At 43.2% G+C, this 576,716-nt stretch overlaps 5 protein-coding genes across 6 annotated transcripts; 3 read left to right on the forward strand and 2 right to left on the reverse strand.

Moving 5' to 3' along the window:
• The first annotated feature begins 13,377 nt into the window (after positions 1-13,377).
• On the forward strand, positions 13,378-19,886 carry RPL8 (ribosomal protein L8). Its single transcript, XM_065399892.1, has 6 exons — positions 13,378-13,455; positions 13,783-13,926; positions 15,790-15,931; positions 16,965-17,183; positions 19,242-19,357; positions 19,680-19,886. The coding sequence occupies exons 2-6, from the start codon at positions 13,789-13,791 to the stop codon at positions 19,836-19,838; spliced, it is 774 nt and encodes a 257-aa protein (XP_065255964.1). The 5' UTR covers positions 13,378-13,455; positions 13,783-13,788; the 3' UTR covers positions 19,839-19,886.
• A 16,561-nt stretch (positions 19,887-36,447) lies between these two features.
• USP9X (ubiquitin specific peptidase 9 X-linked) lies at positions 36,448-255,886 on the reverse strand. The gene is made up of 45 exons (XM_065423841.1): positions 255,773-255,886; positions 212,304-212,557; positions 205,906-206,051; positions 205,524-205,603; positions 200,005-200,117; positions 198,995-199,213; positions 189,942-190,057; positions 189,413-189,664; positions 189,197-189,335; positions 187,158-187,310; positions 183,156-183,260; positions 181,558-181,764; positions 176,384-176,520; positions 173,854-173,987; positions 154,036-154,123; positions 144,430-144,772; positions 142,669-142,764; positions 141,097-141,308; positions 133,793-134,033; positions 132,950-133,099; positions 132,715-132,835; positions 132,102-132,232; positions 131,520-131,798; positions 122,824-122,949; positions 117,037-117,162; positions 109,502-109,668; positions 90,798-90,906; positions 89,941-90,087; positions 89,671-89,817; positions 88,392-88,614; positions 82,248-82,468; positions 81,402-81,592; positions 80,831-81,004; positions 77,636-77,777; positions 76,191-76,941; positions 75,267-75,390; positions 73,501-73,726; positions 59,284-59,413; positions 56,966-57,151; positions 48,968-49,188; positions 46,453-46,541; positions 40,380-40,536; positions 39,022-39,234; positions 38,391-38,486; positions 36,448-36,809 (listed from the first exon to the last, which is right to left on the reverse strand). The coding sequence occupies exons 2-45, from the start codon at positions 212,397-212,399 to the stop codon at positions 36,675-36,677; spliced, it is 7,659 nt and encodes a 2,552-aa protein (XP_065279913.1). The 5' UTR covers positions 212,400-212,557; positions 255,773-255,886; the 3' UTR covers positions 36,448-36,674.
• Positions 255,887-335,753: 79,867 nt separating this feature from the next.
• Positions 335,754-392,076, forward strand: MED14 (mediator complex subunit 14). Its single transcript, XM_065405717.1, has 30 exons — positions 335,754-335,774; positions 340,383-340,488; positions 341,889-342,062; positions 343,014-343,143; positions 344,870-344,998; positions 345,369-345,476; positions 346,376-346,508; positions 347,138-347,288; positions 349,502-349,613; positions 350,380-350,505; positions 351,183-351,261; positions 353,342-353,501; positions 354,144-354,338; positions 359,084-359,218; positions 360,401-360,477; positions 367,655-367,815; positions 367,903-368,049; positions 368,152-368,243; positions 369,223-369,375; positions 373,670-373,939; positions 376,955-377,098; positions 377,734-377,845; positions 378,625-378,756; positions 380,761-380,943; positions 382,383-382,618; positions 384,056-384,235; positions 384,478-384,585; positions 385,080-385,205; positions 386,227-386,416; positions 391,313-392,076. Exons 1-30 carry the CDS (start codon positions 335,767-335,769, stop codon positions 391,384-391,386), a joined length of 4,131 nt encoding a protein of 1,376 aa, XP_065261789.1. The 5' UTR covers positions 335,754-335,766; the 3' UTR covers positions 391,387-392,076.
• An 8,143-nt stretch (positions 392,077-400,219) lies between these two features.
• Positions 400,220-424,726, forward strand: C1HXorf38 (chromosome 1 CXorf38 homolog). Its single transcript, XM_065404902.1, has 7 exons — positions 400,220-400,397; positions 405,403-405,537; positions 408,253-408,375; positions 408,507-408,656; positions 417,698-417,880; positions 422,374-422,545; positions 423,050-424,726. The coding sequence occupies exons 1-7, from the start codon at positions 400,365-400,367 to the stop codon at positions 423,097-423,099; spliced, it is 846 nt and encodes a 281-aa protein (XP_065260974.1). The 5' UTR covers positions 400,220-400,364; the 3' UTR covers positions 423,100-424,726.
• Positions 424,727-444,868: 20,142 nt separating this feature from the next.
• ATP6AP2 (ATPase H+ transporting accessory protein 2) lies at positions 444,869-458,917 on the reverse strand. 2 transcript variants are annotated; one of them, XM_065400302.1, is made up of 10 exons: positions 458,786-458,917; positions 456,762-456,892; positions 454,669-454,797; positions 452,214-452,309; positions 451,879-452,016; positions 451,533-451,586; positions 447,879-448,028; positions 446,694-446,810; positions 445,738-445,960; positions 444,869-445,635 (listed from the first exon to the last, which is right to left on the reverse strand). In XM_065400302.1, exons 1-9 carry the CDS (start codon positions 458,898-458,900, stop codon positions 445,775-445,777), a joined length of 1,116 nt encoding a protein of 371 aa, XP_065256374.1. In that variant the 5' UTR covers positions 458,901-458,917; the 3' UTR covers positions 444,869-445,635; positions 445,738-445,774. The 2 variants fall into 2 exon arrangements, with proteins under 2 accessions (XP_065256374.1, XP_065256366.1); XM_065400294.1 differs by having other exon boundaries at positions 444,869-445,960.
• Between the last annotated feature and the right edge of the window lie 117,799 nt (positions 458,918-576,716).

Below are 576,716 nucleotides of genomic sequence, written 5' to 3' on the forward strand. Positions count from 1 at the left end.
AGATGGGAGTTGCCTTACCAAGTGGGGGGTCAGTGCTAACGAGACAATTCACACAGTTTATACTGACAGTCGTGCTTTTGCTGATATAGCTTATAGTGGTTCCATGAATGAAATAAGCTGTACAGGCAAAAACAGCTTTTTGCCAGTGTATCTGCATATACATAAGCTCCTTCGTTTTCAGTTTAAACCGATTTTTACCGAAAAAATCCCAGGTTTTACAAAAAGTATTATTTGTTTTTTTCCGATTTTCACCCTCCTTTTATATCATTCAAATATATAAAAAATAACTTGTTTTATTAGGAAAATACAATATATGAGATATATGTATTACGATAATACACAAGTCTGTCTGTCTATGCAAACCTGCCTGTTGAAGTAAGGCTATGTATTAGTCTAGAAGATATACACAGTAAACAAACAGGCACGCACATACGCATGCTCTGAAGTGCATGCACATCTGAACATACTGATGAATCTCACTCCCACTACATACACACTTCAAACTGTCAGTAGATAATGGTTTAAAGATTTGACACACTAAAATGGCAAGAAAACAAAAATCTGTATCAGAATACGTTTCAGAACACAGGGAAGTATTCAAAAGTTTAAAAAAAACAAAAGCAGGAGAAAAGGATGAAGTTGAGTGTATGCATTGCAAATGGTGTGGCCCAATTATTAAATGTAAATATTTATAGGCGAATAGTTCTAAGTCTACAACCGTAAACTGTTTATTCAAATGAAAAGTTTTATTTGGGGTTTTGAGATGTATTGTTTTCTTAAACTCAGAGGTGGCATTGTGTTTTGGGTTCTGTTTTAGTTCTGCAGCATCCATTCATCAAAGCATTAATCTACTGAATACTTTTTTCCCATCCTTCCATCCCTCAAAATAAACCCTGATATTTACCCAGAAAAATTAATAGTTTTTTTGCACTGATTTTCACCTGTTTTTGTTGTTGTTGTTGTAATAAACACCGATAAATTCCTGGAAAAATTAAATAAAATAAAAATGAAAATGATGGGCCCTACATATACACTAAGGTTTGGTCTACACTTAAAAATTAGATGGATCTAGCTGTGTCGCAAGTCCTGGCTGTGAAACATTTTGTGCCTTGAGCACAGCAATGAGGTCAATCAACCCCCCCAGGGTAGATCCAGCTAGGTTGATGGAAGAATTCTTCCGTTGACCTAGCTACTGCCTTTTGGAAAGGTGGATTAACTACATCGATGGAAAAACCCCTTCCATTGATGTAGGAAGCGTCTATGCTATGGCACTGCAGTGCCATAACTGTGCCACTTCAGTGGCTGTCGTATAGACATGCTGTAGGACCACAGTGTAGACACCTCCTACATTGACGGAAAGAGTTTTTACATCAGTGTAGTTAATCCACCCCTCTGAGAGATGGTACCTAGGTCGATGGAAGAATTCTTCCGTCAACCTAGCTGCCTCTATGCCAGAGATTAGGTCGACCTAACTATGATGCTCAGGGTGCCAAGTTTTTCACAGCCCTGAGCAATGTAGCTGGGTTGATCTAATGTAAGTGTAGACCAGGTCTCAGTGGGACAATGCATACAGGGCCATCCCTAGGGGATGGTGAATCGGGGCAACCGCTCTGGGCCCTGCGCTTTGGGGGGCCCCACGGCTGGCGCTGCATTGGCAGCGGGTGAACCGCTGGCTGGGCGAGGCTACCCCTAGCCCCACCTCTTCCACCCGAGGGAGAGCGTGCTGCTCACCCAAGGGAGAGCGTGTGGCCTCCCCAGCCCCGGGAAGGCGGACGGCGTGGCCCCAGCCCCCGGAGCCCAGCGGCGCAGCCGAAGTGGGACCCGGGGAGGGGGGGGAGCGGAGTGTGGGAAGGGTCACGCCTGGCTGTTTGGGGAGGCACCACCCACCCCAGCTTCCCCTATCCAACCCCTGTGCGGTCGGTCCTGGAAGTGACGTCACTTCTGCCCTGAGCCCCACACTCCCCTAGGGATGGTCCTGAATGCATGAGGTGGATTTCTGAAATATGTGAAAATCAACAGAGTTTGTCATGTTAAGGTTGTGGCAGTGGCATGTGGAATAAGAAGAAGATCATTATTAATTTATTATAATTATATTATATTATTATGGCATGTGGAAGGGGATGGGTTGATACAAACTACTTTTCACTAGTAACTGTGCTGTTAGGACTGGAGTAAACATTGGTTTGAAACTAAAATACCCCAAAGCTCCAAGGATCATACGATTCCCATTGTTCCAGGGCAATAAAAGGCCATATATCTATATATATAGAGAGAGAGAGTTTGTTTGATCTTTATAAATAAGTTTTGTGTTCGGCCTCTAGAGGTCCCCATAGCCTTATGAATGAGAAAGTACTAGGCAGATAGGAACGAACAGCACGCAGCTCAGTTTTGTTTGTATTTCCATCTCTCTGTTGGAACTTTGAAGCTCTCGTCTTCCAATTTATCCAGGTTTTATTCAGTTGTGAGATACATAAAATGCCTATGACACTATAATTCCTGGGAAGGCTTAAAAATATAGCAAATTTGAGTCCCTTTTGTTTAAAGTGTTGCTCTGAAAAGTAACTAAAAATGGCACCTTCTTACTGACAAAACAGGCTGCTCCATATGCCCATTCAGAATCACTTTCACTGACTTCAGTGACAAAAATGTTTTTACTGCTTTCTATCCCTACACCGCTCAGTCTGCTCCCACTCATGTATCAACAGCATTCTTCACTAAGCTCCAACCACACCTTTGCCTCTGAAGGCAAGAGGGTTACGTAAGTGTTAGTAAGGGAATAATTTGGCATGCAACGTTGTTTTGCTAGTCATGATGCATGAAAGGAAAGAATCCAGGTTGGCGCTGAGTTTGCTGGGCTGGAAATTAGTAAAAAACCATTCTTTTACTTGTAAACTAACTGCCACATTTATAGTCGCTGTTCAACATACAGCTGCACTGTAAATACATTCAAGAGTGATAACCATGGATTAAATTGTGCCCACAAGCAGGGCCGGCTTTAGGAAGTGTGGGGCCCAATTTGAACATTTTCGGCGGGGCCCCGGCAGGAATGACTAAAAACAATAAAAAAAAGCCTTTCATTTCTTAGCAACCGGTTCCCTATAAAAAGTTCTGATTTAAGGGATGTGCCACAGTATGTATTTTTTGTACCAATAAGGGTTACCATACGTCCGTATTTTCCCATTTTTAATTTTTAAAAATTCTTCCCGGACGGCAATTTAAGAACCAAAAAGCCTGACATGTCCGGGAAAATATGGACGTATGTTAACCCGACCTAAAGTTCTTTTTTAAAAAGATGGGCCTGAACTAGAAATGAGCTCCGTTTCACATGTGTGGGTCCCCACCACTCCCTGGGGGGGGGGTGCACATGTGTGGGTCCCAGCTGCTCCCTGCCCCCCTCATTGAAGCAGGTGTGCAGGGTTACTGCTCTGGGAACTGCAGGGCACCACTGGACATGGGGCTGACTGGAGGTAGGGTCTGGCTGCAGGCAGGGCAAGGGGGGCGGGGCTGGCTGGAGGGGTGTGTGGGGTGGGCTGACTGGCTTCAGGCAGGACCACAGGGGGGTGCGGCATGGGTTGGCAGGGCTGGAGACAGAGGAGTGCGGGACTGGCTGGCTTCAGGCAGGGGGGTGTGGCAGGGGCTGGCTACAGGCAGGGCAGGGGGTGTGGGGCTGGCTGAAGACAGGGGCTGGTGCGGGCAGGGGGTGCGGGGCTGGAGACAGGGCAGGGGGTGCGGGGCTGGCAGGCAGGGCAGGGGGTGCGGGGCTGGTGCGGGCAGGGGGCGCGGGTACAGCCCACCCTGTACGGTAAGTGCTCCCTCCTTCACCGGGGTAGCAGCAGCAGCCCTGGGCTCGGGGTCTATTTAAAGGGCCCGGGGCTCCCCTGCTTCCATCGCCCCGGCCCTTTAAATAGCCGCGGGAGCCCTGGGGAAATGGCGGGGTTCCAGCAGCTATTTAAAGGCCCGGGGCAGTAGAAGCAATGGGAGCCCCGGACTTTTTAAATAGCCCCCAGAGCCCCGCAGCCCTAACCCAGGGCTCCAGCAGTGGGGCTCTGGTGGCAATTTAAAGGGCCTGGGGCTCCAGCCCTTTAAATTGCCCCCTGGGGAAGCCGGGCCACCCCGGTACGGTGCACCGGCTCTTGTCGGTATGCCCTGCGCTTTGGGGGGCATACCGACAACTCCCTGGGGGTTGGGCGCAGGGCCCTCTTAGGGGCGGGGCCCGATTCAGGGGAATTGGTTGAATTGGCCTAAAGCCGGCCCTGCCCACAAGATCTGCCCAAGACCTTCTCTGCCCCATGTAGAAGCAAAAGAGGCTCCCCCAGGCCTCATGGAGGGCTCTTCATGGTTTGGGGAGTAAGCAGGCTGGGTGAGGAGTGAGTAGGGCATAGCTACAGCAGAGATGTGCATCATCACTGCCTGCACAAAGGATTAAACAAGATATTCTCTCTTCATAATGAGGAAACTCCTTTAAGGGAAATCCCAGGTAGTGGCTGCCTGTGAGCAAAGATGTGTGTGTTGGGGTCCATGGCTGGAGGAAGCAATGGCCTTCTGTGAATTCTTGGAGATCCATGGAATCTGAATGCAGAACCACAGCCTATTGCAGGAGGGTCAAACCCTACCCCAGTAGAAGAACAGGAGAAACTCTGTGAGAGAATCCTGAGCAATTTCCTTCCCTGTAGTGCCCTTGTGTGGAAGGGGACAATCTGCCCACCCCCCCCCCCCCCCCGATATTTTCTCAGCTTTGGCAATGGCTTGAGGGTTCTTTTGGACACTCTACAGTAAGTGAACAGATGTCACTTCTACAGTCTGTTCAGCAATTTAATTTTTCCTTTTACATGAAACATTGTAATTCATGTGCCTTTTTGCTTTTCTCCCCCTTCCTCTGGTGATAGGAGGTTGCGTCCATCTTTTGTATCTTGCCTATGTGAACTGCAACTCGTATTAATGTGTTTGCCCCATGTATTTGTAAATCTCTCATTTGACATTTTTATAGGAGATTAGTGTGAATGGTTTTTGTTTTTAAACATACTCAGGCTTTGATCCTGCAATCTGATCCTTGTGGCTGGACCCTTAATCCCATTCAAAGCCCTACTGAAACCAATGGGGCTCAGCACAACAGTAAGAGTGCACCCACTGGGATTGGTTTGTGGGACTGGGTCTTAATCTTCGCCATGCATGAGATACAGAAACCATCACTCCCAGAGGTAATTCATTCTCACAAAATGGTTTGTGGGATAAACATATTCAGGTAACAAAAGAGAAGGGCTCAAATTCAATGCAAGCTCTGTTACCTTTTACCTGGACATATGGGAGCAATTTAATTGCACCAGTCCTTAGTGTATTTGAGGCTAAGGTATACGCTCAAATTTTATATGATGCAGAAATGTGGGGATGGAATGATCCCAAGCGACTGGAAATGATTCAAAACAAATTTCTTAGGAACATTCTTGGTCTCCCAAAAAATACCTGTCTTGGCTCTAAGAGCTGCTGAAGTATCAATTCTCTTCTGTTCAAAGTGCAACAGCATAATATTAATTTTTGGATTCATATTCATAGTATTCACCCACAGCATTTGCCAAGGTTATGCTTAGAGGAACAACTCAGCAGGCCTTTCTCACAGAAATTCCACTGGTTAGAGCATATTCAAAATTCTTTGCATTCTCTAGGCTTCTCAGAATTAGAAATGAGTAGATTTAAGTTTAAAAATGTGAAATCCTAAATCAAGTCAAGAATAGAGAATATTAATAAGCAACTGGATATGGCAGTTATTTCTATTTCAAATATGTCACCTTGGTTCCCCCCTTGTTAAAAAGTCTCATGGGTATGCTAGATATTTAGACAGTTTGTGTAATAACACACTACGAATGGCCTTTACAGCACTCCATCTTCAGTCCATACAGCTAGCTTACTTAGAAGGCCGATATACTGGCATAGAGAAATATAACCAACTGTCCATGTCGCGTAGAACAGGTGGAAGAGCTACCCAGTTATTTATTACATTGTAATTTGTATTGCCACTTGCGCCCAAAATGACTGTCCGTATTTTTGCTATGGAAATACAAATAAATAATAATAAAGTGTGACAGATTATACTACAACATTATACAACTATATTTATCCTTACCTAATTGCTAATTTGCTGTAGAGGACACAGAATAGGAGTGACCAGTATAATGTGCTGTTTATACAGCTAACATCTGGAGATTCATACAATGCCTTAAGTTAGTGTCAGGATGGTTTGCCCGTAATGAGGGAAGGTTTTTAACCCCCTTTTGTCCTAGGGAAACCATGAAGCAGAAAGTTTAGCACAAAGGAAATTCTGGACGTTTACATTTAGCTCAGTTCAATGAGAGGAAAACTCTCACCTACAAACTGTACATGTGAGCCTACACCTGCTGTGTTCATTCTAATTTCCCAGTGACCCAAACTGAAAATAACAATAGACTCACTGTGCCGAAAGAAGGTAAGTTGTGATAGTACTGGTGATCCCATAAGGAGGGAGCGGGACCTCTTCCATGCTGAAAGCACAGGCTGTAACAGCAGTTTAGACACTCTTCACTTCCCCTTTTCATAGAGGGGCAGCAGCTGATTACAGCCACTGAGGGGATCATCTCCAGTTTTCAATAATTGCAGTTTAGCTCCTAATTAATATAGATTAAAATCTGACAAAGGCACCTAAAAATGGCTGATGAAGAGTCTTCATCAAGATCCAGATTCACTTCTCAGCCCAAACAAAGTCTATTGAACCTAAAGTCCTAAACTAAATGATGTAGACGTCTTTTTTTAAAAGTCAGCCTAGGCAGCCACTTCCTACAAACAGCATTGTCTATCAGGCCAGTAACTGGGGTTGCCAAGTGGCAGCCTACCTTTGGAATGAGTCTGCTAGCTCAGGGAAAGTGGTTTTATACAGGGCCTCCAAGGTTAGAAATTTCATTAACCCCTAGATATTTAAAAAGGTAGTTGGCTCAAAAAATGAGATATAGAGGTACAGATCATTATTTCTTTGATCAACATGTACAAAGTTTTTAAAAGACAAACAAACCTAAACCTTTAGAATAGTGTTCTGAAACAGTGCTATATACAGAGAGGGGGAACCTTAGCAAGGCTCGGGTAACAGTTCTAAGAAAACACTCCCTGTCCACACTGGACAGGCAAACCATGTCAGATCCCTGCTAGCAACACCCATCTTTAAACAAGGAAACTGTAGCAGCACAGCTGAGAGTCAGCAGTGTTTAGGTCACAAAATATTTTTAGAGTGTGGGGTTTTCTACACACAAATTTGAACTAGACCTTGTGCAGACACTCTCATTTCAGTTGACAAGTGGTTTATTTTGGTTTGTTTCTGTTCCTAACTGACCTATGAAATAACACTGGCTTACCCCACCATAAGAGCCTCCACACAGACTTTTGCAGTGGCACCTACAGCCCTACACACATACATAGCATACCATTGGCCACTTCACTGTCCATTCTGGTTTGCCCCCCAGCCAGGCCCTCTCAGAGATCCAGAGCGGCCCGGGCCACTTCCAGCTTTTGAGGCCCCTAGCCATAATAAAAATAACGACACATGAAAACAAAATAAGGCACCAAAAAAAGAGTGAGACATAATTTGAATATCTTTTTATTTAACAAATACTTTTCTAGTCTTTTTCTGTGCAAATGCACTAATTGTTGAGGAAAAATCTAGCTTTCGTGAAATGTCACAGTTGATATTAAGCATGGCGAGCCTATTCAAATGCTTTTGTCCCATAGTTGAACGGTGATAGTTCTTCACCTGCTTCAACACATTGAAGGTGCATTCACCTCAAGCCATTGATGCAGGCAAACTGACAAAAATACGCAATGCAATTGTGATATTAGGAAACACCCCAGAGAGTCCAAGTTCGAGTATTTCTTGAAGCAATTCCTTTGGCTTGCAATCCAATTTAAAGTTTGTGGAATATATTCATTTGAGGAAGATGACCTCGTCACTGAGATCTTTTAAGATTTGTTGTACTGTTGCTGAAATTGTTAAGCTGCAGAAAGTAGATCTTCATTACTCAGTCTGTAGAACTGCCAAAGAAACCCAAAAAGGGTACAAATTAGTCGCAGTGACTCAAATCAACATGTAAGATCTGATTGAATAGAGTCAATGATGACAAGGAAGACATTGACCCTATAATGCTGCTCGGCATTGGATTCAGTAGGTAAGTTGGGATTGGTGGAGAACTCAGATGAAATGCCAATATTCTGTGCTACTAATTTGGACTGAGTCAGGATCGCATCCCATTGTTCACGAATCTGTTGAATGTCATTGATAAGACTTTCAATGTTATCCCTCTCAATATCAAATGTAGCACTGTGTGCTTCAATTACCAGATTAATTTGGTGGATCATTGTAAGTAGCATCATCCACAAAGATGACATCAGAATGCATTCAAATTTGGACATGTGCTTCTGAATAGACTGAAGTTCAGTTCGAGCTCGTGCAGTGAGATTGAGAGATTCAAGCTCATTTAAAGCCTTTCTCACTGAATTCAAATGCTGTGCAACTGGTTGAACACCATCAATCCGTGCAGACCATCTAGTTTTGGACATCCCATGCAGTGAAACAGGAAGATATTGCTTCAGAATTTCCCACCTTTGTGGACTGCTACTGAAGAGATTGTACATTTGCTGAACAGATCCAAAGTACCGTATATACTCAATCATAAGACGGTTTGTTTATAAGCCGACCCCCCCAAGATGGATAAGTAAAAATGGAAAATTTTTATGACTCATTCATAAGCTGACCCTATAATTCAGGGGTCAGCAAACTTTGGCTCCTGGGCCATGAGGATAAGCCGCTGGTGGGCGAAATGATTTGTTTACCTTGAGCGTCCGCAGGCACAGAGGTAAACCTAAGTAAACAAAGTGTCCCGGCATGCCAGCTGCTTACCCTGACGGGCCTGGACAGCAACTGGTGGGGACATTTTTTGGGGGGAAGAAGCTAGGGGTCAGGGGAGTAACCCCTGTGACCACCCCCCAAATGACCCCACCCCTAGCCCGGGACCCCCACACTCTCCCCATCCCATCCCTTCCCACCTTATCTGGGGAGGGCCAGGGGAGGATGTCTCTGGCCTGGCTGGAGCTGCTCCGGCAGGCTGGGCAGCGCGGCCACAGCCTGCTCCGGCAGGCCAGACCGGGCGGCGTGGCCACAGCTTGTTCCAGCGGGCTGGGCCGGGCGGCACGGCCGCAGCATGATCTGGCGGGCCAGGCAGCGTGGCTTCAGCCTGCTCTGGGGGGCAGGGCCGAGCGGCACGGCTGCAGCCTGCCAGCCCCAGAGCTGCAGCTGCTTCAGAGGCTGGGGGGAGAGCAGCGTGGCCAGAAGCGGAGAGACTCTGGCCCCGCCTCTTCCCTTCTGGCTGTGCTGCCTCTCCTTGCTCCCTTTGTTGGGGGGAGGGGCTGTGTCCCACCTCTCCATCTCTATACCTGTTCATAAGCCGACCCCCTTCTCTGGCGCTTCCCTTTTTTACTAAAAAAATTCGGCTTATGAACGAGTATGTACGGTAAGTAATTGCCTTCTTGCATGATTCAGCACAATCAACACCTGCAAGGTTTAGTTTGTGGTTTCCACAGCTGGAGAAAATACAGTTTGAATTATGCTCAAACAGAACTGCTTGTACATCTTTGTACTTCCCAGCCACATTAGATCCATTGTCATAGGCTTGACCAATGCAGACTTGAAAATGTAACTTAAAACCTTCTAGAATTGCTAGTACTTGAGCAGCAATTTCTTTTCCAGTTTTTCTTGTGAAATTATCAAACAAAATAAACCTTTCTTCAATTGAAAATTTTGAGCCGTCTACAATCTTAACATATCAAATAATCATAGTATTCTGTTCCTTGTGAGAACAATCTGGAGTGGCATCAACAATGATTGAAAAATACTTGGCATTTAGAATCTCATCAAGAATTGTTGTTTGTACGAATGACCCACATAGCTCAATAAACTCATTTTGTATGCGTGTGGAGCAATAATCGACTTGCATGCACTTTTGACACTCTTGCGATTCTTGAACACGTTTAACATGCTCTGATAAAAGTGGGTCATATTTGCTGAGGAGCTCAACTATGCCTAGAAAGTTTCCATTTGCACAATCACCAATACGTTGACTGGAACCAAAGAGAGCCAATCCCCACTCAGAAAGAAAAAGGATGACATTCAGGATGCGCTCAAGAAGTTTTTTCCAGTTATTAGTTTCTGTAGAGATTTCAGTTGAGAGTAAATTCTCAACTGAACTTTCAGCTGATGCTGCCCTACTGGCTGATTTCCATGCAAACATAGTTTTCTTTGTGTGACGTTGAACTCTCATGTGATGGTATTCGGTCTTTCAACTTCCTCCAACCTCTGTTGATGCTCCATCCTGATTGAGCAGAGAGAACTGATGCATTTGCAGCACTTTTGTTCAAAATGAAGCAGGGTGCACAGTACAGAGATTGTTTTTCCGTACTCCAGCACAGGACCCTCTGTTGCTTTTTACAGTCTCTTATGTAGGTCTCACCATTTGAAAGCGTTTTTGTCAGCATCTCGTGGAATGTTACTTGGAATTTCAAAACAACTAGTACTCATGAATTGCTCTTGCTGCGTAAGATCTACATCTTCCTGTTGCTGTTGAGTTTCTTGATCGTACACAGGATCTTCTGCTGCATCTGTTACTGTTGGCACATCTCCTTCTTGACTACAAGAATCTGGGCCTATAGACTACAAAAGCCTATGATGATGGCCAAGCTACCAAGCTAGGGCTCAACCAACCAGTCACCTCTTTTAGCTATTATATGAAGATAATAATGAGGAATCCTCACACATAAATAATTCCTTAGTCAACTAGACGTAAAACTATAAAGACACTAAAATGTAAGAATTCTCTACCTTCCAACACGCACTTGATCCAGCACCAGCCACTAGTAGTGGTTTGTTTATATAATCAGCTGATCTGAGAGGACATGTTCATCACGGTCTAATCTTGTGCCATCAGAACCGATATATTTTTATTAATATTTATGGACATTTTAAACGCTTTAATATGACAAAATCTATATTAGTGAACCAAAAAAAAAAAAAAGTATTTTACCAAATAACCGCTCCTATTTGCTTAAAGTTGCAGCTCTAAGCTGAGAGAGTGTGTCACATTCTGGTCTGATAGGGATGCGCATAAAAACAAGTTGCGAAACTTATCAAATGCCAAAAAATTAACAAGTGTCTAAATTTGAAGCCCCCTTTGAGCTTGAGGCCCAGGCCAAATGGCCCTCCTGGGCCCCCCTCTGATTGGCCCAGCCCCCAGCTGCTTCAAAACTTGAGCAGTGCTGCGAATTCTGTGAACCACCTCACAAGGCCACTCACCCTATTTTGACCCAACTACCCCCGGCACGATGAAGGGGTCACAGGGCCAAACCTGAGCTGCATTGTGACACCCATGCAGCGGGTCTCAAGGCCACTCACTCTATTTTGACCTCCCCCATCAGGACAGAGGGACCAGGGGTCCATACTTGAGTGCACAGTGGGGTGGCCACCATGGGGCCCCCTACAGCAGCCGACAGGACTCGCTTAGCGACAGCCTCAAGCCCCGCTACAAGCGTGGGGAGCTGCAGGGAGCGCAGCCCCAGGGAGCCAAACAACAGGGGTATTTGCTGCGAGTTAACCAGTGAAGAGCGGGTCTGATGGGGGGGAGGGATAGCTCAGTGGTTTGAGCATTGGCCTGCTAAACCCAGGGTTGTGAGTTCAATCCTTGAGGGGGCCATTTAGGGAACTGGGGTAAAAATCTGTCTGGGGATTGGTCCTGCTTTGAGCAGGGGGTTGGACTAGATTAGGGTTACCATTTGTCCGGATTCCCCCAGACATGTCTGGATTTTTGAGCTAAAAATAGCGTCCGGGGGGAATATGTACATGTCCAGACTTCCCCCCCACCCATGCAGAGCGCGCGCGGCTAACAGGGCAGCCGGCCGGATGGTGCCACTTACATGGGGCTCTGACAGCCAGAGAGAGTCCCCCCTGCAGCTGAGATCACTCCCTCCCTCCCTGCATTCGCAGATCGCCTCTGGCAGTCTGGAGTTCCTCCCCTGCCAGCCAGCCTGCCGGGACGAACGGCTCAGGCCGTTCCCGAGCAAGTTCACAGAGACGTTAGGCGAAGGCCAACAACAAGGGGGCCAGGGGGTTGGAGAAGGGGCAGGGAGATTTTGGAGGGGGCAGTCAAGAGACGGGGGGGGTCGGGAGTTCGGAGGGGGCTTTCTGGGGGAGGGTGTGGATAAGGTTTTGGGCAGTCAGGGTACAGGTAGGGGGTAGGGTTCTGGGGGGCAGTTGGGGGGGTCTTAAGAGGGGGCAGTTAGGGGATAAGGAACAGGGAGGCTTAGGTAGGGGGTGGGGTTCTGGAGGGCAGTTAGGAGCAGGGGTCCCAGGAGGGGTGGTCAGGGGACAAGGAGCGGGGGGGGGGGGGTTGGGAGTTCTGAGGGGGGCTGTCAGGTGGCAGGGGTGGGGAGAGGGATCGGAGCAGTCAGGGGACAGGGAGCAGAGGGGTTTAGATGGGTCAGGAGTTCTGGGGGGGGGGCTGTCAGGGGGTGGGGAGTGGTTGGATGGGGCGTGGGAGTCCCAGGGGTCTGTCTGGGGGTGGGGGTGTGGATAAGGGTTGGAGCAGTGAGGGTACAGGTAGGGGGTAGGGTCCTAGGGGGCCAGTTAGGTTGGGGGGAGGGTCCCAGGAGGGGGCAGTCAGGGGACAAGGAGCTGGGGGGACGGTTGGGGGTTCTGAGGGGGGCGGGAAGTAGGAGGGGCAGGGGCGGGGCTAGGGCAGGACAGGGGCGGGGCTCCTCCCGTCCTCTTTTTTGCTTGCTGAAATATGGTAACCCTAGACTAGATGACCTCCTGAGGTCCCTTCCAACCCTGGTATTCTATGGTTCTATGAAGTGGGCCCCACGTGAAACATTCCGGGGTACTCCTCTGGCCTTCTGCGGCCATTCAACTAACAGGTTTCAAAATGAAGTTAAACCGGCGCAACCCCGCGTGTAGACAAGCCCTGGGGCTCTGGAGGGGGCCGAGACTGGAGTCGAGCCTAGGAATGTGGGCGGGATGGTTACACTCTAGAGCGTCACTGCGGCGGTTGCTGATTGGCGCAGTCGCGCCACGCTGCAGGGCCCCGCTCCCGGGAGCGAATGGGACACACGGCGACGGGGAGGGCTGCACTCACAGACACGCCCCTTCCCTCAGCATCACTGGGCCCAAGCACGAGCCCGGCCTACTCTCGCCCGCCCTTGAGAGGCGCGTGCGCCCCGCCCCTCACCCCCGGGCTTGGAGTTCTACTAGAAGCGAAGGCAATGGGACTACGTTACCCGGGAAGCCAAGCGGCATGACGTCACCGCGCACAGCCCGTTCCTTGCCCCGGAAGGGTTTAGTGCCGCCGTGACCCCCCGACCGTCCTTCCTTCTTCCTTTCTGAAGTAGGCACCGGCGGAGGTAGGAGCGAGGTGACGCCGCGGGAGCCGGGTCCATCCGCCCCCATCGGGGGAACCCCGGCCCCGAGCCTTAACTCGGCCCTTCCCTGCGCCCTCGGGGGTGGGGGTGGGGGTGGGGTGGGGTTTGAACGGGTCGCGAGGTCTCGGGCGGTGGGGCTGGGCGGGGGCCATAGACCCGAATCGCAGCCGGCTCCTGGGGCCTCCTCGCCTCGCGCCCGGTTATCGGCCCGGCCCCCATGGCGGGAAGGGCCAGCGGCTGGGGGCGGGCGGGTGGCGCGCGCGGGGGGAGTCTCCAGTATGTCGCGAGCCGGCTCCGTTCTCCCCTCAGCGCACCATGGGCCGCGTGATCCGGGGGCAGCGGAAGGGCGCCGGGTCTGTGTTCCGAGCCCACGTGAAGCACCGGAAGGGCCCCGCTAAGCTGAGGGCGATCGACTTCGCCGAGAGACACGGCTACATCAAGGGCATCGTAAAGGTGGGTCGGGGGCCTGGGCCCCGCTGCGGGCAGCGCCTTCCTCCGTGTCAGCCCCGCGGCCCCGGAGTCCGAGCAGGGCCGTGACTTGCTCGAGGTGGATTGATTTAAACTCGGTTTTAATCGCGATTCAAGTCAGCAAGTTGCAGCCTAGTGCCGTTATTGTAATGCCGTTTTATTTGTTCTGTTTGTAAAGCCCTTCCTTCGCAGCGGCTGCGAGACCCGTTAAAACATGATTTGCAACTAAACATAAACATAACCTTCAATACGATTTCCATGGCAGCTAAGGCCAAACCTTCCTGGGAGCTCTTCTCATATCATTGGAGAGGTAGTCACTTTTTTCCAGGCTTTGAAACGCTAGCTTCATAAACTCTAAATTTTAAGAACAGAAGTGTCATTCACTCCTGTTTTTGGATAAATTAGAGGAGGGAAATAAAGCGCTTATACTTTTTCAATTCCCAGTCTCAACTTTGAACTAGTGGCAAATAGAGAATATTTTCTTCATCTGCTAACTGAACAAACCAAAAGCAATTAAGGGAAAAACTTTAATGCACAACAAAGTACTTGCAGGTGGACGTATGTAAATACCAGCATTCACTTCCTTGTAAAGAATGAAAATATAGATATTTAATATGGTACCTGATGTTGACCTACTTATAAAACCTAAGTTGATATCAAAGTTAAAGATGAATTTGTCCCTGATTCTGTATAATTAAAGCTGTACCCCTTTAGGGTTCAAATTTGAGGGTTCATCAATGTAACATTTACACATTTTTTTAATCTACGCTGGCCCAGTGTCTCCAAGTAGGCTGGTGCCAGAGCTGGAAGTAGAACCCACATCTGACTCCCAAGGGAACGTCTACACTGACACTGGTGGTGTGGTTCAGGGTAGACACTACAGTGATAGGTGGATGAAAGAATATTTCCATTGACCTAGTGCAGCCTACACAAGGAGTTAGGTTGCTTTAATGACATTGCTCATGGGGTATAGATTTTTTCACACCCCTGAGTGATGTAGCTGGGTCAATCTAATTTTCTAGTGTATACCAGCATAGTCATGCTGCCTCCCACACACTAGCTGATTTTTTTTTTTTTCCAATGAATTTCTCTAAGCTTCTTAAAAAAAAATACCACTTTTAGTTTGACACTTCAGATGGTTGTCAGGCGAGAAGGGAGTTAGTCTGAAATCAATTTGAAAGCCTTTTAGAGGAATAGAACTTGTGAGGTGACACTGATGATTGCTGCTCAGAGGATGTGTCTAAACATCAAACAATCTAATTTCAGAATGGGTGCAACAAATTAGTGTGATACTGTTGGAGGAAAGGAGGGGCAGTCTAACAGTAGCAAACATACATCTACAAAAGCTAAATAAATTTGGCAGTTCTGAAACCCTAATAGAAGTGGGTTGTGAGGAGTTACTTGGAGAGCAGTTGGAGAAGTTTCTCTTTTTAAATGGTTCTCAAAATAGCTTTTTGGTAGGTCGTAATTAAAATATGCATAAGCATCTTATTAGTGTTAGTGAAAGCCAAATGTCTAATTTTGGAAGGTCTGCAGGCATTAAATAAGGGCACTAAGTGCGATTAGTATGAAGTAGTATATTTAACTGAGAACTGTTACAGCTAGGTTTTTGATTTGGCCATGTACTTGATCTTAACTTAGAGTGACGGTTAAGTGAAAGACTGGGAGTGCATTTAAGTAAAGATTGGTACCATACTAACTTTTTGGAGGAGTTAGAATAATGTTTAAACTACTTGTCTTAAGATCTTGTTAGGTTTATAAACCTAGTTGCTACAAGCTTATGCATTTATCACTAATCTGAATAAATGATGACATGGCTGTTTCTAAATATGCTTTTTATCACATCAGGATATCATTCATGATCCTGGCCGAGGTGCTCCCCTTGCCAAGGTTGCATTTCGTGATCCATACAGGTTTAAGAAAAGAACAGAGTTGTTCATTGCAGCTGAAGGTATTCATACTGGCCAATTTGTTTACTGTGGCAAGAAAGGTGAGTTAAGATTGCAGCTGGTCATGTTTAAGTGGCCTCCAGAGGCTTGTAGTTTAGACCAGTGGTTTTCCAAGGAGTACATCTCTACTCATTTAGATATTTGCCTAGTTTTACAACAGGCTACATAAAAAGCACCAGCGAAGTCAGTACTAACTAACATTTCATATAGACAATGATTTTTTTATACTGCTCTATGTACTATACACTGAAATGTAAGTACAATATTTATATTCCAATTGGTGTTTTATAATTATATAGTAAAAATGAGAATAAGCAGTTTTTCAGTGACAGTTATATTTTTATGCCTGATTGTGTAAGCGAGTAGTTTAAGTGAGGGGTAACTTGGGGGTATACAAGACAAATCCGACTCCTGAATAGGATACAATAGTCTGGAAAGGTTTAGAACCACAGGATTAGACTCATGATGCAATCTGACCTGCATGTCTGTCTTCCTGAGAACTTTACTCCATGTCCTTATGGACCCTAAATTTTCTAAAAGTAATGTTTAATGCACTGGCCTTCACTAGCTGTTTACAAACTACTGTTTTTATATGGAGCTGGAAACATTTCACCATCCAACAAATTTTGGATTGTGTAACTAACTACAAACTTATAATAAGCCAATACAAGATGCATTTTTTTTGTCCAGGCCTTTGACAAACTGTTCCTTAGAATCCCTTACATTTGACTGACTAGTTGCTCTAAAGTCACTCTGTTGTTGAAGGGGAGGGGGAGAGGGGAAGTGTACCCAGATAGCACCATGTTAGTTGCCATATAAATGCTTCTAGTGATGTGTAATAGTTTAAGATCTTCTATATTTCTGGTTTGAGTCTGTTTATTAATTGTACATGAAGATAGCTAGACATATTTCTGGATTTTTGAAGATTAGTTATGGTTCAAAAATTCCCTCTGGGGCACCTGGCATTGGCCACTGTCAGAAGACAGGATACTGGGCTTGATGGATCTTTGGTCTGACCTAGTATGGCCGTTATGATGTGCATCTACAGATAACTAAATTGATCTATTTTTTCAGCTCAGCTTAACATTGGAAATGTCCTACCTGTTGGCACTATGCCAGAAGGAACCATTGTCTGTTGCCTTGAAGAGAAGCCTGGTGACCGTGGTAAATTGGCCCGTGCTTCTGGAAACTATGCCACAGTTATCTCCCACAATCCTGAAACCAAGAAAACCAGAGTGAAGCTGCCTTCTGGTTCCAAGAAGGTGATCTCTTCTGCGAACAGAGCTGTTGTTGGTAAGTCACAAGTGACAGTGGTCAATTTGTGTATTGTATCTTAATGGTGTCCAAACTGTAGTGAAAGGTGTGGTAGCAAATAGGCTCATTTTTTAATACCTCAAACACTGGTGATCTAGGTTGTGGTGTGCTTTGTGGACTTACAACTTGAGCTTTGCGTCTTTGAAAGCTAACTACACACTTGGACCCAAAATTGCCTAATGTGATATAGGTGTATGGGTGACTAAATTCAGTGTGTACATGAGTTTAACATACTTTAATGTGGGTCTTACTGTACAAGTTACTCGTATTATCATAAAGCCTAGAATCCCCACTATGCTAGGCATTATACAAAAGACATTCTCAGCCCCCAAAGAACTTACTGCTTAAGTATATGGGATAACATGTTGAGTTAGTGGGAACTGATGGTGTTGGATTTAAGATGTGTGTAGGCTTGGAAATAGAGTTCAAAAGTAGATGGTGATGAACTCCAGTTCCAGGGAGGTATCATAACATGTGTGCAGAGAGCTGATCAGTTTATGAAAGGATGCAATTCTGCTACCCTTGCTTGGGAGACTTACAAGGAAAACTTCAGTTCTGTAGGAAACAGTATTGGTGTTCAAGAGGTGGCATGCATGCTTCCTTTTGAGTCAGTCTAAAGCCAGAGCCCCATCAGGGGGGTGGAGGCACTGCTGTTGCAGGTGCTCTGTATTAGATGACATACACAGCAGATCCTGACCATATGATTACTAAATCTTGTGGTACTACTTGCAGAAGTTGAGATGGCTGCTGGGGTGTCCAGTCTAAAAGCTGAATTGAGTTAAAGCACTGTTTCTTAACCTGGGGGTCATGGGATGGGTTTAGGGAGTGGCAAGCAGGACAATTGCCTGGGGCCTTGCAAAGCTAAGTTACATGCTTTAGCCCTGGGTGGCAGAGCTCTGGCTTCAGCTTAAAGTCCAAAGGCAGTTGCCAGTAGAAGAAAGTTGAGAGAGTACTAACTGCTTTCTTGAAGTTGCATGAGGATACAGTATTATTTGTCCTAAACTATGAGAGGGCTACTCAACTTCAGTGGCTGGTGCTGTGTGAAAATAGCAGAAAATTGTTTTTAAAACTTTGATGGTTTAGAATGAAAGATGCCATCTTACCAATAACCAGTTTCTGGACTTCAGTAGCAAACTAGTTACTTCCCTGTACATTTCCTCTCTGCCGCAGTTGGGTAGGGTTGCTAATTTTGATTGGACATAGTCCTGGAGTGTTAGTAACCCTACATCTGGGGCACAGGGAGCTTTGACAACTACTGCATTTGTTAACACACACTGGTGGTACAGAATAAGGTCAGAAGCAATATTTAAAGATAGAATATGCAAATTATACAGGTTACTATAATTTTCATATGTAATAAATTAACTCTTAAGAAGCTGTTGCCAGAGTGCCAAGTCCAACTTATGATGAGTGTTGAAGGTAAAACCCAGTAGACCTTAACTATTTCTCCTGATGTTTCGATGTGATGATTTGTGTTCTAACTGAAAGGTTGTCACATCTCATTGCTCCACTCAGCTGTGGCAGCATTGTACAAGCAATTCTGGGAAGTATAACCAATGATCTAGTATTCAGGACCATCTTATGTGATCTAGTCTCACTATTAAAAGGAGAAACGTTAGCAATTAAATAGAGATTAAAATTAAGAACTCTTTCTTTGCGGCCCACCTTCAATGTATACAGATACTAGAATACCTGTTTGCAAGAACGTAGTTTCACAATACCTAACCTTCATGAAGCAATTCATACTCAATTTTGTCCTGGCTGCGAAATGCTTGTGTGGACACTTGTATATTTGACACTCACTTTCATAGATTAACGAGCTAGACAAGATTTCTAAACAGTTTAAAATCTGAAAATAGCAGTTCATTTTTTCCTTTCCTCCTTACTTCCCCTTAAATATCCCATCACTAACACAGCCATTTGCTAATCATTTTAGCCACAGACTTCACTGCATGAGTCAAAGCTTACAAAATATATGTGATGACTATAAAAGCTTAACACCCAACAAATTATTTTGTATTTTTAATTGAATTTCAGGTATTGTTGCTGGTGGAGGTCGTATTGACAAGCCTATCCTAAAGGCAGGTCGTGCCTATCACAAATACAAGGCAAAGCGAAACTGCTGGCCACGTGTCCGTGGTGTGGCTATGAATGTAAGTGTCTCAGCTTTCAATTGTCTGTCCTTCCATAGTTCACGTAAGGGCTTAACAGTTGTCATTCAGGATTCAATGATACTTTTGGCAAGAGCTGTTGCGTTGAGGCTATATAAACTGCCTAGAAAATGCACATATTGCTCTGCAGTTGTGAATATCTGCTTTAGTGCATGTGTGGTAAAATTATTCCTTTATATAAAGTAATGAGAGAATGTACAAGTTTTATTGCACACTTACCTTGATTTGTGTTTTAAGTTTAATTTATTTAACTTGGAATGTCCTTTTCTGTCTACATTTTTGACCTTGGTGACTTTCTTTATAGCCTGTAGAACATCCCTTTGGTGGTGGTAACCATCAGCATATTGGTAAGCCTTCAACCATCAGGAGAGATGCTCCAGCTGGTCGCAAGGTCGGTCTCATTGCTGCCCGTCGTACTGGTAGACTGCGTGGAACCAAGACCGTGCAGGAGAAGGAGAACTAATGTCTTTCAATACAGTTTACACAATAAAAGGCTTAAAAACCCCCCCCATACCTGTCTTGTGTAAACTTTATGAAGGAGTGATACCAGCTTCTTCAGACTCTATTAGCGAGGAAACTTGTAGTGCAAGGGTGGATCATAGAACTCTTGCCTTCATTGAAGGCATAAATGGGCCTTTAGTCGCAATCCAATAGTCTGAGACTAGGAATAGGTTTTAGAAACTGTTCAGATCAGATTCACTAAGGGATGAAGATGAGATTGAAGTTATCACCTAGTGTTAAGTGGGAGGTGGTAATGTAGTATGGTGGATGACCAAGTGAAGCCCTGGGAGAGGAAGGGGTGGCCTCTAGAGGAAGACATGAGTAAAGTGTGGATTAAGAGGTGATGGTTCTCTTTCACACAAGCACTCAGAAGTTCTCTGTAGAGGAGAGTCTTCTTCAGGCACTATGTTCTAACTGAGAAATATATTCAAGTAGTTTAAGGAGGGCTTATGCACTAGACAATTTGAAGTAAACTTTGCAAAAGGGGAAGGTCAGGAAAGTCTATTTTGAAATCTTACCCCTGGCTTATAAAAACAGCATCTGTCCTATCTATCTACAAAACAATGTCCTAGCTACAATTATATTTAGTGCTAGTACGTAGTAAGCAAGCTGTGATAATAAAGCCTTTTGTTGGGGAAGTTTAGTGACCAACCAGTACTACCCCATAATTGTCTGTCAATATATTAACTCCACATAGGTGAGTACCTGCTTGTCAAACTACACCAGAGCCTCCCTCATACACTCAGCATTGTGCATTAACATTACAATTTTTTGGAAAGGCAGCGAGCATGATGTTCTTCTTGATAATAACTTACACTTCCCTCCCTGTAAAGAAAAAGGCGGCAGTTGCTGCCGCTAGGAGCCATGCTTGATCTTTGGGTGGGTAGGACAAAGGCAATAGGATGATTGCTCTCTCTGTGAACGTATAAGCTGTTGCATAAGTCATGCACATACTATTTAGCTGGAAAAAAATTTCAGATGCTTGTGAACAAGTCCTATACCTTCTAACATTAGCCAAGGAGCTGCTGGAAAAAAAGTACTCTGCAGGCAGGACCTCTGCTAGGCATTACCTAAATCCCCATCTCTTCCATCAAGCAAGCATGGGGTGTGAAGCACTGAAAGAGCGCTCTCAATCAACTGATGTACAATTTACCCTCCACATTGCATTGGCAGGGCATAAGGCCTTTAATCTATAGCCAGCTGCAAGGTTAAATGCCTCTTATCAGAATTGGATACATTATATACAAAGTTAACTGTCTTCAGGAGGAGAGTGTCCTTGAAATCACATCAGCAGGTACAAGTCAAGGAAAGTCCTTGGTCAGCTGAACACAATTGACAAATCAGCCCATTTTTCTGTATTTGCTGGGGCATAGGCTTGCCAGTCGTATTCAAGTCCATTGCTGGCACAGAATTCAAAGAGGAGTTCTGACCTCACTCTCTCACCCCATGAGTTATACAACATGCACATGGTTGTGTATGCTGGTTTATTTTTTTAAAAGGTAACAATACAGCTATGTTGGGGCTAGAGACCCAAAGAAAATAAGCAGTATGGTTTGTAAGAACTAAACTCATTTCAAACAATCACGTGATGCTACGTGTAGCATTTTTGGTGATGTAACAAGAAGTGCTGTTATCAAACCTCACATGAATTCAAATACACATTCAATTATTTAGCACTATACACTTTGGAATATAACTCTTCAAGAGGAATAGCAGGTTAAGGAGAGCAGCAACCACTGTTCTTTAAGGCCCATCTACATTTATTATGGTTTAATCCACTTTATACCAGCGTTCAATGTGCTGAACCACCAGTGGAGTGTTAATAAAAATCAGAGTAATTTCCACAATACGTCACTTTAAAAATGTCTAAACCCCACAGCTTCAAACATGGGAAAGGCACTTTCTTCTGAACACTAACGCAAAGTTTAAAATATCAAAAAAAGCAAAACACAATAAAAACCTAATTGCCCCTCCTCCAGCTACCACTGAGCAAGCAGGTACAAGTTTCAGACCATAATCTCAATTATAAGAGCTAGCCTTCCCCCGGTCCCCCATGGTGGGTACCTCTAATTTGGTGTAAATTGAATACAAAGAAAACGTTAGCTTCCATTAAGGAATTAATGGGGAGGAGGTAAATTTCTAGCCCACTCCCTTAGAAATGTAAACTGATCAATACAAAAGTATCGCAGTGATCTGACCTAGACTTTTTTTTTTAAGCACCCGCAGTACAGGGAGACAGTCTGTGCCTTACAGAATCTGAATCCTTCCCACGGTCAAACCATCACTAAGAGCACAAACAAGGCTCTACCACTCCTGTCTATCCTGGGCCACTCTGCATGTCCTTTAGATTAAATTCCCATTTAAAAATCATCTCCCCCAACTGCTAAAGGCAGTTTACTGCACAGTGGTGCAATCACACTAGAACAGTAGTTCTCAAACTTTTGTGCTGGTGACCCCTTTCACAGCAAGCCTCGGAGTGCGACCCCCTTATAAATTAAAAACACTTGTTTATATATTAAACATCATTATAAATGCTGGAAGCAAAGTGGGGTTTAGGGTGGAAGCTAACAACTTGTGACCCCCCCCATGTAATAACCTCGTGACCCCCTGAGGGGTCCCGACCCCCAGTTTGAAAACCCCTGACCTAGACAGAAGTCTGTTACATTTGCAGGGATGAGGAAGGAAGAAAGGAAAGAAATACTGTTTCATAGGTTTATCTAGAAGTTAAGGCCAGCTCTGGTTGTAAGTGCCTGAAAGATGCATTTATAATGGAAGTGCTATTTGATAACAGCCTCGGGTTTGACCTATCTAAAACAACTTTGGCTTAAGTTGTATTGTAGAGCAAATTTTGGGGGAAAATTATATACAAAGCAATTTAATTGGCCAGTCTTGTTGTGTATTGTCCATTATTATTGCAGCTAGGTGGTGTGACAGTTTGTCCTCTCACATGCCAGCCACTCCTGCCATGAAATCAGAATCCATTACATTCTCTTGCTCTGGATATAAATCCAGCATTATGGCATCAAACCTAGAACAGGAAGAGGAGAAATGATTCAAATGTTTGAGCTTAAATTCCTAACAAAGAGAAGAACCAAGGTAAGTACAATTACACGTTCAGTCTAATCCATTTGAAACTTTTCTCGTGCATGAAAGTTGCTCTTTAAGGCTAGTTGATGCAAAAGAACGTCAAAACCAATTTGCATTAACTGTATTGTAAGGATCCACTAACCTACAGGCTTAGCACAACAGCAGCAAAAAACAGTACCACACTATATTGCTGAAGGCAGCTGCAAACCTATTTCATGTAAACATACAGGTTGCAATGCTACATTTCATTCTAAATTCACACATTCAGAAGAGGATTTTTGAAGACTTAAGTCCGTTCACTCTGCACCAAACTTATCAAGAACAAACACCCTTTTAATGCATAACTAAACTAAAGACTGTATTGTAGTAACTGATGCAGCTTCCAGTCTGTAAGTAAACATACCTTCCTTTAGTTTATGTAGAGCATCCCTGAATATAAAGAGTAAGTTTTAAACACTCATTTGGAAAGACCTTATTTATATGTATAAAAATCCTTTAAGTCAGGTTGGACACAGATTTCAAAAGTAAGTCCCTATCTGGTAGTAAAGGACCAGCCACTTATTAAGATGAACTAGAAGAGGGACAGGTTGAGATTTCAGAAAGATAATGATGTGATAAAATTTAATAAAAATAGACCTAGGGACAAAAATAAGAACTAGACATGCCTACGTACCGACACAAAAATAGGGAAATGGTTCCTGACATAACAGGCATTCTTGCAACATGGTGGAAGGACAAAATCAGTGGGACACTGATACCTGGAGACAATTGCACAGGAAATACAGACTAAATCATAGACATGGAGGAGCAGTGCTATGGTTAGAAAATTCCATAGACTCCAACAAGGTAATGATGGGGAAGACCATACTGTAGAATGTGTATGGATGCAAATTCCAGGTCACAGGAATACAAATATACCAGTAGGGTCATACCAGCAGTCTCCAGGTCATGAAAAGGACATTGAGATTCTGATCCAAAGCCGAATGAAGTCAATGGTACTTCATTCCCATTGACTTCATTCAGCTTTGGATCACGACAAGAGTATACAATATAGAGGGAGATCAAAAGGGCAAGTAAGTCTAGTAAAACAGTAATATGGGTGATTTCAACTACTGCACATAAACTGATCAAATGGCACAACAGGACAACTTACACAATCCCTTCTTGGAAAAACTAATTCTAAAGCACACAAGAGGAAGGGCTCTTTTCAATATAGTCTTAAGTAACACACTATTTAGATCAAGAATAACTCAGCTACTACGTGACCAACGCATAGTTAAGTTCAACATTCTCATGGAGGAATCATACCAAAAACTAGCATAACTGTAAACGTAGAATGAGGGGTTTAAATTAAAAACGAGGAAGCTAAATCAAAAGGCCCTAAAGAAAGAACATTACAATCTTTGATTGAGCACAGTCTGACACCACTAAATAAATATAGAAGCAGGAAGGTGGGTGGCTGGGTGGGGGAGTCAAGTTATATGGCCTGGGTTAAGGGTTCCTTTTAAACCGATCAGTTATCATTCAAAAATGGAAATTCAGCCCAAGTGATGACAGACAGAAAAGAGCATCAAATTATGGCAGTTAAAATGTAATGGAAATTAGGAAGGCTAAGAATGAATTTGAGATGCAAATAGCCAAAGATGTACAAATAAATTCTTTAAGTATTTCAGAAGCAAGACGCCTACACGAGAATCCGTGAGTTCACTAGTCTACCAGGGAGTAAAGGGAGAAGTTAAATAGGATAAGGACTTCACAGAAAAACAATACACCATTTTTCCCCACACTGGATGCTGGGCTGATACTCAACTCAGACCTACCCCTTTCAGGTAAAAAAGATGAAGCACTGTCAGACTGCCGTGTCAAAACAGATGGTGCTAGAGCAAATAGATGCATTAGAGAGCAACTGGTCACCAGGATCTGATGTTATTCACCCAAGAATTCTGAAGGAAATTAAAAATTAATTGGCTGAGCTGCTGAGAAAAATATGCAAACTTCCATTAATCACTTGATATGCCATAGGATGGAACGGTAGCAAATTTACTACCTATCTTTAAAAAAAGGTGGTAGGGATGATCCTGAGAATTACAGACCTCTGAGATTCACTGCAATGCCAAATGGATTGAAATAATTAAAAATAGAATATTCCGTCTGTAGAAACGTATGGTAAGTAGAGCTGGACATGATACAACAGGGATGACCTAGAGCAATTTCTGTAAAGGAGAACTGTTCCTTTTCAATCTACTAGAATATTTTGAGCAGGGCAACAAAACAACAGATAAAAAGCACGAGCCTCCTGCTTTTTTCCACCATAGGAACCAACCACTAATTGAGGGGGTTAAGAAAGACGGTTTCTCATTTTCTATAGCCCACGATGTGATTTCTTGCAACTTCCTCTGAAGCATCTGCCAGTGGCAACTGTCACAGACAAGATTAGATTAGATGGACCACTGGTCTGAGGCAGTATGTCAATTCCTATGTTCCTAAATTGATGATACTTCACACAAAATACCCACATTCACTCTGTTGCCTTTTTGTTTGGTATTGTTGCAGTCCATGAATGTCTATTTGATTTTGGTGTTGAACGGGTTGCTGTATTTTCAAAGCTGAAATCAGATTTATATAATGAAAGTTAAACTATTCAAATCTCCCTTTGTTTATCAGTCACCTGCTGGCACCCAGGGTGCCTCCCATTTCCATTTTGAAATGCTCCAATGTTGCTAAGAGGATGGAATCATGCAGTTCTCAGAGCACTGGGGGGGTGCGGTGGGGTGGAAATGCAAGCCCAGTGGTAAGACAGTTAATTTTCTTTCTTCTGTAACTTTCCTTCAGCAGCTTTATAAAAAAAACATGTAAACAGTGTAAGAGAGCAAAATAAATATGAATAATGTAGAATAAATGTGTGTGTCATCAAGGGTGCCTTGCAATAAAAACATCTTATTACATGCTAGTCTGTGGTTCTCCCACCCCTACCACTCAAGAGCATTAATGTGTAACAATGCATATTATACCCACTGACCTGTTCAAACCAGCTGTTGCTGGTTATTGAGAAGGAGACACAGATTATACAATTTATTTGCTCACATAATTTACAAACAAAGGAAAGATCAAAATTTGTATCACATGGTTAATATAGTGTCAAAATTAGTTCAAAGCAAGTCCAGTGTTAATGCAACACAATAGACGAGATTATAAGAACTACAGCATTGGTCATTAAAAATGACAAGAGAATTGTGAAATATTATCTTCAGTTAAGATCTCCAAAGATCTAGGCATACTGAAGACTCTGACGGAAAGTAGATCGTGTTTCAGAAGCAAGGTACTAAAATGTGAACGTTCCTACAGGAATTTCCACTGCTCAGTTCTAGTACAAAGCTTTGCTTGCTACGAGGGATACATGCAAGTTGAATACCAAGAGGCTTCCATTTAAAATTGGAAGCTTTAACAGTGGAGCTCTAAAGAGATAAACTGCATTTTCTTTACACCTTCTTAAGGGCATGTTGTGAATCACCAAATTTTAAGCAGGGACACTGCCATAAAGTATGGCATTCTTTGAAAGTATACCTACTAGTATGAAAAGGAACTGCCCTATTACAATTTTTTTCTGCACTATTTTATTAATTAGTCTTAAGATGGTCACAAACACTGTGGGTGATGCTAATTTGTACCCCCCCCCCCAACAGATACAAGATCTTACTAACAGATATGTGAAGTATACTACTTCATTCGTATTGTCTCCTCAGTCCAATGTAATTGAACAGACCAGACCGTCTGTAGTGATTCAGAAGTGTCCACGCACTTCTGAGCATTCCCCATCTCATCCAGGACTAGTGGTGAAACAACGGCTCGAGTGAAACGTAGGAAATATGTGTTCGAGGGAGAGAAATCAGAGCTAAATGATCCAGGGCAGTGGTTCTCAACCAGGTGTACGCGTACTCCTGGGGGTACACAGAGGTCTTCCAGCGGTACACCAACTCATCAGATATTTGCCTAGTTTTACAACAGGCTACATAAAAAGCACTAGTGACATCAGTACAAAAAAATTTTCATACATTGACTTGTTTATACTGCTCTATATATACTTACACTGAAATGTAAGTACAATATTTATATTCCAACTGATGTATTTTATAATTATATGGTAAAAATGATAAAGGAAGCAATTTTTCAATAATAGTGTGCTGTGACACTTGTATTTTTAGGTCTGATTTTGTAAGCAAGTAGTTTTTAAGTGAGGTGAAACTTGAGGTATACAAGACAAATCAGACTCCTGAAAGGGGAACAGTAGTCTGGAAAGGTTGAGAACTACTGATCTAGAGAGCCCTGAGAAAGTAAAAAGCCTTATCTTCAAAAGTATACACTGTAGAGATTATAACGGTATCTATACTTATTACACAAGTGAATATGAAAAAAACTGAGTATGAAAAGTGATTTGGGCCATATGTTCAACTGGTGTAAAATGGCAGGATGTGAATACTTGACAGGTTTTAAGCAGTTCACGGATAAATCACTACACATTTATCTTTTTCACAAGTAAAAGGAAGTTCACAGTTTAAAAATGTGATCCCCCTTAGCACTAGAGATTACTCCTAGGGAAACTGACTACTGGCAAATGGGAAATATTTGTGGGATTTTTAAAGTTTTGAGTTGCCTTGATCAAAAACTTTCCCTTTTCTGTTTAGCACTTAAAACTTAGTGGTAACTGTAAATGTATATACATTGGGGCATCTGAAAGAGTTTAATTCTCATCATTGTGCCTTTTTTCCCATCGAAATACTAATGACTGGTGCTGCAATGTGCACTCAGACACCATGGTGGTGGGTGACTTTATAAAAATATAAATAACTAGAGCACATTCTTATTCTTGCTAGAGTTCATGCACTTCTAAAGGTGGCTTGTTTCATAGTGTGTGGGGTTTTTTTTTGGTACAACACCACCATAAACCAATGCAATCATTTACTGGGCCCCACTTCTGTGCAAAGTGAATGTAAAGTGCTACTAAACCAGAATTCTTCAGTCATAGGACACAGCACTTTTCACTCACTTTGTACAGTCCATTCCAGATTCTGGCCTTAGCTCTGATGGTGCAAAGCAGTCAGATAGCTGGCTTGTAAGAAGAATCCACAGGAGTTATGTAGCCATCAGTGACTCTTCAGCACTCCCCCTCAGGTCCTGGCATAGGGGGCAGTCCTGAAGGAAAGTGGGCATGGCTGGAGTATCTGCATTCTCTCTGATCGCAGCGGCTGAAACAGCCTCTTGCGGCTGTGGGCAGCCAAATATAAATTAGACCAGCCTTTGGGCTGTTCTAAGGGAGACTGGGGTTCAGTCTGACCCCCAGCTGGCCTCAGGATCCAGGGACCACAGAAACTTGAAGCTACCTTTCCCATCCCTATTCTGCACTGAGCACAGTGCAACTGAACAGAGAATCTGACCCCAAATCATTACAGTGGATGCAAGGCAGAGGACAATCAGGTTATTTTGCTTCTCACACAAAGGCCACGTCTACACTACCTGCCGGATCGGCGGGTAGTAATCGATCTATTGGGGATCGATTTATCACGTCTTGTCTAGACGCAATAAATCGACCCCCGAATTGACGCCCATACTCCACCTCGGCAGGAGGAGTAAGCAGAGTAGACGGGGGAGTCGCGGTGGTCGACTTGCTGCCGTGAGGATGGCCAGGTAAGTCGAACTAAGATACATCGACTTCAGCTACACGAATAGCGTAGCTGAAGTTGCGTATCTTAGATCGACACCCCCTCCCCCCCAGTGTAGACCAGCACAAAGCAACTCAGCTTTACTGCTGTCTCCAAGATGCTTAAAGCTGATGTGATTATATTTCCTTTGCAGTTCAATACATCCACAACAGAACCTCTCAACTAGCCTGTTCTTCAGCGGAGTCCACATTTTTCTTTATGCTTTGCTGGTACTACTTTGGCCTGTAGGGTCAAATTCCCTACACATCATTTGAAACCTATCTAAAGAACATTACCAAACTACTCTGAAGACAGTAAACAGCACCATGATACAAATCTGTTCTATGTTATTCTATAGAAATTACAACCAACACTGACAGTAATCCTTTGGTTCAAACTGCAGAAATGTTCAGCAAACCACTGCTAGACTTTGCTTGAAATATAGTGATTATAGTTACATTGCATGCATAATCAATGTAGCAATTTAAAAATGCTCAAACTGTGATTTGTGGAACACAGGTTTTTCCACATGGTACTAACCCTCCTTTCCTTATTTCCAGCTATTCAATTGCTTGGACAACTAAAAATACACACTTCATGTTTATTCATGTAAACAACAACTGTGGTTGCCACAGGGATGTTATGTGATCTTCACAATCTTGCATGCTTCCTTGAGATCAAATGGCAGAGGCAGGAGCATGCAAGATTGTAAATGGGAGGAAGAGTCCATGAGACAGTCTATTAAGTGGAGGTCCCAGCTATGAATGTTTGACAACCCCCACCCTGTGACCCACAGGCATATTATACCTGGAATCAGAGTTCAAATGATCCAAGACCGTTGCTCCAGGGGCTAATGAGAGGCAGATACAACAACAGTGGCCCATAGGTGGGTGGAAAAAAGTCTTTGCCTAGAAAATTCTGCAGCTGCATGGGTGTTGAAAGAGGGAACAAGCTCAGCTGGCTGTCAGGCCACTGCCATGTTTCAAGTAGTAGTGAGTCTCAGTAGGAGTTTCAGGATGTAAGTGGTAGAAAGTGTCAAATGCCCATGGTTAAAGCCTCTCACCCACCCATGGCCGAGTACTAAAACCCTGTTTCCATAACAGGTTCAACTGTGGGGTGCAAACCACAGGAGGAAGCCATATCAAGCAGCTGTGTGGTGGCTTGAGGATACCTTTATGAAGACCTAGGGAGAAGAGAATGACTTACACACCATTCAGTGGAACTTTGTCCTATCAATTTAGGAGAGGCTAATGGGATACATAGGAATTCCTGCTTAGATGGGAAGATGGTGGCTGAGAGCTTTGAGGACACAGGGCTAACATGAGAGGAGGTGTCAGACACTGAGGTTCAGTGAGGTGAGGAGAATGGTCTCTTGGGAACTGGTAACATAAGCATGTGTGGAATAGTACCACCACTTTTCCCTGCCCCTTTACACATGCCCAACTTCTGTCCCTCCCTCCCTCCCCAGTTAATTGGCTGAAAGTTAGATTTTTTATGATCAGTTAATGAAATAGGTTCTGCTCCTGCCTTTGCAGTTAGCCTGGATAATCCTAGGCTTTGGGGTTTGCTTTCAAAAAGGTAAGGACTCTGAAGCTTCCCTCAGATTTTTTTTTTTAAATACAGCCAAACACAGCAAGAGGTTCCTAAGTTAGAGAGAAGTTTTATGATTCAAAAGTGGAGAACTAGAGAAGCCATCATGGATCTACTTTCCAAGAGACAGGAATTGCTTGAGAATGAAAAAAGGAAGCTTGGATCCATGAACTACTTAAATTTAAAATAGCGTCTAGTAGCACTAAGATATTAGATTCCAAAAAAGCAATTTTTGAGATATTAAGAAATATAGTGCAATCCAATAGGAAGAGATTGTTATAATCACCAGTGTAAGAAGCAGCTAGTTCATTGTAAATAAGACAAACCCTAAGAGTTAGAAAAACTACCATTTTCCAGATCACCTAAAATAGCTACTGATAAACAGCAGATAAATAATTAGAAATTTATAACTATACAAATCAGTCAGTCCAGACATGTATTCTAGGATATGAAAATACCTAAATAAATGTACTATATGCCTGAAAAATACTATTGGAAAATCATGGGAAACTAGGAAACCAGATGATTTGACAAGAGCAAATGTATCAATCTTCAAAATAAGAAGAGAATAATCCTATCAATTCAAGGGGAGAAACCTAGAAAGCAGTAATGCTAAAGAGATTTAGAAGAGATGGACAAAAATTGAACATTTCAGTGGAATAAAGCAGCAAAAAAGACAGACAATTTTGTGCTGCATACAGAGAGGCATCACAGAAAAAGAAGACAACCCTCTACACGGCTCAAGTGTAACCATACCTGGACGTATGAATTCAGTTCTAGTCTCTTCATTACCAGAAAACCATCATAGAGAGTCCAGAGAAGAGCAACAAAAATGGTTATGGAGGCTCGAGGAACTGATTTACATGGAAAGATTAAATGCATTAAATACATATAACTTAATTGGTGACTAAAGGTGTACAAATAAGTGTACAAATGTTCTAAAGGTGCAAATATGAGGACAGATTTATCACAGTACAAAGGATGTTACTAATAGTAATATAATTACATTAAGAAAGGGAAAAATTACCATAATCAGAAAGATTTCTGTCTTCCAAGGGAAGTGATGGAAGCCCCATTGCTTGGGACTTTTAAAACTAGATTGGACAAAATCATTAATAGATCTGTAATAAGGAACAATCCTACATCAACAGGGAGATGGACTGGATGACCTAATTTTCTTTCACCAAATTTTATTGTTCTAGGACATGGAGATTTTAGGTAAGGTTTAAGACTTATTTAGTTCTATTTCCATTTTCATGACTCATCATTCATTCAGAGACTATAAGCTGGATTAAGTTAGTACAGTATTTTGAGAGATTTTGTTCAATCGTGACAGTGATTTTCTATGCTAAAGCTCTACTTACTACAAGTTAGTCTAGAAGTTCATTTAGTTTCTATCAAAAAGTGGCTTATAGTTATTAAGCGGTTTGAATTCTAAAGTTGAAAATATAATTTGGATACTTAAAATTTGGCAGAAAATTAGCCCTTATTCAAGAAAGTTTTTCTTCCCAAGAGTTAAGTCTGTTCTTAATTCTTTTGATACCATTTCCCCACCCACATTTAAATACAGGTGCTCTGGATGTGGCTTTTGGTTTAGGCCCCAAATCCAGCAATCTAATTCATGTGGGCAGATCCCTGAAGAGCCCAACTGATTTAAACAGGGCTCCTCACAGAGGAATTTATGCAAGTCCAGTTAAAGTCCATAGGGCTCCAATGGGCACAGGGGTCCACTCCAGGTCCTTCACAGCACACCACACATATTTTAAGCACTAGCGTTTATGTCAGCACAATTCTAAGCATCGCCTATAAACTGCTGCTGCAGAGCCAGTCCTGAACCATGTCTCTTATGGGAAAGAAAAAGACTGGCTGCTTGATGTTTTAAGTGCGAGAGTCAGGAAGACAGTTTAATAGTTAGAAACAAAGACACCTGACATTTTGGGTACTAACTTTAAAAATAGTTAAGACTGTGTAAAAACGGACAGTGCCAATTACAGTGGATTAAAGCCCTTATTGCACAGTAGATAATTTTGCTAGTCCTTATTAAAGTGGAGGCTCAGTGCAGATTAGTGAAATTTAGTCACAGCAATCCCCACCAGCCATGGGGAGAGGACCAGGAATGCCCTGAAGCAGGGCTAGAGCATTTATTGTGCTCCTCCTTGCCACTAGTAAAGCTGCTGCTGCAGCTATGTAGTGGTCCCACTTTGTCTGCACAAAGAGAACATAAGTGATCCATCCTGTTGCCCATTCCCAACTTCTGGCAAACAGAGGCTAGGGACATTATCCCTGCCCATCCTGGCTAACAGCTATCGATGGACCTATCCTCCATGAATTTACCTAGTTCTTTTGTGAACCCCGTTATAATCTTGGCCTTTGCAACATCCTCTGCCAAGGAGTTCCACAGGTTGACTGCGCGTTGTGTGAAAAAATACTTCCTTTTGTTTGTTTTAAACCTGCTGCCTATTAATTTCATTTGGTGACCCCTAGTTCTTGTGTTATGAGAAGGAGTAAATAACACTTCCTTATTTACTTTCTCTACACCAGTCATGATTTTATAGACCTCTATTATATCCCCCCCTTAGTAGTCTCTTTTCCAAGCTGAAAAGTCCCCGTCTTATTAATCTCTCCTCATACGGCAGCCGTTCCATACCCCATACTCTGATCCTTTCCTAATATCACACTTCTCCCTTTATTTATACAATTAAAAAACTTTAAATCATAACATTTTTCTAATTTGTTTCCAACAATGCAATGCCAGCATTGCAAACTTTACAGCAACACTTAGGTGTTAAAAATTATTTTAATAGGAATTGTATAAAAAAGAAAAAAACCCATATATTTTGGATCATTTTACCAGCATGCTTATTGCTGGCCAAGGATTTTGAGAGCTAGGAAAACCAATTAACAAGCATATAAAAAACAAAGCAAAACCTTAATAAATTTAGTTGCTACAGTGGGCTAATTTCAGCCAATTTAGCTTTGGCAGAGTAGCAAATCTGATTTGCTATGAGTGCAAAGTGTTATTAGGAGGGTTTTGGAAGAGTAACTGCTCTTCCTCAGCATATATGCTGAAACATGTACACTAGGCACAAGAGAACGATTGAGAAAGCATATAGTAGAAACCTCAACTCACTTTCCTTAATTGGTTCGTCTCTTAAATGTTCAGTTTCACTCTAAGTGACCCCGCAAAAATGGCATTGCGGGACTGCCTGTTTGTGTCTCAGTTTCCACATCAAAACATACTAGCTTACGAACAAAAGTATTTATTTCCCCTCCTAACTGCCAGTCCTGCAAACTATTCAGGAATCTCAAAGTCAAGCTGGGTGGCTTTCCTTCTTGTGCATCACCATCAGAAATACAAACCCTGCAGGTCAAATTATGCCCTCACTGACCTCTGTGAAACCCCGTTTTCTTCAATGGGTTTACACAGGGGTACTTAAGCTCTGTAATTAGAATTTAATAGTCTTATTGATGCATAAGGAGGAATGGAGTTCCATTCACACACATCTGTGTTGACCCTGCAGTAACAACAGTAAAAATGTAATTTAGTCACTAATGGTAGCAGGAATTAATCTAAATACACAGAGGGAGAACTTCTGTTGGGTAAAATGCATCTTTTTATACATACACTTTAACCATATATTACCACCACATAACATTACCTATAAATGTTCAATTTGTATGCATTTAAATGTCAAATTGTCAGGAAAATGAGAAATTGTTTTATTATTTATTGGCTCTTATTTTATGGAAGACCAGAGATTCCCCACTAACTGTTCTAAACAGAAAATAGTGAAGGGGAAATTAAACCTTTAGGCACTTTGAGGATGTGTGCCATATCAATATTGAGGTATTGGATATAGCCTGAAAATGACCACTGCCATATTGCTGCAACAGTAACATGCATATTAAACTTTTTGCTAGTACAACATTTGTTACTTAAATTAATACAATTTAAAACTATTTTGCCCAGAGTGAAGAAAATATTTTCTTCCCATCACACTTTTTGCTGTAGCTATCTATTTTGAAAAGCAACCAACGACATAGGCTAGCTTTCTTCAAAGTGGCAGATGCAGGATAACCTCAACTTGCCATCTGAAAATTAATTGCTACCAGTCATGATTCCCCAATTCAGGGGAGAGGGGAAAAATCACAACCTTCAAAAATCTCACAAGTTTGTACACGTCTCTACAATCATTGCACTGTTAAAATTAATCACATTTGGCAAGGCTGAACTAGCACATGACATGTTTTTACCTAAATAGAAAAAAAATACACAATCATCTCTGAGATAGCGTGTTTAACAATAATTACTGGTCCAAATCAATATGAACTATTTCAGCTCTAATATGAAGGCTAATATTTTGAGTTACAACTTCCAGTAAGTATCCCCAAACATATGTGGGAAAACTTCTCCCAAATTGAACAAGTTCAGGTAAAACGGTATTATTAAAAAACCATGAAAAACTGAATTAAGTTGTTGAGCACTAAAGAACACATGGAAGCACAAAAGTGATCCTTGCTACATAGAATATTAAAAAAAAAAAAAATCAAACAAATGAATTCATCTCTATAGCCCTCCCTTATATTACACTAAATGCATAAGAATGCACTTGTGATTATTTTTTCTTTGTTCATTTCAACACTACAGACCTTCTGTTTGATTAAGCAGCTTTGTTTCTATTAACTTAATTGTAAAAAACACCATCAAGCTTGTGCTCATTAAATATATACATGTATATATAAAAACATACAAAAAGTACAAGATAAAATCACATTAAGAAACTTTTACAGGGTAATTGTCCTAATTTTTTATTCTTAGTCAAGGGCCAAATTTTTCTGTGCACAAAAATCTCAATGTGACTGTAGTTCCAGAATTCAGCATAGTGCCACTGCACAGAATTAAACTTTCTGTGCAGTCAATTAAAAAAACAAAAACAAAAAAACAAAAAACACACACCACAGGACAAAATATTCTTCTTAAATCAAATTCTATTTGTGAATTCAGCAAAATAATTTCTATAAAATAAAACAGCAAAATATTTAAATAGTATAGGGTGGGCTGTATCCGTTTTGCAGGGGTATTTGGTTTTTAGACAGGTTGCAAAAAATTACACACATTCAAGTTACCAATTTTCATTTAAATACAGTATTTACTGATGCGTTTCTTGAAGTCTTTAAACAAATGTTTATTCCAGACTAGAGATACCTTAGAATTGTATGTGACTAACCAGTAGTTTCTTTTATAATTAAACCCTGCGTCTAAAGTTAAGATTTCTTGTATAATGGTTAAAGAGCTAAGACAATTCTTGCTTTCAAGTAGAACTGTGAATGAGCGGAAAACCAGCAAGTTAACTTGGTGCAGTGGCACTCACAAGTACTGTGTGATTTTGTTGACTTCCACTTCACTGGGATGCAGTAGAAGGAAAGTGTTGTTAGTTTATCTAATAAGCTCTACCAAAGAAACAAAACAAGCACACCAAATACAGTCTATTATGCTCCAGGCATCCTGGCATAGCAAAATTTTTGCATATTTGTTTTAAATCTTTTAAATTCCTATTACTGAAAACTAAGTGTTTTTATCCCACCCAGAGACAGAACTGTCCAACATTAGATGTGAGGAACATATGTGCAACTGAAAACCACTTGTTTGTCACATTTCCCTCCCTCCCCCATTTTGTAGTCTAGGTGTAAGAAAAAGCTCTGAGCAATACAGTTGTCACTTTGGGACAACTACTGTCATGGTTGGTTTTTTTCCCCCCTGATTGGCTACACTAACCTGGTGTGAAGCCATGCTAAATGTTACAGCATAACTATAGCTTCAAAGTGATTAACCTAATACCAGAATGAAAAAGGCAATGAAAAAAGATCTAGAAACAATGTTACATCACCAATTTTCCACATCAACCAAATAATTAAAAGGTTACCAGCCATTACGTTGCTCATAGTAAAATCGACTCCAGTGGCAAAGAATTAACATGAAACTATTTTTGTGGTTGACATGGATAGGCTTTTTCATAAAGGAGTTGATCCAACTGCCATTAGGCAGGCAACACTGGTTGCAGAGCGCAGCGGTTATATCAAGAAGTTACTTTTTGTTTTCGTAGATCTGCGAGTCTCATCAAGACAAAAAAAATGTTTCTTGCTTAAGAATTAACAGTCAAACATTAATATACTATATACACCTTTGCCATTTACACATTAGCATCAGGCCATTTATTACAAAACACTATACACTTTCCACTGCAGGCAGGTTATATATTGACAGCAATTTTCTGCAGATAAGACAGTGAATAGACTCTCCACTCCATGTTGATTAGGAATAGTTTTTCTAGTTTTAAATATTAGCCAGACACAGAGAAAGGTTGGACTGTAAGGCCTGGGTGCACAGTCTTGATGGAGCAAGTTAATTGATTATGTGCATTTAACTAATCTTTCGTCTGAGGCGGGGAAACTTCTTCACTGCCTTCATAATTTTCTTGTGCTCGTTGGCCAGTTCGTTGAGGGTTGTTCATATGATGTGCTGCTGGGCCTGTATATGGCTGTCCATGCACATGGTTATTCTGCAAAATAGAATAAAACATTTTAAGGAGACATTATGCTTGTGAAATTTTTTCTAAGCAATTATAGTGATTCCCCCCCTCCTTTGAACATACACCACTGAAAAAAATACCCCAAAGCATAGTTAACTGGTTAATTAGTAATACATATTTCAGGATGTTTATTCATTACTGTGAAGTCTCCTGCCCTTACCTTTTAAATGAATTTATGCTGAAGATAAAAAATTCTGAATTGAAATTGCAAAGATTAAGCTATAGTGAAAAATTAGTAAATACAGATTTTAAGTTGCAGACAATTACATGCAAAACAAAGCAAAAAAAAAAAAAGAGGATGAATGGAATGCTGCCTATGTGATGTATACAGTTTAGATTAAAATGTATATATAGTTCTACCAAAAGATAAAACAGTATGGGAGAAAAATTTAAAAAATAAACACCCAATAAAAGAAATTAGCTATAATTGTGCAAACATACATTAGGTTTTGCCTGCTAAAAAATAATTGTAACAGAAGTAAATAAAATCTGAACAGTTATTTTCTCCAGATGCTAACAAGTACAATTTTTCAAAACTAACAAGTAAAATTTTTTATTAAAAATACACCTATACAACAACTGTCAATTGTAAAATGTTGTCTGTCCATGATACTTCAAGGAACTGCAATATTTGACCTAATAATAAACCTATTATTGCAATACTAAGAAAAAAGGGTTGTGTGTGTTACAGGGTGAGAAATGCCAGCTGTTATGAGAAAGTGAACACATCACACAAGTAAAGGATTAATCAGTGAGTTTGTGATAAGCTGTGGCTTAACTCCAAGGGGATGGAGAAGTCTACATCACTTGCCAACTGCTCTGCTGAGAACATCAGTAAGGAAAGCAAGATGAAGGGGAAATGGGTTTGGGCAGGGCAGGAAATTAAATTAGCAAATTCAGAATATATAAGTGATTTGGAGAAAAGTAGGAAAATAAAAACTGCAGTTAACTCTGGGACCTACTAATTTAGTTATTACCAGCTCAATAAATCTAGGTATGATTTCTTTCAAATCTAGCTTTCCATTTAAATAGATGCTAACAAAATAGGCACTTAACCCTGAAACAGATTTAAATTTTATATGCACTTTAAACTTGGATATCAGTGTTCACAGAACAAATTATATATGGGACAAAGTCATTTTTAAGTACCAGTAATTACTAAAGTCTAAAACAATTTACTAATGTAGGGCTGGATTCTATCATTTAAGTCAATGGTGCAATTCATAGAGTAAGGTGATAAACATGGAAGAAGCACAGCTGAATCAAACCAGTATGCATTCGCTAGGGGATGGTAGTCAGCATATGTGCTTTTAGTATGAATGATAAATCTCTGTTATGGTAAAATGTTGGGTTTTATGTGAAATTCTGATGGAGAAATTGCTTCTAGTAAATGGTGCTGAATGTTCATCTTTATGATCACTCTAGAAGTATGAGATTTGAACTATGTGTTTCTAGTTAAACATTTATTACAGTGTGAGTTAGCATGAAAGCTAAAACAAAAAGTTAAGACTTTAGATCCTTCAACGGAAAGTGAAACTCTGCACTGTTTACCTGTTGATACTGGGAACCGGGTGAATGAGGATACAATGGGGCATCTTCTGGTGGGGAGGATTCATGTTCATCTGGGGCATCTGGGTCATCTGGTTCCTAAAATTAACATACAGTAAAAGATTACTTTTCAAGTCAAATCCAATCCCATCCTTAAACTGTAATCTCACTGTTCTTGGGAGACCAAGACGCTCCTCCTCTCCCTCCCCCCAACATTTTAAAAAAGCAACATTAAATGGCAGCTTGCTCAATATCATGGAGAAAAGTCTTACTTTTGAAATACGTTATCAGATATCACCTTCCCTCTTCTTAGAATTGAATTTCACCATTTTAGTTCAATTAGGGGTATTCCAACTTTGGAATCAGTTAATGCCAATACAAACAGTAAGTAACAGAAGAGAAGATTACTACAAACCATTAGCACTATACAACTGGCAGTCAGTGGAAATGATTGTTAATTTTAGGCAGTTTCATACTAGCAAATGAAGTTACAGAACTTCTTACTTCTAAAAACAGCAGAAACCAGGAACAATCTGCTGCCCAACTCACTGTTGCTACTACTGGATAAGGTACAAAGGATTTTGAGCATTTAAAGCAGTAATTTTATTTAACTTTCCGAAGTCTAATTCTTTACCTCTTCTGGGCAGAGTTCACAAGCTTTTGCAAGGGTCATTCTAGCACTGTGAGATCTTTCCAAGAAGTAACCATTTGATGTTTCATTACTCTGCACTGGGGGAGACCAATTATTATATGTGTATTGTGGATTTCCAGTATATGGCCTACGCTCAAGTTCATCTCCAAGCCATTCTACTGCCCAGGTCCATTTTCTCTTCAAATCTCCATTGCTCTGCAGAGATAGAAAATTGACAGTTCAGAATCCCTTTTTTATTCTTCAAACACAATACTTCTCTATTGCCACAACATCCATCGATAGGAAAACACATTACCATCTTCACACTAGCCCACTGTTTAAACCAGAGGTGGGCAAACTATGGCCCGCGGGCCACATCCTGCCCGGCCGGCTAGCCCCCGGACCCTCCCCTGCTGGTTCCCCCTCCCCCGCAGCCTCAGCTCACTGCGCCGCTGGCGCAATGCTCTGGGCGGCAGGGCTGCGGGCTCCTGCCGGGCAGGGCAGCTGCAGAGCTGCGGCCTGACTCGGTGCTCTGTGCTGCGCGGTGGCGTGGCTGCCTCCAGCCAGGCGGTGCGGCTGCCTGTCCTGGTGTTCTGGGCAGCGTGGCTGTACTGCCACCAGACACAGGTGCTCCAGGCAATGTGGTAAGGGGGCAGGAAGGTTTGGATAGAGGGTAGGGGAGTTCAGGGTGGTGGTCAGGGGGCAGGGGTGTGGATAGGGGTCGGGGCAGTCAGAGGGCAGGGAACAGGGGGGTTGATTGGGGCAGGGGTCCTGGGGGGGCAGTCAGGAAGGAGGGGGGGCTGGATGGGGTGGCGGGGGCAGTCAGGGGTAGGGGTTCCGGGGCCAGTCAGGGAGAAGGGGTGGTTGGATGGGGCGGGGCGGTCAGAGGACAGAGGTCCTGGGGGGGCCGTCGGGGGCAAGAAGCAAGGGGGGGGTCAGATAGGGGGCAGGAGCCAGGCCATGCCTGGCTGTTTGGGGAGGCACAGCCTCCCCAAACCAGCCCTCCATACATTTTCCAGAAACCCGATGTAGCCCTCAGGCCAAAAAGTTTGCCCGCCCCTGGTTTAAACAAAAAAGTTCTTTTTACTGAGTACATACATTTTTTTCCAGAACGGTAACGTGACAGGAAGCATTGGTGGGTTTGGAGCAGCTGCCACACAAGCATTAATACAATCTATATATTACTGTCAAGTTTAGCTGAATCCCTCCCCTCCCACTTCCTTCTTCTGATCTTTTGACAAAGAAATATCCAAATGAGTTTTACTTAGAGGAAGAGGGCAATTTACTCTGTTGTAATTTGCTTGACTTACTTTCTATCTAGAATTCTAAAACAACTATGAAGTCAGAATGGAAGGTATCACCTGTAAGATTTGGTAGGCTACAGGACAGTTGCTGAAAAGAGCTACCATGCACTTTATACACTGGTAAGCTCTTTTCTGATAATGGTTCTTAGAACGCTGAATGGTGTCAAATAGCCCATCCCTGTCATCTGGGATTCCTTTAAGTGCATTGTGAATCCTGCAAAAAAAAAAAAAAAAAAAAAAATCCAAGGGTCAAAATTTTAGTCCTCAAATTTGTTCATTGTTACACATTATAAAACAGTGACTGGAATTATAATTACAGTGTAATTGAAGTGTAAAAGTTAATATTCTGATTACAGGATTTTGTAGTAGGTGTGCATCAAAAAGTATAAGAGTAATTACAATGTAATGTATTAATTATGACTCTAAAAGGGTTTAGTAACAATTCAGTTATATGCTTGACCTCCTGGATATATGAAATTGGAGTAATCACAGATATCAAAAAAGCATAACGACAATTATAGCTAAACCAATAAAGTGTAACCCATTAATCATTAGTTCTCAATCAACAGAATTAAAACAAATTCTTTCCATAAATATTACCACCCATTGTAATGCTAGAATACAGTTACATCTCAGAAAGGTTGCTTACCTTACAGTAAATGTTGCTTGAAATGTCATCAGTGTGGATCCCGCTATAGCTGCATGTGCGCCTCATGCATGTGAGATAGGAGTCTTTTGCTGGGGCTGTGCATGCACCTCGTGCTTCTTCACATTCCTGTACGACAGCATAAAGGGCGGAGCGTCCGCAACTGTCCCTCAGTTCCCTCATCAATTCAGAATCCCATATGATGAGGGCTCCGAAAAAGTCGGTATGGAGGAGGGGTTGTGGGATCCACACTGACAACATCTTGAAGAAGGTTTAGTTCTGTCCACACAGTGGATGAATGAACTTGAAATGTCCAGAGTATGCAGTTTTGCTCCTGGTGTAGAATGGGTTTTTGGAAAACAAATTAACTTGATTTGAGTGGAATTCTGAGACCACCTTAAGGATGAACATAGGATGAGGTCTCAGTACAACCATGTCTCTGTGAAATGTCATGTAGAGAGATTCAGCCACAAAGACCTGGAGCTCACAGATTCCCCTAGTCAAGGTGATGGGAACCAGAAAGACCATCTTTAAAGTAAGATAGGACAGGGTGCATCCCGAGAATAGCTCAAAAGGGAAGCACAGTAAGATTTAGGAAGAGGATATTACGGTCTCACACAAGAGTTAGTTCTTTAGCTGGGGCTAAATGTATAAGAGGTCTTTGTGGATCTTCAATACAGTTGGTTGTGAGAAGATCAAAGACAAGTGTACAGGTGCCAGGTGGACCATGATAGAGCTAAATGAAAGGCCAGAATGTTTTAAATGCAGTATGTGGTAAGATTTTTGGTACCTAAGTTTCTACTGAGACTGGGTTGTGCTGGGCCATCCATATGGAGAACCTCTTCTATTTTGTTGAATTGGTCTTTCTTGTATGTTGCTTACGACTATGTATACGGATTTCCTGCATCTGAAAGGAGCAATCTCTGTCAATGGTTCTCAACCAGCCAACATCCAGGCTGTCAGATGTGGTCACTTTGGGGCTAAATGCAGAATATGATTATTGTTCTGAGATATGTCTGGCAGAGAGATGGGAGGCTGAATGGACATCTGTAGCAGGTTTCTCACCCAAAACTGCCTTAGCCAGGAAGATGCCACAAGGATAACTGTGGCCTTGACCCGTCTGATCTTACATATTACTCTGGGAAAATTGGGGAAAAGGCATAAGTGAGGCTTCAGTTCCACAGATCCCCCAAGAGCAAAAGTTGGACATTTGGTGTTTTCCCTCGTGGTGAACAGGTCTTTTGTGGGACTCTCCCACTTCGAGATATCTGCTGGATGATGGAGCTCTGCAGTGACCACTCATAATTGGTGAGTGATTGTCTGCTTAAGAAGTCCTCTAGGCTGTTTCTGGCTCCTGGGAGGTGAAGAGCCATTGGGGTTATCCTGTGTTGCTGACAACATTCATAACATGATCGCTCCCTGGGACGGGGGTAATAAGCACACACTGGTGTGTTTATGTAGACCACTGCAGATGTGTTGTCTTTTATGCAGAATTTCATGTCACTTTAGGACCAGGTGCCTTGCATCTCAGATGGTCCAGGTGACCACCCCAACCTGTCTCTGACATGTTTGAGATTAGTGTCACTGTTGGAGGGAAAGCAGAAAAGGGTATTGCACACGTTTTTGGGGTCTAGCTACCAATTCCACTCTGAGATGACTCGAGGTGGAACATCTGGTGTCTTACTGGGGAATAGACTGACTTCAGAGTTTTAAGAGTCACAGGTGAAGCCTAGCAAGTGGTGTCAGATAATTGCCAGGCTGACATTTGGCTTAATAGTCAGACAGGTCTGCACTGTCGTCATGGCCAGATTTGATTTTATTCCATTCAGTAGTCATTGCAAAGAGGAACTTGTCCTTGGAGTGACGTGAGGAGGCTACCACAGTTCCTATGATTGCTCACTTGTGATGGAGTAAGGAACAATTTTAGTTCACCAGGAGGTCTACCTGGATGAAAAGGGAGAAGGCATTTTTCAGGCCCGATGCTGTTCTGCTGGAATCCACCTTTGGTCAGCCAATCGTTCCAGGTAAGGGTAGATCTGAATGTCCCTTCTCCTCATATATGCTGTTGTGGCATCCGACACTTTGTGAATATTGTGCGTGCTATGGAGAGTCCAAACAGTAATACTTTGTACTGGTAATGAATGGACTCCACTGTGATGCTTAGCCATCCACCTATCCCACAGAAAGTACCTATGTGGAAGTACACATCCTGTAAGCTGAAAACCATGAATCAGTCTTGAGTCAGAAGGGATGGAATGATGGAGGCAATAGTTACCATTCTGAATCTGAGCGCGCGCGTGTGTGTGTATAAATACTTCAGAATTCTCAGGTCTAAGATAGGATGAAGACACCGTCTTTTCTGGAATGAGGATATATCAGGACTAGACGCCTCTTCCCCTGTATTCTTGAGAGACCTCTTCTGTGGCTTTTAGACGAAGCAACAAGGCTAATTCTGTTAGCAGAAGGCTCTTGTGAGAAGGGTCCCTGAAGAGGGATGGGGAAGTGGGTAGGCAAGGGGAAAGGACTGGAAATGGATGGGACAGCGGGCAATGTCGTCTAGCATCCATCTGTCTTCTGTAATTGCAGACCAGGCCTATTGGAAGGAGGCAAAGTTGGCTTGCTGAGGTAATGATTGGCTCTAGACAGTCTTTGGAGTGGCTCTCAACACTTCTGTCAAACCTGCTACCTCAGAGCAGGTGCAGTGTGCATTACAGAGAAGGATAGTGTAAATGCCCCTGGAGTACTGGGGCATTTTTCTGAGTGTTTTTTCAGGTTGCCTACTTTAGGAGCAGGAGGGTGTTCTCTGTCTCAGTTGTGATCGGGCTTGTGTATATCCCTAAAGACTGCAGTGTGGCCCAAGAGTCCTTTAGTGAGTGGAACACCTCATCTGTTTGACTACCAAAGAGCTCTATTCCCTTGACAGACAGCTCCTCTATTGTGCATTCCTCCTTAGGAATGCCTAATGCTTGCAACCAGGATAGACAGATCTCCTCTGAACACTGAAAAAAAAAAATGAGGTGAAGGTGATGAGGAGCACATCTCTTCAAGTGGCAGTGCCGAAACATGGGGTGATCTTGGTAGCAGAGGTGCCAGTGCCAATCTCCACACAGAGGACATCTCGGGTGGAGATGTAGACTCTTGCCAGTATATACTTCAGGGTTCTACCAACAGTGCCCACGACAGCACCTGCAAGACTGAGAATGTTCTGGCTGGTAACATGCGACCATGTCCTTCCTGAGCCATGCTAGTGGTTGAGCTTTTATTCCTAACCCTCACAGTAGCAGAGCACTGGTATGGTATGTGGCTTTCCTCAAGGCAAAACTGGTAGTGACTGTGCCCAGTGGTGAGTGGAATCAGACCATCACAGGATAGGCAGGACTCAAAGCTGGGGGATTTTTAGTTTGCCTTGAGGTGTGGCAGTTAATGCAAAGTGCCTAAACCCTCTGTACAGGAAGGCGGTCTTGTTTTTTTGAAGCGGTTCAATTGAAAGCAGTCCACTTATTAGTGGAAAGAAAGAAAAACAAATTCTTCAGGTAGATCAGTGAAATTGAATGGCAGCAAACACTAATAAGTAGTGGGGTGCACATGGGTAATAGGAAGGAACTGGGAGATGGCTGTGATCACTCCACCCTATATACCCTCATAAGGGAGCATGAGGTGGCACAGACCCAGTGGACACTGCTACTCAAAACACTCTGATATAACATGCTTGAGGTGCATGAACATGTACAGTGAGATCCACAGTGTGCATACTTGAAAAATCCTAGTTAAACTCGTATTTCAAATGCTGAAAATCCAGCAGTTGGACATATGAAAAGCAGTAACACTATTCAGAATCCCAAACCTACACAGCACTTTTGCACAGGTCTAATGTTGTGTCTTATTAAATTGTTTCCATCCCCAAGAGTGTTTCTTAAGCTAAAGACTATGTGAACTTTATACATCTAGCTGAGTTGGATATGCAAGTGTTGACACACCATATAGGGGTTCAGAATCTAGGGAACGTTTACACTGAAGTCTGGGTAGACAGATTCATAATAGCCTGGCTCAAGTTAGCACGCTAAAAATAGCAACATGGATGATGTGACTTGGGTGACAGCTCAGGCTCTCAAGCCCATGCTACACTCTGGGTCCAAGCTCAGGTGGCTAGCCCAGGTCTGCATTGGTGCCACAATGTTCACACTTATGTTTAGTGCACTAGCTCGAACTGAGCTAGCAAAACTCTGTCTACCTGGGCTGGGAGCCAGGCTCCCCTCTGTACTGTAGACATATCCTGGAAGGTTTGTTGGGAACAACTTCCTCTCAGCATGTAACTCAAGACTTATAAATAAATTAATTAATTAAAAAAAGATCAGCCCCCAGTCTTTGGAGCACAGCAAGCTACACCACTGTCTTCTCAGAGAAGGTCTTCAGGGATATGTCCAGATAGCAGCTGAACTAAAAAGTCCAATCCAACTCTAAAGGGAATGACTTAAGGGTCCCCTCACATATTTTCATCACTGCAATCAGTTTTCATTGTAACACTGTTTCAAATGATTTACTAAAATCTGACTACTAACATATTTCCACACACAAGCTATAAAGCAGTGGCTGTATTTCAAAACATGGCCAACTACCACCTAGACCACATTTACTGCAAGTTGTACCCCTCTTCCATGACACTGTGTATGTATGTTTTGTTTCAGACTGAAAGCTCTCCGAGGCACGGACAGTCCCTTCTTTTGTGTTTGTACAGTGCTTTTGATTGAGGCTACCAGGAAAAAAAAAAAAGTCAATATTTATAAAATTGCAAAGAAAAAAAATTGAGCATTTTAATGGTCATTTAAAAAAGTCCTTATTCTCTCAATCGGTGAGAATTGTGTTTCAAACTGGTTTGAATACTTGACACTCTTAAAAGAGACAACAGTCTATTAAAATGTGAACTAATGTAGAATGTTTACTGTCTTTGAAAACCGCAACTCTCCCAACTTCATGTGTGTCAAAGGTAATAGTCCTATCCACATAGGAATGTGTCATGACCAATAACACCACTATTACCACAGTATACTCCTCTTAAATGGAACAGCCACTTTACTGAAATGTTTCCAAGGAAGCAGTCTAGCCTAATGACACTGAGTACCAATGACTGCTGCTTAACTGGAATATTAGTAAAGGTTCCACTTTTAGAGGGATGTATTCAATTGGTGTTAAGTGGCTAAATAGCTTTCTGCCAGTTATGAAAAAAGTGAAATTCTAAGCTCAAGTTTTAAATACACAAGTTGCCTAATTTTAAAAGTAGGGATAAAAATGAAGTAAGCTGAATATAAAAGTTTTGTCCTTGTGTTTTGATTAGTAGAGTTTAAGTCTTTTCAGATTTTTTAAGTCCATTTCTCTTAATCAGCAGAACCATTTAGTTGGGAAGAAAAACTGTCCAATAGGGGAGTCCCAAATTATGAAAAGATGGAATTCTACTGTAAAATGAAAAAAAAAAAAAAGAATACTAACCTGTGGGTCTGCCAAGAGTCCTCAATCAACAGGATTTGCAAAAGCAGATCCAAGTAAGGTCGAAGTTCATAGGTGTATGAATATGCAACCTTAAAAGAAGTGAAAATTATGTCTCAGAAAAAAATGTTTCTTAAAACATGATGTTGTAATAAAGATAACTGGGGCATGAGTTTGAAATGGTTGCAATATTCATGTTCTGAATACTCAATTCTGCTTCTCTGGCGATCTCTCTCAGACACTATTGTCAATCTGGGGCCTTCGCTTCCCCAGGATGTGTTTGGCAAAACTCCCTCAGCTCTTGGGAATTTTGATTCCTTGGGGTGGTGGTAGCAAGCACTGCACAGGACATGAACCAGGCCCCTTACTATATGTTGCACATAACCTCCCCTCTATTACAAGATATAAATATTGACATTTCAGCATTCCAGTCAGTTATCTCAGTTGTATAGCATGTGAATCTCCTGAGGAGACAAGACCAGCAGAGAGATTTAAAAAGGAAAGAAACTGACTAAAAATGAAACTAAGAAAAAAAAAAAACCCTCAAAAAATGTGACACCCAAACTCTGAGGGGAGGAAGGTGGGTGAATGAAAATCCTGTGTGAAAAATATAGCTTCAGAGAAGCAGAACAACAAGAAAATATTTTCTATTACAATTCTTGCTTCTGGAGATTAAGCAGCATAAAGGTTATCCCAAAAGAAAAAGTAAACTGCAAATAGCTGCAAAAAGCAGTAATATTAATGTCAATGTTGTTTAAGATACCACTGGACACTCCAACCTATATGATGAATATAAATGTCACAGGGAATAAAACTAGTCCAACTTAAAATAAGTGACATCCAAAAGTAAAACAAAACTTCTACTGGGGTGGGAAAATGAGACCTTCCTTACCTAGGAAAGAGTTTCTAGAGTAGAGCTTGGAATCCAAAACCAGATTCCCTCCTAAGACTGAATCCAAATAAATATGCTTTGTATATGTGTGAGAGGACTATATAGCTGCTTTGCATACCTTTGCAAGAGAGACACGTCAGATAGGCAATGGTCATAGCTTTGACTCTAACCAAGGGAGCCTTGATATGGCTGGCATGAAGATGGAAAGCTAAGTCATTATGAAGGTGCCTGGCAGCAGCTTCATGGTTAGCTTTGCATTGTAAAATAGACTTAAAATAGGGAATAATTTCCTGTTTCTCTTTAAAAGTAGGTGGCCCAAATGGTGTGAAATTTCACAATAAGTTAGTTTGTACTCCCTTCAATTTTCTGTGTAGATTTTGTTTGGTTTCTCTTCATACATTTTTAAAAGGAAGTCTCAAGTTGGGTTCTGGCTGAAAATTTCCCTTGGCAGGCCTAAATTTTCATTGTTGATGACAGACAATGCTTTTTAAGAGCTATCTACAAAGAACCTGCCAGAGAAGTGGGTTTGAGAAAGCCAGTGCAAAGGAGAGGGTTTGTTAAGTGTTGGATTTAAGGTAATTTGTAGCCATTATTCACATTAAAACTGGAAGTTTACATACTGTGCATGCAAGCCTGGTTGATGGGAAGGACCCAACTCTCACAAGCCCAGATGGTTGATGGGAGGGGCCTGGCATGTGAAAGTATGACTGGTTGAAGGGGGTACACATACCCTTTAATCATCCTTTATTAAACTACTACTACACCCAATATCCATAATCAATAGAGTTGGGGGGAAAATCTGGTAAAGGGGTGAATGCCGAAAGATGAAAATGGTGCATGGTCTGTGGTGCACAGTAGTTGTGGTAAAGGTTAGGTGGGTGCTTGTGAGTGGAGTGTAGGTACCATTAGGCAGCTTAACTTTGGTTTCTTTGCTTGTGTGTGTTTGGATCAGGCATACTGAGTGTGTAGGAACCCTAAGTGCTTTACAATGGACTTCATGTATTAATAACAAAAAAGATGCATGATACCTAGTTAGACACAGTCCTTTTAGTAACAACACTGCCCAGTGAATTGCTGCCAAAGGAAACTAAGTAGGGTGGACTTTCTAAGGGTTTTAGTTCACTTCAAATAATCCCCCCTAAGATCTTTTGGCATCAAGCATATGAAGAATGTTCTCACTGGAATGGGCATGCCAGCTAAAAAACAGTACTGAACAGATGACCTAGCAGGTACACTGAAGTTTTGCAACATACTGACTGGAAACAAAAAAGGATACTTGAAGACATGAATCAATGAAACTGCAGCTCCTTTGCTGACTGTGGCTAGAAGGGAACTAGACAGTTTGTTGGTGGTGACACACAAAGGCCAGTTTGATCTGGTTGTGCTATATCCTGTTATCATTGCCGTTGGGGCTCCTAATTTTTAGGATCTGGGGGAAATTCTACAGTACTTCAATATGAAGCCCCAAGAGAAAATCCTAGCAGAAGGCATCCAAAGAGAAGTTTATTTATCACATATCAATACAATTTCTCACATGGATATCACCTCTCCCTATATAGCATATTTTTACACTTACATATGCCCAAGCTTATCCCATCTGCTTCCCTGATTTTTATTTTATTTTACCTGCCAGAGAAGTTCACTTAGGACAGTGGAAGAGAACTGAGGATTTTCCCAACAACAGAAACGAAGCAATTTGATGGTCTCTTCTGAGTTGCTGCAGTCTTCAATAATTTTCTTCACATAGCTAGTTCGTACAAACAAAATGTCTGCCACGTTCTGCTGAAGTGCCATTATAGGTTGCGATAAATTAGGATCACCATAAGGGTTTGAAAGTGGGGGATTACCTGGAACAAACAATTAATACTGATGAAACAGTATTTTTTAATATAAACAAATACATATTTAAACTCTGGGACTAACAAATGAAAGACACATGGTATAGTCAATGGAAAGACTTAAAATAAGATACTGAACTTACAATAAACTATCCCCTCTGTGAAAAGTTCTCTGGTATAAAGAGCTAGATTCTATGACACTGAGGCAGGGGAGTTGTGTGAACTACCTCTTGTTTTGTGGGGCATTACCACAGTCGAGGTCACTGAAAGCATTGGAGCTCCTCTGGTATATAAGGGAATGACTTGTTGGCAGGGTGTCCTCAGTGAGGGCCCTTCAACTTTGGAATACACTCATTGTCCCACTTGTCTAAAATAAGCCCAAATCTGTTTAATTTTAGAGCATGCTGCAAAATCCAACTGACAATTGGGAGAAGGGTGTGTGTGATGGTTCGGATGCATATGGTTTTTTTGGAGGGGAGGTGGTCATTGGTGAGGAAGATAAGAGGCGGTGCAGGAACTGAGGTTGGGGGGATTTAGTTCTGTGGACTTGTTTTGTACAGAGAAAAGTTGTTTCTTTGCTCCTGGTGTTTTGGTTTTAGTTGGATTATACTTAGGGTGACCATATTTCCCTATGCTGAGTAAGGGACACCTGGTAAAATCACTCATATTCAAGCGAGTTCAATGGCAATCAGAGATATGCAGTACCAACATTCAAATTAACATCAAGTTGACTGAGCTCCTGTTAAAAAGAAATACTGCATAATACTTTCTTATCTTTAAGGTTTTAGGATTCATATGGGGAGAGGTGACAGAGTGAGTGAGTGAGTGTGTGTGTGTGTGTGTGTGTCTGTCCCCGTCCGACCCTCCCTGCCCAGCACTCTCTGCCCTCCATGCCTGGCTGGGCCCCCGGGACGGACCCGCCTCTCTTGGTACGTGGCGCTGCATCTTCCCGAGGAAACACGGGGGAGGGGGGAGAAGGTGAGCATGCAGGGTCACATGCCCCCTCCCTGATTTCTGCCAGGATTTACACCAGAATGTGGCCAGCAGCAGCCTTTCGGCACGGTGCGAGAGGGAAGGGACGGGACAGGAGCTGCTTCCAGCTGCAGGGGACGGGTGTGTGACCTGACCAGTGTCTTTGCAGAGCTCATCCCTTACCCTCTCCCCCCCACCCCCATGGCTGAAAGCAGCTTGTCCCTTCCTGCCTGCAGAGTGTCGAAAGGCAGCTAACAGCTGCCTCCTGTCCCCAGGCTACAGCGCGGACAGGAAAGGACAGTTACCTGTTTCGTAACTGCCGTTCTTCGAGAGGTGTTGCTCCTGTCTATTCCACAGTAGGTGTGTGCTCACCACGTGCACCGGTGCCGGAACTTTTTCCTTAGCACTACCCATAGGAGGGGAGCACCGCTGCGACCCCTGGAGTGGCGCCTCTATATCGCGCTATAAGGGGAGCTGCGTACTCCCTCCACCCTCGGTTCCTTCTTGCCAGACAACTCCGACAGAGGGGAAGGAGGACGGGATGTGGAATAGACAGGAGCAACACATCTCGAAGAACACCAGTTACGGAACAGGTAACTGTCCTTTCTTCTTCAAGTGATTGCTCCTGTGTATTCCACAGTAGGTGACTCCAAGCTATACCTGACGGAGGTGGGTAGGAGTTTAAAGGTTAGCGGGACGGAGTACCGTCCTACCAAACCCGGCGTCATCCCGTGCTTGGGAGATGATCGTGTAGCGCGAGGAAAAAGTGTGGACAGAGGACCACGTGGCCGCCCTACATATGTCCTGGATAGGGATGTGGGCCATATAGGCAGCCGCGAGGCTTGAACTCTCATAGAATGCGCCTTCACTATAGGCGGCGGGGGAACCCCAGCCAAGTTGTAACACATACATATGCACGAGGTGATCCAGCGGGAAATGCGCTGGGTGGAAACTGATTGCCCCCTCATCCATTCGGCCGACGCAACGAATAGTTGCGAGGACTTCCTGAACGGCCTGGTTCGGTCCAGGTAGAAGGCCAGCGCTCTATGTACGTCTAGCGTGTGTAGGCGGCGTTCCTCGTTAGAGAAATGGGGCTTAGGACAGAGTACTGGCAGGAAAATGTCCTGATCCATATGGAAGGTGGAGACCACCTTCGGGAGAAAGGCAGGGTGTGGACGAAGCTGGACCTTATCCCTGTGAAAAACCGTATACGGGGGTTTCGAGATCAAGGCCCTGAGTTCCGAGACCCGAGGGGCTGAGGTGATAGCCACCAAAAATGCCACTTTGCATGATAGGTGGGACCAGGAACACGTGGCCAAGGGTTCAAAGGGAGGACCCATGAGGCGGGATAACACTAGGTTCAGATCCCATTGCGGGACCGGGGCCCTGGCGTACGGAAATGCGCGATCTAGGACTTTTAGAAAGCGGGAGATCTTTTGATGGGAGAACACTGATTGACCTTGCACCGGAAGGTGGAAGGCCGAAATGGCCGCTAAATGAACCCTGAGGGAGGCAGGAGCTAGTTCTTGAGTCCTAAGGGACAGGAGGTAATCTAGAATAAGCTGGAGGGATGCGGACGACGGGGAGGCACCTCGCTCTCCCGCCCACCTAGAGAACCTAGACCATTTGGCAAGGTACATGTGCCGTGTGGACGGCTTTCTGCTCTCCAACAGAATTCGTTTTACATCCTCCGAGCACCTTCCCTCCTCCTCGTTTAACCATGGAGCAACCACTCATAGACTCATAGACTTTAAGGTCAGAAGGGACCAATATGGTCATCTAGTCTGACCTCCCGCATGATGCAGGCCACAAAAGCTGACTCACCCACAACAGAATCTTCCAGCCTGCGACCCCTGCCCTATGCTGCGGAGGAAGGCGAAAAACCTCCAGGGCCTCTGCCAATCTACCCTGGAGGAAAATTCCTTCCCGACCCCAAATATGGCGATCAGCAGAACCCCGAGCATACAGGCAAGATTCTACAGCCGGACCCTCATTTTACCCGCGATGGCCCGTTAATGCCTAATTGACTAAAATCACATTATCCCATCAAACCATTTCCTCCATAAACTTATCAAGCCTAATCTTGAAGCCAGAGAGGTCCTTCGCTGTCAGGTGGAGCGCTGCCAGGTTGGGGTGGAGAAGGCATTCCTTCTCCTGGGAGAGGAGGTCTGGGCGAAGCAGCAGCCTCTGCGGGGGGGCCGCTAAAAGTTGCAGAAGGGTCCCGTACCAATGTTGACGGGGCCCAATCCGGGGCTATGAGGATAACCCTCGACCGTCTGCCTTTACTTTTTGCAGAACCTTGCCTATCAGTGGGAAGGGAGGAAAGGCATAGAACAGTTGGTCTGACCACCGGAGGAGGAATGCATCCAAGATCGCCCCCCCTTCCGCCCCTGCCCTGGAGCAGAACTGGGGGCAGCGTTTGTTCTGGGCTGGGAATACTGGGGGGCCAACCAAAGTCAGAGGGGCCTCATTCTGACTCTGGCATGTTGCACAACGGATGTGCATGCTGCCACGTGACCTAGGATTTGAAGGCATACCCTTGCCATTGTCACGGGGAAGGCCATGACTGAGGCTACGAGACCTTTGAGTGTCTCAAATCTGTCCCGGGGAAGAGAGGCTGTGGCCTCTAGGGAGTCTAGCAGAGCCCCTATGAAGCGTATGCGCTGAACAGGTACCAATGTGGACTTGGCCTCGTTCACCACTAGGCCCAGACCCGCGCATGTGGACAGGAGAAGTTGCATCTGGGCCTGCACCTGGGACCGGGAGCTGCCCTTGAGGAGCCAATCGTCCAGGTAAGGGAAAATTTGCAGCCCGTTCCTCCGGAGATGGGCTGCCACCACTGCCATGCATTTGGTAAAAACCCTGGGGGCCGCTGAAAGGCCGAAGGGGAGGACCGCAAACTGGTAATGGTCCCACCCTACCAGGAAGCGGAGGAAGAGCCTGTGACTCTTGAAAATATGAATGTGGAAATACGCATCCTGGAGGTCCAGGGACGCAAACCAATCTTCCGGGTCTAAGGAGGGGATGATGGAGGTCAGGGATACCATGCGGAACTTGTAGCGGACCATAAACCTGTTGAGGTTCCACAGGTCGAGGATGGGCTGGAGCCCGCCTTTTACCTTTGGGATCAGGAAGTACCGGGAGTAAGATCCCTTGCCCTGAAATTCCACCGGTACCCTCTCCACCGCACCTAGGTTGAGAAGGCACACCACCTCTTGGTTTAGGAGGGCGGCATGTTCCCGGTCCCCGAGGTCCTCCCGGGGCAGGGGGTAGTGTGGGGGGAGGGAGGTGAACTGCAACATGTAGCCCCTGGAAATCGTGCCGAGGACCCACTGGTCCGACCACTGCACTCTGAACGCAGATAAATGGTTGCAGAACTTTATTAACTGGGGGGCGTCCGTGGCAACAGGCCCGGTGACCCCCCCGCAAAAGAGCCAAAACTGCCTCTTCCCCTGCCTCTTGCCCTTCGAAGGGCCTGGTAGCGGGGCTGAGCGGGACTGACGCTGAGACCTGCGTCTCTGCTCACTCGGTTGCTTAGGAGGGGGTTCATATCTGCCCCCAGCGGGGGGAGCAGAGGTCTGCGGCCTAGGTTTTTCCTTCGCTGGCGGGACATATAGGCCCAGAGTTTGCAGGGTGGTACGGGAGTCTTTCATCCCATGCAGGCGAACATCGGTTTGGTCCGCAAACAGTGCTTTCCTGTCGAAGGGAAGGTCCTGCATCAGAGACTAAGACTCTGCAAACAGACCAGACAGGAGAAGCCACGACGCCCTTCGCATGGATATGGCCGACGCCATAGAACGGGATGTCGTGTCCACCGCGTCCGAGGCGGCCTGGAGGGCTACTTTTGCCGCTGCTGCCCCTTCCTCAACCAGAGCCTTGAACTCTTTCTTGTCTCGCTCTGGGAGAAGAGGCTCGAACTTCGGTAGAGACCCCCACAAGTTAAAATCATAGCGGCTCAACAGGGTTTGGTGATTGGCCACCCGAAGCTGAAAGCTCGCAGAAGAATAAATTTTCCTGCCAAAATAATCAAGTCTCTTGGCGTCTTTGTCTTTGGGGGTGGGTGCAGGCTGGCTGTGGCGTTCCCAATGGTTGACTGACTCCACCACCAGGGAGTTAGGTGCCGGGTGGGAGTACAGGTACTCATGTCCCTTAGCCGGAACAAAGTACTTTATGTTGGCCACACCTTGGTGAAGGAGTAGGGCCACACGGCCTGGTGCCGAGGAGGACAGCACATTGAAAAGGGTGTCCGATGGCTCCTCCATCTCCTCAGCCTGGAGCTGGAGATTCGAGGCTACCCTTTTGAGGAGCTCCTGGTGAGCTTTAAAGTCCTTCTGTATGACGGACGGAGGTGCCGCTATGGTCTCCTCCAGAGCCGGCGAGGGGGCCGGTCCGGCTACCAAGTCGTCGGGAGGTGCCGCTGGTTCGACTCCCAAGACCGAGTCCGGGCCCGGTGCCCGTCGACTTCTGACTCTGTTGAGGGGGGGGACACCGAATAGGTCTGGGACGCCCCGGCGACCGAGCGGTCTCGCCTGGGCAGGCAATTGCAGCCATGGTGCCCATTGACACTATTGGCCCTGCCACGGTGCCCCTTGCCACTGACCGGCTTGGGCGCTGAGCGGTGCAGGCTGTTCTTGGGGCCCGGTGCGGCTCGGGGACAGGCGGCTGGGTGCCGAGGCCGAGGTCGCCGTTGACCGCACGGTGCCGTAGGAACGACGGGAGGGTCTACGGTCGTGCCGGTCTCGAGATCTGGACCTCGACGACGATGAGGAGCGGTACTCAACCGAAGTGCTGCTCTCATAGTCGTCCCGGCAATTGTAGCTACGATGCTTCGATGCCGGTAACGGCCGAGGAGAGCTCCGGCTATGGTGTCTGGCGGAGCGGGCACTCGAGCCCGAGTGTCCATAACGATGGCGTCGGGATCTGCTCCTGTAGCTCCTATCCGAAGAGGAGCGTCAACGCCGCTTGTCTCGATGCCTGTGCTCCCGATGCGGAGTGGAGGACCTTCGAAACTCCTGCGTGGGCGAGTCAACCAGTCTGATTGGAGTGGAGGGCTGACGCGAGCTGTGTGAGGACCTCGTCCAACAGGGCGCACAGTCCTCAGAGCGCAGGCTGTGTCTTGCAGGGGAGGGCTGGTGTGCTCCCAACGGCGGCTTCCCTTGGGACCGGGGGCCCGTCTCGGGCAGCGCACCTGGCACTGGGAGGGAGAGGCTGTCATGTGCGGCCTGTGCAGCCTGCGACATCCTCACCACGGGAGAGGCATGCGCGGACAGGACTGGGCTACTCCGCTCAGCGGGAGTCGGAGGTCTGGGTCCCGAGGGGGATTGTGGGCTGCCCAACTCGGGTCCGGCCTCACCCCTGTCCTTTTGTCGGCGCCGCTGAGTCTTCCCTTGCTTCTTAGCAGGTGAGCGGTGCCGACTGGTGGAGGGCGCCTCGCTCCGCACCGAGGATGCAGTACTCGGTGCAGAGTCCGATTGGCGCGCCGGTGCCAGGGCCAACGCAGATTCCATTAGCAGGGCCCGCAGCTGGATCTCTCTCTCACGTTTCGTTCGAGGCTTGAACGACCTACAGATCTTACAGCGATCGGTTACGTGAGCCTCACCCAAGCAGCGAAGACACTGAGTGTGCGGGTCGCTTCTTGGCACAGAACTGCGACAGGAGTCGCATGACTTGAAGCCTAGGGCATGGGGCATGCCCCGCACCAGGCAACTAACTAAAGAAGTTATCCAGCTGTGGAGAAGATGAGTACTACTAAGGCTACTAGAAGGGCTACAGCAAGACTGGAGCACAAAGTTCTGACTACCTTCACTGGTGGCAAGAAGGAACTGAGGGTGGGGGGAGTGCGCAGCTCCCCTTATAGCGCGATATAGAGGCACCACTCCAGGGGTCGCAGCGGTGCTCCCCTCCTACTGGTACTGCTAAAGGAAAAACTTCCGGCACCGGTGCACGTGGCGAGCACGCACACCTCCTGTGGAATACACAGGAGCAATCACTCAAAGAAGGGATTAAGCCTCAAGAATGAATTGTGCACCAGGGCCCAGGGGAATCTGACTGCAGGGGCTTCATGGAACCTGGCCAGGGAGGTGACTCAGCAGGGGAGGGGGCCTAGGGGACGGAGCAGCCCCACACTCCCTGGGGGCAGGACCCAGGACATGGGGAGGAAGGGAATGAAGAGGGTGCTAAGCCCCTGTCAAGGAGGCTGCGGTGGAGTGGGCAGGTTTGGGGTGGGAACAGGATGGAAATTGCTTCCCTCCCGCCACTCCAGAGCTTATCTGAGGGGTGCAGAGGCTTCCCTGTGCCAGCGCTGTGCGAGGCTTTGGCATATGCAGGGCTCGGCTCCTTCTGGCCAGTGCCCCAGGCAGCAGGATCTTGGGCTTTTCCTGGGGCGCTGGCTCAGCAGAGTTAAGTTTTAGTTACATTTTCATCAGGTATGTCAGTTCAACTCCATTAATTTGAATGAGAAGAATTTAGCCCAGTCTTTATAAACTAAAACATCTAATTGCAATAGGTTTGATATTAATAGTTCCTCTACACCCTCCTAATTGTGTTCTTTTAAAAGGCCTAAATAGACTTAATGGAGAATGATTTGTAGTTTTAGTGGGATATGTATATCAAGATAGGATTTGGCCACTGCAGAATCAGGAAAATCTTTATTGCAAAATGTAAGAAACTGCTAAAATATAATATATAACAACCCCCCTAAGACTATTGCTCCAATAAGTACATTTAATAAAAAGTGAAACACCACATGTACTAATAATTTACTAACTTATAACCAATGTTTTCAATGAAAGAAAACTTGTAAAATTCACTATACCATTGATAGAAGACTGCATACGTGATGACACATTGCAACAACGGATTAGCTGTGACACTACAGTGTACAATTTTCCCAGTTCAGCATACTGATATTTGATTGGAGGGCCTGGGCCTTCATCCAGAGCCACAAGCATGAACGTTGCAGGTACACTTAGTTTCAGAAGTTGTGTCTTTTCTGCTACACCTTCAGAGGGGACAAAAAAATTACACCTCATGGATAGTACTGACAATATGTTTTTATAAGCTTAATTGTTACTGTTCTTATATAGTTGGATTTTTTGGTAAAAAATTCTGAAAATTTTGAAAAAAAGTCATATTTTTCCATTGCTGGTTCTTATTCATGCTCTCAGTTATACATTCCTTCTGGGAGGGAGATGGGGGCAGGGGGAAGAAATTGGACTAGATTCTTATTACGGTTTAGCTGAAAACTGCATATATCATCAGAATTGTGAACAAAAACATTTCCACAATAGTGCTCATTAGTGCTCACATAACTAGAGATCAGTCGCTAAGAACATAAGAACGGCCATACAGCGTCAGACCAATGGTCCATCCAGCACAGTATCCTGTCTTCCAATAAAGGCCAATGCCACAAGCTTCAAAGGGAATGAATAAAATAGGGTGATTATCAAGTGATCCATTCCCATTGTCCAGTCCCAGCATCTAGCAGTCAGAGGCTCAGGGACACCCAGAGCATGGGATTACATCCCTATCTTGGCTAATAGCCATTAATGGACATATCCTACATGAACTTTTTTTTTTTTTTTTTTTTTTTTAAATACTTTTGGCCTTCACAACATCCCCTGGCAATGAGTTCCACAGGTTGACTGTGCGTCATGAGTCTCAACTGTCTCCAATACTTTGCAGAAAGAAAGGTAAAGCCCACTTGTATCAGACTGGGAGAGAATCAGAATCCAAAGTGATCTAAGTTGTAGATCATTACTGGAGTGAAAACATGCCTTACAGTAACTTTATGCTTCATGATAACATATATAACGATCAGTCATTCAGATTGCTGACCACAAAAAACTGACATTTTAAATGGAAAAGATTTATCCAGTTGTGGACAAGCTTAATTAATCAAATCACAGTAAACAACTAAAAATGTCACCAATGAATAAACTGTGCTGACTGACTGAAGCACAAAATAGGTAAGCACTCAAGCCAATCAGAAAGCAGCAGGTCAAGAATGATAGTGAATAGCACCATACTGCATCAACATCAGTCATTAGAAAATTATTAACTTACATTATTTAATGAGTAAACAGCCACCACATATTCAGTACAGTAAAAATAAAGAGCCACTGTAGGCAAACAGTGCCCCAAAAATCAATATCTAGATTTGAAAATAATCTTCTGTTTCCCAAGACTGCAAGGCTTGTTTAAGTCCAATTCTTAAGCTTGGCTCTCTGAATTGGTTGCATGATGTAGTTAGAGTAGGGTGACCAGATGAGGGAAAGAAAAAAATCGGGACACATGGGGGGGGGGGGGGGGGGGGAGAGATAAACAGAGTCAGTCCCTGCCGGCGGTCGAAACGTGGGACACACTCCATCTGGTCACCCTAAGTTAGAGAACCCCTCAAAGTAACTGATTTGCTAAGCTGATTTTTGTCTGAGCATAACTGCTTATCTCATTATAATAAGACCACAGCAACATGATTAGAGTAACAAATTGTGAGACTCATCACAATGCTTAGTCTTTATACAAAGACTTTACACTGTCTAAACACTGTACAAACTTTAATTAACCTCTCTCTCCCCCACCCCTTGAAGGTATGTACTAAAGTTTTTAATGTAATTTAAAATTGTGATATGATGTTCAGCACCTGGAGCAATTTGGCAGGGGGCTATTTGTAAAAACAATATTACTATCACCATTTTAGGATAGAGGAATCAGAGGTTAACTGACTTACTCAAGGTTAGCAAGTCTTCTGCTGACCTGGTATTATAAGTTTATAGTCCCAATCTTTGACTACTAGACCACACTGATCATGCACAGTCTAGTGAGACTTTGGGCAAACCATTTAGCCTCTCTATGCCTCACTTTACTCAACTGTAAAATGGGACATTATTTCACAAAAGCGTTGTGAAGTTTCATACACCCATTGTCAGAAATGTTTTGAAATACTCAGTTGGAAGTGCTACATAAGTACCTAATATTCTTAAAAGTATTAACACCCCCACAATTACAATATGGCCTGCAATTTTTTATTGATCCTGGTAATCTCATTACTTGAGTCAGCATGGTTAGTTTCCCATATGTAAAAACAGAGTGCCTTACAGCAACACCATTAAGCATATTTCATAAACTACTTACCTAGGTTGGCATACATCACAAACAGATTGAAATACTGTTGCAAATGGCGCCCATGCTCAGATACTTCCCTTCTAAGAAGGTTTAGTACTGCTCTCAGCAAGTGATCACTCAAACTTAAGTTATCATAGGCCTGCAAAACAAAAAAGTTCTAACATTAATGGCAGTTCCTGAACAGTTTCCATTCAGTAAATCCATACATGGGAGCTCAATACCTGATTATACTGTCAGCCTATTTAGGTGTCATTTTTCATGCAGCGAACTAGTATAAGGTGAAGCCCTTTTAAAGTGGAATAGTTAAAAAAACAGGTTTATGAAATTCTATGACAGCTTCAATTACTGGGTCCCAAGTGAGAAAAATAAGAATGCTCCACAGTACTTGACAAAAGAAAAATATTCACTGCTTTCCTATTAAGATGCAGTACATACATTGGGAAAGACAAACAAGTACCCAAATTATAGTAGTAGGTTTTTTTTATCAAAAATTTATAATTATAAGAAAAACCCATTCATAACTAGTGAGAAAGGAGGATGGGCAAGCGATATTCTACTAGAAACATAGACTTAAGGGAAAAACAACTGCTTGCATGTATTTTGATCTTCTCCAGAAGTTAAGAACTTAAGATAGACCTGAACTATCGGAGAATAAATCCAGTTATGTATTTAAAATAAATGACCTGTATATTTAGAATGTGACTAATCATCATAGATAATGCAATAAAAATAATCGATGTTCCTTAGCAAGAGTAAACAGCCTCCAATAAAGTAAAGAATTAAAGGACATCACTGTTAATTCCCTGGAGAAAAAATTAAGAGTTAACAATTTTAATATTAAGTAAAAGTTCATATACCAACATACTGAAAAACCTCTCCAGATTTAGCACTGGTACTCATCACTATACTACCTGAGCACATCACAGGATCATAGCTGGTATAAGTGAGGTACCCTTGTGAACTTCATTAAGTCTTTGGCTCTTCTCCCTTTCTCTGGTTATGGGAAGCACTATCTGAATGTGGGTGTCCTCCCCCCCCGCCCCTAATTTTACTGAGGATTTTTTGCAGGGAGGAGGGGGATAGGGTGAACAGGGTTTGATTGTGGCAGAAAAGGTTTATCAAAGGATTTGCAGCATTCCCTACACGTAGTCACACTATTGATTAGACCCATCTTCTGTGTAAGTTTGTTCACTGGCTGGGTCACCTCAACCACTAATGGCTTAACTCCAGCTCTGATATGCTTCCTTCTAGGCTTTGTGATTTGCAATGTCCAAGGGTGTATCTGTCTTGGCAGGTCAGATATGGGAGATATGGTCTCTAATGTAGCTGGGATATGATCCCTTAGTGGCATTCCCAATCAGGACCAAGGCGCTGAACTGGCATGAGAAGGAGCAGGAGCCAGTGAAGGGAGTAAAGTACAGGAGTGCTGTACTTATGGCAACCTATCTCATGGAGGAGAGGACAACTGCATTCTGTGCAAATTGGAGCCTTTGAATTGTTTACATAGTCAGCTTCTGACACAGTGAATAATTCAACCTGGAGATGACAAATCTCTGCATTACTGTGGCCACATCCTTATCTGGAAGGAAGAGGTGAATTTTCCTAGAAAGCTGGAGGTGGAACATGGTGTTTGTCAGTGATGCAACCTGATCATGCAGGCTCAATGATGAGCTAAAAAGGACCCCAAAGCTTCTCACCCCTTTAATGAATTGTGTGTGTGTGTACGTACACAAAATTAGATTTTTTCATTGTTGTATGCAGTGTTGTAACCGTGTTGGTCCCAGGATATTAGAGACAAGGTGGGCAAGGTAATAGCTTTCATTAGACCAACTTCTGCTGGTGAGAGACAAGATTTAGAGCTACACTGAGCTCTTCCTCAGGTACGTGAGAGAGACAAGCTTTCAAATCTACCTGAGAAAGAGCTCTGTGTAGCTCAAAAGCTTGCCTCTCTCACCAACAGAAGTTGGTCAGTAAAAGATATTATCTCACCCACCTTGCCTAATACACAAAATTAAACAGATGGTGGAAACAGTTGGTCATTCAATCCAGAAGATAGGCCTTTGTTGTATAGTACTGAAAGGCTAAACCTTGCTTCATTGCAAAGAACTGCCAATAGTAAGTCCTCAGAGTTTATGGTTCTTTCTGTATCATGACAAAACAGCAAGCCTCAAGATCATTCAGGGCAGTCCTGGAATGTTCTAGGGCACTAGTCTTCATCTAGAGATTGGTTCAAACAGTTCCCATCCACCACCTTCTTGATTCATTTTCCTATAAAGGCGAGTTGAAAGACTGGGTGATAGTTGGATGAATGTTTAGCCTTTATATATCATGTTATACATCTTCAAGTCACTTCACAAACACTATCAATCCTCAGTGTCTCTCAAGAATTATAGGTAAATGGTACCCATATTTTGAAGAGAGGGAACCGAAGCAAGAGAAAAGTGACTTGTCCAAAATCCGAGTGAGCGGCAAAGCCTCAAGTTCCAAAAAAACAAACCAAAAAAACCAAGTTTCAGACTCCCAATTCTGAGCTCAAACTGCTGGAAAACACGGTCTTCTGCTTCCTTCTATGACTTCAGTGTCAAGCAAAGGCTTCCCTAAGCAGCAGTTGTACCTCAGCATATTTCATAAAGTCAGCTCTGTACCCTACACTAAGGAATTAATAAATCAATCCAACCTGTTACTAACTCAATGTTGACTTTCACTAGCCATTATCAGCTAGGATTTCCACCCACAGGCAGTGGACTTAAATCCATAATGGATTCTCCAGACATTGTGAGGTAAGACTCTACTAAATAAATGCAGTGGATGTATTCATGCCTTCTCACTGGACAATTGTCTGTCTACACTGAGACAAACTGAACAATGAGACTTCTTGAGACACCAATTAACTAGACTCTTCACCCGAAGAACAGCTCCAAATCAGTAATGGCAAACCATTTATATTTGCACTGATTACAGCTTTATGAAATGTTTCCTAGACTCTACTGAGTGCTCCTCTGATCATAACTTCATCGTTCACTCTGCTTGTGACTCATGGTCAGAACAAGTAAGAGAAAAGCCCCAAAGCTGAAGCAGCACTCTCAGCACTTCTAAAAAGTGCTATCCTGTGGCAGGCCATGACCAAAAAAATAATAATAAAAAAAGAAGTTGACTCATCACAATCCAGATGTGGCTCTGACCACCTTAAACTTGGTCAGCATCTAGGATTAAAGACTGGAGGTTCTGTCAAAGCAGAGACCCAGCATGTTAGAAATAAACCCTGATCTGTGGAGCCAAGAGTGACTGTGGTAGCTACTAATCTAATTTTGCAATTGAATTTGAGGCATAAAAAGAATGCACAAGAGTGTCCAGAATGTGTCTTAGTTATTGATACATTACCAGTCACTGTAATATCTAGTTGGTGACTTGCAGCAACTTGAAACATATACAACATTGATGAGACTAATACTGATATACTGCATAGATTCATAGACTCTAGGACTGGAAGGAACCTCGAGAGGTCATCGAGTCCAGTCCCCTGCCCTCATGGCAGGACCAAATACTGTCTAGACCATCCCTGATAGACATTTATCTAACCTACTCTTAAATATCTCCAGAGATGGAGATTCCACAACCTCCCTAGGCAATTTATTCCAGTGTTTAACCACCCTGACAGTTAGGAACTTTTTCCTAATGTCCAACCTAAACCTCCCTTGCTGCAGTTTAAGCCCATTACTTCTTGTTCTATCCTTAGAGGCTAAGATGAACAAGTTCTCCCACCTCCTTATGACACCCTTTTAGATACCTGAAGACTGCTATCATGTCCCCTCTCAGTCTTCTCTTTTCCAAACTAAACAAACCCAATTCTTTCAGCCTTCCTTCATAGGTCATGTTCTCTAGACCTTTAATCATTCTTGTTGCTCTTCTCTGGACCCTCTCCAATTTCTCCACAACTTTCTTGAAACGCGGTGCCCAGAACTGGACACAATACTCCAGTTGAGGCCTAACCAGCGCAGAGTAGAGCGGAAGAATGACTTCTCGTGTCTTGCTCACAACACACCTGTTAATGCATCCCAGAATCATGTTTGCTTTTTTTGCAACAGCATCACACTGTTGACTCATATTTAGCTTGTGGTCCACTATAACCCCTAGATCCCTTTCTGCCATACTCCTTCCTAGACAGTCTCTTCCCATTCTGTATGTATGAAACTGATTGTTCCTTCCTAAGTGAAGTACTTTGCATTTGTCTTTATTAAACTTCATCCTGTTTACCTCAGACCAGTTCTCCAATTTGTCCAGATCATTTTGAATTTTGACCCTATCCTCCAAAGCAGTTGCAATCCCTCCCAGTTTGGTATCATCTGCATCCAGTTCTGGTGTCCACATTTTAAAAAGGATGTTGAAAATTGGAGAAAATGCCTTAAGCTAAACAACTTGAGCCCTTTGTTTTTCAGTGTATCTAAAAAAGAACGAGGGTTGACTTGATTACAGTGTATAAATTCCTTCACAGGGAGAAAATACTGAGTACTGAACAGGCTCTTAAATCTAGTGGAGAAAGGTATAACAAAACAATGTCTGGAAGCTGAAGCCAGATAAAAATTAGTGCCTAATTTCTAAATTTAATTGACCAGTGAGGGTAGATAGTCATCAGCCACTGCAATAAACTACCAAGGGAAGTGCTGACATCTCTTGGTAACTTCAAATCAAGACTGAATGCCTTTTTGGAAGGTATGTTTTAGCCCAACACAAATTATGCTTTAGTCAAACAAGTTATTGGGCTCAATACAAGGGTATCTGGGTGAAATTTAACAGCCTGTGATATACAGGAAGTCAGATTAGATCATCTAATGGTCCCTTCTGGCCTTAAACTTCAAGAATCTTGCTCCACAATCACATCATCAAACCCAAGAGCTAGGTTTCAAAATCTCTTGGACTGAGAAGATGACATCCATTGTTCTAGTCAGACAAAAGAATAACTCTTGAAGCATTCTGGCATTATGTGGAGCAGAGTCAAAGAGATCTAAGTGAGTCTTTCCAGTTCTCCTTTAAATAGATTCTGAACACGAGTAAGACAAATCCCTGAGAGAAAGCTACAGAAAAGTGTAGGTGACATTAGATGTCTGCTTTACTGAAGACCTTAAGATGACCAAAAGCCTGCAGACAACAGGTAAAATAAATGGCAAAAGACAGAATGAAGTACCTTAAGTGCCAAGTGAAATAGGTGAGTGGCTATTGCTAGCCTGGAAAAAAGACTTCTTTAAAATTTGTCCATGCTTTTGGTTAAGGAAATTAGTCAAGTAAACGTAAATAAAGGTTCTGAAACCCCAGACTGTCTTGGAATAGAACAGGGGTGGCCAACCTGCACCTGAGAAGGAGCCAGGGCATGGCAGGTTCAGGGAAGGGGGCAGGAAGGAGCGAGGGCCTCGGGGGAAGGGGTGAAGTAGGAGCAGGGCCTGTGGCAGAGTCAGGGGTTAAGCAATGAGCACCCCCCTTCCCCCAGCACATTGGAAAGTTGGTGCCTATAGCTCCAGCCCTGGAGTTAGTGCCTATGCAAGGAGCCACATATTAACTTATGAAGAGCCGCATGCGGCTCTGGAGCCACAGGTTAGCCACCCCTGGAATAGAACATACATACTGCGAGACAGATTGACACTTAGGTTCCAATCCTGGAAACACTTGTGAATAGTCCCAATGAGTTTAAGGGAATGACTCATGTGCTTAAAATTACATACATGGGTAAGTGCTGCAGGATTGAGGTCTTAAATAAGCACTACAGCAATCATAATGGTTCAGGTGCTTTGGCACCTCACATGATATAAATGAGGAGACAGAATGAGATGCCCCTACGAGCTAATCTCTGGTAGACATCTAGATTAGAGGACATCTTTCCTCAATAGAGTCTGAATCGCTGGATATTAAACTGATGGAAATCTGCCCCCCAAAAACTTCAGGGTATTTAGCAGATTCGCAAACTTCCAGCTAAAAAGACAATAATAACTGATACACTAAGACTAATTTAGTTATCTGGAGAACTGTAGCATGTATGGGCCATAATCGTGTATCAGGACCCGATTGTACTAGGCACTGTACAAACAGAACAAAAAGATAGATCGCAAACTCTTCAAGGCAAGGACTAAGCAAATCTCAGTAGACTACAGTGCATGGTCATATAGGAATATGGAGATATGCATTTACCAGGTCCACAGAAGTCCCCTTGAGACAGATGTTACCATTGAATCTATAGTCTCCATCTGGAATTTCGTTTTCTTCATCTGCTTGAGATCTAGAATGGCTGACCCTGTTCGCTTCTGGGCAATGAAGAAAATGGAGCACAGTCCTAAGAATTTTTTTCTAAGGGAACAGTTTCTATTGATCCTATGTCCAGGAGATGAAGAAGTTACTCACCTGATGCAGTAATGATAGTTCTTTGAAATGTGTCCCCCTATGGGTGCTCCACTGTAGGTGTGTCTGTGTCCCTGAGCAGCTGATCAGAGAACTTTGGTAGCAGTGTCAGTTCAGCCAGCACATGCGCTGCTTCCCACCTGCCATGGGGCTAGTTAGCATGCATAAGCGAACCCTCCCCTCAGTTCCTTCTCTACCACAGAGTCTAGTCAACTACTAGAACTCCGAAGTAGAGGGGAGGATGATGGGTCGTGGAGTACCCAGAGACACGCATCTCGTAGAACCATCATTACTGCACAAGGTGAGTAACTTTGTATTCGAGTAGTATCCCTATGGGAACTCCACTGTAAGTGACTCCTGAGCAGTGCCCACCACTAGAAGCTGGGACTTCGGAGTGGAATTTGATATGGATGATAGAGCTGTGGGGCACCAAATTTGGTGTCTGGAGCTGAATCCTCCAGGATGGCATAATGTTCTTTCAAGGTGTGTGCAGATGCCCACGTAGCTACTCTGCAGTTTTCTGATATAGGGATAAAGCAATGGACGAGGAGACCTACCTCGTAGAGTACCTGCGTACTGAAGATGTGTTGTTACATTACACAACTGTAACAGAGTTTAATACAGCTTGAGACCCACTTAGAGAGTCCTTGAGCTGAAATCGCTGTACCTTTTGGCTCATCTGTAATGGAGAGGAAGAGTCAGATTTTCTGAAAACTCTTGTCTGTCCAAATAGAAAGCCAAGGCTCTCCTCATGTCAAGCGTATGGAAGATGGCTTCCCTGTTATCCTGATGAGGTTTGGAATAAAAGGCTGGAAGCTGAATAAGCTGATTCATGCGGAAGTCACCTTGGGAGTGAACTCTGGATATGGTCTGAGCGTGACTGTCAGGGAAGAACACAGTGAAAGGGGCATGCGCCATCAGAGCCATTATCTCTCCTATTCTTCTTGCAGAGTTGATGGCGATCAGAAACACCGTCTTCATGGAAAGGTGAGTCAATGAACAAATGGCCATAGGTTCCAATGGCAATCTAGTCAGTCCTTCTAGCACTAGGTTGAGATCCCATTGAGGATTGGGAAGTCTGGGTTGTGGGAAGAGGTTTGCCTTTGAGAAACCTCTTTGTAGTCAGATGGGAGAAGATTGAGTATCCTTCTACCTGCTGGTGGAAAGTTGCAACTGCTACTAGATGAACCTTTTGCAAACTAATAGAGAGAGTCCAGATTTCTTGAGAGTCAACAGGTAGTCCAGGATTACTGGTAAGGTGCCTGTATTTGGAGTCACACCTTTGGACTGGCATCAGATCAGAAATCTCTTCTATTTTTGTAGATGGGTATAATGAGCAGCTCCTTTCCTCCTGTGCCTCCTCTGAGCAAGATGTCTATGTGCTGGAACCATGAAGGATTCATGCTTTGAGCCGCAGAATCCACAGGATGGAAGGTCTGTCTCATGTTCTGCGATAGGAGGTAAGGTATGATTGAAATGTGGCAGTAAGCATCTTGGAGGTCGAGGGCCAAGAACCAATCTCCTTTTTGTAACGTTGGAATGATCTTTGATAACGTAACCATCCTGAACTTCTGAGCCTTGATAAATTTGTTGAGGGCTCAGAATTCCAGTATGGGTCTCCAACCCCCTTTTTTCTTCAGTATCAGGAAGTAACGAGAATAGAAACCTCCACCCCTTAGATGTATGGGCACTGGCTCACTGAAGAGGGACAGTGAAGGGTATTTGAAAGGGGGGAGGGAGAAGAAATGGATGGAGTATACATCCCAGATGATCTCCAGCACCAATTGGTCGGAGGTTATCCATTCCCAGGTGCTGCAGAATGGAGGGAGATGTTCCCCGAAGGGATGGGTGGAATTTTCCAGAGTGATGCAGCGGTGAGAAGAGTGTTCTATAAACAACTCAACCAACCTGTCAAAACTGTCTTTTCAAGGTGGAGGGTTGAGGGGAAGTTTGCTGAGATCCTGATGTCTTCCGTCTAGGGAACCTGGGGCTTCTTCCTTTCGGGTTCATATGATCTCTGTGAATATTGAGATGAATATTGTGATGAGCAGAGCTTGAATGGAGGCTGATGACTACATTTTCTTTTGTATCCAGGAGTATAGATCCTGAGGGATCGAAGGGTGGCCCTGGAATCTTTTAATGTGTGAAGGGAGGCATGGGTCATCTCTGCAAATAGCTTCGTCCCTTCAAAAGGATGGTCCTCCACAGTGAATTGGACCTCCTTTGGGAAGCCAGACAGATGAAGCCATGAAGACTGTCTCACCACAATAGCAGTAGAGATCAAACTAAGCTTGGCATAGTTTTGATAGTCATATTTAGCCAACAAAGCATGACAGTTCGCTACTAGAAACTGGAGGGTGGCCGAGGAATTCCTGCAAAAAAGGTCCAGGCGCTTCCAGTTACCGTCATAAGGGGTGGACTTAAACTGGTGTTGGTGTCCCTTAGAAATAACCGCATCCACAATGATCGAATTAGGAGGTGGGTGTGAAAACAAATTCCTGTGTCTTTCGCTGGCACATAATATTTCTTGCCCGCCCACTTGCAAGTTGGTGGGACAGATGCGGGAGTCTGCCATATTATCTGGGCAGGGTCCAATAGAGGCTCGTTAATAGGGAGGGCCACTCTGGAAGAGGTAGAAAAATGTAAAATGTCCACCAGCTTCTGGTGCGACTCAGTCACCCCTTGCAGAGGTATTTGTAGTGCTCCTGTCACCCTCTGTGCCAAGTCTTGGAGTAGTTTAAAGTTATCAGCCCTGGATGGCAGAGGGGGCATCACCATCTCACATCAGATGACGACAACAAGAAGTGGGCTTGAGAAGTGATTTCCTCCTCAACTTGGGCTTCCAGTTCCTCCCTTGCCTGCTCAGGGGGTTCAGAGGCCCTTGAAGCAGCAGCTGAAGGAGGGTACTTCCTTGGCTACTGGTATGCCACAGTAGAGATGGAGGTCTGTTACCTTTGGACCTGCTAAGGATCCCAGTACAGCCACATTGATGGGAAGGGGCCCAGTGGTTAGTACCACAGCTGCCCAAAACCAGGGAGACTGTGGGTCTGAGGGGCAGTATGCCTGATGGCAGGTAAGAAGAGTGGAGGGAAGCCAGGTCCTCTTGCTCACTTTCTGACTCCTACAACGAAAAGGGTGGTGTGCGGCAGGAAGTCATTGATGATACAAGGGCTCTGGGTGAACTCGGTACCGGGGCCCCGGTACTGAGCAGAGGAGAGTCTGGTGCTTCAGAAACTGAAAGATCCGTTGTGCATTGGAAATCTGTGCGGAGGGTGTCAGTGCTGAGAGACTTGTACCGACTGAGAGGAAGACGTGGACCTGACAGCAGTGTCCATCTGTGCCTGGCGTATCACCAGCAGTACCAATCTTGATGTCTGTACCAATGGAGCCTTCTGTAAGGTGGAACTATGTTTCTCATGCCTCCGTGGTACCAGTGCTTCTTTGCCTGCTCCCATTGGGTCTTTCTTTAGGCAGCCTGACTTGCTCTGTCCATTTGGTACTGCCCGTGCCCTGAGTACCAGATTTAGACAGCTTCAGTGCTGTTGGTACTGCTGATAATGACTGAGCCGGAGATCACTTATGGCTTGGTCGGGACTCGCTATGGGGACTCACAGACCTTTTCTTAAAAGCCTTACGTGAGTGGCTCACGGGCGTCTGCCTGGGCTCACCTCCCTTCAAAGTAGACGGTTGCAGACGCTGGGACTCTGGACACTGAAGGGCTGACTCCATGAGTAGGAGTTAGAGCCTCAATTCTCTCTCTTTCCTGGATCTGGGCTTCAGTTGTTGACACAAGCCACACTTCTGTGGAATGTTTCTCTCTCGCAGGCAGAGAACGCACAGCGATTGTCCATTGGTCACTGGTATAGATTCCTTACAACTAAAGGACTTTTTGAAGCCTGGAGAGCCAGGCATACCCTTGTCGCAAGGTGGTTCCCTTCCCCCCCACAGGGGCTGGCGGAAGGCAAAGTCCTTTTCTCCTCCTCCTCCTTTTTTTTTTTTTTTTTTTTTTTAAAGGCAACAGCCAAAATAAAATGTAAACGAAGTAAAGAAAAAAGGCTTCAAGAGAAGCTACAGATTAGCAATTTTAAGAGAGTTAATGATCTGCGGATAGACAACTATAGTTCCATCTCTAGCCAGGGCAGTTGAGAAGGAACTGAGGAGGGTTCGCCCGCGCGGGCTAAAGGGACACTACTACCAAAGTTCTCGAATCAGCAGCATCGGGACTCAGACACACCTACAGTGGAGCACCCATACAGACACTACTCAAAGAAGAAGCAAGATTTTGTTTAACACTGGCTTACGTTTGAGGGGGTTGCTCAAGTCGGGGGATTGGATTAAGAAGGGATGATGTGGGGCCCTTAGTTCCAGGAAAAAGCAACAGAGGGTCCTGTGGCACCTTTGAGACTAACAGAAGTATTGGGAGCATAAGCTTTCGTGGGTAAGAACCTCACTTCTTCAGATGACTTGCATCTGAAGAAGTGAGGTTCTTACCCACGAAAGCTTATGCTCCCAATACTTCTGTTAGTCTCAAAGGTGCCACAGGACCCTCTGTTGCTTTTTACAGATTCAGACTAACACGGCTACCCCTCTGATACTAGTTCCAGGAAGTATCTGCTACCTCTCTCACCCACTTGTCTGTGGTCGATCAAGGCCATTCTCTGAGAAGTGGAAAATTCTGACACCTAGATTCAGGTCTGGGTGGAGGCACATTTGTTTGTTCTCATAGTGGACTCAGAAGGGGTAGATCCACTTCTGGATTTTCCACCCCCATGCAGGGTTTCTGCCCTGATATACTCGTTGTCTTTTGTTTGATTCCTTTGTGAGGAGGATGGACAAAAGCAGCATTTTTGTCTGTTGCTGGGTTTTGTCGTCCCTCAGACTACTGGGTGGGGAGGGGCGAAAGTGTTTTGGTTTGGCTGTGCCTTTTGCCACTAGTTTTTCCCAAAAAGGAGAGAGCCTGGGAATTTAGATGAGCACATAATTTGTTTAGAGTGAGCATCAATCTTCCAGGGACAAAGCCAGATGTGACAGCTGGCTGCTGAGGTGGATACCATGGCCCTGACTGAAAATCTCATTGTATCCATTGAGGCATTTGCCACAAAGGCTGTTGCTAGTGAAAATTTGCTTATGTGTAGACCAAAAGTCAGGATTGGTCTGTCTTTCATGGCCTTAAAGTCAATCAGCTAAAACGCTGTGACTCTTGGAAAACATGTAGCCGCTAGGGATGCTCTAAGGGTGGCTGATGAAGCCCCTTCTGCAGGTGGCTTTCATCTTTCTATTAGCTGGATTTTTGGTGAAGAAATCTCCTTCAGATGAGATTACCATATCTTTGCTAGAGATGCCACCTCAGCATCAATCTTTGGTATGTCTGTAATATTTTTTTGGCTATTGCAACTTGTAATACCTAAGTACATGCCTGCTTATGCATTTACCCTTATCAGGGGTTTTCTACTCCTCTCTGATCACATCCTCAAAAAATGGATGTTTCAGGTAAGGATTTAGAAGGCAGGTTATTTACTTTTAGGCTTGTCCCTCTGCCTGCTCAGGTTGGATCTCAATTGTGGATGCAACCTTTTGTACATGGTTTCAAACACTGGGGAGGAGGGGGGGAGAAAGACCCTTTGTTGCATTTTTTCTCTATCCTGCTCAGAGCATGAATCTGAGAGGTCCCCTTCCTCAGTAGTGGAGCAGCTGTCTGAGTTAAAGAATGAATCTCTCTTAGGGTTGTTTTTTTTTAAAAACCTTTTCTTTTCCTTTTTTCTCTTTTTGGATTTTGTAACGTTTCTGGCCCGCTTTGTAAGCGCTGCCACCTTTCTGTAGCAAGCTTTATATGCAGTGCCTTGAGCTCTCTAGATACGTCTCCCTCAGTGTCCTCCCCTGTGGAGTCCCACTCCCTCTGCCAAGAGGATGGGATTTCATTGCTGGAGTTCTCCAATTCAAACTGAGAAGAGGAGGAACAGAGAACTTATACCTCATTTTAGGTCCAGGGGGAGTGGAAATCTGTAGATCCTTAAGGGTTTTTCCTTCCGGTCCTGTTCTGCCCCAGGATTTACCCCCTGGGCTGGCCAGATAAAGTTCTCCTCAACCTTGGAATCGCTCCCTCTCTCTGTTGCCAGATCAGGCTTTTCTATGCTGGAATTGCAGCTTCTTGGGGCAGAAGGACCTAACGTGCCTGTCCAATTCAGAGTCCCATGCCCTAGCAGTGCAAAGGTTGGTTGGTTGAGAAAAAGCAGGGCATAACTGACCCTCCAAAGAGCCTGTAAAAGCTGTCTCACAAATAGCACATTGCTTGGATTTAGCTTGGTAGCTCTGCCATGCAGGGGCACTGGGCACCGGGGGCCACTAGAGTGCTGTCTCTGGGTGGTTGACACCATCTCACTGCTAAATAGCTGATCTAGGAAAGGGAGAAAATAGAAACCCTGTTCCTAATACACAAAAAAAACAGATACAATAATAAACTGACAAAGAAAAGTCAGGAGCAAAGTGAACCACCACATGACTGCTGAAGTGGAGGCAGACATTCTGGCAGCACACAGAAGGCCAGAAAAGCAGGCATGGCTAGCCCGGGCTGTGCTACAGCTTTGAAATGCCTCCAGAAACTGGAATATCCCGTATCTATCTGAATTGTGGGAGACACTGGGCTACAGAAAAGAGCCTACTATTTGTGACTCCTTATTTCACAGAACAGACGCCTGTGCTTTTGATTCTGAAAGTCCTGGCTTCAGACTCTGGCTGACATCCCATAGTGGGGTGCCATATATAGCAGTTCTCAAAACTAAGAGCAGGAGACCACTAAGTGAAGAACTGTAAGTGGTTCTGGAGAACTGCACTCAGTACCCGGTAGCGGAATTCGGAATCAGAGGACATTCCCACATTAATGACAGGGACACACAAAATGTGTCTGCACTGATTTCCAGAAAGACCTACAACCACTACCTCCACCTTCCCCACCCCTTTAAAAAAAAATAATAATCAAATCTGCTTTCTGCAAAGGAAGACAACAGAATGGTTAAAACAGCTGGGTTGCTAAGGAAGAGGGGAGGTAGTAGGCTCAAAAATCCCAGCAGCAGATCCGTCTACTTACATTACAAAGGAACTTGGAGCTGCCCCATTTTGCAGAATAGATTACACTTGAACAGAAAAAATGACTGTGGGAGACAGGGGATAGTGCATCATTATTTATTACAACAGTGCAATAAATAATGCAGATGCAGAAGTTTTCATTTAGCTTTTAATATAAAAACAGCTGCTGGGTCTAAGTGCATAGCTGATACATCAAATCCACCTGTGGAGACTATAAAAGGAGACCAAACAAGGATTATATAGCAAGATTTGAACTGCCACATGAAGTAAAACTATCAGTGATTAAAACATGCCCAGCTTCATCATCACAGAGGCTCTATTGCTAAATTTTACACCATTTATCACTTTCTGAAGAATACAAGTTGAAAATTAATAAAGCCTACTTCTGTCACTGCTTTGATACTTACACTCTGTAGTTATTAATCTGATGGAGTGAAGGTTTGTTTTTGGAATTGTAACAACTACAACATTAATTTTACGCATCCAGACTGACCAGATAAAAAAGTAGTAAACTTTTTTCTTTTGAACTACATTGAAATCATGATTTTTGCTGCCTCTAGTGTTGCAGGAGTTTGAATGAAAAACCTGAGGCTCACCTCCATTAAAACCAGAAGAGTTATAAGAAATTATAAACAAATATTTGTTTATAAACAATCATGCAGAGTTTGCAGCTTTGATGCTGACACTTGTTCCAAATGAGCATTTAAACAAGTTGCCAAACAAATAAGTAGGTGTTTAGACTGAAAACTGTGTAAATACCTGACTAGACGGTCCAGGAGAGGCAAAAGGTGAAGGACATGGTCCATCTTGCAATGAAAAATGTGCAATAAATACTATAAGCTTTGCAAATGCACCCCTCACTTCAGCACTAGGGCATTCCAAAAGATACTCAGAGAAGCGGTTTGAAACATTGAAAAGGACGTTGTGTGCAAACCAAAAGCGTACATTCTTGCTGTGACGAAGGAGGATGCATAATGCATCATACCTGAAACAGAGAAGATAATATCACAGTTGTAATGTAACATCGGCCTTAAAATAATAACTTTAACAGATATTGACAAGATGCAACCCTCATTTTCTATAGCATGTCTTCCATTTGCTGTCCTGCACCACCCATTCCTTTAGAAATTGTACAGAAATCTGCTTTTTCCTCAAACATAGGTCTATTTGATCATCTGTTCACTTCTCCACAGAGAATGTGATTACTTATCCTGACTAGAGCTGTCTTAACTGTTTTGTTCACTAAACAGTAAAAAGGAACACACTGTGGTTTTCTTTCATACAAATTATTTCAAATGAAAGTACCGCAATTAGAGTTAAATATTAAGCCAGAAAGCTTCCATTTCCATCTCCAACACATGCCAAAAAGCAATACGTACCCCAACTTCATCAAATTTGCACTCTAATGTAGGCTCCCAAGCTGAGAGTCATCGCAGACTCAATTCCTCTGTGGATCAGGCACAGAGGGGGGAAGCATAACTGATCAATGGATTACACAAGCACCAGGTGGGTCAAGACAAAATATGAAATGTGTATTTTGGTGATTCACACCATAATTTACAGTTTATCATAGTTTCGAAGTACAAAACCTGCTTTAAAAAGGTCTTCTGATTGTGTGAATCACATGCAGTTGTACTACCCCCACCCACAGATCAGCAGCAGGTTATGAGAACTTTTTGATCATCAGATTCCTAGCTTAGACCCTTACTACTTGAGCTACACGAGTAAATGCTAGCTCCTTTCTAGACCAGTCACTGGAGGAGGGTTTAACACCTTCCCAGTGTGTTACACAACTATTTACTAGTCAGAAATCGAGTATTGGTGATTCTATTCCCAGCTCTGGAAGAAGAGTGGGGTTTATGGTGGTTACCGATTGACTAAACCAGTATGGGTTAGCCTTTCTGAAAGACAGTACAGTACAGAGCCTCAGATGGGTTTCTCATGTTTCAGACCTGGGCTCTTGGTTTTGGCAGTGAAGTTGCATAAACTCTCAGCTAATGTATTTTTTAAAATGGGAGGTGATGCGTTTGTGTCCCAGAGTATTAGATTTCTTGCAAAAGGGATAACAAAGAAAACAGACAATCCAGCGAAAAACTGCCAGAAGTGGTGATTGTAAACTCTTGCAAATCTCTGCACCAGGTCATTTTTCATCAAACCACCATGAGAAATTCAAACAGTGCTCAGAGATTATATTCTGTGTTTTGGTTTTTGCCATTGCAATGGAGATTTTTTACAGAAAATATTGTTAAATCTGAATTCTGTAACACAACCTTTACTATGGTATAGCTTATTCCTGCACAATCATCATATACATCAAAAGGAGACTAGCTCTCACTTCAATTTAGGGCTCAATATCTCCCCTGTACTTTCCCATCCAGATTTAGCTCTCATCTCCACACACACATTTGAAATAGACATGGAATGAATACTTCAAACAGTTTTAATACTATTTTTACACAACTTGAATTTCCTTAAAGGAAACCAAACTCTCAAAACGGTAGAGTCATCGTTAAAGACAAATATACCAATCACTAGCAGGGCCACGAACTATTTTCTTTGTGTGAAATCCTGTGGTGAAGAGAAATCTAGCAGCTAGCTGAATACTAATCATAGTTATTTCTTCTGCTTCAGGCAACAGGTGATCTTGTCCTAAAGAAAAATGAAAAAACTCAAGTGTAGACAAAATAAAACACAAATAATTTTACCTACAATTGGCAAAATGACCAACTAATGTTCTTGTTTGGTAGCATAAACCTGGTCAAAACAGAATCTAACAATGCCCAGAGCCTCTCATTACTGATTAAGGCCTTATCTTTCAAAAGCGAACAATAATTATGGGTTAACTTGAGATACCTTAAAGAGGCAGTGCTCAGGTTCCACTCTCTGAAAAAAATAGGCTGCTTTCAGGTAATTCTATGTGCCCAACTTGAGATATTAGTCACTTCTGAAAAATTAGACCTAACCTTGAAAATTTGGTTAGGTAACAGCTGAGTGATGGAGTTAATCAACCAAAGCAGCTGCTGCTTATTACTTTTGCCTTTACTAACGAACACTTAAACAAAAGGTAAGTAACTTCAACAAACAAGTAAGACTTCAAGAAACGGATGGCAGGAAAAAAATGGCAACAGTATTATAGAAATGTAATAAATCTGGTATCCATAAGAATTATTTGAGTTTAGTGATTTTTGAAAAACAATTTAACATAATAGATAAAAAATAACTTAATAAATCCTTTTTAAAATGAAAATCAGAAAAATTATTCTAATGGTGCAGGTAACCTTAAAGAAAAGCAGTACCCATTAGAAACAAAAGATGTTCAAAACAAAATGCAATAAATTAACTTTTGCTACGACTCAAGAATTCTAGACAATGATCATAAAATCTTTCCTGGCAACAGAGACTAATTTTCTATAAGAACAATATATTATAAGAAGCTTTCAAATACTAACCTGGAGGAGGATTTAAGTAGACACTATTACAAGTAAGCAATTTCTTTATAAACTGGAAATATTCTAGACTGTACTGCATACGGTTATGCATGAATTGCACATTCTGTTTCCGTACACTTCGCTCAATGGCTGATGGCATTTTAATCTGGTGGGGTTTAGTGGTCATAGCTAGTTCTGAAATATATTTTATTAGTTCATTGTCTTTATCCATTGTGTCCATACGTTCATAAAAAAGAATGTAAGCATTCCACCACCTCTTCTGGCGTCTGTAGGACATGCGCTTCATCATATGATCAAACACCTCCCCCATGTACTCTCCACCAAAACATTGATTTTTCATTTCTTCATCATCATCCATTTTACACTCTGTTACATCTCCATCATCAAATTTATACCATCGATTTTTCTCACCATCTCCACCATTTCTCTGGATAATGTAAGAGTAATAATGTCCACCACTGGCCTGACCACTGTGTACTAGTACACCAACTAGCCTGTATTTAGTGCTCCCAGAGTGCTCGTTTTCTGGCTGTTCATTTTGTATCAACTGATTTTCAGGATTTACATCATCTCCTTCCAATTTAGCTACACCTGCCACTGTATAAGGCTCCATGTCCAGCTCCCGTGGAAATTCAAAATAATCATTGAACTTAATTGCACATTCCCTTTCCCAGTCATAGTCAAATCGTTTTAACTGGATAGCAAGAACCGGAGGCAACTTCTTAATCAATAAGCGTTTCACTGTATCAACCTAAAAAAACATAACCAAACAGTATATTAACAGATACTGATTCTTAAATTTTCATTATCACTCAACACAAAATCTAAGGTCTAATGATGAAAAACCCATTTAATAAATACTGTCAATGTTTATCAATAATATACTGAGAAACTTCAGCATCAATATAATCTTGGCTGCAAAGCAAACAACATAGTGTAAACAGCATTTCAAATTTACTAAAATGAGCATGCAATGGACTTGGAAGTAAAATATCATCCTTAACATCTCACTGAATTATTGCTAACTATTAAAACTGTAGCAGTTCTCTACAGCCTACATCACCATGAGATCATCTGATCTGTTATACATTTCAAACAAATTTCCAAGTTACTTCTGAAAGGTTTGCTTACCAATCCACTTTTCCTTAAGCTGATAAAAAAATTCACCACTAAAAAACAGGGCTGCAGTAACTTTAGGTATAGGAGAGAAGCAGGTTGGTCATTTGAGATCTGGATTCCTGACAAATTCTAAAGTCTTTTATTTAAATAAATGATTGTTTCTCAGAAATATTCACAGTGAAACTGCCCCACCCAACCACGGACTGATAAATTATCTATGTGCTAAAAAATCATCAAATTTAAATATATTATGCTAAAAACAAGCTAAAATTCTGTTAAACCAGTAACAAACTTGCACAAAAATAAATCACAAAAAGGATCATTACCTTTTTGTTGCATTTTTCACAATGATATGCATTTGCACCTTCCAATAAGTCTCCTTTGACATATTGTTCCAAAGAGTCAAGCAGGTTTTGGTGATTTCTAATATCTACATTCAGAGTTGTAAAGGATTCCTCGCACTCGTACCTACAGATATGATGGGAGGGGGAGAGAGATACAAATGTGTTTGGCAATTTTACATGGTTTGCAAAACACTAGCATAAAAAGTTTTGTTAGACATTTGATTACAACAGTTTGACACTCTAAAATAAGAAGTCATTCTTTATTGTATAAACTTATGTATTTAAAGTCACTGCTTCAACTATCAAAGATGACAGTTGAAATTACTTCCTCTGAAGTGCTAATTCAAAATGGTAGATTGTTATTTTTAAAACCGTCTGGTGTGTTCAAAGTACAATAGGTTTGTATTAAGCTTCAACATGAGCTCCTTCCCAAACCACAGCCCTCCACCAGGTGATTGATACTCCCAAAAAAAGGATAAACGGTTTACAAAAATAAGTATTTACCACAGAAAACAACTCCATCCCCTGAAGCTAACAACAGCCACTTGGAGTGAATCAGTAAAGATGGCACCACAGTAAGCAGACATGAAGAATGACTAAAAGAATATGCTACTGTTTGTGTCACACTGCAGATTTGAATTGTGGCACTTATCTGAGAGCACTCCAGCTGTGTTCAATGTGTTAGGTGTAGTTGTATTGAACGGTGGTGGGATTAGTTGGAGCAGATTAGCAGATGTGTTACTATGAACCTCTTGCTCAAATTTCAACCACTAGTCCTACCCCGGACACTCATGAGGCATTGCAAATTTCAAAACAATTCAAGTAAGCACATAGATTTTAGAGCACTTAGAAAAATGATCTGTTAAAACAATTGGTCTCAATCTTAATAGCTGCTCAGTTATAGCAATAGGTACATTTCTTTTTATAAGTAACACATCAGATTATAATTTTTTCTGTATAGTGTGTTTGACAACACAATGTATAGTCAGTTCCACTGGTTTCTTTGTACAGTCACTCAGTTTCTCCTGCTGAGCAGGACTTTGGCACAACAACAGAACAGAAGAATATTTTAGAGAGAGGAAAATGAAACTGTAAAACCACAAAATTGGTAGGGGCATTCAGAGGCAGGTATAGTACCTGAAACTACTTTTAGCTCATGTGTTTGAAAGTGCATACACAGGCTAAGAAGAATTGGATTTTTATTGGTAAATGTCGGTAAACGTCTATTTCACTGTGCACACACAAACAGATGAAAAATAATTCCACCAATAAGCAGCAAACTGGACAGATAGGCAAAGTAAGAAAAATGCTGCTTGAGAACTTAAGGTATGATTTAAAGACATTTACTTCGTATATTTTGATGTGATGTGAACAATTTGTGTTTTAACTGGTATAAAATTTTAACTTTTTGAATCACATCTACTGTTACTAAATTATTGCCGGACCCTCCACCATAATTTCACAACTGTGAAAATTTTAATAGATAAAAATAAAAATATTAAGAATAAACATTGATATCTGTCAAAACTATAAAAAATTAAATAGAAATTCTGTCAAGCCTATGCATACATTTAAAGTTGATATCCCTTTAATTATAGGTAAGAAACAATGTAAGAAAAATTACATATAACTGTCTCTTGCTAAGTTAAGGGTAAAAAAAATTTTAAATCCCCATTTTTAGTAAGAATAGAACTGTGATCATTTAATTAGTGAGCTGCAAAGCTTTAAATCACTTGTACAATCCTACAGGCTCAGTACTGTAAACACACTATTAGGTGAGATGTTTACTACTTTGAATAGTCTCATTTATTTTAACCGTTCTATTTACAGCAGTGAATACCCTGGCTAGCAGCAGTTTTGCTTGATTGAGTCCTAAAAGCAGCAAAAATATGTCTCTCTTTAAACATGTCAGACCTGTGTTTTAACAAAATCTGAGACAATTATGAGACCCTGAGGAAAGCGAGCAGCAGACTCCTGTTTCCTCTTCCAGAGGGGGAGTGTGATGTTATACCTACCACAAATACAGGGTGAAAGCTGTTCTATTCACACACAATCTTTTTGGAATGAAATTCTTAATGCTTAGTCTCAAATCAAAGCTTCAAGAAAATGTCAAAAAAAGGGATCTATTTTTGAGTTATATAAGCATGAAAAACGATGCATTCCAATGATCCAAATATTAATGTATATAAGCAGCAAATGAGAATGAAGAGCCTACATACTGCATGGCCGCTCAGTTGAACAGCAAAACAAAAAATTATTGAATCTTATTCATATGAGAGAGATGGCAGGGAAGTAAAAGTTCCAAATTCATGAGTGTTGTACAGCTGACGTCACTGAATGTTTTGAAGGAATGGATTCAAAATAATAGTAATTTTATCACAGAGGAGAGTATACAACTGCTTACAAATTAAAGAAAAAGATTCTTTACATTTATGTGGAACAGGCAGAACCCTTTTGATCTATTCACAGTTTCCTTTCATTTGATAAATACCAATAAGGTCAGCTACTGTCCAAGATATGTCCTAATTGGTTGTCTCCATACATTGCTGCTTCATTCCTATGATTGTAATTTGAAGGTCACATCGGAACACATTAAGTCAAAGCCATGTCAGAAAGTGTACCTTTCATAAATATGTTTAAGTTACAATTATTTTTTATTTAAAATAATGTATTACTACTATAATATTTGATTTAATTTGCAACTTTTTTATTTAATGGAAAAAGCTTGGTGCTTGAACTGAACAGAAATAAACTTGCAATTTGGTCAGCTGGGTCTTCACCATGTTGTTCCAGGGCGAACACAGCAGTGGGACATGTTTTAGGACTTTGTGAAGTGCATTTGGCCCTCAAGGCAGCCCTGTTCTAGTGCAAATGGTTTGTGTTTATACACACACACACTGGTATTTAGGAATTTCTGAACACAGTTGATAGTGGGAGCAATAAGATCAACAGAAACACTAATGCACTGTACATAATGTTAAGACTTTGCCCAGACAAGATAGCAAATTCCGTTAAAGGCAAAATATATCCTCAATATTAATGGGTTTTTTTCAATTTATCCTTCTTCTAACAGGAAGACTTTTATAACAGTTTATTTGCTTTACAACACTTTGGTAACCATCTTCTCACATAAATGTAGACTGTTTTAGTGTGAAAAAGGTGAAACGAAACACTTACCTATGTGGGCATCCTTGACAAATCTTCTGATCAGCGAAGGACCCTCCCAAAACCTTACTTAACATGGCTGGATGCCCCAAAGCTTTTAAAGCTTCATCTAGACTATCCACCAAGGAATTAAAAAATTCTAAAGCATCATGTTGTTCACGGAGATTAACAGGTTCACCCCAAAGTCTAAAAATAAAAAAATAATAAATGTTTTGGGGGTATTTTTGGAGGAGAGAAAAATACACTGAAATAATAACTCTATTCACTTTTACTGAGCATAGTTAACTGATTGCTTATGGTGTTGTGAATCAACCGGTACAAAAACTAAACATTCCCTTTCACATATAAACGAATATCTGGCTGCGAAGTCTCAAAAATTGCTAGAGTTCAAAGATGTCGCTGTTGCTTCTGCTCAATTCTGCTTACTTTTCAACCATTCTAACTAGCACATATAAAGCCACATAAATCTTAAAATTTATACAAACTGCTTATGTCTATTACTTTTTTCATATAACTGACTTCTATTATATTTTAATAGTCTCAGTGAACGGAAATCAATATTAAAAACCATTTTTCTATTTACCTGAATTGTTTCCAAAACCCTCTTGGTACATAGTACTGTAGTCTGGAAGCTGCTAAATGACCAAAGATGACTTGGAGATGTCTCAGAACTCCAATATTGTATTCTTTTCTATCTTCTGTTTTACTTAATGCTGGTTTATCTTCATACTGATGTGGATAACCAAACACATCATCCCGAGGATCAACATTGCTCTATCAATCAAAAACACAGTCATGTAATCTTCATTAACATAATGAATATAAGCAGAATATAGGAGAACTAAAACTAGCAACAAGGTAACCATCTACAGTATGGTGCTGTCTAAGTTTACAGAACGATTATTGGAGGAAACTAGTAACTTGTGTATTGTTACCTCTACTTTAATTTATACACCTCTACCCCGATATAACCCAACCCGATATAAAACGAATTCGGATATAACACGGTAAAGCAGTGCTCTGGGGGGGCGGGGCTGCGCACTCCGGTGGATGAAAGCAAGTTCAATATAACGTGGTTTCACCTATAACGCGGTAAGATTTTTTGGCTCCCGAGAACAGCGTTATATCGAGGTAGAGGTGTACATGCTACATGTAGACTGTTAAATCTACATTGTAGATGACATTTTCAATCACATATTCCAGACGAGGGGGAAAAAAAAAATGAAGGGGAAAAAGCAAGCCTGACCTTTAATCTTTTGGACCTTCTACTCTAGTCGCTAACATTTTCAAATAAGAAATATTATATTATAGTTTTGTTGCTAGAAATGTAAGGAAACCCCATTAAAATAAAATTCTATCTGATGAAAAAAAAGTTATGACAACTTGAAAGTATTAAAACAGATGACCAGCAGGTCATCTGTATAATTACCTCATTGTCCTGCTTCTCATCCCCAGACATATCATCGTCTACATCACTGCCTGTGCCTTCAATTGCAAGAATACCATTTCGGATAGCTGGAATCATGTATAGCTGCTGAATGACAGAATTCATGTAACAAGTAGCACCAGCATTTTTTAATCCTACAAATCCCTTTGATGGCCGAGGCCCAACAGGTGGCAAATATTCCCATTCTGTAAGCGCTTCACAAGCTACGAGAGAATAACCAAAATTGATTAAAAAATTATTTTATTACAAAACAATATCTATTATGATAATCAAGGCAATTCCATAAAACTGAAATTACTATTTGTTCACGTCATATTAAACAAAGTTTAACTTACCAAACCTTCAAACAGAAAATAGTTAAAAACCTCTAAAATTAATGCCCTCATTTGTTGCCAATGACAGTTTAAGTGCAACCTTTAAGTAAAAGTATCTTATATAACCAATTAAAAAATAAATATAGCTAGTGCCAAATTAGCAGCAGCAGTACTTCTTCCCTTGAGACCAATGATTCGCCTTTTAAAGACACTTAGGTTGAAGAATTCAAAATCCATTAGCAGTGACAAGGAATCAGGGTTCAGAATACTGCACCAGTTTGGCTCTGTAACTTGTTTCATTATCAAAGTAAAGAAATGTGTAGAAGAATACTTCTCTAGTCAGACTATAGCCCTCTTAAATATCTTATTCTACATCATGTTTGTTTATGCCACACATTTTACTTCACAGTTGAATGCAATTTCACATACGGATATCAATAAGGCTTACAGTTGGGTTTTTCTCTGAAAATGGATGTTGCTTATTTATAAACTGGAGGTTCTTCGAAATGTGGGTTCACTCTGTGCCTGAGACTGGAGATTTCTAGAAAGTAGAGTGCATTGGTCTGCCCCTGAACAGTTGCTCCCCTCATGCTCTGCACCAAAGGTATAAGGGATGGTGCGGACCAATGCCTCTAGTTCTCTCTCTTACCATGAATCAGATAGGATTCAAAGCTGAGGGGAAGGAGAGTGGGCAGTGGAATATAGATAAGGACCACACATCTCTAAGCAGATCTGGTTACAAGTAAGTAACCTCCATTTCTTCTTTGAGTGCTGGTTTCTATGTGTATTTTCATATGTGGTGTAATTGGTAAGCAGTACTCAAACAGGAGCAGGAAGCAAGGATGCAATTGGTACAGATGTCTGTAATACTGCTGTCCCAACAGGTGGATATGCAGAAGAGGCCTGGACTAAGGCATAAGGTTAAGGTATGGATGGAACTCCAAGTTGCAGCCTCACAAACGTTCAAAGAGATGCTACAGAGGTTGCCTGTGCTCTAGTGGAACGGGCCCTCACCCTTTCCGAGGAAAGAATTACACACAGATGATAAAGAATGATACAGACGGACATCTACTTAGAGAGTCTCTGACCCAATAATGCTTGTCCCCATGATTGCTCTGCTATCGTGACAAACAAACAGTCTACATGTTTTCCTAATTTCTTTCTTTGCAGATATATTGCTCTACAGCCCTTCACTGTAGAAGACAGTCCACCTCCTGACAGAGGCTTTCCTTGTGAGCGTGGTCCCTGAAGAGGGGTCAGCAAGGGCATGGTCCCTGAAGAGGGGGAAGAGACTCGATAGTGTAGTTGGACGGAATGATCTCTAGTACCCACCTATCAGTTGTTATTCCCCTCCAGTTGTGGGTGAAAAGGGCGAGGCGACCAAAGGTTTGGAGGGCAGTAGGGAGTGGTATCAATAAGGGTACATGGTTCTCAAGCATCCCATCAAAAGTAACCTGATTGGTGGATGGGGGTTGAATGGATATAGCTGTGGTAGAGGAAACTGCATATCTAGGCCTTTATGCCCTCTGACATTTGCGCAGCAGTTTGTAAGGAGCTGGTGGTAGAATAGCTGAGGAAAGGTCTTGGCTTGTACGCTTGGTTTATGGTTTTTTCTCTTTGGGGCCAGGGTATAAATCCCCAATGAGTCGAGAGTTGTCCTGGAGTCCTCAGCAAGCATAAATATTAGTCAGTCTTTTCATTGACTAGATTAGGGTCCTCAAAGGGCAAGTCCTCAATGGTATTCTGGACTTCCCTATGGAACCCCAAGAAGTGGAGCCAAGATTCACGCCTCATCACCACAGCAGTAGCTATAACTCTAGATGCAGTATCAGTCATGCTCACTGCAGCTTGAAGAGAGGTCTTAAGCTACCAGTTTACCTTCATCGATGAGGACTTGAAATTAGGCTCTGTCCTCCTGATGGAGTTTGTCTTTGAACTTCAAGTGTTTGTGAGAACATTTTTTTGCTAATAAAGACTCATAGTTAGCAATTTTGAACAGAAAGCTGGGGGTGGATAAAAATACCTCCTCTCTCTACAAAGTCAAGGCTTTTAAGTGCCCTTGTCTGCAAGAATTGCCTTGCAGTGCTATAAGCCTGGATGTCTTAGTGGCTGCTTGTACTACTAGGGAATTGTGGGCAGCGAGAGTAAACAGAAACTCTGCCCCTTTAACTGGTACAAAATATTGCCTCTCAGCCATTTTCAGGGTGGGAACGTAGGAAGCAGGAGAATGCTAAACTACCCTGGCTGGTTTCACAATGGTCTTGTTTGCTGGGTGGGTCATCTGACCGGGATTCAGAGGGCTGCAAACTGTCAAGTGGAATCTGGATCTCACTCCCCACCCTCTGCAGGAGTTTTTGATGTTGCCTGTGGTAGTCAGGTGGGGATGGCAAGCATGGGGCAATTGCCTCATCAGGTGAGGAAGATGACACCATCAGAACAATTGGTACCAGTGAATCTGGTTCGATTTCTTCCCCCTTGCATGCCGACAGAGCCAGCTGGCATTGGCTAGAGGAGGAAGGCCAGCGGTATCCATGTACAGATCCGAGGTGCCTAATGTAGGGATCTTATGGGCACCAATATGGCCAGTTTGAAGGGTCAACCCACTTGGGGGACCCCAAGACAACGGGTACCACTGGTCCCATGGGTAATCATATCTGAGTGGAGAATGGATCCAAGACCTCCTAGAGTCTCTGTCCAGACTAGTCTCCTTCTGTGGAAGCAATGGCTTGTCTAGAACATCTGAGATGGCCAACCAGAAGCTAAGTTCTAGTTCCAACAGCAATGCTGTTGGTACCAGTGGGTGAACGCTCCGACTTGTGGACAGGATATGGAGTATCCTTTCCTCCTTGAGGTGGTTTCCTCCCCCGGTGTGGAGATGTCACTCAGGAGAACCAGACCCAAAGGGAGAGGCAATTGAGGATAAGGAAGGGCGAAAATATCCTCTGGAAAGGTATAGGTTTCAGTCCATCCTGGAGAGTGAAGTGTCCCGGTGGTTAGATCCAGCACATCCATGGTCATGGTGGTCAGTGGGTCCTTCTGGGGACAAGATGATACCATATAAGAGAAGTCCTAACTGGAGTTCCTAGTTGGTGTCAGCAGGTATTGATCCTTTGGCTTAAGAGCTGGAGTTGGTACCAATGGATCCTTTCTCCTTTGCACATTATCCTCATAATTTGGAGGTTTAGATGGTCATAGATCTTTATGACCCATGCATGAGGACTTGGACAAAGTAGGGGAGGGATCCTTTCTTTTAGGAGAAGACCTGGAAGGGGATCTGTCCTTGAGTATATGAGTGAGCCCTTTAGTCTTGTCAAAAGTCCAGATCTAGCGATTCCCTGGGCTTAGCAGCTCTGGCCTCTGCTTCTGAGCTTGTGCTTGAAGGGGTGGTGCTCGCAAATTGAGACTGCTGTAAAACAAGAGGGTCTCCCTGGCCTGGATCCACATGGGGTCCCATGGCTTTCTCCTTGAGGTACTTCCTCCGTCAGAGCTCTTGTCCCTCACAGGTTTGGGGAGGGAAAGAGTGGCAGCTGCTGAACTTAGCAGAGATAATAGCCTCCCCAAGACTGTAAAGGAAACACTGGTGTTCATCGCTGACTGAGAAGGAGACCGTTCTTAAATCCCAGGACTTTAAGCATAGTCCTTCTCCACAGGATCCCCGAGACGGGGAGAAACTAAACTAAACTAAACTAGACTATAAAAACACTATAATGCTAAAACACTATGAATACTAAAACTATATACAATTATAGTTACAGGTTTTGAAAGACATACAAAGATAGCTTTGGACACAGGATTCTGACTCAGGCCATGAGACAATAAGAAGGAACTTGAGAGGTGTTGGTCTGCACCACCCCTTATGCTCTCAGTAAAGAGCACGAGGGGAGCAACTGTGCAGAGGCCCAGACCAACAGACAGTACTTGCTAGAAGTCTTCGGTCTCAGGTGCATGAAGTGCATGCATGGCCACGTGTGGAATACACATAGGAACCAGCACTTGAACTATTCCTTTAATCCACCCCCACAGACTCTCAACTAGTATTTTACTGTCACCATGTAAGTTAAAATCAGTGACCAACAGGCCAACCTAGTGATGTCCCAGCAACACTGTAACACAAGCAACTCTGATTTGAAAGTGACCTATAATATTTTTCCCCATAAGCTAGTGATCCATTGTGTATATAACATACTTAGACTCCCGTGCCTTTGCCATCCCTATGAAAATCCATTTAAATTGGGAGAAAAGTTATAAGCCTTTGAAAAATCGTAGTTTGCATATGCTCAGTAAACTTTAGACAGTAGCAACTAAATTCCCTGAAGTTTCTATCTGCTCTGGGCATGCTCCAGCCCAAGGCTCTTCAGGACTTTCCCTGCAACTGCTTTGCTGGACTGCTCCAGACTCTGCTGGGTCTGGGCACCAGAACTGAGAGAAGGGAGATGGTCTCCTGTGCTCTCAGGATATGTCTACACTGTAACATAAGCCCTTGCTTGAGCCCAGGCTCAAGGCTAGCCCCCCTTCCATCTATACTGCAACTGTGCTAACCCAGGGCTCGAATGCACGGTCCCAGGATCCTGCAGGACTGGATTGTCCAAGTTTGAGTCAAGCTGGGACCCAGGTTTCAAGCCTCACTGCTTTGCAGTGTAGATGCAGCCCCACTTGACTTAGGTCCCAGGAGTCATCCGGAAGTATCCCACAATTCCATGGGACAACTTCCTTAGTCCTCTCTATCCCAACAATCTGGAACCCACTCTATTGAAAATGGGACACCACACTCCCTCTGCAAACTTCAGAAATTCAGGTGAGTGTTAACCCATTCTGGTCTGATCACCTATCTGCAAGCACACTATCAGAGAGCCTCCTGGGTTTGCAATGCAGAGAAAACAGATCAAGCCTTTTGCAAAGCGAGCTGCTTCCTGGTAATGTTCAGGGTGGGCAGTAAAGTTTTCCCACAGTGCACTACAGTCCTAGGGCTAGAGCAGCTACATGGAGGAGGTGTGGGCGCGCCATGGGCAGCCTAGGGACTCTGGGATATGGCTACTTTGACTCAGCTTTGCACACTGCATTATGGATGCCAGAGCCCTTGGTTTGAGCATGGGTCAAAAAATTCTTAACCTAGGTTAAAATACAATGTATTTTATATTGGGCTTACATTGCAGTGTACACCCTCAGTGACCCTCCTGTGGGCCCAGGCAGCATAGAGGAGGAAGCTGCCAGATTCATATGCAAAAGAAACAAGAAGTGGATCTGTGGGAGTGTGTGGTTGGAGGTAAACTGAGACAAGGAGGCTGTGGCAGAGACTAAAACTGGAGGCTAGAGGTTGGGATGTGTCCTGACTGCAACTGCCTAATCAAGAAGATGGACTAAGGAGTAGAAAAAGGTGATGGGAGACAAATCTGATGAGGAGCTGGAGTGCAATGGAAGAACTGGGGCTGACTGGGACAAGTGGACAGGGGATGAGGGAGACAGGGAGTATGTGGGTGGAAAAGAAACTGGGACAGTCTGGGCAAAGAGACTGGGACATGATCAAGTTATTAAAGACTATCATAATGCATACACACCATGGAGCGAAAGTAAGATTGCAGAAGCAACATTAACTCTGGCATTCCCTAACTTTGGAGTGATTGACTTTACAAACTTAAAGTTAAAGATTCTTTCAATTGGTGCGTGTGTGTGTGTGTGGGGGGGGGGGGGGGAGTGTAATTAGCATCAGAATCAGTTGATAGCACAAGTTATTAGTATAAGTGGGAGGAAACACATATACATTACAATACATAGATTAAATAATTAAAAATAGATGGTTAAAAATGCTACATACTAGTGATTGCTGTACCTATGTAATACATTTCAGTCAAGGTGTCTACTATTTGTTTGAGGTTTCGGACACACCCCACTGCTAGTGCTACTAGCAACTCAAAACCAGCATTAATGGTAGCTGGTGAACTACAGACTGGTATGGCTTGCTCAGCAGGCAGTTCTCCATTTCTCATGTATTGTAAATATACATTGGAAGCTGGAAAGATGAAGTCATCTATCAATTCCTGAAAAACAGAAAAGTTGTTACCCGTTACTATTAAAAAACTGAAGCATTTTTCAACAGACTGGAAAGCGTTACAACATTTGTTAGAAGCGACAAAAAGTCCTGTGGCACCTTATAGACTAACAGAAGTATTGGAGCATAAGCTTTCGTGGGTGAATACCCACTTCGTCAGATGCAGGTATTCACAACATGCGTCTGACGAAGTGGGTATTCACCCATGAAAACTTATGCTCTAATACTTGTTAGCCTATAAGGTGCCACAGGACTCTGTTGCTTTTTACAGATCCAGACTAACACGGCTACCCCTCTGATTCTTAACATTTGTTAGAGAGATGATTGAAAAGAATATAGATAAACTAAAATGTATTTCATTCTATAATAAAGAGGAGCCTAAAAAAAGAAATTAAAGTGGTAGTCTTATTTTTTTGGAAATATTCTATCTTCAAGTTAATTCTCTTTTTAGAATTTAATTGTAAATCTCTAATCAATCTGGATCAGTGACAAATCTTGCTAAATTAGCGTATCGACTTTGGAAATTATTTGCGGTAATAAAGTCTGTTATTACTTTTCTGCGATTTTCCGCTGTTGGCCACCCAGGGCTGAGAGCGGGAACATGGGGCTGAGAGCGAGGGCTTCTGCTGTCGGCTGCCCAGAGCTGACAGTGAGGGCTCCCACTGTCAGCCTCATGCATGGTGGGACTCCCGCTATCAAAATTGTGGTGGAAGCCTAATATTGCAGAATCCGCAATTTCTGCAATATTACAAGTTAAGTGGGGCTTTAGGTATAAAGTTGTAACAAATCAACGAACAGTGGTCTGAAGATGTAAAAGGCAATGTAAACGCTAAGTATTCTTAACAGACCAACATGTCCATTATACTTTGAAAAGTTTAATAAATTCCAAGTAGAACCATTTGTTTTACAAACAAAAAATGTTTCATGGAATGAGCCACTTTTGTGGTTCCATTCTGTAAAATAAAAAGTTTCTCCACATTTTTTTTTTAACTGATTTCAAAGTAATGATATTCAAAATTAACATATAATACAAACTGTAACTTACTTTAATGAGATTAGCACCTCCCTTTTCACAACCAATATGATATTTCTTTTCAGGGGTTTGGAATGCCAATAACTCTTTTGTTACTCCAAGGTGGCCTTCTAAGATTGTCTCTTCAACACCTGTTTCTCCTGTTCTTTTCACTTCATCCTAACATTTTAAAAAAAATGTTAGAAGGCTTGAAATTATGTATCTTTTGGAAAATTTACACCAGATTTTAATATGAATTTTTGGAAGACCAATCTCTATAATTCACCTGATATTACAACTTACCCTAATCCTTTTAAGCCAGTCTATTTCATTATTAAGAAGAACTTCAGCATTGGGCACATTAATATTACTGTTGTAAGCGTAGTTAAGAAGGTGTCTTAATAGGGTGAAGTAGTCTCCTGAATGCTTGGCTCTTTCTCTTGCAGTACTCTAGAACACAATCAATCAATCAATAAATCAATCAATAAATAAATAAATAATGTATAATTGATAAATGCCTTTTTTATTTAGAGCCACTAAAACCAGACAATTTTTTCCTAAACTGAATAGAATTTTAATGGAAAAATAAAATGAAAATGTTTAAGATTTGAAGAGATTAACAGGTGTGTGTAAACTTAAAAATGACAATTTATTTTTGACCTAAATATTTGAAAAGCAGCTTCTTTCACTAACTTGCAAAGATCAACTGAGGAGATGAAACACTTAATACAGAGCCAGAAGTACACTGAATTTGAAAGTCCTGACAGGCACAGGAAATGAAGGATGAACTGCTTCACAAATATGTAGCTTAAAAACACATTTATTCATAATTTATGCATATTTATCTAATCTGCTAAGGAATAAATCTTTTAAAAATTTTTTGCCATTCACTTTTAAGATAGTTACATTTTAAAAATATATTTTTAGTATTTGCATAAGAGACCATTTTTACCCCTATCAAATTGGAATTATCCTATAACATAATGCAATATAAGAGCCATAGCAGCATAATCAAAGAAAAAATGTTCAAAAAGTAAATTCAAGTGCATTATACATGGTAATAATGTACTCTATTGAAATAATTTTTATCCTATCATTCATTTCTTATGGAACATCAAACTGTACTAGAATAATGAAAGTGTTAATTTCAAATGCCTTACCCCTAACACAGTAAACAGCAGTGTAATGAAGAAAAGCAGAGGTCTCTGTCCCATACAACACCTGGTAGCCATTAAAAAGAATTGCTCCTGTGCCATCTGACGAACAGTTCTGAAAATAGTGAAAAAACATTTAATTTTTCCCATAAAGGATAAATACAATTATAATGTGGGATAAAAAAAATACCTCTTGAAATCAGTGAAAAACACTGTTACCTACCTTTCGTAACTGTTGTTCACGTCCATTCCACATTAGGTGTAGGCGCGCCGCGTGCATGAGCGTCGGAAACTTTTCCCTTAGTGGTACCCGTTGGGCTAGCGGGGCCCCCGCCTGAGCGGCGCCACTGCGCCATGCATATATACCCCCGCTGGCCCAACCCCCTCCAGTTCCTTCTTGCTGGCGACTCCGACAGAGGGGTAGGAGGGCGGGAGGTGGAATGGACGTGAACACCACATCTCGAAGAACAACAGTTACAAAAGGTAGGTAACCGTTTTTTCTTCTTCGAGTGCTTGTTCACATCCATTCCACATTAGGTGAATCACAAGCTTACCTTCGGAGGAGGGTAGGAGTCACGGAACAATTGATCAGAGGACCGCCCCGCCAACCGCCGCGTCCTCTTGGGCCTGCTGGTTGACCGCATAGCGGGTCGTAAAGGTATGCACCGATGACCAGGTGGCTGCTCTGCAGATCTCCTGGACCGGGACCTGTGCCAGGAAAGCCGCTGAAGCTGCTTGCGCCATGGTCGAGTGGGCCGTGACCGCCGGGGCCGGAACAACTGCGAGGTCATAACACGCCCGAATGCAGTCTAATCCAGGAGAAGATCCGCTGCACCGACACCGGGAGGCCTCTCATTCTTTCCGCCACGGCCACGAACAGCTGCGTGGATTTACGAAAGGGCTTAGTGTGCTCCAAGTAGAACGCCAATGCTCAACGGACATCCAGGGTGTGTAGGCTGCAGTGACTCAGGTCCACATGGGGTTTGGGAAAAAACACCGGCAGACAAATGTCCTGGCCCAGATGGAATTGTGAGACCACCTTTGGGAGGAACTTGCGCTGTGGGCGGAGCTGCACCTTGTCTTTATGAAATACTGTATATGGCGGCTCCGAGGTGAGTGCCCTCAGCTCAGATACTCTTCTGGCCGAGGTAATGGCCACCAGGAATGCCACCTTCCAGGAAAGGTGGAGGAGGGAGCAGGTGGCAAGTGGCTCGAACGGGGGCCCCATGAGCTTAGAAAGGATTAAGTTGAGATTCCATGGAGGGACTGGGGGGCGTAAGGGAACACCCTCTCCAGTCCTTTAAGGAACCGCCCCACCATTGGGTGGGAGAACACCAAGCCCCCTGAAACCCCCGGGTGGAAGGTGGAGATGGCCGCCAGATGCACCCTGATGGAGGATGGGGCCAGCTCCTGCTGCTTGAGGTGCAGTAGGTACTCTAGAATGGTAGGCACCAGAGCCTGGCATGGCTGAACCTGTTGGGGCCCACATCAGCATGAGAACCTCTTCCACTTGGCCAAGTAAGTCGCCCTGGTAGAGGGCTTCCTACTACCAAGTAGAACCTGCTGCACAGGGAGGGAGCACTGGCTCTCCAAAGCGTTCAGCCACAGAGCTTCCACGCCGTCAGATACAGTAATTGCAGGTCGGGTTGGATGAGCCACCCTCCGTCCTGCGTGATGAGGTCCCGGTGTAGGGGCAGGGTTACCAGGTCTTCCACCGACAGCTCCAGGAGCGTGGTGAACCAGTGCTGGCTGGGCCAGGCCGGGGCGATGAGGATAACCACTGCCCGGTCCCTGTGCACCTTGAGTAGGACCTTGTGCACCAGAGGAAGCGGGGGGAAGGGGTATTTCAATTCCCCTCCCCACAGGATCGCAAACGTGTCTGCTATTGAGCCCAGGCTGTGGCCCTGGAACAAGCAGAACTGCGGGCATTGGGCATTGTCCCTGGCGGCAAACAGGACTACCCGGGGAAACCCCCACTTGCGGAAGAGCGAATACACAACGTCCGCTCTGAGTGTCCAGTCGTGCATGCGGTATGACCTGCTGAGGTGGTCCGCCACGTCATTCTGCACCCCTGGGAGATGTGACGCCTCTTGGTGAATGGCGTGGGCTATGCAAAAGTTCCAGAGGAGGAGAGCCTCGTGGCAGAGCGGCGAGGAGCGAGCTCCGCCCTGCTTGTTTATGTAAAACATGGCGGTCGTGTTGTCTGTCAGAACTGTCATGCTGTGATCACTCAAAGTGGCGTGAAAGGTCTGGCAGGCTAAACGAACCGCCCTGAGCTCCTTCGCATTGATATGGAGCAACCACTCCACTCCTGACCACAAGCCCTGAATCCTGAGGTCTCCTAGGTGAGCACCCCATCCGAGGTCTGACGCGTCTGCCGCAGCTAGGCCAAAGGGGAGAACCATGAACTGATAATGTTCTTGGTTCACAGTGAAGCGCAGGAATCTGTGATGCACCGAGTGGATGGCGATATTAAAGTATGCGTCCCTCATGTCGAGGGCAGCGTATCAGTCCTCCGGATCCAGGGAAGGGATGATGGTGCCCAAAGAGACCATGCGGAACTGGGCCTTGACCAGGAACTTGTTGAGCCCCCGCAGGTCCAGAATGGGTCGAAGGCCTCCTTTGACCTTGGGAATGAGGAAGTAGCAGGAGTAGAACCCTTTCCCTCTTAGGTCCTTCGGTACCAACTCTACTGCCCCTGCCTCTAGGAGCGTGCAAACCTCCTTTTCCAGGAGGTGTTCGTGAGAAGGGTCCCTGAAGAGGAATGGGGAAGGGGGGTGAGGGGTAGGCAGGGAGGAGAACTGCAGCCTGTAACCACTTCGCACCGTGCGTAACACCCAGCAGTCTGACGTAATACTGGACCACGCACGGGAGAAGTGGGACAGGGGGTTCAGGAAACAAGGGGATGGATCCGGCGATTGGTCCGGTATGCTGTCCTCGAGCGCACCTTCAAAAGCCTGGTTTAGGGCCGGGCTGAGACTTATGCTGGCCTTGGCTCTATCCTGGCCTATTGGAGCTATTATTATTATGCCGCCTCCTGTTATCCCCATTTCGCCTGCAGTAAGGCTCATGCCTAGGACGAGGTTGGTAGTGACACTGAGGAGGTGGCTGCGGCTTGAAGGGCTTTCTTTGGGTCGCCGGGGTGTGCATACCCAGCCACTTGAGTGTGGCCCTCGAGTCCTTGAGGCTATGCAGCTTTGCGTCCGTGTGGTCCAAAAAGAGCCCGGACCCTTCGAAGGGGAGGTCCTGGAGCGAGTTCTGGACCTCAGGCGGCAGACCTGACTCCTGCACCCACACCGAGCGTCGCATGACCACGCCAGATGCGATTGTCCTGGCCGCCGTGTCTGCCGAATCCAAAGACGCCTGAAGAGAGGTCTTCACTACGGCCTTGCCTTCGTCCACCAGCGCCATAAACTCCTGTTGGGAACCCTGCGGGAGGCTATCCTTAAACTTCCCCACTGCCGCCCAGAAGTTGAAATTATGCCTGTTGAGGATGGCCTGTTGGTTAGCAATCCTCAACTGGAGGTCCCTTGAGGAATACACCTTCCTGCCAAACAGGTCCAGGCGCTTCGCTTCCTTGGCCTTAGGTGCTGGGGCCTGCTGCCCATGGCGCTCTCTCTCGTTTACCGCAGAGACTACCAGGGAACATGGGCTTGGGTGGCAAAACAAGAACTCATACCCGACGGGGCGAAGTACTTGCGTTCCACACCTTTGGTTGCTGGAGCGCTGAAGGCTGGGGTCTGCCATATAGTCTTATAGTTCAACTGTATGGTCTTAATGAGCGGGAGCGCTATTCTGGATGGACCTTTTCGGCTCAGAATGTCCACCATGGGGTCCTCTTGCTCAACCGTCTCCTCGGCCTGTAACCCCAAGTTATGGGCAACATTACGCAGCAGCTCTTGGTGGGCTCTGTGGTCTATTGGTGGAGGTCCTGATACCACTGTGCCTGCCACCGCTTCATCTGGGGATGACGAGGAGGTCAGCAGCTGCTCCACTTCCTCCTGCTGGTCCCCTTGGTCCCCCTCCCCCGAAGGAGGGGCATCCAGCTTGGGCCCAGACAGCTGACCCTGGGGAGGCACCGGCCTCGGTGCCGGTTTCTCCGGCCTCTCGCTCGGTGACTGTGCAGGCGGTCTGGACGCCGTGGCTTCCCACATGGAGGAACGTCGGTGCGGGGACCGGGACCAGTGCACAGAGTAGCTGGCCCTGGAGGGAGCCCCTTGTCGCTGGTGGTAGGCCCCGGGGGTCCAGAAGGGCCAGTGTCCGGCGGACCCCACTGGGGTTTCCACCTAGCCTGGTGATCTCTGCCTTCCGGTGCCCACTGCGAGTAACTGTATCGGCCCGAGTCGGCGCCAGACTCTGGTGACACCGAGCGCGAAGGCCACAACGGTGCCGTCGACCTATGCTGGCGGGAGATCGACGAGCGTCTTCTCGCCGATTGGGACCGGGGTCAGTGCTCCCGAGACCTGGACCAGGACCAGTGACTTCTGGAAGCCTTCGGCGATGGCCGGCTCGCCTTCTCTTGGTCCCAGTCTCTGGAGGGTGCCGGAGAGCATCGGGTCACTTGCACTAACTCCGTGCACTGACTCGTCTCCGGTACCGAGGCTTCCCTCTGCGTCAGGAGTAACAGAGTCCGCAGACTCGACGCTTGACCGGGACCAATGCCGGGAGCGATGCGGGGACAGTGACCTCGAACGGCGCACCATTGCCAGCTTTCCCCTCAACGGCACCGCGGGCTTCTCCCTGATCGGGAGGGAGCTCACCGCCGACAACCCTATGAGGTCCTTCGCCGCCTCAAAGGTGTCAGGCGTGGAGGGCTGATCCATTACTCCCTCAAGCCCGTCGTCCTCACTGAGTTCACTTAGGACTGGACTCAGAGGGACTTGTGGCGCCAATGCCACTGGTGCCAGCGCCGGTACAATGTCCATCCCGCTCTTTCCGGTGCCTGGGCCCTTAGATGGCGCTGGTCTCCTTTGTGGGGAACGTCCGCACCCTTCTTTTGGCTTGGCCTTGGGCCGCACCGGGGAGGATGAGCGGTGCCGGGGCCTACTTTTCTCCGGGGCCGACGGCTTGCAGTGCTTGTTCGGCACCGGGACTCTTGCCGACTCTGGGACACTCTGCACCGAGGAAGCTGGAGCCGGCGTTGGGCGCTTTGGACCCGATGGCTGCAGCGCTGCCTCCATCAACAACTGCTTCAAGCGAAAGTCTCTCTTTCTTTGTTCTAGGCTTAAACACCTTGCAAATCTTACACCTATCTGTTTGGTGTGCTTCCCCCAGGCAACGCAGACCGGAGTCGTGGAGGTCACTAACCAGCATAGGCTTGCGGCACGTGGCGCAAGCCTTAAACCCGTGGGCCTGCGGCATGCCCCGGGGCAGGTGCTGGAAGCCTCCAAGCACCTAATCTATTAAGTGTTCACACAATAGAATGCTAACGAACTGATAGCTGCTAAGTACTCTAAAGCTAAGGGATTGCTGCTCGTAGGAGAGCAAGAGGTTGTTCCAACGCCGCCACGGATGGTAAGAAGGAACTGGAGGGGGTCGAGCCAGCGGGGGTGTATATGCACGGCGCAGTGGCACCACTCAGGCGGGGGCCCCGCCGGGTACCGCGAAGGGAAAAGTTTCTGACGCTCATGCACGCGGCGTGTGTACACCTAATGTGGAATGGACGTGAACAAGCACTCAAAGAAAAAATTGTGTTAGAAAAAGAGAAAAAAATTTAAATTATATATCAAACTGCACAATATAATTATTTTTGGCAAAATGTAAGAAACAGCAATACCTTCACAGTTTAGTTATTGTCCCTCATTTGTTTTTTCTTTCAAGAGAATTACTCATGTATAAACCAAAAACTATAAAAAGAATCATTAATACAACAAACTTTTAAATAGCTCACCTTGCTCTTTAAAACAAGATGAGCAAAAAAATCTGTGTTGTCATCTTTCAATATAAGTGAAGGTGATCTGCAAACAGATTTAATAAACACCCAGCAATTCTGTACGACTGCCAGCCGTTGCTCCATGGCCCAATACTATCATGGTGACATTAACCCCACACTGGAATCCCCTAGAGAGTGGGGTGGTCCATTAAGTACTTAAAAAAAAACAAAAGGCCCCAACACGTTTGAAGACTGCAGTTTCTTTTTAAATATCTTGTACTTCATAGGGTGCAAACTACATTAAAAGAATCTTTGCAAAACTATGCAATACAGTATAAGAACAGTTTTATTTCCTAGACTGTCTCCTTATTCCATGGGAGATGTAACTTCACCTGCATACTATGTATGCATTGACCATCAAATGAAGTCAAAACTGATGACCTGGACTTTAGCGAGACATGAAAATGCAAAGTTTAAAACAAATTATATCCTGAATGCCCTTTACCTTTGCTATTTGTGACATTCAGGATATAATTCTCAAGATACTGGACTTCTGGCATCGTAATTGCAGATCGTATTTAAAAAAAATCAGAGCTGAAACAATTTATGAGCACGATCTACCCAACCAGGGCTGGCTCTAGGTTTTTTGCTGCCCCAAGCAAAAAAATTTTTGGCTGCCCCCCACCCCAGCTCTGGGCTCTCCCCCTCCCCAACTGCACCCTCCTGCTGCCCCAGCCCTGGGTCACTGGTAACTCGCTCCCAGGGTGGGTCATTCAGCAGGAATTTTGGATGTGCACAGAACACAGACAGGATTGGTTCCCATATGGTTACCGAACTGCAGTAAAGTGGAACAATTTTCAGCTTGTGTGACTGGAGGCTATCTGGATGCATATTATAAGACTGTTGAGGTGCCTTTATTATTCTTTTGTTCCACTCTTTCTTTCTATGGGGAATGCACTATCACGGTCTTCCTTTTAAACAAATAAAACTAAAACTTTATATATCCAAAAAAAAAAAAAAAAAAGCAATGGCTGTTGAAAATAGCAATTCCAGTCCTAATAACTACTGGGAAGCATTTCTTGCTCAATTTATTCTACTTTTTCTACAGCAAGTTACAGTGGATCAGTATATTTGATTTGGGGGAAATGAAGTAACAGCTGCCCAAACTGAGCTTGAGCACTCCTGAATTTTGAGGGTGTTCAAATCTGGAAGGCAGGTGCTAGATTCCCTTTCTGAACATTAGCTATATCTGGAGAGGAAAAGTCAATTTCTGCTTCCATGGCTCAGAAGTGGAAATCCTCCTAAGTGCCTGGTACTGTATCTAAAGCTGCCCAGGTCCAGAGCCTCCCCTCCCTTACTTTTCATTTTAAATTCTAGTGGGATCCACATACCTCCCTTGCTAGGCTTCAGATAGAGAGGTGCACCGTCCATTTAGTCCCCCCAATTCCTTCTTTGGGGGAGAGCCCAGGGCTGGGGCAGCAGGGGAGTGCAGGTGGGGGCCAGAGCTGGGGCGGCAGGGGGTGCGGGGGGGGAGGGGGGGGCAGAGCCCAGGGCTGGGGCAGCAGGGGAGTGCAGGTGGGGGCCAGAGCTGGGGCGGCAGGGGGTGCGGGGGGGGAGAGCCCAGGGCTGGGGCAGCAGGGGAGTGCAGGTGGGGGGGGTGGGGGGGGGAGAGAAGAGCCCAGGGCTGGGGCAGCAGGGGAGTGCAGGTGGGGGCCAGAGCTGGGGCAGCAGGGGGAGAGGCAAAAAACCTAGATCTGGCTCTGTTCCTACCATTCACAGCAAGCTGCAGATTTCAGTTCCATACTCCCTTCCCACACCCTTTCCTGTTGCTAATGGCCAAGGGAATGCTGGGAAATGTAGTTCTTTCCCTGCTCCAGGGCTGGCTCTATAGGCAGGGAGCTAACCAAGGAACTACAGCTCCCTGCCTATAGAGCCCAGGGCTGGGGCAGCAGGGGAGTGCAGGTGGGGGCCAGAGCTGGGGCAGCAGGGGGAGAGGCAAAAAAACCTAGATCTGGCTCTGTTCCTACCATTCACAGCAAGCTGCAGATTTCAGTTCCATACTCCCTTCCCACACCCTTTCCTGTTGCTAATGGCCAAGGGAATGCTGGGAAATGTAGTTCTTTCCCTGCTCCAGGGCTGGCTCTATAGGCAGGGAGCTAACCAAGGAACTACAGCTCCCAGGGACCCCTGTTGGTTCTGAGCTCCCATGCTGGATTCTTGTGCCACTTGCAAATCTGCCGCCCCCCAAGCAACTGCTTGCTTTGCTGGTGCCTAGAGCCGGCCCTGTACCCAACTATACATTTTACATCTTGTTAAGAAGGTTCTTCCAGTCAAGTATGTAGTATGACTTACTGAGAATCCCCTTAAGTGATCAAAGTTTAAAATTAAATGCATATACCGCAAAGTAGGGGAGGAAGACAAAGATGTAATCAGAACACAGATAAGAAAAGAGAAGCTCTGAATATTCAAGTGGCTGGAAAGGATAGAGAATGGAAACAATCATGGTTTCTTTCATTAAAAATTGAGAGTAACATGCAACGTAACATGCAGCAATGTATACATGTAAAAAAGAAAACAATACTGTATGTTCACAAATGGTTGGAATTTGATGAGACTTAATATCTTCACCATTTAAAATAAAATAGTAGAAACTGGAACATGCAAAAAAGTGCTATGCTTAAAAATATCTTTTAAATAAGATATTTATTTGGCAAACACATAATAGGACAAACATACAACAGGCCGAGTTCTCCAAACCAACACACACACACACACACACACACACACACACACACACGTGTATGTCACTGTGAACTGTCATTACACTAACAACTATCAGATAAAATGAAGTAATTTTATACAACAGAATTCCTTTCTGGACATGGGTAGTGCCTCTCTTCTTGAAAATACTGGTGGCAGTTCAGACTCATCCAAAAAGTTCCAGAGAGTTAGCTATTCCCCTCCCACTTTCATGCTCGATGAGTACTTTCACAGATGTATGGAATCATTAAAAAGTTTTATTATTAATATGTTATAATCTTCTAATACCTTCTTTAATTGTGCTAAATATATGTACACATGAACCTTGAATAGGCCATCATACATATATCCAGAAAAAAAATTAACTCCGGGGGGGGGGGGGGGGAGGAGGAGGTGGAACTGGAGAGAAATCAGTTACAGAAAAGAAATCTGGTACATTTTTTCCATTCTTGAACTGTTCCAAATATCTTGTACTGGGGGAGAAAGAGCAATAAGAAAAAAAATAGTATGAAGGGAGAACGAAAATAGAAGAGAAACATTTCCCCTTCTCTACAGTAAGAGAGATTAGTTTCAGAGTAGCAGCCGTGTTAGTCTGTATCCGCAAAAATAACAGGAGTACTTGTGGCACCTTAGAGACTAACAAATTTATTAGAGCATAAGCTTTCGTGGGCTACAATCCGAAGAAGTGGGTTGTAGCCCACGAAAGCTTATGCTCTAATAAATTTGTTAGTCTCTAAGGTGCCACAAGTACTCCTGTTATTTTTAAGAGAGATTAGTAATTTTGGGATCGCCTCTTGGATCTTCCTGATAAAAAGACACTTCTGCTTGGGAATGAAAAATAAAGCTTACAGTGTTTTATGAAAAAATCTTGATGGTTGACAAGGTGGCAATTTTACAGATATCCCCTGTTGTGGCTGACATATCTTCTGCCCAGGAGGCCACTGTGGAATACAATGAATTGGATCTGATCCCTTTTGGAATAGTCTTTATCTGTGGCTGAATAGGCTTCAATGATACAGCACTTGGTTCACTAGATACACAAAATATGAATGCATTGCAGATCTAGGCATTTAAAGGGATGATGTTTTCCTGAACTGATCAATTCTATTAAAGTATATTTTAATTGCTTCTCTCACAGTAGAATGTGCCATGCTTTTTCCTTCCGATGTGGAGTATTTGAGCAAAATGAGGGGGAAATATTTCTTGCAACGTATGAAAAGTTAACTTTGGTTACAAAAGATTTTTTTCCTCTTGAAAAATGCAGTAAGTCTTGTATCTTTTAACAGCAGAGATTTGGTGACCACTATGCCTTTATGGAACAGAAATACAAAGTAATTGTATACAGTAGATTTTGAATAGATGGGTTAAGAGAGATCCCAGACATGAAAGATAAGAGATCACTGCTGGTTTGGTTAGAGATGCTGCTCTAACAAACTTGGAGGCTGATCTACATCAGACTTGGATAAGCCTGAGTCTGAGACTGGTTTATACTAAGACATGGGATGCAATGGTGGTTGGTACATGATCAGGTTTAGTTCCATCCTGTAGGATACATGGAAGAGCTGAAACACTTCATATTTCCTAGGACTGATCTATTGTGAACATCAGTGGGATGGATGGAAGGCTTGCAGCACCTGTTACTATGAAGGAATATTGCCATGTTTACGAGTTGCTGTTCAACAGTCCTGGGATAAGTGCTCCTGTCTGTTAGTAGGTTGATAGAGTGGAGTCATAAGATCTCTACTTGGTCTGAGTATCAAAACCTTCAATACCTTTTTCGGGGGATGAGAACAACAGATGTCTTACTCATCTTTTGACATACTCGGCCTAGTAGTGGAAGAGTGGAGGAAAGGTAGAAAAACCAATCTGCAAATTTATGAGCCTGTTTCCTGATGAAGGAGAGCCTAGCCTTTGTGTTACATCTAGATAGCTCTATGGCATCTCTAGTGGTGTAGCTTTGAAATATGAGCAGAAACACTTTTGTTGCAGGGACAATTTAAGGACCATTCTGAGGTGTTTATCTGTTAATTGCTTAGCCAGTCTCCTCTTGTTTTCAGGGTACTCCCTTACACTTGACTGCCATAACAGAAGGTAGGTGACATTTTGCCCACAAAAGAATCTGAACTGCTCTGACATTTAGATTTGAGATTCTCGTACCCTGCTGCTCATTTATGTATGCCAGGAGCACTGTGTTGCTTGAGTGAAACAGCACATGGCCTTGCTCTCAGGTGATCTGGGAAGTCCTTAAGAGCCAATCCAACTACTTTCCTCTAGGAAGTGATAATTCTGAAGATATTACACTATGAAGATCTGAGCTTGACCATGTTCCCTGTGTATTATGGTTCTTCTAGAATCGTAGAATATCAGGGTTGGAAGGGACCTCAGGAGATCATCTAGTCCAACCCCCTGCTCAAAGCAGGGCAAATCCCCAGACAGTTGTTTTTTAAACCCCAGTTCCCTAAATGGCCCCCTCAAGGACTGAACTCAAAACCCTGGGTTTAGCAAGCCAATGCTCAAACCACTAAGATATCCCCAATTCTAAAGCCTGGCAAACGTGGCTAAGATTAGGGGGAAGTGGGGAGAGGAGATTACCATCATATTCCAGGCCCCTAAAAATAAACCTGGAAGCTCTGTCTTATGTGATCTTGCCTGTTGATAAAACTCTTTGCATGAGATCAGAAGATCTATGTCCTGGATAAAGATGGAAGGATGACACTTCAGAAGTCAGTCCCTGGATCTTACTAACCCCTCTCTGCTTTGGGAAAACTGACATCTATTTATCTTGACTCTGAAAAGAGATATTCTTTAAATGTATCATAAATGCATATTGCCAAAGAATGGAGAGGGCCCTCTGGGTTGCTTCTGGTGGTTCCAGGGGAAGGCTGTTCTGATGTGCAGGTCCTCTAAGAATGGGTATAGAGAAGTTCCTAGAGTTCTTAGCTGGGTTATCACCACTACTAATAGTTTTACAAACACTTGAGGAGGTAGACAATACAATAAGTTACCCTTTGGTCAGTTGACTAGACTGACATCCTTCATTATGACAGGTTTCACAGTAGCAGCCGTGTTAGTCTGTATCCGCAAAAAGAACAGGAGTACTTGTGGCACCTTAGAGACTAACAAATTTATTAGAGCATAAGCTTTCGTGGGCTACAGCCCACTTCTTCGGATGCATATAGAGTGAAACATATATTGAGGATATATATATACACACATACAGAGAGCATGAACAGATGGGAGTTGTCTTACCAACTCTGAGAGGCCAATTAAGTAAGAGAAAAAAACTTTTGAAGTGATAATCAAGATAGCTCAGTACAGACAGTTTGATAAGAAGTGTGAGAATACTTACAAGGGAGATAGATTTAATGTTTGTAATGGCTCAGCCATTCCCAGTCCTTATTCAATCACACCACATGATCCATTGTCTACAGCCAAGCTCTAAGATATAACCGCATTTGCTCCAATCCCTCAGATAGAGACAAGCACCTACAAGATCTCTATCAAGCATTCTTAAAACTACAATACCCACCTGCTGAAGTGAAAAAACAGATTGACAGAGCCAGACGAGTACCCAGAAGTCACCTCCTACAAGACAGGCCCAACAAAGAAAATAACAGAACACCACTAGCTGTCACCTTCAGCCCCCAACTAAAACCTCTCCAGCGCATCATCAGAGATCTACAACCTATCCTGAAAGATGATCCTTTACTCTCACAGATCTTGGGAGACAGACCTGTCCTCGCTTACAGACAACCCCCCAACCTAAAGCAAATACTCACCAGCAACCACAAATCACTGAACAAAAACACTGACCCAGGAACCTATCCTTGTAACAAAGCCCGATGCCAACTCTGTCCACATATCTATTCAAGTGACATCATCATAGGGCCTAATCACATCAGCCATACCATCAGGGGCTCGTTCACCTGCACATCTACCAATGTGATATATGCTATCATGTGCCAGCAATGCCCCTCTGCCATGTACATTGGCCAAACCGGACAGTCTCTACGCAAAAGAATTAATGGACACAAATCTGACATCAGGAATCATAATACTCAAAAACCAGTGGGAGAACACTTTAACCTGTCTGGCCATTCAATGACAGACCTGCGGGTGGCTATCTTACAACAGAAAAACTTCAAAAACAGACTCCAACGAGAGACTGCTGAGCTGGAATTGATATGCAAACTAGATACGATCAACTCAGGATTGAATAAGGACTGGGAATGGCTGAGCCATTACAAACATTGAATCTATCTCCCCTTGTAAGTATTCTCACACTTCTTATCAAACTGTCTGTACTGAGCTATCTTGATTATCACTTCCAAAGTTTTTTTCTCTTACTTAATTGGCCTCTCAGAGTTGGTAAGACAACTCCCACCTGTTCATGCGCTCTGTATGTGTGTATATATATATCCTCAATATATGTTTCACTCTATATGCATCCGAAGAAATGGGCTGTAGCCCACGAAAGCTCATGCTCTAATAAATTTGTTAGTCTCTAAGGTGCCACAAGTACTCCTGTTCTTTTTGCGGATAACACGGCTGCTACTCTGAAATCTGTTTAGCAAGTTGGACACAGAATTAAGACATGAGGAAAAAAAGAGGTTTGGGTCAAGCCCCAGAATGCAGATAGGTTTGAACTGCCTCTAGTGTTTGCAGGAAGAAAGAAACAGTACAATTGTCTCACACTGGGAAAGAGGTCAGGATATAGAAACAGAACAAAATTTCTCAAAACTAAAGCACCACTTCAAATTTGGTCCCAGTTAGCAGCAATCAAAAGTAAACACTGTCTCTTAGCTGTTCACTAGTAGTCTCTAACCTAGCAATCAAAGGCATAATCTAATGGCTGGAAGCTTAAGTCAGCAAAGTTCTAACTGGTAATAAGAGAGTTTTAACAGCAAGGTAATTAACCACTAGAATAGATTACCAAAAGGATCTTATAAATTCTCCATGCTTTGGAGTCTTCAAATTAAGACTAGATGTCTTTCTAAAATGCTCTAGTTAGGCCACAAATTGTGCCAAGATGCAAGATTCAGAGTGAAATTCTACGTCCTGTGTTAAGCAGCAGCTCAGTTTAGATCAAAATGGTCCCTTTCTGGCCTTCAAATTTATGCATACTCAATTTAAATTCTGTAGTCCAGTTACTGATGCATAAATGCCCAGAACAGAAAACTCATTACAAATGGCACCTTTGCTGACCAGTTTTAGTAGGGCTAGTCTACACTGCTGCGCTAGTTCGGCAGCTGGGGATCGAAGTTCTGAGTTCGATTTATCGCGTCTGGTGTGGACGCGATAAATCGAACCAGGAAGCGCTCGCCGTCGACTGCGGTACTCCAGCTCGGCGAGAGGAGTACCGCGGAGTCGACGGGGAGCCTGCCTGCCGCGTGTGGACCGCGTCTGAACTGCGGTAAGTTCGAAGTAAGGTATGTCGAATTCAGCTACGTTATTCACGTAGCTGAATTTGCGTACCTTAATTCGACTTGGGGGGCAAGTGTAGACCAAGCCGTAGTCTCCTATGACTGAAGGGGTCTGGATACTTAGCTTGGAGGTGGGGTTGTTATGCTACTACTGTGTGTGTTCTGTAAACAGGTTACCTCACTTTCTAGTGCAGTCAATCCAATACCTTTCAATAGTAAATTTACTTTAATATTTAAAATTCATGCTAAATGTAACTTGTAAGATGTTTAAACCAACTGTAAGTTAATTCTGTGACTTATCAGCACTGAGAAATATACAGCATGTTATATTCGCACCAGATGTTTATGCGAATGCCAAATGTAGTTAAATGTTAAGACTCATGAGTCAGTTCTTGCAGCAATACAAGGAGTTGCTAATTATCATTAAGACATGATTTGTCATTACAAATAACAGATGTCATTCACAGTAATAGGAGACTATCCTAAATATTAGTTCTTTTGGCTGCTCCTTTCAATGTCAAAATACTAGCCACACTAGTATGACCAAACAGATTAAATCGGGGTGGCCAAAGCATGGCTCGCGAGCCGCATGTGGCTCTTTTACAGTTAAAGTGCAGCTCACTTTAAAGTGCAGCCGGGGGAAAGGGGGGGGGAGGGGAGAGAGAGCTTGGAACCTCTGCCTTACAGTGGGATGGTGGGGTAGGGGCTTCTGTCCAGCAGTGAGAGGGGTTTGGGGCTTCAGCCCTGTGGAGCGCGCCTGCTGGGGCTTGGGGTTTCAGCAGGAGCAGGGCTGAAACTCCGAGCCCCAGCAGGCGCCTCCTGAGGGGCTGAAGCTCCGACCCTTGGCCAGTGTGCCCTGACTCTTGAACTTCTGAAAATCGTTGTATAAGGCTCAGTAAGATTGGCCACTCCTGGATTAAATCATACAGCGAAAGGAAACCTAATGCAAAGTGGTCTGTTGAATGCTCACGTAGAAAAAAATTCAATAGTAGAGGGATGACCAAGTGTGATCCATGACAGACTGCCAGTTCTCACATAAAAAAAGATCCAAAAAGTATATAACTGCAGCTCACAAATTCCTTGCCTTGTCAAAAAAACCAGTTGAAAAAGGATGCAGAAATCTATTTGCTTGAGATACCACTTATAGCTGCTATGACAAAAAGAGTATACTGCTGGAAAAGTCACAATAAATCAAACACTATAGTTATGTTGTTGGAAAAAATAGAAGATCTAGACTGACATTCCATGCAGAAGATTTTATAGTACAATGGTCTTTATTTTAAAATAAACTACTTCAAATTTAAAAGTTATGAGAGTTAACCAAGTATCAAACCATTTAGTAATGGAGAACATATGAAGCAGTGTGTAACACACACTGCAGATGCATATCCCTAAAAGGAACTCTCTCTCAACAGTGCTGGTTTACTGCACAAACACTGCATGGCACATATTAGATATAACTGGACATGAATGACCTCACCTACATCAATCAATGATGTAGGTGAGGTACCCATGAATAGTGGGTACCTCACCTACATCAATCAAAAATTGCAGGGGAATGGATATTTTGCCTCATCTACATTTGATTGTCTTTCCGCCTCTGAAGGAAAACTGAAATTTCTGCACACACAAAGTCTGATGAGATAAAATCTTGATGGATCTATGCAGTGTTTCATTTCCCAATAAATGCAACATACTTCTAGATCATTTACACATGGAGTGTGAGATCCACTTCCTGGAATTCAGATCATATGAGGGATTTATCTCTGTAAAGGAAAATGCTACTATTAAATCAAATGCAGATGCCAGATTCTTGAATAACCCTACACTAAACTGTCCCAGAGATGTCAGGCATTATTCAAGCTTGCACAATCAGGACTGCACAGCTTTTTACGAAAAAAGTCTTCCACCACTGCATCTGAAGTTCAAGAAGAGGTGAACAATGAACACCTTTACATATATCTCTGCTGCAACCACCCTCCAAGTTTGATGTGTAATGTACATATACTTGGAACCAAAAAACCCCTTGATTTTATATTATAGAAAGGCAGCTTTAAAAATACAAGAGATTGGTGAAATAGAAGTCTATTTAATATCCGGTAGGGTAATTAAAAATAAAGTTAAGCAAATTTTGTTTGTTTGCATTTCTTTTTACTACAAGCTATGAAAACTAATATGTAAATTAATTAGGTGTGGATTTCAAACTTTTGTGAAGCTGCTAAGGCAACATTAAATATGACAAAGTAATAGCAGCCTTGTTAACTGCAGCCTATGATAATGCAGGGATACTTAATCGTATGGCTAAACAACACTACTGTAAACCGCAACAGTACTGTGGAATGATATTTACCATTTTGTTGTGATTGATTCTCAAAATATTCCTGAACAAAATACTATGGGGAATGAGCCTATTACTGTTCTTCATGTCACATTTTACTGTTATGTTTAGGATTCATAGAATTCATTTGCGATAACGGATTTCAAAAGTTGAAAAAACAGCATCTTGAAACACATTGGGTGTCAGCTGCTTTCACACCCAGAGTCTGGCCTTTTGAAAGCTTTCAAACAAACCAACAGATAGAATGTGTCCTTGCTTCAGGTTGACATCAAGTAATTATGCTTATTCTCCAGTATTAAGCCTCCCCACTCCCCTAAAAAAACTTGACACCTGAAGTTCATGTTTCTTGTGGCTATCCTCAGCTCATATACATCTCTACCCCGATATAAAACGCTGTCCTCGGGAGCCAAAAAAATCTTACCGCGTTATAGGTGAAACCGCGTTATATCGAACTTGCTTTGATCCGCTGGAGTGCTCAGCCCCGCCCCCCGGAGCACTGCTTTACCGTGTTATATCCGAATTCGTGTTATATCGGTTGCGTTATATCGGGGTAGAGGTGTATAACTAAGTTCAGTTATCCTGGTACCAGTGATTCAGTCTTTAAAACACCTGTCCTAGATAATATAGCAATCCACGTCAGCCAGAGTGAATATTAAGAGGCAACCACTTCACAAATCTTTCTCAACAGATAAAGAATTTGTTAGGAGATGCACACAGAAAAAATGTTTTTTCAACACTAGTGTATTAGATGTGTTATATGTTAAAGAAAATGTCTGGGAAATTAATCACAAAACTTCATGCAGAGTAGTGTAGATATCTTTACAGTTTGTCACATCTAGAAGGAAAAGAAATCAAACACTATGGATGAAATCCTGACTCCATACAAGTCAATTTCAAAACTTGTATTGACTTCAATGGGGCTAGGATTTAACCCAGATAACTAACATTCAACAGATTGGACAATCATGACTTAACTCACTTTTATCTATTGTTGATCTTTTATAAATTGAATTAAAATGTCTGCTGTCACAGTCATGGAAAGAACTGACAAAACCAGAACTAAGAAGTCTTTAATAAAAATAATAGTTCTGTGGATAATGTTGTTTTAGTAACCCTCAACATTTAATGACAATCAAAGTGCTGCCACCTGGAAGTCTTCCAAAACCAGCAAAAACCACACATTTACATTTGACATTACCAGTCACATTTGCTGCTTGTGAAAATATTTTGAACAATTAAAGTTTACCTGAGAAGCATGTTACTTACTTTTCTATCTGCATTCAGAATTTTATACTTAGTAAAGACCCCCTCCCCCCCAGATTCACTAGCTAGACAAACTTGTAAAAATTTTCAGATGAAGCAATGATTATGCAGGTAAACTGGTGTAACATTATTTATGTATATTAACAATCCAAGTACCAAAGAGAGACATTTTATAATCTGATTAATATTTAAAAGGGTGGCATGAACATTGAATAAAATGATTTTTCATGGGAGTGAGGATTTAGTGTAAGAGGACCTTACGATTCAATGCTAGCTTAAAACCTTTCTATAAATGATGCTTTGCCTCTGCATTCATGTAACAGGAGAAAATTAACCTGTGACAAAGTTCTATCCCGCTGACATTACTTAAGTATTTTATAGCTATCATATTTAACTTTTTTAAACAGCATTAAATATAACATCTACTAGTCTTTTTGGAAGCTTAATAAGCACTCTGCCAAGTCAGTTGGACATTTATAATACATTAAGTGTTCTCACTCTTACCAGTAAAAGAAAAGGATTAGAGTTTTTGAACAAATGAGTACAAGTGAAAAAGTAACAACATTAGTATTACTAATACATGCATCACATTATGAACAAAAGTCAGAATGGCCAAATACCCTCTTCAGGATGTCTCAAACACTAATGAGATTTTTCTGGTTTAACTGACTTTTCAAACAAACAGCACAATTCTGAGTGGTGCTGAACACCTGCAACTCTCTGATTTCAATGAGAGTTGGTGAGACACAGAACCTAGTTACAAAGTTATATTGCTAAGCAGAATACGAATACATATTTGTACATGACTAACCAGTCAATCAGAACAAAAAAAAAACAAAAAAAACAAACTTATTTTGAACTTACCATAGGTTGTCAAAAAATTAATACAAAGCAAACCAACATTGAAAGTCTTTAGTATTTCTGTACAAAAAACCCCTTGTAGTTAAAAAGCAGATAAATAGCTGGAACATCTACCTTGTGTTTTAGATTAGTTTGTACAGTGTTTTGAAGAGGTAAGATGCTATACAAGTGTTATTTATTTTAAATCACTTACTTGCTGTGACAGTGCAATAGCAAGTCAATGATAAATGTCTGCCATGCCTTTTCTTTACTAAGTGCATCCAGTGCTGTTGGAATCAAAGCAAAACACAAGGTCATCACCTCCAAAGCTTCACAGCAAACTTGTTCATCTTCCATGTCTGGCTCATTGCCTGCATTTGTCTGTAAAGTGAATCAAATGAGCAGCATGAATGGATATGGAAAAGTGCAACAAATCTGTCTGGCATCTAGCTGTACACTTAAAACACAAGGGGATACCAAGAGTGTGTCCCCCAATGCCCAGCTAAATCTACAATGCAAGTTATCACATACATTGATTCAGTCCTCTCTCCCCTATACTCTTTTCACTCACCTGCTGCATCTTGTCTTAAATGATAGGTTCTCTGGGGTAGGAACTGTCTTCTATATATCTGCACAATACCTAGCAAAGTGAGGTGCTGACCTGTTTGGGTCCTGCAGGTACTAGTGTAATACAACTAATGCATAGTAATATATGCAGACGAGACTGCACCTTTTTATACTTGAGTAACAAGCACTTGGATCTTAGTTATACTTGTTTAGTTACTTTTCTTTCTACCTTTAACATTGGTAGCTTCTTAAATACAATATTTACCAATTTCTCCCCCCCCCCCCATTTCACATTAGTATGCCTTAATATTATTTAACCCTCCCATCCTCCAATTAAAGTTTCTCAATACTACTTGTCAAACTAACAGATGAGGACATGGACAGTATAAACCACCACATAATAAGATGTGTACAGTAACTCCTCACTTAAAGTCGTCCCAGTTAATTTTGTTTCATTGTTACATTCTGATCAATTAGAGAAGATGCTCGTTTAAAGTTGTGCAATGCTCCCTTATAACGTTGTTTGGCAGCCGCCTGCTTTGTCCACCGCTTGCAGAAAGAGTAGCCCATTGCAGCTGACTGGTGGGGGCTTGGAACCAGGGTGGACCGGCAGCCCCCCTATCAGCTCTCCCCTCCCCTAAGTTCCCTGTGCGGCAGCTGCCCAGCAGGCTATCAATTGCCAGCAATTCAGCTGTCCCGCCCCCCACTGCCATGTGCTGCTCCTGCCTTGGAGCTGCTCCCGGGACCCTCCTGCTTGCTGTGCAGAAGGGGGACTGACAAGGGGGGCTAATGTCAGGGTGTCCCCTGCTCCTGCCCCTGGCTTACCCCATCTCCATAGAGCAGGGGGGGGACACGACAGGGCTCAGGACAGAGGGAGCTTGCTAGCAGCAGATGCTGTCTCAACTTGTTGATCTACTTAGACTGGGGTCAGCGTACTTAAAGGGGCAGTGCGCATCTCTCTCTCTGAGACACACACCGTGTGTGTGTCTGTGTCTCTGTCTCCCCTCCCTCCATTTGTGCTGCCTTGTAGAGTGTGAGGCTACATTAACAACGTGTTAAACCTTGAGGGCTCAGCCGATTGCTAGTTTATCATTTAGCAGTAAGGCATTCCCTGGGAAATATTCCACCCTCTGACTCCACCACCTCAATCAAGCTTCACAATCATCATTGCTGTGTACAGTATTAAATTGTTTGTTTAAAACTTATACTGTGTATATACACAAGTCTTGTCTGGTGAAAGTTTTTTTCCCTGGAACCTAACCCCCCCCCAATTTACATGATTACTTATGGGGAAATTAGATTCGCTTAACATTGTTTCGCTTAAAGTCACATTTTTCAAGAACATAACTACAGTGTTAAGCAAGGAGTTACTGTAGTTATACTAGATTAGAAAGACAAAGCTCAGAAAAAAGATGTGAAACAGGATGCCTATACTTCTGGTACACAACTGAAATCCTCCCCAGCCAAAGACAGTTCACCCAGTCCAACACAACAATACTCATTCCCTCTAAGGAGATAAGAAAGCAACACAGCTGAGAAAAAATATTTCTATTGGGGGGGGGGGGGGGGGGACTAAAAACTGCTTAAGGCTCTAGACACTCTAAAACACAACTACAATACAATTCAAATCTCAGAAGCATTAAAATGATCAATTCAGAGAAGCTCAGCCAGCCACTTACAAAAACTAAAAAGCATATTCTCAGTCTTCTTCAAAAATCTTATGAATAAGCAGACCCCCATTTAGAGTGAGCATATGCACACATACTGTATATGTACATGTATTAAAAATATTACTAATTTAATGTTAAGACTGAGAAATTAAGCACTCAAGGACCCAGAAAAGTTACTAAAGGCACAAAAACCTCTAGCAGCTGTACCTGTTAGACACCTCGGACATGAGCTTCACTAATTCCCCTCAGGTAAGGGACCAGATCCTCAGTAAGCAATAGAGACAAATTCAGCTGTGGTAACACAGGCTGCATGGCCATCCGATTGCATCCCAAACAGGGGCGGCTCTATGGTTTTTGCCGCCCCAAGCACAGCAGTCAGGCGGCTTTCGGTGGCACGCCTGTGGGCGGTCCGCTGGCCACGTGGATTCAGCGGCATGCCTGCAGTACGTCCGCCAGTGCTGCGCCTTCAGCGTCTCCGCCGCCGAATTACCGCTGAAGCCGCAGACCTCCCGCAGGCATGCCGCTGAAGGCAGCCTGACGGCCGCCCTCACAGCAGCCAGCAGGCCGCCCCCCGCGGCTTGCCGCCCCAGGCACGCACTTGCTGTGCTGGTGCCTGGACCTGCCCCTGATCCCAAAGCCAGACAACTGCAGAGTCATCCCAGGCACAAGATAATATGAACCCAGGCCCATGGGACAGGATACTCAGCAGCACATTTCAGGGTGTGCATGGAGGGCCAAGATCCCTGGAAGGTCTTATGCACCCTGGGGCAACACCACCACGTTTTTATATGCCCCAGGAGAGCCATTACTTTGCAAACTGTGCAGAAGGAGGAGGGATGAATATTGGGTGGGAGTCTGGGGGAAGACCAAGGAAGCATGAATAGCAGTTTTGTGGAAGAACTGAGGTGCAAAAATGGAGGAGCTAGTGGATAGAAGTTACTATCACTGTATGTTACTGCTAGTTGCTCACATTTTTTTTTCCCCAATAAAAAGGAAAGTTTCTAATGCAGTGCGAATGTGGAGCTTAAAATTTTGCAAGCAGAGCTGTACTTCGAACACAGCAGAGTTGTCATCCTGCGTTGCTTCAGAAAGCCCTAAGGAGTTGTTCTATGGTTCTAAGGTGCTCAGGACCTATTTGACTAACTGAGAAGTTCTTAGCACTCCTTTCCTAAAATCAGAAAAGAATAGAATTTTCTTCAGATCAAATAAGCCAAATTTGAATTGTTATATTTGGGCCATTTTTGAGATAACACGTAATTTTTCTGACTGGAATATAGGCACTCCCCACCCCTTTTAGCATGACTAAAAAACGGCTGAACTGATTTTGCCAAAGCTTCTGCAAGGTGATTTAAAAAAAAAAAATGCAGGCACACAATATAAAAACCAACATTAAGTTGTTTGAAAAAGCTTTGAGCCAATAGAACATATGCCAAATTTCAACCTTACCCATCACCAACAGTGATTATTATATGACAGTATTATAGAGGGGTATATACACACAGAATATGCATTTTAGATGACAGATAGATCACAGGCTTAAGTATGTGGGAAGAAGAGAAGGGTGTGAAAGGGAGATAATGAGGGAAAGTGGTAGAAGGAGAGGACAAAGCAAAGAAAGTGTGCCTTAGAGCTCATCTACACGGAGCAGTAACATGGACTACAGGGTGTGATTTCTAAAGCACTCTAATGCATTACACATTAATTAGTCGATGTAGATCCTGCATTCATGCTCTCTAACAAACTTTTAGTGTACACCAGCAGGGTCTACACAAACTAATGTGCAACACATCCGTGTACTGGTAACTGAGGCTATGCTAATTTTTCTTCTTTGGGTGGCAATCAAGAAACAAAAGATTTACGATCACTGCATTAGATAATCTGACATCTTTGGCATGTTAAGTGATTTGAGGGTGCAGACAGAATCCCAACAACTCAAGAAGAGCAACTATCCTGCACAATCCACCCCTTCTACAAAGATGGGTTTTATTTTAAATATTTTTTGGGGGGAGGGGCTGGGGGGGGAAGAGGGAAGGAAGGAGTCCCGTGATCTAGAAGCAGGGTAACATACAGTCCTGTAGTGGTCCAAGCTTATCTCTTTGTTTAGCGCAAGAACTGGCTGGGCTGTGAAAGTATCATTCAGATACTCTGGGTAGGGAGCACTTCAAAAAAGTCTCTCAGTGCCATGGCTTAAGATGGTGCTGATCTGGTTTGGTGGAAAACCAAATGCAGTCCTCTCTGACCAAAAGGACTGCTGTAACATAAGGCTTATTGGGGCGGTAAGGAAGAATTCCAGAAGAACCTGGACCCACCTTCTAAAATAAGTTTTAATTTTTAATAGAAAAGAAAAATAAATTCACCAGATGATTTAATAAGTGAGTTTTGAACTTTAATTTATAGACTCTAATTTTGGGGATTCTGACAACTCTGATGAGAGCTGTCTCTCCAAGTTCCACTGAAAAATCAAAATTGTCAAAAATGAAGCAGAGTCCATTGAACTATTAGCATCAGAAGAAGCCTTTGTGAAATGTCTCCATCCTCCAGCAGTTAGAATCTAATTATTAGTATGCCAGCTTTAAAAAAATCATCTAGTTTTTTTCCACAAGTGTAATGCTTTGGAGAAAAGCAGATTAACGATTTCACAGCAGGGAGCTAGTTGACTAAACACCCGAAACAGTCACAGGTATGTTTTTGTAATACTTCAGGACAGGTCTATAAAAACTTACATTGGTATAACTACATTGCTCAGGGGTGTGAAAAATCCACACCCATTAGCAACATAGTTATATTTACCTAACCCCCTTTGTAGACAGCGCTACAACAATGGGAGGGCTTCTCCCATTGACAGCTACCCTCTCTAGCAGAGGTGGATTTTAACTACACGCTGATGGGAGAACCTCTCCCATCGGCATAGTAGTATCTTCACTGAAGTGCTGCAGCTGCACCACTGCAGTGCCCTGAGTATTACAAACTAACTATTCTACAGTAATTTCTTGTAGTCTGTGTTCCTACGCTGTTGTCTCTGTCACTTAAAACTTGGATTTTGTGCAGTTTTCTCTTCCATCATACCCCCCATTTCTGCCATTTCTCCCCTTCTTCCATTTTACTTTGTTTCCTCCTGTCCCACTTTTGCTTTTATCCCTCCTTCACTCTGCTTCTGCAATTTCTCCTTTCTTTTTATAGTTTGTTCCCAAGAGTTTTTCCTTCATTTCCAGTGTCACCTCATATCACATTTCATGCTTACGTAGCTCTGGGCTTCTCTGCGTGAACATACTGATCTACTCCGCACTAACCTGCCATGCACTAAGTGGCCATGTGGACTCTGCTGACACTCACCAAAAGTTTCCTATTGTGCTTTAATCTACTCCTTTTTCATAGATGGGGTAGAACAAAGCACACTAAGGAACTTTTTGTGCACAGTAGCAGGGTCCATGTGGACAGTCACTGCACAGCAAGCTAGCACGGGGCAGATTTACACCTCCACTTGCAACGAACTGTTTGTGTAGACAAGCCCTCTGGTTTAATACATGCATCAGTATCAGTGGCACAAACACCAAAGAGAATGGTTGACATTGATGTTTGTGTACAAAGAGGGTGAAATTCTCCCTGTGCAAAGAACTAGCACAAGGCCTGTGCACAATTTAAGTTTCACCTGAGTCTTATTTTCAGGGTTTAAATTGGTTTTAAAGTGTTGCACAGGTCTTGTGTTAGACTTCTCAATGGGGTGATTTCACCCCGAGGGAAAACTGGGTGAGAATCTAAAACAAATGTGAAAAATTCCTAAAACAAAGTGAAATGGCATTTAAAATTAATGTGTAGGAAAGATTCTCCTCAACTTGTGTATAATTCTCAACATCATTCATCCAATTATAGTTTCTCCTCGTTATTTCTGTGGCCATATACATTCCTATTTAAGGTACATACTCACTGCCTAATGTTTTCAATTCAATCTTTAAATATATAGTTTACAAATACAAATTGTAAAGCCTGAAACAGACAGAGAGAGTCAAGGTTCAATTGTGGCTTTGCCACAAAGCCACAGTAAACAGCAGCACATTGTTGCACTGCTATACTCCCACCTGGTTTCCTTGTTATTTTAAGAAGGGGGTAAACTGTGCCAGGTCTATAGCACGGCACAGCGGAGGCTCTCCAGGATGCCAAGGCAGCTGTATTGGCTAGAGTGCTGGTAGAAAAGGGGACAAGGAACCAACAGGCCCCGTGCACAACAAGACTTCAAGTAGTTCTGCCCTAGCCTGCCCCTTCCACAAACCTGCATGTGGATCCTGCTTCCCCCCCACACTCCTTTTTTATGATATGGGTAGCAAATGCAGAAACATATGCGAGCATCTTCTGCTTTTCTACTACCACAACAGCTTAGCCAGAATTTAGCCCCGTTAGTAAACTTCAAATAAAGGGAGAATTATTCTTCTTAGTGAGGAACTCATTTTGTGAGAAACTGAACAGGATACCTAGGAAATCAGAAGTGCTAGGGCTACTAAGCTAGCTAAATGAGAAGCTGCTTTTTCTGGAAGTAAACCTACTTTTCTGTAAATCAAAAATTTAAGCAAAAGGTCTAGAATACAAAGAATAAAAGCATCCCACCAAATTCCTTCTTCCTTTACTTAGCTAAATGCTGAGCAGTGCCAGATTAACTTGATTAACTTTGAAAATTCAGAGGAGTTAGTGAAGAGACATGTGAGACAAATAGAACCTGCTCTTTCCAGAATTCAGCAACTTCCTTAACTACATCATCCCACGATACACATGTATTTGCAATACAATTCTAGGAGTTGGTTATAGCATTACTTTTAAAATTTTATAAGCCACTGTTGGTAAGTCGAAGGTTACTTTTATAAGAACAAGGTTCTGAGCAGTGTACGCCAAGGGAAAAAAAGATCCAAAAGCTTGAGAGAGTATAAACATTTTGTATGATACCCAGAAATATCTCCAACTCTGATTGATCTAACCCACCCCTTAAATCCTGTGTATGCAAAGATCTGATATTTTAACTCCAAGTATGTGCATAAGCAATTAAGGAAAATAAACTGCTATACATGCTATCACTCAGTTTTACCAATACTTCAGTGTCAATTTCAAAATCAAATTTCTTCCAAAAAAGGGAGGCCAACAACATTTTTCATTACATATATGCCTAGTCTGAGCTTTAAAAACTAAAGCATTTGAATTATCCAAATTACAAAAGTACACCTGAAAAATTTAGCATGTAACAAATGCTTATTTCACATTTTGGATACAATAGAAAAAAATTCAACTTCAAGTTTAAGAAATTTCAGCCCAAAAATAATTGAAAATAGGCACATAGCATGGAAGTACCATCTCAATCTTAACTACAGTATCACAACTGTGACCCTACATTAGAATCCAAAGTATATTACCAACAAGAATATAACTATTTGAAGATAGGTCACATTTTGAGCCTAAATTACTTGACACTGTCCTTTTTATAGCTGACCAAATAATTAAATAGAAAAAGAAGTTGCTTAAGAATTCTTACCTTTTCATAAATTTTACTAATTTCCTCATTTGAGCTGAACACCAGCTGTACTGACCCACACCCTGATGCCCAGACAATTTTTTGTACTGCTCTAATAACACAGATATCAGGGATGTATTTTGAAGCCTGGAGACAAAGAAATAAACAAACCACAGCAACATTAAAATACAGTTGCTAGTAATATTAAAATGGACTCTACACCATTACGGCAACTAACCTCGTAAAAATAGAATCTTTACACTACTTTAAGACATTTTATATTGAAACAAAAAAGATGATGCTATAACTTAGAAATGCTTGTGCCTTCATTTAGCATTTTACACTTCACTTTCATCTTAGCAATGCTCATGAAAGCCAAATGTGTATATTAGATAGTGTCTCAGGATCTTCCTTCACGCCACTATTGTTACTGAGATATAGTATTATAAATTGATATTAGGTAAGTGATAAAAATATTTGATCCTGGCCAAAATTTAGAAAAAAAGATTAAAATTAGTTTTTAAAAAAACAATATTGAAAATAATCTGCTCAGCCATTTTTCATTAGAGAAGTATACATAAAATATACATTTACTGGATTTCTCTGCTTAGATCTCAACACCAAAACAGCTGTGATTTGGAAAGCAATTAGCCTATAAAATGGCATAACTAAATTTGATATTAAGAAAAATAACCAAGATATTGCATGTTAGCTACTATCCAAGCACAGAAGAGTTCATCCAAACCGCTAATTAATTTTCAAAAGGAATTTTGCTACACATAGGCCATACAAAGTTTATCACAGATCCGAACACCTGCAAAGGTAATCTGAGTCTGTTTTATGAATGAATTACTAGAATGCAACAGTTTTGGGGCATAGTTCCTAGTTTATATACAGTAACCCCTCACTTAAAGTCATCCCAGTTAACGTTGTTTCATTGCTGATCAATTAGGGAACATGCTCGTTTAAAGTTGCGCAATGCTCCCTTATAACGTCATTTGGCAGCTGCCTGCTTTATCCACTGCTTGCAGGATTCTCTGGAAGAGCAGCCCCTCCTTGTGGGGATTAGAACCAGGGGGGCCAGCAGCCCCCGCTCCCATCAGCTCCCCTAAATTCCCTGTAAGGTATGTGGCTCAGCAGCTGCCCAGCAGCAGTTCAGAGGTCTCTCCCCCCACTGCCGTGCTGCTCCTGCCCTGCCCTCAGCCTTGGAGCTGCTCCCTGGAGCTTCCTGCTTGCTGGGGGAGAGGGGTGCTAGTATCAGGATGTCCACCTGCTCCTGCTCCCTCCCCCGCTCTGTACCTCCTCTCCACAAAGCAGAGGAGGGGGACAGGGCTCAGGGACAGAAAGGAGGGAGCTTGCTGGAAGCTGTTGCTTCCTGTCTGATCTGCTTAAAAGGGCAACGTACTTGAACTGGGGTCAGCGTACTTAAAGGGGGCAATGCACGTCTCTCTCTCACTCATGCATGCACCACCCAGCACTTTGGAAAGTCAGCACCTGTGCAGTCATGCATGTGCTGTCAGGAGGAGGGAGTGGTGCGCTCCAGCTGGATAGCGTGGGCTCATCATCATGTTCAGTTTTTGCAGCTACTGCCCTCCTTCTATTGTGTTTCCTCCCTCTTGCCTCAGTTCATGCTGCCTTGTAGAGTGTGAGGCTACATTAACAACTGCATATTAACCCTTAAGGGCTCAGCCAAGTGCTAGTTCATCATTTAGCAGCAAGGCATTCCCTGGGAAATATTCCACCTTTTTACTCCAGGACCTCAACCAAGCTTCACAATCATTCAGTGCTGTGTACAATATTAAAAACTGTTTGTTTAAAACTGTTTAAAACTTGTACTGTATATGTATATAATGTCTCTTGTCTGGTGAAAAAAATTTCCCTGGAAACCCCCCCTTTCTCCCAATTAACATTAATTCTTATGGGAAAATTGGATTCGCTTAACATCATTTCGCATAAAGTCGCATTTTTCAGGAACATAACTACAACGTTAAGTGAGGATTACTGTACTAAATTTTTGAAACTATAGCATCATGTTTGTATCAGTGACTAATTGCTGCAAAAGAGTTGTTCGTTTTCCAACATGCTTTATAAAGGTGTGATTCATTTAAAATATGCAATCAGAGTGAAATTACATCTTTCCTGCCTCCCCTCCCCCCCAAACCTCATCCTCATACACAAACACACGTCCTTAAAATTCTCCTTCAGGAAGGAAAATTAGCAAAAGGTACAAGTTAAGGACCAAGTTTTAGTTTTGAGGAGTACTGCATCTCCTTCCTCCTCCCCTTGACCACATTTATGTCATGAATGTAAACTTGGTTTTATATGCCATAATCTCCTTATAAGAACACCTAATATATTTTTTTTAATCTGGAGGATATGGTATTTGAGAATATTCATAGCAAATTATATAGGCCAACCTTAAAAAAAAAAAAAAAAAAACTTAACAAAACCCTACGCCTCAAGATAGGCTTGCAGGTCCAGACGCTGGCATCTAAGTAAGCGGCCTGGCTTTCCAAGGTGTTGAGAGCGCAGAAGTTCCAAAGCTGCCTAACTTGAGAGACATTTTTTAAAATCCTGGTCTCTGACTCCTCTTTTTAGATACGAAAAAAAGTATTCCATTTAACATTAACTGTAATCACTTTATATAATGAAGAGGAAGAAAGCAAATTATTATACTCTCAAACATGAAAGTCAGAATTCTTGCAATTTTGTATTTTAAGTAACTGAAAAAAGTCAGTCTTAAAGTGACAATGTCAAGGTTTGTAGGTCCAAAATCTGACTCTCCCCACCCAATTTATATATTTTACAATAATAAGCAGATAAGGATAAAATCCAACTACAGTTCTAAGGAAAAGTCATGCATTTCAGCTATGGTGTAATAAGCCGTTTCTCTCTACTGTGATGTAAGCATGAAATATGACAGTCAAGTTTCTAATTTTTATAGCACTTTAAACAACAAAACAGTAATTCTCATACTAAAGCCAACTCTATGATTAGTTGAGTTACACAGTACCTTTGGGAGCCCTTATATTATATTTTGTTGATGGGAGCTATAAAAACAAAATAATTCCAATAGGGCTGTTTGGAACAGTAAAATCCAAGGCTAGAGGGGAAAACTGTTAATACATAAAACCATCTGCAAGATCCCAAGTAGTTAACAGAATGTGTATTTCAAATTAATTCCTATAAATACATATTTCGTAAAGATAAGCTACAAGTTTTCTGTGGCTTTACTTTTAGTAACTGTTTTAAATAAAGAACTACACCTCTACCTCGATATAACGCTGTCCTCGGGAGCCAAAAAATCTTACCGCATTATAGGTGAAACCGCATTATATCGAACTTGCTTTGATCCACCGGAGTGCACAGCCCCGCCCCCCGGAGCGCTGCTTTACCGTGTTATATCGGGTTGCGTTATATCGGGGTAGAGGTGTATATGGATTCATATATATCAAATATTTGGTAGTACAAACACCTAAAACATTACAAAAAATTTAAATACCACAATCGTAACTTCTCCCAGTTTGCAACAAGCTTTCATCAAAATTTCAGGAGTTCATATTCAAGGTAACATTGTTCAGGAAGCATACGTCCCTCTGACAGGGGAAAACTTCCAAAATCCTTTGAGGAGGCAGATATCTAGTCACCTTTTTTTCTGTTAACGTAAATCTTCCAATACTCAGATTTATTAAACACTGAGAACATAAAAAGCTTCATAAATAAATTGGTTCCATCATGAGCTTTTAATCCTAGATGAACCTACACTACAGCTATGGAAATGGGAATAGCTAGAACAGAAAGTAGGCTCTTCACCAGTCTCTCCACCAACAGATTCACCTTGCATCAGAAGCATTGCAATGAGAACTTTCACACATTAAGAAAACAAAAATAGGCTTGTTAATTTAGTCTGGAGAAAAGTTACTTTAAAAACTTGAAGTATGATGATTAAAAAATATGTAGATTTTTCAATGCCCTTCAACTCTTACTCTATTCTTCCCTCACAGGCTGCATCAAATTTCTCAAAATTAAATAAAAACAACAACAAAACAAAACAAAAAAATCTGCTGAGGAAAAACTAATCATTGGCCATCAAAATATACAAGAAAAATCTTGCAGGATAAACCAAATTATACTTCAGATTTAGCTCTTCAGCAGTTTTCTTCATTTTTGCAAATATATAGACGATATTTTAGCACTGATGCTGTGTAATCTGAGTCTCGTTCCTTTGATCTGTCTTGCTAGTGTTCTTTTAATATTTTTTTTTAAAACTTCATTCACACAGAGCATGTAAAAATCACAATTCACATCCTGCCCTCCCTCCCTCCATGACCTATTTCTTCTGTGGAAAAAGCTATGACTAAAGCAGTGTCTCTACACTGGCAACTTCATATACAAAATTCACGACTGATGCAGCTCCATGAATGGTAGCAATGATGAAAACTAGGGAACCTGTTTTGGTGTCCAGTTCCATCAACCTTTTTTCTCAAGCCGGTGTCTTTTTTTGCTTGTGGCAGACGCTGTACATTTCATATGGTTAAAATGGTCATGGAGGGTCTCTACACTTTTGGATATCTCAGCAATGTTCTGAGGTGGTATGAGGAGATTATTTCCTATACAGGTCCTGAAGTCCAAGTCAGCATTGCTTTGACTTTGGAAGCTGATGCAGCACCAATCATCTTGAAAGGAAGTTGTAATTTTTCCTTTGGCCACCCTTGACAGGCCACAATGTATTAAACAGATTACTAAAAATTCCAAATCTAATAACTTTGACAAGATGGGTGAGATACCATCTTTTACTAGACCATCTTCTGTTGGTGACAGAGACAAGCTTTCCAGCTTACACAGTGCTCTTGTTAAGGTATTATCTCACCCTTATTAATTTCATGCAATGTTGGGTAAGTCACACCATTTAGATGGATGATCCATTTGTGAGCAAAGCTGTTCATTTTTCCTCCACCCAGGCGATCCAATTGTCAATTATGTGTAGTTAAAACACACACACCTCTACCCTGATATAACGCTGTGCTCGGGAGCCAAAAAAACTTACCGCCTTATAGGTGAAACCGTGTTATATCAAACTTACTTTGATCCGCCGGAGTGCGCAGCCCCGCCCCCACCCAAAGCACTGCTTCACCGCGTTATATCCAAATTCATGTTATATCAGGTCGTGTTATATTGGGGTAGAGGTGTATATATTTATTTCTGTTAATAATTTGAGACCTCAACACTTGAATTTTTTGTATTAAAAGGCATTTCAGGTCACCTATAATAAAATATTTAACCTCTCTCTCTCCATTTTTCCTATTACTCTCTAAAAAAGCATATTACCAAAGACAAACATAAGAGTAAAAAAGACTACAATATTAGTAACAATATTTTCTTGTTAAAAATCTCTCGTTATTCTTCAAATATATCGATTACCTCAAGAAAAATGATGCTAAGTTTACTTCTAAAATCTGCAATAACACCATACCAACTGAGTTCTGGTCTCACAGTATCAGAACCCATTAATATAGACGTGCAGAACCTTACATAATTCACTTAGCTAATACTCTCTGAACTCCATTATACATATTGGTTTTCCCAAGTAAACACATGAAAAACATGTAAATAATTTTGTAAAAGCATTAAATGAATTATTACTTTAAGTGTTAAAAAAATAAAAAGTATGCAAAATATCCTAAAATGTATTTTGAATTTAAGGAAACCTATCATTTTCCTATATGAAAGGAAATCTAAGAAATATGATGAAATAAAAGGAAAATCTAGTACAGAAAACTTCGGTTTTACAGGAAAGAATATACTAACCTCATCAGATATTTGCTGGGCAAGACGTATTGCTACATTTCGTAGCATGCACTCTGAAGTTGGATTGGGAATGTTCTGTAGGGCAGCTTGCAGCACCACTGCCTGGTCATGGGTAGCCTGGTTTATCTGGAATAAGTTATTTTCATTATTTACATGAAAAAAAAAAAAAAAGTACAGAAAACCCTAAAGTATGAAACTAGAAATTATCTGGTAGGTGTGGGGAGAGGAGACAAGTGGAAGAAGAAGATACATTTCTATTTAAATAACATATACATGCAAAAAAACCCACTCATTTTTGTTATTTCAAATACTAACCAACATTTCAGTATACACACATTCATGTATTTGATATTTTGCTGTTAAAACTGGTATTCCACACACAAGTTTTGGATAAAGTCTAAATAGCTTCTTAAAACATTACAAAAATGGGAAAATATAACTGTAAAACTATAAACATACTGGTAGGGAGAATCATAAGTAGGTATAGAATACCTGAAACTACTTTTAATTCTTTTTTTTTGACATTTGAATAAAATTTTAAATGGACAGTTAGGGGGACATCCAACCCCCATCTTTTGAGACAGGAAAGGAACAGGTTTATGGGATGTCAATGGACTGTAAATAGCTGGTGCCCTTAATGGTGTCATTCTTCAAGCTAGATGTTGCTCCCCAGAAAGTGCCCAGAAAAGTACACCTTAATTAATTTTCTTTTAAAAATATAAATTCACTGTTTGGACATTATTAAAACTGATGTAAAACTGGAGTCAGAAGTACAAGAGAATTGTCTTTAGTAGTTCTCTGAATTCTCTTTACTGTTTTCCAATTCCTGGGTCCATGCTTTTAACATGTGACTTAGGAAAAACTTCCTCAGAAGTTTTTGATCCTCTTAGGTTTTAGTAGACGTTCTTCACAAACACATTCCAGTTGACAGGATGTAGTGTACACTCTCCAATGCCCCAAAGTAAGTTTGTTTCTGCATAAGAATTTAACAGTCAAAAAACAGAAATAAACATTCCACAGAATGGTAAAAAAAACAAACAGATGTAGCTTCTCAACTTTTGAGGGGTGGTTGGTGCAAAAGTGAGAATCTAGTCAGACAATCAAGGAACAAGCATTACAAGCACATAATTTTCTCTTCTAGATTTCTGCTAAGGTTGGAAAACTTGAGTGGTATTTCTAAAAGAAAAATGTTATAAAAACAGCAGCACCTAGAAGCAATGTCTATAGTGAACAATAACATACGTAAACATGAATAAGAAAATTTGGGGGGAGGGGAGAGGAGAGGAAGTTTTATCTAGACAGAGAACTCTCCAGAAGAAACCCAATTACATCAATAGTGAAAATTAAGGCAAAAGTATTCAAAAGGTGGGCATCCCAAACACAAAATTATAAAAGGTAAGTCTGGGCACCCCTCACATGGAGGTAGGAAAAGTAACACAGAAAACCTGGATTCTTCTCTTGATACTAAATCTAACAATGATTTGTAAAATACATGGAGAAAACACATTGTGACTGTTTTGCAAACCTCCTGTAGAAAGAGACAGAGAAAACTGCACTGGAGACTACCTTATGACCACTAAGTTCTGGTATGGTACAAGGAAAACTGCTGTGGTCATGAGACTCCCTCTATTTTATGGTCCCTGCTGGCTCTGGCAAACCCTTTCCACTACATTTACAGCATCCTGGATCGTGTGCTGGAACATGAAGATATTGACTACTACACACTATAAGTGGCATGGACTGATCCTTGGATCCCTTCCAATGTGGTGTTTCTGATCAGCCAAGAGTCTGGCGTTGAGGAGACTAGCAGGTCTGCATGTCTCAGGAATAGTTGCGGAGCCGTCAGCTTCGGTACAGAGGTCAGCATCGCTGGCAGCATGGGAGTAAGAGTTGTAGCCACCAGTGCTGAGGGTTTTGAGCTGTGCGGCATAGGTACTGCAGGTGGCACCATTGCACCGCTTGGTGCAGCGGTTCTTTTCAGCTCAATGGGTACCGAGGTGAAGGGTTTCACTTTGCTTTGTAAGCCTCCATTCGAGCGAGCCTGCATATGGTCTTTCACTTTCTGGGAACTCTCGGTACCAGAAGATCCTGGTGCCTCATGGTCGGACATGCTCGGTGCTGTCGGTACTGAGGTACATTTTGTGGTCGAGGATCACTTTTTCTTGGGCGATTCACGGTGCGGAAAAGTCTGGCACCGCTTTTCGGTAGCCGTCTTCAGTAAGGGCTCTTTCATAGGCTCTGCAGGGGCAGGACCTCTGTCAGAGGCTGCGGATGGCGACCATTGGCCTGGAGGCATCCTGGACTCAGGGTCTCAAGTCGGTCTGAGGGATTTCTCCATCATAAGGAGTTTAAGTTGGAGATCCCTAGTTTTTCTTGCTCTGGCTGTGAGGTTCTAGCAATGTGGACACTTTTGAGCAATGTGAGTTTTGCCGAGACAGTGGACACACTGTGCATGTCCGTCAGAGACCGGAATTGACAGTTCGCAAGTTAGATAGCATTTGAAGCCCAATGATCTGGGCATGCAGGAGAAAGTTTGCCACAAAACAAAAAACAAAACAAAAGGAGGAAAATAAACCTACAGGAGTCTAACTTCTCCGCCTACTGAGGAGAATAAGGGTAGATAAAGGGAAAAATTTGTCTGAAGTAAAATAAAATAACTATAAAGGGGAAATATCGAACTACTGCTTATACTACCAACTATAAACTATAGATAAGATTAGCCTTTACAAAGCTAAGAGAGGGCGATGCTGATCATTCCAATTGAAGCCAAAGGCGGCAGAGAAGGAACTGAGGGACGATTGGTCACGCAGTGCTGTGTAACTGCGTGGAGCGGTGAGAGACGGTGACAGCGCGTGCACTACCCAACCAGGCACTGCTACCACAAATCTCCTATTACAGCGCAGGGAACCAAGACACCTAAAATGGAGCACCCACAGGGACACTCCTCGAAGAACACAGTGTTCTGAAGGGTATGATGACTCTTTGTTAAGTGAAGTATCATCGAACCAAGATGACACAATGATACGCCCTCAGAAGGATCAAGAGGAAGCAGCTTCAGAGTAAGTAAGGAAGTGGTGCTGTTACAGCTATCCATCTCCAGACCTGTACCTAAGCAAACAGTACCACACAAACTCAGCGCCCGATGTGGGGACGCTGATGTTTTATACTTTGAGGTTGAAAGATTTGAAATACTTACAGCCTCTAATGGAGGCCAGAAAAGAGTTCAGATACTTCTTTCTTAATCTGAATGACATCTTAGCACAGAGAGCCTCTCTTCTCCCAGACACAGATTATGGTTATCTGTCAGACATAGTATGATCATACTTCATACATTTAAAAACTAATGAGTTGTTTGTCCCAGACAAGTATAGGGAAGACTCCCCTCAAACTCCCACAAAGAATAGCTGGCAGAGTCAAGCAAAGAGAAACATTAAAAAATTCCTCCAAAGAACTGTTCCATATCAAGAGACAGAGCCTTGAAACACTATTGATACTGTGTGTTGGCAAGCTGAAGCTTCAAAATGTGTAGGGTGCTCTGCACTAAAGCAGTACAGATGTGCCAGAGACCCAAAGACAAATGGCACAGTGCCAAAGGACTGAAGTCCCCTCACGCCCCAAACAGTGTTAAACGCCAAAAGTAAAGAGCCTGATAAAGATATTGCCCAAGCCCAAAAAAACAAAAAAACAAAAACCCATGTTTCCAATACGTTACTTAAAGTATCCCCAGTGAATGCATGAAAAACACATGATTTACTTTAAAAAGAACTTCAAAGACTAAGGGGAAAGAAAGACCAAAGCAGATTGTGAAGAACTTCAAAAAGATCTCACAAAACTAAGTGATTGGGCAGCAAAATGGCAAATGAAATTTAATGTGGATAAATGTAAAGTAATGCACATTAGAAAAAATAACCCCAACTATATATACAACATGATGGGGGCTAATTTAGCTACAACGAGTCAGGAAAAAGATCTTGGCGTCATCGTGGATAGTTCTCTAAAGATGTCCACGAAGTGTGCAGAGGCGGTCAAAAAAGCAAACAGGATGTTAGGAATCATTAAAAAGGGGATAGAGAATAAGACTGAGAATATATTATTGCCCTTATATAAATCCATGGTACGCCCACATCTCGAATACTGTGTACAGATGTGGTCTCCTCACCTCAAAAAAGATATTCTAGCACTAGAAAAGGTTCAGAAAAGAGCAACTAAAATGATTAAGGGTTTAGAGAGGGTCCCATATGAGGAAAGATTAAAGAGGCTAGGACTCTTCAGTTTGGAAAAGAGAAGACTAAGGGGGGACATGATAGAGGTATATAAAATCATGAGTGATGTTGAGAAAGTGGATAAGGAAAAGTTATTTACTTATTCCCATAATACAAGAACTAGGGGTCACCAAATGAAATTAATAGGCAGCAGGTTTAAAACAAATAAAAGGAAGTTCTTCTTCACGCAGCGCACAGTCAACTTGTGGAACTCCTTACCTGAGGAGGTTGTGAAGGCTAGGACTATAACAATGTTTAAAAGGGGACTGGATAAATTCATGGTGGCTAAGTCCATAAATGGCTATTAGCCAGGATGGGTAAGAATGGTGTCCCTAGCCTCTGTTCGTCAGAGGATGGAGATGGATGGCAGGAGAGAGATCACTTGATCATTGCCTGTTAGGTTCACTCCCTCTGGGGCACCTGGCATTGGCCACTGTCGGTAGACAGATACTGGGCTAGATAGATCTTTGGTCTGACCCAGTATGGCCTTTCTTATGTTCTTATGATTACTTACCTTACAATAATTGTGGTTCTTTGAAACCACATGGATTTCACTTTTGGTGTGCATGCGCCCCAGGAATGGGAGATCAGATTTTTCTCGCCAGCAGCATCTGTTGGGGCAGTACCTACACCTAACATCATAAAGGGAAGAGTGGGCCAACCACCTCTGTTCCTTTACCAACACTAAATCCCAGAGGAGTAAGACTACATAGAAGCAGGGAAGGAGGATGGGTCATAGAATCCATGTGGACAACGCATTTTGAAGAAGTTACTGTAAACATTCTTTCTTAAAGTAATTGTCCATTTGGATTACACTGTTGGTGCATGTAAGTGTCGGTAAAGTAACAGCATCAGCATCCGCCTCTCATGAGCGCTCGTCTCTGGCTGATATGTGCCTGCAATCACTCAGGTTTTTTCCTTGGGGCAGCACCCACCTCTCAAAGGCACTCCCTTACTGGTCAGATGTGAGCCTGCTTTTCTTTCAGTTCTTACAACAGGTGGCACCCGCCTCTTGCAAGCGTCCCCCGGCTGATGGCTATTCGACAAGTCTTCAGCAACTCAGCCCTCCGGTCGAGTCTCACACACTGTCCCCCCCTCTTCTGAGGAATACAGTCTCTAGTTCTTTCTCACGGTCCTGGTATGGGGCCGTAGCACCAAGGATTCCTCCCCAGAGGCACTGCCTTCTTTAACAAACCAACAGGGACCCATCTTAGTACCTTCAGTTGGTGTCCTTTTGGCAGCCCTTGCCTGGGCTCATCTTCAACCAAATTAGGAGGGCCCACCACAGTACCCTTGCCTGGTCTAACTAAGTTCTGGGCTCAGTCCCCTGGGATCAGCCTGCCTGCACTGACCTGTCATCCAAGGTCCTGCTGCTCTTCCAGCCAGCCAGGAACCCAGTCCTCCCTCTTCGAGATCCGGGCAGCAACTGACTATTCTGCCTCTGCTGCTCCCTTTTATAGGGCCCTTCTGGTCCCTCATTGTCTGCTCCAGCAGCCCTCCTGGTTGCTTCTCTGCAACCACTATAGGCCACCTAGAGAACTTCTCCTCTGCTCTTTTCTGGGGCAGGGGCAGGCACAGCCGCGTGGCTTCCAGCAGGGGACCTCTGGACCTAATCTACCCCGTTGCAGTGCACAACAAGCAGATATAAATTTGCTTGGAGATTGGAAATAAGAGTCCTACTTAAACAATGACGTCAAGACAATCACACCAAAGCAGGCATCCTATCAGGAAGCCACGGTCAAAGAACGTGTCTTGTAAAGGTGTTGATCAAGCTCCACATAGCTGCCCTACAGATTTCAGAAATAGGAAAATTCTTCAAACAAGCAGCAAAGGCTGCCTGAGCTCTACTACAACTAGATAGATCTAACCTAAAAACATGTCCTTATACAGTTGAAGACTAAGATAAGTTCAGAGAGGATACTGCCTGACACACATCTCTCTGCAAAGGCCATAAAGTTTAGGTATGTTCCTGAAGGGTTTTGTCCTGTAAATGTAAGAAAACAGGGCCCTAACTACATCAACTGTGTGACCTTTAGCTTCCCCTGTGGGGGAGTGAGGCTTGGAGAAAAACTGGGATATGAATAAACTGGTTCACACAAAATTCTTAAAAATAAGAATTTGGAAGGAGTCCTGAGAGTAACTCGGTCTTAAAACATTATGCTCCTGCATTCATAGATTATAAGGTCAAAAGGAACCATTGTATTCATCTAGCCTGAACTCCTGTATAACACAGGACATAGAACTGCCCCAAAATACTTCCTGTTTGAACTACAGCATATATTTATTTTAGAAAAACATCTAATCTTGATTCAAAAATTGTCAGTGGTAGAGAATCCACCACAACCCTTAGTAAGTTGGTCCAATGGTAAATAACTGTCACTGTTAAAAATTGGCACCTTATTTCCAGTCTAAATTTGTTTAGTTTCAACTTCCAGCCAGTGGATCCTGTTATACCTTTGTCTGCTAGACTGAAAAACGCATCATCAAATACACCTCTACCCCAATATAACGCTGTCCTCGGGAGCCAAAAAAAAAATCTTACAGCGTTATAGGTGAAACCGTGTTATACCGAACTTGCTTTGATCCGCCCCCCGGGAGCGCTGCTTTACTGCGTTATATCTGAATTTGTGTTATATCGGGTCGCGTTATATAGGGGTAGAGGTGTATTTGTTCTCCATTCTCATTGATCTTTTCTGAACACTCTCCAAATTAACATCCTTCTTGAACTGTGGACACCAGAACCAGATACAGCATTCCAGCAGTGGTGACACCAGTGACAAATTCAGATGTAATGATGCTGGCTCCGAATAAGATATGACCTCTGTTTGCAAAACCATATCAGGTAGAACAGGTAGCGTGATTGAAGGATGAGTTGATAGGTTCACCAGATCCAAGTACCAGAATTGTCTGGGCTAAGCTGTGGCTACCATGCTCAGAGGATGAACCTAGGTCTCAAAGCCCAAGCTTCAGTCCAAACTGTAACTTCAAAGCACTGTTTATACAGCTAATTTTAGAGCACCAGTGTCACCCCCACTGACTCAAGTCTGTTGACTTGGGCTGGGAGACTCTCTCCTGCTCAGTCCAAAATGCTGTGTAGACATACCCTTACAGTCCACTCGTGTCTGAGAATTATCTGCTGTCTAAATTTGCCAGGGCATTTTGCAAGCCTGGAAGATGCAGAACCACTGGAAGATGGTATGATTTGATGACAAATGCTCCACCCCAGACACAGATCGCTTTTTTGCAGAACAGAGATGATTATGCTCCTCCCGATCTTGACATAGTGCATGGCTGTGGTGTTGTCCATTATCACTTGGATAACAAGAGTAGAAATGCTGTGCATGAAGATGTATGGCTCTGAGCTTCAAGACAAAATGTGAAGTTGAGCTTCCTGGGGTGACCCAATGCCCTTGGGTTTGAAAGTGGCAAAGATGAGCGCCCCATCATGCAGCGCATCACCAATGTCTTAGTAGGCAGCGATGCAGCAAAAGGTACTTCACACGTGAAGTGGGTTCCTCCACCAACCTAACGGGAGGACTGGAAGGGACCTCCAGGATCACTGAGCCTTATCTCCTGCTACTGCAGGCAACCCAATCATATAATCCCAGCCATAGAGGCAAGGATCCTTGTTCCAGACATATCCCCATATATATATATATATATATATAACTACTATTAACCAGCTTAACAAGACATCAAAATGTGCAGCATAAGCAGAGACTGGGGTTCAATCCTGATGTCAGGGTGGTAAGAAGGAACTGAGGGGTGGTAAGCCCACCGTGCCCTTTATGCCCTCAGGTAGAGTGCATGTAGGGTGACCAGATGTCCCATTTTTAAAGAGACAGTCCTATTTTTGGGGACTTTTTCTTATGTAGGCGTCTATTACCCCCCCACCCCGGTCCTGTTTTTTCACAGTTCCTATCTGGTTACCCTAGGTGCATGAAGGACATCAGGGTGCAGGCACAGCCCCATCGGGCACATCTTGCCAGAAGAATCTGATCTTGCATGCAAAGGATGCATATGCACTAAGAGTGGAATTCATGCGGAGAGTCATTTGAACTCAAATACACATAAATGAAGGATCACAGCAGCAAATACCTACTGAGACAAGCTGGAACAGTATTGGAAGTGCTGTTCTTGCAGGAATTCTGTTACTTTCCAGAGTCAGAAAGGAACTGAACTTGCAACAATGGAGGTGCTAGGAATTGGTGAGGCAGAACCTTTTACTATCTCAGACATTTAAAAATGAGTATTATGAGTTCTTTATGAATCATACAGTTGAAATATCATCCAAGACAGAAAGATAAGTAAAAGTGGTATTATTATAGGAAGGCAGCTTTGTAGATCTGAATGTAAATTACTGCATATTAGTATTTCTATAAGACTTTGGGCGCGGGGGGGGGGGGGGTTTAAAAAAAAGTCAAAGTACATTACCGGTGAGATTGGACTTGTGCCCTCTACAACTGGCTGACAAGCTTCTGCCACAGCTCGAACATGGCCAAAGCCAATTGCTGTTAGCAACAATTTGGCTATTTTTAGAGCATTAAGGTAGGCTCCCCTTCGAGTTTCCATATCTGCATTTGGCAGGAAATTATTTCTAGTCAACATGCTCAATACAAGAGGCAAACCTCCACTTTTTAAGAAGTTATATTGGAAGTCACTGGCATCTTCTCCCAGAGGTGCACTGGCAGGCATTAACAAGGCATAGACTACCTGCAAGAAGGAAATAAAACACGTTAGCAAACACACACACGGTACACTTTTTCTAAACACGCACACACTAAAAAATGTAAGTACACAGAAGTACATTTTATACATGATATTTTCCCCCATGCACGCCTCCCACACTTTGCTGCTTTGACAGACATTTTGAATCTTTTTAGTTTTACACCAGAATTTGATCCTGTTCTTCAACTCCACCATAGAAAATGTAACCTTAATGCCAAAAAGAGTTTTAAACTATAAAAGTTTGGGTTTTTATTTTTAATTTATTTTTAAAAGAAAAACATTACAAACCTCTGTTAGATATAGCACTTGTGAGGCAGAAGGGCCAAAGAAAAGAGAGTCAAGGGATGGACTAAGGCTGCTTTCACCAAGTTTTGCATGGTCTAAGCAAATAGCTCTTAGTTTCTCTACTGTAGTGTTATCTGCAATAAAAACACAACCTCTAAACATTACTGCCATAGTTACCTAAAAACAAGTCACTGAAATCTACAATTAATAATTAATACCCATCAACTTGAGAAACTTCAAAGGACAGCAGATAAGAAAAGATGCAGGAATTGTAACTGACATACAAATTCAGAGTCTTCAGAGGTACAGTGTTATATTTATTACCGACAGCACTTAGAAACTCCTCCTATACAGTAGTAAGTGTTGCAAAATAGTTTCAATTTTAACATTTTTCCCCATTTTCAAAGAAACAGGCATTGACATCTAAAAAACGCTTTTTAAAATATTTAACTTTATATTATGGACAAGATATAGCAATACAGGAAATAAATGAATATAATCTCACGACTACCATACTCTAAATTAGTAGGAGGAAGGATTTCAGGAAGGATTCCATTTCCAGAAAACGGGTGAGACATAACCTCAAGATATAAAGAGATTAAAATTATATTCTGACCTGGTGGCATAAGTTTCATAAGGACACGTGCTCCATCTCTAAGAGGTGGCATATTTAGGCTGCTGCCTAAGTCTGCAACTTGCCAAAGAAACGAGATGTATCTAGGATGCAGTGACATGATCTAAAACAAAAATAAAAACTTGTCATGCTATTTCAGCAACTGAAACAATTTGTGCTAATATTTACGTGTCATTTTTTAACTTCATAAGATTTTTGGACCAATACATATACTTACCACTCCAGGCAAACAGCTTTCAACTTCTGGGTTTGGACCATCACTGTAGTGATTGCCATGGTTGCCCGGAGAACCAGTTGAAGAGTCGGAAGAACTATCAGGGCTTGAAGGCATATTGGAACTTATTTGCGTAAGCTTGGCTGTAATTAGCTAAAAAATAAATTTGTAGAAGATTAATATATTTTACTAAGTATTAGATATGAAAACTATAAACTTTAGAACTTCTTACACTAAATGAGCTACTAATACAATATTTCATTAAGTTAGAATGGATCATTTCAAATAAAGTATGCAGTATTGCAGTAATAGTGTTTGTCCCAGGATATTAGAGAGACAATATCTTCTGTGTCTTCTGTTGGTGAGAGAGACAAGCTTTCAAGCTTACACAGAGCTATTTTTCAGGTCTTGGAAATGTACTCAAGACTCTCACAGCTAAAAATACAACGTGGAACACATTGTTTAGCATAAGTAGCAACACATTTCAAGGAACCACTCAAGGTGAAGTGGCCCATTAATACCTCTCCAGTCATTGGTGTGCGAGAAGCTGGGGGGCTTTGGGGGAACAGTGGGTTATAGATTGTTGTAATAATCCATAATTACATTATGGCTTACAAGAATAATTATAATTGTAATAAGTCTTAATTCTTGAGTACTTTTCCTAGATCTGAAGAAGAGCTCTGTGGAAGCTCGAAAACTTGTCTCTCTTAACAACAGAAGTTGGTCCAATTAAAGATATTACTTGACTCTACATTTCTAATAATGATATTCCTGCTCTCATTTCCCCCCCCAATAATTATAGAAGTGGAGTAATATTAACTAATTGACTAAAGTAATAGCACTCACCGTTTTATCTTTAAGATTTAATTGTCCAATTAACTTCCTATCATCTGCAGGATCTACCAGCTCACCACCAATAAACAGTTCTACTTTTGTATGTGCACTGTTGGCTTTAATACGATTCAGAATACAACGCCGTACAGAACCAATTGTGTCATTTGTGTGAGACCAAATATCCAAGTCTTCTACCTGCCGACCTTGGTTTGGAAAACGAACCACCAGTGTGATATGCTTACCACGAAAAGCTCTGCAAAACAAATGGAGAGCACATGCTAACTAAAGTCATTGTTGCGGGCATAAATCAAGTACAACAAAACTGGTTATTTTTCATGCAGTCATTTGTACTGCAACTATTACAGAATGATTTTCTGTAAGTCTGTTGGAATGTGCAAGCATACGACTATTTTGCGCATGCATTGTTGCATGTAAATTGAATATTTGTACAGCTACAAGTCAGAGTGAAAAGTGCACACCCACAAACTTACTGGACAATCAGTTCTACACTTGTGTTCTGAACACAGAATTTCAAGTAAACCTAAAGTAATTACATAGTTCAAATTTTGGTTCTCTCTTCACTATTTGCAATTCTCTGTTCACATCTTGGAAATAAAATTTCAGTCCTACTAGCTTATTCTATCAAGTTTAGCACTTATATTTTATTGTTTCTGCAGCATAAAAGTCAACATGAATTTGCCTTGTTTAATTCCTTGTTGTAATTACTAAATGCTATTAGTATATTAATTAACTTTTGCTCCCACTACTGTAGTAGCAGTTCAAACATATGGCAAGGTCATGAGGTTTTAAAATTTCTTGGCAGCAATGGTGAATAGAAAAAAAAAGATTTAGTAAACTCAGAACATTCCCACTAGATAATTAAGAGGGATTTTCATAGTGAGTAATCTTTAGGAACCTCAATTTATCCTTTACTTCTTTCTCAGAATTTCTTGCCTAATTTGTTAATTATTTAAGAAAATCTGGAATGGTTAGTAGTTAGTCGTCCATCCTACTTTGCTCTCCTTGGGATAATTATTTCAACAGCAACAGATTGAATTCACCAACACAAGGCTACTAAATATATGATAGAACTAGAAAAACTAGGATTTGAGAAAACCATTTACCCAAGCACAAATGTCTAAAATAATATCAAAGTGGACATGGAAAATGGCTGATCATAGAAGTGGAAGGGACCTCGAGAGGTCTTCTAGTCCAGTCCCCTGCACTCAAGGCAGGACTAAATATTATCTAGACCAGTGGTCCTCAAACTTTTTCCATCACTCCCCAAGCCTTACCCACAAGGGAACCTGTCCGCACCCCCACCAGAAATCGTGGTCGGAAGCCATGGCTGGCGCTGCAGTCAAGAGCCGGGGCTGGCGCTGCAGTCAGGGCAGGGAGCGGGACTGCAGTTGGAAGCTGGGGAGTGTGATGCCCAGGGCCCAAGCGGAGCTGGGGCTTGGGCCAGAGCTGGGGGCAGAGTGGGAACGCTCCCGCGGCAGCGCTTTGAAGTGCAAGTGTGGTTGCGAGAGAGCTCTCCCAGCGCTCCTGGTCATCCACCTCCACGAGGGGATTAGCTCCTGTTTACACTAGAGCTTTAAAGCGCTCAGACTTGCTGCGCTCAGGGGGGCGATTTTTCACGCCCTTGAGCCAGCAGGTTAAAGTGCTATAAAAATGTAAGTGTAGACAAGCCCTTAGACTAGCGCATAATGTCTAGTAAATGAGTCTATGGAGCTCTAGATGGCTGCTCTGCATGTCGTGCATTGGGACCTCCTGCAAGGATGCTACCGTGCCAGCCTGCACTCTTGTGGAATGGGCCGTTACAGTGACAGAAGGTGGAATGCGAGCTAATCTGTAGCATTTGATAATTCAGCCATAAACACACTTAGCAATTCTTTAAGAGGACCCTGACCACAGGATCTCTCTGTTATCTCAACAAACCGTCTTGGAGACTTTCTGATGGACTTGTTTCTTTACAGGTAAAAAGTGCACTCCTGATGTTGAGGGAGTGAAGTCTCTTCTCTTCAGGAGAAGTGTGGCATTTCACAAAAAGGACAGGTACGTGAATACACTGGAAACGACCTTGGGGCGAAATTTAGGGTGAAGGCAAAGGGACACTTTGTCCCGGTGAAATATCATAATGGGAGGGGAAAGGGGGTGTGTGCGTGTGTGTGTGTGTGTGCTCCCAGTTTGCTGACCTTCCTGGCCGAAGTCATGACCACTAGAAATGCCACTTCCATAGACAGACAGGACATGGAACATGTCACTAAGGGTTCAAATGGAGGTCTAATAGGCTTTGACAGCACGAGGTTCAGACCCTTTAGCGATGTGGGTTTAGTGACTGTCGGAGAGGCATTAATGAAGCCCTTCATGAACCATGTCGTAGCTGGTTGAGTAAAGACAGGCTGTCTATTGGGGGGAAGAAGCTACTAATGGCTGCTAGGTGGATCTGTAATGAGCTGATTGAGAGACCAGACTTTTATTTAAAAAAAGAGACAAGAACTATCAGGACGAAGCTTAAAGGGACTGGGAGAGACTGATTGTGCTGCACCCAGGTTGACAAGTGTTTCCATTTAGCCAGCTAACAGGATCTGCTCTATTCTTTCCTAACTCTGGGTAAGTATAGCCTGGACTGCAGCCAAATAAGAGTGATCTGCCTCTGACACCCACCCAAACACGAGGCTGTGAGGTGGAGACAACCCTAGCTGGGGTATCTGACCCTTCCCTTGTCCTGCATCAGGAATTCTGTGAAGGGGTGCATCCTGATTGTAGACACTGACAAGCTCTGGGAACCAAAACTGTTTGGGCCAGTAGAGCAGTAGGAGAATGATGTTGGCCCTGTCATAACGTATCTTTCTCAGCACTTGTGGAAACAGGGGAATGGGAGGAAAGGCATATCCGAAACCACTCGTCCACGACAGTAGAAGCACGTCACCTTGGGAATCATGACCTATGGCTCCTCTGGAATAATATAGGGGTAGTTTCTTGTTTGTTTGTTTGTTACGCAGAAAGGTCCCATAGAGATGTGCCCCAAAGCATGAAGATGTCCGTCAAAACAGAGTCACAGACTTCCCACTTGTGGCCTGCTGGGAAATGCCTGGGGTAAAGTTGCCTGCTAAGGAGTTGTGGATACCAGTGAAATATGCTGCCTGGATGGTGGTGATGTGCCTGATGCACAAGCTCCAAAGCCTGACTACCTCCAGACAAAGTGAGAGAGATCTCACTTCTCCTTGTCTGTTTATGTAGACCATGGTGGTGATATTGTCCAACACTACTTGGATGTGGAGGGAGTGAATGAGCGGAAGGAAGGCCTTGCACACAAGGTGAACTGCCCGCTGCTCCAGGATGTTGATATGTAGTCTGGCCTCCTGCCTGGTCCACATGACTTGTGCAGTGTGGCCAGAAGGCTCCAAACCAGAAGGGACTACATCTGTTATAATAGTGGCACTAGGAGCGAGTGGGAACAGTCATCCTGGAGTTGATGCAGTCTTTCTTGGGAAAGTAGACTGAACTGAGCTAGGCCTGCAGGCAACATAGATGAAGCCTGGCAAAGGATGATACATAAGTACACGTTGCAATATGACCTAGCAGCAATAGGCACATCCACACCGTAGTCCTTGTTCTGCAGGAAATCAAAGAAATTAGGTCGTGCATCATCTGAAACCTTTCTGCAGGGGGGAAGGCTCTTATGTAAACAGAGCCCAACACTGCCCAGATAAATTTGTCCTCGGGGGCGGGGGGATAAAATACACTTCTCTCTGTTCATGCAAACCCTCAGGGCTGTGAGGCTTTGAATGAGGTATTGAATAGCCAGCCTGACCTCCTGTCAAGAGCGAACTACAAGGAACTAGCTGTTGAGAAATGGAAAAACTGTGCGGCCCTGACTTCTCATCTGGGCCACCACCACAGAGAACTCTTCTGTAAACTCTCTGGGTGCTGTTGCTACTCCAAAGATGAGGACCTGGAACTGGAAGTACACTTGGCCTGTGATAAACCATAGGACCCTCCTATGGGTGTGTGTGTGTGTGTGTGTATGAACGTCTATATGAAAATATGCATCCTTCACATAGAGAGCCACAAACCACATTCCTTCTTGAAGAGAGGGGATTATTGAAGCCAACATGACCATCCTGAATTTCATCTTCTGAATGAAGATGGGGAGTTGCTAAAGATCCCGAATGGGTCTCCATCCTCAGTCTTTTTTGGGGACAAGAAAATAAAACCCTCTTCCTTGATACGAAGGATCTATTCCCCCTCGGTGTAACAGGGACACCGCTTCCTGTTGAAGAATTGCCTCATGAGAGTGGTCCATGAAGGGTAATGGGGAAGGGAAGGAGATGAACTCTATGGACTATCCCTGATGGATAATCTCCAAGACCCAACCATCAATCACAATTAACTCTCAGTTGTGGGCAAACAGAATGAGATGGCCTCAAAAGGTGACAGGAGAGGCAGGTGGCATCAGAGGTGGTGAGCGGGTCTTGACTAAAATGTCAAAAATAGGTCCTAAACACAGACTGGAAATGGGGTGGTCATGGTAATTGGCAATGCGAAATTGCAAGCCCACAGAGAAGACCTCTCTCTCCAGGAAGTCCAATCTCTTGGAACCATTTTCTAATGGGGTGGTCCTTCAGTATTCAGACATGTTATAGGCTGCTATGGAATGTACTACCAGGAAGTTGGGAGCAAGGTGGGAGAACAGGAATTCAGCTCCCTTTGCCGGAACAAAACAACACTTCTGAGCCCTCTTTGGTCTGGCACACCCCAGTGTTCTATGCACCCACACCTATCTTGCCAATTCCATTAAGACCTTGTTAACTGGATGCAGAATGTCCAGCAGTTGGTGATGTGGGTCTTGGATTTCCTCCAGAGATATCTGGACAACACTAGCCATTCTTCAAAGTAAGTGCTGGTATTGCCTATGGTAGTTAGGTGGGGATGAGGAAAAAGAAGAGAGACTGCCTCATCTGGGGAAGAGGAGGAGATTCGTGTCATCATCTGTGCTTCTGGTTCAAAATCTTCTTCCTCCTTATGCACCAACGGAACCGGTTGTTGGCGCAAAGGAAAGGAGTGGAAAGACTCCTGTGTGGGTCCCAGACATCCATACAGAGATCCCATGGTCCCCAACAGGGCCAGAAAGAGGAGCCAACAGTTTGAAGGGGGGCCCATAGCATGTGGAACCATCGGTCCCTAGGGAGGTCATGTTCATACAGGTAGCGACCATAAGTTCTGCATCGCCTGTCTGGGTTTGGTTCTCACTGTGAAGGCGGGACTGGTTCATTAGATTTGTTCGAATCCAAAAACTGCTCCTGCTGTAATGACAGAGCCATCAGCACCAGGGCAAGCCTGCCTGATGGTTGTAAGTGGGATGGTTCCTGGGATGCCAAAGTAATATCGTCTTCTGGTGTGGTAACGTCCCTCAGGAGCACTGGTCCAGAGGAGACTGCAGGTAGTAGAGAAATATATCCTCCAGTGCTGTATACGTCTCTGTGCACCCTGGCGTATGGGGAGTTCTGATGGTTGACACCGATAGTATGGTGCATCCCTATTTCTAGTCCCCATTGGGTGGGCATGTCGGTATCACAGAGTCTGGAGCTGCACTTGTAGACAGGATCGGTGGATAACGGCCATTGTGCCTCAGTGCTAGAATCACTGACAGAAAAAGCGGTTACTCACCTTCTCGTAACTGTTGTTCTTCGAGATGTGTTGTTCATGTCAATTCCAATCAGGTGTGTGCGCGCCACGTGCACGCCAGCTGGAAGATTTCCCCCTTAGCAACGTCCGTAGGGCCGGCCTGGGTGCCCCCTGGAGTTGCCCCTTCATGGCACCCAATATAGGGCCCTGCCAAACCCCCACCCCCACAGTTCCTTCTTACCACCGGTGACGGCTAGCTGGAACAAACTGTTGCTCTTGCTTTGCAAGCGTGTTTGGGCAGTGTCCACTCTTCGTGTTTATAGCTTCTAGTTTTAGCTAGTTAATAGTCCCCAGGGTTCAAGCTCTGTGAGGACTGTGAAATGTTTATGCCTAAGAGCGACCCGCACGATTCCTGTCAGCGGTGCCTCGGGGAGAGCCACCAGAAGGAGAAGTGCAGAATTTGCAACGGGTTCCGCCCTAGGACCTTCCAGGACCGAGGTCAAAGATCCTTCTTCCTACACACTTCAATGGGCTCGGGGAAGGAGTCTCTCTCTTATGGACAGTCTTTGACCCCCATGAAAATGCCCCTTATTCTCATGGGAAGCCCTCGTGGAAGACTCTTTGGGCGGAGACACCCACGGCTCTGCTCTTGCTCAGAAGGGCGGGCACTGCTTGTTTGGTGAGGCCAATGTATAGGGTGCGTGTCTTCCTGGCCCAGATAGGAGAGAGGCTTCATAGCCTTCTCCATTAAGTGTTTTCTCAGGCAAAGCTCACAACCTTTGCAAGTTCTTGGTGGAAATGAGCAACAAATACTGCCGAAATAAGGGTCTCACCCAGACAGCAGAGGTAGCATTGGTGTTCATCGCTGAGGGAGAAGGGTCTAGGGCAGGAGATGCAGTGTTTGAAGCCCAGGAGTCTGGGCATAGTCCCCAGCCCGGGGAAACAAACTATACTAACTACACTAAGACTAACTGAACTAAGCTAAAGAACTATTTACAATCTTATTTACACGTTTTCTGAAAGGCTGAAACAAGGGGACACTGGATTCTGACTCAGACCATGTGACTGTAAGAAGCAAGTGAGAGGGCATCAACTCACACTGCTTCTCATACCCTCGTTCGGGAGCATGAGGAGATCTACTGTGCATATGCAGGCCAATGCACACTGCTTATTAAAATCTCTGGACTCAAGCATATGGTGAGCATGCTTATCATGTGTGGAATACACAAAGGGGCCAGCACTTATAACAAGAATACCTTTTTCTTCAATACAAAAATTGAATATTTTTGAAAAAAAAGAAAATACAGTAAAAATATATACTTTAAGGACACTGTGTCAACTATAGGACCAAGTGCCAGAAATTCAAATTTAATTCTAGTTCTGTTAACCAATTAGCTCCTACCTGTATGTGTACGCCTATCTACCTCACAAAGGAACTGTGAAAGTTAGTTATTTAGAATGCCTAATAAGTGCATTACATTAATTTAAAGGTGTTTTTGAAGGAAATTAAATGTTATTTGTTAAATAGCAGTTTGTAATATTCACTTAGGATAACTGCTACAGGATTTATTTATTTTTAATACACTGGTAAAGGAAGTTAAATTAATTTTGAAACTAAAACATTTTCTACTGCTAAGATCACTTTAATGAAGATGAATCATAGTAGTTCTGAGTTCTTCACAAACCTTGACATAGGTAGAATTGTTCTCTCTTCATGGTAATCACTGTCACATTCATTTATATACTCCCTTAAAACAGTCAATACTCGCACCATTCGTATTGCTTCTTGCCTTGCACAATTAATACTGTCTTTATCTCCATCCAAAACACACAGTGTATCATAGGAGGCCTTCAAACGATCAAAGCAGGATTGAATGAAGTCTTCATGGATCACTACCTAATGTAACATACAAGAGAAATTGGGACAATTACAAAATATTACATAGCCACCTTTCAGCTGCAGAATCAAACAAATGTACTATAAAATCTTAAGTGAAAACCAAATCTTTACTCAAGACTATTCACAACTTTGGTTTTCTCCACACTGACATTACAGTTGATAACTGAATCTAATATAGTATACTTTTTTGGGGGTTTTTTTGGAAATATCAGTGCTAACTCTACAACCTGTGTGTGTGTAGTACAAACCTTGCCCCTCATCGCTGCAATGCAAGCAAAATGCAGCTCTGTGTAGGATACTAAGTTGGACTACTCTCTCATTTAGTTGCTGCTCACCACAGACTATAATATGGAATATTTATATATCCATCTGTCAGGTAGTACCTATATCTTTAGACTGTATTTTGCAGACTGCTGGTTTTGAGGACTAAAAAAATGTGTCCTTAATGGAATAACTAAGGAAAGTGGAGTGTAGCAAGGGGTTGTGGGTTAAGAAGTACAACTAACATTAGATACAAGAAACTTGTTGGAGGTGATCTGAAGGGCACAAAAGTCCTCAAAGTTTTGGGATTATGTTTTCAAATGCTTATACTTAAAACTACTGAATTCAAGAAAGGTACAGAAGCTTTCCACTACTGCACTGCCCTCCCTGGCTCCATGGTTGCAATATGCATGAGCAAGCTGGTAATAACACTGCCCATTAGTACTATCTTGATAACAACAAAGGAAACCCCAATAGTTTTTCCTTTTCCTGATCTTTCTAGAAACTTGCAAGTCTCTCTCACTTTCTAATGAAACATACTAATAGGCAAGTTGGAATCTTGAGAGAAAGGATTTGATTCTCCAGAGTTTGGTTCAGATTGCTCGTTTCTGAGAGCTTTGCAATGCTTTCTTATGTGAGAAATGAAATGAATTCAAGGGTTGTATTAGCCACCGTTGGCATGACCTAGCCCCAGCCAGCGAACACACTGGACAAAATATCACATACCTCAAATCCCAGCAGAATGCAAAACTAAGTATTTGGCATGAGCCACTGTTTTGCTAATGGAAATACAACAGACATAACTAACAAGTGCATTAAACTTTGGTGATTTCTCAAAAGCCAGCAATTTTAATCTTTAAACACTCTTAGTAGATCCCTAAATCTCTGCAAAAGGCTAAAAGGAACTAAAGGGTAGGTTCACCAACATGCTGTACATATTAAAATCTGTACATGGGCAAGAGCGCGTTCTCCAAGAGGGTGTTCCATGGATGGAAACTGCCATATTTTCAAAACTTTAAGCTATCAAAATATCACAGTTGTTAAATTTTACAATAATCTTTATTCAATATTACATTACATACAAAAATTTTTTTACCTGATTAACTTGTAATCTTGGACCAAGATTAGTATAGATCTCTTTAAGCAGATCTATTGCTCTGCTGGCAATGTCATCATTTCCCTGAATCACAACCTAAAGCAATCAAAAAGTATTAATGCATTTTAACTCTTTAGTATCCAGTTTAAAAAACAGAAGGACTACATATAAACATGGATAAAATATTTATTTTCATTCATCAGAACAAAAAACTAACTACAGCATATAATTAAAGTACAATCACTGTAAATGATCTGTCTAATGTGAACCCAATCAAGATTAAGATTCAATCAAATTAACTGCTTTAAAAGAATTCACCAGTGTCTCCAAAACACTCATTATGCTTTGTAAACTGACAGAATGACACACAAAATTTTCTTTAAATATCTCCATGCTATGTTTCTAGTGCTACTAGTTCTAAAGACTATGCATGCTTGTTGCACCATTACCAATGAAGTTTGAGGCCCACAAAAACTTTTATTTAGCTGCAATTAAATCTTAACCTTCCAATGGTCTAAATGTACCAGTACTTACAAGTTTTGTGTTTATGTTAGTTAGGAGTTCTGGGCAATTAAGAGAAGAAGTTAACAATTTTTTAATTAAACAATTTAATAACCATTAAAGACCTCTCTCAACTCAAGATAATCTTTGCCACCGTTTAAGACGAGGTTTAAAATTGACTTCGGAACCTAGAAAAAGGAGTGTTGAAGCTAATTTGAATATTTGAAAACTTATTGCTAGCCACTGGCCTGAATTGAAGCTGAAAAGCGGTCATCAATTGGTCCCACTAAGTAGAAAGATAGTAGCTCCAGGCAGAAGGGCAGATCCAAGGAAGTTACTGCCCACAACTGACAGCTCTGAAGAGCACTCCTGTCGCTTTTTCACTGGTCATATCCCAAATGTTTGGATTACACTCTAGGTACTTCAAGTGCTTTACAAAATGAAACATTAATGCTAATGCTGTAGTGCAGCCATTATATACTAGACATCAAGGGTATTTGAGAAATGGAATGCTGAAAGTTGGAGTGGATAACGCCAGTGTCCTCTATTTAATAACTATCAGGGATCATCAACTGGCACCTAGAAACCACCAACTTTGGACAAAAAGGGATGTCTAATCTTTCATCCAAAAGACTGCATCTATCTGCAGTAGTGAGTATAAGCCCCATATTTAGTAAAAGGACTAAAACAATGATCACCTTGTTCAGAGATGAGAGCGCAATACCTGTTTGTTACTTACACAATACTGCAACTAATTATATGAGCCAGTTTCTCAGATGCTCAAAATAAAATTCGGTTCCATTTCTTGTTAACTGGAAACATAAATCTTCTCCCCTAACCCCCAGATGCTACTGGCCATTAGGAGAAATGGTGATTTCATAAGTAAAATCACTGGTGAGTGAGAGCATAAGGTAAATGAACAATGCAAGTCAAAGATATTTTAAAAATTAAACAAATGGGTTTGGTTTTATGGTACAAGCAAAACCTTAATCTCACATGCACAGACATTACAAATACACAATTTTTTAATTCCTTTCTTTCTTTCTCTGTCGTATTCTGAGTTCAAGGTTCAGCCCTGAGAAATAATTAACTTAAGAGTATTAAAAGTACAGAAGAGCCAATTTTCATGTAGTTAGTTTGAAAAACACTTACGTTTTTGTAATTTAAGTCTACACATATTCAGTTACAGTCTTAAATCATTTTTGTTTTTAACAAAAACGTAGCAGTAAGCTATTTGCATGTTTCCCCTTCCGTACTTACCCTCCAAAGGTAGTCCAATCCTATTAATTCCAAGTCATCCATCATATAGGCTCGTCTTTTCGCTACTAGCTTCCCTTCTCGACAGTTCACAGCTTTGAAGAAACGTTCAAAACATTTCATTCCATTTTCTGTTAACAGGGAAGGATCCAACTGAAGTACATTATTTTCAAAGAAGTCCTTATTAATGTCAGGGTCTAAATCTGGTTCATCGCCCATTAGTTTGGAATACCACTTAAAACAGGCTTCACGATCACAAAGATAGACTGCATTTTCGGCTAAACACTTCCATATTTGCTTCGCTTGAGGGGCGCAGAGCCACAGCTGACCATCCTTCAATAAAAATCTTGAGCAAAACAAAGACAATTAGTAACACTGACATCTTAAAATTTTAGAGACAAATTACAGTAAACAAAATATGTATTTTTTTATTTTCATATTATAAGGTATGTATAACGTATGTTATAGGCCTGATTCTGAAAACTTTTACTCACATGACCAGTCCTCACTCACATGAGTAGTCCCACTGTCTTCATTAGAGTAAAAGTTTGCAGGAGCAGGCCCCAGAATTCTAACTATGTAAGGAAACTAGATTAGACAAAAATATGCATTACCTATAAAGTACTGAACATGCTTTTATCTCTCTAAATACATTTAACTAAGGTCATTACTATGAAAATGATGCATGACATAAAAATTCAAGTTTTCTTTCCATATTAAGCAAAACTACATTTAAGCGACCATATTACTGGAATATTTAACATTCTTAGCCCTCTTAATTCTGAGGATGCAACACAGTGAAATGAAAAATTACAATGGATTGAGTAATCAATATGAGATTGGAGGTAGGAAGTGAAAGAGTGGGAAATGGCTTTTTGAAGTTTTAAATTTACTTTAATATTACAATAAATTGATAAACCTCTCTGAAATCTGTAGTGAAATCTAGAGTACTTCATTCACAGTTCAGAAAATAAGACAGAATTACTCTTCATGCATCCTTTAATTCCAAGAAAGGTCTTGGAGAAGTTTGTAACTTTACAGTACATCTGTGGGAAAGATAACCCTAATAATTCTTGTAAAAACATTTCAAGAAAATACACAGTAGATTTTACTCTTCAAGAATCAGTTATATACTCTGTAATCTACTCTGATTGTATGTGAAAGAAATAAAGGACTAAAGTGTAACAAAATCATTAATGCAAATCATAAACCTTGTGTTTATAGTATATTATGACATGCAATTATAAAATTTTGCAATATTATTCCATTATATACATAAAATCATTGCCAAATTTCAAGAAAAATATAATGTAACTATTAGAATATGACAATGATAATTGTTTAAAGATTGGTGGCCAGGAGTTAGCCCCCACTATTTGATAAAATAACCATTTAATAAAAGATTACTTACCTGTAACTGGAGGTTTTCTGGGATGCGTGGTTCCTCTCTGTATTCCAATGAGGGTGGGTATATGGAGCCAGAGAATTTGAAAATAGTCATGTCTGTTAGTCTGCACACACCCCTTGCTTTGCCTCATGGTTTCGTCTGAGGCAATAAAGGGTAATGTGGACCAACAGTGTCTCCAGTTCCTTCTGCACAACAAATCAAATAGATCCGCAGAGCGGGGAAGGAGAGTGAGAAGTGGAATACAAATAGGGACCACACATCTCAAAGAACCTCCAGTTACAGGTAAGTAACCGCCTCTTCATCGAGTGATGGTCCTGGTTATATTCCACTGAGTGTGATTAACCAGCAGTACTTAATTCAGAGGAGAGTGGATGGAATGGTTGAACAGAGAACAGCCACGCCGAATGAGACATCCATTGCAGAGTAGTTCTGCACCAAGGTGTAGTGTGCTGTGAAGGTATGTACCAAACGCCACATGGCTGCCCTATATATGTCTGGAAGCAACACATTGTGGAGGATGGCCATAGTCAACGCCTTGGCTCTTCTGGAATGGGCTCTCGCCCCAAGGGGTGGAGGCAGTCCCGACAACTGATAGAACGTAATGCACCCTGAAATCCCACCCACATGGAAATCCTGTGTGCGGAGGTTGTCGGCCCCTTAATCCTCTCAGCTATAGCTATAGAGCAGGGGTCGGCAACCTTTCAGAAGTGGTGTGCCGAGTCTTCATTTATTCACTTTAATTTAAGGTTTCGCGTACCAGTAATACATTTTAATGTTTTTTAGAAGGTCTCTCTCTATAAGTCTATATATTATATAACTAAACTATTGTCGAATGTAAAGTAAACAAGGTTTTCCAAAATGTTTAAGAAGCTTCATTTAAAATTAAATTAAAATGCTGATCTTACGCTGCCGGCCCGGGGTTCCATTCACGTAGGCCGGCAGCGGGGGGCCTGCGGCCAGGACACCAGCTGGCAAAGGGCTGGCAGTCAGAACCCCAGACCGGCAGCGGGCTGAGCAGGACCGGCGGCGGTCTGAACAGCTCAGCCCGCTGCTGGTCTGGGGTTCCGTCCGCCAGCTCCTGCCAGCCAGGGTCCCGGCTGCTGGCCCTGCTCAGCCCGCTGCCGGTCTGGGGTCCCAGCCCTGCCCACATAGAGTGGGTAGCTACCTTCTCCCTGGTTTTAGCCCATTCTCTTCCTCTCTCTCTGCAATGAGCTGAGGGTGGGAGTGCACTGAGCACAGGGCTGGGGGTGAAGGAGCAGGCTGGGGGTTGGGGTGTAGGGCCTGGCCAGCAGCTAGAATGAGGGAGGGGGCTCAGGGTTGGGGCAGGAGGTTTGGATGTGGAGCGCTTACCACGGCAGCTCCCATTTGGTGTGAGGAGTGCAGGTGCGAATGTGGGGGGTGGGTGCAGAAGCTTCCGTTTGGTGCTCAGGGTGGAGGTGGGGAGTGCAAGAGTCAGGGCGTGGGGTGTGGGAGAGCTGGGTATGTGTGGGGGGTGCAGGGCTCAGGACAGAGGGTGTGTGGGGGGTTCAGGAGTCAGGGTAGGGGGCTGGGGGTGTGGGCTGGAGTCGTGGGGATGCTCCCAGCCCCCTGCCCTGAGCAGCTCACGGCAGGGGGCTGGAGGGGATATGCCCTGATTCCACCCTCCTTCCCCAAGGCCCCGCCCCCACCTCCGCTTCTTCTCCGGAGCAGCAAGCACAGCTGCGGCTCCAACCCCGCTTCTCCCCCTCCCTCTCCAGGGCCATCAGCTGTTCGGCAGCAGGGAGGGAGAGGACAAGGTGCAGGAACCCATCACGCTGGGGGAAGAGACAGGGGAGGAGGGAGCTTGGCTGCCAGTGGAGGCTGCCCTGCAGCAGCAGCCGGCAGGACCAAGCTTCTGCCCCCTGCCCCCGCAGGAGAGAGCGGTGGGTGGAGAAGAGCAGGCTGGGCCGGGCAGGATTTTTAATGGAATGCTGCTGCCTGCCGGGGTCCCAGCCGCCAGCCCCACCCAGCCCGGGGACCGGCGGCCAGGACCCCGGCAGGCAGCAGCGTGCCATTTAAAATCGGCACGTGTGCCATAGGTTGCTGACCCCTGCTATAGAGTCTCTAGGGAACTTCCTGATTGATCTTGTCCTCTGCAGTTAGACTGTCATGGCCCTGCGGACACACTTTCACTGAAGTGTAAGGCTCTTTCACTGAAGTGTAAGGCTTTGGAAAGAGAGCAGGTAAGTGCATGGGTTGATTGAGATGAAACCAGGATACGACCTTTGGTAGAAACTTGAGGTGCAGGCACAGGGAGACTTTGTCCTTATGAAACGTGGTGAAAGGGGGGGTGTCTGCCATCATAGCTCCAAGTTCACCTACCCTTCTCGCCAAACTAATAGCCAATAGGAAGGTCGCTTTCATGGAAAGGAGGGACAGAGCATGATGCTAATGGCTCAAAGAGCAGTTTCATTAATGCAGCTAGAACAAGGTTAAGGTCCAACTGGGAGGCGACAGGTTGTATGGGTGGTAAAGTCCTCAGGAGACCTTTCCAAAACCTGAGAGTCAACAGATGTGTAAATATGGAGTGTCTTTCCACGGGAGGGTGAAAGGCGCTGAAACCTGCATGAGAGAATTGAGGCCGAGTCCCGACATCTTCCAGGAGAGCAGGTAGTCCAAAAGAAGGGGAATGTCCACTTCCTCCAGGGAAAGCCCATTCTGCTGGGCACAGGAGGTGAAGCGTTTCCTCTTGACCCGATAAAACCATCTCGTGGACTCTTTCCTATTGCTCGAAAGGATGACGAACTCCCAATGAACACTCCTGTTCTAGAGAAGTTGCCTATCCAAATACCAAGTTCTGAGGTGATGCATCTGTGTATCAGGATGTCTGATCCTATTGTGTTGCGTAAGCAGTTCTGAGAAAGCAAAGGACGGGCCAACGTGCGGAGATTGGGAAACCAAAGTCGCCATGGCCAGAACGGGGTGATCAGAATGACAGTGGCCCTCTCCTGCCTGATCCTGTGGAGGACTTGTGGGAGGAGTGGAAGGTGTAGTTGATCTGGTCCGACCAGCAGAGGATGAGACCATCACCTTGACAGTGGATAACGACACCCCCCTTTGAGCAGTATGTGCTGCATTTGTTGTTGACGTGGGAGGCAAAAGGGTCTGGTCGGAGTCCCCCATTGGCTGAAGAGGTCATTTACTATGGAGTTGTGAAGCTCCCACTTGTGATCAGCAATGACTCTTCAGCTGAGTCTGCAATTACATTCTGAGTCCCTGGAAGATAGGTTGCCGACAACAGGATCTTGTGGGCAATGCACCAATCCCATAGATTGACCACTTCCCTGCACAGAGCAGTCAACCTTGTGTCCCCTTGTTTGTTGATGTAATAAACAATGGTGTTGCTGTTAAGTACATGATGGGAGTGAATGGAAAATAGAAATGCTTGACAGACTTGTCGTACCACCCAGAGTTCCAGAATGTTGATGTGCATCCTGGTATCCCAAGGTCTCCACGTCCCTTGTGTCATGTGTTCTTCAATGTGTGCTCCCCATCCTGTGAGGGATGTGTGTCTGATGATTGTTCTGTCCAGGGAGGATGGGAGAAAGGGGATCCCTGTAGAGACCTGCTGTGGGTCTGTCCACCACCGGAAGGAAGAGAGACTGTGAGCATACGGTCCATAACATGTCGTGTAGGTAAATAGACTCTCTGAGGCCACATCTGTAGACTGCGAAGGTAGTGATGTACATGCAGACTGCCATGTGGCCAAGAAGGGATAAGCAAGTTCTGACTGGGACAGACGAACTGTTGACTACCCAGAGAACGAGTTCCTGCAGAGTCTGGAATGTGTCCCTTGGTAGGTAAGATCAGGGTGTGACCAAGTTGATGGAGGCCCTTATGAAGTCTAAGGACTGTGTGGGAATCAGAGTTGATTTTTCCATGTTGATGCTGACTTCCAGGGACAAAAGGAGTCAGAGCAACATGGAAGTTGAGATTCTCTGTATCATGCTGCTAGCAGCCAATCATCAAGATAGTGGAAAATAAGGACTCCTGAGCATCGGAGGTGGGCTGCTATGACAGAAAACTTTGATGAAGACTCAGGGAGCAGTGGTGAGTCCAAAAGGAAGGACCCTGTACTGAAAATGCTAAAGGCCCACCATGAACCTCAGAAATCTTCTGTGGGCTGGATGGATGTCTATGTGAAAATAGGCGTCCTGCATACTGAGAGCCATAAACCACCTGCCTTTTCCTAGAGATGGTATGATGGCTGCTAAGGCGAAACTTGGGCTTGTGGATAAAGCAGTTGAAGTTATGGAGATCCAGGATAGGCCTCCACCTCCCCTTCTTCCTATGTACCAAAAAGTAAGGTCTGGTCTTCACTATAGGGAGATCGACGCTGCTGCAATCAATGCAGCAGGGTCACAATTTAGTGGGTCTACTGAAGACCTGCTAAATCGATGGCAAAGTGCTCTCTGGTCAACCCTGGTACTCCTCCTCTCCGAGAAGAGTAAGGGAAGTCAACGGGAGAGTGTCTCCTGTTGATGCAGCACAATGAAGACACCGGGGTAAGTCGACATAAGCTATGTCGACTCCATCTACGTTATTCACATAGTTGGAGTAGAGTAACTTAGGTAAACTTACCCTGGTAGTGAAGACAAGCCCCACATCTAATAGAACCCTGTGCCCTGATAGTTCGGAGGAACGGGCTCTATCCCTCCTTTTTGCAGTAAGGGGTCTACTTCCAGTGCCAGGATCCTGTCGTGAGAGTGGTCCCTGGAAAGGGATCGGGGTGTGGGATGTGGATGAGGTAGCATGGTGAACTTGACTGTATAGCCATAGTGGATGACATCCAGGACCAACTTGTCAGCTGTTATTGAGCTCCAGGCTAGTAGTAAGAGTGCTAGATGACGCCCAAAAAGGGTGGGTTGGTTGCATGGCAGTAGGCATGGTGGTTGACAGCTCTCCAGTGGCACGCAAAAATATTGTTTCTGAGCAGTTTGAACACTGCGAAGGTAGGCCTGGAGGGCGGGGTCGTAGGGTCTTCTGGCAATTACGAGGAGGTTCATCTGGCCTCTGGTGGAAGAAATGGGGGTTCCTGAATCACTGTGTAGGCGGCAGAATTTCCACTTGGGGCAGGTGGAGAGATACCCAGCGATCAAAGTGCGACTCTGGCACCCCTGAGGGAGTGGAGGGAATCATAGGTCTTCTGATTAAACAAGTGTGATTCATCAAAAGGAAGGCCTTCAGTGGTATTCTGCACCTCTCTGGGGAAACCAGATGACTGCAGCCATGATTCTCTCTGCATGACTATGTCCATGGCCATCGAGTGTGATGAGATCTACAGCATCCACGGCTGACTGTAGTGCTGTTCTAGCCACCAGCTTGTCCTACTCCAGGACAGACTGGAAACATGCTCCATCTTGCTGAGGAAGCTTTTCAACAATGTCCTCCAATTTACCGTAGTTAAGGAAGTCATATTTGACCAACAAGGCCTGGTAGTTTGAAATACAAAATTGGAGGCTTGCTGAAGAGAAGACCTTGCTTCCCAGAAGGTCTAAGTTTTTACCCTGATCTGTTGGGGGTAGAGCACAGGTGTTGCTGCCTGGACCATTCCATTGCTGCTTGTACCTGGAGGGAATTGGGTAGACGTATAAAAAAAAGAAACTCCAACCCCTTCGCTGGTAGTATCTCCTGGTCTGCCCCTTCGGGGGTAGGACTGCAAGTGGCTGGGGTTTGCCACACTGTTCAGGCTGGATGGAGAATGGCATCATTGATCAGTAGAGCAACCCTGCTCAGTAGTGAGAAATGAAGGATGTTCAGGAGCTGGTGCTGCTTGTCTTGTACTTCCTCCAGTGGAATATGATGTTTGTCTTCCACTGTTCGCAAGAACTCTTGGAATTGCTGAAAGTCATCTGGAAGCAAGGGGGAGGCTGAAGTTGCTGCAGCATCTGGAGAGGACAATGGGAAACACTATATCTGGCGGAACACGACCGAGTGGTTTGTCCTCCATAACCAATTTGGAGTGCCTGGTCAAGGGCGTCACAAGCAGGGATGGGCAAAGCCTCCCTCACCAAACAGGCGCATTCTCAGGGTGGGTACTGGGGCCAGAATCCCCAATAGGGCCAGCAAGACGGATCCGGCATATGTTGCAGAGGGCCCCATGGGGAGGGCAAACTTCCTTGTTGGTGGAGAAGAGGGTACTGACACACCACTGGCGATCCTTTCAGATACTCGTATTGGCGGTAAGGAACTGGTGGCCCTTGTACTCCATCAGAATCCTCCAATGAGGAAAACTCAGATCCTGGTCCAATGGTGGTACTGTTGGAGACGGCAGAAGCGTGTAAACCACAGGAGAATGTGAGTGAAAGCATGACCCGACTTTGGCAAGTCCTACATAGGAGATCAGGCTTCCCTAGGTGCGGTTTGCAGAGGAAAGCATGGAGATCTCAGTTCCCTTAGGGGAAACTGCTCATGTGGCACTGGTGCTTTCTCCCATCACCCCAGCATTAAAGGTACCCATTCCATAGCTGAAATTGAGTGCATGCGGGTCTCGGTACCGGCGGGTCTGCCAGTCTGTGCGATTTCTTGTCGTGCTTGTATGCTCTGGAACGTGCAGCCTCTCTGTGGCTGGAACTTGTGGGAGGTGTATCATCCTTCTTTGTTTTGGAGAAAGACTTACTGCCATACTTATACACATGCTTCCTTGCCTCCCGACTAGGCCCCAGCACAGGGTCCATAACCCTAACCCGGGTCCGACTGAGGCCTCATGGCGACTTCCATGAGGTGCTTCTTGAGGCGGAGAGCCCGGCCTTCTCAGGTATGGCTTGGGAAGGACCAGCAGATACTGCACCTGGATGAAATGTGGGCTTCTCCCAAGCAGTAGAGGCAGCATTGGGGCTAGTTGCTGACCGAAAACGAACGCGGGCAAGAAGCGCAGATCTTGAAACCTGAAATCTTTGGCATAATCCAGTACCAGCGTGTGGAAGCTGGTGGGACCAGTCAACAGATTCCCCTGAATTCCCAGTCCTAATAAAACTAAACTATGTTTAAAAAAAAAAGTAAAACAATAGACGCAAACTAACTATACACAATTCTGAAACTTTTTTTTTTTTTTTTTTTTAAAGTATGTCAGACGAGAGGACACTAGCAACTCCAACTTGGCTTCAGACCATGCAGTGATGAGAAGGAACTGGGGACGCAATTGGTCTGTCCAGCCCTTTATAATCTTGGATGAAACCATGAGGTGAAGCAAAGGCTCATGCGTGGACCAATGGACACTAGTACTTCCAAATTCTCTGGCTCCAGACGCATGGCACGCATGCGTAAACCCACCCTCGGTGGAATACAATAGGAACCATTACTCGAAATACTATTTAGTTTAATTTAAAATCAGTTCTGAGTGAAATTCAAAGTTGTAATATGAATCTGCATTAAAGAATGAGTTTAAAAAAATTTAGGACCAGACAAATGGAAGAATGATACATCCACAAGGATAACAATAAATAAATATACTGAGGGAGATAAACTGTGAAAGAATACTGTTATGTCCAAACTAAGAACTTGACAAGTTTCAAGTAGTATCATTCTGTGGCAAATAATTTTTCATTCTCTTCCTAAATCCTTTGTCTTCTTACTTTATTCAAGCACTATGAGATGGTTGTTATAAAATCCAAACATTTTCTTTATTTAAATCCCTTCTGAAGACTCACTTTTTCCATTTTGCTCACAGTAAGTCAATCATTTTTAAAGGTTTATTTTATGTGCATATGCTAATGGCTAAGTAACCAAGAGTTTATTGCTGCACTGTTTGTTACCTTCAGTGGTTGTGACATGTCTAATTATTAAGCCATGATCCTAACCTGATATGCACCACCCACAAAGAGCCTCTTTAAGTCAATGGGACTTGGCACAAGCACTGCGGTGTGCCGGCACAAATTTTAGTGCACAATCAAGGCCCTATATTGTAAATTCTGTGGGGGAAGGATTATGTCTTATTGTTTACAGCCCCTAACACTCTCTTGGGTATTCTAATACTACGTCTGCTTTCAAATTCAGGAACTCCAGCATTTTACTTTATTTTGATAGCTTGGTGACCTGGAATTAAATGATAATGCCATATAATAAGCTGGAACTGTACAAAAGAAACAAAAAGTTCAACATAATTGTTTCTTTCCATTTCAGAAGTTTAAGTTACGAATTTGTTCGCCTTCTAGAGAAAATGACTTAAGTTACTCGAAACTAACCGTAGGAAGTTAAGTCGCTCCTGTACTTCTTGCACATGACTGTATCTACTTCCTGGTCTTACAGTTTGTGGATCATACTCTCCATGCTCTGCAAATTTAAGAAGTTTTATTAAGCAATACATACAGAAAACAGACGCTGATTCTAAGGAATACTTAAGTCTTGTTGCTCTGCAGCGAACCAAACCAATTTTAACAAAAGTGATTCATAAATCTGTAGTAAAACAATCTTCAGAGATCTGCTCAGAATCAATCATTAAAGATTAAATTAAGACAGACTTTCAAAAATGCTTGGCCTACGATTAGATCCGCCAACTGTATTTTTGCTTGTAGATGTGTAGGCTTGTCTTTCATTATGAACAGAATATTAAAATATTCAAGAATACTGCATTCTGCTCACTCAGACAGCCGAATTTCTCCATCTTTCAAACTCTTATTTCTTTGAAAAACAAAGTAAGCAGAGAAGAAATCCTGTATACTGGATATATGCAGGAGCGGCGCCAGGGTTTTTGCCGCTCTAGGCGGTAGCACTCCTCCTCTGAGCATTCAGTGGCGGGGGTCCTTCCGCTCCGCGTCTTCGGGGCACTTCAGCGGCGGGTCCCGGAGCGAGTGAAGGACCTGCCGCCAAATTTCTGCTGAAGACCCGGAGCGGAAGGACCCCCCGCTGCCAAATTTCTGCCGAAGACGGCAAAATGCCGCCCCCCCAAATCCTGCCGCCCTAGGCGACCGCCTAGGGTCGCCTAGTGGAAGCGCCGGCCCTGGATATATGGTTGATAGGTTACCCGGCAATGTTGAAATTTTAACAATACTGTAACCAGCCTTCATTGTGGCAAGATTTTTTTCCAGAATTATATCACTTTAAAATTAAAAGGAAGTTGTCTATATATAAATTTAAAGAAAATAATACCACTTCCTCAGTTACTAACACTTAAGATTACTAAAAGTAAAATTTGAAAAACTAAATTTATTTTTCACCATTTAGGATACTATTTGCTGCTTTTCATAAAGTTATCCAAGCTGCAGTGGAAAAAAATAAGAGGTATAAATGGTTAAAATAATGGAGGATGGACTTGTGGTTAAAGCACGAGCCTGGGTCTTAGAAGACTTGGATACAATTGCCAGCTCTGCCACAGATTTCCAGTGACCGCAGGCAAGTCATTTAATCTCTGTGACTCAGTTTGTCATGTGTAAAATAGAAAGTATTATTCTCCCTTTCTCCAACCCTTTGTATGTTTTTTCTTTATAGACTGTAAGATCTTTATAGCAATGACTATCTCTTACCACGGGTTTCTGCGGTCACTAAACAAACAGGGCCACCATCTCTGGTGGGTCCTGCTGACACTACTCTATTACTATTGTTGCTATTAACTGTATTGTGCTAGAATATAAATGCCCCCGTCAGGAATTAATGCACTATCATTTTAGGCACTGTAAAAACCTCAGATACACAGTCCCTGCCCCAAAGAGCAATAGATGACAATACTACTACTTTAATTATATTCATAGTATTAACTTTTCTGTATCACCTGTTTCTAGCCCATTTCACTTCCTAGTAAATATTCTCCATCATAATGTTTGGGTTCGTGGTACTGTTGAAGATTTAACTTAAAAAAAAATTGAAATATTTTTATTTAAATAAGGTTTTGTAAGAACCCCCTAGCTTTGTAAATGATAACTGGGTGTATTTGTGTGGGCCTGTATAGCCATCATAAAATTAGATTACATTCAGAGCAGAGCTCTTTGATGAAAGGACTGTCTTTTTACTATGCTTCTGTACAGTGCCTACCATAATGGGGCTCTAATCCTTGAATGGAGCAGCTAAAAGCTACTACTGAACATGTGTTAGCCACAAATGCATAACTTCATTATAATCCAGAGAAATAACTGGGCTAAATCTGACAAATAACATGGATTACTTTTGACAAATGTGACAAGAATGGGAAATTGTGTCATGTTAGCCAGTCTATGCAATTCACATACAGCAGAACCCCGTTTATCCAATCTAACTGGGACGGAAGCCACATCAGATAATCAAAAATTCGGATAACCCGGAGAATGGGTAAGTGCAAGGCTGCAGCACCACCTAGCTGCCACAGGAGAGATTGCCTGCTTCTGGACCTGTGTGCACTGGTTGTTTGGTTAATACTGAGAGCCAGATAATGAAGAGACGTATAAACGGGGTTCTACTGAATTGTAAAGATACAAAATAAATTTCCTATTGCTTCTAGGAGAAAAAAAAACAAATTTATAGATCCAATAGCCAATGCATACTGCAAATGGTTCAGAACTGGGAGAAAGGAACTGTCTGAAAAGACATCATCTATGAATGTGTGAAAAAAAGGTACACCAATTTAAAAACTAGTCATTTTAGTCAAGAATTTCAGGTACTATACCTGTCCCTGCCAATTTCTGTGGTTTCACAATCACATTCCATTATTTTAAAAAAAGGATTCTTTCCCTACCTTGTTGCTTTGTGAAAGACCCATGCAAACAGGTGAAACTGAATATACACAAGAGCACTATCAAATACACAAAATAAATTAAAGAAAGAAAACTGTATTTTTCCCATTCCATTATAGTAATCCCAGATGTTATTTGTAACAGCAGCAGATTTAAAAAAAAAAAAAAATCTATACAAAAGTGTGATTTTTATAGTCTAGTAAATTTATCACTGGGAATAGGTGTGTGAAATGTTACATTTAGGAAGTAAATGCTGAATAAATTCTACACTTTTCCATGTCTGAAATTCAACTGTTAGTTTTCTTACCTTGGGCTCAGTCATTTGGACGTTCCCTATTGCTCCCACACTTTCCCTTGTCTCACTGGCTATTCTTGAGAAAGATCTTCTGACAGAGAAAAGGAATAATCTCGAGGTACAGATTTTATTTTTCTGAATTTCCCTCGTTTCCATTTTCTGTTTCATTCTCCCTTAATTTCTCTTCTTTCCTTTTCTTGATTTCCCCACTCAGTTCTGCTTTCTGTCCCTCTATGCCTCTGCTTTCTGTCCCTCTATGCCTCAGCATTTTAGTTCAGCAGTTCAACTCAGCTAGAAAGTTTAATTTTCCAGCCAACCAAGAATAAATAGGTTCTCAGGCAAAACTTTACACTCTGATAATTAAAAAAAAAAAAAAAGTCTAGAATATAAATCAATCTGTTGGGGAGTAAAAAACGCATCTACCCGAATCACTACAGAGTAATACTGAAGCCCCTAGGCCAGGTAAACATCAGGCACATGACAGAAGAAAATGCCAAGGAACATGAAAAATTTAGATAAACAATTTATTTCAAAGAAAAGACAACTATACATAAAACCTACTCAGTCACATGCTAAAATCAAGAGAATAAAAATGAGACACCTGGCACATAAGTTCAAAAAAGCACACAGCAGCTACAGACCCTAAAACAAAACAAAAGGAAGTAAAATCCTTAGTTGTAAAGTCTCAGAGGGCATGTGTACCAAAGAATAAAAAGGGAACCAGGAAAGTAGGTAGTAATTCAATATGGCTAAAAGATAAATTTAGAGCAACTATTCAAGCCAAAGAGAAATCCTTCGAAATTTAGAAATCTAACCATAGTGAAGCCTATAAACAGAAGTATAAATATAGCAAGCAATATGTAAGGGGAAAATCAGGAGGACTAAAATGAATGTTGAAGGTCATATAATTAAAAGATACAAAAATGAAGAAATTCTTTAACTACATCAGAAGTGGGAAACCTGGAAAAGAATTTGAGAGTCTGCTAGATCAGCAGGGAACAATTAAGGAAGATAAGGACATTGCTGAGGAGCTAAATTATTTCTTTCACTCAGCCTTCACCGAAGAGGATGTTGGGGAAATACCTACCACAGACTTACTTTTTTCCAATAATAAAGATAAGGTACTGTCAGAGATTGAGGTGTCAGAAGAAGACGTGCTAGAACATACTAATGCCTCAAAAGACAATGAGTCAGATAGTATACATCCAAGAGTTCTAAAGAAAATCAAGAATAAAATGGCTAAACTACTACGAAAAATGTAAAAAAAGATATTTTATCAGAGAACTGGATGACCACAAATGCTGTACCTATATTTTATAAAGGCTTGAGGAGTGGCCAGAGGACTTATAGACTAGTAGGCCATGCATATTTGCCTGGTAAAACATGTTGAAATAATTATATATTACTCCCGAGGGAATTCTATGCCAAAAATTAAAAATTCTGCAACAAAAAAATAAAAATTCTATGCACAGTATTTTAAAACTCTTCAAAATTCTGCATATTTTATTTGTGAAAATAACAATAGAATGATTTTCAATTATTTGCTGATGAGTATTTTGAAATTACCAACATAATTGAAAATGGTGTGATTATATTGTTATTGCATTTAATCACATTTAATATAACATTTAATTTCAGAAAGGGGAACTACACAAAAATGAGGTTAGTTAAACAGAAATTAAAGGGTACAGTGCCAAAAGTGAAATCTCTGCAAGCTGCATGGAAACTTTTTAAAAGCACCATAATAGAGGCTCAACTTAAATGTATACCCCAAATTAAAAAACACAGTAAGAGAACCAAAAAAGAGCCACCATGGCTAAACAACAAAGTAAAAGAAGCAGTGAGGCAAAAAGGCATCCTTTAAAAAGTGGAAGTTAAATCCTAGTGAGGAAAATAGAAAGGAGCATAAACACTGGCAAATGAAGTGTAAAAATACAATTAGGAAGGCCAAAAAAGAATTTGAGGAACAGTTAACCAAAGAGTCAAAAAGTAATAGCAATTTTATTTTAAAAAGTACATTAGAAGCAGGAAGCCTGCTAAACAACCAGTGGGGCCACTGGATGATCGAGATGCTAAAGGAGCACTCAAGGACAATAAGGCCATTGCAGAGAAGCTAAGTGAATTCTTTGCATCAGTCTTCACGGCTGAGGATGTGAGGGAGATTCCCAAACCTGAGCCATTCTTTTTAGGTAACAGATCTGAGGAACTGTCCAAAATTGAGGTATCATTAGAGGTGGGTTTGGAACAAATTGATAAATTAAACAACAACAAGTCACCATTGTCCTACTACCCCACCCCTCCCCACCCAGCTGGGACTACTATCCTTGGGTGGCCAGGGTGCCACCCAAGGATAGTGATTTACCTCTCCCTAGGCTGCCGGATCAGGGAGCCCGGGGAGGGGGTGAGTGAACACTGGTGCAGCTTCTCTTTGCTTCCCCACAGAAACAATTTTCTGCAGAAAGTAAAGAGAATCTGCATGGAGACTTAGCGCAGAATTCTCCCAGGAGTAAATATACATTAACAAAACATCCAGAAGATCATGACACCAGCATGGTTTCTACAACAGAAAATCATGTTTCACGAATATTAAAATTCTTTATACATCAGAATAAAGCAGTGGATAAAGGAGAAAAACTGGTTACCTACCTTCTCATAACTTTTGTTGTTTTGAGATGTATTGCTCATGTCCATTCCATTCTAGGTGTATGTGCGCCCACGTGCACAATTGTCAGAGATTTTTGCATTAGTAGTATCCGTAGGGTTGGCAGTAGCGCTCCCTTGAGAGCCACGCTCAAGCATCGGTATATCAGGCACCGCCAGCCCTATGCCCTCTCAGTTCCTTTTGGCGGGCAACTCTGACAGAGAGGCAGCAGGGCAGGTAATAGATTGGACATGAGCAACACATCTCAAAGAGCAACAATTACGAAAAAGTAGGTAATCGTCTTTTCTTCTTCGAGTGCTTGCTCATGTTGATTCCAGTCTTGGTGACTCACAAGCAATGCCAATGGAGATGGGCTCAGAGTTCAGTCTTGCATCTTGCAGCCCTGCTCTGGAAAAGCCAGCATCATTCTGGGCCTGCTGAGTAAGTGCATAATGGGACAAACACGTGGACAGACGACCCGGTAGCAGCTCTACAGATCTCTTAGATCGGCACCTGAGCCAACAAGGCTGCTGACTACGTTTGCGCTCTAGTTGAGTGCACCTTGACTATCACCACTGCAGGCACTTTCACCAGCTTGTAGCAGTATTGGATGCAGGCTGTGATCCAGGACAAAATCCTTTGAGCAGAAACTGGTCAATCTTTCATCCTGTCTGCCACCGCAACGATCAGCTGTGTTGACTTGCGAAACAGCTTTGTCCTGTCAATATAGAAGGCCAACGCCATCCTGACGTCCAGGGCATGCAACCTGCATTCCTCTTTGGCTTTATGGGGCTTCGGGAAGACGACCGGTATGTGTATGTTCTGGCCGGTATGAATCTGGACAACTACGTTGGGCAGGAACGCCGGGTGCAGCCACAACTGGACCATATAGGGTAGTTCTGAAGTAAACGCCATGATCTCACACACCCTGCGGGCAGACGTAACCGCAACTAGGAACGAAACCTTCCAGGAGAGAAAGAGAAGAGAGCAGGAAGCCAGAGTTTAGGCGGGAGGCCCCATGAATCTCAACAGCACGAGATCCAACTTCCAGGGAGGAACAGGGTCCTGGATGTAAGGGTAGAGATGCTCCAGACCTCTCAAGAACTGGGCCGTCACATCGTGAACAAAGACCGACCTGCCTTGGAACGGAGGGTGGAAAGCCGAAATAGCGACCAGGTGGACCCTTATTGATGGCAGAGACAAGCTCTGAAGTTTGAGGTGCAGAAGGTAATCCAGGATCACCTGCAGCGAGAACTGCTCAGCCTGGACACATCGTTCCGAAGCCCAGCCACGTGAACCTTTCCCACTTGGCCAGGTAAGTTGCTCTGCTGGAGGACTTTCTGCTACCCACCAAGACCTGCTGAACCCAGGCTGAGCACTCCCGCTATCCCACATTCAGCCATGCAGTAGCCACGCCAACAAGTGCAACGCCTCCAGGTTATGATAGTCCTGGGACAGCAGGTCCAACCAGAGAGGTAGCTGCAGCGGAGCGGCTACCGAAATTTCCAGCAGCGTGCCGAACCAGTGTTGGCAAGGCCACTCAGGGACTATCAGGATAACCTTAGCCATGTCTTGTTTGATCTTCACGAGGACTCTGTGGATCAATGGCACTGGTGGGAAGGCATACATCAGGCCCCCCCAACCAGGGGAGCAGGAAAGTATGTGACAGGGAACCCCCATCCATTCCCCCGAGTGAGCAGAACATGTGGCATTTCCTGTTCTGATGAGGCGAGAACAAGTCCACCTGGGGAGTTCCCCAATTTCGGAAGATCATACTGACCGCCTCCAAGTGGAGCGACCACTCGTGGCGAGACAAGAAGGTCCTGCTGAGGCGATCTGCTAACACATTTCTGGTCCCAGGCAGGTGCGCGGCTACCAGATGAATGGCATGCCGCACACAGAAGTCCCAAAGGCTGAGAGTTTCTTGGCAAAGTGCGGACAATCTGGCTCCACCCTGCCTGTTGATGTAATACACTGTGGCGGTATTGTCATTCAAGACCTGTACCACCTTGCCCTTCAGGTGGGGCAAGAAAGCCTGGCAGGCCAGGCGAACTGCTTTTAGCTCCTTGGCACTGATGTGAAGGGTCAGTTCGTCTCACAGCCAGCAGGACTTGCGTGCTGAGACTAGGGTCAGTGATGGGGCAGGAGCCGTGAAGGTAACTCCCTGCAATACCAATCCCAGGTTCAACCACCACTGTAGGGAAGACAGGATGTGATCTGGCACCCTGACTACCCGGTCTAGGTTGTGTCTGTTGGGGATGTAAACTGACACCAGCCACCCTTGCAGAACCTGGAGATGGAGCCAGGCATGACTGACCACGTATGTACAGGTGGCCATGTGGCCCAACAACCACAGGCAGGTGGGAGCAATGGTGAGCAGGTGGTTCTTCACATGGGAGATCAGATCCGACATGGCCTGAAAACGAGCCTCCAGAAGGAAGTCTCTGGCTCAAGTGGAGTCGAGAACCTCCCCGATGAACTCTATTTGTTGGTCTGGCCTTAAGATGGCTTTTTGCTCGTTTATCAACAGGCCCAGGAAGGTGGAACACACCAGATCAAGGCTCCTCTGTACTTGTTCCCAAGACCTGCTCTTGATGAGCCAGTCGTTGAGATACGGGAAGACGTGAACCCCTTGACGTCTCAGGTAAGCGGCCACTGGCACCATACATTTTGTGAAGACCCTTGGGGCCAATGAGAGGCCAAAGGGCAGCACCGTGAATTGGAAATGGTGTCCACCCACTATGAAATGGAGGAAACGTCTGTGATCTTGGAATATGGAAATAACCGTCCTTCAAGTCGAGGGCAGCGTACCAGTCTCCTGGATCCAGGGAGAGGAGGACAGAGGCTAGGGAGACCATGTGAAACTTCAACTTCTTGAGATAACTGTTGAGGCGTTGCAGGTCCAGAATGGGTCTGAGGCCCCCTTTTGCTTTTGGGATTAGGAAATAACTGAAGTAGAATCCCTTCCCTGTTATGTCTGGAGAGACTTCCTTCCCCGCCCCCATGTGCAGGAGGTTCTTGACTTCTTGAACAAGGACTTGCTCATGAGGTTTCCTGAAGAGGGACAGGGAGGGGGAGGGGTGACCAAAAACTGCAGGGTGTAGCCTTGAGACACTATCTCCAGCACCCAGCGGTCTGAGGTGACCTGCGACCAGGCTAAACGGTAGGGACAAAGATGGTTGAGGAAAGAACGGAGTGGATCCTGGGAGATGACTGGGGCATCTCTCCCGACCACACCCTCAAAATGAGACCTTCTGGCCCCCGGGGTGCCTTGCCGGACCAGGCTGTGCAGGTGAGTGGGAGGAGGAAGGGCGGCAGCAGCAGCTGAAACTAACGTCTGTCTCTTCTCCTTGCAGACCCTGGACAAGATAGCCAAGGCCTTGGTGGCGGGGGCGGCTAGTGGTCTGAAGTCAGGAGCTGCGCCTCATAACCACTGCCATGTGACCACCCTAGCCACCGAGTCAGCCACGTCCCACACCATTTGGAGGGAGTACTGAGCCGCCGTGGTGCCCTCCTCCACCAGGGGTGCTAAATTCCTGGACCAAACCTTGCGGGAGGGACCACTTCAACTTACGGAGGGAGTCCCATAGAATTTCAACTTATTTCCCTAGAAGGGCCTGATGGTTCGCCACCCGGAATTGTAGGCTGGTAGTTGAATAAACTTTTCCTCCCAAACAGGTCCAATCTTTTGGCCTCTATTTTTGGGAGTTGGGATGGAATGCCATTGTTTATCTTTTTCACCTGCGAGCCCGGGGGAGGGTGAGTGTAAAGGTACTCAAACCCTTTGGCCATGATAAAGTATTTCTTTTCAGCTTTTTTGGAGTGGGAGGGATGTCTGAGGAGTTTGCCAGAGGGCCTTGGCAATTTTGAGGACTCAGTCACGCACTGGTAGTGCGACATGGGCCGGGGTAGAGGCTGATAGGACATTAAACAAGGTCTCTGCCTACTCAGCGATTTCCCCCACCTCTAGGCCCAAGTTCTCGGCCACTCGTCAAAGCAGGGCCTGGTGTTCTTTAAAGTCGTCCGGCGGGCTAGCCCTCGAGGGTCCCGAAACTGCCTTGTCTGGGGACGAAGATGACTATACCACCGGGTGAGGCCCTGGGGCATCTTCCCCCAGTGGGGGAGGGAAGCTTAGGGGTGGGTGCAGTCTCCTCTGCCTTGATCTCCAAGCATACCTCATGCACCGAGCCCGAGGCAGTCGGTGCCACCAGCTATTGCTCTGAGGCGGCGGCCGATGAGTGGTGTGAAGGGGGGCATCACCATGACCGGGACTTTGGCCGTGGCCATGCTGCCAACGTGGTGCTGTCGATGTTGACGCAGCCTCAGGTGCCCATTTGCACCACTGGAGTCTAAGCAAGGGGCTGAACTGCCCTTCCATGCAAAAGAAATTCCCTTCCAGTGACCATGATGGGGCTGTCAACACCTGTGTTTGTCTGCTGACCGACGCCATCTGAGACTGGTGCTGGGGGGACCGGAGACGTGACGGATAGCACTCCCACGGGGTAGGCAACCAGGACCTGCACTGAGAGCGAATGGTCCCGGTAGTATGGAGACCAGTGTCTCCCTCTAGGCGATCCGTATCGAGATGGCGGGGACTGTTATCGCAATGGTGGTGACCAAAAGCAAGCCCAGAGGATCTGGCCTGCAACTCCGGCGATCTGCGACTTGGAGGTGGAGAGCGCTGCTTCATCTTGGGGGAATCGGCAGCGCTCCACTGCCCCCTGAAGGGTCTTAGTGGCTGGTTTGCCCTCGTGGGGAGCCTCTGCCAATTCCTGTGGCACGTGCTGCATTGTAGGCACGGGCAGAGGCCTTAGCTCTCAGAGCCGGCGGAGCTTCTGAAGGTGTCAGTGGGTCAGGGGTTTAGGTCCCATTTCGCTCCCAGGAGTCAGTGATGGACTTTTAAGGGGCTAAAGGCCCCAGCCGGGGAGGCACGAACCCGTAGCTCCGGAGTGACCAGGCGGCCCAAAGTGGGTCCCTTGCCCATTGCCCTTCTTGCCTGGTGCCAGGGAGCGGTGCTTTCTCGCCTTCTTTTTGGGCACCGGCGACAGAGAACAGTGCTGGGCAGAGACTGGTGCCGGGGTGCACTGCACATCAAGGCCGAGGTACTCTGAGTCCTGGCAGGATGGCACGGAAGCCAGATGAAGGGTGGACTCCTTGAGGAGAGACCATAAACGAATATCCCGGTCTGTGTGTGGGGCCGAAAGTTTTTACAAATACGACACATCTCTCATGTGTGATTCCCCCAAGCACTTGAGACAGCTACTATTTTGGTCACTTACAAGCATAGGGCTGTTACAGTCCACGCGGGGCTTAAACTTGGGAGACCAGGGTATGCCCCGCCAGGGGTGAAGTCCCTGCTGGGACTCTAACTTCTAACTACAACTACACTTAACTGCTTAACACTAACTACTATAAACAAGCTATTTACAAGGCCCTAAGGCTCGAAGTCAGTAAAGACGAAAAACCGCTAGCCCTTGCTATGCAAGGAAAGGCACTCCGACTAATCGCCACCGGCGTTAAGAAAGAACCGAGAGCGCATAGGGCTGGCGGCACCCGATATACCGACGCATGAGTGCGGCACTCAAGGGGACGCCACTGCTGACCCTACAGATACCGCTAAGGCAAAAATCTCCAATGACTGTGCACGTGGGCAGGCACACACCTAGAATGGAACTAAAATGAGCAAGCACTCGAAGAAGAACTGGTTAATTTATTTCAACTTTCAAAAGGCCTGAGAAACTAATCACCATTTATTTCTTATGGATCAAAAACTGGCCAAAAGCAGGAAACCAAAAGTGTGGGAATAAATGGTCAACCTTTTGCCATTATAAAAATTGAATAGCAGGGTGCCTCAAGTGTCCATTAATATATTAATGGCTGGGAAAGGGGAAGTGAGCAGTGAGATAATAAAATCTACAGATGACACAAAGTTAGTCAAATTCAGAGGAAACGGGGGAATTTCAGAGAGACCTAACCAAGCTAAGTGAATGGGCTAAATAACAGCAAATAAAGTTTAGTGTTGAAAAATACAAAGTAAAGTACGTTGGAAGGAAAATGAGAAGTACTCAGACACAGTAAAAGGCTCTAAATTAATTGTATCAAGTCTAGAAAGGGATCTAGATGTTACCATGGACAGCTTAACAACCACCTGCACTCAATATACAGTGAAAAAATGTTAGTGTGTATAAGGAACAGAGTAATATGGAAATTGTAATGTCCGTATGTAAATCAATGGTGACTTCTCATCTAGAATATAGTGTGCAATATTGGTTACCTCACCTCAAAAAGGATATTGCAGAGGGGGTTCAAAGAAGGGTAACAAGAAGAATTAGGGGCATGGAAAACACTCATGTGAAGAGAGATTGAAAAGACTGGGTTAGTTCACCTTAGTAAGGAGACAAATAAGAAGGGATATGAAAAAAGACAGTAGGACAGGAGCTTCTGTTCTTCATTTCATAACACAAGAACAAGAGACTGTCAATGGAATTTAAAGGTGACAAATTCAAAACTAATGAAGAAAGAGTACTCAGCTTGTAGTAACTGGAGCTCTTTGACATGTGTTGTCCCTACATGTAAGTGCCCTTCAGGCTGGGCTTACACTCAATGTGCACAGGATCAGGGAATTTTCCCTAGCAATGTCCATTTGGTCCATGGACGCACTTCCCACTTTCCTTGTGCAACATGCCAAGGGTATAAAGGGGGCTGTTAGACTGCTACCATTTTAGTTCCTTCTCCACTTATAGACCCAACTAAGGGAACCGAGGCAGTGAGGCTGGAGGACAGGTAGTGCCAACACGTAAGGACATCTTGAAGAACTCCAGTTATTACAAGATGAAGGAGGAAAGATTACTCAAGTACTTGTCCCTACATGTAGTACATTTCAGGTGATTCACAAGAAGCATCCCTCTTAAAAGAGGTAGGTGCTCAAAGTCCTATGAAGTCTTTAAACAACGATTTGAGGATCTCAGTGACTCAGCCAGAAGCTATGGGTCTATTACAGGAGTCTGCAGGTGAGGTTCTGTAGCCTGTAATGTGCAGGAGGTCAAACTATAGGATCATGATGGTGTGAGAACATAGAGTAGATGTCTACTAGTGTGGGAAACACTAGGAGCTGAGAGGAGAGAGAGCCCCCGTGGATTGAAAAACATAAGTAGTCCACCACACCTGGGATGTCTGATTGCGAAATAGAAATTCCTCATTGACACAAGAGATCATATCTCTCTTCCACTTTCCTCAATAGTGCCTCCTGATAGTGTCCTTTCTATTGCTGCTCAGTATGGCCCGTATATCTGCCAAGCAAGGCCCTCTCTCTGAGTCCAATGTTCATCCAAATACCATGCATGGCTCAGTTGGGATGTTTAGTGCTCCCTTCATCCTGAGGTCTTGCATCAAGGGAAGACAAAGGAGGCCTGGATGACAGTTGCAGCGATATGGGCCCAACTCAGTGCAATGAAAAATGGCCTGTGTCGTGTCTTGCCTGACTTTCCTTAGTACCTTCAGTAACAAAGGGATCAGGGGAAACGCATACAGCCTCCGACCATCATATGAGGAAAGTGTTGCCCAGCACGCCCAGACTGCAACCTGCTCTGGAGCAGAATTTCTTGCACTTTTTGTACATGCCTGACACAAAGAAATCTGTAACCGGGCTACCCCACACCTGAAATACTTCCAAGTAGAGTCTGGCCACAAAGCTCCCATCCAAACACTCTCTGGAGACATATCTGCTTAGGCTGTTCTGAACTCCTGGCAGATGGAGGGCGGTCAGAGCAATCTGCAAAGATATGCATGAGCTATGAAGAGCATACCCCTCTCTACTTGTTAATAGAATGCACCACGTCTTCTTGCCTAATCATACCTGGACTGGCTGGACGTGAATCAGAGGGAGGAACTTCTCACAGGTCCGCGTGACCGCTCTGAAGTCCAACATGATGTGAAGCATAGACTCCTGAGTGGACCATGTCTCTTGTGCTACCTGTCCCACTATATGGGCCCCCCAACCAATGAGGACAGCATGTGCAGTCTGTATTTGCTGTCCTCAGGGAACTGAATGGAATACACACACACCCCTTTCCTTTGTCAGGCAAGGGAGTCCAGAACCTTTTGGAGAACCAAGACTAGCAAGTCAAGACTGCATGTGCCCCTGGTGTACATAGCCCATCGACGCACTCACAGGTATCTGTGGTCATATGACTCAAAAGGGCCAGGCAAGATCTCACAGACATCCAGGTGCTTATCCAGATTTGCTGCATGAGTTCACAAATGGCTAGAAAGCCATTGTTTAAGTAAATACAACCCAGCTGACACAGCATCCAGCTTTGCCCCAATGAACTAGGTCTGTGTCAGTGCCAGGGTAGACTTCTCCAGGTTCACCCTGAGACCCAGCTTCTCAAACAGGTCCAGAAGCATAGCAGTTGCTTTCTGAGTTTCCTGGTAAGATCATCCTTTTAGGAGCCAATCATCCAAGTAAGGACACACGGCTGCCACCTACCAGCAAAAGTGAGCTGCCATCATTGACGTTATTCGGGGGAAACCCTTGGCACAGTCAAGAGTCCGAATGGGAGCACCCAATATTGGTAGTGTTGACTTTCATGTGATGCTTCCCAGGTGTATCCAGGGTTGTATCCTCTGGCCTCCTCAGTGGAAACAGACATAGGGATACCGCTACCTCATCCATCCCCAAATATATGCCCCCAATCCATTGTCGTTACTTGTAAAAGGATCCCCTCCTGCTGTTTTATTTCTTCCTGTAAACTTCCTCTCTCAAAGATTTCATAATCTCTTGATGAGCATTTTGGTTCAGTATGCAAATAGACCTATATTGTGAACAGGATGAAACACAATGACAAGCCAGGGACATAAGTGTCTATTACTCCCGGCCCGGAAAAAAACGATCTGAGGCATGTCACCTCCTGTTTACGTGCCTTGACTTCAAGGCTTTGATAATATTTTTCAGTATAGATACATAACTCATTAAATATTATCCATACATTCATTTCAAAATGATTATGACGACCAGTGGGCTACTGGCTCTCGGTAGAGACCTCAAAGGATACCCGTTGGTGAATTATTGTCCATATTCTTGACCCAGGATTCCCTGAAAAACCCTGTGCCCCTCTGTGCCCTCTGCCAGTTGGCACAGAGGTTCCTGGGTCATATTTCAATGAACCTCAGGTGTGCCAGGTGAATATCCATGTGAAAATCCATGAGATCAAGGGCTGTGAACCATTTCTGATCTAGTGAGGGGATAACTGAAAACAGGGTCGCAATTCTGAACTTCGGGGAACTGAAGGGGTTTCCACCCGAGGAGAAAAATGGGTCTCCGTTCTCCCATTTTTGGGGGGTAACGTGGGGATAGGTCTTCCCCATGTCCTCCTTCTGATGCCAATGACTGCGAGCCTGAGTCCAATGGGGGAGTAGGGGGTGCAGGGGGGAAGACTGCCAGTACCCGAGGAGGCAGCAATGATCTCTCTCTATTCATTGACAGTACTGGTGATAGCCTGCTTCTACCCCACTACCAGTACTGGAAGATGGTATGGCCTTGCCCTTTGAGGAAGTCGCGTTCTGGTCTTTACTGATACCTGATAGTCCTGTAACTTAATATGGGACAGGGACTTCTGTCTCTTCTTGGATGGCGAACTTTCCCTCTTGTGCTTGGGTCTCCCTCCTCATTTGTTCTGTCTGTACTCATCTGAGTCTCTTGGAGCTAACTTTTTTCTCAGGGGCGGGGGGCATTGGGGAGAACAGGATGGAGAGGGGCCCTGGAACTGGCCAGAGTCACACGCAAAGGGGTGCTCCTACCATCTTCAAGCCAATGTACAGGGGTGTCTCCCCAGTCAGTAGCCATCCCTATGAGGAATCTTCGGACTCTGAACTCTCGACTGTCTGTCCCTCCACAGAAACAACTGGCAGATAGTGCATCAGGGAGGGACGTGGGCTTCCCCAGGCAGTACAGACAGGCACTATGACTGTCTGTTACTAGGAAAAGCTTCTGGCAGTATACACAGCTCTTGAAGCTGGGAATCCTTGGACTGCTCTCCCTGTCACTGCTCCGCACCTAGGGCGGGTCCCAAAACTAGGGAACTGAACTCCAACAATCTAACTAAATTGGACTAAAAAAAATTATTGGGGGGGGAGGGAGGAGGGGTTATTTACAGAGAAAGCAGAGGAAGTCAGCACAAACAACGAGGCTCCATTCCAGACCATGAGCAGTGAGATGGAACTGAAATCACCGCCGGTCTGGCAGCCCCCTTCATATCTTCGGTGCAGAGCATGAGGAGAGCAGGGGCACATGCGTGGAACAAGTGGACACTGCTACGGAAAATTCTCCGATCTTGGTGCACGCAGCACATACACAATCTAAAGTGCATTACTCATAGGAACAAGAAGAAGAATGTTTTTTTCACAGACTACATAATTGAACTGTTGAACTCATTGCCAAAGGATGTCAATGAGACCAAAAACACTACAAGATTAAAAGGAACTGGACATTTAGAGGAATAACAAGATTATCCAGGGTTATAATAGTGCCAGCAAATTTCAGGCAAGATTAAGCCTCAAAATTCATGATTTAAGACAATCTCTGACTACTATGGATTAGGAGATCCTTCTTCTGAAGTAACTGGTGCTGGCTACTGCTAGGGACAGGATACTGAACTAGCTGATCCAGTATGGGAACTCCTATTCCAAAAGCTCACTTTATTTTATTTTAGAGGATGACACTACAGCCCCAAAATTGCAACCACAATGTTTTCTTATCAGGCAACCAAATCTAAAGTCTTGTTTGTCCAAAATATGCCTGGTTGGAATTCAATACAAGTAGCAGATACAAGTATTCAGTCTTTAAAATATGCAATTTTCTTTATAAATCAGAAGATTAGACTGAACAATAGGCTACTACCAATTAAATGCTTGTGGGTTTTACATTGTTTTCTGCTAAAATAAATCAGCAATGAGATAGTTTGTGTCCATATTGTTTACCTATCATCTTTTGGTTTCAGAATTTAAAATTCTTTGAGATGAGTGGTTCAGTTCACACCTCTCTATTTTTCAAGCTGTCTGTACACACAGGAAGACACCGCTGTATTGGAATACATTTGTTTAATGTTTTCTTCACAACCATGATGACCAGAATCAGTTTTATTTGCTGATCAAAGCATGAAAGAAATAGGGCTAATTGCACTATGAAGTCCTGCGCAATTCACTATAAATAGCAACTAATTTTGGTGTCGTGAATGCACACAGGCTAAAAGTACCACAACTTTTTTCCTCCAGTTTGACCTATTACCCTGATTTTAATATCGATTTCAACATAAAAAAAAAAAAAAAAAGACTTCATTTTATCATCTGCTTCTCCCATTCCTTTTACCAAAGACAACATGTAACCCATCCTGAATACTTCCCCAGGGAGATTAACTCCTATTTGATAGACCAGAGGCATGTTGAGACACTGAAATCCCAGATTCAATTCCAGATTCTGGAATGAAGTATTCTTCCAGTGGTTACAGACCTTTCTGCCATTGCCTCATTCTTCTTCCCAGCATAGCCAATAGAATATCCCTGTTCGCCTCAACCCCCATCCTCCTATTTAACCCAGTGTCTGTCCCTCTCCCTACCCTGAATTCAAGCCAGGTTGTTACCTCTTCCATGCTGCCTGGGTGCCAGCAGGGGAACTCTGAAAACACAGAAGAGAGTCTCCCTTCTTCTAACATCCCCCCACTGAGCCTGGGCAGACAGTGATTTTCATAGGTTTACAACCTGGCCAAATTTGGGTGGATTTTCACAGGGAAAGTAAAAAAGAACCTCCCTGCCAAATTCCAAGTCCCTGCTCCAAACCACGGAGGCCCTAGAGCTTCCCACTTAACATAAGGAAAACAATTTCTCCTCAACTTCATTCTCAGAAATGGCTGAACTATTTTTGCTGAAATTTTCCAAAAATGTTCAGCCCAAGGAAGACACCAGGCACAAAAAAATTTCAGCGTAAATAGTTGAAGTTTGGCAAAGTTATATGAAACTGGAAACCGCCCTATACAGGAAAGTATTAGACAACCTTAATTATAGGCATTGCTGTCAGCACCACCAATGATATAAAACAAATAAAAATTGAAGGGGGAATTCAAACAGAACTTCAATACAAATTGGTGGCTTAAGTTTGGTGCACAGAATGTGTTCCAAGAAAGAAAGAAAAAAAAAAAAAAGTCTTTGGAGGTCTCCTCATCCAATTACTGAAAGAGGTCAACTTGGCTTTTTTAAAAATCTGACAAGATCAGCCCTATTCAGAATGGTCTGACCCCTAATTTCAAGCGGGTTCATTAATTGCAACTTTTACTATTATTTAAAATGTATGTATCCTGGGATGAACATATACAAGATTTACATATCCGGAACATTTGTTACCCAGTAAGTATTATAATTCTGTGAACCTTTGTACTAATAAGCTAAAAAGGAAAAAAAGTGTTATTGTTTTAAGAGAGCTAAGCTATTCATATAAAACATTAACTTCCTGTGAAGTAAATGTAATGGTACTCTTCTCCATTCCTCCTCTTAGTTCTAGACAAGTATAATCTGTCAAATATCTGCATTTGTGAATATTCAGTACATTCCTCCAGTGGAAGTCTGAAGTTAAGAAACTAACACATTGGACATCCTGAGAATGGTATGTTTTCAACATTCTTATCTTTTCCTTGCTGGAAAGTAATGGATTTTACATAGTTTGTCCTCATTCGGGATTATATATTATCCTAAATTTCAGTTATTTTTTATATATTTATTTATTTTTTTATTTTTTTGAAAGAAGCCACGCATCTCTTCCCCCCCAACCTAAATATTCAGGTAACTTTAAAAGTGCCACACCCATTTTTATAAAGGTTTATGTGCAAAGACTAGCACATATCCCACTCTATTTTACTAGGCAAGACAAAGCCTGAGTTATGTCAGTACATACAGTACATTTTGATAAAGTTATAAACAATTGAAAATAAGCTATTAGAATGGAAGTGCCATCTCTACATTAACTACTGCAGCGCTATAATAAATAATCACTTAAAATAGGCAACACCAGATGAAGAAAAAACAAACTGACTGTGCAATCTCCTTGTCTCTTAAATGAAGGTTGCTCTCAAGACCTTGTGAAAATAAGCTGAGGTAAATCTTGGATAGTAGCACAACTCCAAGAGCTGAGCTCTTTAGATTACAAAGTCAAACACTGAAGAGTTAGGAAATGCCTGAATTAAGGCTGTCTGTGCAACATGAGTAACTTCCTTTTAACAGTTATTTTGTATGTAATTTCTCAAGGGGGGGGGGGGGTTATATAAAAGGAAACAATTTTCTGATGTGCAGCTGTAATAACAACCTCCCTTCCCCCATCAAGTATCATCAGTAAAGTTAGAATCCTGAACTCAACACTGCAGCAGATATCTACCATTTGAGCGACACAGCTAGTTACATTAAGCTCGCAGGCTGTTAAATCCTGGGGTCGAAATGGGTGACTGGGCCCATATGTTGGATAAGCAGGGCACCTAGCTCAGATCTCTTTCCCCATTTCACCCTCTGTTTGTGGGGGAGAGTTCCTGCCCCACGTGGTGCCAACAAGGTGGAGGATGTGCCCCAGTTCCATGTGTTGAATACAGGGCAGGCTGGGGAGTGTTGAGATGACCTGGCCCATCTTTCTTCACCTCCTCATCCCTGCTACAGTTGTACAGCAGCGACTAGGTTGCCTGCTCTTGGGATTCCCAATGCAGAATAATCTGCAGGGGATTGGCCTGAGAGTGGAATATGTTCATATTCATTATTATTTTGGCATACTGACAAAGCAAGCAACAGAAAAGGAGGTTTTTTCAAGTTTATAACAGCTAAATGAACAGGATTTCATGTAACTAATAAATAGCACTTCTCTGGCCTCAGGGCTTTCTCCCTCCCAAATTTCCAATGCTTGCTGTGAAAAACAGAGGTGTTAGAGCGTCTCAAAACAAAATACTAAGAATATTTTATAATGGAAAGTGTTATGCAACCTAAATATAGGGGTTACTACCAACGCCCTCTGTAATAATGAATTATGAGATTTACACAAAGCTACAAGTGGGACAGAATTTAACATTTTCCATAAAAATCACTATCACAAATTAAGCAGGGCATAGAAGGGTTATCTTCAACTTGAAAGTAAATACGAGCAATGGGACTGCCACTTTCCAAGTTCCACTACAAAATGCATTTGGTTTTTTATATTTACATTTACGAAAAGTAATCTTAAAATCTACATTTCATTATTTGTTTTGGCTTGATATACACGTGTAGGCCTCCAACATCTAACAACCTGTGAAAGTGAAATAAACACTCTCTTTTTTGCCCCACTAGCAATACTTTGCTTTAAACACCGATTTTCAATTGGAATTACGAAACACTTGATTTAGGAAGCAAAAATATAACTTACCTTTAGCATACTGTCTCATGCTTTCCATATACGCAGAAAGATTTTCTGCAACCAAAGTAACTAGGGCGTGATTGTGCTGAAGTTGATTGATTAAGTCATGGCGGTAAAACACATGGGGACTTCGTTGAGTCTGGCTGTAATTAATACACAAATGTTAGCGTAAATGTGTTATATGTATTGCACATCATATTAATATCTATTACACATTATATAATATATGTTAGCACAAAGCTTTGTATGTGAATGGTATTATGCTTACTCTTATTCACTCTTGCTAAGTATATCCCACAGTACTTTGCAAAGCTGAAGTCAGCTTTAGCAGTAGCAAATACAAAATCTGTCAAATGCAAAATAGATTAGTTTTATGTCCTATAATAGGTACCTTGACAGGCAACTAGTTTGGAATGTAGTATCCAAAACAGAAATTTTAAAAGTACAGAACAAAACAAGTTAAGGAACTTGTTACAAACCGGTGGGCTGGATTTTAGTGGCATGTAAATAGTTTTCTAATTCGTCAAATCGTAATATATACACACTACTAGCTGAAATGTGTATTTTTGAAACAACTTCTGTGTAAGATGAACATGCTGTGAGATCAGAATTGTTTCGCAAAAGGATATATATATCTGTACTGCTTTGTCTTTAGACAGTAAATATGGCTAAGTTCAGTTATTTGGTCTCGAATATTTTTAAGAATGAACGAGAGTAGTCAAACATTATAGTCAATACAAATTCATGGATTACAAACTTCCAATAGCTTCAATGTCTAAAGTTATCAGAACCCAGAAGACTTAAAGAATTGAAAAAGCCCTCACTATTTCAAACTGATTTTTTATTGGGAAACTCCAGTTAACTGAACAGCACTGGTACTGGGCTAAAAAAGTTCCTTAACATTTTGTGAAGATTAGCTGATAATCACTTCTCAAAAGATAGAAGTTTCATAAATTATTTCTGACTAATAAATCTTCCTCTACACAGAAGAAATCTCCTCTAACTCGTGGGCTCCAGGTGCGCAGTACCATGAGGAGAAATCTTGCTTTGAGTGCCTTATACTTCTTCAAATTCTACACTGGGAATTTAAAGAATCATCATCTTATGTTGCAATATTGAGATTTCCTTCAAAACTAAGGAACTGGAGGAGTGAGCTTCACTAAGAATTGAGTATCTGACAGAAAGCATCCAATTAAAACAGTATGCCAACAAGCTAGACTGGCTGTATTCCCTGATTGGACAGGATTCCACATGAAATTTTACTGAACTCTTCAAGGCATGGAAAAAAATTTCAACAGACCCAACATCTTTTTGACCTTCAAAAAAACGCTGGGACATGTATAAAACATATTATGTAAATTGATAGTTTTAAGGTTTAAATTGTCATATATATAAAGTTTTAAAACATTACTCAATGCAGAAGGATAAGAGTAACTTTCCAAAACCAGGAATGCAATATTACCACAATTCCATAAGATGACAACCCATCAACAACAAAAAAGTAATGCTGTCATCTGTTGCAAATATGCACATCATCCCTCTATTTTTTCAGTCTTATCCATTCCTGTAAGCAGACAGGGTACTGAAACACTGAATACTCTGCCTGCTCACAGAACTATTCAGGTAAAACAAAGAAACAAACAGTGGAACATGCATACACAAGCACAAACTTTGGAGTTTGCAGAAACTTCAGCACAAGTATTGAAATTTTCAGTTTTGAGGAATCAGATTTTTGTAAAGAGGGGACATGGAGTAACTGAAACGAAGCTTGTTAATTTCAACAGATCCCATTAAACAGTTAATACATAAAAACAATTTTGGCTAAGCTTTCACTTTCTTTTATTCCAGAAAAGCATGATGAAATAGAAAAAAGCAAAGCAAAGAACCAATTTGTTACAACTAGAGAATTTTAACTAATGGACATTTCTGGGTAATCTCCAATTTGCTTTTCTTAAACAACTTATTAAGAAGTCAAGAATTCCCCCGAAAACATCATTTTGAATCAACAAAAATCCCTAAAGTAATTGAGCTGTGTGTTTCTAATTAGGTAATTATATGGCCTCTATCCTCAGAAAGGTCAAAAACTATGAATTTATACTTTCATTATTACTATGAGAAAGGGAAGTATTATCATCCCCATTTAACAGCTAAAGAATAAAAACTCAGATATGAACTGACTTGTTCAAGGTTACACAGGAAGCCCATGTCACAGGTAGAAATTTTCTGTGACTTAACCATAACACCATCCTTCTTCCAATCATATTAAATGAGAGAGTAATTAGGAGATTGTAACATCTCAGTTTAACAGTCTATATACACCTGAAGTAACAAAGTAGTCAACAATGATTTATTCTTGCGCCTGAATGCTTAAATCCAATAATTTTTAAAGGGTTTATTCAGGCACACACAAACATATTAACATGTATTTTAAGAGCAAAAAAAACAAGCTTCAACTTAATATAAAATACATCACCTATCCTATTTTATAAAAAACTATAACGTTGTCCACAATTCTACCCCATTCACATTACTTCCTTACCTCAAGTTCTGTGGTGCTTCACCAAACAAACTACAAATTTCTCTAATTTGTTTCAGTGCAGGAATGACCCATTTGTCATTTGTGCGAAGCTCTTCTATAAAACGATCTATCCACTGGATCTTTTGAGTATCCCGATCCTTAAAAAGCAAGTTTTCACAGTTTAGTATACATCAAAAATCCAAATTAAAGCTGCTTTATCCATTTTTATTTTTCCATCCATGTGCATGCATAAATATAGAACAAACTAGTAACTGAACTATCAGACTAATTTTATTAAGCTCTGAAATTTCAAATCACAAGAGGGAAGCCCAAGTGGCTCATGGCATCAGCAGAAGACTTCAATGGTGTAACAGATCCATAATTTGCAGTTCGTTCATTCTACATATTAGTTCCATGAACTTTAAAATTTGTCCTTTCCCCTTTGCATCTCCACAAACCTGCCTGGAGTCTGCCCTGAATCAAACTAGTTGCAGGATTTGAGTACACTAGAAAAATTACCAGATGCTGATAATGGATATTGGCAACAGGTGCATCTGAACTGATGCTGATTTTGGTAATCATGCTTAGAAGCTTGGCCTCACTAGGCCAAAGAACAAGTGTTTCAGTATCTTTTCCTGAAAAGAGAAGAAACCAAAGGCTGTGCTAATAATATTCTTAAGTGCCATTGCACATAGAAGGATTAGCGACTCCCAGATACTGAATATGTAGTATGACATACTTTGGTACAAGTAATATTAAGAAAGGGATAGAGAATAATACTGAAAATGTGTCAAATTAATATTACCCCTTTAAATGGATTATATTCAATTCTGACTAACTCATCTCACAAATGATATAGCAATACAGAAGACCCAGAGAAGGGCAATGAAATTATAGAGGCATGTAAAAACTTGAGAGATTTTAAAATTGACTATTTAGTTAGAAAACATTAAGAATAAATGGTCAATTAGGTACTTCCCATTAATCTCCTGTATCTTCCAATAAAGAGTCAAGGATTAGCCATGAAACTAAGGCAACAAATTTAAAATTGATCAGAGGAAATGCCTTTCCCGCCCCCCACAAATTTAGTTGGGGACCACCTCTTACTCCCAAAGTGACAGCCCTCACGTTACCATGTGTCATAGGGTAACTGAGCTCTGAGGAGGTCAGGCACTCAGCCTACCTGTGACAGGCTCTGCTAAAAAGAATGAAGCAACCCAGATGGCTGTGAAGCAGTTAATTAGTTAAGGAACACTTGGGCCTAATAAAGGCTTATGAGAGCTCAGTCAAGAGCCCCAGAACACAGGAAGCTCGGAGAAGAGACAATCCTCAAGATAGCTGGTTAAGAAGCTACTTCCAGTGATGCCTCCCTGGTGAGCAGAGGCTCAAAGAGAAAGAGGAACAGACCTAGACAGAAACTGTTCCCAGGCAAGGGACCTTAGCAGCCCAGGAGAATGAACTGGACGTGAACCTTCTCAGAGAGCTACTAGGGACTTGCTCAACAAAGAGTGACTAACGGTTAGGGAAAAAGTAGTATCCGACAACACCTGGCAGAGGCCTAAGCTCCAGGCAGGGTATTCATCCTGATGTGTGTCTAGCTACAGAGCACCTAAGACTGATTACCCCAGAGGAGTAGAGTTTCCAGTGGAGCAGATGAGTTTCATTTATGTATTCATATTGTCCTTTTTCTATTAAATAAATGAGACACTGTGAAGCGGGTGCTTTTTAATTACCTTTAATACCAAAAGGCATACTTGGACTTGTTTATACCCCAGCTGAAGGGAAATTGTGGCACCATGCCTGATCCCAGGGGGTAGGTGTGGGTGACCCCCATGCCATTACACCATGCCTCTGGACACCATTTGTTGCAATGAGGTAGAGACAAATCAATACAACCAACACCGTCTTATTAAACCCCAAAACATGTCACCTTCAAAAAATGTCACACTACAATCTGCTTGAAGAGTGCTTTGAGGATGTACCAGGACACTGATCTTGTGCATGACAGCATTTTGTGCTATCACACCATGTCCTCCTAATTTTAATGAAAAGACAGTATAAATGGATAATTTTACAATATTAATGGCACTTATATGTTAAAAAAGCAGAGTCAAATAAGGTGAAAATCTTAAATGAATCAAACTGTACCATAGAATTTCTATGAATAGACATTCCATCCTTGAATAATAAAGTATAGCAATAGGAATATACTACCAACCACTTGACCAGGATGGTGATAGTAACTGTAAAATGCTAATGGAGGTTAGACAGGCCACAAAAACAGAGAACGCAACAGTAATGGATGACTACAACTATCCTCATATTGATTGGGTGAATGTCACTGCAGGGCATTATGCAGAGATAGAATTTCTAGACACCATTAATGACTGCTTCTTGAAGCAGCTATCCTGGAACTCACAAGGAGAGAGGCATTTCCTGATTTAGTCTTAAGTGGTTCACAGGATCTGGTCCAAGAGGCGCTGAACCACTTGGTAATGGTGACCATAATGTAATTAAATTAAACATCCTAGTAGGGTAGAGAGGGGGACCATCAAAAAAACCCACCACAGTAACATTTAAACTTTAAAAAGGTGAACTACACAAGAATGAGGACGATTGACATTTAAAAGAACAGTCACAAGAGTACAATGCCTCCAAGCACCATGGAGGCTACTTAAAAACACCATAAGAGAGGTTCAAGTCAAAAAGAGAGTAGGACCACCAAAAGAATGCCACCATGGCTAAACAGCAATGTAATGGAAGTTATCACAAGCAAAATGGCATCCTTTAAAATTTGGACATCCAATCCTAATGAGGAAAGTAGAAAGGAGCAAACTCTGGCAAGAAATATGTAGAAGTATAAGAAGGCATGCCAAGAAAGAATACGAGAAGCAGCTTGCTGAAGACACAAACAGTGAAATAATTATGAACACCTTGGGAATGGAGGTTGTTTGTAACTCTGAACCGAACATTATGGTTGTTTTTTCAAAAGTTTGCAACTGAACATTGATTTAATACAGTTCTGAAACTTTATTATGCAGAGAAAAATGCTGCTTTTAACCATCTTAATTTAAATGAAACAAGCACAGAAACAGTTTCCCTATCTTGTCATATTATTTTTTTTAATTAAATTTTTCCTTTATTTTTTAGTAGCTTACATTTAATATAGCACTGTACTGTATTTGGGTTTTTTTGTCTCTCTCTCTGGTGCTGCTGATTGCATACTTCCAGTTCCAAATGAGGTGTGTGGTTGACTGGGTCGTAACTCTGAGATTTTACTGTACAACAGAAGCAGGAAGCCTGTCAGACATGCAGTGGGGCCACTAGACATCAAAGGTGTTAAAAGAGCACTCAAGGAAGACAAAGCCATGGCAGAGAAACTAAATGAACTGTGCACTGGTCTTCACTGCACAGGATGTGGGGGAGTTACTCACATCAGAGCTATTCTGTCTGGACAACATATCTGAAGTACTGTTTCATAATGATGTGTCAGTAAAAGAGGTTTTAGAACAAAATGATAAATTTAGCAGTATTAAGTCACCACGACCAGATGGTATTCACCCAACCAAGAGTTCTGAAAGAACTCAAATATGAAATTCCAGAACTATGAACTATAGTATGTAATTGCTGAAACCAGCCTCTGTACCAGACAACTGCAAGTAGCTAATGTAATTTTTTTTTAAAAGGCTCCAGAGGTGATCCTGCTAATTAAAGGTTAATAAGCCTAACTTCAGTACTAGACAAATTGGTAGAAACTACAGTAAGGAACAGAATAATCAGACACATTGATAAACACAATTTTGTTGAGAAAGTCATGCCTCACCAATCTATTAGAATTCTTTGATGAAGTCAACAAGCATATGGATAACAGTGATCCATTCGATACATTGTACTAGGATTTTCAGAAAGCCTTTGACAAGGTGCCTCACCAAAAGCTCTTACGGAAACTAAGTAGCCCTGGGTTAAGAGACAAGTTCCTCTCATGGATCAGTAACTGTTTAAAATATAGGAAACAAAGGGTAGGAATAAATGGCTAGTTTTCACAATAGAGAGCTGAACAGCGAGGTCCCCCAAGAATCTGTACTGGGACCCAGGCAGTTCACCGTATTCATTAATGAACTGGAAAGGGGGATGAACAGTGAAGTGGCGAAGTCTGCAAACAACATAAAATTCAATTTTTTAATTATTCAAGATAGTTAATTCCAAAGCAGACTGCAGAGTTACAAAGGGACCTTACAAACCTGTGTGACGGAGCAACAAAATTGCAGATGAAATTCAATATTGCTAAGTGCAAAGTAGTATATATTGGAAAAAATAATCCCAACTATACATATACAATGATGGACTCTAAATTAGCCATTAGCACTCAAGAAACATCTTAGAGTCATTGTGGATAGTTCTCTGAAAACTTCCACTCAATGAGCAGCAATGGTCAAAAAGGCTAACAATGTTAGGAACTATTAGGAAAGGGATAGAAAAATATCATAATGCCACTATATAAATCCATGGTGCACCCACCCCTTGAATACAGTGTACAATTCTGGTCCCCACATCTCAAAGAATATTGTAGAACTCAAAAAGGTTCAGAGAAGGGCAACCAAGATGATTAAGGATATGAAATGGCTTCCATACAAGGTGAGACTAAAAATAATAGGGCTGTTCAGCTTAGAAAAGAGACAACTAAGGCAGGGAATAGGATAGGAGTCTATAGAATTATGAATGGCGTGGAGAAAGTGAATAGAGAAGTGTCATTTACCTTTTCCCACAATAGAAAAAACAGAGGTTACTGGATGAAATTAACAGGAAAAGGGTTTAATACAAACAAGAGGAACTACTTTTTCCACACAGTATACAAATAACCTGTAGAACTCATTGCCATAGGATGCTGTAATGACCAAAATTATAACTAGGTTGAAAAAAACTGGACAAGTTCACCGAGGATAGGTCCATCAAGTGGCTATTAGCCAAGACAGTCAGGGACACAACTCCGTACTCCGCGTGACCCTAAACCTTTGGCTATCAGAAGGTGGAGTGGAAGACCGGGTGGATCACTTCATAACTACCCTATTCTGTACACCCCACCTCAAGCTCCAGTACAGGCCATTGTCGGAGACAGGATACTGGGCAAAACAGACCATGCTCTGACTCAGAATGGTAGTTCTTATGTCCTAATAAAACTCCAATCAATTTCTTACCTGTGAACAGCTGTAATCTAAAATTTTAATGTGGGCACTAAGAGCCTGGTCCATGATATCAACGGGTACATCATCACTATGTGCCAAATTCCACAGAAGATTCAATACTTTGTGTGCCATCACACCATCTTTATCATCTTCAGCAAGACGACGGATTAACTCAAGTAATTTTTCCCGTTGTTTTTTACTTGCATTTGTCCAGCTTGCCTGGTAAACAAAGAATTTCATTCAAAATGAAAAACCACCAGATATTTAAGTTTGTTCTTATACATTATGACATGTCCACTTACAAAAGAATACTGTGAAAATAACAACCACCTCGTTTATTTTTAATAAACTGTCAATCATAAAAGAAGAGACATATTAAGAGCACAAATTTCAGTGATTACTGTTGTACAACAAAGTTCTTTTGAGAATTAAAAGAAATGTTGGGGTTCAAGGAAGGCCATTTTCACTGAGAGATATGTAAGTGAATAGGTAGCCAGGGGTTCGAAGGAGGGCACGTTCAGTCCTTTCAATACCAGGTTTAAGTCTCACATGGGGGTAGGGAGTTGGTGTTGTAGGAAAAGATTTACTATACCCCTGAGGAGTCTTTTAGTGGTTGGGTGTGATAGCAATGAGCATCCCTCTACTGCGGTGGTCCCCCCTTTTCACACTGTGCCTGCCCCCTCCTCTAGGGGAGATGGGGCTGGGAGATGGACCGTGTCTTGGGACCCGTTGCAGACAGGGGTAAAGGGGCTAAGGCTTGGGCCACTGAGGGCAAGTATGGGGCTTGGGGCAGAGCCGGGGCCAAGAGTGGGGCTGCAGCCAGAGATGACAAGACCCTGGACTATAAAAAAGGAATTATAAATAGCTGTACTTTTAAATTTACTTTCTGAATCAAGTGACAGTGCTCAAGGAATAAAATTTACTCAATTTACTGAGCTTGAAGTTGCAATGAAGGTGCATTAGCTGAAAAAAAATCAGATAAGCACGTTGTCAATAAAACAAGTAGGGTATGTCTACACTTAAAATGCTACAGCAGCTCAGCTGCACTGCTGTAGAGCTTCAGTGTAGACACTACCTACACCAACGGGAAAGGTTCTCCTATCTGCGTAGATAATCCGCCTCCCGAAGAGGCAGTAGCTAGATCAACAATTCTTCTGTTGACCTAATGCTGTCCACATGGGGACTTAGGTTGGCTTAACAATGTACTCGGAGGTGTGCTTTTTTCACACCTCTGACCAATGTAGTTAAACCAGCCTAATTTTCTAGTGTAGACTACGCCATAGTCTAAATATTTGTTTTATTTCAGAAGAAATATCCCGAAAATATCCCATCGTGTGCTCTAAACAGCACAGCAATATACAAAAGTTAGAACCATGTTAATACCTACATGCAAACGGGAAGTCCCCCGTCTGTGGAGACTGCACAGAATTTATCTAAAGAGTATGATAGACAATTTAAAGAGTCCTACTATGGTAATTTGAATATATAAAAATACTCTTAGCAGATTATGCACAATCAAAATACTAACCTACTACATACAGTACATTAAAGGCAAGTTAACTATATTCAGTATTTACAGTAATAGGACAGCTGAAAAAATGCAGTGTTACCTTAAAGCAATCAAACAGGTGATCAAGTTGTTCAGGAGAGAAATCCCAAGCCAACTTTGCAAGGAGATCATGTACATTCTTAACAATGGCTTCATGTTTTCCTGCCTGTCATAGAAACAAAATTAACATTTGTAACTATCTATACGAAGATAAAGATAGTAAGATATAATGCTTCAAATCTGTCAGATGATTACCTGAAATGGGTAGGAAGGATTACTACCCCACCACCAGAGCATTACCCACTTTGACTAGATATCTTACACTGAGGACATCTGATTGTCTGGTTCTATTTTGTTAAAGTTAAAAAAATCAGGTGAAATTCTTAGTGGAAGGACTGGGTTTAAAAATAATCTGTAGGTCAAAAATTTCAAGGTTTTTCACAATTTTATGTAGAAGATAACGATTTCTGCAAAGAACTAAAATTAAAATATTTCTAACGAACAAACTGTCCTGCACGTCAATGCATGTTTCATCATGCTGCTTTGTTCTGTGTCTAAATGGATTTTAAATACAATATTTCTATATTGTGTCTTGAACTCTTCCTGATATGGTAGGGGAGGATATTTAATGGCTAATTGAAGGCCTTCCTTAAAAATTGGCTGACAGCACTGTAAAGGTGAATCTACCCATTGATCAGCTGTGCAACATCAGAAAACAGCCATGGTAAGATAAGTGTCATATAAAGACTTTTTAAAATTGAGGGGGGAGAAGACAGAGGCTTAACCGATAATTGTTGATATTTTGATTTGTGGGAAAGGTAGAAACCAATTTTTTTCTGGTTTAATGCTAAAACAAACAGACGCCTTATTTGGGTTCTATGCCTATCAAACATGAGGATTCCTGACTAGATGAACCAATAGTATAATATAATATGGCATTTTTTTAAGTAGACACATTTCAAATAGTTAATATGTAAAGTTGCAAGACTAACCCATTATTGTAAATGTAAAGCTTAGAAAACAAAATTTAGAGATACTGTCAATCTCATTCAGTATTAAAAATGAATGCATTAATAGTAATGAAATTCACTACTTTGCAAACTCTGCATCAGTATTTCACTTCACCCCTTGCAATACTCAATTCAATATCTTAAAAGTATATGGTGCGCAGTGTTACTACTTTGTATTTGTTCTAAATTTTATGCAGTGACTTTTACTTTCATATTATGGTCCAGATTTAAAAAAAAAAAAAAAAGGGGGGGGGGGGGGAATGACTGTGGCAGTCATACTGCTGAATACCTCAAATGTTAAGTAATTTTAATTTTCCTGATTCAGTAAATCTAATCATACTTTTCACTCTTGGAATTCAAAAATTTAAATTTAAATAATTCCAATCTATTTGAACACTTCCAATCTTTTTAGAAATTAGTGTCCCCCTGCTGACCAATTTAAATCTCTTAATTTTTTTAAATCAATTCCTCCAGTTTCTTCTCTGGACTTCTTTAAAGTCCCTCCAATTGGTTGTCTTTCTAGTATTAACGTGACATGCACTTAAATGCTAACTTCTAATTGCCATTAAACCAACACCATATGGAGAGAGATGCGATCACCACCAGTCCAAAGTGGCATTGGCCTTTTTTCCTACTCATATCTAATTTATCCACTATCATGCCAACGCCTATTTTTGGCATTTCTGATTTTTAGCTTCTTCCCTCCCACTGAATCGGTTTATGATTATTTTCCAAGTCAATCTCTATTTGTTATTTTCAACCCATTTCTGAACTCATTCATTCTTTTTGTTACTATTTATGATGTGTGCCTTTCACGTTATGGACAGCTATGAACACAAGGTCACAGCACAAAGGACAGTATAAACCCAACAAACACAGAAGAGGGGATTACTCTGTCCTCAATGGTGTTTACAACACCTCTCAACTTAGTATCTGTGAATTTTCAGTGGGGAAGCTTGTGAGCCCTTACACAAATGAACTGGACAACATTTCTCTGTCTGTCTAGTCTGTGGATCAAAGAACCAGTTGATGGTAGTCATTAACACCTTCAACCCTACCACCCACCCCGTCCATCCTCCCAATACAGTTTAAAACATTGACACCATGAATGACTTATCTCCAGACAAAAAAATGAAGAAAGAATGGGAGAGGAGGGAGCATGGGGGCCCACACAGTGCTCCTAGCATGGGGAAGAAGAATGTGGGCACACAGCCCATGCATGTGGCAGAAAGGAGATATCGGCGGGGTCATAGCAGAAGGAGGGGAAGGGAGAGCAACAGAGCCCTTTGCATGGGGGGGGGGGGGTACAGGGAGTCCCTGAAATAGAAGGGGATGAGACGGAATCAAGGAATGGAAGGAGACCTCAATGAACCCTGTGACCCTCTAGATCAGGGGTTCTCAAACTGGGGGTCGGGACCCCTCAGGGGGTGTGAGGTTATTACATGGGGGGGGGGGTTTGCAAGCTGTCAGCCTCCAACCTAAACCCCGCTTTGCCTCCAACATTTATAATGGTGTTCAATATATAAAAGTGTTTTTAATTTATAAGGGGGGGAGGGGTGCACTCAGAGGCTTGCTATGTGAAAGGGGTTGCCAGTACAAAATTTTGAGAACCATTGCTCTAGGTAATATGCTGTTTATTCCCACTTCTAGATCATTAAAGAAGAAAAATAAGATGGGGTCCCAACACCAATTCCCTCCCCTCATGACACTTCCCTGAAACTCAATCTGTTGCCATTGAGCACTAGTATTTGCTTGCAGACTTCAGTATTACTCCCCAAACCTACATGAACTAATTTTGTCTGCAGGAATTCATGAGATACTTGAAAATGTTATACTAAAAGCTAAATATTTTAGATCTCCTAGCAGGTTAAAGCAGCATGATTTCCCCTGTTCCCCACAACATGTGCTGGTTTGATCTTATCACTGTATTTTTATTCTAGTGCTGTAACGAGACACTCAATCCGTTTCCTTGGAACCGAGGTGAGGACTCAGTATAATTGTTGGACTCTTCCTTTTGTCTTTTTTTAAAGAAATAAAGATGAGCACACTAGTGACACTACAAGCTTTCAAGAACAGTCACTAGTTTTATGGCTATACCGGGTGTTTGGAATTCACTGTTTCACACTTTATTTCCTATAAGCTTCAGAATACTCATTTGGCTCTCAGATTTATTGCACTTCATTTGTTCCAGTAATTTCTTCTTAGGGCTTGTCTACACTTTAAATGCTGAAGCGGCACAAATACAGTGCTGCAACTGCACCATCATAGCACTTAGTTGTAGACACTACCGACGCCAGTGAGAGAGGTTCTCCCATCAGCATGGGTAATCCACCTCCCCAAGGAATTCTTCCTTTGACCTAGTGCTGTCTACACAGGGGGCTAGGCCAGCCTAACTACATTGCTCAAGGGTGTGGATTTTTCACACCCCTGAGCAACATAGCTGGGTCAGCTTAACTTTTCAGTGTCGACGAGGCTTTAGCCTTAGAGACTTCATGGGAAATGGTACTGTGTTCTCAATGGAAATTAAAGCACCGTCCATAAAAGAAATTTCCCTTGTCCTCTACAGTAAAACTAGGCCAAAATATTCATTTTAAATGCTTTACACTACTTCACCATTATCTTTAATTGCCTCATCTTGTGTCCACTGATGAGCTAGAGAATCTAGAATCACACGCCGCATAATATTAATTCCTCCTCTGTACCATTTTTTCATCTGTGCCTTTACAATTTATTACCTCCTGCCTAGTTAGTCCTGTCCATTGAACTTGTAGCACATTTGAAAAGGCAGTCTGAGATCCTGGACTTGAGTCTAGCTAGCAGTCTAAATTTAGCTTTCAAGATTTCCTCCTCCATTTCTTTTTGTATATAACAATGCACACCACCAGCAACACCATCTCAAAGCACCCTCCCTTCTACATGAAATCCATTACCTTCCTTCCTTATTTGATAACATTTATTCCACATAACAAATGGCATGCAATTTGACTTAAAATTGTCAAGAGGTGCTATAAAGTAAGATCAATCCTGATCAAGGCAGTAGTTTAATTCCTTACCTGAGCTGCCCAAATGTTGTCAAGATCTTGTAAAGTGAGGGCTTTTTCTTTGATGACAAAACGAAGAATCTTCTCTAACTTTTCTACATACTGAGGCTGATGAAGACTATCTCGTAATACAATTGATAAAATATTATTCTGCTGGATCCATTCCTAATTTTAAATTAAAATATATACAATTTCAAAATATTGAAGTTTTTTCAAAAAGTAGATTATAGTTAAGCAGAAAATGTAAGCCAGAAATCATTCTGTCTCTTATAAAGGTAAGACACACACACAAAAAGGAAAGGATATTTATACTTCACTTTCAAGTCCTAGAATGCAATACCACCTCCCTCGCCCCAAATCAAAGCAAGTCAGTACTTTATACAATTCTGATACCCTACCCATTGTAATACATAAGATTTTTTTCCTGCAGCTGTCTTCTGAAGGCAATATCAGCAATAATTCCCATGCTTTGTAGCTTCAGTGGAAAAAGACACTTCACTACAAATGTTTTTCAAGCAAAGTGAAACTGTGAACTCTGAACATAAAAATCCTCATACAGCTTCCAATGTAAGGGGACAGGGGGAAGATTGAGCATCTACTTTTTCCAGGGATACACTTTTTTTCAGTAGCTTGGAGTCACTGAAGATATTTCAGTGACTCAGGTCTAACATTTCTGTAACTCAATTGGTACACTTATAGCAAAAGATGATCAGTTCATCATCTTGTTATTACATAACAAGAGGATGATTAAACACTGGAAAGCATCAGGGAATAAGCTATATTCTGAAAAAGGTATTCTTCAGTCAGCTTCACCTCTTTAAATGCCTCAACTTCTACTTTAATTAGAGAAAAAAGAGTTCAAGCAAGATTTAAGAAGTGGAGATAAAAATTAAGATGATTTCAAAAAGTAGCACTGATATAGTGCAAGGAACACAATGTAGTCCCGCTCTTTCGTTCAGACTGAGGCATCAGCAGAATGTCTGCTGAGTGCCAGAACCAAAAAGGAATGAGCGAAGGTGACCATCCCTTCAGAGTTGCTATACTCGATTATATAACTAGAAGAGAGTCAATCTGGCACCTCATGTAAGACTTGGACAAACAAGGTTTTTCAATTATCATCTGTACTTTATATTTTCCAGTATAAACACATTATTTTTGTCAAAAAAACTGAATATTCCTAACAAGAGTCAATCCTGCTTGAGACACCTAATCCCACAGTTATGGCAAGATCCCTTATTTATTTGTATAGTACATATAGCGCAAATGCTGCATAATCCTGCCCCATAGCATTCCTCCTACAGATTATGAATTTCACAGCAGGGAAAAAAGTCACTAAACCCAGAGAGCATGTGAATTTTTTAATCTCTCTCTCTCTCTCTCGCTAAAGCAAACATCTGTAGCAATTACATCTTAAAATGCAGCATGTTGGAACTTGATAAAGGTTCTATTTCAGAGATTCCGCAAATCTAAATTTATAAAAGTCTGTTACCACAAAATTATTCTACGAAAAGTTTTTCAGTCAAACAATTAGGATGCATACTGAAGACCAGCATGTAGAGCAATCACTTTCAAAAATTGAATTTGAATAATTCTTTTTAAATTATCAACATTTCTCTCTGAGAAATTACTCATGAAATTTTGTATAAATTAATCTTATATTAATTATAGTGGTACAAAAGTGTCAACTTCAGTACACATCTATTTTTAGATTCAATTTTTTAAAAAATCTTTTTTTAAATTGTGTTACACCTTCGTATATAAGATCCACTTTGAAAATAATTTTTTGCAGTTCTTATAAATCTCTGAATATATTTTAATAGCAATCCTGATACAAATATAGTAATGTCAACAGCAAAGCCATAAAAACCCTTATGACACACTAGTAATTACTGTGACTAATTATAAAGAGAATTAATTTGCATGACTTTGGATAAAACCAGATAATGAGGATTCACAGTATGTACACATTACTCTACCTCTGAAGAATTACTATTACATTTAAAGAAAAAAAGTCTTTTAACCTAATTCAGGTAAGAAGAACAAAAACTTACTGCCATTCTCTCTGCTGTAAGCCACTCTTCCTCTTCAGGATTACCATGCCGATGGGTATAATATGACACACTAGATATCACCTTGTTAACTTCGTTTAGTGCATTCATTTTACCATTGAAAGAGGAAATTTGCAATAATCTGTAAGAGATATTAAGTGTAAGAAATGCAAAAAAATACAAAAAAAAATAACTATTCCAACAGAAAGATTGCCTTACCTAAGTATCATTTTTAACCTAAATATTTCTAAGTTTTTTACAGTTTCTTCTTGTCCTGGGACTCTTGAAGCTAAGTTCTTTAGAGATTTGATTATCATTGACAGAGCATCATTTTTGGCTTCATTCTTTGCTTCTTTTTTCAGTTCATCATCAGTTAAGTTTTCTAAAAACTGTGGAACCATTTCTATAATTGGAAGGAAGTATTTCTTCACTGTATGTAGCGTTAGAAACTCATAGCATTGTCCAAATGGTCTAAAAAACAATAAAAAAAATCAGATGTAAAGTGAATACCTGTCTACTTTTATTAAGATATTAGAGTATTTTGTTCAGGAAACTTTTTTACAAGTGAACAAAATAATGAAAGGTAATTCAGATTCCGGACATTCAAGTAAACAATACTTGATAGCAGATCATAGTACCCCTTTTCAGAAGAGAAAAAATAAATAGATACTTGAAATCCTTAGCTCAATATTTGCATTTATTTTCAATGAACATATCCCAAAATGACTCTGCTTTCTAAGAAACTTACTTGATGAGAGCTGCAATTATCTGAACATTCAATGCTGAGCCACTCATAAAACGATCATGCAGGATCTGAAACCCATTTAATGTGCCAAACTTGTTGATGAGATCTACTAACCAACCCTGCAACACAATAAATTAGTTACTTCCTCATTTTAAAAAACTGTTGCCATTATAAAGTGCCAGAAATACAATATTAGCCATTACAAAATAAACTTCACTTTTGTTTAGAGACTCATTATGCAACAAATATAATCATGTTTTTCTATTTGTAAGGGTAACAAGTTACATATGATCCTACACAATCCAGGACATGCTGTTTCTGGGTTGTTGTGTTTGTTTTTTAAGCAGAAAGATAATTCTGTCTATTCATTAATAAATCAAAGCACAGGTACTGTACCTATTAATTATTCAAAGAACTTTGTCAAATATAATTTGTTTGTATATACATGTACTCTGAGTAGTAAATTAATAGTAAGCAATGCATTTCTGTTCTAATTTTGGTCAAATTAATTTAGCAGATATTGACTAACAATTGAAAAAGCAACATGTAAGATTCATTAGGTGAAATCTGCCCCACTTAAAAAAAAACCTCCCACTGACTTCAATATGGCAAGAATTTTGCCATTACTTATTTCCATGAGTGAGACTATTTGCACTAGGAAGCCCCAGAAGGATAATCAATTAATCGTTTGATAATAAATGTCCAAAAATTGTAATATATGATAACATACATTCCCAATATTATTTAATACGTGGACATGTACATGGATAAAATCACTTTTCCCCCAACATCTATTCCTACCCAATCTATTTTTACCTTGTTGGTATAAGGTACCATTGAAACAGTATAAAATACATTTTCTCTTATTGTGCACTGCAAATCAAAACTGCCTCTTTTCCACATGAAAGCCCATTTTCTTCCAGGGTCATTTGCCTACCAAACCTTTTTTCCCCTCATCAGATCATATGAAAGTTCAAATGTATCATATTCCAAGTCTTTTTCTGACCATCTTGTGTGATCACCAAAAACTGACATAAATGGGGGGGGGCACGCAGAGGAATGTTTGTTTCCTGTTCATCCTGAAGCCATTGGTTCTACTCAAATTAGCTTCCTATATAATAAACATGTCTCTCTGAGAATATGAGAAACCTTATGCTTAACTTAGAAGTTACTGGAAGAGCAGATCAATTAAAGTGTGTTTTGATTTCTAAAAATGATAGAAATGTCTTATTAGTAAATTGGCTAAACAAATATATTTTAAGACTTTCAGTCTTTGAAACTCTCAAGTTCATTATTTGAGTTAAAGCCTGTATTATTTGCAATGTGTGCCACTGGCAATGAAAAAACAAAAAAACCAAAAACTTATTTTATCTCTAATTCTACCCCAAACCTAAAGGGTAGTTCTCTAACAGATAGGTACACATTTATGGAGGATGTAATTAATAATCCAAGTAATCTATAAATATTCACATTACCGCTATTTTCTGCTTCAATGGTGATCCAGCATTTGGCTAGATGAGAGTTACACCAAGCCAAAAAAAAAAATCAATCTGAGTTGGCTGGCTTGAGAAAAATCACATATTGCTTGAAACAGCTAGCCCACTCTGGTTCATCAGTGGTATACATTATACCATCATCCTCCCTATACCTGTTATTTCTATCTGGGATGACTATAGGAAAATTTGTGTCTTTTTTTGTTTGTTTGTTTGTTTGTGGGGGGGGGGGGGGGGACGAGATAAACTAGGCAAAATGTGCATTAGACCATGGTTATTTTCCCTGGCCAAGAATTTGCACAGTTCTCCCAGCATTTCAAATAATTTTTAGTTTGATGAAGTAACAGTTTGATATTTAAATCATACAGATGTTCTATGTTGAAATTTGAATTCCCAGATACCTTATACAATGTGTTGTTCATTTACACCCAATACTTCTCTGAGGGAATGACTTCTTTGAATCTGGCAAATATACAGCTAGCAGCATAGTTTAAGCCAGACACTTTTCCAAAAGATGAATTTCTTATAATGTTAAGCAAGTGTTTGGTTTAATTAAAAATAATATTGTCCCATGCGCTACTTTGTGGCATCTTCCAGTTTTACTCCTGTAACAAATCAGTTATCCACTGTCTTCTGTGCAAAATGCTCCATGGCCAGTGCAAAAAGTAAAAGATGCCGCAGACACTCCTGTTGAGTTCCACTATGTAAACTATCAGAGAAAACTTAACCCTATTAATTCCCATAGTTGCTTTTAGCATGGAAATAAGACCAGTAATCCACTTAAGGAAACAAGGGCCAATGGGTAACAAAACTTTTAAATAAAATATTCCACTCCATCCCTATCAAACACCTTCTGAGTCAAGTGATCAAATAAAATTATCGTTTTAAGATCTGGCACGATGAATGATTTATAGATTCAATAGATTCCAAGGCAAAAAGAGGCCCTTGTGATCATCTAGTCTGACCTCAAGTATCGTATGAGCATTATCTAACACTTGCCTACCCTTAATGAATCCAGTTTGATCTAGACTTATGTAAACTAACAGTTTGGATAGGAAACACGGAGCTAGTATTTTTGTTAAGATTTTTATATCATGATTCGATAACTACATGTGGTACAATCTTTTCCAACCTTAGAAAGAATCCACAACGGTGGTGTCCTTTATAGATGGAGGGCTCATATACACAGTGCAGCAATGCACACTATGGGGTGAGAATTCTAAAGTGCACCAAAGTCAAGCACTAACTGGCCTGTGTAGACCGTGCACACCAGCAAGGACTGCACGGACCAGCTAGTGTGCAACATGGTGTGTTTTAGAAATCACATGCCCACAACACGCACTGTGGCACCATGTAGATAAGCCCTAAGAAGATCTTTCCCTAACAAAACAGTATTAAACATATCCCTTGAAGGACCTCCTAACACTTCCTTGTATACCTTGTAAAATTAAGATGGATAGCCATAAAACCATGAAGTTTACCACTTTTCTTGCTGGCTATTGCCTCTATGACCACCTCCTATATAATTTCTGCATCCAGAGTTCGCTTATGAATCTCATGGATCTGTGGCAAACCTGCTACTTACAGATATTTTCAAATACCTTCAGACTGTGGAGTGTCTGAAGTATAGGGGTTATTCTACTAAGCATCAAAAGCTGTACATATTTCATTAAGAGTAACTAGCTGTTGCTGATCATTTTTAAATGGCGGGGGGAAAGCCTCCAGGTTTCTAATCCTCAGGTTTTTCAGCCAACAACTTACCACATGTATTTCCTTTTTCATTTCATTTCTGCTTTGTATACTTGAGGGCTTTTTCAGTGATGTCTATGGTCATGATATTCAGTTTTCCCCTATCAATAGCTAATTGTTTATGATTTTAAGCCTATATGAATGTGCTATCTCCATCTCATGTTCCATTTTTCAGTTGTTTGTTTTTATTAAAAGAGATTCTGCTTATCAACCGACCCTAAACGTTGCTTTACCTGCCTCCCATAGAAGCTCCTTCTCGAAACTGGCTTTTTTCACACATTTAAAAGTACAATAACTCCTTACTTAACGTTGTAGTTATGTTCTTGAAAAATGCCTCTAAGCTAAACGATGTTAAGTGAATCCAATTTCCCCACAAGAATTAACGTAAATAATTCTAGGCTCCAGGGGACATTTTTTTCACCAGACAAACGACATATATATATAAAAATCAAAGGAATAATGTTTTGTGAAAGTATGACTCCAGATCCAAGAGCAGCTCTACAGATTTCTAATATGGGAATATGTCTAAGGCAGGCCCTGGAGAAGGCCTTTGCTCTAGTTGAGTGCTCTCTCAGCCCTTCTGGAAAACGAAAACAGTGCATTTATAACATTCTTCAATATAGAGTCTAACCTACTTAGAAAGGCATTAGGATGTGATTGCTTTTATTCTCTCCCCATAAGAGAGAAATAGTCCAGGTGATTTCCTTTTTTCCTTATATCTATTAAATGGAAGGCTAATAATGTTCTCTTAGCATCCAAGGTAAGGACTTCACTTCCCCTGAGTTAGACCTAAGGAAAAACACTGGCAAGTTAATGGGCAGACAATGTGGCCTATTGGCTAGAGCACTGAACTAGGACTCTTGGGACCAGGATTCTAGCCCCAACTCTGCCACTGGCCTTTTTGCCTCAGTTTCCCCATCTGTAAAATACACAGATCTACAGCTGAAAAGTGCTATGTAAGCGAGAAGTATTTTTTATTTAGGGACTGGTTGAAATGAAATTGTTACTACAGTAGGGACAAATTTTGGATGTGGATGAAGAACCACTTTATATTTGTGAAAGGCTGTAAAAAAAATGGAGGGAAGTTGTGAAAGCTCACTCTCTTACCGGATATGATAGGTACACTAAAAGTGGTCTTAACTGAATAATGAAACAAGGAACATTCTCTCATTGGCTCAAAGGGAGTTTTGTGAGCTGAATAAGTACTAAATTGAGGTCTCATGTAGGTGGATGTTCTCTAAACTTCATTAACACCCTTCAACTTTACTGTAGCATAGTTGAATACAGTCTTTTGCCTGATGGAGCAGTGATGAGCCAAGACGGCTGCAAAATGTACTTTTACCAACAACATGAAGAGTCCATTCTATTTTACATACTTATATGGACCCCATTACCATAGTAAGGCCTGGTCTACACTTAAATTTAGGTCAACATAGCTATGGTCCGTCAGGAGTCTGAAGAATGCACACCATAGCTATGCCAACCTAGCCACCAGTATAGATGCAAATAGGTCAATAAAAGAATGCTTCCGTCAACCTAACAGCTGTCACTCGGGGAGGTGGCATTCCTATAACAATAGAAAAACCCCTTCCATCAGTGTAGGCTGCATCTATATTACGGGGTTATAATGACATAATTACAGTGCAATAGCTATACCAATATAGACCCCATAGTGTAGACGCACCCTTACAGTCTCACAATCTTTTACTGTATTCATTCTTACGCCACCACTGTCAGGTGAGGAATTACTATTATCCACATTTTCCAGATCGGTAACAGACAGATTAAATGACCCACCCAAGCTCACACAGAAAGTTTGCAGAAGAGCAGGGAATTGAACCTGTCTCTCTCAGGTCCTAAGCTAATGCCCTAATCAGTGGACCATCTTTCTTCTTGATTATAAAAGATTTCAAATCAAATATGTATAAACTGAATACTATCTGAAGCTAGGTTTGTGGTATTCCTGGTTGCCCACAAAAATAATCTTTTCCACTTGTTATCATAACAGGTGAGATGACGACTTCCTAAAATTTAACAGACTCTCGTGTACTTTTACTTAACAGGACAGTTCTAACTCTGTCAAAGTCATATGGCCCATGCTGTCAAGCGGAGATAGCATGGATCCAGATGACAAATTTGACACCTCTGCTGAGTCAGTAATTCTGGAATTGCAGGAAGAAACAGTAAATTGTTCTGTGATAGTTGTAGTATATACTCCTGGGGGAATTCTGCGTCACTGCACATGCGGTCATGCTTCTCCGCAGAAAAATTACTTTTGGCAGGGAAGGAAAGGGAAGCTGTAAGAGCAGTCACACGCCCCTCCCTGGCAGCGCAGGCAGGTTGGTTTGGGTGCCCGGAGCAGCCAGTAGAGATGTAAATCACCACCGGGAAGGGGGTCCATGTGTGAGAGAGAGACTGAGACTGTCCCTCTCACTCGCTATTGCAGCACTGGCATGGAGGGGCAGGGCTTCGGGGTGTTTCTGAGGAGGTAGGTGTGGGGCAGGCTCTGTCCCCTCACACAGAGCAGAATGTAGGAGCCTGTCTGCTTAGTGAATTATTTCCACTCTCTTTGTGAATTCCCCCAGAAGTATAAAATAGGTGTAAAAGTTTTAAGGCTCCTTTACATTGTCAGAGTGGTATAAAAGACAGTATGGCTTTATAAATGCTTCTGGTGCTTTAGTGATTAGGACTGGTCTACATTTTTGGACTGAAAAAATTTCCTATCAAAATGTACTCCATGAACTGTTGGCTGCTGACCTTTCTGGAGATGCCAATATAAATTGTGTGTTTGATTCACCTGCCCTCACTTGCCTATATTGTAACACTGAGCATATGACTGCATATATTTGTTGACTAAACTCAAAATAAAGGGTGAAACCTAGCTACATTACTATTAGGCAAGGGGGTTTGCTCTCTACTCCCATTCTCTATCCAGTGTATTGTAGTTTAAATAAATTACTGAAATAATTGAAACCAGAGTGATTATATTGTGTTATTTTGACAAATAAAATGTGCAGAATTTTGCGGAATTTTAAAATATTGTGTGCATCATTTTTAGAATTAGATGAATTTGGAAAAAGAGGGACGGGGAGAGAAGAACTACAATGCATTCTCCACTCTAGTTTACAAGAAACGTTTGAGATAGACTGGTTGTCTGCTCCTACTCTGGAGCAAAACCAGATATTGGATATTTGGAGTTGTATTTTGTTGTAAATAAGACTCTCTCTGGATAGCTCCACACAAGGAGATGTTCCTGAGTGACCAACTCATGCTAATTGTGCAAGTCTCTGCTGAGTTGATCTGACAGTATATTGTCCTTGTCTGTAAGGTGGACAGCAACAGGATAAATCTGGTGTATTATTCACCACTCACAGATAATTTTGGCCTCTTTGCACAGCTAGCTGGAATGTGCTCCCCCTGCTTCTTCATGTGAAATATCACTGTACTATTGTCAGTAACTACTTGAACTATTCTGCGAAGCAGATGAGGGAGAAAAGAGCAACATGTTGGGCTCTGATTTCCTAATTATAACATGTTGATATGGAGCTTTTTCTCCCATAAACTCCAGTGACTGATTCTTAAATTATTTCAATCAATTCCACACTCCAGACTGAAAGAGTCAGAGGTGGCTATGAAAGACAGAGCTGGGTTGTTGAATGCAACTCCTTTGAGGACATTGTGATGTGCAGTCCACCATATAAGGGTTAGGGACACACCCTAGGTAGTGTCAAATCCATAAATATGTTGCCTATATTGGCATATATAGCATCTTGCTAGCCAATGCTGTAGAAGCCTCATCTTTAAATGAGCTTATGGAGTTACATATGTCACTGAAATCATAATGCCCATCAAACTAAGGAAGAACACTGTTTGAAATGAGTTTTCCTGTAGTACTTCTATTGCTATAAGGATTTTTAAATATCTTTCGTCTGGAAGAAAAACTGTATTTTTGAGAGTCCATAACAGCCCTAATAAAAACTATAATCTGGATTGGAAGGTGTGTCTTCCACTATCTTGAACCCCAGTGTTTGGAATAGAGTCATGACTGTGTCATATCTTTTGCTAGGTCCTTCTATGAGGATATCCTAATAAGCCAATCATCCGAACAAGTAGACATGGATGCCCCTACATCGCAAATGTGCTGCTGCCACTGATAGGCACTTTGTGAACACGCAGGATGCAAACAGAACATCTTTGTATTGGTGATGATGTTTTCCCATAACCAACGGTAGGTATTTTCGATGTGAAGATCTGAGATATGAGAATAGGTACCCTCTAAATCAAGAGGTCCCAAACCAACCGTGGGTGGATAAGAAAAGGATGATCAGAGGTAGGATAAGGATGAGGAATTTGAACTTTCTGATGAAAGAGTTAGCTTCCAAAGATCTGAAAGGGGTTGGGAGACATCTGTAATTCTTTGAGATCAGAAAATACATGAAATAAAATCCCTTCCCATGAAACTCTTTAGGAACTTCCTTTATGGCACCTGACTCTACTAATGAATGAGCTACATGTTAGCAAGTTCTTGTGAGAAAAATCTCTGAAGAGGACTGGTAAAGGAGATTGGGAGGTGAGAGTGTGTTAATTTGAATGTGATAACTGTTGGAGAAGATGCCCCTCCCCTGCTGTTCCCCATTCCCCCCTCCCCTGCAGTCTCAGCTCACTGTGCCACCGGCGCAATGCTCTGGGCAGCAGGGCTGAGCGCTCTTGCCGGGCAGCGCAGCTGCAGAGCCACAGCCTGACCCAGTGCTCTGTGCTGCGCGGTGGCGTGGCTGGCTCCAGCCGGGCGACACGGCTGCCTGTCCTGGTGTTCTGGGCAGCGCATCTGTACCGCCGCCAGCCACCGGTGCTCTGGGCAACGGGGTAAGGGGGCAGGGAGCTGGGGGGGGCGTTAGATAGAGGGCAGGGAAGTTTGGGGTGGTGGTCAGGGGGCAGGGGTGTGGATAGGGGTCGGGGCGGTCAGAGGGTGGAGAATAGGGGGGGTTGAATGGGGGAAGGGGTCCGGGGAGGGGGGCAGTCAGGAAAGAGAGGGGAGGTTGGATGGGGTGGTGGGAGGCAGTCAGGGGCAGGGATTCCGGGGGCGGTCAGGGGACGGGGGGCGTGGATGGGGCAGGGGTCCCGGGGGGGCGAGAAGCAGGGGGGGGTGGATGGGGGCAGGGGCCAGGCCATGCCTGGCTGTTCGGGGAGGCACAGCCTCCCCTAACCGGCCCTCCATACAATTTCGGAAACCCAATGTGGCCCTCAGGCCAAAAAGTTTGCCCACCCCTGGGGTAGAGGCATGAGAGGATTCCAATGGGCACTACTAGATGGCGCCACTGGTCCAAGCTGCACCATTACCACATCCAAAGAACACGAATGTGTAGACGTCACTCAAAGAATAACTCTGTTTTTGACAATATGATTTTTAACCAGATGATGCATCTTTACAACCATGTTACACCTACAAAATCAAAGTGGTATGAAAAAGGAAATCCAGTCACTCTAGCAATGACTTCTGGCCAACTAAAGCAGTGGAACGGACATTTCAAATACAGTTATGCCAGCACTGATCACTGGTGGGTACATCACCATGGGGACCCTGATTGTGGAGCAAAGATTAAATAAGTGAGGAAGAAGGGAAAAATATTGGAGAAGCTCTTACAGTCACAAGACAATCAAATATCAAAACAAAAAGCAGAAAGTCTTATGTGGCTTCTTTCCTCCTAAATGATTTTTCTAATTGGATACGGAGTGATTTTGTTTAATTACAAATATTAATATGGACTTTAGTTTTAAGGTTTTAGGATTTTAGTTTAAAAAAAAAAATCAATTTACCTTTGGTGATCGTGGGTCAGGAGGACGGGCGTAAAGTTCATCTTCAGCCAGTTGAACTCCCGCAGGAACTGTTTCAGAGGGACGTGTACCATTGTAGAGATGAAATTTGCAATGAGGATTTAAGGCCATTGCAAGAAGTTCAAGAAGAGGAAACCAATCTTGGGACAGCTTGGCCACACATAGCTCTACTAGACGGTGAGTGTTGTTAATAATACACCTCTATTAAGAAAAAGATATTTAACAGTTTTGGCAGATGACTGAAATGTAACAAATTACAAACTGTATTACTGCATTCACAGAAGCAAAGTTACAAAATTGCTTTCTTTATAAACCTTTGTCCTTTGCTTTCTCAAAAAACGTTGTCTGAGCTGAAGCTTCCATGCCTATTTTCATAATTGGGGAGGGGGTTAAACAAAAATCTGAGCTAATCTTCTCAGTGTTTGAGTTATCAGTGGTAGGAGAAATACATATTTTTTCTACTTCAATTTTTTTCCAGACTTATTTACTCACCAGTAACTCCACAACCTCAAATTTGGCTAGTCCTTAATGAGAGGAAAATTTTAGTGTTTAAGAAGTTGTTAATGAGCATGCACAAATCAGCAAAGTTTCTAAAGCGTTTACCAAAATATAACGACATAGCTCCATGCGCCTGAACTATATAACCAGGAGCCCAACAAGGGGTTGCACTGATAAACACAGGAAGGGGGCCTTGATACCCCATCATACCAGGCCCTAAGTTTGATTTCTTTTCAACCCAAACTTCTTCCTAGCTCAAATGTGATCTCCTACTAACCCAATCTCTCTCCCCCTACAGGTCAGACCATGAAGCTGTGAGGAGTGAAGGGAAGGAAGGAGGAAATGTATTTCCCATAAGTCATGGAGTTGTGAAGAACTGGCAGAAGGAAGCTGATTTTCAAAAATTGTTCATGGCTGCAAATAAGCAGATGGCCTCTGCAGCTCCATCACTGTTTAAACTTATTTGCTTTTCATAAAATACAATACAAACTTACATGAATCTCAAACTTCCAGCCGCTCACCGCCTCATCTGTAAGGATTTTTGTGAAAGATATTGTTAGCCCATCTCGAAAAAATCTCTGACATGCTTCACTTTTAACATCAAGGCCTGTTTAAAAGAGAAAAGGGAAAGATCAGTTAATATATTCCATTTTACTGGTTGTCTACAATGCTCACTTAACATTAAAAATTTTGGACTTACACTTTTCATATCCATGGATTTCAAAGTGCTTTACAAAAAATGAAGATTTAAAACATTGAGTAGGGTAGCTATTATCAAGCTCCTTTTATAGACTGGTAAACAGGCATGGGGGGGGGGAAGGGTTTGGTGATTTTCCTACTGGATAGATAGTGAATCAGTAGCAGAACTAAAAATGAAATACAGCAGCTCCAACTCCCAGTCCCCTACTCTAACCACTAGACTGCTTTCTCCCTATTTTTAGATCTCAGCTCTTAATATTCGAACAATTTCAATATACATTGAAGAGTTTCTCAGTTGTAGATATTTCCTAATAAAAGGAATATAGCCATGCAAACTAAAAAAGGAACAGCGTTCTAAGGTCAGAAAATGTCAAAATTCAGTAACTAGACATTAAAATTACCAATTAATTTTCCCTTCTCCCATCAAATTTCACTTAACATTTCAGCTTCAAAGTTTTATTTAAATTACAATGTAAAGTTTAATTTGGTGAAACTGATTAATTCCAAAAAATAATTTTTGATAGAACAGCCTTTTAAATAGTAGGTCCTATATTTAAAGTGCTTTAAAAATTGTAAATGTTTTCTGCTCCCTTGAGACTTAAACAGTCTTTTGGGCATGACAAATCAAGAATACAAAACCACACCCCTTCCACTCCTTCTTTCGTTTTGTACACACCTGCCTTTTGTTTCTTCAGTTTGCTGTTAGTGGTAAAAACCAGCTTGCAGGGTACATAAGCAGGGCCATATTTACAACATAGACACTGAATGCCCATCCCTAGGGCCCCACATCCTTGAGTCATGCAACTGTATCAAAACTTTGGATTTCATCCCGGGGGGGGGGGGGGGGAGGAGGAGGGAAACACGACACACCTGCCCTCACAGTTACAAAGAAAAATTGTGAAAACATGATCAGAGTGCAACAAATGCAGAGAGCGCTACTCAGGTCTGCAGAGAGCCTGAAACAATGGCTCTGAGAGGGGTGGACTTCCCCATACATCTCAAAGCAGTGTTAATTCTAAGACCCACCACTCTGGTAGGTCTCACCAACACTATCCCAGCAGAAGACTGTGTGGGGCAGGGAAAACTAGAGTTGGCCCTGCTCATTCACCCAAATAGATACAAGCACCTGCAGGGGTAAATACTAGAGGTCCCCCTTGCGGCTACCCCTGCCTCTCCAAGGAAGGGGAGGGGAGGAGAGGAGAAGCCTAATGCAGTTCCTGCACTGAACTCACTCCAAAGCAGTACCTAAGAGCTATGCTAATGAAGGAGACTGACCTTCAGCTGAAACTGACCATCAACAAAAACAGTGAAATTGGCCATATACAAAATTAAAAAATACTGCACTCTTTCAGTTGTATTAGCTTTCAGGGTTACTTGAAACAGTAGACCCCAAATTTTCACACACAAATGTGATTTTTAAGTTGACATTATCTCTTTAAAGTTCATTTTTCATTTAAAATAACTCAATTCTGGGGATAGAAAAGAAAATATATTTTCAATATACTGAGTCACACATACATTGAATACAACAGTTTTCAGAAAATGAGTTCAAACAAATTCATTCAGGGAAATCAATGGCCTGTATTATACAAGAGGTCAGACTAGATGATCACAATGGTCCCTTATGGCTTTATCTACAAATCCATGAAAAGAGGAATTACGCAAATATAAACTATTACATTAATAGCCTAGAGGTTGTATCCTGCACTGTTATTGTGCAGGATACGTTTCATTTTCAGTCCTGGAATCACACTCCTTATGCAATATAATACGCCCAGCCTCAGAAAACAGTGACCAACCAACCACAGGCAATACTGGGAACCCAGAAAATAAATAATTCCTGTTCTAGTCAGTCTAGATGAATAATGATCAAGACATGTGGCTTCAAAAGAGTAACAGAGAAGATACAAGCTTGGGAACAGGAATTTCCCTCCCCCACAATTCAACAGAGATTCAAAGAGCCACCCAGAAAGAGAGAGAAATTCAGGGAGCTGGCAGTAACTCCTATATTTGAGTTGCCTAATACCTTCCATTATAAAATATTCTTTAATTCTTGTGATCTTTTGTGAGAAACTAACACCTCCAGTGCAGCAGGTATTTGAAATTCAGCAGAAATAAAGGGTTGAGTTATAAGTTCTTAAAACTTGACATTTCCTTTCCTCTTGCTTGCACCGCTCGGGAAAATTTTAGCAACATGAAAAAATAACTGAACACTATAAAGAACCAGGCCCATACTACAAAATCATGAGCTGAGACAGCACACCCCCATAATGGGAACACCCGGCAGCTGTCAGACCAACTGTAGCAGGGGTTTTGTGGGGGAAGCAGAGCAGAAGAGCCAGGCATAATTTTTTTATTGTAATATATGCTATATAGCTCAATTATTAACATTTAATTTTTTGGAGTAGCTGCCACTATTCAAAAATACTGTCCCTAGTTTTAGTTATTTTATAGTTATTTAATAATGAGTTGACAGGTACCATTCTTTCAATAGGTTGCTTCTCCAATCTCAGAAAAACCTCAGACAACCACCAGAGTGCCTCTTTAAACTAAGACTATATTGTCTGCCTGAAAAATAGTTTTCTAAAAGATTAAAAATAGAGTAAATAGTACCATCAGACTGCCAGTACCACAAAGTATTTAAATGGTCCAGTCATCCTCCTCCTATGTTTCCCCCAAATTAGCAGGAGATAATAATACCAATATAACCACCTCATTTTATATAGCACTCTTCGTCAGTAGTTCTCAAAGTCACTTTATAGATAAGGACTCAGATGGAGGGATGAAGAGACTGGCCCATGGTCACACAACAGGACAGTGGCTGAGTCAGAAATGGAACTCAGGTCTTGAATCTCAGTCCAATGCTCTATCCACTAGGCCACGCTGTTTCTCAAAAAACATGCAACAAAAATAGTTTTGTGGTATAATAATCTAGTGGGCTTCCAAAACATATTTGGTTCCTCTGCTCTAAAGTTCTGGTGAGCCACAGATCTCAGTGCAAAATTACGTCAATGACAATATTAGGATCACAGTTATCTTTCAATTTCAATCCCTTCTTCCAGTCCTCATCCTCTCTGTATCCATTCCAGCAGATACCATTTGGATTTAAAGAATAAATCCACATATGGGTGGTAAGGTACCTAAACTCACATAATCTTACTGAAGAAGACATACATTTCCTGCAGATTAACAGAAAGGTTACATAATAATAATCATCATTCTTGGAGTACATTGCCCCTGTATTTCCACACTTTCGAAGTTCAGGACCATTTAGCAAAAGAGTGCCCCACTTCAGAACAGGTAAGCACCTCACTCATAAATCTGACTGTTCAGAGTTATAAAAGGGACAAAAGTCTCAGCCATCCTCCATTACTTCAATGAGTGGGGAAAGATAGGAAGTGTGCACATATACGCAACACACTTAACAACAGTTTCTGGTAACCTCTCTTTCCACTTGTGGGAAAGTAACCTGCAGCATAAACCCCAGGGGTGGAATAACCAGTGGTAATGAAAAGCAACTGTAGAACATATGCCTAAAATTGATATTAGAACTAAATGCTAAATTCAGCAATAGTGGTGCTTAGAACAGATTATATAAATGGAGCTCCAAATTGCAGCTTTGCAGATCTTCTTCAGAAGGGTAGGGGGAGGTGTGTGAAAAAGAGTTCCCAAACGGATTGTCAAATTTGTTACCTTGTGGTGGAGTGTGTAGGTGTTGTCTGTAGAGCAACTGAAGAAGCTGTTTGTCTATATTTGTTTATTTGCTACACTACTGATGGTGTTGTGATTTTTTTTTAAAAGGCAGACATAGCTGCTGCCAGCACCCAAAAACTTCTCCTCAAACTAGAAACCAGAGGATTTCTTCCTACCAGCGTGCTGCAGCAGCAGACCCAGAGATGTAGCTAGCTGCATCTGTCAAATTTTTTGAAAGGTAGCATTTGTATTGTCATTGAACAAACGTGACCTCTTGAGAGATCTTCTATGCTCACTTGAAGATTTCAGTCAGGCACACACGTCTACCAAAAGTCAATGGCAACTGCAGTCCCAGAGAACATATCAACTGCACAATAAGACGTGTGCATCATATCCTACCTTTGGTCTACACTGCAATAAAAGACTCACCACATGGCCACGGCTGGACCTGGGTCTGCTGATTCGGGCTCCCAGGGGGTCAGGCTGCAGGGTTATAAAACTGTAGTGTAGAAGTTTGGGTTCAGGCTGCAACCCAGGCTCTGAGACCCTATGAATTGGGAGTGCCTCAGAGCCCATTCTTGAACCCAAACATGTACATTGCAATTTTTTGCCTCGCAACCCAAGCCCAAATCAATTAACCCAGGCTTTGAGACTCAGTGTCAAGGGATTTTTATCGTGGTGTAGACATACTCTAGATATTTTTGGATTAATACAATTTTTCTCCAGCAGGTGCTTCAAAACAGATGACTAACACTCATACAAAATAATTCCTGCAGGCCAGAACTGCCTGCTGACAACAACCTTTACTCCTTGGCAATTCTAGGAGTAAATATTTATCAATGAGGTCAGTTCCTCCTAGTCCAACTACCCCAGGGTAAAGAACAGGCAATTTTATATTTCAATAAAAATATATTTAAAACAATACTATTCTTCCTCTAAGGCACCTTAATTCACCAACTACTTTCTCTGTGACTTTACAGAGTTCTCATCTATACGGCCTGGAAAGATTACTTTGAAAAGGCTGGGAGAAGCATGTAAGAGACATTTGTCACTCTGACCTAACACAACATGTTGAACACAAAGAACACAATCTTGAGGGGAACTGTCCTAGACCCAAATAAGTTAGACAAGACAAACAGCATCTAACTATATGATTCTAAATGTTCCGGGTCACAGTTTCTAATTGTTCCAAATCTTATTTTCTAATATTATCTAAAGTGTCTAAATGTAGATTTTGAAGAAATGTTTTTAGCAAGGTATTTCTCAAAAATTTTCTGAGGAAAAAAAATTAAACCTCAAAGTTAAAATATAAGAATTTGTCAGGAAAACAGACGTGCTCAGGTCTGATATGCAAGTAAAAATACAGAAAACAAGTGGGAAAGGACCAATAATACTTATTTTATAGCTGTGGACTCAGTGTTCCCCAGTGCTTGTGTCAAGGCAGAAAACTCAGCTATGATGTTTTCAAAAGATCTATGCAGCTTTTCATGCTAGTCCAGGTTTTGGGAATCTTGGATCTCAATTTATTAAAGAAATAAAGCTCCAACAGGAATACGGAGGACCTTTAAGGAGCCAGATTTACACATTCCTCTAGCAACCATTCATTGTATTTTCAACTTACCTTTTTTACTAAGATCAATAGCAGCTTCTAGAAGAACTTCTAACTCCCCTTTCGGCAACACAGGAACAACCCATCGAGGTCTGAATTTTTAAAAAAGTACTGCATTTTAATTAAGTTTCTGAAAAGAAATTAAAACACATCTTCCCCTTCATTATGCCCTTAGGTTAGGATAAAAGTGTAAAATCTATTTTTAACCCACTAAAGAGGGCTCAACTTTAGAAAAAAATTGCCAATCCCCATCTCTTTTCTTATTTCCCTCCCATCCGCAAATATGCAATCTAATGCACGAACACAAAGAAAGACCCAGAAATTTTGATGGCAATGTTAAGAGATTTTACCTATAACCCACATGATTAGGAAGAGTGCATCAATCTTAAAGTACCTGTTGATCATGTCATCCAACTTTGCCAGATCTGTGTGTGGAAATGCGGGCTCCTCATCCTCAAGTTGGGGTGGGGCATCCCCTTGACCCTGCTCATCAGGAGGGGTAGCTGGGGAATTCTCATTGGAAGAATCAGGTGAAGAAGTCTGAATTAAAAATATTTCAAGGATTTAAATTAAATATTGTATGCACAGTATTCATCCTATTTCTCAGATACTGTAGTAGATGTATATCATTTACTCTTGGCTTCCTTTTTTCCCTTTAAATTTCATTTGAATTTTGAAAGCTAACAGAGAACGTCAATAAAATATTTAAAAAAAAAAAACACGATAAAAGACAAAAACACTAAATATGACTATTTAAAGCTTTCAGAATTTCTTAACTAAAATTATTTATTAGTCCAATTAAATATTTTCTTTAATATTCAAGTAGTCTAAAAACAAAGCTAGTTTCCTGGAAGATGGAAAACGGTATCATTTGAAACAAAGTTGGCCTATGATTTTGTTCTTAGTGGACTAGTCAAGAGCCTCCCTGAAGGGGAATGTTGACTTGGTGCGTGGCAACTAGATTGTATTGAATCCAGCCAAGATAGCTTGCTCATACTGAAACAAGACTGAATCAGTGATGGTTGGTAAGCACTGCCACTACGAATTCTATGCTCTGGTTGTGTGGATCACAGATAGTTGGTAAGACAAATTACACACTGAGTACACAGGTCTTCCTCTGATCATGAAGAACCACGTACTAAAGATTTCTATTTATATAACCTGTTTGGTGTTGGTTATACCCCTGCTCGCTCTTGTGGGAATCCGGTAACTGCCACCCAAGCCTTGATTTTCTTTTAACATGACTATTGTTATTCCATCTTCTACAGTTTGCCAGCTGCAGGCAACAATTTCTTTACTTGTCCAAAATGCAGCAACGTTTACTTGCTGAAGTGAGCACATATGAACTTAACATTCCCTCCCTTCCTTCTCTCAGCAGTTGCCAATATATTACAAACCACCAATATTAATCATGATTTAAATCAAGCAGGAACCTTGATTTAAATCTACTTTAATCTTGTTTTTACGTGTGTACTTTAGTTATACTCCTAAAAAGAGATTAATTCTAATTGGTTGGTACTACCATTTAAACATGTTGATCTGCAACTAAACAAAGCCTTTACACTAAATTTGGTATTTATTTTTGCTAACCAGGATCACATATTATGTTTATAGATATTTATTTAAGCAATTATATTGCTCAACATATTTAGTCATAGTCTTAATTTTTATATTTTTTCAGTATGTTAGAAAATGATGAGGGACGCATTTCTTATTTACCAGATAACGTTTTTACTCCAAATTCATCATGTCAAGATATATTTGGATGGAAACTGATGTTCAATTAAAAACAAAGAAACAGCACTTTAAAAATTGTTATTAGTTAAATAAAACTACCTTAAATGTGCTAAGAAAATATCAAATAATTTTTTTATTTAAAACTGATTTATTAAACAAAAAGTATTAACTGTACTTCGTGAGTTGATTTCTCCTCAGAGCATTCTGTGCCAAAAAATAAAAATTCTGCACCAAAAAAATAAAAATTCTGTGCACAATATTTAAAAATTCAGCAAATTTTATTTATCAAATAAATGTGGCGGCTCCAGCACGGCATTGGGGAGCAGAGGACACTGGCTGCACAGAGGTGGGAGATCACTATGCAACTCCCCGCCCCCCCGAGGACATGGACTCAGCGGTGAGGCTTCACCCGACGCTGACACAGCGCAAGGACCCTGACCCTCTGTGCCAGGTGTGGGCAGGCAGGCTCAGCAAGGCAGGATCCAAGTGTGGAGAGGCTTAGTGTGGGGGACCCAGGGGTGGGTTGAGGCGGTTCTGGGTGCCGGCAGCTCAGTGGGGGATCCAGGTGAGGGGGGGATCTGGATGTGTGGTGATAGAGCATGGCAGAGGAGTCTGGGTGTGGGGAACTCAGTGGGGGGTCCAGATGCTGGAGGAGTGGGGTGGGGGTCCAGGTACAGCTGGTTGGGGCTTGGTGGGGTGGGGATCCAGGTGGCTCATCAGGATGGTCCAGGTGCAGGGGGAGCGGGGTTCCTCGGGGGAGCGGTTGAGTGCGGGGGGGGGGGCAGGTGAGGCTCGACAGGAGGGTCTGGCTGCACTGGGGTTGCGCAGATGGGGGAGCAGCTCCCTGTACAGGGATCCCTCCCCCTGCAGCTGAGGAGCAATGGGTGCAGGAAGCGGTGGGGGGGGGGGGGGAGGGGGGAGAAGAGAGTTGGCAGAGCTTACTGCAGCTGGAGGAGAAATCTGCGGTTGGGTCTGACCCAGCCCCAGATGCCGTGCAAGGGAAGAGGAAGTCCCGTCCTCCCCAGCCTAGCTGGGACTGGCAGCTGAGCCCGGCACAGGGTAGGAGCCCCCTGCCCCACAGTGATTTACCTCTCTGCCAGCTGCCCTGGGCACCTGAAACATACTGCTGGGGTGGGTCACATGACTGCTCTTGTGGCTTCCCTTTGCTTCCCAGTCAAAAAGTTATTTTTCTGTGGGGAGCAAAGAAATCTGCAGGGGACATAAATACTGCACATGCGCAGTGGCGCAGAATTCCCCCAGGAGTAAAGTAGATGGACTGTGTCATCATTAATGCCTAAAGACCATTAAGTGTCTAAAGACCTTTGAAAATCTGTCCCTGTCCTTCAGAGTTTTAGAATTCGATCTCATCCTCTTCCATCTGTTTTTTATTCATAGACTGAATGTTTTCCTGTTTCTTCTACTGTTTTTCAACTTTGAATGAAGAAATTAGGAAAATATTCTCTCCACCTGCTACCTAAACTGAAACCAAAAGTATTACAGGCGAAAGGTTTTCTGCACAACAGAAACAGAAAGTACTTACATCTGGGGGGAAAAAATACCAGCATTCGCTCCACTGTAAAGACTGAAAATAATATACTTAATGCAGCATATAACATTGTAACATTTAAATAGCTTGAGTTGACCTCAAAATTTAAGATGTTTTCCCAAAAACGGTATATATACACACTTGAAAAAGCAGTACCTTTTAACTTATTAAAATTGGGAAGGGCTCATTGATGCAGCTTTATTTTTCCATTTAAATTTTAACAGATTATAGTAAGATTAGAACTTCAGTTTGTCAATTTCAAATTTAATTTTACACAGGTTTATACTGTAAAAGAAAAATGTATTTAATTTTTTAAAAATCCAGTAAAAGTTAATTTATTTTTAAAAATAGATTTTTATCCACCCTGCTTTTCTGACACCAAAAAGTATTAAATAGCTGAGAGACCAGGCTTGGGTTGATATCGTTCCCAAGAACTGTATTCCTCTTCAAACTAGCTCTTGGTTCCATCACTTGCACTCTTAATTAATGCCTAAATATGGACTGAGGGACCTAATTTCAGGCATAAATGTTTTAATAACTTAAAATATAGTAATTAGCATATTTTTACACTCCATTGCAGTTTTCCTTTAACTCAGGGTTTCGTAACGCTTGCGCAATTACAATTTCAACTTTAATACAGCATGAATGTAGTTTCATATAGTCTCTTTGCTTAGATCAGAATTTAGTCTTTCAATAATGCCAATAGCAAATTAATTTTAAAATTCATTCAATCAACAAAAAAATATAGTAAAGATTTCATTACTTCAAATTTGAACTACGCAGTTGTCCTTTATTCAAAATATTTGCATTGCTGTAGTACCCATAGGCCTCCATCACCATCAGGGTCCTGTAAATTAGGGTTGCCAATTTTGGTTGGACGTATTCCTGGAAGTTTCATCATATGACAATTTATAATTCCTGGAGATTCCAGGACAATTCTGGAGGGTTGGCAACCCTAGTTGCTGCACTGAACACGCTATAGAAAAATGAGACAGTCCCTGCTCCAAAGAGCTAAAGAAAGGGCAATACAGCAGAAGGTGCAGAAACATAAGAGGAGGTGAAAGAACAATCAATCTTTCTTTCCTGTGTAACTTGGTAGCATCTTGGATCACTGAAAATAAAAATTTCTTTTTCTTTTTTTTCTTTTCTTTTTTTTAAGATCAATTTTTTGTTTTTTTAAATATTTGTTGCTAACTTTTTGCATTTCCACTAAGCGGAGCCAATCAGTGGAATAATTTCACTCAGATTTTCATGCACTAGAACAATACTACAATGTTTGGGTTGCAAATACTTCAGGGATGTTTTCAAACCAATAACAAATATAAATGAAAATAATTTTAACATTTCTATTTGTTTTGAAAAAAATCATTACACAAAAACTTAAGTTGTCTGGGCATAAACTTTCTGAATGTCACATTAATGTCTATCAGCATTCTAAACCCCATTTTATTACGTAACTTACAGTACTTAGAATCTTAGCCATGTTAAATTGCAATCTTCAATTCCCTTCAGTATTTGGCATGGTGAAATTTGCATACCAAAGTCAGCCTATGTGTTAACTTCAATTCTGACACAAGGCGACAGATTTTAGTTTCAAATGCTTTTAGTCACCTATACCCACTTGACCAACAACACAGGAAGCACTCTTCGCTATTCCTGAATTTTAGACCCTGATTTATCTTCTCTGCCACACTCAAATCTAGTTCTCACTTGTACTATTTAAAGTCTCATCTTTGCTAAAGAAAAATTCTGTATCATTTACATTTGTGGTATTTTTATTCCCCACAATTGGGCATTAAAGTCTAACAAGTATGTTCAGTAGCATACGTTTCTATACATTGACCTATTCATTTGCGCCAAGTTGCAGATGACCACATCTACAGGTGACAAGATAATTCAAACTTGATGCAATCCTTGGTCAGTATGGTGAGACTACCATCAAAGATGCAATTATGAAGGTGGGTTTTGACCTGGATTTCTCTTCACTAAGAACACTTCATACTCACAGCTGTTTTGTAGTCAGATTATTTTTACTCACTAGTGACATGGGTCAGATTGAAACCAAATTAGGAGAGACTCTCTCTTGCCTTGTCTACTCCAGTCTCTCTTTTCTTAAAATTTCCTATCATTCTTACTACCAGAGCAACTCTAATGGTAGAAACAATGGGGAAATACTAAGGAAAAAAAAAAATCTAAGGAAGACAAGGCCACACTCATTACCAATGCATGAATCACTGAAGACCCATTTGCCCTAAATTATTCGTCATTAAAGGAATATTGTCAACTTAAATTTGGAACAAAATTTAATGTTTGCAAAAAAGCTTTAATGCACTAGTAACAGACTTTTCCACTGTTTTTAAAGATTCCAGTGAAAAAAGTTCTGAAATTTGTTAAAGTTGTTTGAAACTGTGAAAAGGGGGAAGTTATTCATTGACCCTTACTACTTGAAAAAGAAATTTTTCAGGTAAACAGGGATCAATTTTTTCTATTCTCCATCTTAAGATCAACAGGTCTGCTAACAATGGGGGTTTTTACAGCAGTGTAGATTCAGGGAGGGCAAAATTACATTAACTATATATTAGACTTAACCCAATTCTCTGATATGAGAGGACTACAGCATGAAACCCTCTCCTACCACATGCAACTCTGGCAGATATCTGGACCCTCAGCTTGTAAATCCTACAGAAGGTGTGAACTGCCAATGCTTTTCAACTTATAGCATTTGGAAAAGGACCATCCTGATACAGTATACTTGAATTGTTCAATCCGTTTTAAGATGACAGGTAAGTTAACAAAATGGGTGCAGGACTTGCAGAACTGCTTAATGAATGGAATATAAATAGACCCAGGGTATGCTAGCGTTCTTCATGCAGACAGTTTCTGCAAGCAAGATAGGAGAACTATTACCTGTGAACTACGAAAGATGAAGCTGATCTCCAGAATAAAGCTTAAGACACTCCTATATGTTACTTTACCCAAACAGAAGGTACAGCACTGCTCTTTTATGCAGAGGGCCCCCAATTCTGAAACCATTCTGGTGGATGTATCAGCCGTTAAGGCATCAATTTTAGTGAATAAAAACAAGTATATATGTTCCTCAAGGGAGGGGGGTTAAAAAGGTGTTTCAGAATGCTGAGTATCAAGCTGACATCACAAAATCTGAGGTAGGTGAATCAGACGTGGCTCTGAAGAAGCATCTGACATCCTGGTAAGCAGACTTCTTGCCCAAAGTAAAGACACTTGAAAGGGCAGGTTACTTCATCCATATGGTATTTTATCTAAAGGCAGCACCTTCTGCAGTACAGGGTTGCCTATCACCATACTGAGGCAGTTGTTCAGCAGTGACTCACCAACAGACTTCCAACAAAGTACAAACTAGGCCTGACCCTGCTTCAACGAGACATAAAATTATACCCTAAGGAGATTTTGAAAGAATTACCTGGAAAAGTAATGCTGCAGAACTACTATTGTCTTTCTAGGCAGCTCTACTAACAGCATTAGCATCATACCTGATTCTGTTGGAGGGGAGGCTGAGACTGTCCATCAGGAGCCTGGCCCTGGCTATCATTCCCTCCTACTGGAGAGCCACGGGTCGTGGCTGTCATACTCGACACAGGGCAGATCTTTGCAATTTTGTCTGCTTATGTAGTTGTCGTGAGAGAAGAAATTATAGTCCGCTTAATAAAGTTGAAGTACCAGCATATGTCTGCCTTAAAAAGCTCCAACTCAAGAACAAGCCATCTTGCAGAGACCATTGCATAACCTGAAAGAAATAAAAATATTAGAATATATACAAACATTTTAAATCCACATCCATGAAGAAACAAAAGTATCAAGTCAAACACAACTTTAAAGTAAGAAAACTTACTCTTATTTCATATAGCATAATACTCCTTGCCAGTGAGTATAACTAAACATTTACTCATTCTTGACAGAAGACAACATTTCTAATAGTCTATAACTATTGTATGCTACATGTAAAGCTATATGAGGATTAGCATCAAGACTATTCAAAAACTGAAATCTGTTCAGAATGCAGCTGCCCACCTTTTAAGCAGGAGTGTATTGTGAAAAGAGCATCCTAAAAGAAAAGCAAATATCACCCTCCTCCTACATAAAAATGGACACAAAAGTAACTTCAACCAAAACTCTCCAAACCACCAGTAAGGGATCCAGTAGTTCTTTATTATTTGCCTATTCCAAATATGCTGATATATTACAAGAATATTTTTATTTGAAGTTATTTTCTATAATTTGATGCTCATTGTATACGTTTTACTTATGCTTGTTTTTAACTGCAAATAATCCTCCAATTTCTGCATTTTTACTATTTTATACTGTTCTTTACCTTTCTGATTAGCCATACCAGTCATTCATCTATTACGCAGCAGCAAAAAGTTAATTGTAGCCTTGACAACTGTATTTTAAAATTCTTACCAGCTTTCTACTATTGATTACCTAGCTGTACTGTTGAATTCCAGCCATCTTATTTAACTCATTCTATATGCACTCATTCTGAATTTCTACAGTTAAAGCTTACTAAAGGGGTTGATTTGGGCCAACTGGAGAGTCTTCAAAATCTGAACCAGTGTAAACTGATGCAGGGATGGTTCTCTGAATCTGCAAATACCCTGAAATAGCTGAGAGGTCTGAACTGCCCATATGCTATGTGGATTCCATAGAACGGTTTATTAGATCTATGTTGTTACTGAGTTATTTTGCTCTTGGGTTCTGTTTACTAGTGTATTTATACTAAAAGACTGTCAAATATGTCCAAAGCTCTGAATGGGCACTCATGTTGTAGAGTACTAAAAACAGAAATATTCACCTCTACAGCATGTTAAATGAAGTCTAATATGGTTGTCTAAATATAAATATTTCACTGTTGATCAAAGCTCACAGCAAAGAGGGATGAACATACTATGAAGATAGGCACAAACTATGACTAGTAGAGCTGGTCAGGCATTTGTCAACTATATATTTTTGTGTCAGAAAATGCGGATTCGTCTAAACTAAATCTTTTGGCAGAAAAGTGTTGGTTTCAGGGAGAAAGAAACCACCCCAGAATACCTAATGCCCCAGTGGTGAGGGACTCCCCCAGTATGTGGAAGACATAGGTTCAAATCCTGCCTGATTCAGACCAGGGACTTGAGCCTGAGCCACCAACATCCCAGGTGAGTGCCCTAATCACTGGGCTAGAGAGTTTCTGTGAGTGACTCTGGCCTAATGTGACCTATTTATACAAAGTAGAACAGCGCCAACAGGAGAGAGAGAAAAAGAGATGGAGACAACAGTTCAAGTCCCTGGTCTGAAACAGGCAGTGCTGGGATTTGAACCAGTGTCTCCAAAATCCCATCAAGCTATCAGCTATTCTGAGGTGGGGGAATCACTCTCCTTTTCACAAAGAATTTCAATAAGTCTCAGTTTTGTTCCACGCTGGAATGGAAACAAATGTTGAAAATTCAAAATTTTTCACAAAACAAATGTTTTCCAGCCAGCTCGAATGATGAGTCGAGTTCCACTTTGGCATATTGTTTTGGTATGGCAAATGGGCAGAACTTTGTGGACAGCTCATGGGACAGTACTCTTAATTTTTCTAATTGCACCCTTGTGGTTTCCAGACCACACCAGATAGCATGTATAGTATCCAAAACACTACCAAAAATGAGTCCCTTAACAGAGTCAAGGGACAGCACCTTTTTCTTTCCAGCTGGAAGACAGGAAACAGAGCTCCACTGTCCTCACACTCTGCTTCTGAAAAGGAATGGAACTTCACTATCTTTCCTCTCCTTAGCTTTCTGGCCTTAACAGAACCACAACATAACCTTGACTACCTGAATGACAGCATGGTAGGATGATGATTTTCTGAACAAAATTAAGGGAATCTTCAATTTAATAGACACTGGAGACAATCTTTTACCAGACAGTTTTGGATAAACTAAGTTGTATGAGAAACAACTGCATTTATTTTAGTATAAGAGATACATACATAAAGTATAATATTTCAATGTGTTTAAGGTTAAGGAAAGTATGCTTTTAAAATTATATAGTAGATTTCTTGAGCACCTTCCATCCGAGATTCCCAAGCCTGGTTTATACTTAACTTTTAGGCAACATAGCTATGTCGGTCAGGAATGTGAAAAAAAAAATACAGCCTTGAAAGAAAGTTATGCCAACCTAACCCCCAGTATAGATACATTTCTGTCAATGAAACAATGTTTCTGTTGGCCTAGCTACTATTGCTTTGGTGGTGTTCCTGCACCAACAGATACCCTTCCATCAGTGTCCATGTGGAGACAGCTGAGGTAGCTGTCCCAGTACACAGGACTGCTGATACACCACTGGTGGAGAAGGAGATGGCTCAGGGTGGACACTGGCAGCTGGTTACTTCTGGCAGCAGGCAGTGCTCCACCCCTGCTCCGAACCCTCCCGCTGTGGTAATAGGTAACCGTTATGCTCTTCTTGATACAGGAAAGAAGGCATCACCCCCTACAGTAAAGGAGGAGAAGCCTCGTACCCCTAAGGCTGGGAGGTCTGCTGCCACCACTGCGAACAGGAAACGTAGGGTAGTGGTGGTCGGAGACTCTCTGCTGAGGGGGACGGAGGCGCCCATCTGTCGCCCTGACATTTCATCTCGGGAGGTATGCTGCCTGCCGGGAGCCCGTATCCGAGACGTTACGGAGGCATTGTCGAGGATTATCCAGCCCTCTGACTACTACCCCATGCTACTCATCCATGTGGGCACAAATGATACTGCGCGGTGTGACACTGAGCGGATCAAGAGTGACTACAGGGCTCTGGGAGTACGGGTGAAGGAGTTTGGAGCGCAGGTGGTATTCTCTTCGATTCTTCCTGTCAAAGGTAGGGGCCCGGGCAGAGTCAGATGCATCATGGAGGTGAATGCCTGGCTGCGAAGATGGTGTCGCCAGGAGGGCTTTGGCTTCCTAGACCACGGGATGCTATTTGAGGAAGGACTGCTAGGCAGAGATGGCGTTCACCTTTCGAGGAGGGGAAAGACCCTATTTGGACACAGACTGGCTAACCTAGTGAGGAGGGCTTTAAACTACGGGGACAGGTGGGCAAAGCCCGCAGGTAAGTGGGGAACATGGAGACCTGGGAGATGGGTCGGAAACGAGAGGGAGTGTGGGCTATATTGGCAGAGAGAAAGGAGGGTCAGGACAAAACTGGGAGGAAAGATCAAACCAGTATCTTAGATGCCTATATACAAATGCGAGAAGTATGGGTAATAAGCAGGAAGAACTGGAAGTGCTAATAAATAAATACAACTATGACATTGTTGGCATCACTGAAACTTGGTGGGATAATACACATGATTGGAATGTTGGTGTGGATGGATACAGCTTGCTCAGGAAGGATAGACAGGGGGAAAAGGGAGGAGGTGTTGCCTTATATATTAAAAATGTACACACTTGGACTGAGGTAGAGATGGACATAGGAGATGGAAGTGTTGAGAGTCTCTGGGTTAGGCTAAAAGGGGTAAAAAACAAGGGTGATGTCATGCTAGGAGTCTACTACAGGCCACCTAACCAGGTGGAAGAGGTGGATGAGGCTTTTTTTAAACAACTAACAAAATCATCCAAAGCCCAAGATTTGGTGGTGATGGGGGACTTCAACTATCCGGATATATGTTGGGAAAATAACACAGCGGGGCACAGACTATCCAACAAATTCTTGGACTGCATTGCAGACAACTTTTTATTTCAGAAGGTTGAAAAAGCTACTAGGAGGGAAGCTGTTCTAGACTTGATTTTAACAAATAGGGAGGAACTCGTTGAGAATTTGAAAGTAGAAGGCAGCTTGGGTGAAAGTGATCATGAAATCATAGAGTTTGCAATTCTAAGGAAGGGTAGAAGGGAGAACAGCAAAATAGAGACAATGGATTTCAGGAAGGCGAATTTTGGTAAGCTCAGAGAGCTGATAGGTAAGGTCCCATGGGAATCAAGACTGAGGGGAAAAACAACTGAGGAGAGTTGGCAGTTTTTCAAAGGGACACTATTAAGGGCCCAAAAGCAAGCTATTCCGCTGGTTAGGAAAGATAGAAAATGTGGCAAAAGACCACCTTGGCTTAACCACGAGATCTTGCATGATCTAAAAAATAAAAAGGAGTCATACAAAAAATGGAAACTAGGACAGATTACAAAGGATGAATATAGGCAAACAACACAGGAATGCAGGGGCAAGATTAGAAAGGCAAAGGCACAAAATGAGCTCAAACTAGCTACGGGAATAAAGGGGAACAAGAAGACTTTTTATCAATACATTAGAAGCAAGAGGAAGACCAAAGACAGGTAGGCCCACTGCTTAGTGAAGAGGGAGAAACAGTAACAGGAAACTTGGAAATGGCAGAGATGCTTAATGACTTCTTTGTTTCGGTCTTCACCGAGAAGTCTGAAGGAATGCCTAACATAGTGAATGCTAATGGGAAGGGGGTGGGTTTAGCAGATAAAATAAAAAAAGAACAAGTTAAAAATCACTTAGAAAAGTTAGATGCCTGCAAGTCACCAGGGCCTGATGAAATGCATCCTAGAATACTCAAGGAGCTAATAGAGGAGGTATCTGAACCTCTAGCTATTATCTTTGGAAAATCATGGGAGACGGGAGAGATTCCAGAAGACTGGAAAAGGGCAAATATAGTGCCCATCTATAAAAAGGGAAATAAAAAAAACCCAGGAAACTACAGACCAGTTAGTTTAACTTCTGTGCCAGGGAAGATAATGGAGCAAGTAATTAAGGAAATCATCTGCAAACACTTGGAAGGTGGTAAGGTGATAGGGAACAGCCAGCATGGATTTGTAAAGAACAAATCATGTCAAACCAATCTGATAGCTTTCTTTGATAGGATAACGAGTCTTGTGGATAAGGGAGAAGCTGTGGATGTGGTATACCTAGACTTTAGTAAGGCATTTGATACGGTCTCGCATGATATTCTTATCGATAAACTAGGCAAATACAATTTAGATGGGGCTACTATAAGGTGGGTGCATAACTGGCTGGATAACTGTACTCAGAGAGTTGTTATTAATGGTTCCCAATCCTGCTGGAAAGGCATAACGAGTGGGGTTCCGCAGGGGTCTGTTTTGGGACCGGCTCTGTTCAATATCTTCATTAACGACTTAGATATTGGCATAGAAAGTACGCTTATTAAGTTTGCGGATGATACCAAACTGGGAGGGATTGCAACTGCTTTGGAGGACAGGGTCATAATTCAAAATGATCTGGACAAATTGGAGAAATGGTCTGAGTTAAACAGGCTGAAGTTTAACAAAGACAAATGCAAAGTGCTCCACTTAGGAAGAAAAAATCAGTTTCACACATACAGAATGGGAAGAGACTGTCTAGGAAGGAGTACGGCAGAAAGGGATATAGGGGTTATAGTGGACCACAAGCTAAATATGAGTCAAAAGTGTGATGCTGTTGCAAAAAAAGCAAACATGATTCTGGGATGTATTAACAGGTGTGTTGTGAGCAAGACACGAGAAGTCATTCTTCCGCTCTACTCTGCTCTGGTTAGGCCTCAGCTGGAGTATTGTGTCCAGTTCTGGGCACCGCATTTCAAGAAAGATGTGGAGAAATTGGAAAGGGTCCAGAGAAGAGCAACAAGAATGATTAAAGGTCTTGAGAACATGACCTATGAAGGAAGGCTGAAAGAATTGGGTTTGTTTAGTTTGGAAAAGAGAAGACTGAGAGGGGACATGATAGCAGTTTTCAGGTATCTAAAAGGGTGTCATAAGGAGGAGGGAGAAAACTTGTTCACCTTAGCCTCTGAGGATAGAACAAGAAGCAATGGGCTTAAACTGCAGCAAGGGAGGTCTAGGTTGGACATTAGGAAAAAGTTCCTAACTGTCAGGGTGGTTAAACACTGGAATAAATTGCCTAGGGAGGTTGTGGAATCTCCATCTCTGGAGATATTTAAGAGTAGGTTAGATAAATGTCTGTCAGGGATGGTCTAGACAGTATTTGGTCCTGCCATGCGGGCAGGGGACTGGACTCGATGACCTCTCGAGGTCCCTTCCAGTCCTAGAATCTATGAATCAACAATGTAGGCTATGTCTTCCCACTACGAGGTTATGGCAGCATAGTTATGGCACCGCTTTCCATCCTCTGCAACACAGACATATTCTCAAAGTGATTTTACAAATGTTAACAAATTAAGCTTTTAAATACCCCAATTGATAGCTAACTATTACTCCCATTTTATAGTTCACAATACCAAGCCACAGAGAAGCTATAGGCTTGCCTATATGGTGGGGTAACATGCTCTTCGTGAGTGTGATTTCTAAAGCCCACTAACGTTACACTTTTTTTGACATTTATTTGACATTTAATAATGGTCCATGTAGATCCTGATAGTGCACTAAAGATTCCCTAGTGCACTTGAATTTAGTACAGTACTACTACTGTAATTTTCAACGTCTGTGAAGATAGAGGTTGGGAATAATATGAAAAATTAAAAATCAAATCATTCACAAGAAAAAAAAATCAAGGTTCCTTTTCAGTAACTGGTCTTTTCAATGGTCTCTGCATATTCACAAGTGGGGGACACTTGTGCACTGCCAGCTTCTGGAGACCAGCATCTATTGAGCCCACACACTTCTCCCAGTCCCAAAGGGCTCTGAAGGTATGAAAAAGGAAAGTGACCTCCACTGCTCTTCAGTTCCTGCCATTAATTTGGGAATTCCTAACCTAAGAATCCAAAGAAGTTGGAAATCTCATGAGGGCTGTGACTATGCAGAAGCTCATCTCAATTAACATCAGTTATTGGAAAGTAACCACCATATCTTTTTTGAGAAGCCTCTGCGTATTATCACTTATGAGAGTTTAGCGAGCAATACAACCCTTAGGAAAGGGAACTGAAGAATTCTAGGTAAACAAGGACAGAAGTTTTGTCAGCAGAACTGACAAAACAAGCAACAGCTCTGGATGGTTGGGTATACTTAAAGGGGCAATGAAAACTCCCTGACACTGCTGACTATATCAAACACCTCTTTGGCCATTCGTGTTATTAAACACTATGGTGTCATGTCAGAAATTGAACATTTGAATTTGGTCAGCAGGAGAAAGCCTTAGAGATCAAATAGCTCTCAGCTTCAGTATATCAATGTGGAGCATCATCCATTGAAGAGTTCACAAACCTTGAAAAGGGTATGATCAAGGTGAGTTTCTCAGTCTACTACTGAAAATGTTACTGCACATGACAATGGAGGGGAGAAGAGAACTACACGATAGGCATGTCTGTTCATCCTTTGTTTTTCCACAGTAAAGCACAAGTGTCCCGAGCCACAATGTCTAGGGCCCTATGAAATCCACATTAAAGAGAACACGGATGGAATCACGGAATCAAAACAACATGGAATCCAGTGCTGTGTAAAAAAAATATATATATATCCATGGCCGGAGGAGCTCTGTGCCCTCACCCACTCGAGATGGCATCCAGGGACAAGGTTCACTATAGCCCAAGGTTTGGTATTGCAAAGGGCGTTATAGTTATATAGTGTACTGTATATGCGTTTTTGCCCTTCTCCGTCACCACAGATTAACTGAGATTTGCTTAAAGATGCGACCTGCTACTACTACTATTGTGGCTCCCCGCCCCATGGTTCAGGACATGGATTTAAACATGTCTAAAAAAGTCATTCTACAACTGGAAAATGCTCATCCAGAAAGCTAAGAAATGACACGCTGCTGACACCAAAGTTAAGAGCTAGTCAGTTTCCTAATGAGGTCTATGCATTGGGCAGTATGATATTCTGCAACTACTGTCAACATACACTACACTGGACCCAAAATACCTGCAACAATCATCTAATGTCAAAAGCCCATCTGAAAAACTGTTCCAAATAGACAAGACTCATCAAGGTTCTCACTCGCTACGGAGAACAACTGCAGACAGACCATATGAAATCTGCAGATGCCAGACGGGAGTTTGTTGAAGATTTTGTGGCAGTCTGTGCGGAGGCTGATATCTCATTGGAAAAAAATGAAGTAGCGTTGACTTTTCCCTCTTAAAACACTGCAGGCGGGGGAGGGGGAGGGAGGATTTGCCTGAAAATGAAGCAGCATTCAACAGATTCACATGACACGTGTTTATCAGGAGCACATGGTGGCAGTGAATGCTGGCCAAAATCCATGGGAAAAAGATTGCAGTGGTGATCGATGAGACAACAGATATCCAAGACGGCAGAGTGCTAAATATTGTCATAGCTAAGTTTTTTTTCTTTTACTATGACAACAGATCCTTAAGCAGATTTTTTATAACGGGTACATTGGCCTTTAGGAAAACTTTTGTTACAGTTAGGAAAGACTAACCACTTTAAATCATATAAGTACAGATAATTTAAGAAAAAATGTTTAATATCCTGTGACTTTAAAATAACCTTAGCCAAAAAAAATCCACCACATTGGGATTCTGGAGCTTTTCTATAAAGTGCTTGTTAATAAGTTTATCAAGCATTTCATATTTAATATGCATTTCAATGCACCTGTAATATTATGCCTGTATAATAAAAAAAATCCCTTTAACATTAAATTATAATCATTTTGAAGCTGGATTTTTTCCCATTACTGAATTTTAAGTTTCTTTAATGAAATCCTCCAGTAACAAACAAGTAGAAAAATTATGACAGAATATATATAAAAAAAATTTTCCAGGAGTTGAAGATCACTACTATTTGACTGATGTTCTATTCATGGAGAACTGAAACCACTCCACCTTCTCACAGGCTTTATGGAGTCAATGAATAGGGACCAGCTCAGCTTCAATGATGTCTCAGCAGTTGAACTGACAATGCAGCATACTGCATCAAAGCACACAGAGAAGCACCGAAATGTGTCGTGCCCAGTGTACGTGACATATCTATGTCACAATCAATTTAATAGGTGAGACATGGCAACATTTTCACTTCTTTAGTGGTGTGGCATTTTTGTTACTCGGATGAAAACTGCGTTCTTCAAAAAGCCAGCCAGAAAGTGAAGATGGGTTGCTTTTCTTAAGTCCAAAGACGACGTGCACACCATGAAGGTCCTCCCCTGAAGTAGTACACACAAGATGGAATAGCTGGTTTCAGGCAATAAAATCATGCAGAGCACACTGAGCTCTATCAGGACTTTTTTGAAAAAAGAGAAGTCATCAGCACAGGCTGTGACAAACCTTTAAACATTACTTAGCAGTCAGGAGAAATCAAACTTTCTGAAACTTAAGACAGCTTTCCCCAAACTGACAACAGCACCGACCATCTTTGAGGGTACCCACTGCCCTAAAGCTGCCTTAGCTACCATTATTATGGAAGACCTGAGGTCGGTCTTGATTACTGGAACAGCCAAAACTTGTGGGTTTGGTGAAGAAGCATCCAAGAGGATGACGACTTCATCACTAAAAAAAAAAAAAGGAGAGAGAGACACACACACAGACAGACGTATATATCCTGGACAATCTACATGAAACCTATCAGCTTGCTTTGACCAAATTCTCCAAACACTGGGATGTCCATCCCGCAAAAGACATGCATCGCCTGATCCGTTTGTTTGATCCCTGGCAATCACTAGAGATGCAAAACATTTATCAGTACAGCAATACACCATCTCTTGCCCACCCCTCATCAGAATTGTGTGAACAATGGCTGGTGTTTCTGTGCAGCACTCAGAATGAGCCCAACCCAGATCAACTGGATCTCTGGCGCTTACTGGAAGATAAGAACATAAGAACAACCATACTGAGTCAAACCAAAAGCCCATCTACCCCAGTATCCTGTCTTCCGACAGTGGCCAATGCCAGGTGCCCAAAACGGAATGAACTGAACAGATAATCATCAAGTGGTCCATCCCGTCGCCCATTCCCAGCTTCTGGCAAACAGAGGCTAGGGACACCATCTCTCCCCATCCTGGCTAATAGCCATTGATGGACCTATCCTCCAAACTTATCTAGTTCTTTTTTGAAGATTATAAAGGGACGAGTGCCTAAAGTAGCAGACATTGCTCTACCTTGCATCTTCTTTCCTGTCAGATTTTTAGACACAAAGAAAAGCTTTAGTAAATATGAAAATCTACTTACAGACAAGAGGGAATCACTTTCTGAGGATAACGCTCAAAGGATAACCATAATGTACCACAATGAAGATGTCTGCCAGAGATAGCAACAATAATGACATTTAAGTTTGTCAATTTGTAATGCTACTCAGCAATAAACTGTTGGTTTGATAGTCTGAAATTATTTAATCAAATTTGAAATTAATTTAAACATTCCTTCAGAATATAAGAAGCTTGAAAATTAGAGTTTAATTTAAAATGGCAACAACTGCTGCAAGGATGAATTATTTTATGTGTAGTGCACTTTTTTGTTTTTTAATTATGAATTCAGTTACATTGACACTGTAAGAGACTCTTACTTCTGTGGACTTCTTGTATTACTGTTCAGCAATGTTAGTTTGGTCATAGTAACCGAGTGCTACTTTAAAAAAGCAATTTAAAATGCGTTACTTTTACATATACTGTATATCTGCAGGATGTTTTATTTAAATTGTAGGATTTTTTTTTAAATCAGTTTTTCCCCATTGCAATCCAATTCTGAATATTTTTATGAATTTATAGTAAGGATACTTAATTGTTGTCAATGTATCAAAACAATTGATAAAAAAAATCCTCTTAAAAAATGGAAAAAACAAAATTGGAAAATAATAAATCCAAAAACCCATCACAATAAAACTGATTTCACAGGGCCCGAAATGTCACCGGTGTTCATAGTTCAAGACAGGGGTTATATATCCATAGCAGCAGCCACACAGAGGCCTAAAATATAGCATGATGAAAGGTTGCACCCAGGTGTACTAGGAACCTGTCCTCCAGCAGGAAAGTTTGCTGGTTTGGGCCTCATTAAGGCTCCAATGACCCCAACCCTTTCATGTAGGGATTAAAATTAACCATGTTTTGTTTATACAACGTTCCAAGAACTGAAAGGTGAAAATATTCCTGAAAGCCAAAATCTAGACACAGAAATTAATGTCCTAGCATCCCAGAAAAATAATTATGATATCCAAGCATTTGGTGAAAACTGGTAGAGCTAGAAGAATGCCGAAGTACAGAACACTATGTTATTTGGTAGATGTCTTCCATTGTACTAGCCAAGCTATATTAAATGATAGAGACCAAAACATGAAAGTAGGCACCTTTCAAAGCTGATCATCAAGTGTGCAGATTGAAACTGCAATTTGCAAATTGCAATGCAACTGAATGGGCAAGACCCCATAGGTAAAAGGAATACTTCTGGCTGGGTGGAAGTCAATAAACACTGTTTGTGGAACCTCAATGGGAAAGGCATTCTCTTGTATCAATCCTCTGAGGGATAACATATCTGAGCAGTAGCAAACCACATGTGAAGAAATCATGGTCAACACTGCTTGATAGTTGGCTAAGGAATAAACCTTACACACCAATAAGCCCCTGTAATGAAAGTCTTTATCCTTAGATGTAAATCCATAGGTTCCTAGACTACTGATTCTTCCCATAAGCCGACGTTTGGCTGAATTTAAAAATGCTCAAGGAACTGATACAGACTGTCTGCCACCAAGAAGTTGTAAATAATCAAAGCTAGAGCTGCTGACACTCCCTCAAATACAAAGCATGACTGCTCCACTGGATCCAAGGAGGTGCTTTCTAACACCAAGGCAGGGCTCAACATCACAGGAACAGCACTGACTAATTCCATACTCTGGGAGGATGCTACAGACTATAGCTGCCCACTCCATACCAGAGTCACTCCAGAATTGGACTCCAAAAAGTGCTCTCCTTGGTTTAGTACTGGAAGCAAGTTGCAGCAGCTAGTCAGTAATCCAGAGGGTCATCATGAACCTACTACAGGACTACAAAGGAGATAGATGGAGTATGTATGGCATTGGACATGAGTGAAGTAAATGCTGGTCTAGCATAACACACCAAACTGAAGTCTAACCCAAGAGAATGAGTAAGAAAACCAAGAAATCACCACACAGATCTCAATGTCCATCCAGAGTCATGTTAAGGAGACGCTCTGTGCAGTGATTGATCCTAAGCACCAGACTCTGTCAACCAACATGGACCTATGGATTTCCATGCCACTTAGACTGGGCATGGACAACAGAGCTGGAATCCCTAAGCAGACAGATCTGGGCACCATCACCTCTTTGGCAAGCTCTGCTTCATAGGCAAACATGCTTGCTTCTTGGCACTGGACTCAACTGATCCAGAAGAGCTCTAGACATATAATGCTGCTTATGTCAGACATAGAACCACTTTGAAAGTGGCTTCACAACTGATGACATTGGACCACAGCACTGAATATGAGTTGATCCAGATAGATCCAGAGAAGCTTGATGCTGCTTATGTCAGCAACAGAACTACTTTTAGCTCTCCAGAGATAACTGTTTCGGATCCTTGAAACCAAACTCTGACATGGAAGGGCCCATGAACCGCAGTACAGTCTATGTCTGAAACTCTTATTTTATCTAACATGTCCAAGTCAGAACTGTTGATTTAAACAATCTGAATCTTGTACGGTATTGCTATATTTAATAGCTGTTAGACAATGTGCCATTACCTTCATAGCTTTCAGTATCCTAGGGTAAGATGCTCTTTTTCCATTCCATGAAATCACAAAGTAAAAAAGTGGACCGGGTAGTGCTCCAAATTGTCAAGTGGAAGACCAGATTTCAATTCCCATTCCTGGGTCTGGCTCACACGACAGACAATGGAACAGAATGGCTGAAAAGGAAGCACATTCAAAGATTGAAAGGGATGAGTGCCTCACCTCTTTAAATAGAAAGTCCTCAAGCAAATGGAAGAACAGACTTCCTTCAAAACCTATATATTACAATGTAGGATCTAGGGGGTTGCTAAAGCAATAGATAACCAGTATCTCAAGGATCATTAAGGCTAACAGAGGGAGAAGGGAAAAACTGCATCCTCAACTATACAGACGTCGTAATTGTGGCATTATGGTGACATCAGCATGCCTTAGTACACTGCAAAAAAGTACATAAATTACATGTTAATAAATTGCTTTTCCAACTCACAAAGCAGAGGAAAGAATTCAAAACTAAAAGATCCTGTGTAGAAATCTATGGAAAGTAGGGGGTTATGCACTCTGACCATTCCTATTCTGAGTTTGCACTTATTGGCTAACGTGGGTGAAAGCCAGAGATTCAGTTGTTCTAAAATTGAAACTGAAAAAAAGTTGGAGTTGCTGGGTTTAGGTGTCTGAGTTGCAGCCGTGTTAGTCTGTATTCGCAAAAAGAACAGGAGTACTTGTGGCACCTTAGAGACTAAAATTTATTTGAGCATAAGCTTTCGTGGGCTACACCCACTTCATCGGATGCATGCAGTGGAAAATACATATATACACACACAGAGAGAACATGAAACAGTGTGTGTGTGTGTACTGTATTTTCCATTGCATCCATCCGATGAAGTGGGCTGTAGCCCACGAAAGCTTATGCTCAAATAAATTTATTAGTCTCTAAGGTGCCACAAGTACTCCTGTTCTTTTTGTGTTTAGGTGGTAATAGAAGAGAGAAATTAGACCTTGGTCACATATCTGTAAGTAAAACAAACTAAAGTTTGCAAGTTGGAAAAAAGCAACTGATGTTAGACAAGTTTGGCAAAGAAACAAGACAGTGGGAAAATATGTATACTACAATTTAAAAAATAGTGAGCTTCCTAATAGAATCACTCCTACTAGAATAGCCTTCAAATTGTTAAAACATTTTTTAAATTTATGATTGTGTTTTCTACCTACTATGAAGACCCTTTCTTGTCTAGCCTAGACTTTCATTACCAAATGTGTGACAATGGAAAGAAACTGAAGAGATTTCTCTTCATCTGGGGCAAAATTTATAGCAAGTGACAACCTCAAAATAAAATTTAAAAAAAAAAATGAAAGGAGTATTGCACATATACTATTCAGACTGAGTAGGACTTAATCACATGCCTAATAAACAATACAATACCATGCTTCCACTTTGTGTTTTTCAGATCTACTAAGGGACAGCCTCCCACAGAAGTATTCTTGGCAATATAACTGGTTGGGAAATTTTGAAAAGTTCAGAAGTCTGACAAAAATACAGGAGGGAAAAAAATCTGACATTTTTCACTGTTTTCCCACTACTTTCCAATCAGCTGTACTTGACAATCCAAGATAGATTAGGGTCTTGTACCTTCCTCCCAGTGTCAAATCACGTCCATATAGAGAAAATAGCCTAAAACGTCAGTTAACAGTTTACCTACTATACTGGCTTCTAGTATGTATTGCTTAACAAAACATTGAAGTGTGACCTTTCAGGTATCCCCGAAAGACACAAAAAGGCGAGTGTATTATACCTATCTTCTTTCTTCTGTTGGGCACTATTTGCATTTCAATCATTAAGACAACATCCCATGACAAACAAGGACAAAAAATGTTTAGACTTTATAAAAAGTTTTGATTGGCAGATAAATATAAGAACTGTCAATAACAATTACAGTAACTCCTCGCTTAACGTTGTAGTTATGTTCCTGAAAAATGTGACTTTAAGCGAAACGATGTTAAGCTAATCCAATTTCCCCATAAGAATTAATGTAAATGGAGGGGTTAGCTTCCAGGGAAATTTTTTTCACCAGACAAAAGAGACAGAGATAGATATAGATATATACACACACACACACAGTATAAGTTTTAAACAAACAATGTAATACTGTACACAGCAATAATGATTGTGAAGCTTGGTTGAGGTGGTGGGAGTTAGAGGGTGCGATACTTCCCAGGGAATGCCTTGCTGTTAAATGATGAACTAGCACTCGGCTGAGCCCTCAAGGCTTAGTTAACACGTTGTTAATGTAGCCTCACACTCTACAAGGCAGCACAAATGGCGAGAGGAGACACAATAGACGCATGGCAGTGGCTGCAAACTGGAAAATATCCCACCTGCGGAAACAACGTGAAGAACAACCCAGGCTATCCCACTGGAGCACACCACTCCCTCCACTTTCCAACGTACGTACGTGTGAGAGAGAGAGAGAGAGAGAGAGAGAGAGACGGACGCATTGCCCCTTTAAGTATGCAGACCCCACTCTGAGTACACTGCCTTTTTAAGTAGATCAGCGAGTTGAGACAGCAGCTACTGTGCCAGCAAGCTGCCTCAGTCCTGAGCCCCGTCACATCCCCACCCTGCTCTGTGGAGATGGGGTACAGGAGCGGGAAGAGGGGGACACCCTGATGACAGTACTCCTCTTCCCCCTGCACAGCAAGAAGGAGGCTCCAGAGAGCAGCTCCTTTAGGGTGACCAGACGTCCCGATATTATCGGGACTATCCCGATATTTGCTTGTTTGTCCCGCGTCCCAACCGATGTGCGGTCGGGACACTGGACAAACAAGCAATTTTGCCCTCCCGGAAGGGCTCTCGCCCCACCCCCACCCCACCTCCTCCTTCCCCCATTGGCTCCCTCCCCAAATCCCCGCCCTGGCCCCACCTCTTCCCCCAGCACATGGCATTCCTCCTCCCTCCCAGACTTGCCGCTGTAATGGCGGCAAGCCTGGGAGGGAGGGAGGGAGGGAGTGGTGGCCGGCTTCCAGTTCCTGGAGCTGGTGAGTACGGGCACCGGGCGGGCAAGAAGGCTGCTCCCCCAGGAGGGAGACGGGGGGGCTCCGGGGCTCTGGACCCCGGCAGCGGTGGGGGACAGCGGCTCAGGGCCGCACGAGTGGCCATGTAAAGTTTATCGGCTCGGGGTGGACCCCGGCCAGTCCTCGCCCCTGTAGGGGGGTGATAAGGAGCCGAGTTCCCCCCCCCATACTGGCTCCTCAGCTGAGCCCCCCGCCCCCGTCTGCCTCCTGGGGTAGCAGCCCCCTTGCCTGCCCACCCGGTGCTTCCAGCTCCAGGAACTGGAAGCCGGCCACCACGCCCTTCCTCCAGGCTTGCGCCGGCATTACAGCTGCAAGCCTGGGAGGGAGGAGGAATGCCGCTCAGCTGAGGAGCCAGGGGGAGGGGGGGGACTCGGCTCCTTACCTGGCCTGCGGCGGCCGGCGAGACATGCTGGCGCGGGGCAGGGACGCTACCCCCCTACAGGGCAGGGCGAGGAGCCGGCTGGGGGCTTTACGTGGCCACTCGCACGGCCCTGAGCCGCTCTCCCCCACCACTGCCGGGGTCCGGAGCCCCGCGCCTCTCCCACTCGGCTGTGCTCCAGCGGCTCCTTCCCCGCGGGGCGGCGGGATACACCGCATGTGGCCGCGGTGCTGCCGGGGCCTGCTAATTCCCCCGGCACCTGCAAAACGGCTTTTTTTTCCTCCGCTCTGCCCCCCCCGTCCCAATATTTCATGTCAGTGATCTGGTCACCCTATCCAAAGCAGAGGGTAGGAGCAGCACATGGCAGTGGAGGAATAGACACCTGAACTGCCCGGCACTTGATAGCCTGCTGGGCAAGCGGCCGCACAGGGAACTTAGGGGAGATGATGGGGGGCTGCAAGCCCACCCTGGTTCCAAGCCCGCACCAGCTAGCTTCAACGGGCTGCTCTTCCTGCAAGCAGTGGACAAAGCAGGCAGCTCCAAGTTATAAGGGAGCACTGTACAACTTTAAATGGGCATCTTCTCTAATAGATCAGCGACATAGCAACGAAACAACGTTAACCGGGACAACGACAAGTGAGGAGTTACTGTACGTCCAAGTTACCACTGATGCTTTTGCTTGGCCATTATGTTATTTTATTGCAAATGTTTTGCATTTTGTTCAAAACTGGTCACAAGAACCTTAGACTGTTCATTTTAATGTTGACTAAAATTTAATGCCTTTTCATCACCTGTAACTCACTCCCCAAACCCTCTCCTCCTCCTGTCTCCACTTCTCTCTCTGCACAGCATCTTGTCAGTTTTCTCTTGGAAGAAATTGGCAGAACACAATATAACCTTCGCCCTCCCCTCAGCTTGCCTTCCCTTTCCCCATCCCAAAGTTTCTTGTCTGCTCGCCTCCTCTAACCCCTCCATTTGCCTCAGTACCCCCATTCCATCTCCTGATCTCCCTCGTGCCTACTCTCATCCCCTCCCTTACTCTTCTCCTTATCATCACACTCTCTTCTGGCTCTTTCCCATCGCAACACAATCATGCTTCCGTCTTAAAAACCCCACCCTTATCCTACTTGCCTCTTCAGGTACAACCCCTTCTTCCTTTCATATCTAAGCTCATTGAACATGCTCTTTACAATAGCTGTCAGGAGTTCCTCTCCTTTAGTTCTATCCTAGATGCTCTCCACTCTGGATTCTGCCCCTGGCACTCCACTGAAATTGTTCTTGCCAAAGTCTCTAATGACCTCTTCCTAGCTCAGTGGGCCCCAAACTTTTCACGGTCCCCTCCCCCACGTCAGCGGCACCCACCACCACCACCACGAGAGTGGGGCTGTGGCTCCTGGGGGGGTGCACGGACAAGGGTAAGAGGGTCGAGACTGGGACCGCAGCTGGGGCCACGGCCAGGTGGCACTCTCTCCCCACCCCCCATGGGGGCTGGCCCAGGCCACGGCTCCTCGAACATTCCTCCATGTCCCCCTGGGGGGGCACGCTCCATAGTTTTGGGACCACTGTCCTTAACTAAACTCAGAACTAGTACTCCATCCTCGTCCTCCTTGACCTGTCAGCTGGTGCTGACACTCAACCATGGTCCCTTGGTTTCTCTGTCCTCTCATGGTTCTCCTCCTATCGCTCTAATTGCTCCTACAGTGTGTCTTTCAGAGTATCCTCTTCATCCACCCTCCAACTTTCTGTGGAGGTCATAAGAGTTTAAGGCCAGAAGGGACCATCAGATGATCTAATCTGACCTCCTCAGATATATCCGAGGCCACCAACACCACGCAGCACCCGCACACTAAACCACAACAAAATTAGACGAAAATATTACTGCTCACAGGAGACTAAACTATTATTGTGCTACAGGCAGAGACTAGGAGGGACTGTGGTGCACCAATGCCTGAGGGCCCTGCAATGGCTGGGAACTAATTAAGTGAGATATACCCACATGTTCCCAGCAAGTGACCCGCACCACAAGCTGCAAGAAAAGCAAACTCCACCAGCAAGGTCATGCCAATCTGGCCTCAGGGAAAATTCCTTCCTGAACCCACATACTGTGATCAGTTAGACCTTGAGTATGTGAGCAAAAGTCAGCCAGCCAAACACCTGAGAGACAGAAAGCGGGATGCCATCTCAGAGTTTCCACAAGGCTCTGTCTTTGGTCCCCATCTCTTCTCTCTATGCACCTTATTCCTGGGTAATCTCACCTACAAACACAAATTAAACTTCCACCTTTATGCTGATAACTTACAGATCTACCTCTCTACTCCAGACCTGTCTCCTTCTGTCTAAAGTTAATCTGACATCTCCTTGTGGATGTCTAGCCATCTCCTAAAGCTAAAAATAGTTAAAAGAATGCTCCTAATTTTCCACAACTTCCACAAGACCTCCCAACTACCTCTTCTCTCTCACTCACACACACACACACACACACACACACACACACTGGATACCACCATCATCAGAAATACACCAAAAGCAGGAAGCCTGCCAAACAATCAGGGGGCCAAAAGATGATTAGGAGCACTCAAGAAGGACAGGGCCATTGCAGAGAAGCTAAATAAATTCTTTGCATCTGTCTTCACTGCAGAGGATGTGAGGGAGATTCCCATACCTGAGCCATTCTTTTTAGGTGACAAATCTGAACAACTGTCTCAGATTGATGTGTCAATAGAGATGGTTTGGGAACAAACTGATAAATTAAACAGTAATAAATCACGAGGACCAGATGGTACTCACCCAAGAATTCTGAAGGAACTCTCATGAAATTACAGAACTACCAACTGTGGTATGTAACCCATTGCATAAATCAGACTCTGTACTAGACGACTGGAGGATAGTCAATGTAATGCTGACTTTTTAAAAAAAGCGCCAGAGGCAATCCTGACAATTACAGGCCAGTAAACCTAACTTCAGTACTATGCAAACTGGTTGAAACTATAGTACAGAATAGAAATCATGCCTCACCAATCTATTAGAATTATTTGAGGGCATCAGCAAGCACGTGGATAAGGGTGATCCACTTGATATAGTGTACTTGGACTGTCACAAAGTCTTTGAGAAGGTCCCACACTGAAGACTCTTGAGCAAACATGGAATAGGAGGTAAGATCTTTTATAGATCAGTAACTGGCTAAAAGACCGGAAATAAAGGGTCAGTTTTTACAATGGAAAGAGGTAAATAGCAGGGTCCCCCAAGGATCTGTACTGGCAATGTGTTGTTCAGTATATTCATAAATTAGATGAAAAAGGCAGTAAACAGTGAGGTGGAAAAGTTTGCAGATAAACTGTATTAAAGCTAATGTTAAAAAATTATATAATACACAGGTTAAGAAAAGAGTGTCTGTACATATGGGTATAGTGCTTAGATTATCCAAAATACAAAGTTTGTTTTAAAAGTCATAAGATACATATAGTGCATAATTAGCAATAACCTAAATTTAGGTGAATAAATGTGACTACATTAGCCAAGATAGTGAAGTCCAAGATAGTTAAGATCACCATGAAAAGTTACAAAGGAATCTCATTAAACTGGGTGACTGGACAACAAAATGGCAGATGAAATACAATGTTGATAAGCGCTAAGTAATGCACACTGGAAAATAATCCCAATTACACATACAAAATAATAGGGTCTAAATTAGCTGCCATCACTAAAGAAAGATCTTGCAGTCATTGTGGATAGTTCTCTGAAAAAAACCGCTCAACATGCAGTAGCAGTCAAAAAAGCTAACAATGTTCAGGAACCTTTAGGACAGGGATAGATAAGAAAACAGAAATATAATGCCACTAAATCCATGGTACATTCACACCTTAAATACTGCTTGCAGTTCTGGTCACCCCACCTCAAACTGGAAAAAGTATAGAGAAGGACAACAAAAATTATTAGGGGGTTGGCATAGCTTCCATATGAGGAGAGATTAAAAAGACTGGGACAGTTCATCTTATAAAAAAACCTAAGGGAGGATGTGATAGAGGTCTATAAACTCATGAATGGTGTGGAGAAAGTGAATCGGGAAGTGTTATTTACTCCTTCACATAACAAGAACTAGGGTCACCCAATGAAATTAATAGGCAGCAGGTTTAAAACAAATGAGGAAGTGCTTCTTTACACAACACACAGTCAACATGTAGAACTCATTGCCAGGGGATGTTGTGAAGGCCAAAAGTATAACTGGGTTCAAAAAAAGATTTAGATAAATTTATGGAGAAGAGGTTCATCAATGGTTATTAGCCAAGATGGTTCAGGGATGCAACCCCATGCTACGGGTGTTCCTAAACTTCTGACTGCCAGAAGCTGGGACTGGACAACAGAGAATGTGACACTCGATGATTGCTCTGTTCTGTTCATTCCCTCTGAAGCATCTGGCACTGGCCACTGTTGGAAGACAGGATACTGAGCTAGACGGACCATTGGTCTGATCCCGCCAGTCACTCAAGTCTGTAAACTGGGCATCATCTTCAGCTTGAACCTCTCCAAGTCCTCACATCCAGGCTATGTCTAAGTCTTGCCAATTCTTTTCCGCATAGTATCTCTAAGAGATGACCTTTCTTATCCATCCACACAGCTGAAACAATCAGAGCTCACATCTCAATTACTGCAACATCCTTCTCTCTGGCCTTGACAAACGGAATCTTGCACCACTCATATCCTTTCAGAATGCTGCTGCAAAGACCATCTCTCAGCCCATCACTTTGGCAATGCTATTCCTCTTCAAATCTCTCCGCCAGGTCCCCCTTCTCTATCACTTCAAAAATAAGCTAATGGTCTTCACTTTCGAGACCCTTCAAGGTCTATCCCCTCCCTAACATCTCATTCACTATTGAGATGTTGACTGTTATATTCATTTGGCCATGATGCCAACCTCCATCACCCACTTCTTAAAATTTTCCAACAAGCAACTTCATGTTTTCTCCCATGCGTCCCTTTAAACTTGGGAGAAGCTCCCTGTAAACATCCACAAAGCTACCTCATTATCCACCTTGAAAACCCTCAAAACTTTGCTGTTATGGTTACAAAAAACTTATCAGTTAGGCAGTATGCTCAACACACCAGCAGCCTATCATACTGACCAATATTGTTTCATTATTTCCTTGTATTCCCTCGTCTGTCAATCAATCTGTTGCCTTTTGTTTTAGATTGTAAGTTCTTTGGGGCAGGGAGTGTCTTTTTGTTTTGTGTTTGTACAGCATCTACCACAGCAGGTTCTAGTCCATGACTAAAGTTCCTAGGCACTACAGTTATACAAATAACTAATAAAAATGAACACATTTTGATAAATCCACAAAAACGCTGGATGACTATTTAAAGGTGAAATACAAAAGTTAGTTTCCTTAAACATTCCTGAATAAATTGGGGGGGACCTCCGACTCTAGAAAAAAAAAATCTAAGTTTCAATAATCACATTACCTTAAACAACAGACATCCATCTCCCCACCCATTTATAGTAGCAGCAGAGTCACCTAATAATTAGTAGGGAATTTCACCAAGTTTTATTTCCCCCACACACCCCTTTTGCAAGTCCACTAATTTGTCATTTCAGGAAAGTGACTGTCCCACTGAATGGAGACAACCCAGCATGGACTAAATCAACAACAGCAATATCACTGATCATTTCAGAGCATGGAGTCTCCTTTTATGGCTGTAGGAAGTTGCGCTTTTCAAAGCAAGGCACCCAAACTACGGTAATTCTGTCCCGAGAAGTCAGCCTATCACCTTCCCTTCTTTACATGTAGAGTATCAAAACTGTGCATCACAGAACACTGGTTTTATCATTTATTTCATACACACATCTGATACTGGATGTACTGCTTTGTTACCACACTAACTTTTGCTCTCTTTAGTAAGAGCTAACCTCCTGATCTGGGTATACAAGGTTTATATATGGAGACACGCTACCTCTCTGCCTGACACTTGGCCAACTGGATGGCACATTGAATCATGGGGCTCAATCCTGTAAGGTGCTGATCACATCCTACTAAGATGAGTGTCCTCAGCATCTGGCAGGATTGGACCCTTAACAATGAAGAATGATTGCCTTCATGTTGCTATCCTTCTATTAAGTACTTTTTTAAATTGGGGGGGGGAGGGGGAGGCATGGCTACACTTGCAGATGTAGAGCGCTTTGAGTTAAACCAGCCTTCGTAGAGCACAGTAGGGAAAGCGCTGCAATCTGTCCACACTGATAGCGGCAAGCGCACTGGCGTGGCCACATTAGCAGCTCTTGCAATGACCACAGAGAGCAGTGCATTGTGGTAGCTATCCCCCAGCATGCAAGTGGCTGCAACCGTGCTTTTCAAATGGGCAGGGTGGGGTGGAGTGTGTTGTGTGTATGTGGGGGAGAGAGAGTGGGTTTTTGGGGGGCTGAGAGCATGTCAGCATGCTGTCTTGTAAGTTCACACAGCAGCAGATCCCCCCTCCTCCCCACCTCTCTCTCTCTCACCCACAGCATTCCACAGTAATGGTTGCTTTGTCTCGGAGCAGATGCCGGCTGTCAGAAACGGAGCTTTCAAAGGGCACATCCGCATTCCTGCAGTGATTCCAAAACAATGACAAGAGTGGCCACTTGACTTAAGGGGATTATGGGACATTTCCGGGGGCTGATCAGAGCGCAGTAATGCAACACCTCGTTCACACTGACGCCCGGGCGTTTCAGCCAATGCGCACCAAGCATTAATCTTCTCACCGAGGTGGAGTACCAGGAGTGCTCTAGCCCTAGAGTCAGAGCGCTCTACATGCCTTGCCAGTGTGGACAGGTAGTGAGCTAGGGCACCTGGGGCTGCTTTAATGGGCTCTAACTCGCAAGTGTAGCCAAGCCCAGAGAGAGATGTGTATGACTGTAAAAGAAGACACTAAGCAGTCTAACCACTATTCAATTAAGATTAAGACATCCCATCTGTGTGATCACAAACAAACCTATGGATAGACGAGTTCCTAATTCTCAGACCCGAATTAAGGCCATTTGAATGCCTTGCTTAAGAAGTGCAACCATAACTCTGTCTTGATTTTAAGGGATTTTTTTTGTTTATAATCTCGGATTCTTCTAAGGTAAAGTACAGTCAAACTATTGATATGCATCTGGTACCTTCAATTCATAAATTTGCATAGTTTGTGTGGGAAATTCTTTAGTTTGAGGTTGGACTTTTTCCAGTCTGGTCCTAGAGGCTGCTGGAGAGAAACCCTGTTCCTTTAAACTCTAGCATGTCCACAAAAGGGATAGGCCTAATCCAGCAGTGCTAATCAGGTCTGGTTTTAGGATGGAGGTGCCAAACCCTCGGTGATCCTTAGGAGATGTAGGAAAGTTCTTCCCCTACACCCTGGTCCTGCAAGCCCCATTTCCCTCTTAGCTGCAGACTTTAGGAGGAGACTGTCAGTCCTTTGGACATAATGAAGTTGGCAGAAGGGGTAAAGCTAAAGCGTTCCCTACTCCACACTGATAAGCCCAGAGATGGGATTACATTTTGAGGTCTGCCTTTGCAAAGAAATGGGCCAGAAACTTTTTTTTTTTTTTTTTTTTTTTTTTTTAAAGCAGCACTCTTAGGTCTTCAGTGATCTGTTTAACGTTTTACACTATGCTTGCAGGAGTCTACATTCCAGTGTCATGTTAATAATTTACAAATTAGCTAACTTTTGAAATTACACATTAGCAAACTACATTTTGGTTAGGAATCAGAGTCAAAAAATGGTACTGGGGCATTATTCTGAGCTCCACCCATTAGCCACCACACAGTAGATTTTGCAGATGTTCAAAAGGTAACCATGCACATTCTCTGGGCTCCTTAGTCCCACTTTCCCTTCAGGGGCATATGAATACATCCATTATGGGTCTGGCTACCTCTCAAAGAGGCTCACATGGCCTGCTGGGCTTCTTAAGCTTGGCTTCTCATTGAGAGGGCTCACACATCCCAGTGGACTCTTCTAGGCTCATTAGGCTTCTTCTTGATTGAGGGAAGGGAAAACATGGCAGTATTTCCCAAGCTCACTCAATGGTGGTACTAAAATGTGTTCTCATTCACAGCTGATTATGCATCTGCACAGTGTGCAGATAAAGATTTTTAATAAGTCCAATATATTGTACACATTGAAGGTGTCTTCGTTTAAAAGACATTCACCTTTTTTTTTTTTTTTTTTTTTTTTAAAGTGACCGATCAGTAATAAATATTCCTATACCGCCAGCCATAAATTTCACTCATGCAGTTCCCTGTGAAACTAAACCTAAGCATTAGCACCATGTGCACTCCTACCTCTCTATATGGAGTTCTGTTAAGGCCAGTCTACACTGAGAACTTCCATCAGCATAGCGGTCTCTGAAGGGTCTGAAAAATCCACCCCGAGAGACGTACCTATACCAACCTAACTCCCAGCGTAGACAGCACTAAACCAACAGAAGAATTCTTCCGTCAACCTAGCTACCACCTCTTGGGGGAGGTGGATTAACTACAGTGATGGGGGACCCCTCCCATCACTATGACAAGTGTCTACACTGAAGCGCTATAGCTGTGTGCTGTAGAATTTTAAGTGAAGATATAGCTTGAGATGGGCAACATTAAAAGCACTGCCATGGCACTAGAACAACACAGGATGATGGTGTCCCACTTCAGACTTTTCTTCTAAATAAGTTATATTGGGAAGCATTTAAATTTTCCTTAAAAATATATTTTAAAAAATACTTTGAACAAAGTGAGAATTCTACACTATATTTCTCTCATTAATTATGGACTATAAGCTATTCCCCCAAACTATGTAACCAAATAACTCGCTGCAGGCTAGCTGCAAGTGGTACAGAAATTGTATAGCAGTGATCCACATGCTCTGATAGTCAGCAACGCTCTTATACTAACAGGGAAAATAGAGGCAACTTTTTAATTTCATTCTTGAATCTTGACAGGTTGAAGATTTTACAAAATCGAACTATTTTCTTTTAAATGCTTTCTAAATTCAACACTCTGTTCCTCTTATAGTGGTACTGGCTCTATCCAGTACTGCAGTTTTTTTTATACTCTATTTTTCATTTTACTAACTGATAGCAAGAGATGAATCCAGTGCAGGAGCAAGGATGCTCATCATCAAGCACAATTTAAAGTCTCTCATCAATTACAGAAGCAGCTGGGGGGAGGGAGGGAGGGGGAGAAGAGAAATATCAGTTCTCACAAACTCTATAGAGGTTTGTTAACTCACAGCTAAAATCTTTGAAGATCCTGTCTGCATTAAAATGCTCTACCCCACACAACTCATGATCTGATCTGCCTGAACATACTACAACCCCGAAAAGTGACTGAGCATGCTCCAAACCCATGGCTGAAGAGGACTTTTCCAGCAAGTGCTATTCCAGGTACAGGAACTGACAAACAGGTACATTCCCCCCTATGTTTTCAATGTGTCTCCTGCTGGCACCTAGGGCAGCATGGAGAAGGATGCAGTCTGACTTGAATGCAGAGAGGTGAGAAGCAGAGAGCTGATGATGAGCAGTAGTGGGGGACAGAGAGGAGTCCGGGGGGGAGGGGGGCTGAGGAATCAAAGCAGAGGGGGCAGGGCCAGAAGAGTTGATAAGCAGCAGAGCACATTCCCCTCCAGAACCTGGAACTGAAACCATTATTCCTGAGTCTCAACATTCCTTTGTCGTCTACTAAATGAATGTGAAACTCACGGGCAAAGTGTGTCAGCATTCCCCTCTAACTGACAGATCCACAGAAAAGACAGCAGCCTTCAACTGCTAGCAATTATTCTGTTAGCTCATGTGGTTAAGGGCTATGCTGTGGATTTAAAAAGGTCTCTCTCTTCTGATGACCAATGTGGAGATCAATATAGTTTCATATGATGAATTTCAGATTTCTTTATTGGCTTTTCAAAAAATCAGGAAATTACAGATTACAAAAACTACATTAAAAGAACATTAATGTTACAAAATAAAGCACTTAAAAAAATTAAATGGCAAGATTAAGGTTGTATGGGCAAAGTTACTTTTGTCCCCCTTATGTATGCATTTTGATACAATCTGTAGTTACAAAGTCTCACAATTTTTTCCACAGGACCACTACCTCATTCAGTTCATAGGGTAGACAGGGTTCAAGGCTGTTTGGTGAATGAGGCTGATGTCTGCAGGATCCTTGCCTCAACTATTGAAGAAGCTGAAAGGTGTGTACTGAGCGAGGCAGGGGATTATAGAAAGAGAAAGGAAGGTCTTGTAGTTAAGGGAGCTGAATGTCACTCTGGAGAATTGAATTCTATTCCTGTCTCTGGCACAAAGTTCCTATGCGTTGCTTGGTAAGTCGCAAACTAAAATTTCCCACAGGTGGCAACTAACTGCATGTTCCTCATTTTCTAGATCCCTATCTTGAGATACCAGGGGCCTAATTTGCACAAGTGGCACTCTCAATTGTAAGTGAAGTCAATGGGAGCTGTATTTTAAACGCATGAAGGGCTCTAAAAATGCTAAATACTCTGAAAAATCAGACCCTAGGCACCTCAAGTTGTGGACCCAATATTAGTAACACTTGACAATTTTGCCCTTGAACTCTTTGTGACTCAATTTCCCATCTGTAAAATGGTGAGAACACTGCCTCCTCACCTTGTGAAGTTAAATTCATTAATGCTTATGAAGCACATAGATGTTAAGGTAAGACTGCCACAGAGAAGCTCATGAAAAATTAATTCTGTATTCAGTGCTGAGTTTGGATGGTGTGCAATAAATAAAGCTGAGGATAAGGAAGTGGTTATTGTATTAGGGAATTTTCCCCATGCATAAGGATAGCATAAGAGAGAACATAAAAGGGAAAGGGACTGGCTGGTACATGGTAAAGACTGGGAATGCTGGCAGAGAGAAGGCAGGAGTTGATGTCATGAAAAGTTACCAAATCAACTAAATAGTGTGGGATTAAACTGTGAAGGGTCTTGGAACATAAAGACAAGAAATGTGTGTGTTTGATACAGTGGTTAAGAGGGAGCCAGAGGAAATGAAAGAGGTGGATGATGTGGTCAGAATGACAAGCCAGAAAATGATCTTAGCAGCATTATTTTGAATAAATTTGAGGGGAATGAGGGTGCAGTAGTCAAGGCCAAAGAGGCCAGTCTCCGGAACGAGAGGCCGGTCAGAGGCAAAGGGGTACAGCACACTGGGGCAGCCCCACTCTGCCCAACCCAGCACGAGGGAACAGTTTACAACTGGCAGCTGCTAGATGCACACGGGCCCATCCGACACTATGCTGCTGGTGTGCCCCTTCCCCTTGGGGATGGGCCCATGCCGCACCACAATGCCCCCCGCCCAGCACCTCCCAACCCCTATGCCCAGCATCCCACTGCTGAGACCCCTGCACACCCCTATGCCCCCACAACCACACAGCACCCTGCACACCACTGCCCCCCACCCAAAGACCCTCCCAGTGCCCCAAAACACAAACCTCCCCCACTGCCCAGCGTCCCCACCCCCTCACTGCCCAGCACACACACACCCCCACAACCCCTCCAGAGACCCACTCCTCCACGCCTTCCTGCTGCACTCACTGGCCCCGCTGGGAGGTGACCGTGTCTGCTGGGCTGAGCCAGCAGCATGGCCAGAGCCAGTCCCAGTCCCAGGACGGGAATTGCTCCAGCCCCTCAGGAGTGGCGCAATCAGCCAGGTCAGAGTGGGAGCAGGGCCTGCCTGGGTTGGGCTCCCTCAGGACCCACTTGCCTGGTGGGGCTTGGCTGAGCCCCCCGCGCTTCCTCCCCTTCCCCCCCACTGGCCAAGACCAGACCGGCCTCTGCACCCGTCCCAATGGTTCGACCCTAGGGAGGTAGGTGGGGCCCTACAGGTGGCAGGCAGCAGAGACCGCTTGGAGCCAGAGCCGCACTGGGGAGCGGGGCAGACTCCTGGGACATGACCCCCATGAGCCCACCTGGCCTTGCCCACTAGCCCCACGGCCAGGAACCCTGCCCAGCCCAGTCCACATGAGGAAAATACAAAGATGAGAGAGCACAGAGAAAAACAAGGGAATAAGAGCAAAGGAAGACCCCAGGTTAAAAGTGGTAAAACTGGAAGAGAAAAGCAAAAGAATCTGATGCTTTGGTTAATTAAAAAAAACAACAACAACAACACCACAATTTTCTGTGACAGAAAGGGAGAAAAAAAAGACAATGGACCAAATGGAAGAAGGAAAAACTCAAAGGTAGTGAGGGAGAAAATGAACAATGATAGTTAGCTATGACACTGAGTAAGTTTCCACTGTAAGACCATGTTTTCAGTAAGTTTCCCAGACCTGAGGACCACCTCTGTGTAGCTCAAAAGCTCCTCTCTCTTACCAACAGAAGTTGATCCAATAAAAGATATTACCTCACCCACCTTGTCTCTCAAATGAAAGACTTCACAGTAATTCTATCAGATCCATATAGAATTCAATTTTTACTATTCCTTAAACTTAAAAAAATTAACAGCGTAACTAAACAGTTTAGATCTGATTAAATAAAAAAAGTAACTTGATTCTTCTATAGGCACCTAAAAAGAAAAAAGTTATAGCCATGGCTTGTTTAAAAAAAAAGAGAAAAAGAAAACCAGTTTTCTAAAACTTTTCTATAGCTATTGTGCCAGTTTTCAAAATCATACAGTACAGACCTGTTTACGCGCGAATCCGCTTATAGCGCAGTAGCGCCATGCCTCCCAGTGCTACCTATTTAACATGCGAGACTTGTTAACACACGGTACAGGAACTTGCTATGTAGCACTACAGATTTGCTCACTAACTCACTGACATAGAAACCGACAGGAAGTGCAGAGCGGAAACGTGTTGTACGTCTTTACCGATATTGGTAAAGTAGTATCACGCACGTTTAGTCATTGTCACACTAGAGAGAGAGATAATATATAGTAGTTATATAGTAATATATATACTACATTAGAAAATTTTAACCGTAGGCCTAATATAATGGCAGCATTCCTACACTGTAGAAGAAAAGCTAGCTGCAACAGATTGAGTAAACAGCAGAGAAACCCAGGCCAAAGTTTCAAAAGATATTGGGATTGCTGAATCTACTCTCCGAGGATGGCTAAAAAACTAATCTAAACTGAATGGCTTTGTACAAAATATTGATTCTGCCGTGGGGCTTACGCAAAAACGTGTGCGCTATTCAGCAAAACCCACAACATACAAAGCCACGCGCACGTGGTTTGCTCAGGAAAGGCTGAAAGGAATGACGCTAAGTGGGCCAATTCTTCAAACCCAAGCGACAAAATTTGGAAATGTAATGGAGGATGAATCATTCCAAGCCAGCAAGGGGTTTATAAGTCGTTTTAAAAAGTGTCATAGCATAGCGCAGGTATCGATTTCTGGAGAAAGCCAATCAGCCGATGAATCGGCCACGAACGCGTTTCCCGCCGAGTTAAAATCTATTTTACAAAATGAAGACTACCACGAAGAACTTTATAATTGTGATGAAACAGCTTTATTTGCAAAACTGCTACCTGATAAGACTTTAGTCTTTAATTACGAGACAAGAAAACAGCTGGATTTAAAAAGATAAAAGATCGTGTGACTCTTCTTTTTTGTAGTAATAAGACGGGCAGCCATAAGCTTACCCCTCTTCTCGTTGGCCGCTTTCATGACCCTCGCCGCTGCTTTAATCACCTCAATAGAGCCAAACTGCCAGTAATATACGCTAACAGCAAAAATGCTAGGATGACGAGACACATTTTCGACGACTGGTTCCACAACAGCTTTGTTCCAGCTGTTCGTAAGCATCTGCGGTCGAAGAAACTCGAAGCCAAAGCACTTTTGCTACTTGATAATTGTCCAGCCCATCCTCCAGCCGAATCACTGGTATCGAGCGATGGAAAAATTTGAGTGCTATACCTACCATTCAACACAACATCAAAAATTCAACCTTTAGACCAGGGCATTATTCAGAATTTTAAAAACAATCATCAACGGGAGCTGATTTCAGCGATCGTGTCATGCATGTCTTCAGGCATTTCCGAATTCCTGAAACAGTTAAACATGAAGGAAATTATTTATTTAGTTAAAAAAGCTTGGATCGGAGTAAAACAAAAGTCCATTGAAAACTGCTGGATGAAGGCTCTCGGTGATGCCTTTTCTGTCAAAGATGGCTCAGACTCAGAAAATTCCAGCAGTGGCACTGATTCAGAGCCAGACTTTGAAGGATTTTCAGAAGAAGACGTCCTACAAACACGCACGCAGACAAAAGAGGATAAAGGTAAACTTCTCTTTCAAATGATAAAAGATTTTAGTTTGGATATGGCGTCAGAAATCATAACTGAGTGGCTGGAGATGGATGAAGATTGCCCAACTTAATATTTCTTCCTCAGACAGAAATTCTGAATGGGCTGCGAGGCTACGGCGGACCACGAAAGTGATGGCGAGAATTCTAATAATGCAGGCCTAAATGACAATGACGACGACGAGGATGTCGTTGAAAAGGTCAAAATTTCGTCCACAGAGCCCTTAGTGCTGTAGAAACTGTTGTAAGATTTATGGAGGAGCAAAACGCGGAAAATATCGAAATCATTCATCTGCAACGAATGACAGACTTCATAAGAAAGAAAAAATGCGAGCATGAAAGAGCAGAAAATAACGGCTTTTTTTCTAAGTGAATCATAGACACTTTTTTCAGCATGGCCCTCTTAACCCACAGTCGTGACGGCTTGACTCCTGACATCCGCACATAAATGGGTCTCTACTGTACTAACACAGGTGTTCTCAAACTGGATGGCTCTCAGACTCCACCCCTAAACCCCGCTTTGCCTCCAGCATTTATAATAGTGTTTATTATTAAAAAAAAAGTGTTTTTAATTTATATGGGGGGGTCGCACTCATAGGCTTGTTGTGTGAAAGGGGTCACCAATACAAAAATTTGAGAACCCCTGGACTCACAGGACCCCAATTATCTTTTTTTGCAAGCCTCACAAGTGAGCAAAAACTGTAAAATTAGACCAGTGGTTCTCAACCTATTTTCCACTGGGGGCCGCACATGCAGCTCTGTGTGTATTATGTGGGCCGCATCCACACTACCCACCTGGCCCTGAGTATGTTACATGGGCCACAACTGTGTGCGGATTTTTGCAGCAAGTGGCCCAAAGTTTAAGAACTACTGTATTAGACTATGTATATAAAGATCAAGCATCTTCATAGTGAACACATCCCTAAACTTCAGCACCAAGTTGTGCAGTCTTGATGAGCAGACCTGAAGTTTAGGAACAGTTTATACTAAATCTGGTTGGAGAGAGATTAATTTAGATTGTAAGAGTTACTGTAGAAGTAAACATGAGCAGCTCCTACCCACCAAAATTAAGACGACTGATTGGAAAAAAAGGTATATTTATTAGGTATTTGTTCCTCTTGGAAGACACTGACTAGCTCAGTTTCTGTACAACACAATCATTTTTGACTTAAGAGTCAAAGTTGAAAACAAAAACAAAAAACAGAGTTATACATGTGGTTTGCTCCACAAAATTAACACCCATAAAACTGAAGGACTAAAAGTTCAGGTAAAATGTGACTTTTTTTTTTTTTTAAATAAGCCAAAACAGCACCAACATTAACAGATAAGAATTTTCCCAAATGAACCATATTACTTTGAACTAGATATTAGTTCTTATTGTTCTGTTACCAAACACATCACTACCAGATTAGACTAAACAAAAAAACAAAACAAAAAAAGAGTTGGACTGAGGAAGAATTCTGACTTCTGAGCAGCAATTTTCATTTAGAATTTAAATAATTTTAGAACTGTAAAGTCTTTTTTTAAATACTTAAATCATTGCAGTTATCCTAAAGTCAGCTGGCATAGTAAGAAGCGGAAGTTGAGATCCTTTCCTGACTATACACTTCACACACCAGTATTCAGCTCACATTAGCCTGATTTTCAGAGGTGCTTGGCAAATCTCACTGAACTCAAGGAGAGATGTAGTCGCTCTTCACCTCTGAAAAAAAAAAATCAGGCTGCATGTCTTATATCCACCTAGAGAGCAACTGTAGTCTAGTGGCTACAGCACAGGCTCAGAGTCAAGAGACCAGAGTTCTCTAGGTCCAACAGACAATAATTTGCTGTTTAACAATAGACAAGTTACATAGCGTCTCTTTGTCTCAGCTTTCCCACCTGTGAAACAGAGATAACCCAACTATGCAAACTGCAAGCTTTGGAAGAAAAGTGTATCAAGAATAAAATATAATTGTGAACTTCAAAACACTTTACAAATATTAATTAATCCTCATCACCCATGTGAGAAGTATTATGCTCGGGGTTGGGAGAAAAGAAAAGAAAAATCTATTCACTTCTGGGGAGATGCTTTCCCTAGTGACTTGGAAGTGGGGAAGGGAGATCTAAGCTCAATTTCTGTAGAATCTAACCTTTCATGTTTTAAAAATTAAGTCCCCACTCCATACAGTTATGTAAAAACCTTCCAAGTGTGAACTGAGGATGAAGCAATGCAGTCTGAGTATTCAGACAGCCTCTGCTATTACTCACTGCATTGTCAAGGAGGAACACAGTGAAATTAACAAGTTTTTGGTCATTTTCACTACTGCTTTTCAGCTATCTCTAGGCAGCAATGAAACTTGCTGTTATGGGGGAAGTTGTAAGCAACAGCAGAAGCAAGCACTATCCAAGAGGAAACAATACAAAAAAGTGGAGGCCAAGCCAGGGATCTACTAGGAGACTTCTCTGAATCCTCCTACCAAGCAATACCAGCCAAGACTCTTGGGCAGGAGGACACTAGTAAAGACCGCCACTCAAAGTCAGAAGACACCGGGGCTGGAGTGCTGGCAAAGATGGAGAAAAGAAAAAAAATTCCCCCTTCCAACATACAAGGAAGAGGATCTTCAAATTCAGACATCTACTAGCAAGAGGCTATTAAAGATGGAGCCTCTGAGCAAGGTCAAAGCATCTTGGAAGTAATCTCGGCAACTGCAGGCGGGACTTCTCAACAAAGGTCTTGTTTTGGACCCCACCCGGTGCCCCTCTCTTCCCGTCTTTCATACTGATCAAAATTCCAAGCCATATTTTCCCAGTTTTACAGACAGGAAAGCTAAGGCAAAGGAATTAATGGTTTACCCGATGTCACAGAAGGAGTCAACATCATAAGCCTTGTCTACACCAAGAAAATTACTGAAATTTGTTGTCATCAGTGGGTAACAGTGGCAGCTGAACTGGCGCTGAACATAATTTAGTGCAAACAGGCAAGGACAAACCTTGCTCCGCACCATTTTGGAAACCACAGCTAAGCCCTGCTCTGACCAGATGTGGGGAGAGGAGAGAAAGAGGGAGAAAAAATAGTGATGGAGATAGAGTACAACATAGGGAAAGAAAAAGAAAAATGGACATGGTGTGAGACTTGGGGGGGACATGGCCTTGGCAGTTTGACAGCTTAAGTAGCTAGTATGAGAAATAATTGCCTTAGTAACACTGGTGATCAGCTGGCAAGAGCAAATGCCCAGTTTTGCCAAAAAAAAGTTGGGACATCTGGGACCAAAATGGGAAGTATGGTCATCCTAGGCTAGGGGTCCCGAAACTTTTTCAGTCACACCTCCCCCTTACCCAGTCCGCCCCCCTCATCCCTGGGAGCCAGGGCTGGGACCCGCAGTCGGTGGCTGAGAGTGGCAGGGTGGCCAGGAGCAGAGCCAGAGCTGGGCCTAGGGACAGGGCTGGGGTGGGGACAGAGTGGAGCTGGGGGTAGGGCTGGGCCCTGCTGCATCCCACCAAACGTTCCTCCATGCCTCCCTATGGGAACATGCCCCACAGTTTGAGAGCCACTTCCCTAGGCTGTGGTAAGAGCTGCCCAGGGAGCCCGGGCAGCTGTGGGGAGTCCCAGACCCTGCACCTACTTTAGGCTGGGGGTTAGGGGGCACAAGAACAGCCCCAAGACCTTGTCCCTGCCCCCAGGGGCAGGTGGAGGGTCTAGGGCTCCCCACAGTGGCCCAGGCTCCCTGGGAAGCTCATACCATGGCCCAGCTTCCGGGGCCTTCGAGGGGAAGGGAAGGAATGGCGGGGGGGCATGTGGGAAACCCAAATGTTCTTTGTGCCCAGGACCCTAATATATCTTAATCCGCCTCTGCAGGGACCATGGAAAAAAGTACAAGAGACATCTGAGGTATTAACGAAAACTGACAGTAACACCTTACCCTGCTCAGAAAAAAGTTTAAAGCATTACTGTCAGAAAAGATAATAAATTTAAAGAAAAATATAAGTTAAAATGCAAGAACTAGCATTTTGAAATTTAAGGTTCCACTGAAGTTAATCACGTGCCACAGGGGTCCACCCATATGGAGATCTGTGCAGAATTTGTGCTTAAAACAGCAGATCAAATCACTGATTTTTCTGGACAAAGCTATCCTATTTCCAGCCAAGCTCCAGACTGTCTATATTTTCTGGGACTATGCCAGTTTTTAAATGACTGAAAATTATCACAACCAAACACCTACCAGAACTGGATAAAAAGGAAGGTTCAAGTCATGAATGACTAACACTTTCTTCACTCTTGCAAATGACAAATAAAACATCAATAGCCTAAATCTAGGATTCCATGCTTTAACAAAATTTTAGGCTAATGTGTTTTCACTCCCCAAACCCTGTAAAAGGATAGACTAAATCAAATCTTCCAATAATCCCTTTTTCTTTCTTTTATTAAGTTAAAAATCATGGATGGACTTAGTTTGATGAAACTTGTTTAAAATATGCTAAATATTTTATTGGTACAACAGAAACTAGAAAAAATAACCACTAGTATATAAAAAAAACATACTGAGATGCCAATATCTTTCGATAGTAACATTTCTCATTGTATAATTTACACTGCTATTATGGAAAACCAATAGAGAAATTTTTAGAAGAGGCTTCCCCTCCACAGACTTGTAAGCGGTTTAATTTCTAGTACAAAAGGATCAATAACCTAAAGTCCAACCAACATTTCTAGAACTTCTATACTGTGTCACAGTGTTGAGGGAAACCCACCTCAAAAATTCTGTCTTTGATAAAAGAGGGATCTTATTTCAAGATAATTCTACACATTCCCAAAGAATCTGAAAGTCTAATGAGGTTCAGCTCCCTCCCCCCCCCACACACACACCCTTTTGCTGTTTTACAGTTACCAAGACCCATGGGTTGAGAATCCCTGTTCGAGACCCAAAATTGGGTATCCAGAACGTTTCAAAGGGTCACATGGCAGCTCCTGTGGCTCCTGTCCCACAGGGCTGGCCAGGTTCGTCTCCCTGCTCCAGGCACCGCAACCTCTGTTATCTCACCACCACTCAGGTTTGGTCCAGGCATCATGATGACAGGAGTCCAGGTAGGCCAAATTTGAGTGAGTGGCACTGCAAGCCCATGAGCCAGATCACAACTCCACTCATACAAAATTGATCCAGTTAGGTGGGCGGGGCCAAACCTGAGTGGCACTGCAACCCCAGTGGTTGCAACACCCAGAGCAGAGAGCCAAGCCAAGTCCAGCCCAACCAGCCTCACAGCACAGGGGCTGCAGGAGCCGCCACTGAGGGGTGAGTGCTGGCAAGACCACCCTCTCACCCCCAGGGGCAGGATCTGACTGAAATTACCCTAGGGCAGTGGTCCCCAACCTTTTTTGTCTGGCGGGCGCCAGACGACGAGCCACGGAGGACCATGGCGGCGGACGAGCATCCGCCGAAATGCTGTCGACAAGCGGCAACGTCAATAGGCGTCACCGCTGAAATGCCGCCGCGTAGAAGTGTCATCCAGAGGCGTCGCCGCCGAAATTCGGCGGCGTCACCTCTGGATGACACTGCTTCTCGGCGGCATTTCAGCGGACGCTTGTCCACCGCCCAGTATGCGGGCGCACAGACGCCCCAGGGGGCGCCATGGCGCCCACGGGCACCGTGTTGGGGACCCCTGCCCTAGGGCCTCCACCCCCAGACTATTTACTGGGTCGCTATAAGCCGTAAGAATTTACAAATGGGTCCTGAGCCCAAAAAGTTTGAGAATAACTGACCTAGAATATTAAAGCTCCCATACGGCAAATACATGTACTTTACTCTATTCCCGCCCTACTGAAGCTATGTGCATAAAGTTAAGCATCTGCTTAAGTGTCAACAAGATTGCAGTGCCTAGGGGATCTATAATGCAAAGTACAGTAAAATCTGCCAAGGGCGACCACTCATCAGAGTTAGCAAAAGTGGTCACTTGTAAGACGTGGTCTCTCTTCAAATTTTGCACAGCAGACAGTGGTCATATTCCATGGCCTCTGCAAGAAGTTGCTCATAACAGCTGGTCTCTCTCAGGCAGGTTTTACTATATATGCCTTGTGCATCAAAGGAGGTCATATTAGATCAACTTGTAAATACAAACAGTTTTCCAGGTCTATCAATGTTTATATTCAGCTAGTTGCAAAAGATACCATTTGTCTACAAGAAATGCAGTTGTCTGTTACACTTCAGGTACCATGGAAAAACAGTCCAGAACCTAGTGAAAAAGAAGCCCATACAATCAAGGAATTTCCCCAAAGTAAGCAAGTATGAAAATGTAAGATTTTTGTTTTATTCCATCAATGTTTGAATTCCTACTATCATCCCAAACATTTGTGTCAATAACCAGAAGACAAGATAGCAAGTCCTATCCAGCAGCTCAGAACTGAACTTTCTGAAATACGAGAGTAAAATTAATTGTTTTGTACAAAGAAGAATTAGTAAAGTTCACAATGAAAAACGTAACTGGAATTTGGTGCGTTAATCAACTTCCTTTAAAAAAAAGATTCCACTTTGGAATGCTGTCACCTTTTTAATTTATTCCTCTCACCCCATGTTAGATGCTCGTACCCGAGCTGTCTTATACCTTTACTGACATCCAACTTGACAAATCATCCAGCAGGCCACTAAGCCAGATTTATTCTACTTACAGGAAAAGCATGACAAGCATGTGGTGTGGGGGAATCCCTGAAGTCTCCCAGGGATTCCACAAGCAAAGTTCTGAGAAGGTAAAATTAAGACAAATAGACAAATGCAGAAACCCTGTCCACACTAAGAGACAACTGCATCAGAGGACCTAGTTAGAACAAAATTGTCCCACCCAAGTTAAAACATGATTCTGTATTCAAGCATAGTTGGAAACCCTTTTTTAATCGCATTCCCAAGTAAAGCTATCACCATGGCTCTGTTCAGGAACGTGGTCAAAAAGTACAGCTGTTTTAAAAAGGCGGTTATACCCATTATGACAATATTATATCAAAGCTAAAAAAGTTTTAAATGTCACCATATCCATGGGAGAAAAAAATTACAAGATTAAAATATGAGAAGTCTGGTGGTAATTTTTAAGTAATTCCAGAACCCAAAAGAACTCAACCTTTGAACTTTTAATCTAATACAAATCACATAATGTTATCACCACACACAAGCACATACTTTATATCACAGACTATGCACCACAATCTTAGTACTGCCACCTAGGAATGGCAGCATTCCATCACCCTTATAGCCACCCTCTCTGCATACAAGGGGTGTATGGTCTGTGGTAGATGTTGTAGCTCTGGCTGGAGCTTAGGCTCTGAAGCCTTAGGGGCCAAGGGGGCTTCAGAGCCCAAATACCAGGCCAACCTGCAATATCAAAGCACCATCTACACAGCTATTTTTAGAGCACTAGTGCGAGACCCATTAACATGGGTCTCTGTACCCAGGCTGGTAGGCTTGCTCCCAGATGCAGAGTAGACATACCTTTAGATCAGGGATTCTCAAACTGGGGGTCGGGACTCCTCAGGGGATCATGAGGTTATTACACGGGGGCCATCAAGTGATCCATTCCCTGTCGCCCATTCCCAGCTTCGGGCAAACAGGGGCTAGGGATACCCATCCCTGCCCATCCTGGCTAATAGCCATTGATGGACCTATCCTCCATGAATTTATCTAGTTCTTTTTTGAACCCTGTTATAGTCTTGGCCTTCACAACATCCTCTGGCAAAGAGTTCCACAGGTTGACGGTGCGTTGTGTGAAGAAATATTTCCTTTTGTTTTAAACCTGCTGCCTATTAATTTCATTTGGTGACCTAGTTCGTGTGTTATGAGAAGGAGTAAATAACACTTCTTTATTTACTTTCTCCGTACCAGTCATGATTTTATAGACCTCTATCATATCCCCCCTTAGTCATCTCCTTTCCAAGCTGAAAAGTCCCAGTCTTATTAATCTCTCCTCATATGGCAGCCGTTCCATACCACTAATCATTTCTGTTGCCCTTTTCTGAACCTTTTCCAATTCCAATATATCTTTTTTGAGATGGGGCGACCACATCTGCACGCAGTATTCAAGATGTGGGTGTACCATGGATTTATACAAAGGCAATATGATATTTTCTGTCTTATTATCTATCCCTTTCTTAATGATGCCCAACATTCTGTTTGCTTTTTTGACTGTCACTGCACATTGAGTGGATGTTTTCAGAGAACTATCCACAATGACTCCAAGATCTCTTTCTTGAATGGTAACAGCTAATTTAGACCCCATCATTTTATATGTATAGTTGGGATTATGCTTTCCAATGTGTATTACTTTGCATTTATCAACATTGAATTTCATCTGCCATTTTGTTGCCCAGTCACCCAGTTTTGAGAGATCCTTTTGTAGCTCTTTGCAGTCTGCCTAGGATTTAACTATCTTGTGTAGTTTTGTACCATCTGCAAATTTTGCCACCTCACTACCCCTTTTTCCAGATCCTTTATGAATATGTTGAATAGGACTGGTCCCAATACAGACCCCTGGGGGACACCACTATATCTCTCTCCATTCTGAAAACTGACCATTTATTCCTCCCCTTTGTTTCCTTTTAACCAGTTACCAATCCATGAGAGGACCTTCCCTCTTATCGCGAGCTGTCAGCCTCCACCCCAAACCCCGCTTGGCCTCCAGCATTTATAATGGTGTTAAATATATTAATAAGTGTTTCTAGTTTATAAGCGAGGTCACACTCAGAGGCTATGTGAAGGGGGCCACCAATACAAAAGTTTGAGAACCACTGCTTTAGATGGCTTAACTTTTTCTTGTGTCTGGATTTGTGTAAGGTACATTGTGCGTAGCAACCCTTACTGCTTCCTCAGTAAGTCTGCGTGTATTATTACATTATAATGTTAGATGACACACTAAAATACAAAGGAGAAAGACTACAACCCAGTACCATAGGTACATAAGATTATTTTTTGCAAAAGATATACCATCTTCTAGGATACTAAAATAATGTCCAACCACTCAAATTTAGTTCACATAATACACCTGAACTACAACTTTAGCCCCTAAATTTAAAACAAATATGACAAGAGCAATACAACTATTATGTACTACATTTTTAAGGATTCACCCAATAATCAAATTAATGGTTAAGAAGAGCAGATATTTCCAAAGCATGATGTTCCTAGAAAAATAGTGATTCTTGAACAGCAGAAAGAATTTTCACTTAAGCACTTGGATGTTAACAGTAGCATCCCAAATTATAAGAGTAAACACTAAAAAGAGTTTTGGAAGAGACAAACCCTCACGTTTATAATCTCTAACTACTAGGGATAGGAGGAAACTTTCCCCGTGTGCAAATTATTCCCCATTAGGGTTTCTAACACCTTCATCAGAGACATTTGGTTTTGACTCCTGTCGGTGACAGGATACTGGATCAGATAGACCACTGGTCTGATTCTGCATAACAATTTCAGTGCTCCTTAGAATGCAAGTAAGGATAAAAGCATTGTTTCTTCCTTAAAAATATGATCATAACAGACTGAAGGAAGTAATTTAATTTTAAATTAGATTTAAGTTTATCAGTAAAAATGTTTTCAAAATGATACTGCAATTTTTAATTCTATTTATCAGCTAACAAACGCTTTTTCAGAAAAAAATAGCTATACTGCCTGAAATCCATGTAATTGTTAATTTCTAATAATACTTTAAATACAGTTGAGTATATTGGGGGGGGGAAAGGTTCCCATGACTATTGAAGAAAAATTCTCAATAATCAAGTAGATGTATATCTAAAAGTTATTTTTATCACAGTCAACAACAAAATTCTTATTCAGTTTTACTCAGGATATCTGACATTTTGAAAAGCCCTAAATGAACTGCATATTTAGACTTGAGAACCTCTGCAAGAGAATACTACTATGGTTTCTTTACTGTAGGCATTTCTAGTTCCTCAAGTGGCTATTTACTTATCTTTTCTCATTTTCTTTGAAACAATTCCAGCATTTTCAATACAATACATGACTGACAAGACTGGATACATAAGGGCTTGACAAAGCCCTAGCTGGGATGATTTAGTTGGTGTTGGTCCTGCTTTGAGCAGGAGATTGGACTAGATGACCTCCTGAGGTCTCTATTCCAACCCTAATATTCTATGATTCTAATAGAAACAGGGGTTGCTTTACACTGTGGGGTATCCTCAAACATGAATGCACTAATATAGGAAACAAAACACTTCTAAAGGGGGTGGTGTCTAAAGATGCAAAAGACACACATGGTCTGCTCCCACTGCCCTTATTGATTGGTACCTACAGAAGCAGCCCTTCCTGTCAGTTCAATAGGAAGTAGTAACACCAGAAGAGTAAATTCACAAAAACATGAAGCAGCAGGCTGGAAATAGTAAGATGACAGAGGTTGCTCAAAGGAAATGTTTTAAAAAGACTATATGAAGAGGCATGATGATAGAAAGGGCATAAGGTAAAACTGAAAAAGTAGAAGAAAAAGTGATGCAAACTTATGGGTTTATTTTTAACCTAGAGCCTTTTTTCACATAACTAGATGTTCAAGGTTCTTCCACTGCAGTTCATTCTAGATTATACTGATTACGTCTTTATTCAGAGCTATCTTTAAGTATCCATTATCAGGGGGTAGCCGTGTTAGTCTGTATCTACAAAAACAACAAGGAGTCTGGTGGCACCTTAAAGACTAACAGGTTTATTTGGGCATAAGCTTTCGTGGGTAAAAACCTCACTTCTTCGGATGCTTATGCCCAAATAAATCTGTTAGTCTTTAAGGTGCCACCAGACTCCTTGTTGTTTTTTAAGTATCCATGACATCCAGCGCAGCTGGACTTTACTCTCCTGCTCCAAATACTGCAATTGAGGGAAATAATTTTAATGTTTGAGAAATACGACCGAGAAAACTGCTGTGTTCTTCTGGTTTGAGAAAACAAATGGTGCTGCTGCCTTGAAAATAAACATCATTACATGTTTAACAAAAACCTCAAAATCAATGTACAGTAGGATTAAGATTTTGCTGAAATAGATGGCTTCATCCTACATGTTCCATTTTATCATAAGCAGCACCCAAAAGATCCAGGATGTAGCTAGCAGTTTGAAATTTGTAGATAACTGCTAATCTGTTACCCATAACCTCTCAAGGTAGACATGACACTACAGCCAGCTAATCAGCAAAGACCCAATCCTCTCAAAACTTACCACCAGTCCCATAGCCCAGCACAACTGTAGTTAGCTAGCAAACGGATAATAAGAGGCCCAGTGGCAAACAAACCTGCAAGTCAGTTTGCCAGAGCAAGTGTTCCTAGCATATTTAGCACTATATATAGATAGACAGATAGAGATATATAAAAAAATAAAATTAGCCAGGTTTTAAAAATGTAGGCCTCAATCCTCCAATTAGGTCCATATGGGCAGATCCTTGCACATACCCAAAATGACTTCAGGGGTCTTTGCTCAGATGCAAAGGTCCGCCCACACTGAACCCAATATCAGGATCAAGGATTTAAAACAATTTGCAGACAAAATCAACACGCATGAGAGAACCATAATACACACCTGATTTGTATAAAGAATTTTAGTCCTTTCAAAATTCTAATTAGAATTACACACATTTTTATATTGATAAATTAATTTTTGCCACATGATCATTCAATATACAACTTGATTCCTGAACAATAATCAAATTAAATATGGCACCTTACAACCTAGAACATTGCTATGACATTTATATAGAAACAAGTTTATCTGGCAATAACAAAGACTGTTAGTATGGATTTTTCATATACATCCTCACTGTAAGCAGACAATGGTGCCAAAAGTGAGGTAGAATAGTAGTTAGATAACTCCGGGGGGGAAGGGGGGGGGGGGGGGAGAGACCTTCCTGTGGTCATCTCCTCAATTACCTTTTATATTGTCATTAAGAAATGATGGCCTAGATGTTACAAATTATGTCCCAATTGCCCTGCCTCAGTTATTAATCTCAAAGTAAAGTTTTAACACTGGTGAAAATAAACAACTGGAAAGTCTTAAGTTGTCATTTTGGAGAACTAACAGGGTGAACTAAAGAGAAAGGGGCATAAAGGGAGAAGGCCGTTTTCCACATAGAAACAGTTTTATTAGGAATGGGAGCTACAGGAGCGACACACTTCGCCTGCACCCGTGTTAATAACGCTTACAGCGGGTGGGAGTGAGCTGGTGCTGCTGGATTTCACACCGATTTGGGGGAAGAGTCTGAGTAGGGCCTTATTTCCAGGCGTAGCCCTGGCCTACACGGCTCCAATCACTCCACTTCAGTAATGGCGCTTGGTGTGAAATGAAACGAGACTCGGGAGAGGTAAAAGCGGGTGCAGCTCTGCGGGGAGCCCCTCTCAGCCCAGCAGTCCAGGGAGGGGCCACCCGGCGGACAAACTCCCCGAGGGGCCAGGGTGGGTGCGCTCCCTCCAGCCCGCCTCGCAGCCCCGCACAGGACGGAGAGAGGATGAGACGCCGTCAGCCATTTTCCTTGACGCTCCAAAACACAGCGAGACACGGACACACGCCGGGGACTGCGGGGGCGGCGGCGCCGTCACCTCCCCTCCCCCCACAGCCATAACACAGCGGCCTCCAGCTCCCCACCCAGCCCAGGGAGCCCCGTCCCCCAGGGCCACGGACCGCTCAGCCTGCGCCTCCCTGCGCTCAGCGCGGCCACTGGCTGCAACACGAACCGCTCCTCGCCACCCTGCCCCGGCCTATGCTCACCCCCGCACGGTGTCCTCTTCTCCCGCTGCTGCCGCGGCCCACTCCCCCCCTGGGTGCTTCTGCAGACGATGCTCCGCCGGGGGCTGTCTCATCCCAGGCAACCAGCAGGGCAGCGAGTCATACTCGGCGTAGAGCCGGCGGGCGGAGGGGGCTGCCCGTTCCCGGGCCCCGCGGCGCTGTGCGGAGCTGCCCGCGCTCGGATCCCGGCCTGGCCGCTTGGCTCCCTCCGGCAGCGGCGCCGGGGCGTCTCTCCTGCGTCACCAGCTCCTGCCCGGCAGCCCGGGGCTTGGCCGGGGCCTGCACGCTCCGCCCCGTCCGGGGCTCAGACACACACCCGGGGGAGGGGCGCACACACTCCCCGCGCTTCTCACCGGGGCCTGGGTTCGGCGGGGGGAGGGGCTGGGCACTGGCCGCTCGCTGCGTGCACGGGACGGAGCAGAACAGACACGGCGGCGCGGCCGGTTCCTCGCTCCCGGCGCTGGCGTCTCGCTAGGTCCTGAGCAATATGGCGGCTCCGGCTGCGCTGGGCCAGCGGCGCAGACTCCGACTCAGCGCGACGGCGGCCCCGCCACCCAAACAGCGTGACCCCCCCTCGCCGTGTGTCACTCAGCCCGACGGCGGGGCAGGCCTGGCGGCTGTCACCGCCCCCTCGGGGCGCGCGGGGGGAGGAAGGGGAGGGGGCGCGGGGCGGCCGGGCCGCGCTCACTGGGGCGGGCGGCTGCGCGGCCGTTTCATGTCGGTTAGGCTCGTTTGGGTTCCATTGTGACCCGCTGTGCGAACAGCGCCGCCGCGGAGAGCCCGGATAATGACGTCAACGCTTCCTGCTCGGGGCTGGGGTGGGGGAGGTGGAACGGGACCAGGCGCGCGCGGGGGCCTGGCGCAGCCGCTGACGTCCCCCTCCCCCGCGGGGCCGGGAGTCCCGCCTCACATTGACGGGCGCCACGGGCCGCTTTCGGCCCAGGCGGGTGGTGCCCGGGGAGAGATGGAGAAGCGCCTAGACACGCAGCAGCGCTGTTTGCCGACTCAGGGCATTTCCGCCGCACGGGGCTGCCCGTGGCTTAGGTCACAAGAAGTAGCCGTAACGCATAACAGCCCAAACAGTCACTGCACTTCGCCCTGGCACGGGTGCTAGAAATAGGGTGGGACAAGTTCAGTGCGAAACAATTTCCTGGGGCTGCCTGGCACAGTACATGCAGACATGCTGCATCACTCGTTTTTCATGAGAGTCTTGCATGCATGCATACAGCACCCTTCACCCCAAAGCATGTTACTACTTTAGGACCTAATGCTGCAGTTGAGTCAGACTATGGAGTTTTGCCTAGACAGTAGAAGGGGGTCCTTAGACTGACATACAAGCTAATACGGTATACACATAGCAATTACTTCACCCTTAATTGCATGCAGCCACTACTGGAATAAGACACTATAATTAGTTAAAGGGCATCAGCAATGTAAAACTCAAATTTATCTGTTTTCCTTCCCCCCCCCCCCCATTTTTTTCTTGTAACACTTAAGGTTACTATAACATATTTTTGTCTATTTTTTCCTCCAATTATTTACTTGACAGCACTTAATATAGTAAATTCAATATTGTCACATCTCTCCATTTGTGTGGACTTTTTATATAGCAAGAGGAGGGAGAAAACACATTTTAAAAATAGGAAATAGTCAAAAACCACAAAAGTTGGCAGGGAGATGGAACTCAGCCACATCTAGTACCTGAAACTACTTTTACCTTTTAAAAAAAAAGATCAAATTTCAAGTTGACGGTCTCGTTATACAGCATTGGCCCATATGATGCTAATAGTTTCAGGACAGGAAGTGAAGACAACAGTATCCAATTAAAAGTGCAGGGATAACTTTATGCAGAATGTAAGGAGTTGGAATTTGCCCAGGAGGTCAGGGCTAACAACCCTAACTTGTGAAAAATGTTTATCTCCAGTGTTTGCAGTCTGTACAGACCAAAACAACAACTACCCATAGTGACTGGGCTCAGGGATTTTCCTGTAAACAGTCTTTAAAACTTGGGACTGAAGGGTGAATTATGGTGCAATTTCCTGATCTACTTGTGTTTTTCTGCAACCCTTAGTATTTGGAGAGGACAGCAAAAGCACATCTTAGGGCCGCCTACACTACAAAATTGTGTCAACCACATTTGTCAACATACAGCCGCCAGTTACTAAATCACGTGTGTGTGTGTGCGCGGACGCGCACTTTGCTCCTTGTGTTAGCGATGCAAAACCTCACCAGGAGCGCTTGTATCAATTGTATTGTCAGTGTGGAGCATTCTGGGATGCCTTCTAAAAGCCAAGTATCAGGGGGTAGCCGTGTTAGTCTGTATCTACAAAAACAACAAGGAGTCTGGTGGCACCTTAAAGACTAACAGATTTATTTGGGCATAAGCTTTCGTGGGTAAAAACCTCACTTCTTCATCTAAGAAGTGAGGTTTTTACGCACGAAAGCTTATGCCCAAATAAATCTGTTAGTCTTTAAGGTGCCACCAGACTCCTTGATGTTTTTCTAAAAGCCAGTAACATTGACGTAAGTAACCCAGTGTCTACACTGACACTCCGTCGATATGCCCTTCTGTCTTTGGCACCTCTAATGGCATCAAACAGACTGATAGGTGTACTGGTAGTTTTTATAATGCCCACTAAGAAATGGACTCAGACCTCAGTTCAATTTGCATAATTCAACAAAAGACCATTAGATACTACTAATAGCCCTGTTAAACCCCAAGCAACTTTTAGCAAACAGGATTATTACATTAACTTGTAAGGAAGGCTTTCTTTAACAAAGAAAAGGAATAGAAATGTCATTGCATTTAACTGAAAGCTTCAACTTGGGTTATACAACAGATGTGAATTCTCCATGACTTTCCAGTGTCCTTGCTATTTTGGTGGTATTTTCCTCATTTTACATTGTAGTTTACTTACATCGCACACAAATCTAGTGTTATGCAATTTTTTTATTATTGTAATTTACTAGTCTCAAAAATATTGAAACAAAATTGGGGTTGTGCATTTATGCTAAAGAAATTATGCTCATATTTCTTCTGGTACTTTGATATTTTATCTCCTTTGTCAAACATTTTAAAAAGACATGTTCCAAAATATTTTTGGAAGTTGCCTGTAGCCATATTAATCAAACATCACAATAGGCTAACACAGACAGGTATTTATGGCATCAAATAAAAGGGGTCCCTGGAATAGCAATGGGTCTGTCTATTCAACAAGCAAATCCCAAAACAGTCTTGTGTGACTGTGCAATTCTTCCACTCTAACCAACAAAAAAAGGCCTCTGTTTATGTTCATTTGGGCTTCCCAGATGTGCCCCAGAATCCTTTGAGTTGGTTTCCTCAGCTCATTTTATGAAGCTTTGTTGCAACTGATGCAAAGATCTGTGGACGACTTTTGGGCACTGCAGATAAGTGCTGCACACAAAATGGGAACATTAATATGGAAGAGAAGTTGAACAGATAAGGGAGTAGATAAATTATTGATTAAAGAGGACTGGTGGGTGGAAGACAGCAGTTGGTGAGCAAGTGCTCACAAAGCACACTTATTCCATAATAAAGTGTCCATGCAGGATTCCAGGATAGATATTGCAAAATAGCTTATTTCATAATAGCTATTCTGGACAGTTTTCCCCTGTAGACTAGCCCTAATCTGATTAGAAGTTCTTACATGACATTTTTAATTCAATTAAAAAAAAAGGAGGATTTATGCATTTCCCTGCAAGGTTTCCAACTCATTAAGCTGCAGCACTGTTCTAGTCAGCATACCAAACTCAAACTGAAGCTAGCTATAAATATGTGAAACTGACTAATCTAGTTTAATTGTCCAACCTGAAATAAATGCAAAAAGTAGACAGCAGTGAAGATTAAGATGTTTAAAATGTTCAGTTTAATATATTATGAACAAGGATATTTAAATTAATTACTCTACATATTCCATACACTAGATTTTTATCTTGCAGTATCCCTTTCAATAGTTATACATTTTTATTACTACACAAATTCTCAAAACTAGCACTGTAAACGGAGGGATCTAAATAAAGACCAAGTCTCCACATGAACATGTATCTTGCTGCAACACAATGCAAGTATTCAATATAACTGTACAAGCTAGGACTGTTTTACCACATTACCTGCCTTCGTATCCTTATGAAAAGCAGGGGGCCAGTGGAAAAAAATAGTATATCATCATGTAATTTAAGACTATCATAATGCATACACAGAAGAAGTCTGAATTAAGGTAGCATAGGCAACTTTAATTTTGGCGTTTCCTAAGTTTTGAGGGATTGAGTTTTCATCCTTAGTTTTTTTTAGTGTAGATTTTGTATGTAATCATATATGAAATTATATAGGTAGCTATCAATCAGAAATAATATGTGAGCTGACATTGCTCCGAACTTTTGCATTTCCTGACACTTTAAATTAACTTGGCATTAATATTGTTTTTTGTATTCTATGTCATTTTAGAGAAAACAAAGCATTTGTAATAAAGTTGTGTTGTGCAGTTATACTATGCACAGCTCCATAAACTAAAACTCATAGACTTAGTCTACACTTGACATTTCCCTAAAATGCACATTGTTTCCACCACTAGCATAGCTTCACCATGTTCAAGTATCATGTTTTAACTTTGATAGATATTGGAACCTGGGCTAAAAAGGGTTCTTAAAAGTGGTTATAAAGACATGTTTTCTTCTGTCTGCACAAAAGATATAAGGTGATCGTGCCACTGTGTTTAAACATCTTAGAATCTGTAGTATAGATGGGAAATAGCCCAGGAAAAGGCCCAGGTAGCGACCATCGAATTGTGGAGGTAAATGCGTGGTTACGCATGTGGTGTTGGAGAGAGGGTTTTGGATTCTTTGACCATGGGTTGTTCCAGGAAGAAGGATTGCTAGGAAGAGATGGGATCCACCTAACTAAGAGAGGGAAAAGCATCTTCACAGGCAGGCTTGCTAACCTAGTGAGGAGGGCTTTAAACCAGGTTCACGGGGGGATGGTGACCTAAGCCCAGAGGTAAGTGGGGAAATGGGATACCGGGAGGAAACACAAGGAGAAGGGTGCAACAGGGGAGGCCTGCTGATTGATACTGAGAAAGTAGGGCAATCGGCTAGTTATCTTAGGTGCCTGTATATGAACACAAGAAGCCTGGGAAACAAGCAGGAAGAATTGGAAGTCATGGCACAGTCAAGGAACTACGATGTGATTGGAATAACAGAGACTTGGTGGGGTAACTCACATGACTGGAGCACTGTCATGGATGGGTATAAACTGTTCAGGAAAGACAGGACAGGGAGAAAAGGTGGAGGAGTTGCACTGTATGTAAGAGAGCAGTATGATTGCTCAGAGCTCCAGTATGAAACTGGAGAAAAGCCTGTTGAGTGTCTTTGGGTTAAGTTTAGAGGCGAGAGCAACAAGGGTGATGTCATGGTGGGTGTCTGCTATAGACCAGGAGGATGAGATAGACGAGGCTTTCTTTGGACAACTAACAAAAGTTTCCAGATCACAGGTCCTGGTTCTCAAGGGGAACTTCAGTCACCCTGGGAGAGCAATACAGCAGTGCACAGACAATCCAGGAAGTTTTTGGAGAGTGTTGAGGACAACTTCCTGGTGCAAGTGCTGGAGAAACCAACTAGGGGCCATGCTCCTCTTGACCAGCTGCTCATAAACAGGGAAGAATTGGTAGGGGAAGTAGAAGTGGGTGGCAACCTGGGCAGCAATGACCATGAAATGGTCGAGTTCAGGATCCTGACAAAAGGAAGAAAGGAGAGTAGCAGAATACGGACCCTGGACTGCAGAAAAGCAGACTTTGACTCCTTCAGGGAACTGATGGGCAGGATCCCCTGGGAGGCTAATATGAGGGGGAAAGGAGTCCAGGGAAGCTGGCTGTATTTTAAAAAAGCCTTATTGAGGGTGCAGGAACAAATCATCCCAATGTGCAGAAAGAATAGTAAATATGGCAGGCGACCAGCTTGGCTTAACAGAGAAATATTCGGTGAGCTTAAACACAAAAAGGAAGCTTACAAGAAGTGGAAACTTGGACAGATAGCTAGGGAGGAGTATAAAAATATTGCTGGAGCATGCAGGTGTGTAATCAGAAAGGCCAAAGCACAACTGGAGTTGCAGCTAGCAAGGGATGTGAAGGGTAACAAGAAGGGTTTCTACAGGTATGTTAGCAACAAGAAGGAGGTCAGGGAAAGTGTGGGACCCTTACTGAATGGGGAGGCAACCTAGTGACAGATTATGTGGAAAAAGCTGAAGTACTCAATGCTTTTTTTGCCTCGGTCTTCACGGACAAGGTCAGTTCCCAGACTGCTGCACTGGGCAGCACAGTATGGGGAGGAGGTGAGCAGCCCTCAGTGGTGAAAGAACAGGTTAAGGACTGTTTAGAAAAGCTGGACATGCACAAGTCCATGGGGCCAGATCTAATGCCTCTGAGGGTGCTGAGGGAGTTGGGGATGTGATTGCAGAGCCAGTGGCCATTATCTTTGAAAACTCATGGCGATCGGGGGAGGCCCCAGACGATTGGAAAAAGGCAAATATAGTGCCCATCTTTAAAAAAGGGAAGAAGGAGAATCCGGGGAATTACAGACCAGTCAGCCGCACCTCAGTCCCTGGAAAAATCATGGAGTAGGTCCTCAAGGAAACCATTTTGAAGCATTTGGAGGAGAAGAAGGTGATCAGAAATAGTCAACATGGATTCACCAAGGGCAAGTCATGCCTGACCAACTTGATTGCCTTCTATGATGAGATAACTAGCTCTGTGGATATGGGGAAAGCAGTGGACGTGATATATCTTGACTTTAGCAAAGCTTTTGATACAGTATCCCACAGTATTCTTGCCAGCAAGTTAAAAAAGTATGGATTGGATGAATGGACTATAAGGTGGATAGAAAGCTGGCTAGATCGTTGGGCTCAATGGGTAGTGATCAACGACTCGATGTCTAGTTGGCGTCGGTATCAAGTGGAGTGCCCCAGGGGTCGGTCCTGGGGCCAGTTTTGTTCAACATCTTCATTAATGATCTGGATGATGGGATGGATTGCACCCTCAGCAAGTTCACGGATGACACTACGCTGGGGGGAAAGGTAGATATGCTGGAGAGTAGGGACAGGGTCCAGAGTGACCTAGACAAATTGGAGGATTGGGCCAAAAGAAATCTGATGAGATTCAACAAGGACAAGTACAGAGTCCTGCACTTCGGATGGAAGAATCCCATGCACTGCTACAGGCTGGAGACCCACTGCCTAAGCGGCAGTTCTGCAGAAAAGGACCTGGGAATTACAGTGGACGAGAAGCTGGATATGAGTCAACAGCGTGCCCTTGTTGCCAAGTAGGCTAACGGCATATTGGGCTGCATTAGTAGGAGCATTACCAGCAGATCGAGGGAAGTGATTATTCCCCTCTATTCGGCACTGATGAGGCCACACCTGGAAAATTGTGTCCAGTTTTGCTCCCTCCACTACAGAAAGGATGTGGTCACCCTATTTGTAATAGAACATCTCTTAGTTATGAAATAATGTTATCATCTTGGGAATTATAATCAGGCTCAAACTTTTTTTTATTCTTCCAGTAATAGTGAATATGTGATATTTTCAAACTCAGGCTGTCTATATACATATTCTTTATATGTGTGTAAACATCCTATACTCTGTATATGTAAAAGATGATGACTGAATAGAGAAGGGTTCCAGGGATTTGCAAAATTTTCTAGGCTATATATTTGTTGACCCTCAACATGAGGCTATTTCCTATGGCTAAATGTTTACAGTTCTCTTGCAATTCAAGAGGGTATAGAAAGTGGGATGATTAGTGTATTCAGCAGAGGAAAATACTGCATCACAGACAAAAGACTGTGTAGTGCTGTCTCTTAATTCAGTAATTCAACAACCTTTTAAATATATTATTCCTATGACACAAAATATCAAGACATTGTAGGACATTAATTTCTATTTTACAATAAGTTGGTTTTCTTACTGGACAAATACATCCTTTTTCTGTGTGAAAAGATGTGTCATTTACAGATATATGCAGATCAGGGTTTATTAACATGATCTACAGAAAAATAATCAGAACTCAGTTTTCTAAGCACAAATATGAATACCTTCCACTAATATTCTGATAACTAAGCATGAAACTAAACTCAAGTATTCTGAACATCAATAATCAGAATCCTGTTAAAATCCTTATGTATACCATGTTTATATATACACAATATATTCTCGAAATTCTCAGTATTTGGAATGCAACTTTAAAAAGTGACATATATATACTTAAAAGGAGTGTTGGTATTTAAAAAAAGAAAAACCCAACCCATATTTAACATTCTTCGATTTCACTGGTCTACAATTTTTGAGAAGTCGTCTGCTTCAGAGATAAAATGTGCTATTTATTATGTATTTTGATGTGCTGAATTCAAATATGACAATTAAAACAACTGATTGGCTACTGTTTCTAAGATATTTAAGTTTTTACATTTTATGTCTATGTATATTGTGTAGATAGTAGAGTTTTAATCATAAATTGTAAACCTAGGTCTTTTCATGAGTTTATGGTTGCTTTACATGATAATATTTCACCTATCCTGTTTATGTAACACTTTAAAAATCAGCAAAAGGGTTATATAAATAAAATTTATTATGAAACAAAAGGCAAAAAACTATTATGTACATAGTTTAGTCCTATTCAGTGTCTACTCGGCGCTTCTTGGCTTGTCTCTTGTATTCATTAAATGGAGCATCTCTTGTCACTGTCCAGCAATAGTCTGCAAGCATTGATGGGCTCCATTTGCCCTGATAGCATTTCTCCATTGTTGCAATGTCCTGGTGAAATCGCTCGCCGTGCTCGTCGCTCACTGCTCTGCAGTTCGGTGGGAAAAAATCTAGATGAGAGTGCAAAAAATGTATCTTTAGTGACATGTTGCAACCAAGGCTTTTGTATGCCTTGAGGAGGTTTTCCACCAACAACCTGTAGTTGTCTGCCTTGTTGTTTCCGAGAAAATTTATTGCCACTAACTGGAAGGCTTTCCATGCCGTCTTTTCCTTGCCACGCAGTGCATGGTCAAATGCATCATCTCAAAGAAGTTCACGAATCTGAGGACCAACAAAGACACCTTCCTTTATCTTAGCTTCACTTAACCTTGGAAATTTTCCAGGGAGGTACTTGAAAGCTGCTTGTGTTTTGTCAATGGCCTTGACAAAGTTCTTCATCAGACCCAGCTTGATGTGTAAGGGTGGTAACAAAATCTTCCTTGATTCAACAAGTGGTGGATGCTGAACACTTTTCCTCCCAGGCTCCAATGACTGTCGGAGTGGCCAATCTTTCGTGATGTAGTGAGAATCTCTTGCACGACTATCCTATTCGCAGAGAAAACAGCAGTACTTTGTGTATCCAGTCTGCAGACCAAGCAAGAGAGCAACAACCTTCAAATCGCCACAAAGCTGCCACTGATGTTGGTCATAGTTTATGCACCTCAAAAGTTGTTTCATGTTGTCATAGGTTTCCTTCATATGGACTTCATGACCAACTGGAATTGATGGCAAAACATTGCCATTATGCAGTAAAATAGCTTTAAGACTCGTCTTCGATGAATCAATGAACAGTCTCCACTCATCTGGATCGTGAACGATGTTGAGGGCTGCCATCACACCATCGATGTTGTTGCAGGCTACAAGATCACCTTCCATGAAGAAGAATGGGACAAGATCCTTTTGACGGTCACGGAACATGGAAACCCTAACATCACCTGCCAGGAGATTCCACTGCTGTAGTCTGGAGCCCAACAGCTCTGCCTTACTCTTGGGTAGTTCCAAATCCCTGACAAGGTCATTCAGTTCACCTTGTGTTATGAGGTGTGGTTCAGAGGAGGAGGATGGGAGAAAATGTGGGTCCTGTGACATTGATGGTTCAGGACCAGAAGTTTCATCCTCTTCCTCTTCCTCATCTGACTCAAGTGAGAATGATTCTGGTGCATCAGGAACCGGCAGTCCTTCTCCGTGGGGTACTGGGCGTATAGCTGATGGAATGTTTGGATAATGCACAGTCCACTTTTTCTTCTTTGACACACCTTTCCCAACTGGAGGCACCATGCAGAAGTAACAATTGCTGGTATGATCTGTTGGCTCTCTCCAAATCATTGGCACTGCAAAAGGCATAGATTTCCTTTTCCTGTTCAACCACTGGCGAAGATTTGTTGCACAAGTGTTGCAGCATATGTGTGGGGCCCACCTCTTGTTCTGATCTCCAATTTTGCAGCCAAAATAAAGGTGATAGGCTTTCTTAACCATAGTGGTTATACTGCGCTTTTGTGATGCAAAAGTCACTTCACCACAAACATAGCAGAAGTTATCTGCACTGTTCACACAAGTAGGAGGCATCTCTGCTCACTTTGGCTAAACAGAAATGTGTCCCTTTGCAAAATCAAACACTGACAAATAATAGAGCATGACACTGTATGATTTCTAGAGCTGATATAGGGCAATTTGTTCAGCAGAGTGATGTAAGCTTCGTTATGATTGCATCATCCATGACTTCTAGGAATAACATGATGCAATTCATATCATGTATGACGCAATACCAGCTTCAGATTGCATCATTCATTGTTTTGCCTAAAAAGCAAGTACTGTCCAAACCCAGTCATAGATTTATTCATAGATCCAGTCAAAGATGTATTTTAGTCATTTCTGGTTTAAATTGAGATCCCTTCCCTTTATAACTCACTTATCCTCCGCCATTCCCAAGTCAAGGGTCGTATATACTGACCCAATAGCATATCTTGAAAACTAGAGCCAATCAACAATTTTAAGCATCATTTTCGTTCTCAGTGACCCAGAATTAGTAAAGTTTGACTACATTTATTTCAGAAGCATTTTGGCTGTAGAGCAGTGTTTTTAGATGTACCGTTTGCTCCCTAAGTGCCCATTACTGCATATTGTATTTATATATTTGTTTCTAATTCTGAATGGTGATTTATTATTCCTATAAAAGTTATACACTGATATGTTGCAAAAGCTGCTCTGAAGTGATGCTGGATCTCCCTTCTCCTATGAATAAAGGTCAAGCACAGGCATTTCCTGTTGTTTTTGCTGACATGACTGTTGTGAGTGATTACTGCTCTCCACATGCATAGAAGACTTCCTTCTTCCTCTAATTCATAGCCTCTCCAGTTCTGCCACTTTTAATTCTTAGTTGTGTCAGACACTAGCAGGCCACTCAAGCTGGAGAATGTCGTCTAGTTATTAATAGGTTTTACGGTAAGGTGAGTGTAAAAAGTGGTATAAAATATTGTTTCAGCATAATGTATTTTAGCGCTCAGAAAAGCTGTTAAATTAATACCATAACAAAGAGAAATCCTATGTTTATCCACCACACACATTGAGTACATTGCAAGAAATTGTTGTGCAAACTTCCCTTTACTGCCCCACCACTGTACCTATTAATCCCCACATCCCTATTTTGGAGGGAAGGTGATGAAGAGTAGTCTGGTCTCCCTACCTATTCAGTCCTTAACGTCAGTTTCATCAAATGAACCACATGGTGTCTTTGTGAAATAGACTCCAATCTAATAGAACGTGAACAGAGTTCACCAGAACGATTCCACTCCCACACCCAGAAGGTCCTCTGCATCCATGTGAACTTTGAAGAGTCCTGACTTCTTTTCTTTTAAATCTCTACTCACAAGGCCCAGATAGAACTCATCTTGAACTAGCCAGTGATATTCCTCAGTCTGCCAGATGAGAACCATTGGTCAACAGGCCTTGGAAAATTTTGTATGTCCAAGGGCTAAGTGCACTGAATTTTCTCCATTATTGTTCTGCATTTGGTTTGGTTGTTCGCCCTTTGAGTTCGAAGATGACCATAACATCACAGGTTGGTTTGGTTTCTGTGAACACGTGAGTGGCTGATCAGGCCAATTCGAACTTTGAACTGTCTGTGGCACACTGAACAAGAGATGCCGCTATGGATTACTTGATTAACAGCGGACATGCTGCTGTTGTGAGATTTACGCTGCTGGCATGTCTGCTCTGCCTCAATAGTTCTCTGCTCATTAGGGTGACCAGATGTCCCGATTTTATAGGGACAGTCCAAATTTTTGGGTCTTTTTCTTATATAGGCTCCTATTACCCCCAACCCCCTGTCCCGATTTTTCACATTTGCTGTCTGGTCACCCTACTGCTCATTGTAGCTCCAGTATGGATGAGGCTTTGCCAGGTAGAATGATCATGAGCAAGATCTTCCCAAAACCCTGGGTCAATGTTGAAATGTCCCAAGGATAACTCGAGGGAGTCCTTGAAACATTTCTTCTGGCCTCCCTGAGAGCACTTTCTCTCCTTTAGCTTGCCATAAAAGATCTTTGGCAGTCGCTCATCTGACATTCTGGTGACATGGCCTGCCCATCTCATCTGTGATTTCATCAACAGAGTATAGATGCTTGGAATGCCTGCACATCTGAGAATCTCAGTATCTGAAACCCTTTCTTGCCATTTTATCCTCATTAGTTTCCTCAAACAGCCCATGTGAAAGTGATTCAGCTTCATAGCATGGCGTCTGTAACATGTCCAGGTTTCACACGCATACATCAGAGTTGGGAACACGATAGCTTTGTAGACCTTCAGGCCTCTACGCTCCCACATATTTGCACATAGTCTGTCAAAGGCCACACTTGCGTTGGCAATTCTGGCATTGGTTTCATCATCAATGTGAACTGCAGATGACAATGTACCACCGAGGTAGGTGAACTTGTCCACTGTCTGGAGGGTTTTGCCATTCACTGTGATAGCAGGCTCTACGTAACGCTTTCCTGGTGCAGGCTGGTACATCACTTGTGTCTTTTTTATGTTAATTGTGAGACCAAAGTTGTCACAAGCTGAAGAGAAATAGTCCATAGTCCGCTGCATGTAAGACTCAGATTTGTCATTCACTGAACAGTCATGAGCAAACAAGATTGCGAACAGTCACTTCCTGTACCTTCATCTTTGCCTGTAGTCTCCTCAAATTGAAGAGCTTGCCATCACTCTGGTATCTGATGCCAATCCCGGTGTCACAGTCATAAAAGGCAGAGAACATCATACTGAAGAGGGTTGGGGCCAACACACAATCCTGCTTGATTCCATTGGTGACTGGGAATGGTTCAGATGACTCAGTGACAGTGAGTCACTGTCACCCACAATGCGAGTGAGCATGCCATCATTGAATTGCCGAAACATTGCAATGAATTTCTCCAGGCAACCAAATTTTGCCATGATCGTCCAATGGCCCTCCTGACTGACTCTATCAAATGCTTTTGTCAGGTCAATGAAAGTCACATGCAGGTTGGAGTTCTGTTCTTGGCATTTCTCCTGAAGTTGACGAGCTGCAAACACCGTATCTATGGTCCTGCATCCTTTCCTGAAGCCACACACTCAGGTAAGAGCCCTTGTTCAATATGTTTTCTGCATATACCTCTGCACACATAGCATGTGGTCATTTTTACAGTATGTTGTGTTAATGCATGTGAGTGGAAACTCCTGCCCTCAGAAAGTTATACGTTGATAACAGATGAGAAAGGAAGCAAAGTTTGTAATTTTGCGCAACTATAACATTATTTAATTCATGATAAAATAATTTGTAGAAGGGTTCTTAATCTTGCACTACTGACTTTTTCTTTCATCAATGCTTTTCCTATTAACAGTTCATATTCTGAGCTATAGTCACAGCTAAAAGACTAATTTGCTGGCAATTGCAGAAGCCCCACTGTACCACAGTATTCTATTATCTCACTGTGGCAGCTCTTTTCAGAGGCAAATGATCAAATTAACACCATGTTGAGTTTGTATACAGCCTTAGCCTTCCGGAGGGAGAATATAAATTAAGAATATTTGGCCTTGTCTACACTGCCACTTACAGCGCTGAAACATTCTTTGCTCAGGGGTGTGAAAAAACACCACCCTGAGCGATGCAAGTTTTGGCGCTGTAAAGTGGCAGTGTAGATAGTGCTGGGTAGCTATTCCCCTCGCAGAGGTGGTTTTATTACCAAACATTACTCTCCCAGCTCTGGAGCCGTGACTACACAGCCACAAGGCAGCGCTTTAATGTTGGCTGTGTAGACATACCCTTAGTTTGACTGTACTACGATCCAAATTATCAGAGGATCTTTTTATATATAGTTTCATCATAAACAGAAAAGCTGCTTTTTCCCATTGCATGAGATTCCTTTCTATACCCTTATCTTACCTCTGGGTAGATGGATGTAAATGTGAGTCTGGAGTATAAGGATATGATACAATACAAGGACAAAAACTTTAAAATGATGTTATTAACAACACATGTTTACCTATATTGCTCACACCTTTGATTGAGTAAAAATTTGTAAAACCTATGTAATTGTCACTATTTATACTCATTGTTTGCCTTTTTTATTGCTGTCATTTGGACAATTTAAACCAGTAGTCCAGGGATCGGCAACCTCTGGCACGCGGCCTGCCAGGGTAAGCACCCTGGCGGGCCGGGCCAGTTTGTTTACCTGCCGTGTCCGCAGGTTTGGCCGATCGAGGCTCCCACTGACCGCAGTTCGCTGCTCCAGGTCAATGGGGGCTGCAGGAAGGGTGGCCAGCACATCCCTCTGCCCGCGCCGCTTCCCGCAGCCCCCATTGGCCTGGAGCGGCGAACTGCGGCCAGTGGGAGCTGCGATCGGCCGAACCTGCGGACGCGGCAGGTAAACAAACCGTCCCGGCCAGCCAGGGTGCTTACCCTGGCGGGCTGCATGCCAAAGGTTGCAGATCCCTGCAGTAGTCATTTTCAATTTGAGGTCCTAAGTGCTGCAATATTTCAGTTTTAAAGAATATAAGGGAACGTTTTTATTTAAAAACAATGGTATTAATTGGATTTTTTTTAATTGTGGAATTGTTTTTGTTGCTCTTAGTCCTTATTAAAGCTTGTTTACCAAGTTTAAAATTTGGGTCAAAGTTAAGATGACAGTGTCCCTCTAACTTTTGGTTTCCATTGCTTGTACACTTGCATGCAGTGCTAATATGAGGTTTTATGTGCTTCTATATTTTACTTGAAAATCTTCAGTAAAAATAACGTATTTTCAGGTAGAGACAAGGTGGGTGTGGTATCTTTTATTGGACCAACAGTTGTTGGTGAGAGAGACAAGCTTTCAACCTTACACAGAACTCTTCTTCAGCTCTGGGAAACTTAGGGCTTGTCTACACTGGCACTTTACAGCGCTGCAACTTTCTTGCTCAGGGGTGTGAAAAAATACACCCCTGAGCACTGCAAGTTTCAGCGCGGTAAAGTGTCAGTGTAGACAGTGCACCAGTGCTGGAAGCTGTGCTCCCAGCGCTGATAGCTACTCCCCTCGTGGAGGTGGTGTTTTTATAGCGCTGGGAGAACACCGGTGCCGCGACTACACAGTCACGTTAAAGCACTGCCGCGCTTTACTCAAGCTACGTCTACACCACAAATTACTTTGGTATAACTTACGTTATTTAGGGGTGTGAATAATCCACTCCTGAGCGACATACCGACCAAAGTGCCAGTGTAGATAGTGCTATGTTGGTGAAGCTCTCCCACCAACAAAGCTACCACTCTTGCAGAGGCATGAGTTATTAAGTCGACAGGAGAGCTCTCTCCTGGAAGCTTAGGCATTGATGCAGCTGCACATCTGTCAGTAATGTAGTGTAGACACAGCCTCAGGGCATGTTTTCACTAGCAATGTTAAAGCGCTGCCATGGCAGCACTTTAACGTGGTTGTGTAGTCGCGGCAGAGCGCTGGGAGAGAGCTCTCCCACTGCTATAAAAAATCACCTCCACGAGGGGACTAGCTCCCAGCACTGGTGCACTGTCTACACTGCCACGTTAGAGCGCTGAAACTTGCAGCACTCAGGTGGGTGTTTTTTCACACCCCTGAGGAGAAAGTTGCAGCGCTGTAATGTGCCAGTGTATATAAAGCCTCAGAATGTCAGTGTCACAAGGTCGAATAGATTGTTTAGCAAGAGTAATTAACACATATTTCAAGGGACTATTTAAGGTGAAGTGGCCCATTAACACCCCTCATGTCATAGGGAGGAAAAGAAATGTGGCGGTGGGAAGAGGGAAGTAGCTGGGAGGGATTGTTAGTGGGTTATAGATAGTTGTAATAAACCATAAATCCAGTGTCTCTGTTCAGTCCATGATTTTTGGTGTCTAGCAAAGTTATGAATTTAAGTTCCCAGGCTTGTCTTTTGAAAGGGTTGTGCAAGTGTCCTTTGAGGATAAGGACTGATAGCAATCACTCTATATCTGACCTATGTGAAAAGTGTTCACACACAAGCGATGGAGATGTGGTATTTTTATCTTATCATTCTCCTGTGAGAGTTCATTCAGGAACAGGGCCGGCTCTAGGTTTTTTGCTGCCCCTCACCCCAGCCCTGGGCTCCCCCCCATCCCGCACTCCCCTGCTGCCCCAGCCCTGGTGTCATAACTATAAAGGGAAGGGTAACAGCTCTCCTGTGTACAGTACTAAAATCCCTCCTGGCCAGAGACTCCAAAATCCTTTTACCTGTAAAGGGTTAAGAAGCTCGGGTAACCTGGCTGACACCTGACCCAAAAGACCAATAAGGGGACAAGATACTTTCAAATCTTGCGGGGGGGGGGGGGGAAAGGCTTTTGTGTGTGCTCTTTGTTTTAAGGGGTTGTTCGCTCTTGGGACTGAGAGGGACCAGACATCAATCCAGGTTCTCCCCATCTTTCTAAACAAGTCTCTCTTATTTTCAAAATTGTAAGTAAAAGCCAGGCAAGGCGTCTTAGATTTACTTTGTTTTCTCAACTTGTAAATGTACCTTTTACTAGAGTGTTTATCTTTGTTTGCTATACTTTGAACCTAAGACAGAGGGGGGTCCTTTGAGCTCTTTAAGTTTGATTACCCTGTAAAGTTATTTTCCATACTGATTTTACAGAGATGATTTTTACCTTTTTCTTTAATTAAAAGCCTTCTTTTTAAGAACCTGATTGATTTCTCCTTGTCTTAAGATCCAAGGGGGTTTGGATCTGTATTCACCAGGAGTTGGTGAAAGGAAGGAGGGGGGAAGGGTCAATTTCTCCTTGTTTAAGATCCAAGGAGTTTGGATCTGTATTCACCAGGAAATTGGTGAAAAGTTTCTAAAAGCTTCCCAGGGTAGGGAATGGTGGCAGCGGACCAGAACTAAGCTGGTAGTTAAGCTTAGAAGTCCTCATGCAGGCCCCTACATTTGTACCCTAAAGTTCAAAGTGGGGATACAGCCTTGACACCTGGGTTCTCCCCCTCCCCCACCCACACCCCCTGCCGCCCCAGCGCTGGGCTCCCTCCTTTCCCCACACCAGTGCCCTCCCCCCAACCTGCACCCTCCTGCCGCCCCAGCCCTGGGTGGGTCACTGGTAACTCGCTCCCAGGGTGGGTCATTCAGCAGGAATTTTGGATGTGCACAGAACACAGACAGGATTGGTTCCCATATGGTTACAGAACTGCAGTAAAGTGGAACAATTTTCAGCTTGTGTAATTGGAGGATATCTGGATGCATATTATAAAACTGTCCTACATAAATGAGGAAAAGTTGAGGTGCCTTTATTATTCTTTTGTTCCACTCTTTCTTTCTATGGGGAATTTGCCAATGCAATATCACTGTCTTCCTTTTAAACAAATAAAACTTAAAAAAAAAAAAAAAAAAAGTCAATGGCTGTTGAAAATAGCAATTCCAGTTCTAAAAACCCCTGGGAAGGATTTCTTGCTCAATATTATCCTACTTTTTCTACAGCAAGTTACAGTGGATCAGTATATTTGATTTGGGAGAAATGAAGTAACAGCTGCCCAAATTGAACTTGAACACTCCTGAATTTTGAGGGTGTTCAAATCTGGAAGGCAGGTGCTAGATTCCCTTTCTGAATATTAGCTATATCTGGAAAGGAAAAGTCAATTTCTGCTTCCATGGCTCAGAAGTGGAAATCCTCCTAAGTGCCTGGTACTGTAGCTAAAGCTGCCCAGGTCCAGAGCCTCCCCTCCCTTACTTTTCATTTTAAATTCTAGTGGGATCCACGTACCTCCCTTGCTAGGCTTCAGATAGAGAGGGGCACTGTCCATTTAGTCCACCCAATTCCTTCTTTGGGGGCTGCAAGGTGAGGTCACACCAGTATCCCTAATCCAGTCTGGGGATGTCTTTCTGGGCAAAGCCTTCTACTCCTTGGGCACACTTGTTCCCCATTCACAGTGCCACCCCTTTTGACTCACAGCAAGCTGCAGCATGGCTCTGCTACTTCACTCCCTCCCCCTCCCTTTCCTGTTGATAGCTGCCAAGGGATTGCTGGGAAATGTAGTTCTTTCCCTGCTCCAGGGCTGGCTCTATAGGCAGGGAGCTAGGCAAGGAACTACAGCTCCCAGGGTCCCGTGGGTTCAGCTGGGGATCAGCTCCCATGCTGGATCCCCAGCTGCTCCGTGGCTTTGCTTCTGCAGGGTTGTGAGAGGGGAGGAAGTGAATGTAAAAAAAAATAATAATAAAGGATGGCCCGAATGCCGCCTCCTGCAAATGTGCCGCTCCAAGCACCTGCTTGTTTTGCTGGTGCCTAGAGCCGGCCCTGTTCAGGAATGTAGTGATTGTCTGTTTCACCCACATAGTTGTTATTGGGGCATTTAGTGTACCGGATGCAGTACCCCACATGTTGTGATAGGCATGTGTAGGACCCAGGGATCTTGAAAGCTGTGTTGTGAGGGCTGTTGTTGATCCTTGTAGCAGTGGCAACATGTCTGCAGATTTTGCATCTGTTGTTCTGTCAGGGTCTGGTGCTGCTTTGAGTTGGTGTGTCCTGGTCTGTGGGGAGCTTGCTTTTGATTATGAGCTTGGAGAGGATTGGGGGTTGTTTGAAGGCTGGAAGTGGAGTTTCAAGAAAGATTTCTTTCAGGATGGCATCCCTATCGTGTATGAGTTGTAGATGTTTGGTGATATCCCATATGGGTTCCAGTGAGGAATGGGTAGGTGACAATTAGGGATGTGGGGTCAGAGGGTGGGTTTTTTTCTGTATTGAAGCAGGTTCTCTCAGGTATTTGAGTGACCCATTCCATGATGCGATCTATTTCTCTGGTGGAATGTCCTTGTTTGGTGAAGGAGGTTCTGAGTGTGTTAAGGTGTATATCCCAGATTTTCTCCTCAGAGCATATTCTTTGGTATCTGACTACCTCATTGTAGATAACAGATTTCTTGGTGTGTTTAGGGTTGGTTATTGGATCTGTGAAGATAGGTTTGAAGATCCCTGGGCTTCTTGTATAGTTGTCTGTAGGGTTCCATTGTTGAAGCTGATCGTGGTGTCCAGGAAGTTTCAGGTAGATATTTAGTTGAAGATAAACCAGCTGTTTCCTCATTTTCTGAGAAGACAGAAGAACTCTAAATATCTCTGTGTATTTATTTAGTTACCAACCTTAAAATCTGAGCAGTTACTAATGATTTTAATTGGTGGATATCCAGTCATCACAATGGAAGGTCAACTCCTGCTTACTGTACTCAGCTGAATAGTCCTATAGAAGTCCATGTGGCTACTGCATTGAAAGGTTGAATTTGGCCCAGAAACAGTAGACGTCTCAGAATTACTAACTAATTGCCCTTAGTGCAATGAGGTTTAGAAATACATAAAAACTGTGGCTGAAGTTTTCAGGTGATTGCAATTTAGCATAAAACTAACCTCTACACAGTGAGCTAAATTCATCCCAAGTGTATCTCCATTATTTCAAATTAATAATTTAACCTAGTATGTTTTGAGCACCTGTCACTTAAACTGGGATTTTTAAAGTAGTGTAAGGGAATTAGGTGGCCAACTCCCATTGAATTTCCCAGTCTTGAAGTATTCAGGAAATATACTGCCATGCAAAGGATTTGGGATAGTTGCCAGAACAGAGTAGTAACTCTCCCCTCTGAGTTGGGAAACAGACATCAAGTATGTCCAAGCTACTTACCTCAGGAGGAAAGATTTACAGAATTGTTAAGAGGCCACATTATGACGACTAATTCATGCAGGGGCATCAAAGGGTACTAGTTATTTGTTTTCCCAACCAGAGATGAGGTGTTGCAGCTGTTAACAAGAGAGAAAGATAGAATGGAATGAGAATGGAAACAATTACAGGTCTGTCTCATCTTACGCTGGGGTTACGTTCCACAGTCAGCGCGTAAAGCGAAAACCGCGTATAGTCAAAATTACATTGAGTGTAATGGTGGGCGGAATCGCCTGCACTACAGGAACAGTATTTAAATTGTTATTTTTCTCTTTTGTTTTTGCCGACCGCGTAAAGCTGAATTTGCGCATGTTAAATGCGCGTAAGATGCGACAGACCTGTATTTCCAAAAGGACACAGTTGCTTTAACTTAAACCAGGATAATAGAGCTGGTTAAGTACTATGTAAGTAGTATTTGAAAACATTCCTTATGATATCAAACAGTTGTTTGACACAACCATGTTCAGACCCTTTCTTTACTCTTCATGAACATTTGTACGATTACAAGTGTTTAGGGTATGGCTCTTCTCCATATGAATATTTGCATTGAACATACAAACAATGGTGTTCATTATTTGTCATTCACCATTCACTATTCTTCATTCTCCTGTTTGAAAGGTTTTGCTCATTTGATTAGGGATCAGATATTATTTTGTGACTTAGCTGACTAGTCAGACATCACAACAACAAAAAGTCAAACAGTTCACAAATAAACTTGTAGGCTGAAAAATGTTGGTGCAAACTGTTCTTGAATATTTACAAGCAAATGCATTCTTCACAGAGACCCAGATTAATTCACAAATATTAAATTGCACTAAAAGGGCAGGTGGTTTGTTGTCATATTCCACAGTTTTTACAAACATGAAATGTTGGCATTTTTCATGGCCGGGCAGGTCTCCTGAAATTATCTGCTTTGATAGCTAAAAATACTCACTACACTGCAGAGTACCAATTTCATACATTTCAATAAGTCAGAAAGAGGCACGCTAGTTTTCTCAGCTTCACTGAATATCCATGTGTTTTCCCCCATTTGTTAGGTTTCTTTAAAGGTCACCAAAGGTCATGCATAAAAGTCAAGTAGGTACCCTGATGGCAAAATTTGGCACCAAGTGTTTTTGGCACTATTAGTACAACCTTATTACCTATCTGATTATCCATAAATTCATTCAGGGCCAGACTAAGAATAGTTTTCTCAGATAATGGTGTTTAATGTCTTCGGAGGGTGATTATTCCTTGATAATTATGTAATCTTCCAGTTCAAGATAGAAGTATGACTCAGAAACTGAGGAATACTATCATAAACAGTATGGAGTTTAATTTATGACACCTGTAGGTTGTGGCTACGCTAAGCAAAGATACCACAGCAAGGATGCATTGATTCCATTAAACACTTTGCTCATCTTTCCAATGTAGGCATCGATCCAGCAACACTGTTTTTAAAAAATTGATTTCTTCATATCATTGTCACTATCTTATTGATTGAAGTGATGAGAAAAAGGTGAGGCAGTGGCTAATACGGTATTCTCTGTGAGGGCCCCTTGATTCTGGAATTTGCTTCCAACTTGGCCCACCAGAGCTCAGCCTGCTACATTTCCAGACATCTTTTCTCTCTGAATCCCTTCTCTCTATTTTGATTATAGGAAAATGCAGGTTTCAGCTTATCTAAGAACTGGAGCATACTGTATTAACTTTTTACCTGGGTATATAGCTGTCTCCTGCATAGTAAGAAATACAACAGCAGCACATTTTGGTGACCTCAGACAAATACAGAACTTATAGTTCCTAATGAACTCTCTCCTACTCTTCCTGCCCCTGCCCTCGCGCCAGAGGAGTTCTGTCCCCCTGCCAATTATTGGGGGGGGTGCCCCCTGCTTGACTCCCCCCCCCTTTCTGCACACCCCTGACTAGATAAAAATGAGTTTGGTTCTCCTGTACATTAATTAATCTTTTGTAAATGCAACATATTTATACAAATTCCTTGTGAACTGGAAAAATTGCATAATCTATATTTGTAACAAAATTAATTACTTCAAAAATACCTATTATACATACAATTTAGCTACAAAACTACTGCTATTAATATGAAAACTGTTTTACAAGTAATAAATGAGTCACATGACCAGCTTTGCAGCTTGTGGCAGAGCAACAGACATCATTTGGTCAGGCAAACCAAGAAGAGCAAAATTGAAAGTCTCTGAGCAAAGTTCTCCTCCTCATCCTCATGACATTACTCAACTCTGGTATGCTGCTCTCCCTACACATGAGAGACACTCACTGACTTCATGCACATCATTGCCTACACAGTCACTCACTCATAAGTCAGGAAATGTGAAAATGAAGATAATTCACAATGTAAACTTTGCCCCCTTTGTATGTTTACTATAGTCTAATTATGTGATGACATACTATACACCATCAAATAATATATACTCCATCTAAGATAACAGTAGCACATAAAGACTATATCCAGAGAAAACAAAGGTTTGCAGTTTGCTTAGTAAAGAACCAAACATGGACCAAAATGTCAGAATTCTGGAAATTGTCAGGTGCACACCCTGTAGAGATATTTCCATGAAAGTTACTACACAATGATGAAGACAAGTATTTGATATAGAACACAGTTGTGAAATTCTCATCAAAAGTGAGACAATACAGCAAAAACAATTATAACGACAGACAAATGATAAGGATAGAGATTTTTAAAGCAGCCAGGGGAAAAAAGAGTGCAATAATAAACTATACATTTCACACCTTAGATAATTAACTCCAAGAACACAAAAGGAAATGGGTCAAGTTACACCATTTCTCATTAATGAAAGCACTGATATAGCAAAATTAAAAGTCATCTTTAGGGTGTTCAAAAATTTGTTTTGGGACGAAAGGAACTGAGTGATGCCTAAGAAAATATTCAATGTGTTAAAAAGTGAGAGGGGCAATATGAAATATGAGAGGACCAGGTACCAAAAGTGTTTCACAAGCCCCTTGAGACTCACTCATAAAAAAGACAAGTTATCAGACTCGCCTCAAAAAAATGATTTGGTTAAGAAATTCTGGAGCAGAAGCTTTTTTTTCTTCTTAAGAAGAAGAGTTTCTACTAAAAGGACAAGTGGAAGCTTCCTTTTCTCTTTTCTTAGGTGAAAATCTTATTGCCACCTCTGCTGAATTAATTATAATTACAAAATATAACTTGGGCATAAGTTCTGAGAGCTCCTAATTACATGCCTATATATACAGTGATAACAGACACTTGGGGGCCTATAACTCCTTTTTATCATTACTCAGATGTGAAAAAGATCTAGGATGCTGTCTCACCATAAAGAAACTAGTTTGGAAGGAAAACTGGGATTAGATTAGGGGGAAGTAAAGAAACTCAGGCTTTATAGCCCCCAAAAGAATATGTCATTGTTAGAAAAACCTAAATGATCTTTAAAAACTACTTTATAACAGAGCCCCAAAATAAACAAATTACCACGAGAAAGGAAAAGTTTCAGCCTGCAGTAATCCATTCATTGTTTATAAACTGGCTACTATAGGGTTACAGCTGTTTCCTCATCTGTAATTTAAAGGTTCAGCTGCAAAAATTGGAGCATGCTGGGAAAAGTTCCAATATAAAGGAAGAGAACTTCCCAAAGGAGGTGGAAGTTTCTTAAACTGCTATATAGGCAAGTTGGCTTAAAGGTAATACTATTGCCAACCCAAATGTTATGAGTTAGTTTTACCAAAAAACATAGATTGGCTTTAAAATCATGAGATTATGTAAAAATAATAGATGTGATATTCTTTTAATTTACCTTCTGTTTTTTGAGACTTTAGGGTGCACTGGGGTCATATTTTGAAGTTTTCTCCATAGCCATGAGGGCTCAAATTTTTCTTTAAGAATGAAGGTGGAAATCATCACATATTCACTTGACTCTAGGAGCTGGAGCTTTAAGGAAAACAATAATTATCATGTATCAGAGGGGTAGCCGTGTTAGTCTGGATCTGTAAAAAGCAACAGAGAGTCCTGTGGCACATAGACTAACAGATATATTGGAGCATAAGCTTTCAAGCTTGTGCTCCAATACATCTGTTAGTCTATAAGGTGCCACAGAACTCTTTGTTGCTTAATAATGATCATGAGACTCATGACAAAATCATGAGAGTTGGCAACAGTGAATAGGCCCGAGGTGCTACTAATGCTCTGTAGAAACTTTTATTTTTATTAGTAAAGGTAGTACAGTTCAGAAAAAGAAGGATATTGCCTATGGGTGATAATCTTTATTCTTCATTTCAGAGGTAACTTTTTTGAAGTAAAATATTAAGATATTTTGGTTCTATTGCTACAGTCTTATGTAGTGGCTCTGCTGAACCACATCAGAAAATATTGATTTAGGCAATTAAGTCCCTTGAGATAAAACAAGAAGATAAAAGAGATGTTTTAACTCCTTTTTTGTCTAAAATAATACAAATAGATGTGTTTTTGAGGGAAAGTATTTAATGCTGCTTGTATTCAGCCTTTGAAAATGGTGTGTTTGAATATTCTCCACTGTTCCACAAACTGATTTTACTGTCTAGGAAGATTAACACTCTTGAAAATCTGTCCTGGAATTATAACCTTAAAATATAAAGTTTAATTAAAGGAGCTAATGGAGATAATTTAGGAATCCTCCTGAACTTTTTTTTTTTTGGATTCTAAATCTGAAATTCTGCTTAAAAGCTCTTGTGGGTCAGTGCTTAGGTTCTTAATCAGAATTCCTGTTCTCTTTAGATATACTCGCTGAATCTGGAATGCATGTAAGCACCCTAAAGATCTGCTTAGATATTGAAAGACAGCAAGATTGTTAGAAATCTGGGTTTAGAAGAATTATTTCTTCAACACAGAGAGAAGTAAATTTTCTGGTGTTGGCAACTCAAGTTTTTAAACAAGTGAGCTTTTTTGTTGTTGTTGGAGTAATTATTTTGTTGGTAATATTTCTCTGCTCTCTTCTGTAAGGGGGGGAGGTGAGAAGTATGTGCCATAAACCCTAACAATTCTCCCTGTCCTTGACCTATTTTTCCTCCTGCTTGAATAGAACTCTAATTTGTATCACTTAGCAGTTTAACTTTTTTAGGTGTTTTGTCTGTAATCTTCATGGAGGAGGTGGCTGTCAACATACCTGATGGTTGAGAAATTGAGAGGGATCTAATATACCACAATAGTTACATAAAATGCATTTCCACATGATGGCAGGAAACTGTAGAAGATAAAACTAATTCACCTGAGGGTCTAGAACTGTGAACAGCCCCAAGCTCAGTCTTAAACCTAAACTGAGAGAGGATTTAAGAAAAGCTAATCATTGTTGGTTAATCATGGAATTACATACACCCTACAAACTATTTCACTAATGAGAGTGGCTGTGTCTCAGAAATGACCTACACACTTCATAAGAGACTATGTGGTCAATTGTGAGTTGAATTTAATGAGGGATTATTTCAATGCCTTTAAAACAGATGACTGCCCTAGGTGGAAGGAGTCCATTAAAAGGGAAAGAATGTAATTGTGAGTCTTCCCTAGGTTACCAAGTCAGTAAACGAAAAGAGGGACAGCTTACACCTTAACATTGACTAGCTGAGTGGCAGAGCTTGTATGATGTAACTTAATGTATATTTCTCCTCATGTAAATTAATAACCACAGCTATAAAGAAGTGGTTATGGGTTCCAGACATTCACCTTTCTTCAGTCCTAATTTGCAGAAGTTCCTTGGGATCTGTTTTTTGTTACACATTTTATATTGTTAATACATTTACTAAATCTTCTATTAGCTGTCTTACAGATTAACTATCAAATAATGGAGAGAGAAGGGCTGTTAGACTACCCCTCCCCCTGGAAGGAAAGCTCCCAGTCTGCTTCTCTGGGTTTTCCAACAAAACCAAGGGAGGAGGGGGCATTTTCAAAAATTTAAAAATAAACAAACAAAAGCATAAATAACATCAGGTCCTACACAAAGTAGCAAAAAAGGGAACATTTTTTTTCTCCTTTGCATGATACCTTAATTTCATTTTTGGAGGGAAAATGTGGAAATGTTAGTCCTTGTCAGGACAGCAATTTTTTTGTTTTCTTTTTTTGATTTAACATTTTAAAATAAGTTTGCATTTTCCAAGGCTTGCCTTTCCAGATTCCTTAGCAGTCCTTGGTTTCCAGTGGAAAGGATGGTCTGGACTCCAAACACCTATGAGTAAGGAGTGAGAATTTGAAAGTGCTTTTAGAGTAGCAGCCGTGTTAGTCTGTATCTGCAAAAAGAACAGGAGTACTTGTGGCACCTTAGAGACTAACAAATTTATTTGAGCATAAGCTTTCGTGGGCTACAGCCCACTTCATCGGATGCATAGAATGGAAATATAGTAAGGAGATATATATACACATACAGAGAACATGAAAAGGTGGGAGTTGCCCTACCAACTCTAAGAGGCTAATTAATATTAATTAATTAAGATGAGCAATTATCAGCAGAAGAAAAAGCTTTTAGAAAATCTTAGGGCAGTTCTGGTTCTCTCAATTTCTGAATGTGGGTTTATAATGGAAAGTGCTGACACACACTTTAGAAACTGTTAAGTAAAAAGTTGTCATGTTACCACAACGCAGCTAACACTTTAAAAGTAACTTTCTAATAGTTATTTCCTGTTTATTAGTATTATTTCCTAGCAATGAACATCTTGGAGACAGGTATGAACTGTAGGTCCCTATTATGTACCTAGGTAGTATGGTGATGGGTGCCTTTATAAATACATATAACAGCAGTGCAGTGTTGGGATTTGGCAGCCACGTCATGAATTCTTTGGCACTAACAGTGTCAGCTTCTGAGCCTTTTACCTGTCAGCGGAACTAGTTACTGTCCTGGAAACACAAGTTATTCATTGAAGAAGGTTTTAACCATTATATTTCAATGAGGCTTGGGCTGTAAATCAAACCTTTTACCCTCAGTACAGTGAGATGATACCCAGGTTGGCACTTATCCTTCCAGGGGGATTTCACAGTCTCTCTCTCTTCCCCTGGTTCTGTTGATTTTTTTTCTCTCTCACCTCTTTGCTTTCTGCCTTTGTGACACATAGCTCTACTCGCACCCTTAACCCAGCTTCCCACTAGCTTTCCCTCACTGCCTGTCTCTTCCTCCTGCCTCCTCTGTTCCCTCCTAGCTGTTCCCCTCTCCTCTTAGCAGGGAGGTGGGGGAGGGTCAAGGGAGGCTCCCCTGTTCTCGCTTCAATTTTTCCCTTTTCTCTCCAATTGTCACAGACTCTTCTGATTCCAACGTTTTGTCCTTTCTCTTGGTGGAGTGGGACCTCGTTCAAATGTTCTGCCTGTTTGACTGGGAGTGGAGATAAAAATCATGCAAATCCTGGTAAAGCACTGTAAGAGCTGTATGTTCCTATGTCTAAGGAGTTTAAACACTTCTAATGTTATGTACAAAAACTGTTAAAAGAACATTAAGGTTGCAAAGTCAGGCAGTCATACGTTTGGAAAGGCCAAAATTAAAGCACTATGCAGTGTAGTTGTAGCCGTGTCTGTCCCAGGATATTAGAAAGACAAGGTGGGTGAGGTAATACCTTTTAGTGGACCAACTTCTGTTGATGAGAGAGACAAGCTTTTGAGCTACACAGAGCTCTTCTTCAGGTCTGGGAAAGGTACTCAGTACCACAGATAAATACAGGAGCAAACAGATAGTTTAGCATAAGTAGCTAGCATATATTCTAAAGGACCATTCAGCCTCGTTTTTGGAAAATAGCTGATTCAATTTTTATTCATATCCAATGCAGAGACAAAGCATGGAAAACTTCAACCCAAATGATTTGTTTGCCAAAGTCATGCACAATAGAAAAAAATGATTAAAATGGCTAGTATTAGGCAATCTTAAGGTATGTATTGCTACTACTTCACAGGTAGCTACAAAAGCGTTCACACAGCAAAAATCAATTAATTAAATTGTGTGTTCCAGGGAGACTTGCAAATATCAAATTAGCCAGTCAAATCTATCATTGGATGAACTGGTGCAATAACAGAAGACATTCTTAAACCTATAACATGATAACAGCTGTCCCTGAAATACTAAACTACAGTTCATACATTTTAACAGTTTACATACAATTACACAGAAACATTAAGTTTACATACCATTGCAAAGAAAAATAAACAATGCTCTGCAGAGATATGTGCTCAACTTCCTTGTTTACTGTTAGAGTCTATCTTTAATAGTCATGCTTTTAGACTCTTTTTTTTCTTAGGCTTCATTGGTGAAGAGAGAGGATAACATTCAGGTTTATTATGAATTGTGCACTTCCTAAGGAGATCTTAGTGAGCATCTGTCATGTTCTGGGGTGCAGTTCAGACGAGTGAGGGGCTGTCACCATCTGCCCTGTAACCTTGGATGCCTCTATAGGTGCAGGAACTAGGGGCATGGGGGTTGCTGCAGCACCCATATTTTTGGGCTTGGGTCCCGGCCTCCAGCCCAGTTCCCAGGCCACCGGCTCCACGCTGGGGCCCCGCTTCCTGACCGCTGGCCCTGTGCCTCAGGCTCTGTGCCCTGCTCTTGGAGTGCTGGCCCTGCTTCCCGCCAGCCCCCCACTCCCAGGGCTCTGCTCCTGGGGTTCTGGCCACTAACCCTGTGGCCGGGGCAGTGCTCCTGGCCCTGTGCCCGCCCCCATCATTTGCCCCCTTGCCCTTGTCCGGGTCCCCCCTCCCAGAGATATGGCACTGCTCCAGGCCCCAGCTGGGTGTGGGCACGGACAGGGGTAAGGGGGCTGGCTTTCAGCACCCCACTACAGTAACTCCTCGCTTAACATTGTCGTTATTTTCCTGAAAAATGCTACTTTAAGCGAAACAAAGTTAAGTAAATCCAATTTCCCCATAAGAATTAATGTAAATGGGGGGAGGTTAGGTTCCAGGGAAATTTTTTTCGCCAGACAAAAGACTATATTTTATATAGACAGATACACACACACACATACACAGTATAAGTTTTAAACAATTTAATACTGTACACAGCAATGATGATTGTGAAGCTTGGGGGAGGGATAGCTCAGTGGTTTGAGCATTGGCCTGCTAAACCCAGGGTTGTGAGCTCAATCCTTGAGGGGGCCACTTGGGGATCTGGGGCAAAATCAGTACTTGGTCCTGCTAGTGAAGGCAGGGGGCTGGACTTGATGACCTTTCAAGGTCCCTTCCAGTTCTAGGAGATGGGATATCTCCATTAATTTAAATTTGGTTGAGGTGGTGGAGTCAGAGGGTGGAATATTTCCCAGGGAATTCCTTACTGCTGAGCCCTCAAGGGTTAACACATTGTTGTTAATGTAGCCTCCCACTCTACAAGGCAGCAGGAATGGAGGGAGGGGAGACAGCATGGCAGAGAGAGACACACACTCACCATGTGTGAGAGAGAGGGAGATGCGCATTGCCCCTTTAAGTACGCTGACCCCACTCTAAGTACATTGCCTTTTTAAGTAGATCAGCAAGTTGAGACAGCAGCTGCTGCCAGTAAGCTCCCTCCATCCTGAGCCCTGTCACGACCCCACCCTGCTCTGTGGAGATGGGGGGCAGGAGTGGGGGGACAGGAGCAGGGGGGAGGGGGACACCCTGACACATAGGCACCGACTTCCCCTCTTTCCCGTAGGTGCTTGACCCCCCCCTCTGCCCCTGGCCCCGTCCCCACTCCACCCCTTCCATGAGGCCCCACCCCTGCCTCGCCTCTTCCAACCCCTTCCCCAAAGTCCCTGCCCCAATTCTGCCCCCTCCCTGCCAATATTCCAACTCCTTCCCCAAATCCCCACCCCGGCCCCGCCTCCTCCCCTGAGTGTGCCACATTCCCACTCCTCCCCCCCCTCCTGGAGCATGCTAACGCTGCCAAACAGCTGTTTTGCGGTGGCCGGGCAGGAAAAGCTGGGAGGTAGGCAGAGGAATGGGGATGCGGCGTGCTCAGGGGAGGACAAGGAGGAGGGGTGGGGGGGAGGGGAGCTTGGCTGCCGGTGGGTGCAGAGCACCCACTAATTTTTCCCCGTGGGTGCTCCAGCCCCGGAGTTAAGTTGAGTTAATGCCCCGACATTAGCACCTCTCTCCCTCCTCCCGGGAGCAGCAGCACACGGCAGTGGGGGGAGGGACAGCTGAACTGCCTGGCACTTTATAGCCTGCTGGGCGGCTGCTGCACTGGGAACTCAGGACCACCTACCGGCCCACCCTGGTTCCAAGCCCCCACCAGCTAGCTCCAAGGGGCTGCTCTTCCTGCAAGCAGTGGACAAAGCAGGCGGCTGCCAAACAACGTTATAAGGGAGCATTGCGCAACTGTAAATGATCATGTTCTCTAATTGATCAGCAACGTAACAACGAAACAACATTAACCGGGATGACTTTAAGTGAGGAGTTACTGTATTAAAAGGGTTCCAGCACCACTGGATGCCTCACAATGATCTTCTGTTGTACTCCCAGCCTGGGCTGCTCACAAACAGCCTGCCAGAATGCAGGTCGGACCCTGAGAGTCTGTGTATAGCTGCAGCCCTGGTCCAACAACTCTGACCCCAGCAACCTGTCAGCAACATACCATCCATCCTCTGGCTTCCATCAGCCTTGGTTACTATGTGCAGGGTGATCCCAATATACTCCCAGGCCTGACTTCTCCCCAAAAACATGTGTTCTGCACTGCCTAGCCCTCTCCTGGACAGTTCAGATATCAAAGGTCCGTTGCCCCTGTAAGGGGTCAATCTGCAACAGTTTGCTACTTTAAACACAACTCTGGATTAGTTTTGAATAAAATATAAAACAAGTTTATTTAACTACAAAGAGATTTTGAGTACAAGGTATTAAAGTCAGACATGGTTACAAGAAGAATAAAGGTAAAATGCTCTTTAGTAGCTAAGACTTAAACTAGATTTGGTTTAAGGTAAACTCATTACCACTGGTTCCCAGAAACATTGCTGACCAATTTCTCAGGTCAGGACCACCCCCAAAGTCAAAGGAGTCATTCCTTTGCTGTCTTGGGGGGGATGTGTGTGTGTGTGTGTGTGTGTGTGAGAGAGAGAGATCCCAGGGTGTTTCCCCCCCTCAATTTTATAGTCACCCTTGGAAAATGCATTTTCCTGAGGGTTACCCCTAGATAAAGTTTCTTCCAGCTGTGAGGATGGAGACATGGAGTCATGTGGTGAAAGAGAGTCCATTTTGTTGTTTGCTAAAATGCAGCTCCATCTATTCCTGCCCCCCTTCCTTGCCAAAGGACATCCACTTGACAGATGATTGACAATCAACTTTGATGACACCTGGCTAGAGGCATCAGCTTGTCCTTTGTCTTTGCGAAATAGATTGACTTCCTCTGCAGGCTTGTCTGGTAAACACATTTCAGTCATAATTTCAGCTTATGTTCATAACTTTACACACAACTTTGCTACACACATTTCACCATGATACGATTGACCAGTGAGTTATTAGTTTTCAATTGATACCTCACAAGGCATAGTTTGTACAAAGATTATTACAATAGTGGGGAGGTATGAATACAGGGGTGTATTCGGTCATAGCATCCGGCATCCTGTTTGGTTTTCAAACGAGGGTAGCTATGAGACCCTTGCTTCCTGCCATATCTCTTCTTACTGATGACAAAGAAAGATATTTTTACTTGCATAGTTTGGAATGTGGCAGAATCAGCCTTATAGGGGAAAGGAACACCTTTGCTTTCTCTATGAAGGGCAGAAATATAAACAATACTTTGAAAACTGTCAGATGTGGGAGAAACTGTATTTTGGAAAATAAACCCCTATTCAGTCCACTTCTTGAGTTAACACAGACAAAAAGGGAATCACTTGCTTCTTTTAAAAGGAGTCATGTGTTTGCTTAGAATAGGGAGGTTGTGAAAGCTCCTTCACTGGAAGTTTTCAAAAGGAGGCTGGATAGCCATCTGTCTAGGATGGTTTAGACCCAACAAATCCTGCTAGACTAGATGACCCTTGCGATCCCTTCTAACCCTATGGTTCTAACCTGTAGAATTAAATAGAGCAACTTATAAAATGCTATTTTTATAAACTACTGGGCTGGGTAGGTTATGTAGTAGTAGTGTATAAACTGACAGTTTAACAAAAATAGACTTGCTGAGAGTCTCTTCTTTGATACAAGACTCAAAGAACATAAAATGAAATAGTTAATGTAACTATGCATTATGATAAGACTCAGTAATAGCAAGAATAAATGCAAAAAATATTTTCACACTAAATCCATGCAAAATTTACTTTGATAGATTGCAAGCCCGTCATATGTATTAGGACTTAGCCCTGAGGAAGGCCACATCTTGGTTAAACTTCCTCTTTAACAGCTGCTGATATATTTGGAACTTCCCAATTTTTCCTCAGGAACCTCCATATTAGGGTAACCACTTTGGTTCATCACCTTAGGGAGTTTATACCCTAAAAGCAGTTCTAACTGGGGTAATCTTATTATAAGCATTTTAATGTGTCATAGTTAAAGAAACTAAGACTTTGTCTACACGAGCACTTTTGTCAGCAAAACTTTTGTCGGTCAGGGGTGTGAAAAAACACCTCCTGAGCGATATAAGTTTCACTGACAAAAGCGCCGGTGTGCAGGGTGCTATGTCAGTGGGAGAGCGTCTCCCACCGACATAGCTACCGCCTCTTGTTGGGGGTGGTTTAATTATGCCGGTGAGAGATCTCTCGCCTACTGGCATAGAGCAGCTACACAGGATATCTTATAGTGGTTCAGCTGGAGCAGTACAGCTGTGCCGCTGTAAGATCCATAATGTAGACATAGCCTAAGTCAGTACTGGGTTTCCTTTCTTTTCTGAATGTGCATGATCACATTTGTGGCAACAAATGCCCTAGAGATAAGATTAAGCAGTTGTTTCCATTTGAACCCCCTGTTTTCAGTCACTCTTGACTTTATTACATTTTTCTCTTTGGTTAAAAAGTGACCCATTTGCCTCAGCTCAAATTTAGCAAACAAATTAACATTTGGGCTAAGTCATTTGGCCATTTTTGAGTTTCAGATGTATGATAGGAGGTCAGGGGGATGATTTTCAGTGGAGCAAGTTTTAGAGTGCAGTTACTGTTTTAAAAAAATAGCACCTTGTTTCACAAATCTCCTCGGTGAGTAAGTTCAGTCATATCTGCTAACTTTGATATTATATAAATTGTTTTGTTTTACTCCTGTTGCCTCTGCAGGGCTAATACAGATCTGGGAGACTGAGATGGATTATTTTCTGAGTTGCTCATCAACAGAATTATTACATTTCAAATGCAGAATCTTTACTTTGTGTACAGGTAAAGATAAACTATACTTTAACTACACCTATAATACCCCTCAGTTGGGTCAAGGTTACTGGTGATGTGTGAGCCATAAAAAATGCAGTTTGCCATTTGTTTTTTGTAGCTAATGAGCAAGGAAACTACACGATCCTATTTAGTCACTATCCAGTGGCTGGTCTATAGAGCTTCTTTTTGCATTCCACTCAAACTTCTAGGGTGAAATTCTGGCCCCACTGAAGTCAATAAAGATTTTGTTATTGACTTCATTATAGCTAAGGCTTCACCTCTGAAGTATAAAACTTCAAACTTGTCAGATTTGTAGTCATGAAGGAAGAATACAATCCTAGTTGAGTATAAAAAAACCTCACTAGTTTTAAAGTTACAGGCATGAGACAACACTGACCAATCAATCAAGTTAAATTGGGTGTAAGTATTATGTATGTGGTGGTAATTTAACCCAAAACATGGACATCAATTGGCAGTTCTTTTCTTGGAATAAAAGTTGTCTACTGCACATCTAGTAACTTCATGCAGGGCTCCAGGGCTAGAGCTACAAAGTTCCCCTAGCTTGCTGGTGGTGGTTAGGTTCAAAGACTGCTTGGCTCTCTACATGGGAGACCAATAACAAAAAAACCCCAGCAACAACAACAACAACAAAACCCAAACATACCAACCAACCAACTCTGGCCTTGTCTACACAAGAAAATTGTACCAATTTAATTAAATTAGTTTCAAAACAGATCTAATTAAATCTGTACAATACTCTTGTGTAGATCAGTCCAAAGTCTCTATTTAAATGTCTCTTTCATGTAATTAAATGTGGCAGTTGCAGTTCATCTTTCTTAATCAGGCCTTAGATCAAGCAATAGCAACCCTTGGGAAAAGTTCAAAGGCTATAACTAGAAGTGACTGGACTGCAAACATCACAAAGCAGAACTGAAACGAAAACTCTAATACATTGTGCTTATTAATTATACAGTAACTGCCCTACCTTTCTTCATTATGACTCCCCACACTGTCCAAAATTAGTAAAATTGCAAGATCTGGTAATCAGGGCACGCCTACTAACATTATTAAAATATACTGCTCTTTCCCCCCAAGGGAGGAGAGTGTAGTAAATGATTAATAGTTGCCAAAAACTAGGAATAATCTGCATGTGTAAGAGGTGCTCTGAATACCCACATTCAATCCTTCCTCTATTATTCGACGTAAACTTTTCTCTTAATTTCATTCCATTACTTCTAGTAACACCCTCATGTACCACTCAAAATAACTGTACTCTCATTCATGTTTACACACTTCCTTAATAAACCATTGGCACATTGAAGACTGAATCCAATTGAAACCCCATTATTAGTCCTTTGATAAAATTATTTAGCAAATGTGCCTTCGCCATGAACTCAACAAGTCCACTTAGTTCATAATTATAGATATTAGAAAATATCTGAGAGTCATTCCATCTTGATTGGAAAAACTAATATGAAACCATTTAATTAAACAGTTATGCAGTGTAATCAACGCTAATGCCGAAACAAGAAAGGAAGACATTAATTTTATTGAGTGGATTATTGAATAGATGAGTACCGATGTCACTCAAGAAAACACTATACTGCAGAGGAATAGTCTAGTGGTCTTTAGTGTGACACAGAAGCCCTTGGTTAAATTGCCAATCCCAGATTCTTGTTTTCAATGCAGGCAGAATCTGGGGGTGGGGGGGTGGAGGGGCGGCAGAGACAGAAGGCACTGTTCCTGAAAGGAAGGTAGTACCTCTCACTGCTCAATGGCATCCCCTCTGGCTGACTAAGGAACAACATTGGTTCCTCTAGCAGGAAGTGCTATAAAATTCTCAGTTGCTGGAAAATAGTGTGTTACAAGTAAAAGCTTTATGGTCTTTCTGTACTTTAAAGAAACCACTAGCTAGATATAACTCTCCAATAAAACTACTACTAAAGTTATTTGACAGTATAATCCAACCCATTATACTATGAGGGAGTGAAGTCTGAGGCCCGACTTTATCAAGTGGTTATACTGATAGTGACCGACCCTACACAGTAATTCTGAAAGCAAATATTCCATGTGCACAGGAACTCCAGCAACAATGGCTGCAGAGCAGTAGAATGCTGATTCCCGCTGCTCATCAACATACAGAAAAGCGTATTAATCTTCTGGTGCCATTTCAAACAATATAGCAAATGCTCCTTCTACTGCAAAACATTAAATGATCAAAAATTAAATGTGAATAAAGCATGATCTACTCACATCTAGCATTGCTCCCTGAGCTCAGCAACTCCAGCATCCTGACCTCTGCAGTAAATAATCCCACCCATAGCTGAAAAATGCTCAGAATCCTAGACCAGCACTTACAACACCAATATATGAGACACTTTGGAAGAACAACAATGAACAGTAACAAGCTAAAATGTCTGAGATCCCTGCACAGAACTATATTGCATGATCAGACTACCTCCTCATCGTGAAATATGGAAAAGTAAGCCTAGTATACAGACAGGTTATGTATTGTTATAACTATGCCAGTTGGGGTGTGATTTTTATACGGAAACATTTATACTGGTACAAACCCTAGTGTGAATGCACTTATACCACTATAAAAGTGCCTTATAGCAGTAAAACTTATTCCCTTCTTCCCATTTAGGAATATCTGTACTTGTGTAAAGCACTTTTATACCAGTATAACCGTGTATACTTGTAGGGGTGTACTGATTAACTATACCTGTATAGTTAAAGTGGTGCAGCTTTTGTGTTCAGACCACCCTAATGCAGACTCCCACCAAACACTGAATAAGTAACCATAAACTGGAGGTGGAATTTGGGAAGCACCAAGCACAGTTTAAACCTAGAGACTGTGCAGTAATGAGAAGAAGGATGGTCCAGTGGTTAGAATCCTAGCTGAGGACTTGGGAGATCCACATTCAATTCTCTGCTCTGCCACAGACTTCCTGTGTGACCTGTCCTAGGGTAAATCACTGAATCTCTCTGTGACTCAGTTCCCATCTGGGAAATGGAGAACAGCACTTCCTTACCTAACTTGGGTTTTGTGATGATAAATACATTAAAGATTGTGAGGTACTATGGTGATCGGAAGGCGCCATATAAGTACCTTAGCTAGACAGCTTGAGAGAGAGACATTTTCTCCTCCAATGTCTGAAAGTAAGGAAGCGTGAGAAAGATATTTCCTCAAATTATCAGTAATCATAAAAGACTCCTCATCCAAAAGTGATAATAGATATTGGACCTAACCCTGGGAGAAAGGAGAGTGATAGCAGTAAGCATTGCACTACATAGCAACCTGTCACTGGATCAGGAATGGGTAAACAAGGGACCTGTGAAGGAAGAAGAAAACTACCATAGATCCATCTTTGTTCTAGGTTGAGATAGATAAACTACCTCTATACAGGTCATTGATGACTAGGCAGCTGCAACTGTAAAGATAAATCCTGATAACCCTACTGCCAGTGAAATCAAAGGAAGTTTTTTCCCTTAGTACTTCAGGATTTGAATGATTAAAAATATGATATTTGGCTCCTGTTAAAGTACTGGTAGATGTTACTCAAGTTTACTTTTGAACTTTAGGCTAGGCTGTGTAAACATCAGAAGAGGCAGTTCAAAAGTAGCCTTATATTGTGTACTGTGTAAGTTGTACTAATCTTTCTTCAATTTGTTGCTTGGCCACTGTACACTTTAATCCTTTTAGCAAGGAGTTATTTAATTTTGCTTTTGATTCACCCATTCCTTCAGGCTGAGAGGTTGATTGCCATACTCATGGAAGTACATACACTGTAGAAATCTTAAAAGAATGTAAGTTAATCAAATAGCATTTTACACCTCTGTTGTATTAAGAGCATACAACAAGCTTATGTAAATGGCATCCAACACATTCTGTATGAACTATACTCCTAATATGTCCCAGATGTTTATCTTTCTAGGTATTTGTATATAAATGTTTAAATATATGTTCTCCTTCTCCCTTCCCAAGTTCCCTTGGGTAGAAAGTGGACCTAGCCTGGGCTTAGTTATATGGGATCAGGGGCAGACCTGCCCATGGCATGATGAGAGGCACCTTATATCTGTTTTCTGAAATAATAAATTTTCTGTGTATTTTTGAAATGAGCTAGCTATGAAGTTTGAGGAACTTGTTGCTCCTGACAGGAGTGTGGGTCCCCCTAGTTATGTAGTGAACATATGCAAAACAAGTGTTTCCATTTAGGCCATGCTAATAGTATTTGATGCTCTAGAGTTTAAAGGGTCTCATTTAATAGTTCCACTTCCTGTCTGTCATAAACAAGACTGATATGTGAATCAACTTTCTTGTAACCCTCTCCCACTCCAAACAAAACTCTTTCATATCGCTCCAGCACAGAGCAACTGACAATCATTTTTTGAGCTGGTCTTTTTGCCTCTTCTTTAATTGCTGCAGAAATAAACAGGAATGATCTCCAAATTTTTGTGATCAGGTCTAGAAATAAGTCTTTATTTTCCAGAAACACTTTACGGGATCAAGAATGCTAAACAATTCCTCTGGAAGCAGGTTATTCAATGGATCGTTATGGAGTTACTTGTTGCAGAGGTATGACAGATGCATAAGTTTGCAGTTAACAATTCATTTGAATAACACTTGGCTGCTACCTTTACAGGGACTGCTTAGGAATCTATAGGTGTGTGAATAATCACTTGGGATAGGTTAAGGGTGAATCTCTCTGTACAAAAAAAACTTTATGAAGTTTATAACTGTCAAATTATAGATAATCTACTGCCAGAAGTAAAACTGCTATCGTGTATATATTTTGGGTGTTTGTGAGGAAAACACATCATATACAAACCTCTTAATTTGAATTTAATAGACGCTTCTGAAAGGGGGAGAAAACATGAGGGTAATGAGAGAAATCAGCTATGGGAAAAGCTAATTCCAGACAGTGAATAACAGTGCTATTGGCAAGAAGAGGCATTCAAAATATGCACTGGAGACAGGCATGCAGGAAATAGGGGGGGAAGAGGGACATGGGCAAGGTGGCTGCAAAACTATAATTTTTTGTTGTTTTTTTTGGAAGAGAATCAAACCAGGGAAGGAGGCAGGAAATCAGGAAAAAATGAACATGAAGGGAAAAGAGACAGATGGTGAAGAGGAAGTAAAGAGAGGACAGCAGAAATACGTTTCTAGCATTGTTATGCTTGTACATGGAACACTGAAAAACAACTCCTGACCCCACCTGTACCCTCAAACAACTAAGGAAAATCATAGAAAAGAGACAGATACTGGGTGAAAGAAAAGCGAACCAAACAATTAAAAGAAATCATCCTGGAGAGGGCAGAATGTTGTGGAAATAGAGGATATTAAAGGAAATATCAATAAATACTCTAGGAAAAATTAGGAAAAACAGACAAAATAAATAACAGTCCCCTAAAAAATGGGACCAGTGGCTGGAAGTTGTAGATAGAAAAATTCAGACTGGAAATAAGGTGTACATTTTTAATCGTGAGGGTAATTAACCACTGGAACAACTTACCGAGGATCCTGGTGGATTCTCCATCACTGACAAGTTTTAAATCAAGACTGGATGTTATTCTGAAAGATACGCTCTAGGACGTATACTGGGGAAGTTCTGTGGCCTGTGTTGTACAGGAGGTGAGATGATCATAATGGTCCCTTCTGGCTGTGGAATCTGTGAATCTCTACATCTACTGGATAATGGAAGAATGAGTACTGAGCACCACAGGTTTATAAGGCTTGATCCTGCTTAATGAAGTCAAGGGAAGTTCGATCAGGTTCGATCAGGCCCATAAAGAACAGCTCATGCCAGCTAGTTATGATAACGTTAGGGGCCTAACTCCTAGCTGCTTGCTTTTGTAAATCTCACTAGACACCTACCTTCATCTTTAGGTGCATAAATAGCTTTGTAAATCTGGCCTGAAGTTAACACAATACTTGAATTTTAGTAAACCGTTAAAGCTAGACAATGGCTCCTAAGTGTTGCTTATAATATTGATTCCGTTTGGATTTGGTATGAGCACTGTGTCACATAGATTCAAAAGTAGCTAAAGAACTGTAAAGTAAGGGTGGTGATTAAGGGCAATGTACAGAGTTGGGGAGGAAGGTGCCCTAGGTCTAGTCTTAATATTTTCATTTTTGATCAGGAAATGGGAGTAAACACTATGTTAATGAAACTTATATACCATAGTACATAAGAAGGTATTTGCAGCATCAGTGAGGTCAGAGAAATAATACAAAAGGAGACAGAGATTAGAAATGTGCAATAAATAAACAAATCAGATCAAATTCAGCAAAAAAAATGCTAGCTAACAAATCAAGGGAAAACAATCCAAAACTAGCGCTGGTCAGAATATTCAATGTGAATAATATTTGTTATGATTTTGGCCTGCTTTTATATTTTGAATATTTGTATTTGCTGAATATCTTATTCTTAGGTGAGCAAATTTCAGCCTATTGGTTATTTTCAAACTGCTTACCACAATTATTTGCTATTTGTGTTGTGATCGGTTGCCTTAGTCACATAATATTGTGTATGGTCCCTGGTAGGATGACTAAAACTTTTTAAATAAAAAAAATGTCAGATTATAAATAACACACTTCTATTTTAAATGTTGGGGTGAATAATCATTCATGATAAAATTTGTGATTCACAAACATATTCATTACCACCCAATAACTGGCTGAATGTTCACAAGCAATTAATATGACTCCATGAATAACAGTGAACTGAACTCACCTCTTTTATTCTAAAACAAATTTGTGAATTGCTTCTCATATCATTTGACTACTTCTCTCCAAGGCACATAATTCAATAGAAGTGGTAAAGCCACAAAGCAGTAATAGAGGGAAAACCCACAGGTGACAATGGACAGTAAATTACTATGGACATAGCTTATTGATCACATTACATCTAAAAAGATAAATCTGACTGTTTTTTTGGGGGGTGGGAGGGAGGAAGGGGCTCTATGTGTAGACATATAAAGTCACTGACGCATAAAGTGAAAGCATGGACTAAACCAGAAAGATGAAGACCACATCTGGGAACACTGAATTCAGTTTTGGACACTTCTGTACTAGCTAGAAAGGTACAAATTGGATGGAGTCCAGAAAGAAACAAGAATGTTATGAGCATGCCTAAGGGGGCACATAACAGCATTCAAATACATTTAGATAGGTAACAAGCATGGAGATAATGGGCTTGATTCATCATCATGCTACAGTAGAACCTCAGAGTTATGAACACTTCGGGAATGGAGGTTGTTTGTAACGCTGAACAAAACGTTATGGTTATTCTTTCAAAAGTTTACAACTGAACTTTGACTTAATACAGCTTTGAAACTTTACTATGCAGAATCAGAATGCTGCTTTTCCTTTATTTTTTTAGTAGTTTGCGTTTAACACAGTACTGTACTCTATTTGCTTTTGTTTGTGTCTGCTGCTGCCTGATTGTGTATTTCCAGTGACCAGTTCTAAATGAGGTGTGTGGTTGACTGGTCCGTTCATACCTCTGGTGTTTGTAACTGAGGTTCTACTGTACTATAGTTTTACACCCACTGTAGTAATTTTCATTTACTGTACTGTTCTGCTCCTCTCCCACCATATGGACTGTTTCGTCGGTCTAACACCCCTGCAGTACAGGATCCCAGGCTGCCACCTTGATGCCCAATGTGCAAATCTAAAAGGTAGGTGGGTAATTTACTGTGTAGCAGACTAGAAAAGTCTCCTCTACTTGAGCCTGGACATTTCAGTAAAACCTTCTTCAGAGATGAAATGCTTGAAAGTTCAGGGACATTTTTTGAGTCTTTGGAAGCTGTTTGTAAAGGTTTTTTAAGTATTTAAGTATATTAAATAATATATATTTATTATGGTATTTATGTAGCAGCAGGAGACAGTTAACCTGTGACAATGTTGTACTGATGTGCTCCCTGGAATCTGGACAAAGCAACCGTTCAGTATATTTGCATGAAAAAATAAAAAGCTCTTCAGAAGTTTTCCCTCCCAGATAGTCACTGTCAATTTCTCCATAGCTCACATTAATATGGTTAGCTATTTTCATACTTACAGTTACCTTTCTGTTCACCCCCACATGCCTTTCGGGACCAGTGAACTTATGACATTCTCTTAGGGTTCTTTGGCAGTGCATCCATCTATTTGTCAATTAAAGGGGAGTAGTTGCTTTAGAGGGCATTTTCCTAGCTTCCATTCTGCCTCCACACGCTCCAGACTTTACAAATGCTCCACTGAGAATTCCAGATGAGGAAGAGGCAAGATGTATGTACCTCATCTGCGTCTGCTACATAAGCCTCTCTACAGTAGAGCCTTTTTTGCAGCAACTGCGATGTGGATCCATCTGTCTACAAGAAACCCAAGAGGACACCAAACTGATTTTCAGCACCCCCTTCAGACAGATGGCTTACCAGGGGATACTATTGCATAGAGGAAAATTAACCTGGGTTCCTGACCTCCAGCCCCGTGCTCATTCTTTTAGACCATGCTGCCTCCATTAAGCAAGTGTTTTAACCTTGTTGAAGTAATATAAGTTGCTTTACTGCAAACAGAAAAACATTAACACCTTACTGCATGGTGATTCCATGGATGACAGAGATCCCGTCTCCTAAAGCTTCACAGCCATTGAAAAGGAGCTATAACTAAAGATCGGCACTTAACACTTAGTAAAGGTAAGTGATGGTTAAAGCTGAGTATCTGGAAGACATACAACCAAAACCTAGTTGAGTCTCTCTCCTAGTTAATTACATCCAGTATTGCAGTGTCAAAAGATAGAGATGCCAAAGTAATGGTTGAGATGGCACTTCCACTCTAAACTCCTGGGTTCAGTTGCTTATTACCATTGGAGGTGAAATTTCTTCTGCTTTGACCTTGACTCAGAAGTGAAAATGTTTGGATATTTTTAAACTTTTCATTCTGTTCCATGTTAAATAATGTTGACCAGGTATAAGGTGGGTGGTGTGTTTCATCTGAGAACTCTCACATGCTATTGTTTGATGTTTTATAACAAAATTGTTGGCTTGTACATTCTGCAGTCTTGTGCTTTTGCCAGTTTTGAAAAAAAAAGTTGGTTGTGGAACTGCAGAATTATGGATGCTTAAAAAAAGTGTACTTAGTGAACAGTAAATTCTTGTCCTTAACTTCAGAAAGAAACAGCAGGCTATAATGTTCAGAGTTTGAAGCTGTGGATAGATGAGAAGACAAAATTACATGTAAATCATTTTGAAACCATAAGTGAATATCTGACTTTATTAAAGGAGATCTTTGGAAACAATATTTATATACTCCAATTACATTGGATCTTTTATTCAAGGTGAACACGGCTCAGACACCTTTGCTCTGCACCTAAGCTGCATTTTATAAACATTTAAAGTTAGTGGGAAAGCAAACTCAGATAATGCTGCAGATGTATGAGTGCATCCTGGGCAGGATAAAGGATGGGAGTCTTGGTAAAATGTAACTGACAAGGCAGCACCTGGACACTTAAAAAAATATAGCCATGGGGGTCTGAATAGGCCTCATCTCCACCATATTTTTAAAGCTAAGCAATTCTGAGGCTGGTTAAAGTTTGGATGGGAGAATACCCGGTGTCCTATCTTTGTTACTTCTGTGATGGTAATGCCTGTTCATTATTACATTATAGATTTGGAGTCTTTGGCAGAAACTTTTCATGATAGACCTCAAGTTGGACTATGACTAACAGATAAACCAGGTTCTTCTGTAACAGAATAGGTAGCCATGCTACTATCTCTAAATGCAAGGGCCTGTTTTCCATTCCTTGCATAAATTGTTAGGAACAGTGGTTCCCAAAGTGGGGTCCCTGGATCCCGCTGTGGGTTATGAGCCAGGGTGGAATGTGCCAGAACAGCGTTCCAGCACTTTTGCTGAATGGAGGATGCCATTTTGTTCTCAAAAGGGCATCATCTGCACAGTGTGACCTTGCACATGCCATGCGTTAGAGATCATGCTGGTGTGGGAGCGTTCTGGTAGTGCCAGAAATTAAAGGGGTCCAGGACATTTTGTCAGATACCAAAGGGGTCCTTGGTGGAAAAAAGTTTGGGAACCACTGGTTAGGAATATGCCATGCTGGAGCAGATCAGTGGTCCAACTAGTTCTATAGCCTGTCTCTGGCCCCAATTTTTAACAAGGTCCTTAAGCATATGTCTAATTTTAACCCCTAGAATCATTCCATCAAAGTCAATGAAATGACTTGTGCTTAAACTTAGGCATGTGTTAAGGACCTTACTGAATTTGGGCTTCTGACAACGAGATGTTTTAGAAGAAGTAAAAGAAAATCAGCAGTGAGAAATTATGGAATAACTTACTTGTAGAGGAAATTTCTTCCTAACACCTGACATTAGTGATTGACTTATGCCCTGAAGCACGAGGATATATGTCTTTCCAATTTTTAAAAATTTCTATCTAATGTAACTGTAGATATTCTGATTATCCATATACATGTCAAATCTATTTTGAATCCTGCTCAGTTCTTGATCTCTGCTGTTTATTCCCCTGATTTCCTTTTTACCTCTGCACTGCCCACATCAAGTTTTACAAACTTTGTTTTTTTCCTCAGAATCTATTTATGCGTTAGCACTTTTTATTTATTTACTGCTAATTGTTGAATTACTGGACACAAATGGTACGAACTGCAGATCATGATAAATAAAAACATTGAGCTCAATAGCTATAACGCACCTGTTGCAGCAATGCTTTAGTGAAGACTGTGATGGGGGTTCTATTATACTTATTTCTCTCCACTCCCTTTACTGCCTTTCCTTTAAAAAACAAACATGGCTTTCATTGTGACTTTTTTTTCCAAGTGCTCTTTTAATAGGAACAAAGCCAAAAGAAATAGCTGCAAAAATTGTGACTGTAGTGTTGAGTGAGATCATAAACATATAAGTCTTATAGCTATTTTGTGTCCCATAAGTAGTGTGCATTACAATAGGGTCTTTCATTATGATTTTGCAGCACTACACAATGTCCCATACTATTCATCAATTGCAGTCGAACACAGTATAATTTTAAATGCATTTCTCCATAACAACAGATACGTATATGGGGTACAACCAATACCCTCTATGTTGTGTGAACACATAAAGAAAGATTGCTAGTGCCAGGGCCCCATGCATCTTGCAACTCTGAGCTTGTTAACGTGTCTAATTGTGGCACGCATGGGGTTTTGGAGAAGAAAAGTATTTTCCTGCTCTAGTCAGTGTTAAAGCCTCTCATGATGTCAGCCATAGCCTTATGGTACACTGACCAGAGGCTTGCTAGCTCTGACCTGAGATATGAGAGAGTTACTGGAAGTTCCACCTCACTGAGCAATGGGTCTCCCTTGAGACTGACACTCCCATTCTTCCTGGATTCACCCCAGGAGTTTTTGATTCATAAGGGGCTGATAATGGAATAAAACTTTTCACCTGCACAGTATGTCCCTAATTTGAATTCATCCCAGACTTGTACCTTTCTGAAAACCACTCTGAACTTATTTCACATAAATTACCATCTGATAACATAATTCAGTTTCTAGTGGCTACTTGGCCACATCTCTAAAACCACCATTGTATTTGTTAGCAGTTTCTGCATAGAAGACAATGATTGAGTGGGTATAGAGGCTGTCCTCTTACCACCAAAGCTGGTCCAGATCAGAGATGAGGCACACTAGCAGGGCGCAGTATAGAGAGGCTTGCTCTACTAATGCATGCACTTTAGGTATTCTGTAGATAAAGAGAGGGCTTCAGTATGGCAGATTTATTGAGCATGGGATTCATTTTGAAAAGAGCAAGATCCAAAGTTCAAAAAAGGCCTTAGTCCCAGTACAAGCAACTGCTGCAAATGTCTTCAAAGTCTTTAGGTGACATCTGGGCTCCATTAAAGTCAACAGGAGTTTTGCCATTGACTTCACCAGGATTTCTCCCTATATATTAATGTTCAGCAAGGGCTGACCTCCTCACTCACCCCACAGCCTGCAATTTGTCATCCAAAAAGAAGTATTGTGACTCCTTACCTGACTTTTATTTTGACTAGCTACATCCACTCTCCTAGACACCTGTTTATTCTCCTCACTAATGCTAGAGGGGGAAAAAATCAGACCTGTTGTTTCTGTGAAGCGCAGGAGAGTTACTGTCAGTTTCCACCTAGGAAAGTTCTTGCTCCATGCAGTCCATTCAGTTCCCACCATGTACATGAGCCAACAATTGGTCACACTTAATGCTGAGTACATTGCCTGGTGTTTTAGAAACTTCCTTCACCATTGTTTGAGACAAGGCATTTAGAGGAAGTCCTATAACACCAGTTGCTTGGTCAGACTTTGTAACCCTAATACACTGGAAAGTACTTTGGGGCTATTTTTGGGGGCGGGGGTAATTTGGCATTCTATACACTTACGTGCCTGAGTTACATGGACAGCCCCAACACCATCAGCACCTGACATATAAAACTGAAATACCCGGTTGTACGACAGCAGTAGAAAAGCCCAGCCTCTGTTATTGTAACAGTGTGTGCTTGGCTGCGTGGCATCTTTCTTACAATTGTGCTGCTGCTTTTCTCTAGTAAAGCAGGAGGAAAGGTTTGGCCATGAGTGACGGGTATAATAGGCTGGGGAAGGCTGTGCCTCCCAAACAGCCTGGTGTGGCCCCGCCCATGTGTGTAGCCTTGTTAGTACTAGGCGCCCACCTCCAGTACCAGCAGTGCAAAGACTGAGGCCATGTCTATATGTACAGAGCTGCAGCGGCACAGCCGTACTGACACAGCTCCGCAGCTGCAGCTCATCTGGTGAAGACGCTCTATGCTGCCAGAAGAGAGCTCTCCCATTGGCATAATAAAACTACCTCTGCCAGCAGCAGAAGCTGTGTTGGCAGGAGAGGCTCTCCCGCCGACATAGTGCTGTGCACGCAAGTGCTTATGTAGATGTTGGTGTAACTTGCGTCACTCAGGGGAGTGGTTTTTTCACACCCCTGTGCACCATAAATTATGCTGACATAGGCTGTACATAGCCTGAGATGGTGGCTTCTCCTTGCACACACGTGCAAGGCATTGAAGGGCTTTTTGTGGCCCGCCACTCGCTCACTCGTGCAGCACTAGCCATAGTCTAGCCCTACGTGCAAGTTAATCCATTTCAAGGGGCTATGCACTTTTAAATTTTCCGAGTTTGAAAATGTTGATGAGGCTGAGATTGTTTTTGTAAAGCCCTTAGTGTTGTTGACGCGGCTCATGTCTCTGGGAGGAGAGAGAGCTTTGATTGCAAGCTTTAAGCAGACCAGTTGTTCAATAATAACTACAACCTCCACTGATTGTTAGAACTAAATTACTCTAGTATGATAACTGCTGAGCCCTAACAGCAACTGACCAGAGCAAGGGGAAAATTCCATGATGTGATGTTTTACAGACGGGAACACGGGACGTCCTTACGCAGCCCCTAGATAACTAGCAAGGCTGCCACACCAGGATGCACATGCTGCTTCTTTTCAAGTAGTGGTGGGGCCGCTGCACTAGAGTGTGCTTGGAACGTCTCTGGGGATTGGTGCTGGGGAAGTGTCTCTCTGCAACTTCCCCTTTCTCACTCTCACCCCCAGGGCCGGCTCTAGGATTTTTGCCGCCCAAAGCAAAAGCAATTTTGGCCGCCCCCCCCGTTTTTTAATTACCCCACCCCCGCCCCACCTCAACTCCGCCCCTTCCCCAAATCCCCAGCCCTGCCTCCTCACCCCAGGCTCTCAAGCCTAGGAGGGAGGGGGAGAAGCGGCGCCCGCGCCACGGCCGCTCGGGATCTCCCCCTCCCTCCCAGGTTTGAGAGCCTGGGAGGGAGGGGGAGACTCCGAGTGGCCATGGCGCGGGCGCCGCTTCTCCCCCTCCCTCCCAGGCTCTCAAGTCTGGGAGGGAGGGGGAACAGCGGCGCGCGAAACGGCCACTCGGGATCTCCCCCTCCCTCCCAGGTTTGAGAGCCTGGGAGGGAGGGGAAGACCCCGAGCGGCTGCGGTGCGCGAAACAGCTGATTCGCGCGCCGCTGCCCCCCCTCCCTCCCAGGCTTGAGAGCCTGGGAGGGAGAGCGAGTAGCGGCGCGCGAATCAGCTGTTTCGCGCGCCGTGGCAGCAGCAGCGGAGGTGAGCTAGGGCGGCCGGGGCACATTTTTAGGGGCGGCATTCTGGCGCCGGCCATGCTGCCCCTAAAAATGTGCCGCCCCAAGCACCAGTTTGTTTTGCTGGTGCCTAGAGCCGGCCCTGCTCACCCCTGTGCAAGCTCAGCTGTTGGTATTAAGTACTCTGTAAACAGAAGGGCAGATACCTACTACCACGTACAACCTTCCCTCTTAAGGTACATCTACACTGTGTTTTAAAACCCCTGTGCTGTGTAGACATATCCTGAGACTCGCAGTACCCGGCCAATGGGAGCTGCAGGGCAGTGCTTGGGGTGGGGGCAGTGTGCGGAGTCCCTGGCTGCCCCTACGCATAGGAGCCGGGGTGGGGACATGCCGCTGCTTCCGGGAGTCACGCGGAGCAGGGCAAGCCCCGGACCCTGCTCCCTGGCGGAAGCACGAGGGCCGGATTAAAACGTCTGAAGGGCTGGATGTGGCCCCCGGGCCGTAGTTTGCCCACCCTTGTCTAGCAAATCAAGACTTTTAGAATGATACTTCACAAAGCATACTGTGTACAAAACATACCCTAATTACATGACAATGGTGAATATTGCGGTTCCAGGGTGTCATAGTCTATACAGCTGGTTTAGCACCATAGCATGCGTCCTGCAAGTTTGAATCTGTAGACCCAGGTTCTGCGACTCACTGTTGAGGGTTTTAAAATGCAGTGTAGACGTACCCTTAGTGTTTACCTTGACATAACTAACACGTGTGAAAGCTACAACCTGCCTTGTCCGCAGGATTTTATCGCACATTAGTTACCATCTATTAGCTAACAAGTGGTTAAAACTAAACTAAACCCCTTTTCCTAGTGTGGATGGACTCTCAAAGGGAAATGTTGAAAAGAGGCTGTGGCTGTAAGGCAAGATAAGACGAGTGACAAAGTGTGCATGCTCTGGGCTAAATTCTACTCTCCTCAACTCTTGCTGTTGGCTGAAGTCAATGGGAGTGGCCCCACATGAACCTGAAAGCAAAATGTGGTTGTAGATTTAGATGGCAAACATCTGACTTGCTCATAAAGTGAAAAGGCTTAGCTCAAGTACAAGCTACTTTGTCACAGACTATGGGTATTTGACTTTGACCCTATTACACTTTTCAGGCTCACTCAGTTCTTCTGAACATTAAGCTTTGTGGTTTCTGGATGAATTGCTCCATTTTTTTTTTCTAAAGGAAAATCTGTTTTTACTAATGCCGTGATACAAAACAAATTAAGCTGGTGTATTAAAAATAGCAACAGTAGGAAGCTTCCTGTCCAAATAAAGATAATGTACTGCAAAACAGCTTTATTGAGAAAGTGTCTTGTAATGTTCACTCCATTCTTTTAAACAATGCTTCTTTTTAAATGAATTGTGCAAAGATTATGCACAATAGTTTGCTTCAGGGCTCTGCTGGATGTTTTTCTGAATCACTGTTGTTAATATGGGGACTGTGGGTGTTTAAGAAAAAGGATCTATATATAAATTCTGAGGAGTCCTCTCATTCAGCTGCTGGAACTTATTTTACCACTTTCTACGGATTCGTTTTTCTGAATGCTTAGCTTTTTGGGAATACAGCTCATGCAAAAATGCTCCCAATAGATCATCAACTACATGATATTCCAAGAGGTTATTATATCTCAGGCAGTGAGAAATAACTCTTACTGTGCAGTATTATTCAAGCAATTAGAAATCATACTGTGTATAAAATATCAGATCTCTAGGCAGCAATGTTTGGTCCTTCGTTGTGCCTACTTAAGTGTGGAGCTACAGCCAAAAAAGTACTATGCTCATAATATCATCGTATTCTACCCATTATACTAACTAATTCAGATAAACAACAATGTACAGTGAACGTAACCTAATTTCCCCTTGGTTAAATTCTCTCAGACTTCCTATCCCTATATTACCTCTCTGGCCTTGCATAAATCCTCCATTTGTCACTTAGAAATAGGTGCAGCTCTTTGGAGTATGTCAGTGCAATTTCTTACTTTGGTAAAAGAAGATCTCAAGGGAGAAAAGTATAATATTCCTGCTCCTTAAGAATGAGTACCTTGCTTCCACAATTCTCCTGACCACCACTACCCTAGCAAGCTAGGGGCTTGACCCCAAATCTTTTCTGTCAGTGCATTAGATTGCCATAAAAATAGGTGTAGCGTTTTCAGATATTTGCCTCTGAAAATCCACAATGGGTTGTTTTCACTAGAAAATTAAGTTGTGTTAGAACATAACCTTCAAGAGTCCTATTAACCACAACTTTGTATTCAGTGTAGACAGGGACTAGTTATGTTTAACACTGTGTCACCTCATCTTGGGTAAACCCTGTTGGATCCAAGCCTAGCATGTATTAATGTTCAAGTGAAGTCAAGCCCAGTGACAGGTGTGTATCTGATGCAATCTCCCAAGCATTGTGCATACACTAATGAACTGGCCTTACAACGCCCTTGAGAAGTTAGTGTTGTTGCCCTCAGTGTCAGACAAGAACACCCGCCTGCCTCAGACTCTTATGCTTTCACCAGGCAATGTTTTCTGTAAAGAAGCAGGAAATATTTGTACCATGCAGAAAGGTCCATAGTTGAATATTAATTTCCCCTGTATGTGTGTGAGAGGATCCTCCAAGCTCCTCTCAAAGCTCTGAGTATTCCTCCTGGCCATTGCCTCCTTTCTCTCCTTCACAAGCCTTGTGTCACACCAATGATTCCCTTAAATGAGGAGGGAAAGATAGCTCAGTGGTTTGAGCATTGGCCTGCTAAACGCGGAGTTATGAGCTCAATCCTTGAGGGGGGCCATTTAGGGAACTGGGGTAAAAATCTGTCTGGGGATTAGTCCTGCTTTGAGCAGGGGGTTGGACTAGATTATCTCCTTCCAACCCTGATATTCTATGATTACTGCTCAATGCATCTGGCAGAAGAGATCAATGGAGTTGCTTATCTCCATCATAGGGAATGAGCCTATTCTTTGTATTGCCAGCTAGGGAAGCAAGAGACGAGCATATAAGCTAGAATTTGGTGACCTCCCACAACAACTATGTTCCTCTGTCTTGGGTATTGCTAAGGTGCCTATAAAAATTGCCAGCCACACTTGCGAGTGTTAGAGACAGGGTTTTATTATTATCTGGCCCATGATTGTAGAACTCGGTGCAAGGATTTGATTCCATGCACAGTGAAGTCAATGGAAAGACTGAGCAGAATGAGAGCAAACCTCACTGACTTCAGAGTGATCTGCACCACTCACTACAGTCACCTAGCTTTCTCACAATAGAAGCACAGAGTGGCTGGAACAATTTGTAGAGTGGGGGTGCTGAGAGCCATTGAACCAAACTGTAAATCCCACATATAATGGATGTTGTCAGACGCTACCGGTGTGGTGCTCTGCTCAATGTGGATATCAATCGGCTGCGTGCGTGTGTTCCCTCTGTGTGCTGCCCCAGCTCTGCGCAGATAGCTGACACAGCAGATCCCAAGAGAACCCCCAATGACCACAGACTCTAGTAAGGTATGAAGGCACGTCGGCCAGGTTTATTGTCAAATGAAGCACAGTAATAGTTCCCTCTAGACTTTACTCTACAGGACGTACTACGAATATGTGCCCCCTGGCAATGGACTCAGCTCAGTCAGTGGCGGGACTTTCCACTGCCCCCTAGGCTGGACAAAGATATCCACTCAGGGATGCATTCTTATACACAGGTACAAACAAGTTACACATCACTCCTGACGTATTGAGGTGCAACCCCTCTATGTAGCAAGGTACAACCCCACTACGTAGTAAGGTGCCGCCTCTCACCTCGTACATATTGGTTCAAACAAAACAACTCTATCCATCATTTTACCCTTTTGGCCCTGTCTTTAGGATGGGTCAGCTTGTTCCTTGTTGTGTGTGGAATGTACAAGTATGCAAATGTTCTGATATCTGGTGTCCAGTACCTTTAGGTATGTCTCTTTTTGCAGCATCAGCCCTTTCCTTGCCAGCTTCTGTGAGCAGGGCCTGTCTCTGGCTCACAGCTTAACTTTGCTTTATGTTAGCAAAGTCTTGACCATTACTTTAGTTCAGGCCTCAGGCCTCATACTGGGCCTTTGATAAGGGTTTATATTTCAGGGTCTCATCTTACTACAATGGAAACCACTTCAAGCCAGGAGGTGCAGCAGCACCCTTAGTTCCAGCACCTGTGTAGAAGCATCTATAAAAATCTGACCACCAGGTGGAAGGGCAGAGGGAGAGAATAGCAGAACTCCTTCTGTATATAACGTCTACATTTTGTAAGGCATTCAGTTACCGTGGCGATGCATGTGGTATAAATACCTAGATAAATCTCCCTTGTGGCAGAGCATTATGCTGCTCCTATGCCAACCTTTGCATAGTGATTTTGATAGGCTTTTTCCCAACTTGCTCTTGGTACAATTGTGAATTACTTTGTTCAGTATTGAAAGGAGTGGGCCAGTGAGCCAAAGTATTATTATATTTTTGCTATAAGCTACAACTCACAAAGATGAAATATATAACCTACTTTTCACATGGAGATGGAATTATTACTTTATATACAGGCTAGCATCGAAGAGAAGGAGTTAAATTCCACCAAGTTTGGTCAGATTTGAATATAGACTCAGCACAAACTTTTCCTGCAACATTTCAATGCTGCTGAATCCTGAGTTGCATAGGAGTTTGAAAAGATTCAGATTAGCCAGTAGGAGAGAGGCATAGCCCTGAGACAGGTTCAATTAATAAAAAAAGGTGCCAGTGTTTCACAGTGTGGGAGCCCTTCAATTGCTTTTCCAGGATGTGTGCAGCCTTGTATGGTACAGAAATAGGTGGATTAAAAAAAACCAACCAAGAACATGACCCTATGTTTAGGATCTGGTAACACCTTTTAAAAGCCTCTCCACTACTTACTCATTTGGCAGTCATGGAAATAGCAGCAATCACACCTGTCACTGAATATCTCTTCCACGTTCTTTCTCTCTCTCTCTGTTTTATTATCTTCCTTTAGTTCAGAAAAGAAGCAAATAAAATCTATACACTCTCCTACTGTAGGGACCCTGAACTACCTGCTACAGAGGAGAGCAAAACTGTCAAAAATGGTTGAAGGCCATGACTTCACTGTGAAAAAAGGTGTGCTCTTAACTCAAGCTAGCTAACTTGAGTTAATGCAAGGTACAAGCCTAATAACGACAAGGCAATTTGTAGTTTTCACATAAGTTAGTTGGTCAAGTTACAGACTAGTTTTCTGCCACATTCTGGGGTGTAATACAGGGTTGTGTCATCATTTCCCCCATAACCCTGAATGCCTTAAAATGCTCTGCTGCTGTGGTTCCCTTGTCTGGTTGCTCCCAGCCAGCATATAAGCGAGTACTGAGCATCTGTGTGATAAGCTGCCCTGGACCAGCTCTGACTCCAGAAGCCTGCTTGTTATAGCACAGTCACACTCTGGCCTCCAAAAGCCTTGTTTACCCCAGCAAGATGGGCCCAAGACCTCCCAGTCCCAAATTTCCCCACCCCGGAACTGAGTGTTCTGCAATGTCCAGTCCTTTCCTGGACCATTCAGAGGAATAATAAGGTTTGTTTGCTCCTCTAAAGAGACAAAATGCATAACTTACCCCTTTAACTGGCGTTAACGATCACTTCAATTCAAACACAGCACTGGGTAGTTTAGATCAGTGCTACTCAGACCGGGGCTCCCACGCTGCAAGTGGCTCTTTAATATGTCTCCTGCGGCTCTTTGCAGCACATGCTATGAAATCACTGTGCAATTTAATTATTAACCAATATAAGTTATTAACCAGTTAGGATGCTTTTACTATGTTATTAACCAATTGTAGTTGATAAAATAATAATGCTTGGTCAGTCATTTTGCTGTGAGAATAATATATATATTATATATAGTAAATGAAACAATGAATTCACACTACTGTGGGTCTTTTGGGTAATGTTGATCGCTAATTTGGCTCCTGAACCACTGAGGTCTGAGCATCTCTGGTTTAGATTAAAAGCAAAACAAGCTTATTAGCAAAAAATGATAGGATTTTAAGTGAGTTCAAGTATAAAGAATAAAGTTATAAAAAGGTTACAAGGAAATAAAAGTGAAAAATGCTTTCTAGAGGCTAAGACTTAGCAAAACTACAGTCTTGGTTCAAGGTAAGATATTTTCCACACGACCTTCCAGCATGATGGCTGACCACCTCTCTGGTCAGGATCTCCCACAAAATCCAAAGTTCCTTTGTCTTCTTAGGTGAAACATACCTTGGGGTTCTTTGCCCCTCTTCATAGTCTAATGAACCTTTGAAATGGAGTTTTCTGAAGGTTACCCCCCAAAGTAAACTTCATCCAAGCTGTGAGGAAGGAGACATGGAGTTTGTTGGTGAAAGAAATTCCATGCTGGTTTCTTACCTCACTGGTGTTTGCTAAAAGGCAAATCAGTGGCCACTTGACATGTGTAAAGGGGCAGCTGCCCTTCACTATCTGTCAAAAGGTTAATAGCAGCCCTTGGAGTGGCGCCGTAGAACCCAGCCAATCAGAGGAAAGCTTAGAAGCAGCCAATTAGGGCCAGGCTAGGCCCTATAAGAAGGGCTGCAGGGCAGAGAAGAGCTCAGTTTCTCGTTGGAGCTTGAGGGAGAAGGACTGGCTGCCTGTAGGGAGAAGTACCTAGGACAGAGCAGTGCTGGGCAGCGTAAGTGGTGCTGTAGCCTGGCTGGCTCCCAGACTGAGGCCTTGATATGAGGGCTGAGTAGGTGCTGGAGCTTTGGGGAAGTGGCCCAGGGAAAGCAGATAGTGGCAGAGGGGAAGGAGAGATAGTGAGTGGCTGGTAGCTATAGGGTACCCAGAGTAGCGGGCAGGCCTGGGGCCCCCCTTTACCCCACTAGTTGCCAAAGGAAGTAGCCAGCCAAAGGACTACAGTTTGCCCCTGACTGAGGGGCTGGACTAGGGGCTGCAATTCACCACTGTGGTGAGAGGCTGGGTGACGGACTGCTGGTTCCCCTGGAAGGGGGGAGACAAGAGTGGGGGCACAGCCAGAGGGCCGTGCCCTGAAGAGGATTCCATGGTCCCTGAGCAACACAGGTCCCCATGGACAGCGGAGACAGTGGAGAAGCAGTGACGGAGAGCGAGACATCACAAGAGGAGGGTGCCCTGCTGACTGACAGAGCTAATTCCAGGAGTAACCAGCAGGAGGCCCCACAGTGGTGAGCACAACCTGTTACAACATGTGATTGCTCATCTACACTGATGACACCTGGCAGGAGGCCCCAACCTGTCCTTTGGCTGGGAGAAGCCTGTTTACCTGCTCCCCAGACTTGTCTGGTAAACACATTTTAGTTCTATATTTCCTTCATATTTGTATGGTCCCTTGGCTGTTTATCATATGTACACTATGCAAGAATATTAATGATCAGTGTGTTAGTTTTCCAATGACCCCTTACATGACACAGATCAGATACAGTTTGACATTCATTTATTGGAGCACTTTGAACTGTTTAGGCCAGCTGAAACTCACTACCAGATACCAGTGAGTCCTTTAATTTGGGATGTTAGGGGCACAGTTTCCCCCATAGGCTTTAACTTAACCTGCTAACTCATGTGAAAATTACATGCTGCCTTGTCTTCACTAGGATTTTATTTAACATCAATTAACTGTAGTTAGATAACTTGAGTTAAGGACACACCTTACCACCCCCCACTGCAGTGAAGATAAGACCAAAATGTGAGCAAGAGGGTTTGTCATGAAATAAGTCAGACCTGGGATCAGTCTCTCCTCTAACCATTCCCGACTGCTATGAAAATTCTGTGGCAGGTGGGCCCTGTGGTTGAGAGGTTGAACTGGAGGGGAAGGAGTTATCAAACAGCCAACCTGTGTGATGCATTGCCTTCCCTTCATCTACATCACACAGCATCACTTCTGACAAAAACTGATTCACCGAGATTTATCTCTGTCATGGTGTTTTTCCTTTTTATCCTCCGAAGCCCATCAGATGGAGTCAGAGCACAAATGATTAGGGAGAAGCCAGGAAGGGTGCATGCCCTTCTTATTCGAGTGAGTGGAGCTATTCAGCAGCTGTCACTGATTGTGATATTGTATTAATTCAATTAAATTTATTTCTCTAGCATAAATATAATTTCCTCTAACCTTCATTTTAAATGCAAACAATAAAAAAATAAGAGATCCCCAGATGAGCTTGGGAGGGATGTGAGTGTGTGTGCAAGCAGGGAGGGCCACTCAAAATGCATGCGGCTTATACTGAACATATCTGAAATGATGTGAACGTAGTTCTGCTGGATGTTTTAGTTGTAACTCTAATAAAATAGTGTGTAAAATAAAACTATACAAGCTAAACCTTTTCATGGGTTGCTTTTGCTATACGTGTTAACTGAAAATCCATCTAAGAAATGGAAAATAGAATTAAGCTTTGCTTAGGCAAAGCACCATACTTCAAGGTGAAGTGACTCATTGTGTAACAGGAGGCTGAGAGGAAGACTACATTAATTATGTGTTTGTTGCATGGAATTCTCATAATTGATTGCCTAACTTACCTTCATTTCAAGGTTCCACGCCCAGACACACCGAAGGACAAGATCTGCAGTGTGTGAGAAGATCTGGCTTACACTTTCTTCTCAACTGTGAAATGGATAATGGAAGTTGTCACAGTTCAGAACAACTTTCACCTGTATTTCCCCCTGGCAGTTCAGTAAGGGCACTCTAGGTTCCCAGCTCCTCAGATGTCACCTCTTGGGAGTAGGGTGACCAGATGTCCTGATTTTTATAGGGACAGTCCTGATATTTGGGGCTTTTTTCTTATATGGGTACCTATTACCCCCCCAGTCCTGATTTTTCACACTTTCTATCTGGTCACCCTACGTGGGAGAGACCTGTCTCTCCCTCTCCTGAGCAGGGGTTTTCCAGTTCCCTGCCTACAGGGTGAATTCCCCAGTGAGTCAGACTGCCTCAGCAGACCTGCATCTATATTTTGCTTTCTCTTCAGAGGCTATAAACAGCGTAACTGCCCACAAGTATAAGTATCTCACAGCTCTTTCTAAACCAACACATTTATTTTTAAGGTGAAAGCATTGCAGAGAGAACTTATTAAAAGCAATAAAAAAACCTACACACATGCTAATAAGCTTACCAGAGATCACCCCAACTCCAACAAGGGCTCTATCAGGTGGTCAGTCCTTCAGAAAAACCTCTAGGTGGGGTTTGTAGTTTCAAGTTCAAAACCCCTTTTGTTAAGAGCAGGACTACCCTTGAATCGGTCAAGTCCTTCCAATTCTTCCCAGGAAGGATTGGGGCCTCCCTGGGATAGAAGGTTCTTTTTGTTTGCTTGATCAGAAAGCAGGCCCTGAATCAGTTTCTCAGGCTATTTATCCAGAAGTCCTTTCTTTGTTGGTTGGTTCTCTAGGGAATCCAGTTTGAACCAGTATATGTGAGTCACTGCAGTTGATGGTGCCTCTTTGGAGGTGTTACAAGCCAAGTGAATTTACTTATACATTTCCCCCCTGTTCTTAGCTCCTGGAAGGCTGTGGTCCCCCTCCCCCATGAAAATGCATACAGTACTTGGCCCACAGTGATACATAAAATTAATTAAATGAGGTTTGTCCAGAATATTGCAGGAAATTGCCATTTCTGTCCCAATACTAATTTCCAGACGGATATAGTGAAATACTGAGATGTTGTGAGTTGCCCAAGGTGTCACTGTAAGTAAGTGGCAAAGCCTGACTCTCTCTCTCTCTCTCTCCTCTAGCCACTAAGCAGCACTGCTTTAAAGTTACAATTGCTGGAGGTGAAGTGGGGATTGGGGTGGAGCCTGACAGCTCGTGGACCCCCCCCCCCAAATAACCTCGCGATGCCCCTAAGGGGTCACAACCCGCAGTTTGAGAACCCCTGGCCTAATGCTATTAGAGCTTTTAAGAGTAGAAGACAAATTATACCAAGCTACTAAAACACTAAAGAAAATGGAAAGGATTATTGAAACATCTTTTCACTCTTCTGTAATGGATCCATGAGACACATACTCCAAAACAGACCTAAATACTGGTAGTGTTATATGCTTATTGTATTGTTATTCCCTCTGACCCTATATTCTATGGGTGGCAGTATGTTTGGGCACACGGTGTATGTTTCTGCATGTGTGTCTATATGATAACTCTGGAGAACGAAAACTTTTTTTCTTCCTTTTTCACTGTCTGTATTATGCAATAAGACATTAAATAATAAAGCCCCACTAAAAGATACTGATATCAACGTCCAATATCTGGGCTCACTACTGCAAGTCCTCCATCTGCTGGTCTCCCACTGACTTTAATGAGATCTGCACACAGACAGACAGCAGGATAAAGTCCCAAGGGTGATTTCAGTGCTTTGTAGTGTTCTGAGTTACTGAGGCTAATGTCATACTGCATCCAGAAAAAAGTATCGAGCCAGCTGAGGACCTGTCCTATAGTGTTCAAATTCTACATAAATTAGAACAGTTTCTATCTATTGAACTATTTCATTTTCAAATACTTAAAGAGGATAAGCAAATAACTGAAAGCCAAACAGAGTTATTTGGGAAAAGAATATGGAGCAGCAGCACACAATAGTATTTGCCGTACATAAGGCATCTGATACTGTCTTGCATGACCTTCTCATAAACAAACTAGAGAAATACAGTTTAGATGGAGCTACTATACGGAGGGTGCATAACTGTTTGGAAAATCATTCCAGCTTGATTGTGAACCAATTTTACTTTGAACCTGATAACTACTCTCTGGGAAGTGCATATCAAGGTGGGGTCCAGTTCTGTTCAATATTTTCATCAATGATTTAGATAATGGCATAGAGAGTATACTTATAAAATTTGCAGATGATACCAAGCTGGGAGGGGCTGCGAGTATTTTGGAGGATAGGATTAAAATTCAAAATGATCTGGAAAAACTGGACAAATGAAATTAAATAGGATGAAATTCAATAAGGACAAAGACAAAGTACTCCACTTAGCAAGGAACAATCAGTTGCACATGTACAAAATGGGAAATGACTGCCCAGGAAGGAGTACTGCAGAAAGGGATCTGGGGGGTCATAGTGTATCACAAGCTAAATATTAGTCAACAGTGTAACACTGTTGCAAAAAAGCAAATATTATTCTGGGATGTATTAGCAGAAGTGTTGTAAGCAAGACACAAGAAGTCATTCTTACGCTCTACTCAGCACTGATTAGGCCTCAACTGGAGTGTTGTGTCCAGTTCTGGATGCCACATTTCAGGAAAGATGTGGACAAATTGGAGAAAGTCCAGAGAAGAGCAACAAAAATGATTAAAGGTCTAGAAAACAAGACCTATGAGGGAAGATTGAAAAAATTGGGTTTGTTTAATCTGGAGAAGAGAAGACTGAGAGGGGACATGATAACAGTTTTCAAGTACATCAAAGATTGTTACAAGGAGGAGAGAGAAAAATTGTTCTTAACCTCTGAGGATAGGACAAGAAGCAATGGGCTTAAATTGTAGCAAGGGCAGTTTAGGTTGATGTAGCGAGGAGGCGTGGCCTCCTTCAGAGAGTGATAGGGAGGAACCACAACACTCACTCCTGGTGGGCCGAACCAGGAAATCCATGCCTGCCCCGCTGGAAGTGGAAGGGTGGGACAGGAAGTGGAAGTACAAAAGGCGGGCCCTGCAGTTCAGTTGGGCTGGAGCTGCCATGAGAGACAGATGAATCCCACCTGCTGCTGGAGCCTGCAGAGGAGCTGCTGGGTTTGCCTCCTGAGGACTGGCCAGAGCTCCCAGGGCCACTGGACAACCAAGACACCGACAAACTGCTGGGGCTGCTGCTGGCCACCTACCCTGGAGAGACAGAGAACAACTACAACATAGAGGTACCAGACCCTGGTGATGTAGAAAGTAGCCCAGGGAAACTAGACGACAGTCTGGTTGAGTGATGGCCTGATACTAGGTCAGCGTGTTGCAGGTGGATCCAGTGGTGGACCACTCCGCCATTATCAGGGCCCTGGGCTGGGACAAGGTGGAGTTGGATGGGCTTGTGTCCCCCTACTGCTGCTACCCCACCCTTGGGGTGGCAGTATGCCCATCTTAGGCCAGGAGGCCTATGGTACCCTGCCGTCCATGCCTGCCTGAGCCCCACTATACCCTTATCTGAGCCTAGTCTAGATTTTGTTGGTGCTTACCCTTACCTGGGGCTCACAGACTGCTTAACCGCTCTGCACTGATTGCAGGTCAGGGCCTACTAACTGTTTGCTGCCCCGCACTGACCGAGGGCTGGAGCACTATGTGTAGCTAATTTCCCCCCCCCCCTTTTTGAGCTCATCTTTACAGATATGTGATAGTGAGGTGGCGTGGCCTCTCTCAGAGAGTGACACGGTGGGACGGTCATGCAGCTTACAGTTGGACATTAGGAAAAACTTTCTAACTGTCAGGGTGGTTAAGCACTGGAATAAATTGCCTAGGGAGGTTGTGGAATCTCCATCATTGGAGATTTTTAAGAGCAAGTTAGAAAAACACCTGTCAGGGATGGTCTAGATAATACTTAGTCCTGTCATGAGTGCAAGGGACTAGACTAGAGGACCTCCTGAGGTCCCTTCCAGTCCTATGATTCTATATAAAGACAATCTTAGCTGGTGCTAAACTGCCAATCTACCTAGGGAAGTAAATGCCTTAAAGGAATTAAACATAATAAGCAACAAGGAAATTTATATGCAAATGGGTACTCAAGATATTGGATTGCAGCACTGATAAAGTGGAGCTGACGTGAATGGGAAAAGTAGAGATTAAAAGGTTCCTGCACACCATTATGTATTGTATTCCTAATTCACAATAACTGTGGCCAAGGCAGTGTGTATGATTGAATATCTTTGAAAATCTGGCTGTTATGCACTCAGGGGTCTAAGTCCCATTGACTTTAAGTGAATCTTAAGCTCCTAAATGCCTAAGTCACTTTTAGCCCCACAGTGTGAGCCCGAGTCAGTTGACTCAGGCTCTGAAACTTGCTGCCCTGGCTTCTTCTTTTTTTTTTGCTATGTAGACGTACCCTAATTGTCTTTGCTCTTCCCTGGTGCTCCGGTGGTGATGACAGCATATGAAATTATAGCTCCTGCTGGTATTATCAGCCTGGTCCTTTATGTCATCCACCTACACACACACATTCATTCTCTTACTCTTTCTCACTCATAATTTATTCAGTAAATTGATTTATTTATGTAGGTCATTTTTAGTAGTGCTTGATTATTTGTAAAGCTAAGTTAAAAGGACAAATGAGTGACAAAGTTAAGGAGAGGCTTAGTGGGACTTGGATAATGGCAGAGAGAAACTCAGCCCAGGAATAAGCAAAAGTACATCAGTGGACTGTTACCGATTTTTAAAATTTCTCTCTCTCTTTCTCATGTATGCAGTGTAGTTGCAGCCGTGTAGGTCCCAGGATATTAGCGAGACCAGGAGGGTGAGGTAATATCTTTTATTGGACCAACTTCTGTTGGTGAGAGAGACAAGCTTTTGAGCTACACAGCTCTTCTTCAGGCCTGGGAAAGGTACTGGTCCAGTGTCACAGCTACATGCAAGTGGAAGAGATTGTTTAGCATAAGTAGTTAGCACATATTCTAAGAGACCCTTCAAGGTAGAATGGCCCATTAACACCATTGCAGTCATAGGACAAAAAGAGTTGGTTAGTGGGTTATAGAATTGTAATAAACCATAAATCCAGCGTATCTGTTCAATCCATGATTTTTAGTGTCTAGCACAGTTATGAATTTAAATTCCCAGGCTCATCTTTAGAAAGTGTTGTGCAGGTTTCCTTTGAGGATGAGGACTGATAGGTCAGATATAGAGTGATCGCTTTGTAAAAAGTGTTCACCCACAGGTAACAGGGTGTTTTTGTCTTTTATCATTGTCCTGTGTGAGTTCATTTGAGACTGTAGTGACTGTCTGGTTTCACCTTTCAAGATCCATGGATCCTGCATATGCCTATCACAACATGTGGTGTACCTCATCCAGTGCACTAAATGCCCCAGTAACAACTATGTGGGTAAAACCAGATAATCACTATGCTCTTGAATGAACTCTCACAGGACAATGATAAAAGACAAAAAACACCTTGTCACCTGTGGGCGAACACTTTTCACAAAGAGGTCAGATATGGAGTGATTGATCAGTCCTCATCCTCAAAGGAAACCTGCACAACACTTTCTAAAGACGAGCCTGCAAGTTTAAATTCATAACTTTGCTAGACACTAAAAATTATGGACTGAACAGATACGCTGGATTTATGGTTTATTACAACCATCTGTAATCACTAAGCCCCGCTTTTTGGCCTGTGACTGCAGAGGTGTTAACAGGCCCCTCTATCTTGAATGGTCCCTTAGAATCAGTAGCGGATGACTGTATGGGCTGAGGGGACCCTGGGCTGAGGGAAATGTATGGGCCAGGGACCCTGGCCAATTTGGGGGCCCTTCAGGCTGGAACTCTGGCCCTGCGCCTCCTCTCCCTCCCCCCACCCCCAGGCCCTACCGCTCTGCTCCTCCTCTTCCCCCTGAGGCCCCGCCCTCTGGCCAGGTCTGATGCCAGAGCTGTGGTAGGGTGAGCATATTCCTCCCGCCTCCAGTGTGGGGCTGGCCGAGCCCCTCTCTCCCTTCCCCCCACCACAGAGCTGCCCCCCCCAGCCCCTCTCTCCCCCCTCCACCTCCCATTGGAGCTACCCCCCCCATTCCTCTCTCCTCCCCCCATTTTACACTTGGGTATAGTGAAATACACAGAGGTTAAGTGAATTGCCTACAGTCAAGCACAAAGTGAGTCAAGTATCATTGCTAGTTAGAGAACTCAAGAGTCCTGACTCCCAGTCTCCAACACTTACCAATAGACAATACTGTTTTAATAAAAAAAACCTCATGTCTCAGCTATTACAATATTTGGCACTTAGGCAGAGTTCTCTGGCATAATGATGTATTATGTGTACAGACAGCTGCAGCTGTCCACACTCACTCACCTGAAACTACAGGTTCCAAAACTACTGTCACAAGTATCAGCAGGATTATTAATTCAAAACCAAACAATTTGACAAGATTACAACTTTAAGATAGACACATTTTTAGTGCATTGAACCATTTATTTTCATTTATATTTATTTCTATGCTTCCTATTTTATATTAGTGTTTTAAATTCTTTGACATGTAAAGAGACAAGGCTCCTGCCCTGAGCAGCTTACAATCTAGTATTTTTCCAATAAATATGTAGCTTATATTTAGTGTGTTTAAACTTTTAGCTGCTTTATAAAAGCTAAATGATTAATCCTCACTCCCTGCTGGGAGGTAAATAAGTAAAAATCATTTTATGATGTGAAATTCAGACAATGCAAAATTATGCAACAAGCAAAGATCACCGAGCAAGGAAGAGAACTCATTTTTCTGGCTCCACAGCCTGTGTTCAGACGCTCTGACTACATCAGTTTCTCAAACCACTTTAAAAGGAAAATTTACATATCATATCCAAGTTAGACAGGAATAATTGAAGTATTTGAAATCATTACATGTTTTTCCTTATTAAACCTGTTGCAATAAGATAGGCAGCTCTAACTCATTTAAAACAATAAAGGCAGTAGAATAAAGTGCAGCAACTGTACACGGTTCCTTTGTTTTCAATAAATAGCTAATTTTCCACTATAGCTGTGTTTTTTTTGTTTCTTTGTTTTTTTAAAAGATTTTTCCAGCCAGCCCAGTACATTTAATTAATTAATTTAATTAAGCTGTCTAGTTTTTTCTCTGCTCCTCTCTCACCCTCACTCAGATTCCTTTCTTATTTGAATGGGCCTTTTAGGTAGCCAAAATTTCCCCTCTCTTTTAAATATATATACACACTGCTCCTTTGCTCCCTGTATCTGTAAACAGATCTTGCCTTCTAGGAAATGCCCGAGTCCACCTCTCCTCCTCCCCTGCATACGCAGCTCCCCCCCACCTGACTCTCTTTTTGGCAAAACTGGGCATTTGTCCCGTTTGCTCTTGCCAACTGATGATGGACAAGTGCCCTGTTTTGCCAAAAAATGTTGGGATGTCCAGGCAGGGCTTTAAAAGGGGACTGTTCTGGCAAAAACGGGCGTATGGTGACCCTAGACTGTAGTAAGAACTGCCCAGGGAGCCTGGGCAGCTCTGAGGAGCCCTGGACCCTCCATCTACCATGGGCAAGGAGCTGGGGTGCCTGAGAGCAGCCCCCAGTCTGTGTCCCTGCCCCCCAGGGTGTGCAATCCAGGACAGGTGGAGAGTCCAGAGCTCCTCACAGCAGCCCAAGCTCCCTGGGCAGCTCTTACCATGGCCTGGCTTCCACCCAGGCCAGGAGGCAGGGCCATGGGTGGACAGGGAGGAGCAGGGGATAGAGCGGCATAGCAGGGGTGTGTGTATGGGGGCCCAAATGTTCTTTGTGCCCAGGGCCCCATAGGGTGACCAGGTGTCCGGTTTTCTACCGGAACACCCGGTTGAAAACGGACCCTGGTGGCTCCGGTCAGCACTGCCGACCAGGCTGTTAAAAGTCCGGTCGGTGATGCTGCAGTGCTAAAGCAGGCTAGTCCCTACCTGTCCTGGCACTGCGCTGTGCGCGCCCCAGAAGCAGCCAGCAGGTCCAGCTCCTAGGTGGGGGGGGCCATGGAGCTCTGCATGCCGCCTCTGCCCTGAGCACCAGCTCCGCAGTCCCATTGGCCAGGAACCGGCCAATAGGAGCTGGGGGGTGTGGTGCCTGCGGGTGAGAGTGGCTCGTGGAGCCGCCTGACCCCCCCATCTAGGACCTGGACCTGCTGGCTGTTTCTGGGGCACGTGCAGTGCCAGGACAGGCAGGCAGCCTGCCTTAGCCCCCCTGCTGTGCCACTGACCGGGAGCTGCCCGAGGTAAGCCCACGCCCCAACCCCAAGCCCTAGCCCCCTGTAGGGTGACCAGATCACAACACTAAAATATCGGGACACATTGGGGTGCTGTCAGTCCCCCCAGGCTCTGCCCCCACTCTGCCCCAGGTCCCTCCCCCTCCCTGCTCGCACCTCCCCCCCCCTCATGCCCTTCCTCAGCCCCCTGCTGGCTTGCTGTGTCCCTAATCAGTCCTGCACCCACTGCTTGCCTCCTCACCTGCCCGCCTGCCACTTGCTGGCTAGCTCACTTGCCTCTTCACTCTCCCCACCTGCAACTCGCCTCTTTACCCCCTGCCACTCATCCCTATGGCGCCGACTTCTTCTCTGCCAGGTGGGTGTTCGTCCTTCCCGCCCAAGCATCCGTCCTCGCTCCGCCCCCATTCCACCCCCTTCCCCAAGTCCCCGCCCCTGCCCTGCCTCTTCTCCACCTCCTCCCCTGAGCGCGCCGCGTCCCTGCTCCTCCCCCTCCTGCCTGGAAAGCGCTAAGTGCCGCCAAACAGCTGTTAGGCGGTGGGAAGCGCTGGGAAGGGGGGGGAGGAGCGGGGACGTGGCACGCTGGGGGGAGGGGGAGAGAAGGAGGTGAAGGGAGCTTGGCTGCAATTTTTCCCTGTGGGTGCTCCAACCCTGGAGCACCCACGGAGTTGGCGCCTCCCTCCTGCTGGCCTCCTTACCTGAATATTGGGACAAATGGCGTCCCGATCGTACATTGATTGGGACAAAGGATTAAATAGATAGAGAAGAGGAAATACAGACTACCTGGAGACACACAGATCCATGTGGTATAAAGGATTTAAAAATACAATTAGGGTGAAATATCAAGAACACTAAAATAATGGTAACTAGATGCAGAGGCAGTGTCAAGAAGTTTGAGATATAATGGTGACCTGGTTTTACTTTAATATTCCAGCGTTTAGGTTAGGTCTGCTACTAATGCAGGCCACGAGTGTTGTGTTCAGGGGTTCTCCCTTGCTTCCCTGGGTCATTGCTGCTTCTACAGGTTCTTAATGTGCTACACTTACTCAAATGTGTCACTGTTACCCATCTAGCTGCTCTCATTCTTTTAGTTGGTTCCTAACAAGTTTTCTTTCCTTATTTTCTTAAATGAAACCATCTTTTTCCAGATTCCCTCCATACGTCTTCCTGCAGCAAAATGCTGTGTTAACTGAAACTGTGAGAAATCTATTTATGCCAGGCCTGTGCACCTTCAGGCTCTCTATATTACTGTTGCCACATGACCCAGGGTCTTCACTCCTGCATATCTTTATACAAAAATACAGTAGTTCAAGAGATGTGCAAAATAATATTAGCTGTTCATACATTTATCCCACACTGGAGACATATTTCCACAGTGATTGTGTATCAGTGCCATGCGTGTATACAGTGCCTAGCACAATGGGGTCTCAGTCTTGATTCAGGCCTATAGGTATTTCCATAATACAAATACAAATAATAATAAGTTGGGCGCTTCTCTGACAGACAAGTTTTGTCTGGGGGGAAAAAATGAAGGCACAGTTCAGGGTGATGTCTCAGCCCTTATTTAGAATCTCGTTACTTGTCTTGGGTTTTGTTTCAATCTTAATTGTTTTATTACTATAGTTTGGGCCTGATTCTGATATTACACAGGTGTAGATCCACAATAACTGCATTATCTGGATTTATGCTGGTGTAATAGACCAAAATCAAGGTCCTCTGTGTTTAAGTTCCTGTTTTGTTTTTAATATCTATCTCAGTGGTATCAACCTCTTCAGCCTGAGGGCCAAACACATTATTTCAAAAGTCTCAAGGAACTGAAATCAATACTTTGTGGCAGATTCTCTTCCCTGTTCTGCTTCCTTGGAGCAAAAACAACCAACAATCCCTTGTTGGAGATTCCCTCAGAGTACTCGGGTCCAGAGTGCAGAGATAGTGTGTCTTATTCCTGTGCCTCCCGGCCTGCAGTCCCTGACTGGTGCCAGAGGAGTGTTGAGACGGGAAGCGGCATGTCAGACACAGGGAGTGGGAGTGGCTATTCCCAGCTGGTGTATGATCCCTGCCAGCAGCGCAAGTTAGAGCAGATCCCTCTAACTTGTGGCAGGGCTGGGGGCAGAGAACTAAGGAGCCATAGCTGGCTGCTGGTTCTCAGCTTCTCTTCTTTCCCCCCGGGTAGCCAGGTGTCCAGTTTTCGACCAAAAGGTGAGGGAGGCGGGGGGTCATCACCTGCGGCCAGCCCCTACTCATTCAGGGCCGCCTCCTACCTGTGTTGGGCAGCTGCAGCTCCCAGTCCTGGCTCTGCAGGCGAGTCCCTCCCGACCCGGGCAGGGGGGAGGGAAGAGCAGCAAGCAACAGGGGGAGGGTGGAAGTGGACTGAATGGGGGTGGGGCTATGGGGAAGAGGCGGGGCAGGGGAGGTTCCAGCACTCCTGCTGGAATATCTGGTTTTTAAATATTACAAAGTTGGCAACCCTACCCTCCTATAGGCCATCCTGGGGGAGCTGTGTGGGGGAGGGACACTATCAATTGGCAGGTGTTCCCCTAGGCTCAGGCAGAGCCAGTGAAATTCCTATCCTGATTCCCTTCCCATTTTTTTCACTTGTTATCCCCTGGAATTAGTTGATCCCTTTATTTTTTTCTGGTCCTTCCACTCTGTAGAGGGGGCTGCCCTTTTGGTTGAACAGATGGATCCCATTTGGAGATCCATCATAAACATGGGGACCAAATAGGTCTGCTCTTCCTGTATCTCTCACAGCTTGGCAGGGAAACAAGCAATGGACAGTGGTTCTCAACCTATTTACTAGTGTGGGTCGCATATGCTGCTGTGTGTCATGTAGGCTGCATCCACACTATATACTATATGCATCCACCACACAGTATCTGTATGGCCCTGAGGATGTCACATGGGCTGCAGCTGTGTGCTGATTGGGCCACAGATTGAGAACCACTGATCCAGAGCTGCTGTTTCCTCCTTCCCCTGTGATGCAGCACTTGGCTCCTGGGGGAGCTGCTGAGCAGCTGCAGCAGGGAAGTGAAAACAGCTGGTCAGAGCAGTCCTGGCTCAGGCAGAATTGCTCTTGGGGCTGGGAGGGAAGCAGTCGGAAGCAACTGGGGAGATTATGTTCCCTTCCTCCTCTCTGTAGTGATAGAGCTTATTCAGATATTTCATTTTAAAAATCATCAGTGCAGTTTAGGGACCACACTTTAAATTCATGATCAAATACAAATGACCAATTATTAATCTCAACATTTGCAATATTATTGTTAAATTTAAAATTGTTTCAGTGGCACAAATGACTGAATTTTAAAAAGAGTTTAAGCAGATGAGTCTAACTCCTAGCTGAAGCAGCCCAAGAAAGTGTTCAGTAACCCAGGAAGCCAGATAATTTGTCTGGTTCAATTCAAAGTCTTTATTAGCTATGAAGGCCAGGTTTGTGTTTGACACCTTTGTCATTATTGGGCCACTGTAAGTAGCCTTCTAGACTAAACCACAGCCATTAAGATGGACCCCATAAAATGCATAGAGGAAGCTGAAATAGTGTTTGGCAAAAAATCCCTGCTTAAAGGAGAACCAATACAGATCCTACACCAAGACGAGGCCATGCATTACGAACTAGCACCGTGGTTTTCGACCTTTTTTCATTTGCAGACCCCTAATAAATTTCTAATGGAGGTGCGGATCCCTTTAGAAATCTTAGACGTAGTCTGCAGACCCCCAGGGCTCCACAGACCACAGGTTGAAAACCACTGTTCTATGGTAACGACAACCTTTTGTGGACCCTTTAGACATAGTCTGCACACCTCAGGTTGAAAACCACTGCACTAGTACAGCACGCAGGAGGGCAGGGATCCCAAGGTGAAGAAAGAAATGGATAGGATGGAGTTGGCTGGTGTATTACTGAATCACTGAAGTGGTGTGCTTCTATGGTGCCTATTGTGAAAGAAAAATGACATGCCTGGGTTGAGGCTGAATGAAAAGGAGAGAAAAACATATTGCTCCCTGTGTGGAAGATATATGCTCCCAGAGAGTAGGGTGACCAGACAGCAAATGTGAAAAATCAGGACGGGGTGGGGCGTAATAGGAGTCTACATAAGAAAAAGACCCAAAAATCGAGACTGTCCCTATAAAATCGGGACATCTGGTCACCCTACCAGAGAGCGGCGGTACAACATTCTCCTCACCGTTGTGGTGCTTACAGATCATTCAGTGCTTAAGGAGTTTGCCAAAGTTCTGCTTTGTTCTGTGTCTGGTTTCAACTGGCTGTGCATAACTACAAGAGTTTCACAGTGCCCCACCAAGACTCTCTGATCTGGAAGCTCAGCTGTAAAGACACAGTCCCCAATTCTACATCTTCCCTTTTAAGCCAAACCTTAATAACAGTAACACTTAAAACCCAACATTAATATAACACACAATTACAAATACTTTTAACCAACATAATAACTCAATGTACTTACAACGTTCGATTACTTTTTAAGGTGCCCTACACAGTGGCATAGGGCTCCCCTGGTACTTCCACCCTACTGCTATCAGGAGGCAGCAAGCCCACTTGTTCTGGTTGTTCCATGGTCTGGGGCTCCACTGCCTCAACCTGCTGTGGTTTGTGCTTGTTGGAGACCCTCTTGGTGAAAATGGCAGAGTCATTGCCACTTATCTCCCTCCTTTCTGGGACTTGTAAAAGGTGTCATCTCTTTCTCCAGTTTTTGGGGTGACACTCTCACATCACCGCAGGGCAATCACTGCTGTTTGTGACCACTGTTTCCCATCACACAGATGCACAGCATCATTTTCATGAAATGGTGGGAGCTCCTGGGATCCCAAACTATATAATTTTTGCCTTATCCATCTGCAAATCCCCCGTGACTGACATTAATTTCTAACAGTGCAGGCATTCTCGTTTTTGAGTTTTCTATGGAACAAACTAGTAGCAAGTGACAACACAGGCTTCCTTGCTGGCATTCTGTAATTTAACAGTGCTAAGCACTTTATTATTTTCACACCATTTTTCACCAACTCATTGGATCGGGGACAACGGGAACTAGCGGCTATATGTCTAAACCCATACTTCACTGCAAACTGATTAAACTCATGCCCACTAAACTGTGACCCATTGTCAGACAATTGATATACTGGACTCTTAAACTGATTTAAGAGGGCCGCACAAGGGGGTTGCACTTATTTAATTTGGTTTTTAAACCAGTTTTGTTAAATTCATACAACTTCTGTGTGTAGGCAAAGCCTACAGGCTAATTATAAATAAAAATGGGAAGAAGAGCTGAGTCATCCATTACAAAAAAGATATGGGCTGGAGTACTGCTGAATTGCATGATAATTTCTAAAAATACCAGATTGAAGTGAATTAAGTATGAGTGAGTTCATAGGTGTTATACTGCATTCTGAAGGCTGCTTAAAATTAGCTGTGAATGCTCTTTTGCTTGTCCTAAATATGCTGAAAAAGATACCATTTTTTTGCACGTGTTTCAGTCTTGCTTTGAGCAGCTACACCTGCAGAACTAAACTGAAAGTCTCACACCATAAGCGGTAGAGTGAGGGAGATAGCTTTTCTATTGCTGTTTTTCAATCATGCTTTCAAGCCCAAAGGAAGAAGACTCCTAAGAGATGTATGAAGAGGAAGCTCAATCATTTCCCCATATGATATATACAGTATATGTTACAACATTGTAGTACCAATGTTTTATTTATTTTTGAGGAGACATTTGCACTATAAAACTTTATTTTCAGATGCGCACGATTTTCTGTAACACAATTCCCCACACACAATAATTGCCCTTTGGACTAAAAATTATCCTTGTTCTCAGCCTAAAGGAAAATGTTAAAATTTAGCGAAATTCCATGAATGGTTTTTTGCACTATCCAATTGTGAAACAGCTACATCAAATCTTAATCAGTTAGGGTTTCTTTACAGCCAGACAGACTAGGAACATATTTCTTTTAAATGAAAGCTTAAATTCCACAGAATCTGGTGGGCCAACAACTGGCCACATTCAGCCTACAGGCTGCAGTTTTTGCCGAACAGAATAAGAAAACAAAACCACCAATGGGCCAGATTCTAACTGCTCTTTCATGAGTGTGCCATGGGTGGAGAAGAAGGACCAGGAACAGGGCCGGCTCCAGGCACCAGCAAAACAAGCAGGTGCTTGGGGCGGCACATTTCTAGGGGCGGCATTCTGGCGCCGGCCATCATAGGCACCGACTCTGGGACATGGGGAAAAAGTGCCCCTGCCGCCCCAGCTCGCCTCTGCCCGCTCCCCTGAGTGCGCCACTGCCGCTCCGCTTCTCCCCCCTCCCTCCCAGGCTTGCCGCATGCTAAACAGCTGTTTCGCGCAGCAAGGCTGGGAGGGAGGAGAAGCCGAGCGGTGGGCGCTCAGGGGAGGCAGCGATGGTGGAGTGGAGGTGAGCTGGAGCGGGGAGCGGTTCCTCTACCCCCCTATTACTTCCTGCGCCCCCCACCCTAGCTCACCTACGCTCCACCTGCTCCCCTGAATGCGCCGCCACTCCGCTTCTCCCCCCTCCCTCGCCTGAGAGGGAGGGGGGAGAAGCGGAGCGGCAGCGCGCCCGGGGGAGCAGGCGGAGCAGAGGTGAGCTACGGCGGGAGGTCGCGGGGGGCCCTGCAGGAAGCAATGGGGGGGGGGGAAATGCGGCATATCCGGGGGAGGAGGCGGGGCTGGGGATTTGGGGAAGGGGTGGAGTTGGGGCGGAGCCGGGGGCAGGAGGCCACACAAAAAAAGGGGGGGTGGCCAAAAATTTTTTTGCTTGGGGCGGCAAAAATCCTAGAGCCGGCCCTGACCAGGAAGCACTCCCTCTGCCTCCTGCACAAGGGGCAGAGAATTCTTAGTGCCTCCAGTAGAACTAGAGCAGTGGTTCTCAACCAGAGGTACGTGTACCTCTGGGGGTACTCAGAGGTCTTCCAGGTGGTACATCAACTATTCTAGATATTTGCCTAGTTTTACAACAGGGTACATAAAAGCACTAGTGAAGTCAGTACTAACTAAAATTTCATAAAGACAATGACTTGTTTATGCTCTATATACCATACACTGAAATGTAAGTACAATATTTGTATTCCAATTGATTTATTTTATAATTATATGATAAAAATGAGAAAGTAAGCAATTTTTCAGCAATAGTGTGCTATGACACTTTTGTATTTTTGTATTCTGATTGTGTAAGCAAGTAGTTTTTAAGTGAGGTGAAACTTGGGGGCACGGAAGACAAATCAGACTCCTGAAAGGGGTACAGTAGCCTGGGATGGTTGAGAGCCACTGAACTAGACAGCCTAAAAGAGAGGTGGTGCCATGATCTCATTTTGCCTCAGCTGCTGTTTCAAGGCTGGCACTGGGTGGAGTTGCTCTTTCTCTGTGCTTGCTTTTCCCTAGTGAACCTGGTGGCATTCTGCTTGCCTCTCTTCTCCATATGCAGAGTGCTACCAGATACTGCCACTTGTGCACTGCCCCTCATCTCCAATATATCTGCAGTGGCTACTAATACCAGTCTTCCCCTTTACTGTATCTCTTCTTTTTTACCAGGCCTGTCATTAATGAGTCCAAGGAGCTTACCAACAAACTTTCACCTAAGTTTTCAGCCATTCAGTTAAACATGAAGCCATATGTTAGATATCTGAGACCTACCCTACTCTAGAATCACTTGTTGTATGTTGTTTACAACCTACTTTTACATGAAGGCATGGTGTAGGTAATTTACACCTACCTGTCATAAATGTTGTTTGAGATTGTGAATTTACCCCTTCAAAAATTTTTCCAGTCCTGGAAATTGTCCAAGAAAGGTACTCTCAGAGAGTAGCTCGAATTGGAAACTCAGACAATTACCTGGGTAACGTTGGTGTGGGCTGAGAATGGTGATTCAGGCTTAATTCTGAATGTCCTTGCTTTTGACTGGTGTAGGCCACAGTCTTTATTTATTTTAGGGCTGTCAATTAATCGCAGTTAACTCATGCGATTAACTCAAAAAAAGTAATCACAGTTTTAATCACACTGTTAAACAGTAGAATACCAATTGAAATTTATTAAATATTTTGGATGTTTTTCTACATTTTCACATATATTATATTCTGTGTTGTAATTGAAATCAAATTGTATAATTTTTATTACAAATATCTGCACTGTAAAAATGATAAACAAAAACAATAGTATTTTTCAATTCATCTCATACAAGTACTGAAGTGCAATCTCTTTGTTGTGAAAGTGCAATTCACAAATGTAGATTTTTTTTTGTTAGATACCTGCATTCAAAAACAAAACAATGTAAAACTTCAGCGCCTATAAGTCCACTCAGTCCTATTTCTTGTTCAGCCAATCGCTAAGACAAACAAGTTTGTTTGCATTTACAGAGATAATGCTGCCCTCTTCTTATTTACAATGTCACCAGAAAGTGAGAACAGGCATTTGCATGGCACTTTTGTAGCCGGCATTGTAAGGTATTTACTTGCCAGATATGCTAAACATTCGTATGCCTCTTCATGCTTCAGCCACCATTCCAGAGGACATGCTTCCATGCTGATGACGCTCGTTAAAAAAATAATGTTAATTAAATTTGTGACTGAACTCCTTGGGGGAGAGAATTGTATATCTCCCGCTCTGTTTTACCTGCATTCTGTCATATATTTCATGTTATAGCAGTCTCGGATGATGACCCAGCACATGTTGTTCATTTTAAGGACACTTTCACTGCAGATCTGACAAAACACAAAGAAGGTACCGATGTGAGATTTCTAAAGATAGCTACAGCACTCAACCCAAGGTTTAAGAATCTGAAGTGCCTTCCAAAATCTGAGAGGGATGAGGTGTGGAGCATGCTTTCAGAAGTCTTAAAAGAGCAACACTCTGATGCAGAAACTACAGAACCTGAACCACCAAAAAAGAAAATCAACCTTCTGCTGGTGGCATCTGACTCAGATAATGAAAATGAACATGCATTGGTCCGCATTGCTTTGGATAGTTATCGAGCAGAACCCATCATCAGCATGGACGCATGTCCACTGGAATGGTGGTTGAAGCATGAAGGGACATATGAATCTTTAGTGCATCTGGCACGTAAATATCTTGCGATGCCAGCTACAACAGTGCCATCAGAACACCTGTTCTCACTTTCATTATCTCCTGCAAATGTAAACAAACTTGTTTGTCTGAGTGATTGGCGGAACAAGAAGTAGGACTGAGTGGACTTGCAGGCTCTAAAATTGTAAATTGTTTTATTTTTGGATTCAGGTTTTTTTGTACATAATTCTACATTTGTAAGTTCAACTTTCATGATAAAGAGATCGCATTACAGTATTTGTATTAGGTGAATTGAAAAATACCATTTCTTTTGTTTTTTTTACAGTGCAAATACTTGTAATAAAAATAAATATAAAGTGAGCACTGTACACTTTGTATTCTGTGTTGTAATTTAAATCAATATATTTGAAAATGTAGAAAACATCCAAAAATATTTAAATAAATGGTATTATATTATTGTTTAACAGTGCGATTAATCACAATTAATTTTTTTAATCGCTTGACAGCCCTAATTTATTTCAATATATTTGTGGATTTACAAAGGGTATTCAATTAAGAGTGGGAACCAGAATTTAGTTGTCTTAGAAGAGTGGGCCTCACTGCGAGCTTGCACAGTGGATGTATTAACCAGCAGCAGTTAACTATGATCAAGCAGTCTGTTTGTAACTTAACCAAGATCTCTGGACAGAACACTTCACAGCTTCTCCCACTGGGCATGACTAATCAGGCCTACTTTCCCTAACATTTTCTCCATCTTCTGAGGACCTTCTATAGATAGTCATTTCTCCATAAATACTTTCATGTTGAAACATTTGCTCACATTGTATTTTCTTTCTGTATTTTTTTTTTCAAATTCTGTGAATAAGAGTACTAAGCAGTAGACAGGGAGAACCATGGCTTTACTGATAATATTGTCAGCTTCTTCAGGCAATAACTGAACGGTGCTATTCATTTCTTTACTGCCATGAGCTAGATCAAGGGTTTCTTTTTCTTTGTTAGCCTTTCCAAGATGTGGGGTCAAGAAACGATATAACTTTTTTTGCTCCTATTTCAGAATTACTTGTAAAACTGCACATTGCATTGCTTCACCAGTGAAAAATACAGTGTGTGGTTGGGACAGTAAATTTAGTTATAATTAACTGGATTACAATAATGATGACAACCACTCTTTTGAGGATAGAAAGGACTGTTAGTAACTCTAGTTCTTGTCTCCTACAGACAGACTGATTTAGAATTTACAGTGGATATCTACTTTGTTAGTAAAGTTCAGAGCAATGTGAATATGGTCAGAATCTAAAACTATCCAATTTGCAGTATTTCAAGAGAAGAGACTTTTGTATATTCACAGATAAAATAAAAGACTCTATTTTCTGACTTGGAGAATGTTTCTTTCTTAAGTTGTTCAAGACATATAATTAGAACTGTAATAGGAGTACTTGTGGCACCTTAGAGACTAACAAATTTATTAGAGCATAAGCTTTCGTGGGCTACAACCCACTTCTTCGGATGCATATAGAGTGAAACTCTATATGCATCCGAAGAAGTGGGTTGTAGCCCACGAAAGCTTATGCTCTAATAAATTTGTTAGTCTCTAAGGTGCCACAAGTACTCCTGTTATTTTTGAGGATACAGACTAACACGGCTGCTACTCTAGAACTGTAATGTACTTTACTAAACTGTACAAGCGATTCTCTGTCACAGTAACACACTGTTTTACAAGGCATCAGTGATTACCACAAAATTTTCAACCTGTTACTGTAAATTCTTCTACAATTTAAAAATGTAAAAACCAAATGTTTTCCAGATCTGATCATATGAACAAAATGTAAAGAAAATGAAACCACTGTTTAAAAAAAAAAAAAAAAAAAAGACATTTAAAAAAATAAACTTGGACTTTTAATAAACACAAAAAGTAGTACATATATGCAATAGACAACTAATACTCTCCTCGTTGTATAAAGAATGCTCTACTGTAGGTATAAAAATCCTGCGTAATTGACAAACCAATGGTCTGTGGTACAGAACACTGACTTTTCAAAGGATAAAGTAGTCATTAATAAAAACAAATGCTACAATAAACTAGAAATTTATTACTTTGTGATTACAGTAGCATCAATAATTTTCAGTTGAACTGCATCATATCCATGTAGATGAAAGTTTGATACTGATAAGATTGTTACAATGGAAAAACCTAAACATTTTGACATTGATATTTGTATAATGCACATTGATGTATGTTAGTTTATAAGTACTGTGTATTTTAGTTTTATTGAATAAAAGTTTGAAGCTTCATAAACTAGTCCACTTTACTTAGCATTACAGTAACGGACCTTGTATGTGAAAGATGAACTATACAAACATTTCCTGCCTTCTTCTTAAAAGCATGAGATTTATATAAAACGTATTATTTATATAAAACTTTTATTACATATATAATTTATATAGGTGCTCAGATATTACAATGCTAAACACTATAGCAAGCCTGTAAATAAAACAAATGATCAATCAACAAAACCTCTGAAATGTATATTTTTGTGTTATTTACATATGACTATTAGACGAGCTCTTCAGTATCAAGTGAAGAAAGTATTTGTGTCATTAAACAGTGCTGTGTGACAGCAGAGATTGACATTATATTTGTTGTACTTGGGAACCAAATGACCAAGCTCTAAAATATACTGTGACAGGATAGTTAGAAAGCACCCATATAAAGAGTGCAGTCCATCTTCCTGGCTCAGATAAAACATATAAAAGATGGCTCCAGGGGAGGACAAATATTTAACCTCCTCAAGAAAAAGAAATTTATCAAGTTGCCTTCCCCTTTGATTCTAAAACCTTGTCAGTCTGCAGTTAAATAGAAATACTTTTGATTCACCAACATCTAAGTTCCCTATTTGGCACTCAGATATTCATATCTAAATATCTACAGTATGCTTTATTAGCTGTACTTTATTTAGCACTCTTCATCTGTAGCTCTAAGTGTTACAGAAAGGAGGCCAAGTATCATCATCCCCATTTTACATGTGGGGAAACCGAGGCACAGAAATGAAGTGACTTGTTGGAGATCACAAAGCAGGTTAGTGGGAGAGATGGAAACAGAACCCAGACACTTTGACGCCCAATGTAGTTCCCTGTCCACTGAAACATACTTTCGTCTCATTATTAATATAGATGAATTTGTAGAAAACTTTAATAGGCAGAAGACTGGGAACTGCTGAACTAAGTGAATGCATGCAAATAAAAGTACAGGAGAAATTTGTTAATTTGAATTTAACTAGCCTGGAAACCCCCCTACTTCCCCCAGTGATCCACTCCCTGCTTCTCAGCAGAGATTTAATAGGAGAGTGTTATAACAGTCAAATTACAAAACACATCATTTACAGACAAAGTACATTTATGTTGTATTATTCTTACTTACTAAGTTGCAAAATTCAGTAATCCACTATCAGTGTCCCAGTTAGTATAATTTAGTGAGGTCTATTGTATGAAAGAATATAATTTAGATAATGCTTCAGTCTCACATCTTCAATGTATAGCATATCCTGCATTAATACTACATGCATTGTACATGGAATTAAATTGCAGTACACTTTGAAATAAGACATAGAGCTGTGATATTTATCTTCACACTGAGCAGAATTTTTTATTGAACTCTCCACAGTGACACCCTGGTCTTTTTTTCTCAGTGACTGTAGTTAATTTAGATGCCAAACATATGTATGAGTTCATATAATTTCTTCTGATGTGTATTAGCTTGAATTTGTCAACACAGAATCTTATCTGCCATTTTGCTGCCCATTAACCTACCTGTGATAGGAACTTTAGAAAAACTTTAGAAAGTTTTCTCTAGTGTTCACTATCCTAAATAATTTTGTGTCATCTGCAAATATTTCACATTTTTCAGATCATTAAACTTATGTTAACTAAATCATCCTGGTCCTAGGATGTAGCCTTAGCTACTCAGATTCTTTAATAGGCTGTGAGGAATTGTGTCAAAGACACTTTGGGAAAGTCCAAATAAAATTGTCAGCTGGTTCTCCATCTATTATTCTGTTGATGTACTCAAAGAATTCTATCACATTAGAGAGGCACAATCCTAAAATTAAAAATAATTACCCATCCCCGCCCCTGCGACTCGCTCTCCAGACGCGTCCCCACCGGGGCTCGCGCCTGCACCAGTATCTGTCCGCACTCAACGATCTCGCGCTGCCGCTTGCTTGGACCGTTGGGCTTTAGCCCCGCCCCCCGCGCTGCCTTGAGGGAGCCGCCGCAGCCTTGCGGACGGGGCTTGCCGGAAGGGTTCTCTTTCCGGTCCGCCACAGCGGTTCTCTTCCGGTTCGGTATCCCCCATCATGGCGGCGGCCCCTGCGCCGAGCGGGCTCTGAGCTCCGCGGAGGCTCCTGGCGCCGCCTTCTCTCCCCGTCCCCTGCTGCCGGAGCTCGGCGGCTCGCGCCGGGTAGCGGGGAGCCGCCGCGGGGTCCCTGCGGCTGGTCGGGTCCCGGGGGGAGCCGGGGCCTCGCGCGCTTCCTGCCCAGGCTGCCGCCCCCATGGCGCCGGTACAGCTGGAGAGTAACCAGCTGGTCCCGGCCGGCGGCGGCTCGGCCCCGGCCCCCCCGGCCCCGGGCACCGCCACGGCGGCCAGCCCCGGCTACCGGCTCAGCACCCTCATCGACTTCCTGCTGCACCGGACCTACGCGGAGCTGACGGTGCTGGCGGACCTGTGAGTGCCGCGCTCGGCGCCCCGTTCCCTGCCCCTGGGGAGGGTGCCGGGTGCCCAGAGCTGCCCCTGCCCGAAGCCTGCACCCCGGGGGAGCTAGACCTTGTGCGGCTTTGTACCTGCTCCCGGTTCATCCCATCCCTGCTAAATTGTGGGGCTCCGTCAAATGACCTAAAAGATGGAAAACAGAGAAAAAGCTTGAACGTAGTTTGTTTTGTTCGGAAAGCATTTACATTTGTCTCTAAATTAATTTTAATGACATTGGAACTTGCAAGTTTTTAAATTAATTACATTAGTAATATGTTACACTATGAGAGATTCTTAAAGTTCTGATGTCTCACACTGAAGTGCTTTAAAATAAAAAATAGCTTGGATAATGAGAATAAGCTAGTCCATCTTTGTCTTATTTGCTCTTCTTATTGGTTGCTGCAATGCTTGATGTGAAAACAAACAAGGAGTGAACTTAAATCTGAACAATTTGTTTAATTTAGCGTCTAAACTAACTCTCATCTATTAAATTATTATGATTAACTTCACAGGGTAGTGTAGGGGGTATAGGGAAAGGAGTAATTTATTGGGCCAATGGGAAAGTACCTGTAGGTCTGTGCAGAACAAGAACTACTGAATCTGATCATGTAAACTGTATTTCCATGGACTAGCTTACTCTCATGACATGCCCAGCCACTTTAGAATTTCAGCAGGTTTTGGAGATGCACATTTATGGGTGCACTGATATTTTATAAATCCTATCTACAGGTGATCTGTAAAGAAAACAATCTTGGTTCAGTGTCTAGTGTGTGTTAATTTGAGGTTTAGGGTTTTCACAGTAAAATGCACTGAATGTAAGTGCTACTGACTTCTTGCATTCTCACATTCAGTTAGCTCTATGTATTAAAATATTTGCGTTAGGCACACTGTGTACTATAATATGATACCAAACATTGCAACTTCATGTAATTAATACAAAATAAAACTGTCAGGGTTAACAGTGCTTGAAGAATATGTTGGACAATTGATCCACTATTGAATTATAGACTGTCCAGGATCTCAACCAAATGTGAATGTCCTAGATTTTCAATGCATGCCACATGTTCTGTGCATTTGGCTAGCAGAGGGGCTCCTTATCTCTATAAAATATTCTTATTTTTGCATGATGATCTCCCTTGCTTACAATTAACTGTCCAACACAAAGTACTGATGTGTCCAGATCTGTGACCAAAAATGTAGCTTCCAAGTATAGAACAAAGAACACTTTCTGCCCGTGAAGTTTACAATCTAAGCATGACAAGACACAACAGACTATTATAAATAGATGGGGGGAGTTCAACAGAGAGAAATTAGTCAGCATGGTAGACAGTGGTCTGTGCACACTAGTGGCTTAACCATTGCAAAGCTTTTTCTAGGCATCATGACAAAAAAGAGTTTTGAGGAGGAATTTGGAGGTGGATAATGAGATAGGTTTGTGGATATTTATGGGCAGCGCTTCCCAATCCACCTCCTATCATTTGGGCCAAAAGTTGTACTTGTCTACTAAGTCTACATGAAATGAGCTAGTTGGTCTTTGTCCTGTTTTCTGGAGGGTTATCAATGAGGTACAGTGATTGGGGGCCTTATAAGTACTTATGGATATCCATATTGGCTAGCTCAGCAGAGAGGCTAAAGTCTTCCATCTTTCAAGTTGATTCTTCTAATTCCAGTTTTAGGCAGGATGGTAGGGCATAATGGTGGATCTAATGCTGATGCTGTCTATTTTGCACCTGTTGTATGTATAAATAGACAACTCTTATTTCTAAAGCTAGTAAACCAGCACCTTTTTTCAACAGTAAAACTTGTCAAATTTAGTTTCATGAATATGGAGAAATACTACGCAACTTCTTGAAACACACTTTCCAAAGTGTGTGATGTATTCATGTTAGAGTAGTGCTAACTCTTAAATGTAATCATTACATAATGATAAGAGCTCCTCACTGGATGCAAATGAATGTATAGCTAAAGATCTAAATGATTGAAATGTAATAATATAACATTAAATAATGCTTTTATGTTTTTAATAGACTACCAAGAAAGACTGACATGGAAAGGTGAGTCACAACAAGAGTGGGCTATTAATGCATGCTTAAATTTAACATTTAACATTGAGGTGAGTGTGGGATCATTGAAATAAAATATTTTTTCTTAATTCAAGACTTGCCTGAATAAAAGAACCTTTAAAAATGATTTCTTTATTGGATTGTCCTTGTGTTACTGTACAGAAGTAACATTTTTGTGACAGCAATAGCAATGTTAATTTGAAACTGCCTAGGATTGTTGGATTCTGTTGCTAATGTGCTTCTGAACAGTTCTTTCCCCAGCAAGAAGTGCAGTTCATCTTAGGGCATTTCCCTTTTGTGTGGGAAGTGATAGGACATTAAAACTTGGAGGATGGGAGTGCCTGACCTGATATTTAATCTAGTTGGAAAGAGAATAAGAACCTAAACAAATACAGATGTGTTGAGAAGGAATTTCTACCAATACAGGACTAGTGGCTGAAAAATGTACATAGAATAAAACCTCTTATTTGCCCCTCCTATATAATAGGAGATCCACATTTCCCTTAGACAACAGTGAAGAAAGCTTTGTTTTTTTGACTTGGGAACCTGTTTTCTAGACTTCAGAAATATATCCCTCTTTTTACTGAGCTCAAAGTACTTAATGTGCTTATTTTGGAGGTTTGAGTACTTCTATAGAACCTGCCAGAAAATGTAATGTTGGCTTCTGTGCTATCTGTGTTACTCTTCCTTATTGATCTAGTTTAGTTTAAAGATACACGCAGATCACACAATCCCAATAATTCTAATGACAATTATATGTAAAATGCTATGTATCGAGTCAAGCATGTACTTTGCATAATATGGCATAGCTTGCAATTGTCCAAAATTATTTTTTAACAGGGTTTAATCCAGCGGTGAGCAAACTTTTTGGCCTGAGGGCCGCATATGGGTATGGAAATTGTACGGCGGACCTTGAATGCCCAGTGGGGGAGGGGGACTCTATGGGGTGTACCATGGGGGGGCTCTATAAGGGATGTTACTGAGGTGGAGAGAGGGGGGAACTCATGGGGTGTGGTGCGGCGGGGGGGGGGGCTCTACGGGGCAGTACCGGGAACTCCTAGGGGCCCTTCCGGCAGTGACACCAAGGTGGCCGTACCCGGCACCGCCACGGGTGGAGGCACCCTAGCTGAGATGGGTGCGGCCCCTGGGCGTTTTGGAGGTTCTTGAGGGTGAGGTTGTAGGAGGCGAGGAGGGGATTGGGCATGCTGCTGCGTAGGGGCGGGGTTCTGATCCCAGAAACAGCGTGGTGAAGTCGTGCCTGTGCAGTGTGGTTCTGTGTGCCAGAAGATGGTGCTCATCAAGGGAATTGTGAGTGGGGGGCTGGGGAGCGCTGGGTGGAGTGGGGCAAGCCCCTGCCCCTTCTCCCCGGCAGGAGCTCATGGGCTGGATCTAAACGTCTGACAGGCCAAAAGTGGCCCACGGGCCAGAGTTTGCCCACCCCTGGTTTAATCTTTTCCACTACCAGATCCTGGTTTGGGGGAATCAAAAATTGGGACGTTTTCTTGAGACTTCTTTTCTCCTCTTCTCTTGAAGAGATGCTGCATGCCCAATATTCCCTCCTCCTCTCATTTTTAATGTTCCATGTTTCTTACAATTGTTACTCCATTTGCTACAGGCAGTGGCATTCAACTTGTATGTTTAGTCCCTGTGGCTGTTCAGTGGGGGTGGAGTGGCATACATGGTGGTTGTGGCATTTGTGAATTTAATGGGAACTTGCTTTGTGAGGCTCACGCGGTCAAGCTGGTCAATGGACTGAATCAGCTTGGATCTCTTTCACTAGGTGGGAGAGGGGTAGGAGAAAGGAAAGACAATGTTGAATGGTTACATAGAGGCACAAGCAATCTGTGGTGTCTGAAATAGAATTGTGATATTTGGATCAGTATGTTGTAAGCTACAGTGTGATATTAGGATGTGTTGTTGTCTGACGCCATTTGGTGAAATGGTTCTCTAGCTCTTTAAGGTTGCCTACAATTGCTGTAAGGGATGTTGCTTAATTAATCAACTTACTTTGTTGCTCCTGCATATGAGAGCTACCATAGCAGCAGTAATGATGCAGAGAAATTTAATAGCATCAGACTCCTGAACCACCTCTTAAAGCTTGCAGGATGCTGTCTTGGTGACCGGCAGTATACGCCCATCAGTGATGGAGGTGTGATACCTGGCAGTTTTAAACTTAACATGGATTTTAATTAGAGCTTAAGTCCCTTACTAGGGTATTCTTCTTGAGGACCTCTCGATAAGCAAAGCGTGTAGGAAATTATGGATCCTGTTATTTTAGGATCTTTTTGAAAGATATGCAATTTTATTATATACAAAGGACACCACTAATATTAGATTCTAATTGCTCCGCATAGATAAGAGTAAATTACTTTCAGTATTACATGCAATAATACAAAATAGCAGTTGGACAGGAAACTACCTTGATAATATGGTGCAGTGGTACTGAGAACTCATTTGTAACGCAGGGAGGGGGTTGGCTTTTGATAACAGGTAACTTGTGCATTCTCACTGTTCATAATTCCTGTTTCCTTCCTTGCTCTCTAGTGACATATAAAGTAGTGTATATTTTCGATCTAAGTGGATTAATGACTGTTATATTATACATATTTTTAAATGGAACTTGCATTACATCAACTCTGAAGGGTCCTGCTTTCCAATGTAAACAAATAGGAGTTGAATTCTCATTTCTGCTTTACATCAGCAAAGAGCTCCTGCTGGGAAGTATTAAAAGAAAACTCTTGTTCAGATTCTTTGAATAGCTATATAAACTTTGTTTTCCAAAATAATCTCTCTGTATTTTTAGTCAGTGAATGAGGTGTTGTGTCTCAACAACAGTAGATGTCATTTTAATTTGCAATAAGCAAACTTATGAAGTTGTTTTAAGGTAAGGTTTTAGTAATTAAAAATAAATATTAAGTTACAGTAATAGCTCTGAAACATTGATTGACTTTTCCTCCTAATGGCAAGACCGTTATTTACTCCTACTTCACTCTTAATCTACTTTCTGGACATTTTTTTTATACTTGCTAAATATCCATTAATACAGAGGAGCAGGCTTTTTAGTGATCTCTTGTGTAGTAATCAGAAAATCTGTTATACTCTTATTTATATTTACGTGTTTTATACAGGCTTTACACTAGCTTTTTGAAGCGCCAGCTTTATCAAACAATATGTCTTTTAATACAACCAAATGCAAGTTCATACATCAAAGAACAAAGAGTGTAGGTCACATTTATATGATGGGGGACTATATCCTGGAATGCAGTGGCTCTATAAAAGGCTTTTAAGAATAGTGATGGATAACCAGTTGAATTTGAGCTCACTGTTCAATGCTCTAGCTAATGGGATCTGTGATAAACTGGGGACTATCTACTACTACTAGTAGTAATAGTAGCAGGAGGGTGGTATTACTTATGTATAGGACATTAGTGAGACCATTATTAGAATACGATGTCCTGTTCTGGTGCTAATGCTTCAAAGAGTATGTTGGAGAAGGTTCAGAAAAGAGCTACAAAAAGGATTTGCATTCTGGAAAATAACACTATAGTATGATTTAAGGGGCTCAACCTTCTCTAGCATAGACTAAATTGATTATGAGGTGTCTAGATCATGGCTAGAAATACCTACATGAGCCAGAGATTTCTGATAATAGAAGACTCTTTAATCTACTAGGAAGGTACAATGAGAACCTGTGGTTGGAAACTGAAGCTAGAAAATTTCAGATTAAAAACAAGATGCAAATTTTTAAATGTAACTGTTAGAACAACTTGCCTACGGATGTGGTGGTTTCTCCATCACTTGAAGTCTTACAAGACAGGATATATTTCTAAAACATATGCTTTAGTACCAACAGAATTTTTTGGCTTGATGCAGAAATTATTGGATGAGGTTCTGTGTCCTGTGTTTTGCAGGAGGCCAGACTAGGTTATCATAATGGTCCCTTCTGACCTTAATTTATGTATCTTTATTGACTACAAATAATTTTTTTTTTGTAAATTGCTTAATGTAGCTTAAACCTTGTTCTTGCAGCAGCATTTACAGCAAAAAATTGTGTAAATTCAAAGTAACTCCTTGGAAGTCAATAGGTTCTGACCAAATTATTAGAGATCAGAAGCTTCCCATACTGTAGATGGTGTCTCAGAGACTGGAATGAAAGTGTGAATTGAGATCCAAGCATGACTCTCTGTCTTTCTTATCTGGTATAGACAGGCTTCTGCTGTGGTGACGAGTACACATGGGGCTGTGGATATAGGCTGTGGCATTCAACCAGTAGCAAATAGAGTAATTGTTAAAAATGGTGGTGGGAGGAGGGAGGAAGACTGGATATGTAGCATTTCTGCAAGTAAAGAGGAAAAAAACAAGTGTCTCAGGAAGACATCCTGAATTTTCACTCCTTCAGCACCATGCCCTAATGTATGAAAAGATTAAAGCATGTTGGGGGGAAAAAAATTGTACTGAAATTGATGCTACATTATGCAAAGTATTAACTTTACTTGATGCATGGCATTTTCTATGTAATTGTTTTTAGCAAACTGCACTGCAGCTGAACTGCATCTTTGTGAGATGTTTCAGTACTGACTTACTCTTTTTTTTTAACAGAAAAATAGAAATAGTGCAATTTGCAAGCCGCACACGTCAACTGTTTGTTCGATTATTAGCCTTAGTAAAATGGGCTAACAATGCTGGGAAAGTGGAAAAATGTGCGGTAAGTTAGCAACTTAACTTGGTGTAAAATGACCTAATACTTGTCGGTGGGCTTTTTAGTACCCTCTGAATAGATTCTAAAATGCTCACATTAAAAAAGCCAGATTCCATATGCTGATGTACATGAAATTATACATTATTAAATGACATGCTCTTCTCATTCTGTTCAATAATTGTAAGTTATAATTTGTATAGTAGTAATGCGTCACTTCTTCTCTTTTTAAGAGACAGTTAAACTGTTGCAGTAAACCCCAAAAACTCATGAATAGGGAAAGCAAAAGGCATGACTGCATATTGTCTTCAATATTATTTTATCAGGAGTGAGAACATTTGGAGGTTAGGAGATGGGGGGAGGGGAGGGCAGGGGCATTGATCTCAGCATTAGTTCTTATTGTTACACTTGCTTGCATTATATAGGCACTGTGAGATAGTCAAGTCCTGCTCTTGGATAAATAAGTTCAAAGTCCAGGATGTTGCAAAAAGTCAGTTTATTGGCAGAATATAAATAAGGATGGTGGTAATCCAGTAACAGTCTGCAAATGAACTGCCGCAAATGAACTGCCACAAATATACCAGAGTATATAGGAGTGGAAACCTCTGCTGTGGAGTACGAACTGAAACCAAATGATTCTCCTTAACCTTCCATCCAAAATACTAGACACACAAGGTGGATGAGAGATTTTTTTATGGGACCAATGAGTACATTTCCCAGACCTGAAGAAGAGCTCTGTGTAAGCTCAAAAGCTTGTCTCTCTCACCAATGGAAGTTGGTTCAAGAAAAGATATTACCTCACCCACCTTGTCTCTAAAATATCCTGGGACTGTACAGCAACACTGCCTCCAAAATACTCGTATTCTCATAATTCTGGTGATGGATATCCCACAGATGAAGCATTTGTGAAATTACTTAAAAAAATAAATAAAAAACCCCAAGGTCTCATTCACATTTTCCACATGCTCTGTGAAGAGAAGTAAAGAGAGCTGCCACCCACTAATGGAAGCTCTGTTCTCAGGGAATTTTAAATTGTCGTGCAAAGGCAGGGAGCTAGGACTGTTCCTACTAAGCTCCCTGAACTTGTCTTCCTTCCCCAGGAGTTTCTTAAATTCAGACTTGACCCTCCCTGTAGTAGAAGTGAAATGAGGTACTTACTTTTTATTAAAAAGTGGGAATCTGGTATTTTTATCTGTAAATGGTTTGGTGATGGGAGAAATAAAATGTATAAATGTCCTTGAGTAAGTATTTATTTAAGAAACTACCAAAATATTCCTTCCACCTCACCCCAAAGATAGGCTTTCTTGAATTGTGTGGGATGGAGGGGGAGAGAAGGGGGAAATATTATTTAGAGATACTTTGGGCAAGGGATTGACTTCAGCAGTCAATTTTTTTTTTCTCTTTTATAGATGATATCAAGTTTTCTAGATCAACAAGCTATCCTATTTGTGGACACTGCTGATCGTCTAGCATCACTAGCTAGAGATGCTTTGGTTCATGCTCGCCTGCCCAGTTTTGCTATACCATATGCTATTGATGTGTTGACAACTGGGTCATATCCACGTCTCCCAACATGTATAAGGGTAAATGTCTTTACAGTATAGCTGAAAAAGATCCCTCCTAAAATATCTTATCAGGTAACAAACACAAATTAGTGAAACTAACAGTGTCAAACATCTTTCTCCTCCTGTAATTACTGCAGATCAAGTACATATTTCTCTTTAAAGTGCATGCTAATACAGAACCAATTACAAAATGTGCCAAATTCTAACTTGTTTATATTTAGAATATTTCTTATCAGTAAGCTAACTTTTCCCTATCAGGGTTGCTAGACTACATCTGCTCTAGGGCCAACATAATAACAAACCTTTTCCCTTTTTATTAGTCATTTATTGGTATTTGTACACACTAAACTAAAACCCCAGAAAAATATACAACTAACCTAAAATGAGATTGAAATCGCTGCTCACACTGTGTCTGGTTGTAGCTATGATCCTCTTAATACATGCTATTATAGTATCCCTCCAGAATTAAACAGCTGCCTTTTTTGTATCTAGAGATCCATGGAAACACGTTCAGCTATCTTTAATACTGCTTTGTAATTTCCTTGTTTAGCTTGCATTCTGGTTAAGCAAGCTTTTCCAAAGTCATGTAAAATCGTCGAACTCTAGATTATTTTTCTTATAAATATAAAAATCTGGCTATCAACCTTAATTTTTGTAGCAATATCATTTAAGAATACTAAGGCAACTTGATGTACAAGGTCTGGAATAGTCTGAAGTGAGCTGAGTTTAGTGATTTCTTCCTAAATATAAGGTGGTCTGTCTAGGGCACAATCCAGTTCACTGAAAGGCAAATTCAAGAGACTATAGAATGCATGTTTTAAAACTGCCTGCTTAAATATAAATACTGCATCCTATTCTACTTTCAGACTTCTAGTGTTAGTCTTCTATATCATTTATGAAAGTTAATTTATTTAGTAGTGGTTTTCTTCAGTCTGAGAGCTATAGACATGTTGATACTTACTTTAACAGGATAAAATAATTCCTCCTGACCCAATAACAAAAAATGAAAAGCAAACCACACTTCATCAGCTAAACCAGATTCTTCAACATCGACTAGTGACTACAGATCTTCCTCCACAGTTGGCGAATCTTACAGTTGGTAAGGACCTGAAGTTACTTTTAAAGACTCAATTGTTTCAGGCTATTTAAAATAGTGATTTTAGACTTTTAACTAAAACATGACTGGGAAAAAGTTTCTAAGCATCTAAAAAGATTGAAACCCTGTCCCTATGTGACATTAGTGTACATACTTCCCACAGCCTGAAAGAACTGGGAGTTGTATAATCTTATTTAAACCCACCGTAAAATCTCCAAAAAACCTTACTCTGACAACAGAAGAAAAGGTTGCTCTTCTGTTCTGACTGTAGCATTGGTCTTCATGAGCCATTGTTTCTTATATTTCTGCACACAGTTTCGACTGCTCAGGGGACTGCTCCTACTCCATGTCCTCCCCTACTGATGTTTGGCAGACAAGGTGGCCTCTCCTTTCTGTTTCTCCCCACCCTCATTTCCTGTGGCTCATCTTCCCATTGGCGTTAGCTAATAACCCGATTTTATAAACTAGGTTTTTGCATATAAAATTGTCCATTAGTGCATGTAATGGCAAATATGAAGTCATTGAAACTTCAATAGTGAATCCATTTTTCTCTAGGCAGGGTAACTGACTTTGGGCTTTTAATCTTTGAATTTTCTGGATTTGTCAGTTATTCTGTCTAAATGTGTAGTATTGGGTAAAAATGTCAAAAGTACTTAAGTGACTCTGTTACTTTTGAAAATTTTACCCATTGTGGTCTTTGTAAAAGAATGGTAAGTTTTATATAATCATATGGCATACTTAGTCACATAATTGCAGTGGCCCTTGAGTGGAAGGATTGTCCAGTGGCTATGGTGCTAACCTGAGATGTGGGTTCAATTCCCTGTTCCTTCATGGGCTTACTTTGGACCTTGGACAAGTCAGTCTTCTGTGCCTTGTTTCCCTATCTAAAGGAGAGATAATACTGCTCACAAGGCTGTTCTTGGGATAAATATCTAAGATAGTAGATGGTCTAAATAGCCTTGCTTGTGTGTGTATCAGAATCTCTCACACCTGAGGATGGAACTATAAAAGGTCAAACTTGGTATAGGTAGCCTTCATCAAGGTGCCTTGTTCACAAATTTGTAAATGCTTGAACTGTCACTTGGGTGCACGCACAAGGCACTTTGAACACTTGTGTGCATCAAAGAATAAAAAGATGAGGCTAGACATTTCAGGCTTGGTATACAGTGAAAGGTTATATTGGCATAGCTATGTCAGTCAGGGTGTGAAAAAACCACACCACTGACTGGGCAGAACAACTATGTTACTCAGGGAAGTGGTATTCCTGCACTGACAGGAAAAACTTCTTCTGTCAGTGTAGGCTGCATCTACAGTAGAGGGCTGTGCTGGTATAGTCTCTTTAAGTGCAGATGCACTCTTAGTGATTGGTGAAGTAGGTTCATTAGCCTTTCATCTCTGGAAATGTTAAACTACCAGTTAAATATTTTTTCATGTGATTCAGTGTCTGCAAGCTGCTCAGGAGATAATCTATACTGAACTGGTAGATGTGTTAGAAGTCCTGACTAAAGTAATACTGTTTAAGGAAATTTACATGGGATGTGCCCACGCTGTGCTGGCTGGTATTTCCTCTTTCACAAACATTAATAGTTGACTAAATTTTTGTAGAAATGCATGTAGCAGACTAGGGATCATAGAAGATTAATTTTGTTTTATATTGGAAGCCCTCTTGCACTCTAAAGCCTGTTTAGCATGCTGAGCATAAAAAAAAGAAGTTCATGATTTCTCCTAGCTAATGGCCGTGTGAAATTTCGAGTTGAGGGGGAGTTTGAAGCTACCTTGACAGTGATGGGAGATGACCCTGATGTTCCATGGCGCCTCCTCAAACTGGAAATTCTGGTTGAGGACAAAGAGACTGGAGGTAACATCAGAAGTCTTTTATTTTTATGTTCTTAATATTGATCTGGGGTTCTGCTCTCAAAATGGTAATGTTTTATTAATCAGCATTAAAACTAATCGTACAGCCTATATTTGCACGCCACCAACTTGATATGGATAAATCATACCTAATGTCCTGTTTTTCACCACCTTGCTCTGTGTACTTTGTACCTTTAGGGGTACAGTCTCAATGGCATTTCTCCAAATATACTGAGAGATCTGTTACTTTTTAGTAGAACCCAAGTTGCTAAATACCTTTTAACCTTTTGGAAGCTATTCAGTGTGGTAGTCCTTTTTCTTAAAATGATTTGATGTCTAGATCTCTAATGTGAACTATTTTTAATTCATGGAAGATGGTCGAGCTTTGGTTCATAGTATGCAGATCAGCTTCATTCATCAGTTGGTCCAGTCTCGACTCTTTGCTGATGAGAAACCGCTTCAGGACATGTACAGCTGCCTACGTATCCTTCCAAAGATTGCTTTTTAATAGAATGACATAATAGCCTCACACTCTAGTGGTTAGAGCTTAAAAGAGAACATAAATGCTGTTAAGCTCAAGGATAATGCCCATTAGTGTAGTGGAAATGGCCTTTGAGGTTATTCTCATGGTCCAGCAGGAAAGATTCATTGCAAGAAGCAGTATCCAATACTTACCTGGATTGCATCATTCACTTGATTGTTCAAGTCACCTGGAAGCAAACCGGATGGGTAGCTTTGTGTACTAAACTGTTTACCCCTACAACACTTGGGTAGCTGCATGTGGCAAATGATATAGAATAAAATGCTGACTTTGAAGGTGCAGTAGCCAACAATCTTTATTGACTAATAGAATGGCAGTGTTTGTAGACTTCTGTTGCACCTGTGGGCAGTCAAGTGGAAAATAATTTATGCACAAGTCATTAAGTTGACTTTGTGCACAGAAGGGATCAATTAATATTTGGGTAATGTGAAATACTTTTCAATGAAACAAGTGATTCTATGCAAAAATAAAAACATTCTTAAGATAAGCTTGTAGTGTAACAGAATGTGTTTTTTTTTTTCTACCAACTTCATTATGAACTGCATTTCTTGTAATATTCTCCTTTCACCAAAAGGCAATCTGATTTCAAATATCTGAAGCAGTTAGAAAAGAGTACCCTAGAAGTTTAAGACAGGATGCTGTGCAAGAAGTTAGATAAAGACAGCTTTGAAAAATACTTGACACTGTACAAAATAAACTACCATCAAGTATTTATCTGTTTTGGGGAAGCAATGCGTATGTATAAAGGACCATAGAAAAGATTTATGATGTTCTGTTGTCTTACTGTGAATCGGTATAGCATACAGAGGTTGTTTGTATTTGCTTAACTCCATTCCTTAGACTCTTTCTGCTTATCGCTTCAACTAGAAGTTTTGCATTCACAAACACTAATGCTGATTCGGGAACGTTGGGGTGACCTTGTGCAAGTGGAACGATATCATGCAGGGAAGTGTCTCTCACTCTCTGTTTGGAAGTAAGTTAAATAATTTCCAAGGACTTATTTATGCTGACAGACATGCAAGAAGACTCTTAAATGTTGGTGTATTTGTAATTAATAAACTTAGGCCAGAATTTTCAAACCTGAATTTTGAAAGCTAGGTCTCCTCAACTACCATATTTAATCACCTAAATATGTGGTCTGAATTTCAGAAATGCTGAGCACCTTCACATCATGTTGACTTAGGTGGGGATGGTGGGTGGTGAGTACCTCAGAAAATTGAACCACGTTTATTTAGGTGCCATATATTAGCTAGCATAACTGTGATGCTGTTTTGATTCATATATCTAATATGCTTTGATCTGACATTTTATTTGATATCCTGCAAATAGTGAGCCTCGTAAACTAATTATGTGCTCCAGTTTAAATATTTCATTTTGTCACTGTATTTTTCTAATCACTTTTAATGTAGCACAACTGGCTTAATGTTTTCTGTGCGGTGCTTTCGCAATCAGATATTGACTACTGAAGAAACGTCTTCCTACTCACTATGATTACACTAGCTGTAATATCACCACATGGCTTGGAGTGCTTCAGCAAGAATAACTTTTAGACTATTGTTTTAAAATATAAAGTTATTTAATACTTCATTTTTTTATTTTAAGCCAACAGGTGGTTGGGAGAAAAACCGGGACTGCATCTCTTCACAAGGTCACGATTAAAATTGATGAGAGTGATGTCTCAAAACCCTTACAAATTTCCCATGAACCTCCCCTGCCAGCTTGTGACTCCAAATTAATGGAAAGAGCCATGAAGGTAAGGCTCTCCAGCTGCAGCAGGCATTTAGTTTTCTAAATCAAGCATTTATAACTATATTGAGTTGATACATAGTCTCACTACCAGATTCTATTTGAAGAGTTCAGACTCTAGTTCAGCATCAAATTCTGTTGTTTTAGGTTAGGTGCCATTTCTCTTGTGACCTCCACAAATTGCTGATCTAGAGGATATTTCAAAGATAACTATAAAATTTCTGAATGCCTCACTTACTGCATCACAAAGGGGTGGTGGGAAACTATGGCAAAGAGTTTAAAAAGTATCTAGTGATTGTGGGTGGCCAGCTTGAGACATCTTGAAAGGCCTAATTGTCAGGAGTTCCCACATACTCGCCCTCTGAAAATAGGCCTCTTCAGAGTGTCTGAAGTTGGCCACCCAAAACTACTAGTCATGTTTGAAAACCTTGGCCTATAGGTATAAGTATTATACTAAAAGATTAATATATATTCAATTTGTAGAAATGTAAGACTTAATTCTGCATGGTAACTGTAGATAATCTCACTGGTCTGTTTTATTGAATCTTTAATCTACTAATGCCCCAATCTTAAACTAAGAAAATACGTGGGGATAGTCAGTGTGATCTGAAATAAAGAACTATAACCTCCATTCCTATTTGGGTGCGATTTTTATTTTGGTAACTTCCATTGACATGATACTAGTTAAGTTTGGCAAAACAAACCTCTATTGCCCTGAATTTTTAAATAATTAAGTCTCTTGTAATTTCCTTGTCAAGTCAGATTGTGACATGCTGATACCAGTACTTACCATAAAAAGTAAGCAATAGAAATAGTTAACTAAGGTTAGTTATATGATTCTCCATCATGAACCATCATGAACTTTCTTACAGTGGGAAATCTTTACAGCACAAAACAAACCTTAACTCTGCCCCTCTAGTAACACTAGAAGTAACACTAGCCCCTGATCTTCCATTCTTTGTTCTCTTCATACCTAAGACTTGATCCTGTCAACCCTTTCATTGTAAGGATGAAGGACTCTGCACCCCCCAGCGTTTTAAGAAGCTTGGACAATAGTACAATAGTTGGCTGATAGCCACTGATATAGTAACGGTACCATGACCTTCCTCCCACTTTCCGGCTTACTTCATAACAGATGTAAGGCGTTTACAGTGAAATTATACAGGCCACAAGTCAGAAAAGCACATGCTTAACTTTCAACATGTGTGTAAGTCCCACTGACGTCAGTGGGACTCAAGCATGTGTTTGAGCACCTTTCCTAAAGCAGGACTGCAGTTTGTAGAGGTATGTGTGGAGCCATTCTCAGTGTATGACTCATCACACATTGGCTCACTTCATCTCACTGTTATAACTCGGTGATCTGAGCCTAGAGAACTTGTATGCATAGTTGCACATTCCCTCTGTATTTACTGTTAATTGCATAATAATCACATTGGGTAGATTGACAGTAGGACATCATAGTAATAAGGGCCTAAACAAAAATAAATAAATAAAAATAGATGACTCTATGGAGTCTTAATGGAGAACGATGACTTGAAGTAAGCTGTTTGTCTAAGCAGGCTATTGTACAATATTTGTTGTGGTTTTTGTATGGTTATAGAAGAAACTGGAGTCATCCAATATGTGATTATGAGGAAGGAGTTCCACTGCTATTGGTCACTGAGTTGAAACCCTTTGTTATGGATGGGTAAGATTTGTTTCTGAGAGCTTGTCTTACATGCTGTAGTATTAGCAAAAGTGTGAATTTAAACTACTATGGTTATATTGATGTAACCCTGAGTGTAGACACTTTTATTCTCGTATAAAGAGGGCATTTTTCAGGTTAGCTTCTGTCTCTTTGGAAATGGTTTAAGCTAAGCCAAAAAAAGCCACTCTTACTCCGAAATAAAGTGTTTCCACATGGGCAGTTATACCAGTATAACTTGTGAATCTTTTCTCTGCAGACAAGCCGTAAGTTCTTCTAGTTGTCTCTCCCCCAATTATCCTTCCAGTGTTAAGTTGCTGCACTAGGGGCAGAGCTAAGGTTATTTTGATGTTGTCCAGACATTTCAATTGTGGGTACAAATTTATGGTATATTAAGGTTCACTGAGAATTGTACAGTGAACCAATCTAAAATGTTCACTTGTAAAGTTCGGAAGTCTTATTCAAATGTATTGCATGTTCCTCTCATAGTACCTTGATTTTATTTTAAACTGGCTCTTGTAATTTTGTTTCTACAGATTGACCACTTATCAATAGAAAAACTCTTAATAGACAGCGTGCATGCGAGATCTCATCAGAAACTTCAGGAGCTGAAAGCCATCCTTAAGAGCTACAATGTTAATGACAATTGTATGTGTGTTTGTTATGACTTTTACATTTAATCTTATTTCTTTTATTGTGCATGTAAATGGTTTTGTCATCTTTGTCCCCCTCACTTCTCAGTTCCTTGTTTCTCTGTGCTTCTTGCAGCTTAATGACAAGTTTAAAAAAAAGTAAAATGTAATCACAAGCTGCAAGATATGGTTTCAAGTCATCATACATTGATAACTGCTTCGGAAAGTTTACGTACTTAATGTGTTCCCAGCAGATAATATCTAATTTTACATATAGTACAGAAGCTAAAGTTTGTAGTGCATTATGTTTTGGCTGGGGGGGCTGAAGTCTTCTGAAACTTGTTATAGTCAAAAAGAAATAGAAGTCCTTTCACTGACTTCAGTAGCCTTTGGATTGAGTACTTAGGCCTGATCCAACTCCTATTGAAACTGATAGTAGTTGGATAGGGTCTTCAGTGTTCTTGGTGCTTTCTGTTATTAGTAGGTGTTAGGGATTTGACGATTCTCCCTTAACTATAAATTGCTTTTCTGGCTGCTATTCCAACGTTAACCTTGTTTCAACATAGGGGCCTTTATCTTGTAACTCCTTACTTGCATGAGAAATGTGGTAATGTGCAAATAGTCCTGCTGAATTTGATGGGACTACTTACAAGTGAGGATTACTGATGTGCATATGGATTGGCAGGATTAAGACCCTAGTTTTGGTTCACTGTGATGGGCCATTGTTTAATTAAGTGGATCAGAATGTCATACGCAATGTAGTAATTTTAATTTTTATTTAGCATTCATTGAGACGGCTCTTCCAACTCTTGTTGTTCCAATTTTGGAGCCATGTGGTCGATCAGAATGTCTTCACATTTTTGTAGATCTTCATTCTGGAATGTTCCAACTAATGCTTTATGGAATCGGTAAGTAGGTGAAATAGGCCATACTTAATACTTTATAAAGGCTCTAATCTTGCTTCCTTTATGTGAGTGATTCCACTGACTCCATGGAACTGTGTAGATGAATAAGGCTTACATGAGTGAATGTTGCAGTCTTGGTCTAAAATTAGGTTTATAAATTTACAAATCCTTAATGTGACTGGATTTGCAATTAATTTAAGATATTCTGAATACTTTATTGTAGAAGGATTAACACTAAATAGTTAGGCTTTGTTTAAATAGCATGTTTTGTATGATTCATCATGATTGGGTGGTGCTTTTATTGGATGGAGTGATTTAATGCACCTTTTATTTAGAGCTCTATGTAAACACCTGGTGTGATCAGACAGGTTTTAAGATTCTGCTCCTGTATGTGTGTATTCAGCACAGTATGCCTAACAGGTTCGGTGACTTAAGTTTCAAATTGTATGAGAAAAGAGAAAATAGATGAGTTTTTCTGAACAGTATAACAATTTTTTTGTGCTGGGGTAGTATTTCAAAAGAGTTATTGCTCACTTTTAAGTATATATACAAAAATGTGGGTATGTGTATCAAATTAGACAGAAATACAAGAAGTTGTTTCTTACTCAGAGGTCCGAATTTCACTATTTACGAAGTAGATGTTAGACTTTTTGCTTACTTAAATAATTACATTTTTATAGACCAGTTGACACTGGATGACATAGAGAAGTCGGTCAATGATGACATGAAACGCATTATCCCTTGGCTTCAACAGCTCAAGTAAGTGATCTTGGAATTATTCATTTGACTTACATATTATGAATTTTAACATACAAGAATAAGTTCCTTAGCATTGTGGGAGACATATCCTTTCCCTATCCCAAGTAAGTTAGGGTGCTGGCTATCTCCTCTTCCCTCTGCTGGAGTAGACTCCATAGCCCTTTCCTAGCCTGCCTTTATCCCACTCTGTCTGAAAATCTCTTCCCATGTGTGTTTGCACAGGGAGCTCCTTTGTAGTTGGCCTTCGCAACACCATGTGGGTGAAATCTTGTCCCAACTGAAGTCCATGCCAACTCCTATTGACTTCATTAGGGTCAAAATTTCACCGTGCGTGCACACATGCACAGCTTCCCCAAACCCTATTTCCCTCCTCCCACGTTCTTACACAGTTGAATGTTACTAGTTCTGCTGCAAAAAAACCCTCCCCTTTGTAGCAGCAGAGGAAGGAACAGGAGTTGCCCATTGTCAGCATAATGCATTCCACTTCTTATCCAGTTATTTTAGCACTTCAGTTTTGATCAGTTTATACCATTAAGGTATGTTCTAACTTATAGATTTAGATGTCCTCTGAAGCCCTAAGATTGAGGCACCTAATAATTTTAAGCAAATAATATATTAACTCAATAAAATATACGCCCTTATGTCCCTAGAGCCTCCCAAACCTGACTGTAACAAGTAATACAAATACAATTTAAAGCCATGTGAAAACAAAATCCCGTCTTCTGTCATCCTGATGCCCCCTGCCCTGCAGCTCCCCAAACTCCCAGCACACTTTTGTAAGAGTCATACTCTATTGGCATCCTGGGAAATTATCAACATTCCTGTGTTATAAATTGTGGTCTGTAACTGAAGGCCAAGATAGCGTTGCAAACCTTGAGGCAGCTATTCTCTATTCTATAACAGCCATTAGGACATGGCAGGCTTACTTTTGGGCATTATTGTCCTGACTTGCAGAGGTTCCAAGCACCCAAAATTCCAGCTGGAGACCACAGAAACTGGATGCTCAGTACATCTGAAAATCAAACTATATATCTCTGGCTCATTCTCAGACCTAGCTGTCACTTGTAGTCTTGCCTGTGTGATCAGAATCCTGTTGTAAATATCTCAAATATTCTGACTCTGATTCAGCTTTATATTAGGATAAATGTGCTGTAATATCTTCGATATAGGTCATCCCTTCTTCATCCCTGAAATTTCAGGTTCATATAGTTATGCTAGAAAATAGCAGAAACCCAGAAAGTAACAGAATAGTGCAGTGTCAGTGTCTGTTTAAAAAATTGTGACATGGCTTGCCAGAACACTGAAATAAGAAAAATTTTTCTCCTGTAAATTTTTTTAATGGGTCACGGTAAAGTTGGAAGGGGCCACATTGTGAACTCACTAAAACCTGCAAGGTTTTCTAAGGGTAGGTCTACACTTACCCGGTAGTTCGGCGGCGAGCGATCGAACTACTGGGTTCGACTATCGCGTCTTGTCTGGACGCGATAAGTCGAACCCGGAAGTGCTCGCCGTCGACTGCGGTACTCCTGCTTGGCGAGAGGAGTACCGCGGAGTCGACGGGGGAGCCTGCCTGCCGCGTGTGGACCGAGGTAAGTTCGAACTAAGGTACTTCGAACTTCAGCTACGTTATTCACGTAGCTGAAGTTGCGTACCTTAGTTCGAATTGGGGGGTTAGTGTAGACCTGGCCTAAGGTATTCTCTAATTCTGTAATCCTGCAGAAATATTTCCAGCAATGTCTTTTAAAATCTCACTGAATAGAGTTCTTAAATGAAAGAACACATCCCTGTAGTCTCTGAAATCCAAGTGTTGCAGCAGTAAGAATCTAAAAGTGAAATAGACTATAAATAAATGAAATTGAATTATCATTACCCAAGCTGATGGAGACAAAATATAAACATAAATAGTGACAAGTAAATCTAATTTTTAAAATTCTATTGGTCTAGGGTAATTAACTTTGCATCAACTTCACTCTGTATATAACTTTTAATTTGATAGTGACCCTGTATGACTTATTGTTTTGGAGCATTTTAATACGTAAAAACTCAAAGCACTAATGTTTCTTTCTTTTTTTAATGCAAGGTTTTGGCTTGGACAGCAGCGATGCAAACAGTCTATAAAACATCTGCCTACAGTAACCAGTGAAACATTGCAGCTAGCTAATTATGCTAGCCATCCTGTTGGAAACCTTTCCAAGCACAAACTGTTTATCAAACTCACTCGCCTTCCACAGTACTACATTGTAAGTAATTGGAAAACACTTTTCTGAACCTGGAGACAGTTCTGGTGCTTGGAGACAAAAGCATAACAAACACTTTATAAAAAAAAAAAAAAAAAAAAAAAAAAAGGTAAATACAGCATGATAGACCGGCTACCAGTGATGATTGCTTTAAACGTCTAGTCCCCATTTCTCTAGCTCCCAGGGTCTGTCTATTAATATGGTTTGTATGAACATAATCTGTTTTTGTTACTCCATGAGCCTTCTAGCTTTCTTTTTATTTCCTAGCAGGCTGGTCTCCCTTCTCTTCCTGAGTTCTTTTCCCTACTATAATACAGTGTTTTTAGAAAGAGACAAAATAGTTTTTGGAAGAGGGAAACAAAAACTAATGTAATTTTAATTAATGGAGATATCCCATCTCCTAGAACTGGAAGGGACCTTGAAAGGTCATCGAGTCCAGCCCCCTGCCTTCACTAGCAGGACCAATTTTGATTTTGCCCCAGATCCCTAAGTGGCCCCCTCAAGGATTGAACTCACAACCCTGGGTTTAGCAGGCCAATGCTCAAACCACTGAGCTATCCCTCCCCCGCCCGTAGTTTAATTATTATTATTTTTTTTTATTTTGTCAAGGTTCTTCTCAAAATGAATGTTTTGTTTTAAACATAGGTGGTAGAGATGTTTGAAGTTCCTGGCAACCCCACAGAACTGGAGTACAAGAATCATTTTCTCTCTGTGAGCTGTCCTGAAGGAGATGACAGCCCTGCTACTGCACTTTTACTACAGCAATTCAAACCAAACATCGAGGAGTTGGTACTAGACACAAAAAGTGGGAAACAAGCAAAAGGCGGTGCCAAGCGCAAGGTTTGTACTTCCATATGGAAGCAGACATTAAACCTGTGTTTGCCCTAAGATTATGAATAGTGTCTGGTTGTAGGTGAATTATAAGTACCTGAAAGATTAATTTGTCCCAGTTCAAAGCTAGATGCAGCTTGTGGGGATAACTGGCAGCTTTAGTAATGGCATATTTGAAATGTTGCGTAGCTTACCTCTGTAACCGTGTCTTAGGCCTGGTCTACACTACCCGCCTGAATCGGCGGGTAGAAATCGACCTCTCGGGGATCGATTTATCGCGTCCCGTCAGGACGCGACAATCTATCCCCGAATCGACGCTCTTACTCCACCAGCAAAGGTGGGAGTAAGAGCCGTCGACGGGAAGCCGCGGCGGTCGATTTTGCCGCCGTCCTCACAACGGGGTAAGTCGGCTTCGATACGTCGAATTCAGCTACGCTATTCGCGTAGCTGAATTTGCGTATCTTAAATCGACCCCCCCCCTGTAGTGTAGATGTAGCCTTAGTGGGTCATAACTGAGAGTGCCAAATTCAGGACAAACCCCTGAGAAATAGGGCAAACACAACCCAAAACTGGTGGTTATTCTTTTATAAGATATACCAAACCAGCCACAAAAATAAATTCCTATTTCACCACACTGGCTAACAAGAAAACATAAAGGCAGTCTCCTTAGGCATTCCAGTTCTTAATCATAGAATATCAGGGTTGGAAGGGTTCTCAGGAGATCATCTAGTCCAACCCACTGCTCAAAGCAGGATCCATCCCCAGACAGATTTTTACCCCAGTTCCCTAAATGGCCCCCTCAAGGATTGAACTTACAACCCTGGGGTTAGTAGGCCAATGCTCAAACCACTGAGCTATCCCTCCCTCTTATATCACCACCATTCAGAGATGAGTGGTTCTTTACAACCGGTCTAATCAAATAGGTTCTGATCCCAAAGGACCAGCCACACATCCAGGTCAATATATAACTTCGATCTTACCCCAAAATCACGCTGATGCCAGTCCTTTAGTATCTAAAATCTAAAGGTTTATTCATAGAAAGAAAGAAAGGCGAGAGTTAAAATTGGTTAAAGGAATCAATTACATACAGTAATGGCAAAGTTCTTGGTTCAGGCTTGTAGTAGTGATGGAATAAATTGCTGGCTTAAGTCAAGTCTCTGGAGTACATCCACAGCTTAGATGGGTCATTCAGTCCTTTGTTCAGAGCTTCAATTTGTAGCAAAGTTCCTCCAGAGGTAAGAAGCAGGATTGACGATCAAATGGAGGTGTTTCCAGGGCCTTTTATAGCTTTTGCCATGTGGAAGACATCCCATTGTTCTTACTGTGGAAAATCACAGCAACAAGATGGAGTTTGGAGTCACATGGGCAAGTCACATGTCCATGCATTTTGCCTAGTCACAGCAGGAAATTTCATTTAAGTGTAGATGGGTGTCTCCCATGGTCCATTGTTAGTTAAATGTTCTTTTGATGGGTTACTCAATTTGAATAGTCCCTCCAAGATGTGTTGGCTAATTACTTCATGGGCGTTACCCTAGGAGCAAATGTTTGAAATCCAAGTATAGAGCCAATACTTATAACTTCGCATACAAAAATGATACATGCATACAGATAGCATAATCAGAACCAGCAAATCATAACCTTTTCATAGACCCCCTCACTCGACAACCATTGTACAAGATTTGCTACAAATATATAACTGGTTGCAACAATGATCTATACGGTCATATTTTAATCAGATAACGTCACAACATCTCTTCTACATGGGGAAATGAAGCAGAATTACTATTGTGTAATAAGCTACTCTGCAATAGCTATTCCAGAAAAGTTATTGCGCTTTAAACACACACCCTGCCTTATTCCATAATAAGTTCCATTTGTAGATGAGACCGTAGTCAAATACCCTTTCACTGTGTATGGTCTTCCCTTGTTTTAGCAGCTATACAAACAAATTAGGGGTCTTGAGTCATTCTGACTTTATTACACCTCTACCCGGATATAACGCTGTCCTCGGGAGCCAAAAAATCTTACCGCATTATAGGTGAAACTGCGTTATATCTAACTTGCTTTGATCTGCCGGAGCGCACAGCCCCGCCCCTCCGGAGCGCTGCTTTACCGCGTTATATCCGAACTCGTGTTATATCGTGGTAGAAGTGTACTACTAGTTTTGACAACCTGGGCTTACATATTTATTTTAAATCAAGTATATTTTAGATAAAGGCAACATTAATTTGTTAATATTAGAATAGTAATAGTAACTTAATTAAACTTGACTCTGATACTCAAATAGTTGATCTGTTTTTAATCACTAGAGTCTAGTAACCGTGAAATTTTGCTTTTAAATGTATACAATTTTAACTATTTACCCTTTTAAGTATATATACTTGTTCATAAGCCGATTTTTTTTTTTTAGTAAAAAAAGGGAAGCACCAGAGAAGGGGGTTGGCTTATGAATGGGTATAGAGAGGGAGAGGTGGGACGCAGCCCTTCCCCCCCCCCAACAGAGGAAGCAAGGAGAGGCAGCACAGCCAGAAGGGAAGAGGCGGGGCCAGAGTCTCTCTGCTTCTGGCCACGCTGCTCTCCCCCCAGCCTCCAAAGCAGCTGCAGCTCCGGGGGCTGGCAGGCTGAAGCCGTGCCGCTCTGCCCCACGCCCCAGAGCACGTTCCGGCCGTGCCGCCTGGCCCGGCCCGCCGGAACACACTGCGGCCACGCCGCCCGGCCTGGTCCGCCGGAGCATGCTGCGGCCAAGCCAGAGACATCCTCCGCTGGCCCTCCCCAGAGAAGGTGGGAAGGGATGGGATGGGGAGAGTATGGGGGTCCCGGGCTAGAGGTGGGGTCATGTGGGGAGTGGTCACAAGGGTTACTCCCCTGACTCCCAGCTTCTTCCCCCCGCAAAAAAATTTCCCCACCAATTGCTGTCCCGGCCTGTCAGGGTAAGCAGCTGGCGCGGTGGGACACTTTGTTTACTTAGGTTTACCTCCGTGCCTGCAGACGCTCAAGGTAAACAAACCATCTCGGCCCACCTGCGGCTTACCCTGATCGCTCGGGAGCCAAAGTTTGCTGATCCCTGAATTATAGGGTCGGCTTATGAATGGGTTATAAAAATTTTCTATTTTTACTTATCCATCTTGGGGGGAGGGGGGTCGGCTTATAAACGAACCTGCTTATGATTGAGTATATACGGTAGTCTTTGCCTATGCTGCCTGGTGTCATCATGGATTGAATATATGTAGAAGGTTTTTTAGGGAGGTATTCTACAAGAAGTTGTGAATAGATGGAAAGAACTTTGAGTTCATGGGATGGAGTGTTATAGTGTAAATTTTCTAATTAAAAACGTGATGAATGTATGAAAGGTAATAAACTTAAAGGCTCTTGGTATGGAAACTTTAAAACTTTAATCCTACAATGAGAGCTGCATGGCAAAGTCCTGCTGAAGTCATTACTGAGACCCCTGCAAAGAGCCTGTCTGTGTTGTGCTCACTGCAGGGGCACGATCTACAAAATTAATTTTCAGCTTCCGGTCCTATGGGTATGTCTACACTGCAGTTAGACACCTGTGGCTGGCCTGTGCCAGCTGACTTGGGCTCAGGCTGTAGGGCTGTTTAATTGTGGTATAGATGTTTGGGCTGCAGCTGGAGCTCTGGGACCCTCCCACCTCAGAGTCCTAGAGCCCGGGCTCCGGCCTGAGCATCTACACTTCAATTAAACAACCTCTTAGCTTGAGCCCGCTAGCCTGAGTCAGCTGGCAAGGACCAGCTGCAGGTGCCTAATTGTAGTGTAGACATACCCTAAGTGTGGAGTGTTCTTGGACCTAATGTTTAAAGATGTGTAAAGATACACTTTTAACTGTGACTTTGTATTTCATTAAAAAATAAACAGAATTATTGTGATAATTCTTGCTTATTTCAGTTGTGTTTAAGTAACTCTTGTTTGTGCGGAGGGTTCTTTTTATTTTTTTCTTAACTAGACCCTTGTCTAAGCTACATAATTTTGGCAGTTCTGGAGCCTTTCTAGTTTCCAAAATATCAGATATGTTTATGCATTATCGGTGTCCTGTTTTACAAAAATATGCCATTTTATATATTTGAAAGTGCTTGTTTGTAGGATTGTTCTTTACATTTTTGCTCCAGTTCCCTAGTGTCATCTGCTGATGGGGTTTACAAACTACTTCAGATATAATGCAATGAGGAGGCTGACTGGACAGTGAGAAGGGATAGGGGAAAGGATGAGGCATCATCAATCAAATGCTGTGATTATTGAGCAAAAGCTAGTGTATTTCAAATATATTTCAATGATACAGTGAATATGTAAAAGGTGTAAGTAGGAGGTTTCTTGAAGTCTTGTGGCTTAAGTGAATATTCAGAGGAAATTTAAAGGATTGTAAGGTAATGTAGATTGCAACTCCCAAACCCCCTAATTTGAGGAGTTGGTCTAGTCACTATGTGGAAAGGTATTTCAGGAGACCCATAATATTTTGGGGGGAGTGCTGTGTGTGGACTCAGTAAACTTGTTTACGCAACGAAGGTTTGCAAGTGTGTTAAACACTAACTTGTTTTGTGAGAAAATTATAGAATGCTTTTAAATAAACCCGATTGAGTCCTCTAACCCTTAAGAGTAACCATATGTGCCCAGAGAGTATTTCATTTCAAACATAACAGCTGATCAAGCTTTTCTTCTGCATTATGACCTCTTTGAAGGGTGACTGTTTTTATTCCAAATGGGCTAGTAGATATCGTCTTTCTCTGTTTGAATTCTAGTTGTCTGGTGATCCATGTTCTGTAGAATCTAAGAAACCAAAACGATCTGGAGAAATGAGTGCCTTCAATAAAGTCCTAGCTCATCTTGTAGCAATGTGTGATACAAATATGCCATTTATAGGACTTCGTATGGAGGTAAGTATTATGAGATTAACATTTTCCTAGAATTTCTTTGTATAAACTGATTTATCTATATTTGGGGGTGTGGCGGGGCGACGACTCACCGGCCCGGCGCCTCCTGCTGATTGTCCAGGGAATTAGCTCTTTTCCAGCTCTGGAGCGCCCTCTGCTGGCTGATGTCCCACCTGCCGCTGGCCCCCCCGTGTCCCTCCCGGACCCCGGTGCCTTTTACAATCAGGGTTTTGCCCCCTAGTAGCAACCCACAATCTGGGTCTCCCCACCCAGGGGAACCCCCAACCCCATCCCCAGTGTGCCTCAGTGGCTAATGCCAGTCATCATCTAGCTCCCGCTCCCTGGGGCAGACTGCGGTCTATAAACCACTCATCATTGGCAAGGGGGGTTGGACCTGCTGCCTCTGCCTATATCAGGGTTCCCCCTCTGCAGCCCCAGTACCTTTGTTGGCCCTTAACTCGGCCTGCAGCCTGGGGCTTTGCTAGGCCAGAGCTTCCCAGCTCCCTCTGCCCTTCCCCAGCACTGCTCCACCCTAGATACCCTTCTCAGCTTCCCAGGCAGCCAGGTCCTTCTCTCTCAAGTAAGCTAGAGAGAGTGTCTGTTCATCCTTCTGGCCCACCGCCCTCTTATAAGGGCCAGCTAGGCCCTGATTGCACTGGCTACAGCTGTGGCTGCTTTCCCAATCAGCCCAGCTTTTCTCCTGCCACAGCCCTCTCCCAGGACTGTTTTAAGCCCTTCAGGGCAGGAGCGGGGTAACCACCCTGCTTCAGGGGGCATGTGCTAACATGTCTTCAGACATGCCTGCATACTGTTCCTTCTCTAGTCCTCTCTGCCTTCCATTCTAAATGCGCGGCTGGCCAATGTCAGGAATCTGTTTGCATGGGCCAACTGAGTGCTTTAGAGCTCGGTCCTCCTACTCCAGCTGCAGCTGTGACTCCCTGCCACCGCTGATGCTTGGGAGAGGGAAGGGCGGGGTAGGGGACAGGATAAAGTGAAGAGAGAGAAGGGGAGATAGTGGGATGTCGAGGGGAGACAAGAGTGTAGCGTGGCCCCCCATGTTCTCAATTTTCCATGCTCAGAATGTGAAACTGTCACTTGTAGCAAGACGCAAACTTTGAGAGAGTGTACACCTCCCCCCCTTAAGTTTGTTTGTTATAACTTAATGAAATCTTCCTTTTTCTTTAGTTGTCTAATATGGAGATTCCACACCAAGGAGTACAGGTAGAAGGAGATGGCTTCAGCCATGCTATACGTTTATTAAAGTAAGATATTGTTATACACTTCATTTTATCAAGTACATGAACAGTATTAGGAAAAAGGAGCATTTGAAGAGTTTGACACCTTGCAACACTAAACTTTGAAAAGCATTTTTGTTTTAAACAATGGCTTATTTTACATCCCCAGTCATTTAAGGTAATGTGGCCTGCGGTGGGGAGGGGAAGACTAGGACAAGAATGTATTGCCCTTTATTGTTGGAACAGCCAGTCCTGGTGTCTGTTCATAGGTGAGAATTGACCAGCTAAGGGGCATGGTCTCTGTCTCTTCCAAACATGACAAATGCACAGCAACTATAAGTAAGGCTGAGATTCTGTCATGCATATTTTTAGTAAAAGTCATGAGAAATAAAGAAAACTTCACAGAAGCCCATGACCTATCCCTGACTTTTAAAGCAAAATGGGGAGCTGCGGAGTCCCCACACCACCCCAGGGACCCTGGCTCAGAACTGTTGGGTTCCTCCACCTCCGGTGGGGGCACCTCTGCCCTCCGCAGCGGCCCAGAGCTCCAGAGCACTCCTGCGACGGCCCAGAGCTCGCGGTGCGGCCCCGCAATTGCCAGCCACCAGAGGTGGCAGAGGGACCCTGTAGCTCCCTGCCGCTGCAGGCTCAAGTCATGGAGGTCTCTGGAAGTCAAGGATTCCGTGACCTCTGTGACAAAATTGTAGCCTTCCTTGTTCCAGCCAAAGATGGCTTTCTAACCTAGCATCTCCTGCTACCGTCCTTGGCAGGAATTGCCATTCTGCTACTAGCCTGTATTTCTTAGCAATCAGGTTCCCTGTGTATTTCTTAGCAATCAGGAGGTTAGAACCTTGGCCTGGGAGGTTTCACAGTACCTCTCTCCAGGAATGTGAATTATACTAATGCATCCAGCCCATAGTTCTTCTTCTTTGAGTGATTGCTCATGTGTATTCCACAATAGGTGTGCGTGCTCACCATGTGCACCGGTGCTGTAAGTCGTCCGTCCGTCTTGTGTCGTGTCCGTCCGTCCCCCCCCCCCAGTATCCGTGGGGGAGCGCCCCAGCGACCCCTAGAGTGGCACCTCTATGGCGCGGTATAAGGGGCACTGCGCGCTCTCCCCACCCTTAGTTCCTTCTTGCCACCAGCAAAGGTGCTTCGGAACTGCTCTGCTCCAGCTTGTCTGCAGCTTTCCTCCAGAACTCTTGTTTGTTCAGTGTAATAGTACCTGTAGTTGAAGTAGTAAGTGTAACTTAGTTTAGTTTAGTGCACCCAGGCCGGGGCATGCCCCGTGCCCCGGGTTTTAAGTCATGCAACAGTTATAGGTGACCAGTGCCAGTGAGTGATTCGCACATGGACTGTTTACGCTGTCTGGGTGAAACCCATCTCCGCGATTGCTGCAAAATTTGCAGGTCTTTCAAGCCTCGGACCAAGAGAGAAAGAGACATTCGGCTCCGGGCTATTCTGATGGAGTCGGTGTTGACCCTGACTCTGGCGTGCCGCTCTGAGTTGGCACTGGGCACCGCGGTGACCCCTCAGTGCCATCTACCAGTCGGCACCGCTCCCCGTCCGCAGGGCACACCAAGAAGGCTAAGAAGAGGCCTTCTCCGCCGTGACCTCGGAGCAAGACTGGGGGAGAGGCTAGACCTATGTTGGGCAGTCCTCGGTCCCCTTCGGCCTCCGTCTCGGGTTGAGCAGAGTAGTCAGGCCCATTCGGAGGCCCTGAATGTCTGGATGCCCTCCACGCCGGAGGACCTGCAAGCGGCCTGGGACGTTATGTCCATGCTGGTACCAGGGGCACTGCCAACGCTGGCTCCACGGTCCAGAGGCAAGCCACTGCTAGGATCTCCACAGTCGCCCCTGGCTTGGTACCGTTCGCGGTCAAGGGAATGTTCCCGACACAGTTCGCCGCTCAGCGACCGTCCCATGCGTAGTCCATGCTAGTCACCATCGACCCCCACCAGGTGGTCTGGCTGAGTTCCGACTGACAGGGGCTCCAGGCAGCGCTCCGCCTTGTGGAGCGTGCCCCATCGAGACCGAGACAGACGACACCGAAGGTCTTCGTCTCCGAGGGGCTACCGTAGCCAGTTGTGACACGAACGTCGATGTCATATCCATTCGTCATCTCGCTCCAGGACCCGGCCACGGCACCACTTCCGCAGTTCTGGGCTTCCATCGCCGGCGGCTCGCCAGCACGGATCCGCCCACCACAGCCGATTGCGGAGCAGCTGCTACCGGCGGTACCGTTCCTCCACGTTGGGATCGTGGTCTCGTGGTCGACACCGTTGCCAACGCTCCTCCCAGTCCAGGGACAGCGGCAGGTAGTACGCCAGCCCGGCCTCCCTTCGTAGTCATCGATCAATGGGACAGGCCAGTCAGGCTGAACAGCCTGCTCCGCCGGTGCCGCAGCAGGTGCAGTGGCATCGGGCTCTGTGGCCAGCACAGTGGTACCAATGGGCCCCGTGACCCCCAACGCAGCCCCCAGTGGGGGCTCGCTTGGTGGCCGGAGCCTTGGACCGGCCATCAGCCTCCCTGTCCCAGCCTCCAAGAAAGGATTCGGTGGGACGTGCATCTTTGGTGCTGTGCCTGGAGGGCCACCAAGTGGTGGGTCCTCCAGTACTGGCGGACATGCAAAGTACTGCGCCTGCCTCCTCACCCTCCCCTGATGAGGCGATTACGGCCCCTCCTCCCTCTGTCCTGCAGGGGGACTCTAAAGCCCACCAGGAACTATTGAAAAGGATGACATCAAGCCTCAACCTTCAGGCTGAGGAGGTGGAGGAGCCCTCGGACTCCCTCTTCAACGTCCTATCCGCCTCGTTGCCGGGCAGGGTGGCTCTCCCACTCGATGAAGGGGTGGCAAAAATTTCAAACGCCTTGTGGCAAACCCCGGCTTCCTTGCCCCCCATCTCTAAGAGGGCTGAACGGAAGTACTTTGTGCCCGCCAAGGCGCATGAATATTTTTACACCCACCCTGCCCCCTACTCCCTGGTGGTCGAGTCGGTCAACCACAGGGAGCAGCAGGGCCAACCAGCCCCTCCTCCGAAAAATAAAGACTCAAGGAGGCTGGACTCATTTGGGAGAAAGGTTTATTCGTCCTCAGGCTTCCAGTTAAGGGTGGCGAACCATCAGGCTCTCCTGGATTGGTATGTGTTCAATTTGTGGGGCTGTCTTCCCAAATTTGAGAACTCCCTCCAGGAGCGTGATAGGAAGGAGTTCAAAGCTCTGGTGGAGAAGGGTACAGCGGCTGCCAGGGAAACCCTGCAGGCAGCATCAGATGTGGCAGATACGGCTGCACGGTCGATGGCCTCCGCGGTGTCCATGAGGAGGGTGTTGTGGCTCCTGCTGTCTGGACTGTCTAGTGAGGCGCAGAACTCTTTGCAGGACCTCCCATTTGATGGCAAGGCTCCGTTTGCGGAACAGACGGACGTGAAGCTGCACGGCCTGAAAGATTCCCGCACTACGCTTAAGACACTTGGCCTCTATGTCCTGGCTCCAGCTATAACAAAGTTTAAGCTGCAGCAGGATCCCACCCAGGCCACCCACTCTAAATACGAGCCCACTTATAAAAAGTCGCGGGACTATAAGAAACGCCCGCAGAGGCAGTCCCAGTCTGCTCCCCAACCGGGGTCCTCCAAGGGCAAACAGGCAGGGAAACGGCAGTTTTGACGGAATGCCCGGGGGTGACCTACCAGTTCACATCAGGGATCCACACGCAGTAAAGCTACCCTTCTCCAACCGGTTGTGTGCTTTTCTCCCGGAGTGGTCACGGCTGACCTCGGACCGGTGGGTCCTCAACACCATCTCCCGGGGCAACACCCTCCAGTTGGCAAAGTGGTCTTGGTTTTCCCGATGGGCGGCTGAGCGGGGCGTTTTCCCCCATGGCTACCCTGATCCATCTAATTTTAGATTATCTCCTTCACCTTAGATCTCATTTTAGACTATCTCCTCCAGGTGTCACCATTTCGGCCTTCCACCTGCCGGTGCAGGGGCACACAGTATTCTCCCATGCTATGACTGGCTGATTCCTTAAGGGATTGGATCATCTCTTCCTGTACGTTAGGCCCCCAGTCCCGGGGTGGGACCTGAGCTTGGTGCTGGCCCGGTTGACGGGTCCCTGCTTTGAGCCGTTAGCTACATGCTCCTGGTTGCACCTCTCGTGGAAGATAGCCTTCCTGGTGGCGATCGTGTCTGCTAGACGGGTCTCGGAACTCAGGGCCCTGACCTCCAAGCCCCCGTACACACTGTTCCATAAGGATATGGTCCAGCTCCGCCCACATCCTTCGTTCCTCCCAAAGGTGGTCTCCACCTACCATATGGGTCAGGATATTTTCCTGACGGTCCTCTGCCCCAAACCCCATGCGTCCAGTGAGGAGTGCCGCCTCCACACGCTGGATGTGAGATGGGCTCTGGCCTTTTACCCTGGAGCAGACTAAGCCGTTCAGGAAGTCTTCGCAGCTGTTCATTACCTCGGCCGAACGCATGAGGGGTCTGCTGATCTCCACTCAGCGGCTCTCCAAATGGACCACCTCGTGCATCTGTACCTGTTATGACCTGGCGGGAATCCCTCCCCCGTCAATTGTGAGGGCACACTCAACTAGGACGAAAGCCTCATTGGGTGCCTTTTTAGCCCATGTCCCATTCAGGACATTTGCAGGGCTGCCACATGGTCTTCAGTTCACACATTCACCTCGCATTATGCGATCGTCTCCCAGACCAGGGAAGACTCCGGGTTTGGCAGGGCTGTGCTGTGACCCGAGAGTTTGTGAACTCCTACCAACCTCCAACAAATATAGCTTGGAATCACCTATTGTGGAATACACATGAGCAATCACTTGAAGAAAAGACAGTTACCTTTTCCGTAACTGGCGTTCTTCGAGATGTGTTGCTCATGTCTATTCCACATCCCGCCCTCCTTCCCCTCTGTTGGAGTTGTCTGGCAAGAAGGAACTGAGGCGCCACTCCAGGGGTGGCTAGGGGCACTCCCCTACGGGTACTGCTAGGTGAAAAACTTCTGGCACCAGTGCACGTGGTGAGCACGTATCAGAGGGGTAGCCGTGTTAGTCTGAATCTGTAAAAAGCAACAGAGGGTCCTGTGGCACCTTTAAGACTAACAGAAGTATTGGGAGCATAAGCTTTCGTGGGTAAGAACCTCACTTCTTCAGATGCAAGTGGTGAGCACGTACACCTATTGTGGAATAGACATGAGCAACACATCTTGAAGAACACTAGTTACGGAAAAGGTAACTGTTTTTTCTTACCAGCTTCCTTCTCATCCTTCTGCCAGGTGAAGGCTTTAATATAGCAGTATATGGTTCTCTTGAACTGTACTTCCTTCTTCATTTATTTTTGTAGATTTGAACAGTGTGCCCTTTCTTGTATCTTGGGACACCCAAAATTAACATAATTTTACCTTTTTCAATAAGTGAAAGAAAGGGGATGTTCTGTGGAAGCCAGCAATTTTTATTTCCCCCACAGCTCAAATCACTTGTCCTCAAGCAAAAGCTTGAATGCTTTAACAAAAGTCCCTGGCATTGCGCCCTGAAGATCAATAGACTTGGGCTCTAATGGACCAGTGGAGGGAAACTCATTCCTAACCTGAGGGCTTTTCACTGAGAATACTCATCAGTAGCCCCAGATCCTAATATCTAGAGACAGCTGGTTCAGGCAACTCCAGGTGACCTCTGTAGTGATGGCTCATGAGGAGAGTTCTCTGATGTAGTCATGGCTTAAGCCATGAATGTAGGAATTGCCATGCTGGATCAGACCAGTGGTGGATGTGGTTCAGTGTTCTGTCTCCCACAGTGGCCAATATCAGCTGTTTTGGAGGAAGGTGCAAGGAATCCTGAAGAGAGAAACTGCTAGTAGAGGAAGTTTCTTCCTAAGCCCCTTCATTTATTGGCTAGCTTATACCCTGAAGCAAGAGGATTTATATCTATCCTAAAAAAAACCTCTTGTATAATATTATGTGACCTTTTCATATTTCTGTAATGAAAATAAACTATACTGATAAAGCACCTTTATACTGATATAACTGTCTACCCTAAAGTTGTGCTGCTTTAACTATTGATTTAGAAACAGCTATAGTTAAAGCAGTACACAACTGTGCATACAAGCCCTTATACTCCATATTCCATGTTTCAAAGTGATGTATGAAGTCTAAGCAAGTCTGAAAGAAGGTCTGTAGAGGGACTGTGAACTTGTAACAAGTTGAGGGTGTTGGAAAGAAGATGCAAGTTACATCAACTTAGAGTTCCTCTAGGAGAGGGGTTCCCAAACTTTTTGCCAGCATAATGCCATTTTAATGAAGTCTTTTTAGCTTGGGAGCCCAAAGAGCAAGGAGGACATCATTTTGAAGAGCAAAATGGTGTCCCCTTCACAGGGTGACCTTGCATACACCATGTGTGTGAGATAATGCCACGTGGAGAACGCCATTTTACTCTAAAATGATTTCCTCTGCACAGTGTGACCTAGTAGTATTGTGCATGTGAGGTCATGCTGTGCAGAGGATGCCATTTTGGAGAACAAAATGGCATCCTCCATGCATTGTGACCTCGCACGCACCTAGGGTTGCCAACTTTCTAATTGCACAAAACTGAACACCCTAGCCCTGCCCCTTATCAGGCCCCGCCCCCTAACTTGCCCCTTCCCTGAGGTTCCGCCTCCCCCCACTCACTACATTCCCCCTCCCTCGGTGGCTCGCTCTCTCCCACTCTCACTCACTTTCACTGGGCTGCAGTTGGGGTGTGGGCTACGGGGTGGGACCAGAAATGAGGGGTTCAGGGTGTGTGTGTGGGGGGGCTCAGGGCTGGGGCAAGGGGTTGGGGCGCAGGCTTACCTTGGGCAGCTCCCAGTCAGCGGCGCAGCAGGGCTAAGGCAGGCTCCCTGCCTGTCCTGGCTCCACGCTGCACTCCGGAAGCAGCCAGCAGGTCCAGCTCCTAAGCGGGGGGGTCCAGGAGGCTCTGCGCGCTGCTCTCGCCCACAGGCACTGCCCCCGCAGCTCCCATTGGCCGCGGTTCCTGGCCAATGGGAGTGCAGAGCCGGTGCTCGAGGCTTCATTTCTCCAGTCCCAGCTCTCTTCCATTCATTGTTTTGCAGAGCATCTTTTCTTTCAAGTAAAGAAAGTTATTTAAATGTCTTTCTGGAAAATATTTTAACATGTATTATGCACTTGTGGAACTGTAATGTGCACTCTTTTCTTCATGGACAGAATTCCTCCATGTAAAGGTACAAGTGAGGAAACCCAGAAGGCTCTGGACCGGTCTCTCCTTGATTGCACTTTCCGATTGCAAGGTAGAAATAACCGCACGTGGGTGGCTGAGCTGATATTTGCGAACTGTCCACTTAACAGCACATCTTCCAGGGAGCAAGGTTAGTTTTGCAGAAATATTTTGCAGATTTAACTCCTTTCTCTTTACCATGTTCTCTGTCAAATGTTAATCATTATTGACATTGCAGGACCAACACGTCATGTCTACCTGACTTACGAAAACCAATTGTCTGAACCAGTTGGAGGTCGAAAAGTTGTTGAGATGTTCCTCAATGATTGGAACAGCATTGCTCGACTATATGAATGTGTGCTGGAGTTTGCACGATCTTTGCCAGGTACAAAAATATTCTCTTGTCCTTTCTTTTACACTTTTGGTGCGTCTTATGTAAATATGTAAGCTTGCTCACTCTACCTTTTTATTTTTCCCTCTTCAAAAGAAATACCCAACCACCTAAATGTTTTCTCAGAGGTTCGTGTCTACAACTACCGCAAGCTTATCCTTTGTTATGGAACTACCAAGGGAAGCTCAGTAAGTAACTCTCTTAGTACACTTCTAAAGCTACATTTGAAAACAGAAACTATACAAGTTCAGAGCTTTTGGAATTTAAGCAAAAAGCCCTCCACCTTATTAAAATAACAGTAAAAAATTCATATTAACAAAAGCAAGGAAGCTATAAATAATAGATGTTAGACCATCATTAACTTGCTGGATGCTTAGATATTTGCATAATTGGTATGTTGTTAAATGCCAGGAGGATAGTTATGGATGGAATGCGGTCTTAAAAAAAAAAAAAAAAAATGAAGGCTCTGACAAAACTGCTGAAATTTAACATTTTTTCCACTTTTAATCTAAAAAGGAGTCTCATGAAACATATCCCCATTCTTCTGTGGATTGTTTCAATGCCACATGGAACTATCATGGTTCTCTTTAACGTGGGTTTTTTAGGAGCATTTTTTGTACATGTAGAACATGTTTTGTAATGGTTAGTTACTTTCCATAAATGGCATGAATAGCGCACTGGATTTTGCATGACATTGCCACCACACATTGGCCTGACCCATCATAGCGTCTCAGTGTGTTGTAGTTGAGACGCATCCAGCCTCACCAATACATCTGTTTTGTAGATATTGAAGTAATCAAGGACTCAAGTCCAGTTCCCTTATCTCATCCCTTTTTGGTCAAATGAGGCTTCTGGTTTCTGAGTAACACACTAAGGAAATAGCCTAATTTCTTTCTATAGTTTCCTTTCCCCACCTCTTTTGCTAATTATCCTCATGGGGATTTCCTAGATAAACTTCTTAACAAACAAACAAAAAGCAGCTCCCCTCCGCCCCCCGCCCCCCCCCCCCCGTAGAAAGTTAGCATAGCTTTCTACATGGCATTTTAGCTTCAGTTACTTTCATATTTATGTATGTTTAATTTTCAGTTTCTGGTTCACAACTTGCAATCTGATCTGGTTGTTTTATTCAGTTTCTAAGACTTCTTGTGTTCTTACTTGGTGTTATAGATCAGTATTCAATGGAATTCCATACATCAAAAATTCCACATTTCATTGGGAACTGTTGGCCCAAATTCAGGTTGCAGTAACTGTCACAATACCATCCTACACCAGCTCCAGGAGATGTTCAATAAAACACCAAATGTGGTCCAGTTATTACAGGTAACTATTTTATTTCTCTTCATGAAAAGATAGAATTTAGAGAAGTGTAAGATAATTAAGGCCCAGATTCTGATGGTTGAGGTTTTTTGTTTTTTGTTTTTTTCCTTCAAGGGTATCAGAATCTGGCCTTTAATAAATTACTGATGATTCTTTTTGATTGAGGAAGAGCAGGTAATGGTCGGGGCTCATTATCCTCCATGACTTGATTTTAATTCTGAGGCCGTGTCTACACTATAAACTTGGGTCAATGCAAGTTACACCGGCATGAAGCCATCGCAGTTAGCATATTGCATGTGCGTTCTTGGCTCCTTGCATCCATGCTGTGCATACTCACTAAGAGTGCTTATGTCGATGCACAGTGTGGTGCACCATGGGTAGGTATCCCAGTGTGCAACCTGCCACCATCCAGCACACACTCTTTTGGGTAGTTTTGGCAATGCCTGGTGGAGCAGAAACGAGTTATGCAGGGTGATTGGGAGCAAGAGGTCAACTTCCCAGTGTGCATCTGTTTCCATCCCATAATGTCATCTATAGCCCATAATTTTCACATATTTTTAAAAAAATCCTATGAATCCATGCAGTGCTCCTCGCTGTCTGCCTTCTCTGACAGAAGCACGGAGCTTGTACATCTCTGCACTATTGCCATAAGTGTTGCAAGCCCAGGACACTCAATCTGGTAGTTGTGGAGCCACAAGAAGAACTGAATCAGCGGGGAATGTGACAATTTCTTTGACAGATTGCTGTGGGATATAGTGAGAACCAACTCAGCGTTGGTGGTGCTGTTCATGGTGCAGCTGCAAATGGTGGAGTGCTGCTTTTGGGCCCGAGAAATGAGTGTTGACTGGTGGGATCACACTGTGATACAGGTTTGGGATGACGAGCAGCGGCTGCAGAACTTTCAGATGTGCAAGGCCACATTCCTGGCTCTGTGTTCTGAGCTCATCCACCCCTCCAGTGCAGAGACACCAAAATGAGAGCGGCACGGACAGTGGAGAAGGGAGTGGTGATGGCATTGTGGTAATGTGCAATGCCAGATTGCTACTGGTCAGTGGGAAATCATTTTGAAGTTGGAAAACCTGCTGTGGGGGCTGTTGTCATGCAAGTGTGCAGGGCTATTAATAGTCTCCTGCTGTGCAGGACGGTGACTCTCTGCAATCTGCAGGACATAATGAATGGATTTGCAGCAATGGAGTTCCTGAACTATGGTGGAGCAATAGACATCACACACATCCCTATTTTGGCATTGGACCACCTTGCCACAGAGTACGTCAACAGAAGGGGCTATTTTTTTTATGGTTATGCAAGCACTGATGGGTCACTGGAGACACTTCACCAACATCAATGTTGGCTGGTCAGGGAAGGTGCATGACGCTTCCATTTTTAAGAACACAGGGCCGTTCAGAAAGCTGCAAGCAGGGACTTTTCTTTCTCAATGGGTGGTTTACTGTTGATGATAAAATGCCAATAGTGATCCTGGGAGGCCCAGTTTACCCCGTGCTCCCCTGGCTCATGAAGCCATATGTTCCCCCTGGACAGCACAAGGAAAGATTCAGCTCTGGCTCAGCTGATGCCGAATGATAGTTGAATGCACTTTTGGTAGATTGAAGGGACGGATGCTGGTGGTGTTTCTTCACAACGTTGGATCTCAGTGAGAAAAGCATCCTATTGGTTATAGCTACCTGCTGTGTCCTGTGTAATAACTGTGAAGCAAAAGGGGAATGTTTCTGCCGGGATTGCGGGTAGAGGTGGAGTGGCTGTCTGCTGAGTTTGAACAGCCAGACACAAGGGCTGTTAGAGGTCAGGCGGAGCTATACTGCTCAGAGAGGGTTTTAAAGTGAACTTTAACAGTGAGCCACAGTAATGTATTGTGGTATACTGTGCTCTACCTGGCCTGCTGTTTTGGGGCTTGTTAGGAATTGTGTGATGTGTGGTGCACATCTATGAATATAACACTGTCAATGCACCTATTAATTTTGCAGTGCTAGTACATTTATGATTATTACACTGTTTGTCACTGATCCTATGACTTGTCACACTGTACAATAACAAATAAGTGGGTGATTTCATAACTGCTAGGCACTCTGCAGCATACGTTGGGAACTAATAATAAAGATGAATTATTTTCCAAATAGTTTTATTCATTAAGAAAACTAGTGCAAAAAATATTCTGTGGAATTTAAAAGTAAATACATTAAGAACTTAATAATGGAATAAAACTTAACAAAGGGAAAGAACATTCATGTCCATTTTACCTATGCATATGGCAACTGTGGATCTCACAGATTACTTAACTTGTGGTTGTCCTTAATGTCACTTGGGATGGAGTGATTAGGGGTAGGGATGCAGCCCCTGATGCCACATGAGAATGTTGGGGGGGGGGGGTATAGAGAGGTGCTGTAATGGAGTTCTTTATGTACTGCAAAGGGAAGTGAGCCTGTGATTGTTGAACCTGTAGGTCCACAAGAATCTGCAGCATCTGTGTTTGCTACTGGAGAAGCCCCACTATGTCCTGGTGCATCTCCCTCTTCTTTTCCTGCTGGGAGTCCTGGGTCTTTTGCCTGTCCACTCTTTCCTTTTACAGGCTGTTTGTTCATGGTCTGATGTAGCACTGGCTTGCAGGATCTCACTGAACATGTCATCCAAAGTCATCCCCTTTCTCCTCCTTATCTGGCTCAGGTGTTCCACGAGTCTAGAGGGTGAACCCCTCAAGGCCAGAATGGCAGCAGCTGTAGTTAAAACACGCAGCGGTACCATTGTTAGTATAGTCGCAACGGAAAGTGAAAGTTAAGATTCAGAATAAGGAGGGAATTGCTTGGTTGCATGAAATTGAGTATAGGGCAAAGGCACCATTTTCCACAGGCGGCAGTGATTTTGGCTGATATCTGACTCCTGAGGGAAACAAGCACAGAGAGCACAGCTGCTGCTGGTGTCTGAAGCCACTGGGGCCTGTATGTGCTAGCCTGTGTACTGCAACGGTGCTTGCTGAAGTTATTGCAGAATGGGGTGAGAGAATGCCCTACAGTGGAGAAAGAAATAAGGCTGCCATCCCTAGAAACCTTTGGGAGAGGATTGCGGAGTACCTCCATGAAAGTTTTTCATCAGGATCACTCAGGAAGATTCAAGGAACATCCCTGTATACATAAACAAACTGCTGTGCATGGCCCCTTTGCCTAACTCCACAGGGGAGTGAAAAGCAGATAGCACTACCTTCTATAGTTGTGCTGCTACCTCTTCTACTATGAGTAAATTAATGAAAAGTTGACAGCTGTGTCCTGCTGAGTTGGGATTGCCAAGACCATAATGGGAGATATATTTACAGACTTACCCAAGTATCCTTTCCCTTCATTGGGCTCACCCATGCTTGACTGCTGGGACTGACTGGAATGTGGTGGAGTCTCAAACAGGTCTTGGCTCATGGCATAACTGACCCCCCCGGTTTCATGACCTGCTTCTTCTTCGTCCTTCCTGTTCACAGCAGGGGTCTGTGTCTCGGGCTCTTCAGAGGTATCCATGGTGGAGTGTGGGGTGGTGATGGAATATCTGCCAAGTATGGCTTTGTAAAAGCATCAGGTCTGTGGCTCAGCACTGGATCGACTGTTGGCCTTCCTGGCCTTCTGATATGCCTGACGCAGTTCCTTCATTTTCATGCGGCCCTGCTGCTGGTCCTTGTTTACCCCTTTTCCTGCATCCCCCGTACAATCTGCTTGTAGATGTCCATGTTTCTGCTGCTGGTCTGTAGCTGTGCCTGCACAGTCTCTTCTCCCCACGGGCCTTGGAAATGCAATATCTCCTGTTGACTCCAAGCTGGAGCGTGGCTGGAATGTGTAGCTGGCATGGTGATCTAGGCAGTTGCACAGAACTGGAGAGCTGCCAAGATGGACAATCAGGAAACGGCATTTCAAAAATTCTCAGGGCTTTAAGGGAGGGGCCTCTGTGACCCCTGGGCAGTGGAGTTCACAACAGTGACCAGAGCGGTCAGTGTCAGGAATTGTGGGACAGCTGCTGGAGGACTGTTAGGGTCAACATAAATAACGCAGTGTCTACATTCTCACTGTGTTGATCTCAGTACATTGACTGTGACTTGGGGAGGTGGTATTACTGTGTCGCTGTAACAGGGCAGTTATGTCAGTGGGAGACAAATTTAAGTTAGACACATGCACAGCTAGGTCAATGCCAGGTGGCTTACCTTGACCTAACTTTGTAGTGTAGACTAGGCCTGGTTCCCTTAAAGATAGACTCTGTTTGTGATTGATTGTGGAAGCTAATTGATGTCTCAACATCTGTTCTCTTGCAGGTATTGTTTGATACTCAGGCTCCATTAGTTGCCATCAACAAACTTCCAACTGTGCCAATGCTGGGTCTGACTCAACGCATCAACATTGCTTATCAGTGTTTCTCAATCCTGCCGCAGTCACCCACGCACATCAGGCTGGCTTTTAGGAATATGTACTGCATTGACATCTACTGCCGGAGCCGTGGGGTGGTGGCAATACGTGATGGAGCATATAGTCTTTTTGACAATAGTAAAATAGTTGAAGGTTTTTACCCTGCACCAGGACTAAAGGTAACTGATCTTGTGTTTTCTGGCATCTTATGGAATCATCACTCATGGTTCCATTGTGCAGGTTGAGATGAGCTTTTCATTTAAAGCCAATTTTATGTATGAAGAATACACTGCATCTCCTCAAAATTACAGCACTTACTCTTTTTGAGGACAGAATTTTCTGGTTTACAAGTAAACTGGTTAATTAGTATAAATGTATTTAACTCAAAATGTGGCCAACAAGAAACTTAGCTCTCAATGTGAGATGTGGTTTTTTTTTTTTTTTTTTTTTTTTTTTTCCTCCTTCTGAATGATTTTAGTAATGAAATAATGCAGACACTTCAGGCTTCTTTCATAGTTAAACCGCACTGAAATCTTGTGCCAAAGCTACATTTAAAGACTTTTTTTAGGATTAATGGTAATTTTTCCCCATTCTTCATAATTGAACACTTCTTCAGCAGGGGCTGATGGATAATTTTCTATTTCAGAAAAGCCTATGTAGAACTGCCCTCTTTGAAAAGGCTGTAGTCTCCCATTGTTCTCAGTAGGATTGAAGCCAGGGGCTGCTCTTAAAGATGATGGCTGACTTGGCTCTCACTGGAAACAATAGGAGGCAGTGGCCCTTTTGAAAGAGGGCACCTATGCTTCAGTCCTACCTAGAAATGGGAATGGCAGCCATTTTTAAAGAGGGCAATTTCTGAATTTTCTGAAAGATTTTTTTATGCACCAGCCTCTGTCAGAAACTTTCAGTTATGAAAATTAATGGCAAAGAATCAACACTAGTGCTAAATATTTTTCTTCAGCATTTACCCTTGCTCCAGATCTACACAGACAGTTGGAGAGGAAATAGGGGTCTATAGTGGGGAAGGGGACAGAAAAGAGGGGGAAGACTGGTGTGCTTGTGTATAGGGGAATGTAGGAGGTGCAGGAGAGAGGGGGGGAAAACGGGTGTGCAGGAGGGAATGAGGAATTGGGGATGTGTGTAGGGTATACTGGGAGATGCAAGGGGGAATCAGGAGTATAAATTCCCAGTACTTTGTATTGCTCTGGCAATACAAAGCAGCTCAAAATGTAGTTTAACTGGTCAGTATGCTCTGCTCCAGAATAGCATAAAGCAGCGAGAGCAGACAAGTGAATATGGCAATTTAACGTTTTTAATGTTAAGGCTGATGCTTCATATCATTAGAAAGCTCTCATGGTACCATTCTCTTTGGGTTTATTTTTATACTGATCATGTAATTTTTTGGGGGGAGGGGAAAGGGAAATTCTTAGACAAGCTATGTTAAGATGGAGTTATGGTTGAAAGTACATATCAGTAAATAGTAAAATACGCCACAGGGATTTTGCCATTTTAAAATAAACCCAAACATGGTAAAGTATTGAATAGTTTGCATAGAGTTAAGGTTGTGTGAGTGCCATGTAGTGACATAAGTGTGGGGTAGAAAAGGGGTTGGGGGGAGAAAAAAATTGGACTGTAAAAATCAGTTTAGTATAATCCAGGACCAATAACACTAAAATACCTTAATCGTATGATTATTGCTTAGTGACACCGTAGGGCAGAGTTTAAAGTTCTCTGGATGCCTGCATTTCTGTAGGCTAACAAGTTTGGATTTATTTTTGATCAAATTAAGTAAGGTTCTGTGGCACTCAATGGTATTGTAGAGTCTTTCTTTAAAGAAGAGAAGAATCTCTTGAAATGACACTGGCTGATTTGATCATAATTCCTCCAAGTAAGTTGTATCTTCCAGAAGTCTGGTGGGTTTTTTTTGTTGCTGTTTTTTTTGTTTTTTGTTTTGTTTTGTTTTTTTAAAGAAACTTCCAGTGACTAGCTGTGCTCTTACCCTTTTTTTATACACCTCTATCTCGATATAACGCTGTCCTCGGGAGCCAAAAAATCTTACCACATTATAGGTGAAACCGCGTTATATCGAACTTGCTTTAATCCACCGGAGTGCGCAGCCCCGCTCCCCCGGAGCACCGCTTTACCGCGTTATATCCGAATTCGTGTTATATCGGGTCGCGTTATATCGGGGTAGAGGTGTACCTGTTTTTTATAAGCCATAGATTCTGGGAATTAGTGCTGTGCATAAATGTCCTTTAGTTGCACTAGAAACCTCTCTTCAGCTAAATATTTGATATCCTTAGTAGTCAAATTCATTGTCTTTCCTGTGCCCATTGACTAAAAAACAAAAATGTCAAAGCCTTCTAGGAAATTGACTGTTGGTCAGGGGACACTGGGAAAGCAGATGCCTTTCCAGTTTACTTGACTTTCTTCTTGAGGATACCTTCTAAGTAAAGGGTTCATTTCTATTTGAGGAGGTGAAAAAGGGAATTGTTACAAAGATGATTTTTACACTTGCAAACTTATAAGTACAACTACATCTCAACTGACAATCCTATCTAAATACAGAATCTTTATAAAATTATTTTTCAGTGACTAGTATGTGATGATTCCTATACATTTACTTCAAATTATTATGTCCTTATTTTATTTCTTGGTTAATGGTTACCTTCAAGTTTTAAACCTTTTGAGAGCTATATGGCTTCACAAATGTTCTAGATCTTCCTGAGTCTGATTTAACCAACATTGAGTCAGTTTTTTGTATTTGAGAGCCGGAGACTTAGATTTCCATCTTTTGATAATAAGTTCTACTGGCTTGTGCCAAACTAACAGGACGGGGGTTGTTTTGCCAAAACTTTTATGTGAATAAACTTGTACTGATCTAGAAAACTAGAGTCGCTTAAAACATTTACTACCTTTTTAATAGGAGATTGGTATGAAAGGCTACTGAATTTTGCAGGTGAACTTGCCAGAGTGGCAAACAGCAACAGTTTCTTAGTAACCAAATTGGTCTTTGACTTCCTGATCTTGTGAATTGTACTTCAAGTAATGGAATTTATATTTTAATCTAGGGATAACAGAATAAGTTATAAATAGCACACATACACTACTGCTATTGATACTTAGATCAATTATAAGTATAGAATTGCTGTTAGAGGCGTGTAATAAATTATAATATTCAAATATATCCACAGACATTCCTGAACATGTTTGTTGACAGCAATCAGGATGCACGAAGACGATCTGTAAATGAGGATGATAATCCGCCTTCTCCTATTGGGGGGGACATGATGGATTCATTGATATCACAACTTCAACCCCAACAATCACAGCAACAGGTAAAATGTAGGCAAAATAATAAAACCACAGGTTACACTGTATCTCTATTGTTCTCCGCAATTATATCTACCTTTTTAGAAAAATGTATGTTGTGTCTTCCTCGAGAGGGGTGGCAATAGCAGATGAGAGGTGAGTATAAACTATACTGCTTTGGAATAGCCATTGGAAGATTTATTCATGTTTTAAAATGTATGTTTACGTTGAGATAGCATCATAGATAGCACATAGCATGTTTACTGCCATTCAGGAGAACCATTCAACATGTCTTATTTAAAACAGAAAAGGAGCATGTGATCGAGGGGAGACAATGTGGTCCTAAAATACAAGATTTTTTTTGGTAACCTGAGGGCCTGTATTGGATTTTTGGTCTTTGGAGGGTGGAAGTGAAGAAGAGGGTTAGATGTGTTTATGTGGTTTGAAGGAAGGGCGTGAAGACTTCTTCAAAAATTGTGGAACAAAGCAGCAAGCCCTGAATAAGGAGGTGTGAAGACTTGGATGCTATGGTGTTAAGTTGCTTAGACAGATCTGATATCAAACTACCATCAGTTTTTTGCTGATTCTATTAACATTAGTACTTAGTAGATTCAGCGTGAAATCACTGAAGACTTCCATTTTACTGTGTTGACACTTTCAGCCATTTGCAAAACAGGCAGGAGCATCAGGAGCTTACCCTCTTACTTCACCACCCACATCCTATCACAACACAGTGACCCCCTCTCCTTCCATGATGCATACACAGTCACCAGGTAAGATGGCTCTCAATTCTGTGTTGGCAATAGATGTTATGGAATGTACGCTTTTTTATATTCTAAAGAATAGTATGATTTACGACATACTTCTCTCATAAAGTGACCTTATGTTACTTATGAGGCATGCGCAGCGTGGTTGGTCTTAGCTATGCTGCATGTGAGCTCTGCATGAACGTCAGCCATGGTTCCGTAATTGGCATTTACTGTGCTTGCATAACATGTAATTATTTTTACAGGCTCCTAAATTCGTCAAATCAAACATCTTCACTTAGAGGTCCTTTTCTGAAAAGGCTATTTCCGCTTTCTACTCCCAGACGTTTACACTTGGATGGAGACCAAAACTAAGTGTAAACTTCAAAAAGTTATGAGCACCTGAGAACAGAGCTTAAATTGGAAATAGTTATGCAACCTCAACTGTAGTTATGTTGATGCGCCTGCTGTAACAAGGAAAAACATTATACCTATTACCTAAGAATATCATGTATTGTACATGTAGAATGTACCATAGAATTTCTAGTTCACATTTGCCTTTGAAGAAGGATTGGTTACTGTATAAATTAGTATCCTGTCTGCTCAGTAAGAGTTCATGGTTGCTGGTTCATGTCCAAGATGCAGCTTCTGGGGGTAAAGGTAACTCCGACAAGTCTAGTATGACATGTCTCTAAAAAAGAGAGACCACTTTTTTCTGATTTTCTTTGCTATTGGTTTACTCAAGCTTTTGAAAGAAAAGTCGGAAACGTAATGAATTGCTGTTTGTGTCTGGATGTCTTTATTAGGAAATCTGCATGCTGCAAGCTCCCCTAGTGGTGCTTTGAGAGCTCCATCACCAGCATCATTTGGTCCAACTCCTTCACCTTCCTCCCTTGGAATAACAATGGGACAAACAGCTAATTTTACCAGCCCACATGGTGAGTTCTTGTACTAGTAATCTCTATAGTGACATGAAGAGTAAACTGTTCCTTAAAATTAAGCCCTGTCTGTGCAGACTTAGGGACAAGGTAGGTGAGGTAATATCTTTTATTGGACCAACTTCTGTTGGTGGAAGAGACCAGCTTTTGAGCTACACACAAAGCTCTTCTTCAGGTCTGGAGATTTATACTGTTTGGAATAATGAGTGTTCAGCAATTGTCTTGAAATAGCAGTTTGTACGGATGTGGATTTTCTTGGTAATTATAGCCATACAGATGCTTTCAACAACTTTGAGGTGTTGCTAGTCTATTGAAAATTAAGTACAGTAACTCCTTGCTTAACGTTGTAGTGATGGTCTTGAAAAATGCGACTTTAAGCGAAACAATGTTAAGCGAATTCAGTTTCCCCATAAGAATTAATGTAAAGGGGGAGGGAGGTTTTAGGTTCCAGGGAATTTTTTTTCGCCAGACAAAAGACATTATATACATATACAGCATAAGTTTTGAACAATTTTAAACAAACATTTTAATACTGTACTCAGCAATGATGATTGTGAAGCTTGGTTGAGGTGGTATAGTCAGAGCGTGAAAGACGCTGGATTGTCCAGTTGCTCCTCTTGCTGTTCTTTCCAAAGTGCCGGGGGGTGCTCCAACCCCTCTCCCTGAGCATGCTACGTCCTCTCCCCTCCCCCCCAGCCTCCTGAATGCCACGAAACCCCTCCCACCCGCAACAATTAGCTGTTTTGGGGTGTTTTGGAGGGTCGGGGGGAAGGCTGCGCATGGAGTCCTCACTCCTCCCCCCTCTCCCCCAGAGCCTCTTGAATGCTGGGAATCAGCTGATTGCTGCAGGCGGGAGGCGTGGGGAGGGAGGGGGGAGTTGCTGATCCGTGGGGCTGCCGGCGGGCGGGAGGCGCTGTGGGGGTGGAGGGGAGCTGATGGGGAGGCTGCTGGCCCACCCTGGTTCCAGGCCCCCAAGGCCAAACAATGTTATAAGCAAACTTTCTGCTACTTTAAATGAGTATGTTCTCTAATAGATCAGTAACATAACAACAAAACAACGTTAACCAGGACGATGTTAAGTGAGCAGTTACTGTACCAATCACTCACTTCCCCCTACTAATGTGGGAAAAATTGACCTAGACTATCATGCAGTATCACTGAGGCCATGGTTTCAGCTGAATTTAATTTTACTTTACCCTGTATCTTTAAATGTAAAACAACTTCTGTTAATTACCTTCACATGCAGCTTAAATCAAAAAGGGAAGTAATTGAGAACAGGCTAAAGAGATTCAGTAACTTAAAACTTGAAAATTGTTGACTGTCGTCTTGTTTTACAGTGCACAAAAAAGTGCAACTGATCCTTCCCCCCTACTTCAGTTATTGAATTACTTGGAAAACTCTATTCAAATTACTCCACCTATAATTACAGTACATTAGATTCTGCTCTCTATAGCACCACTACTACTTAAATCACCAAAAATTAAGAGTGGATTTTATTTTTCAGCATATCAGTCAAGTAACTGAGAAACAGTCTGTTGTAGACACTACAGTCTGATTTGTTCTTAGGAGCATACATGAATGGATTTTATTATGGAACTTTACTGCAGTGAAGTGAAGTTACTGAGGCATTTTCCTGAGTAAACTACACCCTTTGTCTTTCACTATGTCCAGCTTTCATACAGCTAGTGAGAGGTAGAGACCTGCTGTAGTCAGTGGGACTCTGTATGGAAGGATCCCTTTGCAGAATCTAGTCCATAACTAATAGAATTTAAAGGCAAAGTAATAAATGTGTAAACTTCTATTTTAAATTTAATTCTTTAAAATGCTTACATCTTACATACAGCTACAGATGGAGTATGAGATAAAAGGAAGTGGATGCTGTGTGTCATATTGGTATTTTACACTGAGTTTTTGAATACTTTGTTTGAACTCACTGTGTGTGACCATATTTTCTGCGACTTAAGAAAAGCTTTAATTAAAAAAATAACCTTGAGAATTTCACAGGTACCATAGACCCTAGTTCACCCTACACAATGATGTCGCCCAGTCAGCGTGCAGGGAATTGGCCAGGATCTCCTCAAGTGTCTGGTCCCTCACCGGCTGCACGCATGCCTGGAATGTCACCAGCCAATCCTTCTCTCCATTCTCCAGTCCCAGATGCCTCTCATTCCCCACGAGCTGGAACAAGTTAGTTATATTTAACAGTATTATAATTGTGAAGCACTTAAAGTTAATATTTCTAGTTCCATCTCTTTTGTAGCATTTCTTATTTTTATCTGCTACCCTTTTGTAGTAAAATAATACTCTGCTACATATATGCATTTATTCTGGCCCAGTGTGAGTCTTAAATAATTAATAAAAAATGGAAAGCAAGTCAAATCATGGTTAACACTGGATCTATTTTTATCTAGTTCTGAAGGTTTTTTATTTACTGAGCTGTTGAAATTGAATATTTGTGTTTAAGCCTTTGATACCTCCAAGGTGAGGAGAAGTCCAGATGAATAGCAGCAGTGTGAAGAAGATCTGAAAGTACATATGAGTACAAGAATAGTAAAATGTCACACTTCAGCACTGTAAAATGGTCTTGGCAAGACTGATTTAACTAAACTTCTTGATCACTTCTGCCAACTGATTGAGTACAAAGTTGCCATTTGCTGGCCCTAACCTCTGATGCTTGGGAGAGAAAAAAGGGCCAATATACTAGTTGCTAACATTACTGAGATTCTCTGCATGGGTTGAGTATAATGGTCGTAACTACTTGACTTTGTTGCTATAGCTGGGCCTATGTTGTATGGCAACTAGTGCTGTAAATCCCCTTGAGGAGGAGCTACCTGGGAAGATTGGCGTATTGTGTCCAGTTTTGGTCCCCTCACTACAGAAGGGATGTGGACAAATTGGAGAGAGTCCAGCGGAGGGCAACAAAAATGATTAGGGGGCTGGGGCATATGATTTACGAGGAGAGGCTGAGAGAACTTGGGTAATTTAGTCTGCAGAAGAGTGAGGGGGGAGTTGATAGCCTTCAACTACCTGAAGGGGGGTTCCAAAGAGGATGGAGCTCGGCTGTTCTCAGTGGTGGCAGATGGCAGAACAAGAAGCAATGGTCTCAAGTTACAGTGTGAGAGGTCTAGGTTGGATGTTAGGAAACACTGTTTCACTAGGAGGGTGGTGAAGCACTGGAATGGGTACGTAAGGCGGTGATGGAGTCTCCATCCTTAGAGGTTTTTAAGGCCCGGCTTGACAAAGCCCTGGCTGGGATGATTTAGTTGGTGTTGGTCCTGCTTTGAGCAGGGGATTGAACTAGATGACCTCTTCCAACCTTAATATTCTATGATTCTATAAGATAAAGCAAAGATTAGTCATTAAATATATGAAGTTGGCAGGATGAAACTTCTGCTTTCATGGTAATGCTATTAGTCTTGTTGTTACCTCTTCCTCCAAGCCCATCCCCATTTACTTCTGGGTTTTGTCCATTATTTCCATCTTGTCTGACACAGTCCTTGCCCCAGAGAGCGCGCACGGTCATCTTTGTTACTTTTTTGTACAGTGTCTTCCAAAAATTTGAAAACATAACGTGCAGTCAAACTCTGTACACTTTCAGTAAGTGAGAATTTTTCTATTTCCATCAGGTTCCCAAACAATGCCAACTAATATGCCTCCACCTCGTAAACTACCTCAGCGCTCCTGGGCTGCATCTATCCCCACGATCCTCACTCACAGTGCCTTGAATATTCTACTGCTGCCCTCTCCTACTCCTGGGCTTGTACCAGGACTAGCCGGCAGCTATCTTTGCTCCCCTCTAGAGCGATTTCTTGGATCAGTTATTATGAGGCGACACCTTCAGAGGATCATCCAGCAAGAAACGGTACTTAAATGATTAATTTGTAACTCCCTAACTATTGACTTTCAAGTGTAACTTTCTAAATAGTAGTTTGTCACATGCTTGCATTGTAGGTCTGCTTCATAATAAATCACAAACTATTCTGTCTGAATTGTAATTGCTTTCAGCATCTCAGAAAAAGAGAAAGTAAGAACAGATATCCAGAATGTTGCCACTAATAAATGTTTCCAACTTCCTAGTTGGAACACCATACACCTTCAACATCTATTTTGAAGAACTGTGTAAAATAGATCTAGAATAAATGAAGTCCAGTGATTAGAGTAGGGATTTGAAGAGTCAGAATTCCTTTGTGTTCTATTCCTGGCTCTCTCACTGACTCAAGCATGAACTTAGGAAAAAGTACTGAATCTCCCTACCTCAGTTCTTTTCATCAGTACAATGGGCGTAATACTTGCCTAACCCTCACATCTGGGATGTGAGGGCTTAATTAATGCTAGTAAATCTCTATATAAATATAGAGGATCTCAAACTTACATTTTAACTTTCTTGCTTATGCTATTCATGCTGTTGGCAAAGTGAAACAATAGTGTATCAGTCTATTAATACAGTTTAACACAATTTAATCCCCTCCAAATTTAGGCTGACCATATTCTGAAGTCCTTAACTTCAGGGAAACCCACACTTCTAGATGTGGAGTCTCCTACTTATCTGACTACAGTAAATATCTGGTCCCTCTGTGTAGGCACTTAAGTGTCCCCATCACAGTAGTATCTGAGTTCTTGATAAATTACCTTTCCTAGCTGTATGCAAAATATTGTGTGATTTCTCCTCCCTTTCCTTGCCCTCTCCCCCCTCCCCCAAAAAGGGAAAAATTGTGCAGCCATATAACGTGATAGCTGTTCTTTTAAAAAATGAATAAATAAAAGATGATGACTGGGGCCCAGATCCTCTGATACCCAGTCCCCACTAGGTGCAGCAGTGTGGGGTGGAGAGCCATGGTGCCAGATTATGGACCCCTGATTTTGGGGGTGGTTATACTCTAAGTGGTGCATGGAGCAGGCTTGGGGCTGCTCTCAACTTTTCCAGCTGGCTGTACATTCCAAGGAGTCACACCCATCTGGAAATGACCAGAACTCAGCATGCTCCAGCCATACCTTCACCCCTAGGGATGGGGAGGAAGTGCTGAAGATTCCTTCCATGCTGAAGTAATCAACAGCTGTGGAGAGGAGGTCAGTTTCTACTCCTTTATGCTTCCAGACCAATGTAAAAGGAGCAAAGTCGGGGCTGGGATCTAGCACTGTTATTCCTGAACGTGATGTTTTTATATGGCCAAAACTTAAGTGGTGCTCTTGTTAAAAGAAACAGCCTTCAAAATTGGGGGGGGGAGGGGTCTGAGGAGTGAGTTTGTTCTTTTATTGTTCCATGAAGTACTAATTAGATGCATTGTTTCTGTTCGTACAGCTACAGCTAATAAACTCCAACGAACCAGGTGTAATAATGTTTAAGACAGATGCACTGAAGTGCAGGGTTGCCCTTAATCCGAAAACCAACCAGACTTTGCAGCTAAAAGTAACACCTGAAAATGCAGGACAATGGAAGCCAGAGGAACTACAAGTTTTGGAGAAATTCTTTGAAACAAGAGTATGTACTTAAACAACTAACATTCAGTGTCTTGTTTTGTATGTCATCTTAATATTGGCCTATTCTGCAGCTTTTATTCATGAGTAATTCTCTTGATATCAGTGGAACTAGTGATGAGAGTAAGGGCTGCGGGATAAGAGTAGCGATTAACAGCTATGCACAGTTGTGGTGCTATGTAAATAGCAAATGGACCATTTTTGATCTAGATGGACAGTACTAATTGGTGTATTGTATTACTGTAGGTTGCAGGACCACCATTTAAAGCAAACACGCTAATAGCCTTTACAAAACTACTAGGAGCTCCTACGCATATCCTCAGGGACTGTGTACACATCATGAAACTGGAGTTGGTAAGTTACTTTTTTTTTTAATTTTATTGACAACATTTAGTCTGCTGAACTCCAAAGTCTGCACTTGAAATAATAAAAATCTGTTTGTGGTGACTGCAGAATGAATTCCACCCTGTAGTGTAAATGAAGATACAGAATCTAATATTAAATACATAAATTCAATAAAGATGTGTTCACTGTGCTTCTTACTAAGAGGTCAACAAAAACTTGTCCTCTCCCTAGACTTGAAGCATTTGATGAAAATCACACAACTGGGTGTTTATATAGTATCTTTTCATTGCTATCTCAGTGTAGATTCACAGAACCATTCTCATAGCAAGAGGAGATTAGTTAACTCTTAATTATATGTATATTAAATGTGAAATAATCTGAAAGCTTGAAGAGTCTAGCTCAAGTGTCATTTAACAGTACCAACATGCTACAATAGTCAAACACATATGTTACCTTAATATGCCTTGCTTTATCATGTTTTCTGTGGCATGTTTTTAAAACAGTTCCCTGATCAAGCAAGCCAATTGAAATGGAATGTGCAGTTTTGTTTAACGATTCCTCCCAGTGCCCCACCAATTGCACCTCCAGGAACACCTGCTGTTGTGCTGAAATCCAAAATGTTGTTTTTCGTAAGTATAATAGCTGTCTTTATTAAAAGCTGCAGCGTGGACAGGGTCTGAAAGAAGAGCAGTGTTACTAACCAGCTAGTAGAAGGGTCAGTTCCGTAAACCTGGCTTCTGTCTGCACATGGCATGGTTACTCTTGGCTAGTTACCATGGTAGCTAAAAATGTTGCTGTTGCAAGAGGCCTAGGGTTGCATACTGTTTTTCTATAATGCGTTCGGCACACTTTTTTCCTTTCTGTGGCTATAAACCCCATAACTATTCCTGCGTACCTTGTTTGGCTAGTCTTCCTTCTTGCTCTCTGGAGATGCTGTGATAAAGTATCATAAAATTAATTGCTTCATGCACTGCTGGTGCCATTCTGTATGTGTCCCCTCTGGTCTTTCTGTTCTTTGCTGAAACACTATGGGATTGTTGCTTGCATTTTTCCAGAATGTTGTGATACAAATGCGGTCTGATGGCAGGAAAGCCACTGTGTGGACACAAACTGAACTGTGTTAATCGTCAGGTTTAGATGATGGTGCCTTTAACTAGTTACAAAATCAGTTGTACTGGTAGTGCGAATGTGTCCTTAGGAGTTTATCTCAACTATAGTGTCTTGAGACTGGATGTAGATTATTCCTAATTATTGAGCTGTTATCTATGAAATATGAGATGTGTATAAAATATAGGCCTAGAAATGTTTAGAAGTTTTGCTACAATGAGCAGTTCTGTTTTGGACAGTGGGCTCATATAAAATGTGAAGAATTTATTGTGTATGAAGACAATGTGGAAAGCTATGGCCACAATTAGTTTTACTTCAGTACCTTTTCTTAGGTATAGAATCTTTGTGACACCTAGTTTTTGTATGTTACTGTATTGAAGGTGTTCCCCACATAGAGATAATGTAAAAGGAAATGAAATAAAAAAGGACCTGACTACAAGCTAGGGCTTCAAGTAGCAAGGCAACTATCCTAACATTATGTGTTTGTCTGAAATATACGGTTTCATCTTAATGCACTCTTTATCGTTTTTGTTTTACTCACAGCTTCAGTTAACACAGAAAACTACAGTCCCACAGGAAGCCGTTAGCATTATTGTCCCAATCATTTATGATATGGCTTCGGGCACAACGCAACAGGCAGACATTCCCAGGCAGCAGAACTCTTCCGTTGCTGCTCCCATGTTGGTTAGCAGTATTCTAAAGAGGTTTGCAGAACTGAATTCTCCACGACCAGGTACTGTACATATCCAGTAGACAGAACTCAAGAAGTATTCAGACTTAAAAATAAGTGGGATTTAGTTTTAGTGATTTGTAATGCATGTCTTTGTGGAGAGAGGATCGATCAGCCTTTCTTAAGGTGATTTGCAGGTCCTGATAGGGTTAATTTATGTGTTATTGATTACTATTGAGACCATACCAGTCATTTGTGCCAGAGGGTTGTATTAATGGCACAAGCTAGTTTACTGTTTGTCTAGGAGGTAGAATGCATGTATTTTGACATGGCTTATGCTACTGCAGTCACAGCAACATAGTGTTCATGAGTGGATTCAGTGTAAATAACAATTGCAATGCTGTGGTAAAACATCTGATTTCATGGTTTACCATAGATTAATAAACCATTTCAGTAGAATAGCATAAAGATATATTAAAGCACTGATCAAACCCTGTCCCTGTATCATGAAGAATGAAAAAGGATCTGAGTGATTGTTTGCTGCATGTACGCTCTACCAGTGTTGTAATGGGTGCAGTGAATACTTTCACTTTCTACCAAATGTGCTGTGAAGCTCTTGCATGTATGTTGTTCGTAAGAATGAGAATTGTTTCAATTTTGCTGCAACGTTTTTATTTAACCACTTAAAAAAAAAGTGTGTTTTTAAAACATACCCCGATAAGGTTTAAATGATGAACTCAAAGGCTGAATTCTGCTTCTGTTCTAAGTACACCTCTACCCCGATATAACGCGACCCCATATAACACGAGTTCGGATATAACGCGGTAAAGCAGTGTTCCGGGGGGGCGGGGCTGCGCAGTCTGGCGGATCAAAGCAAATTCGATATAACGCAGTTTCACCTATAACGCGGTAAGATTTTTTGGCTCCCAAGGACAGCATTATATCGGGGTAGAGGTGTATTTATGTATCTTAATCTAATTCACAATACTTTTGTTGTGCTTGATGCTTTATTTGGAGTGACAGAATTTTAGAATGTTACCATTGTAAATTGGTAGGGATGTACCTATTTTTATGAAAATCATGCCACATTCACATTAATATTGCATTTTCTGTTATATTAAACTTATTAGCAACGTAGATGAGTGGTGGGGGGAAACAAACAAGGCTTGGGCAAGGCTTCCCAGACCTCATAGGGTCCTCTACTTTAATTCCTTCTGTGGCTGGACTCTTATCCTGTGTTAGACCCTTTCTGAGAACTAGCAGGATGAGGAAGAGGGAAATTGAACTCACAGAAATAACTTGAACTTGCACTTTCATTTTTCCAAGGGTCATGTGTGAGAGATCTCAGTCCTACACCACCTCCCCATTTGTAGATTTAAAGATAAATAGGTTTGGGCACTGTATTACTGAGCATGATGTTACATATAACAGGATATGTTGGTTCCACTTGACTAACCAAACATAATTGTTTGTTTAAAATTAATAGGTGATAATCTTGATGTTTTGGAATAACATCTTACACAGTGATAAATATTTTTTTACAAGGAGTTTTACCCACAGTATTTCTGTACACAATAGATTGGAATGCTCAGCTGGGTAAATAGCACTCCTTCAAAAAACAAAGTTCACTGAATGTATCAGAAGAGCAAGTTCTCTCTTGTTGAGTACTAGTGGGGAAAAATATAGATATTTCTCTGAGCCTAACTGTAGTACCTCAGTTCCTGAAGTTATGATTAAATGAAATCCACAGTAAAATATTGTAGGAATGCCACAGCATAGGGAACAATCTTCAAAGCTACTTGGTATGTCCAAAATTGAGATATCTGTTCTTTGGTAAATTGATCAAGATAGGAAGGTGGAGCTCACCAGTTTTTGTAGCTGTGACCATAGATCTTGATGAAATGAGATGGAACACAGCCCACGGAACAGAATGGGGACAAGAAAAAAGTGTATCTGAAAGGAGCTCATGTCTTCGAGTAGGATCCTAGCCAGTCAAGGAAATATGTGGAGTAGGGTAGGGGACATCCCTGTGTACTTGAGCCCCAATTTTACCAGGATATAGTGTCTGTATTGATGTGGTTTAAACAAAAAAAAAAAAAAAAGGGGGGGGGGTGTGTCCCTCTGCTGGAAACTTTTGAAATGCTTGGTGCAATTTGCTGCCATTGTAAAGGTTTAAGACCTTTGGAAAGATGTATAGCTGGGTGGAGAGGGTTCTCCTTTTGTCTCTTTGGAGGGGTAGGAAAGGTTATACCTGTCCCCAGTGAAGGAGAGGGATAGCTAGCTGGGGACAGATCTCTTTTTTACAGGAGGTGTGAATAGGGGTTTCCTTGCTGGGACATCACTTTTGACAAATGCTATTGCAGCTCCACCCACTAGTTGGAAGGATCCGGAGACCCAGAAACTTCCCAGCAAGGCACTAGCTCCTTCTGCTGGTCTCACTTCAAATTCCCCTGCTTGGTGAATTTTCACCACACCAGCCAGAGTGGAACGGGGACTCCCCATGTCAGGGAAAAGAGGGAGAGCTTCCTGTCTGGTTTTAGCCAAGGATGGAGAATTGCACTCCCTGTATTCTAACACCTACTTCCGATCCATTGTCAGAAAACTATAGTTGTTGCAAGAATGTATCCATAAATATGGTTTAGGAAAATGCCTCAAATTGTTTAATTTCAACAAAGACAAATACCTATTGTCTGAATGATTGTGACTATAGCTGATAAATGTTCCATCTTTGTGGTTACAAAAACATACCCACTGTAGGAATGTGATTTGCAGCAATAAAAATGACAGGAAATGGAAAGATTGACTTACCTGTGTTATGCTCACAACTGAAATATTTGAGGAAGGGTGAGACAAATGAGATGAACTGATTAAAAATCCATGAAGTAACACTTATGGTACTATTTACACTTACTGTATACTATAATCAGTGTTGCCTCATTTTGGCTGTATCTTTTACCTTGCTCTCTCTTTTTGTGAGAGAGTATTTTGTACTCAACTTCATTTTCCTTTTAATAAAATACTAGTAACTGAAAAGTGACTTTTTTGGCAGAGTTTTATTTTCAGGTACCTATTGTTAAACACTGCCTAAATCTTTGTTTCCCTGAAACATTAACTCCTAGTGAATACACAGTGAATCTCTTCCAGGAAAGACTTCCACCACCACCTCCCCAAAAGGAAATCAAATACCAATTGTTCAATAAAAGATTAACCTTGCATTGAAAAAAGGCAGAAAATCCCAAGAGAAACCGTATTTTGTGGACCAATGTGGTTAAGCTTGTGCCTCGGTCTTGCAAGCTGCTCTGCGCAGGTGGACCCTGTGGGGATGCCAGAGTTTGCCTATGTGGAGGAGCTTGTAGGACCAAGGCCTTCAAACATTTCAATTTTTTTGTTACACTTCACCTGAGCTAACCTTTTCTAAATATCTGTTTTTCACTGAGGTACTTCATTTTATTTAGCCAATTTTTGCAGCTGGGTGTACGGTGCAAGGAGATAATGACGTGTCCAAAGTCATGCTGTGACTGTTTGGTTCAGCAGTTGGGATTAATGGCTCCCAGTGCACTCTGCTCTAATCACTTAGATCACGCCATCGTCCCTCAGCAGCAGAACATAACAGATCTTAATTGACACTGCTTAAAAAGCCCAAAGTTAAGTGGAGAGGAAGAATGTATCCCAAAGAACCTGACTAGGCAAAAACTTGTTGTTTTAAACTCTTTATTTTTTAAATTGTACCATACCCTTTGCTGTACATTTCCTGATGGAAAGGAATTAGAGAACTGTGTGGCCTGAGATCTGGAGTCTTGCTGGAATAAAAATTAAAATTTCTTGACCTTGGCTTGTGGTGGTTATATATTTTTATATTTTTGTCAAATTCTTCTAAAACAACTGTTGGGGTCATTGAAACTGATCTGCATAAGAGGTTTCAAATAGGGACATTTTGGGGAACTTGTTGCTGGACTTGTTGAAACTGTTCATGAGCAGGGGTTGATTTTGAAGAATTTCCCATTTCAAAAAAATTTTGAGAAATTTTGAACTTGTCCATGTCCCACTTTGACATTTTTGAAACAATAATTTCATGTTTTGTGTTAAATTTTGAAGTGAAAAGTCATTTCAAGTTAACTTAAGTTGACCCCATCTAAAACTTTTTTGCATTTCGATTTTGCCTTTTTATCCTGATTTTTAGGATGGGAATTTTTTTGACATCTTAAATTCTTGTGGGACAGGAAACCATTTCCCACCCAGCACTAGTTTTAAACTTCTTGATTTTTTGTAGATGTTTAGTTGCTGCTCGTAATCAGCTACTATATGTAAACTTCTGTCAATTTCTTGGAAGTTTTTATGAAACCAAATCTGATAAGGTGCAGCACTCGTAAGCTTTTTATGAACAGATTACAGAAGAACTAGAAATTCCTTGTATGATAAATCATCCCATGGATTCATGAGACTCAAAAGGTATTAAAGCCTTAATACTAGCTGCCACTAGTTTCTGGCAGATTTATGGCTGGCCAGACACTGCTGAGAAATTCAAGCTGAAATTACTTTACCTGACACATTCACGAATTCTAACTCTGTTGGAGTGAATGGGTTTGGAAACTTGAACCAGAGATACAAAAACAACATTCCTGAAATGACATATTCATGCAGGCTAAGTCCCTGAGGTCAGTGGAATTTGCAAGTCTTAATTAGCACTGTCTTTAAGGCTCTTTCCCTTCTAAGGCTAAAACCATAGTCTAAACAATCCTTTAACACTGGTAAACCTGCCAGTGTGGGTCAATTATAGTTGTTTAGACTATGTTAAAGTATTACATAGTATTTAAAAATCAGAAAGCACTATGTGAGCCCCAGAGTGGAGCGAGCTTGAGTAGCATACTTTGCTTGTTACAAATTAAATTGAATTAACCCCTGATTGTTTAATTCATTTTTTTCTCTGTCATGCTAACTTGTATTTTTTTCCTTTTCCAGGTGAATGCACAATATTTGGAGCTGTTCGTGATTTAATGGTTAATCTTGCCCTAACCCCTGGTGGGCGCCCATAGACACTTTTAAAACAAGGCTGAAAAACAAGAGACTCAGCAGCAAAAATATCAATCTCTGAAGTAAAGCCTTCAATTAAAAAAAGGAGAAAAGGACATTTTGACATGTCATGTTTTTTTTAAAGAGCTAAATATATTAAACTGGGAAACTTTCAGGGATGCACTTTCATCAAATGATCATCAACCCATAACTTTTATATAGTGCTCTTGTATAGTGTGTTTTAAGGGATACATTTCAGACTAGGTAATAGATTAAAGTGTCAGCTTGCCGCTAATAGATTTAATATTCTGTTTTATACTAAGATTATGGAAAATGCCAAACTTGTTTGTTTTTGTTTTTTCTTACGTTTTGGTGTAATAGAATTGGGTTGTTTGTTTGTTTTTTTTAAGGCAGATCTGTCATTTTGAATACTGTAAAACTGTGACAAACTTTATATTGAAACTGTATTTTAATATTACTGCTTTGAATCTTTAAACAAATTATTTGGGCTTGTTGTAAACATGACCCCCAAAAAGCAATATTTAATAAACTAGATAAAAAACCTTAAACTAAGATTGTATGATTTCCATGAACTTCTCCTCCTCTCTCTATTTTATCACTTTAGGAAGTGAATCGCTGTAAAATGTTTGACTAAAATTTGATATACATGTTATTGTCTTAGATGTGACACATTTTATAATTAAAAATACTATCAGGTTTTTTTCAGCCACTTCAGATCATTTGCCTTATCTCCTACATGGCTGTTTGCGTTTTTGGCCCCATCCTTTCTCTGCCCCCAACCCTGTGGAAGAAATAATTTTGCATCCCAACAATGACTTCTTCACTCTACCAATAATTCTGATTATTTTTAAATCTTAAGGAAACTGTACTTACATAGTGTATCAATTCTAGTTTATAAACACTATTTAAAATATAAATTTAGTTTGTTTTTATCAAAGTGAAAAGAAACCAAATATACATAGCAAAGGCCATGTGATATAGTGCGAGTAGGCATTTTTTCTCAGTGCTCCTGCATTTTTGTTCTGCCTTTCATTTTAAAGACTCCACCCACCCACCCATACTGCAGTTACTATTGAAATCCTTAATTTTGCATAGAATGTTGGAATAGGGGTCAGATGGTGGAGGGAGGAGAAGTAGAAGAATTACGAAGCAATCTTATTTTCAAATTGTGTTCAGTGAAGTTGGACAAACTGATTCAGGAGAGCTGAAGTTGACTAAGAAAAGTGAAGAAATAACTTCATGTTTAACTTCTCAACTTGGACACTACATTGGGAAATTGGCAAGTAAAAGGAAGGTATGAAAAAGTTTGTCAGTCTTAATGAAGATTCTCAAATAGTTCTATTGACTACCCATTCATCTTAAGAATCAATTCCAAACTAATTTTAAAATTCCTCCATGGGTTTACTCTTGCCTGCTTTATGGACTTTGTGTTTCTACTCCTCTCTCTTTAGCAGCTGCTTCCTGGGCTTTCTACATGCATCTGTCCTTTTTGGTGGAAGAGCCATCTCCTCTGAAGTTCCTGCTATCTGGAACATCCTTCACGTTGGTCTCTGCTTCAAATTTCAGCTATTTTTTTTTTCTTCTGTGTATATTGGTCCCTTTCTCTTGTATTTATCTATTATGTAAAAGATGGTTAAACTCTCTACACTTGAAACTTTTAACCTAGTTTATTCATTCAACTCCTGCCTTCACATCCAGGTTGAAATTAGAAACTAGATGGGGGATGCACTAAAGATGTCTGCAGTAGAACAGAACTCCTGGAGCTGAACAAGTATTACATCATATACTAGACTGGGTTACTATTCATGGTGTGATAATTCCCATATTCACTAGCTGCCTGCCCTAAGGAACCAGCTTCTGGAGAAGGGGGTGTGATCACTGTTTTACTAATGTTCAGGGACACGAGTGCTGTAAGACAGGGCTTTGGACGGGTCGAGCACTTTAGAAAGACACTTACACCCACTTGCCACACTGAATTATTCCCAGAACATTATGGTTATGGAAAGTTTTGGCGGTCCATTTGAGTAACTGAGAATATTGCCTTGGAGCACAGCACTTTCTGGTACTTTCTGACTCTGTTTCAGACAAAGCTGCCTACTGACACAAGAATGAGATTGACAATGGAAACATAGGGGGCTGAATTAAGGTTGCACAGGCAACCTTAATTCTGGTATTTCCTAACTTCTGAGTGCTTTTCTTGGCAATCTTAACAGTGGGTTTCACAGATATTTGCTGACAGCAGAGGAATCATGAGATTCAGGTATCCATTCCATGTTCTGGAGGGGAATGTGCTCTAGTGGGCAGACTCTGCTCATTTACCCCAGGCTTGACTCCTGGCCCATCCTCTCCAATCTGTTTTTCTCCTCTCTATGCCCCACCACTGGCCACTCGTCCAAGTCCCCAGTCTCTACTCCTTAGGCTTCTGATCCTGGTCCAATCTCCTTGCCAGTAAATCCTAGTCTTGCTCCTCCGAATGTCTCGTCCCAGTCTCCTTGCCTAGCCTGTGCCAGTTCACTCTCCAATCCCCCAGTCTATCTCTCCCTTCTCCACCCATGATCCCTGTACCTTCTGGTTCCCAGTCTCCTCCTCCAGCTTCTCATCTAATCTGTGTCCTCACTTCTCCTGGATCCTTGTCCCAGTCTCTGCCCAGCCAGCCAGTCTCTGCCCAGTTCTCCCCCCACATCCCAGCTTGTCACCTCTCTCTCCTTGCTCCATTAGTTACCAGTAGTCCTGTCAGCCTCAAGTCCCAGTCTCTATTGCCCAGACTTCTTGTCCCAATCTACTCCCCCACTGCCCCTCCCTCACAACACCCTAGGTCTGAATCTTGTTGTCTGCATTTGAATCAGGAAGCTTCATCCTCCATGATGCTTTGGTGCCAGCAGGAGGTCATTGTGAGCACAGGAAGGACGGGCTCCCTGCTCTCAGTTCTGATACCCTACCCCAACCTTAAGCAGCAATGATAGTGAAAGTGTGGCTTTGCTCCAGTAGCCTGGGGCTGGAGCAAGCCTAGTTGCTCTATGGAGATGTTGCAGGTGTAAGAGTTGTGAGGAGATGGCGCATGCTCATAGAGTTTCTGTTAAGCTCCAGCAAGTCTCCACTGAGCACATGCAAACTGCTGTTCTTCTTTGAGCAGTGTCCCTGTGGGCGCTCCACTTTAGGTGAATCTGCGCCCGTGCACTTGTAATTGCTACTAAAATTCTCCAGTGCCTGCTTGGGTCGCACATGTTCTGTCCCTGTCTCGTGCTGTCTCAGGCGGTTACATAGTGCTGTGTGACCAACCCTCCCTCAGTTTCTTCTCCACCGCCCTGGGCTTGAGATGTAACAATTGGTAGCGCCCCTGAGCTAATCTTAGTCTATCTTTAATTTTAGAATACTAGTTAGTTAATCAATAGCTAATAGTTTAGTTTATTACCCTATGCCTTCCCCGTTCATTCTTATTTTTTTTGTTTTTATTCTTAGGAATTTAAGTTTCAGATATTAGGATACACCTTAATATAGTACAGTTAGCCTCCCTCATGCCTGGCTCTCTGGGTTTTAAATTGCCTCATTTGCCAGTCCTCAATCCTGGTGTCTGACGGGCACTCACAATGTGTCTGCTGCCTTGGGGAGCAAGACATACCATAGAAGTGCTCACGCTGGCACAATCTCAAGGCTCGTGCCAGGAAAGCTAGGGATCTACAGCTAAAATTCCTCATGATGGAGAAGTCTCTGCGTCTAGCGTCTGAAATCACAGACACCTCCTGGGCACCAATGGCGGCATCTGACAGAGGTTCCCCACCACCCTCTCATAGGAACACTCTGCCAAAAAGACGACAAATAAGTGGTCTCCGACCTCCTGTCCTCAGGAATCCGCCAAAAAAAGACATTCCCGAACTCGTCGGACCCCATCGGTACTGACCGCACCAACACCATTCATTTCTGAGGTAGCTGGACCATCCAGTACAATGGGTACCATGCAAGGCAAAGACCCTAAGCAGGCTGGCTGGGAAAAAGGCACTAAAGGGAAACTATCATCCCTGCCTTGGTACTGCTGGAGCTGCTCAAACATGCAGCACCGAGCAGCTTGGCAGTGCTACAGTCTGTGGTGCCACCTTCTGCCTCTACAGCACATAGTGCATGACCCTCGTCACCGACAACCGCAGTAAAGGCATCGGTATGGCTGACAACACCCTCCTTGGTACTGATGCTCTTGGTACCGCAGCGATTTCTTCTCCGTTACGATATTCTAGTCTCCTTGGCACGGGAATCTCCACTCCTTGGTTCCGACCTTACTCCACCACGCTCGGTATTGTGCCATCTTACCACACCACCCAGATCAGCTCCTCCTTCATCTAGCAATGAGGATGATGATATGATGATGAAGGGGAAATCTACTCGTCCCATCACTCCTCACCTATCCTCACAGCTACAAGACCAGGTCCACCAGAGCACCATAAATACCAGACCTGAAACTCAAGGATGGTACAGACACCCATGGATACCGCCACGTATGCCATTTCCACCACAGTGGCCTTACTGGGACCCATGAGCAGCGTACTGCCAATGCTACCCTAAGCCTCCCAGTCCACTCAGGGAGAGGTCAAGGCATTTTTCATCACCCTCTGTACCTGGGCCCTCTGGACCTCTGGAAAAGGCAGTCGAGGAACTGGAGGAGACTTCAGATTAGGAAGTCATGCCGCCAGATGCCAATTTTACATCCTCCTCTCCGGATGAAGCTATCATGCCCCCACCACCCATGACAGGGGTTGACTTTAAACAGTTCCAGGAAAACTTTGAGGATTGCAGATTCCCTGGAGATACTGTTGGAAGAAGTTGCAGAGGCCCAACATAAGTTGTTGGACATCCTCCAGACTTCAACCTCCTCCAAGATTGCCCTCCCAATAAACAAGGCTCTTGTGGACCCAGCCAAGACCATCTGGCAGATCCCAGCAACAATTCCGCCCGCCTGCAAAAGAGCAGATAAAAAATACTATGTCCCTTCCAAGGGGATGGAATTTCTATTTTTACACCCCACATCAAACTCTCTGATGGTAGAGGGCGTGAACAAGTGGGGCAGACAACACCATTCCAGATCCAGCCCATATGACAGGGACTGGAAAAGGTTGGACTTTTTTGGACGTAAAGCTTACTCTTAAGCAGCCCTACAGTTTAGGGTCGCAAACTATGAAGCACTAATGGCCAAATACAGTCACTCAGATTACTCAATGTCTCTCTTTATTGAACACATACCTGAGGACAAAAAAGAACAATTTAAAGCATTTATATCCGAGGATCAACTCCTAGTTTGCACAACTTTACAAACTTCATTGGACTCTGCAGACATGGTGGCACATTCCAGTGCCATCCTCATAGTAATGCAACAAGCTTCCTGGCTCCACCTCTCTGGTTTTCCGAAAGAGGTACAACCAACTGTGTCCTGTTGGAAGGCCCCAAGCTGTTTGCAGCCAAAACACGAGTCCCTTCACACTTCGAAGGACTCCTGAGCGACACTCAAGTCTTTGGACACACACACACACACACACACACACAAAATCGGGCAAGTATTACTTGATGCAAAGATCTAGATCTGCGACCTACACATCCCCTCAGAGGCAATGTGACCCGCAGAGGCAGAGACCTGCAAGACGGAGACCACTCCCTTCCCAGCCCTCGACATCCCAATAACTTACCTCTAAACAACAATATTGAGGGTTTGGTCAAGGACCAGAGACACCTGCCACTTTTTCTATTGCTGGACCCATCCAACACAATCCATCCATTCATTTCTCCACCTCTCGATTGAAGGTGGCCTTTCTCATCACTATCACATCCGCCCGATGAGTAGAAGAACAGGGCCCTCATGCCACACCCCCTACACAATATTTTTCAAAAACAAAGTTACCCTAAGACCAGATCCAAATTCTTAGTTAAAGTAGTTTCCTCATTCCATTTGAATCAACCCATCCATCTCCCTATCGTTCTTCCCAAAACCTCATGGGAATAAACAAGAAGCAATGCTTCACATCCTGGACATCCGAAGAGCGCTAGCATTTTACATTGAGAGGCCAAAGTCTTTCAAAAAGTCACTAAAGTTATTTCTTTCCATCACAGAATGATCTAAGGGGGATGCCATATCCAAACAGAGGCTGTCTAAATGGATCTCCAGATGCTTTTACCTTTGCTATCGCCATCAACAGCTACAGCCCCCACCAGGGACCCGAGCGCACTCTGTCTTGATAGCCTTCCTCAACAATGTACCAATTATGCACGTTTTCAAAGCAGCAATCTGGGCATCAGTCCATATGTTCACACAGCATTATGCCATAGAGCAGCACTTGTTGTCAGATTCTTTACTGGTAATTGTGGTTTTATCATCTGCCACGACTGCAACTCTGAAGCCCCTTTCTTCCATAGAGAGGCACTGTTCTACAGTCACCTAAAGTGGAGCACCCACAGGGACACTCCTTGAAGAAGAGAAGGTTACTCACCTTGTGCAGTAACTGAGGTTCTTTGAGAGAGTTGTCCATGTGGGTGCTCCACTACCTTCCTTCTTCCCCTCTACTTCAGAATTTTTTTGCACCATAGACTGTAATAGAGAGGAAACTGAGGGAGAGTTGATTGCACAGCGCTATGTAACCATGTGAGATGGCACAAGATGAGGACAGTGCATGTGTGACCCAACCAGGCACTGTTGTTAAAAATCTCTGATTACAAGTGCAGGGGTGCAAATTCACCTAAAGTGAAGCACCCACGGGGACAACCATCTCGAAGAACCTCAGTTACTGCACAGGGTGAGACACCTTCTGCCCCCTCCCCTCCCCAAGTCTTATAACATGGTCAAATTTGGGGATGTTTTCACAGGGATGATAAAAGGCACATCCCTGACTCAAAGGTTCATCCCCTGCCAAATTTCAAGTCCCTGCTCCAAAGCTTGGGAACACGGGTTTTTCAAAGAAAAGATTGCCAGCATTTTTTTAAAATGGGCAATACATCATTCCCAACCCTCCTTTTTTTGACATTGCTGAAGCATTTTGGCTGAAATTTTTTATTTTTAGAAATTGAGGCAGACACCTAGCATGGAAAATTTCATTCCAAATACTTATAACGTTGCCAGACTTTAACTAACTTTAAAACAGTATCTTATAGTGGAAACTACATTGAGATCATTCTTCTGCTGTTGCACAAATACTAAGGAAGACCATTATGCAAAGTGTGGATAATTATTTTCAAAAGCAGATGAGTGAAACTTCTTAATGCTCTGTTTACTTTTATTTCCCTCGTACTATGTGAGTAGCGTAGATTCCACCTGACGGATGGTAGGATACATATTTTTATCAAAATACATGTATCAGAGTGATCTCTCTCCTTGGCTGTAGTATTGACATGCTGCATTCTGATTGGCTTAGAGCATTTTTAGTTTCTAGCATATGTAATGAATCTGTCAGAAATAAGCTCATCTATCAAAGCAGAAAATGTTTAACTACACTGCATGCTGATGGATAAACTTGGCTTTTGACAGGGTGAAGGGTTTTTGCAATATGTTGGTGAATGGTCTGTCAGCCATTCAGCAATCTGAGTGGCTACCAGGAGTTCCACTGTAATTACATTTCAGTAGGATATTTTTAAATCATCACAGGGATTTGTGCATAGAACCTTTCTGAAGTATACTACGCTAACGGACTTCTCTAGTTGGACAAAATGAATTTGGCTGGACTTACATAAAGATAAAAGGTTTGGTTCTCTTCATAAATGTCTAAGCCTGAGCTGTAAAATGTACTGCTTTACTTATGCTTTTCCTAACTTCTGGTGGCCTTAAGTGTTCAGGGTTCTGCTAAGGGTTTTCTGTCATGGGGTTGTGACTTTGCAATGTTTTGGGAATGTGGCACCTTATGCTTGGGCTGTGTTCTTTATTGTCCTAGTCTTTCCTTCAAAGTAGCAATATCATTAAATCCACCTTTAACATGCATGCATCATAATCCAAATTACCATCCTTTGCTGTGCTATCAGAGCGGTTCGGGACATGGTGTTCCCCATCCTCACAATGCAGGGTAATCTGGGTGTAGAGTATAGCAGATACAAGTCCTGAGCCCTCCTCCTTCCAGGCAGGGGCGTGACAACACTCAGGACTAGGGTTCCAACCCCACGTGCTGAAAAACCAGGTTAAACACCTGTATTTAAAATAAAACGCATGATTGTTTCCACACTGAAGCCTGGCCCTGCTATTTCGCCTCGCTGCAGGGGAAGGTAAGGACGGGCCGCGCTAAGGGACTTTGCAATGCCCACCGGCTCCTCTCTCCTTGGGGTGCGCGTGGCTCTCAGCGGCCTCTGCTGGACGCCGGACGCCGCTTGGCCTCCCGCCGGGCTGAGCTGCAGGGCGGAGCCGGGGCGGGGCCAGCCCGGCCTCCACCTCCCCGGCAGGCGGCGCGGGCCATGGCGCTGGCGGAGCTGGCCGCGCGGCTGAACTGCGCCGAGTACAAGAACTGGGTGAAGGCCGGGCACTGCCTGGTGCTGCTGCGGGACGCGCTGCAGCGCTTCGCCGGGGAGCAGCTCCGCGCCTTCCACCGCCAGCTGCTCGCCCGCAGCCCCGCCCGCCTGGCGCCCCCGGGCCGCCTCTGCTGCGGCCGCTGCCTTCCCCGGGGCAGGCAGGTGAGAGCCGGAGCCCGCAGCGCGCTCAGTGGGAGGGGAGGTGGCTCTTGATGGGCTGCAGGCAGCGCCCAAGTGCTGGGGGTCCATCGGGGGGAGCGGGTCCTTACAGCCCATCAGACCCTCCCCGCCGCTCAGGGGCGCGAGGCTCAGCCTGTGCACTTTGTTACCCCAGTGTGTAGCCAGCCTGCCCCAGCCCCCTGCTAGGGTTGGATGTCGTCCTGGAGACTTCGTCACATGACAGTCTGCCATTAAAGATTAATCTTGAATTCCTGGAGACTCCAGGACACTCCTGCAAGGTTGGCAAGCCTGTGCCGCGTGGAGAGCACCACCCTTGCACTGCCGATAGGAAGTCAGCATGGCCAGCTCTGGTGATGTCATTGTGCGTCTGGTGAGAACAGTTTTCTTAAAGCTCCAGTTTCTGCAGTGTGGTGATGATGAGAGATTCTGGACTGTCATTTGACCTAAGTTTTTAGTCCTCTTGGTTGCAGAGAAAACCTTGAAAACATGATCTGAGAGCAGCCTGAAGGCTCGAGAACCAGCAGGCAACACCCTCCCCCTCCCCCAGCATGTTACTTTTTAAAATTCTAATGATTTTTAGAGGGCTGATTCGTGAATTTTGAACACTTGGCATCAGCAATGTTATGCATGGCACTGCTGCTTAAATCAGCACCAACAAATAGAGGAACTGGGCTGATTTTGGGAGGAGGTGTTGGAGTTTAGGAGCAGAGCACAGGGTTGTGAGTACTGTGTTGTTAGACCATTATCCTTTTCTCCTTGTCTAGTCCACTCATTTTTTGAGTACCTTAGTTCTTAAAGTGTGTGTGGGGGGTGCTTCTCTTCCAGACCTACATGAGAGACTTCGCAGTGCTACCTGCACAACTTCATTTACTTAATTACCGACTACAGTCCCAGGAAGGCTGCAGGATTGGGCCCTCCCTCCTTCCTTCACATCGGGGTTCCTAATGGTTAGCCCAGAAAAGAAGTTCTAGGTGGGATGTTAGACAAGAAATTCAGAGATGGAGAATTTCTTTGCTTTCTAATTCAGTTTTATGGTCCATTATTATCCCAGCCATTCAATTTCTGAGTCCAATATTGGCTCAGCAGAGAGTGCTATGGGACTGACTGGGTCTCTACCCTGCTCCTTCTGCGGCTTACTGTGCTCTCATCTACTAGGCACTTAACTGCCTAAAGCCTTGTTGACCCTTGTATTTGCTCTCAAACTCCTGTCTCTTTGCATGGCATACATAGCCGTTATACAGAGCTAGATATCTTTTTGTTGTTGTTTGAAGATCAGTTGTGATTAGGGCTGTTGATTAATTACAGTTAATTTGCAATTAACTCAAAAAAATTAATCGCTATTAAAAAATTTTATCACGATTAATCACAGTTTTAATGGCACTGTTACACAATAGAATACCAATTGAAATTTATTAAATATTTTTGGATGTTTTTCTACATTTTCAAATATATTGGTTTCAATTACAACACAGAATACAAAGTGTACAGTGTTCACTTTATATTTTTTTACAAATATTTTCACTGTAAAAATGATAAGAAATAGTATTTTTCAATTCGCAACATACAAGTACTGTAGTGCAATCTCTATTGTGAAAGTGCAATTTATAAATATAGGGTATGTTTGTTTTTTGTTACATAACTGCACTCAAAAACAAAACAATGTAAAACTTCAGCACCTATAAGTCCACTCAATCCTACTTCTTGTTCAGCCAATCACTAAGAAAACAAGTTTGTTTACATTTACGGGAGATAATGCTACCCGCTTCTTATTTACATCACCTGAAAGTGAGAACAGGTGTTCGCATGGCACTTTTGTAGCCGGCACTGCAAGGTATTTACATGCCAGATATGCTAAACACTCATATGCCTCTTCATGCTTTGGCCATCATTCCAGAGGACATGCTTCCATGCTGATGATGGTCGTTAAAAAAATAATGCGTTAATTAAATTTATGATTCAAGTCCTTAGGGGAGAATTGTATGTCTCCTGCTCTGTTTTACCCACATTCTGCCATATATTTCATGTTATAGCAGTCTTGGATGATGACCCAGCACGTGTTCATTTTAAGGACACTTTCACTGCAGATTTGACAAAACGCAAGAAGGTACCAATGTGAGATTTCTAAAGATAGCTACAGCACTTGACCCAAGGTTTAAGAATCTGAAGTGCCTTCCAAAATCTGAGCGGGACGAGGCGTGGAGCATGCTTTCAGAAGTCTTAAAAGAGTAACGCTCCGATGCGGAAACTACAGAACTAAACCACCAAAAAGAAAATCAACCTTCTGCTGGTGGCATGAGAGTCAGATGATAAAAATGAACATGTGTTAGTCCACACTGCTTTGGATTCTTATTGAGCAGAACCCATCATTAGCATGGACACATGTCCTCTGGAATGGTGGTTGAAGCATGAAGGGGCATGTGAGTGTTTAGCATATCTGGCATGTAAATATGTTGTGAAGCCGGCTACAAAAGTGCCACGTGAACCCTCGTTCTCGCTTTCAGGTAACATTGTAAACAAGAAGCAGGCAGCATTATCTCCTGCAAATGTAAACAAACTTGTTTGTCTGACCGATTGGCTGAACAAGAAGTAGGACTGAGCGGACATGTAGGCTCTAAATCAGGGGTCAGCAGCCGTTCAGAAGTGGTGTGCCAAGTCTTCATTTATTCACTGTAATTTAAGGTTTTGCGTGCCAGTAATACATTTTACATTTACAGGGGCCAGCGGATGGAACCTCAGACTGGCAGTGGGCTGAGTGAGGCCGGCATCGGGCTGAGTGGCTCAGCCCGCTGCCGGTCTGGGGTTCCAGCCCCTGCCAGCCGGGGTCCTGACTGCTGGCCCCACTCAGCCCGCTGCTGGCCTGGGGTTCTGTCCATCCAGGCCGGCAGTGGGCTGAGCAGGGCCGGCAGCAGGGACCCCAGGCGGGCAGCAGCATGCAACAGTAAATCAGCTTGCATGCCGCCTTTGGCGCGCGTGCCATAGGTTGCCGACCCCTGCTCTAAACTTTTACATTGTTTTGTTTTTGAATTGCAGGTTTTTTTGTACCTAATTCTACATTTGTAAGTTCAACTTTCATGATAAAGAGATTTCACTACAGTACTTGTATTAGATGAATTGAAAAATACTATTTCTTTTATTTTTACTATGCAAATATTTGTAATCAAAAGTAAAAAAGTGAGCATTGTACACTTTGTATTCTGTGGTGTAATTCAAACCAATATATTTGAAAATGTAGAGAACATCCAAAAATATTTAACTAAATGGTATTCTATTATTGTTTAACAGTGCGATCAATCACGATTAATTTTTTTAATCGCTTGACAGCGATAAAACTTTTGTTTTTCGTTTCCAGCAAAGAGAAAGAAGGGTGAATACAATAGAACTTCAGAGTTATGAACTGACCAGTCAATTACAAACCTCATTTGGAAGTGGAAGTACGCAATCAGGCAGCAGCAGAGATGACCCCCTCCTCCCAAAAAGCAAATACAGTACAGTACTGTGTTAAATGTAAACTACTAAAAAAAATTGAGAAAGGAGCATTTTTCTTTTGCATTGTAAAGTTTCAAAACTGTGTTAAGTCAATGTTCAGTTGTAAACTTTTGAAGAACAACCATAATGTTTTGTTCAGAGTTACAGAACATGTCAGAGTTACGAACAACCTCCATTCCCGAGGTGTCTGTAACTCTGAGGGTCTACTGTAGTAAGTGTTAGTGCACATGAAAGTGAAGGTTTAGTAGTACTGGCTAGGGTTGGGCATAGTGGAAGCTTCTCACATAGCTTCTTTAGTACTCTTCTGAGGAAAAACTGATGCTTGTGCCAATCTATGTAGGGTAGTTTAATGTTGTGAAGAAAGCTTCCCCTAAGCACCATAATGAGATTCCTCATCTACTTTTCACTCATGTTAATTTATTGTAACAGTAACGTGGAAGTATGAACATTGTGTTAGATACCACTTGTGGATATTGTAATTATCTAAAAACAAGCATTATCAACCCAGGAAATTCAGAGTTATGCTTAGATATAAAAGAAATCCAAACAAATTAAGGTATAGAAATGCAGTAAGGGCACCCAAACTAGCTTGACTGCTCTATAGTAACACCATGAAGAAATTAAATAAATAAAATGTCTTTTAAAAATCTGTTTAGTCTAATGTGGGACTACATTCTCAAATGCCTTAATCATGATCCTATTGTTGTTATGATGGTGTCCGCATACTCCATTATTAAGCTCATAGGGCCAAAAAGGACTAAGACAGGATGAATATTTTAAAGTATCTATTTTAATTAATAGAAACTAATGAATGAGTTTACTTGTGCATGCTCAGAAAATTCATTCTGTGCTCAGAGTAAATTCCATAGTCTTGTAGAGGATATACAGTGTTTTTCATACATAACAAAGAGGTTGAATTTCTGCGTTAAGTGCAAAATTAAATTCAACTTCAACTGTGGAAGCATGACCTGTGACTCCATAATATCCAGTAATAATAATCACTATTATTACATACCAGAAACAATGTATTGAGAGCTGGCAGTTCACTGATCCTCTCTGTTAGAGTACATTTAAAAAACAAACAAACTCTGTAACATAATTCAAGATAACAAACATTCACTTTAGTGTTCTTCAGTGCCACCCACAATTATTTATTTGTGCAGCCCTATAAGAGTGCTGAGTACTATATTAGACCTACAAATAAAACAAAGTTTCTGCCCTGGGGAGTTTACAGTCTAATTCACATACACATTTAATCCCTCTGCCCCACAAGTTAATGACAAAGGTGGAGGAGGGTTTGTATGTGCGTGCACATGGAGAAAGAACAATCGGAAAAGTTAAATTGGAATAAACTGTTATACGCTTTAGCTGTTAGGACATCCTTCCCAGTTGAAAATTCCCTAAGGATTCAACCATGTTCAGATATGTCTTTTATTAACCCTAATGTAAATTGTAAGGAAAAAATGCATAACTTCAAATTCTGCTGTTAAAGCATTCTTCTCTTTCACCAAGGGGTTTGTCACGCAACCCTCATTTGAGACATCTGGTTAGCATTGGCCTTAACCTTGGATAGGAGAAGCTTCAGACTCATTTCCAGTTGAGTCCTGACTCTCGTTGAACCCAGGTCTCTAGAGGTGAGAGGCTACTGCCCTAACCTACTGTATTTATTATACCGAAATTCTCAATTACATCTCTGCGTAACAGTTCAGCGCTCTGCATATGAGAATCTGTGCATTTGATCAAATTTCTGAATGAACATTCCTTGAATCCTTTTTCTAGCCTCTGCTGCAATGTAGTAATAACCCTGTGCACTTTTTAAAGTGTAATTTAAAGGGTGCAAGTACTAAGGTAAATTACATTGGTTTCTTTCCTATTTTTTTTCTTTTTAGTTTCAGTCCAGCTGTTCACTGTGCACAGAGTGGAAAAAGGAGATTTTGAAGCATCACACCAACAGGAATGGAGAAGTTCACTGGGGAAACTGCAAACCTTGGCTTTGGCCTTCTAACTCATGGGAACTTGCAAAGGTAGCATAATTAAATTCATTGTTTAGAAGAATCACACTTGGGGTCAGCTCATGTCCTCACTTTCATCCACGTGTGGTTCCATAATGAATTCAGTTTGGCTGGATAGGAGTCTGTCAGGGCAGGATTTGGACGTATGGTGCAATCCTGGCCCTGTAGAAGACAATGGCAAAACTCCCATTGTCTTCAGTGGGGGCAGGATTTCATCCCTGGAGAACAAACTGTTGCACATGTATTTTCCTTTTTTCTTGCTAATAGTAGACAAAAGGAAAGGTTTCAGTGGCTAACCTTGTGTTTTTCCATGTTCTGAGCATCCAAGTCACTACCCTTTTCGGCTTAACCAACTTGATTTCATTTTTATTTCATCCTGGATTTGAAAACACATTGACTAGGCTTAAATCCAAGCCAGGGTATAGCAATATTTCTTAGTTCAGCCCAAAGAAATATAATGAAAAGGTATTAGGAATAGTATTTGGTAATATTTACAGTGTTGTAAAGTTCAATGGTACCATGCAAAATTGTTGGCATTTCTGCTCTGCTTCCTGATTTGCTGAACATCCTCTAAAATAATCACTGACTGAAACATGGTCTGTAAAGTACTCAGTAATGTATCTAAATTCTCAATGGAATAAATACTTGTAGTCTCACAGATCTCTTTAAAGAAATCCTTTAAAAGTGAAGCTTGTGCATCAAAAGATGAAGTTCAGTTTAAACTATTTAATTAAAAAAGGAAACCCCTTAAAAGTAGCAAAATAACACACAAACTTTTATACTAACTAGGCTACTTCATCTGTCTGAACCAATGTGTTGGTGGTGGTGGTCTGTGCAGGCAGGCAGTTAACCCAGGGTAAAGTCCCCATATAATCCCAGTGCTTCATTCTAGAGGATATTGTAGCTGGGTAGTGTTCTGGGAACAGGGGTGGTATGATGTGCTGGTACACATGAACAACAAAGCATCTGAAGTGAAAAGTAATATTCCCCCTCCCCACCAAAAAAAACACGTCCTGGTTTTGTCTGCTATTGCAGATATGTGTATTTAAAATATCGTTTTCCCTTCACTCACTAATCTCCCACCCGAATGGCTGAACTTGCACAGCTCTGTGCTCAACTCGATGGGATACATCTGTTTGTCTGTAAGGCGATAACTTTTCAGTGCTACATCAGATCAATTGCAAAATTTCAAGGAATGTTCCAGGCATTGGTGGGGAGAATATCAATTTTTTTGGTGAAAATCACAAAAGCAAAAGGGTGAAATAGGGGACACATGATGCCCTGGCATCTGGTTAGCAGACCTAGCAACTTTTTAATCAGATCTGTTATGGTCTATTGCTATGGTTCTCAACATTTCCAGACTACTGTACCTCTTTCAGGAGTCTGATTTGTCTTGTGTACCCCAAGTTTCACCTCACTTAAAAACTACAACTTCAACCTCATTAACATTCTTGTACGCATCAGTAAATGACATACACAATGTATTCGACATGCATTTTATCTGCACATCACGCTACCGTAAAATACAGTATATAGAGCAGTATAAACAAATCATTGTATGAAACTTTAGTTTGTACTGACTTCACTAGTGCTTTTTATGTAGCCTGTTGTAAGACTAGGCAAATATCTAGATCAGTTTATGTACCCCCTGGAAGATCTCGGCGTACCCCCAGGAGTACACCTACCCCTGGTTGAGAACCATAGATCAAAGAACTGGTTGATGGCAGCCATTAACTCCTTCCATTGTAACAATACCCCCCCATCTCAGTTCTGCCCAGCCTCTCAATACAGTTTAAGATGTTGACATCCTGAATGACTTGTCTCCTACTCCATGGGGGAGCGGGGTGCAGGGGCAATGGATTCTTCCTAAAAGTGGTGGAGCTACGAGGCCCTGCCCCCTCCATGGCCCCTGGCCAAGCTGGAGCCGAGTTGGGGAGCCCGGGCCCCTCCATCTGCCTGGGGTGGGGACACAGGCTTGGGGCTGCTCTCGAGCTCCCCAACCCCAGGCAGGTGGAGGGGTGGGTCCCCACAGCTGCCTGGGCTCCCTGGACCAGGCTCCAGCTTCTGATCTGGCCTGGGGGTTGGGCCTTGGGGGGGAAGAGGAGGGACAGGGATCCAGACCCGTGGTGAAAAGTGGAAGACTTTCAAAAGTTAGAGGGCCATGGCCCTTGGGCCCCCTCTGTTCCGCCCCTGAAGGGGGGCACAGAGCACCTGGTGGGGGGCAGGGGATTTGGATGCATAGATGGTGGGAGGGAACACAGAGCCCCTGGCATGAAGGAGGGAGTTGGAGGTGCGGGGTGTCCCTGAAATAGAGGGGGATAGGAGGGTGGCACAAAAGAAGCTCATGCGGGGAATGGAGGGAAGAGCTGAGCCGACACAAGCTTTAAAGTGTGCAACTCCCTAGTGATGCAGGGAAGTCATGAGTGTGTATAACTTATACAATATGTTATAGTGTTCATTTAGCATTGTGACTTCATTGCAGAATCAAATAATCAAGTAGGGAAAGATTTAAGGGTTGTGAAGGAAATAACCATTTGCTTGAACACATTGTTAATTGGCAAATGTAGCAAGTGGAGTTGTAGAGATTGTGTTCTAGTTTATTGCATTTACTTTAGGCAATATCATTTTGAAACATAAACAGCGCTTATAGGCAGATAAGGAAATCACACATTTGTGTACTTCCTGAAACCAAAAATGACATTGGTATTGTGCACTTTTGTTATGTAGGCTTATATGCCTCGTGGGCAGATGGATATTTCTGGACCAGACAAGTGTGATGCAGCTGCTCTTCTAAACCTTTTCAACTTTTGTGATCACTTCAGTGGTATTGACCAGAAGAAAGTCAGAGAGGTAAAATCTACCAGACTATTTCCAAGAACTATTTTTAATTAATATATATTCTGTAAAATACTGTAGCTTGTGTGGTGGGATGGGTATGACCGTCATGTGGCAGTGCTGTTTTTCTTCATTCTCCTGTTTAGGTGATTAAGTGCCGCAATGAATTAATGCATTCTTCAGAAATGAAAGTTTCTTCTTTATGGTTGGAAGAGTTTGAAAAGAAGATTCAGAATTTATTAAAGGAACTCCAGAATGTTCCAGAAGTTATGACTGCTAGTACAAGGATAGAAAAGGTAAAAGAAATAATTCTGATCTGTAGTTTTTTGTTATAAATTGTAGGTATAATCCAGTACATTAGAAATCTGCAAGGACTTTTAAAAGTCTCTGAAATTTCACTGGGGGTTTATATTTTTCTACTCTGTTTATTTAAATGTCCAGTCTCATTGTACATTACAAAAAGAGTCAAATACCTTCCGTCAATGGGACTGTTCATCATAGGAAGCACTACACTCCAGTGTTTGCAGGTTCTGGGTCAATGGTAACTCACCACTGTAAATCAAATATTTGTGAGGCTGAGCGGGAAACAGCCCTTTTCTACCAGATGTTTTGGCCCGGATCCTACCGTCCATCCAAGCTCTGTTTGGCGCAAGACCTGATTGGTGTGGCAGAGGTAGCTGTATGCCACCTTTGAGCTTCCCCAGTCCCTGGACTGCTGGGCCATTTGTTCCTCCAATGCAACAATCCATGCTCCTTCCTCCAATGTACGCTCCCTCTATGAGGGAGCTACGCTAACCTGCGTGTCTCGTCATATTCATATACAGATCAGAGACTTATCTCGCCCTCCCCTCTGTACTGAAGAGATAGCATCTTCCTAACTTGCCCTCTGAATGCAATCCTCTATCTACTACTGTAAGCAACAGAGCTGAGTCTGCCCCATCCATCTATCTTGTACCCAGTCTAGAAGTAGTTATTTATCTAATCCTCCTCCTGATGTTGGGTGAGACCACACTACTCACAGCGCAGATATCCCTCTCGACTCTGTCTTCTACACAAGTACCAGCTCCATGCCCCAGAGTATCTCATTCTTCTACACATACTCTTGTCCTACCTGTTTATATCTAGAGATCATAGGGGAGTTGGCATGTTCATCCAACTTATTACTTCTTCCAATATTAAATATTACAGCTGCTTTTCAGGAGTTTAAGAGGTTATATAGACCTGTATTTACTTTTATATGTGGCTGCTGCACAATGTGGTGGGATGAGGGGATAAAATGAAAGGTTTCCTGCGCCACGCCACCTATTTGCCAACAGGTTTAAGCGGCAGTTGGGAAGGTGGTTTTAAGGGAATATTCATTTGAGGAATTGGTCTGTGCAGAAAAGAAATGAAATTGATCATGTTGCCTGATAAGTGGAAATGTTGGTAGGGTTTTCTGGGCTTAAGTCACTGTTAATATTGCTTAGGCCTTGTCTACACTACGAGAGTACTTCGATTTTAGTTAATTCGACTATGTGGAATCGATATTACTAAGTCGAACGTGTGTGTCCACACTAAGGACAGTAATTCGACTTTGTGAGACTTTGTGAGTCCACACTAACGGGGCAAGCGTCGACATTGGAAGCGGTGCACTGTGGGCAGCTATCCCACAGTTCCCGCAGTCCCCCCTGCCCATTGGAATTCTGGGTCGAGCCCCAAATGCCTTCTGGGTAAAAAAATGTGTCGAGGGTGCTTTTGGGCGCCTGTCGTCATCCGTCCGTCACTCAAGCCCTCCCTCCCTCCCTCCCTGAAAGCGCCGGCGGGAAATCAGTTCGCGCGCTTTTCTGATTACTGACAGCGCGGACGCCACAGCAGTGCGAGCATGGATCCCGCTGCGACCATCGCTGCAGTTGTGGCAGTTCTCAACGCCTCGCAGCTTCTCCTCCACCTGTACCAGAGGCAGCTGCAGATCAATCATGAGAGGAGGCTACGGCACTACCGTGACGGCATGAAGTCGGACACTAGCTCCGACCTCTCTGAGAACATGAGACCCCGCGCCCAGGACATCTCGCTGTCACTGGGTCTTGTTGATACTGTTGAACGGCGATTCTGGGCCCGTGAAACCAGCACGGAATGGTGGGACCGCATAGTGCTGCAGGTCTGGGATGAATCCCAGTGGCTGCGCAACTTTCGCATGCGGAAGGGGACTTTCCTCGAACTGTGTGAGTTGCTGTCCCCTGCCCTGAAGCGAAAGGACACCCGGATGCGGGCAGCCCTGACTGTCCAGAAGCGAGTGGCCATAGCCCTCTGGAAGCTCGCAACGCCAGACAGCTACCGGTCCGTCGCTAACCAGTTTGGCGTAGGCAAGTCTACCGTGGGGGTTGCTGTTATGCAAGTAGCCAGGGCAATCGTCAAGCTACTGCTATCTAAGGTAGTGACCCTGGGAAACGTGGAGCTCATCAGAGATGGCTTTGCCGAGATGGGATTCCCAAACTGCGGTGGGGCTATAGATGGGACTCACATCCCTATCCTGGCACCGGACCACCAGGCTAGCCAGTACATCAACCGGAAGGGCTACTTTTCCATGGTGCTGCAAGCACTGGTGGACCATCGGGGACGTTTTACCAATATCTACGTTGGATGGCCTGGCAAGGTTCATGACGCTAGGGTGTTCAGGAACTCTGGTCTGTGTAGACGGCTGCAGGAAGGTATTTACTTCCCGGACCACAAAGTAACTGTTGGGGATGTGGAGATGCCTACAGTCATCCTCGGGGACCCTGCATACCCGCTAATGCCCTGGCTCATGAAGCCCTACACTGGCGCACTGGACTCAGGGAAAGAACTATTCAACTACCGGCTCAGCAAGTGCAGAATGGTGGTGGAGTGTGCTTTTGGCCGTCTCAAGGGCAGATGGAGAAGCCTACTCACTCGCTGTGATCTCAGCGAGACCAATATCCCCATTGTGATAGCTGCTTGCTGTGTGCTCCACAATTTGTGTGAGAGCAAGGGGGAGACCTATATGTCGGGGTGGGAGGTTGAGGCAAATAGCCTGGCTTCTGATTACGTCCAGCCAGACAGCAGGGCGATTAGAAGATCACAGCGGGACGCACTGTGCATCAGGGAGGCTTTGAAAGCCAGGTTCCTGACTGAACAGGGTCTCCAGTGACTTTTTACTTTGTGGACACAGATGCTGAACCTGCCCCCGTTTCTTTACCCAGTTACTGTTGACTATCCTTCCAAGTTACATACCCCCTTCCCCACCTTCCCAACAAATAAAATCTGTTCTGTTCTGTTAATGAACAAGGTTCTCTTTTTTACTGTTTTCGCGGGAATGTTTTAAACCGGGGACGCAGACTGTGGCGGGGGGCGGGCTTACTGTTTTGATGCAAATGATGCTTCTAAAGTCCGGGAATGACAGGCTCCGCAGTGCTGCATTGGTTGTTTCAACGCAGCCTGCCAGCAGTCCTGGGCGGGACTGGATGTATGTGTCGGCCAAGTGACTTTCTGGCAGGGGGCGGAGGGTAACAGATCCCCTGCTGCGTGGCTCTGTGATCCAGGATAAGGACCGCGGCATAGGATCTCTAACTGCCCTCCCCCGACACAAAGTCACAGATCAACCCCCTCGCACCCCAGAACAAGAAAACCGCCTCCCAGACTGACCAGGGTAACTGGTGACTGTGCTGTGTATGTGTCCTGATGCTGTACCTGCCCCCGCCTCTGTAGCCTGCTACAGGTGACTGTCCTGTCCAAGTAACAAACCCCTTCCCCCCCTTCAGACAGAATCCCCTCCAAAAGACACTCTCGGAAACAGTACTTAACAGAAACCGATGTTTTATTACGAACCGCACATGAAAAGGGGGGGGGGGGAAGGAAACTTGGACATGGGCTAGTGTGAGATGGGTAGGAAAGGACTTTTCAAACTTTGGAACGAGAGCCTTCCATTGCTGCAGCAGTGTGCAGTGGCCGACTGACAGTTTTAACGGCCCTTGCCGCCCCTCCTTCTTTGTACTTTTGGTGAGGGGGGTGTGGGACTTGGTGGCGGGGGAGGGCGGTTAGAGATAGACAGCAGCAGTGCTCTGTCCTCCTGCCTCCGGTCTTGCAGAACATCCACTAGGCGCCGGAGCGTCTCCGTTTGCTCCCTCATTAGTCCAAGCAGGGTTTGAGTAGCCTGCTGGTCCTCCTGGCGCCACCTCTCCTCCCGTTCCATGACTGCTCTGTGCATTTGTGACAAGTTCTCCCTCCACTGTGTCGTCTGGGCTGCCTGCTCTCGTGAGCACTCCATAAGTTCATAAAACATGTCTTCACGAGTTTTTCTCTTCCTTCTTCTAATCTGCGCTAGCCTCTGGGAGTGTGATGCCAGGCTGGGTTGGGAGACAGTCGCAGATGTGTCTGTTGGAATGGGAAAAAGGGAGTAAATTCCTGAGACAGATAAATGAAGTTGCTAACAAAGAGCATAGTCTTTCTCTGTGAACAACACCATGCACTGCACCTTTCACATGCGCACTCAGGACAAGGTCGAATTTTCGGCCCTCGCCTTATGTGTCTGGGGTCCTGCAGTTGCGATCAGAGAAGCGTTGCAGGACACCTCTACTTCTGCTGCGGGAAAACATGGTAAGCCGTAGACTTGTGGCAGCTTAAACATGTAATAGTAGCACTGGGCTCCTTTCGCACTGAATGCAAGGCCACTCTCTGCTGGCAGCAATCAGGGAAGCATGAGCTCTGCCCCTGTCCCACCACCTCGCGGCTGTCCCCGGGAAAGATCCCTGTATGCTGCCCCTCTGCCGCCTCCACCGCCTGGCTGTAAAGCAGTCCAAATACTAACATTCCCCTCCCTAATTTAAAGCAGGGCGTCATGTGTGACATAACCCTCATGAGGATCTCGGAGACCGAGAGGGGAAGGATGCTGCGTGAATGCATGCAGAGGCCTGGGCCATATGCCGCCATGCTGTGCCGCGCACTGATCCCCGACTACCTCATGGACTCATGGCGTGGGAACGTGTGCTACCACGGGGGACCAAACAAGATTGCCCTGCCGTTGAACCTCGTGCGCATGCTGGAGCGGTACCTCCAGGAGAGCTATGCGGAGCTATCCCAGGAGGACTGTCTGTCCATTCCTGGGCACATTGACCGCCTTTTCCTTTAAGTTGAGCATAACGGACTACAGAGTGGAGGGGCCGTGTTGTGGACTAATCATGAATATCCGGACAGTACTTGATTTTCTATACATAGTTAGTAGAAAAAAGTTTACTAAGCCAACTAAATCATGAACAACAAATTACTGATATAGTTATTATTCCTGTTTTGTTATAAATAAAAGTTTCTATGTTTAAGTGAGTGACTGAAAAGCCCATTCTTAACAATATAAATATTCCACTTCTGTTAAAATGAAATGTTTAGATGTTTAAAGCACTCACTGCTTGATCCTTCCCCTGATTCGGTGTCCGGGGTAAGGGCTGTGGACGGTTGGTAGGGGATCTCGGTAAGGGTGATGAAGAGCTCCTGGCTGTCGTTGAAATCAGCGGTGCAAGCGCTGTCGACTGCCTCGTCCTCCTCATCTCCTTCCTCATCTTCCCCGTCACCTAACATTTCCGAGGAGGAACCGGCCGTGGACAATATCCCATCCTCGGAGTCCACGGTCACTGGTGGGGTAGTGGTGGCGGCCGCACCTAGGATGGAATGCAGTGCCTCGTAGAAACGTGATGTGTGGGGCTGGGATCCGGAGCGTCGGTTTGCCTCTTTGGTTTTTTGGTAGCCTTGTCTCAGCTCCTTGATTTTCACGCGGCACTGCGTTGCATCCCGGCTGTATCCTCTCTCTGCCATGGCTTTAGAGATCTTCTCATAGATCTTTGCATTCCTTCTTTTGGAGCGCAGCTCTGAAAGCACGGACTCATCGCCCCACACAGCGATGAGATCCAAGACCTCCCGATCAGTCCATGCTGGGGCCCTCTTTCTATTAGATTGCACGGCCAACTCTGCTGGAGAGCTCTGCATCGTTGCTAGTGCTGCTGAGCTCTCCACGCTGTCCAAACAGAAAATGAGATTCAAAGTGGCCAGACAGGAAAAGGAATTCAAATTTTCCCGGGGCTTTTCCTGTGTGGCTGGTCAGAGCATCCGAGCTCAGACTGCTGTCCAGAGCGTCAACAGAGTGGTGCACTGTGGGATAGCTCCCGGAGCTATTACCGTCGATTTCCATCCACACCTAGCCTAATTCGATATTGCCATTTCGAATTTAGCGCTACTCCTCTCGTTTTCGAGGATTACAGAAGTCGAATTTAAAAGAGCTCTATTTCGAACTAAGTAGCTTCCTGGTGTGGACGGGTGCAGGGTTAATTCGATGTAACGGCGCTAAATTCGATATAAGCTCCTAGTGTAGACCAGGCCTTATTTTCTGTTACTAATCGACAGAATAGAGTGGTTTTATTAAAATAGGCTTTTGAGCCTGTGACCGATTGACAATTTTCTGCAATATCCTGAATGAACTTTATAGAATTAAGCTACACCTTACTGAATTAGGCTTACTACCTTTGGGTCCACTGTATGTGCTGTTGTGGCATTATATGCACCTGCTCTGGCAGGACGGGAATGCTAATGAAACTCCTCCCTTATCAGACCTTTGATGCTACCCCTTGGAGAGGTTGCAATATACTAGTTCAAACTGGATTCTCCAGGGACCAACAGGCAAAGAAAGGATTTTTTGATAAATAGCCTGGTTTTAAACTGGCTCAGGTTCTGCTTCCTGATCCAGCAAATGGACAAGATCCCTATCCACAGAGGGCCCCAATTCTTAGGGTAGGGCTGGAAAGACTGGGCCTGCTGAGGCCACATAAGACTGCATACTAGTTCTGAGCTGAGGCGATGATGAACTTGTATCCAACAAGAAATCCTGTGGTAAAGTGTTGAAGGACTGCTCCTGAAGCCTATGGTGCAGTTGGGGTGATCTCTGGTAAACTTATTCGCATGCATGTAGCTTCTTTTATTGTTTTTAATATGTTCTCTCGGTAGTGCTTTTACCTTAAGAATAAAGAAGGCTTGCATAAAAAGAGCTGTGAGGTAACATACAACTGTTGACCATCACTCTTATCAGTCTCTGAAGAGAAAGCAAATAACTGTGCTTGGGCAGCCTGTCTCTGCTGGGAATAACACAGTGAAGACAGGGAACTGTGCAGCCTAGAAATATTCCATTCTGACCGGGGTGAGACATCGGTCTCTGCCCAAGAAAGGCAACGGCTGGAACTGTAAGCCTGAAATGTGGGTGCTGTTGCTGGACCACACAGGGACTACAGGTGCAGTTGCCCTCAACTGTGACAAAGCCCATTAAACAAGCTCTTGCAGCGGCACTAGAGAGAACAAAATTACTTTTCTTTCATTCTTCCCTATAAGGGCTATATGTAAACTCCAAAACTGTCACCACAGCAAGTTGATAACTTCTGACACTCGGTAGGCAGTACCCCTAAATGTCCAAGAGATACAGCCCTTGTCTGTCCTATGTCTTTGGACCAAGGCTACAGACTGAGAATGGTTCTGAGCTGTTTAATTACACAATACAGTGTAGTTTTCATAGATGCTTCCTTTATACACATTATCACCAATCTCTACCAAAAGACTGACTTTTGTGTAAAAAAAGGGTAGAGAGAAAAGGGAATGAATGGGATTAAAGGGCACGGTATAACGACCATCACACCAAGGGGGTTCAGCCTCTGATAGTGTGAACAATACCACAATGGACAGATTATTTCAGGCATCTCTTTCTCTCCCATTCTCCATCACATGGACCACCTCCCCATCTTTTTTCTGTTGCATAACACCCCTGAGGCAGCCACAGCAATTTCTTACATGAAAAATAACAGCAGGTGTATGGAAGTACATATTTATGTTTCTGTCTTTGGAATGATAAATGCTTTGTACTTTTCAAAAAGAGTTACTCACATTCTCTCCTTTTCAGGGTGGCTTCATTTAACTCAAAGGAATTTAAATAATTGATTTTAATTTTGTTTTGCATTGCATTTATACTTTAGTTATTTTCCTAAAGAAAGGTTGAGCCTCACTGGTTGGGAACCATTAAAACATATTGATTTGCAACTAAATACAGCCTTTGTACTAAACGTGGTACATCTTTTTTGCTAATCAAGAACATATGCTATATGTATACACATTTATTTAAGCAACTAAAGAGCTTAACATACATTTATTCAGATTCTTAACACTTACATTTTTTTATTAGAAAATGGTGAATGGTGCATTTCTTATTTACTACATTGATTTTTTTACTTCTGTCAAGCTCTATTTAGATATAAATTCAATTAAAAAAGCAGTTTTATTTAACAAAAAAAACCCAAAATATCCTAATTGTGCTGGATACATGAGAAAAGTTGATCAAAATATGTTTGCATTTAAAATGAACTGATTTATTAAACAAAGGAAGTATTATCTGTAGTTAGTGAATTGAACTGATTTTCTGATCACCATGTCCTTCAAGATTTTAGAACTAGTAGATTCCATCCTCTCACATCTAGCTTTTCTTCATAGATTGAAAAAGGAAAACAAGCTTTTATGCTTTTTCAACTCCCATCCCATTGTTTTCCTAACTTTGAATGAACTAATCATTGAACTGAACTAGATGAATAAACTGAAATGAAAAAAATATTCTCTGCACCTTTTATTTTTTTAAAATAAACCTGTATTTAATGTAAATTTAAAAAATCTGATTTAAATAATCTGTTTTTCTAAAATCATATTTCTAAAAAAATTTTATCCAGCCGGTTTCTTTTACTCCTCCCTTTGTCCCCCCCCCCACCCCATCCCCGTGCTGTTTCTCCTGGTGGAATATGAGAGCCAGCACCATGTGATCAGCCAGCTCTGTACAGACAGCTGTTTAAGAACACCTACATTTGATCGCTTATGCATGTTGGAACAAATTAGCTGAAATCCTGAAATAACCATTTTATATGTACCCCCATATATTCTAAATTATGGAGTTGGTGTTCCATATGTCAGTTTCATGTGCTTAGAGCACTAGACCTTTAACCTGGTGCCCAGCACAATCAAGACATGACACCACAAGTGCTTGCTTTGTGGGGTTGGAGGTAAAAGTTAGCCTAAAATTCACTTTGTATAGTTATAGAAATGAGGAGCTAGAAGTATCCAGGAGCAACACTGATAAAGATTATAGAAAAGTATTTACAGATTCATTTAATCTGAACTCATTGCATAGTTAGAGTACTTTGTCACACTACTGAAACCACAAAATGAAGGGCTGCTCTATTACGGTAGCATTAACTGGAGCTCTCTCTATGGTACCAGAAAGAGTGCCTTTTTAAATTTAATCACCTATTTCATTTTCCTCTTATAAACCAAACAGCTTCTGTCATCGGATTGGGCTGTTTATATACCAGGGGAAGAAGATCAGCCAGATGGATTGGAAGGAGAAACAGAAGTTTGCATGAGTGGGAGCCAAATAAGTGAAATAGAGATGGAATTAATAAAGGAAAGACTTAAAGAGATCTATCTTCTGGTAGAAGAGCAGGAGATGCTGTCTGAAGAGGTACTTTTAAAATTAAAAAAACATAAAAGAAGACTTAACGTATTAGTCAGATATTTAAAGAAGTTATGGCTCATTCTGGGTAATGAACAGGATTCCTCTTTTGCGTTTAAACCAATATTTACTGGAAAAGGGCTAGCCAAGTGAAGGCAGGCTTACAGTTTACCATATAGTAAACTTGAAATCCCTCCAGGAGCATAAGAGATGTTCCAAAAACCTCCTACTTTAGTACTACATCTAGGCAGTTTGACGCTGGGATACGGAATGGAATGTGATTGCCTGCTGAGAGCACCTTTCCAGGAACTCCTAAACTTCAGCATTGAAGACTGGCTAGTTGAGGTACAGAAGATGCTTGAAAATGTGAATACTGTATACAACGTACATTGAATTTCCCTGATTTAACATGGCAATAATCTGTGCACAAGATCTCTGATATGCATGTGTCCATATAGTCTGCTTTTCAAGATGTTCTCGTCCTCTTTTGATATAGTTATGTAACTCCCTTTTGCATTAATAGCAGTTACATATTTGCACCTAGAATAGAACAGTTCCCTTAAGCAAGCAAGATATCTTTGCTGAATTTTCCCCTGCACATGTTCTATATTTTCTTTAAACTTTTGTCCTAAAATTAATGGTGTTATGTGTTTGAGTTATCAGAATTTCTAAAGGTGCATTTAAAAAAAAAAAAAAACGTTTGAAGGTTTTTAGCACAAACTTCTAATTGTCTTAAAACCTGCTTCTGCATATATAGCTGAAGGAAACACTGTTGGGAATTTTAATTTTAAAAAAGTTTTGTTTAAAACAACATTTTTACAAAACCTAAAATTGCTTTTTTTTTTTTATTCTGATGAAAATTAGTTTTTTAAAATAGAAACATCTCCCTCCCATGTTTGCAAACATGAGCATTGTATTAGCTAACAGAAACAAAATGAAACTGAGTAGTCAGTTTTCCTTGTTGTAAATATGTAAAAAATCAGAGAGCAAACACCACAAAAGGAGAAAAGTAAACTAGGTTCAAATTATTTTGCTTTTAATACTTTAACCTTTTGTTAGTAGCAGAGGTAAGGGAAGACTTTTTTTTTTTTTTTTTTAAATACAAAAAGTCTTACCTTGACAGTATTTCTGTGAATTTTTAAATCTCTCCTCTATTTAAGTTACAAGAAAAATTTAAAAATGTAACCTTGCTCTCAATGTAAGGCTTTGCACGAGCATGCTGAAAGCTGTGACACATTCTGTAGATCCTCTCCAGGGACTGGCAGAAAGAGGGTTAACACTGACTGTAGTCAAGACTACAGGAGCTTGCTGTTACCCTAGTGATTGTCAGAATAACCAGACTGGGCCAGCTGTTGTGTGTTAATTTCCCAGGATACTAATAAGAGGGAGGTTCTCCCAGGTGCTGTTGAGTGCCATGCACCAGGAGCAAAACCTTCCTTCCAGGCAAAGAGAAGAGGAACATGCTATCTAAAACCCCTTTCTTGTTTTAAAACAAGACTGAAACCATGGCTGCACAAAGCCTTTTTGAGCTCCAAGTAAGCCTTGACTGGGGGAAGGATTGTTTACTTTTTACAAGGCTCTGAACCCAGGCTGAAAGGAAGATTTTTTTCTCAGTTTAAATTCTATGAGAAGGTATTAAAATAAACAAGTAAAATAATTCCCAAGCCCTGGACAAACCTGGTTGAACCCATCTGGTGGTCTGTGAGACCTTGTGAGACTGTCTCAAATTTCATCTGACTTATCACCATAGAAGATAAAAGCTATAAACAGGTCTGATTATTCTAGGGATAGAACCAGACTTGTTGGGTGTCTTTTTAATTTTTTCTAAGCACCTCTACATCATTCTTGCATCTTTAAGTAACCTGGAAAGAACCTAAAGTGAAACCTTGAGCAAAAAGCATTCTTAAAGTAAATGAAACTTTGGCCCTGAAACCTGGACACCGTCCAATGCGTATGTAATTTCTAGCATCTCTTTTTTTCAGTGTCTTCTGTGAAGGGTATGTTGTCTGGATCTCCTTTTTCTGTTGTAAGAAATACCCCCCTTTTCAACAGTCTCAGTTGTTATTTACACAGCAATTCCTCCCCCTCATTCTGGGAAATGTGATCAATCTGTACATGGCTCATTCTCTTCCTCCACTGTAAATTAGGAAGTAAAACAAATGTTTAACAAACTTGGCATTTCTTTATCCTCAGTCTTCCATTCTCATTGACATCTTTATTGAACAAACTCAATTTTACCTTTTGCAAGTGTTTTTGAAGAACTGTGTTGTTGCTAGTGAAAATATTCTCTGCAGTTGAGTATTCCTCTTGGAAAAATGCCCTCAGGTTGGCTTTCCTTTATGCTTCAGTAAAAAACAAAATTGTTTACTAAAGTATGTAGCATGCATAATTCTCTTATAAATTGAATGCTTCTCACCCCCAGAAGCACGCATGATATGCTTAGCATCCATAAGAAAACATTTTAAAAAGAGGGAAAGACTTTTGCCCTTTGCTGATCATCTCCATGTCCCACATTTCATATTTATTCCCCACTTCTGCTGTGCTCCCAAAGCTGAGTTGAGAATATCCCTTCAATACTGGTGCCATAGTTTCAAATTCATCTCTTTTTGGTCTAGGTGTTTTCCAACTCTCATTTTCCTGTTTGCTTTGAGAGAGATCCTTTCATGGTCACCTTCTTCCCCTCCTCCTCCAGTCACCAAATATTTGATTGCGCAGGTTGAAATTGACACTATTGGTGGTCCACAGACATAGTCTGAGAACCTTTGTCCTAGTCTACATTTTCCTCCCATCATCAGCTGCTTCTAACTTTTTAAAATTTAGTTCTCTTTCTGTACGCCAGATGTAAAAATCCTCATCTTAACCCCACGAGAATTTTTTTAAAGAACCCCACCTTTTCAAATAAAAAATCCTAAACAATAGTTAAATTTAAAAAAAAATCCTTCAACATTGTCAGATATTTTAAACGTGCACGCCGTGCAAAGATGTGGCCACCACAGTGGCTGTAATTTGGCTTCCTTGCATGTGTGTAGTATATGCTGCCTGCTGGTCTCTGGCAGAGTTGGGAATTGCTTTTCCCAGGCCCTTCTTGCTGCATGCTTGAGTTTCCCGGAGCTGCAGTTGCTTGTACCATCTGAAAAGATCTCTTCTGGGATGAGCTGCCTCCTGTAGTCTCCATCTGTGAGCAGGGAAGACTTGATTACCAAAGACTGCAAGTGGATTTTCCTCTCACATCATCATACGATGAAGGGGGGGAACCTGCCAAAAATTGGGAATGTTTTTTTCAATTGAAATTGTAAATAGGCCAATATCTTACAAATAAATTTTACTTAACTCATTTCACCCTCACTTTTAAAAAATAGAGAGTTTAGATAGCCTTAAGTCTTTGCATTGAATTTTTTTGCCTGTGGGGAGAGGAGAAATGAACTGGGAATATGCATTCAAATACATGTAGCATGTGCTAGAACACACAGAGATGAGTCAGGATGAATTAAGGTTACTGTAACAACCATAAGCTATAATTTTCTTGCTCTTTGTTACTGTCACTCCACTTTAACAGAATATTAATCTACGATTATAGTTTAAAGTCTGAGACAATAAAATCATAGAATCAGAGAACTGGAAGGGACCTCGAGAAGTCATCTAGTTCAGTCCCCTGCACTCAAGGCAGGACTAAGTATTCCCTAAATGTAAAATGTACAGTGCATGTGCCATAACAGGTTTGGTAAGATGCGCAGTGGATTTGTTTTGCTGTGAAGCTGTTCGGACTTCATTGACAGAGGCAGGTTTACAGTCCAATCTTGCATCAACGATTACCTGCCTTTGTCAAATTGTTATCTGCTTACATGATAAAAATCCTTTGTCCACAGGGATGGTCCAAACAAGCCCTTTACGTGGACCAGTATCTTAAAGATGATCTATCTGAGTTTAAATTCTTCTCTGCTGAGAATTGTTAGGCAACCTGCCCTCAGCTTCACGTGTTTCCCACATTCTCTGTCCTCGTTTTGCTGAAGCTACACTCCCACTCACCAGCTTTTGCTCTAAAAAAAGCTTAAAACAAATTAGCTCTTAAAATACATAGAAACAAGATGGGTGAGGTAATATCTTCTATTGGTGAGAGAGACAAGCTTTCCAGCTTACACGGCATTCTTCAGGTCAGCTCTGTATAAGCTCAAAAGCTTGTCTCTCCCCAACAGAAGTTGGTCCAATAAAAGATATTACCTCACCCACCTTGTCTTTCTAATGTCCTTGGACTGACACAGCTACAACACTGTATATTTAAAACAAATAAGAGTCTAATAGCAGGATTCTTTCTATATTTCTGGCCAGAAAATGCAGAAATCCTAAACAAGCCAACAAAAAAGCCTTTTTATAATTAGAAGATGTGGAAATTATATGCTAGAGAGCAAATATCAAGAAAGTGTGATAGTTGAAGAAGCTTATATTGTAATGTTTTGGCTCCATCAAGATGTGGTTTTGTTTTTGATTTTTTGCTGCTGCTGTAGAACTTAAATAGGATACAGATGACAAAGAACTTCTTAAAGGACAGCGGTGATCTCCAAATAAGTCTTCAGGCAGATATGCAGAGGCTAGAAGGCCTTGAAAAAGAGGGGTACAACCAAAGAAGATCTATGAAAGAGACCACGAAAGAATATCCCAATCAGGAGGAGGATGAAGGCAAGTTTACTCATTTAGGAAAAGTGCTTTTCCTCTCTCTTAAGCTGTTGTGGATGTTACAAGCAAAAATTTGTAAAGGAGTTTGAGGAAAAGAGTACTATCATGTAGAATAATTCTCTTTATCAGGATGTGTTGCTTTGACACGCTCGCTTTAGTGGGGCATCTCCCAGGGAACTAATTAGGCTATGATAATGAATGGCAGTGATTACTGCACAGTGTTAGTGAAACTGTTGTTTAATAGGGACACATTTTGTCAGGGCCATCAATTGTAGTATTTCAGCAGGTGTGGAATTGTTAAGATTCAGTCGTCTTTACAGAAATGATCAAATACAGGTTAAAAGAAGGACCAAAGAGATAATCTGCGTGAGGATTTGTTCCACAGGTTGGGAACCACCAGGTTAAAAAGCATAAAAAATACTGAACTAAGAAACAAGTGCAACACTCGATTAGAGGAAGATTCACTGATGCGTTTTTGTTTTGTTTTTTTGTTTTGTTTAAATATAGGTTGTTCGTTAAAGAAAATGAAGTGTATTCCCAAAGAACAACTTTTGTGAAAGTGCCAGTGACTGTATTTTGAAGAGAAGTTCCTGTAAGTGATTGACTTGTCAACACGTAGTCTGTCCTTCACTGAGGGTATGCCCAGCCTCCTTAGTGGCTTGGAAAACAAACTTAAAGGGTGAATTGTCATGAGATGCCTTTCTAAAATTTCAAAACTTCCTGTTGCGGTTTGATGATTTTGTTTCTTGGAAGAATGTCATGTACTCCTCCCTCCCTTCCAACCCCCGCCTCCTTTTCAATTTCAAGAATGTGGAGAAACCTAGCTAGAGCCAGGAAATAAACTGTAGGCTTGAAGGAATTGATCTTGCCAAGGGTATGGAAGGCTCAGAGAAGGCAGTACTGAGCCACTGGGGCTTTGTTGTTGTTGATCCATTAAGGCAGTTAAGCTGAACAGAATGGATGTTGGGCGGCAAAAATACAGTCCCTAGCATATGCCATGAGGCCTTGAGCAGCTGGCTGTAAAAGAGAGAGTTTCATTTGTTTCTGTGTCTGGGCCTCATAACACCCTCTGTTCTCAGTTTAACATTGGCTCCTCAGTCACTTTGGTGTAAAGCAGCAATACTTAAGGGTGGCAGCAAAACCGTCTTAAAATAATTAAAATGACCACTGTACAACGCCGTTCACTGACCATGTCCTGTCTTTACTCACGGCATGGTCGTTTTTCCCATTCATGAGCGCTCATTGCAGTCTGGACATAGAGGTTTGCTTACATGATTCAAAACTGCATATATCTCTCAGTACCACGTGCAGACCACTGCACAGTTCTCGAGAAAGTGCTTATCACCAATGCTTTAACTATCTTTCAATGGTGCTTTGCATGGTCAAGTCCTATGTAGTTGCTTAACCCTGAAAACAGTGGATTCAGGATTTCTGCTAAATTTGCAGCTGTCAGAATCCTGTAGTACCAATTTTAATGGAGCAAAGTCCTCTTTTTGTGCTTTTTTTTTTTTATATTTGTAAAGAATTTTTTGCAAGCACAATAAAACATAACTAAATTTTTTTTTTTAATGCCAACAGATGATGCATTTAGTACTGGCAGAGCATAATTTTGTTAGATTATTTGAGATTATTAATTAATAATTTGAGATTATTAATCCCAGTTTTTCCCACTAAGAGCAAAAATATTGCAAGTGAGGGACACTGTCAACTAAAATAATCATACATTTATAATAAAACATTTAAAATCAATGACCTTCCAGAATACTGAAACTAATGTAATTTAAAAAAAAAAAAAGGCACTTAAACCTTTTATGTTTTTGCTTTTTTCAATTTTATTTCTTTTCTCTTTAACATAATGGAGATCAGCAAGGTCAGTTTGAATTTTGTGCAGTCCATATTACAATATTTCAGTTTTAGTGCTACGTTGTTGTTGTTGTTTTCAGACACTATTTTTACTTAAATGTTCCCTGCAACTATTTTCATTAGATTTTATTTTTTAATGGAAACATTTCTATTAGTCTTAAGTTTTATAAAACCTCGTTTTTACAAAATGTGAATGTTAAGGTACATTTTGCTTTCCAGTACCCTCTAAAGGGTTGGCAGTAACATAAATGTATTTAATCTCTTGAGAGCTACCATTTCTTTTTAATAAAAACTTTGCAATCAATAAAAGGAACAAAATTCATATATTATGAATGTGTAATGTTAATATTTGTGTCTCCTCTCCTCAGATTCATTGTTTTTGTTATTTTTATGTATATATTTGTCCCTTTTTCATGGCCTAGAAAATTCTTCTTTCTTTCAAGTTTCTGACTGGGCGACTGCTTTTGGGTGTTGCCGGAATTCACCAGCCTGCCTGTTGTTAGAATAGCGGAACAGGTGTATGGGAAGCCAAGTGAGCAGATGATACTTTTTTGCATTTACTCTTAAGGAGGTGGCCTTGCCTCACCTCCCTGGAGGTTCCCAGAAGCCAGTGATATTCCTTATTACTATAGTTTACACTACAATAGCTAATATTTTGAAAAGCTGACACTGTGTTGAGTATTGGCTACAGCAATTATTAGAGGTGTTTACTTTAGAAAACGGGTCTGATCCTGCCCCCAGTAAAGTCAATGGAGATAAATAGGAGAAGAATCTAGCTCCCAATTGCCGTTCTAAGTTTGAGTTTGAGAACAATTGGCACATTTTATTTTTTTACTATAGCAGAGAACAGAGATGACAGAAATAGATTCCTAGGATTTGAGATAGCTGTCTGAGCAATTTAAAGGGTTTTGAGGCTCAATGCTGAAGTTCTCCATTAGCAAGGTTTTTGATTGACGATATTCCAGGCTTACTTGCTTTCCTGTATGATGTAGTAATAGTTGTCTGTCAGTTCAGCAGTGGTCTAAATACTGTAATAGATTATACAAGTATAGTAATGGACTCCTTTGTTCTGTCAGTTATTCTCACAAATGACTTTGACTCCAGCATTATAAGTGACTACTAACAGGGAGGGGCTTACCACGTAGATAGAAATATACTGGCACTGAGGCCTTTCAATAGGCAGTAACCTCTTAATGAAATACAGTACTTAAATTGCTTTTTTTATGAAGCATATAACATTTACAAAATACGTTTTGCCAGAGGACTAACCAAGAAATGTATTCATTTCCAGTAACATGACATTCAATGAAGTGAAAAACCATCCTTGTGATGAATTGTATTTTACAAGAAGAAATCCTGATACATCAAAATCCAGTGGTGAGAATTCAAAAAAGTTCTGATTCTTTTCAGATTCAGTTTATTGCTTAAATTACCAAAAAGCCAAGGAGAGGATATTCCCCATCCCTAAACCTAGGGTCTGATGCAAAGGCATCAAATACCCACCTTTCTTTATGGAATTATGGGGCCCGTGTGGGTGTTCAGAGTTTATAGAGTCTAAGATTTCATTTAACAACAACAAAAAGATTCATCTCTCTTCATAATTGTGATGAAAACCATCCATATGTTAATAGAGTAACCTGCTGCAGTATTTTTTAAGTCTGCAGAGAGCCTGAAAGAGTGACTCAGATGTATGACCTTCCCACCCCCCCATTTAACTCATTGGGGGTTAACACCAAATTGATTACATTTAGATATCCGCATTCACTTTTTGATGTCTGAAGATCTTAGTGAATGGGCAAGAGGTGCGAACTGATGCTGCAGGGAAGGAAGTGAAGGGGGAAGAAAGGAGAGACAGACGTAGGAGGGAAAACTGAGAAGGATGAAGAATGAAAAGCAATGAGGGACATAAACAGCACTGCTCCTGTGGGTGGGTGTATTTTCCTCCTGAGTGATGTGGTTGTGACTATAAGATACTAAACAAGTAACTAAGCTAAACTTTTATTTACAGTATTTAGTACATAAGGGCTATATTCTACCCTTGGTTTTGTACAAACCCCACTCACTGGATGAATTGAGTATGTTTTCATAAATGTATGAACCATAATTAAAAATAAAACATGGCCCTCTGTGATTGAGTTTGACATCCCTGTGCACTTTGACTGTGCTTATGCAGTGTTCTGGAGTATTACCATGAAAATCAACAGGAAGTAAGTGATGTGTTGAGCCTGGTGATCGTAGGTAACAAGATAGCTATGGCAAGGCTGGTTACCGTAGAATCCATCATTGTGCCACGAATCTTGAGATTCCTAACCAGTAGGATGGTTCTCTTTATCCTCTGGTCTTGAAGCTGATGATGTATGTCCATGTGTCGTCATCATCAGGAGAGTCCTGATGTTCAGAAAGCTGTCATTAGCCAGCATTTGAGCATAGATGCACCCTAGCTGTGTCATCCCCACTATTCCTCCATCTGTCCCAGAAGAGTTTTTTCCTGATGGCTCATCTCAAATTGGTCTTAACAGATTCTTTTTCCTTAAGCTGCTTTTCCAAGCCAGGTTCAGAGCCCTGTTTATCAGTGTCTAGTTAAGGCATAAGGTGGAGAGCATGCGCTGGAGAGAATCACTCCCTGGGCTGTTGTAAAAATTGATTGATCTCACCGGAGGCTGTCTATAAAAGATAAGGGGGAATGTCTGCAGGAACATTATGTGAGTCTCTTGATTCTGGTAATGAATGAGCCTACAGCAGCAGCCAGTGTCTCTGCTCTCTTTATAATAACAGAGCATTGTTGCACGGAACTTCCACACCATATATCCCCTCATCTGTCATGTGAGAAGCACAACACAGAAATCGATGTAGCCAAGGTAATTTAACAACTGAATCCTTCACAAAATCCACACTGTTCCTCAGCATGACAAATGTAATGATTTTCAGGAGTCATAAAGGGATACCTTGAAACCCTGTGTAGTATCAATGTCCTGTGTAGCCCCACTCATAGGCCTTTCCCCACATCTTCAGCTGATGGATGCAAATCTGCCATTGCCACGTTAGCTATATTTACTTAAAGTGAAATCATCAGTGGAAGTGCTATGGAGAAACCCGACTACAGAAGTGGTGTGTGGCATTGGAGCAGGTGCCAGGGGGAAGCCTGAAGGTAGTGGGTTGGCGAATGCCAGTGAGTCTTCACTTATGCAGATCCAGTGACCATAAACTTGTGCATAGGGGTTATTGCAGACTATGGTGGGTTCTAGCTGCAGGAGGAGGGATGTTGCTGAAGAAGAAGCGAGAGCTAACTCTTGGGGTGAGTGAGCTTGTCTGTCTGGTTTTTCTTCTGGTTTGCTTAAAGTTTACACTGTGGTCTTTTGGGAATTGTGTGGTTGTGGGGGCCAGGGGCCGCCTAGCAGCTAGCTGAGTGTGCATGAGCAAGGCTCTCACCTCCTGGCCTCTGAGCCTTGATCACCCTTTCTCTATGTGTTAATGAGGGGGCAGGGCTGACTAGGAGAGAGGGGCTTAAAAGCCAGCTGCTAAATAACCAAGGAGCAGCAAACAGGGAAGTTTGAGAGGGATTTTATAGGCGGGAGAGAGAAAAACATCATGGTTTGGAAAGGCTATAGCACAGTGCCAACACTGCTCCTGGCTCCTCCACCTGCATCTGTGTCCAGCCAGAGAACCCAACCATGGATGCCTCTACCCATTTCCCCGTCATAGAAAGCCAGGCTGGAGAGACCATCCAGTGTGAGAGGTGCCTACTGATAGGCACCACAGGAGGTGTGCTGCCTGCCAGGGGCCTGTATCTGATACATTACAGAAGGATTGTCAAGGGTCATCCAGCCCTATGACTATTACCCCATACTGTTAATCTATGTAGGCATTAATAATACTGCGAGGTAGGACACTGAGCAGATCAGAAGTGACTATAGGACTCTGGGAGTGAGGGTGAAGGAGTTGGGGAGCAGGTGGTGGTCTCATCAATCCTTCTGGTCAAGGGTAGGGACCCAGGCAGAGACAGACGCATCCTGGAGGTGAATGCCTGGCTGTGAGGATGGTGTTGCCAGGAGGGCTTTGGCTTCCTTGACCACGGGATGCTGTTCTGAGGGGGACTGCTGAGCAGAGATGGGGCCCACCTGTCAAGGAAAGCTTCAGATACAGACTGGTCACCTGGTGAGGCGCGCTTTAAAGTAGGTTTGATATTGGCAGGAGACAAAAGCCCACAGGTAAGTCCAGAACATGGAGACCAGGGTGAAGGGCTGGAATTTGGGGGGAACATAGGCAATCGTAGCAGGGGACAAAGGAGAGACGAGGGGACATAGCGGAGAAATCTAATGACCATCTTAAATGTCTGTATTATTAATGCAAGAAGTATGGGGAATAAACAGAAAACTAGAAGTACTAGTGAATAATCACAATTATGACATAACTAGCATCTGAGACTTACTCACATGACTGGAATATTGGTATACAAGAGTACAACTTATTCAAGAAGGACAGGCAGGGAAAAAAGGGAGGAGGTGTTTTCTTGTATATCAGAGATGTATACACGTACTGAGGTCAAGATAGGAGTGGAAGGCAGACCTGTTGAAAGTCTCTGGGTAAAGATAATTGGTAAAAAAACAAGGGTGATGTCATGGTAGGGTCTACTATAAATCACCTAAGCAGGAAGAAGACGTGGATGAGGCTTTTATAAATGACTAACAAAATCATTCAAAGCACAGGACTTGATGGTGATGGGGGATTTCAACTACCCAGACACCTGTTGGGAAAATAATACAGCAGGACACAGATTATCCAATGAGTTCTTGGAATGCACTGGGGACAAGTTTTTATTACAGAAGATAGAGAAAGCAGATAGTGGAGGAGCTATTCTGGATTTGATTTTGACAGGGAGGAACTGGTTGAGAATTTGAAAGTGTAAGGCAGTTTGGGTGACCGTGATCATGAAATGATAAAGTTCATGATTCTACAAAATGGCAGGAGGGAAAACAGCAGAATAAAGACAATGGACTTCAAGAAGGAAGACTTCAGCAAACTCAGAGAATTGGTAGGTAGGATGCTGTGGAAGGCAGGTGAGTTGGCAGTTTTTTAGAGACATTAAAGGCACAAGAGCAAACTATCCCAATATGCAGGCAAGACAGGATGTATGGTAAACGTGGCTTAACCAGGAGATCTTCAGTGACCTGAAACTCAAAAAAAATCCTACAAAAAGTGGACACTAGATCAAATTACGAATGATGAATATATATAAAAAAACAAAAAACCCCAAGAGCACATAGGGACAAAATTTGAGAGGCTATGGCACAAAATGAAATTAAACTAGCTAGGGATGTAAAGTATAACAATAAAACATTTTACAAATACATGAGGAAGGCCAAGAGTGAGCCCATTAATTAATGAGGAGGGAAAGACGATGACAGAAAATGCAGCAATGGCTGAAGTGTTAAATGCCTTTTTTGTTTGTTTTCACCAAAAAGGTTAGCAGTGGTTGGATGACTAACATAGTGAACATCAGTGTAAATGGGGTAGGATCTGAGGCTAAAGAACAACTTAAGAATTATTTAGACAAGTTAGATGTCTTCAAGTCAGCAGGGTCTGACAAAATACATCCTAGAATACTTAAGGAACTGGATAAAGAGATCTCTGAGGCATTAGCGATTATCTTTAAGAACTTGTGGAGGATGGGAGAGAACCCAGAGGCCTAGAAAAGAGCAAATATAGTACTTATCTATAAAAAGGGGAATAAGGACAACCCAGGGAATTCTAGACCAATCATCTTAACTTTGGTACCCAGAAAGATGATAGAGCAAATCATCAATTTTTAAGCACCTGGAAGATAATGAGGTGATGATCAACTATCAATATGGATTTGTCAAGAAGAAATCAAATATACTAAACCAGCCTAATATCCTTCTATGATAGGGTAACAAGCCTTGCAGATGCGGGGGGGAAGCAGTAAATATGATATATCTCAACTTTAGTAATGTTTTTGATGCTGTCTCATGTGACCTTTTCATAAGCAAACTAGAGAAATGTAGCCTAGATGAACCTACTGTAAAGTGGGTGCATAACTGGTTGGAAAACTGAATTCAGAGAGTAGTTATCTATTGTTCACAGTCAAGCTGGAAGGGCATATTGAGTGGAGTCCCACAGGGATCTGTCCTGGGTCCAGTTCTATTCAATATCTTCATAAATGATTTAGATAATGGCATAGAGAGTATGCTTATAAAGTTTGCAGACAGTACCAAGCTGGGAGGGGTTGCGAGCGGTTTTGAGGACAGGACTAAAATTCAAAATTATCTTGACAAACTGGAGAAATGGTCTCAATGAAATAGGATGAAATTCAATAAGGACAAATATAAAGTACTACATTTAGGAAGGAATCATCAATTGCACACATACAAAATGAGAAATGACTGCCTAGAAATGAGTTCTGCAGAAAAGGATTTGGGGATTATAGTGGATCATGAACTAAATATGAGTCAACAATGTAATACGGTTGCAAAAAAAGTGACCATCATTCTGAGATGTATTAGCATGAATGTTGTAAGCAATTCACAAGAAGTAATTCTTCCACTCTACTTAGCATTGATAAGGTCTCATCTGGAGTACTGTGTCCAGTTCTGGGCACCAAACTTTGGGAAAGATATGGACACATTGAAGAAAGTCCAGAAGAGAGCAGTAAAACATAATTAAAGGTCTAGAAAACTTGACCTACAAGGAAAGATTGAAAAAATAGGGTTTGGTTAGTCTGGAGAAGAGAAGATGGAGGAGGGGGGAGGAGAACATAACAGTCTTCAAGGTTGTTATAAAGAGAAGGGTGATAAATTGTTCTCCTTATCCAGTTAGGACAGTACAAGAAGTAATTGGAGCAAGGGAGATTTAGGTTAAACATTAGGAAAAACTTCCTAACTGTCAGGGTGGTTAAGCACTGGAACAAATTACCTAGGGAGGTTGTGAAATCTCTGTCATTGGAGGGTTATAAGCACAGGTTAGACTAAAACCTGTCAGGGATGGTCTAGATCAATGGTTAGCAACTTTTCCCCCCAACGACCCATTTGGCATCTTACCAAGTGTCCTGAGACCCTTTTCATTTCCAGTACTACTTGGAACGTCCCTTCCTGCATGAGAACGCCTCTGCCAGCATGACCCCTTTCACACGGTGCATGCAAGGTCATGCTGTGTGGAGGACTTCATTATGAGAATAAAATGGCATCCTCCATGCAGCAAAAATGCCAAAATGCTGTTCCAGAGCGTTCTGGCCCTGGCTCAAGGGACAGACCCCCACATAACTCATGGCAGACCAGACCCCCAGAGGTCTGAGGAACCTCCTTTGGGAATCATTGGTCTAGTCCTGCCTCAGTGCAGGGAACTGGACTAGATAACTTACCAAGGTCCTTTCCAGTCCTACAGTTTGCTTGTTCTTTCTTATTAAAACAATTTATTTAGGAAGTTGTAACATGTTTAGAAACCCTTGCCATGCAAATATCAGAAACAAAACAATCATTACAGCAGTTAGCTTTTGTTAAAAGAGATATACAGGAATATAGTCCTCAGATCTTTCTGTTTAACACAGTGTTACCATATCTCAGAGTGAACATTATTACAATACCTATGTCATTTTTAGTGATTTATTGATTTCATTCAATTTAATAAATATACAAATATTTAACAGGCCAGGTATGTCTCTCAAATGTTAATATTCAAAAAAAAATTGGACAGGCATGCCTTTTTGTTTTTGCAGGTGAATATACTTTGAGTACTGAATAAAAGGTATCTCATTATCTGTCCTCTGTCTATTTTGCTGGATAGATAATTGGTGTGTTAATTTTTCCCTACTCACCACCTCCCATATTTTTTTAACCATTCCTGGGCTATTTTTCTTTTTCCAAAGAGAGGCTACCAGTAGCCAAGCAGCTGCTAGCAGATGAGAGATTAATTTTTCATTTCCTTTTGTGTCAGTCCTATGTTTCTGTGATTATATGTAGGGGCTGTGGTCATATGCTAGTTTCATTTATTTAATCTCTCCCATCCTCCAAAACCCTGTTTGCATAGTTAGCGGCACAAAGCCCCTTCACAGGAAAATGACTCTCACATAATTCTGGTTGTTATAGTTTCTCATTCTCCTATGCCTGCACAGGGACAGCTTGCACTATGGCTCTACCTGACAGGAAATAAGCCCCCCATTTTCCCTTTCTCTTCCCATCTCTTTTGCTGTCTTTGACTGGGAAGCATGGCACCCTTGCTTCAGTCCTCCTCCTCTACTCCTAATTCTTTCCTAGAGTGCACAAAGATGAGAAGGCTAAAAGATCCAGCCTCCGCCCCTCCTTCAGGGCCCATTGTGATGAAGATTAACCTAGGGGAGTGGAAGACTCAAACCCCTGTTGAGAGCAAGAGGTCTCATTTTCAAGACATTTTCCTTAGTTATGGCATGAACCATCTTTCCCCTGCACCTTAACATTCTCCATGTAGTGTGTAGAGTGGGAACATGTGGAAAAAAGGTCTCAACTCCTGTCCCAGGCCAAAGTGGAACTCAGTCTCCCCAGAGGATCCAAATATTACCAGTCCCTGAGGTGGATGCAAATCTCCTCAACCAGGGATGCCACCCCCTGCCTTTAATTCCACTGGCAGAAGACTTGGCTTTTCATTGGACCTGTAAAATCACAGCAGTTACTCGCAGGGTTGCTCAACATTTGTGTTCTGCAGGTGGACCACAGAAAAGGTCTCTTCCTTTGTGTCCCCTCTCCTTGAACCTGTCCACAAAGCTAGTATTCTTTCAGATTCTGTCAAGGGCTCTTCCTTACTCATGCCTGCAAAAGTGCGAGGATCACTTCAAGATCTATGGAGGTTGTCACTGTGTGACCATGGACATGTTTAAGTTGAAGGCTGGAATGATGAGGAATGTGCAAAGTTTAATCTAGCTGATCTCCTGCTTAAAAGGATCACACTTTGGGGGGGGAGAATCTAGAAAAAGCTACTAGGAGCAAGAATCCTCTTTCCCAGCTCCAGTGCTTGAGGTCATCCTGTCCTTTCGCTGGGGAGACAAAAAGAAGCCTCTTTGGGCCTCTGGCTCTTTCTTTGCCTCATAATCAGGCTCTCATTTCACGACTTCATTTCTATAGATGCTGTGGAGCTTAGCACCAAGACACTCTGCTCTACTCCTTCTATTTCCTTATCTAAGAAGCCCACCTCCCCTCCGCTACCAGCTAACCTCCACTCCTTTGGAGTGTTGCGCACTAAACTCTGCAGATATGTGGTCTATCACATCATCTGGCACCTGGATGAAGGAGCTGGTTACCATTGGGCATGTGATTCAGTTTCTCCTGGCCCTTTGCTCTTCAGGGACCCTGCTCATTCCATGGCTGCCTTATCCTAAAACTCCCTCTCCATGAACTCTAACTGATGGGACTTTCTCTACAAAAAAGCGATCATGTTGCTTCCCCCAAAAGAATGGGACATCAGGGTCTATTCTCAATATTTTCCAATCAGTGGTGCAAAGGAGTTATCTCCAATGTGTGTGATATCTGAGGCATATTTAATAGAAAGTATATCACAAAGAACTAAATTGGGAAGAGACCCACATTTCCATCCTACTGGCAATTTGTGTCTATATAGTGATTCTGGCTTTTCTGCCTTGCCACATTAATCTTGAACAAAACAGATGTAATTTACAGGAGAATGATCAGCAACAGGTCTAACAATCTTGGCAGCATATTCATTTTAATTAATTGTCATCTTCTTAATATGAAAAGGCTATTAGTGCCACATGAGCTCAGGATCAGCGCTGTTGTGTAATTTAATATCCTTCCCTCATCCTCCCCAAACCGTGTCACATCAGTTTTATTAAAGTGAATGTTTAAAATTAAATATACACAAGTTAAGAGGGAAGGTACTGTACATCTGGGGTCAGGCTTGGGTTATGAGAGATTACAGGTGTTGGTTGCAAGGGTGAAGAGATACATACATATTACATAACCGGCATAGACCCAGATTGGGGTGCAACAGTTTTTCAAGTGTCAGTGGATAAGTGGGCGCGGGTACGCCACCCATGGAACGTATAAGGAGTCCAAGTCAGTATGTAGCGAATGAGTACATGGGTGGGGTGCGTCCCTTGGTTCGTCAGGGAAGGAAGTGGGTTATTTCCCTGGTCAGCAGTCTCAGTTACTCAGTGTGGTATTGGCGGTGTCCTGTGATGTGTTCCGTATAAATGTCTCTGGACCACCTGATGGTGTCGGACACCATGGGCTGTCTCATGAGCCGGGCGTAGCGTCGACCGACTCCGCAAGCTCTCAGAACTGGCTCATTGTGGGGGTCCCACGAGCCCAGGGCTCCCATAATCAGGGCGTGTATCTGGACCTCGTAGCCCTGGGCTCTTAGGGTCTCGGCCAGCGGGGTGTACTTTGACTCCTTCTGTGCTCGGGCCTCGTGGAAGGCCAGTGACCTGTTTTCAAAAGGCACCGTGACATCTACCAGGAGGACCTTCTTCTTTTCTGCGTCCGTTACGACGATGTCGGGTCGCAGTCGGCTGTCTGTCCCGGGGATGGCGGAGTCGAGGGTGATCTTCCCCAGGGACGGAGGGATGGCTTTCACCAGCCGGTTCTGGATGGCATTGTGGTGGTGCCGCCAGGCTCCGGAGTGCTGCTTGCACCCACACAGGACGTGCGGCAGGGTTTCGTTTGTGTAGCCGCACTTCCTGCAGCGCTTGTCCCGGTTGCCGTGGCAGATGGCTCCATTGAGGGGAACGCAGTTGAGTCGGGCCTTGTGGACGAACCGCCAGTCAGCGAACCTGGTGAAGCTGCCCCCAGGGAGGAAGTGGTTACTGGCGTCCCACTTGCTGGACACCTCGAACACCTTGCCTTGGTCCAACTTCCGCTTGAGGTTCTTGGCATAGTGGCAGCGGATGGCGTCTTTCAGGGACCTTTCCAGCATAGCTCTGGTGGTCGGGGTGACGATGGTGTGGTCCGGGTCTTTACGCATGGCACCAATATTCCCATCTTAAATTACAGTGGTAGTGGATTGCTGCATACAAACAAAACAAGGTGCCTTTTGGGCCAGTGGTTATGTAGGAAATAGTGTAAAAGAAAAACAGATATACGAGTTGCAGTATTTCTGAAGTTAGATTTAGAAGCTGCTGGGAGGCCTGCAGTCAGGAGTGGTGTGAAGAGCCTTTCCGTCTCTAGAATGTAAGAGGCTGGTATTGTCTCATCACACAAGCTCGGATGTTAAGATAAGGTGGTGGTTGGAGTGTAAGCAGGCTTTAAAAGGAGGTGGGAGTAGAAATGAACCTTTAAAAATGGGTGGTGGGAAATGTGAGTATTCTGACTCTGCTCCACAACCTGCCATGCAATAAAACAGAGCTAATGCTTTTGAGGCCCTAAAGCATCACAGGAAGGAGGCAAGATACTAGAACAGAACTGGAGAAGGGAGGCTACCTCAATGGCAAAAGTTAGAGCTTTAAACTAAGGGGCTCTGACATAAACTTCAGAATCAGTAGGAGCATGTTGATGTACAATGATCAACTTAAATGTGAGATGCAGGAGCTAAAAGAAAACTGCTGTGATTGTGAACTCAATACATACTTACCACCTATTAAAAAGTTTAGAAAAACCTGCGTCACTATCTCCACTCAAGTGGCCTGTTATCTCTTGCTGGTGCTGCCCTTTGAGTGACACTTCACTGAAAGGCTCCTATTGGAGTAAGCAGATTAGGAACAAGAGTATCAGATATGGGACAGTTGAAAGTTGGAGTTGCAAGTTCTGTTTAAAAATAAATAAATGGAATGTAGCTGTCAGCCTAGACACTTTGATTTCCAATTCCTTCTTATTGCAAAAGCTGCTTCTTTCAGCCCTCCTTTGTTAAAATGACAGCTCTGTCAGTCCTTTGTTAGATTTGACAGTTTTATGACTTACTCTTTAGGTCTAGATAAGCAGTACAGAAATGTATGTTAACTAAAGTTTGTAAAGGGCCAGGATATTTGGAATTTCACTTATCAGATACTATTGCAGAAGTATTGAAATCAATGTACTGGACAGCACCATCTCCTCTCCACCCCTTCAAAGACTCCTCACTAGCTGAAAGAAAAATGTACAGGTAGAGAGTGGTGGCTTTTCTTTGATTAGCTGAGAATTAATAATTAGTCTCTCACACATCTTGAGGGAAAAAATCAATATTTCTAACAGGCTTTGACTATATGCTCATTTCAGTTTTTCTTAGAGTACCATAAAAATAAGTTAAACTTTAAACTGGTGTTTTTCCATTTAAAGGATGTGTGTTTTTAATATCTGACAATAGTCTAGTTAAGTAGACAAACTATGGGAGGCAAAAATCAATACCGAGGCTATATTGCCTTAGGTCTCAAAACATCAACAGCAGGAAATGGTTCCAAAGAGTCCAACCTCCCCCCTGCAGTGACTTTTGGGGTTTTGTTTTGTAATGGGAATTCTGCTCACTTAACTGTACAGCAGAGAATGATATAACTACTTGTGGGGTGGGGAACATTACAAATATTCCTTCTCTCTTCTTAAGTATTAGTGACCAGTGATAAAAGCTTTTTACAGATTATGGTAGTCTTGCAATGTCATAACTTGAAGCTCTCATTGCACACTTATTTCTACAACAAAAAGCTAGTGTTTCATTTTGAATGAATTCTAGTTTTGCAGGCCAGTCCATTTGGTTATGATGAGATCCCTTTATAACAACATCTTTCCCTTCCCCCAAATTTACTACTCAACTGTGAAGTACCTGCTCTAATCGTTAGCCTTGGTGACTGGAAAAGGAGCAGTCAATAAGGGCCTGACCCAATGCCCATTGAAATCAATTAGTGGTTCCATTGATGTGTTTATAATCTCAGGCCCTTATTGACTGCTCCTTTTCCAACCACCAAGTTTTCCTTTGGTGGTGACATATTGGTAACCTGACATACAGATAACTGAAGAGGCACAGTTTATTTGTAATTTTATATGTATCTGATAGAGCTAACATGACTACCTCTCTCCTAGCAAAGATGCTGCATTTGAGGTGGAATGCAGTGTGATGGGTTCCTTCCACCTCAGCCAAAATCAGAAGGCAGTGAAAGTTAATAGCAACACTTATGGTACTATTTTATAGTCAAGACTGCTTAGCAATTTGAAATGTCAAATCTATTTGACATTATCCTACTGATGACAAACTGGAGATGTGGTATAACTGAGGTATAGTAGTATCTAATTCCTGGTTTTATACTTAAATCATGGTAGAACACTTAATAGGTAAACATATAGGTCTAGACAGTATTTAGTCCTGCCATACGGGCAGGGGACTGGACTCGATGACCTCTCGAGGTCCCTTCCAGACCTAGAATCTATGAATATCTTAATCACAACTGAACTCAAGCTCAAACAGGTAATGGTCAATAGTTTAGATAGGGCCTATTTTCATTGTTAGAGGAGCTGTTAGTTGTTCAGAAGAACATGTACTGTCCCTTCTAGGAGACCAGTTATTAAAGAGCAAGTATTTTTTACCCATTTCAAGAATTTAATACTAGGTAAACTGACAATCTAAATTCCATTACAGACACTGCTGCTGATGTGCCTGATGGTAGGGCATCCAGTCTCACTAAGCTGCAGCATCTTACCCAGCTAAGGGTATGTCTACACTACAAAATTAGGTCGAATTTATAGAAGCCGGTTTTATAGAAATCGGTTGTATACAGCCGATTGTGTGTGTCCCCACATAAAATGCTCTAAGTGCATTAAGTCGGCGGACCGCGTCCACAGTACCGAGGCTAGCGTCGACTTCCGGAGCGTTTCACTGTGGGTAGCTATCCCACAGTTCCCGCAGTCTCCGACGCCCATTGGAATTCTGGGTTGAGATCCCAATGCCTGAATGATGCAAAACAGTGTCGCGGGGGGTTCTGGGTACATGTCGTCAGGCACCTCCCCCTCCGTTAGAGCAAAGCAGACAATCGATTCGCGCCTTTTTACCTGGGTTACCTGTGCAGACAACATACCACGCCAAGCATGGAGCCCGCTCAGCTCAGCTCAGCTCACCGTCACCATATGTCCTCTGGGTGCCGGCAGACGTGGTACTGCATTGCTACACAGCAGCAGCTAATTGCCTTTTGGCAGTAGACGGTGCAGTATGACTGGTAGCCTTCATCGGCGATCTGGGTGCTGGCAGACGTGGGGCTGCATTGCACACAGCAGCAGCCCCTTGCCTTTTGGTAGAAGATGGTATATTACGACTGGTATCCATCGTACTGCAGTGGCTGTCAATCATGGGCACCTGGGCAGACATGCTCAGTCCTATCGAACTGTCTTGATGATGATGGCTATCAGTTGTAGTATGCTATTTTCTGCCAAGCGCCCAGTATTTTCTGCCAAGCACCCAGAAGATGCCGAGGGCTATCAGTCATGCTGCACCGTCGTCTGCCAGCTTAAGATGTAAAAAATAGATTTGTTCTGTATTCATTTGCTTCCCCCTCCCTCTGTGAAATCAACGGCCTGCTAAACCCAGGGTTTTGAGTTCAATCTTTGGGGGGGCCATTCTGTGTGACAGTTGTTTGTGTTTCTCCCTGATGCATAGCCACCTTTGTTGATTTTAATTCCCTGTACCCCATGTCGTCACTCGCCCCTCCCTCCCTCCGTCCGTCAGATACTAGTTTCACGCCTTTTTTCAGACCAGACGCCATAGCACTGGGATCATGGAGCCCGCTCAGATCACCGCGGCAATTATGAGCACTATGAACACCACGCACATTGTCCTGGAGTATATGCAGAGCCAGGACATGCCAAAGCAAAACCAGGACCAGCCGAGGAGGCGATTGCAGCGTGGCGACGAGAGTGATGAGGAAATTGACATGGACATAGACCTCTCACAAGGCACAGGCCCCAGCAATGTGCAAATCATGGTGTTACTGGGGCAGGTTCATGCCGTGGAACGCCGATTCTGGGCACGGGAAACAAGCACAGACTGGTGGGACCGCATCGTGCTGCAGGTGTGGGACGATTCCCAGTGGCTGCGAAACTTTCGCATGCGTAAGGGCACTTTCATGGAACTTTGTGACTTGCTTTCCCCTGCCCTGAAGCGCCAGAATACCAGGATGAGAGCAGCCCTCACAGTTGAGAAGCGAGTGGCGATAGCCCTGTGGAAGCTTGCAATGCCAGACAGCTACCAGTCAGTCGGGAATCAATTTGGAGCGGGCAAATCTACTGTGGGGGCTGCTGTGATCCAAGTTGCCAGGGCAATGAAAGACCTGGTGATATCAAGGGTAGTGACTCTGGGAAACGTGCAGGCCATAGTGGATGGCTTTGCTGCAATGGGATTCCCAAACTGTGGTGGGGCGATAGACGGAACCCATATCCCTATCTTGTCACCGGAGCACCAAGCCACCGAGTACATAAACCGCAAGGGGTACTTTTCAATGGTGCTGCAAGCCCTGGTGGATCACAAGGGACGTTTCACCAACATCAACGTGGGATGGCCGGGAAAGGTACATCATGTTCACGTCTTCAGGCACTCTGGTCTGTTTCGAAAGCTGGAGGAAGGGACTTTCTTCCTGGACCAGAAAATAACCATTGGGGATGTTGAAATGCCTATTGTGATCCTTGGGGACCCAGCCTACCCCTTAATGCCACGGCTCATGAAGCCGTACACAGGCAGCCTGGACAGTAGTCAGGACCTGTTCAACTACAGGCTGAGCAAGTGCCGAATGGTGGTGGAATGTGCATTTGGACGTTTAAAAGCGCGCTGGCACAGCTTACTGATTCGCTCAGACCTCAGCGAAAAGAATATCCCCATTGTTATTGCTGCTTGCTGTGCGCTCCACAATATCTGTGAGAGTAAGGGGGAGACATTTATGGCGGGGTGGGAGGTTGAGGCAAATCGCCTGGCCGCTGATTACGCGGAGCCAGACACCAGGGTGGTTAGAAGAGCACAGCAGGGCGCGGTGCGCATCGGAGAAAACGAGTTTTGTGACTGGCCAGGCTACGGTGTGAAACTTCTGTTTGTTTCTCCTTGATGAACCCTCCGCCCCCCCCCGACCCGGTTCACTCTACTTCCCTGTAAACCAACCAGCCCACCCTCCCCTCCCCCCTTCGAGCACCACTTGCAGAGGCAATAAAGTCATTGTTACTTCACATTCATGCATTCTTTATTAATTCATCACACAACTAGGGGGATAATTGCCAAGGTAGCCCGGGATGGGTGGGGGAGGAGGGAAGGAAAAGGACACACTGCAGTTTAAAACTTTAACTCTTATTGAAGGCCAGCCTTCTGATGCTCGGGCAATCATCTGGGGTGGAGTGACTGGGTGGCCGGAGGCCCCCCCACCGTGTTCTTGGGCGTCTGGGTGAGGAGGCTATGGAACTTGGGGAGGAGGGCTGTTGGTTACACAGGGGCTGTAGCGGCGGTCTCTGCTCCTGCTGCCTTTCCTGCAGCTCAACCATACGCTGGAGCGTATCAGTTTGATGCTCCAGCAGCCGGAGCATCGACTCTTGCCTTCTGTCTGCAAGCTGACGCCACCTATCATCTTCAGCCCGCCACTTGCTCTGTTCATTCCGCGATTCAGCCCGCCACCTCTCCTCTCGTTCATACTGTGCTTTTCTGTAGTCTGACATTGACTGCCTCCACGCATTCTGCTGTGCTCTGTCAGCGTGGGAGGACATCTGGAGCTCCGTGAACATATCATCCCGAGTCCGCCGTTTTCTCCTTCTAATCTTCACTAGCCTCTGTGAAGGAGAAACATTTGCAGCTGGTGGAGGAGAAGGGAGAGGTGGTTAAAAAAGACACATTTTAGAGAACAATGGGTACACTCTTTCACGTTAAATTTTGCTGTTCACATTACACAGCACGTGCTTTCGTTACAAGGTCGCATTTTTCCTCTTCTATTTAGGGCCTGCCGCTTTGGTGTGAGAGATCACTCACGCAGTGCCAGGCAACAGATTTCGGCTTGCAGGCAGCCATGGTAAGCCACAGTCTTTTGGCTTTTTTAACCTTCTTAACATGTGGGAATGGTTTCAAACAGTAGCGGCCTCATTTCCCATACCAAGCACCCGTTGGGTTGGCCATTTAAAATGGGTTTGCAATGTAAAAGGAGGGGCTGCGGTTTCCGGGTTAACATGCAGCACAAACGCAACTAACTCCCCTCCCCCTCCCCACACCCAATTATCGGGGATGATCACTTCACCCCTCCCCCCCACCGCGTGGCTAACAGCGGGGAACATTTCTGTTCAGCAGAGCAGGAAGGGGCACCTCTGAATGTCCCCTTAATAAAATTGCCCCATTTCAACCAGGTGACCGTGAATGATATCACTCTCCTGAGGATAACAAAGAGCGATAAGGAATGGATGTTGTCTGCATGCCAGCAAACACCGGGACCATACGCTGCCATGCTTTGTTATGCAATGATTCCAGACTACGTGCTACTGGCCTGGCGTGGTAAAGTGTCCTACCATGGTGGACGGGATAAGGCAGCCCTCCCCAGAAACCTTTTGCAAAGGCTTTGGGAGTACATGAAGGAGAGCTTTCTGGAGATGTCCCTGGAGGATTTCCGCTCCATCCCCATACACGTTAACAGACTTTTCCAGTAGCTGTACTGGCCGCGATTGCCAGGGCAAATTAATCATTAATCATTAATTAATCATTAAACATGCTTGCTTTTAAACCATGTGTAATATTTACAAAGGTACACTCACCAGAGGTCCCCTGTGTGCCCTCAGGGTCTGGGAGCACGCCTTGGGTGAGTTCAGGGGTTACTGGTTCCAGGTCCAGGGTGATAAACATATCCTGGCTGTTGGGGAAACTGGTTTCTCTGCTTCCTTGCTGCTGTGAGCTATCTACATTATCTTCATCCTCATCTTCCTCGTACCCCGAACCCACTTCTCTGTGTCTTTCTCCAGTGAGGGAGTCATAGCACACGGTTGGGGTAGTGGTGGCTGCACCCCCTAGCATGGCATGCAGCTTCGCGTAGAAGCGGCATGTTTGCGGCTCTGCTCCGGACCTTCCGTTTGCCTCTCTGGCTTTGTGGTAGGCTTGCCTTAGCTCCTTAATTTTCACATGGCCCTGCTGTGTGGCTCTGTTATGGCCTCTGTCCTTCATGGCCTTGGAGACCTTTTCTAATATTTTGCCATTTCGTTTACTGCTACGGAGTTCAGCTAGCAGTGATTCATCTCCCCATATGGCGAGCAGATCCCGTACCTCCCGTTCAGTCCATGCTGGAGCTCTTTTGCGATCCTGGGACTCCATCACGGTTACCTGAGCTGATGAGCTCTGTGTGGTCATCTGTGCTCTCCACGCTGAGCAAACAGGAAATGAAATTCAAACGTTCGCAGGGCTTTTCCTGTCTACCTGGTCAGTGCATCTGAGTTGAGAGTGCTGTCCTGAGCGGTCACAATGAAGCACTGTGGGATAGCTCCCGGAGGCCAATAACATCAAATTCCATCCACACTACCCCAATTCCGACCCGCTAAGGCTGATTTTATCGTTAATCCCCTAGTCGGAGGTGGAGTAAAGAAACCGGTTTAGAGGGCCCTTTAAGTCGAAAGAAAGGGCTTCGTCGTGTGAATGTGTCCAGGCTTAATTTGACTTAACGCTGCTAAAGTCAACCTAAACCTGTATTGTAGACCAGGCCTAAGAATAAAGACACAGTCAAGCTTGCACAGTACATGAACATGTGACAGACTAACTGCCCCCCCACTTTCCACTTCCATGAAGATGCTGAATGTAACTTAGTTTGGCTATTTTCTATTTTGGGATGGAAAAGTCTCCACTACTGATGGTGGGAGTTAAACAAGCAAAGTGAATCCATATCCTAGGTTATAAAACAGTGAGACTACACTGCAGCTTCTATATTGCAGACAGCAACTGTCCGTTTCCTAGTGAAATAAAACTGTACTAAGCCATATGAGTTTCAACTCTTTAATTGCAGTATGCTAACAGGAGCTTTCAGCACAAGCCTCTATGTAATAAGATTCCCTGAGAGTCACTCTGAAGCCTAAAATGGCTGTAGAGGCAGGGTGAGGCAATCAAAACAGCTACAAGCATGGCTGAGGGCTTTTTGGTTAGAATATCACCAGATTGAATCATCATAGGCTCTTACAGTTGGCTATTGTTCAATTTTTGAATTCTCACCCCTTTTGATTTTAAAACTTACATCCCTGCAGTACTCAGCTACATTAAGGCATTTATCTAGGCCATGCTAAGAGTCCAGTTACCGGACTATCTTTATAGCTAATTTGTATGCAAATTTCATTGGTTGTATGAGGAAGACTGCACAGCTGGTGGATTACTTGGCCCAACTCCATAGTTCTTCAAAGCCACCTCTACAACTGAACATAGCCACTCATTCACCACCTGCACATGAACACAGACCTTCCAGGACTGTCATTGTGTGTGTCACTCTGAAAAACCAAGGATCTCTGACTCAGTGTGAAAGGATGGAAACAGCTATGAATATGATTGGGAGCTTTTTCTTTAGAATATCAGCAAGTTCAATCACTGCACCCTGCCAGAGCTAGATGGAATGTTAGAGGCCAAAGATAATGTGACAGTTGATCAGAGGAGGTGGGGGGAACAGCTATGGGGAGGGAGGATAACAGAACTGGTTGTGCCTCCAGCCAGGGGGCAGCTTTGTGCACAGGCTTTGGGGAACATGTACAAACAGCAGCATGGTTCACTACAGCACAGAACAAGAGCCCCAAAATACTACCTACATATGCAGCTTTACTGCTGCTCTATATGGTTTCCTGTTCACTAGTATATGCTGCTTTATGTTAGCATGTTTACTGGTGTGATGTTTGGGAAAACAGTACACAGACACACTGGTGTGAAGGCCTACCACAAATACCAAAATTATCTGGTCAAAGAATTAGATAAGTGAACAGTTTCCATACATACCGGCCTATGGGAGCACTATTACCAGTACCACTCTAGGCTTTGACCATACACAATGCCAAGAAAGAAAGCTACCCTCACTGGTCACAGCAACCCTAAAGAAAAATTAACTAGATACAGAGCACAGATGGTGGATTACTTAAGCCACCTGATACACCTGTACAACAGCATAGGCTTTCATCTACTAGTTACCCAGGTAAAGGTTTTGTGTAAACAATATAGAAAACAGGGAGCAACTTTGAATAGTTAGATCACTACTGGCTTGTGAAAGCCTTTAGGTATTAACTTTCAAAGCACTTTAAGTTCTATGCATGAAAAACACACTAGAAAAGGTGGTCAGTATCATCCCAACTTTTTACAGATGGGGAAAACTGAGGCAGTGGTGGAAGCAACTTACCCAAGGTCACCCAGCAGGCCAGTGGCAGCCAGGCATAAAAGCCAGCGTTCGTGTGTGTACATTTTTTTCCCCCCCCCTTCAAGAGGGCCTAATGTATTTAGATAAATGCAGAAGGCTACATGTGTTTGGTTTAGCTTAAGTTAACTCAGTTTTGTGCTGAGTATGACTACCCCTTAATGGAACTTTGTAGGAAAAATAAATGAACTCCACAGCAAATGTTACTTGTTCTGTTTATTAAATGGTTGAAGCACATGAGTAATAAAAATGGAGTATGGCTAAGTGCCAGTTATTGGTCCACTTCTACCACCAAAAACAGGTGTTTGAACAGCTACAATTAACAACATACATAGAAAGAATTAGAAGCATCATAATGTAAGCTTCTACAGTATATTACATTAAACTTTAAAGCACCCAGACTATTTTTTATATTTGTAGTTTCCTAACTGTATAGTCCAACCACACCAGTGTTCTTACCTATTATCTTTCTGCAGTCCTTTTAAATGCAGCAGTGAGCTGATGTTAAGATCTACACCAAGCCTCATTTTGGCTATGGTTCATGGTGGTGGCTGGAATGTAAAAAACCCAAATACTGTTTCAACCAGAATTGTTTTTGTGGAACTATTCCCATAGTGAAGGCTTTACATAAATAGGGCTATAATCTTTTTTCCCTGAACACTACATGTACCATTAGAAATATTTACATCAACATAAACATTTACATCTGGTTAATAATATACAACGCAGCTTAACAATAGTTTCTAAACCTCCAGTGTAAAAAGTTTAAATCAGAAAGTTGCTATCATTTCAGTGCATTTTTTTCACATATTTAATCACAAGGAATACAAGGTATTATTTCTAAAATTCATTTTGTGTTACCAAAATGGAATGAAGTTATATAGTTTAGTAATAATTAGGGCATGGTTTTATAGCAGGCGGTAGATTCAGCTTTGTAAATCCACTCTGGTAGTACTACTAGTATCTAAAAAGAGAGACAAAAGAAAACACAAGGAACCATTAGAGAAATAAAAGCACCTTTAAAGACGTCCACATTTAACCATGCCAAAATATTATTTTAACACACTTCAGAAGCGGCCATACTCCTTTCCCTAGACTGAAGTTCAATCCATTCTTATCTTCTGATTTGTCATCCTGTAAATAATGCTGTCATAGCCAGGATCCATGTTCCAGAGGTTGTAGGAGATTACAATCACAGCTAATGCAAGGCCTATCATGAGCCACAGAATTATGTTGAAGACCACAGCATAGTTGAAGTTGTATGAATATCCTAGGTTATATGAGGTGCTCTGCAGTGAAAGAAGGAAAGTATGGTTTAAAGAAGTGAGACATCTGGAGGCCAGCAGTCACAATGCTCCTGAAGTCAGCCTGCATACAGAACATATTCTCATTATACTAACATTCAGACTGCCCATACCAAGAGATGGATATTTTGCACAGGCAATTCTGAAGTTACTTGCACTACATACTAATGCACCTACGTGATTGACATCGTAAATGGAGACTAGGTCATTGCACTTGCTATGTTTGTTCATTTGATAGCTGCTTTCAACTACTTGAAACAGGGGTTCCAAAGAGGATGGATTTACACTGTTCTCAGTGGTACCAGAAGACAGAACAAGAAGTAATGGTCTCAAGTTGCAGTGGGGGAGGTTTAGGTTTGATATTAGGAAAAACTCTTTCACTAGCAGGGTGATGAAGCACTGGAATGGGTTGCCTAGGGAGGCGGTGGAATCTCCTTCCTTAGAGGTTTTTAAGGTCAGGCTTGACAACGCCCTGGCTGGGATGATTTAGTTGGGGATTGGTCCTGCTTTGAGTAGGGGGTTGGACTAGATGACCTTATGAGGTCCCTTCCAACCCTGATATTCTATGATTCATCATGCCTAGTGTCTAAGCCACTAAAAGTTTAAAAGGTTGCTACAGTATCAAGTCAATATTCTAGTTCTACAAAATGGAGCAATGCACATGTTCACATTTTTAATAATTCATCTGCAGAAAAGGGGTTTAAAGTGCATTCACTACCTCTTCAGTCTGGAGAATGGATCGACTCTTCCTCACAAGGGGAGTATCAAATGTCTTTGCAGTCACCACCTCTACTACGGCATTCCCACCATAGAGATTATACATCTCATCTGCAAACTGAAAGAACAATAGCTTAGTTTCAGATATATGCAATCGTTACTAAATCTGACTCTTGTAACCGAAGCTGCACCAAGGTAGCAGATCTGAACAATCTGGAGAAATCATGGAAGTCTCCAATGATTTGAGTCTACTAAGAAGAATGCCAATTGTGAGCTAGTTTAGACCATCTCTTTACAGACCACTGGACAGTTGTCCAGGATCCTAAGAGTTTCTTACTGACCTCCTATGGATACATGTGCTCTGATATGAAAGCTGCTATATCCCATTACACATGCTCTGGCCCATGTATTTCCCTAGTTCTGTACTTAATCTAAGATTCCTACGTCAGAGCAATTCTGATCAAATGTGAACATTTGACACACGCTGGACTGCTGTATATGAATGGAATATTTTACAGAAGAGAGCTGTTTAACTTAGTGAATTAAGGATCTAGTATTTTGCCTCACTATATTTTGGCATCAAACTTTGGATACTAGCAAGATGGAATTGTCTTAGATCTTGATGGACATTTGTTTAGATAAAATCCACAACTGGCAGCCTGCTCAGGAAAGGAGTGAAAGAGCGGGTATTTGGGAGACTTGGAAATGGTAGAACTGCTCAAGGTGCGAAAAAACACACAGCACCTGATCACATTGTGCTGGGCTAAAGCTAGAGCTATTTCCTTCACATTTTCAGCCAGTTTAAGTGAGAAATGCCTATAAACACAAAGTATCTGTTTTAAAACCAATTCATCAGGACTTACTGATTTACACATTTGTTAATATCACCCTCTGACTCCTTCACAAACAGCTCTGACCTGCCAAAAAGGCCCTCTAATACTTTTCTTGCTCAGGGGTGACCAAACTACAGAAGTTTGATTGGATAATTGATGGAGGGACTAGAGTTTACCCAACCAAGAGATGGACAGGCCAACACAAAGGAATAGCAATTCACAGCACAATTGCTGGATGACCAATGAATGTTGGTGTTCAGCTGTCTTGTTAATATAAAACCAGTACTGTTCACATTAGAATTGTTATTCAGTCAGACTTTACAGAACAGTATTTATGGCAGATCTCCTTTTACCTTTTGCAGGGAATCAGCAAGAATCTGAGAGGCATCCTTGAATTGCTGAGATTCTTCCCCATACCGTTTCCCAATCTCTTCCAAGCCAGCCAGTTCCAGTGAATATAAATCTGGGGAGTGATCCTTCGCCAGATGCTTATGTCTAGACAGCTTAAGGGGGGGAAAAGTGAACCACAGGGGGAAAATGGGTTAGTTTAAATACTCAGTCCAATGAGATTTAATCACTGATTGAGTCAGCTTCATTTTTGTCTGACATATTCCATGCAGACTTGGAAGTTTGCCAGAACTTGCCATCTTGGATCAGAGAAGTGTCTACAGCTGGCTATATGGTCTTCAAAATGGGAGGCAGGGTAGCAAGTGCCTGAGTAAGCTTATGCCAGAGATCATTTTAAAGAGGCACATGCAACAAGAGTTACAGTTCCACTGAAAGGGGTCTCATCCATAAACTTAAGGAACACCTACAATTTATGTCAAAATCCTGATTCTAAGATTGCTGTAATAATAGAGAGCTTGTATAACAGCATGAAGGAAAATGCATAAATTCCATGGATGCCCATGATTTCCTGTGCTACTAAATTGACCTTTGCTGTGAATTTTAAAGATGAAGTTTATTTTTTCTGCTGCCCAGCTATATAAGCAATATTTCTTCAAGGTGTGAAATCTCAGGTGTTTGACTGCGCCCCCCAATCACCACAGAATCCGAGCACCTCAAAATCGTTAATGAATGCACCCCCATGACCCTTGTGAGCTAGGGAAGTGCTATTAGCCCCATTTTGCATCTGGGAAGAGGAGACAGACTATGTGACCTGCCCAAAGTTACACAATCTGTGGGAGAACAGCGACTTGAACCTGCCTCTATCATCACTGCATTTTTTTAACCTTATGTTTCTGGTCTTTGGTATATTGGCAAGTCCTCAGACTTTAAGGCCAAAAGGGACCATCACAATCATCTAGTCTGACCTCCTGCACACTGCAGGCCATAACCTCACGCACCCATTACTATAATAGACCCCTAACCTCTGGCTGAGTTACTGAAGTGCTCAAATCATGATTTAAAGACTTCAAGTTACAGAAAATTCACCATTTATACTAGTTTAAACCTGCAAGTGACCCATGCCCCATAGGAAGGCAACCTCCCCACCCCGTGGTGTCTGCCAATCTGACTCAGGGGAAAATTCCTTCCCAATCCCTAATATGGTGATCAGTTAGACCCTGAGCATATTGAAAAGACCCGCCAGCCAGATAGATACCTGGGAAAAGATTCTCTGTAGCAACTCAGAGCCCTCCCCATTTAGTGTCCCATCACAATCCATTGGAGATATTTGCTGCTAGCAGTCACAGATCAGCCAAATGCCATTGTAGGCGGTCTCATCATGTCATCCCCTCCATAAACTTATCAAGCTCAGCCTTGAACCCAGTTAGGTTTGTTGCCCCCACTGCTCTCCTTGGAAGGCTGTTCCAGAACTTCACTACTCTGATGGTTAGAAACCTTCATCTAATTTCAAGCCTAAACTTACTGATCACCAGTTTATATTTATTTGTTCTTGTGTCAACATTGGTGCTTATCTTAAATAACTCATCTGCCTCCCTGGTACTTATCCCTCTGATGTATCCCTCGCATCTCCCCTCAGCCTTCTTTTTGTTAGGCTAAACAAGCCATGCTCTTTGAGTCTCCTCTTGTAAGGTAGGTTCTCCACTCCTCTGATCATCCTAGTAGCCCTGTCTCTACTGGAAATACCTTGCCTGATGCATCTTAGGACTGCGTTAGCCTTTTTCACAGCTGCATCACAGTGGCAGCTCGTAGTTAGCCTGTGATCAATCAATACACCCAGGTCTTTCTCCTCCTCTGTCATTTCCAACTGATACGTCCCGCAGTTTCGTGAAATACAACTGGTCTCAAGACCAATCCCTGAGGAACTCCACTTATAACCTCCCTCCAGCCTGACAGTTCACCTTTCAGTATGACCCTTTGTAGTTTCCCCTTTAACCAGTTCCTTATCCACCTTTCAATTCTCATATTAATCCCCATCTCCTCCAATTTAACTAATAATTTCTCATGTAGAATTCTATCAAATGCCTTACTGAGAACCAAGTAGATTAGCTCTATTGCATTTCCTTTTTTTTTTTTTTAAACAATCAGTTCTCTTCTCAAAGAAGGACATCATGTTAGTCTAGCATGATCTACCTTTTGTAAAACCACCTTGTATTTTATCCCAGTTATTGTTCACCTCTATGTCCTTAACTACTTTCTCTTTCAAAGTTTATTCCAAGCCCTTGCATACAACTGAGGTCAAACTAATAGCCCTGTAGTTTTCCAGATCACTTTTTCCTTTCTTAAAAATAGGTACTATATTAGCATTTCTCCAATCATAGGGTATGACCCCCAAGTTTACAGATTCATTAAAAATCCTTGCTATTGGGCTTGCAATTTCATGTGTCAGTTCCTTTAATATTCTTGACAGAGATTATCCAGATTTAGATTGAGATTTAGTCCCACTAAGATGTTTGAGTTTGACTTCCACCTCAGATATGGTAATTTCTACTTCCATATCCTCATTTCCATTAGCTACCCTCCCACTATCCCTAAGCTTCTCATTAGCTTTATTAAACAAATACTTTGCCTCTGTTTTTAGGTATTGAGCCATGCCTAGATTACCTTTAATCTCCATCCCATCATCAGTGTTTAGCAGCCCCACTTCTTTCCTTGTTTTATTTATATGGCTATAGAACCTTTTACTATTGGTTTTAATTCCCTTTGCAAGGTCCAACGCTGCTTGGGTTTTGGCAGTTCTCACTTTATCCCTACACTTTCTGACCTCCAAGAAGTAGCTTTCCTTGTTGATCCCTCCCATCTTCCATTTCATGTAGGCTTGCTACTTTTTCTTAAATCACCTGTTTGAGATGCTTGCTCATCCAACTTGGTCTGAAATCCTTCCCTACATGTTTTTTCCCTTTGCCTGGGATGCTGGCTACAGATAGCTTCTGCAGCTTTGATTAGATGACCTCTCAAGGTCCCTTCCAGTCCTATGATTCTATAACAACTCTGTACTGAAATTTAACCCATACACCCAGCTATGGCTTTTGACTACTTGTTGTGGAAACATGCACTAAAGCAGCAATGTCCAACCTCTTCATCTAGAGGGCAGCAGAACAATCATTTCATTTCAAGAAGGTCAAAGAGCTAATATCAGGTACATATTCTCTACCCTGTTCTGCTCCCATTGCACCATTGGGCAGCATATAAAGAAAACAGGAACCACCTACAAATCACCTGCTGGGGATTCCCCAGAGATGTTGGAAGGGAAAGCAGCGGCTCAGAGTGCCCCAGCTCACACCAGGGCTGTTGCAAGGGACAAGAAATGATGCCAACTCCCCCCATTTCAGTGGCAGAGCTGATTCAAACACTTCAGTTTAGAAACAGGTTGCATCTCAGGGAACACATTTTCAATCTCTAAATACACATTTTATTAAGTCACTTTTGAAGGCCACTGTTCAAATCCCTAAGAGCTACAAATGGCTCCTGGGAATTCAGTTTGGACACCACTGCCCTAGAGATCTTCACACATAGGATGTCAGACTTTAACAAAAGTGTCTTTCAAAATTCCCTCAATCATATGCGAGACATATAGAGTGTGTTTGAAAAGTCGTGCTCACCAAGCTGGAGATATCATGCAGGACTTGTAGTTCTGACAGAAAAAGCAGGTCAACCTAGGGGAGAGAAAAGTATTTTCTGAACAGAAACTGAAGATGAGGCAGCCTAATTTTGTTGCACATCTCAGCAGTAGCTTTTCCCCCCCCTGCAGTGCTTGTTACTGGGTCAAACAATGCCCAAAAATCAATCACCATTTTCTAGTACTTAAATATTGAAACTTGGGGAGCAACTTCCCCCTTAGACAACAAGGAGTTGAAAAACAAATGAGCATATTTCTTAAACTGAACTCACAAAAGTAGATCAGAGGCAGTTTAATAAAAGCAGTATTCATCGGCCACTGTTTCTTACCTCATTGTTTCTGCTGAGAGAGTTGAGGGGAATTGAACTGAGAATGGAGTTATCCTGGAAAAGGCGGTTCCGTAGCTGTCGCAGCGTGACGGAAAGGTCTTCAAATACAGAGTTTGCCTTTCCCACCATATAAACTCTCTGTAAGAACAGTTATTGTGTAATATGAGGATAGTTCAGTTTTGGATTTTTCAAACTTCATAGATTAATTCCATTACACATGCAGGTGCTTTTGTAATACAAGATGTTCATACAGCCAAGAGGTTTAAGCACATCAGTTCCCAATTGTGTGGTTTAACTCTTATTTCAAATGGTTTAGGAGATGAATCAATACTCACTTCCTCACTGGGAGCCAACTGCAAGACTACAGGGGTTTCCTCAGAGAACAAGGTGTGAATAGCATTTGCAACACTGTCAAGACTGAAAGGAACAGCCTGAAAAACAATAAAGCTCTAATAAGGAATTCTGGCCAAAATGGGGCTAAAGCAACATGTAGATAAGGATGGAAATTCCTTGGGACAAGAACTGTGACCTTCTATTTTGTGCACTGATTACATACTTATGCTCAGAGACATTTATACAACAGCCTGCATGCAGCCGGTCTTAATTGATAAAAGTGCAACAGATGTGTCTGTATTCATTGTGGGCATGATATCAGCATTTTAATACTTTCCCCAGAAGTTTAGAAAAGGGGAACAATTTTAGAGTCCCTTGTTAAATACAAAATTAACCTTATTAAATCGTATTAAAAATGAAGATGCAAAAAGGAAAGGAATGCATACTATCCACCCTACAGCAAAGATGTTTTCTGTAAAAGAAAATGCCAGCTTCATACGCTCATGTTAAATCTACAAGGGGTACTAGGAAATTCAGAATAAGGGTTCCCAAAGCAACCAGTTCAATGCTAGACAATGTGAAAATATAAACTGTTTAGTTGTGTCAAGATAAAGACATTCCTTGAGGGATGTTGGAGAGGCACATGGCTTATGAAGAGATAAATGACAAATTTAATAAATTAGTATTAGTTTTGTTCTCAAGAACAGCTGAACTTTGCAAAGTTTTAGTCACCCATTCACTTTTGATGACTGAGTAAAATATTAACTACTTGATCATTATGATAAAGGTGAAGTAGTAGGTTTTCTACCTACAATAAAACATTTCAGGATGATTTTGCAAAGGTTGACTGCTCTTTTAGGAGTCTGTAGGGGTATTCAGAGTTGATTCGCTTTCATCTTCAAAAGGAAAAATTTTCCAGAGCGGAGGAAAAATGAGTGAAATTGATTGGGAGGAAAAGTTTAGACAGAGAAATGTGAATGAAAATTGAGAGTTCTTAAAGAAGAGTTTATTAGATGGCCAAAAAGACATGATTCTACACTCAAGAACGAAGACAACTTTGGCTAAAAGCCCATCCTGGTTCAGTGGCACAGTGATGGCAATAATTAGAAATTTAAAAGCAATACGTAAGTAGAAAAAGGAGGAAATAGATATAAATTAGAAGTTATTTGGTATAGAAAATGTATGAGGGAAGGTAAAGACATTGGGGAAAAATCTGGCTGGCAAGGTTAAGAACAATAAGAAATTAAAGCTTATTAGGAACAAAATAAATTCTAACAACGGAATAAGCTCATTACTAGACAGATGGTTAAATTGTTAATGATGGTAGAAGTAAAATAAATATTTCTGTTCTGTATTTGAAAGAAGCAGGATGATGTACTCTTATCACATGAGGATGATGAAGTACTTTCCAGTCCATTAATAACTAAGGAGGATGTTAAACAATCATCTACTAAGGATAAACAATTTGTAACCACCAAACCTAGATTATATGCACACAAGAAGCCTGAAAGAGTTCGCTGAAGAGATCTGGTTTGCTAATGTTAATTTTTAATAAATCTTGGAATACTGGGGAAATTCCAGAAAATTGTAAGAGGACTAATGTTGTGCCAGTATTCAAAAAGGGCAAGCGGGATGACCTGGATAACTATGCGCCAGTTACCCTGACATCAATCCTGGGGAAAAGAATGGAAAAGCCAATACAGGATTCAATTGATAAAGCATTAAAGACTAGGAATATTTTAATGCCAGTCAACTTGATTTTATAGAAAATAGATCTCAAACAAACCTGATTTCATTCTTTAATGAAATTACAAGTTTGGCTGATAAAGTTAACTACACATTTGTAATATACTTAGACTTTGGTAAAGTGTTTGACTTAGTACCACACAACATTCTGAGTACTGATATTGTAAAGTGTCATTTTTTAAAAGTACATGCGAAATGGATTAAGTATTTTCACACGGAGAAGACACCATGTATACTAAAGGGTTCTAATCTAGCAGAGAAAAGCATAACATGAACCAATAACTGGAAGTTGTAGGTGGGCAAATTCAAATTGGATGTGAGGCACAATTTTTTTTTTTTTTTAAAACGGTGACAGCAATTTAACATTGGAACAAACTACCAGTGGAAGTGGTGGATCCTTCACTTCTTGATGTCATCAAAACAAGACTAGATGCCTTTCTGGAAGATGTGCTTTAGCCAAACACAAGTTACTGGACTCAATGCAAGGGTAACTGAGTGAAGTTTACCATCCTGTGATTTCCAGGTCAGACTCAATCTAATGGTCCCTTCTGGCCTTAATTCTCTGACTACATGAAAAGCTATGTGAAATATAAAAAGCATAACTGGTGAAAGGTTAGCTTTTGGGATTTTTTTCGAACACCAAGCAATACTTTCAGTATTAACAGAAGTATGAGTAACAGACACAAATACAAAAAAAATGCAGATACTTACATTCTCAACAGGGTAAGAAATTCCATCTTTAGGCATCGCCAGCTTGTCTACTCCCTTCACAGTCACCAGAACAGTAGCTCGAGGACGATGAAATATATCACCCACTGCAAGCCCAGGCCAGGAAAGGTCCTGGTAACAAAATTTAAAAGCAAAAACTTTTGCTTAGCTTGAAATCAAAGGAAAAAAAAAACAAACAGATCAAACTATATCAAATGGTTAATGTAGAGAATTTGCAGTGATATCAATGAATCTTTATAGGAGAACCCACTGAAAACTTAGTAGGGAGTCTAAAAGCTTGAAAGGATCTCCCCCCCGAAGTTTCTTTGTTAATTCTCTATTAACAGCAGGCCCTCCATAACATTAATGTAAGAAAAAGTGTCATTCACATACTGTACAATGTTGGCTTATTAAACTGCCTATGTGGCTACTGAACCAAGTTTCACAGTCAAGACTGCTACATTCCACAAGATTCACTGAGAGAGTCCATTTTCTAGTGATATTAAAAGCAACTTCCCATGATTTGAAGGAAGTAGCAAGCTTCTCTAGTATGCAGCTAGCTGGAGGAATATTTTTATTCAAATATATGCTTGTTATAGACCAATAATATTTAGCCACAATGGAAAAATACATTGCCGGGATGTTTCTGGTACAACTATAAACAATAAAGGCTAATGATTCTGACATTTAAGTAGAAGTAATTAGGCTTTAAAGCAGTGGAAGGGTTCTGCAACACACACAGATGCTTTGGCAGCTTATTAAGAGCAAGAGCCGAGTCTGTTTTGCATGTAATTGTATATCCGCAGAATTTACATGAACGTTGACCAGGATATTTTTCACCCACAAAAAAAAAAAAGTTACTCAATACAGGTGGCAATTTTACAAGACCAAGCTAAATGCATTTTAAAATTAACAATGTTTGCTATGACCTATAGATTCCTTATAGGGGAAAGAGAAATTGATTGAGATCCCCATTAAGAGAAAAAAAGATTATTAGTTTTATCCTCCCCTACAGGGAGAGAACTGCAGAAGGATTCGTTTTGGAGACCTCTATTTTAACATTTCAGCCTGTTCAGCAAATGGGGAAGTTCAAACCTTTTAGGTGTTTCAGGTTGTCCGATAACTTAACAGTGCATTAATACAGACAGTGATCCCTTTTTAAAAAATTAAAGTTTGAATGCCAGAGAGTCTGAAGGTGGAACCCTAAAACTCTCCTACAGCGCAGTTTCTATTCTCCTAGATTATGATTCATGTCAAGACCACAAATTAAGGCTCCAATCCTACAATGAGCTCCCCACAGCTGCAGGAGTCTGCATGTATGGAGTTCATCATCGGATCAAAGCCTTAATCATGATACTGATATCTAATTTCACTTTGTGTTTTTGTTTTTTTGAGTGGAGGAATAGCTAGCTGTAACACAATTTGGAGGGTTCTCCTTCCCCACACTCTTCTGACACTTTGTTCTTTATGGGGGGAGGGGAATGGGGGCTGCTAGTTCTGGACAGTCCCAAGGGCCCTCCCAGTTAAGCAGGGACCACCTAGCTTAGAAGAAGAAATAGACTGCTGAACAGAATAAGTTTTCCATTTCATATCACAGATACCCCAAGAAAAGCAGCATGGTGAAAATCAAGTTGCCTAGTTGGCCAAAAAGCATTTGATTTTACCTTGTGCCTCAAGCGGACGTTCAGTGCACGTAGTACATAATCAGTCCTGCTTTGTTTAATGGAGAAACCACTAAAACTAGTGGTTTTAAGAAGTTCTGCTCTTAGTTTCAAGACCGCAAGTGTAGTTGCCTGTTAACAGGGTATTTTCATAGTCCAAAAGATAGGACAGAAGAGGCCCTGTAGACATTTTATTATTAATCATTTATATTGCAGTTAACCCTTTAATAACAGTTTCACTGTAGAGAAGGAAGAACACAAGTTAGATTCCCAAGGTTTCTGAATTTCCTCTTAGTGGTCTGTTTTATAGTTCCTACTTTATTTCCAGCACATTTTATAAAATCTGTGTACCACAACTATAATTCAAAGCTCTCAGAAACAACTAATCTGAATTTTACATTTTACAGCTTTTTCAAAATGAAAACTGAAACATACTTCTTCAACAGAAAAGCCCATGGATAATGCAGCTATGTCTGGGATCCGCTCCCCTGGTATTGGCCAACTTCCATCTCGGAAAACGACAGATTGGGGTGATCGTAAGACACTAAACTCATCACCGGAGACACCTAAAACAGAAACATTATTGACAGGCAAGTCTGGTAAAGCATGAGTTTCTTAAAACCCTGTGAAGCAGACGTGGATTGCAACCACCTCTTCTTGATTCTCAGCCTTCCAGTGCACAGGTCTACCAAGTTAAGAGAGACAGCTGAAGAGAGCCATTAATTTCAATGTATTAGGATGCAATGGATAATTCCAGTACAGAGTTATGTATAGACAAATTGAGGTATTAAACAAAAATCAAGGCATGAAAGAGGTTCTATTAGTAAATTATTAAATTAGTTATACCATTTTGACCTTGGGGGAAGAGGGGTATGCTCCAAAACCTGATTCTGGATCATAAATTCCAGGCAGGTGTTGACAGTAAATATAAGCCATGATATGACCTATTCACACCAACTGAAGAAAGTGTATTCTCAAGAATTTCATGTTGTTGCTCTCAAAACAATGACATGCAGAAGAACAGAGGAATAGGTCAACCTACAGTCATTTGCCAAAAATTCAAGCACTTTTTTATTGATGGCAGCTCATCCTGCTGAACAGCTGCAATTTTAACAGAGTAACAACCCTCATTTCTAAAGACTTTTTCTGGATCAATATGGGTGGGGGCAATTTATAGACTAACAATAATAATATTGGTAGCCTGTCAGCCTTAACATGTTTCTTTACTACTTTACAGGCTACAAGACACTCACCCAATTTACTCTGGACAATTTGGTTTAGAGATGGTATCTGATTTAGAGCTGCTTCTTTTTTAAACCCAATTTTCCTTGCTAGGTTGACAGGCACAAATACTTAAGTTACTTGCTCAAGGTCACAGTGAACAAAACTGCATCTGAACTCAGGAGCCAACCATTTTTCCAGCTACACTATAATCATTTGACCAAAAATGACTCATGGGGGCTACACATTCTGGGAAGCCTGGAACACAATTTTGAGTTGCAATTCATCAAGCATATTCCTATCCAAACACAGAAGGGTAATGTAATCCTAAGGAGTCACCTTCTGGTTCAGGTGGTAACTCTTTGCAGGACCAGAAAGTTCTGGCATTAACCACAACTGACACTTTGGATCACACCCTAGGACACTGATGTCCAACTTGTGGCCTTCATGGGCAGTCGTGTGAAAGGAGAACGTCTGTGTCCCACAATTGTTAAACTTTTTGAACCAAGCCCATTGGTCCGCCAAAGCGGCAGGGGAACCGCCTCCCCCGCAGCACCTCCGAGGAGAGCAGGGAAGGCTCCCAGCAGCTGCTGCAGAGAACGGATGGGCATCGAGTCCCCAGCCGATGAAGCTGGTGAGGCACTAGGAACTCGGGGATACCGCCACAAACCCCAGCGCCAAACCAGGCTCCGGGCAGCGCCGGCGTGTGGATGCGGCTACCCGGGCAAGCTCCGCGGCGCAGCCACACCCGGCAGCAGAGACCGCTGCGGGGCCCCCGCGGGGAGCTGCCCCTCGGTCGTGACAGCGACCAGACACCCGCCGCCGGCGCTGCCCAGTCACAGGGCAGCGGAAATAACTGCGGAGGGGAGGTCACGGGCGCGGCCCGGGCTGATCCCACCGGCCCCGTCAGTCAGCGGGAGCCGCGCAGTGACTGAGCTGGGCCGGGATCCTGCCGGGCAGCGCCGGCGCCACAGCGTCACGAGACACAAGCAGCAAAACGGCACGAGCCCCCCTCCCCCCGGCTCCGCCTCGCGCCGGACCGCGGCCGCCCCCGAGCTCGGGAAGCAGCGCCCCGAACCCGGGCGCCGGAGGCTGCTCACGAGGCAGCGGGCGGCTGTTTAGCCGCTCGTCAGACTCGGTTACCGCAACCGCGCCCCGCTCATCCCGAGAGCCGCCCCTCCCCCGGCCCCCGCGGGAGGAAGGAGCTGGGGCCCCGCGCTCTGCCGACCCCCCCTTACCAGCCAGGCATGCCGCTGCCAGGGCCCAAAGCATCATCCCGGCCCGCGCCATCCCTGCACAGCCACGGCCCGACAGCTGGGAGACTAGGGAGAGGGTCGCCCGGGCCGTACACATTCAGCCCCACAAACCCCGCCCTCCCGCGAATGCTGACTGACAGTCCCGACAGCCACTCACAGAGCGCCCATCTGGTAGGTCCGAGGGGTAAGGGGTGGGACTATGTTCTGAGTGACAGGGGAACTGACCACTCATAGTGTGAGAGTTCTCTTCCTCTCCCCGTGCGTCACTGCCCCGGAACTGACCGGATAGTCCCTAGTCCGGGCAGGAGGCGGGGCTTTTGCGTGACTGATACCCAGCCTGGCCGCTCACAGGGTGAGGGGTCTTTGCACAGCGGCCTCGTTACCGTCTGGGAGCGGGTAAGGGGCGGGGTCTCTCCAGCAGCAAGTGAAGTCTACTCATAAGTGGCAACTGCTGTGACCACTCACAATGCGGGAGAGCTACCCCCTCCCCCCAGCCCCAGTGTGCCCAATCCTAGCCCACGTGACAGCCTTTGCAGGAGGCGGGGCCTGGCATATATCGGATTGACAGTTAAATTGACCACTCACAATGTACGGGATCGCTGCTCCACCCTCTTCCACACGTATATGAGGAGACAGGCCCAGCAGCCTTGGTGGCTCTGTGTGCACACAGCTGAGCTGGCCGCTCTTGGTGCAGCAGTGCTGATACTGGAAACCATGTGTTTGGTATTACTATGTCAAACTAGGGGGTGTGGCAGTAATCCTAGCTCCAGCACCATTGGCAGAGTATAGCAGCCCCCTCCCCACCTGGCTATGGAGCCTGCTCTGGGAGCAGGGGCTCTCCAGCCCTGGCTGTGTGCCTCAGTGTCTCCCTGCTCACCCCAGAGTGATGTGGGTGACAATTGCTTTGCTGCTCTGCCCCTTGCAATGCTGCCCCTGGGGGTAGCTGCTGTGTGGTGCGCTTGGCCTGACTGCAGCAAAGATGGGCGGGAGCCTGCCAGTGGCTCCCAGCCTCCTTCAGAGTGTTGTCAACCTTTGCTGGTGGCTCTGGCTGCTGCCCTCAAGGCTGCTGCTGGTTCTTGTTGGTAACAGGAATGTGCTGTTGGGTACTTGTGCCCTGCTTCTCTGTGTTGTTCATAACAGCTGTAGCAAAGGCTCCCAAAGATAGTGGCCCAGGCAGGGATTTCCTTATCTCTCCTCATCTCCCCCCTGCCCAAGTCATCAACTAGTTATCTGCAGTGTTGCTAGTTTAGTTGTTTTCCAACTAGATCTAGTTGTTAATTTTTTTTCTAATGAGAGAAAAATTCCATTTAGTTGACTAGAAATTTAAATTGAAAAATGAAATATTAATAGTATGGTGACCATACATCTGTTTTGCCTGGTACAGTACCTTTTTTAAGCCCTGTCCTGGCTATCCCAATTTTTTTGGGCAAAAGTGGGATGCAGAGGAACATGTGGGGATGAGTGGTGATGCCAACCCTGTGCAAGGGCACAAGTGAGCAGCAACGCCAGCCCCAGCCTCATGCAGGTGGCAGGCAGGACTTGGGCGAGCAGCTCGGCCATGGGGCACTTGGGCTAGCTCCACCTGGTGTCCCGTTTTCCCTTTGGGAAATATGGTCACCCTAATACACACTTTAAAAGCATATATATGATAAAATACTTGTACCTGAAAAAGGGTATAGGTTTGAAAAGTATGAACAATGATTAGCTTCCTCACACAGCTCTGTTTGTTATGAGAATGTCGGCAAATTCATTTTGGCGCTGTTGGCTGACCTAATGCTTACAAATCATCATTTGAAATTAAGGTCTGAAATTAAGGTCTGCCGGTCCCGCGGCTTCGGCGTACCCGCCGCCAAATTGCTGCCGAAACCACGGGATCGGCGGACCTCCCGCAGGCACGCTGCCGAAGGCTGCCTGACTGCCGCCCTCACACCGACCGGCAGGCCGTCCCCCGTGGCTTGCCGCCCCAGGCACGTGTTTGCTGCGCTGGTGCCTGGAGCCGCCCCTGTACATGATCATGTAACTAACAATTGTATCCTAGTACATATGCATAAGTGGGTTGAATTAAGGTTGCCTATACAACCTTAATGCTGGCATATCCTAATTTTTGAGTGCTTGACTTTGCAACTGTAATGTTCTTTTAATACAGGGGTGTGTGTAAATGAATGATACAGAGTATTTTACCTAGATAAGAAAGTATGTTTCTTGCACTGAGGAGCTTGTAATCTAAATTAGACAACCACAGGACAATGGCTCAAGAAAGGGGTGATAATGAGCATAGGGTAGGAAGGATGGCTTAATGAGCTGACTTTTGAAGAGTGCTACAAATCAGCAAGAGGGTGTTTGGGGGATGAGAATAGGTGTTCCAAGTGTAAGGGGCAACATGGAAGGAAGCACAAGGGAAAAGAAGGTTGTGATTAGGGGGTAGGGGTATGTTAGGCAAAATTAGTACTTTTGCATTTAATCTAAATCAAGGATCCTACACTGCTGTTATGTGAGTGTTGTGGTGGGGGAGATGTTGTCTCAAGGATCAGAATGAGGCTAACTGTCATGTGACTGTTATCACTTTTGTCTTTGTCGTATATCTACATAACTTGTGTTGTCAGCTTGCAATTTTATTAGGCGTCTCACAACACTTGATGTTTTCCTTAAAGCCCCAGCTCCTGAAGTCATGTAAATACATAAAAATCTCAGCCTGAAGAAGAACTCTGTGTGGTTCAAAAGCTTGCCTCTCTCAGCAACAGAAGTTGTCCAATAAAAGATATTGCCTCACCCACCTTGTCTCTCTTACAGCCTGGGACCAACATGGCTACAACAACAAGGCAAACAAATTTCAGCTTTCACTTAAAAAATAAATAAATAAAAAGGTTTCAGGCCCTTATGGTTGCAGAGCAAAGCTTGAAAATGTGAACCCTGGAGGCTCAAAACGCAACAGGAAAATAAAAAGAACCCCAGAGTTGTTGGTTTTTAAAACACCTCATGACTTTTATTCCAACTTCCTGATTTTTTGGGGCCTGGTTAATGGTCCATTTCAGTGGTTAAGGTTGGCAATTCTGTAACTTGCTATCCTTCTGCTGGAAGCAAGAAGGAGAACAAGGGCCTGTAGCTGGCAGTTCTGGCCTCTTTTGTGTTTGTTCTGTTTTGTTGTTTGGGTTTATTTTCCTCCACAAATCACAACAGGAACATGGCTTGTAAAAGAACTTTCTGTCCCACTCGCTGTGTCTTGCTCTTGTGTTCTCATTTGTTCTCATCTGTGTTTATTTCTTCCATGGGAAAGTAGCAGAAACTCTGCTATGAAATTGAACTTTTGCTAAACCTTTACACCAGTTTACCCTGCCCAGTGGGAGTCTGGTTCTCAGGGAAGCCCAGTATCGGAGAATAATACCATAAATGTACAGAGTAGGAGAACTCTGACCCTTTTCTCTGGGATCTTGGTTAAGATCCAAGTTGTGCTTCTATGAGAGTGATTTTTTTCTCCTGTATTCAGTCTCTTGTGGCAAAACCGCCACGTCTTAAAATTGTCTGATGAAAAGGACTATACTGTAATTCGCTGCTTAGGGCAGGCCAAAAATGAGGTAACATGGACCTTGTCTCTATAAGGATTTGTTTTCTAAAATCTCCTGCCATTGTACTACTGTTTCAGTTCTGCTATTGGCGCCAACTCCATGGGGCACCTATGGGAAAAATATAGTGGGTGCTCCACGTCCACCAGCGGGCCCCACCCATCAGCTCCTCCCCCTCCCTCCCAGCCTCCCAAATCCCGCCTGCTGCGATTGGCTGTTCAGCAGTGGGCAGGAGGAGGGGGTGGAATGGGGCAGGAAGAGGTGGGGTGGGAAGAGGCGGAGCAGGGGTGGGAGCTTGGGGGAAGGGGTGGAGTGTGGGCGGAGCCTGGGGCAGAGCTGGGGTTGAGCACCCCCTGGGAACTCAGAAAGTCAGCGCCTCTAGTAAGTGCAGGAGAACTAGTGACCACCAGCATTTGAAGCACCGTGTTCTGCAGACTTGCCCTGAGCTGGATTAGATACAGTAACTCCTTGCTTAACGTTGTAGTTCTGTTCCTGAAAAATGCGACTTTAAGTGAAACGATGTTAAGCTAATCCAATTTCCCCATAAGAATTAATGTAAATAGGGGGGGTTTGGTTCCAGGGAAATTTTTTTCACCAGACAAAAGACTATTTTATATATACATGCGCACACACACACACAGCATAAGTTTTAAACAAACAATTTAATACTGTACACAACGATGATTGTGAAGCTTGGTTGAGGTGGTGAAGTCAGAGGATGGGCTATTTCCCAGGGAATGCCTTACTGCTAAATGATGAACTAGCACTCGGCTGAGCCCTCAAGGGTTAACACGTTGTTACTGTAGCCTCATACTCTACAAGGCAGCACAAATGGAGGGAGGGGAGACAGCATGGCAGACAGAGATGCACACCCTGTGTGCGAGAGAGAGAGAGAGAGAGATGTGCATTGCCCCTTTAAGTACGCTGACCCCACTCTAAGTACATTCCCTTTTTAAGTAGATCAGCAAGTTGAGACAGCAGCTGCTACCAGCAAGCTCCATCTGTCCTGAGCCCTGGCATGTGTCCCCCTTGCTCTATGGAGATGGGGTAAGTGGGGGGCAGGAGCAGGGGGGAGGGGACACCCTGACATTAGCCCCCACTTCCCCCCCCCCTGCACAACAAGCAGGAGGTCCTGGGAGCAGCTCCAAGGCAGAGGGCAGGAGCAGCACATGGCAGTGGGTCGGAGGGACAGCCGAACTGCCAGCAATTTATAGCCTGCTGGGTGGCTGCCGCACAGGGAAATTAGGGGAACGGGGAGCTGATGGGGGGCTGCCGGTCCACCCTGGTTCCAAGCCCCCACCAGCTAGCTGCAATGGGCTGCTCTTCCTGCAAGCAGTGGACAAAGCAGGCGGCTGCCAAACAACGTTATAAGGGAGCATTGTGCAACTTTAAACGAGCATGTTCCCTAATTGATCAGCAACATAACAACGAAACAACATTAACCGGGACGACTTGAAGTGAGGAGTTACTGTAATGTGGTGCTTAAAATGCCGCAGCTGTCTGGAGCCCTGTCTCCACTAGCATTGTCATCAGTGAAGATAAAATGATGGTAGTGCAGCGATGGCTCATAAGAAAAAGCTTAGGGCTTGTCTACACTGAAAGTGCTGCAGCAGTGCAGCTGCACCGCTGTAGCGCTTAGTGAAGCTGCTGCCTCCTGGCATAGGTCCTCCACATCCCTGAGAGGCAGTAGCTATGACAACAGAAGCACTCCCCTTGACATAGCACTTGCTATACTGGGAGTTAGGTAGGTTATAACTGTTATTGATCAGGGGTGTGGATTTCCCACACCCCAGAGTGACATATTTATACGAACCAACGTTTGTAGTGTAGACCACAGCTTAGTGTATGAGGCTCAGGAGTTTAAGTGACTTGCTAAAAGCCACTAGCCAATTGATGACAAGCATGTTAGCAAGTGGTGCAGCTGTACTGCTACTAACTGTGGTGCAACTGTAAGTATAGATAGGCCTAAACTGTATTTAGCATTATAGGCTCAATCACAGTTTCTGAAATGGTGCTGAACACAGTGGGGTCCCATCTATACTTGCACTTATCTGTTTTCAGCCCTGCATCAGCTTTCCCTGTTGTGAGAAGTGGCTGGATTTCCTAAAGTAGACTGAGCTTTTATGAATTTTTAGCACAGCTAGTGACAGAATCCAGGGGCCTTATTCTGCTGCCACAGTGGTGAAAGTATTGGACCGTAGAAGGAGTCCCGACTCCTAATTCCCTGCTCTAACCACTGGACAACACTTCACCTATTTAACAAACCCTATTAACTATTCCACACAGGAAATAATGATTTCCTGATGCCAGACCCTAATTGTAAACACCAGTCCAAAAGTCCATTTACAGCACATAGAGAACTTATCTAGAATCTGCAGAAAGAATAAATATGGAATTTTAAAATGAAACAGGAAACACTCAGTGTGGATTTCTGTGATGCTTCCTCTGTAGTTCCTGACATTTTTGATGCACTAATGGAATGTGTGCTTCAACCAGTGAGGGCTGACAACTCCTTTCCTACTGTGTCAAGAGACTGGGCAAGTTCCAGAGCCTTGCTCTATTATTAGCCTTCAGACTGCTGACATACAGAGAGACTCATCAGAAGGACTATCATTTGGAGGCACATGTGCCTGCTTTAGGGATTTACAGTATTTACGATGTGACAGACAGGTCCAGTATGAAAAGTTGTCAGCCCTGCCATCGAACTGCCTGTGTTTCTAGGGATCCTGTCCTTATTTGCAGCTTCTTTATGTGAGCAGGAACAGTCTCATTTCTGTCGGCAAACCTGGGCTCCTAGACTGAGCTAATCAAAGACAGCTCAAATAACTGCCAAAGGCCTCAGATAAATGTATTACTGGGCTAGCACCAGACTACTTCAGAGCTTAGTGCTTTGTAGACCAGTGTGTTAGGTTAACTCAGGTGCTCTCCTATCTAAACAGCAGGCAGAAGCTTTCAGCACCTTTGAAGGAAGGGAGGGAGGTACACTGTGCTTTTACTCCGTCCCCAGCCAGCCTATAAGTGGCTTTCGAATCTTGGAGACTACTACTAGGTGTGTGATTTAAAAAAAATATATATATATAAGTATACCAGTACAACCCCAAGTGTGGGCAGTTATACTGGTTGTTCGTAGAGCCCACACAGGAATAAGCTCTACTGTTATAACTGTGTCCACACCTGAGGAGTTGTACTTCCTTTAACTATGCTGGTATAGTTAAAGACATACAAGTTGAGTGTGTAGAAGGTGGTGATAATAATGAATTAAATTTAAAAAAAACATACATTTTCCTGTGTCTCTGCTGTAATGGGGATAAGAGAGGTGGTGAAATAAAAGGGAGAAACCCCCAATTACAGTAGGCAGGTCTTTTTCACCCGCACCCAGGGTCTGTCACCTGTGAAGTGTCTATCCAGTCCACTCCTCCCATCTATGTACGTGTGTATGCAGGGAAAGAAGAAGAGAGAAACAAAGCTCTTTGAAAACACAGTTTATTTGGGAATAGTAACAAAGATAGAAAAGGGGGAAACTATTAACCATAAAAAGATAACAAACAGTTGTAGTTGCCCCATGGGTAACCCGGGCCCCAAATACCCCTCCCGTGGTAACAAAGTAAAATAAAGGAAACCAAAATACCCCAATACTCTACTCTGTCAGAGGCTTCTGGGCAGATGATGAGAAAATGCTGTTTCTTTCGTAGCTGGTATTCGGAGGGCCCTGAACCTCAAATCGCCTGATGACCGATTTCGGACTGAGGCGAGAAGAACGCAGGATCGGACTGGATCTGGACCCAGGTAAGTTGGTGACTCTGGATATGCAGGATACTGGACAGATAAGTTCGATTAGATGGTATATGGCTGCCCTCCTTGACAACGCTGGTCTCTTGGTCTGTTGCTGTGCAAAGGAACCGCACTCGACTGCCTCTCAGGTGGACAGCGACAGCTAACAGTTGCAGAATCCTTTTTACAAGCACCAGGGCACCAAAGTTCCACAGCGACTCCGGCTGGAACTGGATTTCACATGAGAGTCTGTCCGCTTTTTCCGCCCTTAGCGCAAAGCACGCAAAAATGTCCAAGAGGACATAACTTAACCCCAATATTGAACAATTGTCATAACTATTAATACAAACAGTACTAAAACATCATAGAACACACAAGATTTCATCCAACATTGCTTGGAAAGTAATTCACATTTCTATGTGATGCATGCTAATCTTAGCTGAATTAAAATATAATGAACAAAACATTCTTGATGAGTTTAGCAAATAAGCCCTGAGGAATGGGCAAAGCAAATGTGGCTTGTGTAGGGTGTCGCAAGGCAGAGAGACAAGAAACAGTTCCACATTCCTTGATTAGACATTTTAAATTGGTTTCACTATGTACAGAGCACTCTTCTACCGCCATCTTATGGTCTGAAATAGAGCTGCATTCTCTGCAGATTGACATACCCCTCTGCAGTCCCCCACCAAAGGTTAAATTAAACCAAAACAATCCAGAGCAGCATTTCACTTTATTAGTTATCCTTCCCTGTCAGGTTCCAGTTCTGTCCCACTACAGCTTTTTCTACTGTGTACAGTAAACATTGGCCTAGAGCTGCCTAGATGATGACTGAAACTGAGATAGCGCTAAGGCCGATGGAAATTTGCAGGTAATTTTGGAGAAGTCTGCAGGGTTTCCCCTCCCTCCAATCTACAGAATTTCTGTGGGGAGTTATAAATTTGTTTCCTATCCTACCTGACCCAGCTCTTACATTTTAATAAGAGGCAAAAGCTTATTCACAACAGTTTATTATTTTATTATAATCTGCCTACATTGATGCTAGACTAAATTTTATAGAAAATCTGCCAAATCTCACAAGATGGTGCATGTTTTGAACGCAATCACAGCAACTGCAAGGGTGAGAGACTTAGGGCTTGTCAACACTTGAAGTGCTACAGCAGCACAGCTTCAGGGCTGAGCGACACAGCTGTAGTGCTTCAGTATAGACACTACCTACACCAGCGGGAGGAGTTCTCCTGTCGTAGGGTGATCAGATGTCCCAATTTTATAGGGACAGTCCCAATTTTTGGGTCTTTGCTTATATAGGCTCCTATTACCCCCCACCCCCTGTCCTGATTTTTCACATTTACTATCTGGTCACCCTACCTGTCAGTGTAGGTAATCCACTTCCCCAAGAGGCTGTAGCTAGGTAGATGGAAGAATTCTTCTGTTGATTTATCACTGTCTACACCAAGGATTAGGTCAGTTTAACTACATCACTCAGGAGTGTGGATTTCACACCCTGAGTGATGTAGCTGGGTCAACCTAACACTTAAGTGTAGACCAGGCTAAGGCCAAAATTTTTAAATTTGTGTGCTTAAAATCAGGCTCCAACATCCATATTTAGGCACCTAAATAAAAGTAGTCTGATTTTTCAAAGTTGTTGAGCACCTCCTATTCCCATGTTCTTCGATGGAAATTGTGTGTATTAAATACTTCTGTAAATCAGCCCACTTGTATTTACATATGATCACATTCTGCACTGGGTGTTGCCTGTTATTGATACCTGTTGTGAGCTGGGAAAACATGCTTAAGTCAAACCAAACTGGTTTGAGAAAGGCAATGTAAGAAGTTAATCAGTTTAGGTTACCAAATTGTGGTTTTTTTGGGGGGAAGACAATTAAAATGTGTTTCCTGTAGTAAATCACACCAACCCACCCTGGAACAGTCACCTCTTATGTGAGAAGTGCTAGAATTTAAGACTTTACAGATGTCTCTTACCCTTGCAGTTGCAGTGATTACCTTCAAAACATGAACCATACATAGGGTGACCAGATAGCAACTGTGAAAAAACGGAACTGGGGGGTAATAGGTGCCTATATAAGAAAAAGTCCCCAAAAATGGGACTGTCCCTTTAAAAACATCTGGACATCTGGTCACCCTAACCATACATAAACCACCTGAAACAATAGCTCTGTATGAACTGCTCCCATGCATCTCACAAACCTTTGGAAGCGTAAACAGGAATTCAGCTGCAAGCCACTAAAAAGTCTTTCTACCATATAAGGATTTCATCCTACTTAACCAATATTCTATAACTAAGTTTTGGGGCCAGCTGAGTGCACTTTTCCTAGGGACCCACTAAACATAGCTTTCAATTTGTGCTTTCCTTCTGTATTGGATGTGAAGATTGTTAAATTTAGGATAACTGTGTTGAGGCACTTTGAAGTGAAAGAAACTGAATTCTAATCTCGGAGGAGACTGAGTCAGAAGTGGGGGAAGAGATGAGTATCTAGTCAAGAGCATCCGAAAAGAGCAATGTTTATCCCTGAACAATGCCATAAAGGCGATGACATGGGTCAGTGTGGGTATGGAAAGAGCCACATGACCTTAAGTGGGGTAGACCTTGATAGTTTTAAAAAGGTCTACAGTTAAGTGGTTTAAACAATTCTAAAGTTTAAGGATTTAGACATGAAGCTTATTGCTGTCTTTAAAAATACATATGAAACTTCAAACAAAAACATGTATCTGTATAAAGACTTAACAGAAACTAAGGATCATGCACAAACAGTTGTTTTGAAGTAAACAATCCAATTATTTACTGAAACTACTTGCAAAGGTAAAGAAAAAGTTGCTGGTAATCTGCAACACCTGGAAAAAAGCTACTTTTATAACCAATCTACTTCATCTGTTGGGTAATTGACATTTTGGATTGATTAATAATAATGGTGCTATTATTGAAGATATAGAACAAGACATCTAAAACAAGTGAGCATCATCAAAATAACATACTTTTCAGAAGACCCTTGTCCACAGGAACTGTACGTTCATTGCTGTGTATAACTAACTGTGTAACGGAGCACCTTTTTAGGACAATTGCTTAGTACAATGTCTTTTTCTTTGTCTTGGAATCACTTTACTGCATGTTCTCATAAAAATCATTAGCTCCTTATGTCCATTCAAAACACAGATAAAGCCCAAAGAACTGCCAAGCTATTAGAAACAAGATAAAAATGTCAGGTGCAGTGTGAAATCAGCACTGACAGACTGTGGTGCCATTGACACCTTGAAGAAATAAATGAGGTCAAAACAATGGGTCTGAAGGATGCCACAGCATTTCTGTTCCCAAAGATGTTTTATAATTAGCTACAGTAGTTGAGACCCTTCACAAGCTTTTGCAGAAGAAACTTCTAGCTGAAGCCCAGAAGCATATTGTGGTGGCGTTTTCAGGAAAAGGCTGCCTAGAAACTAAAATGTGAGAACGCATGGTTAGCCCTATACCTCTGATATGGCTTTGCACTGCCGTGCAGGAGTCCTGGGTTTAGCCTTAGTACCAGTTTCTCTCTCTCCCTAATATGGTGGCTGGGATTAGGAATGCTATAGAGACAACAGATCCAGATCTGTGTACATTGGTGCCCTCTCATGAAGAGGCATGATGGGCTCTGAGTGGAGTCCCACCATCCTTAGCTATAGAAAATTGGTGTTGTTCAGAAAAGACTGGAGGCTGCAGCATTTCATTGAAGCTACTTAGATAGCTGACAAGTGAAGTAATAGGCCAGCATTGTTTAGAACATTAGAACATAAGAACGGCCGTACTGGGTCAGACCAACGGTCCATCTAGCCCAGTATCCTGTCTACTGACAGTGGCCAATGCCAGGTGCCCCAGAGGGAGTGAACCTAACAGGTAATGATCAAGTGATCTCTGTCCTGCCATCCATCTCCACCCTCTGACAAACAGAGGTAGGGACACCATTCCTTACCGATCCTGGCTAATAGCCATTAATGGACTTAACCACCATGAATTTATCCTGGATATATGAAAATTAGAAATGAGCTTGAACCCAAATCTTGGCTAAGAATATCTATGAACTTCAGCTCTTTGGATCCAAAGTCTGTGTGTGGCTCACAATGAAACGAGGCTTCTTTCTTCTTATTGTTAGCCTGGGCCCATATTCTCTCAGCAAGGGACCACAGTTCTGTGAGGCTTACATAGGTTTTTATGAAAACTTTAATTACTCATGAACGTTAACTCCCTTATTGTTTCCCTGCTTTGCACCCTGTATCCATCGAAGCTTCCCCTCTCCAAAAAAAAAAAAAAAAAGCTAAGGCCTGGATCCACAAAGGGATGTAGGTGCTTAGAAAATGACAGGAACAGTACTGTATAATCCACAAAGCCTGAGTTAGACCCCTAGGTTCCTCTACAGTGAATGGTGGTGGGTGGAGGGGGAGTGTTAGAATGAGATCCACAAAAGCCAGAACTCTAGGTGGGGAGCTGCCTAGGCTAGCCAATAGAAGATTCCAATGAGAGGGGTGTGCTAAGCCCATCCCCTCTTACAGAGATAAGTGTCTAAGTCCAGGCTGCAAGGAGGCACCTATCTCTGCTAGAGAGCCACAAACGGTGAAAGATAAGTGCACCTTGGCTGAACTTGCATGCAGGGCCCAGTCTGGTAGGGAAGCTCAGACACCACCTAACTCCACACAGAACAGCCGGGGAGAGGGAAGAAAACAGCTTTCTTTTTAACCTGGTGGTTAGAGCACTCACCTAGGATATGGGAGACCACTGGTTCAAGTCCCCCCTGTGTCCTATGGGAAGGGATTTGAATGGGGATCTGCCACCTCTCAGGTGAGTGCCATAGCAAGGGTGCAACTGGTGCTTCTCAGAGCATAACGGACACTGGCTCCCCTCTGAACAAAACACTGCTCCAGCCTCTGCTCCTATTGGCATATGACAGTAGTAAAGAATCGCAGAGGTCACTTTTTTCTTACATTGAACATGGGGCTTTATCTGAATAAGGAAAACAGTATTATGCCTAAAACTGCTCTGTCTCTTTCCCTGATTCACTGCAGAGCTTCTGCCTAGAACAGTCCCTTATAAACAAATGCTACATTCCACTATGATGACACATCAGTTACACTATTTCAAGCTGTACTGTGTACAGTTGTTACAGAGGGATATTGTAGTATAATAAACAACAGTACTTTTCCCAAATACCAGAGCTCGGGAAAGTCTTACTTCAGAGGTTTAGGTCACTGCAGTGATTTTTAAAGACAGTTATAATTTTATTTTATCTAGAAATTATGTGTTCTGAAAGAGCTATTTTTTGTAAAATTTTTGTAATAAATTAGATAATAACATTTTAGAAAGAGGAAGAAGTATTAAAAAGCACTCCTATTTCACAGACCAGAGCAATAATGTGTCAGGCAACATCAAAGTATTAAACAATATTGCTTGCATCATTAACACCAAATGACATGGCTTAAGAAACCAATTAATGATGAGGTTAAAACATAAAGTTATCACACAATATAGTTCTTGAAAGTACTAAACATTCTATAGGGTGCAATACACAACTTCCCTGAAGCAAATAATTTTCATATAAAGTTACATGGAAATTTAAAGAATTTTTTTCTATTATTTAATAAAATAATAACACTTCATTTTTGTATCATTTCACATGGTCAAAGCACTGAACAAATAGTAACTGATCTACACAGCACCCCTGTCAGGTAGGAAGGTGGAGTATGTATTATTATTGCCATTTTGCAAATGAGGAAACTAAGACAGAGAAGGTTTGGCCATTGACCATGTCAGATCAAGGAGTAGAAATCAGAAATTCTTGGCTCTCATCCCTGAACCCAGTACATTAGATAATTCTCTCATTAGATCATGCTCTTTCTTAATTAGAGGAATATGTTTGCATATGATACATTCCAGAAACAAGACAAGGAACAGAATGACTCCTGTGTTTGTAAAATAAAGAGGCACTGTCAGCTTCAGAATCATAATTTGAAATAACTGTTTTATGTTTCACTTTATAACTAAAGAAATCAGTGCAAAATTAAAATAAAATCTGTTCGCTAATTTGTCTTTCATTAGCATTACAACAGTTTTTGCTGATACTAATGAGAATTACTATTTATTTCTACAGTGTTACATATGTGCGTGGGGATCCTGCCCAGGAGATCTTGGTCTAAAGCTGTGTTTTTCAAATGCGGCCACCAGGAGCTTTTCTTGTGGCCACAGCCTCTTGGCTGTGATTGGAGGAGGGAAGGCAAAGCAGCGGTCCCTCCTTCTTGCATCTGGATGCACCACCTTGATGTTGGTTGCTGGGGCCACCAGCAGGGGTTGGGCCCTGCCCTCCTTTGGAGACATCCAGGGCACAATGGTGGAGGAGCAGGCAGCCGGTGGGTTTCCCATCTTCCCAGCAACGGTGGGGTCAGGCTTTGGGCTTCAGCCCTGGGTGGCAGGGAGGCAGGCTCTGGCCACGGGGCTTCAGGCTCCAGCCCTGGGCTCTGGCTGCGGGGTGGGAGGCCCCAGGCTCTGGCTGCAGGGCTTCAGGTTCCAGTGCCCCACCCCCATCTCTCCTGGCCCCCCACTTCCTCCCCTTACCCTCCATCCAGGGCTTAATTTGTCCTCAGGCTTGCCAGAGCTGAGTAAATCTGCTGTGAAAAGTGAAACTTGTATGTTTGTTAATATCACTTTTCACAACAGACTTACTAGCTAACAATAAATAAATTATGATTTGGACATGTATATGTGCATATTTATTTGGTTTTCCTAAAGCTAATTAAGTATTTTAGGAAAAAGTGTGAGAGCGGCCACCAGCAAGAGTTGGTGGCTGCACTCTGAGGCCACTGAAAAATTTGTCCTGAGAATCCCTGGTCTAAAGTGAAATTGGTATTGTTAGTATTCTGGTCACAGGCAGTTCATATCAATGCATATACATTGCCTGGGGAGCCATGCGATATTCAAATGCAGAATTCTGTTACTCCTGGTTTGGAAGCTACTTTTCTTTCCACCTCTTGAAGGAACAGTGTTTTATGGCAGTGGGAATATGCAGAAAGAGCTATTTAAGCAGTTATACGGCACTTATCATTGTAGTACATAAGCATAAAATGCTGCAATGAGAATGTTAGTAAATAAATCTGTTTAATGTTATATCACTATTAAATATTTTTAAATAAAAAATCCTCACATTTATACCCTGTTGGTCAAATTCAGCCTTGGTACAAGCAGTGGAGTTGCATCAGGGTTAGATTTGGTCCAGTATTTCACCCCTACTCCCATTTACCGTCCGAGCCCTGACTCAGCACTTGCGTGCATGCTTAACTTTAAGCATATATTGAAATCCATGGAACCATGCTTTAAATTAAGCACATGCTTAAGTGCTTTGCTGAATCAGGGCCCCGGTCAGTAACTATTTCCTTCCCAACCCCTCCAAAATGAAAATAAACAAGACAAAACTCCTGTATTTTCCAATGCCCCTTTCTACTGCTTCCCTTGCATGATTTGACCAATTGCCACACACACTCACTCCCTTCCCACAGCAAGCGACCATCCCTGATCAATTCCCATCTTAAGTTTTGGGGATGCTCCAAAATAATTTCCTTTGGCAGTAGCAGCAAGTGGGGAAGGGAAATTGTCCCCGAGCTGTAGCTGAAGAGGTCTTTGGTGGAGTGGCTGGCTGACGCACCCCTCCACTGAGAGGTGACTTTGGAGGAACAGATGTGGGGTTCTTTCTCTTCCACTGCAGGGGGTTCCATTGTTTCTTCCTCCTCCCCTGCAGAGGCCCTGGAAACAGCTGCTTCACATCACCATGGAGGGGTCCAGGCAGTATTTTCTTCTTCCCTTCATCTCACTGTGGGTCATCATGGTGGCAGCTGCCCAAGGGGCCTGCCGTCTGGTTGTTGAGCACTTGAGAGACTCAGAACTCTGTTCAGGTAGCTACTTCTGTGATGGCTGTTCCTTGCATGCTATGTCCATATGCACGCACACACATGTATGCTCATGAACACATTCCATCCTGTGAGCTTTGGGTCCTGGACACTAGTGACAAATGCTCGAAGCAAACAGAAAGGATTACAAGCAAAGTTAAAACCAATGTAGAAAGTAAGGATTTAGATTCCCCTGCTCCCCCAACATTACATTTGGGGTCTTAATTAAGTTGACAGCATCCCTTTAATTTCTGTGTTTCCAAAGACACTTTTTATCACTGATACTTTGTCCTACTTTGGGCCTGATCCAAAGCTCAGTGCAGTCAGTAAAACACTCCCTTTGATTGCAATGGGCTTTGGATCAGGGGCTGAAAGCCCTTATAATCCTTTCCTTCCAAAAACAAAACAAATCCTTATTTTTGTCAGAAATTAAGTACAAAGCAGCAAAAACTCTAAAACATCTGGCACCCTTGGAGCCCCCCCCCCCCTTGGTCTTCATTGTCCATGAATTTGAGGGTCCAGATGTTCTCAGCCCTGACCAGTACCCCCTTGGTGTCACCACTTTCATGTTATTTAAATCTGGGGGGAATGTGATTGAGCTTTATTTTGTAAATGCTGTTGGGATCAGTGGAGCATTGCTGGACAGCCTTCAACAGCCTGGACCAGGCAAGAATTTCTTGTGTGACAGTGTGAGCATCTGGAGGGTTTCTGTGCAGATAAAGCATCTGTGTCGTTGGGAAATCATTCTGGTGTTTTTGCCAAACTGAAAGGAAAACGTCTATGCCTAATTGGATGGCAGCATTTGAATCACAGACTAGAACTTTCCATGCAGCAAACATACACACAAATCTTATAACAGAGTGAATCGCTTCAGAATCTACACAGAAAAATTATGCAGCTAATTCACTAACGCATTCAGAGAGTATTAGAGGCAGTAGCACAGACTCTCAGAGGCAGCTGAAACCCCCCCCATTTTTAAAGCTAACAAACTAATCACAAAGGTAATTGAGGTTTTCCACAGCTCAAAATCAACCCAAGGACCATTTCAATGCGAGGCGAAGGAGGCAGTAGATGAAGGACAGCTATGTTGTGTCACTTTACACAAAACAAGTAAGCCCAGTAAAGTTTTACAAGGTGCTGGTGGACGGCGTGTATGCTAGAATGAACATGCCTAACAAAGAGGCCCTTAAAAAAATGTATTGCTTCCAAAAGAATTTCTGTGTTTCTGTGCTTTGGAGAAGATGATCTAAGGGAAATGGGTTGATTTCCTCTAAATAAAATCCTCTGGGTTACAGCATGAATTCAGTAATCTGAAAAAGACAGCAGGTCAGTCTAGCTGGAGAGGCTCTGTGTGCCAGCTGACGTGTGCAGCTGATATAATTATATTCAGACCATCATAATGTGATGGGGCTTCAGTGAGATAAATGATATCTGCACACCTTCAAAAGCCTCACTGACTGTTGATTATACATCACCTGTAGTTTTCATCCCGATACGTGCTCCTCACGTGGCATAGTGAACTGTGTGGCTCAAACCGTACTCAGTGTCATCCTTGGATTGAGTCGTGTGTGTGTGTGTTTGTGTGAATCAGCAATGGCTTGTCCATAAGCCACCTGTAGAAGCTTTTTGCAAACTTTGTTGCCCTATCCAGCTGCTATTCACAGTGCATTTTCAAGTCTGAGCCTGGTTTGTTGGGATGGGTCACATGGGGGAAATTACAGTGGGCGGCTTTAAAATATGTGCGTTTTCTGTACCATGACATTTGCCTCTACATCAGTATTTGCAGTATTCTTTATATGTAAAGTGGGCAATATTGCAATGTCCAGTCCATTTAACCACTGTGGGTGGTAAAGACTCTGAGCTGAGTCTCAGCCCCAATCCATCCCCTTTGTGCAAGATGCAGCCTTTGGGTGGAGCTTTCCTCAAGTGACTCCCGGAAGCAGCGGCATGTCCCCCCTCCGGCTCCTATGTGGAGGCGCAGCCAGGTGGCTCTGTGTGCTGCCCCATCTGCAGGCACCCCCGCAGCTCCTATTGGCCACGGTTCCTGGCTAATGTGAGCTGCAGGGGTGGCACTTGGGGGGAGGCAGTGCACGGAGCCCTCTGGCTGCCCCTACACCTAGGAGCCAGAGGGGGGACATGCCGCTGCTTCCGGGAGACACACGGCGTGGAGGCTAGCCCAGCCCCACTGAGCAGTGCCGCCAACCAGACAGTCAATGGCCCAGTCAGCGGTGCTGACCGGAGTCGCCAGGATCCCTTTTCAACCAGGTGTTCCAGTCGAAAACCGGACACCTGGTCACCCTATGGAGCTAGTTGTTGTAAGATTGAAACACCCCCTAGCCTGCTCTAATTTAGCCTGGGCTAGGGCCAGGACAGTTTAAGAATCAGCATGGGCTCTCTGATGGTCCATTCTCTCTCCTATGCTCTTGGCACAGGAGAGAACCTGGCCCTCAGTTTTTCATGGTACAAGTCACTAGGTATTTCTTCTGTGTCCTTGATTGGTTGAAAACTCTCCCATGTGAGCAGGAGGGGCAGCCTAGCTCACTAGCAGCTATTTCCATTTGGTTTCTCGGAAAGTGGCTGCATTTCAGCTGAATTCTCTGAACCAGCTGGAAAAAGTCAGGAAAAATGTGGTCTCTTGTCCCTTGTGTCTGTCTGACTCTGGCAGAGAGTGCTTTAGCACTTTGTTATCTTCAGTTCCCACGGTTATTGGGCACTGTCCAATCCACAAAATGCAGGACTCTTTGGATCCAGAGTGCAGAAGGGGCAAAAATGAAAATCAATGGAGGGAAAAGTTACCTCAATTTTTATGAACCTAAAATATTTATTTTGGGTTTGGCCTGGAGGTTTGGGTCTGAACTATGTCAGCCACCTCTGCTGTTAACGCATGTTTAGTGCTCAGTTTTGCAATTGATTTCAGCGGGACTGTTCACGTGCTTATCTTCAAGCATGCATGTAAGTGCTGTGCTGGATTGGGCCAGAGTGCTCAGCGCCTTGCAGGTATGAGCCCTTCATTAAAAATACCAGGAAATTCCCTGCAATTGCAGTTTCTCAGTCTAATTATTCATCTGTCACGCACAAAGCACACTAATCTCTATTTGACCTAGTAGTGCAGAAAGATTACCAATAGGGATGAGCAAATGGTTTGGATAAAATAAGAACCAGTCCTAACCTAAACCCCCCAGATCTGACTATGTTTTGAGGTTTGGAAAGTGTGGTTAACTTTTTAAATTTAATTTTCACAGTCCTCTCTACTTCCCTCTTTCGAATGGGGCCAGAAGCATCCAAGTACCTCAGGTAAGACCATCATGATATTTCTAATCTGGATGAAATCAAACAGTACCAGATATCGTACACCTACACACGTGTGAATCCTTGCACAAAATGCCTGTTGAATTTTCAAGATCAATTTCTAAATCAAAGAGAGTCAAATCACAGCCAAACTTTGGGATACTTAGTCAAGTCAAAATGCAATTTCCACATTGAAAATGTACCCAAGTGCTAGGTCCAGATTCAAATCAAGATCAGAACTTTCCTCAAGTTATGGGGTCTTTGGGTTTGGGGTTTTGGTTCAGAGCCATGTATATGCAACAAACTTTGCAAGCTGCACCCATCACTGCTTGCCAGCGGCCTTATGAGAGTGTTTAATAGCTCAAAATTCCAGCTGGTCCAGCTAATGCCATTTCCTTCTTCCTTTATCACTTAGGCTACAACATGGTTCTTAAATATAGTTAGAAGGTTTTATTTCTGTCTGCAGACAAGGAAAAATAATATTATAATATAGACAACTCAAACTGGAGCAGATAGCCATGAGCCAGCATATAGTATAGCTTTCCCCAAATGCTTTCTTTATTTCCTGACCACCGTTTGAAGCTTTTAGCACTGACGTATAGACACAAGAAGGTTTTGTTACTGACAGTTACTGCTATACATCTCCATCCCGACCACACTCTGTGAAACGAATTGATACGCTGAACGTTCCTTTTTGCCAACACTTACAGTGATGTACAGTAATGTCTCTGCCAACATTTATGCACACTATTGCCTGATTTTTCTGAAAAAGAAAAATAATCTGCCACAAAAATAAAGCATATATTCTTGGGGCTAATACTTCCCTACCTCACAGAGGTGTTGTGATAATAATACATTAAGGGTTGTGAGGTACTCACGTACTATTGGGAGTGGGGCCATATAAGTTCCTAAAATACATGACTGTGCAATAGCGTTACTTTATGGCTATTATTTATTTTAGGAACTTATATAGCCCCACTTACCATAGTATCTGCACACCTCACAAACGTTAATGCATTATCATCTCAACACCCTTTTAAGGGAGGGAAGTGCTTTTAGCTCCATTTTACAGAAGGAGAACAGAGGCACAGAAAATGGCCAGATTTTTAAAGGCATTTAGGTGCCTAACTGACACAGGAAGTCTGTGACAGAGAAGGGAATTGAAATCAGATCTCCCAAGTGATAGGCAAGGGCACTAACAACTGGACCATCCTTCCTCTGTTACATACCTTTCTTCTTATCCTATCTGAGCTGTTGCAGAAACACTGTGGCTAGTTGATGACCCTATTCACCTGTTTACTTTGCACAGGAGAGCAATGGGGGAAAGAAGCTGCAACAAACATATTGCAGAAAATGTAACTGCATCCCCTCTTCATTTGCAGTTTACAGATTAGTAGACCCTTCCTGACTGAGAAACAGCAGTCATAGTTCTTCCTCCCTGTACTGCAGAATATATAATAAACACACTGAGCCAGGTCAGGAAACCCTGGTCTGAATCCTGGGCTTCCCATCTTTGGCCTTATAGTGAAGTGTAAGCTCCAAAATTGTCTTCTACCTTAAGTGATTTGGTCTGGCAGAACTATAGCCTGTATTAAGTACAAGACTGGCCAAAGTTATTAACCCCCTGTCTGCCTTCTCTCAAGATACAGGAGGGCCTCGGAGCTTATGTCCAAATCACTGCCCCAGTGTCATGTTAATTTCCTAGTCGGACAGCTGCAGAGTTCTCAGCAGTGCAAAGCTCATTGGCTTGCAGATGCATTTTCCTATTAGCTTTCTATGGGAAAAGTGCAGATTTTGTTGGTAAGTACTGGCCAGAAGCCTGGTGCTCCACTCCCTTTCTGCAGAAGAGATCTGGCCTACAGCCACATTCTCACATTTCTTAACCCAGGGAGAGCTACTGACCTGGGAGAAAACATTGGCTATAGCCCTGGCATCCAATCCATTTTCCACGAGAGAAGCATATTTAAGACCAGGCTGTTCCAAGTCTATATTAAAAATAAGATCTAAAAAATACAGTTTTGTTTTATTTATTTATAAATATTGTAAAATGGAATTCTTTGAACTTCTGTAAGACTTTTCATCTTATGATCTGAAAGTCTTTACAAGCATGGACTCAATTAATCTTCACAACATCAGTGGGATGCAGGAGAAGTAGTATCCACATTCGACAGATGAGCAAACTGAGATGCAGAGAGATTAAGGGTCTTGCCCAAGATCACACACTGAGTCAGTTGTAGAGTCATAAATCAAATTTGGAAGTCAAAACTTCCAGTTCCCTCCTCCATCTATTAGGTCACAATATATAATTAGAGCGGGTTGGAAAACAGGACATTCTTTTTGCGAAAAATGTGTCCCTTATTTTTGTGTGTGTGTGCGTGCATATATAATAATAGCAACATTCCCGGCCAGCTCCCTATATATTATAACTGAGATGTTTCTATAAGGCTACACATGCACATTATTAAGTTATTTGATATGCTTGAGATTGAAGCATTAGTGATTTTAAAGGTACAGACAGATGGTCACTGTAATGAAACCAAACAAGTTAAAGATTTGCGTAGGTCCAATAAGTTTGAATAAGGCCATCAAATGTAAGCGTCACCCCAGGAAAACAACTATTGCTTATTGTGTCTCAGTAACTTCAGTTTTACGTTTGCTTACTTTACAAATGAAAATATTTTTTTTCTAATTACCATTCCTGCATGTTCAACCTGAGTTATGAGAATGAAACTGGGTTCTCTTTGGCTCATTCATCATCACTAGTAGTAAAGATTCTGCAGTTGGTACTTTTAGTTGAAAATTCTGTTGCTGATAGAGGAGCCAGAATAGAATCCAGGTCACTTTCCCAGAACTGTGTAGCCTCTGCTGGGTTAACAGGAGTAAAATTAAGAAACGTTTATGTTTGTCTCTGAGTCACTATATACTCACAGGGAGCAATTATGATGAGCAAGAAGGTACCATTTGGAGAAGAGAATTATTCAAAATGACCTTGACAAACTGGAGAACTGGTCTGAAACGAACAAGATGAAATTCAGCAAAGACAAGTTCAAAGTACTGCACTTGGAAGGAAAAATCAAATGCACAACTACAAAATGGGGAATACCTGGCTAGATGGAAGTGATACTGAAAAGGACCTGGGGGTGGCAGTGGATCACAAATTGAATATGAGTCAACAATGTGATGACATTGCGAAAAAGATTAGTCTCATTCTGGGGTATATTATCAGTCGTGTCATATATGAAATACGGGAGGTAATTGTCCAGCTCTGCTCGACACTGGCGAGGCCTCAGCTGGAGTATTGTGTCCAGTTCTGGGCAACAATGTGGACAAATTGGACAGAGTCCAGAGGAGAGCAACAAAAATGTTAAAAGGCTTAGATATGACCTATGGGGAATGGTTAAGCTCTGGAATAGGCTTCCAAGGAAGGTTGTGGAATCCCTGTCATTGCAGGTTTTTAAGAACAAGTTGGACAAACACCTGTCGGGGATGGTTTGGTTTACGTGGTCATGATTCAGTGCAGGGGGCTGGACCTGATGACCACTCGAGGTCCTTTCCAGCGCTATATTTCTATGAGTCTATGATTTTTACACAGTTGCTTTTCTGACTGTATCTGTACTTGAAGTAATTCAGAAGGGCAGGGGTCTTTTCTGCTGAATCAAGCGCACAAATTCTAGTGTAAGTTCCTGAATGGGCATGAGGAGCGCTCAAGTAAGATTTGTAGCATGCGGTTCTGCATGATGTTTTCATTTCAGAAGTTAGGTTCAGCTTCCAAGGGCAAAGCATGAGATTAAACAGGGCTGTGTAAAGAATAATTTTGTTTGAATTTTTAAATATTAATGGAGCATTGACTTTAGGGAGCTTTTTCACCATGTTACTAATTAATTCATGTCCCGGTGTTAACCTGTATGTATGGAATCAAAGTGCACATCAAGGAAAAGCTTATGAGATGATTATCTGTTCTAACAGAAAGTACTAAAAGTGCTAATTTCAACCAAAAAACCACTGCTGCCTTTGTATACTTCATTAGCCCTCATTGTTTGATTCAGCCTAGTGTCAGAATAAAGTTAGTGCATGCAAATAACATCACACTGTAGCCTGAATTTTACACCTTTGAAATGAATTTCAATAATGTATTGGAGAAAGGCTTTTAATGTCTTTTTTTTTACTACAGAAGTATTTCATTCATGTTCTAATCATATAACTTGCAGCAGTTGTAGTGACCCAAGCAGTGGAAGAGACAATGAAGATGACTGGATGTGGAAGCTGCGGCATGTACATGATCCTGGAGGGGGTACCTGAAAAGAGTTTTGTCTGCATGAAGTGCCGCCTGATAGAGCTGATGGAAGAAAAGATCCAAGGATTGGAGATGCAGGTGGAAACTCTGGTCGAGTTTAGAAGGGGGTTTGAGCGGATGATGGAGCAAAGACATGATGAGGCCGAAGGGAAAAGCTCAGACTTGCAGATGGAAGCAGGACCAAAGAACTCTGAGGGGAGACTGCTGGGTGAGGAAAGTGGACGGTGGAAGCATGTGACTAAGCGAACCAGGCAGAGGAAAAGCCAGGCTAGTGAAGGAGAAATAGAGCTCAGGAACAGGTTTGTGGAGTTGGAAAATGAAGAAGTGACACAGCAGGTGGTCGCTGAAGGTGAGAGGGCAAGGAAGAAGAGAAGAGCAGCTAGCCCTATGAGGAGAGGGGAAGAGTCAATGGAGATGACACCAAACATGAGCCCCAGGAGGATACGGGATGGGTTGCAGAGGATTGCAAGGGTGAATAGGAATCGAGAGGACTTGCAGCCAGAGGGAACAGGGGATAGACCGGAGAATCTCACCGTTACCAGGAAAAGGCAGGTCTACGTGAGTGGGGACTCCTTACTGAGAAGAATAGACAGGCCTGTAACCAGAGCTGATCCAGAGAACAGAAGGGTGTGCTGTCTGCCAGGTGCTAAAATATGGGATGTGGACCTGAGGCTGAAGAGGATCCTAATGGGAGCGGGAAAGAATCCACTGATTGTCCTTCATGTGGGAACGAATGATACGGCTAGATTCTCGCTGGAACGTATCAAGGGAGACTATGCCAGGCTGGGGAAGACACTCAAGGAAATCGAGGCTCAGGTGATCTTCAGTGGGATTCTGCCTGTTCCTAGAGAAAGGCAACAAAGGTGTGACAAGATTATGGCGATCAACAGATGGCTCAGGCAGTGGTGCTATAAGGAGGGCTTTGGGATGTATGGCCACTGGGAGGCATTCATGGACAGAGGACTGTTCTCTCGGGATGGACTTCACCTGAGTAGGGAGGTGTAATGATGCGGTTCTGGCGGGACCCAACTGAGAGTGCCAATTCAGGACAAATCGCTTAAAACAGGGCAGTTACAGCCCTAGGCTGGGGTTTTTCCACCTCTAAGGCAAACCAAACCAGCCAGACAAAGAGGACTTTGGTCTCACCCCACTGACTAACCACAAGTCACACAAGCAATTCCCTTAGACACTCCAGTTTCCCAGTATCACCACCAGTACCACTTGTTATGGGGACAAATGGTTATGAAAACCAATACCCCATTAAAAGAAAAAAGGTTCTCCTGATCCCAAAGGATCAAGCCCCAGACCCAGGTCAATATACAAATCAGATCTTACCCACAAATCACGCTGTTGCCAATCCTTTAGAATCTAAAATCTAAAGGTTTATTCATAAAAGGAAAAAGTTATAGATGAGAGCTAAAATTGGTTAAATGGAATCAGTTACATACAGTAATGGCAAAGTTCTTGGTTCAGGCTTGTAGCAGTGATGAAATAAACTGCAGGTTCAAAATCAAGTCTCTGGAATACATCCCCAGCTGGGATGGGTCATCAGTCCTTTGTTCAGAGCTTCAGTTTGTAGCAAAGTTCCTCCAGAGGTATGAAGCAGAATTGAAGACAAGATGGAGACGGGGCATCAGCCTTTTTTATAGTCTTTTCCAGGTGTAAGAACACCTCTTTGTTCTTACTGTGGAAAATTACAGCAAAATGGAGTCTGGAGTCACATGGGCAAGTTCCTGTATACTTTGCTGAGTTACAAGGTGTATCTGCCTTCTCTCCATGGGTCAATTGTATAGCTGATGGTCCTTCACCGAGAAGTCTGAAGGAATGCCTAACATAGTGAATGCTAATGGGAAGGGGGTAGGTTTAGAAGATAAAATAAAAAAAGAACAAGTTAAAAATCACTTAGAAAAGTTAGATGCCTGCAAGTCACCAGGGCCTGATGAAATGCATCCTAGAATACTCAAGGAGCTAATAGAGGAGGTATCTGAGCCTCTAGCTATTATCTTTGGAAAATCATGGAAGACGGGAGAGATTCCAGAAGACTGGAAAAGGGCAAATATAGTGCCCATCTATAAAAAGGGAAATAAAAACAACCCAGGAAACTACAGACCAGTTAGTTTAACTTCTGTGCCAGGGAAGATAATGGAGCAAGTAATTAAGGAAATCATCTGCAAACACTTGGAAGGTGATAAGGTGATAGGGAATAGCCAGCATGGATTTGTAAAGAACAAATCATGTCAAACCAATCTGATAGCTTTCTTTGATAGGATAACGAGTCTTGTGGATAAGGGAGAAGCGGTGGATGTGGTATACCTAGACTTTAGTAAGGCATTTTATATGGTCTCGCATTATATTCTTATCGATAAACTAAGCAAATACAATTTAGATGGGGCTACTATAAGGTGGGTGCATAACTGGCTGGATAACTGTACTCAGAGAGTAGTTATTAATGGTTCCCAATCCTGCTGGAAAGGTATAACAAGTGGGGTTCCGCAGGGGTCTGTTTTGGGACCGGCTCTGTTCAATATCTTCATCAGCGACTTAGATATTGGCATAGAAAGTACGCTTATTAAGTTTGCAGATGATACCAAACTGGGAGGGGTTGCAATTGCTTTGGAGGACAGGATCATAATTCAAAATGTTCTGGACAAATTGGAGAAATGGTCTGAGGGAAACAGGATGAAGTTTAACAAAGACAAATGCAAAGTGCTCCACTTAGGAAGGAACAATCAGTTTCACACATACAGAATGGGAAGAGACTGTCTAGGAAGGAGTACGGCAGAAAGGGATCTAGGGGTTATAGTGGACCACAAGCTAAATATGAATCAACAGTGTGATGCTGTTGCAAAAAAAGCAAACATGATTCTGGGATGCATTAATAGGTGTGTTGTGAGCAAGACAACAAGTCATTCTTCCGCTCTACTCTGCTCTGGTTAGGCCTCAACTGGAGTATTGTGTCCAGTTCTGGGCACCGCATTTCAAGAAAGATGTGGAGAAATTGGAGAGGGTCCAGAGAAGAGCAACAAGAATGATTAAAGGTCTTGAGAACATGACCTATGAAGGAGGGCTGAAAGAATTGGGTTTGTTTAGTTTGGAAAAGAGAAGACTGAGAGGGGACATGATAGCAGTTTTCAGGTATCTAAAAGGGTGTCATAAGGAGGAGGGAGAAAACTTGTTCACCTTAGCCTCTAAGGATAGAACAAGAAGCAATGGGCTTAAACTGCAGCAAGGGAGGTTTAGGTTGGACATTAGGAAAAAGTTCCTAACTGTCAGGGTGGTTAAACACTGGAATAAATTGCCTAAGGAGGTTGTGGAATCTCCATCTCTGGAGATATTTAAGAGTAGGTTAGATAAATGTCTATCAGGGATGGTCTAGACAGTATTTGGTCCTGCCATGAGGGCAGGGGACTGGACTCGATGGCCTCTCGAGGTCCCTTCCAGTCCTAGAATCTATGGGTACGTCTACACTTACCTCCGGGTCCGACGGCAGGCAATCGATGTTCTGGGATCGATTTATCGCGTCCTGTCTAGATGCGATAAATCGATCCCGGATCGATCCCGGAAGTGCTCGCCGTCGACGCCGGTACTCTAGCTCGGCGAGAGGAGTACACGGCATCGACGGGGGAGCCTGCCTGCAGCGTCTGGACCCGCGGTAAGTTCGGACTAACGTACTTCGAATTCAGCTACGTTATTAACGTAGCTGAATTTGCGTACCTTAGTCCGAAGTCGGGGGGTAGTGTGGACCAGGCCTATGAATCTATGAATCAAGCAGCCTAGGCAGAGCTAACACCAACTTGTCTGGGATGTCTCCCAGAAGCATAGCATAAGTTTGAAATATAGACAGTATAGAGCCAATATTCACAACTTCAACTACAAAATTGATACACACATATAGACAGCAAAATCATAACCAGCAAACCATAACCTTGTCTTAGACACCTCATTTGACCCCCTTTTTACAAGATTTGGTGCCACTACAGGACTTTGGTTGCAACCATGTTCTATACGGTCCCAGATTATATCAATAACGTCACAGGAGGGAAATAGACTTCTAGGATGGAGGCTGGCACAACTGATTAAGAGAGCTTTAAACTAGGAATTGGGGGGAGATGGTTGGGAGATGTCCAGGTAATCTCCACGCCGGATTTTAACATTGAGAGGGAAGAAAACGAAGCAAGAAAGGATACTCTCGTGGGTAGGAGAATGGACATATGGAGGAAGGGTACTGTAGATACAATTCTAATAGGTGATACTGGCGGTAGAATGTCTGGGCCTAATCGGGTAAAGAATGTGAGTGAAGCCAAACAGCAAGAATTAAGATGTTTGTACACCAATGTGAGGAGCCTAGGTAACAAAATGGAGGAACTAGAGTTACTGGTGCAGGAAGTGAAACCGGATATTATAGGGATAACAGAAACATGGTGGAATAGTAGTCATGACTGGAGTACAGGTATTGAAGGGTATGTGCTGTTTAGGAAAGACAGAAATAAAGGCAAAGGTGGTGGAGTAGCATTGTATATCAGTGATGAGGTAGACTGTAAAGAAATAAGAAGGGATGGAATGGATAAGACAGAGTCTGTCTGGACAAAAATCACATTGGGGAAGAAAGCTACTAGAGCCTCCCCTGAGATAGTGCTTGGAGTGTGCTACAGACCGCTGGGATCTGATTTGGATATGGATAGAGACCTTTTTAATGTTTTTAATGAAGTAAATACTAATGGGAATTGTGTGATCATGGGCGACTTTAACTTCCCAGATATAGACTGGAGGACAAATGCTAGTAATAATCATAAGGCTCAGATTTTCCTAGATGCGATAGCTGATGGATTCCTTCACCAAGTAGTTGCTGAACCAACAAGAGGGGATGCCATTTTAGATTTGGTTTTGATGAGTAGTGAGGACCTCATAGAAGAAATGGTTGTAGGGGACAACCTTGGTTCGAGCGATCATGAGCTAATTCAGTTTAAACTAAATGGAAGGATAAACGAAAATAGATCTGTGACTAGGGTTTTTGATTTCAAAAGGGCTAACTTTAAAGAATTAAGGAAATTAGTTAGGGAAGTGGATTGGACTGAAGAACTTGGGGATCTAAAGGTGGAGGAAGCCTGGAATTATTTCAAGTCAAAGCTGCAGAAACTATCAGAAGCCTGCATCCCAAGAAAGGGGAAAAAATTCATAAGCAGGAGTTGTAGACCAAGCTGGATGAGCAAGCATCTCAGAGAGGTGATTAAGAAAAAGCAGAAAGCCTACAAGGAATGGAAGATGGGAGTGATCAGCAAGAAAAGCTACCTTATTGAGGTCAGAACATGTAGGGATAAAGTTAGAAAGGCCCAAAAGCCATGTAGAGTTGGACCTTGCAAAGGGAATTAAAACCAATAGTAAGAGGTTCTATAGCCATATAAATAAGAAGAAAACAAAGAAAGAAGAAGTGGGATCGCTAAACACTGAGGATGGAGTGGTGGTTAAGGATAATCTAGGCATGGCCCAATATCTAAACAAATACTTTGCCTCAGTATTTAATTAGGCTAATGAGGAGCTTAGGGATTATGGCAGGATGACAAATAGGAATGAGGATATGGAGGTAGATATTACCACATCTGAGGTAGAAGCCAAACTCGAACAGCTTAATGGGACGAAATCAGGGGGCCCAGATAATCTTCATCCAAGAATATTAAAGGAACTGGCACATGAAATTGCAAGCCCATTAGCAAGAATTTGTAATGAATCCGTAAACTCAGGGGTTGTACCATATGGCTGGAGAATTGCTAACATAGTTCCTATCTTTAAGAAAGGGGAAAAAAGTGATCCGGGCAACTACAGGCCTGTCAGTTTGACATGTGTAGTATGCAAAGTCTTGGAAAAAATTTTGAAGGAAAAAGTAGTCAAGGACATTGAGGTCAATGGTAATTGGGACAAAATACGATACGGTTTTACAAAAGGTAGATTGTGCCAAACCAACCTGATCTCCTTCTTTGAGAAGGTAACAGATTTTTTAGACCAAGGAAATGCAGTGGATCTAATTTACCTCGATTTCAGTAAGGCATTTGATACGGTTCCACATGGGGAATTATTAGCTAAATTGGAAAAGATGGGGATCAATATGAAAATTGAAAGGTGGATAAGGAATTGGTTAAAGGGGAGACTACAACGGGTCGTACTGAAAGGTGAATTGTCATTCTGGAAGGAGGTTATTAGTGGAGTTCCTCAGGGATCGTTTTTGGGACCAATCTTGTTTAATCTTTTTATTACTCACCTTGGCACAAAAAGTGGGAATGTGCTAATAAAGTTTGTGGATGTCACAAAGCTGGGAGGTATTGCCAATACAGAGAAGGACCGGGATATCATACAGGAAGATCTGGATGACCTTGTAAACTGGAGAAATAGTAATAGGATGAAATTTAATAGTGAAAAGTGCAAGGTCATGCATTTAGGGATTAATAACAAGAACTATTGTTATAAACTGGGGAGGCATCAGTTGGAAGTAAGAGAGAAGGAGAAGGACCTCGGAGTATTGGTTGATCACAGGATGACTATGAGCCGCCAATGTGATATGGCCATGGAAAAAGCTAATGCGGTCTTGGGATGCATCAGGCGAGGTATTTCCAGTAGAGATAAGGAGGTGTTAGTACCGTTATACAAAGCACTGGTCAGACCTCATCTGGAATACTGTGTGCAGTTCTGGTCTCCCATGTTTAAGAAGGATGAATTCAAACTGGAACAGGTTCAGAGAAGGGCTACTAGGATGATCTGAGGAATGGAAAACCTGTCATATGAAAGGAGACTCAAAGAGCTTGGCTTGTTTAGCCTAACCAAAAGAAGGCTGAGGGGAGATATGATTGCTCTCTATAAATATATCAGAGGAATAAATACCAGGGAGGGAGAGGAATTATTTAAGCTCAGTACCAATGTGGACACAGGAACAAATGGGATATAAACTGGCTATCAGGAAGTTTAGACTTGAAATTAGACGAAGGTTTCTAACCATCAGAGGAGTGAAGTTCTGGAACAGCCTTCCAAGGGGAGTAGTGGGGGCAAAAGACATATTTGTCTTCAAGACTAAGCTTGATAAGTTTATGGAGGGGATGGTATAATGGGATAGCCTAATTTTGGCAATTAATTTGTCTTTGACTACTAGTGGTAAATATGCCCAATGGCTTGTGATGGGATGTTAGATGGGGTGGGATCTGAGTTACTACAGAGAATTCGTTCCTGGGTGTCTGGCTGGTGAGTCTTGCCCACATGCTCAGGGTTTAGCTGATCGCCATATTTGGGGTCGGGAAGGAATTTTCCTCCAGGGCAGATTGGCAGAAGCCCTGGGGTTTTTTCGCCTTCCTCTGCAGCGTGGGGCACGGGTCACTTGCTGGAAGATTCTCTGCACCTTGAAGTCTTTAAACCATGATTTGAGGACTTCAATGGCTCAGACACAGGTTTGATACAGGAGTGGGTGGGTCAGATACTGTGGCCTGCATTGTGCAGGAGGTCAGACTAGATGATCATAATGGTCCCTTCTGACCTTAAAGTCTATGATTCTATGAACTTAATTAGGGGGAAAAGTATAATCAGATGAGCCAGATTGCTCAGGGACAGACCCAAGTTGCAAAACACGGATCTGAATCCTGATGTAGAGTGCTGAAGAGGACCGGGTTCTGGTCCCCTTTCCCTTAGATTAGGACTCTTTGTGGACTACGGTGCTACTCAATGTGACTAAAGGTATTGGAATCTGGCCCAACGTTTGGGAGTGTTTGGATCTGAGATTTTGGTTCAACCTGTTATAAAGATTGGGGCCAGGGGCAAATTTCAGGCCTAGATTTCAAACAGCCCAAAGTTTAGAGGTGTTTAGATCTAAGGCTTTTGTTTGGAGTCCAACTGTGTGGTTCTGCTAATAAATCTCCTGTATGTATCCTCCAGGCTCTTTTGTGTTCTTTTCAAGCATGGATGAAAATGAAAGGTGGTCTGGATTTACCTAAAATTCAAGGCCACAATTCCACACGTAGGGGAAAGAAGAACTTGGAGTGCTTCCTGATAGTATTGGGGTGGGTGCTCTTTTCCTACTTGAGAAGGGGGAAATGGCTTAATCACTTTGGAGGACTCTCCCTTTTGGAATATTTTGGGCTCCCCTTTGGAAGAGAGGGCACAGATCAGCTGATTTATTCAATCTACCACTTCAATCTCTCCCTTCACAACACTTCAGCTCTGACTGTGGGTGTCTGAACCTCAGCCTCTGAGTCAGTGTAAGTTTTGCCAGCTGGTAGCCCAAGCAGCTGTACGCTCCAAAAATAAGTATCACTCTATAGCAAGCTGAGCGTTCACTGGGCTAGAATCAGATCGCAGGAAGGGACCACTCTGGGACTCAGTGTGATGTCCTTTCATTGTACGGTGCGGTTGGGACCTTTACGGCTTTATCTTATTTTCAAATAATTTATTGTCTTGTACACAGCTCTTTTTGGAACTAAAGTTGTTCTTGAGCTGTGGATTGGGAATTTGTATGACAGGAAAACAATAAAGTTCCAGACAGAGTCGGTGGAATTTGTACTTACTGTACGGTAAACCAAGCATATGCGCTGAGTTGGATGCTGCTTCTCAATGCTCTCTATGTTCTTCTTATTCCCTAAAGATTCCAATTTTAGTATTTCAGGATAAAGAAACTCAAACAACTGCTGAACAACCTGGATCAGACATGCTTGTTAAATGTTTATATGATCCCATTTAACTTTGTGGGTTTGTTTGTACTCTCACTCCTGACACCGTTCCACTGTTTTATCAACCAAGGCATCAGTTGGTAAATCCAACCGTTTACCTACAGCAGACAGGCTGGCAGGCCTCGCCATCCAGGGCATGTGGTGGCTTTTGTGCTTGGATGCCCCTGCCCTTTGCTGGAATGTAAGACTGGCTCATGAACATGTTAGTTCCCAGCAGTGAAGCTGCTACCACAAGAGCTTTGTTCCTAATGGCAGCTGTTGGCAATACCACCCTGTAGTCTCCTCCCTTAGGCTCATCCCCCTTTAATTATGCCACATCAAAGACCTTTTTAAAATCTTTGCTTCACTACTGTCAATTCCCTTTACTTGATGAGCTAGAGTGGAGCTGCTCCCTGAGCAAAGGTCTGTTTTCATAGAGCCAAGGGGCCGGAGATTAAATATCCCAGTGGTGCATGTACAAATCTGGCTGACACCTGGAAGTCTGGCATGGATGCAACCTTGGATCGTTACTCGTTTATACCAACTGTGTTCCAAGAGATGGTTGGCTGCCCCAGCATACTCCGGGAGCCAGCCATTTCTTGGAGAGGATTTTCAATAAAGGCGCCATCATCTATTTTGATGGGAGTATTCCAGCTCATTGGGTTTTGATTTGAGAATTCAGCTGTTACTTCTGGATTCTCTGCCTTCTCCCTCTCCCCGTCCAGAAGGCAATGAAGAAAATTCAAGGGGCTGTAGGAAGGGGACTGGTATATAATGTTTAAAGACAAAAAGGTGGCATCTATGTTCTTCAGCTGCAAGCCTTTTAGTAAAATACCAGTATGTTTCCACATTGCTTTGCCATTTCTATCTTATTTTGTTTCCTATGTGCAGGGGTCAATGCCAAGGCCTGACAGCAATTAGTCCATTCATATAGAGCCACCTGACAAGGTGCTGAGCACTCTCAACTCACGTTACTAGTTTATAGGTATTTTTTCACAAAAGGGAAGATTAATATGGGGACATTAGTTTGGAGGTATTTTAATAGCAACCATTACAATAGTATTTGAGGCCCTGATAATGAAGATATTATAGGCAATGCAGATAGCCACATCTGTGCTAAAGGTTGCTCGACACTTCCTATTATAGCAGGGGTTCTCAAACTGGGGGTCATGACCCCTCAGAGGGTTGCAAGGTTATTACATGGGGGGTTGCGAGCTGTCAGCCCCCACCCCAAACCCCACTTTGCCCCCAGCATTTATAATAGTGTTAAATATATTTTAAAAGTGTTTTTAATTTATAAGGTGGGTCGCACTCATAGGCTTCCTGTGTGAAAGGGGTCACCAGTACAAAAGTTTGAGAACCACTGTATTATAAGATCCTATTTTCAGTTGCTTATAACTTTGTCAGACTTTAACCATTTGGGTTGAAATTTTCCATGCTTGGTGTCAGCCTCAGTCTGAAGGTATTTTGGGGAGAAATTTCAGCTAAAATGATTCAGCCATTTCTCAGATTGAGAGTAGGAGAAATTATGTTATTTTGCCTATATGATAAAATTCTTATAACTTGTTTCATTGTGTCAAGTATCAGAGGGGTAGCCGTGTTAGTCTGAATCTGTAAAAAGCAACAGAGGGTCCTGTGGCACCTTTAAGACTAACAGAAGTATTGGGAGCATAAGCTTTCGTGGGTAAGAACCTCACTTCTTCAGATGCAAGACACCATGCAAGGCACTGCATTTAGCCGTATGGAATGGAAATCTATCAACCACTTGCATCTGAAGAAGTGAGGTTCTTACCCACGAAAGCTTATGCTCCCAATACTTCTGTTAGTCTTAAAGGTGCCACAGGACCCTCTGTTGCTTGTTTCATTGTGACGCTTTAGCGCCTCTGTGGTTTGCAGCAGGGAGTTGAAATTTGGCAGGAGAGGTTTCTCTGGTGTCAGAGAGGTAACTTTTGATTTTTCTGTGAAAAACCTCCCATATCTGGCCAAATTATGTGCCTCTGAAAATTTCAGTTCGCAAATGCTCAATAGCAACTTGTTAGAGGTTTGCTGCTACATTCTATTCAAATTCCATTTGCACTGAGCATGCTCCAACCTGGGGGTGCAAGGGGTGATCAGGACTTCCCCTGAAATGCTCCTCTTGCCTGCTGGGGTCCACAGTGCTGGTGGGCACAGGAGCTGAGAGCAGGGGGATGAGATGTTCTCTCTTGTGCTCTCAATGTTTCCCCTGCTGGCACCCAAGCAGTGTGGTGGAGGAGAAGGAGGAACAGCCTGACTGTAATGCAAGGGGTGTGAGGATCCAGGCCTGGGGAATGGAGGAGGCAAGGGGGCAAAGAGGGACAAGGGCATGACAGGGAGACTGGGCCCAAAAGTCAAGGTGGGGAGGGGCACGGGGCCTGGATGAGGAATCAGGGGTAGGTGGTTGATTCCCATCATCACATGAGGTCTGAGTAAGGCTGTGAGTCTGTCACGAAGGTCATGGAAGTTACGGATTCTGTATCTTTCCGTGACCTTTGTGAAATTCTGCAGCTGCACAGGCCAGTGTGGCTGACCCCAGGGGCCAGCTATATCGGCTGCTGCTGGAGTGGCCCCCCAGCCAACTGCACCGGCCACTGCTGGAGCGGCCCCAGGGGGCAGCCGCACAAGCCGCTGTCCCGGGGGCGGCCAGAGCAGTGGCTCAAGTGCAGCCCCAGGGTGGGCTGGAGCAGCGGCTGGAGCACGGCCCCGGGGACCACCTGAGCAGTGGCTGGTTCAGCTGGCCCCACAGACCATCTGAGCAGCAGGTGGTTGGGCTGGCCTGGAGTCTCCCAGAGCATCTGGGCCCCAGGGCAGCTAAGATTTAGTTAGGGGTGTTTATAGTTAAAGTCATGGGCAGGTCACGGGCCGTGAATTTTTGTTTATTGCCCATGACCTGTCCATAACGTTTACTAAAAATACCCATGACTAAATCTTAGCCTTAGGTATGAGTAGTGTTCTTTTACCAATCAAGAAGGGCAGGGATCAGAGTCACAGTTGATGACCCTGATTTCCATTAGCGCTTCCATTGCTACTTTTTTGGGCAGAATTCTTGCAAGGAGGATATTGTGTGTCTGGCCCTGGATTATTGTTCTTCATGGCCCATGAAGCACTGGCTTCTGAGGTTGAATGGAGGCACAAAGTTGGGTTTACAAAGTGATTTATGATCAGGAAAATTTATTTGCAGCATGAGGAGAACTAGGACTTCTTTGTCTCATTGGAAGGCCCTTGCTTCTGCACCCTCCTCCCTCCAGAACAGAGGTTTGGTGGGAATAAGAACAGAGTGCAAGATGTATTTTTTATGTCAGACTATTGATTAATCTTAGGAACAATTTAATATTTGAAATTAGGGGGTTGTCATTTTGTCTGCAGGGAAGATGTTGTAGTATTTATTAAGTCTATAAGCTTAAGGATTTATCTGGTAATTTTTTAAATGATAGAAGATCCCCAGGTATATTAGTTGTGGGTGCTGATAAAATTTCTAAATAAATACATTGTTTATTATACATTATAATTACATAATCAAGAAGGGAGTTATTTGGAAGACTCATCACTGATCTACCAGCAAGAAGGGATCCAGCCTCTGGCACAGTGCAGCCTGTCATCTGTGACAAGTAGATGCAAGGCCCTCTTGGTTGGGAAACAGCTGTGAAACCACAGAATAAAGAGTGCTAATCTACAAACAACAGCATAAACCTAGATTGCATCAGATTCACTTTCCTTCAACCTTTCTGTCCACCTAATATATGCTGTCAGAAAATCCTTCATTACTTTATTATCCAGAAAGATCCTGGACAATTCAGCTACAAAGGGATTTGGGTCTGAAATTATCTTTCTTTACTAGTCTGGTGACAGATCATTCTGCTGTTTTTCTAGCTGACATTGACTACAGAGCTAAGTTTCCTGAAGGAACTTCCAGACCCTTTTACATTTAAAAACTCTTTATGGCAAGGATTGCATCTTCTCTGGATGTTTTGCAGGACAAGCACATTGCCAGTGACCAATAAATAATAACAAACCACCTCCTAAATGGACATTTGCCATTTTTCATATGAACAGAATTCATGCATGTAAATCCAGTAGAAGACTGCTTAATGACTCAGTCTGTGTATGCGAAATTGAGGGGACGCAGCAGGTGGTAACTGATGGTGGGAGGCAGAGGAAGAAAAGAAGGGCAGCTAGTCCAATAGACAGGGGGGAGGAGTTGATGGAGACAGCATCAATACTCAGCCCCGGGAGGATACAGGGTGGCAATAGGGGGACTATAAGGGTAAATGGAGACAGACAGGACTTACGGCCGCAGGGAACAGGGGATAGACTGGTAGATTGCGCTGCCCCTAGGCAAAGGCAGGTGTATGTGATTGGGGACTCCTTACTGAGGAGGTTAGACAGGCCTGTAACCAGGGCGGACCCAGAAAACAGAAGGGTGTGCTGTCTGCCGGGCGCTAAGATACGGGATGTGGACCTGCGGTTGAAAAGGATCCTAAAGGGAGCAGGTAAGAACCCCTTGATCGTCCTTCACGTAGGAACAAATGACACGGCTAGGTTCTCGCTAGAGAGAATCAAGGGAGATTATGCCAGGCTGGGGAAGACGCTTAAGGAAGTTGAGGCTCAGATTATCTTCAGTGGGATTCTGCCTGTTCCTAGAGAAGGACAGCAAAGGGCAGACAGAATTGTGAGGATAAATAGCTGGCTGAGGGAGTGGTGCTATAAGGAGGGCTTTGGGATGTATGGCCACTGGGAGGCGTTCGGGGACAGACAGCTGTTCTCGCGGGATGGACTTCACCTGAGTAGGGAAGGAAATAGACTTCTGGGAGGAAGGCTGGCTCATCTTATCAAAAGGGCTTTAAACTAGGAACTTGGGGGAGACGGTTGGGAGATGTCCAGTTAATCTCCACGCCAGATTCCAACACTGAAAATGAGGGCGAAGAGATAAGCACAGATATAGATAGGGGTAGGGAATTGGACATTAGAAGGAGGGGGCGGATGGACACTAGGGGGTCCGTACCAAAGTGCATAACTAATGGGAGAAAGGACAGACAGCATACGGTAAGATGTTTATACACCAATGCGAGAAGCCTAGGTAACAAAATGGAGGAACTGGAGCTCCTGGTCCAAGAAATGAAACCTGATATCGTAGGAATAACCGAAACATGGTGGAACTGTAGTCATGACTGGAGTACAGGTATCGAAGGGTATGTGCTGTTTAGGAATGACCGGAAAAAAGGTAAAGGTGGGGGTGTGGCACTGTATGTGAATAATGAACTAAAATGTAAAGAAATAATAAGTGATGGAATGGATAAGACAGAGTCTGTCTGGGCAATGATTACACTGGGTAAAAGAACTACTAGAGCCTCCCCTGAGATACTGCTTGGGGTGTGCTATAGACCGCCGGGATCTAGCCTGGATGCGGACAGAGAACTATTTAATGTTTTTAAGGAAGTAAAAACTAATAAGAGCTGTGTGATCATGGGGGACTTTAACTTCCCAGACATAGATTGGGGAACAAATGCTAGTAACAATAATAGGGCTCAGATGTTCCTAGATGTGCTAGCAGATGAATTCCTTCAGCAAGTAGTAGCTGAACCGACGAGGGGGGATGCCATTTTAGATTTGGTGCTGGTGAGTAGTGAGGACCTAGTTGAGGAAATGATAGTAGGGGACAACCTTGGCTCGAGTGACCATGAGCTAATTCGGTTTAAACTAAATGGAAGGATTAACAGAAATAAAACTGTGACTAAGGTTTACGATTTCAAAAAGGGCAACTTTTATAAATTAAGGCAACTACTTAGGGAAATGGATTGGGCTAACATACTTAGAGAGCTAAAGGCAGATGAGGCCTGGGATTATTTCAAGCTGAAGTTGCACGAGCTGTCCGAGGCCTGTATCCCGAGAAAGGGGAAACGGTTAGTAGACAGGAGAATTAGACCTAGCTGGATGAGCGGGCGTCTCAAAGGGGCGATTAAGAAAAAACAGAAAGCGTACAAAGAATGGAAGAGGGGGCAGATCAGTAAGGAAACCTACCTTATTGAGGTCAGAGCATGTAGGGATGCGGTGAGAAAGGCCAAAAGCCGTGTAGAGTTGGACCTCGCGAGGGGAATTAAATCCAATAGTAAGAGGTTTTATAGCCATATAAATAGGAAGAAAACAAAGAAAGAGGAAGTGGGACCGCTGAAGCATGTAAATGGAGTGGAGATTAAGGATAATCTAGGCATGGCACAATATCTAAATGAATATTTTGCGTCGGTATTTAATAAGGCTAATGAAGGGTTTAGGAATAGAGGGAGCGGGACAGAGGGGAATAAAGGAGGGGCGATTGACATTACAGTATCAGAGGTGGAAGCCAAACTTGACCAGCTAAATGGGACTAAATCGGGCGGACCGGATGATCTCCATCCTAGAATATTGAAGGAGCTGGCGCGAGAAATTGCAAGCCCCTTGGCGATAATTTTTAATAAATCTGTAAACTCGGGGGTGGTACCGATGGACTGGAAAATAGCTAATGTGGTTCCTATTTTTAAGAAGGGGAAAAAAAGTGACCCGGGTAACTACAGACCTGTTAGTTTAACTTCTGTAGTATGCAAGGTCTTGGAAAAAATTTTGAAGGAAAAAGTAGTTAAGGACCTTGAGGTGAATGGCAATTGGGACAAATTACAACATGGGTTTACGAAAGGCAGATCGTGCCAAACCAACTTGATCTCCTTCTTTGAGAAAGTAACAGACCTTCTAGATAAAGGAAATGCGGTGGATCTAATTTACCTCGATTTTAGTAAAGCGTTTGATACTGTCCCGCACGAGGAATTATTGGTTAAATTGGAAAAGATGGGGATCGATATTAAATTCCAGAGGTGGATAAAAAACTGGTTAAAGGGGAGACTGCAACGGGTAGTACTGAAAGGTGAACTGTCGGGTTGGACGGAGGTCACCAGTGGGGTTCCTCAAGGTTCGGTTTTGGGTCCGATTTTATTCAATCTATTCGTTACTGACCTCGGAACCGAATGTAGGAGTGGGCTGATAAAGTTTGCGGATGACACAAAGTTGGGAGGTATTGCCAATTCGGAGAAGGATAGGGATATTCTGCAGGGAGACTTGGATGACCTTGTAAATTGGAGTAAAAATAATAGGATGAGATTTAATAGTGAGAAGTGTAAGGTGATGCATTTAGGGATGACTAATAAGAATTTTAGTTATAAGTTAGGGACGCATAGGTTGGAAGTGACGGAGGAGGAGAAGGACCTCGGAGTCCTGGTTGATCGTAGGATGACTATGAGTCGGCAATGTGACGTGGCTGTGAAAAAAGCTAATGCGATTTTGGGATGCGTCAGGCGTGGTATTTCTAGTAGGGACAGGGAGGTGCTGCTTCCGTTATACAAGGCGCTGGTGAGACCTCATTTGGAGTACTGTGTGCAGTTCTGGTCTCCTATGTTTAAAAAGGATGAACTCAAACTGGAACGGGTACAGAGAAGGGCCACTAGGATGATCCGAGGAATGGAAAACCTTTCCTATGAAAGGAAACTCGAGGAGCTCGGTTTGTTTAGCCTAACCAAAAGAAGGCTGAGGGGGGATATGATTGCTATCTTTAAATATATCAAAGGGATTAATACCAAGGAGGGAGAGGAATTATTTCAGCTCAGTAGTAATGTGGACACGAGAACGAATGGATATAAACTGGCCGTGGGGAAGTTTAGGCTTGAAATTAGAAGAAGGTTTCTAACCGTCAGAGGGGTGAAATTTTGGAACAGCCTTCCGAGGGAAACGGTGGAGGCGAAAGACCTTTCTGACTTCAAGATTAGGCTTGATAAGTTTATGGAGGGAATGGTTTGAAGGGATAACGTGATTTTAGTCAATTAGGCATTAACGTGCCATCGCGGGTAAAATGAGGATCCGGCTGTAGAATCTTGCCTGTATGCTCGGGGTACTGCTGATCGCCATATTTGGGGTCGGGAAGGAATTTTCCTCCAGGGTAGATTGGCAGAGGCCCTGGAGGTTTTTCGCCTTCCTCCGCAGCATAGGGCAGGGCTCGCAGGCTGGAATATTCTGTTGTGGGTGGGTCAGCTTTTGTGGCCTGCATCATGCGGGAGGTCAGACTAGATGACCATATTGGTCCCTTCTGACCTTAAAGTCTATGAGTCTATGAGTCTATGAGTCTATAATGGTCATCTTTAAAAAAATTGGCCCTATCGGTTCATGGATAGATTTTTGCTTCTGCACATTTACTGTATGTATCCTCAAAAAGAACAGGAGTACTTGTGGCACCTTAGAGACTAACAAATTTATTAGAGCATAAGCTTTCGTGGGCTACAGCCCACTTCTTCGGATGCATATATACCCACCTGCTGAAGTGAAAAAACAGATTGACAGAGCCAGACGAGTACCCAGAAGTCACCTCCTACAAGACAGGCCCAACAAAGAAAATAACAGAACACCACTAGCTGTCACCTTCAGCCCCCAACTAAAACCTCTCCAGCGCATCATCAGAGATCTACAACCTATCCTGAAAGATGATCCTTTACTCTCACAGATCTTGGGAGACAGACCTGTCCTCGCTTACAGACAACCCCCCAACCTAAAGCAAATACTCACCAGCAACCACACATCACTGAACAAAAACACTGACCCAGGAACCTATCCTTGTAACAAAGCCCGATGCCAACTCTGTCCACATATCTATTCAAGTGACATCATCATAGGGCCTAATCACATCAACCATACCATCAGGGGCTCGTTCACCTGCACATCTACCAATGTGATATATGCCATCATGTGCCAGCAATGCCCCTCTGCCATGTACATTGGCCAAACCGGACAGTCTCTACGCAAAAGAATTAATGGACACAAATCTGACATCAGGAATCATAATACTCAAAAACCAGTGGGAGAACACTTTAACCTGTCTGGCCATTCAATGACAGACCTGCGGGTGGCTATCTTACAACAGAAAAACTTCAAAAACAGACTCCAATGAGAGACTGCTGAGCTGGAATTGATATGCAAACTAGACACAATCAACTCCGGGGGGGGGCCGGAGCCCGGGGGGGGGGGGGGGCGGCGAGCCCCGGCGGGGGCTCCGCTCTCCCCCCGGCGGCCGGGGGGAGGGCGCCGGAGGGGAGGGCGGCCGGAGCCCTGGGAGGAGGGCGGCGAGCCCCGGCGGGGGCTCGGCTCTCCCCCCCCCCCCCGGTGGCCAGAGCGCCGGGGGCAGGGCGGCGAGCCCCAGTGGGGGCTCGGCTCTCCCCCCGGCGGCCAGAGCGCCGGGGGCAGGGCGGCGAGAGGGCGGCGAGCCCCGGCTGGGGCTCGGCTCTCCCCCCGGCGGCCAGAGCGCAGGGCGGCGAGCCCCAGCAGGGGCTCGCCGCTCTCCCCCCGGCAGCCGGGGGGAGGGCGCGGGGGGGGGGAGGGCGGCCAGAGCGCCGGGGGGAGGGCGGCGAGCCCGGCTGTGGCCCCGCTCTCCCCGGCGGCCCGAGCGCCGCGCCGCCCCCCTCCAGGTGCCGCCCCAAGCACCAGCTTGGTTGCCTGGTGCCTGGAGCCGGCCCTGTCCTCAATATATGTTTCACTCTATATGCATCCGAAGAAGTGGGCTGTAGCCCACGAAAGCTTATGCTCTAATAAATTTGTTAGTCTCTAAGGTGCCACAAGTACTCCTGTTCTTTTTGCGGATACAGACTAACACGGCTGCTACTCTGAAACCTGTATGTATCCTCGTGTCCACAGATATTCTGGCCTAGCAAAATAATGCGGTGAACACCACTAGGGTTGCCAATTTTGGTTGGCCATATTCCTGGCGGTTTCATCACACCACATAATCTTTAATTAAAGATTAATCTTTAATTCCTGGAGACTCCAGGACAATCCTGGAAGGTTGGCAATCCTAAACACAACCCTTAAAAAGCTATTGGGTGGGATTAACCCCTGCCGGCACAGGAAAGTGCAATTTGCACCTCCTTCCATCTGAGGGTTTCACTTTGCTCCCTGACTGTGAGTGGAATTCAGCTTGTGGGAGGGAAGACTGAAAACACTACCTGTTCTTCCCACCTCCAGTGGGGTTTTTTTGAGTGAGGCTAGATTTTCTTTCCTCTGAGCACTCTATCGGAGCCCATCTGGCAGAAGCCACTGAAGGAAGGGATTCACTGGGGAATGGTTTGAGCGGTCAGTGTATCTGCTGCTAGCTACCCTTGTCATGCTTTTCCCCTCTCTGGCCAGAGTTACCTACTTTTCAGGCTGCACTGCTGTTCGCAGGTTCCTTGCAGACTTGGGGTTACAGCTGCTTTGTGCTGGTGGCCCCATGCCTTGGTGTATGCTGGCAGAAGGCAGTGCAAACTCCGGTGAATTCAACATGTTCCATACTACTCCACTTCTTGCCATGGTGGGTACTACTCCGAAGAGTCGGAAGGGACTGGGTTCTGTCTGAGAAAACTAGTGAACTGCAAAATCCCCATTTCACGCTGTGGGGTTGGGGGAGTTTCGGGGGCAAATAGCTATTCTTTTTCATTGTGGGAAACAGCCACTCTTCTGGCAATCAAATGCAGCCTGACATTTTCACTTCCTCTTTAACTACTTTATTTGCAAAGAGAGTTCATTATGGCCTTTGGAGCCATCAGTAAAACATCAAAGAAAGGGAGTTTCCCTGCTTTCCGCAGCCTTAAAGTTAACAAGGGGTTATATGTTTTTTTAAAATAAAATAGACTCTGGACTAAGCTGGTTCAGGCGGAAGATAGGATTTGAATAACAGGGACACCTCCATAGGCAAAGAATGTTCCAATTAGCCACCTGTCCCTGATAGCTGATGTTGGGAGCTCACAGAGCACAGGCGTCAGGAAGCATTATGAACAAAAACAATGCTACGAACAAGGTGTACATTTGTAAATGGTATTTTCTATGCATTCTATCTGCATTATTTCAGTGCTGTAAAAATGGTTGATTTTGAATATTTCATGCATCTTAAACAATTGCCCTTTCACTTTAATGCCACCTGAATTGTTCCCCTGAACATTTTAAATGTAAAAGTAAATGCTGTGCTGTATAGAACAGTGTTAACTGAGTGTTAATGAGCTGCCACATCAGCTTCCAGCCTTCTCTAGAATCCAGCATGCGGTCTCACAGGTGTCACAATAAAACAGAATTTAAAGGCTATTAAATACATTTCATGGACAGGGCTCCCAACCATGTATCCCAGTGAAGTGGATGTCCTTATTATCTTGGTGTCAATTAAATGGCGCCAGCAGTATATGTACATTAGGACACACACCTATCTGTGAATGGGGGCCATTGTTTTACTGCCCATGTGTCAAGTACCCATCAGTCCGCATTCAAACCAGATCTGAAAAGGTTTAGTTCTAGAGAAGACTTCCTTTTCAAGAGCTGATGCTAACAGGGACATACACTGCTGGGTGTTCTACTGTGAAGCAAATACAAAACACAAGGAGGAAGATGACTCGCACCTGATGGCGGCCCGAGTCCCCAAAACTCATCAAAATTGGTGATGCTTTTCTGGATCATCCTGACAGGTATCTTTACTGCCTTTTCAATAAAAGTGAACCAGTGACAGCCTAGAAACTGTGGTGGCAAAATTACAGTGAGGCACCACTGCACCCGCTGCAATATGCTGCTCCATGCCTGTCTGAGAAAAAATAGTAATGATATAGAATAATATCTAGGGAAAACTTTATTCTCCTGCACATTTTCCCTTTTCCTTTCTTCTTCTATTATTAGAGGAAAGGTAGGGAACTGGCCTAGGGAAAAGAAGACAGCAGTTCAAGAGGCAGTAGAGGGAAGGGACCTGTACAAAGTCCTGCGCCTGACAATGGGCATTAGGCAGAGGTGAAAGTAAGCTGGTACACCCCGGTATGGCGTACCAGCAAGAGCCGGTTTGCCGTACCGGGGCAGACCAGCTTCCCCAGGGGGCAATTTAAAGGGCCTGGGGCTCCCAGCAGGGGCTGGAGCCCCAGGCCCTTTAAATTGCCACCAGAGCCCCACTGCTGGAGCCTGGGGCAGGGCTGTGGGGCTCTGGGGGCTATTTAAAGGGCCCGGGGCTCCAGCTGCCTCTGCCACCCCGGCCCTGTAAATAGCCGTGGGAGCCCCGCTGCCACTACTCCAGGGCTCCAGCAGCTATTTACAGGGCCAGGGCGGTAGAAGCAGGGGAGCCCTGGGCCCTTTAAATAGCCCCTGGAGCCCAGGGATGCTGCTGCTACCCCGGTGGGGGGGGACTTACCTGACAGGGTGGGCTGGGGATGGCTCTGATTCCCTCAGCCCCGCCCCTTCCGCCCTAGGCCCCACCCCTTCCCAGAGCTGTCCCCGTCCCTTCCCAGAATTGGCCCCAGCGTACCGGTAAGTCACTGGACTTACTTTCACCCCTGGCATTAGGTGGCCATTAAGGTGGTCAATCAGCATTTCCCCTGGATGCCCTTGCTGTACCTCATGCCCTTTCTGGCCAGCACTCAGTAATATGGAGATGAGTGTGCTATAAGTGCCTGAATAAAATTGAACAGAAAAGGATGCTCTCTCGTTAGCAGCACAAGTTAGAAGCAGAGTGAATGTAGGAATTTGTCTCCAATTTGGGGCAGTCTAGCCAAAATTGGGACACTTGGCAGCCAGGTATGCAAAGTTTATAAAGTCTTGATCCTTCGGTGGTCGATGAGACCATTGTCAGCTGAAGGAGTATTCCATCACATCAGTCGGGGTGAGACTGGGTGTGTTTTGTTTTCCAAAATTGCTGGGGGACAATGAGGTTGTTGTTGTTGTTTGGAGAATGAGCTGGAAGGAGCAGGAACCAGGCTGTATTCAAGTATGAGCTGACTGTTGCTAAACCTCGCTGTGTGAGGGGCAGGGCCGGCTCCAGGGTTTTGGCCGCCCCAAGCAGCCAAAAAAAAAGCCGCGATCGCAATCGCGATCTGCGGCGGCAATTCAGCGGGAAGTCCTACGCTCCGAGTCGGAGTGAGGGACCGTCCGCCGAATTACCGCCGAATAGCTGGACGTGCCGCCCCTCTCCGGAGTGGCCGCCCCAAGCACCTGCTTGACAAGCTGGTGCCTGGAGCCGGCCCTGGTGAGGGGAATCTCGGCTGTGTGCCTAATCTGTTTGACTCTGTGATTAGCCTCTCAGGCTCTGTGCGTAATTTGCTTGGGGGGGGGAAGCATTATTCTACACATCGCATTTTCTTCTTTACTTTATTTTATTAAAATAAACAGTGTAGAACTTGGCACTTAGCACAGAGTGTACACTACATAAATAACAATAATAAAATATAATTCAGAAATAACATTTAGGCCCCACTTCAGCAAAGTACTTGAACAAGTACATAAGTTTAAGCATCACATGCTTAAAGTTACATAGATGGTTAGTTATCTTGTTGAATAGAGCCTTACTGCATAAAATGCTTACATTTTCACAATTTTTTGTTGCACTTGAGTATTATAAATGTTCCAGAATCAAACACTAAGTAAACTTCTGTGGAATTGGGTTAAGAGTAAATGTACAATTTCAAGTATAAAATCCTGGATAATCATAGTTGTTGGAAACCCATCTTTTCCAATGGGGATGAATAAACTGATTTACAAGCTTTGGTGTAAGAAAAGAATACATCATTGTAAAGATTTCCTGCAGAAAGGAAGAGTAATTTCCTTTCCTTTTTCTAATGAAAAATAATTCCAGCCGGCAGAACCATTTTTTGTGGTATGTTGATCAGAGATTTCCTACTAAAAATGTCTATCAAATGTAAAAAAAAATTGTTGTACACACATTGGCAAAATTGATATTATCTGGAGGTCAGCCCAGGAAATGTATTTCATCCTGCTTTAAAGTCGTTGGGGCTATGATTTTCCCTAAACCACAAATTATATTTCTCCAGTGGTCTGAGAATATAGAAATCACTAACTGAGGCCCTAATTCAGGAAAGCACTTCAGCATGTGTGTAAATTATATTGAGGTCAATTGGACTTAAGCACATGGTTTTCTGAATAGGGCAGATTCACGTGCTTGAGCATTGTCCTGAATCATTCAGAATTACACTGGTCTTAATCTGGTTTGTTTTAAAGCTAAAATGGATGAAGGCCATTTTAATTCTGAATGAAAGTGTCCACGCAGGGGTTTAATGTGCTTTAACTATTCTCTTTAAATTCACAGCTTTAGTTAATTTGGATTAACTTTCCTGAATATCCATGTTGCGTAGATGAGCCCTGAGTCAGGCCCCAATCCTGCTAATATTTACACAAATGGTTTATGTCAATGGGACTATTTACATGCTTAAAGCTAAGCATGTGCATAAGTGTGTGCAAGATCAGAGCCTTTGAGAAGTCATGTGCTTTCAGAGCTATATACAGCTCTACAACATGTGACATGACATGAGACAGATACAAATGTTATACCTCATGCATATATTTGCACCACACGTTTACAATTATAGGCACAAAGTTTCCCAATGCATGCAGAAAAGTAATCTGACTACTTCCTCTCTTTACCATTTGAATAAACTATCAATTACCATATAACATGGAGAACTATTTGGCAATATAGTCCAGCTAATAAAACCAGACTTTGGAAGACTGTCAGAATATCTGCTGCACTCTGATTTTATATTTCCTCTGGGTATTTATGATACTCAACATACTGTGTTTCTGCATCAATACTCAAAAAAGTTTAGTTAATAAAAACAAATAATCTATGCTTCTTTTTTTCATTCCATGTGTTTGGCTATCTAGCTGATTATACAATAGGGGTCCAATTCTGCTCCCACTAAAGCCTATGGCAAAACTTCCATTGCCAAAATGGTGCAAGATCATCCAGTGGCTCTAATCTTGCTTTGATTGAACTCAGTGGGAGTTTTGCCATTGACTTCAATGGAAGCAGAATTGGACGGTTCACTCATACCATAGTTTGCATACTGTTTAAACTTTGTCATTAATGATTTCCTGCATGAGAACTTAAATGCTAAAAATAGATTATGGGGCAGCGTCATATTTCTACCCAGTGCAAAAATAGCTCATAGGAAATGAGTTATTTTAAAGAGAGCTGTAGATCACACTTTTTGATAGCTATGATCTCCAACTCCACAGCTGAGCTAACAGACATATACTTTTCACTGTTCTTTTATCTCTTCTCTTTCTCGTATTTTGGCATTTTTCCTGCTTCAGACTATGGCAGTGGGGCAGGCTTTTGAGACAATACTTGGTGTAGTAGCCGTCAAGGCAGGGCCGGCTCCAGGCACCAGCCGAGCAAGCTGGTTCTTGGGGCAGCAGCTTGTAGGAGGCGGCATTCCGCCCAATCCTAGGGCGACACGGCCGCTTTTGTTGTTGTTGTTGTTGTTGTTGTTCTGCTCCGGCCGCCCTGTAGGGGGCGGAGGACAGAGCGCCCTGCAGCAAGCCCGGCAGGGCAGCCCGCGTCCTTCCCTCCCAGCCGACCGGAGCGGCGCGGAGCCCTCGCGGCAGGGGGCACGGCGGGAGGGGCCGCATGGCAGCGCCCCGCTGAAGCCCTGGCCGCCCCCCTTCTCTCTCTCCCCCACTCCCTCCCCCTCCCCACGCCAGCCGGGGCACATCTGCAGGGCAGGGAGTCCCCCTGCACCCTGGCTCCGGCTGCGCCGCAGGTTTTTTTTTTTTTTTTTTGCTTGGGGCGGCCAGAAAGCCAGAGCAGGCCCTGCCTCAAGGGGTTATTTTCTTTTAGTATTCAGTACTTTTTTGGACATTAGCTGGGTGAGAATACTCAGTTACTTATAAGGAGAGCTGAAAGAATAATTCATAGTGAAATGTATTTGATGATGTTCACTTTTTTGTGTTTATAAACTGCCCCAGAACAATTTACAATTTTTGAAAAACATCTTAATTTTACAGAATTATTTACTGATAAATTCTGCAAATAATTCTTTGTCGCTTGTTTGTGAGGAGTTGATTAAGAGTATTTGCAGTTCGGAAATTTGAGTTGTATTGGTTAGTTTTCATAGATTAGATCACAAGGTACATTTCTGTGCCCTGCTCAGATGAGTGTAACTCTTAGAATTGGGTTTCCTGTGCAAATACTTGTGTTCACTAACTCAGAACTGTTTTTCTATGAATGTTTACCTAAAATTAACTCTTCTGATGAGGATTCCTCCTAAAAATAGGTTTGTTTGCTAGAACATTATGGTGAATCTACTGAACTGCAAACTCCATACTCAATTTTCCTACTCCAGAGAGTGAACAAGAGGGTCACTGATCAATAGGAAGGGGGCTTGTTCTTGGGAAGGAAGGTGTGATAGGACATGCCCCCATCCCTCTGGTAGAAAGGCTAACAAGTGTTCCTGTACTCAGATGGTGCCAATTTGGCACACCAGCAGAACATGTGCCACCTGGAGAAAGGGAGCTTAAAAAGGTGAAATTGGCTTATGATGGGCTATCTACCCTATACAAGGCCTGAACAGGTAAAATAGACCAATTAACCTTATAGGCTGCACCTGTAGGAGAGCCAGGGACTGATGAGGCCTAATAGCTGATGAAGCCCAGCTGGGGGAGGAGTTGGGATAGGCTTATAAAGAAAGGGAGTTGGTGGTAGGAATGCCTCCAGGGACCAGAGACAAGTGAACCGTAGTTGGATTCTGAAAAGACCCTGAAAATGAGCTGAACTCCAGCTGGGAACAGTGATATTGCCCAGGAATGGGGCCAGGGCCGCCCAGAGGATTCAGAGGGCCTAGGGCAAAGCAGGGGAGCGGACATAAAAAATGGCGCCACCAAAAAACGTAACAAGACTACGCCTGAGCCCAGGCTGAGGGCTGGCCAACTTCAGAAAGGAGCTCGTTCTCAGCACTTGCCTGAGGAGGCTCCAGACCTCCCTCTCTACATGTGTGCCAGGAAAGGGGAGTGCTTCTAGCTGGTTTCAGCGTGCCACTTCCCTGGCTCCCCAAAACACCTGCCTGGGAGGAGGAGAATTTGTAGCCAGGTTCAGGAACTTATGGACCAGCTTTCCAGGCCCTGGCTGCTGGACTTACACTTTTGCCTCCACTCCATAGCTGCAAGCTGGACTCCAGCATCCCCCTCTAGCCTATCTAGCTCATAGAACTGGAAGGGACCTTGAAAAGTTATCTGAAAAGACCCTGAAAATGAGCTGAACTCCAGCTGGGAACAGTGATATTGTCACTCTCAAGTCAAGTCCCCTGCCTTCACAGTAGGACCAAATACCATCCCTGACAGATTTTTGCCCCAGATCCCTAAATGGCCCCCTCAAGGATTGAACTCACAACCCTAGGTTTAACAGGCCAATGCGCAAACCACTGAGCTATCCCTCCCCCCAATGTATCAAACCGTGCAGGGTATGGACTGTAATCCAATTAACTCCTGTGGGGAAAGCTGGAGACTAAGGCTATGTCTACACTTAAAATGCTGCAGCACTGCAGCTGCACCACTGTAGGGCTTTAGTGCAGACCCTCAGTACAGCAACGGGCAGGGTTCTCCCATTTCCCAGAGTTAATCCACCTCTGCAAGAGGCAACAGCTAGGTCGACAGAAGAATTGTTCCATCGACCTGTGCCGACGGCAGCGGGGGTTAGGTTGCCTTAACTACATTGCTGAAGGGTGCGGATTTTTCACATACCATCGCGATGCTGACATAAGTTTTCAGTGTAGACCAGCCCTAAGAGGCAGCTGGAGGAAGGTTCTGGCAGAGCAGGGAGACAGAAAATAAAATGTCAGGCACTCTGTATCACAAAATAGTGAATTCTGCAGCAAAAATTATTCTGTGGCTGCCATATGGGGAAAATGCCACGTTACTCAGCCATTGAATCAAGGAGTCCCCAGGGTCCCTAGTGAGATGAATGGGGCAGGTCACATCTTTCAGAACTGTTGTTTCAGATGCTCTGAAGACTCGAGCGGGTGATGCTGTATCAGTTGGCACTCAGTTCCTGTTTTTGAGGTTATGTCTGCAACTATTAAGGGCTAGAAAGCTGATATTCTGGACCACAGTTCTGCAGCAAGGAATTAATTCCACAGCAGTGGAATCACATGATACGCAGCACTCTGATTATAGTGAAACCATAGCTGCCCGTTGTCCTGATTTGTCTGAGGCGATCCTGGGTATTACAATCCTGTCATAGGACTATTGCAGTTGCAATGCCAGCTACCCAGCAATAGGGGCCTGAGCAGCCTGGGTAGAGGCTCTGTCACCTCTACTTGCCTAAGCAGTTCTTCTCTCCTCCTCTGCCCAACGTTTCAGGCCTAAAATATAGGTCAACATAGCTACAGCTCTTGAAGGTGAGAAAAATCCGCATCCCTGAGCTCCACAACTATGCCAACCTAGCCCCTGGTGTAGACGCAGCTAGGTGAATGAAAGAGTGCTTCCATCAACCTAGCTACCTTTGCTCGGGGAGGCGGGGTTCCTACATTGGTGGAAAACTCCCTTCTGTCACTGTAGCCTCCTAGGCTGCATCTACTCCATGGGGTTAGGCTGGCATAACTAGGGCACTGTAGCTATGCCGCTGTAGTCTCCATGGTGTTGACATGTCCCAAGTGTAGGGCAGCTCAGCACAGCAACAGCCCCGGGGCTGGGGGGTGGATCAGGAGGATGGGAGATAGTGGGGAGGTTCACAAGAACAAAGAGGTACAGGGAAAAGGAGACGTCATCACTATCCCTTCAGGGGAAAAGAGGAAAAATCGGTGGTACCTGATCTTGCTGCTGCTCTCCTAGTGAGAGTTCAGCTACAGCTTTCCACAGACACCTCACTTGCACAGCTGCCAGCGCCTCCTGCAACTACAAGGGGTCAAGAGAGATCCCCCCCTCCACTTCCATGGTGAAGGGGGGGGGGTATTTTTGCCAAGTGAGCCCTCTCCTGTTACAGTGAAATTCTACTTTAGTTAGGTATTTTCTTTCTGAGATGGTAGGGAGAGGAAAAGGCACTCCATATAAGATGGTCCTATTTATTGCACCACTAAATGAGTTAAGGGTGTGTCTTTACTGCCCATACCGCCTTCTGTAGCTGTTCAGAACAGCTACAGAAATATGTGACCCCGTTGCAGTTCCAAATACCTCACAGACCATGGACCTAAGAGAAGCTGCAAGAGATCCCACAATAATTTTATAGTAAGGCATTGGCAGGAAGGGAGAGACACAGCTTATCATGAGGAGTTTCGGCTTACAGTTGCTGCCTAAAAATGGTGCTGAATCTAATAAAATGGACTATGTTTGTAAGCTGAAGCTGTTGTTTGAGTGTTTATGATGGTGATTCACTCCAGCAAAGGAACTCAGCAGGAAAATGTGGAGTGGAATTCTATGGGATCTGTTACTTAAGGGCTTATCAGGGTATTTCTACAACTCCCCTCTTCACAACCCACTGGGCCAAATGTATCCAAATTGATTTAATTAAATGCAGTTACATCAGGAATCACTTTGCTCCATTATTTTTTTTAAAAAGACTGAAGCATGAATACTTTTGTTCTGTGTAAGTAAGAAACTCTTTTGCTGTAGTGGATTTCCAAGGCCTTTTATGATGTTGATGGTATAGAAGGGCAAGGTTATTTTTCTAAAGCCCAGCTTCCTTGTGTTCTTCTGATTTTGATTACTCTGTGCACCTTGAGAAACACTTTGTGATAAGTGACTTGTTTAAATCTTTCCCCAGGGACAGTGCCTTGATGTGGTGGGAAGACATATGCACCCTGGTGACCCTGAGAGTTAAGCTGGCAGGAGTAGAATTCCTGGTAGGGTCACCCAAGCCAGATAGGGTCAAAGGGTAGGAGCCAAACCAAAGGCTAAAGCAGAAGTGGCCAAAGTGGGGCTTCATATCAGTAAACAGAAGAACAAGAACATGGAGATAGGAGAGATGGCTGTCAACAATGGCCATATGTGTGATTGATGTAGAAGGGTACAAAAGAATTGATTATTTCATCTATCTTGGAAGTACAATATCTGCTAATGGCCAGCTCACTAAAGAAGGGAAGACAAGGTTCAGCAAAACCAATGGATCAAACGTCTAGAAGAATAAGGAAATACATCAACGCACTAAAATGAAATTGTACAATGCTGTTGTCCTCACAACCTACTGTACACCTCAGAAACGTGGAAGTACACAACAGGAAGTCAAATGCACCCCATCAGTATTGTTTAAGAAAAATCTTGGGAATTCATTGGAGAGATCATATAACCAATGTGGAAGTGTTGTACTGCACAGGTCAACACACTATGGACTTAGTAATCAGATAGAGAAGGCTACAGTGGTTTGGCCATGCCATCAGGCTACCCTCTGGCAGAAGCACATGGTATGTCTTAGCTTGGATCCCACCTGGAGGGAAGGGAAGGTGTGGAGGACAAAGAATTATCGACTGCAGGACAATCAAAAGGATGTGCCATCATGGAGACAACTTACGATGGAATGAAACATCTTGCTCTGGACTGACAGCAGTGCAGAAAAATGGGTTGCCTCATGTGCCACTAGGCCAAGGAGAGTCTAATGCTAAAAAGCTAAAGTTGAAACGACTCATTTAAATACTATTTAATTTAATATTTCATTTGTTGCCTTTAGATAAAGTGAGATGCACATAGAAACTACCATCAACATCCTTTACTGTGTTCCTCAAGGTTGCCTTCTATAAGGGAGCTTACTGATTTTTGACTTTTTGAAGGGGACTTGGCCAAAAATAATCTTCTTGACAAAATTTCTACTTGGGGCAGGAGCTGAGAGAAAGGAGTTTAACAAAAATAGCAAATACGGTTACAAATAAAATAAAACGTATTTCAGTCTTATGAAGAAATTCTGTTAATTGCACCAGCTCTAACAATAAATTACATTGGTGCATGAAGTCTGCTTTCCAGCGTAGGGAAGTAGAAGAAATACCAGTCCTTGCTTTTTATGATGGAGTTTTCATGTCAGCAAACGGACAACATTACATTCTTTAAGAATCAGAATTTCAAAGAGCTGTTGATTAAGGATTACACGGGGGAGAATTTGATTTCCATATAAAAGTAGATAACCTGATGTTTTCCATCCTAAATTACAGTAGATATCCATCTCTCGCTCATGAGCAGGAGGTAGAACTGTCAGTGCACTGCATTCATTGTGTGTGTCAGTGTGTATCTGTATGGTAGGGTGACCACACATCCTGTTTTGGCTGAGACAGTCCTCTTTTTCAGCTCTGTCCTGGCCGTCGCTACTTTTTTGCCAAAACTGGGCATTTGTCCTGGCTGCAAGACAGAGCGGAGAATGGAGGCTGCTGCCCAGGGGGTCAGCTGAAGGCAACGTTGCCCACCAGCAGGACAATGGAGAAATTTGCTGCTGGCAGGCAGCGCTGCCTTCAGAGCTGACCTCCTGGATGGCATGGAGCTCGGCAGGTCAGCTCCAGCCACGGGCTTCCTACATACCTACCGCCTCTCGATACACAGATGCCTCAAGTATCTGCTGTAGATACTGCAGCAAAGATGTGGCATATTGCACACTATTTTAAGACCTTTGTAATACCTATGCACAAAGGAGGATGGAGGAGCGGAATTAGACAAATGTGGAGGTGTATTTTCCTCAGGTTCTGTATGCATAGCTCCCATAGATACACTTGAGAATTAAACATTGCTATGAAGAGGAGAATGGGCTCCAGCAGTGTCAGATGTGAGCTTATGACATCATTCTGAGTTCCTCTGCCTTTGGCCCTGTAGTGAGGGGTAGGTGAACTGGGTAAGATTGACAGGCACCTGAAGCTTTGTCTCATAAAACCATTCTGTCCCCAGAGCATAACAAAAGAAAAGTAGGTCATATGTATTTTAATGAAAAATAATGATAAGCCATTGATTATAGGTAGGGCTTCATGTAAATCACAATTTTCTTTTTTAAATTCACAGTAGTGTAAAGTGCAAAGTATTGAATTTCATGGAGTTTGCATGGAATTAATTTCACCAGCCAATTTAGTCAGTTTCAAGGAGGGAATGAATTTCACCAGCAGACTTAAACAATGAGTGTGCTGGAGTGACACTGACTGTTTGCTGGTGAAATTCATTCTGTCCTTGACTAAATTTATACACAGCAATCTATTCTTCCACACAGACATGCGCACAGCACTCCATCTTCCACACATACCAGCTACAAAAGCACTGATTAAGCTTGAGAGCTTCCAAACATGATTCTCCCTATGTAAAGAACCTTGACAGAGCGAGAAAATCCATACAGATGGGTTTGTGATATTGCCCTGTCACATACCGGGGCACAGTCACAACTAGTGGGGGGGCTGTGTCACCCCTGCCTGCAACCTCAGGTGCCTTACGTCTTGCTGTAGTAGTTCCCACGTGGGCTACTCACAAACAGCCTTCCAACATGCATGTGTCTGTGTGTAACTGCAGCTTGCCAGCTACTCCCTAGCTCTGACCAGCCTTGGTTATGCTGCAGGGTGACCCAACACACCCCCAGTCCTGGATCTTCCCTTAGAAATGTATGTCCTGTACTGCCCAGCCCTCTTCTGGACAGTAAAAATATATTAAGTCCATTATTCCCTTAAGGGAATGATATGCCAGCTTATTACCTTAAATAGTTACCCAGACATTTCAATTTAAATACACTGGATTAAATAGAACAGTAAAACAAGTTTATTAACTAAAAAGAGAGAGTTTTAAATGAGTACAGGTAATGAGGCATAAGAGTTAGAAATGATTACAAGAAAAATAAAGAGAAAATGCATATTAGTGTGTAACTTAACAAACAATATTAGATTCAGCAAAGTTGAATCTCACCACATGCTCCAAAAACAACAAGGAGTCTGGTGGCACCTTAAAGACTAACAGATTTATTTGGGCATAAGCTTTCGTGGGTAAAAACCTCACTTCTTCAGATGCACAGAGTGAAAGTTACAGATGCAGGCATTATATACTGACACATGGAGAGCAGGGAGTTACTTCGCAAGTGGAGAACCAGTGATGACAGGGCCAATTCAATCAGGGTGGATGTAGTCCACTCCCAATAATGGATGAGGAGGTGTCAATTCCAGGAGAGGAAAAGCTGCTTCTGTAATGAGCCAGCCACTCCCAGTCCCTATTCAAGCCCAGATTAATGGTGTTAAATTTGCAAATGAATTTTAGTTCTGCTGTTTCTCTTTGAAGTCTGTTTCTGAAGTTTTTTTGTTCAATAATAGTGACTTTTAAATCTGTAATAGAATGACCAGGGAGATTGAAGTGTTCACTTGCTGGCTTTTGTATGTTACCATTCCTGATGTCCGATTTGTGTCCATTTATTCTTTTGCGGAGGGACTGTCCGGTTTGGCCAATGTACATGGCAGAGGGGCATTGCTGGCACATGATGGCATATATAACATTAGTAGATGTGCAGGTGAATGAGCCCTTGATGGTGTGGCTGATGTGGTTGGGTCCTCTGATGGTGTCGCCAGAGTAGATATGGGGACAGAGTAGGCAACGAGGTTTGCTACAGGGATTGGTTCCTGGGTTGGTGTTTCTGTGGTGTAGTGTGTAGTTGCTGGTGAGTATTTGCTTCAGGTTAGGGGGTTGTCTGTAAGCGAGGACTGGCCTACCTCCCAAGGTCTGTGACCTTGTTGTTTTTGTAGATACAGACTAACACGGCTACCCCCTGATACTTGACACATGCTCCAGTAGATTACTGACCAAACTTTCAGGTCAGGACCCTGCGTTCAGAGTCCAATGACTGTTTTCCTTTGTCGTCTTAAGTGCAATGCCAGAGATAGACAGACAGGGAGAGGAGGGGTGTCTTGGGATGTTTGTCTCTCCTTTTAATAGTTTCAGTCCCCCTCTTGAAAAACTCCAGTTGAGACCCAGGAGAGAAAGAGCCTATGTGGAAGTATATTACTTGCTGTTTTTTCCCCCCACCTGTTTGAACTTCCTTTGTTTTCCCTTCCTGCTTGATTACTCTGTTTACTGCTTAAATGCAAACTAAGGCAAGCACACATTTCTTTGTTTAGGACAGACCTGTTTGCCGACTTCGGCTTGGGCAGGGCTGTGGGGTTTGGAACATGTGATAATAACAACATACAGGGAAATATTATAACTTCACATAAAATGGTGCCACATATATGTTATGAGGACAATACTGACCAGCAAATTATGAGTTTTCAAATGACTCCTCACAAGGCATACTTTGTACAAAGATTATTACAATAGGGTGCAGTGTGTGAACACAGGGGTGTGTTCAGTCACATGCCTTTCCCAGGAAGAGGCAGGATCTCAGGAGTGTCCTGGGCAGTATGGAAACGAGAATTCCCATCTAGAGCCTCTTCTGAGAGCTCCTGAGAGGCAAGATATGGGAGGCAGAAGCTTCTTCATAGGGGAATGTATATTAATAGGCCTGCTCAACCAGTACCCAGTAGTGTAGCTAGGGGGGGAGCAGGGCAGCAGCTGCTCTCCTGCCGAGCACAAGCAGCGCCTTTTCAATTTCTTGGCGCCTTTTTAATTTTTACTCACCCGGCAGCGCTTTTACTGACGGGGCGGCGCTCTGGGTCTTCGGCGGCAGTTCGGCGGCGGGTCCTTCACTTGCTCCGGGTGTGTTCGGTGGCACCGAAGGACCTGCTGCCGAACTGCCGCTGAAGACCCAGAGCGCCGCCCCGTCAGTAAAAGCGCCGCCGGGTGAATAAAAGCGCCGCAGCGGGTGGTGCCTTTTTTTGTGATTGCTCCCCCTGTTCGCTACACCTGGCTACGCCACTGCCAGTACCATACCCCAACACAGGCTAACCCATTATAGGACCTACTAAATCTGGTTGTCTTAGGCCTGGTCTACACTACAAAGTTAGGTCAATGTAAGCTGCCTTGCATCAACTTAGTTGTGCATGGTCCACACTTAAATTCATCTCCCACTGATGTAAGCTCTCCATTATGCCAACATAGTAACCCCACTAGAGCCCTGTGTGGATACAAAATTTGTATCCGTGCAAACATGGTCCACAGCTATCCATAGATTTGCAGGGCTCTAGATATAAAATTTGGATCTGCATCCATCCACAATCGGCAAACATGGTCTGCAGATATCTGCAGCCGCATCTGCATGAAGCTCGCAATGAAACATTCCTGGGGGTGGTCTTCAATCCTCAGCAAAATATTTCTAGGGATGGCAGCCTTATCTTCCTCCACGGGAGCACGCTTTCCCACAGCAGTCAGTGATAACTTTGGCAGGCGCCTTTGCAGTACAGGCTAGCAGCATACGGGCCTAGGTGGCTTCAGAACACTAGTTCAGCGAGATCCTGCAAGCCAGTGCTGCATCGTACCTTGAGCAAAGGGCCTGAAGGATGAATACTGCAGGCTGTATAGAGAAGGAAAGAGCAGACAGGAGAAAGGCCCAGGAGTTGGAGATGTAGGGCTTGTCTACATTACCGGCTGGATCGACGGGCAGAGATCAATCCAGTGGGGGGCGATTTATCGCGTCTAGTCTAGATGTGATAAAGCGACCGCCAAGCACTCTCCCGTTGACTCCAGTACTCCACCAGGGCGAGAGGCGCAGGCGGAGTCGACGGGGGAGCATCAGCTATTGACTTACTGTAGTGAAGACACTGCTGTGTTATTCACATAGCTGAAGTTGCATCACTTAGATCGATCCCCCCCCAGTGTAGACGAGGCCTTAGATGCACCAGGGCATAATGGGGCTTTTCTGGCAGCAACTACAAATGATGCAGACTCTTGTGGACCTCCAGATTCAACAATCCTGTGCTCACTTCCCTTTGTAGTCCATGGAGAACTCCAGTATCGCACCCGCCTATGCTCACCTTCAACATTCCACATGACCGCAGGGGCTGCAGCCCTAGGCTCACCATTCCACCGGGGGACATTAAGGACAACCACAACTACACATACACCGACCTGTGAGAGCCACGGTTGCTGTATGCATAACCAACATGTCTATGAATGTTCCTTCCCCTTGTTTAAGCACTGATCCATACATTTATTAAGGTTTTAATGTATTTGCTTTTAACTTGCACAGAATTTTTTTTGAAGTGTTTTCATTACTCAATAAAACAGTATTGTTTGGAAAATCATTCATCTTTATTAGTTCCCAACATATGCTGCAGAATGCCTAGCAGTAGTGAAAGCACTCATTATTGTATAGTGTGATACAACTCATAGGATCAATGACAAACACAGTGTAATCATTATAAATGTACAGAAAGCACCACAACATTAATAGGTCCATTGACAGAGTTATATTCATAGATGCAACAGAGGGTCCTGTGGCACCTTTAAGACTAACAGAAGTATTGGGAGCATAAGCTTTCGTGGGTAAGAACCTCACTTCTTCAGATGCAAGATGAATATTCATAGATGTGCACCAAGCATCACACAGTTCCTAACAGGCCACCAAACTGCAGGGCCAGGTCGAGCACAGTACATCACAATGCATTACTTGGGCTTGCTGTTAAAGTGCTTTTTCAAAGCCTCCCTGAGCTGTATAGCTCTGATAGCCCTTGTGTCTGGCTCTTCAAACTCAGCAGACAGTTGTTCCACATCCACTCTCCACCTGAGGGGAGACCTTTCCCACTTTGCTTCACAGTTATTATGCAGGACACATCAGGCAGCTACAACCATTGAGATGTTTTTCCTCACTGAGATCCAATCTTGTGAGTAAACAACGCCTGTGCCCCTTCAATCAACTGAAAGCACATTCAACTATCATCGTGCACCTGGTGAGCCAGTAGTTGAATCTTTCCTTAGTGTTGTCAAAGTGGCCGGTGTTTGGCTTCATGACCCAGGGGAGAAAAGACTAGGCCAGGGGTCGGCAACGTTCGGCACGCGGCTCGCCAGGGTGCTTACCCTGGCGGGCCGGGCCAGTTTTATTTACCTGCTGACGCGGCAGGTTCGGCCGATCGCGGCCCCCACTGGCCGCGGTTCGCCGTCCTGGGCCAATGGGGGCGGCGAGAAGCGGCGCGGGCGAGCGATGTGCTGGCCGCGGCTTCTCGCCTCCCCCATTGGCCCGGGACGGCGAACCACGGCCAGTGGGGGCCGCGATCGGCCGAACCTGCTGCGTCAGCAGGTAAATAAAACTGGCCCGGCCCGCCAGGGTAAGCACCCTGGCGAGCCGCGTGCCGAACGTTGCCGACCCCTGGACTAGGCTGTGTCCTTCAGGATCACTATTGGTATTTCAACATTCCCAATGGTAATCTGCCGGTTGGGAAAGAAAGTCCCTGCTTGCAGCTTTCTGAACAGTTCTATGTTCTTAAAGATGCAAGTGTCATGCACCTTCCCTGACCAGCCATACTGATGTTGGTGAAGCACCTGCAATAATCCACCAGTGTTTGCATAACCATAGAAAAGTAGCCCTTTCTGTTGACGTACTCTGTGGCAAGGTGGCCTGGTGCCAAAATAGGGATATGAGTGCCATCGATCACTCCACTGCAGTTCGGGAACCCCACTGTTGCAAATCCATCTATTATGTCCTATACGTTGCTGAGAGTCACAGTCCTGCGTAGCAGGAAAAGTTTAATGGCCCTGCACACTTGCATGACAATGGCCTCCACGGTGGATTTTCCAATTCCAAATTATTTTCCACTGACAAGTAGCAATCCGGTGATGCAAGTTTCCACAGTGCAATTGCCACTCACTTCTCCACTGTCAGTGCAGCTCTCATTTTGGGTGTCCTCATGCTGGAGGGCTGGGGTAGCTTGACACACAGATCCAGGAATATGGCCTTGCACATCTGAAAGTTCTGCAGCCACTGCTTGTCATCCCAACTCTGCTTTATGATGCAATCCCACCAATCAATGGTTGTTTCTCAGGCCCAGAAGCAGCACTCCACCATCTGCAGCTGCTCCATCAATGCCACCAACAATCTTAAATTGTTTCTCGCTATATCCCACAGCAATCTGTCCTCCAAGAAATCATCATGATCCCCTCAGATTTGGTTCTTCTTGTGGCTCTGCAAATAGTGGAAGATCATGCATCCTGTGCTTGCAACACTTATGACAATAGTGCAGAGCTGTGAAGGCTCCATGCTTCTGTCAGAGATGGCAGACAACGACAAGTGCTGTGCAGGTTTGGGGATTTTCAAAATAGACACGAAAATTACGGGATACAGATGACATTATGGGATTGAGAGAGTTGCAACTTGTTGCTGCTCCACCATGCATTGTCAAAACTTCCTAAAAGATGGTGCACTGGACAGAGCAATTTGAACACTGACACCTACCCATAGTGCACTACACTATGCATCAAAACAATCACTCCTTGTGAGTACATGCAGCACCAATGCAAGTAGCCAAATATGCATGCGCACAAGTGATATACTAACTGCGGTGGCTTTATGCTGATGTAACTTGTGTCAGCAAAAGTCTGTAGTGTAGATATGGCCCTTAGTTCTGGAGATCTTGGTTTATTGCTTAGCACTTTATCTATTATCTGTAAAGCCATGGAATTTATAGCTGAGAAATTCTCACCACCAAAGACTGCTAGCCTGCTAAAACAGAGAAAATAAGTTACACCCACAGGCCCACAGCAGTAAGCCTGAAGGTTTCTCAACCCAAACAACTGACCACCCAGTATTCTTAAAGGAAATGTTTACTTCTTAGTTGCATATAGTTTTGTCAATGTTTTATCCTCACTCTGCACCTTAGCAGAATGGGAGGAAACAGCTGCCATCCATGAATCTCCGGGTGCTTCACTCTAGGTACACTAATGAGAAACAAAGTAATGATGTTAATAAGGAAAGATCATGCTCTAGAAAGACTCCCATATGCTTCTCTGCTCTCATTCAGGAGCTACCTGGTACACCTACTCTTACCACGGTCAGTTTAAGGTCATTTCATGAGATCTTTGATCTTATTTCCTCCTATTTCCCCACCTGCTCCCTCTGTATCTCCCAATCCTCTAGCCTTACTGCTCTGTTGATCTCTCTCTTGCATTCTGTGATTTGGATCAGCTATTATTCTGCCCTCTATGCTTTGTCCAGTCTCCTGTTTTCTATCCATGGAGCCCACTCTGTCTACTAAATTCCTCCTTAAATCCATTCCTTCCAGGAGTCCTTCCTTACTTCTCTACATCAGCAATAATCTCCCTTTCCTGACCTTTCCCCTTTATCTTGTCCTGTTTCTTGTCTGTGTTTGTCTTGTCGATCTTAGGGCAGATCTACACTACTGCTAAAATTGATGTAACATACATTGCTCAGGGATTAAAAAAGACACCTCTCCCCCCCCCGAGAAACACAAATTATAGCAACCTAAGTGCTGTCCACACCAGCGCCATGTCGGCAGGAGATGCTCTCCCGCCAACATAGCTTTCGCCTCTCGTTGAGGTGGAGTCATTATGCCGACGGGAGAGCGCTCTCCCCTCGGTATAGAGCATCTTCACCAGATGCGCTACAGTGGTACAGCTGCGCCGATGTAGTGCTTCTAGTGTTAAACCCCTACGCAGGTTATTTCAACAGGGAGCTATGGATTTACTCCCAAACACCCACACTACAGATTCATCCCCCTCCCCGTCTATCACTGGGTATGATTAATACCAAAGAGGCAGGTATAAAGTACGAACAGAACAAGGTTTATTAACAAGGACCCCACAAACAGAAAACATATAACAAAGCAAAAGCACTCGCTTGTTGACTATAGTCTGGCCTGAAGCCAGGGACCCCAGAATAATACAGGACAGGTAGGTACAATGAATCAAGGAAACTAATACATCACTACAGCTGATGATCTTGACAGAACTAGGACCACTCGCAAGGACAGGAACATAACAGGATCACTGGAACACAGGAACTTGGGAACTCTCAGGAATGATGCAGGAACCAGGAATGATAATACTGGGAATCAGGAACCAAAGGTTCGCTGGTCATTTTTCTTCTAGGGTTGACTCAAGGTCTCGGCTAGGACTGTAAGCACTGGGCTGCCACTGGGACGGACAGCAACCAGTCTCTGTGTGATAAGTCCTTCTATAGACTACACCCTGATCACATGTTCTTTCCCGCTCTTTCTGGTTACTGGGCAGACTTGCCAGCAGTATCCAGGCAGATTAAATTTATATAACCCTGCAGTTTCCTGCCTTGGACTGAAAAGGGCGCAAACAAGAAGGGGATAACAACATGGAGGCCAACCAACAGCTTTGTAAAAACAAAATGGCATAATTGAAAATTGGTCTTACACTAGTGTAGACCTCCCCTTAATCTGCAAGTTCTTTGAGGCAGGGTTAATGACCTATCTATGTTTGTAAAGAGCCATATACATTTATTATTATAAATTCTTTGTATAGCACTGTACAGTTTCAGGACAAAGCACATATCTCTGAGCTACAAACCTTTGAAAGACAAAATTGATAAAGAAAACAATGACAGGCTTTGTCACAGAAGTACTGTATTTCCTCATGTGAAAAACAGGTGACTTTTTGCAAAACTAGCCAGAACTTTTCTCATGGAAAATAAAACTCAAACCCAGTTCTTTGTTTAAAACAAAGACACAAAAACTCTTTCCCTCAAATTTCTCAAATAAAGCCCATCACTCCCTAATTTTCTTCAAAACAAATTACTATTTCAACTCTCACAGACCTCTGGATTGTTCCCCCTTAGGCTATTGCAATGCATTTATGATGGAAGAAATATTAGTTTTACTGAGGCATCAGCAGGAGCTGGGAATGCCTATTGTATAGACTGATGTGAAATTTGTTAAGTTTAGACCATTCCCTTTAATTATATTTTGCTGTAAATTTTCATTATTTTCACAGAAGGTTTGTGTGATGATAGTACTGTCCACTGGAGGTCCATTTCTCCTAATATATCATTTCTGACAAACACCACAAATACTACTTGTCCCTTTGGCTCATAGGTGCTGAATGCATGGGTGCTCCGGGGCTGGAGCACCCATGGGAAAAAATTGGTGGGTGCTCTGCACCCACCGGCAGCCAAGCTACCCTCCCCACCCCCCCGCCTCACCTCACCTCACCTCCGCCTCCTCCCCTGAGCGCGCCACATCCCCGCCGCCCAGGGCTGGTGCTACCATTTAGGCAAACTAGGCGGTTGCCTAGGGCGCCAAGATTTGGGGGCGCCAAAAAGCGGTGCCCCCAATTTTTTTTTTTTACAGCATTCCTACGCCCCCTCCCCGAGCGCGCAGTCACCGCTCCACTTCTCCCGCCTCCCAGGCTTGCAGCGCCAATCAGCTGTTTGGCACCGCAAGCCTGGGAGTAGAGGAGAATTAGAGCGGGGGCAGCATGCTCGGGGAGGAGGCAGAGCAGAGGTAAGCTGGGGTGGGGAGCTGCCGCACGGCTCCCAGGGCTGGGGGGGTGGGAAGCTGCCACGGGGGTGCCTCAGGGCGGGGGTGGGGAGCTGCCGCACGGCTCCCCACGGGGGAGGTGCTTCAGGGCGGGGGGGGGGGCGAGGAGCTGCCGCAGGGCTGGGGGGGCGCAAGGTGGCAGTTTCGCCTAGGGCGCGAAACTTCCTTGCACCGGCCCTGCCGCCGCCACAAAACAGCTGTTTCACGGCGTAAAAAGCTCCGTAAGGGAGGGGGGAGGAGCAGGAATGCAGTGCGCTCAGGGGAGGAGGTGGGGAAGAGGCAGGGCCGGGGCGGGGATTTGGGGAAGGTGTTGGAATAGGGGCAGGGAGGGGGCGGAGTTGGGGAGGGAACTTTGGGGAAAGGGTTGGAATGGGGGCGGGGCAGGGGTGGAGCCGGGGGCAGAGGGGGGTCGAGCACCCACCGGTGCCAGCAGAAGTTGACGCCTATGCTTTGGCTATTTCAGGATTGCCAGCCTGAAGAGATCAAAAATCATGAGTCAGTCCCCAAAATATCAGAAGACTGGCCCAAACAATCACGAGGCTTTTTAAAAGACTATACAGACACTCCCCGACTTACACAAATGTTCCGTTCTGGAATGCCTTGCGTAGGTTGAATTTTGCATAAGTCGGGAACGTATACCCGACAGTTATGCGCAAAAAAAAAGCATACGGAACTTTTTCCATAAGTGCGGATTTGCGTAAGAAGGGTTTGCGTAACCCGGGGAGCGTCTGTATTGTGTGTGGGGGGGGCAGGGAGTTGATTTTGTTTTGGGGCTGTCTATTGAGTTTTGAACTGCCCTTGCCTCTCCCCAGTGTGTGTGTGAGACAGTATTGTCCACTCTCCCAAATTTACTGGGTAAGGTGATTCTGGCCCTTGCTGAAGAAGCCCCCTTCAGTTCAGCCCTTCCAACCCTCAGTTCAGCACCCCATTAGCCTGTCCTCATCAGTTCAACCCCCTCCTCCAACTTCCCCTCAGCTCAGCCTCACCTCTGCTCCTCCTGAGGTTCTTCACTCCCCTCTTGCAGGCCTGGAGGGCTGCAGCAGGGTTCCCTCTCCCCCTTCCAAGCTGTGGTGGGAGCAGTTCTGGGAGCTGTTCACCCTCCTTTGCCAGGTGGCAACACTGCTTCTTTGCATTTGATACTGTGTATAATCCTGACTGAGCTGGTTGAAAATTGGGAATTTCTGTCCTGTGGAAAATTCTGCTATTTCAATATTTGTTTTCATTCTGAAATGGGACAAAAAGACAACATATTGCAATATTTTGTGAAACAGAAAGTTCAAAAAAAAAATTGATTTGAAATGTTTTATTTTGACATTCCTGAAATGGACTGTTTAGTTTTAGTTTGTTAAATTGAATCAAAACATTTAATCTCAGCTCAGTTTGACATTAATCAGTCCCCTAAACTGCCACAGTGCCTCATGGGATTTGTAGTTCTAATGTCTTACATTCTCATTCTCCTGTGTGGAATGGGCTCCCCAGTCAGACTGCATCTCCCATTGATACATTATGGTCTTGTGATACCAATCAGTTCCATCAGAAGGGAGACCACAGTGCATCTTGGGACATGTAGTCTAGCCCAGAGGAAAGAATAAGTACATTAAGCACCTGAACTACAACTCTCATGTGGCACTGTGGCAACTCAAGCAGACACAGACTGATATTGAACTGACTAAAACAAAACATTTTTATTTAGGTCAACCTGATATGAAGTTAAATATTTTGTTTTGATTTTCCCAATAGAAAACTGATAATTTTCAGCAAAATCAAAATTTTCCCACAGAAAATTTTGTTTTTGTAGAAACTGCATTTTCCATCAAAAAACATTTTGATGTAAAATTCCTGAGCAGCTCTGGGAATATTGCATCTCCAGCCTGTAGTAGGGTCATCTTGTGATAGTCAAGTGAATGTTGAATAAATATTGAATAAATACTACTGTGGCTGTAGTATGGACAATGGCACCTGAGTGGTCAGGCGGCATAAGAATCCATAAGAAGTTTAATTTCTTTTTAGGAGATAAATAAGTAAACACAAGCATGAGATGAATAGAATCTAGCTTTATTTACATGTACAGTTCTTGCTGATTCTAGATGTGAGAACAGGTCTGGATATCGATTTAGGCCTCAACTACAGTATGTTGTTTTTTGTATGTGTCCACAAATGTCATAATTTTTCTCCTCAAGACAAACTCTGTCCTCCCAGAGGACTCTTATGTGAGGTTCTGCGTTTAACCCAAAGTTGCCAACTCTTGCAATGTTATTGTGAGACTCACAATATTTTGTGTCTTTCTTAAACCCTAGCTCTCTGAGTCTTGTGAATACATGAGAATCTCAGCTTTCTTTCTTTCTTTTTATTTTTAAGTAAGTTTTTCCAGCCCTCATGGTTACAGATAAAAGCATGAAAATGTGACTCAAGTGCACCCGGAAGACTCCACATTTATTTTTTAAAATCTTGTGACTTTTAAGCCAATCTTATGATTTGGGGGGCTGAATCATGATTTTTGAATGCTTGGGGTTGGCAATACCGTTCATCCCTTTCCCAACCCAACTAGGAAGCACAGAGGCAAACTCTGCTCCCCTTCTCCCGCTGGACTGAAACCTCTTCCCTGTAATACACAATAACTCATACAGTATGTCCGATTCAATTCCCCTGTAGATTCCAAGGCACATATTAATTTGTAAAAAGTGACAGCTCCTTAAAAACTAATGCTTTGATTATCTTAATTGTTTGCTAGTTCAGGTAAGTTGTCTTTTAGCTGGGACCATCCACACTGGTTATAACGTTTTCCCCCCGGCAAGATTCCTTCCCTCTCTTATATAAACGTATTTAATTAAAGATGTAAGCATTACATATGTGTCACAGTAAAGATTATTCAGTTACCAGTGCCAGGTGCATTGAGGTATGCCTTTGTGACATTGCTTGGAACATCACATAGTTCATGGCTTCCTTTCCACTCTCACCATTAGGGGGCTGTAAAAACACGTGCATCAATACATCTTGTTACAATACTGGTCATACTGTGGGGAGAAGATCTTTTTAAAAACAAACAAGCAAAAAAACTTTAACTTTAAGCAAAGTCCTATAGTATTTAAGTCTTGTCACAGAGCTGTACTTTTTCTCTTTCAATCTATAGGTTATCCCATGTACTAGAGAGAAAGGCTGGCCCAGTGGTTAGGCACTAGATTAGGATCTGGCGAACCTGAGTTCAAGTCTTTATTCAATATTTAAGTCCCTGTTCCATCACAGACTTCCTGGGTGTTCTTGAGCATGTCACTTAACCTCCCTGTGCCCCAGGTCCCCACCTGGGAAATGGGGATCACAGGCACCAACTTTTTTCGGTGCCGGTGGGTGCTTACAACCCCCCCACCCCGACTCCACCCCTGCCCCAAAGTCCCCGCCCCAACTCCTCCCCTCCCTGCCCCTATTGGACCCTTCCCCAAATCCCCGCCCCGCCTCCTCCCCCAAGTGTGCCACGTTCCCCTTCCTCCCCCCTCCCTCCTAGGCTTGCTGCGCGAAACAGCTGTTTCGTGGTGCAAGCGCTGGGAGGGAGGGGGGAGAAGCAGGACCTGGCGGCGTGCTCAGGGGAGGAGGCGGAGGTGAGTTGGGGTGGGGCGAGGAGCTGCCGGTGGGTGCAGAGCATCCACCAATTTTTCCCTGTGGGTGCTTCAGCCGCTATGATGGGGATAATAGCACTGCCCTATCTTACATGGGTGTGGAAAGGATAAATACAAATAAAACCTGTGAGATGCTCAGCTCCTAAGGTAATGGAGGCCATATAAGTAAACTTCGGTCAATAAGATAGCCATGTTAAGAGGAACTTGAATCTGACTTAATTAGTTCAGAAAATGTTTTTATCTAATTCATATACTCCAATATATCATTATAAGGGGAGGTGGTAGTTTTCTGAGGGGTGGAGGGAAATAGACTGGCCTAACAATTTATAGGTTCTCATGCTATGAGCCTGTGAGATCAGTCCCTGAGTTTGCTTTCCCTCTGAATTAATTGTCAGAGATGGGGAAGGCTGGGCTGGCTTGTGAGTTCCTGAGGCACCAAGCAGTCCCTTGCAATGCTTATGCCTGAGGCCAGCCCTGGAGATGGGGGAGTGGTACAGTAACTGCACTGTTGGGATGTGTTCTGAGCAGCCTTTGGTTATATTATGAAGCCATTTCATATTTGTCTTTTTCTCGCCCTCAGAATGTTCTTAACTGAGTTTGACTGGATCCTGACTTGACAAGTGATTTGACCATTTGTAAAGGCATGAATCAGCTCAAACAGAAAGTGAGTTAAAAACAAAACAACTAAACAAAAACAGAACAAAACAAAAGCAAGCAACAACAACAAAAACCCAGACTTCTCCACACTGCATCCTATCCACTGTCTTGCATGGAACTGGGAGCTGGGATCTACAGAAGTTCAGAAATCTGTTTGGTACTCTCAATCATTTAATGAGAGCTTTGCTTTGCTGACAACCTAGGAGGCATATTTACTCTCACTGGGTAATAGGGCACTCTCTGCCAGGCATGGAGGCATGCACAAAGTCATCTGGAACTATGATAGCATGTGTGGAAATCTAAGTAAATTTACTTGAAATACATAATCTGAGTGAGACTGTTCTCATAGGACATCATAGTAATCAGCACATGATTACATGGCTCTCCTCTGTCAGTCAGTGTTGACTGACAGCTGGGGAGCTGAGTTGGTTGTTCTCGAGCAGCAGTGGGAATTGGAGAGAAAGACTGTGCTCCGAGCACTTGTCTGTGCTTTCCTGAAAGGTGGGAAGGCAGAGAAAGGGAAAAGCCTCTCTGATAAGCAGCACTAAGGAATCACCTGAGAAAAGGCAACTCTTTGCAGTCTGGAAGTTTAGACAAATATTTATTTTCAGACCAACTATGTTTAAAATGTTTTTCTTATCCTGAGGCCAGTGATGTTTTTGCTTTGTTTTAAGCATTCATTTGGGCCTGTACCTAAATTGCTTCAGATTAAACTACCACAAAAGTGGGGCTCTTGAAAATATTCATTGCCTTATTCACCCTCAGACTTCAGTTGTACCACAACAGATGAGCAGGGCCGGATTTACACCTTACGCGCCCCTAGGCACAGCATCTTCAGCACCGCCCCCCCACCTGCCCTTTGTGTTGCACACAGTTTTAGAGAGGTAAGGCACCCCTAGAATGCTGAGCTGCCCCAAGGCACATGCCTAATTGGAAATCCGGCCCTACAGATAAGGATTTAAACTTATTAATAAATGAGATAGTGGGCTGGCACAGGGGTTAGCTGGGGGTGTGGGCTCTGGGGTGGGGCTGGGACTGAGGGGTTTGGGGTGCAGGAGGGTCCTCTGGGCTGGGACTGAGGGGTTTGGAGGGCAGGAGGGGGATCAGGCCTGGGGCAGGAGGTTGGGGTGCAGGAGGGGGTCAGGGGTGCAGGCTCTGGGCAGCGCTTCCCTCAAGTTCCCCTCTCCGGCTCCTATGCAGAGGCATGGCCAGGTGGCTCTACGTGCTGCCCTGTCTGCAGGCGCTGCCCCTGCAGCTCCCATTGGCCGTGGTTCCTGGCCAATGGGAGCTGCGGGGGCGGCACTTGGGGTGGGGGCAGCGTGCGGATCCCCCTGGCTGCCCCTACGCTTTGGAGCCAGAGGGGGGACGTGCCACTGCTTCTGGGAGCTGCGGGGAGTGGGGCAAGCCCCCTACCCCGGCTGGAGCACCAGCGTGGGACAAGCCCCAGGACCTGCTCCACAGCAGGAGCTCAAGGGCTGGAATAAAACATCTGGAGGGCCGGATGTGGCCCCTGGGCTGTAGTTTGCCCACCTCTGCACTAGAAGAAGTAGACTTCTTCTTCAGGAGGCTTGAGCTGAGCATCTACTGGCAAGCTAGCCAAGGAGAGCCTGGTATGCCACACCCAGCCACAAGAGAGTGTGTCAGTAGTGAGTCCACTCTTCTGCAGCCCTGTGCCATCCCCCATCGAAGTAAGCTATTCTCTTTAACGCTGCCCTCATCACTGCAGTACCTGAGCATCTCACATTAGACTATTTGGATAAGTTATCTCATGGTCTTGAGTGGCTTCCTCCCTTCTGTTCCATAGGCCAGGAGACATCTCTGTCCTTCTCCCATACGCCTTTTTCTTCTTCTCCTCTCCTTGTCTCTCACCATCCCCTCAGTCTGAGACTGTCAATGAGCATATCATTTTTTAAATTTTAAGGTAAAAGCTTTTCTATTGGAAACTGCATTGAGATGACTAATTCACTTCATCTAGGCTGCCCAGTACCCATGAGATGGTAACAGCTTTTGGTCATTACAGTAGATTCATACTGGAAACCTAGAAGTGGAAAAGATCTATCTCCGATTAACAGGCCAGCTGGTTCCCCTCCAGTGGCATTCTGGAATGGCTGCTAAAGGCTGCATCTTTCAAGGTGCTGCGTGCCTCTGGGAGACACTGAGCATGCTAAAATGCCATTGATTTCAGGATTGGGCCATAAGTGAGCACTGCATTTTTATAATGGTTTCTAAACTATTTTCACCTGCTCTCTGAAGGAGGGAGTGTTGTCTAATGGTTAGAGTAGGGCCTTGGGTGTCAGGACTGTTGAGGTCTATTGTGGGCTCTGCTACTCCTTGCCATGTGATTTGAGTGAGTTTCATATGTTTCTTGACCTATGGTACTGCAGCTTCCTGTACCTATGTCTACACATGAGTAAAGTAAATACTTTATTTGTCTCTTTCTCTCCTCTCCCAATATACGATATGTTGTTTAACAGTAACTATAGCTTGCATTGGTCTGTTGATTTGAAGATTACAGCTACTGCCTATAGATCCCTGGGCATGAAGGAACTTTTTACGGGTGAAAGAGGAATTGGTTAGGGTAAATGGCGTACAGACTAAGAACTCATGAGGGATTGCACTTTCTATCCCTATATGTGGCACAGACAATGGATGGAGGGGCAGGGGTTCAGGAATAAAGAGAACCCTTCTGCCTTTGGGTGATGGGGTGGAGTAACCTGCTTCTGCAATATAGAATGTGTGTGTTTTTCATTACATGGAATAATAGAGACCCAGATGAAACCAATTAAAATGTCTAATAGATTATTGTTTTCTCTAGCACGTAGTTACATGCTTGAAGAGCCATCCTTTACCTGGCTGTCAGCAAATTGGCTAGGAAAACTAGTATGGAATTTTGTTTTTGGTTTTTTTCATGCTGACAAAACAGGAGCCTTCTGCCCAGGTAAGATTAACTGTTTTATTTCTGTGTTAATCTGTATCTGGCCGTATTCTCAGTGTTAGACCCAGCAGTACAGAAACAAAAGAGCTTGAAACAATATTTGGAGTTCAGGATGGAGAAGTTTTGAGTTTAAGCAGCATTTATTATCAGGAGTGGATCCAAGTTTTTAATAAGAGGGGCTGGACTGGAGGCAGAAAGGTGGGACTATATACAGATTGTCTAAATCTCTGCTGCTCCAGAAACATCATGTGCTGATGGTGTGATCTGGGTACTTGGGCCATTTCATTATATGCAGTGGGGAACTGGATAATAAATATCAAACCTTGTGCTGGCCGCAGCATCCTTACTATGTGAAGGACAGATGGGTGCTGTGACAGGTGGTACAGAAGACTGAAAAGAGCCTCCATCATCTTGATTCCTTCCTTCCACAATTTCCTTAGCCAAACGAGGCACATCCAGCTGGAAGGGGGAAACCTGGGTGCAGCCGAGTTCTCCCAGGTGCAGCCAATAGTAGAGCCTTATCTAATGGTGCTAGTCTGACAATAGAAGGGTGGTGCTGCTTCAAGGAGTTCTCTCCACTCGTGGGAGAAGGTTGTTTTCAGAAAGGTATGTGCTGTTTGTTTTACTCCCTACTGAGCTGTGGAGCATGTTTGAATGAGCAGCCAAGAGCTGAAGTCCTTGTTTTAAAGTTTGCAATGCCAGCTGTTTGAAACGAAATGAGAGGGCAGGTGTTTGTCCCATCCCTTGGCTCTGCTTTTCAGACTCTTTGGAACTGGGCTCTGCTGAAGCCACAAAAACCATGGCCACACGACACCATGCTGCTGATGCTGTAGTCCAGGGGTTCTCAAACTGGGGGTTGGGACCCCTCAGAGGGGTTGCAAGATTATTACATGAGGGGTCCCGAGCTGTCAACCTCCACCCCAAACCCCACTTGCCTCCAGCATTTAAAATGGTGTTAGATATATTTAAAAAGTGTGTTTAATTTATTAGGGGGTCGCACTCAGAGGCTTGCGATGTGAAAGGGGTCGCCAGTAAAAAAGTTTGAGACCCACTGCCGTAGTCTGAGCAGAGAGGTGTGGTGTCCGTAAACCAAGTTGTCATTGGCCATCTCTTCTCAGCACATTTTTATGAAAAGTAGATTTAAAAAAAACAAACCATATAACTTTAGTGACAGAGACAAAACTTAAATCTTTCCCAAGCAGTAGCTTATTCAAACTGGCTTCAGTTCTCCTCTGAGCTAGAAGAAGATTTTCCCCTCCTTTTTATAAAGCTTTAGCCCCACATCCAGTAGCAGCTGCCTGACCTCCCCCTTCCACATCCTTTTAGTCAATAACCATTTTTTGTGTCCTTGTATGGAAACCACCTGGAGGAGAAAAACTGATGATTCATCTTAGCTACTCCCTCCCCTAATTGCTGTTGGGGAAACAGCTGTGATGAAGAGCCACTTTCCCCTTCTCAGAATAGCTGTCTCTTCTGGGCTTAAAGGGAAGGAAAAGCCTTGGCTGTCCAAAGAGAGGAATGCATAGCTGGAGTGTGCACTTGCCTCTTAGACTTCTAATAATCTAACCTAAACTCTCTTGCCACTTTTCAAGCAATCCCATAAACATCCACCATTCCTACCATTACATTAGGTTTTCTTTAGTGGGAGTCCCAAGATAAGGCTGCTTCTTCCATGGCTTTGAGTGTACTATGATTGCTTCGAGAGAGAGATTCCTTTTATACAAGATTTCCTGGGAGGAAAAAGGGAGTTGCCACCGCTTGTCTCTGGAATACTGCAGTTTGCAGGGCCCTTCAAAAGGTATCTGAACAAACAGCACTGAGTCTTTAAGGGTTTCTGTCAGCTTATCAATATGCTCCTTGTCCAGTGACCCTTGCTACCCTGCTCAGCATATAACAAGGAATAGAAAGTACCCAATTAACCCAGAAGGATACACCCATGTGTTTATCCTCCACTGAAATGCAGCCCACCTCTAGGGTGAAATGTGGCAGTAACCATAGGCACCAACTCCCCCTCTGCCCCTGCCCTGCCCCCATTCCACCCCCTTCCCCCAAGCCCCCGCCCTTGCCCTGCCTCTTACCCTGAATGTGCCACATCCCCGCTCCTCCCCATCCCTCCTGGAAAGTCCTAAGTGCCGCCAAACAGCTGAAGGCGGCGAGGAGGGGGGAGCTTGACTGCCGGTGGGTGCGGAGCACCCGCTAATTTTTCCAGAGCACCCATGGAGTCTACGCCTATGGCAGTAACAGCACGGAGCAACTCCACACGCTGTTTTAGGACAGCCTTAAGAAGTCAAGACACAATTATTTTAGTTTACCCTGTTAACTTATGTTAGAGCCGGGGTTCTCAAACTGGGGGTCATGAGATTATTACGGGGGGGGGGGCAAGTACATGCACGAAACAGAGCAACTGCTATAAAATAGATAATTTAAATCTAGCATTTTAGAAAATGACACACACCTTTCTGTCGCAACGTATTTACTTCAAAAAGTATTGTAAATGTATAATGCAGCGATCATTGTTGCTAAACAAAATATATATTTGTATTATCAACACTTTAATTGAACTCTGGGGATTGTAGTATCGTGTGCGCATCGAAGGCTTGATTGTTCAGCAGCTGAAGAGCTGCATTAACCACCGACCAATCTCAGACCAATACTGAGATTGACTTTTTTTTTTTAAAAAGGAATTTTTTATAGTTTAACAGTCAGACACACAAGTGGGGTAGAACTGGGGGGGCTTTTGGGGACTATAGCCACCCCAAAATTTGCCTTAATTCCTCTTCCTCCCCCGCCCCCTGAGCCCACACCTCCCAGCACAAAGGTCAAACGTTACGCAGAAGTAAGGGTGGCATGGTATGACATTGCCATCCTTATTTCTGCAGTTCTGTGCTACTGCTGGCAGCAGCGTTGCCTTCAGAGCTGGTCACCTGGCCAGCAGCCACTGCTCTCTGGCCACCCAGCTTTGAAGGCAGCACCTGCCATCAGCAGTACAGAAGTAAGGGTGGCAACGGGGTGCTAGTAAGTTTGCTGTGAAAAGTGATATTGACAGTTTATTTGTGTCTCCCCCAGTATTAAACAGTAACTATTTTAAAAAATAACTTTTCTGCTTATAACAATAATTTGATAAAAATGTTTTAGTATTAATTTAAAAGCAGTGAGAAAAGGTAAATACATTTTCAACTATACAGTTATAAATGTAGCATTTAAAATAATAAATATTAAAAGGTGTTTTTAATTTATAAGGGGAGGAGGGTTGCGCTCAGAAGCTTGCTGCCAGTTCAAAAAGTTTGAGAACCACCGTAAAACGTAGAGTAACTCAGCAGCATTACCCAACACTTAAAATGGGTCCTTGGTAAAACTGACAAATCCTTGTAAGCCGGAGACCTGAGTATGTCTATGCTGTGTTTCTTTATTTAAAAAAAAAAAACTCATGGAAGCAAATCCTAGAGCCCAGGTTTAGCTGACATGGGCTTGCACTTTGGGCCTAAATATAGCAGTGTAGATGGTTGGGTTTGAGCAGGAGACTGAACTCTGAAACCCAGCAGGAATGTCTCCTCTATTTTTAGCCCAAATGCACAAGCCTGAGTCAGTTGACCTGGCTCTGGAACTTGCTACCGTGGGACTTTTTTTGCAGTGTAGACTTACCTGAGCGTGAAAATGCCATTGTAGTCCCTGTGGTAGCAGATTCTTACATTTGCATACAGGTATGTCACAGCAGAGCAGTTTTCTCTCTTCCCTGTATTCTCAGTAGATTAATACAACTATCTGAAGTCTGCAAACAGACATTGGTTCCAGAGCTCGATGTGATTAAAGCTGCACTGGCTTGCATTCTGTACAACTCCATTGACTTTACTGTGGCTGCACACAGGTGGTGAAGTAGTACAGAATGTGCCCCCCGCACGCGCCACCCCCTCAAAAAAAAAAAAAAAAAAGAAAAAAAAAAAAGGGGGGGGGGGGGCAGCTAGACTTGTCTTAGAACAAACAGGAAACCTTTTCAGACTCCAGGAAAAAACAAGCATGTTTCTGAACTTCAGTTCTCATAAAGTCCAGGGACTACCTACGTCACCTCTGAATGACAAATGCTCTGTCTTTATTGTAGCTTGGACCTCAAGAGTGTGGTAGCTGTGTAGACAAGAGCCCAAGATGGGAAAGGGGGCTGTGAGCCTTTCCTCTTGTGCAGAAACCCAGTGCTTTGTTCTGCACAAACACATTGTGAAGGGGATCAGAGCACCCACCCTAGCACGCTATGCCCCTAAGGCGAAGTGGCTGTATGGAGTGGGAGCATGTCTCCCTCCTTTCCATGCAGTGTTTCAGCTGACAATCCAAGGCCAGAGCTGGGGGAGTATATGATGTCAGCACCTCCAAAAGGGGCTGTAAGAACTGCCCCTAAGCAAGCCTCTGACCACTGCTGCTGGTGTGCTGCAACTTTGTGCTCCCCTCGCCTGCTCCTGTATTGTGTCCTGGAAACCGACTTTTTTTCTCAAAATGAGCTAAACTGTATCAAATCCGAGAACTTTGCCCACACTACAGATGACACATTTTGGATGGCAGGTGCTTGTTCAGCATAAGCATGAAGGAATATTTCCTGATTACTGGCTGCTGCAAAACAAGATAGATTATTGCAAACTCAAGTGGAGTCTGTGAGGGGCGGCTGCTTGCCAGGCTGTGACTTCCCTGCGCCTAAAAATCCCCAACTCCTGCAGCAGTACCAGTCAATGTCACTCCCCTGTGGTGATGCAATGATGGTGCCATGGAAAAAACACCAAGAGAAAATATTTTTTTTTTCTTATACAAATAAAAGGGAGGGAATGGGGGTACTAGTGGTAACTAATAATTGAGGAACAGGACATTTCCTAGGGAATTAATGACTGAGTGAGGTTAATGGCCTGCTGCTTCAACTCCACCCATCCACCCTCTCAGATAGTCATTAATTCCCAGGAAAAGCCCTGTCTCTCAGTTGTTACTACTAAAGTGAGGAGTGTGAATCGACACTAGTCTGCATCTGCCTCTGGTATTTAGCAAAAAGAAGGCAAAACAATACATGTGTTTTTTAATATGGAAATTGGCTAGGTCTGTGTTCTGGAAGCCCCCTAAATCTGCCTCTTAACACTGACCAAAGGCATCAGAGAAGAATTTCTCATGAGGCTATTAGGATAGACAATCCATTCCGCATCTCCTTTCACCTTTTGCTTTTCTTACTCAGACAGCCTGTTCTGCAGACTGTTGTAGTCTCATCCTGGGTAGCCTTAAGTACAAGGGCAGTTTTATTCATTGATAACCAGTAGGAAGTCACTGGGCGTGCAGCTAAGAGTCTCATATTCTGGGCAGAGAGGGTGGACAGACACCATCTGTTTTGGTTGCTGAAAGGACTCAGACACAAGCAGCAAACTCTCTGAAGACAACTCAAAAGGAAGATTGGGGAATGGTGTGCTTCTCCTAACACATGTCCCCACTGCAACTGAAAAGATGATCACAAGCATACTCAAAGCCAATGAATTGTTTGTAGAATAGTAAATATATATGTTAAGAAGATGGACCTTATGCCTGCCCCATATGTGTATTGATTGGGAAGCAGAGTTTATATTTTAGCAATACCTGTCATTGGTTATTTATCACAGTTTTTTAGTTGCTCTTTGCAGCTGATCAGGACAACCTAGCTACAGCTCCCTTGTAAAATGTCAATCCTTCTGCCTGAGATGACTTGAATTCAAAGCCTTAAATATGCATTGTAACACAGAGAAAAATATCCTCATTTTGGTATGCATAGATTTCTGCATGTAACTGATTTTGACATTAAATTTCATTACGCTGTTACGAAAATGCCCTTTGTAACAGCTACACATACCATGGCAGAGATATGCAAAATCAAAACCTGGAATGCACATTTTTTTTTTTTTTTTTTTTTTCAAATGAGGAGTGGGTTCAAATTTGATTAACTTGATCTGAACTCATCCCTCTTATGCCATCCCTCTGAACCCAAAAAAGCCTGGTTTCCAGCTCTGGTTTAGATAACTATAACTACTCAGAAGATTTGGCTAAGTTAAACAGTGGCTCTCAACCAGAGGTATGTGTACTCATGGAGGTACTTAGAGATATTCCAGGGGATACATCAACTCATCTAGATATTTGCCTAGTTTTACACCAGGCTACATAAAAAGCACTAGTGAAGTCAGTACAGACTAAAATTTCATACAATGACTTGTTTATACTGCTCTATATACTATACACTGAAATGTCAGTACAATGTTTATATTCCAATTGATTTATAATTATATGGTAATGAGAAAGGAAGCAATTTTTCAGTAATAGTGTGCTGTGACACTTCTGTATTTTTATGTCTGATTTTTGGAAGTAAGTAGTTTTTGAGGTGAAATTGGGGGTACACAAGACAAATCAGACTCCTGAAAGGGTACAGTAGTCTGGGAAGGTTGGGAACCACTGAGTTACAACACCCCCATATAAAAGGGCAGAAAGGAAAATAGTGCAGCAGGTTGTAGATCCAGTGGCAGGTGAGTCTTATGGGACGTTCTGTCCTGTCCAGGTACTCATATGGCCATCGTCACCATAGTATCTGAGCACCTCACAATCTTTAATAGATTTCCTCCTTTTAATACCTTTTGAGGTAGGAAAATATTCCTATTTTATTTTGGTACAGGGTAGATTCAGTGATTTGCCCAAGGACACACAAGAAGTTTATGGCTGACTCATGAATTGAATCCATGTCTCCTACATCCATGTCAATGCTCTGTCTACTAGGCCATCCTTCTAATGAGAACAATCTTCTGGCTTTGATGAGCTTTGTGTGACTTTTCTGCTACAATCACATTCCAGTACAGAAGGGGGAGCCATACCTTATGATTTCCTCACACTTTCACATGCTGGTTCTCTTAGAGCTAGAGAAGAAGGAAATTGAGTTAAGAAGAACATGGCGCTGGTGGGGGTATATGTACAGAGAGATTATTTAATTCCAATAGAAGAGACGCTGATCAAGAACAGCAACATTATATGCACTCTATCTAAGATTGTGTTAAACATCAGTGGCTTTAGTGTAAATTATCCAGCAACCTGCTTGGAGCCCTGCAGTGTCCTATGTGAGTCTTGGGAACAAGGCTATCAAGGTAGGTCCCATGCCAGGCTTTTTGCAATGGAAATCTATTAATTTTTTTTTTTAAGAGATTAGATTCCCTTATGCTCAGTTGTGAGCTCCCCTGCTTCCTTTTGATGCTAGCCACAGTGTTGGGAGCACTCACTAACAGTCCTCTGTATTTATACACTGGAGCTGAAGATGTAATTTCCAGCTTGAGCAGACATACCCACGCTACCTCTGAGCTAGTGTGCTAAAAATAGAAATGTGGCCAGGGCGGTATGAGCAAGGGAGGAGCTAGCCATCTTGAGTATCTGCCGAGGATTTCAGGCAGTGAAGAATAGCTAACCTTGCATACTACTTGTAGCTATGAAATAATTTATTTTTCCCTAGTTGGCAATGAGATTTTTGTTACTTGAGTTGTTAAATAAGTAACAACTCCTCCCTATCCTCTTCCTTTGGTGCTCACCCTTCTCTTTCTGTTGCTGCAGTTTTTTTCCCCCTTGCATACCTTCCCGGTTTGCCAAGATCCTCATATTTTTGGAAAGACAGAATCCTATTTGGATGTTCTCCATGACAGGGCTGCATAACTTGCCAAATCTGTCTAAATCACACTGAAATCTTAGGACTAATTTCTGATGTGACTGGGAGCAGAATTTGGCCCCTAGTTAAGTGATAGTAGATAAGAAGGATCCTGAGCCCCCTGTGGCCTGAAGAGTACAATTTCAGAGTCTTTTCCTTGGCATATGTCTCCTGGAAGGCAGGACTGATGTCTGCGCTCCTGGGTAACCTACAATGCAAGTAAAGGAATTTAGATCTGTAATTGGCTCCCTCTTGGGGCTTGGCAGGCTCCTTTGCTGGCTGCTTGGAACAGCGAAATTGTCTGCGGAGGCTGTGTGTTAAAAGGCTAATTCTCTCCTTTTCAAACCCGTCAATTCCTCATGAGATCAGTGTAAAAGGAGTTTCAACATTTTAAAAAAAAGTGTCGTTTTCCCATGCCCGTTTTTCTGGATATGGAAATTTCCTCCAGTCAGCCCACATGCTAATTAGCAAAGAGCATTTTCCTGTGGTGTTTCCTTTGTGAATCAAGAATTAAATCCATGGCCCTATCTGCCAAAAAGGAAACTGGGCTCTTTAAGGATTGTGTATTTTTCTTTTAACACTTACTGTTGTATTATCAAAGTGTGTGCGTCTGTACGTGTGTTTTGAAGAGGAAACTAAAACATAAACTGAGGAAGAAAGGCACAAATTCACAGTAGTTTGTGTGATGTTATGTTTCACCTACCATCCCATGTTTATACAGCAGGGCTTTCGTTTTCCTCTTATATCAAAACATAAAAGTACTTTCATTTCTTTGTTACAGATAAATGATTATTTTAGATATCTCTAAGCTCATGGATTTTCACAAATTTCATGAAATATAATTTTCTCTATGCATTTCTTGATCCAAAAGCTATTTCCTACTAGACTCCTGAGCTCTAGGTCCTAAAAGAAAGCGGCATATATTGAAATCAAAGGTTCAATTAGCTGAATTTTGCTACAAATGCTGCATCTACAGATGCATGGTTTTCATAACCAGAGTCATATGGTTTTGCTTTCAACATTTCTACAACTATATGTTACTTAAGTATGTGGTTTCTGAGCCAGGGTGGGATAGATGTCTGAAGTTCATTAAGGTGAATTGGAAAAGCCAAACTGTCTGGCTGAAAAGTAACATTTTCCACTGCCGACTGCAAACTTGTAAATGTTTCTGAATCTAGGAGTTAAAAAAATGCCAGTTAGGGATACAGCAGGTGAATATTGAGGTTGCATTTACAGAACTTGTGACTTGTCCTGGCTTCTCTATCGGGCATAGAACATCCTTAAAATACATATTCATGGATTCTCTACAGCTTTTTTCAAAAAATTGTCTTCAGAGTGTGTGTGTGTGTGTGTGTGTGTTTAAAAAGAGAGGTGAAAGTCAAGGAGTCAGATTTTGGTTTCTGTTTAGTTGAGGAAAGCCACAGAATTTTTTTTAATATAGAAGCTGTTTTAATTTTATCCCTACGCATTCTCCTCCAAAACACTGTGTAGCTATAGACAAAGGACCATGTTGCTTAGCAACCAGAGTGAAGCTGATCAACATAGCTGTGGATTTTACCAAAAAATAACTTATCCTGGAATTTTAAGTGGATCATTCCTCCCGCCTCACCCCCCCCCCCCCCCCCACTATTTCAAATTAATATTACCCACTGGTACCCATGATTTAATCCTGCTAGGCCAAATCCAACTCTGGTGTAACTCCATTGGCTTCAATAAAGTTATACTAGGGATAAATTTGGCCCCTTCGCTAAATAGACTAAATACCTTTCTTAAAACCGCTTTTCTTTCTGCTGTGATTTCAGTGATGCACTTACATATTTGAAGGGCCTCCTACTTTCAGTGATGGGTGATTCTTGTTTCTTTTAGATGATGCAACTCCTGGTCTCACCTCTTTTCCAGCTTGTATGCGGTGTTGCTGTAGCAGTGTTGGTCCCAGGATATTAGAGAGACAAGCTTGTTTACTTAATTCTCAGTCTCCTTGCCCAGTTTTAAGGACCCTGCAGGTTGTCACTCCAGCTGCTGTGTCCTCCTGTGAGTGGATCTCTCAGCAGGGTTCAGGATGTTCTCTGAGGCCACTGAAGGGGCTCCGGCAGGGAGAGAAGAGACTGAACAAAGTAGAGTGAGCTGCCTCCAAATCCAGTAAGCCAAATAAAAGGCTCAAATGTCTAACAAAACAAAGACGTTACTGAGTGACATTCACTGCAGTGCAGAGGGCCAACACGAGGCTTATGCACCACGTGAGTCCCACTTGCACTGTATTTTGAGGGCTTCAAGTGGAACTGAAGTGGTACATAGGCCTTGTACTGGCCTTTGGCCAAGGGGTAAAACGAACTGTATCAAGAAGAAGAAAAATATTCAGCGCCATGGAAGATGTGCTCGGTTGGGTTTGTCCTTTTGTTGTGCTGCTTGGCAAATATGTTGGGGAAGGATCAAAGGATCCTTTTTTCCTCCCCACCCTCTTCCATGCAAGAAGCAGGGCAGGATGTTTTGTTGGTGCACATGAGTGTCTCAGTACTGTCGCAATCGTACAAACACCATGTACAGAAGGGGCTTGGTGTGAAGGAAGAGGGGAACTGGAACGTTAAATTAGTGGGAGCTAGTGCATGCTCGGCCCTTCTGAAAACAAGGCCACTTATTTAGATGCCCACATATGGATTTAGGCTCTTAAGTTTAGGCACTCACTTTTGTTGTTGTTCTATATTATGGCCAAGATTTCAAAACCTCTTCTTCTGGTATACAGTGAGGCATAGGATTCTACTGTGAGCGCACTATAATGCTAAGAAGTTAGTGGAGAACAGCACTTCTGTAAGTGATTCCTTTCCATCATTTTCTGTGGCAACATTATTTTAAAACAAGCTCTTTTAATGACAGGAATGGACCTGCACAGACATGACCAACTCTGTAAAGAGAGGGCATTATCATTAGAAACCTTCTAAAGAGATGGCTTCATGGAGGAGCAGCAACTTTCTTAACTGTAGGCAAAAGCGACTTGCTTTAAGATCCAACAGAGTCGTAATGTCTGTCAGTTTTCTTTTTTTTTTTTAACTGATTCTCCCTCCCTGCACTCCAAGTTTTAGCTAATGTAAATTAGACCAAGGGTTATTCTATTTTATAGAACGCACCATAATGGAGAGGTGGTCATGTGAACACCTCAGACCCCATTCTTGATTGTGTGAGCCCGTTTCCCACCCATGCACAGACACACAAACCGTCTGCCCTGGTGTTTGTGGTCACATAGCAATGGCTGCAGTGGCCACAGACATGTTGACATGGAGAAAGTAACATAAAGGACAGATTTCATGGCTTTTTCTCTGTCTTTAGAGTAATGCGTGATTTGTTGTTTTGAAAAAAGTTAATCGCACTGGGCTAGATCCTCAACTGGTGTAAATTGACATAGCTCCATTGATTTCATCAATTACTCCGATTTACATCAACTGTGGGTCTGGCCTACAGTCTGTGTCTAAAGATACTCCCTCATATAGGATCTGATCCAAACCCCTTGGAAATCAATGGCATTATTCCACTGATTTCAGTGAGCATTGGACCAAGCCCATAGTCTACATAGATATAAAAAATCACTATATGAATTGCCTTCTTTTGAGCTCACTTTCACCAGTTTTATTCTTGTCTATCTCCATTGGCATCAGCAAGATTTACACTGGTGTAAGAAGGAGAGGAATCAGGCCCACTAAGTGCATTGCACACAGAGCAAAGCACATCATGCAGCAATTCATGAACAAATATATGCAGGTATACTTGAGGGGGTTTGGGGTGTGAGAAGGTGGGACCAGGTGTGAGCATGTACCAGAGCTGCAGCTACGTGGAGAGGGAACGTGAACAGTGGTGTGCATATATCACCCTCAAACTCTCCTAGGCTTGTGCCAGTTCTCCATAGTATGGCTTCCCCTTTGCAAGTTATAGTGTCACTCAAACATGCTTTTAGTGTTGTCCTCATGATGAGGCAGCTCTCATTTTGATGAGGGTGCAGGATGGCACTGGTGAAAGATAAGCATGTGTAATTGTTTTTGTCTCGCTCACTCTCTTTAGATGCCAAATTAGGAAAGCTATTACTTTTTATTGCTTCCCCTGTCTCTTTTTTGGCAAGACAAGAGCAAGGGCAGCAGCATGCTCCAATCATCTGATCACAGATTTTCCTGCACACCAGTGACAGCAGTCAGCATGTACACCAAGCCTTCAGTTCCCTGAGACAGGTTCTCAATATATTAGCTGGATAGAATTGGTTGTTTTCCTTTGTAATTCTTTGAAACGAAATTTAGAACTGGTGAAAGGTGCTGGATTAATAAACCTGGAGCCTGAAGTCCTTCCTTTCCCCCACAGAATTGGTACAATATGGATAGTAGCTGTGCAGGCTTCCTCACGTAGCCTGGCCATTGTGCTTCAATCCTGTTCTGGAAGAACCACCTGTACAGATGGGACGCTGAGCCCACCCACTCCTGGGCCTCGCTGCTGAGATTCCCAGCGCTGGTAGGATGTTTGGTGGTGTGTGCACTCATCCACTTGGAACTGAACTTTGGCAACCAACTGATTTCACATTGGTCACTACCTATCTAGGTGGACTTGAACAAGTGACCTACAGGAGAGTCCCTCTATGCCATTACTAATTCCCTTAGTTATCCTCAGCATGTTATTAATCCTTCACCCACCATTAGGAACTGGAACACTTCAATATCCAGCTACTATGAGAGTAAAAATTGCTTCATGCTGCACACCCCTTCCCTTCTGTGGGTGAGTGTGATGGGGCATCTGCCCCACACTGGCAGAAAAGGAGCCCTAGGAAAGCTGTGCAGGAGGCAGCCAATCACAGAAGGGCTTATAGGAGCAGCCAATCAGGGCCAGGTTGGCCCATATAAGAAGGGCTGCAGAACAGGGTCAGTCACTCCCTGGAGCTTGAGAAGGGAGGAGGTCTGGCTGGCTGGCTTGCAGGCGGAGGGCCGCAAGCACCCCGGACAGAGCATTGCTGCAGGCAGAGACCCAGAGAGCTAAAGGCAGCCCCTGGCAGGCTGCGGGGATCTGCAGACTGAGGCCCTGATGCAAGGGCAAGAGGGTGCTGGAGCCACGTGGGAAGTGGCTAGACCGTGGACTGCAGTTTGCCACCGAATGAAGTGGCCAGACAGTAGACTGCAGGTCCCCCTGGAAGGGGGGGGAACATAGTGTAGCACAGCCAGAGGGCAGTGTCACTGAAGAGGATGCTGTGGTCCTGGGAGTGATGTGGGTCCAGGAACAGAGGTGACAGCGGGCAAGACACCACCAGAAGAGGGTACAGCCAACAGGAGGCACTGCAGTGGTGAGTTGCATCCTGTCACATGTGGTGGAGAATGTGGGCACATGGTCACCCCTGATATAAGGGGAGGATAGGCAATCGTCCCCAAAGTCATTGTCTCAGAGTTGAGTTGAGGTGGAGGCAATGGAGTCAGGGTATGCAGAGGCCTTCCTTGCAGAGGGTTCTTCTGGCTTCCCGGACTGGACTCCAAAGTTGGTGCCCCTGTGAAAAGGGGCCGACAAGCAGCAAGCACTGCTGCAGGTGCTCACAACCCAGCGGAGACAATGGGAGGCATGGGAGTACCTGCAGGCCTATATGAGCCGACTAGCAGAGCAGCAGCTGTACCTGTTCAAGTCACTGCGAGTGGGGGGGGTCCATAGAGGCCCCGGAGAGTGAGAGAGGAAGCCCGGCACCAGGGCCGGAGGCTGGGCCAAGTGAATGTACTGCCTGTGGGCAACATGGACACTGGAAGAGAGCGTGGCCCTACTCGGGGGGGGGGGGGGGGGAGAACGACAGAATCTTCTCCCGGAGTCTGGGAAGGGGCAGGAGCCCAAGAGAGTCCTCCCTGTGAGGCGAACAGGGAGCAGATGGGTGTGTTGGACCTGTGGGCAACAGGGGCACCTGAGGAGGGAGTGCTCTCTTAGTTGCAGGACTGAAGCTAGCCCAGAGGAAGGGGCTGAGCAAGGGAAGGACAATGGGAGGCCCATGGCCAAGGGGAGGCAAAGGGCTTGCTTCCGGTGCCAAGAAGAGGGCCATATTAAAAAGGCACTGCCCCCTTTGGAGAAGATGGGATAAAAAGGGGATGCCTGAGAGCCTGGCTGGGTCAGAGACTGCCGAGAGGGATGTGGCAGTGACAACTGTGGACCCAGAGGGGAGCCATCTCCCACACCTAGTGGGGTAATAGGGAACGGGTGGATAAGAAGACCCTGATGAACAAGGGAACCCACACAGGAGCAGAACATGCCACGATACGGACTCAGACCCTGGAGGAGGGAGGCAGATGGTGCCTCCTGGTGGATAACCTGAGGCAGGAGAGGGATATCCTGTGGGTGCAGCTGCATGGGAAGTAGGGAAGGTAATTCTCTCCCCCCCCCCCCACCCAGGGGGTTGGTCTTAAGGGGGAGGGTGTGTGATGGGACGTCTGCCCCACACTGGCAGAAAAGGGGTTAAAAGCAGCCCTAGCAAGGCTGTGTAGGAGGCAGCTGTTAAGCAAAAAGATTCTTTTACTTAAGAATTAGGCAAGCACAGACAATACTGAAAGGGGTTTATTCACAGTACCGGGAAGACTGATAAAACCGCTTTCAAAATATGGTGCCACAGTGACCAGTTATATACATTCTCTTATTAATTTATTTGCATTTATTTGTACATACAGAGACAGACATTGTTACAAGTCAAGAGAGAACCCTGAACAAAGATAAAAATAGGAACAGTACATACATATAGAGGTCATTCTGATTGCATTAAGTATTTATGGCTACCTTGCGGGGGAAAGAGGCGGGGGGGGGGGGGGTTAGGAAGGAGTGATACAGATATCCGGTGAGCTGTGAAGGGGCGGGTTGTTCTGTTCTAAGAGCTGAGTTACTAGGTGGGCATTTGATCATATAAGTTTATCAAGTGTTTACAGTTGTCAGTGCCCTTGGGCTACTGAAGCATTCCTGCTTGATTTGCGGCTTCTGTCTTAGCTGTTAGCTAAATTTTAACTCTTGCCTGACACAGCCAATCACAGAAGGGCTTACAGAAGCAGCCAATCAGGCAGGGCCGGCTCTAACTTTTTTGCTGCCCCAAGCAGCAAAAAAAAGCGCTGCCCCCCGAGCCCCCTCCGCCGAGTGCCGCGCTGCCCCCCGAGCCCCCTCCGCCGAGCGCCACGCCGCCGGAACCCCCCCCGAGCGCTGCGCCCCGCGCCGCCGGAACCCCCCCAGCGCACCCCCCCGCCGAGCGCCGCCGGAGCGCCCCCCCCCCGCGGAATGCCGTGCCGCGCTGCCCCCCGCCACCCCAAGATTGGCCGCCCCTTACCAGGGGCCGCCCCAAGCATGTGCTTGGTTGCCTGGTGCCTGGAGCCGGCCCTGCAATCAGGGCTGGGCTGGCCCATATAAGAAGGGCTGCAAAACAGAGCAGGGTCTGTCACTCCCTGGAGCTTGAGAAGGGAGGAGGAGCTTGCAGGCGGAAGGCAGCTAGCACCCCAGATAGAGCAGTGCTGCAGGCAGAGACCCAGTGAGCCGGCAGGCTGCAGGGATCTGCAGGCTGAGGCCCTGATGCAAGGACAAAGAGGGTGCTGGAGCCATGTGGGAAGTGGCTAGACTGTGGACTGCAGTTTGCCACTGAAGGGAGTGGCTGGACAGTAGACTGCATGTCCCCCTGGAATGGGGGGAAACATAGTGTGGCACAGCGAGAGGGCAGTGTCACTGAAGAGGATGCTGTGGTCCTGGGAGTGATGTGGGTCCAGGAACAGAGGTGACAGCGGGCAAGACACCACCAGAAGGGGGTGCAGCTCTAATTCCCCGTACAGCCAGTAGGAGGCACTGCAGTGGTGAGTTGCATCCTGTCACCATGAGTGTCCTCTCTTCAGCCCTCCCAGATCCTTCTGGGGTGTCGAACTCAGGGTTCTCAACTTCACATTTCTTGAGCTTCTGAAGTATCAGTGCTCTGTGTGTGTGTGTGTGTGTGTGTGTTCCCAAGGAAACAATATTTAACATTTGTAAAATGCTCTTCCCCTTTCACTTAAAAACAGACCAGTTGACTAATGAATCCTCTACATCCCTGGGAGGTAGATAAATATTATCTCCATTCTACACATGGGGAGACTAAGGCAGAGAGGCAAAGTGACTTGCCCAAGGCCACAGAAGGATTTGGTGTCTCAGCCAATTTCTGGGTCCTAGTCCTGCATTTGGGGAACTAGACCAGGCTTCTCTCAAACAATACAGACCACAAACTGAAATAAACCAGAACTAAACAACAATCCCCAAGTTAAATTCAGTTGTAAAACATTTAAGGAAATGATGCAGCTTTGGTTAGTAGCGTGGACTCTCAGAATGTGGTTGTGATGCTGGCAGACCAGGAACCAGCTATTGCCCAGGCTCCAGGCATTAACTAAGAACTAACAAACTCGTAGCTGGAGACGAGACCAGTCTACCTGTATGTTAGCTTTGCTCAGAATAGGTATTAGTCTTATAAGAATGTATTTAGTGTTTAGACTTTCTGAAATACTTGTAAGTTGCTGCTTGCAGTAATCTCACTTGTAATGTCTATTCCACGCTATAAGAAAATATGTGAGTTTTGCTTTCAAACTTTGAAAATGTTTGCTCTGAACTTGTGAACCCAGGCATGGGAATTCCCCCCCCCCCCCCCCCCCGCTGTCCAGGAAGTCTATCAAAATTTAAGTGAGCCATTATAAGACAAAAGCATTGTTAATTGCCCCACCCACGGAGAAGTATGTGCAGAAGGCCTCATCGCTTGGAATGTTGGAAGAGGGAAATAAAGAGATGACATAAAGATTTTTCATCTCTTTGCTGTTTGAACTCTCACAGGGCCAGAGAAATTAAACCAAAACCAGAAATTCCAGCGGTTACCTCCAGGGTCTTCCCTAAAAGACACTTTGAATTGACAGATCACTACAACTCTATCGTTCTTGGGATTTAGATGGTAACTCATTTGTGTGCGTATGTTTACTTGTTTTAACCTGTAAATAACTCTCTCATTTCTTTTTCCTAGTTAATGAACCTTTAGATAGTTTATTACAGGACTGGCTACAGATGTTGTCTTTTGGGTAAGATCTAGGGTACCAACTGATCTGGGGTAAGTGACTGACTGACTAACCTCTTGGGACTGCAAGCAACCTGAATATTGTGTGGGGTTTTATTTATTTATTTATTTGGTGGTATGTGACCATTTATCACTAAGTCCAGTTTGTCTGGGTGGCAAGATAGACTGGAGCATTTAAGGGTATGTCTACACAGCAACTAGACACCCATGGCTGGCCTGTGCTAGCCAACTCGAACTCGCGGGGCTGTTTCATTCCTGTGTAGACTGCCAAGCTTGAAAGTCTAGTTGCTGTGTAACCATACCCTTAGAGGACTGTCTCTGACTCCATGGTGAGACTGGTACAGTGATCCAGGAGTTAACATTTGTTCCTGGCTTGGTGAAATCTAATTCTAGAACACACCACCAGTTTGAGGTATCTGCGCGGTTTTTGACAGCCTGCCCTGAGGTAGGCACTCACGGTTGTGAGCTACTCCAGACAGCGTGACCGTGAAAAGAGTTGCCTTTCTGAGAGTGATGAAATTAAGTCAGCCACTATGAATTGTATGCGGTCATAGTGGGAGAGATAGGTAATGCATTTCCTGCAAAAGAATAGCTGCATGGTATGAGTATACATCATCTGCCGGCTAGGAGTATAAGTATATCTCTGCCATACTTTCCCCCCATTCTCCTCAGGAGGAGGTGGGAGCTGCTGTTTTGTAGGGCCTCTTGTACTTTTGCTGGTGCTGTGCTCATCCTATATAAACCAATTTAGTTGCAGAAATTAACCTAAGCGGCTAACTTTCTTGCCACAATATTAGACAAGGAGCCGGATTCTGATTGCAGTTACACCCATTTAGTCTAGAGTGATTCTGTTGACTTTGGTGGAGTTGCTCCAGCTCTTTGCCATTGTAGCTGAGAAAAGAATCAGCCTTGAGAATCTGTCTCTAGAGCAGCTGGGAGAGGAAAATGAGAGCATCTGTGCCCCGTTCAGCAAGGATACTCTGCTGTGCTGCCAGCCAGCACTATCAAAAGCACTGCTGTAGGGAAGCCTGCAACACTTCAGTCTTATTATTAATCATGAGTATTCCGACCCTTACTAAGTGGGGGAGTTGGGGACTGTGGAATCAAGAATGCCCCTCAAAACCCAGCCTATATTGTCTAGTTTTTAAAAATTGCCCTTAATTTTAGTTCTGTATTCAGACATATTATTCCAACCACTTTGAGAGAGAAAAGGACAAGCGAGGACAGTCCTTCAGTCCAAACTACATGAGGTTTATTTAAAAATGCAAGGAGGGGGAGAGGGTTTTAATTTGAATTATGTTGGTGCCCACAAGCTTGGCAATAATTAAAGGTCTGCCAGCATTTCTATTATATATTCTCTTTTTGTGCATTTTAATATTTCAGCTGCTTCAGATCGCATCAGGCTGATGCTTAGCAAACATGTTTTCACTCTGATGCAAATCAAAACCTCATAAGACCATGTTGAGGCTTGTGTTTTTGCTTGAAAGTGCAGGATCTTGTTGTATGAATACAGGAAAGGCTAGTGCATCAACATACATTGCACAACCTTGTGTAACACTCCCAGAGACAGAGAGGGGAAAAAAGATCCCTTCTAGTCTGGGCTGGATTGAGGCATAGATCCATAGAATCTTTGTCCCCTCCCAAAATCTTCACGTGCCCTCCCCCCAGCAGGCTCTGTGGGCTCTACATGCCGGCTGAGTCGCTCCCAAGCTCCTCTGTCCCACCCCTGCTCAAACCATGTTGTGGGGCGATTTGTAGGGCTTAGGAAGCATTGTGGACTGAGGGTGCCCTCCCCCCCCTCCCCCCCCGGGTCCAGTACTGGCAGCAGGTAACTGACGGGAAGCAACTGACTGTGCTTCATGCAACCCATTCACTTGTTATGTTGATGCCACCACGTCGGACCATGGGACCAAGTTTTCTGCCTTAATCCTCTGTGCTTCTAGCGCATGGTTTCTGTGGGAGACCTGGGATATTTATCTTCCTTCACCTCAAGACACTAGGTTTATTTTGAGCAAGGACACAAAACCATGAACAAAGCATGAATTTACAGTAGCCTTGTAAATATGTAAAAGAGAGTTGAATAGTAAACAATGTGGAGTAGCTTGCAGCTGTGGCCTAATGCTTAGTGTAGTGCATGAAAGCTCATGATCTAGTTCAGAATTGGCTACAAAAAGAAGTAGGTCAATCATCAAGTGAGTGATATGATGTATCAATCAATAGTATTCAGTGTAAGTATGTCTCTAGGCTGATTTATGAAGCTATATGTTGGGTGTGCGGTATACCCTTTACCAGTATTGCCAACCCCAAACGTTCAAAAATCAGGGGATTATGTAAAAATAATAGATGTGGTGTTCTTTTTATTTGCCTTCTGCTTTTTGAGCCTTTAGGGTGCATTGGGGTCACATTTTGAAGCTCTCCCCATAACCATGGGGGCTAGACACTTATTTTCTTTAAGAATGAAGGCTGAAAGCATCACACATCCACTTGACTCCAGGAGCTGGGGCTTTAAGGAAAACAATTATCATGAGATTTCTGACAAAACCATGAGAGTTGCTAACACTGCTTTACCAACTCTCTGCACTTGATCCTGATCCGCTCAATTATAGTTTGATTGTATGCCAATAACAAAACCTCAGTGATGAGTTTGAAGTAGAGCTGAGTTCTTGGGAACCAATTGGATAAGGTCTTGAAGGCTACCCCAACAAAGATCTCCTCAAGAAATCTGTCCCAGGGCAGTGTTGGCACAGACTCAGGGTGGATGAAACCTTTGCACATCAAAATGATCTTGATAAATTAGAGAACTGGTCTGAAATCAATAAGATGAAATTCAGTAAAGACAAGTGCAAAGGACTACTCTTAAGAAGGACAAATCAAATGCACAAATACAAAATAAGAAATAACTGGCTATACAGAGTACTGCTGAAAAGGATCCGGGGATTATAGTGGATCACAAACTGAATAGGAGTCAACACTATGATGTTGTTGCGAAAAAGGGAAATGTAATTCTGGGATGTATTAACAGGAGTCTAATATCACCGACATGGGAGGTGATCACTGCACTCTACTCCGCATTGGTGAGGCCTTAGCTGGAGTACTGTGTCCAGTTTTGGGAACCGCACTTTAAGAAAAATGTGACAAATTGGAGAGAGTCCAGAGAGAGAACAAAAATGGTAAGCGATTTAGTGAACAACTGAGGAAAAGTTGAAAGAATTGGGCATATTTAGTCAAGAGACAACTGAAAAGGGACATGATAACCAAATATGTAAAAGATTGTTATAAATAGGGTACTGGTGATCAATTGTTCCCCATGTCCACTGAGTAGGACAGGAAGTTACTGGTTTAGTTTGCAGTAAGAGAGATTGATTGGATATTAGGGGCGGGGGGGAGTCACTATAAGTATAGTTAAGCACTGGAACAGGTTACCTAGAAGGTTGTTGAATCCTTGTCACTGGAGGCGTGTAAGAACAAATCTCTGTCCGTGATGGTCTAGGTACTCTTAATCCTGTGTGTGGGGATGGACTCACTAGATGACCTCCTGAGGCCCCTTCTAGCCCTACATTTCTGAGTCTATCACAGTTTACAACACTCAGAAAAAGAACCCAGGTACGTACTTTTTTTTTTTTTTTTTTTTTTAAGAAAGCAAAACAAAGGGGACTAACAAGACATGTGCCTGTCATCACCCTGAGAACTTTGCTTGTATGTTGTATCCCATTCTCCATCTCTTCATCCATTTTTCCTTTCAGATTGTAATCTCTTCAAGACAGGGACTGTCTGTAACTGGGTGTTTGTACAGTGCATATCATAATGGACCCTTGAGCCTGAATCAGGCCTTTCAGTGTTACCACAATACAGATGATGATGATGATGATTTAAACTGAGCTGGTCGCTGTCCTCAAACTTTGTGAATTCCAATGCTTCTTGGAGATCATAGGTGGGATAATACATTCTGGGGCCCTGTGAGCATTAAAGAGTTGAACACAGTAGATGGCTGGAGGCCAGCAGAGAGAGCCATATCTCAAATGTCCAAGGAAATATAACCAAAAGTAAAGGCCTGACCATTTTAAAGGAATTAGGTTTTAGGGGTCCTGTTGTGATCTAGGAGAGAGTGTGGAATGTCGGATGAAGGATTTGGTTGGATAGATTCAAAGAGGGACTGAGAGAAAGAGAAGTGGCCTTGAACAGATTCAGAAAAATATGAGGCTAGTTTCTGTGCCAATTTATCCTACTTAATGCAAACCCATTGGCAGGGCCGGCTCCAGGCACCAGCTTAACAAGCAGGTGCTTGGGGCGGCCAAGGGAGAGGGGCGGCACCTGCGGCAATTCGGGGGTGGCAGGTCCCTCACTGCCTCTAGGAGCGAAGGACCTGCCGCTGAACTGCCGCTGCCAATCGCGTTTTTGTTGTTGTTGTTGTTTGTTTTTGTTTTTTGTTTTTTTTCCAATTGCCGCTGCCGATCGCGATCGCGGCTTTTTTTTTTTTTTTTTTTTTTTCCCTTGGGGCAGCAGAAATGCTGGAGCCGGCCCTGCCCATTGGGGATGTGCACAGTGAAAATCTGTGTAGAATCTGACTCCCAAACTTTCAGTTGATTATTCAAACCAAACCTCCAAATCTCTTTTGGATTTTGCAATCTATATTTTCAGTCTATTTATCAAAGTGCTTGCATTTCCTGTTTAAAGGCAAATGAAATATTCTTCATAAATATTGAGTGAATAAAGATAATTTGTAGCACAGAAGCTGATAGAAAAGAGGGACTGGAGTTGCTTGAAGAATTAACTAGGGATTGGTGAGGCACAAAGGAGCTTAGAAGAGATTGGAGCAGCACAGGGAGTTGACAGGATTGGAGTAGCCTGATGGAGCAGAGACCATAAGATCAGAGTGACAATAACAATTGTATGGATTCTGTAGCTGGGAGGATTGTAGTCAGGGAAGGAAATTGGGAGTGGTGGTGGTGGGGGAATTCATGGTACTCTCTTCTCACAGAACAAGCCTAATATTTCCTTTCTGACACAACCATTATTTAAGATATGGTTTCTGTGACCATTGATTGACTATCTCAGGGTGCTACATCAGAAAAGAAGAAGAGTATGGGCATGAAAGCATTAACTATTAAAAAGTACTTCACAAACTTTTGAAACAACTTTATTTTAAACAGATCTGTGCTGGTCCAAAACTATTGGTTAAATTCATGCGTTAGCTAAGGCGTGACTGAAGTAACAGCAGTTTTGGCCATTGTAGAGTTTTTACTTCCTAACGAGAGAGATTTTTGTTTTATATTGATCTCTATAACTATTTTAAATTGTGCAGTCTATTATCAATTGCTGTGCTGTGTCATCTGCCCTCCTGTTTCCTGCCAACGTACAATGGTTGATATTTAATATGGAATCCAGTGGTAAACCTTGTCAGATGCAGAGTTCAGTGGTAGCAGTTACTGAGACAGAGTAGAAGAGGAATCAGATCAAATAATGTCTTACATTATGTAGTTTCCTTCATCCAGAGAATCCAAAACACGTTGTAAACTGTTTACAGTAATCTTCTGACCACATCACTAAAATGCAGCTATCTCTGAGATAGAACACAGCAACTTATTAGTAGTACAGAGAACACTGAATAACAATTTAGGTCCTCAAGTGAGGAAGGATAGTGTAGCTATTTGACACTATAAGGATTATTTTATATAGACAAAACACAACTATCCAGGTTAGAATTTGGCCAGGATACTCTATTTACACTTACAAAAAGTATCATAGTATCCTTAATACCACAAATAGTCAGAACCCCTGTGTTTTTTTGCTACTGAAAAGCGGTCCAGGCCACAGGTTCTCTGCTGTTTTAGGGTGGCATTTACTGAATCCGTAATGCCACTTCATCTAGTACCCTGGATTTTCCTTGGCGATCTCCCATCCTTGTACTGATGTGGCCTGACCAAGGTCATTGTGTAAGATTGACAAAAATGTGCAGCCCAAGCCCAAGCCCTTGGCAAGTTTTACCAGAATGTCAGCAGCTCTTTCCACAACATGAGGCTGGTGCAGTTATGGCACCAGTTCTTTGGAAAGGAATTTACTCCAGTCCTGGGAGGGTGGTACGACTTTGCTCGATGACTGAAACAAATGTGGAGGAAATTACTTAGTACAATCCTTACAAGAGTTTGGTAAACTCTATAGCTATATAGGTGGTACCATCAAGGCAATATGGGCCATGCGTACACAAGTAACACCTGTGCGAGGTGGGAGCAAACTATTGTTGGGTTGGTCTCAAGCAATACTGGCACATCTTGAGCCTTGCACAGAGCAGTGAAATATGGCAGAAAAAGAGGGGTCCATGGATGAGGGATGTATTGGGGGAATATAGAGGTGGGGAGCAGAGAGAAGGAAGGAATCGGGGTGCTAATGATGTCAGGGTTCAATGTGGGATGGAAGCGTTGAGAAGGAATTGGAGCATGAGATGGAGAATGTGAGGAGGGTTTAGTGCAGAAAGGAGGGGGGCTGGGAATAAGAGTAGCATGCATATGAAAGGAAATTAGAGTGCTGAGAAGGGATCAAAGCAGCATGAGGAACAATAATGGATACAATGTTTTGCTAAGAAATAAAAAGGTGGGAGTTTAGATTGACATGCAGATGTCATTTATGGAAAATACAGTTTCCAGGGAATTTCCAGCAACAGTATTAATAAATAATCCTTTTATTATAAGCTTTGCTTTACAGACCCATTCCTACTCTCACTCTGGCTGTTATCATTTTTAAAGGAACATTGTCATAAGATTCTTATGTACCAGCATTTTTTAATATGTATCCTCCACCCTATTTTTTGTGTGTATGCAAACTGAAATTGATTTAAATGGTAAGAACACCCCAGATTTGGGACCAGATTCTCAAGTCTTGCACCAGTTGCATTCCTCACCCTTTTAGGGGAGGAAGAAGTGTCTTGGAGGCAGGGGACACCAGCAGAAGGCAAGTCTGAGTTCTGCTCTGCCAGTTTCCAACTGGCCTATGGTCCTTTACATTCACCACTAGTGTAAGTTAGAGCAGCCCCCATACTTGGGCCGGAGGTGGCACAGACCAACCCACAGAATCAGGGAGCCATAACCAGTTCCTAGACAGCCTCCCACTCTCCAGTGCAAAGCAGATCTGAGATACAGGAGAGAATCCAGCCTTTTTGTTTCAATTTGTCATTCCAGTCCTCTTTCGGACTCAACCGCACTTTTCTAGACACCCAGCTTCTGTATCAGAGATGGAAACACAATCACAGCAGTACAGACAGGCAGACCGCTAAAACAAAATATTAGTGCAAAATCTGCATCAAAATAACATCAAGGATTTCAGTACTTCAAACTTGGTGAGTTACATGATCACTGTTTAACTTTCATTATTTTAATCTAATGACTAAAACCAACAAGAAGGACAAAAAATTGATAGTCCCTTCTGGACAAATCCCACTATTTTTTGTAGTCCATGTACAGCACCTAGATTTCGTAGTGATAAATGTTTTAGCAGTGCTTATAGTTTAGATTAATGTGACCCATGTTGTTTACTATACAGTGGTTGAATTTTGCAGTTTTGCCTCTGGAATTTGTGAATTGCACTGGGTATTCCCCCTAGCATAGATCATCTTTTTAAAATGCATTTTGCTTCAACAAAGAGATATCTGTGTAAATAGTAGTAAAAGTCACAAATAAAGATTTTTGCATTATGTTTGTTGCACAGATTGACTGGAGTTTTTCTGTATAGTGACTTTTTAAAATAACAATAGGATTAAGGAGATAAGACCAGACAATGAATAAAATCACTAGTATATCAGCCAGCACAATCCAGTGTTAGATATGCAAATACAAAGCAAAGAAATGTAGAGATAAGGCTGTCCCTTCTGTCCCTAACTCACCCTCTCCATGCCGAGATATTGTAGCAATACAGTACATAATAGTGATGGGCACACCACAAAAGATTTGGCTTTCTTCAGACTAGCATCCAGATTTATACTGACACCCAGACTGTTTGAAATACACTTGCAAGGGTGGCTCTAGATCCATTTGTGTCCAAGGTTAAGATGGGGTTTGGTGCTCCTTTTCCTCCATTGCTCTCTGCTTCTTTCCTCCCATTGGGCTAAGCAACTGTTCCAGTCCCCTGTTTGACTAACTTCATCCTCAGAAAGTGCCCCTGCTTCTGTCCAGCGTGAGGGCAGGTGGGAAAGGAGTAGCACAGGGACAGCTGAGCAGCAATTCCTCAAAGGGAGAAAAGTTGCTTGACTGAATATAAGCAAAATGGTTTCTCCGTTGCCGCTGGTGGTGCCCTGTTAGGCATGAAGCCTTAGGCATAAAATAAGCATGTGGCCACCTAAGACCCCCCTTTGTTCCTCCCAGAGGTCTCCTGTGACAATCCCCCCTGCTCTTTTTCCCAACATGGGATCTGCTAACAGGCCTTAGCTCCCTGATTGAGGTCTAATGGTGGGTTCAGTCCCCACCTCCAGTAGCAGTTAAATTTTCAGAGGGAAAAGTGGGTTTGCCTCTCTGGCAGCTCAGTGTCCTTTAGAAAAGGTTTGTGACCCCCTTCTGTCCTCTCTAGTAGCAAAGTTTTCTCTGAGGGACACTACTACTATTGACATTTCACACCACACTGGGGCTGTCATGCTTGGGTCCCCCCAGAAGCACAGCACGCTGCAGAAGCCATATCCTGCGTGTAGTTTGACTGGCACTATGGTTTCCAAGGCGCACTCTGGGGCACTGCTAATGGGGAAATCCAGGCCAAATTTGAGACACAGCAATGGTGGGGCCCAGCAGAGATGGTGACTTCTCTTCAAAAAGAGGAAGAGAGACGTGGTTGCCTGGGTGGGAGGGAGCTGGGGTTGGAGGGTGGAGTGATTTAATTGAACTTGTTTGAACCCGAAAAAAGGTTTAAATTCACTTCAGGAGATGGGCAGTTCTTATTTTGCTCATGGCAGTTCACCCATCATTCTGACACCCACCCCCACGCTCGGGCTAAAAGTTAATGTGAATGGCTAGGGCTAAGCAGGATGGAGCTGTGTTAAAGACCGCATGGAAATCTAATTCTTACCTTCCTGGCATTTTTGGATTTCAGTCTGACTATTATTTTAATGTAGATTTAAAATCACTTGTTACTTTTCTTCAGTTTAGAAAGTAGATTAAGGTCAGTGTATTGCCAGATAGAACAGTCAGTCGCAAACACTGAAACATGCCTGTGAAAAATGTCCAACAGAATATTCTTTATCTGAGATTAAGCTCTACCATCCATGCTTAATTTAGGAGCATTAATGATGTGTGGATTTGACATAAGTTTCTAAGAATGTAATATTTTATTATGTGATAACGTAATTAAAATGTCACTTATCAAGGGGCAAATTTTAATGAAGTTAAACGCACCTTGATAGTATATTATTTGACCTGTTATATAAGAGGATTATTTCCCTGTCTGTTACTGACTGAGTTTTTTTTTGATCGTACAAAAATGATTGTTGTGCAATTAGCTTTTTCTTTAGAGAAGGGTAGAGCCATATGCTACAGCCTTTTTATTACCACGGCGATTCCCTGCTAGCGGAGTTAAACTGAGGATGCCCTCTGGTTTTACACTTTAAGTTCATTATCTCCTTCAACTGCTAAAGAATTGGGATATGTTGTTAGTCTGTGGTAAAATGTGCGAAAAGGGGGCCAGGGAGAAGACGACTATAATTAGTGATATCTGCTGAAGGTCATTTGTACAGAACTGCATTCAGTTGGGACTGAAGGGATTGATGGTGAGGAAAGGTTAAAAGAGTTCAATACGTATAGCTTGGCAAAGCGATGACTAAAGGGGGACATGAGACCCATCTACATCGAAGATGTAAACACCAAGGAGGAAGTAGAATTATTTAGCATGGTACAAGGTGTTCTAGCTAGGCATGATGGGAGGAAACTACGAATGTTTTATCTTAATATGAAAACTTTCCTAGTAGTGAGATATAGGGAACAGTGGAATAGGCTTCAGGGGGAGTGGTAGGATTCTTTTCATCAGGCACATGGGAACGAGGCTGGACACCATTGTTTCAAACTGTGAGGCCCATACTCAGTATTTTCTCAAGCAAATTCCCATAAAAGTCAGTTGGAGATTATCTGAGTAAAACCTGCATACATTCATCAAGATTGGGCCCATTGTTATTGTAGTTCTTTTTTGTCCATAGCACCCATGTTGTAGTAGGTGCTTTCTAAAAGGGCTAGGCCCTGTCGCAAGGTGCTCACATTTGTAGAGCACTGTAAGTTTCTACGTGCTTTCAAAGTGGGGTCCTGCGAGTTGCTAAGAACACCCTGAGACATGAATTGGAGTTCCTTTATCTGTGGTGAGAGAATTGGAACCCAGTCATGGAAAATAATTGTGAGGGTGTGTGATGGGGTAAACTAGGCCCTGAAGCCCCCTGGTGGAGGACTTGTGGCCCTGCCACACCCTGCCCCAGAAAAGGGCAGTAGAGAGGTCCCCCGAGCAGGCTAGAGTTGGTGTGTGGGAAGCAGCCAATCAGGGCCCAGTAGGCTAGTATAAGAAGAGCTGGAGGGCCAGAGCAAGCTCAGCTCCTTGCTAGAGCTGGAGGAGCGTGGATGGTGCTCTGGGATGGCTGCTGGGACTCCATCAGGACAAGGCCCTCAGACAAGGGTAAAGAATGTGCTGGAGCCACAGGGAAGTGGCCCAGGGAATTGTAGCAGAAACTGTGTATTTAAAGGGACATTGCAAAAGGCTACTCTCTCTAGGGTCCCTGGGCTGGGACTTGGAGTAGAGGGTGGGCCTGGGTCTCTCCCCTCCCCCTCCCCCCTTGCTCCTGGGAAAGTGGTTTGGATTTTGAGGCACCCCAGAAGGGGGCCTGAACTGTAGCAGCCCATCTGAAGAGCTGGGACCAGAAAGGCCCTGAGAGGGTGAAGACATTGCCTCCAGGGAAGGAGCCCTGGGGCACTGCTCTATTCCGGAGCAGGGACAAACTGAGGGGAACATCACAGAGAGCACTGAGAGATGCCCCTGTTGGACTTGTACCCCAAAAGGGGTTTGCTTTGCTTTTATCTCACAGACAGACTGTGTATGAGTTGGCCGGAGAGCTGAGTCAGTGAAGACCCACCACAAACAGAGAGTGCAGGCATACTTACTCGGCCAGGGGCCGCTCGCGAGAGGTGAGTGCAACCCTGTTACAGGGTGACACAAAAGAGGGATGGGATGAATTCTAAGAGAACATTTAAGACTGAATATCAGGAAAAACTTCCCACCAGTTAGGTCTATTAGGCTGTGGACAGCATGGAAATGTCTGAGACATTTAAACTAGCCAGTACAAAGCACTAGTAAAAATACTGTAGGCAACAATCCTGCAATGGCAAGAGGATGGACTACGTTACCTGGCAGGTCTTTTCCAGCTCTCATTTTTGTGGGCATTGTAGTAATCTAGCCTTGAGGTCACAAAGGCATAAATCACCGAGGTAAGGTTCACACTGGAGAAAACCAGTCATACAGCTGGACTAGCATTAGATGAAAAAGGTATTACATTCTGCTGTTGTCGCCTGGGAACCCACTATCCGTGATGGATCCAGTGTGATCTCACAGCTATGTACTGTACTAGCAAAGTTTGGATAGACACCTTTGAAAGGTGCTGGTATGGCCCTAGCCTGTTTCTCAAAATGGTTCGCCTTGTCTATCAGCATCACTTCCATCTTATCCAGACTAACCCTAAACCAGTTTGCTCCTATCCACATCTTGGTCTCTTTCAAACTCTAGGAAAGCATGGATACCATGATACCTGGATTTGATAAAAAGACCAAATCCTACTTCCCTGTAGTCACTGGGAGATTTGCTATTGATATCACTTGCAGCAGCTTCAGGCCCATAGATCTGACTGTTGTCCACATTCTGGTGACACTTCAGGCCAAAAGGCATTACTGTTCCCTTTCAAAGGTCCAATCTCCACATTAAACAAGAAGAGTTAGGAGATGGAATAATCCTCAGTCTTCTTTCTTACATATGTTTATTTTTCATCCCTCATTTTCATCAGCCTGTCTTTGACTCCAGGACTCTGAACTGATTCCACAGACCATAATCACAACCATGAATGTTCCTGCATTTAACAGGTGAGTGTTCAATCTTGACCTGAAAAATGTGACAGACTTCTCTAGCAGGCAAGGGGCTTCAGAATTTAATGCAAGTCCTACCTGTGCACCCAAGTACCCTCACTCCCACCACCAGTGTCTTCTCTAGTCAATAATTAAAGTAAACAAACAAAAACCCCACAACACTAAACCTGCTTCTTGCTGGCTGGGAAGAAAGATGGAGATGTCACAGTTTTTATTCTCAGAAGGGTCTCATATACAGTGGTAGCCATCACTGAAGAAAAGGACTGACAGAAGCGAGGATCATTAAACTGACTGAGCATCTAGAGGAAATGCAAACCACCCCTCATCAGTCTGAATAGAATTGCTGTCATCCATATAAACTGTATGGTGCCTTTTCTTGTAAGGGATCATTGACTATGATAACGAAGGCTAACACTTCTTGTACATTATTCTTGAACCCACAACACACATGACAAGGACACTGCTTTGTATGGGTCTGATCCTGATATGCACGGAGGGACACATTTTCAAAGGTATTTTGGTGTGTAAAGATGCAGATAGGGGCTTTTGAAAATTCCATGAAGCACCTCAGTGCCTGTCTCCCACTGAACTGAATAACTGTGATGCTCATTGTCTCAGGATTAGGCCCTACAGATGATTCTGAACTGATGCTGCTGGCAAAGAGAACTGTCCTTTCACAATAAGATTTCTAGAAGTAGTAACGTACTTTAATTTCCTATTACATAGTACTGGGAGGAGCCTGGTTCTTGCCCCATTTAAGAACTGCAAGACTTACTCATTGGGGAATTCTGTGCCACTGGGCATGTGCAGAATTTATATCCCCCGCAGATTTCTTTGCTTCCCTGCAGAAAAATGACTTTCTGGCGGGAAAGCAAAGGGAAGTCACAAGAGCAGTGATACGACCCTCCCCAGTGGTATGTTTTGGGTGCCCAGGGCACCCAGCAGAGAGGTAAATCACTGTGGGGCAGGGGGTGGGACTGGGGAACACTGGGCTGGTGGCTCCTACCCGGCACTGGGCTCAGCTGCTAATCCCAGTGGGGCTGGGAAGGACAGGACTTCCTCTTCCTCTGCACAGCAGCCAGGGCTGTCAGACCCATCCCCAGATTTTTCCCCTGGCTGTAGAAAACTCTGCAAACTGCACCCCACCACACACACACTTCCTGCACGCATGGCTCCTCAGCTGCAGGGGAAGGGATCACTGTACAGGGAGCTGCTCCCCATGCATCCAGACCCCCTCATATCCAGACCCTCCTTCCGAGCCTCACCCCTACACTCCAGAATCCCCCGATGAGCCCCACTCTCCCTGCACCTGGACCACCCGGATGATTCCCACCATACTGAGCTCCAACCACCTGCACCTGGATCCCCACCCCACTGAGCCCTACTCCCCCAGCATCTGGACCCTCCTACTGAGCTCCCCATACCCAGACCCCCATGCTGAGCTCTATTCTCCCCCCCCCCCACTCCCAGACGCACACTCCCGCTGAGCCCCAACCACCTTCACCTGGACGTCCCTGCAGAGTCCCCTTACTGTTGCACCCAGAACCCCCCAACACCCAGCCCCTGTGCATCCAGATCCTCCCCCCCCCCCCCTGCATCCGGATCCCTCACTGAGCCACCCGCACCCAGATTGCCCCACACAGAACCCTCTCAGCCCTCACCTGGATCCCTCCACACTTGGATCCTGCCTTGCTGAGCCTGCCTGCCCATACCTGGTGCACCTGGCACAGAGGGGCAGGGTCCTGGGGTGTTTCTAGGGCAGGCCCAGTCTTTGTGCTGTGTCAAGGTTGGGTGCAGCGTCACCGCTGAGTCTGTGTCCCGGGGGGGAGCTGCACAGTGATCTCCCACCTCTGTGCAGCCAGTGCCCTGTGCTCTCCAATGCCATGCTGGAGCCTCCACATTCATTTGACAAATAAAATTTGCGGAATTTAAAATACTGTGTGCAGAATTTTTAATTTTTTGGCGCAGAATGCCCTCAGGAGTAAAGACTTCTGTCTTAAAGCAAGCACTCCCACAGCAATAGACCCTTCTGATGGCAACAGCTGAGTTTCTTCAGGAAGACAACCATGCAGGTTGATTCCATGCGGAATAGTAACTTACTGTGTTTGTGTGAGGTGGATAAGGTCCTTCTTTGAGGCCTAAATTATGCAGTTGTCATTTTGTACAGGGGGCTGTCACAGAGCATGTAGGCCCAATAAAAGCCCAACAGTACCTGATTCCTGGTTTTGCTCCAGGATAGATATATGTGGGGGAGTGAAGGGTAGCTCCCAGTGACAAGGAAGTTGTAGATCTAATGAAGAATGCTTAGAAAGGAAGCTGTATATAAGCAACTCCTTTTCCTGAGTGAGGGAAAGGGCAGATGCTTTGAGTCTCTCCAATCGGAGAGCCTGAGAAGGCACAGGCTGAGGTAGAGAGCTCAGAAGGAACAGGCTGTGGGCTTCTTTCCTGAGAGGGAGCTTGGGAAAGGGTCAGGAACTCTGGGTACCGCCACTCAGGAGAAAAGCTTGGGAGGGGCTTTGGGGAAGAGGTTACTGAAGGATGTGGGAGGAGGAGGAGGTCGAAAAGGCAGGAGGAAGACAGCAGAGTAAGAGACCCTGGGCAGGCGGTTGGTTTATTTGCAGCTTGAGGGGCATTTTTTGGGAACGTGATGTGACGGTGCACCCCATAATGCTTTATGGAAATATGCTTATGAATGTATATATGATATAACTGGAATATGTTTTATGCTACATATGCCATGTAACATATCGCTGTAAAGGTTATGATCTACTGAATCTATTCGTCCTATTTGTATGCACGTGTCGTATTCGAAGTTATGAATATTGGCTGTGTACTTGCTTGATTTCTAAGTAGCCTTAGTAAAGCATTTGGTCAGCCTCTTGAGAAAGGAATGTGCAAATTAAGTGCCCATTCAAGAAACACTTAAAGGGCAATGAATTGTGGAAGGATCCAATCCACATAAGAAGTCTACCTGAGGACGTTCAGGGTAGCATGTAAACAATGGCTGCTGCCTGTAAAAACTGAGTCATGCATGGACATGTGACTTGCCCAGGTGACTCCAAAACTCCATCTTGGAGCTGAACTTTGCATAGGAGAGAGGAGGGGGTCTCCACCCACAAGAGAGAGTCTATTTAAACCCCTGGGAGACACCTCCGTTTTGTCTTCAGCTGGCTCAAGAGAGAGCCTCTCCACCCCCAAGGATACCCGAGAGAAACTGGAACAAAGAACAGTAGCTACAGGGGGTGTGACTGATTGTTGGACCCAGACTAGAAGGAGGCTAGTCTGTAAAAGGAAGCTTACTGGAACACCTCTGAGGGTGAGGTTTTATCTGTATTCAGTTTGCTTACTGTATTAGACATAGAGTTGCGTGTTCTATTTTATTTTGCTTGGTAATTCACTTTGTTCTGTCTGCTATTGCTTGGAACCACTTAAATTCTACTTTCTGTATTTAATAAAATCACTTTTTACTTATTAATTAACCCAGAGTATGTATTAATACCTGGGGGGGGGGCAAACAGCTGTGCACATCTCTCTATCAGTGTTCGAGGGCAAACAATTTGAGTTTACCCTGTAAAATCTGTTTTACCCTGTATAAAACTTAATTTGGGATTTGGACCCCATTGGGAGTTGGGCATCTGAGTGTTAAAGACAGGAACACTTCTTAAGTTGCTTTCAGTTAAGTCTGCAGCTTTGAGGCATGTGGTTCAGACCCTGGGTCTGTGTTGGAGCAGACTGGAGTGTCTGGCTCAGCAAGACAGGGTGCTGGAGTCCCAAGCTGGCAGGGAAAGCAGGGGCAGAAGTAGTCTTGGCACATCAGTTGGCAGTTCCCAAGGGGGTTTCTGTGATCCAACCTGTCACACGTGATAGTGGAGAGATGTGTCTTTGTGTCAAAGAATTGACCTTGGGCAGAAAAGTAGCGTGAGACGGAGCCCTACAGCAGTCGTCTCCTTCCTGTGAGAGGCCCAAGGTCAGAGTTTCTAATGGAGGACAATGGAAGCGCCTCACGGTAGGATGCAAGTTGATGGTAAAGCTTGGTGGTGAACCTTGGACCAGAGTGACCAAAGATTGGTGTTATTTGCTGGAACTTTGATCACCAATGCACTAGGCAGAGTTTGGGCCCTCGGGAGAAACACCTGAAAAGGAAGAAACCTGGGAAGGGCTGGTTTGTTTGGTTTGGACTTCTGTTTACCCTTGGAGGGTAGAGAGCTAAACTACCCTACCAGGCAGTGAAAATGAGGCAATGGCCACCCATGCCTAGATACTATGGTGATGGGCACATTAGATGGGACCATACATAGCTATTGTATTCAGTTGTTGTGATGTGCGAAGAAATTAGATTGACTAGGGACTGTAAAACAATAATATGAAGACGTTCAACCTCTCAAAGTCTCTTGTCTTAGTTTATGATCAAACATTCTAAAGAAACATGTTTTAAATTTAATTTTAAAGCACAAATTTTGCTTTCATAATTACATTAGTCCAAAATTGACTCTTAATTTTGAATTAAGAATTCTAGGGTTTGTTTTTTTTAGGGGCAAGTTTTCAAAATTCCTCAAGAGATGGGAGCACAGATCCCATAAAGAAACATTTGTCTTTGGGCCCAGTCCTGCAAACCTTTACTTGTGTGAATAGTCCCTTTTGAAGTCAATGGCACTACTCAAACTAGTAAGGGCTTACAGCGTGGCTATCCTCTTATACAATGTCTGCTCTAAAAACATATTCATTCTTTTGTGTCAAATATTTTCTCCACATCCTTAGAGACAAATTTTGTTTCACCTGAGTTTGTATGAGGTGATGGGGCTATGCAGTGGATGGTCTGGTTACTCATGGGTAAGTGTGTGTGCTCATGCAGTGTTTCGAAATGGCGATATACATCTGAATTAATTTGGGTATCATGCAGATTTAGTGCAAAATGCATTGGCGGGGAAGACTATCCTACAGCTAATAGATTTCACCCTGTCAGCATATTCTAATGGGCTGATTAGCAATTTTATTGTATTTAATTTGCACCAAGGTAATACAGTGTCAGGTGGAATACCTATTAGGATGAAAAACTACATCAAAATTAAAAACCAATGGTCAAATTTCAGTCTGAATGAGCTTTCCTCATCGAATGATGAAGCATGATTAATTAGGAGTCAGTTCTGGCGATTCCACAACAATGTTTTATGGAAATACATATGTGTGGGTGGAGAGGTTGGTTGTTCCAGTTACCCTACGTACAAGTTAGTAAAATGTGTACTGGAGTTGGGTTTTTTAATCCCCCATGCTCTTTAGTAACACTGAAATTCTTGCTGCTCAGGGTGTGTTTGTTCTAGCATTTCTCTTGCTTTTTAAAACTCTAATTTTAGACACGTTTGTTATATTTTACCTCTACTTTCCAGACCAACAAAGCCTCACATCTGGTCATGTTGACATGAAAATATACAAAATATAATCAATAAAGGTGATTATAGGCAATAAAGGCCATAAAGGTGGCAAGTCAGTCCATGTATTCCTGGGGAAAATATTATGATTATTATTGATTACCAACAGGGTACTTGATGTTGTACAAAATATAGGGGGAAACAGTGTCTGCCCAACAACTAACTTGCATTCTGAATGAAACAGATAACGCAGTTCTACATGGAAATGCTGGAGGGCAGATTCTTCCCTTGTTTACAGCTGTAAAATCTCAACAAAGACAATTTGGTTGGGGGGGGGGGGGGTATCCTTATGAGCAGAATTGGTCACTGGAAAAACAGATGAAGGTCTGACCTTAAAATAGAGTGGATCCTTGCAATGGGGTGTTCACCCCACACTAGCCTGGAAAGGGTTAATCAGGCTGAAAAGGAGCTAGTTGACTAGATAGGCTGCACCTGAGATGAATTAGGAAGCCTAAGTAACCCCAGATTGATGACCGAGCCCAGCTAAGAAGGAACAGGCAGGGCTAGTATGAAGCTAGGAAGTTGGCAGCAGAAAGGGTTGTAGTGAGGGAACCTGCAGTCATGCTCCTGGACATTAGTGAGGGACAGGAGGCAACCCAGGGGGAGAGCAGGAACCCAGGGATCCAGGCCCTGAAGGAAGGGTTTATCCAGAAGGGTGGTCGAATGAAAGGCTGAGTAGGAAAAGGCTCAGGGAAATGGCAGTAAAGTGGGACGTTGCAGACCTTGGCTGAGCAGGAACCCAGAGTAAAGGGCAGGCCTGGGTTCCCCTACCTGCCACTGGGGAAGTGGCACAGTCAGGGCAGTGGATCTGAAGACTGCCTGGGACCATTAGTGCTGTGGGACTTTGATACCCTGGAAGTGGGAAAACACGTAGTGACCTGGCTGGAGGGCCAGCCCACAAAAAGGGCGCTCTCTGAGTCGCAGAGAGAGAGGCTGCATGGCATGTGAATGACCAATGGAAGGGGGCATTGGCCCTGGAAGGAGCTAATTCCCAAAGCAGCTAGGAGGAGGTGCCCTAGTGGTGAGTGTACCCCAGGATCGTCCTCTTTTTGGTGCTGATTCTGCAAACCCTTAAGCACGTATTTAAGACCTTGAGTCGTCCCCCTGAAGTCAATAGAACTATTGAGGTGCTTCATTTAAGCATTTAAGTGTTTGTAGGATTGGGGCCCTTATTTGTGTATTTGAATGGGTGTTTTTGACTACTTATTTGAAAGGCTTTCCATAAGCAGCGGGCCTGATTTCGCTACCACTTTCAGTAGTGTAAAACGGGTGCAACTTACAGCAGCATTAGAACTAATAGCCCTGATTGCCCCCTGCCTTCAGAAGTCATTAACACCCTGTGTGAAATGCTACCAAAGCATAACAGGACCACTTTTCACCCCCTCTGCACAGGAGTAAATGGCTAGACAAGGCACAATTCAGTGAAAAATCAGGCTCAATGTGACTTAGGGAAGGATTCAAATGGAGAGAGACAGATTGTTTGTTTGGTTGACAAAGTATCATTCCAATAAAAGAGAGAAACTGATTAAAGTAGAATTCACAAGAAACTGCCAGATGAAGCACAGGAGAAACTGGCAGACGTTTAGACCAACGTTTACAAGGATGAAATCTGTAAGATAAAGTATACAGAACAGCAGTCTAATCTTATTTCAATCTTCTTTGGAAATTAAAATTTTAAGTTTTTTTCCCTCCCTAATGAAAAACGTGTTCCAGGTTACTTAAATAGCATATATATGTGTAATAGCCTTTTAATGTGGAGCTGTTTTTTCTTTAGGGCCTTGGATGTATACAAATGTGGTGGTGGGGGGAGGGATTTGAAGTGCAAATGAAGCACAATAGCTGTAAATACTGAGGAGTGGGCGACTGTAAAGATCAGCCAGAAAGAAAAGCTCATTAGTTTTTTGGGGGGTATTAAGCACCTAGTCACTCCTCCTATATGGGAGTAAAATTGAAGTGGCTTATTACAGTAGCTATACATGTGTCAAAGTATGTGAAGGAAACAAAAATTAAAACTATTCTGTAGCCTCCACTGAGACAAATTATACAAATCAGACTATTTCCATTTCCTCAACTCTCATGGCATAAGTCTCAGAAGGCAGTGTTTAAATATGAATGACATCAGGTTTATGTGCATATTAACAATATGTATACAAGTAAAGGCTCACAGAGATGCAAATATTGCTTTGCATACATGCCTTGTCCACTGTGTTGGCATAGAAAAATAACATTGATAAATACAAATCGGCAACAATAACCACAGTCTTAGCCAATAATGAGAAAATGTACAAGGAACATAAAATCTATTCTCTAAAACAGGTGCATCTCACTGTCTAGCTGATAACAGAATTCCCTGGATTCCACTCATACTTCTTTCTCACTCATATTGGTGAGAGGGAATTCCTTCTACACAAAATATTTGAAGTAGGGTGGAGTCTACTTAAATGAGCAACAGCTGCAAGAATAAAGGTGCTTAGAAACTTAGGTTCCACATGCACAGGTTTATTCAAAGTCATTTTTAAATGAAATGTTGGTGAAATATCAAATCTGATAAACAAACCCTTCAGGTATCAAATGGGAAATGGCTAACTCCAAATATCCAGTCTCATAAACAAACTTGTCTGTTTGGTCCAATTTGCAGCAATATTTTAAACATACTCTTTTAAACAAGGACTTGGGGAGGAGGGAGCGCTGAGAAAGGTGTGACGCTGGCTATGTATAAGTGATTTCTGCTGCATTATCACTGAAATGGTCACAGTAGCTCATGTCAGACAGCTATTGAATGCCAGGAGTATGTGTGTCTGACTCTGCTGCTGTTTTGTTCTTTAGAGCTCACAGCTGGTCTGGAAGTTCTGGGACCTGGTCTATACTACACAGTTAAGTCAACATCAACCTAATAATGTCTGTGTCGACACTACCAGGTCCCTTCCACCAACGTATCCCACCTGCTACATCGACTTAATTACTCCACCTGCGCGAGAGGTTTGGTGCTTAATTCGACGAAGTTAGGTTGATGGGTTGGCAGTGTAGACACAGTGTTGCTTACATTGACTTAACTGGCCTCCAGGAGATGTCCCACAATGCTCCACTGTGACCAGTCTTGGCACCGTTCTCAACTCCGCTGTCTAGCAGCCAGGTACACAGAAAACAGCCCCTCCCTTCTTAAAGGACCAGGAACTTTTAAATTTCCATTTTCTGTTTGTTCAGTGTGGAGAGCTTGCCAGCACAGCTGATCCCGCCGGTTCCACGCTCCAAACGCGCTCCTGCCTGGAGTGCCCAGGAGGTGGTGAGGAGAGGAGGCTGCGCAGTCACAGCTCAGATCCAGCCATAGAAACGTAGACATCTATGACCAGATTGCCTGGGGCATGGGGGAGAAGGGCTACACCAGGGATACACAGCAGTGCTGTGGGAAAATCAAGGCAAGGGAGGTGAACAGTTGCTCTGATTCAGCACCCCAGACATGCTGCTTTTACAGCAGCGACTCCCACCACGACCCCCACGCAGGCAACACTGAGGAGAAGGTCTTGGAAGAGGAGCATGGGAGACAGGTGAGTGGGGGATCCATTGTCCCAGAGAGCCAGGCGCTGTTTTTAACCCTGGAGCAGTCCAGCCAGTTGCAGCACAGCTGAGCGTGATACTGGGGAAGGCATCTCTGGTGAGTAGGCCATTCCAGTTGATATTTTGGGGTCACATGTTCTTATACACTATTTTTTTTATTTTAAAAAAACCAGTTGAAGTAGAGTTGCTATCTGCTCTCCAGTGGCTGCACCAGCTAGGCAGAGGGTGCCCTGTGAAAAAGACAGATTACGTACACAGGGATGGCCAGGGAATCCTCCATAGAGCTTTCCTGGAAACTTTTGTGGGGGTCCCCTGCAATCCATTCAGCTGGCATCATGGCAGTACACAGCATAGCCGCATAAGGACCTGGTCTGTACCCAGACACTTGCAGCAGATGGTCCCTTGCCACCTCTGTTACCCTCAGGACCTAGGGGTGATGGTGGTAATTTTAGTTTCAACTGCTTGAACTGCAAGCCCCGGGTGCTAGAGAGCAGCAGCAGTGGGGGCGGGGGAGGCAGGTGGTGGGGAAGGAAAATGTTGTGGTGACATAGAGCACTGCAAGCACACACCCCCAGCGCCGCCTCTGCCAAGACTTGCGGCTTGGGAGGGAGAACACTGGCCCCCCGACCTCCAGACAATATCCATCTTACAAAGGGGAGGTGGCATGGCCCCCTGCTCGCCTCCGATACTGCTGCAGGTTGCCCACTCAATGCTACTGACAGTCCAGGGCCAAACTCACCATGGCTGGGCAGAAAACTGGTTCAGTGAATACCTTGTGTAAATGAAAATGTTCTGTTTTATACTTGCGTGGATTCAGGGGAGTGATTATATAAAAAACAAACAACTCTGCACTAGATCCTGGGTCTGCACGGAGAATGGTTGCTTTCTGCTTTCAATGGCTTACAGCTGAAAGCGTGGCCTTCAGCTCTTCCTCCACACTGGCGGAGAGGCTCTCCCAGATAAGACGAAGGCAAAAGAGAATAGTGATGATGTGTTTAAAGAGATTATGACCCCCTCTGGGACAATGGACACTGAGCAGACAGCGTGGAGGATTTCTTGGGGCGGGGGCAGCATGAGGAGCCCCCTGGCTGCCCCTATGCATAGGAGCTGGAGGGGGGACACGCCACTGCTTCTAAGAGCCGCACGGAGCGGGGCAAGTCCTGGACCTCACGCCCTGGCAGGAGCTCGAAGGCCCGGATTAAAATGTCTGGAGGGCCAGATGTGGCCCCTGGGCCATAGTTTGCCCACCCCTGGAATAGATGTTTCAGTTGCTTTTCCCCCATGCGGTTTTATCTCCTTAAAATTCTAAAGGATCCAGTTTAGCAGCTGTTACTTGGACAAAATTTCCATTGAATGTAATGGGAATTTTATTTGAGTAAGAACTGCAGGATCAGAGGGTAGGTGTGCGCACATCTGGAATTCAAAGATACATTCCTTTCTAATTCAGCAAGGGCCAGATGCCCCCACTGAAGGGGTTATGTGGAGTTAGCCTGCACCGTGGGGAGGTATGGGAGGCATAATGCTGCTATGGCATTAATATACAGTGTGCAGTAACTTAATTGTTTTCTTCTTGTGTTGAAAGTTCCAACCACTAAGTTTACGGTAAACAAACGCAGAGGGGAAGGAGCTGTCCACTCAGGGTTTTGAGTATTTGATGGGGTCAGTGTCAGGAATCAGGGCCTGCAGCAGAGCCAGTCTCTGAGCAACCTAAGGAGCACAGCTGGCCTGTAGTAGCCTGATTGGCTGCATCACCTGATTGGTGGGTAGAGTCAGCAGGCCAACTCTTAAGCTCGGCAGCAGTTTGGTGGTGACCTAAAGCATTTGCCCATGGCTGCGATGGTTCCTGCCTTGTTCTCTAACCCCCCAGGCTGCCCTGGACCCCACATCCCCCTGAAGCATGGGCCCCCCCAAAGTGCAGGGCCCAGGGCAGTTGCCCCGAACCGTCCTTTGGACAGGATGGCTCTGCTTGGACCTGTTCTGGGCCAAAAATTATACAAACGTGGCATCCATGCCTGGTGCCCTTTATAAAATGTAGCAGTGCCTGTTGTGAGCTCCTCTAGATAATCCGGGGGAATTTTGCGCCGCTCACAAGTGCAGAATGAATGTCCCCTGCAGAGGTGATGTGTGTGGGGGACATGCGGGGTCACGTTGCCCCCCTCAGCTTTCTGCCAGGATTTGCCGGCCCTGCTTTGTCACATGGTGTGGCCGGACCCCTCCCTGCATGGCAGCTGCCGGAGCTGGTGAGCTGCGCCCCATGGGGAGAGGCAGGAGCAACAGCTGGGAGCTGCAGGGAGGAGCCGCTGCTTTCCAGGAGGGGAGACTGAGGGTACAGGAAGGGGCCTTGCGTGGGGGATGTGTGACTTGAGCTCTTTGGAGGTGGCCAAACCTTTAAGTTTTTCTCCCCTCACCCCACCACCACCACTATCGGGTCATCTCTGGTCCCCCGCAGATTTCTTTTCCCCTCCTTCAGAATAATTGATTCTGATGGGGAGGTGAAGAGAAGCTGTAATTACACCTTTTGCCCACCAGGGGCTGATGTGATGCCAGAAGAGAGGGCAGTTGGATCACAGGCCAGAGCAGCCAGCCCTGGCAAAGGAGGGGCAGAGACTGGCTTCCTCACAGCGCCTAGCCCACGGGGTCAGGTGAGGAGTCATGGGATATGGGGGTGGGGGGAGGAACAGAGCAGGGCACACTGCTGCTGGGGAGTCTCACAGATTGGGGTTAAGAAGGGCTAATCGGGGGAACAGACTGGGGCAGGGTCACAGGAGCTAGTGGAGTGACAACGTTGAGCCAAGGGCTGAATAGGAGTGGGGGTGCAGGGCCACATGGGGATGTGTGTAGATATGCCTGGCTGAATGGGGGTGCAGGAACACACAAGGACAGGGGCAGATGTGCCTGACTGAATGGGAGAGGCTAGGGGTCAACCAGGATCTGCATGGAGGAGGCTCCCCAGCTCCTTAACAATCCCTTCCCTTCCCCCTCCCTCCCTGCCCAAAAAAAACCCCTGTTCCATACTTCTCCCACCCACACCCACGTTCACTCCCAGGCTCCTTCCCAGCAATTACTTCCTTCTCCCTCAGCTCCTCCATTATCCCTGACTCCCCCAAGCCTTTGCACTGCTTCTGAGGGGTGTGGGAAATACGGTTCTGTATTGTAGTTTAAATTAATTATTACTCAAAGTTCTGTATTAATATGCCTAGTAAGGAATCTATTTGTCAAAAAACATTTCCTGGATCTTTTTTGTTGTCTGCATTGTTACAGACATACTTGCTAATAAGTATTATGAAATAAATTACCAAAATAATTGAAACTGGCATGATTATATTGTTGTTTTGACAAAAAAAAATTGCAAATTTTTAAAATATTGTGTGCAGAAATTTTAAATTTTTTTGGTGCAGAATTCCCCCAGTAGTACCTAGAAGAGTCTTACCTCTCTTACAGTGTAGCCTATATTGCATCTCTGATTTCACTCTTGAATTCTCTGAGAGAATAGATGGTCCCACTACTGTGTCTCATAATTTGTATTGACAGCTTTCATGCTGTGTTATGTCATCTGTTTCATTGTGAAACTTCATCCCAACATGATATAGGATTGAAATTCTGAATACTGTAGCAATTTAATTGCAGCTACAGATAAAATTAATTATAATGGGTTCTTGATAACAAACAACACTGTTGAGATTGTTTTACACTTTCCATTATACCCTCCTGTTCTCACATATTCATAACATTCTGAAAAATCCACCTTTTTGGATAAAATACTTCATGTTTTGTCCTTGCTCAAAGATTTTTTTTTTTTTCCCCTCAAAGGCTGAACAAAATCTTTTTGCTGGTTTTTTTAATCTTAGTCACTGAGATAAGTCTTAGCTTTAGCCTTTAAAAAGCTAAGACAACAAACTAAGAAACAGCTTCTAAAAACTAAAATGATCAATATACAGTACACACTGCAATAATCCCACTTGTTATGAAATAACGACACAAAAATGTTGAATCTAATTGGCTCTTTTAAAATTAATATTATACATTCATGTCTAGGCTATAATCAAGTGACATCTTCAGGTAACATGTTATGACTTTAAAGGTACAATCCAATTGTCAAATACTTGGAAAACATGCTGTGACTAAGAAACAAAGTATTTACACTCATTGGAATGCTTCTAGTTTCCTCTTTACTTATGCTGCTTTTTCTTGTCATGTGCTGAAGTAGTACTAACACACATAAGAAATATAGGTGTGACGTGATCCCTCCGGGGTGCAGCGTGGGACCGCTGTGTCCCCTTAGCTCTCTCCAGCGTGGGCTGTCTCTCACAATGCCTTGCTAGTGACCAGCAGCAAACCCCTCTAGGTGCTGTGATCACTCAGCACAACAGCATGTGGATCCGCACACCCAGCTAGATTGCATTAATGCTCCCAGAGCCACTCATAAATCACACAGAAAAAGGCACCAGAGCCAAATCCCCCCCAGCTCCCAGCACTGTACCTCAGGAATATACCGTCTTGCACTGCTCAAGATGGGCAGTGCAGATTTATTAATTGGTTCACCACTTCAGCAATGGAAAGTGGTTATACACCAGCCTTTGCAAAACCTGAGATTTGCCACACACTTCATACAAACTCACTGGTAAAGATAAACAGTTAAACAAATTTATTGACTGCAAAAGAGAGATTTTAAGTGATAGGCAAAAAGTCAGAGTTAGTTACCAAAAGAAATAAAATATAAGCATGCAGTCTAAACTCTCAACCCTATTAGACTGGGCAACATCTAGATTAAGCAGTTTTTCATTAGATATTGCAGTCCTTAATTTACAGGTTTGTTCCTTAAACCTGGGCCATCTCCTCTGTTGGAGTCTTAGAATCATAGAACTGGAGGGACCTCAAGAGGTCATCTAGTCCAGTCCCCTGCACTCAAAGCAGGACTAAGTATTATCTAGATAGACCATCCCCCAACCTGCTCTTAAAAATCCTCAATGATGGAGATTCTACAACCTCCCTAGGCAATTTATTCCAGTTCTTAACCACCCTGACAGTTAAGAAGTTTTTCCTAATGTCCAGCCTAAACCTCTCTTGTTGCAATTTAAGCCCATTGCTTCTTGTCCTAGCCTCAGAGGTTAAGAACAACAATTTTTCTCCCTCCTCCTTGTAACAACCTTTTATGTACACCTCTACCCCGATATAACGCTGTCCTCGGGAGCCAAAAAATCTTACCCCGTTATAGGTGAAACCGCGTTATATCGAACTTGCTTTGATCCAACGGATTGCGCAGCCCCCCCCCCCCCCCGGAGCATTGCTTACCGTGTTATATCCGAATTCGTGTTATATCGGGCCACGTTATATTGGGGTAGAGGTGTACTTGAAAACTGTTATGTCCCCTCTCCGTCTTCTCTTCTCCAGACTAAAAAAACCCATTTTTTTCAATCTTCCCTCAGACGTCATGTTTTCTAGACTTTTGTCTTGTCTTCTTCTCAGTGTCTTAGTTGCTTGCAGTATAGGTGGGGGCAGGAGAAAAGACCCAGTATGTGTCCACTCTGTCTGTTTTATACCCTCAGTCCATGTGCTTGGGGAGCACAAGTCCAGGCGTGTCTGGGTGGGCCTTGCTGAGTCTCTAGGCAAGGCTGAGCAATTGCCCGGTGTGGCCTCATGCAGGTGAGTCATTGCATCGTAGCTCCCCTGCTGGACAATGGTTGTTGATGGGTTGATTGACACACCACCTGGGCGTTGGCTACTTTCCTTGCTGTTGCCTCTGGGGGAGCTAATGTCTGGCTGATTCCCCAACTTACAGCATGTTTTAGTGACCACCATTCAACCCAATTTTCACAACTTCATATGCATTAATGATATACATATATGGATAGAGAAATGAATTTCAGCAGATCATAATCTTTCCCCTGATGCCTAACAAGGGATGCTTTATATGTAAGATCACGATTATATAAAAATGAGGAATATGGGGGTTCCAGGATGCTCCCCCAAGATATAGGCATTTCAAACTTTAAAAAAACTTGTTCTCATTGGCACGAGGCCCTGTAAAGCTCATTTATTTTCCTAGCTATTGATCTTAAAATGTGATGGCAAAAAAAATTGACCACTCCCCAAACAGGTTCCCTAGCCCGTTTCTAGCCTTTGCACCTCGCCCATTCATCAGGCCCTGCATGCTGACATACCCAACAACAGGCCCCAGCACCCAAGAAGCAGCCATGACCTCAATCACACAACTCTTTGTAAATGCACAAGATTGGAAAACTAAGTAGGTCACAGCAAGAAACTATGGATGCGTGTTTGGATCCGGGGGGGGGGGGGCGGCGGGGAGCTGAGAATCACAGTCATACACGGCTGTGTGCTATTAAACAGCTGCTGCATTCTACCCCAGAGGTGAATGCATTTCAGTGGTAGGTGAGGTGGTGATCTAGTTGTGCAGAGTGTTATTAAGCTAGGACTGTTGTAATACTAGTTTTCAGTAAATTAAGCAAATGAGACTCAGAAGATGCAATAGGAACAAACAAAGGCATTGCTGTTTTTTAATCTATTTGTTTAGTGTTACCTTAAAACTGCAAGGAGATATAATATAGGATACTAGTTTAAAACTGCTACTAAAAAGTAATTTAGGGATTATCCAAAATGAACAAATCAAAACCTAGCAGAGAAATCATTATGTTGTGATTTTTCTTTCTTGTGGCCAGCACTCACAGGTAGCAACTTTCATCAACCTTGGTGCTGAAGAAATATTTTCAACCATTTGAGTTGTTAAACTTAATTTTAGAGACAATTCTCTCAGCAAGAACGATGTATTTACTGGAATAAGAATACAGTATACTTTTCCTGGAGACAGGGGAGTCAGCTCTCATTCCTTCCAAATTGGGACCTAAAGTTTCTCTGCAAACATACACATGCATGACTTCCCTCATGTGAGCAGTCCTATTGACGTCAGTGGGTTACTCACGTTCATAAAGTTACACATGTGCATAAGTGTTTTTCAAATCCAGGTCTGTGTGAGCAAAGGACCACTGCAGAAGGCTTTTGTCTTTTTGTCTGGTCTGAAGCAAACCTGCAGATTAACAGAATTGGCAAATATAGCATGAGAGGGCAACTATTTTTCATATCAGCAAGCAAGGTCTCGTGAAGTTCTTCTTAGCTCAATGGCCAAGGTTTAATGTGATCTGAAGAGGTAAAAGCAACACTTGTATTCTAACTGAACACAGGCCGTCAGCTGGTTCATTTTAGTGGGAACATGTTAATATGCCCTTGAGCCAAAATGTTATGAAAAATGCTAACTACAGCTGGGTATCATGATACCAAAACTAAATATGAAAGGCCTGATCCTGCAAAGTACAGAGTGCTTTCTACTCCCATTGTTCAACATGCTTCAGGATCAGGCCATCCTACAGCATAGAAAGGGTTAATATAAGAATTCCAAAAATATCTAATCTCTTGCAGCAACCTGTCATGTCTGAGTTGCCTTCTTTCCTCCTCTCCCAGACATACAGACACTTGCTAAGGAAAAAGTGATACAGGCCCAGTACTGGCCTGACCTAGAACAAGTACCCTGACCTCTGCAGCCCTGATCGTGCAGTCCTTACTCAGGCAAAATGTCCCTGTAAGGCAATGAGCATTTGCCTGCATTAGGATTGCAGGACCAAGGTTTGTTCTCTTTTTGGCACCCATCATGAAACCAGAATGAATTTTCCCCCTTTTGCTCCCAATTCAGTACTGATGTTGGCACTTGACAGACAGTACAGAAGGCAAGCTAGCACTGGAGCCAGTCAACATGTCAGAAGTCTCTCTCTCAAATGTCTTTTCATATTTTTCTTGTGTTTGATTACACAACTGTTCAACCCATTCAGCATCTTCATACCCAACCAGATTCTCTGTTCCACTACTGCCCCATTGCAGCACTCTCTCCGTGCAAAGGGGGCCATGAAAAGCCTCTTAACCAGATACCCGAGAGTTCCTTCAGCATAAAAGGCATCATCACCTGGTGTAGAAGCTACCCCCTCCACAGCTCCTTGTCCAGAGGGGCATGGCCAAAAGCCCTTTGTGCTCTGGCTATCCGTGGCTGCTGGAATGCCCCTGGCAGCCATGGGCAGTTGGCTGTAAAGTAGAGTACTTTTCCTCGAGGCTGCTCTAACTTATGCCAGGCTGGATTGGCACTGGCCAGCCCCAGAACTGGAGAGCTGTAAGGAAGACCTAAAGCCCCCACTCTTCTCTTAAGGTCCTGCACTGAGCACAGCTCACAGACCCAAGATTCAGGTCCAAGATCTGCAAATATGGGGTCTTCAATTTCCATTGTATTTATTTATCACCTTAAAGATTTTTTTTTTCCAAATATACTTTGCAGCAAATAGTATCTGTAGTGGAAAGTCACTGTGTCCCCTGTGAACGTCTGAGGACAATTTTATTTTGTCAGTTGCACACATGCAACTTCCATTCACATCAGTGGAAGTTACATGCTCGCCTAGAGGCCGCCGCAGTCTGCTGTGGAAAATAATGCAGTATGTTTGCCAAGTTTAACAGAGCAGGTTATAGGGGTACTACTGCTGGGTGGTGGTGGGGGGATTCACCTTGAAAAGAAAGAGGATGCTGTGACATCCCATATGTGTGACGAGGTAGATGCTCCTGCTGTTCCTATCTCTGATTTAATGTAAAGGCCGTGGATTAGCTAGTGCACTACTCCCTCTTCTGAAAAAAAGTGTTTAATCACAAACTGATTTTCCGCTCCAGCCTCCAAACATTACCTTCTGCCAATATTTGAATGACCAAAACATCACTCATTCATAGCAAATATTGAAAGTGCAGGAACATGGCAAATTGAAACTCAGTTTCTGATTTGCCAAAATGTCTTCCCCGCTATCTGCCTGTCTGTAGTAGCAGGTGGCTTATTTCAAATGCAGTTAGCTTGGTGCCATACGAGCTTCTTATACTCTTCTACAATCAACTTGATCCTGGCAAGTAGATTTCTGAAATCATAGGTCTTAAGTCATAGAGCTTAAAGACGGGAAAGAACTTATTAGGTGAAATAATCAATGCAGGATATAGTGCTCTGTCTGAGGCCTTATTAGATATATTAAACCGATAATGCTCTTGCCTAGAGGAAATTAGTCTTTGAAAAATGTACATAGGGAAATATGTTAATAATGGCAAACAAGTATAACAGGTACCCACATAACACCGTATGCTGACTAATATGAAGGACTGAAAATTTGTTATGTTGAGCATATCAAGTGGTAGCATAGGTTTTGTACAGATATATATATAATGAAAATATACACACATTGATATGTGTATAATTTGTTCATTACCTCAAAGTCGGTTTAATATAAAGGTATTGGTTTTTTTATCTGTCTGTGTCATGGTCATTTGTATGACCATACAGATGACTGCTATGGGATAATCATTGTATTATAATAGATTCTGAAATGTTTAGCTCTTGATCCAGCAAGGTACTTAAACCTGTGCTTAACTTTAAGCATGTGAATAGTCCCATTGTTAGCAATGGGATTACTTAGGTGCTCTAAATTAAGCAAGTGCTTTGCTGGATCAAGCCCTAGATGCTGAATAAAGTGAACGTGAATGTGCTGAATAAATGTGATACAGGGCTAGACCCTGAAATTCCATACGTCTTGCAGAGTGACCTGCACTGAATAACACTGAGTTCCTGTGAAAATAACACTCCTTTTGGGTGGGATTTTTAAAGCTCCAGCAGTGTTTGTGAACAATCAGATCTGGCTTGAATTCACTACACAATTTTACTTTGGGATTATTTCCTGTTTCTCCTTTGGTTGTGGTTTTGTATCACTTTTACACTGCTTTGAAACTGAAAAAAATGACGTAATATCCAAGCTCATATTCTTGTGAAGCCTCATTCATATAGGGGCCATCAAAAATTCCCAAAGGCTGGTGATCGGGTTAGTGACCTCAAAGGCTGCAAAATCCAATCACAATTCATTTTTTGTTTGAACAGTGAGTCAGAAGTCAGGGGAGGGGCAGGGTTGGAACATGTTCATGGCTAAGCCTGTTAATGAATCCAGCCCTTTGTTCTACTGGGGTCTGGATGCTGACAAATGGGCAGTGTCCTGAAAGCTATGACATCTTTGTCCTGTGTCCAGGGGCGGGATAGGCACTGGGGCAGCCTGTTTTGAAAAGGAAAACATATTTTTTAATCCTAAAGTTTCTTAACATCAAAAGAGCTTCAGCCCAGGAAAACATCAGAGCCTCTTTTCATCCCTTGGCTAGCCATACGATGCTACCTTAATAAGCCTGCTTGAATCCAGCTGTTATCTCGATCTTTGCATAGACATCGCCTTCTTCTTTCTCTTA

This window comes from Emys orbicularis, chromosome 1, assembly GCF_028017835.1.
Source record: "Emys orbicularis isolate rEmyOrb1 chromosome 1, rEmyOrb1.hap1, whole genome shotgun sequence".
Lineage (NCBI taxonomy): Eukaryota > Metazoa > Chordata > Testudines > Emydidae > Emys > Emys orbicularis.

Excerpts from the sequence above, each read along its gene's own strand:
- C1HXorf38 (XM_065404902.1), top strand. The coding sequence starts at position 400,365 with ATGGCCAGCTCTGGTGATGTCATTGTGCGTCTG. Across the intron at positions 408,376-408,506 it reads ACCAGAAGAAAGTCAGAGAG|GTGATTAAGTGCCGCAATGA; the intron begins GTAAAATCTACC and ends TCTCCTGTTTAG. Across the intron at positions 417,881-422,373 it reads AGGAGATGCTGTCTGAAGAG|AACTTAAATAGGATACAGAT; the intron begins GTACTTTTAAAA and ends CTGCTGCTGTAG.
- USP9X (XM_065423841.1), bottom strand. The coding sequence starts at position 212,399 with ATGACAGCCACGACCCGTGGCTCTCCAGTAGGAGGGAATGATAGCCAG. Across the intron at positions 141,309-142,668 it reads CAAGATTACAAGTTAATCAG|GTAGTGATCCATGAAGACTT; the intron begins GTAAAAAAATTT and ends ATGTTACATTAG. Across the intron at positions 90,907-109,501 it reads CTATTGCACTGTCACAGCAA|AACTGTTCGTCAGATGGCAC; the intron begins GTAAGTGATTTA and ends CACTATTTTCAG.
- MED14 (XM_065405717.1), top strand. Across the intron at positions 343,144-344,869 it reads GTTGGCGAATCTTACAGTTG|CTAATGGCCGTGTGAAATTT; the intron begins GTAAGGACCTGA and ends GATTTCTCCTAG. Across the intron at positions 353,502-354,143 it reads GCCTTCCACAGTACTACATT|GTGGTAGAGATGTTTGAAGT; the intron begins GTAAGTAATTGG and ends TTTTAAACATAG.
- ATP6AP2 (XM_065400302.1), bottom strand. The coding sequence starts at position 458,900 with ATGTGTACGGCCCGGGCGACCCTCTCCCTAGTCTCCCAGCTGTCGGGC. Across the intron at positions 454,798-456,761 it reads TGGGCTTTTCTGTTGAAGAA|GACCTTTCCTGGCCTGGGCT; the intron begins GTATGTTTCAGT and ends TTTTGTTACCAG. Across the intron at positions 452,017-452,213 it reads AGTTGGCTCCCAGTGAGGAA|AGAGTTTATATGGTGGGAAA; the intron begins GTGAGTATTGAT and ends CTGTTCTTACAG.
- RPL8 (XM_065399892.1), top strand. The coding sequence starts at position 13,789 with ATGGGCCGCGTGATCCGGGGGCAGCGGAAGGGCGCCGGGTCTGTGTTC. Across the intron at positions 15,932-16,964 it reads TGTTTACTGTGGCAAGAAAG|CTCAGCTTAACATTGGAAAT; the intron begins GTGAGTTAAGAT and ends CTATTTTTTCAG. Across the intron at positions 17,184-19,241 it reads TGCGAACAGAGCTGTTGTTG|GTATTGTTGCTGGTGGAGGT; the intron begins GTAAGTCACAAG and ends ATTGAATTTCAG.